At 40.6% G+C, this 477456-nt stretch overlaps 18 protein-coding genes across 39 annotated transcripts; 9 read left to right on the top strand and 9 right to left on the bottom strand.

Annotated features, from left to right (window-relative positions):
• Nucleotides 1-20276: 20276 nt before the first annotated feature.
• Nucleotides 20277-334498, bottom strand: robo2 (roundabout, axon guidance receptor, homolog 2 (Drosophila)). 18 transcript variants are annotated; one of them, XM_071495715.1, is made up of 33 exons: nucleotides 334428-334498; nucleotides 331982-332134; nucleotides 327712-327843; nucleotides 165847-166173; nucleotides 80529-80686; nucleotides 80299-80419; nucleotides 79641-79779; nucleotides 70699-70835; nucleotides 69408-69419; nucleotides 65367-65491; nucleotides 63343-63514; nucleotides 60443-60648; nucleotides 59460-59541; nucleotides 59196-59361; nucleotides 58845-59011; nucleotides 57453-57574; nucleotides 55356-55587; nucleotides 52366-52490; nucleotides 52099-52270; nucleotides 50837-51025; nucleotides 49876-49902; nucleotides 47008-47050; nucleotides 42786-42913; nucleotides 41581-41853; nucleotides 40414-40539; nucleotides 34434-34593; nucleotides 32009-32272; nucleotides 30799-31010; nucleotides 26543-26725; nucleotides 25918-26076; nucleotides 25453-25719; nucleotides 23686-23880; nucleotides 20277-23370 (listed from the first exon to the last, which is right to left on the bottom strand). In XM_071495715.1, coding segments are annotated over exons 3-33 (4809 nt in total). In that variant the 5' UTR covers nucleotides 327830-327843; nucleotides 331982-332134; nucleotides 334428-334498; the 3' UTR covers nucleotides 20277-23368. The 18 variants fall into 18 exon arrangements, with proteins under 18 accessions (XP_071351816.1, XP_071351815.1, XP_071351814.1 ...); XM_071495714.1 differs by having other exon boundaries at nucleotides 334411-334495; XM_071495713.1 differs by having other exon boundaries at nucleotides 334207-334492.
• A 1085-nt stretch (nucleotides 334499-335583) lies between these two features.
• On the bottom strand, nucleotides 335584-344827 carry LOC139632297 (protein sel-1 homolog 3). Its single transcript, XM_071497169.1, has 23 exons — nucleotides 344672-344827; nucleotides 344072-344546; nucleotides 343819-343945; nucleotides 343605-343726; nucleotides 343407-343522; nucleotides 343244-343305; nucleotides 343008-343140; nucleotides 342794-342929; nucleotides 342540-342677; nucleotides 341804-342006; nucleotides 341528-341707; nucleotides 340907-341026; nucleotides 340517-340657; nucleotides 340335-340397; nucleotides 340067-340240; nucleotides 339833-339960; nucleotides 339667-339750; nucleotides 339478-339568; nucleotides 339275-339362; nucleotides 339077-339186; nucleotides 338870-338997; nucleotides 338661-338763; nucleotides 335584-337107 (listed from the first exon to the last, which is right to left on the bottom strand). Exons 1-23 carry the CDS (start codon nucleotides 344726-344728, stop codon nucleotides 337018-337020), a joined length of 3069 nt encoding a protein of 1022 aa, XP_071353270.1. The 5' UTR covers nucleotides 344729-344827; the 3' UTR covers nucleotides 335584-337017.
• A 328-nt stretch (nucleotides 344828-345155) lies between these two features.
• On the bottom strand, nucleotides 345156-372480 carry stim1a (stromal interaction molecule 1a). Of its 5 annotated transcripts, none has more exons than XM_071496291.1 (14): nucleotides 372298-372438; nucleotides 371375-371507; nucleotides 367389-367519; nucleotides 365268-365382; nucleotides 363636-363747; nucleotides 363077-363192; nucleotides 358457-358634; nucleotides 352241-352418; nucleotides 351440-351607; nucleotides 350758-350858; nucleotides 350362-350591; nucleotides 349356-349436; nucleotides 348474-348888; nucleotides 345156-348020 (listed from the first exon to the last, which is right to left on the bottom strand). In XM_071496291.1, the coding sequence occupies exons 2-14, from the start codon at nucleotides 371493-371495 to the stop codon at nucleotides 347510-347512; spliced, it is 2457 nt and encodes an 818-aa protein (XP_071352392.1). In that variant the 5' UTR covers nucleotides 371496-371507; nucleotides 372298-372438; the 3' UTR covers nucleotides 345156-347509. The 5 variants fall into 5 exon arrangements, with proteins under 5 accessions (XP_071352392.1, XP_071352394.1, XP_071352395.1 ...); XM_071496293.1 differs by having other exon boundaries at nucleotides 348825-348888; XM_071496294.1 differs by lacking the exon at nucleotides 349356-349436 and having other exon boundaries at nucleotides 348825-348888; nucleotides 372298-372480.
• Nucleotides 372481-373527: 1047 nt separating this feature from the next.
• LOC139632208 (post-GPI attachment to proteins factor 2-like) lies at nucleotides 373528-376389 on the bottom strand. Its single transcript, XM_071497027.1, has 6 exons — nucleotides 376219-376389; nucleotides 375673-375846; nucleotides 375200-375449; nucleotides 375000-375106; nucleotides 374798-374906; nucleotides 373528-374661 (listed from the first exon to the last, which is right to left on the bottom strand). The coding sequence occupies exons 2-6, from the start codon at nucleotides 375838-375840 to the stop codon at nucleotides 374531-374533; spliced, it is 765 nt and encodes a 254-aa protein (XP_071353128.1). The 5' UTR covers nucleotides 375841-375846; nucleotides 376219-376389; the 3' UTR covers nucleotides 373528-374530.
• A 77-nt stretch (nucleotides 376390-376466) lies between these two features.
• On the top strand, nucleotides 376467-381223 carry chrna10a (cholinergic receptor, nicotinic, alpha 10a). The gene is made up of 5 exons (XM_071497026.1): nucleotides 376467-377048; nucleotides 378035-378180; nucleotides 378654-378808; nucleotides 379519-380051; nucleotides 380135-381223. Exons 1-5 carry the CDS (start codon nucleotides 376988-376990, stop codon nucleotides 380824-380826), a joined length of 1587 nt encoding a protein of 528 aa, XP_071353127.1. The 5' UTR covers nucleotides 376467-376987; the 3' UTR covers nucleotides 380827-381223.
• A 3182-nt stretch (nucleotides 381224-384405) lies between these two features.
• Nucleotides 384406-385711, bottom strand: LOC139632301 (olfactory receptor 52E4-like). Its single transcript, XM_071497176.1, has one exon. The coding sequence runs from the start codon at nucleotides 385578-385580 to the stop codon at nucleotides 384645-384647; it is 936 nt and encodes a 311-aa protein (XP_071353277.1). The 5' UTR covers nucleotides 385581-385711; the 3' UTR covers nucleotides 384406-384644.
• Nucleotides 385712-389578: 3867 nt separating this feature from the next.
• LOC139632022 (olfactory receptor 52B2-like) lies at nucleotides 389579-391568 on the top strand. The gene has a single exon (XM_071496740.1). The coding sequence runs from the start codon at nucleotides 389672-389674 to the stop codon at nucleotides 390605-390607; it is 936 nt and encodes a 311-aa protein (XP_071352841.1). The 5' UTR covers nucleotides 389579-389671; the 3' UTR covers nucleotides 390608-391568.
• A 2444-nt stretch (nucleotides 391569-394012) lies between these two features.
• Nucleotides 394013-395594, top strand: LOC139632118 (olfactory receptor 52H1-like). Its single transcript, XM_071496887.1, has one exon. It carries the CDS (start codon nucleotides 394227-394229, stop codon nucleotides 395166-395168), a length of 942 nt encoding a protein of 313 aa, XP_071352988.1. The 5' UTR covers nucleotides 394013-394226; the 3' UTR covers nucleotides 395169-395594.
• Nucleotides 395595-399009: 3415 nt separating this feature from the next.
• Nucleotides 399010-400090, top strand: LOC139632005 (olfactory receptor 52E4-like). The gene has a single exon (XM_071496714.1). The coding sequence runs from the start codon at nucleotides 399021-399023 to the stop codon at nucleotides 399954-399956; it is 936 nt and encodes a 311-aa protein (XP_071352815.1). The 5' UTR covers nucleotides 399010-399020; the 3' UTR covers nucleotides 399957-400090.
• Nucleotides 400091-410350: 10260 nt separating this feature from the next.
• LOC139632410 (olfactory receptor 13G1-like) lies at nucleotides 410351-412427 on the bottom strand. The gene has a single exon (XM_071497329.1). The coding sequence runs from the start codon at nucleotides 411287-411289 to the stop codon at nucleotides 410351-410353; it is 939 nt and encodes a 312-aa protein (XP_071353430.1). The 5' UTR covers nucleotides 411290-412427.
• Nucleotides 412428-421250: 8823 nt separating this feature from the next.
• Nucleotides 421251-423072, bottom strand: LOC139632253 (olfactory receptor 13G1-like). The gene has a single exon (XM_071497088.1). The coding sequence runs from the start codon at nucleotides 422706-422708 to the stop codon at nucleotides 421770-421772; it is 939 nt and encodes a 312-aa protein (XP_071353189.1). The 5' UTR covers nucleotides 422709-423072; the 3' UTR covers nucleotides 421251-421769.
• Nucleotides 423073-428062: 4990 nt separating this feature from the next.
• LOC139632258 (olfactory receptor 13G1-like) lies at nucleotides 428063-431109 on the bottom strand. The gene has a single exon (XM_071497093.1). The coding sequence runs from the start codon at nucleotides 430674-430676 to the stop codon at nucleotides 429738-429740; it is 939 nt and encodes a 312-aa protein (XP_071353194.1). The 5' UTR covers nucleotides 430677-431109; the 3' UTR covers nucleotides 428063-429737.
• Nucleotides 431110-435859: 4750 nt separating this feature from the next.
• On the top strand, nucleotides 435860-440588 carry LOC139632256 (olfactory receptor 13C2-like). The gene has a single exon (XM_071497091.1). It carries the CDS (start codon nucleotides 439563-439565, stop codon nucleotides 440586-440588), a length of 1026 nt encoding a protein of 341 aa, XP_071353192.1. The 5' UTR covers nucleotides 435860-439562.
• Nucleotides 440589-444129: 3541 nt separating this feature from the next.
• Nucleotides 444130-446210, top strand: LOC139632257 (olfactory receptor 52E8-like). The gene has a single exon (XM_071497092.1). It carries the CDS (start codon nucleotides 444230-444232, stop codon nucleotides 445193-445195), a length of 966 nt encoding a protein of 321 aa, XP_071353193.1. The 5' UTR covers nucleotides 444130-444229; the 3' UTR covers nucleotides 445196-446210.
• A 2523-nt stretch (nucleotides 446211-448733) lies between these two features.
• On the top strand, nucleotides 448734-450087 carry LOC139632043 (olfactory receptor 2AT4-like). The gene has a single exon (XM_071496777.1). The coding sequence runs from the start codon at nucleotides 448734-448736 to the stop codon at nucleotides 449697-449699; it is 966 nt and encodes a 321-aa protein (XP_071352878.1). The 3' UTR covers nucleotides 449700-450087.
• Nucleotides 450088-453608: 3521 nt separating this feature from the next.
• LOC139632409 (olfactory receptor 52K1-like) lies at nucleotides 453609-454739 on the top strand. Its single transcript, XM_071497327.1, has one exon. It carries the CDS (start codon nucleotides 453771-453773, stop codon nucleotides 454737-454739), a length of 969 nt encoding a protein of 322 aa, XP_071353428.1. The 5' UTR covers nucleotides 453609-453770.
• A 4771-nt stretch (nucleotides 454740-459510) lies between these two features.
• LOC139632408 (olfactory receptor 52E8-like) lies at nucleotides 459511-460470 on the top strand. The gene has a single exon (XM_071497326.1). It carries the CDS (start codon nucleotides 459511-459513, stop codon nucleotides 460468-460470), a length of 960 nt encoding a protein of 319 aa, XP_071353427.1.
• Nucleotides 460471-461827: 1357 nt separating this feature from the next.
• On the bottom strand, nucleotides 461828-476314 carry LOC139632189 (protocadherin Fat 4). The gene is made up of 16 exons (XM_071497006.1): nucleotides 475858-476314; nucleotides 475446-475686; nucleotides 474855-475196; nucleotides 472999-473912; nucleotides 472734-472908; nucleotides 472423-472603; nucleotides 471976-472226; nucleotides 467548-471879; nucleotides 467354-467455; nucleotides 466549-466850; nucleotides 466363-466448; nucleotides 466080-466259; nucleotides 465864-465991; nucleotides 465012-465223; nucleotides 464671-464929; nucleotides 461828-464248 (listed from the first exon to the last, which is right to left on the bottom strand). Exons 1-16 carry the CDS (start codon nucleotides 475912-475914, stop codon nucleotides 462828-462830), a joined length of 9183 nt encoding a protein of 3060 aa, XP_071353107.1. The 5' UTR covers nucleotides 475915-476314; the 3' UTR covers nucleotides 461828-462827.
• Nucleotides 476315-477456: the final 1142 nt, after the last annotated feature.

Below are 477456 nucleotides of genomic sequence, written 5' to 3'. Positions count from 1 at the left end.
AGCCCTAACTAATTTCAGCACAGTTATTACACATTATTAAGATGAGTGAATATTGTTCTATATCACATAATCTTTAATAATAAACGTAGAATTATATTGAGAAAAAAGACCTTCAAGAACTGATCCTCCGTTTAGTCACAGTAAACAGTGTATACCAAATAAAAATACTTCAGTGGAAAGAGATGACATAAAAAGGTTTAAGGCTAAAACTTGTCAAACAATCTTTACAGTCTTAAAAAGAACAACTGATTCCCTCTGGACCACTGAGGCTAAAAAAATAATATTCTTTCCAGCAATTTTTACAGGTTCAGAGGACTTAAAAACACAACTTGCACAAATCAACTTCACTGTCTTCACATCCTACAAATGAGGACAAGTTTCAGGTGAATGAATGAGTCTAATTTCTCAGAAGGAAGTGCATTCAAAGACAAAGATCCACTCATAAGCCAATGTCAGTATGAGGCCTAATTACTCTGCTCAGGATTATGCTAAACATGTAGAAATCTGTAAAGCACTCTAACCTCTCCTGCTCTCTCAGCTTCCTCCTTCTTTATGCCTTCAGTGTTTCAGCTTTTGCAATCAATAATTTAAACTGTTGTTGCTTTCAACTCTGTCCCAGCAGCCAGAAACTAATTTCTTTTGTGTACATTCAGGCTGTCTCTCATTTCTGAGCGCCAAACTGCTTCATTAACCTCCTTCCCAAACTAGGAGGTAATTAAGTGAACAGCTGTGTACTGTCTGACAACTCATCTTACTGTCGCTACCCTTTGCGAGAACGCCAGCGAGGAACCCGTCATCACAGGTGCACAGTGTTTAGACAGCTTACCAGCACCTCTCCACAGCCATTTACACTACAGCTGCAGGTCAAACGCCACCTCTTCAGACAATCAATCAAAACTCATTTACGTTTAATGATCTCACCAACCAACTCATCACAATTTCACATCATTACAAAAAGTTATTTTTTAATCAACGCTAAACACTTAAGCTTGTTTCAACTTGTGAAAATTGAACCGGGATGAGTTATTGTAAAAGATAGCCGTCAGTGGCGAGACTGCCAGATGTAATGAGAGAGGGAGTGTGGAAGCCAGCCAAATCCAAGTTTTTTTAATAACTGGGAAGTAATCTGGGTGATTTGTACATCCATTTGTCACTTAGCCAGTCATTCTAACCGTCCTTATTTAGTGCCGATGGGGTCCGCACAATTAACCCAGAGGAATATAGCCTCCTCGTGCCGTCTCCTGGAATCTTCCCCGCCTCAGCTTTTTTCCTGGCTGTCCTCTCACTATCATAACATTCACCATCTAACATTTAATATTACCAATGAGTCATAGTCTTTATCAAAGCGCTTAGGGTAATTATTAATACCATTATAAGCCCTTTGATTAGTAGATTCACTGCACTAATTATGTACAGGGTGTACAGAAATCATGGAAAAGACTTTGAACTGTTAAGTAACTTAATCAGCAACAAAACACCGGCACAAAAATGGTTACATTAGACTGAATGCTTAATTGGTCAATATAAAAGAAATCAGTCAGCACTCTGATGTGCAAGTTCTAACAAAAAAACAAGACATTTAACAGATTCTAATGACCGTATTTCTGAGTTTCAGAAATGCCCATACACAAACCAAGCAACAGACAATCTGCATTGATTAACATTCACCTTATGGCATTTACCGTTAAAGCGCCTGCTAGCACCTTGCATATGTAACTGACATTTGAAGACATGTTTGCAATGGTGAGATTTGGGGAATATGGATAAAATAATGTAATGCAATAGAAATATATGTGTCGTGTAGTACTGTACTACAACTAGTTGATTCTGTATTATTTTTTTATTTGTTTCGTCTATAAAATGTCTGAAAATAGTGAAAAACAGCCTGTCACAATTTTCCAGAGCCTGCAGTGATATCCAACCACCCAACACGTTTAACTGTAACTAGCAAACATTTAGCATTTTGGCTTAATAAATTATATAAAATGACTGATTATCATTATTGCAAGTGTGAAATTGTCTGTCCATTAGCTACTCGATTAATCGAGTAATTATTTAGTTGACACTTATATCATGGTCATTTAAGTTATCTGGAATTATAATTTTAAAAACAGATTAATGTTATTGGCTCCTGCACTAAACTAAAACTCAAGGTATTTCATTGGATGGATGCAAAAACCCTGGTAATCAGGTATTACTGTAAAATAATCCTGCTCACTGATTTGTAAAACTGGCGACACATATATACGTCAGCGGAGATGGTCAAATATTATTCACAAAGCGTAGATTATTTTGTCAAGCCCCTGTGGATTTTTAATCAGGCTCCTGTCCAATTCAATATTTCTCCTATTGCAAATATGATTGATTTCTACTGAATTACTAAACAGAACGCTAATTAAAAGCCCTCATCACACAGAGAAAAACATAGTGTAGGCGTGCGAATGTGCCACCCACTCACTTCCCTGTGAAGTCAAAGAACCCCATCAGAAGGTTCTTGTCACGTAGTCAAGACACCATGTGACTCCAACCCGAGGTTGGGAATGCCCAATGCAAACATACAATCACAACATTCAAGAGCGACATGTTTTCATAACAGCATCCCCGAACACGCTCGAAAAAAAAATCCTGACAAAAACAATCACAGAGGCTACATGCAAATGGCGATAGACAAAAGGCCTGGAGGTGCTTGATGTTCAGCGAAGACACATAATGGGGATAAATTAGGGTGTTTTCTTAGTCAAATGACCCGGGGAGTGCTGGTGATTTGAATGGCGGGTGCTCTTCAGGCATTGATAGATGGAAGGTGACGACAAGGGTGAGCGGGCTGCGGAGGTGTTAAAGGGAGGGGAGGATCATGGCGGTGGAGTTTAAAGGGTGTGGGCACCTTTGGGTTCATCCTGTCTCTACTGCACCCTCTCTTTCTCTCTTCTCTTCACTTTCTTTCTGTCTTTCCGTTGCTGACAGGCTGCTGAGTGGGGGAGACCAGACTCGGGTTCATCACGCCTTGTGTGGCCTTGAGGCTTTTTTTTTTCCCCCTCACATAAGATGGCTGATGTGCTTGTGTTGCCATCTTAAGCTGTTGTTTTACAGCCTGGACATTTTTCTCTTTTATGACAGTGACCTACTTGAGAGCAACAGCTACACCCTTTCACCTCCATTTATCTTTTTATTTGATATGTTTTATATTCTAACTGATTAATTTAAAGCAGATAAAGGGAGTGATTGCTAAAGACAGGACGGCATCGTATGACTGGCTTGAGGTTGTATGTTATTTGACTGCAGTATATGTCTAGATGGTGTCCAGAGCTTGTTCTATCGATTATTATTTTTCTCCCCCTCAAAAAAGACTAATGAGCCCAGAGAATTCCACTAGAAAGGTTAATACAATATTGAAATGTCAGGAGATTAATGATATTGTTCTTTCTTCCTATGGTCCTATAGGAGAGGGTGACAAATGTCTTGCCCTTTTCACTCTGTTCCTCCCTATTTGTGATCTTTTTCTCTCTCCCTCTCATTCTCTTTGTCTCTGTGTCTGTTTCTCTTTAACTCTCCATCTCCCATTTTTCGTCCTCCCTCCCTTTGTCTCTTCCTTGTTCTCCTCCACTGACCATGGTCTCCAGATGCCAAGGACTTATCCCCACCACTGTGCGTAAATGCTGGAGCTATATGCAGCAACACAACATGGGAGATGGGCTGTGCTGTACACCGTGTGTGGTTGTCAGTAAATGAATAGCATTGATCCATCTTCATTAGGAGGCGATGAGATTTCGACATGAGTTTGCCTTCTGTCGGGAGCAGAAACTCTTCCTTATGCACCAGACCGCCAAACAATGCACTGTTACTTTCTCAGCTTCGCCGTAAAGAGTCAAACACTTCTGTCCTGCAGGAGATACAGAAATCTGTGTTTTGGTCTTGGTAGTGCAGATGTTAACGGGTCTAATGTGTTCAGTGTTTCTGTGGTGCACATCTTGACTCCTCCCATGCTCCTGCAGCACCCTGGCATGGGGTCCAAGTTTTAATCAACTCTGCATAATTGGAGTGATTCCCTGTCTTGCTGTATATTTCTATCCATCTGTATAATTACGGTGAATTAAAGTCTTTGTCAGAAGGAATGGGGGGGGAGAAGCCTAACGCAGACACTCCCCTGCCAGTCTCCTACCCACACCTCCTCCCCACTGTAGTGCACACAATTACACACCATCTTGAGAGAAAGAGGAAATTACCTCTTTTGTCATCTCATTTTTCACCGGTGGGGATCTAAACACACGCATGAGCGTCAACAATAATTAATGCATCACTTCAACCTGTGCGATGAACGTCGCCTATATCTATTTCATAATATTACAGATTAACCAATTAGCATCAGGGCCGTTGGTCTTAGTGGTGTTTTCTACATTAGGACTGGTGGTAAGAGGAGCAGCGGGGAATTGTGATCTTCCTCCTCGCTATGGGGGCTTTCGGTCAGCCATGCCTCAGTGCAGTAATTGCATCGATGAGAAGAAAAGCAGTGGCTTGGAGGCGAGCATGGGTCATCATTACTCTGTGTGAAGCCACCAGCCCTAAGGTAGGCCATTACTGCAGTGTGTCAATAGCTGATGCTGTTCTATGATAGAGGCCAAACGTTAGTCCTCCCAGGGTCATGTGATCACTTCCTGCCTCCAGGTTAAAGGTTCTGGCAATTACAGGGATGCCAATTTATCTTCTGTCTATACTAGGTGATCCTCTCAAAGGAGCTGGAACAGAAATGGAGACGTGACCATTGTGTCTTTCCTCTACTCGCTCTTCTTGGCATTGCTCCTCTGATACTGCCATTGCCATCCTAGTCACAGGCTGATCCCTGGTCTGTGTCTCATTTCATCATCTCAGCCATCCTGCAGCAGACAGCTACAATCTCTCCTCCTCTATGAGGCAGGCATCTGCAGAGTATGGCCAAATCACTACTACTATCCCACAGGGGGGACAGGCCTCCAATAACTTCTAGCTCCAACCAGGAAGTCCTGCATTAACCATGAAGCTAGTGTGCCAAGTCATAAGGTTTCATTCACTTTATCAGACCTGCCACATCCTTTGAATAATTGCTTCAACACTGTGGCTCTTTCCTTTATTGTTCTGAATTTAAGACAGTCACTGTTCCAGGGCTCATTGTTAACCGTTTTCCCATGAAACACATATGATGCACATAAGTTGACAAATTTTCAGATAATGTGCTTTTCCATGAAAAAAGGTCCATGATACGAGGAGCAAAATTATTTAATTTATTTGACTGCAAAGTATTGCAGTATTTAATCATTTCTGAGCTATACATCAAAGTCAATTTTATTTCTATAGCACATTTAAAACACCCAATTTACCAATTACTTGCCTGAATAAAATGAACTGTATAAACTGTAGGAACTGTATAAACGATATTAACATGGGAATGTTCTCTGCTGCAGCAGGTTAAAATTGTATTTCCTGCCAGTGGCCAAGGATGAAATAGTATCATCAGTGGCTTCAGATAACATTACTTCCTTTTCCGTCCTCTCCTCGGCATCGACTGTGTCAGTCAAAACTTCAGAAACTGTTTCTGTCAGTCTGCACTCTGTCTTCTGAAATAATGACTATGTTGCTATCTAACTTTAGCTATCTTGAGATTTTTTTTTTTGACTTATTGTAGAAAAAGTGCTTTGTTGTAAAAAAAAAAAATATATAAATAAAAAAGGTGGCTCCTTGGGCTAAATTTTGGTGACTTTTTATTCACTGCACATTTTAGAGTTTGTGTCTATTTTTAGTTGCAAATGTGCGTCCAGCACTCACACTGTGGAGCAGCTGTGGTCAGCTCTGAGGTTGCTTTAGTGTTTATGATGTAGTTCACAGGAGACATGCTGTGAAAGTAAAGCATGTCGCTACTAAAAACCGTAACATGATAATTATGAATATGAACCATTTAATGTTGTCTGTGCAGGGGATTTATTCCATAATAGAAATCTAATAACCCTGGATCTAACACATGTTTATCTTCATTTATTGTCCCATCTCTGCAGCTCTTTTATTCTGAAACAGTTGTCTCCCATTCTCATTCAACACTGACCTTGGCCCTCTACCAATTTTCACCTCACCACCTCCCTCCCTTTTGACCCTCGCTCCAATCCGCCCCTTTTTTTCATCTCTCCATCATTGTCTCTCCACCTCTAACTTCCCAGCAATTGCCGCTTTTCCTTGCACAATGTTTCCGACAGCCAATTTATACAGTGGCAGGACGCATCTATCTCCTGGAAGTCTGAGGAGTGGCTCTCTTTCTCTACCAGCTCCCTGACTCTGAGCGAGCACCTGCAGCCCCGGGCTTTATGTGACTTCATCTGAACATTTTTGCCTCACTGAAAGTTTGCTTGGAGCTTGGCAGGTGTGAATTCAGATGCATGAAATGAAAAATAGGGCTGTGCAATATGATGATATATGCTATGATAGAAAATATCTACTGTATTCATATTATGCCCTATCATTTATGGCGTTGTGTCGCAATTCACACTCTTTATGGCAATATTTTCCACCATTTGGACAACGCTTTGTTTTCTTCCACACAGCACAGATGCAGGCAGGAAATTTGCATGAAGGCAACACAGACACGGAGGAGAGTGAATGTGACACAGTGGGTTAACTAGAGAAGGACTCCAACCAGTCAAGACAAAATGAGGAGCTTGTAAATAAAAGAGGGGCTTCTGTTAAAAAGTATCATATGGTTTTGATGTTTTTGACCATAGGCCTTTTTTTTGTTTTGTTTGCAACTAAAATTGAAAAGTGTTTTCTATTGACCCTTTTAAATTGTATACATAAATATTTTATATTGTGCTACATGCTTAAATTAAAAAATGCTTAAGGGTTCCAAAGAAAAAGGATAAAATAATAATCAAATATGAGGAAGTACCATTCATTTTTCTAGTATATTTTTCAAAATATAATCAGAAATGGGCCTTTCCATGTGTTCATTTCATATAAATTATTCATTGAGTTCACAGAAAATGTTATCTGGAGGTGAAATGACCTGTTTCGGGATATCAGAATTTGGTCATATCACTCAGAGACGAGAAACATGTAACAAACTCTTCAGAAATTTCAGAAGTTTTCGAGCACCTAAAACAGATACTTTTGGAAAAATTTGGCCCCCTTTTCATTTGAAAACTCCGGGGTTGTGTTGTAGTCTGCACAGGCAGACTTATTGTCAAAGAGAGGAGCAATTAAGATAAAATAAATGGAATTAGAAGAAAGGTGTACTTAAATAAAGGGGAAAACATATGTTTTAGTTTGGAAACAATTGGCCAAATAATTAGTCTATCAAATTAATTAAACTAATTAAATTAATTCAGATTAATTCAAGTCACTGGTCAAGCAATCTCTGGTACCACCTTCTCAAGTGTGATGATTTGCCTATTTTCTGTTGGGCAGATCAAAAAAGCTATTCCAAGATATCACACTGGCTCAATATTTCAGAGACATTATGGACAAAATGATCAATTTAGTAATCAAACATTTAATCATTAGATTAATAAGGAAAATAATTGTTTTTTGCAGTGCCAAATGTCTTTTGATTTACACAAAAAAGACTGGCAGCGAGATCCACCTGAAAACTTTTGATGTGCTCATCATACTCATCATACTACTTGACCCACTAAACCTCCCATCAAGTCCCCTGTGTCACAGTCTCAGCTTCTGTAAGTGGGACCTGCCCTTCAGCTAGACTCAGCGTTAAGAACCAAGCCCCCATTGGATGTGACTCCAAGTTCACACACATTAATGTTGCACTCAACGCTACTGGTTCTCTCCTCAGTCCTTTGCAAGTCCAGGCATGAGATGTCTGCAGCCAAAACTGCAGTGAATGTGTGCGGCGGCAATAAAGAGCGAAACGAGCTGTGAGTGAAGTGCAGTAGTCAATTTACACTGGGTTATGGTGTCTTTTTAAAAGTCTGCTCAAACTAGTGATCCAGCTTTCAGTCTTTGTAGATTTACACAGCTCTTCAAAGAACTACGCTGTATTTGATAACCTAATATTCTGTCTTTTCTTCTGTATATCCTCTTAATCAGTCATGTAATGAACTACGCTGGTACTACTGTTTAGATTAATTATACATCAACCCAATTAGACACAGTACATCCATGCTACAGCTTTATCTGATTACAAGGCCAATAGAAAGATCAAAAACTCTTCACATTTTACATAAGTAGGCCCTCCATTTCTCAGAAAGCAGCTATCTCACTGACGACACAGAGACAAAATAAATTAGTACAAATATTTTTCTTGGAAAGAGGACAAATCACATGCTACATTTTTTGTCACAACTTGCGTTTTTCCAATTTGTGTTTGTAATTAGGGTGTGCAGCACCCAGACATCCAGCGGATAATCTGGCCTTTCTGTATTAGACAGGAAGTGGACCGTGAAAGTAATTGGTGAGTGTAGCACAAATTGGATCTAAGCGTGATGCGATTTTTATTCCTCTGAGGCAATATTTGCAAAGCGATTACAACAATGCTGCTGCTGCACCTTTTGAAAAAGCTTTATTACATACATGTAACGTTTATGATCAAATGTTAACAGGTCCAGTAATCAACCTGAAGGTGGGAGCTCATATGTGAAGCCTACCATCAGCTGGGAGGAAAGAAAAACCTCAAGTTTACAGCCGTGGCTCTGGCTGCTTTAAATGGAGAATAAATAAATAATGAAAATAAAATCCAAATGGTTTTCATCACTCAACTGTTTCAAGACTGTTCCAATTAGGATTCCTATTAGATGCATCTGAAATAAACTGCCAAATCAACCACAAAAAATATGGATTGAAGAGTTGTTTTCTGGGAGAAAAAAAAAAAAAATCCCACAGAGGGGCATTTATTTCCATTCCTGTTGGGACAACTGTAGCATGTTTTACCCAAAGTTGTGTGAGACAGTTACAAATAACATGATTAGAAACAAATTCATTAGCAAGTAACACCACTTGGTAATGAGATCTTGAGCTTGAGTGGGTAACCACTGGGGGTTCAGTAAGCCAGCCAGAATCATACTGGTGTGACACTGGCATCAAAAGCATAAAGACTGGATATATCTGCAGTCAACGGACGCATCCTGCTGATAAATGGGGTTTTATCACTTCTGCAGAATCCCGGCCAATATGCCTGGCTGAATACTGAACAGGGCTATTGTGTGGCTGAGGAGGGTGGACGGGTGGGAAGAGGTTTTACTCTCAGGACAAGGAGGTGTGGGAGAACTGATTGGAAGCATATAGATGTTGCGCCAACATACAAATGGATATGAGCTCCTTCATAGATATAGAGGCACGGGGGTTTCAGGAACATACTTAAGGTCCAGGACTAACAAGTTTCAGGTAACTGGAAGCGTAAAACCTCTTCACATCCGTCCGCCCTCCCCAAATGACAATTCTTTTCATTATCTGTCAATTATTACGATCAATCGTTCTGTCTGTAAAATGTCAGAAAACAGTGAAAAATGCTCATCACGTCAAAAACCCAAACATGTTTTGTTATAATTTTAAACATATATAGCAAGAGAGAGAGAGAGAGAGAGAGAGAGAGAGAGAGAATAAAGCAGCAACCCTTCACACCTGAGAAGCTGAAACTAACAAATGTTTGGCATTTTTCATTGATAAATCAATTATTTAAATTGTTGGAAATTAATTTTGTCAACAGGACTGAATGATTTATTGACTAATCATTTAAAAAGTACTTGAACTCAAAGCCCAAACAACCCTGGATTTTTGAGATCGATGAAGAGTTCAATATTTGCAACTTTAAAAGAAATCAGATGATGTTGTATCAGCTGATAGTCCCTTGAATTTGATTGTTAAAGAATTGTGACCAAGGTGAAGTGGGACAATTTGTAGTTGAAAAACTTGTCAGTGCTTACAGGTCAACACACTATTTTATTATGAGATTATTTCTGAATCATCATTATGGTTACAGTTATAAACATACAGTTATGGTAGTGGAACAGTTACAAGATTGTGGTTTGGATTAAAATAAATTATTTCTTAAGGTCAGAGTACCTTAGCAGTCATGCAATACAGTTGATGTTAAGGTTGTGGAACAGTCTCCTGTGTTTTGTCAACTGTGTTTTGTCAACTCCTCCATCCACCCCAACCTCCAACTAATGCAGACTTTATACTACTCTTTATACTGCGTCATCTGATTCCTTATTGCCCAACAATAATAAGTAATAAGTTACTTGCATAGACGACCTATGGGATTGTTTTTCCTTCAGGTCAAAAATGAACTTTCAATCTCAACTTGTACACAAACGTGAACAGGAAGTCTAACTCTCAGTGACATAAATGGGGTGGATGATAAAAACTGGGGATTACACACTTTGTGAAGGTTGGATTTAATGTCAGACTGTTGTGTTAGACTGCATTAGATTTAGCTCAGTGGACCTAATAAATTTACAACATAGTGTACAGTATCTTCAACAAGACAGTGTCGTCCATGCTGATGTTTTGGTTGGGCTTCACTTGAAATAGTTTATTATCAACACTTTGCTGAGCCTGCCTCTCTGTTTCCCACCTTTTGCTAATCTAATTGGTGGGGTTAAAAACTGTTGGGTTCCCTCCCAGTTTGCACTGCGTGCCTGTGGCAGTGAACCCCCATCAATTACCTGCTACAGTCTGTTTCATGCTGAACACGAAGGAACGTGTCAACACCCCAAGATACTACTCTGCACACATATGAAAGCCTGGCCATCCAAACAGAGGAAAACCCCTGACAGCATAAATTACTGGGTGGAAAAAGGTGAAGGCACTGTACATGTATCAAGCCTTGTCTGCTGTCAGAGACGGGAGACAGGGAAACAAAGGAACGCGCAGGAGCTGAGCAAAGAGAGGGAAGGAGGAAGTAGGATGTAAAATGAGCGGCAGAGATGAAGAGAAGAAAAGGAAAACATAGATAGTGAGGCTATGGACAAGAAACTGGCCAGTCAACAGGCAGAACAATCCTCCAGTACTGTCTTCCAGGGGACTGTCAGCTCCCATAAGAGTAACATGGTAAACAGGAAGCAAAAATAGCCCTCAGTCTCGTGTGGTGGCAAGACAAACAACCGGCGGCACAATACAGTGTGCTTATTGTGTAGTTTGTGAGAGAGGAGCTGTGGAACTATTTGATGAGGGATATGTCTGGGTGCCTCTCCCATTGTTCGACACAGTTGAGAATCATTTATCACAATAGGAGCACCTGGTGTTCAGGAAAAAAAAAAGCTTTAACAGAGCAGGAGCTGGTACACCACAACCAGAGCATCTCAGCTAACAAAGAGTGTGAAAATAGCAACATCTTTCTCCGCATCTCTCCCTGTTCCCCTTCACATCTCTCCCTCTTCCACCCATCTCAACGTTTCCCTCCCTTTCTCTGCTGCTTTTAACATGCCTCCATCTCCTCATGTTAATTTGCTGCTTCAGTGACACGCATCATTGGGGGAGTCATTTCTAATAACCCCGCCAGCCCCCATACAAGTGCCTTTGAGTCATGCACTGAGATGTCATTCAAATTATTAAGCATAATGGTGACAATGATGCATTTCTAAAGCCTTGCTTCCTTCCTGACATGTCTGCAGTTAGCTCAACACAGCCAACCAATCCTCCGACCCCCCCCCCCCCCCCCCCCCCCCCCCACCCCCCCCCCCCCCCCCACCCCACCCCCTCCACCCCCCACACTCACAGATGAACCCCATGTCCCCATCTTATCCTTTTGAGGAAGAGCACGTACTGAGCTGCTGGGATGAATCATTTCATTTCTCTGAGCGTTTTGCCACAAGAAAAATCTTTTTATTTCTGGAGGCATCTCGGCATGTCATAGCCCCCTCAGTGTCAACCCTCCTATCACATGTCATGATGCAGGGCTTCCCATTTGAAAGCTTTTCAAGGTAAGAGGGTGAGAGTAGGTTTCTTTACCTTCCTTTCCATGACCTGAGTCAAAGTAGAGTAATTATTCATTCATGCGGGGCCGTCAGGGATGATGCGCGGATGACATTTTCCCTCAGCTGCTTTGTTGTTGCAGATCCAAGGCAGAGAGGATTGTCAGAGACTAACATCTGCCGTTCTCTCCCTCAGCCTCTGCTCGCTGCAACACATCTCAGCAGTTAAGAAAATAACTGAACAGAGCCATGGGGATTCTCAGTCTCTCATTTACAGACTTTCAGGTGTAAGCAACACATGCAAGGCAGATGGCAAGATAAAACATACCCACACAATAATGTTTAATATTATTTTAGCTGTTTTTGCTTTGGATCGAAACAAGCTGAGGTTACTGTGGCGCTATCACTGTATTCTTCCCTGAAAATAAATACACACAACTTGGTGTTACTACCGTCTGATGGAGAAACATTTGTTTTTGTCCGTGTTTATTTTCTAATTTCACAAACATGGCCTCAACTGGCTGGGTGATGCCGCACTCTTCTGGATTAAAAAAGCAGAAAGCAGATGCCTCGGTAATAAAGACAATTAAAGCAGCAGCTGCACCATCTGCTATGGTCCATGACCAAAGTAATGAGTGGGAAAAGGAGTGGAAGAGGGATTTTGAGAAGTAGTGGTGCAGGTACATCTTCAGCCTCATCAAAAGCCCCAGACAGCTGCAGAGCCACCTCAGCTAGGAAGGGTCAAAACCACGCTTGAGTTTTACAACCTGTAAAATACATATGACGCAGCTCTTTTTAAGCAGTTAAACAAAGGTAACATTTATCTCAGATGCAGGGTGTTATAGAGTAGCCCTTGAACATAATCTCCTGCATTATCCTTCCTCCTCCTCTTCCTCCTCCTCCTCCTCCTCCTCTCCATTTCTAGCCCATCCTCAGACTCCTGTGTGGCCTGAGCTGTGATGGGGCAGCGTGTGTCTACAGTGACCTCGCCCGTCTGGGAGTGATTAATCAGTTAATCACTCCTCGTGCCTGAATGAGTGGTGACATTCGGGCTTGGAGGCCAAAAACTGTCCTCTTTGCTGGTCACTTCACTTCATAGGAACATGCAGCAAGTGAAGAAGGGGAACCATTACCAGCGAGAAAAGGCCGACGCTTCCGCTTCATTGCACCAGTGAGCTCTGTTTTTTAAATGCTGCAGCTCATGTTATTCAACATGCCTACAGTGAGTCAGTCACATGTACTCAACATCTATTAAACTATTAAATAATTTGTGCAGAACACTCTGAAAGCTCTGATTTTACTAAACAAGTTTTTCTTTTTATTCAAAAGTTTCAAGTTTATTATATAAAATGCAGTTTTTATTCAGCCGTGCAGATGAAAACAGTGCCACAGCCTTGTAACATTCAAAGACAAGGGCAGATTTTCAGTGCAAGTCCTTGGCAAAGACTTCTATCTGTAAAGCTTTGCCCATCACACACACTGAAGTGCTACTGTGTGAAAAACATGAGCAAGCGTTCATAACAGTTTGGCATGAAAAAAAATAAAAAAATAAAAACTCCCAGTATTGTTTTTTTATGTGAATGGGTATCTGTGTATCTGTATGTGTGAAAGGCAGGAAGGGGTAGTTTTGCATATCTCTGCCCAACTTCATACAACCAGAGACAAAAGCTGGCCTTGGCAAAGCTGCTTCTTTTTTCTTCAGTGTGGTTTCAAACAGAAGGCAGAGCGTGGGCTCAGGAATGCTGCTTTTTTTCGTGGACAAGATTTAAAGGAACATGTAGCTTGCAAGAAAACCTTTCTGAATTGATACGCACTCTTTGATTTCCTTAGATACAGACGATATAACATATACAGTATCAGTATACAGTAATCATGTTGTATAAAAAGAAGATATTTTGTTTCTGCTGATTTACAATATCCAAAAGCCTCAACACAAATCAGACTGAAGATAATGTACTGTTAAGAAAAACGCAACAGCAGTGTCACACAGCTACAAGACAAACATTAGCTCACTTGAGAAATTCTGATCCCATTTCCATGATATTATACTATATAATCCAGTCTCAGATACTGTTGGACCCAGGCTTTAATTAACCGGAGTTGGACAAGGATTTGGGGTGTCTCCCACTGTGTTCGTTAACACACATCATTAATCAAGAGGGGGTTTCCATTAAGTAGGTCACTCAGGATCATGCTAAACAATTAAGCTTTGATTAAGAGATTGTTCATCAAGCCATCCCACCAGCAGCCAAGGCACATTAAAAGCCCACAGGAGCACGATGCCTTGCACATAAAGCTCTGCAAACTCAGAAACACTCACAAGTGTACTTAGATTCAAACATCTAGTGGCAACACACACACACACATACACACACACATCAGAAAAGTAAATTCATGTACGCATTTGTTTCTTTCTTTCTATAGCTTTCACCTTCCCTGGATGCCATTACAATACATGACAATCAATTACTGTTTATTTCTGCCAACAGAGTTTTATTTTTCCCTTGAATAAAATCTCTCAGCTTTCATGAACATCCCTGCTCTCAGCTTGCGTGAATAGTCCCTATTGAAAAGACTGCAAGGTGAAATGTAACGCCCCCTCCCACTCTACCCCGAACACGACTGAACTGCAAATCTCAAGGAGAGCAGATAAGTGGCGAGAAAGGAAAGTGTAGGCAGGCAAGGATGTTTGTGAATGTGAAAAGAAGAGAACCTTAAGGTAAGTACTGCATAGAAACAATACGGACATCCATATATCTATCAGGGGAGGTGAGAATAATCTAAGCATGTCATGAAAAACGACAAAGTCAAACAACGTACACACACAAAAAACTTAAAACAGAATTACAAACAGTCCTATAAGGTTCCCATCAGGCTGATTCCCAGTTAGTAACACTTCTGAACATGAAACAGGTCTAGTTACCTGCACTCTAATATTGAAGTTATTAAAGCAACATAATACAAGTACCAAAATCATCTATGCCTGAACTGCAGGTGCAACATTATTTGATGGCTTAATGCATCAAAAGCAACAGTCTTAAAGATCATGATAACATATGCCAAACACAGACAAGCTGCACAGATGAAAAGACACACAAGCCACAAGCTGATATTGAGCAGCCGGGATATGAGATGATGGACACAGTTCACACTCTTGTGATTCTGAGAGCATAATGTGTCTTCAGCTTTGCTCAGTCAGATGAAAATATTACATTTCCCCAATATTTCCAGATTGTGAGCTGATGTTTTGAACTCTGTCTTTGCATGTAAATGTCATAAAATGGACATTAAATCACTCCACTCCACCAGTTGCTTTTAATAGGGAGTATGTTAAATGTATGTTAAATGACCAGTTACTGGTTTATTTAGGATAAGTGACTAAGTAAAGTTATTATTTATTGTAATAAAGGTTGTGCGGGGTGTAGAACAAACAGCATCTGAATCTGTACACAAGCTAAACATTTAGGTGAGGAAAGATTTGCACTTAAGGAGGCCATTTGTAAGTTTTCTCTGCCGCCGTCTGTGGCCAGAATCGGGTGGTGGTTATTGCCAGTCGCTTGCCGTTGTCTTTATAATACAGGAGGTTATAAAATGCTCCTCTGAGCAGCGCTATGTCTTCAGGGCAGGTTGTGAGTCGCTATCGGAAAGTAACAGGCTTGGGCTAGCTGGTTAGCATGCTAACTTCAGCGGAAGAAAATACGTGATAGAGACAAGTTAACAGTGGTGTTGCTTTCTACAGCTGGAGACAGCACTCAGTGAGTAAAGGAATGAAATATCTAGACTGGTAAGAAAACAGCTGTTAATGCTAATGCTACCTATGTAGCAATAACAACAACAATAGTTCCTTGAAACTATTTTTTTACTCTCATTCCAACACACTGTCATTAAGGACCATTAGTCCTCAGAGCCAGAATAACTAGCATGGGCAGTGCATTGTCATGACAGAGGAACTACGGACTAGTCTGACACAAAGCTCAATATATGAAAAGCACTGCTCAATAACGCAATGTTTTCATCCAAACAGGTGGAATATCATATGGCTTCATTTATCAAATGTGGAGCTGTGATGGAAATATATAAAGAGATAAAGGCTGAGATAGAGAGAGGGGAAGGAGGGAGGGAGGAGGGGAGAGGGATGAAATGCAAATTATTGCCGCTTGTCCCCAGCAGCTGGTCTAGCTGTTTGACATGTGTGATGAATGGTGTTGCATTGGTACGGCTGCCCTCTCACCTCCACTCTCTGTCACCAGTCCAGAGACAAAGGGGAGGAGAGAAGCAAGAAGGAAAAAATGCAGCACAAGTAGTAGATGCTTCCTTTCATCAATACACACACACGCACACACATACGTGCGGGTGGATATATATGCAAGCACATACACAGCAGTTCCCTTCACCCAGTGCAAACACACTGGTACAGACATCAAAGCACACACACATTCAAATGCACACTCACTCACACCCTGATAACTTGTATCTTACTGCAGTGTGTATTTGCTGAGCAAAGCTTATTTCCTTCCTCTGCGTGGCTAACCAGTTTTCGCTCAGTCCACAGACCATCTCCACCAACGCCTGATGCAACAATTACACAGCCGTATGAAAGCACGGGCTTCTGGGAGTATGCAGAGAAACAGGTGCATATTTGCTGCACATTCTGAGGGAGATGAAAAATGAGGAGGAAGTGGAAGAGTGCACACTGGTAAACAGTTGGAAATAAAAGATGGGAGTGGAGCAGGAAAGTTGCTTTGTTGGCAAGGAGCAGAGCAGTCATTACTCGTGCTCCCCCCTTATGCACCCCCCCCCCCCCCCCCCCCATCACAGGCAGAGGAAGAGGTGTGAAATGGGAGCAGATCCTGCAGACCCTACTGATGGGTTTGTTTAAAGGTTCAGGATAGATCGGTGAACCTTTACCATAAATATGAATGAAAGAACCTCTCCATTCCAAAGAAATATCATGAAAGCGAGTTATTCACACCACATCATTCTTTGCCTCTCTGTGGGGTTGTTTTAAATTATATGCATTTGACAGCACCAAAGGTCAAAAAAAGAAGAAGAAAAAGGTTCCTCCAAAGTCCCTCTCAGTTTTGCAGTAACGTGTATAACAGACACTTCAGATTAAGTCACTGTGACATCAGCGCAAAGGAAGGTAAGAAAAGATCATCACTCTAGGCAGCGCAACCTTGTATCCAAAACAATGAAATCTATCTAAACTCAAAACTGATGCTTAAGAAAACAAGTGTATATAAGGTGGTCTGTACAGCTGAACAGGAGGCCATTTTTATAATGCAGACATGAGCATATGGCATGAGGACAAACTGTGTAGTCTTTGAAAACAGGGCACTCTCCCACTCTACCATCAGTCCAAAACATTTCAAAAAGATAAAAGAAATAAATACATAACTCTTCACCCAAATACACACAAAATGCCAACCTTGGTTCAGAAATGAGGACAGGCAGGGGTTAGGGAGAAATTGCTGAGAGTTTTTTTTTTTCTTGTTCAGATGAAGGAAGAGAGCTGAGAGAAGTACAGCTGAGATGAGAGCTTAAAACCAGAAAACTGTAATGACTAATCGTTGACATTTACGAAGAACAGACTAAAAAAAGTTTAAGAAACTGTGCTAAATTGATCTAGTTTACACGTCATTATTCATTCATGGCAAGAGGTTCTCTTGTTTAATAGATTTTAAAACAATGGCTAACCTTTAAACTCCTGATCAGTCATCATGGAGAGAAATGACACTATCTTAATGTTCCCACAAAAGAAATCACACATCATATTTGACAGCAACGGGCAATTTGTCAGTGTCCAAAACATCAATGTAGGACATGAAAAATGCCAATGTTTCCACACAAAAAAAAAGAAAAAAAAGAAAGAAAAGCAGCATTTCCTACAGATCATGAATGGGAAGGACAGGTTACCAACACAGGGACCACTCATCCTCAGTCAATCCATACTGTTTGACAGGAGATATTTGCCAGACACTACTCCAAACAGTAATATTACATCCCTGCCATGTATACAGGCAATATTTCACACAGCCCACAAAACTATGTCAATGCGGCAGCTATTAAACATTCACCAGACCTGAGTCACGAAGTTATGGATTTTCATCAGCACCTCTAGCTGTCACCAAACTGTATATGGCTCTTCTCGTTAAACCGGCCATTAGCAAACATGCAGTAACAGAGTGAACTGCCCGACCTCAAAACCAAGCAGCAACCTCAGGGGCTGAAAAATGAAGCTAACACCAAAGCACCAAAAACTGCAGTTCCTCAAATGACCACTCGAGGCTGTTTCCAAAAGTGAGTCAATCTCCGTAGACTCTCATGTTAAAGTGTTCAATTTTACAGCATAAATAAACATGTTTATTGCCTGGTACAAAAATGGTTTTGGTCGCTATAGCTAATTTCCTCCTTCATGACAAATTAATTTTTTTACATGACTTATTGAGGGAGTGGCTATTTTGAATCAGGGACTGTCAAGATTGCAATGGCGGAGCAGCCCACTCCCAGCTTCAAAACCACTCTTCAGAAACCTACAGGTGATATCACAGAGGCTATGTCCATTTTTATTGACACTGTTTTGTCCTCACAAATGTCTCCATGACATCTGCATTGGAGGGGATTACACTGAACTATCCATTTTCCCCACAGCACTTTTCCTGAAATCTCTCAACGTATCTCAACTCAGCTCGCAAACCGCCTATGTTTTGTAATTTTAGGTTTGGATGCACCTCAGGTTCACATCATTTCACTTTTGGACACTATTTCTTGACAATATGTGTCAAACTGACGCGAAAATCTCGGAAATGGAGCCTCATTAGTCAAGAAATGAACTCCACTTGCAGATTTTTGACAGTGGGGCCTGTCTGGTGCTGATCTACTGATCGGTGATGGATTTTCATAAAATAAACACCTTCAAGGTGTAGGTGCAGGATATGCATTTCAAATTAAGACATGATTCTATATATAAACATAATAATGACCTGTGACTCTGACGACTTGTGCCAGGAGATTGACCAAAGAACAACAAACACATCCATGAATTTGTCAGTTCTGGTAGATGGAGCTGCTGCACAGACCTCTGATAAGAGGACATCTCCCCAAAAGGCCCATTAGGTAGACCCATGTGGAATTGAGACTACCCACTGAGAGCTGGAGCCTTCATGACCTGAGAAAGCAGCAGCTTGGTATGGAGTTCTCCTTGTCTGAAGTGTAATGAGAAAACAACTATGTGAGATGCAGCTAAAACAGGTCAAGGGCTCGAATGGCTGATACAGCAGAGCTTCCATCACCAGGTCCAAATCCTGCAGTCAGTCAGAGGTCTTATGCAGTGAGGAGTAATTTTATAGGCACCTTAAGAAACAGAGCAGGGGTCACAACCACTACTTGTCATTCTCCTCATACAGGTCATTTTACATTTTCTGAAGGAACAGGATTATTTTACGAGCTATGAGAAAGAGAGAGGGTGTCCACAAACAGGGACCACGCAACAAACACTTCCAGATGATGAAGTTCAGGTGGAGTCAAACAGAGGCAGCCCCATGCCTTCTACCAGCCCAGCATGAATGAGTCAACACTGTTCCTGAGAACGGTGTAAAAGGCTGATGCCACCCCACACAGTGTACCACTCAAACATTTACAGCAACTGCAGACACATTTTACTGCTCATTATAAAACTGAATATTGCACTGCAGGTGGTGTATACTGCCCATATATCAACAGCTCCCATGGGGTCATTGCTCATACATATGGAATATGGAAAAACTGATCCCATAAAGAACATGGAATATGTTTGGTGGAGAGATGCCACGATTTTTGATGCTAATTTACATTTGCACATAATGCAGATACCAGTAGCTGTTCCTTGTTTTATACGTCTGGTTTTGCACCATGTCTTTGACATTTTACTTGGAGCTTCGGGTAAGGGAGCTTGAAAGCAAATTGCCTGTCTCAGTGATTTAGCAGATTTGGATTTGTGTTTGAAGCTGCTCCTCCAGAAGGATCAAGCTAGGGATTGGTTTGACATAAAAAGCACAGCTGAGTCAGGAGCTCTTTCACAAACACACACAGTAGGCTACACATCTTTATGCACATGTACACACACACACACACACACACATATCACAAAAAAACTACACATGTTGCTGAGTCAAACACTATCAAGATATTAGAGGGGGGATGTTTTGGAGAAACAGGCAAACTTGCCTGTTCTTGATGTTGTTGTAGCTGCAGTATAGGAAAGTAGCCAACACAGACTGGAGTACCACAGTTTAGAGACACTGAGTGACATCTCACGTTGTATTTCCCCCCATTATTTACTGTTTTACACTACATTTGGATGTGTTAATACCCCTGCGGTGCAGCAGTTCTATCAAAGACAAATCATTTAAGGCATTTTTTCATTTTTCAAAAATATTTTATTTGATATTGACCCAGGTACAAGGAAATAAAAGAACATGGATTTATCTTACAGGACATGGGAATGAGACTGTAAAAGTTTATTTTCTTGATCCACTCTCTTCTTGGACAAGGACATGCAAGTGAATAAAGAAGGTGGTTTACAGAAAAAAAAGGCAGAATGTACTGTACTGTAGAAATGGCATCGGACTGAGGTGTCACCTCAGCCCACACTGTACAGAAAGATTTCACCCAACAACTTTCTCTTTTTGACATTTTTAATTGTCTTTTATAGCAAAAAGGCAACACACAGATAGGCTACAAAGAACCAACAATATTGAGAAAATGAACAAAAGAGAGGGAAAGCCAAAGTACTTTCATCCTTCCAAAAAGACGTTTTCTCTATTGTCTTGACAAGCAAATTGTGAGCACCTTTGCTCCTTGTGTTCAAAAAGGTCTGAAGTTTCTTTAGTTTTGACATGAGAGGAGCACTGCGGTGAACATGCAGGACGAAGAGTGACTCAGACGACTACTGACCCGGCACTTCACCATGCTCTGAGCACAGTGTGCCTATCATCTCCTTATGGCCTCGCTGCTCGGCTCTGACAGCAAACTTTACAAGGAACAAAAAAACACATTTTATATCTCACGAATCTTTATGCATATTTCACAATATACCTTTATTATCATTTTAATAAATACAAAACGACACTGTGATTTAAAAGAAAACAATGAGTATTAAAGAGACACTAAAACGCATTAGACATTAGAAATATCAATCTTAATTTGGTATGTTCTTTTACTGACATCTTGTCTTTAGGTGGATGAACCAGCACATTATACTCAGAATCAAAATCCACAGCAGAAAAGAAAAGAGGGGACGAAAAAATTGGACATGAGAGGGATATTTTTGTCGATGAAAATGGAATGGCATAATCAAGTGGAGATGTATATGGATATATACACATATATACACATACATAAACACCACCAGAATGTAAAATAACCTGAGATACTCTTTGCACCTCATTTCCAGAACACTGGCCACTGGGTGGATGATAGAAAATGACGATGACATGACAACAACAGTACAACAGCATCTGACGGCCTTTAGTTTCCACCCCCTTTTATCAACATTAGCAGTACAAAAAAAGACAAAACAAACAGTCATTGAACCACAAAAATCCTGAACATTAAAATTGAAAACATTGTCGTAATCAGCGTTTTGGAGTCCATAAAAGGCATACAAAGAAACAAGCTTTTTATTAAAAAAGGACAACCAATAAAAACATTGTCTGAAAAGACGAGAATCAGAGGCTGAGAAGTCGAAAGCGGCAGATGATAAGTGTGTGTGTGTGTGTTTTGTGGCGATCAGGCAGATAGAAAGTGTTCTGATCCACACTGTGGCTGTGGACATGAAGCAGTAGGACCTGCTAGTTAATAAAAAAGGCTTTTCCCCGTTACCACTCAACTGTTTGGGATCAAACACTGACTCAAAGCTACATTGTAAATCGTGCACACGCCATTTCTTCTCAAATTACTGACACCAGACTGTGCTGATCATAGTGTACTGGTAACTGAGGCTCCAAGCTTTAGAGCAACAACTGCTTTAATAGATCCCCTAATTTAACAGCACTTTAGCTGGACCGAACAGGTCAATGTGTTGTTTTCTAGGATGACACTGTACCATATACAGTATAATATAATAAACATAACACAGTAAGTGCTCTAAAAAGCAAACAATATTAAAAATGGATGGAAATAAAAGACAAGAAAAATAAAACATAAAATATGTAAACAAATTATATTGCTCCACTGATATCTTGGGTAAGTTTGGGAGTATAATTGCTACTAATCACAATCAATACTCCTTTATTTGTTATGTCTGCTTACCTATTAAGGCCTTAGAGGAATCATAAACCTGTCTCTGTAAGTGCTATGACTGAACTACAGCATGTGGACAGATTTCACTGACTCCTCCTTCCTTTTGTTCCTTGTGTTTTATGGTTAGTGCGCTGTTATGCTAAATGAGGAGCGTAAACTTTGTATGGTAAAATGATTTAGGCAGTAAATCACACAGGACAAAATAAACTTGAAAAAAAACAAACAAAAAAACCCACACACTCCCTTTCTGAAAACAAGACAATGCCTGAAGCTGCCCAAAACATTGAGCACTAAATGTTTCTGATAACAAACGATTATTGTAGAACAGCTAATTACGATTTAAATAATCAACTCGATCACCTACAGTAATACAGTATCCTCTGCATACAGTTCTCCCAGCCTTATATCTGTTCTTCAGACCCTCAGGAACCTTGTGTCTGCTACCCATCTAGACTCAACTATGGAAATGGGCGCCTTATTTGTTGCTGTCTGTTAGCAAAGCCTTAGTCTTTAATATCTCTCTGTACATTAGTATATAATTTTCTTCTCTTTACTTTACAGTACAGAAACTCCTCTTCACATATTCTTTCGGTTCTTCATGTCAGCAGGAGCTATGTTTTTGTGCTTATCACCAAAAATTGCAGTGCAAAAACAATAATTAATAATAATAATGATAATAATTAATGGCAGCTATTAACAAACAATGGATTATAAAACAATTATTTTATGGCACAACAGCCACTCAATTCACATATAATACAAATAACCAGATAAAACCAACTGTTCCTGTATGTGGAAATAAAAAGCTCGAACTGAATTAGGCTTGCATAGCAATGCAACAACAAGTTAAAGACTATATTTACAGGAAACAAAATTTCCTTTTCCCCAAGGGCAGTTACCAGAAAATTTGTAGATGTTTTCATTTTTTTTGTACTTGCCTTTTTCTAACAAAAAGAAAATTACAGTAAGGTAGGAGGTGGAAAATATTTTCTTGAGGACGAAAACATAGTGAGATGTACAGTATGTCTGTGTCTATACATCACATTTACAGTTCTGTGACACTGCTTTTCTCTGTAGTGCCCTTTGCTGCACTCCTTCCCTCTGAGAACACACAGGTAAGGACAAAGTTCATGGCCCCAACAAGGAGGGCGTCATTCTTTCATTGACAGGCTGGGTTTTCTCCAGTTCACATCCCTGGCAGATCACTCTGTGAGACACAAGAGAAAGAAAAGTGTCACACATTTTGAGAAATATTGACTTGACTTGACTTTGACTTGTCTTTCCAAGACTTACACAGGGAAAATGATACCACACTCATATCTGTGTGTTACGTGCAGACCTGGAGCCAGGAGATGTTTCACTTAGCTTAGCATAAATCAGAATCAACTATATTGTGTGCTCACACATGCAAGTTATTTTACTCCATGATAAGAGGAGTTGGACTACAAAGCATTTGTGAATATAGTGGAATACTGTACTCATAAAACACTGCTGTAAAACGTCAAAATACTGAATTACTTACATAACTCCCCCGAGTACTGTCCCTGTCCGTTGGTCCCCAGGAATTCAGCGTGCTCTGTGGCGGTCCACTGTTGTGGCTGTCGTGGACCCTCTGTCTTACGTGGCCCTGTTGAGCCTTTGGAGGAGGCTGTGCCAGAGGAGCTGTGTCCACCAGGGGAGGGGAAAGATGGTTTACTGTATGGCAGGCACCCATCCTCTGAAAACACATGCAGAGGGCCCCAAAGGCATACTTTGAGTTTGAAAAGCAGACACGTGACTGTTATTGTTTCAGTGAAACACATCTAACATCTGATGCGGAGACAAAGAGCACTTTGCAAACCCCTCTCCTCCTGACATCTGCAGAGTTGCAGTGCCAACAGGCACTGCCAGGGCGTGCCACAGAGAGGACTCTGCCTCACACATGGCCTTGCAGCTACCAGCCTTATGAGGGGGTAAATACAATAACAGAGGGACCCCTGGCTCCCGTGGCACCCCCTGCTGCAGGGCAGCATAACATTGACCCACAGCGGTCCCCGTCGTTGCGTGAAATCTCATCAAACTGCTCCCCACTGCTCCACTAATGACTGTAATAGAGTCTGCCCCGACCTCAGTGGATTCTACTGTGAATCAGTCAACAATCTGACACATATGGGAATTCACCTATGGGGTTTTTTTTGTAAAGATGCTGATTGTGGCACCTGTCTTTGTCTCACAGTCTCAGATTAACTGTCTGAGAAATTCCTGGCACAAAAAGGACAGGGTGCACAGCATGGAGATCTCTAATGGTTACAAACACACATGCACGCATGCATATACACACAGGCGCACACAGATGGGGTGTAGAGTGGCTGCTGTTTGTGTGAAAAAAAGAAAGCTGAAGCGATTAGTGTGCATTTCAGTTGTGGGGGCCTCCTGCCTTACTTGGAGCAGAGCAGACCAATATTGGCAACAGTTGCAGGGCATTGGGGAGGCTGAGGGAGGACTGAGGGGGGCATTCTGGAAACCAGAGCAAGTGGCAGACAGTGCAATCTGTTCATGGGAGCCCAGTCTCAACGCAGCATGAAAGCTAACTTCAACACAAAAACTTAGAGAAAAATCCCCCACTGCCAAGGCACAGCAGCAGTAAAACTCCATTTATTTTCTCACTATTATGAAATGAAGTATCTCTAAAATAAATCCTTCAGTCAAGAACAAGAAATTGTTAAAAATGTGTAGTCTAGATGTTTTATTTCCTTAATGCTGATTGGTTGTAAGAAAACAAAATTATTTTATTGATTTTGTTCGGTTGGGATGTGATGTGTATACATTACACAATATGTTGTTTTGGTGGCTCTTCATTTTCAGAAATAAATAGGTTAAGTGCTTATGAAACTTTAGGAGTGCACAACCCTAAAGAGATGTGACTGGCTTCCCTGAACCTTTTAATGGTGATGTTAGACAACATTTGGCACGGATTAAATTGTCTTGACAACCACTGGTTGGATAGCCAAAGAATGAATCAGAATAAATTTGGTAATCCTACCACTTTTCATCCTTCACCACAATCAGATCAAAATTTCCAGTTGTTCAATACTAGTTCATGGAAATGTACTGTTCATCAAAACCTCATGACCAAATTACCGTCAACCTCATCTGACCCTCAGCTTAATGCTAAAACAGAATGCTAACATGCTATCATGTTAATGCTGACATGCTGATATAGCATTCTAAACATGAAATGATGGTAACTCTAACTGTGTTACCTTCCATGCTAACATAAACATGTTTGTCCGTGTTCTTTCAGCTGTACCTGTTTTGTGTCCCCTGCGCCCATCATCAGCCCGGTCCATGGAGCCCAGCCTGTCTTGAGCCTGGCGATGATGTTCCAGAGAAGTGCGTGTCTGTCTGTCAATGGAGCTCTTCATGTCATCTGGCCCAGACAGGGGTCCTGACATAGGCGGACGCTCCAGAGAGGAAGCCTTCCTATCTGTAGGGGGTACCATGCTGCTTATACTGCGGGCCCCCTGGATACGGCCCTGTCCCTGACAGGGAGGAGGCTCAGGGGGAGGAGGTAGGTCTGTGTCAAGTGAAACCCACAGTAAATCAAATGAATGCATAAATAAGTATAAATAGTATACATTTCTAATCATGTCTACACACATTTCCATCAGATATAATACATATTGATATAACTCCTCCTGTTTATGAAACAACAGATGCTTTACAGAACTTTCTACATAATCTATTTAAAATGCATTTTCAGTCACTGCCTCACCGTCTGCACCAGCATCTCTCCGGTGGGGTGCTGTGCCCTGGCTTCGGGGTTTGCGTGTGGGCCTGGTGGCCCTCTGGTGGCCCAAGCTGTGTGTGCCGACTGTGCTGCCATCTGTTGAGAATGGACTGCTGGGCCTGGGCCTGTGGGACAAGCCTTTACCTGCAAGAGGAATAAAGGGCCACAGGCCAGCTTTTTAATAAAGACATTAAGGAGTGAACACCTAGACAGTGCAGCTGAGGTTGCCATCAAGAAAAGCAGGTTATCAATCAAGACCCAAAAACCTATTAGAGAACAAAGGTAAAGGTTGTCATTAGAGGAGAGAGCACTTTGGGAGAAGCCTATGCCCAAAGAAAGCCAGAGTCCAAGCCAGATGAGTTATACAGGGCCCGAGTTAAAGTAAAGGAACAGGGAGAGACCCGCAGTCAGCCATATACAACAGGTCCCATGCACAACCTGGGCACAGCGTCCAAAAGCAGCAGAGGGAGAGGAAATCACAAGCCAACATTATTGGGGGAACATTAGCCAATGGATGACAGGAGGACCAATTAGAGCAGAAAAGAACAAATCATCTGCCACTGGTAGAAGTTCCAGTCCAGCAGTAGGTAGCCGGTCCCCACACACCAACCTCTCTTGCTGAGGCTAGTGCCCTCCAGGCGGTAGCCTGCCTTGTCTGCAGCGGCCACCAGGGCCTGGGCAAAGCTGCAGTGGGTAAAGATGGAGCCATCAGACGAACTGCCCAAACTGGACCTATGGCTTGAGAAATTACGGTCATCCTCTGAGGCTGAGCCCCACCCATTCACCATGGACCCTGTGAAACACCACAGGTTTCAGTTTTTTGTGTTTGTTTGTGCATTTTTTTTTTTTATTATTTATTTAAACATTCAACCACATCATGATTATACTTTTCAATTAAGTGGCCACAACCTTTACAGATACATAATCTGCCATATTGAACATCTGTGCTGTGATTCAAGATTTAGATGGATGAATGTATTCAGTCAGAGGTAATGTTAATCTCCTACACTTAAATCATTTCATATTTGCTGCAGGGCATATCTGTTCTTGCAGGTGAGTGGTTTTGTATAGTCATTCTGTTCTGGCCTGCCCCCTTTCATCTATTTCAAACACATACATAAAATATATTGCACATACACAAACACACAAACAAAAGTGCACAGAAACACACACCAGAATGTGCACAGTGGAGCAGCAGGACCGGCATCTGAGTTTACTCTTCTTTTGATAAAGAACAATGAGCGCACCTGTGCTGAGCAGAGTTAGCTACAGTACAGCCTCAGGTGACACAGATGAAGCGTCTCACAAACCAGTGTATTGAATAAAACACCTGGTGGTATGCACACACAGTCATTTTTATTCCTGTTTAAAAATGCACAGCCAACACGGTCTCAAAGGTGCCATAATTTTAAGAAAAGACAAAATTTTGTCACAAAATCAAGGTATCTCACTTGTTAGTTACTGTCGCTTTAGAAACTTGAGCTCAATGTTATGCTAAAGATGATTAAAAAATGGAAGAGTGAATCAATTTCCTGCTTGATATGGTATGAGCACAAACATAATATCAGGTACTTGATGGGACTGAAAGCGCACACATAAGGGAGACGTGTACATAGCTTATATATCTGTGCTACTGTAAGTATTTCTTCCTGCTTTTATTTTTTTTTTCTTCACATAAAAAGCTCGGCCAGCACTTCAAATATAAAAGAATCAGTCTGCCAATAAAAATATGGCACTTTGGCACGCAAAAACACAGAGAACAGTCGGCTAATGTGACAGCTTTCAGTGGGACTGGTTTGGCAGACTTTGCTGAAGTGGCACGAGCCCAAGTGCTCTGCTCACACACTATCTCACTCACACAGAACACAAGACTGATGTGATTGAACAGGCTGCTGTAACAGAGAACTGGGGAGGTGTGAGGGTAAAGGTTGTCGAGAGAGCAATGGGGACAAAAAGTTCGCAGCAGGATTTATTAAAAGGTCAGTATGATACAAGAGGTGGCGTCACTCAGGATGGCTGGCTGAGTTCAAATGAATTGAAATGAACACAACCAGACGTATATCAGCGGCAGAGTATGGTCCGTCAGATGGTACCTCTGTTTGCAATGAAATATAATACATTTAAAATTTGACATCAAACTTGGCACTATGATTGTGGTTTATTTATTCAGATTCCCTGGGATATCCTCTTCAAAGAGTTTTCCAACTTCCCCGTCAGTGAGTCTCTTCAACTTTAACCGTATTTTTCATAGAGGTGGTTTCTCAGCCACTGGATGTGACTTCAAGGGATTGCATCTTCAACAGCTAAAGTTGCAACAGATTTTCGCTCCTAATGCAGTAAAATTCCCTCGGATTAGTGGAAACTTCTATAAAATATACGCTTGCATAAGGTCGAGAGGCCCCTTACACAATCCATTTTTACTGCACTAACAGAAAATCCAAGGCTGTAACGACTTCGAGCCCTCCATCTTGCCTTGCCATTTTCTTTGAAATTCTTTTCTAAGAGTTTTTCTCTAAGAAAGAAAGACAGCAATTCCACTGGGTCCAATCCTCCCACAAAGAATAGAGCAGATAATGAAGTATAGGCAGTGCCAGCCAAAGCAGTGAAGCTTCCAACTCCTCCGGCTCAGCGAAGGAACACTGCCTCAGCAAATCACATCACAGAATGACTTCTCAGTTGTACTAACTGCCACTTTCTACTGCTGAACCTCTGGAGCACTTCTATTCTCAGAAATAGCAGTCCAATCAAACTGCGATCATTGTATCATAATTTGATAAAAATTCAATCTAGTTTTCTTTTTGTCCTAGAAATGTGATTTTTTTTTCTTGTAGCTTCAGACCAAGGTATGCACTACGAGTCTGTCATTTTATCATGTCTTGAACCAGAGCAATGGGCCAAACCATGTTCTCTAAAAACCACAGGCTGACACCTCCCGTGCTCCATGCACTGATTGAGCAAGGCCAGTAAATGGGGGATAGTTGTGGGGGGGGCAGTAAAATCCAGCTCAGGTCCCTCCTGCCACTAAAACTGATTTATGCTGACGGAAACCCTAATCTGCATGTCGTTAAGCAGGAAAATCATTCCCCCTGACGAGCAGGCGTCTCTACCTGTCGTCAGGAGACGTGACCCTGCTCCTCACAAACCCGGCAAGGCTTTATGGGAGAGTAATCGCCCAGAACAGCCCAGCTTTCAACTCACTGTGGGCGTAACAGCCTCACTGCTACCACATCTCAGCTTTACATGACCTGTACCACCTACACACAAAGGTAACACCCATGTATTCACTTCATCTGTCTGACTCAAACAGGACACAAATACCCACCACAACATCAGGATTTACATTTATCCGGTGGAAAAAATGTGTTGCATTATCTCAGAGCACAGAATAACGAAGTGGAAAGCCTGAGCAGACAATCTGCTGATGAAAAATGGCCCCAGAGGACAAGGCTTTTTTTTTTTTTTTTTTTTTTTTTTTGGGGCATCAGTGAAAATGTTTGATTTACTGGCCTTTGGTGTAGCATTATGAAAACAGACCTATTTCCATATTATTAAAACAATGACAAATCTATCTCGACAGGAACCTCACACCTACCCTCCCCTATTTATATAGCCTCAAAATGGTGGCCACAATAAATCTCAGCGATTTCCCCTCTCCTCCCTATTTTCCTCCCGCTAACCCAGGAGCAGGGACCATGTCTGTGTTGTCAAAGGATGGGGTGCGAGGCAGACTTGCAGAGAGATAAGAAGAAATAGTGCTGTCTTCAGAGTAATACAGTGGAGGAGAGATGCAGTAGATTAAGGCCCAGTTGCTGCTTTATATTCCTCTAAATACATCAGCAGTACTATGTGTCAGCGCTACCAAAACCACTGTTCCATCATCCCATGGAAAACTACTCTTTAGGGATGCCACTGACAGGGCAGACCAACATGCAGCACTGTCAACCCTCTTATTCTCATGCTTCCCCTCTCAACTGGCTCAGCTCCTCCACCTTCACATACAGTATATTTTCTGCTCGCTCCCTGTTTCTCTCCACTTTCCCAAAGTAGATTTGATTTTTTTTAGTGTTCACAGACTTTGTTTGAAGCCCTGATAGATACACAATGTTACTGGGTTATATGACACCAGCATTTTGTATCACAAACTGTCCCTATAGTTCATGACAAACATCCCTGCAGTGTTTCCGTCTAGTTTACAGATGGATAGTGTGGTCTGGTCAGTATGAGAGCAGCAGTCCAGAACCCAGCTCTGCTGCTGCAATGTCATGCCCTTCATCTGTCCCCCTGACAGACGGCTGTTAAAGTTTTCAGTGAGTTGTAAAAATGGAAATGGTGCCTCTAGTCTGGAATGGAATATGTCTCACGTGAAATTTATTTCAAATCTCCTCGGGAAGATATGGGTGGCGCTGGCTCCAGTGCTGTGTGCGAATTAAATCACAGTCACTCTCCCCTGCTCGCCTTACCTCTCCCTCCTCTTAATTTCCCTCTCACTATCCTCTTTAAAATTCATGGACTTTCTTATCTCTTTTTTGGAAATGATAATTATAATTCCCCAGAGCCTACCAAAAATGCTTTAAAAACTTGATGGAGGGACACTCAGTAAGCATGTTTGCATAAAAATTAACACATAGCAGACTCATGAAGAACTTGTCATGAACAACCATCCATTTACTGTAAATACAAGATGAAAGAACAATAATGCATTTTATCTACTCAGTGATTAGAACAGTTAACCATTTATGTAACATTGATTAAGAAGTAATTATTGCACTATTTCATTCTGCAAATAAAAACATATATAAACATACGGTGAACAAACATGAATATCAACAAAGAAGACCCCCACAAATCAGAATTCAACCAACTTACCTGTTAAAGAGCTGTCCAGGTTGTCCATGCTAGACCCTGGTGTGTGCTCAATACCGCGGGGATGCCTGGCTCCATAGCCTTCATCCTCTTCCTCTTCCTCCTCCTCCTCCTCATCAGGCAGGTCAGTCTCCTGGTCAGAAATCATTGTGCTCGACACGTAGCCCACAGGAGGAGCTGGAGCCTGTGGAGGGAGAGAGCCTCCCTGCATGTGCCTGGGAAGAGACAGAGACAGCATATTATCCCACTGGTATGCACATACAGTATACATCAAAGAATGTGGAGGGGTGATTAGTGTAGAGAATACAGGGAATATTCAGTAGTTACTGTGCCGCAACATGGTGGAACAATAAGGATGTATGTGGAAATGCAGAGCTAATTTTAGAGACCTCTTTCATATGCGAAGCTCTGAATAAATCTGGACAATTCCACTAATTCTACGGAGATGCTTGCATGCTAACACAATGACCCGCTAATTGCCACTGTAGACGGCACAAAGGCACGCTCTCCAGGCCCGTCGACACATGGCTGTCACCTCAGCGACAGCCTGCTCTGCTGACAGCCGCGTTTGTTTGAGGACTGCAATGTCTTTGACGCGGTTTGCAGTGGGAATTGGTTGTAATTACTGGCCCTCTGGTGTTGTCAGAGATGCTCTCTAACCAACATAGTCATTACTGAGTAACATGACATCTCCTTCCTGACAAGGCGCCCCCCCATACACTTCACTGTTATGAATGAATGCCAGTCTCTCATTCTCTCTGCGTTGCCGACAGAATGAGGCATGGCCTTCATCTGACTTACATGAGCACAACAACAATGGAATGTGCTGTTTAGGTGTGGGAGGAGTAAACAACTGGGTAAAAAATTGTTTCTCTTAGAGTGAGCAAAATACAGTAGCCGCCTAAGTGGTAGCATGGGCCCATTAAAATGGAATGATAAATGGGTTTATCTGCACTGCACACACAGTTGACATGAAGGATACTGCAGGACCAAAATAAATCCATGTAGCAATACACGCAGAGCAGAATGTACAGTAAGCATCTTAAAATGACAACAATGCATAAATTATAACAATATATCGCTCAACACAGAATAGATAGATAATATATAGATAGATAGATAGATAGATTTGTTCTTTAATTGTTAATAACTATAACTAATAATATTGTTAATTGCGTAATAAACTCAGATGCTTTAATATCACAGTGTTTACCATGTCTGTTTTGCCATGTCCAGTTGATATACTCTAGTCAGTTCATCCAGATGGGCCTGGAGCATGGGCTGCATCTCGTCCCGAGGAGAAGGGGTAAGGGTGGCTGTGGACTGCTGCCCAAAGGACACAGCAGCCGGAGAAGAGGCAACTCCTCTGATGGGTGGGGTGGGAACCCTCTCCTCCTCTTCCTCCAGCTCATCTTCCATGCCTTGGTGAAGATAGGTCTGCACAGGCATGGGGGGGCCCCACCCATCACTCTCATACCTAAAGTAAGAGGAGAGGTTTACTGTACACGTCCTCATGGTTAATATGTGAAATTGTGTATACAGTCTTTAGTCTGATCCCTTATCTTTATAATTGATTAATTTATATATAGAATTTTATCAATTGTTTGCCCATTAAAATTTCCCAAAGCTGGCTTTTTCAGCTTAATCTTCATCACAATCTAGATGCTAAAATCTGAGAATTTTTGACATTTAGAAAAAAATGACTTAAAAATGACTCAAATGATTAACTGATTATCAAAATAGCGTCTGATTAATTTTCTGTCAATAGACTAATCAATGACTCAAGTTGTTGTTTCCAGCTCTGGCCTGATGATCTCTATTGGATGTATGTAAGTCACCACAAGCAAAACTAATAAATGTATCACATTTATTTAACACAGCTCATTGTTTTAAAAGCTTATTGAGAGAAGGAAATGTACACAAACAGAACGACAATGATCATCAATGTCTCCAAATGTAAAGAGGTTACCGATGGAGGAATGGAATAGCAGACAGCAAAAATATATAAATATTTTAAGAGAAACTCCTATATACCAACAGAGTTTTGTGACCTTGTCCTACTTGTCCAAGAATTAGTTACACGGCAGTCCTGAGTGGAATTACAGAGCTAGTCAGGCTTCACTTCCTCATAGATGTGCTTATACATGCTGAAATAATACTAGCCATAAAGAAAATGTTCATTAAAGAAATTTGTCAGTGCACACTCCACAGGACATAACTGTTTTAATCTGCTGCCATTAAGAGCAGTGTCAGATTTACAGTGCACCGGACTCTTCATTTGCCAGATAGCCTATTAAAGCAGATGACTCTCCCAGATTGGAAATGGGAGTAAGAGGACATGGTACCCGCTGGACCAAAGAGAGACACACACACACACACTTAAATAAGCCTCTGCTACTTTGTACCTACAAAATAATATATATGCTTCTGGTAAATTCACTACACTAAATGAAGTGTTAAAAATGTATCAGCTTATTTAAAAAAAAAAGCCATGTAATTAGTGTATATATACACAGTATATATATTTTTGGTCTCAGTCTCTGTTGGTGGGGAACACTGTTGGTATAAATCCCCCTCTGTGTCTGTCTGTCTCTCATTTTATGAAACAATGCAATTATGATTTTTTTTCCACTGTGAAATTCAGCAAATAGATTAATCTGAAACCATCTGTGTGTCTGCACTAGTACGCTAGTAGCAGCAGGAGTCTGCCCGAACATGTTTTTTTTTTTTCCATTTATTTTCCTGTCATGAAGTCATCCCATAGATTGAAGACAGGATCAGCAGAGAGTTTGATCTGCAGCCATCTGTATATGAGTTTTTCTGTGAGAGCCTGTGTAAGTGAGGATGTGTGTATCTGGCTGCGTGTGGAGACTCTGCACACATCGATCCTTCACTTTTCTCCAGATGTACAGTAGTACAGTAATTAGCTGCAGAGAAAACAGAGCTGAACCCTGTTATTACACTCTGCAAAGTGTAGTGTTGCTCACGTTGGCAAGCACTGTCTTGTTCATTCCAGCAAACAAAACACTAGATTCTCTCCTCCTTAGGTAGGAAGTCGAGGAAACGTACAATAAGAAAGCTCAAGTCGTTTTTATCAAGCGTGGGAGAGGCTTGTTGCTAGGAATCGTCAATATGGCTTCATTTTACGTGTTGAGTTGTTTTCAAATGCCATTCAGTTGCACAAATGTTACATAAATATAAATTTATAACATAATATTTCAACCATTTACCTATATTAATCAAATAACTCAACATGATTTTTATATGATCTCACCTTCAAAAAAAAAAAAGTCTAAACTGCGTGTAAAAGCTGTGCAATTATTAATAGTCATGGTAGAAATAGGGTTAGTGAACTGAATGAGGTTCATGTGAAAATAAAATTGGGCTGAAATGTCTATGAAATTAATTTGAAAGATACTGACAAAAGCATGCACTTTTGAGAAGGTCCCTGACTTCAGCTTGTCAGGTTCATGTCTACTTTCAAGTTGTGCACAGTGCCATTCAAGTGCTTCAATATCTGATCATGAGGTAAAATAAACCTGTGCACCTCCAGTCAAGCTTCAGTATCACTGCAAAAATGAGAATTTTGCTTTTTATCTGCTTAGAACACCATTTGTTCACATTTGTATTTGACATACCCTCCCCCTTCATGGTGCTCATTGGGATAATGGTCCATCTCAGTGCCAGGGAGAGGGTGAACAGGGGGAGGGGGCAGGGGAACATTGGCCCAGTTGGACCCATTGGCTTTAGTGGGTTTGGAGCCAGCCTTGGTCTTCTTCTTCTTTCCTCCCTTCCCACCTACAAAAGGAGAGCATGTATTTGAGAGATGTAGCCATTGGAAATTAGATTGTAAAAGAAAATCAATTAAAAGCAACTTTACAAGTGGGATAGCATTACAAATTACAGTAGCTGCTTTTGTCATGTAACAAATGTGAAAAGAAACTCAATTTAGCCAAAACATGTTACTCAGATTACAGATCCATTTGGACTCAATTTCAACATACCCTTGGAAAGTCATACACATTTTCAAACACAAGATTTTAATGGGCTCCTGTGTGTCAGTGCGTACATAGAAAAGCTCAAGGTTTCCTGATGAAAAGCATGCCTGCATTGATTGATTGGCTGAAAAGCCTCACATCTCCATAGAAACAGGAGAGAACGGCAGTAAACGAGGCTGAGGCAGACCTTTGTGCTCCACCCATCCCTCAGTGTCCCCTTTCACACCAGGCTTTGGCTGCCACAATAAAATATCTCACTTCACAGCATCATCATAATGAATGGCTTGTGTAGTGTCAGTGTGTCCCTAATGGAATTCACTGAGAGTCTATTACTACTTTCATTTCTTTTATTACACCGGAGTGCCGCTAACCCCATCCATTTCCACTCATATCCCTCCAACACCAGATTCTCCTCTGTCCCATCCATCTTTATAAATCTGCCAGCCAGGTCAATACTGGGTTTTATACGATTTGGTCACAGTGGAAGAAATTTTTTTTTTAACTTTAAAACACATTTGCCTTCAAGCCAAAATCTGCTTTTAAGTTGAAGAATATACAGTATACACATATTTTTAAAGACATACTGGGGCAAAACTCTTATGTGGGGTTTGATCATCATATCATTTAAAAAAAAACAAGAACATTTCACCCTGAAGCTTATAAACATGAACTTCAACTACATTTTAGAGCTTTTCTTATCTACTAGCAATTTATTAATCATTAAAAAATATTGGGGGAAGAAAACATCTGGAAATATATTACCACAACTTCCACAAGAGCAACAGGCAACAGCTGTGCCCTTTTATAATTTTAGTATACCTGCTCACAGTTCAGTCCATACAATTACAACGACTACAGACCTGAGGAACTGTTGGCTTATGTACCTCAGTGGGTGGAATATCTTAACATAACATGAGGGCTGCAACTAATGTATATTTTTTATTATTGATTACATATCATTTTGATAAATCAGCTATTATTTGGTCTATAAAATGTCACTATTTAGAGTTAAATGGATGTCACAACTTCTGTAGGCTCAAGGTGAAATCTTTAAATCAGTTAACAGTCTAAGGACCAAAGATATTTAGTTCAACATCTCAAAAGACAACGAATATGATCACAACTGAGAAGCTTGAACCAAGGGATGATCTACATTGTTGCTAAAAATGACCTAAACCTTAATTAATTCATCAAGTTGATTATTTTTCTGTTGAGAAACTAATATAATCCTCCTGCTCTCCAGAGCAAAGATATTTTATCCAAATATCCAAAGATATTTTAGAGAGTAAAAGAGTAAAAGCAACTAACATATGGTATCTACTGTAGTACAGATACAAAATATGTCATATTTGAACATCATTGCTATAAACACTCCATTGTCACTTCATTAGGAACATCTTTCTAAAAGTAATGTAGTCTAATACAACGGCCCTGCAATAAATCCTCCTTGATGAATGTTATAATGCTTGTGAAACTGTGGTAAAGAGGCGTTTATCCAACTGTATGATCATTTTGAAGGCTACAAATTGTGGGGCTGTTGAGCTATATTGCCTTATTTTGACAGGTGTTCCTAATTATTTTGTTCACCCCATTCAAATCAAAAACAAAACTGCACCTCTATAACACATTTTCAAGAAAAACATAATGAAGGGAGGATTCATTGCAGGACCGGTGTATAAGGCTGCATTAGGTTTAGCTAGGTAATAAGCTGACAACATGAGTGTATACTTTCAGAATAAAGTGCACAGAAAAGACAAGATTCACTGATCCAGACAGGTTACATCTGTGTCACCACTGAACGTCCACTGAGGATAAAGTGCTTTTTAATGATACATGAAATATTAAGTTTGTATCTATAAGGTAAATCAATAATCTCAACCCCAAAATAACTCTGGCAGAAACATGTATTGCCTCTTTAAAATTGACGGTATATGAAGCAAATGTGTCTCTTTAGCATTGCTGACAATGGTGAGATCACATCGTCAAAAAACACACATTGTACATTATCTCTAAGTTGTACAACCCTACATACACAATTAGTTTTGAGCGTTAGGTGAAAGATTTATAATATATATGTAACATGTTTCTTCTCTTGTGCCTATGGAGGGGAAGGAGACATACAGTACTGTATTTGCATATATAAATCTATTCGTGGCAGGCTGAAGTGGCTCTACCAGTAAACCCCTTACATCTCAATCCAGAAAAAAGCTCAGGCTGACGTCACCAGCCACACAGACTAGTGAAAGCCATCTTTGGGAAACTCTGTTGAACACATTTGTATCTGTCATCTGTTGGTTAGCCTTCCCTGCCAAAGGCCTGTAATCACTTTTCCCAGTGCCACAAAAAAAGCTGCCAATATTGCATCTTGTGCAATGTAACATCATGCATTCTAATGTAATTTAATAAATGGAGTAGATCACTGTCATCAAAAGAAACTTACAAAAGCAATAAGGTAAATTTCTATTGATTTTCATGAAAGCCAGATGGCACAGAAATCACAAATGCTGTATAATGTGTTTCAGGTCCAGAAAATTTTGATTATAGTGCTATTAAAAATCTCTTTCCAGCAAGAAAAACAAAAAAGATGAGCATGGTAAAAATACTGGGGCAGGAGAAGAAAAAGCAGGCATGAGGAGATAGAAGAAGTGTCAGAATAAGATTAATAAAGAATGGAAGTAATAAAAGAAACAACTGTAAGCCCAAGGCAGGCGGCACCACAGTGTAAGTATAGTCTGGAAGTAATTGGGTTTTCTAATCGTACCTCTGGGCGACACTTGACTTTTACCAATAAATGGTGAGCTGACGTGATTGTTCAATCATCCTTAGTCCCTCCACACAAGACCGGCCATCAATATTGTAAATGAGCCTCTTCTAGGGATGGACTGGCACTGGAATTATAACAGTTCACCCCAAATATGAAAAATACAGAGAAAGAGGCTGTGGCTAGGAGCTATACAAGAATTACACAGCGAACCCATCTCCTCTGACAAAACTGGGCCTCTCTTCAAAGGGGAACTCATACTAAATATAGATACAGCATTGGGTATTTATACCCAAGGTTTGGGCGGTCCCAGCCTATAACTGTAGGGCTGCATAGCCTTGAGCTTGCTTTGTTTTCACTGGGTGCGTCAGTGCTTAAGGGGAAAACCACAGAGCAGAGACTCTAGGAAGACTATGCAGCCACATATAACTTATGGGTGGGAGAATACTTTCAAAAAGGACATAAGATTAACTGAAAGTCATGTATCATCATTAAAAACAAACAAACAAACAAACAAAACAAATAACAAAAAAAACACGTCACATAATGAGGTGAGATGCAACACGTACAGAGAGTGCAGGAGCACTACAAGTCACACACAACCATGAACTTCCCATGATCATGGGCTTAGTAGCCTTACAGAGAGCCTGGTGTGAGTAGAGGGGAATGGGGAGTCTTCAGGGTCTCTAACGATACAGAAAACATAGAAAACACCAGCTACCTCTTCTCCCCTACACTATGAAAGGTTTTAATGAGCAGCTTCATGCCCCCAGTGGAGATCCATGCTGCCATAAAAGCTGCTCTATTTCTGTTCCTTTTCATCCTGCTCTCCTCCTTCAGACCTGACATTCATTATTCTTTCTATCTCCTTCGAGGGAGAGCAAGGCACCCCCCCTTCAAATGCTGGGTTTACTTTGGTTGAAATCTGAATCAGATCTAAGCTTGTGCTGATTAAAATTTCCATCACTGTGGTGAGTTGCACTATATGACATACAATACACAGTCAGAACCTCAGCTTGGTGATCATCCCTTATTCAGTATAGCAATGAGTCTAAGGAATATCATGGCTTTTGCTAATTATTTCTTATAGTATCAGTAATACATATAGACAATACTATTTCAGTCTTGTTCAGATATTTATTTTTTACCATTACAGACACATTGCTGTTTGACTAATTCCCAAGTATACATTCCTGTGGTCATGTTTGTTATTTATGTACAACTATTGGAGTGTGGCTCGGGCTGCATATTTCTGTCCGAACCAGACCCGAGTCCAAGAGAGTAGTAACCAAGCCTGACCCCAACCCAACAGGCATTCTGTTTTTTATGTTCGAACCAAAACCAAGCCCAACCCAGTTAGTGTACAATGAAGCACTGAGTTTGTGTTATCCTGTCATGCACTTGTTGTTGTTACCATGGCCACAGCTTGACTGTTTACCCTGATTACACATGTATCGGCACCTTGTGAATGACCGTCAAAAGGCTGAGGTGACTGTAACCAATCCAAAACCCCAAATTCTCTAAACGCTAAATCTTTGTCCAAACCTGGCCGACCTGTTGAGCTCATGTTGGCCATCCATCATCTAAATACTATGTAAGAGTAAGAGAATCTCCCTAACAATATCCACATACATTTGTAATGTATGTAACAATGCAAACTTTTACATTCCTTCTTTTTACTTATCTGGCAGTGCTATTAACTATTCACTTTCTTGCTTAGTTAGATAAGCAGATTAATGCCACTATCATATCCTTCCATTGACAATAACCTTAAGCTTCAGCCAACCCAACTGTAAAAATGACATGCTGTGGTTTTAAGGGTGGCTATGTGCAAGTAGGTGAATTCTTTTATCTTTGGACGGAGCCCAGTCTAGCTGTTTTGCCCTGATTCTAGTCTTGATGCTAAACAAACCTCCTGGTGACTGTAGCTTCATATTTAACAGAGAGATATGAAACTGGTATCGATCTTCTCATCTAACTCTGGAGAGACAGCGAATACACATAGTTCTCTTGGTCTCACGAAATCATGCCAAGCCCAGTAAGAGCCTTCAGTAACCTGTGTGTCTATGGGAAGAATCTGCCTGTCAGGCATGGCCACTTCACATCCTTCTCTCCAGCCCACTGTGCGCCAGAGCACTGAATTAGAGACCAGTTAAGGCAGTGGCTTGTAACTAGATAAAAGAGGAGAGTGGAGGGGAGGCAGGCAGAGGGCTGCCTTGGTGTCCTATAAATGACATTGTAATTCTCTGAACATGGGTTTTAGTGTAGTCGGCAACCATTAGGGGAAGAGGGAAAAAGGGAGGTATTTTTGCCACTTTAACCAGCCAAGCATCTCTAATGGTGTGTGTGTGTGTGTGTGTGTGTGTAAAGTCCACTCTGTCTGAAAGACTCCCTCTGCCCCTATTTCCATCTCCTCAGTCACAAAGTGAGAGACAAAGCCTTTAGAAGAACCGGCAGCGATGGCAGAAACCCAACATTAACACTTGCAGCCATATTCTGTCAGGAGATCATAGTACTATTCTTTCTCTCTGATTTAAATGCCCTGCTTCTTTATGCTCCAATAACCCTTGTCCAACTCTTGTCCTTTATCACAACATGGCTACATGCATTAGTAGCCAGTAAACTCAGAAGTGAGTGTTCACATGTAATGAACTGTAAGCAGGGGGAGCTGAGTGAGCAAGGCATCTCTGGTGAGGGAGAGGGACTATGCTAATAAAAACATTTCTTAGATGTCAGGTTTGTACATGCAAATAACAGATCAATGAAGCAATTAAGACATCTGTCAATCATAAAGTCAAGCGGCAGAGCCCCAGAGAGTTTCCCAGTTTACTTATAAAATTCTCTGCTGCATAAACCAACCTGAGAGACTGCCGCTTCGCTCTGAGCTGTTGTGAGAGCTGGTGGTGCTGAAATCTTGTGATTGGTTGTGTGGTATTCTATTAGACAATCCTTCGGCCAATCGGTAGTCAGGAATGAAAAGGAGGGCTACAGTGGGGGTTAAAGGGCAAAAACCACAGTGGCATCAGGTGATTGGCAGTTAGCACAAGCACATGCAAACATGCAGTTAGAGCATCAAGCAAGCAGGATATATTCAGGATTCATACAGTCGACAAGCTGCACTTATTTAATGCTTCACTCACTTTGGGATTTGTATGCAACCAACAATATGTGTGTTGGACAAATTCAATTTGCTATTGATCTGAAAAAATTATAGTGTTAATCTTTTCGATTCCCAAAATGAGATAAATGAGTCAACAGTAGAGATTTTAATTCAATATTTGTCCTCCTTCAGAGAGATATAATCAAACACAAAATAATATGTGATCATCCTTCTTAAAATGATGCCAGGGAGAATTAGAAAAGTAGTTTTTAAAGATTCATTGCATTAGGCTGACTATGTAAAAAAATATAATTAATCAGCTTTAGACTGTTGGAAAATGAGATCATAAATATGTATTAGAATACACAACCGATGAATGCTCATTACACCTTAAGTGCGAAACCCCACTCTGCTTTAAAAAAATCCCATATCAAATCCACAGTAATTCATTTGGATTATTTTCTTAAACATTAGTCAAGCTAAAATGGATTGGCAATTACTCTCAAACTGAAGGAGGAGTGGTACCATAGTGAACACCCAGCAAGAAAATGGATGACTTAACTGCACTACTCCTTCAAGAGATGTTTATTCAACCTTGGAGAGAAACCAAGATGATGTCTGCTGGGGGAAAAGTAGCTTTTTTTTTTTTTTTCAGACAACCTCCCCGCACCACGGTAGGGTTAGGAGAGGTTCTGAGACTTTGAGTGGAAAAGCTTAAATACCAAATGGCTGTCGTGTCACAACTGTAAACTTGTAGGTTGTGATCTTAGTTCAGTGAATTTGTTTCTGAATGAGACGACAATAAAGGCTCAAGCTGACACATAATCATATAAACTCTATATCAACTTGCTAAACCTCCATCACGTGAGGGCAGCAACATCCCCAGCATGTGCTATTGGCACACCCACTTTCTCCATGGAACTTACTGTTGTTGCAGGAATTCTTGTCGGGCAGGGAGTAGCCCAGGTTGGCCATCTCTTGCTTGGCCTGGAGTGAGGCTTTCCACTGGGCCTCGGGCAGATCCACAGCCAGCTCATGGATACTGCTGGAGTGGAGAATCTGAGTGGTAGCATAGGGAGTGGCCTGGGATGTTTGGCCAGGGCTGTTGTAGTTAGCTTTGGTGGTGAAGTCTATGCTGCTGTAGATGGCTCCATCAGAGAGCATGGTGCCTGTCTTATCCCCTTGACCAGTGGGGAGATCTAGGAAAGAGGAAGGGATGGAGAATATAGGAAAGCTGCTCTCTATGGTAAAAGTTCTCCTAACCTGTAACCCTGAAGTATTTAAAGAAAAAGCTGTCTGTTTTTACAGCAGATAAAGAGAACAGGGCTATTGAGCTGTATGTCGGGGCTTCAGTGACCTGTGATCCAAGTGCACATGGTCCTTGATTCTTATGGAATTACAGTCTGGGTCTTGGTGCTTGCAGGTCAGCTCACGTCTTAAGAAACAGCACTTAACAGGTTAAACTCACTGAAAAAATTCATCCCAGTTATTCATGTATTCCAATCTTCAGCCTCCAAGCCACAGTGCCCTGTTCCCCTCCACATGTGAGGATATCTCACTCCCCTCCCTTCTCTGCTCATATACATGAGGGATAAAGCTGCTGCTCTGCATATGTGTGAGTGTGTGCGTGTGTGTGAGATAACAGAGGAAGGGGGGAAAAGAGCAAGCAGACTCTCCGTAGTGCATGGTTTGCATGCCCAGTGAAGGGGAGATGATGTAGAGCCATGGCGGAAGTGTCCGCATCTGCGCCAGTCAAGCTGCGCCTGTCCTTCACGACTGGCTGCTCAAGACCATCCTTTCAAACACCCATCCACCCCCTGCTCCTCTGCCTCCTCTGACGGTCTCTCCCCTCACATTCTCTTGCTCTGAGGTATGGGCTATGACACAAAGCTGGACTATTTGCCATTACTCAGCCAGGCGACAGGGGAGGCCCTGTTGTTAATGCTCTAGCTGTCCTCTGACGTGATATATAAATGTATATCCAAACACAGGTGCAGTATGCACATATGTATACATCTTGCATGCATATATGTACATGATGAACAACAGGAGCTCTGGTAGAACAGAAAGGAAGGCAGGTCATCATCTTTCATCTCTTACATTCTTGGTCTTAAAGCACCAGAGCACTCACCTCCTCGGCCAAAGTTACTCAGGTCATTGGGTCCCCCGGAGCTGCTGTTGACAGGCAGGCTGGTGGCTGGCCAAGAGTCTGCTAACCAGGGGTAGCCTGGGTCACCCGCATTCAACAGTCCTGGCCGGCTGAGCAGAAATAGCAGATGAAATGCAAGATTAAGCATAGGCTGTGAAATTACATTACTACCAGAGTTTTTTGTACAAAGAACATCCTCAATTCCTTAATACGCATGGTTTAATTCTGCATTATGTTACTGGATTTAGAAATAATTAATAGAAAAAAACATGACAGCAATCAGCCGTGAGACAACATGAAGACAAAAAAAATCAAACATATGTTTAAATGTTAGTTTGTGCACAAGAATGTGTGTTTGTGTGAGATAAGCTTGCTGTAAGCCTCTGAAGCTAATGAAACACTTCTGAGATAGGAGGAAATACTGTACGGATACATTTCTCCTACAAAGTCAGAATTCCTTCAGGCAAACATAGCCCTTTATCTCTCTGTTTCTCCTGCTGTGTCTTTGTCACATTCTCTGAGTTATTAATGCAAAAGCACACTGTGGAGACATTAATGCATGTGTTTGCTCTCTGCACACATGTGCGGCAGTGCACGTCGACACCCACGTGTATATGTTTCCTTATTCATTAATATGTTGTACATTCTGCTGTGTTTTCCCATCAGCCGCTTGTGGTGATGTCCAGACAGTCTAAATCTTATTTGATGAGACATCAATCCTCAGCCCTAGCCGCACCATGATGCCCCGACCCACTTGTGGGATGCCTGCTTATGAGACAAGGCAGCTCCATTTAACAGGTGTTGTGTCCCTCCTGAGGGGGTGAGAACCATAAAAAGCAGCCATTAAGACTTTAACCTGTCATGGGTGACTGCTGGGAGGCCATTAGGGCCACTTTACTGTACAATCACGTCTGAGGCTCGTTACCATGGGTAACACAGATGGAGTTAAATGAGAAAGAGAGATGGAGTTAAATGCCTTTGTTGATGTGTCAGTTCACTGATGAATCATACTCCACTTGTTTCTAATGACCTGCCATTGAAATTGATTAAAATACGAACAAAAACTTTACAATATATAATCATAAATTTACTTAACAGAGGAAGGATACAAAATAAAGACATTTTATGCAGACAAAATACCCAGTAAAAGTATTTTGCTGAGCAACTGTTATTGATTTTCCCTGGGAAATCACACCCTGCACGAGTCAGACAATCACCACATGTGATGAAGACGCCAGCATTGCCTTCTGTGTCAGTGCTCGGCAGTGCTGTATGTAGCAGACTACAGATACACATGTGCACCCTGAGAAGCTGCATAACAGAGTAGTTGGCAGCCTGGCTGCCTGATGGGGCTTTTTGTCTCAGCCCCAGTGGGGTGATGTGTTGGCTCTGAGGGACTGGGACAGAGTCAGGCCCTGAGGACAAGGGCAGGTAATGGGCGTGCTGCAGTCAGTCTCTCCCTCAGCCACAGGTTCTAAATGAGCAAAGCTGTTCGACAGAGGGGGGAGTCCAAATGTACTGCAGCCCTGGCAAGCTAAGAGCCCTTGTTGTGGTTCCTGAATGCCAAAACAGGCCCTCGGGGGAGACAAGTCATTCAAATTGATGGCTGTGCATCAGACACATGCACTTTTATAGGGTAATACATCTCTCTCCATCCTTCTACCTCTGTTTCTGGCTGCCATGTTCCCAAACTGCCATCATTCTCTCTCACCACACCACCTTTCCCTAACCCCCTTTTCCCCCTTTGTTTCCGCCATACACCTCTATCTCCTCTTTTTATCCCTCCTCCCTGACTCTTGTGCGCTTAGCATCTGTCAGACTAAAAGCAGCTGAAAAAGAGAGGGCTTTGTTCTCTGTTGTAGACTCCAGCAAGGCTGCACCACAAATGTGCACAGTCTAAAGTAAAAGATCATGCCTTTGTCTCATCACCACTCTCTCTTGCCCTGTGTGCTCCAGTAAGTCCTCCCCCAGCCCACTAGAGAAAAACCATTTGAAAGACAAGGAGCTGACAGTGGAAATGGCTGCATCGTCCTTGTGTTCATCACACAGCGGTACTCCTGCTAAGGATAATTAGAATAAGACTGATTTCTACTGGGGATATTTGTTATAGATGTGAGTGTGTCTGTGTGTGAGTGTGCATGTGTGCAAGATGGTGGGGTAATGGGGAGCAGGTGGGGGGTGGGCACTGGGTCATATGTCTAATGAAAAGTTGACACCTAACTTGGATGGATAGCAACCTTGGCAGATAAAATTTGATTTGGAGCGTTTCCTCTTCCTGTTGGACATTTCAGTTACTTGTGATGGGTAGGAAACCATAAATACAACCGAAGACGCCTGACACTGAGCTTCCCATAAATAAGCCAAGTGAGAGATATTAATTCCAAAGCAACTTCATAAATCAGCTGTTTATGGTCCCCCAGACTAGTGAATGGAACTTGGATTAAAAGTCTAGACATTAGCTAACACTTAGAGCGATGGGAAACCCAGATTACTTTCTAGATTAACTCTTAAGGAACATTGTCATTTAGCATTTAGATCCTGGTATGTAAAGGAATCTCCATAGCAACAGTGTTAGTGAAACCTGTTCACTGCAATGCTCATCCAATTCTCCCTGCCTAAAGTAGTGAATCTGCTTTGCTAAAATATTGATCAGTGCCGAGATGGGAAGTTATTACTACCTCCTAATTACCATCTCCCTATTGGCAGGGGGATAAGGAATGAGCCCTTATCGGCTTTTATCAATTTCAATTGAGCACCCAAAGTCAAATCGTCCAGGTCTACCAATCTGCAGCCTATTCATCTTCCATGAATCATTTATTTTGTGATCGATTATGTGTAATTGTTCAGTCAAGGCAATTTGGCAGGAGCCAATGAGAAACTGGAAACAGACATGGCTTCATTTGCTATTGTCTAATTAATGCAATAAACATCTCATGTAACAAATGAACACATTTTCCTCTGATATACTTCTACACATTTTCACTCTCAGGGCAGATGGGGAAGTTGCAACATCTGGGATTTGATGGCACCAGAGTGACTAACAGATCAGAGGCTCGCATTAGAATAAGAGCCTCAGACTGCATCCTATTCCAGTGTTGTGAAAATTGTGGCAGTCGCAGCTCCTGACTAAAGATATGACAAATATAGAGCACCACAAATACAGACATTTCAAATCCCATTCGCTGGACTGAGAATCAGAACCACTTATGTGGAAAATTGAAGGAAAAACACTGCAGCAGAAAGTAGATGAGAAAAGGCACGACAAGTGGCGTGGCTAATTCATTGAGAGCCTGCTGGCAGCTCACAGAACAATATAGGCAAAATTGTCCATTGTGGCATCCACTCATATGCACACAGTGAGGAAAAAAATGAATAAAAAAAAAACAAAAAACAAAAAACCATAAATATAAAAATGCTGCAAACAGACTACAGAGCACACACATTCCCCAAAGCCCAGAGACACTCAGGGTCAGATTTAGTTGGCAGTCTCTCGCTGAGTGTTTGAGATCTGGAGGTTTTACCTAGTCAGGTGTGATAAGCAGTAGATAGACAGAAGCCAGGGATTCTCAAGGGAGTATCTTGAATACCCACAAAGGCTCAGTAACTGGTGTCATTGAGATGTGCCCTACTCTCTGAAGCTCCTCTCTCTTTCACTAACACACACTGAAATGGAGCAGGCTATATGGGGGTGCAAGTGGGGTACCTCCACACACCTCTCCCCTGGGTAATTATTTTTACATTATTACATGTGCTCAGATCCCAGCCGCCCACGCAAGGTGACAGGCAAATTTATCACTCCAGAGGGCTTCTGGGTTGCCTGTAGCCAGCAGCGGAAGATAAATGACAAAATAAAAGCACTCTCTGCTTAAATTGTTTCTGTTAATTCTGTTGAGGAGATTTATGAGTTCAACTATTGATGCATGAACGGAGATGTGGTAGATATGTATATTTGCACTGCAGTTTGCATGGTAGGCACACAAACAGGTATTGGTTATCTATCAATATATCAGTCATTTATCAGTGTTAGAATCAAGAGCAGCTTGCTGTTGACTTGATGCATGTCTGAGGAGGAAACATGTTAAGACATACAAAGATAATCTGATAATAATAATGATGGGAAGATTTTTTTTTTTTTGCTTGTGAGATCTCATTTAAATACTGATACAGTTCGGTGATGTGGTTTTGTTTCTTATAGGACACTCACCTGCCATTGCTCATCAGACCGCCGTCAACTCTCTGGAATGTCACTAGAGTCAGAAAAGAAAGAAGAAGAGGGAAAAAAAGAAAAAAAAACACCAGATATTAAGTTTTCTAGTATGCACAGCAAATAACCAGGACTTTTTTTCCATAATAAAGATAATATACATTGTATTTTTAGTATTGTCCAGTTTGCCCTTGTGCTTTAACAGCTATGTGTTCATCTCTTCACTTTTGCTCACACAGCTAGATAGTTGATGGTTTCACTAAGAGATGCAGATGTCCCTCTGCGTCCAATGCCTTTCATGAAAATTAAAAAAAAAGTGCAATGATGAGGATTGCATATTGCTTTGCTTTGCATAAGTGGAGACGTCATGTGTTCCTCAAGGACAAGATGCCTGATGAGAGGGAAAACTCATTTCATCTTTCTTATTTTGCTGCTGAGCCATTATCAGATTTGTGATTAAATCTCAACCAAAAAATGATTAGAAAAGGCAGAGGGCTCGTTAATCACGTTGAATTTTCTATCTACGAGCGTAGAGGCTGAGTTACTGATCCCTCAGCTAGCAGGGCTCCCCAGAAGCCATGCATGTGGCCTGCTCTATTACAGTGATCTATAGATAACAAGGGCCGCTCTTTGTCAGCGGTTGGTAAAACTCCACGGCTCAAAGTGAGAGACGGCTGTACAGGATGCATTTCATCTCTGCTCAACCACCATGATGACAAAGCAGCACCGAGAGTTCTAAGCTTGTAAGAACTTCAATGGATCACAGGAAACACAGAAAAGCAGCAAGAGTTTTGGAAATCACCTCATACCAATGAGAAATAAAAGAGAGGACGGAAAAAAAGAGGGCCGGTTAACTCAAGAGAGAGAAGGAGAGCTGTTAGTAATTTGGCTCATTTGTTCCACAGATGGAGATTAAAGAGAGAAGGAGGCTGAACATTCCTCCTCTCTTTTCTGTTTCATTCAGGTTGATTCCACAACAAGCCCAGGCATGGGCGGGAAGAGGGGGCTTTTCTGTGGGTGACGTCGTAACACAGATGACAGGGAGAGGAAACTCCCACAATAGATTACAGGGGCTGCTAACAGGACATTTTAATGCGTCAACACTACCTAAGCTTACCTAATCCAATTATCTCTCTCGTCAACAGAATTTTAGGATTTTAAACAAGAGAAAAACAATTTAAAATTTGTCTAGCATGCATGTCAGAACACTTTAGAGTTTATTTACTGCATTAAGGTTTAAGCAACTGAATACCAGCAGGTGGAATTAAAATACTCACTGCTAACAATAGTTTTACTCAGATAAAACAAACATTGCAGGGCTGTCTGAGTAAAATATAGCTTTGACAGTTTGAAGCAGACTTGGCATTCTTTATTCAGTCATAGCTAAAGCCATTTGTCTTTGTTCCACCACTAACAAACTTGCATTACAGAATTTTCTGTCGGTTGAGAGAGGACTGACAGGAGAAGGAGGTGGAGGCGAGGGGAGGCTATGCAGAGGGAAAGCCTCTGAAGTCCCTATCTGTGCTCAGGCACATTTCTGGGCTGCTGTGGAATACTTTTATGTTAGCCAGAGTGACATGGCGGCATAGCTGTGCTTCTCGCCTCTGTCTTCCAGATAAGCGTTTTCTCCAATATGAATACAGATTAATCCCCTTTAATAAGCATTAAGGGGGGTGGACATAATCAGCGTATAAAAATTCCATCAAATCTCTTTCCTGCTGGCTGTGTGCCTCAACAGTGTAGTGATTTACCTCTCTTGTACTGACAGCTTTAGGAGGCTGAGACAGGACACTCTCAATACATCAACTAATTGTCAATACAGAGAAGAGCAGACTCTTCAGCCGCGCTCTGGCTCATGTTCTGAATGTGGCCTCACCAACTCTATACTCTCTGCTATATTTGACCTTGTTTTGTGTTTGCCACCTAAAACTATTTTAGGGTATTAACTTGATTCCTCTGGCTTCTCGGAGGTGTGCTTCCGATTAAAAATCTGACAAGTTTCTCTAGCATATTAATGTGTTCCATATCTATCCATATCCACATCTGCTGTTACTGCTGCTGTGGGAAGGCTACAGTTAATTGTGTTTTTGGCTGTAGGTCCCACAGGGACCCCATAGCTATTTATGTATTTTACCAAAAACGTATTAGTTTGAGTTGTCACTAAAACCAGGGAACAAAAATAAGGGCGTCTTTACTTTTTCAACTTTCTCTTAACACACAACTACTCAGCGTCTTTGATAGGCTACCCTCAAAGGACAGATGGTGACATGTGCTTCATCCATCAAAATGGCTGTAGTTGGCCAGTAAGCAAAGAAATTCGGCTGAGGCAGCCAAAAACGTACAGTCACAGTAGTGGGGGAAATTGTCACAAAAACACAAAAACTAAACAGAAGGGAAGGGAGAAAAAGGAAATACACCATCCAGCTGCCTAACTGACACCTATAAAGAACAGATATGTAAAACACAACAAGAACTGAGCCTTGAGAGGAAAACAAAAAGGAATATGATTATTTGAGGAGGAGGAAAATCCTGTACCACAAGACTGTCACAAAGAAAGATACACAAGACAGGATGAAACTTCATTCAAAAACAGAGATACACACAAACACAATACAATATGTACATAAGGCTGCAGGTTACGCAGGGATAAGAGTTTCAGTTTGCAGGGCCCTGGTCATGGCAAATGACATGTGCGGATATCTTTGTAGACTTGTTTCTCTGGTGGGTTTAGTTGGCTACATAAGTGTGCAGTTTGGATTAGCATAAGCCATGACCAACAGTCAGACAATCCAAGCATATATACTATAAGCGGGCAGGAGATGAAACTGCGTTGAGGTGGGGTGAAGAGACGGGACAAATGAACAGTACCTGCAGGGGTGAAGGTGAAGGACTGAACTGCAAAACAAGAAGACAGAGAAGTTGTGCGTTAAAAGCCTGCAGAGATAAGCGGTGCTTGAGGGGTGTCTGCACACTGGGGACGGGGTCAAGCCGAGAGGTGCTGAGGGTCAGAGAATGTAAGACCACGTCGCCAACCAGTGTGCAGAGCGTCAGCCAGGAAAGCAGCCAGCTCAGAGGCCACAGAGGTGTAGAGAGGGTGGCACAAACCAACGAAAACACAAACACATGTAACAAACAGAAATGACGACCAAATTAACCAAGACAGCTTATAGTAGCTGCCACCACACATACTCTTTTTGACCTGCGAAAAGTCATTTTAAAAAATGGCTAAATAAAAATGTGCTTCTCTTGAATTTCTGCTTGTTAATAAGAAAATAACTGTTAGAATATTGTGCTGCACTGACAACAATATACACAGAATTACGTGCCAGTTCATTACCATTTTCTACTCTCTAATTAAATCTTGTACTCTTGGCAGTGTATGCGGACTTGGTGGTTGCTAGTATTGACTGGGGGTCAGTCAGTAAGATGTCAGGGTCAGTGTGTGGGAGGAGAGCTGGACGAACTCCAGCCTCAGTGACCAGCAGAGAGTCCAGTCTGCCCACTCAGCTCGACCACCCTGGGCTATTAACCAACACCGTGGGTGGATTTGTCAAAAACTGCAGCCCTCTGGATATGATTCATGCTGACATCTGTCTCCCTGTTGAGCTTTAAACACGGTAGCCATCTGAACCTCACTGCTAGCAGCTTCTGCTCATCAAAACTATACTGATTAAGACTGTCAGATGATAATGTAGTGGTAAAATATGCTTGCTTTGAGAGAGGAAAAAATAACTATTTGTTGAATGGTGGAAGGATTATCCACTGTTTGCTAAGGCACAAGACCAGAATGTCAGTGTTAATTTGCATTGGTGCCTATGACCAGTCTAACCTGCGTAGTTGCTCAGGCCCTTTCTCTTCTTTCTCCTCCAGTAGAGCCAGATGCTGAAGCCCATGAGGATGACCCAGCAGGCCCCTCCAATACCGGCGATGAAAGCAGGCTGCTTCACCACATCAGTGATCTGCTCTGTGATGCTGTTGTTCCGGTTTCCATGTATGATCACGTCCCGGAACTCCTTACCTGAGGGCACAGGGAAATACAGGCAACATTAATGCGATGCTGGGTGGATAGTTACCGGAGTGAAACAGGGAACAACAATGCTGCTGTGCATGATTTGCTGCTTCAAGGTGAAAGTTAACACAATTGCCCCTGTAATACCAAAGGGTCTGAGAATGTTCCACTTTTTCAATCTGTAGGAAAAAAAAAAACACCTATAGATACATCAAGCCAGGGTTAGGGCTAGATTAAGCTCAAAGAAAGTAGGGCTGATGAATTCCTGCTGAGATATTGACCAAGGAAGCAGGACATAGATCTAAAGGATGTGCAGTGAAATATAATGTGCAGACTGAAAAAGACAAAGCCTAAAAGCTTATAACAAACCCCCAGGTGAGCAGGTTGTTTGCTTAGCACAGCCCCTAATTCACTCCATTGCTGGTAAAACACACCATGTGAAATGAGAGGAGAGGATCCTGGTCAGTATTGATCTCCAATCGCAGCTCACCCTGACTACTGTCTGCTTGACACCATTTCTCGGAGCATGATAAGACACAGGGCACACACAAATCTTCCCACACATCACACAGGAACAAATACACACTCATAAAAGATAAAAAACTCACATACTACATGTTTGTGTGCATGCATAGTTGCACAAATGCTCTTCATCTTCATATTACTGTGTCACCACATGAACACACACCCATTCAGACATCCACAGACTTGCAGACACACAACATATTATAACTGCAAGGGATGCTTGGGGCTCTGCTGTGCGAGATGGATTATTTGAGTGACACTGGGGAAATAAGAACATGCTACAGGCCAAGCCATCAGTTATGGGTCAAATCAGGCACAATCTGCCTCAGCTCCACATAAATCATATGTGGTCAGGGCACATTTCAAAATAGCAGCATGTTAACAATATTATCTGTTTGGCAATTCCTAGTGTTGAAAGTGAAAATATTCACACTATTTGTTCTTCTGAAGAAAACATCCCCTAACACTGTTAGGGGATGTTTTCTGTGAACTCTGACGTTAACATGGGGAAAAACTGGATATTGAAAATTTGAGTGTCTTTTATCAGTGAGTCTTACCGATGATAATAGACTGAGGTTCACTTTTGACTCCAACCCCTGCACTTGTGCTGGCAGCCACTTCCACTCGGTACACCACTCCCACCTGCAGTCCGCCCACCACCACAGAGCGTATGGCTGCATCCACTGTCTTATTTACATGGAAACGTGTCTCATTCCCTAGACACCAGATCTACAGAAGAAAGGGGGGGGAAATAGAGAGGTGGTTGATTCCATTTGGTTTTGTATGAGTCAAATGAGAATTTGTGGTGACTTGCCAGGACAAACCTTGTACTCTTGGATTATGCCGTTCTGGTGGTCTGATGGAGGGGGGTCCCAGGAGATGCTAATGGAAGTGCTGTTCTGGTTTCCCACGGTCAGGACTGTTACCTGCTGAGGAGGAGCACTGGGAGCTAAAAGAGGAAGCACAAAATAACCAGGTCAACAATCAAATGTCCTATTTTGCAATGGAGTATTTAATTCTTGAAAAAAAGAGTACTGGAATGCACAGTAGAATTGTATATGAATGTGTTTGAACAGCAGCTCAGAAACGCACAAGCACACACACACTCTTCCAAGGAATGTCTTCAGGGATGGCACAGGTGGCTGAAGGCTGTCAAGATGTCTCATTAGAGGGGCATTTACATGAAGACCAGCGTAGACCTGACATGGCTATAGCCTGTCTTTAACATTTCACTATGATTTAATATCTCATCCTCTTCTCCAGCCTGGTGGATTTGCACTGAGAATACTGGTATTGATTTGTGGAATGACGTCCTGGCACAAGCAGGCGAGAGCTCACAGTGAAGTTAAGACTTCATCCGACATTGACCAAGCCAGGGTGGCATGTGGGTCAACGAGCTTATAGGATGAAGCGCAGAAAAGAAGGAAATATGAAAGAAAAAAACATTTTAGGGGAAGGAAACAAGGTATCAGTACACATATTGACTGATTCCATCGATTGGTCAGATGAAACTAAAGCCACTAGGTAAGGATCAGAGAGAAGCTTCAGAGCGAGGCACATCTAAATGAACCGGCTCTATCCACAGGCAGACACAGAGTGGATAAAAACCAGACCAGTCCAAGCTTTCATAAACCTCACTCTGTTGTTATTCTGATGGCGACAATCTTCTGACCCCACCAGGGGTAACAGAGGAAAAATAAATAACAGTTGGCCCAACTGGAAATAACGTTTTAAAAATAATGTTTTCTCATTTCCGCAGTGGCTGGCAGGGGAGCGGCACCACAGCAGAATACTGACAGGTCAATTACTCCTGAGCTGCCTCTCCCTCACCTTGCCTCCATCCAAAATGGCACGTGTCACCCTGTAAATCTGTGCTCATCCCTCAGCGCGATTGGCCACACAGGCCCCCGGAGAGCCAGAAGGCCCTGGCATGGTGGAAGATAAATGTGTCCAATGATGAACCCAACACCTCAGCCAGATTAGAAACAATCTACCAAGGGAGCATCTGATCAGCCATCATGCTCAGGGCTCTCCAGCGCTGAATTACATCTAGGTGACAAAGTGGTAGATTGGTGCGTGGCAGCCATCACAGACAATGTCGTTCAAAGTTAATGTTATGAATGATTTAGCAGCTTATTATCATGCATATTTGCGCTAAACAATACACATTTTTCATTAGAGTCCTCGGAGGCTGTGCTAATAGAGCCATTAGCGGTGTGATGTATGGCAGGAAGGAATGTGACCCCCTGTCTCTCACGCACACACACTGCTGTGTTGCATGATGAAGGAATACAAACATAACTTATTCATACCAAAAAACAAAGCCAACAGCTAATGTAAAGCGGTGGTGTGGGAGGAAGGCTGAGGACCTTCCAAAAGTACCCACCAACATGGATGAACATTAGTCCACTACGAATGAACATTTATACAAACATTAGTTTCGCTTCCACCTGAGTAAGCATTATTTTACATAAATAATGGGCATCCTTAGACAATCATTCAGCGGGAATCAGATGGCAACCAGAGTTCATTTATCAGTCATGACAGCACTGTCCAGATGGAGAGTACGTGTGAAAAAGGATGAGGGAGACTACTAAGATGGAAACAGCATTTGAGTGCTGAGCATACTGTAACCCTGCATCCATCTGGATCTGTTCTGGGGATTCTCTAATTGTGTTAGCTAATGGATAACCTAAGTTTAATCAACCCTCTGAACTAGACTTCTCTATCCATCTAGCTGCCCTTCTCAGAAGTCCCAAGGTCTCTGAGGAGCCTTCAGCCATGTGTTTGACGATGTATCAGCTATTTTGACAGAAATAGAAAGTGGCCGAGCTCTCTGAGGGACCGGGATGCAGATAGAGCAGAAGCAGGAGGCGTTATCAGCACTGGTAATAGCTGTGACATGCAGGTTCTGGAGGCCTTAGGGAGGGGGGGGTGTGCTGGCATGTATGGGTTTACTGCATGTGAGAGTGTGTGTTGGGGACAGCTGTGATGGCAGTCCCACTACGTCAGTGAGTACAGTGGCTGGCCACTGGAGATATGGTACCTTTGAGAAAGGGAAAATAAATGGGCCTGTCACCCCGACAGGATGTGAACTGTCTCCTACACATGCAGGCCTGAATATGTTGTGGCACGATGGTCTTTGTCTCTAGTATAAAGAATCTGCATTTGTCTTTTTGTGTTGTAGTGAGACCTTGTGTCTTTACTTCAGATCACATCATCATTTCATTTCAGTTATAAGAGCTGAGGGTTGAAGCAAGGCTGGTGCAATGTTATTGCATGCATTTCTGTTTTGGCATAGGTCAAAACAGTAAATTCATCCAAACACAGACCTGTGTGTGTGTGTGTGTGTGTGTGTGTGTGTGTGTGTGTGTGTGTGTTTGAATATTGTGCCACGCTGCTCTGTGGCCTTGTCAGAGCCTGTATGAATCAAGCTTTAGGCGACAGATCCTCTTCGCAGGAGGAAGTGTGTGTTGTGTCCAATCACAGCTCAGGCCTGTGGCTGCTGGGTGATGGATTAGAAGAAGGTTGGCACTAACACCACCAATCATAAACAAAAAAAGCACAGCAGGAAGGTCAGACAGACAGGCACAAACATCCATGCACGTACATATTTTCCCATATACCCTCAGTTCTCAGCAGGGAGGGGCAGAAGCCACTGTGATATTATGACAAAAACCAACATGAAAACAGCCTACTAAGTCATGTGTCACCCATCATTCCACATTTGTGTGGACACACCACAGTTTGACTCACTATGCTATATTGCTTCTGATATAATCTACAAATACTCAGCAATTTCTCCTCTTCGTACCTTCCTCAGTTGTCCGCGCCGTCCTGGATTCACTGTCCATGCCCTGAAACTCGTTGAAATAAGGTCGGACCTTGATCTCATACACAATTCCCTTCTTGAGTGCAGAGAGGATGACACTGCGCTCAGAAGGGACCTTCACATCCTGGGTCTGCCAAGGTCCTGGCGAGGGCAGTCCTGATGACTGCCTGTACAGAACTCTGTAGCCCTGGATGAACTGGGACTGACGATCCACCTGGGAAAGTGAATGAAGACAAGATTACTGCTGTTCAGTGCAAAAAGAACTGTGCAGAGGAGATTGCTAGATGCTATCTGCACCAGCCACTAGATAATATAAAGGATGTTTTTCTGCAATGTATTTTTTCCTCACAGGATTGCATGCATGACACTTAGGAGGCTGTTACTCGTTTAATGGGCCTTTTATCACCAGCTATGACACATTTAGCTCAATTAACACCCTGACATTACATCATACACACAGCTGCCAGCCCAAAGTGTTCCCTTCTCCATTAAAAAGACTTTCTGTAATGCCACCTTAAAGGACATATGCATGCCTCAAATGTATTTTACAGTAAACACTAGCTGGTGACACTGGAAAGCAGGTCCCATCGCATTTAATGTGGGCTGTAAGCATGAGAATGTTCTGCAGCAGCAAATACAGACACCCTGGGGACATGAGGAGGATACACAGCAGAGGTGATAACGGAGGATCTGTCCCATAGAAAAGACAGAGACTGGAAGTGTGATGGCCCCCTGCAACCCACAAAGGACCCCTCCCTTAAAAATTGGACCCATTTAGCTAGACAGAAAAAGCTGAATTTATGCAGAGGAGGAGTGGGAGCATAACTCATTGTAATGGCTTGTTAACAGTAGAAGAAGTGAGCGGGGCTTTCAAGTGGGATATTAAGCAGCTGTTTTTCGCCAGTGTAGCCCGAGTAAATCAGCAAAATGGATTCCCTGCTTGGTGCGCGACTTTTATTAATGGGATGATTTGGGAATATAAAAGCTCTCTGAGAGTGGCCCCACTGTTTACTGAAAGGGCCCCTGATTGATTAGGTAGCCATGTTTTGTGTTGATTGTACATTACAATCATAGAGCAATGCTTTAGCATTAAATTAGCCACCAAGTCTTGGGGTGAGACTTATTATAGGGGTCAATAAACATGTCTCCCGGAAAACTGCTAATGTGGTTCATTTGAAAATGGAAACAGGCACCTCATGTCACTAAGTGAAGGGTGTATACTGTAAATACCTGCACTTGAGTGATTTATAGCACCACATTCAGAATAAAGCAGCACATATTCTGTACGAACACCTCAGCTTTGAAGAATATAAATAGCCTTTTTGTCCTCATTACCATACAATCAAATTAACAAAGAAAGATTTTAGTCGAGGCTGTAACTGTACATTTTTCACATTTAATAAAACTGTCTAACACTGCTGATTCTTGTAGAGAGGCAAACACCACAATAAGTGCACATGTATGGTGGAGGAGCAGATGTGCGTTGTCTTGTTTTCATCTAAGAGTGTAAATCTCAAGGTGATAGGAAAACAGGAAAACTCACAGTCACATAATGCAGTTCAACTACAAACATTAATTTCAATCTAGTTTTATCTGTGGAACGTCTGTTTTAAGAGGGAAGCAGCTGAAGACATATGGAAAATTGATGAACAACCAGATGTCTCTGGCATCTCTTTTTATGTTCGCTGTGGTTAAAAGAAACCATTTTCAGCTATTTGATGTTCAGTTACTTTTAAGTCACCAATTACAATATTTCAAAGCCTCAGGGAATGACCTGACTAAAATTTCCAGACATAAAACAAATAGTGGCCTCAAGGAGCATCTTCTTGGCTTCAAAGAGGGATCTTCTGTTAACGTCAACTATCTTGACTTTATGACTCAATTTAGCAAACTCAAAGATGGAAAAAAATGCGGAGAGATAAGAAAACCACAGACAAACCAACTCATTTCGCACATCTGCTATAAGTTCTGCCAATGTTAAGACGCAACCTGACCAAGTAAAAATGATGTAGATTCTCAAAGTGTAGCGTGAGTTAAATATAGTTGTATTCTGTACGCCAAATGACAAACTGCACTTACCATCCATGTGACCTGAATGGTTGTAGGACTCAGGACAACCGGGTTGTGCAACCGAACTATGACCTCACCAAGCTCCTTCTGTACGTGCCTGTGGTCGACACCCTGAGCTGGAGGACTTATATCTATGAGAGAGCAAGAAAAAAAAAACACATGAGAAAAACAGAAAAAGAAAGAGAGAGAAGCCCCAAAAGTAAATAAAATGTTTTCCACTCTCTTCCACTTGGTTCAGTTGGAGTTCACCGAGTTCCTCATTTGAAAAGGAGCAACATCATCTGCATTGAAACTACCTCTTTCCATTTTGTATCAGCGCACTTGTCTGGTTTGGAGAAAAGAAAGGAGTCTTGGCCTGAAAAGGTTCTTTAGATGTGTGACTTGTCTGTGCTTTCTGGAACCTAACTAAACAACCACATCATCGAATGAACTCTGCAAGTGCAACCCCCCAGACATATTGGATGGAAGATGGACTTTATGGTACTATTTTCCAGCTCATTTCCCATTTTGCACATACATTTGTTTCAAGTTACAACCAATAAAAAAAAACTAGAGTATGAGATACTGAGTGTGGTTGAAGCAAGCCCCATTTTGAGTTATTTACTGAAGGAAAGCAAAAAAAAAAAAATGCGCAAGAGGAAATTATATTAAAAAAAAAAAAACAAAAAAAAACCTTCATTCAGACAACCCAACACAGTCATGAATCACAGGCCACACTAATGGGGCAAGACAGGCCAAACACAGTTAGGGAGAGGTGAAAAATCAATTTGTCATCAATGCATGCCATTGTCAATAAACACGTCTATATATCATCTCAAGACCTTCACCTCAACATGAGAGAGAGACACTGCAATTCAAACTGACTCCACTTTTATTTACTTATTTATTTTTTTGAAACGCTCCTGGCTTGCATTTGACAGTTACTTTTTTTTTTGCCTGGGACTTATCATAACAGTATAATCCAGAGACTGTGGTCTGTCTAGTACCTTAATCAAATCATCTCAGGGTTTGGAGGCAGTCATTTTCTCCTGTTATGATCATTAACATAGCAGGGATAGCACTAACTCAGTTAGGCCCTCCAAAAGTAGACATGGTTATTTTACATAATTGCTTAAGTGTAGCCTTAATGAGCTGGCCTGAGATGGAGAATTTGACCTCTGGAAAATTCTGCAGTGTTTCAGTAGAGCTATTCTCTGCAGATTGCTGAGAGGGGCTGATAAGTATCACACTTTGAAGCGGCACACAGTGACCTTACCCTTTCAGTAATTATACTCAGCTTGAAAGAAAACTACATACCAACAGTGAAGGTGATTATGACAGGTTCTGGAATAACCATACATGTATTCAAAAAACACTGACAATATAATGACGTTGTTGCATATCAATGGTAATGTAAGTCACCTTGTGTTCTGACAGGATCAGACATGGGGCTTGGATCACTCAGGCCCTGGCTGTTGACTGCTCGGACCATGAACAGGTAGATGGTGTTGGGGCGGAGACCTTTGACAGTAAACTGGGTGGTTTTGACATGATCTGCTACTGTCTGCCAGCTGTTGCTCACTGATTGACTGTAATCAAAGAGAAAAAAGTTATTGAATAATATTTTCCTACGATATTCAGGTGCTACAATGTAGTGCATGTAAATCAATGGGAAATTGATAAAAAGAAGAAAAGAGAGAAATATTATATTGAAAATGTACCAAGGCCACTGACTATGGTGAGTGAGGGGTGGGAGTTACTGCTATAACTTACCTGAAGGCTTCAATGACATAGGAGGAGACAGGCGATGCTCCAGCCATCCCAGGCTGCCAGGACAAGGACACACTGTTCTTGGTGACATCAGTGACCTGAGGTTTAGACGGTGGCCCCGGAAGCTCGTTCTCATCATGGTTCTTCATGATCATCACTCCACCTGATTCTGAATGAATGGACAGGAGACAGAAAAAAGGTTTAGTTTAAAAAGATGTTTTTATTTCCTTTACATAAATTACATGGAGTCATTACAGCATCTGGTACCTTTGACCTCCAAGAAAGCACTCCATGATGTTTCACCACTGGAGCTGGTAGCCACACATGTGTAGATCCCAGAGTCTGAAAGCTGATACACAGCAGAATACACATGTATATATGAATAAAAATAAATGTTCACACACACACACACAAACAGCTTAATGACTCTGCTGCTCACACTTTCAGTGAAAGGACCATTTCATTTCACTCTAAGAGCAGGAGCAATGACTGAATACATGTGATCTTTCTGTTGCTGAAACACTTAAAAGTGATGGGGTGACTTCACAAGCTAGCCTTGTGCTCACTAAATTGTGTGTCATATGTGAGTGCCTCAAAGTGCTGACACTAATTTCCTAATGAATTCCATTTTCGACTCACCACCCTTCCATCACTTTTCTACTCCCCCTCCTTATTTCTCCACTGTCCTGCCGACCACAACAAAGCCAGGCTAATTAATTTAGGGTGGTCTGGAACCCCCTGGACCGATGACAGCTGGCTTCACTCTCCATCCCTCTTAAGAACTTTGGTTGTTTGTTGGTTTTTGTCCCTGTGCCTTCCTTCCATTTATTAAATAACATGTCAGTGGTCGGCAGCTTTGTCAAGCGTAATAGATATTCCACTGAGGCCGCTGAGTGCGGAAAAGAAGATGTGAGCCTTTTAAATTTAATCTAGTCTTAATGTGTGCGTGTGCACACACATGTGTATATATGTCTAAGTGCATACATGTTTCTGTCCAACAGCTGGAGTCCATCCAAACCCTGCACAGCTGAGCCCAGTTGGAGCTGCCGTGCCAGTAAGTGATACTATCGAACAATTTAAAAAAAAAAAAAAAATCAATGCTGCCAATTCATCTCTTCAAGGCATGATGTATGATAAACATCTTAAATCAAGATGCATACTGGCCAGTGACAACCTTGGAAAAACAGAGCAATAATTAACAATTGAAGTAAAGGAAAAAAAGGGACTAAGAGACCAATGAAATCCTTTACCTTAATGTTTTTGATCTGCAGGCTGCCCAACTCCTGCAGAGACATGCGGGGGTCCTTTCCCAGCAGACTGACCCCATCCTTCAACCAGCTGATGGAGGGGATAGGGTCTCCTGATGCCTGGCACTTCAACAATGCCACACTGTCCACCCCAAGTGTCTGATTGGACGGGCCTTGGCGAATAATGGGTGGTGGTCTGTCTGTGAGCACTGTGGAGAAAAAAATGTGAACACATCCGTGTCACTCTGGAGTTCAGCTAGATGATGACGTTCACATTAAGCGCCTGACTATAAAACACACTGAGTTTCAGCAGTGATCGTAAAATGCACTGGGGGTGGATGTGGGTATCTAACATAAAGTAGACTATTTTCTCTGCAGGTCTTGTAATTGCACCACAGAACAATGACCATATCCTGTATTTCCAGGAAGCGGGTAAAGAACAGCTGAGTAGTGTTTTCTAGTTTCATTGATGTGGCAGAGGGATGCTAAGCAGTTTCCAGTTACTGCTTGGGTAGCCTTATTTTTATACACTACTCTAAATCTGTGGTACAGTTTGGCGGTGAGACTCTTGCCTATTGACTCAGTGTGGTTCAGATAAATACTTCATTATGTGCAGCGCGGGGCACAATAAAAGGTGAATTTCAAATACAATGATTAACTGACAACACCTTAGCTACTAGTATGACGTGTAACCAGAGTGAAGAACAGCATCTAAATCAACATCAAATTATCAGAGAAGACAACCCTTTAATATTTTGTTCTAGTTTCATTCTAAAGCTGTGATAAGTTCCATTTACATAAGCAAATTCATTTGTTATAATGTGCCAAAAAAAAAAAGCCAGTGGGTTCCCTCTATGAAATAGTGGGTATGTCAGAGGTGATCTCAGAGAGAGCTGATACTCTTGCACACAGGCAGTTTATATATTTAGAGTTGAATAATGTGGAGTCCCCCTGGCATCACAGAACCCACATTAATTAGAAGTTATGGATTAATGATGTCAGACCTGCAGGGGCTAATTACCAAGTCTACCTCAGTAACCTTTCAACACATTATCACACCCTCGATTCAACCTCTATTTTCTCTCTAGCAGCTACATCTGACAAAAGGAATTGATTTAGAAAAAATGCACTTATGCTGTGTTATGGTCAGCCTTTGCTTTGGGTCAGCTAAGAAAGAAAGAGACAAACTGTGCAGAAACCTGATATATTATCTAGCACTCGCCAACTGTAGCACATCATTTTCAATAATGATATTTCACTTGACTTTAGTCTCCTGTAATGTTTATATTAGGGCAAATTCAATTGTATGAATCAAAAAAGATAATGTAAATCATAAACTAAGCCAAGGCAGGATTTAAAGCACCTGCTACTAGCCAGTGAGTCACTATGCTGGAGTTTATCTTATCTCATAATCACACCCAGGAAGTTTTCTCTCTGCCTCTGCTTTCACCTCAAGATTTAACTTTATAAGCTAGAACAAAGCCCTTTGTTTCACTAGTAAATGGCTTCAATCATGATGCACATCCATGTTTATTAATAGATGATTTAAGAGATGACAATGATGCTTTCCTTTCTAAGAGAAGACTGTAAGCTTGTTTTGACAAAATGCAAGATACAAGTCCACAGGCAAGAACACACTGCTTGGTCCGTGGACTTGATGTGTCTGATGTATGTGTCAAAGGCATGTAGGAGTGACAGAGGGAGGAGGCGAGGCCCGACCGAAGCCTTAGGTCTCTGGATCAGGAATTTCTCATTACAGATCTCCTTGAACTCCACAGACTGTTGTCAGGGCTCAGGGCAGTAAATCACATAAAGACTGCAGCAGGTGTGGCCCTGACCTCACCCTGGCCCTCCTGTACTCTTTCCTCCTCTCCCTATTTTTCTCTTGCCTAACACTCGTCTTACTAACAAGTCTTTCGTTACACATTTTAACAGAAGAAAAAAAAAAAAAAACGTCCAGATTTGAATCCAAAAACATACAGAGAATACTTGTGGAAGAAATAAAAGGGTTGACTGTTGATGACTATACGGCTGTAAAATGTGATGTTGTATTACTCCAGGCATTTGAAGGACACACCAATTTTGTTCCTTTATCTGACAAAATGTTGAAAAAAGTCCTCCTGTGGTGCTTTTAATCTTTCTGCTAGCAGGTACTTCAGGAGACATATGGATGGCCGTCGATCTTGCCATCACAGCAGCTGAGCGGATCAGATGCTCCCACACCTCGCAAGACCACATAATTCATTCCACAGAAAAGCACTGTCACTCACTCAATCATGCCTCCTCCCTTTTTTTTTTTCCTCTGTGTCTCTTTCTGTTGCTGCCTCTCTCATACACATACTTGTACCTCGCCCACTCATCCAATCACTGATCATTAAACTTGAAGGAACTCAAGGGCAAGGCTTTATTTCCTTTACAAAAGAAAAAGTAGAAAATTTTAATTAAATTGTGTCAGGTAAAAAAAAAAAAAAAAAATGAAACGAAGCTTGTAGAGCAAAAACACAGCGACTGAAGGTCATGGGTATACTTGTATTTTTCAAACCAAAGCTGAATTTGTTAGTGCACATGGAATAAAATCAAATCATTTATACTTCTGAACCTTCTGAATACTTTCAACGGTGTTGAAGGCCAAATGCCAATTTAAATTCAACAAGGCAAGAGAGATGTTGCAGTTAAACCATGATGAACTAAAATCAAATGTCATTAATGCCAGCATAAATAATTTATTTGTTGAAGGGTAAATGTCTCAATATATGTGGGAGAGAATCAAATATGCATATTGAATATACATCTGTGTTTATATGAACATATTCACCAGCCTCACCACATTTGCAGTGGTGTTCAGTCATGTGCTAGTGTGCTGCAGTGTGCATGGAAGAAGTTACGCGTCAGTTTTCCCTCACCATCTGTGACCTCCAGTTGAGCCTTGGCGAGGATACTGCCTGCAACGGTCAGGGCCTGGCAGATATAGTAACCAGCATCTGCCCGCTGCACAGATGAGATGGTGAGGTCTCCGCTGGGCGACACCGAGAAGCGACTGTTGGGCTGCTGGGGTTGGTTGGGAAAGAGCAAATTCTGCAAGAAGAGGAACAAACAGCCAATTAGTGAGAGCCATGGAACCAGGACGACCTGGAAACATGACAAAGCGCTCACACACACACACCCGCCACCACCAAACTCACACACACTGACACACGCAGATCAGACGATCACAGATATAGTATGAACAATTTCATCTATCACTTCGTTAACCGACCTCACAAACGGCACAGCATGTACACAGTTGGATGGTTTGGTTTCATACTTACTCTTGGGCCAAGCCAGAGGCTCCACTGTCTTACAAAGGCTACTTTTGCTCCCGTTGGCTTCATGACTACTTTCCTTTCTGCTTTAGTTCCACAGTGGTTTTGAGCTGCCCATTTACCCACAGAGACCATTACACACAAGTTGAACTTATATTGAATATTATATGGTTTATCTTTAAAATATCTACAGTTAGCTAAATAGCTAACTTTTTAATGCCACTTAAAAGGTCTCTCGTCTGTTATTTTGCTTTTTAGAGTCTTAATGCATTTCTTTCTTTTTTTTATGTTTTGATGAATTATGTTATTCGCTTTGATTTGCCTTTATGTATGAAATGTGCTATACAAATAAACTTCCCTTACCTAAAGAGGAGGAGATAATACATTCCACATATAATAGTTAATATGCAGGACTGATGACATTAAAAAGAAAACATCACCTCTGCTTATTTTTGGTTAGTAATTCTGCCACCTAATCCAGGGGCTTTCTTTTTTGAATTCCTTTTTCCTTATGATCCTCCCAAAGGTAACCAGCAAATACATTAGCTGGATTTAATTACACCTAATCATTTTAATTCAACAAATTATGTTGGGTTTTTTTTAATTAGGCACTACGCACCTCTAGCACATGAGAGATGTACAGTCCATTATCCTCAAGAGTGAGAAAAAACCTGTATTGTCATTTAATTACTGTACTTAATTAGCTATAATTTGTTTCCTCAACAAATGCCTTCACATGGTCTATATGTTGGTTTGGGTGAGGTGGAGAGGGCATCGATAAACACAAGAGCAGAAACAAGTACAGAGATGGAGAGGACGTGCAACTGCTTGTACAAATGTGTTTGTAGTGCATTCATTTCAAAAGCCTCATCTTTAAGGACAATGTGAGACACACAAGTTCACAACATTACTCAGTATTAGTGAGTCATACGCTTCAGGTCACACATCGGTAAGGGGCTAAGTGGCTGAGTATTACACTAAATGTTTGTATGAATATGTAAGCATATGTCTCACTAGTGTTCACTCTTTTAAGAGAACTTTGCTGTACTTGTTGGCCTGCAGGCTGTGTGTGTATGTGTGTGTGTGTGTGTGTGTGTGTGTTTGAACCTTAGCCAGAGCTGAATCATATCTCTGGCCCATCTACAAGCTCCAACAGGCTCCTAATTGGCACTGTTGTTGAGCGTTGTGAGGACACCCAGGTATTTGAATGGGTTATCTGCTTGAGTGAGGGATAGGATCGTTCTTATCAGCGCAGGGTCACGGGAAACCGATTAGCACTTTGCCAGGCACACTGTCATTTGGCAGCTCCTGAGAACAAAGGTGTATCTGTGTGTCTGTAGTAAGTATACTGATGACAGATAGTGTAGTTTGAAGTGATGTGTGGACGGTGTGTGTGTGTGTATATGTGCAGGGCAGGAGAATCACAAGCACTGAAACTTTGTGCCTACAGTCAAGGGAATCCAAACAAAGTGCTGAGTGTTGATAACACTGGATGCATAGTAAATAATGAAACCTGCCTACTAAGAGAGCAATATATTTTCACTTGTAAGAAATAATGTGAATAAGCAATAAAAAAAAGAAAATATTCTCTACATACTAGGCTTTGTGAGATTGTTTGCTCTTACCTGGCTTCCCTCCTTCTGCCAGAAGACTGCAGGCTGAGGGTTTCCTTTGGTTTCACACGGGAAGGTGGCAGTGCGGCCCTGAGCCACAATTTGGTCCCTTGGGCGGATGACAAACTGTGGTGCGGCTAAAGTCAAAGGGCAAAAACACCAGTGTTAGCAGACCAGTGGTACACAGTGAGGCCAAGCATCAGGGCTGGAGATTATCAGGGCTTGGGGATTTCAAGCAAAAACAAGCAATATACCACATGGTCAAATCAAAATGGGAGTGCTGTACAGAGCTTCCATGCAGCCTTATATCTGTCTTTTGCTCTCTAATGGCTCTGAACGGAGGCACAACACCAATATCATTTCCATGGTAACCAGGTTGGCCATTCATCCAGGTGAGGCTGAGGCTGAATGAATGACAGCCACATTGGCATTCACATGAGGAAGCGCCTTGGTCACAATGGCATTTAGATCTGAGACAACACAAAGGCACACCCATGCCCCAGAAACATCCAACACCATGAGCAGGTACAGTATAAACATACAGGGTTAATCATGTCTGACCTTCCATATGTGAGATTTAGTCTGCATTGGAATGCATCTCATATAAAAGTTAGGAAGTTAAGATCTGAAGTGGCTCAGTATGTCCGATCACAGTTGTATCAAAAGGGGGGCGTGAGACAGAAATGACTACTTCTGCGTTTGCCACACTTCAAGCCGACACCTCTCCATCAATGAGAGAGGAGCCTTGAAAAGCTATCAAACTTTGAAATCGTAGTGTGAAGCTTTCTCAGTCAATATTCGAGACTCCATCGGGAGCCAGACCACTTGTCACACACTCACAGTCAAGACAGAGTGAGACATTTCTGACTGACAACTTGACAGGTGCAGTTCAATAATAAAGAAGGGGTGGTGGGGTGGGGGGGTGGGGGTGGAGATTAGATACAAGCTCTTTCGGTGTGCACTGTCACCTCTCCTCACTCCCTGACCAATCCCTGTTAGGGAGGTATGATTTCACAGCACAATGTCCTCACATTCCCTCTTGTTCATTTATCATAATGATGAATCAGAGTTCATAGTTGGGATAATAATGGAGCGTTTCATTGCCCATAGCAAACTCCCATCCCAAATCAACAGAAACCACAGTGTTGCCTATCGATGGTGTAGCATTCAGCATTACAGTAAAATACAACTTACCATTCTTCATGTTTTATCTTTATGAACTACCACTAACCTGTGCGACAGCTATTGTGTATGCTAACCATAACTGCAACTACAGGGTATTACTATAATTGCTGCTGTAGAACTAGATCTCTGAAAATGTCTGAACTTCGACCTACGGTCATTTATTGCAAGAAAATTAAGAGGTTCTTGCCATAACCTCAAGTAAGAGCAGACTATGGGTAGTAGAGGTTATTTTCATTTTCTTCAGATTGCTGTAAAATTGTATGACCAAAAAAATCTGAATTGTTGCAACGCAACATCTTGCACTCTTTCTGTTTATTTAGACTTCTTTGTAAGTCCTTCCACTGACAAGCCAGCTGGTTCCAGTAAGGCCAAACTCTTCCCATTTGGCTGGTTTCTCCATGTAATCCCTTTTCGGGGATGTGTATTTGTCAAAGATACACACAGTTGGGAATGGTACAGATGGCTACAGATTTACTGCCTTCCCGTTTGGCCTTCTGCAGCTCGGATATCTTGTGGCTCTCACAATGCTGGGCCTGATACAGAGCTCCTAAATCATGCTCTGGCAAGGGCTCAGTTCCCTCCCTTCTCTTCCTCTGCTCTGTTTCATCCCACACACTGCACTACTAACTACTGACTAAAAATATGGTCCAACACCTTACAGATTGGGCCATTTCACTGTGCTGTGCTGCCCTGGCACTGTCCTTTCTCACACTCTCTTCATCAATATTTCCTTCTTTCCCTTACCTCCATCCTCTATGATACTATGATAAAAATGACATTATGTGAATGTTCTTTAAGTTATTGGTTTTTGCTTGTATGTATGAGTGTTTGTAACCGGATGTCAAAAACAAAAATTTCAGTGATGCTCACCTTGATTTCACCAAATAAAAGAAAGAAATCTATTTGTGAATCATCTTTATTGTAGCCACTAGTTCGTGGAGGGTTTACGTAACTGGAGATGTTTTTTTTATTAATTAAGTAAAGATGTTTCCTATTGCTCTGGACAGATAACAGGTCAAAACATCAATGGTACTGTCTATGTGATGTGGTCACAAGATATCTATTTTTTTTTTAATCTTTATATTTTTATTTGCTTATCTTTTCCCGATGGCCTGAGATTAATCTTGGGCTCACTCTATACCCGTGGCACTACCTTTAATCTTCCTTTCTATCTTTTAAATTACATCTAAAAAATATAAAATACTTTTGGGAAATGCTGTATGAGGGAGATGGACCAAAAAAAGGGAGAGGGAGGCCCGTAGAGCTGCATAGATCAAAAACTCAAGCAAATCAAGAGGAAGCCAGTGTGTGACAGTTTCACAGCTTGGCTCAGGGCAAACTCACACTGGTCTTGTTTTGATTCAGAGACCTTTAATGACATGTGAGAGGCTCCTTCCTGTCCCCTCCTAAGGAAACACATGATCAGGCGCCCATATTTAATTCATGACAAGTCACATCTGCCTGGTTTGGAGAAGGCTCAGCATAAAACAGCAGTCCGGGTGAAAAGAACAAATGGACAGAGAGAAAGACATCCATTCAGTACACCCAGACACAAACTCAGAAGCATTTCTTCCTCACACGTTCAATCATATTTTATTCAGAAGTCGACAGCAATTACTGTCTCTTCCCACAGGCAGAGTTGAATGTGTAATTTCCTCCATCTTCTTGGAAGCTGACAGTTTGACAATCGCAGAACAGCCACTGCTGTTTTGGCAACCAAAGTCCTGCCACTGAGGCAGTGTCTGGGTTTTTCTGCCAGTCAAGCCTGTCTTGACACACAAACTTCTGCCATTCATTTCCTCTCCCTCCTTTGTCCTGCTGTATGTTTCTTGTTCCAGCATTTATTTTGTTTCTACAAAAACACACCTTTCTTCCCTTATGCCCATTTTCACTACTTTCTCTGACAATATACTATCTTAAGTGTTCAGATTTGGTTCTGCCTTGACCTTTCTATAGGGAAATAAAATCAGATTGCCCGCTCAGTGTTGTGGAGCTCAGAAGGATAGAAGCTCGTCCAAAACAAACAGATCTCAGTTTTGTCTTCCAAAAATCCACAGATGGCCTCAAGACTTGCAAGTTAAACACGTCCTGGACCATATGAGATGACAATGTCTGAGCCTATCAGACTGCCAGCCCACACACTCATTGCAAAGGACAGGGTCTAGAGTGTAAAGAGGCTTCAGTTTGAGTCACTACACTTGATAAATCTGTGCTTTAGCACGTTGAGACCTACACAAATGATAAAAACAAAAACCTAAAAAAAAATAAAAAATAAATGAAAAATGTGCACTTGGCAAAGACAATTATTTGGCACATTTTGTGGCAGCTGTTTGTATTGTGAAATTTAAAGACTGAAGGATATACTCAGTGATGCCTTCTTAATTAAAAATAAAAGTGCTTTGAAGTGATAAAATTGTGTTGATGCAGAAAAACCCTAAAGATTAATTGGTGTGACATTAGTCAGAACGAAGTGTTTTACATATTTTTGAATGAAATACTATGTATTTCATTGATTAGGTTGAAAACAGATATTGATACTAATCACAAATGAAAGTGATCCATAATTAAAGAGATCCCCTGGAGTTTTGTCTGTTTGGGTTCTTGATACAAATCATATCAAATCATCAGACAGACTTGGTGTAACAGTGTTTTTTGTGTTAGTAATCCAGGTAGAACTATAAGTCTCCAAAAACTATAAACACAATTTGCAAACAACAATTCTAAGAGTAGACATTATGATGTAACACCTGTGCTAATCACATACAGTAATTTTAAAGCAATGGCAATTGATTGTCAAGCAGTCAGGTGCAGTAGTGTGTATGGAGCGGGCATGCAGGATGGGATCAAATCAGAGCGATGGGTACTTACCGACAGGGCGAGCTGGAGACACAACAATGGAAGAGTGGATACACAAAAGAAACAAATTAAGACACGGACACACAAACACGTAAAACGACAGAAGAGGAACAGAACAAACATAAATAAAATGAGACAAAAAGAAATCAAAGTCAGAACGAATGACATGTTATGTTGGGGCCAACACATTTTTGGCACAGGGAAACATGACAGAGAGGATCCAGTAGCTTTTGTCCACTGGAGAGTTAGTTTCTTTTTTGATAAGCTCTGATAAGCTTTGATAAGTCTCTTTCTCAGACTCCTGAACGATTAAGGTGTTTGGGAATGAGCGCCGACTGGTGGTCAACAATGTTCAATCACATTCAATTCCCTGTGGGGGCAGCTGCTTCTGCTCCTGAGAGACAAATATACTACTGGATCTTCACTGCTTGCATTAATGAAATCTACAATTCTACAGGTGGTGTGTGTTTGTAACAGCAAGGCGAGGGTGTGTTTATAACTAGTGCTGATGGATAGGGCAGAAAAAAGAGAGCAAGAGGAAGAAACGGAGCAAAAAAGATTTCAAAGACTAAGTGAAGACAGCATGTGGGTTACATCCAAAGACTAGAGCTTCTGACACCCCAACACTCTGTCCAGAAGAGCTGATGCAGGTAGTGGTTCTTCAAAATACAATAGACTGCATGTGTTACTGTGCTACTGTACGTGTCTTCACTGTCAAGTAAAACACAAAGATGCTACTTAAAAAAAAAAAAAAAACACCTGCTTCCAAATGGGATATAAAAGAGAAATCAAGCCAGACTTTGTTTTATCTCCCTTTGGCCCCCTGTGTTGCTCTAAAGCACTCCACTGGGACCTTAAACACTTGGGTTTAATGGGAAGAAGAGTGGTGAGAGGAAAGAGGGAAAATTATGGTTAGAATGTTTTTATTAACCTTGCAAACCCCAGGTGTGGGACCGGCGGTGTGCACCAGTAATCTGTGAAATGGCTTTGCTGACTTTGTGGTTACAGCATGGAGGGTTAGCGTGGCTAGCAGACCACCACCACAGGGGGGGAGGGTGGCAGAGTGTGTCGACGCTGCACTTGGAAATGTAAATAATTAAACAGATTCATAGACTGTCTACATCTCTTGGCTGAGGGAGTCAGCATTCTGGATTTCCATTTGAGTACAGGAGACCCTATGGAATAAACTGCCAATCAAACGCTGGTTTATAAGTACAATGACCTCAGCGGTCTGTGACTTCTCTAAGTGTTGTTATGTGCTAACTAATGTGAAAAAATAACAAAGAACAAAGGTGTTTTGTACCTCTGACTGTGAGCGTGGCGGAGGCCTCTAGCTTTCCCACACGGTTTTCTGCCACACAGGTGAACATGCCCTCGTCGTTAATGGAAGCCTTCTTCACTCTCAGCACGTAGTCGTCCTTGTCATACTTGATCTCATACCTGTCAACACAGATGTGATATCATGAAGTTCAAGTTGCCCATTCAGCATCAAATGCAAATACGACAAATTCAGTAAAAACATTAATCCTGCAAACAAATAAGATGTGCTTCAGTATTTCAGCCATGAACTGTTGAATTGTCTGCTAGTAGCCGTGAAAAGTGTATTTCTTCTTGGAGAGGTAGACAGAAGTACAACTGTTCATTCTGACAAATGGAGATTGCAAGGAGGAGGATCAATTATTCAACAATGAGACACAGTTTGAGAGAGGTGTGCATTCGGTTGGAACCCACAAAACTCGTTCAATATTCATGAGATGTTTCTCTCTCTCTCTCTCTCTCTCTCTCTCTCTCTCTCTGTATATATATTTGTTTAAACCATATTCAGAGGTTTGTTTGTGTGAGCAAACGTAACACAAATGTACGTTTGCAATGCATTTTAACTGACTGAATCCATACAGCAACTACACTAAAGCAAAGTTGGCCCTGATTTCAATTCCACTGCAGCAGCGAAATGTTTGTGTTTCTGTGTGTTTGCAGATGGTTGTATGTGTGTCTAGACCTGTATGAATTGTATGGCAGTTGACAGGGAGGGGGTGATGCTGCTCTGGTTTGTTGTTCCACTCTGTAATTGAAGGGGGTGCTGGCCTGGCAGCGTGTAAGTAGTGTGGTGGCAGGGGTGGTGGGCCTGTGTGACAGTGGTCTGTCAGCCTGACAACCTGTCTGCTGTCCACAGACTGTCACTCACAGACACTGAGAACAGGGTTGAGATGAGCAGATAAAAGGGCCACTCCATTTGAGCTTGACACTATGTTGCCACTTTGAATCCCGACTGTATTACCTCTTTATTATAATGTATGTCTCTGTGCCAAAAAAACACAGTTGTAGTACAGAAACAAGTAAGAACACATAAAAGAACCAAAAGCAGTGATGTCTGCCCAACACAGAGCTGACCCCCTCAGAGATTGAAAATGCAGTCACATAATGGTTTCAGAACAAACTACACTGGCCATGCTCATTGTAATGAAGAGATATGCCAGGCAACGCAACAGTATGTGTTTTTAATAGCCTATGGATGACAACAGAGTTCTAGAGGAACAATGTATATTAGGTTTTGGCTACAAAGACATTTATAAAAAGATAAGGATTAATAAAAAGACAAAGATATATATCATACTCGGGATTCGTTCATAATATAAAAGTGTTTACTCTGACTAGTGCATTAAACAGATGTGGCAATAAACTCTGGTTTACAGCAATATTTCTGAAGTGACTTCAGAGTAACAGTATGCTATGGTCCATTTCCCTCGGAAAGACCCCTCTGCTCGACCATCAGGTGTATTGATGGCTGCTTGCCACTGGCAGCTGCAAAACTAATCTCTCCTGTCTATCCATGTCTTATTTTTTTTCATCTGCTGTTATGACATTTCCTGAGAAGGCATTCAAAGGCAGCTTTATTGAAGCACATTCCTCAACTCTGACTGCCAGTTCCACCTCTCCACACAGGTACTTAAGGAGCCATAATGATTATTTGACTGAGTCATGACTGAATGCTTTGTTCCACAGAGAGGGGATGTACAGTTCAGGTAATGGTAGGGGACGTGAATAAAGCATTTATTGTTGACTCTGAGTGAGTGGCATCCAAAGGAATGAAGCAGAACCTTTTGGGACAAGCTTGCTGTCAGATGTAAAACAAACAAGCTAATAGGAAGCTCATACACCCTGCCCTGTGGCTAGGATGGGTAGCACAGCATGAACTCCTGACTTGGAAGAGGAGGAAGAGATGAGCAAAACGGTGACAGGAACAAGTTAGGGCTTAGGGAAAACATCATGACTCCCTAACAAACCATGATGAGAGCAAGTGAGCAAGTTAATTGTTCCCAGTACTCTCAATCAACCCACACCAACCAGCTCCGTGTCAACAGAGGCAACAAGAAGGTAATGTTTCATTTCAGACACTGATGGTGCAGCCCTATTTTTACTACATTCTGCTGACTTACTTCACCTCCACTGCGGGCTAATGTAGTTTTCCTGGTTTTTCACTCCAGTCTCAAGAATCAAGAGCAATCATGACACAGAAGCGACACACAGATGATCTACAGCAGCCCTTTTCATTCAAATATTGTAACAAGACTAAAAGTCTACACCCATGCTAGTAGTTATGTGAGGCTGTGCTTCTGTGCAGCAATGCTTCCAACTGTATGCTAACATGCTGATGTTAAGGTCATATTAGGTTTGCCATGTTTACCATGTGAGTTTAGTGTGTAAGCATGTTAACATTTGCTGATTAGCACTAAAGACGAAGTACAGCCAAGGCTGATGGGTATGTCATTAGTTTTAATGAATATGAGTTTTCCAAGGTTCACCAAGGTCATTATGATTAATTCACTCTGTGCAGTGCATGTCTAACCCTAACCTAATTTCATAGTAATCCATCCAATAGCTGTTGAGACATTCATTCAAAACCTCATGTCAACCTCATGGTGTCACTAAAGAAAAAGTCAGAGGATTACAAAGTCAACAGGATTCATCCTATGGACTGATAACCAAAACATTACAACTCCTGGGGGGCAGGCGATTGATCTTTCACTTTACGTCAAGAACAGGCATGAGAGCTATTGCCATCACTTATTGAAGCACGAACAGTTCAACTGCTCGTAAAGGTTCCCACAGCCGGATCGAGCCCTTGCAGTGTGGAGAACCCACGTATACACATAGTGGACAAAATGCTTATTGTTCTTGGTCCTGTCTCCATCAATCTCTCAAAACAGAACCTCAGGCTGGTCCATGACTTATTAGAGGGAAACATGAGCCCAGTCAATCTGTAATCAACTTCCTATATGGAGTCAGCCTAGATGACAAGATGAGTGGAAATACTCAGGGATAAGGGGTGGCTGTGGCCACACACACATATGCAAGTACACACAGCAAGGGAACAGTAGCTCTTTATTGCGAGCGGATTGGGGCAGAGCTCTGTTCTCTATTAGAGGAGGAATGTAATTGCACATGTAGAAGGGCTGTGGAAAGGATAGAAGAGCCAAGTTCACCCTGCTGGACTCTCCCTCCTTTTCAAACAGAAAAGGCACACTGTACACACACACACACACACACACACACACACACACACACACACACACACACACACACACACACACACACACACACACACACACACACACACTCACTCACATAGAGAACAAAGTATACAATCATCCAACACATATCCACACATGTGCAGAGTCATTCACTAAAGCGGGGGGATGAGGAGTGATGGGAATGTAAGCAAATGCCAAGACAAAACAGCATTTTTCTGGGTTGTCAACTCGATGTGTTAGCTGCCCGTAGAAGGCTGTAACTGAGATGAAAACTTTATTGGACACACTTTAAAAGCATTACATCTCACAGATCATCTTAAAGGATTCGACTTTAAACTGTCTATCAGGAACACAGTCACCCGTGTTCCACCTTGAGACTTGTGCCAATGCACTCACATTAAGAGAATCTTATCTCTTGGTTGTGTGTGTCTACACTTATACACAAAATGAATAAACCTGAGAGGATCTTATCTGCCTCTCCTCTGTGTACATGTGAATAGGGCCGACAGTAGACTGAATGGTTGTGCAACAACTCTGAGCACATGAGTCAGACTCTAGATACAATAAAGGACTAATTCCAGCCTGGTCTCTAGCCTGACTGCTTCCCTCTCTGCTCCATTTATTTCTGACAGTCTGATCCAGTTTTACACCATCTGACTGCTACTTTACCTCATCCTGATCAAAGGAGCTGGAGTCTACCTGTCCAGGCCTTGTCACACATGAGAGGGAATCAATTAACTGCTATTGCTTCTCATCTTCCTTCTGTAAGGCCCTTAGCCAGAGCTCCACTCCCTCTTTGCACCCCTCATGGCTTAGCAGGGTCAGGGCCTTCCCAACTGTCTGACTGACACTCATCACCTTATCCAACATTAATCAAAGATCAGTGCGGCAAGATTTCAACCCTGTGGCTGTGGCTGGGGGGGGGGGGGGGGGGGGGGGGGCAGATTGATCCTAAATTTGTCTCGTCTTCTACTCATCACCACAGCAACAGTGGCAGCAGTGCAGTCTTTACTTAGTCAAAGTGGTTTGGAGCAGATGGAATGGTTGCGCTGGAAAATGCTGCAGGATCAAGCGGGAAACAAAGAAACAGCAAAGTACAGCTCACTGACTGATTCCTGGAAGCGCAGTTCCTCTCTCAGTTCATTTGTGTGTATGTGTGTGAAGAACAAAGGATGCACAAACACCAAAAGCACTGAGAAAGTCAGAACTATAGTATTTCTGCAATGGTGCTTTCTCAGCAGCAAAGCAAGAAGAGGACTATTTTTCTACTACTGCATGAAGGTGAAAGAAAATCTCTGACACATAATGAATGATCGATTGCACATTTTCTAAATAATGCTGAATAGTATTTTCTATATTCCTTACTATGTACAAAATAGTATTACACTGTTATTGACACAATCAGTGTCAGTAGATAAAAGATATAATATATGCCCAATCATTCCACTGCTGATCCTCTCACCACCCCCTTACACATGCGCTCTCATAAATACCAGAAGTATCCACTTATATATCAAGGGAAGTAATGGAGACAGGAACCGTAGCCTGCCGTCTTTTTATTCTGCTGAGTTGCGGAGGTGAGAAATCACTGAAACTGGATGGTCAGCATAACAAAGGCGCTGCTGTCACACCAGCTTTAACAGCTCTCTCAAACTGAATGACCCACACACCTCTATCATACACAAACCCACACACACGCACCACCAAGGGATTGAGTGAGAAAGAGACGCTTTTCTGCTGAATGTTGCAGGGGCTGTGCTGTGGAGGTCAACAGGGATTGGGAGGGCGGGGGGGGGGGGGGGGGGGGGGGGGGGGGCAGAATACAGATGGGCTGCAAGACCAAAGGGGCTCTGATAAGGCATAGAAAAGGGCACAAGGGTCCAGAGCAAATGAGGAGGGAGAGGGAAACCAAAGGAGGAAAAGACTTGGGCTACACCCTGAGCTGGTAGGAAGTTAGAGATAACACACACTGCCTACAGTCTTTTCACTGGGATGCAAAGGCTGCTGCACAATCTCTTCCATTTGGAGACGAATCTCTCGAGCGCTCCTTTCCTGGCTCTCTGATGTGGAAGTAACGATCTTGTAATTTCCCCAAGATTCTGCAGAGATGCTTAACAGACGGATATTAATCTGATACTGATATTAACACAAATGAAGACACTTTTACAAATAAGAAATTTGGTAAGAACTAAAGAAGCACAACCGAATATGGTGGAATAAAATTTTAGCCACATCATGGAAGGGTTCTGTAGATACTCTATGTAGCGTAAGTCTGTGTGAGTCTTCACAATATTTCGTGATACATGCTCTGTTATCCAGCTGCTTGAAGACAAATGCCAAAGATTTTCCCCAGGGAAGACACACTACTCCATCATCTGAATCTAATCGTATGTATATTGGTAAAAAGAGTGAACCCTTTTGTGCTGGATTTATTTCTCCAGGGGAGGCTGGGTGATTTTAATATTACATGTGCTGGTCAGTGATTTTAATCCCGCCCCGAGCGCATACATGTGATTTTTCTCCTCCCACCATGGTAATAATTAAAGCACCAATTACCAACTGTTGTTCAGCACACTTATTGGTCCTCTCCTACGAGACGCCTTGTATTTTATTTCATTAGCTCAGCATGCATATGGTGAGGAGTTCTGTGTGACAAAGGAAGAAGCTGAAAAGGCTTTTGTGGCCTGATAGAAACACGCAGTCCTATTTGCTAGCCCACATGATGAAGAAAAAGGGAAAGCCATTACAAGAGCCGATCTAATTTCAGCTCCAGGTAATTATTCTGACTTGGCTAGTCCGCCCTCCTATAACTAATTTCATGTGTAGTGGATTACATGTATTTAACACTGTCAACTCACCGACTCCAGTTCTTCTTACTGGGGGGATTTCAATTTAAACTTGATATCTTTGTCTCTTTGAACAACAGGTACTGTAATTTAGCATCAGTTTAAATGCAGGCTAGAAAGATGAGTTTTACTGGTGTCCCCTCCTCCTGGAATATTAATCCCGTCCAAAGAAAATTTGTCTACCAATAAAATTTAAGGTTAAGTTTTGAATCATTAATTGGGCCATGCTCCATAGTGTGCGTATAGAAAATATGAATGACAGTGCCTTAAACAACATTGTTCATAACTTCGCCTTAGTATTTTTAAAATAAGAATATGGCCAAGAGTCAATGTCAGTGTTTCACTAACACAGATAAATATCTAAATTCCCAATGAAAATTAATCCACCCATAATAATGGTGCACCTGTTGTTCTTTGACATTTTAATTTAGAGTTTCCAGGTGGACACTCTGACATGTGCCAGTAATTTTAACGGTTTCACAGGGATATCTCCAGGGATTTCTCATCATAATGCATGGTGAAAAATATGGAAGTGACCCACTTTATTACACTGCTGGACTGTTGACATGTGTCCCAGAGTAGATGAGCTTGTTTGGTGATTAGATTTTTACAAACACAGTGAAATACCCACAGTGAGGTAAAAGAGCAGCACTGTTGTCTTTGTCCTCTAAGTGAAACCATTCTTATGCTGCCTCTATCTCCTGTTCCCTCCCACAGAGACTGAAGCCAGTGCCATCCTGGCGTGCTTTATGTCTATGTGCCAGTGTGTGTGTGTGTGTTTGCCTGGGAGCCTGCTGGAGCCACTGAGCATATTAAAGACCTGTTTACTCAGCTGAGGCTCCATTTCCCTTCCTCCTAGTTTAAAAGTTGCACACACACAAACACCCAGAGAAAGACACAGGCGTATGTGATGTGTGTAAAGGGACCAGCAAAGACAAGTTGAAACAATTAGATGGCAAAGCAGGAATGGCCTCACTAAGTATCTTTCTTTACACAGCTTACCATTATAATAAGGACAGAGTAACCTTTTCGTATAAAGAGCAAACAAAGACCACCCCTCCCCACTGCATATAGAAGTGCTTGATCTTAAGTCGTCTTTTATTCCTATGGAGGCAACAACTACTGATACAGCTACAGAGGCCCATGGTGTAGTGAAACAATGGCTGTACTTCAGGAGCTGTTTTTATTTCTTCCCCTCTCTGAGCACTTGCCAGTTATCAAACTGGAAGATATTCTTGCGTGGGATTTTGAACAATTCCTCTGTCAGTCAGAGAAAAGCCATGTTTGATGTTTATTAAGTGAGGATAAGAAGTACAGAAAGCAGGAACAGATCGTCACTTAACAATATGAGGAGTCTTCTTTTTGGCGTGCAACAAAGGCAGCAGAAAATGTCAGAATTAGAATATCGCAATCCTCAAGCTTGCTTCCTGCTTCAAAGCAAAACTGCAGAAATAAATATAGCGAGGAAAACAAAAGTTCTCCCAGTGTGATTAAAACCACTGCGATATTTATCGTTTATTAATTTTGGCAGTATCTTTTTCATGTGTTCTGTTCTCTTTCCATATCCAAATAAGGCTGAACTTCAAAGGGATGATACAGTTAGCAAGGACGCGGGCACATGACACTCATCCTACTCCATTATAAATCTGTTAATTAGTGTACAAAATGAACTCATTTCCAGAGCCAACTCTCTATCAAAGACATGAGTGAAACACTTTTATGTGTTTGCTTTGGCACAGTGCTCATGTCCCACTGCCCAGTGAACCAAATCCTTATCAGACACAAACAACCCGCCCACGCTCAGCTCTGCAGCTAGCCTTGAGAGATGTCAGGTCCGCTGAGTGTATGCTTTATGACGTGATCCAAGCCGTGTGTGACTGGCCTGCTGGCTGGGGACAGAACGCTGGTCTCTTTGAAGTCCACTCCTGACAATGACCCTGCTGTTGACTGTGAGTCCAGTGACTCATGGTGAAGCAACAGGCTGACACGCAGGACCCAACAAGAGCAGTATCACCATATCATCAGTGGCTTTTTACAGGTCGTCAGACAGACTACAGCTTGAAATGGAACTAGCATGCTGCTGTAAATTATAGACCTTTATTGCTTTTTCTTACATCAGTCTCTGTTTTTGCAAGTATGAGTGTGTGCATGTGTCATGTCAGTGGGGGGACACAGTCTGAGTGGGGTTAAATGTGTAAGGAAGGGAGTGATTATCTCCTGGTTTCAGAGGTGCCTGTGCCAAGATTTCACCTGAACAGCTGCACCTGTAAACAGACACCTGAGGGTCACGTCAGTTGCTATACTCTGTCTCTTCGTATCGCCTGTCATTCTGTCTGTCTCTGTCTCTTTTTTCTGCTCCTCTTAATGTCTACTTTTCAACCTGTCTTCCCACTTACCTGTCACTCACTTTTAATTGTCGAGCTCAATATCTGTTTGTCTTCATGTCGAGCCCTTCCTGACATGAGACACTGTCTACCCCTGTTAAGGCAGCTGTTTTCTGGGGCACCCAGGGATGGAGTCATTTTATCCAGAATACGTAATGTGCACTATGTACAGCCTAATGGGGCTATTTATTGGCCCCTGGCAGCCAAGCCAGGTGAGGGCTGGCAGTGTGAGTTATCATTAGTTCGAAACAGTCACTCAGACTGACATCAGCTCCTTTGCATGACGTGCAGCCTGTCACATCAGTACTACACATTTACACACACACCGATATGCACAGGAAAACACACACTCAAACCTGGCTGCTCATATACTGTAAAATAGAGGAAAGAGAGGAAACAATCTCACCACTGTCTTAAGAAACTTTCTCCTCAGAAATAGGGTTTTTTTGTGTTTTTTTAAAATATTATTTAACAGGTGCTTACCTCCCACGAGGAACATCAATATCATCTTTCCTCCAGCGTACATTGGGTTGGGGGTCTCCTTGTACCTGGCAGCGAAACTCTACTGTCTCCTCTTCCAGCACCACCTGGTTGATGGGCCTCCGGAGGAAAGTTGGTCGCTCTGCAGGAAGGAGCAGAAATAGACAATTTCATTATGTCAGTTTGCGACTCTACAGTATGCGTATTATTCCATACAGTGGACTCTGCCTGCAGAATAATCCCCTTTCTAATAATAATCTTTAATAACTCATATTCTGTGATCACTTGTGATTTTTGCTCTTGCTTGATCATTACATAGGCAAAGAAACAGAGCAATGCCACTAAAGCACTGACTGAACCCGTGACTGAATCCTTCGACACTATAGGAAGTGAGGCCTTTTCAACTAACTTATTCATTATATTTCTCACTCTTTGTAACTTCTTGACCACTTAATGCCTAAATATCAGACATGGTGCACGTGCTCTAGATTGTATGTAACTCAGTGAGCAGTGTCGCAAAAAGCATGATCGTCGAGGATTAAAATTCAGCTTTGATTTTCCCTGAAAGTATTTCCACTTCTGAGCTTGATGTACATCAGACACATAGTCCAGGTTGACAATTACACAGTAACTGAGTTTATGCTGGAGAAATAAAGCTTACCAAACACTGTGACTTGTGCTGTCTCGCTGTCCCTTTCTCCAACCATGTTGGTGCCCACACAGATGTACATGCCAGCATCGCTCTTTCTTGTGTTGGAGATCATTAGTTTCCCCCCTCGAATCTAAAGAAAAAAAAAAAACAACAACATTTTCCCTTAAAAATACAGAACGCATTGACAAAAGTTCTTCCTATTCAATCAAGTTTTGAAACCAGATGGTAATGGTACTCACGGTGATCCTGTCATCCTTGTCATCAATTCGCACTTTGTCCTTCTTCCAGTAGATGGTGGGTTCAGGATGGCCTCTGGGAGGAACACACTCAAGGATCGCTGGCTCTCCTGCTGCCACCACCACATCTGTAGGGTTTTGTCTGAAGTCATCTCGCAGCACTGAAGGGAAAAAAGGAGGAAACGGCTCAGGAAGAGTACAGTTGTGTGGTACACTTTTTTCTTTTTAAACCCAAACGCCTAAATGTTTAAGTTCACCATTTTTCAAATGTCTTTGTATGCATTACGTTATGTGTATAACACAGCGTGATTGCAAGCGGCATTCATTGTGGCTATTTAAATGGGATGTGCAGATTCATCTGACTAGGCAAGCACAAGTGAAAGCTAATTGGAGCTAATGGAGGTCCCTGTGGAGGAAGCAGAACAAACAGAGACAGAATGCCCTGAAGCCTTGTGTCATTCACATGTGAGAGCTCACAGGGGTGCAAACACTGCTTCACTTTGCTGGCATGTACACACACTGACTTCCACACAACCAGATATGTGCTAACACACAAAAAGACAGTAGGTGGTCTGATGAACAACTGTGTCCTTGTATCTAATCACCCCCAGGTAGGCCTTTCATCACCGAGATAGCCTCTCAGCCTAGTGCTCAGTGATACACAAAACTACCTCATTATCAAACAACGAAAAATGATGTCACACACAAACACACAGACACAGAATTGTGAATTTACACACACAAACATACTAAACTGTGAGAACTTAAAATCCTCAGTTAATGGTGTATTCAGAGGAGGATACAATTTCCATACTAATGAGTGAACGTACAAAATACCTATGCCATTAAAAAAAAACGGTTTAAAGGTACAAACTGGGGGTCACTCTGGCTCTCCTGCTGTGTGTACTTCCACAGATCTTTCACCATTTGATCTACAATAAATCTAATCCATGGAGTAGCACTTTAGGAATTTCAGCTTTGGCAGCGTGTCCATCTGTGCAGAAACGAGGAACACGTGATTCCTCTGATGGATAAAAGGACTGAGCTTGTTGGATGGTGTTTGAAGATGCTTGAGGAGGGCTAAATTAAGGGCAGCACCACAGGTCCTTATGTAAATTCCACGTGGCACAGGGGACAATGGCAGGGATGGCCGGGATTATAAGAGGGGATAACTCGTCCCTGCGCTCCAGGCTTCTCTCATCTCTTCATTCACTCTTCTTACCCTCTCTACAGAAAGCCAAGCAGCCATTGTCTTCTTATTTATTTATTTAGACCAAGGGGAAGCAGGGCAGAGGAATGGAGGAAGCTTTCAACCCAATTATCCTGGGGATGCACAGGGATACAGAGTGGGACTTCAGTGTGACATGAATTCAAATGAAACCTTTACACAGGGGCGATTGGAGAGAATATAGAAGAGGTAGAAGTATAGGTTTTCTCTCTCTCTCATGCAGGGCTGCCCTTTAATCTAAAGAGCTCAGGTAATTAGCCAGCTCCAGAGTGGCAGACCCCCCGGTCAGAGTGGGCATAACAGCCACCACCACTGGCTTCTGTGTATTTGCATTACAAACAGAAGTCCTGCTGTTTAAAATCATAGCCTGGTTTGGACCATACACTGTCTGTTGTTTTCAAGATCACATTTGATTTAATTGCTTCTTTTCATTCATTGCTGATAGCACCCATGGGATTTTTGTCAGAATCAATTTTCTCTGAAACAACAGTGACAAAAGAAACACTGGTTAGGTGCATCATTACTGTGCTCGTGCCATGCTGTCTAATCTAATGCAATACTGCACAGTGCGTCACAGTAAATGCTTCCCCACAATGTAGTCTAAATAAATACACAAAAAGTAGAAACAAAGAAAACAAACAAAAACGGAGTAGGCACACACGCTGCAGCAAATAAAATACGACATACACACACTTGTTGAGGACAAGACAAACATTGGGTTACAAACAGCTACAAGCAAACAAACAGATGATACAACACTGGTCAAAGGATTATGCCCTGTGTGTTGGTTCAGGGCTTGCTAATACTAAGACTCTGAGCAGATACATTTACTAAGTAAATGAGGGGAGGGGCAAATCCAAATAGACTTTAGTTCACTATCTAATCCTAACTACAAGGCCACTGGCATCAAGGTCAACCTCCTATGGTTAAAGCACACACTCAACTCAAATATCCATCCCCTCAGTGTAAGGTTTGCCTTGCTCCATTACAGTGTGAGCATGTATCTCTTCCATGGTTGCCTGCAGGCACCTCCATGGGCTTCGCTTCACTATGTCAGCTATCATAAGGCAAGTGAAAGCTTTTATATTAGACTCATAACATGACCGTTTTCTCTGTTAATCTCTGTGAGGTGCATTCGATATGGGCATATCATTAAGTGGGTCTGTGTGTTTGCTGAAACTGAACTCTCCACCTCTGAGGCCCTGTAGGCATCCAGGCCTGTATCACTCGGCAGACGTGAGGTAATTGCCTTTCTATCCCCCTGAAACACTCAACTCATCTTCCACTGAAAACATCTCACCTCCCATGGAGTTCCAGCAGGCCCCAAACTCTGCCTTCTTGCTCACTTGCTTATTAATATTTATATATTTTTTACATTTACACCTCTCTGTTGGCAAGTGCTACATCTGTCAATCCGGCTGCAGGCAAAAATGAATCCATATCTGAAAAATATTAATCTGCCTTTGCCTCTCGTATTATATTTATTTATTTATTCCCTCCAAATATCAGAGGAGTGGGCTGATTTGAATGAGGGAGTAGCAGGCAGGGGGCAAAGCATGGCAAATTTGCAGCTCCCTCAGCTGGCACTGTTTCAACACCTCGGAACTTAAAGGGGAGGGATTCAGGTTGCAACTTGCACTGTGAAACAGCCAAGGGGTTGAGATTGAAAGTCTTTGCCAAAATAAAAACACAAAGGAGACACCCACGCAGTTACTTTGTAAACCAGATTGTCCTACATTGACAGAGGGGGGCTTATGCCAGAAACCATTAGGGAGGTCTACATGTGCGTGTTCTAACCTAAGAAAGACTCAGCAAACAAAAAAAAACAGCCGGACGCAGACAAGTGACGGCACAAGCATCCGGCATCATAGCACAGAGGTGGCAGGGCAAGGACAGGACGAGGAGATATTTTGTACAGTGTGCCCTCTTCTCCCACCCAAGATATTACTCACTGGAGGATGACAGTGCTTGTCGGTAAGATTAGTGGGAAGCCTTGACTGAAGCTTCCAGCCAGCATACTGAGATAAGTGCTGACAAACACATTCACCTACAGGAGCGTACCTAGCTCTGGTTCACAAAGGTCGCACTTGCTGCCACAACACCACAGACTGATGTCTAAAATCTAATTTTTTCCTCCATGCTGACATTCACATCACTTTGATAGACATTCGGCACACACACAAAAAACTACACACAACCCTGACAAACTGTGAGGCATTCTTAAAAGCTGCAGGGCTTGGTATCTTTTTGTAATACTGAACATGTGGATGTTTGTGTATGTTTGTGGCTGTTATTATTTTTCCCTCTCTATTTACTGCAGAGGAAGGCCCTCCGTGCTTTTATAGATACTCTCCTGAGTCAGAGGCTAAGAAACACAGAGAGAGATTACAACAGCTAGAAGCCTGGGGGCCATAGCCCGGCACCCAGAACCACCACCTTCTACCCACACTCTGATTAGAAAATAAACCATATACACACACACACACACACACACACACACATATAAACAGGGAGAGCTGTAGAGAGGTAGCTCCAAGCTATAATATCATTTCATTCGAGTGCTTTTTGCGCTTCATCCGGCAGAGTGCTATTACAATACAGCCATTTTCAATTCCACCCTTAGAGAAGACAGACAATATATATGTCACTTGACAAAACATACCAAACCTACTCTATGTGCTGTCATTGGTGTTTTGTATTACTGTTGATGCTGAGGGCAGAAGAGGGATAATGCCTCACTATATAATATTACACTGTGAAAGGAGACGCGCTCCATTTGTCTGGATGCAAGCTTTTTCTCCAGCTCTGACTCCCTCATTTGCCCTCCCACCGGCCAGAGCTAACCTTTGCCCCCCCATCCAGATGCAGAAATTACCCCCTCAGCAGGCAGGCAAGCAGCAGGTTCACACATATCCCCTATATTCCTCCAGTGAGGGGTTGCAGGTCAGACCAGAGAAACAGCTGCAAAAATATGGCCGTCTGGCGGTGCCTAAGGCTGTACCCCCTCTGAGAACTGAGTAGAGACTCATCATTAGCACAACTCATCACCATCTCTCTCTGTCTGTCTTATTCTCTCCCAACACCATCAGGGGTCATTTTCTGTCTTTCTTTTTCTCCCATCCCATCGTAGTGTCGTCCTGTGCGTTGCATCTTGCTCCCTCCACTTTCTTTCACGGGCTTGTCAGTGCTTTCTCTTTACTGACTGCAGATGAGGTTCGGCAGATGAAGCCATATACCTGCACACGATCATTCTCCATAGACCATGGCTGTGGCTGATATGATCTCCTCCACCACTCTCCCTATCTGCAAATCCGGAGCTAAGGGATTGTAAATAACACTGTCACTTTCACAGATAAGATGCAGGAAATATGGAAAAGAGTGGAGGTAAAGAGAATCATATGGCCAGCAGTGATATCAGAATGGGGAGAAATCACAGGTGGTGATATCATATGAAATGTGCATCTTTAATGGAGCCTTGGAGGGAATGAAAGAGACAGAGCATGTGCCCTCTTGTGAGAATACTGAGAGAAAAGAGGCAGGACATAACACAACACAACAGGGAATGACGAGGGGAAGCCTGATCAAGGTCAAACTGAAGAGGTGGTGAGGAGTACAAAGGGGTTGAATAGATGGGGCTGACTGTAAATGAATGGAGCGCATTCCATCAAACTCATGCCGCATACTGTGCCTCTACCTCTCATTCAGTAGATAAGCCTAAACAAACATCCTTATTTAAACAGCAGCCCCATTCAAAGCTCATTTTTCAAACAGCACCCCTAATTTGGCCTAACAAGCCCCTGGGCAGCACAGTAATGACAGTGAGACCACAGTGGGTGGATTCTGCTGCCCGATCCAGGAAAAATGTGTGGCACTGCTCCTGAGAGACAATATAATTAACTCTTAATGAACCTGTTTCCTTTACACTCTTTAACAATGCCAAAAGACACACGTACATACAGCACATGTGTAAGACTTTTGGACCCCACTGTACACATTCACACAAACACACACACACACACACAAACACACACACACACGCGCATACAATTCAATTTAGCCTAATCCATGCTTTATGGTAATGTATAGCTCATTAAAATGTTGGTTAAAAACTCATTAAAATTCACTTGAAGAAGTAATGGCTTCATTACAGTAATATGCTGAAAAGCAAAGAAAAAGACAAGTAAGGACAAGGAGAAGAAAGACAGCAGAGAGCGACAGCTTTCTAATCACTTAATTGTTTCTAAAATGGAATACATTTGCATAATAAATAGCGATGTGCTGTATCCTCCGTCTATCTTTTCCCATTCTCATAGCACTCAGTAATTAACAGGCACTACAATTAAAGATGCATTTTGCCCCAAAATGATTTTGGTGGCCATTCCAGCTTTCATTCTGTTGTCTTGTTTATGGTCATGAATGCTTTGGGGGGGGGCTTGGCAGATGCATACAGTACGCTGAAACTGGAGCTGGCTGATACTGACAAACAATGTACCCGTGGGTCTTTGTGCCTGCTCAGATAAGGCATGATGTTGTGCTGATGCTTGTGCTCAGTCCAGAATGGACACTTAACAGCCGGAAGGGGGAGTAAGACGTGAAGGAGGGAGAAGCAGGAGGCAGGGACAGCTCAGACAGAGGCAGCGCAGACAGAGGTAGTGAGGCATCATGATAGAGCAGGTGGGGCTGCTTCCTGTGTCGGGTAAGGGAAGAGGGCAGAGGAAGGAAAGTGAGAGGAAGGAGGGAGGAGGAGGAGGAGGAAGCGCACTCAGGCAGACTGGCAAATGCCTCCTGTTAATGTCTTCTCTCTGAGAAATTAGTCTCCTATTGCATCAGTCCTATCTGAAGGTGAAAGAAGATGTGTATAGAAGATGCTGGAAGTTTATGATAAAGAGTAATAGTGCTATGCTGCAGAATAGCTGAGTAGGCATGTTGAGAGCTGAATCATATGCTGTATTTTGGAAGAGCTGGAAAATCAGACTCTCCACATCTTGCTATGACTGGATGTATTGATTTTCTTCAAAAATTAAACTCTGTGACACAGATTGGTCATGGTTTTCTATTTGCCCAGGATATAAATCTAACTCCAATGGCCTCAAATGTCTGAGGAGACTCAGGCAGGGAAATCTCACATTAGAAGCATGGGTCTCTTATTAAGTCTGACTTTTTGGTTATGAGTTACCGAACAACAGGACTCTAATGCAGCCCGCAGCCTCATATTTATTAAGTCTGGGAAACCCACAGGTCTTAGAATGGAAAATTAAAGACATACTCACTGCACTTTTATCTCATGAGTAAACATACAGAACAAAATCTGCCATCTTGTTGTACTCTTGCAATACCTCAATGTCTTAATATCCCATTATTTTTCAGCCTCCTTATCTCTTTCTCTCACCTGCAGAGTTGTTGTTATTATTTATAACCCCCACAGTTTTCTCGTGTTGCTGTTGAAGTGTAACAGATGTCACAAATCCAGCTGTGACAGTGTCGAACCAGAGGAGTAACTTGAAAATGGGAACAATGTTAAAAGCCACTAGGATAGAAATGTCCTGCATCTGAAAAAGTCTGAAATGCTGTTTGTAAGTCTGTGTGTGTGTGTGTGTGTCTTCGGTATATTTGTGTGGGCTCTGGCCTAATGACATTGAGGTAGTGACCTTCCACGGGGAAAGATAATCCCCTGGATGCTGCTGAACTGTGTCCAGGCTGAGAGAACAGGGCTGGATTCTCTCAGAGACTGCCCAACCACACACACACACACACACACACACACACACACACACACACACACACACACAAGCAAACATACCCGCAGATGCTGAGTCGTTTATCCAGTGTGGCACACTTGTGCCATATGCAGCCTAGTTCTGCAGTCCACTGTGCGAATCTTCATATAACCTTTAATAGCTGTCTCCTCTTTTTTTTTTTTTTTTAAACACCAGCCTATTTGCTTCAGCTCCTTCTGTGTCTATTTTATTGTTTTGGTCTATAATTGGATTGGCAGTAACCGCGGGCAGAGAGCCGTTAGGAGCTTGTAAAAGGTGTCACTCTGCAATGGCAGCCCCGTTTTAATTAAGCTCTCGGCTGGAGTTGAGCAGCTTTTATCTAGCTTAGTCTGATGAGCCCCAAGTGCAAGTGTGCTCCACACCGTACTGCAGGACAAGCAGGAGGAGGAAAGGAGGTGGTCACAACAGCTGTAGATAGCCCAGTTTACTGTATTCAGCTATCCTCCCAAGACACCAATCGACAAGCCTGGACCACAAAGATACTGGGAGACATCATAAAAATTCAGTGTGTTTGTGCGTGTTTGTGTGTGTGTGTGCCACTGCTGTGTCTCCTTGTGCTCATTGTGACAGAGCCCCACCCATCAGTGGTGCGCAGTCATGTGTGTATTGGTGCAGATGCAGAGCCAGCCCCACAACATGGCAGCAGCAAATGGGCACAAACACACATCTAAACAAACACAAGAGCAGAGCAATCTCACACACTGCTGCTGTAAATTCTGAACTAATCCTGCTTTACTGTCCGGCTGCCTGTGTGTGTTTGTGTGTATGTGTGAATGTGTGTGTATGTGAGGCTGATGCTGTAGGCAGTGTTGTACGTGGCATAATGATTAGCGAGGTGTTCATCACAGCCCTTCCTTGCCTGTTCCCCCTCCCCAACCCGCCTAATGGCCTCCTCAGATCATCTTTCCTTCAATCAATACCGCCTGAAGGGAAGAATCCCACACCGAAGGACACTTTGTTCCCCACTGTAGATCACAGGTGACACATTTTCCATACCAGGAATCATCCGGTGGCTCTGGACCAGAACCTTATAGAGGACTTTGAACCTGTTCTGATATCCATCAAATATAAAGGTCTGGCCATTTTCTATGTGGGTGTCTTGGGCAGGGGGTGATACAGTTAGATTTGTGAGCAGAGGAAGGGTGAGGTCTGTCAGTGTGGCAAACAGAAAGACAGAAACTGATAAGGCAGGTGTTAAATCACATGCAGCCAAGATGCAGAGACATTTAAAGAGATTTATTGATTACTTTATAGATCTTAACTCTTGAGGAAGAGCAAAAATTAAACTGGATGCGGAGATGACCTTTACAACAGCCCCACCCATGGATAGTTTTTTTTCTTTTTTTATCCATCTCCACGTCCCAGGGCATATATATGTGAGCTGTTTATGACTGAGGAGGAGGAAGCAATTCACCATTTAGTCAGAATGTGCATCTGAAATTTCCCCTCAGTAGAACCGACACTACTATCATCTTGGAGATGTGTTATATACTTTATGTGTGTCTGTGGAAGCATGACTGAATGCGGCACATAATATCTAAATACTTGGAATAAATTGTTGCAGTGATGCTGCCTGCTCAGCAAATCACTGCTACATTAGGCTCACCTAAGCACCACACACTCATACACATACAAATTTCAAGTGTCTGTGCTGCAGAGTCTGTCAGTTTGTATGGAAAGCAGTTGCCCTGCACACGGCAAAGCAATGCACCAACAGCACTAATAACAAACTGATCACTCCACACTGTACTGAAATAGCAGTTATACTCATATGTAGTCCATTACATTCCTCAGATTAAAAAAAAAAAACACAACAGCAATGCAGCCACAGAAGATTTACTGTATAGCTGATTCACATGTTTGTGTATTTTTATGAGATGCAAAAGACTTCAGGGTGTGTACCGATGTGCTCTGACATTAACTAGCTTAGCAGAGCATTTATATGATTTATTGAGACTATAGCCTCTCTGGCGTCATTCTGTGGAAGAGCTCTGCGTCTTCAGAGAATCCGCATGACAGTCCAGTTGCTTATTTCACAATCCAATTCATGTTAATTGCATTACAGAGGAGTAATTGTGTTAGTTCCATCTGTAATCAGCTTACTGCCTCAGTGCAGCTGGATATACCTGTACACCAGGCTTATGTAACCTGTGGCCTACTGGGGGGAATTTCATTCATTTCAGGGCATGGAGAAAAACCCAGAATACTCACCCAGGTAATCTGGCCTGTTGGAACTGCCAGTCTGTATGTAATAACCCTTATATGTGTTTGTGTATGTGTGTGTGTGTGTGTGTGTGTGCGCGCGTGTGTGTGTGCGTGTGTGTATGTGTGTGTGTGCGTGTGTCAATTCATGCTCATATTATCATGCAAATGGAAAACAATCTGAAACACACCACTGGCTGCCATGCTCAGGATCAGTGCAGAGCGCTGTGTCTAAACCCCCCCTCCCTTTTTTTTTTAACCTCTGCCTTTCTTTTCTCTTGGTTTATCCCACTCCCTTTACATTTTCACAGGCGCCACATCAAAAAGGCGGATTAAACAGTACTGTCTCATACTATGTTAGTGCTATAAACTTGTCCAATAGATATCTGTAGGCTGGAGATGTGAGGTTAATAATTTAGGCAAAGGAACAAAGTTAATGAGGCAACTTCTAATCCGAAGCTATTTGGAGTTCTGTCAACAGTATTGACTGCACTGCAGATGGGATAAGATATCGTTGGAGGGCACCGATGACCTACATAGCAAGGACAAGACAGTGGCTCAACAGCAGCACAGCACAGTGATCCCATAGTTCTCCGGGGCACGGATTCTGCAGCAAAGACACAACACTAAAAAGACACTGTATGCGTGTTTGTGTGTGTGTGTGTGTGTGTGTGTGTGTGTGTGTGTGTGTCTGTGTCTGTGTGTGTGTGTGTGTGTGTGTATGGAGAAGCATTTTCACTTCCACCCACACAGTGTCCTTTATCTTTACAGTCTCCAGCTTTCATCTCACACAGTAGGAAGATCCTGTTTGCGACCAGCTTTATACTTCTATCAGCACTAGCTGCTGTGCAACACACAGTCAATACTGATTTCACCTGGCAATTAGCTAATAATTCAATGAGCTAGAACCACTGAGCCAGAACCGCTAAAGATAGAAGATGGGGAGAGGGTGGAGTGGGTATGTCGATGATGCTCATGAGGGTTTGATACTAAAACTCTGTACATGTGTCTAGTAGGAGTGAGGAGATAAAATCAGGTGTTATTCTTTAGTGTTTTTCATCAACAGAGAACACTAAGGACATGAAGGGACACTTGCTGATAACAAGCAACAAGGCTTTAGTACACTACCATTAATTCAAATTTTAGACATGAGTACTCGTTGGAAATGTATAACTTAAGTACTACTGGAAAAGCTTTATATTACTAATTATTATATTATGTACATGGATGATTATTTCATACTGTCAGTGGATAGCTTCTGAAAACTCTTAAACCTAATGCTTAGATCAAAGGTGACTATTTTTGCCATTTAAGATAGAAGGCACATTTTTTTCTGTGATTAATTCCAGGTCCTTGAAAGGTCAATGTTATAAAGTGACATTTGAAATCGTCATGTCTAACCCCAGAAAGCGGGACGTTAGGGAGCCATTAGGAGGGACCTCTGTAGTTGGGCGGGACATTTAGTGTGGCTGCAGACACCACTTGAGCTGTTTCTCGTCTCTGCTGGAATCCCTGATTGCACACAGACACTGCACTCTCAGATCAGTGGGGGTGGTGGACACACATATCTATGATACAGGGACACACATGTAAACACTGACTCACACACACACCGATGCTGTAAACCCCCGTATGTCTGAACACAGAAACAACCAGACGCACTGTCCCCTGGGTAATGAAGGAGCACTGTGAGACTGTGGTTGCTGTAAAACTCAATTAGTGTGTGTGGTTTTATCCGTTCTCTCAGTTAGAGCTACACATACAGATAACAGCTTCCACAAGATTGGGATTTGCCTGTCTGGTGGTCTGCCCCCTGCTGGACGCACACAGCCAAATAGACACATGTGGAGTAAAAAGGGAGGATAGATTAATGTGATCAGGTATTCTGTGTTAATGTCTTCTCCATGGGAGACTTAATCAGGATAAATGAGTGCAAAATCACAGTGTGTTTGTTTTGGCAAAGGCTAATTCATAATGCTATAGATGAAAACAGAGGCAAAGCCTACTCTACACAACAAGTGCCATATGTAAACATAATCATGCAGTGAGATCTCAGGTGATGTAAGAAAATCACCTCTGTCTGTATCACATGTAATTAAATAAAGATCATGGCTGTTTCCCCATCTCTGCTCAGCACGTCTCAGAGCAGGATTTCTTGCCTTGAAATGACTGTAGCCGAAGAATGAAGCGGTGGCTGACAGCGTCACAACACCAGCCTTATCTTTGTCTTCAAACACCTCCATCTCCCACAGCCACATAAAAGAGCAGAACAGAGAGGTGGCAATCGCAGCCGCCGTGCTGTGCAACCCTCTGCTCCACCGCAGCCGTCAAATGAGCTACTTCTGTATTCATGTGCCGCATCACTCTGGGCTCTTTGATGGCACAGATCACTGTCAAGATGCCGAGGCCCTCACCAAATGTACTGTATGGCTGGGAAGAGTTAAAACATAGGATTGTGTATTCTGTGGGGATGCACAAAAAAGAAAGTTGGCGTGCATGTGTGCCCTGTGTGTCTGTCTGAAAGACTGTGTGACACTGATTTAGACAATTTGATTAGTATTGATTAGCTAATCATTTTCAATTTTCATTAGCATTATTGAATATTAAATGTCATTTTAATGGCTTTTCTTCCAATAATATTGACTTCACTGATGCCAACACCCCTGCTCAATAGGAGTCAAGAACTAAGTGGCAATCCAGTCAAGAGACAGAGGGAGAGAGAGGGAGAAACAAGAGTGGAGTGTTTTTTCACCATTTTTCATTATTCAGCCTCAAGTCATGAATAACTGAATAACAGAATCCATGATAGTGGGGATGGAGGTAGTTTCATATGTGTGTGTGTGTGTGTGTGTGTGTGTGTGTGTGTGGGCGGGGGGTACATAACAAGCCACAAGAAAGCATCATCCAAAAGAGGTCTTTAAATGAAGAGATAGGAGCTCCACTCATGCGTGACTGCGTCGTCTGTGTCCATTTCAGCACAGACCTCTGCACCCCCTCCCCTTGCCTGGATGCACAAAATAAATAAATGAATAAATAAAATATTCTTAAAATGCGCACTATTTATAAGATGAGTCTAAGATTAATGAGCCAAGATGTTTTGGTCATTGCGGGAACCATTACTATTACAGCTAATATCAAGAAAAGGGCCAAAAATGGTCAGTCCCTGCACCAGTCTAGCCTTTGAGAACCACACACAGTGCTCCTGCTCCCTGGACTGCTACTGAATTAAATATGAGGGCAGGAGGGGAGAGGCAGAGAAAGGGGAGGGGGAAGGAAGGAGGGAGATAAGACCGGATGGGGCAAAGAGCCTCTGTACAGCAGAAAGGTGACATGTGAGCACTCTGCTGAGGAAGGGGACCCCTGACCTCACCGTGCCACAGTGACAACCAGCACTTAGCATTCTCCACAGGAGTCTGATCTCACACCAGGTAATTGTTGCGTGGTTTACATCAACATGACCCTTTGGCATTGTGCTTCTGACAAACATGCTGAAACAAATAACACATGTATTCGCTTTGTCACATCGTAGTACAAACACCACTTCCAGCTAAAAACCTGTCATTAACACAGATAATTCATGGCCACTCTTCCCCAGAGTACTCAGATGATTGAAGTCGATCAACTAATTTGAGAAAAAAAAAAAAAAAAAAAAAAAAAATTGCCTTTTCGAAATCATTTGCTGATTACCATAATCACTTCATGGCTGACAATACTTTGTAAATGTGTGTGCTATTAATGCCTGCAATTATGGAGGCTAAATGCAAATAGGCTGCCGGTGTGGACGCACCCATCGATCTGAGCAGATAAAGCACAAACAGATCCAATCTTTCAGTTTTCCATTGTAGAGTGAACCCTCCTGCTCACTTCATCATTATCCTCTATGAGTTTTGTCCAAGCAATTGAGGAGGAAAACTCTGCTCGCATTTCTACTCTACACACTGAAAATGGGTCCTAGACCAATTTATAGAGGTAATTTTACTGTGAAAATGGATTCATTCTGAGTTCACAGTGAATGCCTTCTTGAAATGTGATGGTTGCTCTACTCTCCACCACTCCAGCATTTGCCTCTAGACAGTGCCTTAGGCTGTAGATCACTCTCCCGTGAACCCTCACTTCACTGTCAGGCCAGCAAATTTCACCTTCATTAATAGCAGCCACTCATGTCTGACTTAAATTAACGTACAGGCTATCAATTAGCTCCGGCAAGGCCAGGCGTAGTGTACTCAAGGGGAAAGGAGGAAGGCATCCTGGATAGATGCTGGACAGCCAAGACAGATGATACCGTGTCTCTACCATTCTATCATTACACCTTTTTTCTCCTTTCCCCTTTTCTGCTCTGTTTCTCCCTCATTATTTAAAACTATTCGCTTGGTTTCTTCTTGAGTAATTCACCTTCATTTGGACAAAATTAATTCCTCTTTCAATCGGACGAGCTTACCTTTAATCACCTAAAAGAGATCCAAACAACAGGCAAAATGTTCACACACTGCATGGTTCTTCTCATTTATATGAGTGTTTGTTTTCCCACACCATTATGGAACAGGTCAAGAGTGGGAGGTTCATTTGTATGGCTGTCATTGCCCAATCACACATTCATACACAAACAACCCTCTCACCCTGTGATACCACATTAAATAATTTTCTACATAACCCTAATATATTTTTTCTCTCTCTTATTCATGCAGCCATCCATCTTTCCATCTATCCCTTTTTCCTTGATGAGTTAATTTCTCCCCCATTGGCTGTTGTCTGTGTGACCCTGACGACCCAGGAGAATCTCCTAACAGGCTCCTCTTGCCCATCAGGATTGATTGGCCAACAGCACCCTGTTGTACGCGATCAATACATCATTCCTTCAGTAACGAGGCTCTGCTCGCTTGCCGCCTCTTCCTTTCCTGCATCGCTTTACTTCCATTTTATTATTATTTCTCACAGCGGATCGATGCAAGCAAACAGGCCCACTGTAAACCACACCACAATTAGAGCAGCGTCTAATCTTCTTGTTGACTCCATCTCCTTCACAAAAGCCAGCGAATAAAACACAAATGATAATGAAATCTAATGGGATTCTGTGGAATTAAATCAGTTAAACAATGAAGAGAGCCAAGCCACAGTTCTGAACCAATAAAGATCCTGATAGATGCATATACCAGTCAATATCATATATGCACATAGGCTTAACAAGCCACAATCTTCTCTTCATGGTGATGGATCATTTGGACTGGCACCTTTCATGAAGTAAAACTGAAAGACATGCAACAAAAACACAAAATATAATAATACTGAAAAACGTACTTTTGCACCGAGGCAAGCACAGACACACATTCACATATATCTCCACATTAGAGTAATTGATGATACACTTGAGCGAACACAGTTGAAATTTTAGATCCATTTTCATCCCATTAAGTGGATCTCTGCAGAATAAAATTACAATTCCAATACTGAGCGCACATGCTTTGTGGTAAGATAATTTAATAACGAACTCTAGCCTTAATTAGGCTAATTTTGTTAGGGAAAGCTCTAATGACATACTTAATGCAGAGATGTCAGCATTTTTCCCAAGAACTATTATGACATCATATTTCTCTGTCTCTCTCTTTCATATGCAGGAGTTTCCGAAACTGAAGTTAAAACTGTCAGTGACTATGAGATAACTGATTTCTGCAATGTCATTGCATTAGCAGCTGGTTTACAGAGAAACAAAAATAGATATAGAGCTAATTTAATCATTGCAATATAGATTTAACACGCCTGTGTAGTTTGGCCTGGGTTTGAGGGTAGGCCTGTCTAAGAGCAGTGCTGGTGATGCGAGAAAAGCTGTCTGCTCGGTGCAGGCAGCATGCAGGGCAGCAGTGTGGAACTGCTGGAGTAATTAGCGAATCGGGCCCCTAGCTCCCTGTGAAGTCCGGCCTTTGAAGGAGGGCGCTCAGACCGATCAGTGGCCCCTCTGATGTATGTTTGTGAATCTTTCAACAGAGTGAGAGCTGCTAACGAGGCCTCATCTATTACCATTTGAGATGTAATTAGCGTCTTCGGAGGAATGGAGTAGGGCCAAGTAAGAGTGGCTTAATCTGGGCTCTGTGTGCCTCAGTGTCCCACAGGGCAGCAACAGCAGGAGGATGAAGTGAGCGAGTGGAAGGAGACTCCCTGGAGAGGAGACAGGGCCTCAGCAGCCGTGACACACAGGCTAACCAGACACAGAGCCACCACACTGGAGCACAGAGGCGCAACAAGGCTGGCAGCAGTAGGCTCTTTGTTGGAGAAGAAAGGGGCCTCAAAACAACCATATGCACATGTTTCTCATCCCCAATCAATCTGATAATGTGTCTGTGCTTCCTGGTCAAAGTTTCAGATTTTTAAAAGGCAAACCAAGGATCTCATACCAGAGATTATATTTACAATAAGAGACTGACCTTTAGGGTCGGGGGTATCTAAGCTGTATCTAGAGTTAGTATTGCCTATAAAATGTGTGATGATGTTGCTTTCACAGCAACAATGGATTCTGATAACCTCTACACTCCAGAGGGTCAGTGAGACGACAGTCCGTCTCTCTGTCACAACAAACCCTGCACTCCCAAATTAAATATAGTCTCCTGCACTGTTCATAGCCTTCTCTGTGTGTGTGTGTGTGTGTGTGTGTGTGTGCTGTGTCAAAATGGGAGGGTCTGAATGACAGATTAGCAGGGATTCTAAGTGGCAGCCAATCCTTGCCTCTCAGGTCACAGTGGGGTCAGGTAAGGTGTGACTCTTGCTCTGTTAACTGTTTTAGTCCACCTTTAACCCCTTAGGGTTCAGTTGCCTGAGCCCCTGGGTATCTGGAAGGGCCATCAGGGTCATGATTGTTTTCAGTGAACATCAAAAGTGATTTAGTGGAAACTAGTGATCCATTAGTCTTCATCAGGACACGTTCACCAACACATTACAAACTGGCGGTATTAAATGCTACATGCTGGAGACACCTGCTACACACACCTCTTTGTTTTCAGTCCCTCTGTCTAAACACATTCTGAGATGACTAAAACCCACTGACAGCTGGGGAAAACGTAAGAGACCAAAACAAGGACCTGATGTAGTGCAGTCACCTCTCTGGAGAGTGGTGGTGTAACTGAAGTGGGAAGTGGCGATCCTACTCAGTGGACAGTAATCTGTGTCAGGCCAAGACATTTTTTTGTCTCTCTCCCTAACGCTCCCTCTACTGGGTAAAGTTGTTGAACTAGGGCATTAGACAGGGCTGCTTCCATCAGTATGCAGCAAGGAGATGGTGAATCAATGGAGCCTGGAGGACTTTCCACCCTCTCTCTCTGTCGCAGCCTCACTATTAATGAGCAGGAACCAGGGCCTGTCCGCTCCCCTCGTGGCCACATGCTAAATTACCAGCCGTGAATCAACACAGCATTTATGGGCAACCACAAATTAAAGTGGCTAAATCTGCAAGGACAACCAGACCTTGTGTAAACGAGAGGATCACAGGGAAGGCCGAGAATGGGACCTGAGGACTCCAATAACTGTATAAATTAACAGAGAAAAAAGATAGTATATAAGGAAAAGGGGCCTCCTCCAATTTTCAGTGGACATATTTGGTCTGGTGTGAATGTTACACTCAGCTAGACTCAATGGTAGGCTTGAAAACAGGCCAGGCCAAGTACTTATTTTCATCAGACAGCATAAACACAGTGGAAAAAAAAAACTCAAGCCAGAAATAAAAAGAGAAAAAGAAGAGATAGAGTAATATAATAAATGAGAGGCATGGTAAAATAATAAATAGGTAAACAAACAGTAAACCTGAAGGGGAAAGGCTTTTAAACATTTAAGCGCAGCGCCGGGAGATGCCGCAGGATGACCTGTAATGGGAGAGAGGGGGAAGCGGAGGAGTGGTAAAAGCCTGATAAAATAAGAGACTATAACCTCACTCCACTTAGCCGTCAGACAAAGAGATGCTTTAGGGAGTGTATGAGCAATATCACCATAAAAGTCACAACATGCTGTGTGACTGCAGCCGTTTCTCAGCCCCTTGTCTGCACACTGAAATGATTGTTTAAAAAAAAACTTCCACAAAGAATGTTTACAGAAATAGCTGTTTAGTGTGTGGCTTTAAAAGAGGAACAGGAATAAAAAAGTGAGTTGTATATTAGATGTCTAGAACAAAAAGAGTGATGGGGAATGCCAACATGACAGACACAGTTCAGTATGAAGGAAATCTCTCCAGTAATTACCAAACCTTATAATCACATGCTTGTGAAGAGAGAGGGCGGTCTTAAGAGTAACCTTGAAAATGCATGTGCCCACACATGCACATGTATGAATAACCCCCTTAATCACATCTCTGAAACCAGGATGTAGCAATATAAAGTCTTGTAAGCAAATATTTATCCAAAGCTTTCATTAAAACTATTGCAATGCCAAACTCAGAGAGTCTCTTTTTGGGTATTTCTTCACTTACATAATGTACAATTCTTAAGGAGTGGATGGAATCAGCCCCTGGCTCAAGAATACAACTACAACCTCACTCCAAAAATCAATGTATGTGAGTAACAAAAGGTATTGTCCCCACGGTGTCAGGCAATTAAATGGATTGGCTTACTGGAATTCGAGCAGCTACTTTCTGAGTTGGTGCCAAAAAAGGCGTTTAGATAAAATAGAGAGCTACTGCTTGCCTGATTTAATGGGTATATGACTTTGAGTATGTGGTCCTATGGTGTTACTTGGCCATACCTTTTTGATGGAGAGTAAGGCTGTTTTGTAGGTCATTGTGCTTTTGACAGTGTGTCAGTGTGTGTCAAACATTAAACGCTTCAAAATGGGCCTCCACTAAAAGTGCCTTGGGACCAGACCGCTCACCCTCCTTCCATCTCAGTAGTGACAGTCCACCACTGAGGGAGAGACAGTCTAATTTCACTGCTGGCTGACGTCCATTCAACTTGAGTGATGAGGGAGCAGGGCCTCATGCACACGTATGCACACACATACACACGTATGCTTATGTGGCCAGAAATACACACCTCGGCACACGCACACCCACAGAAAATGATAGTAAAACAGTAAACTCAAAGCAACGTTGGCTGTGTTGACAGGCCCATTAACTGGCCTTGGCCTGCCATTTCGGTCTTGTTTCACACCCTCCAATTCCAGGGAAATATACTGGCCCGAAAATGCCCTACTGTACGCTCCAGTGCACCACGGCCCCATCTGAAGCCATCGTTATCCAGCGCGCTGTCCTCTGCTTGCACCCGATTCCCCCTCTTCATTATCATGCTGAAAACAAAACTGCTGCAACGTAATAGGTTGCCATTCTACCTGCCATCAGGTGCTTCTCAAGGTAAGAGATGATAAGAATATGCATGGACCTCTCAGGAAAAGTTAGAGGCAGTGAGTGAGACATGACCAGAGATAGGGGGCCCCTCTGGGGCTACAAAGGCCTCTACTGTGATAGATCCTGATGAAGACAAATGGACAGGACCAATATGGCCTCCCTGTGGGGCATCTACAGCAAAAGGGGGGTTTGTGATGGCTGGTTGGATGACGGACATACCGCCTAATTGGTGACCTGCAAGGTTAGAGGTGGGGTGGGGAGGCCTCTACACTGACTGAGTGGCATGAGTGTCAATCTATCCTGAGCAGGGGTCAGAGATCAAGTGATCTGCAGGAAGAGAGGTGAAGGGATAGGGATGCGTCTGTGAGACATGACCTGTTTGTCACTCTCAGAAAGGGTGAAAGATAATGTCTCATCCTATGATCAAAATAAAACACACCAGCAACCATTTGAAAGAGCAAAGAATCACACTTCTTAATACTTCCTCAAATGTATGAAGCTTTGGATTTGGAGAGGGGAAAAAAAGAGGGGAAAATATAATAATGGTGATAAAAGACAGGTCAATTCTTTTTTTGTGTGGTCTATCTGGTCAGTTCAGCATTGAATACTGAACACTGCACCCAGAGTAAAACAGAAAAAAAAGATATCTTGTTTAACACTACTCCCAGTCAAGGTTTGAGCATTACCCACTGTGCTCAGTTCTTTTGCAGCAGCTGGAGGGAAATCGATCACATGCCTGAATTAATACTTAATCATAGCATCCCACATGCTCTTAGCTGAGGCCTGTGTCCACTGCTGAGCAAACATGGCACAAAGGAAGAGGGTAGGGTATGGACAAAGGGCTGAAGCAAAGTGCATCACAGAATAGACTGTGTGACTATCAACATGAACAAAGACATGCAACAGCATGCATGATAGAATACATACTCAGATCACCATCACCACAACTATCTGTCAGCACCACACACATATATAAACAGTATATACAACCATCAAGACTGGGCTGAACTGAACTTGCTACATTTGCCAGTGAGCTGGCCAGACTTCCTTACATTTCATCTCCTTGTCAGTTAAAGCCCATTTCCATCCAAGAGAATCATGTAGTAAGTCTGTGTATATTATTATTTTGCTGAGAATAATGTGCAGCTTGGAATTAATGGACAGCACAAAGACTGACAATAATCCTGTGGAGAGGAATGTCAACATGTTTCCCCATGCTACAATACTGAAGTGACACAACAAAAGTGGATGTGAATGTGAATAGCTCCAGTGTCCAGGCTGCCACTGGAGAGCTTCCGCCCAAGTCTATTCAGACGGAAGCGCCACTGTGTACGAGAGGCTTTCACCAGTGACTGACATGGCTAATCACACTGGACTGTGATTGGAGAAGAATGAGATAGCCATTAAGGGAATCCATGTGAGAAATGGTTATAAGCCCTGTTATTTGCTACCAAGGCAACAGATGGAAAAAAAAGATATTGTTGTGTCCAACTATAGATAAAAATACTGGTTGGCCAAGGACAAGGTCTATGTCAATGATTCTGAAAACACTAGTATGCAACACATGACAAAGCCAATGAATACTTTCCTTTTAGAAAATAACTATGCTTTTATAAAAGCACTGCAAGAGTAAAAATGGCTGATTATTTCATTTAATCTCAATCTACTAAGATATTTCTTTGTAATCATTCACTCCCAAATATCATGTCACATATTCATCAGAAGTTTTTTGAATCAATTTAGTGTGTGGAAAATGCTCAATTAGTCTCACAAGTAAAGTACTGTAATATTTTTTATTGATTTGAAACAGCAGTTAACAAATGTTAGCTTTCACACTGAAAACTAAGTGTTATTTTTATTTGATGAATGGCAAATGCATCTATATTCAACAATTCATCTTGAAAAATATAATTACATCTCTGCTGAGCAGCTTAAGTATTGTTTTTTTTTTGCCATACATTTTCAGCCCAAAATTATTTCCATGCAGTTACATGGGACAGAAGCTGCTATTGTCTCATTTCTTGCTATTGTAACTGACAGAGTCCTAAAAATTATGCAGAAGTAACAAACAGGTCTATGACAGGCTTCACTCTGCTCCAGGAGGAGGTATAAAGTAGTACCGCATTTACTGAGAAAACAAAGAAGCAAAAGAAAAATGAGACAGACAACAAACCCATGTGAATCAAAAAGGATTTGGGAGCTTTATCTGGTGGCACCATGTGGGAACGATAATGACCATCTTGAATCCAAAAGGACAACCATTCATCTTAACCCTGGCCTGCCTGGCAAAACTCATAATCCCCATAACACCCACGACCCATCACTAGACAGACAGCAGGGGAGAAAAATGGCACTTTGGAGGCGGAGGATAAGACAATACAAACCCATTTCTCCCGTTCTCTCCAGACTCAGCATGATTATTTAACATTCCATGGAATACGCTCCATCTGCTAGTCGGCTTTAATTCCTTCTTTTACCAAATCTTCACCTTTACACTTCTGAGATTATGTCACTCCCTCTGCCCCCCTCTACCCCTCCTTCTCTTTTACTCTCTTTACTGGTCCTTCAATCAGACTAATACCTTTTCCTTTGTGATGAATCATTTCATTCAGGCTTCTTTTATTCCCTGGCTCTGCAGTTACATGAGCATCAACTGCTCTTTTCTCTTTAAACATCCTCTATCCATCATAGCGGGAAGCCTGGTCTGAGCCCCCTCATGCTCCAACTCTCCAATCCAGCTTTCTTTTTTTACTCCTTCCTCCCTTAAACCAGCCATCAGGATGAACGATGGTGAAGGTTAGATGGGTCCATTTTCACCCCTCTGACTCCTGACCCCCTCCCCGCTTGCCCCAGGTGACATTACTAAATGCCTCTGTCTCAAAGGGAGTGAATTGTCTCTCCATTTATTCTGGAAAGATTTACCCTCCCTCATTTTGCTCATTCATGGGCAATCTCCCCATGTGTTTGTGTATGTATCATAGCCTGTGTATCTTGTTCTGTATTTACAACACAAAAACACTTTTTTTTTTTTTTTAATGGAAAGAGTTTGTGGTCTTCTTTTTGACAAGTGCCATAACCCTGCAGCCTGTGAAATTCATTCTAAGCCACAACATAATTTCCAAAGTACACTGTAGTTCCCCGCATCGTAATTCCTTCAAAGTCATGTGATAATATTGGCACAGATTTGTAAATATCTGCTACTCTTTGTGTGAAATGATGCCAGTCAGAAGCAGGATTTCAGTTTCTGTGACTTTATGTGAGGACAGAAAGCCCCCAGGGTCACTGTTTGTTGAGTCAACTTCTGTTTTTCCCAAAAATATACAACAATAAGCTGAGAACGATTCCTCAGGCATCTAATGGATCAAAGACGACTAAATTCATGACCCAAATTACACCGGTTTGCTCATAGAAGCACTAGGAGCAAAACAGCAGGAAAAAAAAGAAAGAAAGAAATGAAGTCAGGAATGACTGACAGTTCCAAATAAAAAAGCAGTAAAGCCACAGAGAACAAAATAAAGACTGAAACAGTCCTAACTGCGTGGTGAATCTGATTAAGCGTCAGAGCGAGGATGGCAAGCAAGGCTAAGTGACTCAATGGATGAGTAAGTGAATAAATAAAGGAGAGAAGATTGTGGTGGCCGCCTGCCACAGCAGCACGTTATTTGAGCAGCCTGGTGTGTACACAAGCCAGGTTGCTACGGGCTGAGTCTCCACACTCAGCGCAATTACTCTGGCCGCGTTCTGTGTCGGTGAGCTAATTAGACCTTGGTGAGCTCAGAGCTGGTAGACTGGAAGATGAGGTGAGTCACTGGGGATGGAGATGGAGGTGATAGCCTCTGTTTTTCACCTGGAGCCCTCTCACACTGAAGGAAGTAGTTCCCCGTTAACACCGCAGACTGTAAACTACAAATGGCCCCAAAAGGACAAGGAGTAAATGTAGCGGGGAAAATGGTTAAGCAGCGGCCGTGCATGCTTCGTACTTCTTCTTTCTTCTATGTTTCCCTCTCAGGCACACACATAAACACATGCCTGGCCCCATCCTGTGCCACCAGAAACACCCAGCTGTCCGCTCTCTGCCCCCATGCTAATCTGAGCCCACCGCGTCTACTCCCACCCCTGCTGGAGTAACCCAATAATGCTGTGTGTACTTAAACAGCAGGGCTGGCAGGCCTCCTCCACTTCCAATCTCCTCTCATTGCCAACAAACACACAGAGCTCTCTTTCAACAGTCCTCTACCAAACTCAACTCCTCGTGAGAGTCCCTGTTAAAACAAACACTCCCCACTATTCGGTGTACTGTGATGTACCTTTAAAGGAAGAGGGAAAAAAGGAAATAAGAACTGATGATTGGCCTTCTCTCTCAAGGCATTATTAGGCAATATGTATAACTAATTGAATTGTGGTCTTGTCGGTACGTGAGGGTTTTTGGCTGCTGAGCTTTCTCATTAGCTACGCAGATTCTGGCCCTAACCTAATGAACAATAATAATACTCGCCGGTTGAAATGTGTTACGGAGATGAAACCTGATGGCCTCTGCTGGTAATTGGGCTCCCTTCCACTCATTAGGGGAGGAAAGCAATAAAAAAGCAATAACACTCTCAAAGTGCCATCAGAGGAGGAATGTGGCACTTTCTTTTTGACAATTCATCAAGAGTGAAGCCCTGCCTATTAGCTGAATGAGAGCCCAGGGCCAAATAAACATCTCCCACTCTGCACTGACTGTTTGATGGGTAAACAGTCTTTGATGTGTACGCTGCCAGACACTGACATTCTGTGTGGACATAACCATTGGGGCAAAGACAAGACCATGGGAGAACTTCTAGTGTAGTTAACTATTACTGAAATGTGGCAATTCAAGGTCTGCAGTGTTTGTTCGGACTACTTTGCTCATTCAGCTTTGTGTGTTCTCCTTCCCCTGCAGGTTAAACTTTGTAAAAAAAAACAAAAAAAAAAACAACACATGGAAGTGTGCAGAGTCAGTAAGAACATCAGGTTAAATCCTCAGGTCAGGGCATGATTGCATTTCCCTACAGGTAAGAGAGAAAAAAAAATCCAGTCTGTGTGAACAAGCATGTTGTTTGAACTGCAGGATTTTCTGCCAAGTTTGCAAACAGGGACTTTCAGCTCCATTCATCACCTGATTTCTCTCAACACCGCTGCTCATCGTAATTTGTTTTCTGAGCAATTGACATGGGGAAGCTGTCTTGCACTGGAATATTCAAATAAACAATTATCTCTGACTGGCTCGGGCAACAATGTCAGGAATGTTACTCACCACATTGTGTGTTTCAGCTTGCCTCCTTGCTAAGCCAGTGGCTTTCAAGCAGTGAAAGGAGAGGATATAAGCCAAGAGTGACACACAAGTCATCCTGAGGTCTGATTCTACCCGAGTCCTCTGTCTGGTCCTGACAGGGTTAGCGAGCAGGCAGTTCAGAGTTCTACTGCAGCTTGGTTAGGGAGATAAAACCTGTCTAAATTTTATACCCTCGCCTGCCCTCTCTATCCGTCCAGTCAGAGAGGGATGAGGAAAGCTGGAGGAAACACAGGCTATGTTAGCCTGGGAATTCAAAACTACTTTTTGAATTTTTCTAGCTTTGACACCGACATAAAAGCTAGCTTGGATAGGCAGAGATGATAAACAAGTATGTGGTTGAGCTGCTGTATGTCATCTGAGAAGGAAACTTTTCAAGCATTAAGGAGTGGGGTGGTGTAGCAGGGAGAAAAAATGAAAGCAGATGAGAAGCCTCATACAGTCTCTCTCCTACCCACTCCTGTGTACTACATGAACATAATGCATGATTATAAATGCAGAGATGCCCACACAGTAGCACATTAGGCTTAGGTTAATGTATTGGTTTGCAAATGTATATTTACATTAAACATTACTATGACAATGATTATTTTTCCAAAGGTCTTAACCTGAACTTATTTTAATGGAAAATTTGCAAATAAATTAACATACAAGTTATTACTACATTTCTAACAATAGTAGTTGTAGTAAAGGCTTAAATAGACAGTTATGGTTGGTGGAACACTCATTACCTTTTCTTTAGTTGTTCGTGCACCATATCACAGATTTGCAAATCAAGTCAACAGCAGTGTAATTTTAGCACTAATTTAAGAGTGTGAATGGCTACCATATGAAACTTGGTGTATAAACAGATGTTTAGCGTGTGATAGTTGTTTAGTCAGCATTAGCACAGTGTGACTCCTGATACACCAAGTTTCCAGTTCAAAAGTCATGAACAAATAACCACACAGCTAAGACTTGGGACTGATACAGTAATATTTTGCCACTCCACAAAATCCATATTAATCAGTTCAAATGCAGTAAAAGTCTCTTGTCAAGAATTTGTCCCAATTCTACATATGTAATGCAAATGCTACATTGCTACCAATGCCATCCAAATATACACATTCACAATAGCACGCACACACACACACACACACACACACACACACACACACACACACACACACACACACACACACAGAAGAGTAAGAGATTCAGATGTTCTGCAGACAACCTCATCTGCCTTCTCCAATAATCACAACAGGAGCAGATGAAACATGCCATCATTATGAATGGCCACTTCCTCTCTCTTGTTTTCAGTCACTCTGGTTATGTCATCAAGTACCTTTGGAGGTTTATTGTACTCTGTTCAGTAATTGCATTTTTGGATGTTTTCCACTTCCAACATTTAGGGTTCAGTCAGAAATCTTGAAACCTCAGTGTCTTATTTAAATACACCCGAGCTGGGCTGGTTTGAACTTGAAGTTTGCTAAAGAAAAAAATGTTTCCTGAATCATCAACTCCACCACCATGCTGCTGTATTTCTTATCAGTGAACTGCCAGCATACAATCTGTGCTGGATTGAAACATTTCCTATATGCTCCACTGCTGCCAAGTGACTGAAACACCTGCTCTGGAGAAGTTGTGAAGTTGAAGTTTTGGTAATAATATTAAAAGCATGCAAGATAAATCAGTGAATCAGCAGGATTGTGACAGACACAAAGAGCTCTCCATATGGAGTTGCATGTCTTAACGTGAATCTATTGTCCTATATCTAGAGAGATATAGACGTTGGCCCTACACTACTCTGTCATCATTTTTCTTGTCTGCTCTCTGGGTCTCACTCTCTTGATACAGAAGGTCACCGGAACAAAGGAGGCCCTCAATTGCTGCTATCTGACTGTGGTCCAACAGATGAAGTCTGTCTGGATCACCTCCCTTTGCTCCTGAAAGTGACCCTGGGGAGATAACACCGAGTGAGGAGGAATGTTTGCTGGTAAGAAACGGAGACACAGAGGCAGTGAGGAGTGTGATATGCAACATGTGGACCAGACAGAGGAAACCTTAATTCGCCTCCCAACAAAAAGTGGGAGTGAAATCAGAGTATAACTGAAATGCAGGTGGCAGAAAGCCAAACAAACAGTAACATATTAAGAGGTAACAAAGAGTTTTCCCAAACTCCAAATAATTGTGTGGAGAAGGTGTCAAGAATAATGGCAGATGAGAAAATGGAGCAGAGGGACTCTGTGGGCGTGATGCATGTTTTATGGCTATATAGAGGAGTTGGTGACCCTGCCCTTGGCCTCTTTGGGACCACGGATATGGGCTGAACCAGCTGTGGAGGGTGGGAGTACAACTGCAGATGAAAGTTTAACAGCCCTCCCAAGGGCTCTATACCTCCACCCCCCTTGGAGGAGCTACATGTACGGCGGGTGGGGCCTCTTTCACATCTCTGTACAGGGCCTCGCTGGGGCTCATCAAACTCCTCAGCTGCTCCTCACTCAGGGAGTCCATCTGGTGCCAAGCAACCCACAGGAAGGAAGTGAAGCAACACTAGCAACTTGCTGTGGTGCCCTTCCACACACACTCACACACACATACACACACATACTTGTACAAGTGCACCGTTCCAGATAACCTCACACCGCCAATTTCTCCTGTGCCATTTTAATTTAAGCCAATTAAGCTGATTTTCTAGATTTTATTTTCTCTTCAGCATCCTGCTCTCACTCCCTCCGCACTCACCAGGATCCCAGCTGGGCTTAAACACACACAGACGGCTCCTCAGAACAAATATTAACTGCTCAGCCTTGGAGGATTGGGTAGGATCCTTGTTTAAGTGTGTAATTTGGGGCACATGAGAACATATGTTGAAAATCCTGTTAAAAGCATTAGTTCTAAAACTAGTGATTGCTCTTTTTGGCCTTTCGCTAGCTGTCATGTCTCTGTCAGTTTATTTTTGTTTGTTTAGGTCTTTCTTTTTTGTTCTGTGTGCACAATAAAATAAATTTGTGTTTATCTATATTCTGCTTGACATGTTTTCACTTACCTGGAAGACAAGGCGGTTGTAATCGGGAACAGGCATGGAAAAGAAGAAGAGGAAAAGAACTTGTTAGTTTGAAGCAAATAGATACCATCACAAAGAAAATAAAGGATGCAAACCTTGCATTTCATAGAGAGGCACCAACCATGACCTGGGGTTACTGTTAGAACCCAGTCCGAGACCTCTATCATATTCCCTACTCCACTTCGACATGCCCTCTCCCTCTCCCCCTCCACCCCTGCATCGCCCCATCCTCCCCGTTTTCCTTCTGACATCTGCTAATCCCTAGACCTCTGACCCCAGGAAATTTACTCTCTCAACCTTGACGATTTTCTTTCTCTTTTCCCTCTTTATGCCTGGCGGATCACCATTATCCATTATCATTCCATTGTCTGAGGCCAAGAAAAACAATTTAAATTCCCGTGAACTGACATCCACTTGCAGGCTAAAGCCGATGGGGGTATATAGCGGGATGTGGGGCTGAAAGGTGTTGTGTGTCTATGTGATAGTCTGGCTGTGTGATTTTTACCAAACACAATAATAAGCTATGTATAGTGCCTTTAGCCTACCAGAAAACGGCTATTTATTCCATATTTCATGGCTGTCAGAGACATCTTTCACACTTCCAGCATACATTTGTGGCAATTACATTTTACTTAATACCTACAGACAGCAGGAATTTTCATATGAATAATATGCCAAGAAGATGCTTATGCTGCATGTTAGCTTGGCCAGGCTGGGTGTTTGTAATGCATGTAAAATTTGGTGAGACACCTGTTCAGAGCAAAATGGGTGGATATTTGTCATTTTCCACTCACTCGAGGATCAGCATGTGTATTCTTTGCCACATAATCTTACACATTTCAGACTGAGGATTTTATCTCGTCTTGGGTGCGAAGCTAGGGACACATTAGAAATACCAAACGGAGAGAGAAGGAAAGGGCAACAGAGATGCGCATTAAGCTTTTTCAATGAAAAAATAAGAAAGCTGTCAATGGCCTAAAAATGTCACAGGCAGTCATCAAAAAGGTATTTTCTCAAGTAAAAGAATTACCCCTGCATTCCCAAGACAAAACTGCAGCTGGAGCAATGATGACTTATTATACTTTATTCTACCGATTGCTACATAAAAGCTGGTCCTGTAAAATGATGAGAAACACAATTAGAAGGAGTTCTCCATGTCAGAAGTCATGAAGGACAGACACTAAATCATAGTAGCTGGACTGGATTTGAAATAGCAGTTTGTATCCACATTGGCTGAAAAGGATGAGGGTAAATTATGTTGTGACAAGATTGTAATTTAGCTTTTTTGAGGCTAAAAGGTCCATAGTCACTAAAACCATTGATGAAAAATAATCAGTAAAATAAACTATTAAGATCAGTATAATCATTATTTAAGAACAGGACTGGCTTCAGGTAAGAAAACAAGTCATATTCCCAATAATGACTAAAAATTAAGAGGAGAAGACTCACATCCTTATCATCAAGGGCTTCCTGCTTTACACCTGCTTTATGGATCTCTGATTGATGTGCTGAACCAAAGTCACTTTATTTCCATCCCATATGAAGGCTACCCGAGTCACCAATCTCACTAAAACAACGAATCACATCAACTTAGAAGAGAGTTGCATTCACTCAAACAGTTGGTTAAAAACTTCAATCTATTCAGCATTACCGAGTCCTCTACTCCCTGGAGCAGAAGACCCACACACCCCCAATCAGGCCTAATCTGACCTGATCAGAGGAACATCAGGATCCTTCTGTTGTTGATCTGTTGTGATCTGGCTGCGTTGGCACCTGTCCAACTGTGTGGACTCTGACCCCGGGGCAGAGGGGCCCTCATACACCCCACTGTTCCCACTTGCCCCAGGATCCTGGCACCACATGGCACACTCCCACATTTATTATTCATCTACTTCATTACCCTCCACAGCTCTTTACCTTCACACTGCGGCCCTGATGCCGTGACCATAATGCTGCTCTCCAACAGAAAAAGGGGTAAGAAAAATGAAGAGGGAGAGGCACCACCCCAATGTCATTTCACGCATCCCCTCTCTCTTGGTGCGCAAAGTGAATAGAAGCTGCGGACTGAAGTCAGGAGCTCCAGTGGAGAAAAGTGAAGTGGATTTGTGTGGAAATTGCCAGGAGGACACTGGCCTCATCTTTCTTAGGTCAGCATGCTAAGCTCTTAGAGAAGCTCGGTCATTCCTAAGTAAGGATATCCAATCAATTCCAATAGCCCCCAAGGCAGTCACCATCCCAGGACCCCATGCAAGTGATGTCTCTCAGCCTCCAACGCCTGGGAGCAGACAGCTTATGTGTTGCGCTGAGCTCAGTTAATTGCTTGAGATATGACCCTGTGTGGTTTGTGGGAGAGTTTTTAAGGGGTAGTTGTTGTGGTTGGAGAGAGATTCTCTGGCCCATAAACTAGAGATTAGCCTCACAATGGGAAGGTATATAGCACAAGTTTCCTGTGGGACTGAGAAGATATGAGCCCTCCATTAGCACTGTTGGGGAAAGCTGAGGATTTAGAGTCTCTGTTACTAATGTGCTATGTGCACCTGTGTGTCTGCCTGTCACAATTTACCGACTGGAGTTCAGAATATTAAGAGGTAGAACAAAACTATACTACTGGACAACTGGACAATACTACTTTGCTAACCTTTACGTATATTTCTTCACCGATTTCCTTGGAAATCCACTTAGAAATGTCCTTAAATAGGTCAAACCCAAGCTTTTCATTTCTATATTCAACACTCACAACACATTATCAAGTATTTTAGGGACCTACTGCCAACTCTCTTGGCTGAAAGAGCAGGATGAGAACAAAATTAGAAAATAACCAACTTCAAAGGAAACACAATGCTTTTTTTATAATTACATTTATTTTTCAATCTTGATTATTTTTCCCTTTTTCTCATAAACCAACAAACTGTGGTGCACATGTTTATTTTGGACACCATCATAATAATTCAATGTGAGCACTAACCCAGCCCCATAATGACTTCCCATTTCTTTGCTGTTATTTCTGTGCCACTAGCCTGTGCCAGGACACTACAAGGCTGGGATGACCACAGAGGAGTAACTCTGGTCTGGTTGTGGTTCTTGGACCAAGCCCTGGGTCCCAGGCAAGGAGTCCGCTTCAAATTCAGCCTTACTTCCCTCCTCTCCACCCTTCATTTCACTGGTGCAACAAAACGGCTGTGGGATGGAGAGACATTTTCTCCCATTTCCTTTGCAGTGGGACAGTGGAGAGTAGGCCACATTGTACTCCAAACTAACAGTATAATTTTCACAACGAATAAACAGTCCAGCAAGCACACACATGTTATCCTTATGATCCGTCCTACTCTTCCTACCTTCTTTGTGCTGCATGTACAGTATTTGCTGGGCACATCTGCATCTGTGCTGATCATTTACACACACATGAAATACATGTCCTAAAATAAGCTAAGTCCATCTCTAAATGATCAAAGCCTCTCTGCTGTGGTTTAAACAAAACCAACATCCAAGTGGAGCCCACAGAAAGACACAGACTGGGATGTTTAGCCTTAAGTGAGAGACAGAGAGAGAGAGAGAAAGAGAAAGACAAACAGAGGAAAGAACAACTTAGAATGAAAAAAACCTTTTGATTATTAATAGATAGTAGATAGCAGATATCAAAGGTAATAATCTGAGGGCATTACTTCTATTTACAAATAAGTATTTTAGTTAGTAATAAAGCAGTTTCTAGAAGATTGAATGATGGCCTGAATATAGTCAGAGTCAGCATGTCCTTTTCCATCACACCTTACAATAGCAGCATGTATTTATCATAATAGTGAAGCCTAAATGCCTGCGGCTGAGTAAAGGTCATAGGTGAGGAAATGCATAAGGATGAGAGTAGACCCCTAATAACAGCAGGAATACACATTACCACACAGTTAGTCAATATATACACATTGTTAATAGATCAATGTATGCTAAGACTGCCATTGACTGGTGCAGAGGCAGCCAAATGAAGAGTGGGGGCATAAAAATGACCCATAGCTGTATATATCTCTCCTTGACAATTAAACTGATTGCATCTTGTCACCTTCACATCTTTAACTGTCTCAGTATAATATAGTGTAACTAGCCATAGAGGAAAGATGTAATCTAACACACATTACTGCACATTTGACATTATGTTGGCAGTGTAGGAAAAGGATTTTGCTTCATTTTCTTCCTTTCCTTCCCACGAAGCAGTGAGGATTGATTACTCAGAAGTCACTCATACTCCATCCTCAAATCCTTGTATTGTCTGTATTGTGCTCCTGTGGTGATAAACCTGAACTTGTTGTGTGGTACAGCGGCACTCCTAGCAAAAAAACTCTTCAATTACCTTCCCAGCCCCCAACGCCTCCAACAGGATGTAGGGCTTTCGCAGACCATCAAGTAGAGATGGGCCGATTTAAAGCCTCAACATGTAGTCATGCTGGGTACAATTATAGACCACTACCCGCTCGTCTGCCCTCTCAGCCCCACCCACGCATGCACAGGGGGTCATTACCTCTACCCTCACCATCAGGCTGCTGGCATCCAGTTGGCCATGCAGTATGAGCTGTGGTGTCTACATGTGGTGCATTTGAGGGAGAAGCCATGTGGACTTTGTGAAAGGAAAGCAGCATCATGTAACACCACAGCGAAAATGTTCCTGGAGTTAGCAGGCTGGAGAGCCAATTAGATTACAGGAGGGCAAAACTGTGGTTACAGGATGTCTCAATTCACTTAACATCTGCTGAGAGAATATGAAGCTATACATGGTAAACTTCCCCAGCAGACAACTGCTGTCTGAACACTGCCGCTGAAGTATACAGAACATAAATAGTGAATAAATTTAATGGTAATGAGTGCTACTAGGAACACAACCTAAAAATATCCATCTTGAAACAGTGAGAAAACAGGACACAACGCCCCATCATTCACTGTGTTAGCTACAGCTGAACCCTTTTCCTTGACTCCAGAAAGAACCTCCAGCTGCGTCTTGTGCCACCATATGCATGAAAATGGGCCATCAAAGAACATATTTCTTTCATTCCAGGCAATTTCCCTAATCCCTAATGAGCTGCAGGGGAGAGGAAAACATTATGGATGTGGGTTAGCAGGTGGTGGAGAAGGGATTTTGTGGGTAGTGCATGAGTGTGCGTGTTTCATTGTGTGCATGTGTGTGTGTACATGAGTTTATCTGAATAAATTTGCATTATTGTGAAGGCCTGTTTAATGACTCAACCTTTTATTTTGTGTTTGTTTATACTAGTTTGTGTTTGGTGTGTGACCATGTGCATGTATGTGTGTATGTGTGGATATTTGTATATTAGTGTGACACACACAGGCCTCTATCCCCCAGGAGAAGGGACTGAGAAGCCTTGAAGTAGCTCCCAAGGATTAGTTTATCCAATCTGCTACTAATCGCTGATAAATTCTTTCCACTGGTGACTCCTGCTCAAGATCCCTCTCTCTTAAGATTCACTTCAGCCACAACTGAAAAAGAGGGCAGATGAAAAAAGCTAAGACGTGTGGTTCCTTCCCTAAATAAACTTTGAAATACAAACGCTGGCTACTGCTGCCTCTAGTTATGGTACAATTGCCATTGTTTCCCCAAGTACTACAGCAGGTGATGGTCCAGTGACTAGTGGCCTTTCTCTCATATTTCAGGTCAGGGCACAGCAGGGGGGGGAACACCTTCTGGAAAGCAGTCAGTCCAATTTCCCCACGTCACCACCAGCTAGCTCCTGACAGCTCTGAGATGTGGGCTGCAATAACAAGGAACAGCAGCAGCCCACAATGTCAGCATTTTCCTCCCGGTGCTCTGACAAACCTCTGGGCTCTGGAAGGAGGTGGGGGCTGTGGGGGCAAAGATGGGGTGCCAGGGGCAGGCTTGTTACGATTTAATAAGTGTCATTGTGGGGCATTATGTCAACTGCACAAGCACACTTCAGTTTCTGCACCATGCATCTTCCTTCCTTTAATGGTTAATGCTTGGGAGGCAGGGTGCACATTGTTTTTTCAATACTTGATTTATGCAGGGAAGATCACCTGAGTAAGCTGTTTTTTTTCCAGCACCTCTCTGCTTTGCATTCACACTGTCACATTCACACATGGAAGCTGCACAGTCTACTACACTTAGCCACTGGGAAACTCCACAGCTGGGAGTTATACCCTCCATCTCACTGCTCATTTACTTTCTCCAGCCATAATTGCAGATACACTTAGTAGTCAAATTGGGAACCTTCCGGTCCCAAGCCAACTTCCCATGGGGAATCTTTCGGGCTTTTCATTTGATTTTTTGATGACTACATGTATAGAAAAGGATAGCAGCTATATCTGGATTTCCACTGAATTCAATAAGCATTGGGTTGAGATTGGATCGGAGGCATGTACAATGGGCAGCTACAGCACAGCTAATACATCACACATAAATGGGTCTTTTCAAAGGGCGTCAGATAGACAGGAGAACTTTATTGACTCTATCACAGTAAACCATGCATACTGAATATGTAAGACAACAGTAATCAAAAGTGGCCTTTCAACAGACCTGCTCTTCTACACTATTGGAACACTAGCTACAAGGGAGTTTCCATTACTTTCTGGCAAAAGATCTTGGCACTGACAATAAACGGGGGGAAGAGAAGGGGGAGGAAAAAAAAAACTGTGAAATCTGACTGGCTGACTTCCAAGTCTCCTATTCTTCTTTTTATCTGAACCCTGCCCTCACACTCTGTCTGGCTGCCTGCCAGAGAGACTGTTTTATTATTCCTACACTTTTTTCCATTTCTCTGCATACTCTCTTTCTCATGCATTCTCTTTGGTTCTTGGCTAACGCTCTTTGCGTCAGCACTCTTCAATTCCCCTTAACACACCACCCACAACAAACGGTACTCCATTAGTCACTCAGTCGATGCATATATGCAACATGCATCTTCCAACCAGTACTCAGATCTATAACTATTTCAGTCATTAGAACAGTATGTGGCATCTCCCTACATGTAATAACAGAGCCATTAAATATTTGACAGGGTAAGGTTGAACAAATTGTTCCATGTTTGATGGATTGCTTCAATTTGCACTGCCTCAATCTTCACTTGTGTATGAGGAAGATCCCAACTGTAGGGCAGCTGAGCAGCTGGGGGTGCTTAAAGAGTACTTTTTCACTCCCTGCCAGTTTCCCCTCTCCATCTACTATGGAGAAAGCGAAAGTGATTTATGAAGCAAACAAATTTGTAAATGAGACATGCACCGCTTCAACATGCCACACCACAAACCTGCTGATGAGAGACAAAAAGAGCAGTGCATGCAGTGCACAGCCTGCTGGCACAAGTCATAGACACATACACTTCTCTCTCTGGGGGTCCAAAGCTTCTATGTAACATGCAACCCTCCATTAAGAAGATGAAGTTAAATCAAGCTTGGGACAAAGGACTTCATCACACCAGTCTGGTACAGGTGCCAAGACACAATGATTCCTGAATGCAGGTGTTAAAAAAAGAGAGATTATTTAAAGTGGTTCAGGTAATAATACTAGCATATCACAGGAAGAATGAGAGGAATTATAATGTAGTATAGTGTCTGACGCGTTCAGCAGGTTGGATTATCATGCATCTATTTTCTTCCATTTCTCAGTAGTTTGCCAAATGCATATCACACTGGCATTCCAGCAGGAGGGGAATGAGTGAGGAGCAGATGATTGACTGGTGGGTGGTGGTGATGGTTGGGAGGGTGAGGGCGGGGTGGGGTGGGGTGGCAAGAATCAGTTCTGTTCTTCCCCTGAGGGATCTAGATATGTGGAAGCAGTGGGGAGGGGAGAGCAGGTGCATGGGAATTCAGAAATCATTGCATATGCATGCAACTCTGACTTACACAGCAAGCTTTGGCTTGAGGAAAAATAAGGCTCAATTGGGACAGCAAGCGGTGGGTGTGAGGGATTGGAGTGAAGGCAAATTGTGACCTTTTTCACCCCAGTTTCAACTTTCCAAATCCAGCCTTTCTCGCTCATCAGCCTAACTAAGGTTTTCCTGAGACCAACATCAAGGTACAGACCACCCCAGTCCTCCTGAGTCGTCCCTAGTCAGCACTGGAACTAATGTGCTTGAACAAGACATCTAATGGTTCCTGGGAGTATCAAAGACTTGCCCCTGGAAAGGCTTGCTCCAACAGAGGGCCCCCCGTCAACAACATGGGAAGACAACAGGGTGGGGGGCTCCATGTGTGTTTAGATCATAGTGAAATCACACAGGGAACACAATGGGCTCTGACAAACCTCTGAGCTCTGGAAGTAGGTGGGGGCTGTGGGGGCAAAGATGGGGTGCCAAGGGCAGGCTTATTACAATTTAATATGTGTCATTGTGGGGCTTTATGTCAACTGCACAAGCAGGGTACAATTTCTGCACCATTATGCATCCTCTGTCCCTTAATGGTGAATGTTTGGGAGGCAGGGTGAACATTTTTCTTTTAATCCTTGATTTATGCAGGGAAGATGGCTGGCTTTAAAACCCTCCATCTCTGTGGTGGTTGTGGAGCATTGCTCATTTACTTCACTGTCCACATTTCCAGAAACACTTGGGAGTCAAATTGGGGACCCTCCAGTCCCAAGCCAACTTCCCATGGGGAATCTTTCTGGCTTTTCAGAAATTTTTGATGACTACATGTGTAGAAAAGGATAGAAATAAATCCTAAATTTCCACTTGGTTATTCAATAAGCACTTGGTTGAGATCAGATTGGCGGGGTGTACAGTGGACAGCTACAGTACAGCTGATACATTAAACACCAATGGGCCTTTTAAAGGGTGGCCGGCAGATAAGAGAACTTTATTGACTCTATCACAACAAACCATGCACACTGAATATGTAAGACAAGAGTAATCAAAAGTATCCTTTCAACAGACCTTTTTTCACCTGTCATGACAAGAGCCAAAATGAGACTACAAAGAAACCACATTGAGATCAGTGCAGGGTATTGTACAGAATTTTTTATGTATGTTTCTCATATATCATAACTCTCTAAACTATATTGTTGGTACCCTTGTCAGAATCCAGATGGGATGGCTATATGGAAGAGAATATAGACAGATCTATATAAAAATCAAGCCACTGACAAAACAAGACTGAAAGAGAGAAGGGGAGAGTATCTCCTCCTACCCACTAGGCAGTGTAATAACCTTTTAAATCATGTTTGACATTTTTAAGTTGGCACAGTGGAGATTCTGGCAATATCCGTGCTCTGATATTAAAACTGGTTACTGGCAGTAATCTCATTGCTTTGTTTGATGATTTGCAATATGACACCCATCCCCCTCGTCCTCAGCCACCATATAGCCTCCTGCTTTCCCCCTGGAGACCATCAGTTCCCGCCCAGATTCGCCCTTGCCCTGACACCGGTTGCTAATGGCGCTGCTGTCAAGGGAAGGCCAGTGGCAACAACAGAAGCGGAGACCCTTCTGTTGAGTGTCTTTTTGGATATTCACATACTTTATGGTCTGAGTGGACAGGATGAGGCCTCTTTTTCTGTGGACATAACAGTGCAGTGATTAGAGGGTTGTCCCTTTTCTAACAGCTGCTAGACATGACTGTTGACAGGGACTGACTGTTTGAGCGTCTAGTGGGAAGTGTGCATGTACACTGGTCACGGAGCTGTATAATCAGCCACAGTGCGGGATGAAAGCATGCAGATGAATAGCTGATCAAAACAGTGTCAAACATCCACTCAGCCATGTTTGACACACCGTCACACTGATTGAGTGTCATAGAATTTCTGATTAATTGTTGCTCTTGATGAAGGTGAAGTCAAATTAACTGTCGACATTTGGCCACAGTGCGAAGTGTACAATCTGGTTGCTGCTACAGTGCAAGGGCAAACGTCAGGCTGTGGAGCAGGTGAGAGACCACAGCCTGAACTTAAGCAGGGACATGAGAGGGAAGGAGAGAAGAGGTTGAGAGGCAACACAACAGGCTCATTAATTAGTGTAGCACAAATGTCTTCATAATGAGGCCTAATCACCTGAGCATGGCAGCGACCATACGGCAATGGCCATGCAGCCATGCTGCCTGACTGGCCCACAGTGCAGCAGGTACCACAGGGGAGGGAAAGAGGGGAAAAAGAGCGAGGCGGCAGAGAGGTAGATAAGAATGCAAAATGGAAAAGCAGGGGAGATTCCCCGACTGAAACGCGTTTGACAGCAGCCAGTTTGTGTTGTGTGTGCTTCTACTCTCTGGTGGCATAGTTAGGTGTTGTACCTTGGATTAGAGGCTGGTCTAATTGGCCCACTGGGCACTGAGAAAAGGGCTGAGAGCAGGGATGCTGTGACAGCGATTTCCTCAGCAAATAAATCATCTAGTCTCTTTCTTCAGCATGCTGCTACATCTCAACACTTCTGTCATTAATGCCAAGCTTGCTCAGCTCAAGAGACATATTTACAGGCACTGATTTGATTATGGTTATTATAGATGGAAGCACTCCGCAGCATCACCCCACATGGTACACAAATCTCCCAAGGCAGATGTTATTGCATTCAAAGCGCTATGTGGTTTAGTTGGTGTTCAATAAGGAAAAGAGCAGAGGCTACATTAGCCTGCATAAAAAAATATATATTTGCATTCATATCAGATATAAACTATACAGTATAGTGATAAGTAGCTGGCTTTGCTCTGGTAAACACAATAACAGAAGTCACACAGGCAGCTGCTATCACTCCCACAGGTGTGTGTTGCCATAGAGAGTCATTTGTGGTGAACTGGTGTGAAGCAGGGACAGGAGGTGGCGTGTCCTCATCTGCCAGCATCCATTCTGTCTGTCCCTGAAAAGTGGCTGTGGCAGGAGTAAGACCACAGGGATGTGCTGAGCTTCTCTCATCAGTGCTAGGCAGAAAGCTAAGCTTTAAAGAGAACATCCCCACTCCCCGCCACTTACTCATTTCCGGATTATGCGACTGTACAACCAGCAGCCCAATGCATGGAACATAAGAAGGAGGGTCAACACATTATGTCATCAGAGAAAAGCTGCCACGCACAGACGGAAACTGCAGTCCACAACCTACCACTTAGTGAAGAGGCACGCTGAGATTTAGATTGGATGGGTTCAAATTATACCCAAGAGCTGGCAGCTTAGTTAGAGGGAGGATTAACATCTACTTCACGTCAAGAGCTTTCTGGTTGTAACATCCACAAGAACATAACAACACATGTACGCGCTCACACACATACACACATGCAATTACTTTAGATATCCTCAACAGAATCGGTGCAGGACCAATGGCAAACTGCCAACCATATTAAGACTAAATCCCATTTCGTAAACCCACTAAAAACATTTAGAATCCAGGCCACAACATCCCAGGATTCCTTAGGAGCCTGTTGGATGGTATGTAGTGTAGATAATGTTAGAAACACCAGTTACACTATGACCACTGTTGATTTGGAAATATCACTTTGATTTTTTTCTACTGAATTTAGTTTTAACACTTGTCAAATTAATAATTTCAACAACAAACCAACCAGAAAGTTTGACTTTTTCCATAATAGATCAGAATCAGTGAAGGTGATGAAAGCTAAGCTAAGATCAAGTCAAAATAAAGCCTAATCTCCATGGAGCACCTGATGGGGGTTAAAACAGTGAGCAGTAAAGCTTGGTAAACATCTTTGGCTTCTTTGCTAATCAGCCCCTGCTCTCCCCTGCCCCCTCCCCTCTCTCTCTCAGAGGAGCTGCCACTGCCTGGGCCACCATATTGTCATTAAAGACCGTGGCATAGCAAGGGAGCACAGGAAACCCCAGAGCCACATCTCAGGAGGCCCAACTGCTCCGCTGAGGGCCACACTCAGTCCCAGGCACAGCACTGCTCACACAAAGGCACAAATAAACAGGCAGAGACACAGGCTGCCAAGCAGACGGACATATGTGTGCACATTCATTATATACATCTACAAAAGGAAAAGGAAAAAAAAAACAAAAAACATTTTTTCAAGCGTTTCTTTTTATCTCTTGAGACAGACTGTGGAATGGATCAGTATTCTATTTAGCTCTTCATAACACCTAAAACTGAATTCTCAGATGTGCATTTTCTTGGAAAAAAACCAAAATGCTGGTTTCAACTAAAATCCCTCCTGCAGGCTTTTTACCAGGCAGGCTTGAGATTAATTGATTCCAAGCTGAATAGTCCGCTAAAGAGAAGGGTTTAAGCAGCAATAGAACAGAGCCTCTGTCTGCCTTGAACTATCAGTAGGATCTGTCTCCAGTGGATACTAAAAAAACTGGAGGCAGGGCCGTAAGACAGGGAGGACTATAATCATCTCCTGCATATGTGTGATGTGCAAGAGTGGGGAGATGGGGCGGCGGCAGTGTCTGGGTGGTCGAAAGGGAGGAGAGAGAAAGATACTGGGAGGCTGAATCCAAACGAGGGGTCTTTACTGCAGCCTGAAAGCGCCTGTGTGTCTCTAGCAGATGGACTATTGTCTGTTGAGTCCTGGGGAGTGGGTGCTGAGAGCTTTCCTTGTGCCCAGGGTGGCCCATTCTTTATCCCACACTTCACCTCTCTGTCTCTCCTCAGCCTTAGGCTTTGTTACACTCTGTTTTGTTTGCTGTTGTTTTGTGCCTTACTATGTATCTCACTTTTGTTAACCCTTTCTCATACAAAACAGAGAGATTTTTTTTTCTTTTACAGAGGAAGGGCGTCATTTTTCTCTGTAGGGGCTGTTTTGTGTTGTCTGGAGAACAAGTTGGAAGACCAGTTGTGACAGGAGAAGAACGCTGAGTCGAGCTGTTCCAGCCTGTTTGGTGGCTGTCCCTCCCTAAGGACTGAATGTAAAGACCACCACATAAATCACCAGCCACCCAAACAGGCAGGGAGGAAAACATCCATCAGACAATGCAGCTGATTAGAGCAGGAACCATCATCCATATGCACCATTCTCTCCCTTGCATATCTGACTATCGCAGCTACCTCGGAAAAATCAGCCACTGTACAACTAAAACATCTATAAAAAGGCAGGGAGAGACTGGGGGATTTTTTTTAACCACACAGAGACCAGACTATAATGCAGCTACATAAAATATAGCCTCCTTTTAACTGCTAACCTGAAAACTGTGTGTGTATGTCGTCACTGTGTCCTATATTTTTCTCAGGGCATTATAGAGAAATCTGTCTTTACTTCAGCCATATGGTAACATTTTCCCGGCCCTCTGTGGTTCTCTGTCTTGCTCTGTTAGAATCATTAATTACATCACTATTCTAAAGACAAGTATATCAGGATCATTCAGAGGGATCCCTTACCACATTTAGAAACATTTCCAGGAACACCAAAGACAAACTAAGCCAACGTCCTTCAAACCCCCCACCCCTGAGTCAAACATCCCAAAACTGGCAGGACTTGACAAAATGTTCTGACGTAATCTTGTTGGGTTACCCCACAAAATCCCCCATACCAGTCTGAAAAACTCTAAAAGTCTTTGAGGTTGTCTGCATGAGTGGGATGTTATGGGGTTAGATGAGGTGGGTGGCTTGAATAATAATCCCAGGTCTCCCCATGTTACCCCAAAACAAACCCAGAACAAGCAGGCAAAGAGCACAGCAGAGAAGTCAGCTTTATAAAAAGGGCCTGGCATTATTTATGACTCCCTATAAAAGCTGTAGTTAATTACAGTCTTTTAGACTTATAAATTACAGATTGTGGAGCTCCTGTTATAATTAGAGCGGTGGAGGCAGGGCCTGGGCTCAGCCTCTCGGTTAGGAGGTGGAGAGGAGCTAGGAGACGGGGCTGCTGGATGAGGCCTCCTCTACTGATGTGGTGAATCAGGCCCAGAACACGTCCCTGAACAGGGCCCTGCCTGCTGCATGTGGCAACACTGTGTTGCTCTCTGCAAAAGGCTCGCTAATGCCTATCCACCCTGTCTTCTTCCAAACTGGGACCACCACAGGAGCCACTATACAGCATACTGTAAATGCTGTATGGCACTGGCATTGTACAAATAGTCGGGAGGTTTTTTTTGTTGGCAAAACACTTGCTTTCTTTTTCTCAAAATGCCTCCTGTGGTAGATCAGATCAGTAGCTCTGTGTGACATATCTTGTGGTATTGATTGTCTTTTTGCTGTGGCTCAGTGAGGCAAAGCCAGACAGGCAGACAGACGGTGGGATGCTAAAGAGGGTTAATCCTGGTCATCCCCTCACGCTCATTAGCTGAATTATCAATGGCCTTTAGCAAAGCTATACTGCAACATGTGTGGACAGAGAGTGGCCTCAGTGTATCATGGGAGATCTCCCAACAGCCAGGGCATGCCCTGAGGATGCTCCTGATGTCAGAGGTCAAGTCAATGGCCTGCTTTAATGCACTATGTATTGTCAACTATATCATTAAAGGTATTAGGGAGATTTTGATGGCACTGTTGTGCTTATCCCTGACAACAAAAGAAAGAGAAACAAAATGCAAAATATACCTGCCTGCTCTGACTAATGATCACATGGTAATGATCAGATTCAAACCTATGTATGTTAGGTTTACTGTGCATTGTGTGTGTGTAGACCAGGAGAGTGAGCATGTGTGCATTTTGTCTGTGGAATCCAAGTGAGTCCATATCAGGCACAGGAGCCAGTGGGGAGGTCAGTCTGCCATTTCTGGTTGGAACACATTTGGCTTGAGTGCCTGAGGTAGAGAAACAGGTGTGAAGTTACACCAGCAGCTCACACTAATGCAGAGCCGAGAAGAAAGTCCCTCAGGTGGAGGCGAGTGTAGAGGAACTACTCAGGTCTACAGGGCATCTTTAGAGGCTTAGTATAAGACTCACCTAATCCCTGGGATTCTGCCTTGTTCGGCGCAAACATAAAAAAAAAATAAAAAATACCCTCACACAAAACTGTTGATTGTCTGCATCTGTTCGAGATCAATAAACAACTACTGGCAAGTGCCAATAAATTAGAAACATTAGAAGTCACTTCAGATGCTTGATTTTATTCATTTATATGTTTTCAATCCAGACCCAGTTATCCAGCATGGGGTTGTTACAGCTGGATTCTAAATCAATAAGCAGCATAATTTAGCAGAGCTGAGACAGCAGGATGACACTGTGAAAAGGCTTCAATCCTTGCAGAGTCTAACACAGTCCTAATCAGTAGTCCTCTTCAACAGAGCAGAGGCGCCTCTCTCTTGTATCCACATCATTTCTGTACAGAGGAATTCAGGACAGGTGCTGGGAATTAGTGATGAGGGCAGTGTCACCGAAGACAGATGCCAGCCTCTGTCTCCTTAGACCCCCCCACTGCTTGGTGCGACCCCCAGCCCTCACCCATTTTCCTCTCTAATTCTTTACCCTGGCCCCGGGCTACAGGCCCTCTCTCATTAGGGGCGCTGACAGGCCCTGTCCTCACCCTGATCCCTCATCATTAGAGCATGTAAATCTCCCTGTCACATGCACACACACACATATGCTGCAGACACACACGCATCTGATGGGTGGGGGTTCCCCAATCACGTTCACCTGAGAAATAGGAGCCACTAACCCCAGGACCCAGTACAAGAGTTGGGTTCATGCATATGATAAACCTGAGTGAGGGAAGTATTGTGACAGGAAACGCAATTACATCCGAGCTCAACTGCACACTTGTGCAGTGCTGTTCACTGCAAAGCAAACATACGTTCAGTTTTTTCCCAGAACTGACCTCCTTGTTCTATAAATACAGTGACTATTCTAAAATTATTAAATAGGGCCACAGATGAAAAACACACACAGACAATAAAAACGACACAGATACAATGAGTGCATGTAAAGAGAGGCAGCCAAGACAAAAGCAGTGAATCTGGAGGGCAAGCATCTGGTGGGTCTCGACTGGATTGGTGCACGACTGCTGCTGCATGTATAATTCAGACTAGCCCTCTCCTCTCCTTTCTTCCAGCCATGTAAACGAGCCCAGACACAGCATATGGAGACAAGGGTGGGGGGAGGAGGAGAGGAGAAAGAGCAAAGGAGATGTATGAGGGGAGAAATATGGAAACAAGGACGGGGAGGAGTAAATGGGATGCTACAGGCAGGAAGAGAGCTAGGAGAGAACAGGTAGCAGAGGTGGATGAGCAAAGTTGGTAAAACAAGAAAGTGAGGAAGGTGTGGAGTGTGTGTGTGTGTGTGTGTGTGTGTGTGTGTGTGTGTGTGTGTGTGTGTGTGTGTGTGTGGAGGGTGGGGGGTGGGGTGGGGGTTTATGCTCTCCAAAAAGCTTGTCAGTATCCCACCTTGTTCATTTCACTGCATGACAATTTCACAGCACAAAATGCAGGCTCCACGCTGAAAGTGTTCATTACTCTGTACTCTAAAGGGGCCCTCAAAGAAATATCACAGTTATTTCAGCCAGATCCCTCGGGACAATTCTAGTACCCATCAGCTTATTCAGACAGCAGTTAATGGTGTAGGTGTGACTGAGGTGTACATGTCTGCTTGTTCACATACTGTATGTGTTGTGTGTGTGTGTGTGTGTGTGTGTGTGTGTGTTCCTGAGTGTGTTACAGTACGGGTGTCGCGGAAAGTGAGGAACTGCATCCTGATTAGTATATTTTCTAATGAGCACAGAGGAAAGGAAAACTTACTCAGCGATGTGTCACCACATTATAGGGGAATCAAAACTTTAAAAACAATCAGTTGTAAGAGATTTTATCATCTAAAATAAAGAAGATGAAATGACTAATAGGACTAAAAATGACTTACCTGAGTGATGAGATATGGGAAAGGACATCGTCATCAGGCAAGAGTGGCAGGAAGGAGAGAGAGGAGACAAGAGGGAAACATTAGGCAGAGTACAGGGGTTCATAAATATGAAAAAGATGTGAGTGAACATTTTATATTGTCTCTAAAATGTATGCTGTCTCATAACCACTGCAGTGAAACAGATTTACATGTGATCTAAAATACCTCATACAGTTTACTACAGGACGTTCCTGGCAGAAAATAAGAGTTGGTAGAAAAAATAAAGATAATCTTTCTAATAAGAACTTTTATCAGAGCAGTTTGCAGTAACATTACATCCATCATTCTACAGCTGTAACATTTAAACAAGGGCACAGACTGGCCAACACATAGAGTGCATTTGAAAAAAAAGGCAGACAGAAAGGAGCAGAAGGACAAAGCAATAGTGGCTGAAAGAGAGAATGAGGAAGGAAGAGAAATCATTAATGCAAATACACCCCAGAAGCCAGAGAGACTGGAGTTATCGGAGGTTACGGCTGTTTTTGGAGGGTGTTAATTGTTATTCATGATGCTGTTGGCTTGAGCAGGGACTGGGGCTGGTTTGTTTTTGAAGTGCTGGATCAGGCAGGGATTTATTGACCATCGCTGCTGGGGGTACAGGCCCATAGAGAGATGTTAGTCAGGACGGAGGAGGACTTGAGGGGGGAAGGTGGAGCTGGTGGTGGTGGGGTCAAAGCTCCAACCTCACACCTACAGAGTCTTCCTGTATGCCTGTAGCTGTGCAGAAAGACCACTTGTGTAAACAGCAGACAAAAAAGGGGCATCTGTGTCTGCATCTCTTCTCCCTCCACTTCTCACAGCACTTGTTACCACAAAGGACTGCAGAAGAAAGCAACAACAAAATAACAAAATCTTCAAAGGACGGTTGTTTGGTGAAAACAACCACTCAATTGAAGCACCTTAAAGGAGAGAGAGAGCTGACATTTTATACGAATTCTTCAGTCTGACGAGAGAAGCTTGACCAGTTTGTATAATTACGTCTAATCACAACCACACAAAGGCATGTGTGTGCCTTTGTGTGTTCACACAAATGGTCTGCATGCCTGTAACGATGTATGCATCTGTGTGCACACACAGGATGAAAATACTTGTGCGTGCCTACATGCTGCTAATTGCAGGCATGCGGCCATGTGTCCAATCTATAAGGCTGGGTGCTGAGAGAGTGACAAAGCTGAGCGGCCTCCTCCCTCAAAACATATGCGCACACACACATACACACATGTGGACAGAGTCTGTCAGCAGGCCTGTCAGAGCAGAGGATCCCTGACAGTCACTCATTCACCACCAGGACTACTGCACAGCCCTAACAGCATTATCTGCATATTAGCTTTGCTCTCCAATAATATTTCCTCTTTCAGTCTCCCCATTAGTCCAACCACTACAGCAACATACAGTGTACCTGCAGTCAAGATAGTCATAGATGGATAGTGAAGTGCAGAGTCATTAGAGAGATAGAGCAAGAAATTGCACAAGGGTCAGAGAGAATGACCTTTTCTCGGCTATAAAATGACCTACTTCAAAGGAAATAGATTCAGGGATGGGGGGGCATGAATGGAATCAGAAAGGATAGACCAGTAGATAAATAAAGAGCTCGCTGGATGATAACATGACAGTGGCCTCAGTGTCTTTTTAACCACTAAGCAAATATGCATAAGGACAGGCAATGTGGGCTGAGCAGTAAGAGAGGGAAAAGTCCAGATAAGGAAACTGAAGTAGATGGTATTTGTGTAAATGTTGCCTTGGCCCATTACTAGTATTACCCCAGCTTATCTATGTGATCTCTGGTCTTAACAAGGAATTTGGGCTTACTCACTGAAAAGAAAGTCTTCACACTCAATAGTTTTAGACTGTTTGTGTTTGCATTTGTTTAAAAAGGGTCTACTCTGTTAGGTTGGGAACAACAAGGTGGGCCAAACACGCAAGCAAGATGTCAACAGCCTGATCTCTGATGAAACCAGTCTATACTGCTGATGCGACATGTTAAAATGACAGGTGAAACTTTGTGTCGTGTCTTTTCTTTTTTTTGTTGCCTTGCGGCTCATCTCCTGTCTGTTCACTCTCTATCCTTGTCTCTTACCCTCACTGTGTCCGTCTCTCCACACGACCTTGCCTAACCCACCTCTGGGTTTTTCCTCTGACGGAGGGGCAGCCAGGCAGAATTTATCCGTCTGAGATCAAAAGGAGGGGTGGGGGGAGCCAATGTGGGCAAGTTGAGGAAGGATTGCATATCCAGGCGTGAACCCCAGGACAGGCACACAGGTCAACAGACTTCCAGCACTGACACTAGATAGCTTCCACTCACGCAAACCAACATCGTAGACAGAGAGATCAATCCTAAGCTCTTATTTAAAGATGAAAAATACAAATTAAAACACTATTTGGTAGCAAGGAAAATCTACATGTCATCAATATATTGTGCCTGTTTCTCTGCCACCTTCTTCTGCATCCTTTTACACACGTATAGCTCTCACTCCTATCTGTGTGACACTGGTCTCAGGGGAATACCGGTGAGGTGTGAAGGGTGTGATGGGATCATAGGTAGCCATGGCCTCTCTCCACCAATTACTCGACAATCTGGTCTTGTCCTAATCTTCCTCTGATGGTTGGAAATGAGGCAGAAAACAGCAGGTTGCCCATGAGGCCACACAAGCTAATTCCAGTGCACTGGAGTGTGTTGCTTTTATAAATACTAATATACTTCTGTGTCTTGCTGGTTCATGTACACATTCAATGGCATCTCTGGTCTTCTCAAAGGAGGCGTAGATGCTATCAGTAGCTTTGTCCACAGCTGTGCAGTCGATCCTGAGCTAGAGTGTCCTCAGGCCACCTCTTAATAGGTCAGACACAGCATCTGACCTTTTAAAAACACTAAATACAATACAGAGAACATTATGAATAAAACAGGAAAGCTTTCATAGAGTGTTATGTATGAGGTAGTATGCCACTATTGGAGATATCTTATGAGTCACTAAGCAACTACTGTGACACCCTTTCCACACCAGCAGCAGCAGCAGCAGTATAACTAAACATAAAACCAAATGGGTCTATAGTATGTACAGTTCACCTGGTTGTAGTGCCTGACTGAATGCAAAAAACATAGCATATAGTGTGTTAGTGTGTAAATATATATATATAGATAAAATCGAATTTCAGTCAGCATGATTGTGCTTATGCATCAGTCATCGTCTACCCATCAGTAATCTAATGAGAATTAACACCTCAAAAATAGCTTGTGATTTCCATAAGTTAATCGGGATTGAAAATGACTGATGGCTTTAAAGGCAGCACTAAAAATACTGAGCAGCCCAGAGGCCTGCCTTTGATCCCAAAGCTCAAATTAAATTGATTCTAACTGTCTCAGACAGCTTCCTCTGTGTCCTTCAGATTCAAACAATGATTTCATCAGGCTCTCATCACACGGCTCTGCCTAAAGCTATCTGGATGGAACCCCTGATTCTTGATCCTTCCTCTGCCAGCAGGAGAGAAATGTCTCTGTCTTTCTGTATAAATAAGTGAAGAGTGAGGTTAGTCCATCTAAGAGCAGAGCAAATAAATGAATAATAAACAGGAACATGAATGTCAGTCAGCATGAGTCTATATTCTAATATTTTAGCGACTGTGTGATGGAGTGATTCATATGGCTGCTGATGACATGATGTTGCCTGCTGATTGTGCTGTATATCTCAAATTCTAGCCTGGCCCCGCCCGGCCAGGCCCAGTGAGCCGGCCCTAGCCATAGTGCATGCTGTCACTATGGCCACTGAACTTCACAGGCAAACATGCAGAGTATTTTTACCCAGGCCATACCATTGCAACCCCGCAGCAGCTGTTCTTCATCCTGTGGCTGACACTCACATCTGGTGTCAAGGCTCTGAACAGGCCAACAACAAAGGCTGTTCTCTTTTGAGCTGACACTACACAGAGAGAGAGATGGGCAGCTTTCGGCGTACAGTCATTTCAATATAGCCTAGGGGCCGCACTGACCCCGTCATTCTCAAAGCTGAGCACCTGTCCTCAATGTATCAAAGGTGCTCCCCCACTCTAAGGTGAAATGGTATATCTCTTTTTTTATGGTGAGGATTAAGGCCCCCCTCTCCCTCCACCTTGCTCTCAACCACCACGCCTCCTGCACTAAATTACTCCACACAGCATCACCCTGGCTCCCATTAGCCCTTTCAATCTGCCTGCCTTCAGCATGACGAGCCCTGGAGCTATAGGGGATGGTAATGATCTGTGTACACTCTACATTGTATACCCCCCCACCCTCCAGCCCCCCACCCCCGATACCTCCTTTCTCAAATATGTCCCACCTCAAAACCTTACCAGTGTATTCAAGATTTGTCTTGGTATCTTTGGTAACCCATTGTGTGGACTAGATGTGTACCAAATTGAAGTGGGCTTTTTTTTATCTGCTGTGGTGGTGGAGGGGGGGGTCTTCAAGAGGCAATCCTCCAGCCTATCTCAACGCCCCCCTCAGTCTCCAAGCAGACACCCCCATCCATTAGTGACGGAGAGGGGTGGAGACCCTGTAAATTATTGACGAGACCCACACACTGAACAATGGTGCACCCACTCTGCATTCACCGCCACATCTGCATTCCTCTACAGTCCAAGACACAAACTCAACCTTTCCGACGATTTTCCTATATATCAGAACCCAGTGGAGATATAAATAAAAGATACATGGTTAAGGTTTTGTACTCTCTTTTCTCATAGTAGATCAATATTCCACATGACTATTGATTGACCACAGGCATAAAAACCTTGTGTGTTTGCACTAAAAATATGAGCTGGATGTATTAATGTGGATTCTTATGAGCAGCCAATTGTGGGCGACATTAACATGCAACGACACAGACTGTCAGCACACAAGCACAGGTTATGAGAACAACAAGTCTGAATCATCTTTGTTCCCGTGGACCCATCCTTGACTTTCTGCTTGGTGAAAAATGAATGGTGATAATTAACATTCCTCTCTCAGCATCCTTTCCATTAAACTTGCATTAATGAAAGCTCAAGATAAAGACTTGAAATATTCTCTGTCACCCTCACTCTCATTTCCAGAATGAGGCTGTTCAAAAACCACCATTAGCAATTATTCTTTGTGTCTCCAGCATAATATTTTATCTTGTATAATCCTCAAAATGATTTGAATCAGCTGAATGGTTGGTGTTGGTATTTGGCACTGACTGAATCGGAGTGTGTCCAGTAGTACCACTACGGCCCAAGACTTGCTGCTTCACTCCCAGACTGTGACCAATAGATTGTCTCCCAGAGAAAAGTGAATTTAGGATGAAAAAAGTGAGGGGGATTCAAAGGTAAACTCAGCATCAAGCCACTTCTACAGAGAGCAACATCCCTCCACCCTGGCTTATTCTCTCACTGTTCAGTTTCAGCTCTGCCTCTGTATGTCAATATGATTCAACACAGACATGTGTTTTTAATCAGCCCCATTCTCTCTGAGCTTTTCACTCAGAAAGCATTGCTTTCTGTATCTGTATGTGCATCACATTTGTCTTGATTATGCATTGTGAACTCTATGACCACCAGGTGAAGATGTGGTGGTGACTTGATGGTGAAATGAGTACAATAACATGCCTTTACTTTCTATAACCCCCCCCCCCCCCCCCTTCCTGGGCAATATTCCCTCTAGATGGGCTTTCGTCTAATCCTCAAACACTGTGTACGTGTGTATCCATTAGCAGTGTGGCCTGGAGGCCTTTCTACCGCCCCTAACCAAGGAGGTACCCCCCTGTACTCTCAATGGGGGAGATCAAGTTAATATTGTATTGGTGAGGGAGACAACATTTCTTATTTATTGAAAGGCAGTCTAGCATGAAAGCGTGTTTGCAGGCAGGCCAGTGGATTACCTGACCCCATCTCCCCTTCTATCAGATCACAGTGGACCCCAATAACTTCACGTACCGCTGCTGTGTGAGGAGGACAAAGGGGAGGATAGACAGCAGCTTTCTTAACCCCTCATCCGCCTCATTGACCACTCTTAAACACTGCTGAATTTGTGATCAAGAGAATCAGTACACCTAACCAGATTATTTATTATTATTTAAGACCACTGGGCTAAGACTTTGAGGTATGATATTATAATACAAAATCATGGAGTATTTTTACCATTTACAACTAAATGTAGTTGTGTTTCATGTAATAACATTTCCAATGGGTCTTATGATTTATCTGAGTGAAATACTGATGAAGAGCTGGTTCAGCTGCCAACACATGTTTACTTCTCAAATCAGTGGAAGCTTATTTGCTGCTATTTCATTCTTGGCAATTCAGTTATTTGCCACTTATATGCCACTACTTCTCTTTTGACATTGAAAGAGAGAGTGTACTGCCCTCTTTGTCCAAGTTGCAGCTTTTAAGAGTTGAAAAAACATTTTATCTGTTTTTCTTGGCAGCTTCAAGGGCCATTGTGAATGATGTACTGGAGACGCACAAAGACAAGAACTACTTAGTCTGACTATGCACTCATGATGGAGAAGAGTGAAATGATGAAGCGAATGAAGGACAAAGGGGACATGAAGAGAGATAGAGATAGGGAGGACTGAGTGGGAAAAAAGGAGAAAGAGGAGGTGGAAAAAGTAATCAGGAAGTCTGTGACCTTGAAATGAGCTAAACTTCATTAAGCAAAAACAGACTGAATGGGGTAAGGAAGAGGTTGTGTGTGAATCAGGGTCATTGTTGAGTTGAATTTATGATAGGGTGTAAAACATGACAAAGTCCTTGGAAAGTACAACATGGAAACCCCATAGAAGTCTGTTCCCTGGGAAGAATGAACCACTCCAGAGAGCAGACACTTTATCTTATTAAAAGAGCTAATCAGAGCCAGATTAACTTTAACAAACTCCAGGGACAAACAACTGAGAGAGCTGATGTACTGCTGCTTCAAATACTGTTGATGATACAGAGGAAAATGGCCTCAACCATGCCATCATAGCCCATGTGAATGGGAATGGTGTAAGTGGTGCCAACACAAGGACTCTCTGAATGAGTGTGTTGTGGTGCTCCTGGCACTATAGAGGACCAACAGTGGTTAGAACAGCACAAATGAGAGATTGCGATGAGACCTCAACAGTCAGTAGGTATTCCAAAAAGGGGAGGGGGGGGGCTCTCATGTTACTATGTATTATGTAAAAGCACTTATCTGTCCTTTTCACTTATTTCGCAAGCACTTCTGGTTCCCTTCCCCTCCCCGAGAGTCCCCAGTTTCACAGCTTGCCACTGGACCTGACTTCTGTTTGACCCATTTCTGCTCAACACGACTCTGCAGATCCCCGCTCACAGTCTCTTTGTTCAACAGAGCCACTCAGTGGAGAATCAATGCTGAACACAGTGTGTCTGGAAATAAATGGCTCCAGGAACACTTTTATATTAAACACCCCCTGCCAATTAGATACTGTTAAGAATTTGCATTTTGAATTTCAATGTGCAGAGCAAGACCCTCGGATACCCAGCTATCAAAGCAAAAGCCTGTAATGCTGACTACCACATAGCCACGTGCCCTGGCTATATTTCAGCTGTTTGCGAGAATTCAATTCTGATGTTGATAGGAGCAAGGGCATTATCCACTTACAGTTATTAATTTAGCTGTTCTCAGGAGAAGCTGGGGGGATGTTGACGCTTTCACACTGCAGATCCATAGATATTCACAGGCCCTAATTGATTTGGCCAGTGTGGATTCTCAGCTGATAAGATACTGTGTTGTAGGCGAGGTATGCATGGATAAGCAACTGTGTGGTGTTTGTCCTAACGGTTGAGAGAACAGAGACGGGGTTGGCCAAACACTTCTCACTCCTGACCCATATATTTTCAACCCTTCTGACAGAGCATCAGACCAAATTTGATAACAGCCGTTACAATATTCAGATTGAAGATGGTGAAACTGAAGCAGTACTCTCAGTAAAATGATTAGGATCATTGGTAAAATGAAAGTAAAACAGGATAAGGAACAAAGCAACAACATAAACAATGATTGTTAAAAAATACAGTGCAAAAAATATGATCCAAAATCAATGTGCGTCTACTATTTTAATGCCAAACTATTGTGTTGAATGCATTGTTTGAGTTGTTTTTTGGCTCTGTAGCAAAACAAAAACCAAGCCAAGTATCTGAGGGTAAAGATAAAACAAAGGTTTAATGTCACTTCTGTCTGTGGCTCTTTGTACACAAATAAAGAGGGGGCCCTCGATCCAATTAGGCTTTTGTGTGCACTGTGGCGGGATGATTATTATCTATTTTTCATGTGCCCCCTTCGTCTTTATGCTTGGCCTGCAGGTCTAACATACAACAACACAACATCAGCAACCGCAGAGCCTCAGCATGCACGTTGTCACACACACACGAGCACTTGCACACAGACTCAAGCATTCACAGACACCACATGCACTGCAAGAACGCAAAAATCACTTTGTCAAAAAAATCTGTTTATTCCTATTCAGCTGTCAAAGGATTATGCACAAAGAGTGCATAGTGTACACACACGTCCTAAATTGAAATAAATAAGAAAATTAGGTTGAGTGTATTTTGACAGGGAGGTAGTGAGAGCACAGAAGCAAGAGGTACTCCTGAATATTTCAACAGAAAACAAAAAGGAGGACTTGGAAACGTGCTGGCAAAGGCATGCCAGATGTCTGAAGATTTAATGGGGGGTAAATGGAAATCAATCCCTTTCACTGCTCAAGACGCCCAATCATAACACATTGTTTTAATGGTCCCACTGGATGACATCCACATTTTATGTGGAAGGAAGGCGGCTCCACTGCTGACTATTATTATACCCAGTGGTTACAAGCGGAGACTGACAGATAAATGCGGAACATTATGGAATACACTTAGTGGATAACAATCAGATAGACTATGTGAAGATTTAATGCAAGGCCTCTACTTTTACAAAGAGGTCTACTGCGAATGGTCAGAGAGGATTGAATTATTTATTTCATGAATTTAGTGTTGTTCCCATTTTATCTCTTCTTATCATGAAGTCAGTCCAATTTGATGAGAGGAAAATAAGAAAACTGCAAAGCATGTTAAACCCTGACACAGAGATGAAAACCTTCTCTGTATAACAGAGAAAACTCTCTTCCATTATGTAATTTCATGTCACCTCTGATTGGATCTGATTGTGATCAGATGCTGAGACTGGTATTGGGTTGTAGAACTACGCAATTAAAAGCTGTTTCGTCATCTAAAATTGCCAGTGTGCCAACATATGGTATGTGCTATGAAAGGCAAACATGCTCAGAATTTCATTGTGCCTACCTGGGTTCTCTACTCCTTATGTCTGAATAAAGGAGTCAAAGCAGAGCATTTAATGGGAGCCGACACTATGGGGAACTTCATGTCACCAGAGACAACACAGCAAATTAGCTGATAATTAAATTTTTCTCCATTAGGGACAGAGGAGAGTAATAACTCACACAGTAGGACTGCCGGCTCCATTAATGTCTCCATTCTCTTCATGTGGGAGGATAAAGAAGCAAGACAAGGATGTCAACAGCTCAAAAACACACAGGAAGATGAGAGGAGATGGAGGAGGTCACATTCTCATACAGTCTTAATGATTGTATGAACAGTATGAGTGAGGAACTCTTATGTTCATTGTTTTGTGCAGAGTGCACAGCACTGTAAAGACAGAATAACGCAGCTGGCTGGCTGTGCCATTGATTATCACAGCACTGACCACTCGTCTCTTTTCAGGACAGGTGAGGATAATTCTTGTGGACTGTGCGCATGTTTATGTGTGTGTGTTTGTGTGTGTGTGTGTGTGTGTATGTGAATGTGTAATCAACCAGCTGTTGAAGGGGCTTTAGCCTCCAGCTGTTAGCCTGGTGATGACAGCGGTCCATGGCCCCACCTTCATGCTCAGTGATCCGGGTAATTACCTCGTCCATCTGACCCCCTCTCCTTCAGACGCAACTCCGCCACCACCGCACCACTAAGACCAAGCTGGCTGTCACAACACCAATGAGGACTGGACTGAAAGTGCACTATAGGGACGCTAGGGTTACATACAGCTCTATTAAACCTCTAACCTTAACATCATCTCGGCATGTTTTAATCATAATCTACGGGTGAAAGCTGAAGGTACTGGGTGGCAAACAATATTTTGATATCATGAAGTTCATGAAGCCATCGTCTGTGCAACAAAAGGAGAGAAAGACATTTAAAGTGGAATGACCCTCAGCAGCCCCCACTGTCAGCTTGGAGGTAAAGTTCACTGCCTCCATGCGCCACTGTGACAATCTCTGTGCCTGCCTTCATCAAAGGAGGTGGACACACAATCAGCCTTGGCAAGATTGTTCTCGACAACTGATGACAGCGAAGACGAAGATGGGAATCTGGAAACACATGCTGAGCCAAATACATTCCCATATTCTCCTCCTCCACTCCTCCTCTCTAACAGCCTGTAGTTCTCTTTCTCTCTCTCTCTCTCTCTCTCTCAGTGAGCAGAAACAAGAAAGACCCGGATGATCAGTAATTTCACAGCTGACAGACTTTCCTTTCCCTGATTTGATATCATTTGTAAAAAGAAGGTAAATCTCGCTGCTCTACATCTCTCCCCAGTGGGATATAATGCATTCTGTTCGTCTCATTTTCTGGAATACTGGGAGTGCACAACAGCAGGCTGATCTCAATTTGGCCAGCCAGGAGGGGTAAAGAAGAGCAAATCGAGGAAAAGTGGGGAATGAAATTAAGACAATAGCTGTGCATCTGTCCCCTTGGGCTCATTGGTGTGTGTATATACAGTATGTGTGTGCGCATGTGTGTGTGTGTAAAATGTAATGGAAGGCAATGCTCTCTCTGCAGCCCATGTGAATATGATTAAGGCTTTACTATCAGCAAACACCTGGACATCTGGCCCTGATTCACAACATCCTATTCCTTACAGAGTCCCATTTCTTCTTCTTGTGTTTATATCTGCACATGTGTGTGTACACATGAATGTATTCAACTGTGTTTATATGTGTGTGTGTTTATATGTGTAACATATTGTACAGCACAGGGTAATTTGCGTGCACAAGCAACACTTCACATCTGTGCTTATCCTCGCTTTCCCACCCTGCACTTGACTGGGTAGCCTGGCTATGTCCCAGTTCCCCCTGTGACCCTCCCTACACACACACACACACACACAACACACACAACACACACAACACACACAACACACACACACACACACACACACACACACACAACACACACAACACACACAACACACACAACACACACACACACACACACACACACACACACACACATCCACCCTGGAGGGGCTGCGTCAGCTGCACTGGACTGGGGATCAATGCCTGGGAAACAGCCTCATAATGGCTTGGATTAATGATGAAAAATTTGGTGTCATCCAGTGAGCTCCTGGATATTTATCACTGGGGAGGGGTGTGTTGCCAATAGGAGCCTCTTAGCACCCTCCTGACCTGGGAGCTGGTGGCAGGACAAGAGTGTAACTGTGGTTGCTACTGTCTCCAGCTGGAGCCCTAATGGAAGGGCTCTCTGGGGCATTCGCCCAGAGGAGGATGGATACTCTTAAATGGATACTAGAGCTGTTGCTGTTGCTTTTTATAGGCCGGAGCTGCAGCCACGGCTGACACTGTTTCTATTTGAGAATGAAGCTTGCTTCAAAGAACTATCTGCAGTCAGTCTCACACACAGGAAGGTTTTGCATGTCACAGGTTCTCACACCACTTTCTTTGTGTAGTGACCCTTAGTGAACAGAAAGGCAGAAGTGCAAAGAGAGCACGCTAATATTCCTTTGCCCCGACTGTAACATTTGCAGGCTAAGAGAGACAGACATTTTGAAGGAGAATACATTTATTCAAGTGCATTTATTAGGAGCCCATCCAAGCCAATAACCCAATCCTGGCTCTCCATTATCAGAAAGACAGATAATACACAATCTCCTCAGGTACAATCATGGTCTCCTGAGAGAGGTCTTTCACAAGGCCATAAGGATGGATTGGGTCTCCTGGTGACTGAGAGACAAGGCTATTACAGGCCTGTCAAATGAGGAGTGGGTCTGAGGAATCTACAACCACATTACTTGAAATGGTTCTCCAATTACCTTTCAACAACCCACAGTAATGTTGTCTTGGAAGGACGGATCTCAGCAGAAGCTTGCAGACAGTTCTTGCTTGTTGGTCTTACACATCCTACATAAAGAAACATACAACATCCACTGTGGTTTTCACTGTTGGTGCCTTTTTGGATAGACTAAGGCAGCATAATGCCAGTCTGGTGCGCTTCAATCCAGTGTTCTTTAGAGTCATGTGTGTGAATACATGTTCAGAGTGACTGGGGATCAAATTCAACATCTGACCATCACAACCATCTTCTGGCCTGGCATTCACAACATGAGACAAAATGACAGGTAGTTATTCCCCTCAAATGAGCACTGAGGAACACGGTGCAACAGTTGGGAGACAAGGAGCCACAGAGAAAGGAGGCGGGTTCTCTCAGTCCACTTGCAATATTTTTGCCCCAGAGCTAAATAAACATTTATAAACTTAGAATAATGGACAGCAACATCAATTGATATAGACTCTTTTAAAAATGGCAGCATCTTTCCAAAGCTTGATTCTGGATTGACTTGTTAACAAAATGAATAACCCAAGGTGACAAAAGTGTAGTGAGCTTCATTCTGTTTGTAGTGAGCTACATTCTGATTAAAGTTCAAGTTATTCAAATCCGAATCTGTGTATCTGCTTGGTGCTATGAAAATATAAAGAATGTGTTCGTGTAAGCAAAGGAAACAGAGTGAGCAGGGAGCCCACTCCAACCCTTTGTGCATGTTTATGGCGCGCGCATGAGGACCCATTGTTCTATTTGCATCTACCTTGTTGTGACCCTCATTCTGGGACTTTCTGTCTGGCTCTGTGTGGACATCACTTCAATGCCCCTCTGTGCCTTCTGTTGTTATTTGTTTTATGCTTTCCCCGCCTCACTGTTTTCCTCAGTCGTATGCCAGCTTTGACCCTGAGCACTAGGGATCTGTCAGTCCAGAAAATCATACACAAATATCACCACGGCTTTTCCCCAGCACATTCACTGAAGAGGAGGATAACACTGCCCCCTTGCCGTGCTCAAAAAACAAGACCCTCCTCACCAGTTTACCATGACAACAGCATCCCCTGGCCCACCAAGCCAGAAATGTTGATTCCTACTTTTCTGGCCATAGCAAAGCTATAAATCCCATACAGTCGTAGCACTAATGGACATAAGGCCTCTATCCAGGAATGTGGAGCATAAGCAGATATCAAGGCCTGAAGCAAGGGTGGGGGTACGGGGGGCAATTAAGTGTGTGGCACAGGGAGGAGTGCAGGTGTGTGGACTGGTGATAAGGACAGTGGTGCTGCCATTACTCATCCCCCGCCTCCAACAGCAAATAGACTGCCAACAGATGACGGGTCTGCTCTGGCAGCCTCTGAAAGCTTTTCCTCAGCCGCAGAGAGGAGTGTGTGGCAGTACAGAGTGGATAAGGAATAGATAGCGACGAAAAGAGCATTTCATCATGCCAGGAAAGACAGGGGGAAAAATGGTTGTATGCAATATTGTGGAGGGAAGAGTCGTTTGGAAAAACAAGGCAATTCTGCAGGCTGGCTTGTTTCAAAGCAATTAAGATTAATTAAGTGTTGCTGGTGGCACTTCGTATTTGAGATACTGGGTTTTATTATTGCTAATGTGCAGAGCCACAGAGAAACATAATTTAAAAAGAATGTATTTACAAAACCTGATAATATGAAAAAGATTACACCATTAGTCAATAAATCAACCTTTTCAAGATAGTACCCATGAAGACGATATTCCATTTTCTCCGATGGTTAATGGATACTGGTCCTAGCTGTGATAGATGATGATGATCATGATTAAACAGAGAGAAAGTAGCGGCAGGCAAATATGTTCTGAAGAATTAAAATGGAAAAAAAAAAACCATACTCACAAAGAACAAAAGTAAACCCATTAAGTTTTAATGATAATAAAAAATTAAAAGTAATGGTGGAATAGTGAAGGAATGTTTCTTCAGTAGATAGGAATTTTCTGTTTGACTAACAATAATTAAAGCATACAGATACGCTCTGTCTCCTAAAAGAATATAATTAGAAAATATGTAAGAGGCCTTTCAGTGTGCCCACCTTAACAACTACCACACATCCACACTCCCTCGATGAATTTACATTCCCATGAGAGAGTAAATTGGTAAATTGCCAAAAGAGGTCAGTCTGAATATTGGTCTGCTGATAAGCTGACAGAATCTACTTTGTCAACTAGATACAGTAGTTCTTCCACAGTCACAGCAGTGCATCGGTTTGCCCTAAGGATCTTGGTGGCCCCTTTCTCCCGGTCAGCAGATCCTGTGTTGTCTCACTGGCCTTGGGGCTAAGGACATCCTGTCTCCCTGTCTACCAGGGCAGCCACGGAGCACGACAAGCAGATGCGTGCTGTTTCATGTGTAGCAGCATGCATATGGATGTGCAGGTTTAACCACTTGACAAGGGATTGAGACCTGTGAAGAGAGCATCTCTGCTAAGGGACTGGGGAAAAGGGCATCTCTCGGCTGTGACAAACTCATTGTCATCTGTGACATTTATCATTGTCCCCTTCATATCTGTGTGCCACCATTTCACTCCTTCTTTTAAGCAGCCTTGTGGGTGGCAAGGTGTCACACCAAATGGATGCACAGCTAAAGATTTGTACCTGCTGCTAAAAATTCATAAGAGACATTGAACTTTGTGAAGATGAAAATTTTTACAGAAATAAATCTATAAGCTATCCCCCCCCCCCCCGCTATGCACTCCTTTCCTTCTCACCAGTATGCCTTTTGGATGCTGATGTCAGCAGTTCCTCATTCCATGCCGCAGAGCCCTGAAAGTCAGCACTCCTCCCTCCCGCTGGCCTCCGGCAGTCCAGTAGTGAGGGCGAAGCAAAATAAAAAACTAGGTCTATTTAACCAAGAAGAAAAACATCTTGGCTCTTGGAACGGATCTGAATATATACTGTACTTCACTGTACAAGCTAAAATTCATATAAGTACAGTCATAATACGCAAATAACAGACTACTTAGACTATTTGTGCAGACTGTGGCCAGTAGAGCAGAGGATAAGAAAAAAACCCTGGCTTCAAGGCTGGGACTGATGCCACCTCACTGTGCCATCCCTCTGTCACCTGCCTGGCATCTTCTCTGTTTAATTAGCTGGTAGTAATCAAATGGTGGGAGATTAAGACCCTTAAAATACTGTAGGCAGATGACAAATCCTCCAGAGACACAAAGGCCTTGCAGATGAAAACAAAACACTGAAACTGTGCATTATGTTGAGTTGGAGGAAAGACCAAGTGAGACAGAAGGCGAGCAAGAGAGAGAGAGAGAGAGCTTATCTCAATTTTACCGAAACAAAAAAAAAAAAATTACCAAGCAGAGGCCTGCAGTAATGAGTCCAAACACAGCCTGCGCAAACACCCTGCACACACACATCCTTGTTTTACTACATTTGTGGGGACCCATCATTGGCATAATGAATTCCCTAGCTCCTTACCCTAACATCTAATAACCAAATTTTTGAATTGTGATTTTGAATCACAATGGTTTAAATCATGAACTCAACCTAACGAAAGTGTGTCTACTGGTCAAAAAGAGACGAATGAAAGTCTGTATAATACACATGCATTCTTGAATGTGTGTGCACATGTGTGTCTGTGTGAATTCATTTTCACCCAGCAGTGTCTGATCCTCTGTATCCCAGTCTTAGAGCTGGGTGGTGCACTAAGCTCCCTGGTCTCTGGCCCCCTCTCGTCACCAGACCTAGAACAGGTGTAGCTGGGCTTAGATACTCCCTGCAGGGTTTCTCTCTGTATGCTAACCACACACTCCCCCCCCGTGTGCCTGGACACACAACCAAATGCTCCGACAAAACTTTGACCTTCCTACAGAAATAGGAGGTGAAGCCATGGCAAGGGTAATGTGGAACTGAATTTGAGAATCAAACAGGTAAATTGGGAACCAGGTGTCCTGCACAGAGCTAAAATGAACTTAGATCAAGTAAAAGAGGAAACCTTAGTGGTGCTGCGTGGACTGATTTATGAAGACTAAGGATGAACAGACTTTTTTCTGTATTATTCAAAGTGGTTAAACTGAACTCTAAAGTATTTATGCTCTTTGACCACAAACTGTTATGGCCATTGGTCATAACAATTTATGGTCATTTCTACACAGAAAAATTTGACTTACAGTTTGTATTCTGGCAAAAGACAGAAAAAGACATAAAAATGATATTGTGGTTTGTCGTGGTAACTGTGGTATGGTAATATGGAAAGAGAATCACGCCGTAGTGTTTTTGCTGTGCCTTTGTTTTAGCTAAGAATCAGTGGGCGAGACAGGCCTTCCTGGCTTTGATGAGTGTAATTATGCTTTAAAGAGTGCCGCAGGAGTAAATTCATTACCCAGCCAGCTAGCTCTGGTTGCCCGCTCCCTCCATCTCTGTCTCCCCCAGCTCTATGCACATAGACAGAGCCTCCAGACACGTGCACACACAGTAAGCTCCCCACAGACCAGCCACCGCTATAGGGCTACAACTCTGTAGCCATGGCCCCCCCTTCTCATCAGGGCTCTGGAACTCTCCGTACAAGCCAAATGATATTGGATGAATATGTGAAAAGAAAAGATGAGCGCACATACACACGAACCCACAAACATGTGCAGCAGGCACACAAAAATATAATACAACCACACACCCTCCGAAAGCCTCCGAAACATCCACCCACATTGCTTTGAGCTGTAAGCTTTGCTTCTTCCTGGAGGTTCTCTGTAAAAACAGTAGAATAACAATGACCCCAATTTCCTCCCACACACATCAACACACACAGAGTGCACAATGGTGATCCTCTTGTCTACAGCAAAGGAGAAGCTCCAAGTACCGGCATGTAAATATCTAAATAAACCCTCGCTTTTAAGATCTGAGCCTGGGTGCTCATGAGTTTACAGACTGTGCAGCTGGGGTCAATCCCAAAATTGATAGGATTGATTCTCCGCACCTAACTGTCTATCACAATTGGAAAGGTAGAAGTGGAATCGAGTGGAGGGTCTCAGCAGACTGGAGGGAATTGACCAATCTGCCCTCGGTACTCTCATAATGAAACAACGCAGGGCAACTGCAGATTTGTGAATGCTTTCTTGTATTTGGGCGCGTCTGTGCATGTTAGTTTATATCTAAGCTCTAAGCCATGTCTTGTCACTCTGACCCCAGACTTATGGCTGAGATGCTGCTACCCCCTACTCTCCCTGTCACTTTTTTTCACTCCAGGGAGCCCACCAATTTAAAAGCTCACAGTGGGGGCATATTGGGTATTAACAGTCCATCTATACATGACACTAGCTGCTTCCATATTCATTGTGTATGTGTGTGTAAGTGTATAAGTGTATGTGCGAGAAAGGAAGAAGGGGAGGGAGACGTGTTTTTAAACAAATCTGTCATTAACTATGCTTCCTGCAGTCATGCAAATCCTGCACTTCACAATTATTCTGTTTCAATCTCTGATCCATTTATCAGTATGTGAAATGGTGTGTCTCCATGAGATGCCGCAGCCATTTTATAAGACCTCAATTATGTCTGTCAGTCTGTCTGTCTGTCTTTGGGAAAAATGTCTGTAGCCTCTCATCTCCTCCCCTCTCTCAGCATGTCGGCCTGTGTGTCTGTGAGGATTCATCATGCATCCTTAGGAGTCGATCAAGGGGAAAACACCTCCCTATTTCTCCCCGCTCTCCCTCCTCTAGCTCCTCTTGCCCTCATCTAACATTAATGGCTGTTGGTTTTTTAATGAGGAAGTGGGTGTCCCTGTGCAGCGTGTCCATAGAGGGCTTACGGAGGGGGAGATTGAGGGGGAGGGGGAGGGAGAAGAGATGTACTGGCGCAAAACACATCCCCCGGCTGTGAAGCTCAAACGCCAGCCTAGTAGGGTGGGACTTGGGGGTGGGGGTGGGGGGTGGGGAGCACTCTCTCAGTAAATATTGCCATGCCCTCCTTCAGCCTTCAAAGAGCAAAACAAGCCAACCGCAGCATTCTGCCTCTCTTGCTCTCCCCTCCACACTGTGAACAGGCACTATGCATTACGATAATAGACAAGCCTGTCTAAATCTGCTACCAAGTGTTCTGTGAATCAAAAAATCCTTTGTAAGTAGTACATAATTGCAGACCCTCTTTTTGTGCTTCCCTTATTGTTGCAATGTGAGAGCTGTCTTGTCTGATTAGGAGCAGCACAAAAGACTGTGTCGAGAATATGTTTTAGAAATTATTATAAACAACAACAAATATTCTCTTAAGGAACTTTCTGACTAGGCATTATGATTTAGTCACAGCCTTGTCTGTCACAATATGATTCATGACAGTTGCTACCATTTCTAATTCATTTCAGCTTAAGCGTTCTGTGCATCCAAATATTATGACTACATTGTTATGGCCTTAACAAATAACCTTTTTTAGTTTTTTTTTTCTATTAATATGTCGGATGTGCACTAAAGAAACATAGTACCAAACAATTTACCCCAATTTCATCAGAGCATCAAGCTCCACATCAATACTACTGCGGGAAAATCAGCTTATATTATCACACCCACAGTGGGTTCTGTCAGAAGAAAATTAAATAACTAAAAACAAATATACATGTCACATGGATAAATGTGCATGTAATACTTGCAATACAGAATATTATGATCAAACAAAACATATCAGCAATTGTTGTTAGTCATATCCCCAACAACATGATTTCCATTAACATGCGGCTCTATTAGTGCTGCTACCTATTAGTGAGTCACCAGCGGCAACACATGTCTCCTAAAAGCCAAGTAAAATCTGTTCAGTGGCACACAAATGCTGCTATTTCCTCTGGTGTAGAGTAAGAAAAGATAAAGTATAGTAAGCACAGACACTCTGTATTTCTGCACTAAAATTTATCCCTATTCTAGCGTGTCACAAGTAACAAAAGTAAAAGGACAGGGTCTCTGAGGATGAGTGACCCCTTCCACTGCATATTTGTGGACTCAGCTAAGCGTTCTCTGCTACATGTGTCTTTACAACACTTCCATATTTATAGTCTGATAGTCACCAGCTCAGGAGTGGACACAAAATGGACCTTTTCTCTTTTTATCAACCTTTCTTTTGTTATTAATCACAATGAAAACAACTATTACAACAGCAAGCTAAAGAAAGAGTAAAGTGGCTGAGAGGAAAAGGCAACTGGAAGACTGGACAAATTGTGGAAATGAGGAGGTGACAGTAATGAAGAAATATAAATTAATAACTTATTTTTATGCACCCCCTTTTTGCAGAGGAACCTTGTGTATGACTTGACAGAAGTTTGATCAGTTTAAATCAGACTGCTGTTACTGGTTAATCCCTGGTCTCACCCACCTTCTGCTTAGCTTCTGTTGCACCAGCCTCGGCCCCAAACCCATTTCCTTCCAGACCTTTTGGATAATCTCTCTACTTCGAGTTAAGTTTGAAAACGTCATAATTTTAATACATTTAAACAATGATTATTTTGTTAGCATTCAACAAATGCCTATGAGTCTTAGATATAGGTGCTCTGTCAAACCCTGATTTGAACACTAGCTGTTCAATACTAACTGATAATTATTGTTGGGTAAGTAAAAATGTAAATCTCTCACTGCATTTCAAAATAAAGTCAACAGCGTGAAGCCAACTGAATCCTGTTGCATGATAGAAATATCAGGTTTTTTGCTGAAATTGTTCAGTGTAGTAGCGCTATTCTATGAACGGATACAAAAGACACTTGTTTGATGTGTCTGAAGAGCTCTCAGCCATGCCCACATGCAGAACTCTGCTAGCTAAAAGGGTGGAGCACACACAAGCATACTGCCAACAAGAGTCTGAAATGACATGCAACAAAGACACTGAGATACTGGCAGCCAATTAAATAAAGGAAATGGCCTTCATCATTGTATGATTAATGGAGCACACCATTAGTGCATAATGTTTGCCCCCCCCCCCATCTCTACCTGTGTGAATGTGCAGTAGATTCATGTGTGTGTGTGTGTGTAGAAGAGAAAGTGACATGAGGAGGGGGGCCTTGGGGTACCAGAGTCCCCAGGGTGTAGTAGCTGAAGGTATTCATCGCTCTCTCTCCTCCCTCTGAGTGATAATTCTGGTGTTATTCAGACAGGAGTGGGATGGGCAGTGCTGGGCCTGTGATGAAGCACCATGGCCTTTAGAAATTCATTTCCACCCAGCATTCATCTCATTCCCATTCAGTGCTGGTCTACACCCTACACTCACACCCATACACACTGAGAGACTCATTACAGAGCCATGATCCATACTCAAAGACCCGTCTCTATCCACCAATTATAAAAAAGCTCCACCAAATATAAAAAACAGCTCAGAGCAAGCACCAGAGCTCTTCTCCTCAGCTGCAGGTGAAGTATGAATGTAGCCAGAATTATAGTGCAGCAGGATGATGGAAGAAGAGTGATAGAGATGAGAGGGAGAGATTTTCTAGGCTTGGTTCTTGGTTTGCTTCTGCCGTATCAGAGCATATGTCCAGATCAAAAGCTGTCAGGAATCTGACAGTTTTTCTGCCTTAATGAAAACTCCAATCTGTTTTTTCTGTGCACCAGGGAGAAGCACACCACAGCAGACAAACAGACAGCCCAAGGATGAAAGGAGTGTTATGATGATTATATATAGAAGTAAAAAAGCTTAAAAAAAAAAAACAGTGCCTGTTGACCCAATGGCTACATCTTCATAACACTGCATGAATTAGGTACATTAGTCAGAAATATTTGCAACAAAGGGAACAATTTAGCTCTAAAGCTAGTGTTCTACTGTCTGTATCCCCAAGCAGGATGCATGTGAGACTGTGCAGACATCCGTGTACCCTCAAATTTGTTGAGGGGTTACTGAGCTGCTTATGAGGACATCGGCATTAGTGACAGTCCAAGTGGACTCAAAGCAGACTTAGCACACCTATGGATCCGTCATGTCTGAATCTATCTGCAGCTGTCTGCCTGTGCGTCCACAAGCGAGTATAATTGAGGCCTAAGACCACTGAGAGAGGGCAGGACTCACTCCCACATGTCAAATCTCCAGCCTCACCTTTCACATTTTTGCATGAGTAGCCTCAGAGGAACAGCAGGCTCAACAACAAATGTCCTCTCTATAGTCCCTTGACTGCCCTTCATTGACCATGTCACACCCCCAAGAAAAACATACACCCCTAAAACATCTGTTCGGCAAGCAAACCTTCCATCCCTCCATCTGCACAGAGTGCACCCTCAACCACTCTCACTTAGCAGCCACACCCCTACAGCATCCTCTCAACTTCCACTTAGCAGTCCATCCACATCGAAAATCCCCCAAGCAGACATTTGCACATACATGCACAGACAGACAGACTGCGCACCGAGTGGGCTTGGCCCAGCTTGGCAACCAGCCCCGCCTGTCCGTCTGTGTGCTCACCCCTGAGCCAGCGCATCAGGATCGCCTTCCCCATGGGGGGGGGGGAGGGGCTGCTGTGCTGGCTCTGCCACGGCACCATAAAAGTTCCATAGTGCCTTCATTGGCAGACAGACTGATAGGTCCCCAACCGCTGGCGCCTGCCAATGGTGTGCCCCACTCCTACAACAACTAGGCCCACAACCACCATTCAGCAAACCCTGGGAGACCTTCATTAATATGTAAGTGTTAATAGGTGGAGCTACACACTAATTGCACACTGGAACAGGATCATGTTTAATATTAGAATCCATTACACTCCGGCTGTTGCAAGCGGAGGCAAATGAATTAAGACAACACATTATTTACCCGTGCACAGGGCAAATGGAGACTGACAGCACCGAGAAGGTTGACACTCAACATGGCAGCTGTTACTCACATCTGTTGGCTCCCGTATCTGCAGCGCTCAGCGGCCCTTTGATACGAGCTGCTCCCATAATTAGTTGACTTTCCTCTGTTTCTCTGCTCAGCCAAATCTAGCTGCAGTGGGCAACACAAAGACTGCACGGTAGTGTCCAAGGTTGATAGTAGCTTCTTTTCAGTGGAAGAAGGAAAAAGGCTCTTAGCTGTGGCCTTTAACAAGGTCAGCAATATGGTAAACATAGAGGACAGATCTGGAGAGTGGCAGCATGCACACAGCATATACGTTGAAACACTTGGGGATGTACTGGGAATGATCAGATTCAAGGTTGCTAATAAATGTTTTGTATGTACTAAAATAAAACAGTGGTTGACATCTACTGTATATTCTCCAAAACTCTGGAAATTTAAAAGATAGTACACAAATTGAAAGGACATAATAAAATATAGCAGTGACGCATTTCATTCTCCCCCTTGTCTTCCTTTCACCAAGTCCCTAATGAGCATGTCGCTGGCAGAATTAATTTCTTATTGTTTAATTGATCCCCAAACAGCTCTCATCCATCATAGGGTCATTCAATATCTTACTCTTTTAATCTCTGTCTGCCCCTCATCATAATTCTATAGCACAGGCCATTACACACAGAGAGAGGACTCACACTGTGCTGTGGGTATCTCTAACACTGCCCACACACAAATACTGACAAACCAACACACACATGCAACCCCCCCCCCCTCCCCCTCCACACACACACACACACACACACACACACACATACACACACATGCATACATACAGTAGAATCAATTCTGCTTCTATTAAATATGCATCCAAACAAGCAGAGCAGTTGATGCCGCAGTGGTACAGACTCCAGCTATGAGAGCTGGTGCACCAGGGAATGCTTCTAACATCTGTTTTACATTAATGATTCTTAGCGCAGCTCGCAAGCTACTGCAATATTCACAAGTGCAATGAGAAACCAGAGTAATTGGGATATGTTTAGGATGTCTTACTATGTAGTTCAAGCTATAAGCCAAAGGCAGAGCTGCTTGCACTTTCTCATTTAAAGAATCCCCAAATATGTACTGTTACCGCATAAACAGCCATGTTGAGAAGAAATAGCTTTTTTAGTTGAAAAGTAAATTAGTTCAAATGGTTTTAACAATATAGTGTAATGAATATTTAGTTGTGTAAGAGCAGTAAATAATATTTACTTAGCTGTGCAAGTGAAATGAATAATGCTTACTTGGCTGGCTGTGTAACAACAAAGTAATGTTGATTTGGCCATGCAGAGTAATGCTTGCTTGACTGTGCAGCAAAGTAATGGCTGTGTCCTCTTTAGATGCAAGAGCAATCGTGAGAGCCTCGTCATGTATCAGCACCCACTGACGTGCCCATTCCAGGGGCGACCACTGCACCATGTCCCGTCCCTGACACGCCAACATAATGAATAGCCTAGCTAATGAAGGCTTACTAATTGATTACGGTGAAAACAGAGTATTACTCACCCAATGATGGCAGCTCCAAGGGGTGCTGAGACACTTTGTCAATGCTCTGTTTTTCCAGCCTGTCCAGCCCAGAGGGTCTTTATATCGACCTTCTGACCAGCATGGACACCTCACATGAGATGAAGTGTATTACTTTTATAATATTTCATTATCCTCTTACATGTTTTATTACACAGAACGTTGCATAATTTTTTTGTTCATGCATCCATTCACATTAATTCAGGAAATTAATGTGTTGTACATCTTGCTGCAGGCATACACCAAACCCAACCAGGTGTGTCTGCCAGTGATGAGACTGAATGGGGATTTCAAGGCCTTACACTCTGAGCTGTTGTTCAATGAAGCAGACAGAAGCTGCTAAGGTGGGAGGTGTATGTAGAGGGCCATTGTCTTTGATTAACTAATTAGTAGACATTATCAAGACTAAACAGAAGTCATTATGAGTGGGCTTTGGTGAGGAGGCCCTCATTTCCCCACGGACCTCCAGCCAGGCTCTGCCCAGTCCGCCACAACCCAGGTCACTTATTAAATCTATAACAACTAATTTTGCTTTTTAAATGAAGGTCTAATTGACTTTCGTGTGAAGAAAGCAATGTGGCTGATCCAGTTTGTATTATCTGAATCACTGACTGAATCGCTGATTGAATCTGAATCAGTGGCGTGGCATTGGGTTTCGAGACAATGGCAGCCAAGTTAAAGAGCTCGCTGGCCCGTCTGCTGATGCTCCCCTCACACACACACACACACACAAATCCAGTTGCTCATTATCATACATACATTAATTCATGTACCTGTAATATCAGATGAGCTATTTCATGGCTTGTCATAATGTCCTGTTTCTCATCTTTCATCTCACTCTTTGTAGATTATCTTTACAGGTGATTTACACACATCCGATGTTGAACCACAGATGATGTAGGATTAAATATTTCTACAAAACCTGATCAGAATGAAAAAAAATGTGCCTATCACATCATGCCATAATGTGCTACAATAAGTGCAGGGCAGCTTGTACAGAAAGCAGAGCTTGTGTTTATGGCATTTCAGAGGAAGTGTTTGACACTGCAGATCCAGTAGGTTGCACATTCTCCTTATTAACGTCTTCTGTTGAGCTCAGACAAGGAGTGTCCTCAGGCTCTCAGGCAGAGGCCAAACCATAATCAAGAAATTATCATAATTCACTCTAATCATAAGTGAAGGAGGGCAAAATGACTGAAATTAAATTCTGGATTACTGCCTCCAACTGCAGGGATGTCTCAGTAACTGCTATTTTCTGATGGTGTTTTTAATATATGTTTACCATACTTATGCCACCATTTAAAACACTAAGTCAAAGGGAGTGCCACAGGTTTACTGTTAAGCAACACACATGCACGCATACACACATCCTGGTGTGGACTTGTGCTGCTGGTGTGTAATGAGACGGGCAAAGGATGAGTGAAGTGATTGCTCAGTGTGCTGTATGTGCTGTGCTCCCAAACTGGGGCATTAAACAGCTCCACTGCAGTGGTAGCAGCATGCTGGGAGAGGCAAGGAGGCAAAATAAAGGCCTGGTCAGGAAGGGCCGTTCTGGTCTAATTGAGTCCTTTGGGCCAAGGCTCCACTGATCAGAGACTTGTTACAGGAATCCGGTTTCATGGTTTCCAAACAATAAGATTTCAGAGAGGGGATTTGTAGTCCTTTGGGATTCCATCCTAACCTTTCTGTGATTTTTGTGGTTCTCTCTTGGTTGCCTGCCCCCGCGTTCTTCTGTTTTAAATCCGATTACTACAACAATATGGAAACACTGTGGTTCAGCTCAGCAAGTGGCATTCACATATAAAACATTGCAGTGATGCTGTGCTGTCAATATGAATACACTGTTTGATGCCTATGGTTTGGACTCTTTGTTAGAACTGGTGTCTGCTTCTACATAACTGGAGCATGTCCGGCTTCCATATGGACATTCAGCTCATGCTGCTGACTCACTAGAGCGGTAACAGCTTCTCTGACCACTAGAGAAGACTGTAACACAGGTTGAAGGATCAAAGCTCAGAGTCTTTGCTCTGAGGCACCATAAATCCTGTAACCATTACTCACACCTGCTGTCCATATGATTAAATATTGATGGAGACTTATAGGGCCATATACGCATATGGTGTTGGCTAAGTTAGATTTATAGCTCTGAAGAATGGTAAATGTGAGCAATTTAAAAATAATAAACAAATCACTGCTGAATTTGTTCAGATTTTGTGTGTAATGTTTCAAACAGTGATGATGAGACAATACACAGCTGCTGTTTAAGAGAAACTTAATGAAGAGAAAACTCATCAGAAGCCAATGAATGTAGAACAGAGCAAAACACAGGTTTCAGTACAATGGCTCAGATAAGAAACAGGCCCCATCTACAAAGACAGGCATGTTTTCTTGCTTGCTCTTACTCCCTTTCACTCTTTATCTCCCTCGCTGTCTTTTTCTCTCTAAACAATTCCTGGGAGACAGAAAACAACAAAGACAAATGACTTTGGCCTTTTAAAGGAAGCGTCAAACCTCTCCCTCCAGTGGGCAGAGGATCCACAAAAGTGTCCATGTTTCTCGCTCACCCCCTACAGTGGCATTAACTAGTGGAGGCTTTAGATGAGCTTCCTGTGGAGCAGGAAAGGCCAGGACAAACACAGGCGCTGTGCTGGTTTTAATAGGCACAAGGCCCACTCAAGTGTAGCAGTTCATAAATTAGAGAGGAGAGCAGAGAGGGGAAGATGGGAGACTGAGCAAATACAAGCAGCAAACACATGACAGAGAACCGTCTATCCTCTGGATCATCACTCACTTCAGCACAGTGTGACAGAAAAGGACAGGACAGAAAGGCAAGATGGGACAAGAAAAGAGGATGGGGAGGCTAATAAAATGATAGTTATTTGCCAAGACCTCAGTGAAAATGGCACAGGAGCCTACCAACACAAGACACACATTCAAAGCTATCCCAGACTATAGTATATGCTTTTTTGTGGTCTAGAGAGGAGACGGTTGGGGAGGAGGGAAATGGGGGGCAGGCTCAGTGCCTCGTCCACCTGATGCCATCATGCTGCCTCGCACGGCTTCCTTTTGTAGCCCAAAGTGCCGGGCTGAGGAGAATGGCAGACACAAAGAACAGACAGGACTCTCTGCAGGACACTCTTTGTGCCATCGCCACTCACAGGCGGCAGGACAAAGCCGTCAGCTGCCTGGACACCTCGTTAGCCCGCTCCCCGCAGCTCTCACATGGCACAGGGTTGACTGTGGGTCTCCTGCTGGGGCTGGCTCACCGCTACAGTGGAGCTTCAGCCACTAAGAAATACACACTTACACACAAAATGTGTGGGACTGTAGAGCATCAAAGACCAAAGGAGAAATACAGTGCTATAAAACACACCTGTTCTACAGAAGGTTCAAGGCCCCCCTTTCACAAGCCTTTTCATGGATATTTGCTTAGGTTGTTAAAGCTGATCTTTTCAGATGCAGTCCACAAAAAAAAGTGCCTCAAGCCTGGAGGAGATGACTGGGGAAGAGGGATGAGGCTCTTCTTCCCGCTCAGGCTCTTTTATCTTTCTACCCTTGTGAATAAGATGCAGGAAAAATAATGACGAAGGGTTTAAATGGACTCGAGTGTTTGGTTGACTATATCAGTCTAAGATCACGTGAGAAGTACATACTGTAGCACAGACTGTACGTATTGAACATACAATGACACACTCAGACCCAACAACTAATTTACTAATTTACTTAGAACAGCCATCTATAGTAAGCAATGAAATAGCACACGCTGATGAATCCAGTTAACAGCCATGAGGATGCTTTGGCAGTATCTGTCATTGAGTGGATTATTTCCTCTCAGCATTTTACCACAGCTTTCAGATATTAGCTTGGGACTAAATTAAATAAAATAACAAAACAAAGCTGGAGAAGCAAATTCTAGCACCTTAAATTGTTGCATGGACCATGCTCATTTACAAGGGAGTAAATTATTTTGACATTCTGAGGCTCCTGGATTTTTCCACTCACAATTTTCCAAAGGCTGTTTCAAGCTGTTTTACAATCACCAATAGGGTTTTCCTGTCAGCATGTCCTGGAATATTAAGTAGGGTTAGTGCTTAGCTTGTTTAGACCAAGCCAAATAAATATGCGGGAATTAGTTCCAGCTTCATACGCCGTCAAAATAGGATCCACCAGTCAATGCACCAAAACAAGCCCATTCACCACACTTCAACTCATTCTGGCTACAAAGAAAAGCAAAGCAAATTTCATATTGACACAATAAATAAATATATGCCAGGAGCTTTGTGAGCACAGTGACTATACATGAATGCAAAGCAAAATAGCAGCCAGAATCAGGGATAAACCATACAGCAAGTTGCACAAACACTCATACACACATCCTGTATTTATACCACAAATATTTATATCTGCAGTGCAATTTTATCCATAAAAATAATACAATATTGTTTGCTATGATTGTGAATGCATGTATAAATGATTAAATACATAGAGATATGTATACTGTATATGATACATCTGATTCTTCATTCACCTCTACTTCACCGAATGTATAAACTGAGGTTTTATTTTTTTCTCAACATTGCAACATGGTTCTCTGATCAATTTGAAACGAACATACAATCTGATCTATCAACTAGTGAGTTCAACCACCCGGATCCTCATGCACCTCGTCTCATAATCAGTTTGGTTAATAGATGACACCACATGTGGCCTTTGTTATGTGTTGCAGCTCTTCTGATGTTTAAGGATTTAAGCCACCACCACACAACAGTCGTCCCTTCCCTTTTTCTGGAGAACATTTGCTATTGCTGCTGTACATAATCATGATTAAAATACTTGAACATGCAATATCTAAATATCATACTGTGATATTTTTTTTTTTTTTTTTATCACATTATTGGTTTTATCATGAATTGTGTACTATGGCACAGCCCTGATGCATACACAAACCAAAGAATGAACCTCCCCCACCACTCAGTTATAGCAGGCATAGGCTTGGTAGCCATTACAAAGGATAATGTACCAGAAGGTAGCAATCAGTCAGCCTGGATGTAGCAACCTCCCATGTATCAGTCTGTATATTCCTTCCCATTCAACAGCTGTGGACTCATATGTTACTGTCCCTCTACCTGTCACTGTCCATCCGCAACCACACCAACCACAGCACACATCAATCAGCCCACCCCTGCTGCTTTCTAATCTGTTCTCACCCCCAAGGACCAAGGACGCTTCAAAATTACAGTGAAGAAAGGTCACCCCATCCAATTAGAACATCATCAGAGATGCACACTAGAGGGTCATTCCCTGAACCCGTGTAGCACATCGTAAATCCTACACTGCCCAGGAAGGAATACCCACTGTGGTGGGGGTCAAAAAGGCTGACTGATTGCAGCATTAGTAAATCAGGTGCTAGGATGCATCTTTAACTGTAATGGTGGAGACAACTGATATGAATTTTTTGTTTGATTTGATATGAGGTGTATAGGCATGCGAGACTGCTGTGATAGGTTTATTCCCTAAAGATGAACCATGTTATCATCAGTCCATGTATTGACCCCGTGACGACCAGGGGGCCCAGATCAATCAGGTCTCCAATCAGGATTAGATCAAGCTGCTCTCTGCATCCTCACTCATCACACCAGTAGCCTGTCCCGTGCAAGGATTTAGCCAAATAACAGGATACAGATGCAAGCAGAGAAAGTGAGAGGCCTGCTGGAATGAGAGAGAGATTTTGGATCAAACAACCCAATGGAAAGGACCATGTGGAGGCCATTGTTTTATCTTGGCAGGGAGGAAAAAAGCTAATGAGAGAGGAGACAGAGACAGGGAGTGAGGAGGGGAGAGAGGGTGGGTCAGTGAGCTTTGAGCCTCTCGTGGTCTGATCTAAGCCAATTAGAGACAAGTGACAGCTCAGCTACACACTTATGACACAACTAGACCACTGCACTGCTTTGAGCCCCAGCACCCCACAGTACAAGTCTGACTTGGACCCCAACAAGCCCTTAACACTCCCCCCGAACGTCTAAATGCCCCTCTACCACAACCCCCATCACTCCAGAAGCCAAGGACGAGGGAGAGAGCATGCTTAGTAAAAACACTGTTCTCTCCCTTTCGGTCCTGCTTTCCCTGCTCTCCAGAAGGAAGTGGCTGGCCAAGCAGGGCTCTTTGCCTGCCTCCGTCATGGTCGGCCAACTCTCTTGACATCTGATGTTGTTGAGAGTTGCTGTGATGATCTGGCAAATCCACTGACCTTTGCCCTGGAGGTTCAAAACTTGTGAACCCGAGACGAGAGAAAGCCAAAAAGCTTGGACAGAGACATATGAAGTGAAGAATTTCAATTGAAGAGGGGGGTTGTTTCAAATGACCACTGGCAGCTGTCAAGGCTGTGTTGCCTTCTTCCTGTGAGCAGATAACGAACGGTGCAGAGCGTTCCCAGTATACAGGCGGGGAAGTGGGACGCCACCAGGTTGTGGGTTGTCAGGGCTCCAGCACAGGGCCTGTGATTAATGAGACAGGGCGTCACGCCACAGGGAGCTCAGCAGCACGTGCCACACTGGTGGTAACAACAAACTCCTGACACTGTGTGGCAGTGGACTCTCAACACTTTTTAAAGACCCTGAGTCAAAACAATTCAATACAGTTAGACAGTGATATTTATGATGAACGTACCCCAGAACTACACATTCACATGCATACAGTTGCATGGCACACCCATCACACTCCAACTGGATATGTACATTTTCATACATCCTCTCATTCACCCTTGACTGAGCATCAAGAGTATGAAATCTGTGGATGGCTGTTTTGGGGGATGGGGGGCAAGAAATGCAGAGATGGACACGGATGACAGGGAGGAGTGATGGGGGTTGAGGGACACCCAGCAGGGGGTGGGACAGGACAGCCCTCCGCATGTCTAACGTCTGCCAGTCAAGAAAGTTAATGATGCCACGTTCTTGGGCCAACCATCCCCCTGCTGAGTGTGAGAAAAGAGACAGACAGAGAGAGAGGACTGCGAGTGGTGTCGCTGGCACAGAGATGCAGTTAGAAGAGGTGAGATGCTCTTGTGGGGTGAAGAGGGGGTGGGGCGTGTGGGTGAAAATTGAAGGTCCAGGAATATTTATGACAATCAACACCCCAGTTGGCACCGTTGAGTGATTTTGAGATGAATGATATACCCCCCTCTTTTTTCTTCTCAATCACATTGCTGTCTCCTGCCCTCATCAGCATCTGTTATCGAGTCAAGTTACTTATTAAGGTATATGAGAAATTCTGCTAATTTTATTAGCAGTTAGTCACTAGGTTGCTATTTGATTTTTCATAGCGAGAAGGGGGATGGGGATGGGCGTTTTGGCTGCTGGGCTGAAACTGTTATCATCTACAGCCAGTTAGGGAACAGCAGTTTAGGGGATAAGGGAGAAATGAAGGAGGGATGGGGGCTGAAGATGCTGAGGAGAGATAACACAATCTGGTCCAGCACTCAGCAAATGTAGGAGGATTGTGCAAGGTTTAGTTTCACGAAATGTCTTACAAAGCAGAAACGGCCTATTGTAGCATAAAATGATAAACTATGTGCTAAATTAAGGAGGGTAAAGGTTTGTGGACGTCACAATACCAATCTGGGCTCCATTTGTCATGAAGCAAAGTTGAATCCGGCTGAAATCTAGTTTTGAGGTTACTACAGTAACAACAGAAGTTGAGCACTATAAGAATGAATAAGCTGACAGATGCTCATATCCTTTAGCCTGTAATTGAGTTATCTGTGCTTTTCTTCCTCTGACACAGAAATAACCCTGCCTTCCCCGGCTATTTCTCCTTTCATACATCTCCCAATAACGCTAGCATAACTGTATTAGCAGTGTATGCTAGAGATCCTCTCCCGACTGCCAAATGCAGCTCTGTTTTCAAGCCATGGGGTCAGATGATGGTCAATCGATGGTCAGTCAGAGGTCACATCCAGAGCTGGCCAAAGGTCAGCCTATCTGGACCCAGAGGTACAACCAGCCCATCAACCCCCTGAACTGCTGTGAGTGGAGCTAAATCATACAGACAACTCCCTTCTGCTTGGAGTCTGAGAATGTGATAAGAGGAGCAATTTACCATATCAAGTTTAACATTTTAAAGACATTCAGTCATCCAGGGATCATGAAAACATTTACTGTGTCCACAATATTTCTCAATTATAGTTCATTTTGAATGTCAAGTATGTTTTTCTCAGAACAAGGCTGGATATGAGAGAGGATAAGTGAATTACCAAAAACAGGCAATTAAAGCAATAACACATTAGTTGCATAAACTAACAACTGACTAATTGCAGATGTTCCCACTCAACATGTTTTGAATAATATCATTTTCCATAACCTCCTGCACAGCAACAGCAGCCAAATCGATATTCATGAAGTGTCAGAGTTGTAATTCATGCGTCTGTTCCACATGAATACCACAGGGACCTTTAAAAGAAAGACAAGAAAAAAGCTAACATGTAAATTTCACAGTTAATGCCTGGGCATGGCTTATGTTGCCCAATTAAGCTGTTCTTTTCAGCTCCATTACAACGCGGTGTCTTGGGGTTCATTTTTTCCTTACTGTGCAATTTAGGCCTCAAACGGGCAAACGTTCACTGTGCCAGTTGGACGACAAAGAGGGACATTGGAGTCTGTTACAGAGTGTGTGTGTGTGTGTGGGTACAGGCATGTGTGTGCATGTGCATATGTGCCTTTGCAAACCCTGTCTTTTGTACGAGTTCCAAACAACTATGTGCCGCTGTGCCTGTGTGCCTTTGTGTGTGGAGGCCTAATTTGTGCATGAAACAGGAGAGCGTTAATGGCTTTTAAAGATTGGTGGAGTCAAATGAGCGCGCTCATCAGTTACCCACACACCCCTTGGTGATCACTCAGTGTCGTTAGATTTCATTTCCTGTGGAATAAGATGATCTCGGTGGATCCAAGACAAATCCCTGCAATTATAGCCACGCTTAAGATGATTCACTGCCTTCATTTCTGTCTCACTGGGTGGTGGGTACTGTTGTGTATGGTATTACTGTGTTTCGACCAGTGCATCAAAAGTAATCGGTGGAAACACATTAACAATACAATATGTTTCTTAGGATTTAGCTCAAGAAAGTATCTTCCAAAATACTACTTCTAACACAGAAAGTAAAAAGAAACACACACACAAACACAAAGACACACAAACACATGCGCGCACACAACCACACACACACACACACACACACACACACACACACACACACACACACACACAGACAGAGTAAAACACAGACAAATGCAGGAGGCACCTCCATGTTTGTTAATAGCTTTGCCCTGGACAGTGTAGAGCATTAGGGGCAGCAGCAAGAGGCACTGAGATAAGATTCTGCTTAGCATTTGAATAGGGTGTTCTGATTTTCTATTCAGTTGGCCTTTGGCCATGCTAGTGCTTAAGTGGTCTGGGCGAGTCTGTCTGGTCTCTGCTGTGCCAACCAATGTGCAGGCTCATATCTGGCAATGTGCAATGTCTGTCAGTGTCCCAGTCTGTCTGTCTGTCCCTTTGGCTGGATGAGTGTCTGGCTGGTTAATAATCAGCCTGGCTAGCTGCTAATCATCCTCCCAGCTGTAGAAGCAGGTGGCCACACATACCACAGCTCCCAGTCTCATTCACCATGTGATGTCATCTCACTGCACCTGGTCACACTGCATTACACATAACTGAGGTAGCCAGTTTCCCTCCATGAAATCACGCCTTCGCCTGTCCTGAAGCTGAGACATTATTTCTCAGCAGAGCGGATGCAGCGGCTCCTGCAGTGAACTGGTGGCTGCTGAACGAACAGCATCAAATCTCCGTGTCCCCTTCTTCACCTCGGCCAAGCCTGGGACTGATCCCAGAGCAGGCTAACAGGCAAAGGCAGCAGTTAGGACACACTCCATATCGAAATGGGAAGCCATTAACTCTGCAACATGCAAGGTCACCTTCAACTAGACACAGCAGCTACCCAACTTCATCTGCTGATAGGCCCAATGGATGCAGCAGTGCAGTCATGTAAAGGTCAGGCTGTAAAATGAAATGGAACCACAGCTGTCTTAAAAACCACTCTTTTAAACATTTGATCTTGTCTCCCTTCACTTTTGAAAGTGATCAAAATGCTTCGAGTATCACTTTCAAACAGCAGGAAAGGAAATGAGAGAGAGAGGGAAAAGGGGAAAGAGGAAAGAGAGCGAAAGAGAGAGAGAGAGAGAGAGAGAGAGAGAAGAAGAGAGGGAGACAGCAGAGACTGGATGATCGGGTTTCGACTCTGATCTGCAGCTGTTGAGGGCTCTAGTGGCTGATAGGTGTCCCTTACAGCAAATGTAATCCAAGCCAAACACAATATCTGTCTACGCCATCGAGAGATCGCCAAGTCATAACACATCCAGACCCGTGATAACTCTGCTGTGGCCCAGAGCCAAGTGAAGCCTGCAACAGTTCTAAGCAACTGCAAAAAAATTAACACAAAGTTATGGTGTGGGAGGGGAGATACTGATGATGTTTTTTTTCTTAGTCTTTTTTTTTTTTTTTGCAAAACCACATGGCTGACAAAGTTGTACACTAAAAACTGAACTTCCTAGGGTCAGTTTGCAATTTGTATCCCATGTAGTCCTCTCTTCCCTTCCCCCAGTTTCCTTCTCTCTATTCTCACAGTTCGGTTCCAGATCTAATGAAGCTGAAATGCCATGTCTCCTATGTTCCCACAGGCCTACTTTCAGGAGGAACTGTCCTTAGTGTTTTCACAACTAGAAAAACAGCCAGAAAAGCCATTTACCTTAAACATTTTTGTGTGCATTTGTGCGGTTTGTAACTGTGAATGTGTACTTGTGCGCAAGCGTGCACAACAGCTTCCAACAAGACATATCCATCAGAGTGCCAGTGTGCAGTGTGACAGTCCTAACCCAAAATAAACAGCCTGAATCGTGGGTCTGGCTGAGTCCTGACCCTTTCATAAGATCAATCCCTAGCAGCATTGTGCACCCTATAGTGTTGCGCAAAGGCATATATGCGTGTCAATGAATGTGTGTTTATGGGTGTGTGTGAGAGTAACCAAGCAAATAGTGGGCATTTGAACCAGGAACATCAGTGGAGAAATAACACACCATTCCACACACCAGAGGGTGAATCAATTTCAGCGACATTTGATTCTAACCCATATCAGCTAGCGCCTGAACTTCAGCCCTCCACCCTGTCACCTCCTCCCCACCTCCGTATGATGGATTACCATCTCTGGCAGTGTCGGAGGGAGAGAGAGAGGAAGGTGGGTGGGGGAGGTCAGTCACTACAGGGACACATTCATTGGAGGGAGCGCTGGGTTAAGGAATTATGGTTTGACAGAGATCTGGGGTGGATAGAAGAGGGCAAAGGGTTCTCCAGGGGTCAGAGGATCCAATCCCGGCTGGACTCAATGGCAAGCCACCCTCACAACGCGGCAGTCTACAGGGATTTCACTCAGGGTCACATTTTTCGATTAATATTATTATCACTCACTTGTCCCTTCACCCACCCACTTGTCAGCAAATAGAGTGGTATCAGACACATTCATCTAAATGCTGGTAAACAGCACACCTGTGCAACAATTTCACAGAGGCTTGGAGCTGGACACCCCATGTGTTCATGTATCTGAGCACAGGCTGAAGATCAGATTAATAGACTGATGAAGTGGGGTATAGTCTGGAGGACATTTTGATGATCATCAAAATAAATCTACTTACTGAGAACTGAAAACTACATGGGGCCTGAATAAATTACAATCACAAGTCAATATTAAAACAGAAATCAAAGTACAATCCACCCATGAAAGCAGGAGCCTCTTACCCTGTCTGTGTTCTAAAGCTGATCAATAATCAGCCTGCAGACAGATTTCAATAATTTACCACTCAGTCTACACTCCAAACTGTCTGATGAGAGAAAAACAAGAGTCAAGCAGGGTAACTTTATTTTATATAGAAGGTGCTTGTTTGAAGGTGCTTACTTTTTACCAAAGGCTGCCAAGCTTGTGCAATCTAGACACCCAATGTTGATGCAAAGATTTATTTTTCGGTCACTGCAGAGTGAGCACCCATGGTTTGAAGCATTGGTGATGAGACACGTGGGGTGGAGGGGGCAAGGAGAATGAAGAGAGAGGAGGCAAAACACAGGCAGGCAGGAGAGACAAAGCAATAGACCTGCATTGTCAGAGTGGAGAGGCCATCAATAACAGTGTCACTATAAAGAGAGAAAGAGCAAGAGTGTGAAGGAGCGAGAGTAGGGTGTATAAAAGAAACACAACAAAACCCAGTGCGACGGGTGCTTCATCTTGCCGGGCACTAATGGGCGTGAGAAGCGGCTGCCTCAGCATTCTGTGCTTGACGGCTCACTCCTCTGCTGACGGGCCGTGGCATCCATGACGGAGCGCCACACACTTGTTTAATCCAGTTTATACACTTCAAAGGTGACACAGTGGTAGAAGCAGAGAGGTGAGGAGTGAGAGAAAAAGAGGCTGAGAAAGATGGTCAAAGGTCATCACAAACTTGGATCTCATTAAGTGCTCCATCTCTTTGCCACCTTTCTGTACCTCCTCACCACACTCTCCATCTTTGTCCTCAGCTCTCACTGCACTACACCAATACTGCTGTCATTCTTCAGCCACAGCCTAGGTGTGCTATATTTCCCACCTTCAGCACTTTCCCGCTTCCCCTGAAGGTAAGAAGGTAACGCAGACAGTCTATTTCCTTGGTGGAGCTGGGGAGGTCAGAGCTGGGACATAAGGTCCACTGAGGGTAGTAGAAAATGCAGTCTCAGGACGGATCGTGTGTGTGTGTGTGTGTGTGCGTGTGTGTGTGTGTATATGTGCGTGAACATGCTAGTTTGTGTGCGTGACAGTGAAAGGTCAGAGGGCTGGTAGTGAATGTGGTGTATTCCTATGATTTATCTCCCTGGGAGAGTTTATTTTACAAATTTGTGTTTCATTTCTGCAGCACAGTCTCTTCCATGCGTTGCACAGGAGTCGGGTTGTGGTGGGAACTCCTCATTTACCGTGGCTGTCTGTGGCTGATAAATGAGATAAGAGTAATCTGCATGCTTCTGTATGTGGCTGGAGAGAACTGTGTGTGTGTGTGTGTGTGTGTGTCTGTGTGCGTGTGGACATTGTGTGAGTAAATCCCAATAGATAACAACACCTCTTTACAGAGGTCAGCAAACTCCAGCTGCACAGACACAGAGCTGACACATTTAATCAGGGATTTTTACTCTCTCACAGTTTATCGGGGGAAGATATTTCTCACACCCTTGCCTTCTCTCACCATCTTTCTTATCGCAGGGCAACATTCCCGCCTTTTCTGCATCTATACTTTTTGCTTTTCCTCTGTCACATCACGTTTTGTCTGCTCTGTACTTGGTCATCTCCAACGAGAAATATCAATAGTGCTGAGGAGTTAAAAAATAATAGCCATCACAAATATATTTTTTTCTTGAAATCGAGATGTTATGAGCTGAATAATTATTCAGTTCATGAAATAGAAGAATTATATGTATTTTGTTCAAGTGGTAGGCGAGTGGCATCCCATAAGCTGGTCAAATAAATGTTGAATCCTTCTATTAAGAATTCTTCCATCATGTCTTGAACAGATTTTTTGGAAATCTCTGTCATTCAAAGGCGTACACTAAGGCCTTTGCAATTGTTTAGACTGTCCCTCAAGTCTTTGTCCTGTGCGTCCCCCCACAAAACCAAATAGACACAAGATGTTCTGGGAGTGAAAAACGTATTTAAACAGTAATTAGACAGTGCTATGTTTTTGTGTTTTATCTCTATCTGTGGCATGCATCACTAATGTGTCTTAATGGTTGCATTGTTGCTGCTTCCTTCATTACCCTTCATTATTTCTCAAGGACTTCGGCGCAGATTAAACCTCAGCCTACTGGGGTTTATACAAGCATGAGGGCAGGTGTTTGTGTACATGTGTGTGAGTGAGTGCGGGTGTGTTGTTTGCGTGCACTCATCACTCCATTTTCTCATTTCTGAAATGGAATAATGAGTCCAGATGAGCTTGTGAAAGCCTCGGCAGTGCAGCTCAGCCTGACTCCCCACCTGGCCTGCTCCTCCTGGCCTGTCCCTTTATTAGCTTCCCCTCATGCTGGACACAACACGAACAGCTTGGTACCCTCCTCCTCTCTTCACTCACACCTCTCCCAACTCTATTTTCCTGCTAATTACCTTGTTGTACGAGCACCAAATGCTACCTAACGATTCACTTAATTGCAGAAGCGGTACATTAGATGATATCAAAGGACCTTTTTAACAGTCATCCAATCGCATTCCAAGTGGCATTTAGCACCAACCCAAGACATCTGTTTCATTTCTCTGTCATTTGCATTTTAAAGGTTACAAATGAAGAAGTAAAGGATACAGATATACACTTGAAGGTTCTTCTTCTTCAGGTGTCTTCATTCCTCTGCCATGCCTCTCGCCGCAGATGACTACACACGTTTAATACACATACAACCACATACATGTCAGACGGCCTGAGTCACATTCGACACTCAATTAAAAGTGCAACTGTTCACCCTACATGCTTGTATCTGGAGCACTACGTACGCGTGCTACCCATCCACCTGAGAAGATGGGGCTAATTAACATTTTCCTAAGGAGCCTATCGCCCCAGGTGTGCCTTGTCACACTTACATATACATAGATATCCGCAGTGCTAGCAATTTATTCAGCAGCAGCGGCTGCAGCTAGCTTCTCTGACACAGGCTTCACAATGATTTATGAACCTGCTCATTGACCTAGTTTATTCTGAAAAGAGAAAAGGGGGCACATCCCCTCTTATATGCAGCATATCCATCCCATAGTGCTGGCCTGCAGTCAGTTTTGGAGCGCATTGGGAGGAGGAATAAGATTACAAAGCAGGCAGCTCAGATACCCTCTAGGCAGTATGTTTACAAGTTCGCTGTCTCCTGGAGAACACGACAGTGAACAACAGCTATAATGAAATCTCTTCCCAAATGCAGCAAAGTGATGTCTGAGCATTATCCTCACACTCTGCACAGGCACCACTGACTTAGATAACATAAGGCAGTTCATGCTCTTGTCCATCCATTTGTGAACAATGTGTGTTCAACAGCTAACACTTCAAGGAGACATGGTTGGAGGACTAAGAGTAGTAAAGTCCCCCCAATCTGGCCCACATTAATAATGCAGAGGCACCTCTCAGAGGCCTCTTCCCCCTCTTCCTCTGCACTCCACCTTTCCTCCTCTAGCAGAGGCAGTGGTGAGAGCCGCCCAGCTTGATGTCCAGCATGCAGCAGCGCTACTCTGCTCAGTGGAGTTCAATCTGTTTCAGAGCTGCAATTCAATTATCTCACCAGGGTCCTGCTCAACCACTCGTGAACGGAAGGGGGCAAAGGTGTGTTCAATACGAGGGAGGGTGAGAGGGAGGTAGAAGACGAGGGGGGGGGGGGGGGGGGGGCAAGACATATCATAAACACAAAGCCAGTTCAACGTGGATATACATTTAAATGCTGCTTCTTCTTGTGTGATTAGCTTTGGCATTACAATCACCAGACGGATGTCAGGACCTGATAAAGCTAATCGGTGCAGTAAGCCAAGGCAGTGGGATTTAGCACCCCACCCCTTTCTGCTCCGCAAGCCCCCCTGAAGACCTGGCTGAATGAGAAAGCTGAGAAAGCCCAGGGCCCAAAACAAACCAGGCATGGAGTGCTCCACAATATTGCCCTCCCTCCTGTTTGCAGTCTATGATAGCCTAATTTCAGCAAAAACAAAAATAAGCAAAGAGAATAGACTGTTTATATATATTTTACAAATAGGTGAAACATGATTGTTTGATCGATTAACCACAGTGCATTTTAAGTCTAATGCTACTGTTTATATAAGGGAGAGTTGAGTTAAGTTATGAGTGCTGCACTGGTTCTGTCCATTTCTTTATTTCTCCTCATCTCCTCCATTCTCTGTAAAGTGCTTCTCAGGACTTTGATCTGCTCATAATAAAACAGTTGATACTAAACATGATTCTACTTTAATAAAACATCACTGCACTTCATAATCAAGTAACATAGTAACTGTCCCTGTTGAACTGCACTTGACCCACCGGCACTACACCCAAGCTTCATCTCAATCAGTGTCCCTGGTCGGGTCAGGTCAGGTCAATATGAGCAAAACTGTGTGAGGTAGTGTGGTGTCAATACTGGTTTACCTACAACCAGAAATGGACGAGGTGAGATCCCTTAGATGAACAATTAAATGTAGATGAGGAGTTAGTCTTAGTTAAGAGTTAGTTAGTTAGTTAGTTTGGTGTCCTGGTTGGCTGTTGACTGTATTGTTCTGTATCATTCTGTATTATTCTGTATTATTCTGTATTAATGCAAAACAACAGAAATTAGATGACTTATTAAATGCCAAGATGTCTAACAGACGTACATGCAAGGTGACCAGTGTTAGCCCAATGCTACAAGGAATTTGTACACAGTAAATGTATATTTGTTTGGCCAGTAAAGTGATAGTGATGATGGTACACTGTGTGGCGGTAAAAGTAGAACCTGAATCAAACCCTTTGCCTAAGTGAAAGCTTAGGTTGTGCTTTACAGCTCCACTGATAAAGTACAGCTCTGTATCCTTGTTTACTCAGAATCTGGCCTGAGGCTTTAGCCTGAACCTCTCTCTCTCTCTCTCTCAAACCCAGTATCACTGGTAATACCCATCATGTGGGTGTTCTTATTTCTTCACCTTGCTAGCTCTTCCTTATCCCCTCGTCTCCTGGCCTCCTGACCTCTCACCCTTCACCTTTAAGCCACTCGAGCAGTCAATACCTCTATTCAACCCCTTCTGCTAAGCAACCTATACTACATGAGAGAGGGAGAGCGAGAAAGTACTATAAAGAAAGGCTAAGAAACAGTGTGAGAAGGGAAAAATAAAATAATCTGGAGACTTCATCAATTTTTCATGAATTTTCATTTAGACTGGGAGAGCCCTCTTACAGCAATCGATAGATCAAGCTGCTGTCACGCAGTTAGCACCTGGGGGCAGCTGGAAGGCCCTCAGGGAGGCAGGGGACTGGATCAGATGCAGAGACCAAGCCCCTCCTCCTCCTCCTCCCCCAACACACAAGGTCCATTTCCCAATCACAAACCAACTACCCATCCTGCTACCACCGAGGTCATCTTGGAAATACAATAACACATTGTTTTTATCATGTGGAAAATATTCCTTCTCTTTCTTCTACTGTTCAAAACATAGTTGAATGTTTGAATAGCAAAATGTTTGTTTTATATTCATTGAAGAAAATAAGAGCTTAGCCTTTTGCTAAATTGTAGAAATATGATAATTACAGCTAACTATACAATACCTACAGTTCATGTCACTTAACAAGATATGTGATCTTAAAGTCTCACCTCCCTGCCAAATCACACAGATCAAGCATCCAGAGAATTTATGAATACCACTAAAATACATATTTTAGTGGAAGCCCTTGTCTGAAACACAGGGCTATATAACTAAAACTACTCGCAGTTAAAACAACATAAGGACATGGAGACTTTCCACTCCATCTTATGGGCAGTTTCAGGTCTGGGAGCTGCTCCATAGGAAGCCCAGCCTGAGCCTGCTGGGGGGAAGGCTCATCTTCAAAGGTAATTTGACCCACAGCTCAGGTTCTGCCTGTCACTGCTCACCAACACTGTCCCGGAGGCCTGTGTCAGATGTCCATCAGGACTTTGATCTGTGCCTGTCGTTCCACCCCCACCCACCTGTGAGAGACCTGTCTGCCTTGCCATCATGCCCCTCTCATATAGTCTGACAGTAGCTTTATGTCCAACCCAAAGGTCTGCAGACAAATTCAATAAAACTCCCTTGAGCTGAGAATATATGAAATTTGTCTCAGGTCTTTGGTTGAAAAATTCATTCTGTAAAAATCGTCATCTGACCAAACAATAGAACAAACTGCAAGACGGCAGTAGAGCTTAACTGTCCCTACAGGAAACTATCAGTGATTTCAAATATAGAACATAGAGAACAACTCTAAAATTAGTGATATTACAGTTGCCTCAAATGAAATGTTGATTTGTGTTTGTTATTCCCCAAATTAAAGACAATGTTATTTCCCATTATGAGTAAAGGGAAAAATTAATTTTATATGTGTGTGTGTGTGTGTGTGTCTTTCCATTTCGAAGCAGCAGCGAGATCAAGATTTTTCTTCCTCCAGCCAAATGATTTGTGAAATTATATGAGCACGTTTATTTCATGAACACAGCAAAGAGGAGAAATGAAGAATGAAACAGATTGGGACAGAGTCCTGACTCACATGCTACTTCCAAAGATGCGTTGCGGCTGACAGCTTCTCCCAGGTAGTTCCGGGCCACGCAGACATAGGCTCCCTCATCTGGTTTGCTCCGTCGTCCATGAACGATGCGCAGGAAGAAAAGCGAGCCACTGGGCAGCAGCATGCGGTGAGAACGTGGGTCATCTTTGTCCGTTTCCACCCGCTCTCCATCCTTGTACCACTCCACTGTCGGGGTTGGCCGCCCCTCTGCTTTACAGTTGAGAGTGGCCGGCTCTCCTTTGGATACAATCAGGTCAGAGGGGTGCTCCACAATCCGGGGTGGGGAGTCCTCCTGGCGCAGACGGGATCCTGGAGGAAAAAGAAGAAATGCAATTAATTATAGTGCATACAGACTTAAAGGCTGCTGTTCCTGTTCAATGTTTTCATCAAACATGCTTTCTCAAGGCAAAAGCCTCTTCCATGAACATGACTGCAAGCAGGAAAACTGTCTGGAGAACAGTGGGAAGGTAGTGGTTACATTAATAAACAACTAATAGCCACAGACTAAATAAACTATACAGCTAAAGGATTTGGCTCAGAAGCAGCTATATAATATACACTGGAATATGAAATGTGTCCTAAAAAAACAACTAAATAAATAGTAACCATTAGCAAGGGCTCAGTGTGTCATATGTGTGCAGATTGTAAAGTCCCTTGAGGTAAATTTGTGATATTGGGCTTTATAAACAAAATTAATTTGACTTGACTTCACTGTAAAAGAAAAAGGCCAAATAGACAAATTAACTACGACTTTTTCACTTCAAAGTCTAACAATCTGCATGCCTCTGAGGAATACTGCTGTCCAAAATATCTGCTATCTGTGCATATTTGACCTAATTTACAAATCCAGCTACAAACTACTAAGCACCATCTTGTGCTCAAGTATGTCTGTAAAGTTCACATCGTGTTCTGTGAAGGAAAAAAATATCATCTTAACGATATGCATTAACACAGCAACAATTCCACTGAAAATGAGGCAATGCAAACGCAGCAACAGAAACTATGCAAAAAAGCCAGCACTCTGATAAAATGTGATTAAACTTATCCACATTTTCCCAAGGTGACTACAACTAACACTCATTCAAAAACAGGTGCCAAAAGGCAGTGCTGAGGAGAAGGACACCTGGGCTTTTTTCCACAGCTTGCTGTCACTGTGACCTGGACCTGAGCTGTTGGAAAATGGATGGAGCACTCAAACTAATAGTTGTCTTGGGTTAGAAGCATGTAAAGGACATATATTGAATCCTTTAATCACCATTTCAGGCCAGTCAAAAAGCAGCCATCTGCTCCTCTCAAACCCTATATACAAGGGCTTGTGGGTAATTGGACCCATGGGTGAACAGTGAATGGAGGCATACAGTTAGCTTACATGTGAAGTATAAACACACCCCCAAATCATATATTTGACTTTCATTGGGGTGCAGGCACATAAAACTATAGGGGTCCACTGTTGTAGAAGTACTAGTGTGATGTGAATATGAATGCCGGGGTCCAGACTCATGTCAAATGCTAATCCCCTGTGGCTGAAAACCCTGGCTCGCTCCTTTTCATTAGGGCTTGCTTGCAGTGGGTGAGCTCTGGGGGTCTGGCAGCTAAGATAATGCTCCCCAAGTCAGAGTGCTTGCTCTGTGTGTCTGTGACCAGGACTTAACCACTGAGATAAGATGCTGTAAGCCACACACACACACACATTTACATCACAGAGGCCATGGGAACCATGCAACAATCAAAGAGTTTGATCTGGCATCAAACAATCAAAGAAACGGTAAAGAGAATAGAGAATGAGGCAAACTTTTCCAACAGCTCTTTCTTTATCTTCTTTCTTTTGAACCGCGTTCAATACCCATCAATAACTCGGATTCAGTTGTTAACCACTCAGTGTTGTATTAAGTCGAGTGCTGGGCTCTTTGTCTTAAAATTAGTTGCTGCAGGTGTGCATGTGATTGAGCTGAGTTGATGACTGTGCCCTTCCCCGGGGCAGTGCAGTGGGGTAATAGGACGATGCCTGGTGTACAGAGGAGCAGTGTACCACATAGGCCTTTGTGCTTATGTAAGGGATAATTTGAACATGGAATGAAGGCAAAATAGTGGTGGTTCCAGCTCGTTGTTTGACTGGGTTTTGCACTACCGCTCATACTTGAATCTCCCGGGGGGAAACTGGGACAAGCTGCACCCCGGTCTTTTCTGCCCATGAGTCTGCGGGCAAAAGGACAGGCGCAGGTAGAAACCCACTGATCAGCACAAAATACACTTCAAAGACTCTGAGGGTAGTGAATGTGTGTGTGCACTTGATCAAACACACGCACACCTTCATGCATACACATGCATTTACTCTGTAAATGTGCACTAGTCCACCATTTGCCTTAACAGGGATCAGGCATCAGACAATGGCATATTGACCCCTGGACAGGAGCTAGTCTGTTCTCTCTTCTTCCTAATTTGGGCTAATTCCCTCCATTTCCCTGTCATTGATTAGTCATCAGGACCAGTGTCTTGCTCTTAGTGGGGCCACAGAGAGGGGGTTGTAGAGGAGGGAGAGCTGATATCCTGCTACTGCAGCACATGATCTAATCTCATTGGCATTATGTGGAAACCTGAAGATGTTCTATTGGTGGTGGAACAAAAACCTACAGTTTGCCGCTGGCATGTTTCTACCCAATCTCTTTCACCAGCGGTAGCTAATAGTAACCTAGCCAGCAGCCAGCTTCCCTGTCAGAGCAGGGGCAGAGGGCAAGTTTGTATTCTGGCAGTTAGTGGCTTAATAAATGAAGCAGTAATTAACACTGTGACATTGATAAATGGAGGGCAAGATAAAGGACAGACATGAAGACCCCCATCTCCCTCAGATGGAGTGTCAAATGCACATTTATTTCTTATCTCTCTGGAGCATCTGCTTCCCCCATAATCCACAGGCCCTGCAGTGGCTTTCCACTAAGGCCAATGCGCATGCACAGCACTAAACTGCAGTGACTCCATTCGATTTATATCAGTCTAATTTCTTTAAATCCAATTTGTATTCCAATCTACTGCCTTCTAATCACTTAAACCTTGAGTCTCCATCTGCTCTCCTCTTTCCTGTGGAAATGAACACAGCAGATGCCTCCACAATTGTCCTTTCACTGCCAGAAAAAGCCGAGCCGGGTGCACTGAGGGCCAGACGTGATTGGTCAGTGTCCTTCCTGAGTGAAGGTAGTCAGGTGTAGAGGTAGAAAAGGTTAAAGGCACCTTTATATGCCGTGGAATATGCCCTTCAATCTTCACACAAGATACCCTCAACATGAAACCTTGCTTATTGTTTTACTTTCAAAAACTGAAATTTCTGAACCTTCATGTGTGTATCTCTTTTCCTGTGCCCTCATGTGTTCATGATGCCCCTAACTGTGTGCTGTCCAGGAAGATCAAATAAAGAACTTCATGTACATCCCTACCACCCAGCCATCACACCAAGTGAAAGTCAATTTGCAGCTTCCTACTGGGCCCCCTTTCTCGCTCTCTTTACGGTAAATGGGCTTTCTGTTGCCCTTTTAATGCGATCATTGGTGCTGTGCAATCAAGTGCTCTCTGAGCTGAGGCGAGTGCACTTCACTGGGTCTCAGGGCACACGCTCCAATCAAATGCTGTGTTTCCCCCTGTCTGCAATAACACCACCATTACTTTTTCACCACTGCTGTGCAGTCATCCACTCCTGGAAGAAAGCAGGAACCAGAGAACAAACAAACAAGCGCGCAGACAGAGAATGAAATCAGAGAGGGATTACTGAAGCAGAAGCAGATTCTTTTCTGCCTTTTCTTCCAGGCTACTTATGTCAGCTTCACTGAAATCGGATACAATATTACAATGCTTTTTTTTCCAAGAAATGTGCAGTTTTTGAGCATGCTTTCTCCCTCTTAGTGTTTTTTTTTATGTTTCAAACAACATATCAGACTTCACATTTATCATTAAAATATAACTAAAAGCATATAAAACATACTTAACATACTTAAACAAAAATCTTAGGTCAGATCCAGGATAAAGACACCACTTAAAGTATCATAACAGCTCATTCTCCCACATATTCCAGTGGCCACACACATAGAAAGGGTCTCTTCTATTATCTTTGTCACATATTTATTCATGTGTGCAACAGAAGGTCAGGCCTTTGATGATCTTATTGTAATTATTTTTATTAGCTCCCAGGAGAAATTCTAGCCCACCAACCGAATCAATACCCACACCAGTCCCAGCAGTCTGAGAGCATAAAAGGAAGGGCTCCCAAAAGAGATATTAGTTATTCGGCTGATCACAGGTAACCAACGGCAACCTCAGACCAAGGCAAAAAAGTTCCAGTCAGTGAGGCTCCATAAAACATCAAACATGAAAACCAAGGTCCAGGCCAAGTAACACTGTAATGTGGAGAATGAAATGGCGGAGGCATTTCAGGCAGAAAGTGCTGAAACACAGCAAGCTGAGCGAATAGTAAATTGTACAAAAAAAAAAAAAAAAAACCTCAAAGAAATTTCAGAAGGAATGAATTATGCATTACATCCATGTTGTCCATTCTTAAATATATTCTCCCCCTGCCTCCCACTTCTCATCAACCGCCCACTCCATCTCCTTCTCTCTATATATATCTGCCTCTCCCTCCCAATATCTCTCTGTCTACTTCACTTGCTCCCTGTCCTCTTACATCCTACCCTCGCTGTGAGGGTGACGGAGTCATATCCATCATGTCATCAGAGGGGAAATGTGAGAGGGCGGCAGGGGGAAACTGGGGGTAGCGATGGAATGATGTTACTGGCCGTCCACGCCTCTGCACTGGCCTGCCATGACACTTGCAAGCAGCCTGTTCTGCACCCGAGATTCATCTTCTTTACGTTGGGCTGTCAGCATACCCCCAATGCCAGACGCACAGCTCATCTCGGTGAGGTGTCACTAAAGACAACCTGCTGTATCTGCTGGAGTCTATCTCGGCCCACTTCATAAAGCCAGCCTGTGGATAAAGCCTGGAATACACAGCAAAATCCTCACAGAGAAGACACAGAAAGTGAAATGAAGGGTGCTCACAGGTGCTGCTTCATCTTCTGTTGCAAGAAAGGGAGGGAGTTCGAGCTAGCATATGATGGGCTCTGTTCCACCTCAGTGCTTCGCATACTACCCCCCCCCCCTCTGCTAAGATCTATACTCTGAAAGCAAACACAAGGGTAATTCTAGGAGCTGCTTTCAACCTCTCATTGCATCCATGCTTGCCTCCAACAAATATCAGATAGAATTCCGCTCTGAGTGTATTTTAGGCACTGGAGTGGTGGGGTCGTATTGACTCTGCATCTGTGTATTTGCCCTCTCGCCGCCATGCAGTTGGAATATATAAATAGATAACTGTGGGAAACAGAATATCTGATTTTGCTGGAAAAAAGCTGATTCACATAGCTTTCGTTTCAATCAGTTCCCACCTTGTTTTTTTCCAGATACTCTCATTCTCACTCTTCATTCTGCTATCGGATGCAATAAACAGAAAGAGTGATGTTATCTCTTTTTCAGCAGATGGCCTGCCTCAGAAGAGCAAAGACTGCCTACTTGAAACATGGGACAAAAGCGGGAAAAGGAAGAAGACATAAGAACAGTTTAAGCCTGTTCATGGTGAAGTGTAATGTGTTGATAAAGGTGCTATTTTCTCTCTATAAATAGCTGATGAGTATAAGGAGGATAGCACCAGCTCTTTGGGACTGTCAGGCCACTGGTAGGGACACTAAACTGCATGATGCAGATGAAATGATTTCCGATGCCAGGGCCACTCAAGCATGTAGCTCGCTGCACCACCCCACCATCTTTATCCCTCTCTCTTTCCCTGCAGATCCTTCTGAGCAGTCTGTGCTAAGCCATTTGCTCTCCTGCCCTCTGCTCTGCACTATGGCTCTAGCCTTGATGTTAAAGATGTGTGTTTGTGTGTGGAAAATCAACGATTCATACCCCTGAACAAGACGTAAAAAGTCTCCCCCTCCTCATCCACTACTGTGGAGGAGCCCTCGAGTCAACTTAATGACCACTTGCTCCTGTCAAGCAGTGGTCATCGGTTGAGAACTATGGTTTGCAGAGTCATTTTAATCTCTGTTAATGCGCTATTAAATTGGATAAGCAAGCAGTTGTGTTTTTGTTGTTGTTCTTAAGATACCTATGTGTGTGTGTGTGTGTTGTGCGTGTGACAGCAGCTGGGCTCGAGCATCACATCACCAATTCCCTACTTTCAACCGTGGGCTACTCTAAACAGTTCCGACTGAGGGGAGTGCAATGAAATGAATGGCATCAATTGATCCTCCCTCAAGCATTGTAATCTCTTTACCTGCATTGCTTAGCTGCCCCTGCAGATTGAAGAGGGAGAAATAAATAAGTCCTTTATTGCTTTAGAAATGAAGGCGAAGGAGAGGCGATGGTGGAGGAAAAGGCCTTCAGGTTGTCTATGATGCACTGTGTTGAGAGATGAGTGGATAATTGGAGGTGTGCTGTGGGTTCTGACCTGTAGTGAACACATTGCAGTGTCCCTGCATGTCAATGAGGGTGGTCACCACCTCCGGCCACTCCAGCGGCCGTTAGCTCTGTGTGTGAACATGAGGAATAAGAGCTGGAATAACACACCATCCGCGTGATGGACTCAGAGAGCAGTGCTAGGTAATCGAATGGCCCTTATAGCTCGCTGTTTGTGTTTTTTTGAGGTGCAGCATGGCGAGTCAAGATGAGATTTATTAAATTTCTATTCCATGGGACACTTCATCTGGTCTTGCTTAGGGCTACAGGGTCAGGGGTGCCAGCAGTAAGTGGATGAAGGACTCATTCAATTTACTCTGGCCTATATATCCATGCTAACACAAAAAACAATGGGCTCTGATGGTTATGAATAGTGCTCACAAACACATCCACACACATACACCCACAACATTTCATAATTCTACCACTGGCTGGGTGTTACTGGGCCTCTCAATGACAAATGCCTGTGAGCAGATCTTGAAAAAAATCATCAAAATCCAGGCACTGAAACTGGGGCGTTCAAAGGTTCAAGGATGCGATTAAGGCTTTTTTTCCTGTCCGCCACAGTGGTTGTGACACTAGGCTCGTGCCACATACCACACTGAGACTTCAACCATGCAGCCAGGAGCTATTATATACAGTAAATCAACTCACCCCTGGTCACGGTGGCTCGGTTTACAAAGCAGTGTGGTGCCAGGCTTCTGCAGCAGGAACACAACAAGAACACCCTCCCACAGCTCTGACATACAGGTCTTATTACTCATCAAATATATTGTGTGTGCATTAATGTGATCATATTCCATATGTGTTAAAATGAGAATGCAGTGAAATCAGCCTGCTTGGCCTGACAGTCAATCTTAGCAACTGAAATGTTAGTAAACATAATTTAGCATATTGCAGCATACATTAGCACATAGAAACACTGCTTACACACAAGGCTATCTGGGAAAACACAGGCAGGGAATGCTGTGTCTTATTAGCAACAAGGACTTGTAAATGTAGCAGAGAGAGGCCAAGAATAATGACAGCATATCACATTCATAGTATATACCCTGGCAAAATAATACAATATTTCCAATTCATAAAAAGGTTCAACAATATGAGGAGGATATCAGTCTGTTCACTGGTCAGCCCCTCAGAAGACCTCCAGGTTACTATAGTTCATACTTCAGCACTGGTTTAGTGAGTGATAGTGTATAGGTTGCAGTCTACGTTCTTCGGTATGTTTAGACTCCTCAGTAAGTTACAGGGAAGAAAACGTACAAAGCTGTCATGGCTGGGTGATCCACAGACCAAGCAGGAGACGGAGATGGTGGAACAAGACACTTATTCAGTGGCTCCACCACTCTGAGCGGCATTACAGCTGCGGTGGACTGCTGCTGTGTGTGACGGATGTGTGCTTGAGTGTCGTGCTCTGGCTGTCCATCTTCACACATCTCACACTGAGAGACAGCTCATGCATTTTTATCACCAGGCCTGACCTCATCTCTCAAGACACTGGTGAGACACTCAGCTCAGGTACAACTGTCACACAAACTCTTGACAATGAAGAATAAGAAGGGGTGTTACTGACTGAAAAGAGAGGAAAAACAAGAGGAAATGTGGTTGTAAACTGATCATAACTAGACATGCAGTATGTAATCAACAGGTATGCCTTACTATAAACAGGAATGTGAATTAATACAGAATATGTATGTGCCAAATGCCTTTTTCTTTTTAGCTCACGTGCATTTCTGTAATATCTCCTTACTTGCTCCTCTTGAAAAATAAATGCTTGGTGCAACCACAGTGCCTACATGTTTGCATGCCTGCCAGTATGTATTTTCTTGCTTCTCTGTGTGGTTATAATGTTTATGTGTGGGCTTGCACCCATGTGTATGTAGAGTTATATAGCTGTATGTACATACGTACAATTACTGTGAGGAATTCAACCTTGACATCCCTCCCTTCTATCTGAAAGTTGCTGCAAAACAGTGAACCAGAGGGAAGAGTAAGGGCAATGGGATACAGAGTAATTAGATGCTTCCCCAAACAGCAGCATGACACATAAAAACACTGATAAGGTAAACCAGCACAGGCTTGTGTTGTGCTCAATCCTGACTTCCTGTCACCATTTTGGCATGCTCTTAAAATAATCAAGTTTTGTGGAGATAAGAATGCTCGTCACATCCGTTCTGAAACTGAGTAATCTGTCCTACAGAGAGGCAGTATTGGTTACAGCCACTGCCTGGGTATTTGCTATTGATCAATAAGAGTTCATTCACTATCATCTAATCATCAGGGATTATATAAGAGTAATTAGATCAATGTTTTCTGTCCGTGGCCTGCCTCAAACTCTTAATCGGCTGTTTGGGAAACACAGGCAGTGAGGGAACAGAGCAAGGATTATATCTGCCTTGGGGCCCGGACGGGTAAGCACAGGTGTGTATTCTGTAAGTACAGGTGTGTGACAGGTGAAGGCCCTGACCGCTTGCTTTACCTCGCAGTCAGCATGCTCAATTCATCACATCACTCCTCCCCCATCCCTGGCTACACACACACTCCCACTATACTGCCATCGCAGGTGTACAACCGCCCCCTCAGTGTTTGAATTCCACCCTCATGGACACTGGCAACGACAGATAGTTCTGCAAAGATAGTATGTGTGTGTACACAAGACACGGAGAGGAGGATGAGGCCACAGAAATATGAGGAAATATACGTACTATTTCCTGCTGCCTACCTGTTGGCATTAGAGCTCCATCTATTCCTGTTGTAATTTCTCATCCTCCTTTGTCTTTGTTTCTCTAGGCAAAAGCATCAAGGCATTAGGCCTTTTTCTGCTCTGTAAATGTCAGGGGTATGCTTGGCTGATGCTTAATAAAGCGGAGGTAAAACAGGGAAAAGTGGTATTACCTCCCCTGCATTCTGCTGGTCTTACAGCAGAATCAGCCATGTGCATTGTCAGACACTGACATTTTCTCTCCCACTTCTGCACGATGGAAAAGTAAAGAAAAATTAAACAGCGTGACCGCAGAATTTAAAACAGCTGTGAATCCTTTTCATTTTTGATCACAGAGCAGTATTTCTAACTTAACTGAAGTATGCAGAGCTCAAAATGTATTCTGCGCTGTCCTGAACGTGTGGAGTGATGGCTGCTGAAATGCGAGCCACTGAGCAGCCAGACTTAGCTGTTAAAATATCATCGGAGTTGACAGGCCCACATCACTGGTCAAGTAACACTTATCACACTCACGCACGCACAAACACACACACGCCCTGACCTGTAAGCTCATTTTCATTTAACACGTGCTCACCTCACCCTACTTCTTTGTTCCCTGTTCATTCACTTCCTGTTAAGTTATGATCACCACCTTCGAGTGCTCTTGTCTTTACTCTCCACTCATTTTTGATGTTAATCAGAGAATAAACAGTAGTGCTCTTTGATGTAGAGGAAAGCGGCTTCCGGACAGTGATGAGATCTTGGAAGACAGTAGAGAAGAGCTTCCTGTAGATCTCAGATGAAGGTTCATCATTACAGCAGCCCCATTCCAGCAAATGAGCCGCAATTACAATAACACTGTCTAAACGCAGCCAACTCAAGCAGAACAATCACATTTAGGACGAGACATCGCAACGGCTCTTACACAATGACTTCTGCCTGACTCATCATTCACTTAGACTATTTTAATCTGGGCTTACTTCCCATTATAGGGCAGTACTAGACCTCTCCCATTCAATCATGACCATCAACAGAGCTGTTAGTCCCCAGGGTGTTTTGGTAATAAAGCCTTATCCTCACTATTTCCCTTTAAATTCCCCTGTTAAACAGCTCTTCTCTCAATTTTTATATTTGATTACACTCAATCTCTCTCTCCTGCCCCTCTTCCTTTCCGTACCATGCACAAGCACACACGCACACACACACACACACAAACTCTGGGTTTGAGTTTCTCTTGACTCAGCATTTAGGAGACCACAGCCCTGCTGGCAGAGAGAGAACTGTGCAGGGCATCAAAACCCAGCTTGGCCTTCTCCATAGCCTCTTAAGACAGATTTAAGTTGGACCGTATTTCAGCACCTCTCAGGGTGTCACCCAGGATGGACATGATGTCACCAGCTCCTACATCAGACACAAGCATGCAGGAGATCTCAGAATAGCACAGGGTCAGGAGTGCATGTCCACTATGCAAAGCATCTTCTGATCCAGCTTCAAAAGTAGCACTGCGGAGTTTAAGAGATAACCAGACAGCTGCTGACCATTGTATTCCTGGAAACATCTCCTTCTATAATCATCATTCTCAAAAAGGTCTGTTAACCCTGATGCCCTTGTTTTTTGTTTTGTTTTTTTGTTTTTTTATTTTATTTTAGATGAACAATCTTAACTCAGGTTCCAAGACAATCCCCTCTCTCTTCCAGCCCTGGCAGCTCCCAACACACACTCTTTCTCTTCCTCTATTCTGTCTCCATCTCACCTTTTCTCTCCTCGCCTTACACACTAGCAGTATTAATCACAGCACACTAAACAGTGACTGACGCCATTCACAAGGCTTGGCTTTGTTGGCTATGCTGCCCAGTGAATACAACTCCAGACCTTTTTGTCTGCCTAAGTGGACTCTTAGAGTAAGCTCCTCCCTCTCTAAGGACCCTCAGATTACCTCTGAAAAGGGCTGGGTGATGGGTGAGTTCTGCCAGGGTGGAGGGGGAGAGCAAGGAAAAAGGGGGAGAAGGGTGACAGGCAGATGATTGGGAAGATTCACTGCTCCCGGGGAGATATGCACCCTCTCCCTCTGGGCAGCTAGCGATGCCTTCAGCCACTGCTTAGCAACCAGTGGGTTTGGCTGAACAGAGTGAAAGACACCAAAAAAAGGTAAAAGAAAGGAAAAAGAAAAATATTCAAATCCCAGCAGACAGGGGACCTGATTTGCTAACTACAGAAGGCATGAGGTTTGAACTAAAACGCCTCAGAACCAAAACTTGCAGCTGTGAAGAACAAAAGCCGGAGTTGACAGGTGAAAGAAAAGAAAAATGGGGCCTTGCAGGCTCTTGCATTCGGTGGCAACAAAACCTCGGCTTTACATACTGCTAACTTGTACAAACAATACAAAGCAAACTTCAGTGTGAATCACCCCTCACAGCATTGTGCTGATATAATGTCCCAGTATGTGATAGGTCGGGAGTATGAGTCTCTTTTTTCTGTGCAGGCTTGTATGTTTGTGAGCAACAACAGAGAAACTGAGAAAAGGTGTGTCCAAATCAAAAGTAGCACGAAAATACATTCAGATGCATTTTAAAAGGTACCACTCTTTATCCCCCGGCCCCCCACCATTTCACCAGTCACAGGTTGGACCAATCCCAATCATAATTTCTGTCACTTACGCCCTCCTGTTTTGGTGATTGATGCAAGTCATCACATTAACTCTGCAGTTGAGGCTGTTTTAATTCCCCATTAAACCATGTCTCTCTCAGGCCAAAGCCTTGTAAAATCATAAAAAAATGCTGACTTAGCAGTCAGTGGCAGGCTGGACATAAAGAGCTGAAGCCTTTGGCTGCAGAAATGAAACAGTATCATTTTCATTTGCAATCATCAAGATCATTATTATTAAAGTTTAATCAAACAAATGGGAATAATAAACTGGGGCACTGCCCCAGCCTGGGTTTAAGCCGGCTTACACCACCATGGACAATCGCAGCACTAAAATCCTGAAGCAAAATGACCACAGCGGTACTGTCTACTACTGTGCAGAGGCAGACAGTGTAGTATCACAACACATCTGACAAACACCCTCAAGCCAGTGAACCTCCTGTTAGCAGGTCTGAACTACTTTCTCTTGTGTAAAACTAGTCTGTCTTTCGTTTTGTGGCCTAAAAACACAAACATGTTTGGGATTTATTTGCCATTAATCAAAAAACCTGTAACAAAACGCTCTCCACCTCTGGAGAGAGATGACCTGTAGAAAGTGCAGCAGAACCTGAGAATCATATTCAGAGATCTTTCTGCTTTACACTGTAGTGTCACAGAGTGGGAGAGAACGAGAGGAAAAAACATTAAAAACCATTTTCTACTTGGTCCCTCTCATGTCATAATATTCCTAATGTTTATTAATATTATATATAAAAACAGGAGCTGTATGCTGCTTCTTCTATCTGTTGCATAGGAAGAAAAAAAAAGACTCATCTCTGCCCTAATTTTAACCTCCTGAGAGGCAAAAGCTGCAGTGGATGAAAGAGTTGAATTTAACGCTTCATATATTACTTTGAGTTTAATGAATGAAAAAAAAACATGCAGTGACTCCAGAATTGACACATTACAGACCACATTTAAATCTTATATTCATAAGATCACTCTAGTCATTAACAGTATCCCCGGCTAACAACTTTATAGTTGCCGATTTAACAATCCTTTAATCATCAAAGCTCAGTGAATTGATGTAATATATTTTTTTTTCTTCCTGTAAAACACAGTCCAACAACATACATTTACAATATTGGTAACGAATCAACACTGGTAAGAGACGAGTGGCGAAATCTCTACAAACCAGAAATGATTTTTTTTTTTTCTTTTTTTTTTAATACATGTAAGAAGTTTTACTCAACAGCACGTACGGCAACTTACCATCAGCTTGAAAATACAGTAATCCACCAACAAGGATGAACGCTAGCGGACCCATACTAGCATATTAAACATCCACGGCGGGCGCGCAAATCCTCGAATACACTGCAGAAATCAAATATGTCCAAAATGACAGGCAAGTCTATTCCGTGTTTCTGGGAGTTACAGAGAGGGTCCTACTCACTGACAAAAGCCAGTTTCAATGTCCAGAAACAGAGAGGATCCATTTAACAGAGGGTCACCCGGAGCTGCTCGGGGTGTAAATATCCAGCAAACCTTCAAACCCAACTCTCGCTCTCAGAGTATTATCCCTGCTTGCCCCCTGAGTTCATCCGCAGCCTCCGCTATTTTTCCAAGACGACCTGCTGCAGAAGATGAAGCCCGCAGGACCTGCCAGACGAGGGACTGAAGTCCACACTGGAAAACATACGTATGTAGGCTATGCACTTCTCCGCAGGTTCTCGGTTCCTTGAGACGCGTCTCTGGCACCTCTCAAATCTTCAGCGATGCCTCCACAGTTCAACACATGGCTCGACTGATACTCCTGACTGCAAACCAGCCTTCAACTCTAATGCATTCCCAAAAAGTTGTTTTATCACAAAGGGAACCGGCTCCCAAAAGACCCATGTGCTCAGCCTGGCATATATCGCAGTAAATGTACAGTCATACTACAAAGTCAGTTCCTCATCCTCCTCCTCTCCTCTCTCTGCCTTTGGGTTTCAACAGCGCTGCCGCTAGGAGCGCACCGTCTCTGCGCACCCGGCACAGCCCGCAGCCCACCACACTGAGGCTTGACACACTTGCACTTAACACGGATCGGCACGGGAGGAGAGCAGGAGAGGAGACAGACAGTGTGGGGGTAAGGGGAATCAAGGAGAGCTTGGATCTTAGTTCAAATGTGACCTAAGTTATAAAAACAATGAAGCTACAGACAATGTTACCGCCTTTACAGGAAAAAAAGCAGTTCAGTCATACATGTAAAGTGTGGAGTGGATGGTAAATCCACACAAAGTCTTTTTTTTTTTGACGCACATTTAGATTTTTACTTTAGTTCACACATCATTTATATCCTTTCATAAGATTTCACAGGACATAAATTGATTGTTTACCTCAGAATGTGAGCTCTACACAGATGAAAACAACTGGAGAACAAATTCAATCTGAAATTATACAGACAGCCTAGTTTAGCCACCTGATTCACAACAGTATAACTGGGTTTAACAGTTAGATCTGTAGGGAGTAGGGCAATAAGAGAAGAAGAAGAAAAAAAAAAAACATCCAACAGGTAGCATGTGTGATAACACAAGATTAGCCTGTTTTTAAAAGAAGGAAATCATTTGGAGAAAAAAAATAGTGCAGAGTGTGATTAAATAATTCACCATTTCTGAATATAGTGACATTATTTATCAACAGGGCCCACATGTGTATGCAGGCACATTAAAGATGGAGAGACGGAGGCTGTTAAATACAACATGGATGTTCCTGAGATACTGAAGCAGAATTGTAAATATGATCTCAGTCAGAAATCAATGATTGACCGAGCCCCTGAACCAAGGTGAGGACAGATGCGGCTTCTCTGCATCACACTTTTGCAAACATATGTTGTTTTTTTTTTTTATCAGGAGGTGTGTGCAGAAACAGACAGTGAGCACAGAAAAGAAAATCACTAAAATCCAATATTTAATTACGGATAAATTCAGGTAATATAATTGGACGCAAGAGTCAGGGCACAATCTATGTGGATGTACACAGATAAAGGGGGGCTGTGTAGGGGGTCCACACCACTGCCCAGCAACTCTGTTCATATTGTCTCAACTGTTTATTAGAGTGAGCTATGAGTTGTGAGCTCCCCCTACTGGTGTCTGCCATTGTAATCCTTGTCACGAGGTGGTTTAATACTGTCCTATCAAATGGTATAAAAAAAGAGGAGACAGCATATGCAGCCACCAACAGCAATATTTTCTAAAGCATCATGATTGATATCATACAACTGTGCCATCATATAAATCTCTGTGTTATTAGAATTAGAATCAAGCAGCTTTGATGAATACCGCACCAGGAGAGCTCTTTCAACACATGGTAATATATAGTAAAATTAAATCAAGATTAGATGCAGTAACTACACAAGGAACATTTACTGTGTCACTTCAAGCAGTTTATAATAATCATTCTTGACAAAAAAGTTTTCCAAAAACTACACAAATCTATTGTCTTTTTCTTTCCCTCACAGAATACACTGAATGCAAATATTGTTTTATCAAGATAAATTATATGATACAAATACTGTAGCTGTATGCAAGATTAAATTCACATCTTTATAAATAAAACAAAAATATATGACCACACCGACATAAAAAGGACAACCTAAAAGGCTTAGATGATTTACATCAAAGTCAGCCGTAGAACAAAGCCCTCAGAACTCACAGTGAATGCCCTGAAGGTGTCTGTGAAACCCATACTCTCCCAATAAAAAATATAGAGGCAAACACCATGACAGAATGGCAACCACTTCTGTTGCCTTTAATAACAGCTTTGACTGCTCATGGTTTGTTTGTTAAGCTGCATGTTCAAGCTTGCCCTGTAAAGGCCTTACTGGGAACTGCGACATGTTGCAAGTTTGCTCGCCCGCTCCCATTGCAGGCAGCACTGTCAGCTGGTCAGACACAGTGATTTGTCTTCATATTCTAATATGTTTGTGAGCTGCATGCAAATGCCGTCTTCCCAGTGCCTCCATAGTGTCCTAGATTCTATGAGATGTGTGTAACCACACACACACACACACACACCCACATACACACACAGCGCCCAACAGAAATTTATTGTGTCATCAGTGTTGCTGAAGGTTTGAGGGAAATAAAAGACAGGAAAAAAGAGAATTGGGGAAAGGTCATTTACTAAGAAGAAAAGCCCAGTACAAACATAAACAACTGAGTGTATAGCGTCATTGATGGAAAAGTAAGTACAGTGTAATTCTCCTCCAAGCCCAGCCCTTTATTCCCCACGTTCAATCACCATATCTGTAGTGGAGGCAGTGATATTCAGCGGGTTTCTAAATATCAGCTGAAAGTGGATTTATTTTAATTAAACTGGGGGCTGTGTTTACTCAGGGCAAGGCATGTTACATAAATGAGATGGCGGGGCTAAGCCATGGACACTATAATATGAGTTTATGCCTCATTCCACTGTTGGAAGAGTGTCAAAGATCTTTTATTAGGGTGACATTCATATTATTACTGACAAACAGGGTTTTCTGGGTTGATTACTTCTTTCATTTAAAAAACAGACAGCATGCAGATGAAGTGTAACCACACACAGATGACTGTGACGTCACTGAGGGGAAAGCAAAGCACGGGTGGTGGTTTGGAACCAGCTGCATCAACAACATAAATGAAACCAAAGATATTAAAAAACGTGGAGGAAAAAAAAACTGTCTCATATTTTTTCCCCCCATCCCTGCAAAGACGATCTGAGTTTACCACCAGATGCTGAAATGGATCATTTGTTTTAACCTAAACTAATCATGCCACAATTACTGTCACATTTTTGTGCAATTATGTGTCTTTAATCGAGTCAAAACTAATAATCAATCAGATAATCAGACCATTATTGTTCTCAGAACATCTGCTCATTGATGGATCCTGGGTGGAGCCATTCATTAGGAAGGTTGTTTGGGCTGACCCACATCCATCCTCATCCACTTCTCAAGTGACATGACTTCAGTCGGTCAAGTTGAATCCCAAAGTCCATTGATTTTGCGGTAAAATTAAGTTAAATTATTTCTGCTGTTCATATGAAATAAACAAAAGAGCAGTTTACCATTCAATAAAACATAGAGAAAGTTTTAGGTAGTTAATGTGATCACTTTATATGAAGCGCTGTATCCTTTAATTACTGCATCCTCTAATCCTGTCAGTGATCTTATATCTGGTGGTTCAGTTTCAAGTGAAGCAATGTGAACATAAAGTGTTTTGTTTTTACGTAGATAAAAGCACAGCTGTGGATCAATAGGGGGTCCACAAGTGGAGAGGGTGATATCAACAAGACAATCAGTGTGAGAGTGTGTACAACAGCAGCACAAACGATGGGGGTTTGGAGACTACACATTCCAGCAGACACATTTTCTGCATTTTAATTGCATGTAACTAAGGTGCAATTCAAATGCAAACAATGAATCACACACAGACAGTGACAAAATGTGTACTTTCAGCAAAGCTGTATCTCCTGCGTGTCTCTGGGAGAAAGAGGAAAGTGTTTTTAATTGTGTGCCAGGTCAGAGGTTCAGGTAGCAACATCACTCATGATCAGATCAGAGTGGTATTTGGGGAGCTCTTAGCTGGATATCTTTCATGGCTGAGTATCCCCTTACTGGGTTTGGGTCTCTGTGTGGGGATGATTAGGAGCTGGAGGTGGGGGGAGGCAGTGCGTGGAGGTGAGGGAGGGGGTGATGTGTGGAGGGGTGATTAATGTAGATGTCAGTAGTGGCCCTCCCTCCTCTGCTCCCTCCCCAGCATCCGTAATGACACCTGGGGAAGGCAGAATGGGTCTACCTGCAGCCCAGGCTCCCTCAGCAGGACATGATTCTTCCCCATGATCCTCCTCTGTCAGCAGTCCTGTCACTGGGCTGGGATCAGGCCCTTATTAATGGGCCTCTATGTCAAACATAGATATTAAGCTGCGCTCTGCTCTGCACTATCCTCTGCAATAACACCCACATAGGCACACACACTGACACAGTCATCCTATACAATACAGTGACAGACACACACACGGCACAGTACATTCATAACTCATAAACACATCCCTACATGCACGTTAACATTCGCTGAAATATTATTTTCTTATTTAGCAAGTTGTACAGATTCTGCTTCAACATGACAAAGAGTCCATGGATATATTAGATATCTCTGTTTCCCTCCCCTCCTTCGACTCTTTCATACACACAACCCAATATCACATTATGCTGAAAAGGTGACAAACCTCTCATAGTGATGCATTGTCCAACAATGCACATCAGTCTGCTCAGCAGTGAAAAAAGATCCATGCGGTTACAAAAAAGGTTAAATGGCTACTGAGCAAGCTTCAGTAAAATGGAGCAGGCTGAACACGAATAGACTCTGAATGTTGGCTGAGCAACACCAACTACAACTGCTTTTGCTATTTAGGCTTGTGGCTTGAATATGATACATGGAACAGGGAGACATTTATAAGAACCCAAGTTTTTGGAGACATAAAACAGCAGATCTGGATTTATTCAAGGCAATAAAACATTTAATGGAAGTCAGTGGGACACATGTTCAATTCTGTACTCTCTGATACTCCCTCAGAGGGACTTAAGGAGGAGGCCGGACACACGGAGAAAGCATGGAGGACACGACACCTGAGCTCGGTGTGGAGAGAGGCTTCCATCAGCAGGACATAAACTCTGTATGTAATGCATCGGCCCGTCTTCCTCTGCATTCACTGAAAGGCACAGGAAGTTAGATAGGGGCACCCTATCAAATGTTGCAAACAGGGGATTACTGTGCAGGCATTCTTGCTTTTAACATCAGCTCTGTCACTTCCTGTACTGTCTTACTTTCATGTTGAGTGAATAAGCGAATAAACTTGTTATTGGAATGTGATTTTGTTTGCAAACTTATGTGAACATGCAGCAACTATAAGGCCGTTTGCAATTCCGGGAGGAAAACCTTAAAGCCCCTCAAAGCATGGTTTCAGATCTTCAGTATTTTTCTATTGAATATTCATGACTAAATAAGCAGCAATCAAAACTGAAGTTAAAAAAAAGGACCTGAGTTTAACACTCGGGACGGGACTTGATCAAATTTGGATGACAACATGAACAACCAACCCCACGGCTCAACACGTTTTTGTTCAAATGTTGCCAAATGCTGATTGGTGGACAGAAGCATACTGTATGACATCACCTTTTGCCCAGTTTGAATGAGTGAAAAAACAAGGAAAAGTGATTTTTTTTTCTTTAGCCAGTCATACTTCAAAATGTTGAACTGTATAATATATGTGTGTGTGTGTGTGTGTGTGTGTGTGTGTGTGTGTGTGTGTGAATTTTGTGCAATTTATCAGTGCAGCTCCAATGACTGAACCAAAAACACAAATATTTCATGAGCTTTTATATTTAGTCCTGTACACAGGTGGTAACAGTCTTCTAACAAACTCACAACTGTCAAAAGAGAATCAATAAAGTACACTACAAGATAAGTTCAGTTGCAGGGAATCCAAAATAAACTTTACAGGATGATCTGTCTCCTTCCTCTATTTTTTTCTATTTTATGTCAACCTCTCTTTTCCTCCCACTCGTATTAGATATTCTAGCTCCTCTTCTTCAACCACATTCCTGTCATTTATGGAATTTCCCTGTCTAGGTGAAAAACAGCCTACACTCGGGGTCCTGAGAGCTGCTGCTAATTAGCTGGCCTACTTTTTCCTGAACATAGCCGCTTAGTCTGCCTCTGTGGAAACTCATCACAAGTGTCATCCCCCACCTACGACAGACCTTGATAACAGGGTGCTAGTCATTGTCATGACAGGACAGGGTAAACAGTTTGGTCCAGTGAGCGATGGGCAGCAGCTGCTAATGAGTGAGAAGTGAATACCTGAGCCCTGACGAGTCAGAAGGGAGGGAATGAGAGGAAAGGAGGACAAGAGTTTCTCAAGTATCTCTCCAACCTCCTTATCAGTGAGGACATTGTCCTTCCTCTCTGCAGTCGTCCTCCTCAGACCCGCAGCTATAGGCATCATTAGCACTGCTCTGAGCAGGATCTTTTTCCTCTGGTTTGTAAATCCTTTAGCCCTGCACAACTGACCAGACTATAAAAAACTGATAAGACTGGTTTCATGTTTGTCATGAGGAAACACACTGTGTCAGCCTTATAGTATACAGCCGTCTGTTAAGATGGGGGAGGTTTCATTTTCATCACCCCTGCAGCAAATTCTGGAAAAGGCAAAGTTGGTCTTATAAACACCCAAAAAACCCAAATAAATGCATTTATTCAAGCTATGGACATCATTCATTCATTGTCACTTCCTTCCCTCTCATTAAAAACATTATTGCAAAGAATCGCCAAGTTTCCCCAAGACTTGGCATCAGCACCATCAATTAGGGCACAGGAATTTACAAGTCATGTTGAGGAGAATAAACTTTACAAGACAGGAAGGACCACACATTTAAATGTCTGAGATGTACTGTCTAACCATAAATACCGTTTTGACTTTCTCACATGATTTAACCCTCATAAAATACAATGTATGCGCTGTCTCCCTATTATACAGTTTGTTTTGGCTAGCAATTTCACTAAATGAATGTGTTTTTAATAGGATGAGAATGAGATTATCTAGTAAATGTTTTCAGCTCAGTTGGTAGCGTTAATATGACTGGTATCGCTTTGCCTCCTGCCAGCATTATCACACTTACATTAACACGCACTATACAGCATATCCACTGTGTATATTTTCTGTCATATAATTGGTTGTGTTGACATAATGCATCTATTTGCATCTGTATTACTGTTCCTGAGCCCCTGTACATTACCATAGTCTATAATGTAGATATGAATTTGTCCACTATCAAATTGTTTCATTTTACCAGATGTACCAGCTTTCCCTGCTCCTTGTATTAGCTGCTGTAAATATTTCTTCTTCTTTGTTAGAGGAAGCAGAGAGGGTGTGAGCATGAACTAAGAGTTTAATTAAACCTCCTTTCCAGTGGTGGCATGTGATCAATAAACAGTATTTAAGGATTGCTGGATATCCAATTGTTGGGAGTCATGCAATTTATTTTCTGTGTTAAGAGGCAGCAAATATAGAGTGGAAATAAAATTATACTCTAAGCCTCGCAAAAGTTAGTAACTGTCTATCAGAGAAATGTTCACTGTATTGAATTGCATGACATCTTGGGTGGCATTATATTGTACAGGTGCTCATTCTTTTCTGCTCCTTTCTATGGGGCACGACATACATACACATCAGGATGGAAAATAACTTGTGGTTTACAAAGCAGCCGCTCACCCAGTAATGGAAAAGTCACACATGATGATTGAATTCCTCTGTGCCTGTTTTACTAGACAGCTGACAACTCAGAGGTCTGTGATAGAGGATGGGGATGATGGTAAAATCTTGGCCTGCGACCTTAAAATGATCCAAGAATTCACCAGGAAAAAAACGAGACATAAATATTTTCCACACCATTTATCACTGTCTCATTCTCACCACCCTGATTTCTCACAGCACTCAACAGCTTTGTGATCATATTTTGTACTTTTAATAAAAGGGCGTTGACATGTATTTGTTGTATAAATGTGTGTCTTACAAATAGTTAACTTTATACAGTATTATGTTTGATTGTGCTAAAGTCTAAATTTTACTACTGAACATTATAATGTACCTACTGCAGCAAAAGCCCATTCTCAGGGAATATGAATGCGTATAAACAGTTTCATATAAAACTCTGCTAACAGGCTGTTTCTTTTTTGCTGTTTCAAGATTACACTCAAAATACTGGATGTATTCCATTGCACTCTCGCTATGCGCGCACTTTTGGAACACAGCCCAGAATTAAAACCGCTTTTCTCATCGCTTCTCTTGTGTCTCTGCTCAAACCTCTCCAATCACCCTGTCCCCTCTGTACACTGTAAACTGGCTGTTATCATGACTATAAAAATAGCATTAGCCCCTCATGTCCTTTAAATCTTCTGCTTTACTCCTCACCTTCCGTCAGGTGTTGCAGGGGAAAAGATTAATCTCAATATTTGGATTTGGTTGCCCTGTGGCCTGGGACAGTTTGAACATCTGTTGTCCCCTAATGCCAGAAACAAATATTTGCTGCACTCTTTAGTCTGCAGTGTTGTGGTGTACAGCTCCATGAAGCAACCTGAAACTACCCAGGTTGTGAATGAGCACACAGTGACTTTACGATAGCAGGTTTCCTGGGACATTTACGTGTAGGCAATCATATATATATATAAACAACCAGCTTTGAGCTACATATTGTTATGAAATGACACATCAGAATTTTTAGATGCCAAGTCGCTACAGAAGTTGTCGATATTTCTCACTCATCAATACCTTTGGATTGCCCTAGACCAGTGGACTGAATAAAACACATTGGCTCTAAAACTGAGGGATATTCCACTTAAACAGACAGCCCCGCCCCTGTATGCTGAGTGCTATCGACGGATTCAATTGAAGGCCGCGCATATCAGAGGTTCAAACTTAATTGTCCCCCAAAATGGAAAGTGATTTAGAGCCCTAGGTCAAAGTCAATCCCAAATGACACATTAGGGCGGCCCTTCCCCATGCTCAACCACAGACACTATGACCCTTTTGGGGGCAGAAAAATATCCAGACACGAGGGGCCCCCAGGCACCCCTGCCGCCATAAATGCCTCAATGTCACCAATCTGGGCTGAGTGATGGTCTGACACAGATGTCGCTGGACATGGCCATGCTGGCCCATAATTATTTTTAGGCATGAACTCAGAAACACAATAAATGTCCACAAGCAGCAGGTGATGAGGTTTGTGGAAGGACCTGCAAAAAGCTACGCAACAAATTGTTCAGAATGTACTGCACACCGAAGCCCCTCACTGAATGATAGGTTGATTTCCTTTGTAAATGACATTTGAGCTGGTACATGACAAGAAACAGCAGCTCAGCCGTATCACTCAGGCTAAAGTCCACTCAAACCGCAGATCTGGTAATAAAACACTGGAGGCATGTAAGTGGATTCCACAGGGTGTAAGTGGATTTCACAGCAAGTGAGTGTCCACAGCTACTCCTAACCTGCGACCTCTTTCTGTGTTTGCTAACTGTCTCCCACAAATAATTCTAACCCCCTTCGGCTGAATGAATTACACAGACAGTATGGATCGTCATAGTCACTTCAGGCCTTAATGAAACTGGGCTTGTGCCCCTGACATTTCCGTCCCCCAGGGCCGAGTCTTGCACGGCCACAGCCTCGTACCCTGGCCTTGCCACTTCACACTCTAATTGCTGCCCCATAAGCAAGCACCACAGCAACAAATCCAGTTAACGACAGTGGCATATTGATCGCTGGCAGGCAGGCAGGCAGCACCCCTGTCCCTAGGTATGGGAGGAGGGGCACCGTGGCTTTTACAACCTGAGGGATGGCCTGCACCCAATAAAGAGCAGGTCTCTGTGACAAAATAAAATCCAAAAGAGGGTCAGAGTGATACAATTACTGCTCGGCAGCTCTGACCCTAACTGTAGGTGAACAATAGACTGCAGGATGATGGTGGAAGCGGGGGGCAGAGAAGAGGGAGGCTCTCATTATAGAGCTGGGCTGGGAGACCTGTTCAATTTGCTCCATTAATGAGCGCTGAAGAAGCACTTTCATGCTGTCCCAACAGAGCCATTACAGGCCTAGTCTGAGCACTGAAGAAGTCAGACTTCGCACCGTGCCACAAATACTGCCGGCAGCACTGGGACATTAAGCCAAACAGACCTGAAAGCTATGAATACACAAAGGCTGTTCAAATAGCGGCCTATAAATCCATGATGTCATCAATACAAAAATGCTGCACTGGTACATAAAATGCTTTATGGTTACATAGCATTTTAATCATAATTTCACTTTATTCATGGTGTTTTATTGTGCTTTAAATATTCTAAACATGTTATACAACCTGTGCTCACAGGCATTCAAGAATTGTGGGTTTTATACAGCAAACAGGATGCCTCATTGGAAAAGGAAACAAAGCATCTTAGTCAAACTACTCATTTAAATGCTAAAATGGCACAAAGAAAAAAAAAATCTGCATTTCCCTCTAATTTATTTGTTTAGTAGTATTAAAAGGTGACAGAATGAGGTCAGACAGAGAGAAGCTTAGTGAGACTGCTTCTGCTTAAATCTAACATCCATCAAAGACTCTACGTTTGTACATTAACTGAAGCTGCTAAACATCATAGAGTATTTTTGCACATCCCATAATGTTTTAATGCAGCACTAAATTACTGTCTTCTGTTGCCTTTGTTGTCTAATCTGTCTTACTTTCAACCCACAATGTATCATTCCTCTAAGATGTTACAGTAGATGTTCACTCTCAGGCATTTCTACGATCTACTACAATGTCTGAATCCACATTTTACTAGTAATGTTTACAGTTGTATTTCCATCAGCTGTAAAAACTGAGCTCATTTTTCATGTCAGATTACAGTAGAGGGCTAGAGCAGCATATCTGTTTTATTTCATTTATTAATTAATGAATTGGGTTAGTGGGTCTCAATAGAAATGGGTCCGTGGTAGATTGTGTGAGCAGTGCAAAGGGAATTACTATTAGAGACAGAGTGGAAAACAGACATCTGGTATTACCACAGAACTACAAGATGGTCACATCTGGACTAATAAAATTAGATGCTGATTCCTTTGGAGAACTCTCTGTTGTTACAACATAAACCCGACTCAGCACCATTTGGTTTCTGGCACCGTGTCTCTGTCTCTCTGTGTAACAACATCTCTCTCCCTTCACAGTGTTAACCAACACCTAGTCTTGGCTGCCGTGGCCCAAGCACTTCTGAGCTGCCCGTTGATTTTTTGGCTTGAAGAGATTCATATCACGAAAGCAGAATGATTTCAATTTCACATTTGGTGAGTGGTTGGTTACTGATTAGCAGCTGCTTTGAAGGAAACTTCTCTTTCACCACAAGGAACCCCCTTCAAATTTACTATCGCTTTTCCCCCACATTTCTGTCATGGTATATCAGGGCTGCTGGGGCTGTTTAACCAACACATACAGAGAGATTCATTGCATGTGCAAGAAGTTGCATGCACATTCATCCTGACAACAGGTTGGTACATATCCATCTCATAACAGAAGTTTTGACAACGGAGGTGGAAAGGTTGAAATATGAATAAAGACAAAGGGAGATGGAGACGGTGATGCTGCTTTTTGTTCTCCTTGTTCCCCTCCTTATTATACTCTGCCACCCACTGTTTCACACCTTCCACTCCACTGTGAAGGCCAAAAAATATAGGATGTAAACAATGGCAGATAAGGTGCGTGTGGACGGACTATACAAATCAGTTTAGGCATTATATTAAGTGGGAAGCAGCAATTAAAAGGCTTGATTTACTGAAGTTACACAAGAGTTATCAGTGCCATTTTAATTAATATGAATCTTGTTACTCATTAATCTGTTGTGAGATTCAACAGATTTAACACATTTTCTTTTGTTGACTTAATATTTATGCAACATTTGGATGTAAATATATGCTAAGGGAACTGCTTATGAACATGTTTATGGTTTATCAGACAGATGAATGTAGGTGTATAAAAATGTATCTGTTCATACACACCCACAGCTGTCACTGCATATATTTGTGTTTGGGTTCTAGTTTTGTAATGCAGTGCACTAGTTTGACGCATCTCTTCCCTTGTTTTGATTTACAGTTAGCACAAAAGAAAACAGAAGTACATTGTTACAATCCACAACAATAAATTATAAATGCATTCCCTACAGGAGTAGATTATACATTCAGAGTGGCGGTACAACCAAACAGAATCACCATGCAGTCATCTGGGATTGAATAAATTCTGCAGTGAGGCTGTGACTCAAAAATAACCCCCTTTCAAAGATGATCACAAAGGAAAATTAGCTGCTTAAAGACTTGTGACTCCCCCTGTTTCAGGATGTTGCCGCTGTTGCTGTAGTCATTGTTACCGCCTTCTAGGATGCAAACAGAATGAGTGTGTGGGCACGCAGCCTTGGGTCAACAGCATTATTGGATTTTATTACACTGGCCCTGCTGTGCAGTGCTGCTGGCCTTGAGACTTTACTGTGAGCCATTAAGGTCTAACACATAAAATCGAAAAGGTCATCTCTGCTCTAAAAGCATGAGGTTGTTACCTTTACAACAGAAAGAGAGACAAAGATAGAAGAGAGAAAAGGTTATAGAAAACATCTATATGTGCCGACTCTAAAAAGAAAAGGATGTACAAGGTGCAAGGTAAGAAGCATAAAACCATTCTTTGCAGAATTATCTGTGATATTGTAAACCAGTTTATCCACATTGTTGTTTTTAATCCTCTTGCTGTTGTTGATATTTATGGCAGCTGTATTTGGAGGAGAGCTCATAGAATTTGTTTTGTGCTTCTTACTGTGTCCGGGTGATAAACTGGAAAACTAATGTCTATATAATCTCTGGTGTCGTAATTGTACTCCCACTATCTTCAGGATCAAAAAGTGGATATTAGAGAAAACAGGAGACGATGTGTGGGTCAAAAGTGATTGTAACAATTCAAACGTGGTGAGCAGTTTGAGCTGAGCTTAATGATTTCTGTGAGACAGTGTCATCCAAACGCCTCACAGAAAGAGGACTTGTTTTAATAAGGCCCCTTGTTCCGAAACTACCTATTGATTTTCACTGTGGCGGGTTGTCGGGCAGTGACCTGCTCTGGTTCCTGGCTCCTACAAAAGCTAAATTGAGCCATTTAGAAGCTGGGTCTGTCTTTAGAGACTTTGGCTCAGTACTGACTCCCCCAACCAATTTATTTCCATCAGGTGGAACTTTTTTCTGGAGCTGTAGAATTTCACCACAATGGACCCGCTGCTGAAAATCCTACCACACAATTTCCTGCTTCTTTCCATCAGCCTCAGCTGAGTTTGGGTCTCAACCCTTTGCTTTATTACAGTTCAACATTAGACTTCTAACTCTGACCCAACTGCAGCACAATGTGCACCAATACAACAGAGCTGAGTTTTCTTTAAAAAAACTCACAGTCAAGCATTGTGCCCAGCAGAAAGTGAGCAGAACACCGTATCGCTCTTCTTTTCCTCTCACTGTCAAATCTAGTGGACCTCTGCAGCTGAAATACACTGACTGGGTGGCTGGACAAAAACGCAGAGGGAGTGAAACAGCCATCGGCATCGTGGTCAGAATGTGAGACAGAAATGATGAGGCAATGCACATGCCACTCACACACAAGCCTCCCCACATGCATGGAGACGCACATACCTTGCATGACACATATCAGTGCTTAGGGATAGGTACTGAAGACCAGTCTTTAATTGGAACCGGATACTAATTGGTCAGAGCGATAAAGTTGGGAGGCATTTAGAGTTGGCCTACAGTTAAATTTCACCTTCCTAATATATTTGCTAATGTGGCATGACTCAATTACGGGTGTCCTTATATTTATATTCTGCCAACGGTAGTTATAGGTGACAGATTGAAATGCTCTGCAGACTGGACTAACTCTAAAGCAAAGCAAAAGAAAACCGCTAATTCTATGTGTATGTTTATAATAATGGTGGTGTGTAACATGGGTAACGCTGGCATCCTAGTGGAATAATAACTATGCAAAATACCCCAGAATCCAGAGGTGTAATTGCCAAGATATTTCAAACTACGACCCATATATGATATATGATGAATTCTGGACTGGACATGCTCCGATCATGACATTGTAGTATGTCATATCAAAAAATCTCCAGATTCTTGCTCGAACCTAAAAAGGATATCTCCAGATTATTGGGGTTTTGGTGCGGTGAATATGCGACAGTGTTTCTTGGATTTCCTGGGCAAGGTGACTGCTGCTCTCCTGCTCGACAGTCACTGCAGCCAGTCCACAGCCCCAACTCAAGTTGGCAAGCAGCTCCAATAACATGACGAGTTGATCTGACGCCAAGGTAACACTCATTATCAGATGACGTAACTTCTTTTACCTTTATGTGAACAGCAACAGATTAAACAAAAGTTTTTGTTGGTGGTCTGATGGTCTCCCTCCTCTCAATATAAAACAAAGCTCTATATGCCATAAAAGTCTCCATGTGGAGAAAGTGTGTTCTTCTGTACTAACCATAAGTAAGGAAGCCAGTCACGGTCTAGATCTCATACGCTAATTCACTCTCTCTCCCAATAAACAACAAAAGCATAAAAATATTGTGAATAAGTTTAATTCAGCACTGGTTTGCTAAATCATAAAATTTTAATTTAATCCTTTTAAAATGAAGGAGGAGTGTTTATCCCTAGTAGTCGTATTTTTGCTGTACACCAGGCTGTGAATGGATCTCACAAATAAACATCCAGCTGCAGCAGTCACCTTTCAATTTCCTGTACTAAGTAGAAGTAAGTGGAGGAACAAAGTGCAACTGAAGTTAGTATTATGTTGACTGACCATTGCCAACCATTGCAAATAAGGAAGAATTTGACGTCTGATGGGTGAACTCCATACTGAAAAGCTCATATCTATCTGTCTCTGCATGCTGCATTCCCATCACCAAAGCGTAGTGTATAGTCAGTGTGCTGTAGGGGAAATGCAGCAGCATACTATTGAAATCCTGGTCAGGGATCACATACAAGCACATAACGTACTTTCCATCTGAGTGAACTCTTGCTGAAAGAGCTAAAAAGATGAAAGAAAGCAGAGAGACCGACACATAAATGATCTGAACCTGAGATCAAACAAGACCTGCTTCATGTCATTTCCTCAATCAAAGTTAGGAACAAATCCAAACATTTTTCTCTCTTGAGGAGGCATGAATAGAGAACGTAATTCAGGTTAAGATAATGTGAATACCGTGCCATAGGTCACTCAGGTTGCAGTGTACGTGAGGATGTCAGAGATGCCATGAAGCAGTGCTCAAAGGCAGAATGGGAAAAACTGCTATGAAAGTAAGAGGGGAAAAACATTCAAGGTCACCCTCGCTCTTTTCCCCGACGGCTGCAAAACATTTCAGTGTATAGTGCTGCAGCACATTCATTGCTCAAACCAATTTTACCAGAGGAATCAATATGGCTGAAACATTGGGCTTTTATGAGTTGCTACATTCAGCTGGGGGCCGTGTGAGCAAAGTAATGTGTTCAGATAGATTAGATTTAAACAACCTAGACATTGAGAAGGCGTGAAACAAACTTACAAGAGAAGAACAAAGCGAAGCACAAAGGCTATGATTATTATTAATAATAATAATAATTATTATTATTATTATTATTGATTGTCACATCAATGCAGTCCTGGAGCCCATGTGCATAACATTTAATTGTGGTATAATAAGATCCAACTGGTAGTTAAAACCTATTTGATATGAGTGTGGGTGAATTGCAAATTGTAAATTATATGACTTTAAAGAGACATGTGTCCATGTTGCAGTGGTGATGTTTAAGGCCTAGAAGTAAACCATAATTGATTGTCATTCATATTTGATGTTGTTTAATTAGATAAACACAAGGCCCATATTTGCTCTTGCAATCTATTATTTATTGAACTCTCATTTCATGTGTGTCAGCATAGTGCTGCAAGACGAGGGCTTAATGATTCGTGGAGTTGGCTGTATTTCTTTAGGCGCACCTCTTTGCCCACTTTTCTCTATTAAAAAGAAATAAATAAGCTTCACAGAAGGGCTTCTCAATAAACTATAGTATGGTGCAGTATATGTGTATAGTACTCAGCCCCAGTGTCCCTGGTCAAATATATCTAATGAGTATTTACAACCCACTGTGTCTCCAGTGTCTTTGCCGTCATGTCTATATGCAATGTGGTGCAGTTGGTCCTTGTGGTTTCTGACAGCAGGCTTGTTTGAGACCTCGTGAAGTCTCAGAGGTGTGAAAAAGAACATCATGTCGGCCTAACTGCCACAGAGCCACTGTTCAACTAATATCTGAAAAGAGCAGCTGAGGAAGCCATTACACAGCCATAGTGCCAGGGAAAAGGGTGGGCCACTGGGGCCCCCTGGCAGTGCTACAGTCATTAATGCCCTCAATTTGCCTTAATGGCTTTCTCAATCCCAGCCCTCAATTCCATTCGTCCCCACGCCAGACTGTATTTCGTCTCCTCTCACTGCCTGTAATTAATCCATTCATCTCTAAAAGATCCGATCAATGCTGTCTGAAATGAACGCTGCCATGTCAGGGGAATAGTACAGGAAAAACATGGACACCACACTTTGCTCAAATAGTGTTTGCAATGCTGTAACTGGACTGATTATTAAATTGCTGATAAAAAACACAACTGTAAATATCGGTGAGCTGCAGCTGCATATACCAACACATTTACTTCACTATGTGACATCAATAACATACAATACAGAAATACATGTTTCAGAAAGACTGTCTGAAAACCTTTCGGCGCTTCAGTAAATGTCCAACCCCCCACAGTGAGCTATTACAAAACTCAATAGGATCATAGAGTGAGCATTCCTACTGGAGATCATTTTTCAATCCCAGACCCATCATATTACTTTTTTGAGCTAAATGTCATGCACAGTATATATAAAAAATCCATTTCTAATTTATGTATTTTAAGAGGAAGAGATGTTGTGCCTGAGGAGAATTCCACACTGAAACCAGATCCAGTTACCATCATATCTATCAGGAGTCTGATGTGAAAGAGAAGCTTATTAGAAATACATGTTTGGGCTGTAATTGATTCATTTTGGGGGGAAAAAATCAAAACGCACAATATGTGCATGAATGTGTATATATTGTTGTGTGTGTCTGTGAGTGTGTTTTTCATGATTCAGAAACGCTAGCTGGCAATCAGGGACCACGGGCCCTCCCACTGACCCCACCACTATGCCCCCCTCCCTGTTCTGGCCTGGGATCAATAAGTAATTTTTTGGAGCTGATTAGTTTGCAGAGGGAAGGTGGTCACTGTCTGATCTGTCCTAAGGATATAATCAAGCACTAAAAGTGGCATTACTGCTGCTGTAATGTGAGCAGATAGGGTGTAATATTATGACGTGATGCACGTTTTTTTTTTTTGGCGATTACGGGTCATGATGCAGGTTAGACAGAGGCAGTGGAGGCTCTGTGGACCAGACTTCTTCTTTGGGGACTGCTCACCCGGCACAAAGAAGCACTTTGCCATTACAAAGATGAATAAATGCCTCTTGAAATTAAAAAAAAAAAAAATCACAAAGAGTGAAGGATGCTTTTGTTTGGTTGTTAAAAACTGAAAATAAGCATGTAAAGGGTATTATCCCTGAAAAGCAGAGAAAATTAAAGAAAATAAGTGGATGGAAGAGATGGCTACAAAGAAGTCATTTAGGGCCTGCAAAAGCAGTAAATTCTGCTGTTGTTATCCCTAAGAGACTGATTGTGACACCTCCGAAATGAGCACAGAAGGCATAAAAGAAATTTGTGGTTCGGATGAATTCTCGCTTCTCTTTGGCTGGAGCACACACATCATTTCTGTATAACCAGCCTCTTCCAGTAAAAACTGCTTCATCACCGTTCAGTATTATGTGCCAACTAAGCTTGATCATTCTTTATTCATCATACACAGGCTTCACAGTATTAACAGGCTTGGTCTTTGAGTTTACTGTATATGGAAGATCCCAATATCCTAAATAAAAAGTAGGACGCAGGTTCCCATGCAGATGTTTGCACGCACACATTATGTGGTGGTGATCTAATTCGAACAAACAAATTCCAAAATGTATTCTTGAGACAAACGTAAGTAAACTAATTTTAAAAACTGGGACGTGCATTTGCATTTGTATATTTGCACACACTTCAAATGCCACAATCAAATTAGTCAATCCAGATGAGAGCCTTCACTCCTCTGCACCATGGCTGGATTAAACTGACATAAATCATAGGCCATAAAGCACTGACAGTCTTTACAGAACTGCCAAGAAAAAAGCAATCTTTAACACATGCCAGACTACGCATAATATTTGCTCCCTCCAAGACACAAGCAGACAGGGACTGAGTTCACCCCATACTAGATATTCTTCATTTAGAGAAAAAATATATATATTTTGGACATGCTCCATATTACAAATTTCATCCCAGTCAAGTTGGTGTTTTTGGCACCACTTCAATTGCTTTTTTATTGGGGTGTACTTGTATCTGCTGTACTATCTATTCCTAACAGCAGGTTGTCTTGCATGTGCTACATTTCACAGGCTCATAGGAAGTGTGTCAAGACTACATGCTTACATGGTCTTTACTACTCCTTACTCCAACACTGAACAGTCGTCTCTCCATCTGTATTCAAATGCATAAAAACACCATGTGTTATTAAATAGTACATGTCCTATGGAAGTTGTTATTTTCCCCTTTCTTTATTTTATTTTTTAAGGACTGTTCAGCTTTTCAGTTTTGGGTAAAAAAAACAAACAGAAAAAAAAAAAACGGAGACAGAGAAGCATAAGTCTCTCTACTTCAGTGTAGTCTGTATTGCATGTTAGGGGATGATTCAGCATTTGTACAATATGCTTTTTTGGCTAAGCTGCTGTTGGTAATTATCAAGTGCAGTGACCATAAGAAGGACCCTTTATAGTGCAAATCGTTTTGTCTGTGACATACAACAATAAAGAAAATATAGCAGTGTGTAAGAAGTATAGTAATTTTATGCTAGTTACAAAATTACTTTTACCTCAGCACAGTTCAGACACTTTTCAATATAAAAAGAATACTATCCTTTACAAAAGCTGAAATAAGACTCATTCCTTAGGAGAAGATGCTGTTCAGTGTGACCCCATCTGTGGTTTGACTTTCCTAATTTGCCGTAAATGCAGCAAAAGTATCACATATTCATTTTACAAACCAAGCATATTGTACAGAATGGTATTTAATACATCTGTCCTTGCAAGCTGCTGCAATTTTAGGAGGCTGCAAGTAAGCTGCAACTCACACAAATATCCCGTTAAAAGGCTAGTGGGTCTCCTCTAATGGGTGCCATGAACTCCGGGTACCATAATTTCCCTCAAAGAGAAATGTCACTTTGAGTCACTTGTTCACGAATATTAAACATATATTCTGGGGATTTTAAAGTTCAGCACTCAAAATATGTCTCTGAGTTTCAAGTTTTGAACCTTTAGGCCCTCGTGACTGGGAGCACTATGCATTTTCCCTTTGCCATTTAGCAACAATGTTGAGCTTTTCTCCCTGGAGTCCCATGATGGTAGTCATAAATTGGGCGTGTGTTTAACAGAGAGGTGGCCAAGGCTGTCGCTGTGCTTCTCATATTTTAACTTAAATGCAGGTACACCATGAATGATTTACAATGCGACCATTAAAACGTCATCTGAGGAAAAGCACTAAGTTTAAGAACATGGTGTAAGTCAACCTGTTAGGGCAAGCTTATACTCTTTTTTCCTCTTCTTTTTCCTAACTTAACTCACACACCAATTTGCCAGCACTCCAGCTCAAATCAGATGTTTGATCTTGCAGAGTAAAACTGAAAAACAACAAAAACACTAAAAAAATCAATCAGATGTGCAGCATGTGGGGAAAAAAAATCTTGGAAGGTTTAAATGTTTAACAATGTTTTTTACCCAGTTCAATATCTTATTCTCATTTTAGATTCGGTCACAGCAGAGGAAGGGGAGAAGGGAATTTGGTCCATTTAAAAACAAAGTGATATGAAAGACAAAGACCAGCTTGCAAAATGTGCCCTCTACTGGATTCTGACAGTAATGTTCATAAATGAATGTTCATAAAAGTACATTTAACATGACAGATGACAACAAAATAAATGACTTTGTTTTAATCATGCTTGTGTAAATATATAAAAAGGTATTCAGGGTTAGCATATTCTGCATTTGTATAACTGTACAAAATATGTTCCACAAGAAGAAAGCAGCCATTCCTAAGAAAAATGAACACAATTGAGGAAAACAATAGAGACAGGATGTCTCCTGGTCACATGGCTATTGTTCTCTGAATGAAGATAAACGACTAGCCATAATTTCAGGCAAAACAATCCCACTTGATCAACCACAAGAACAAAGAGAAGACTTGCATCAAGCCAAGAGGAAAGGCCAACATCTCTGTGTACTGAGGCCAAGAATAAAGAGTCCACATCAATGAATCAAATGAAATCAACAATCCAGTGAATGCACTGCATTTACAACTTTTTTTTTTCTTATTGCTATATACTATTTGGGGTTACAAACCTCAGCAGACAAAACTTAAATTTCTTGTTGTTAATGCCCATGAAACATTCATACCAGTTAATGAATGCATCATAATTTCTCATACTCTCTTACTCATGCCACCTCTTATGTTCATCACAGATTCCTACAGTTTACAAAAAATAATTTAATAACAGCTAAAAGACACATAATGGGGCTTAGAGCTTAACAAAAGTTTTGGTTTAGGTCTTCTGTCTGCTACCAGAACTGAAGCAAAACTGCCCAAAAACAACCTTTGTTAAATTGGATTACAACTGGAAAGAGAAAACCATGTATTTAAAGAGAAACTGAAATACATGTTTCTCTGTTTTTAATAGATGTTGGAACAACAGAAGCCTGCAATTTCCTACAAGGTAAGGGAAACCTGCATTAGAGGAAACAGTAACAATAGTTTTCTTTACTACCAAAAATAAATAAATGGATTTAGATCTTTCGAGTGTTTCACCACTTCTCGTTGAGTACTCTGCTCGCATAGAATTCTTGACACTTTAACCAACACTGAACTGTAACACAAGGCTTGTAACAAATTACAAGGCGACACTCATTCAGGGCTGTAGTGTAGTGTAGCTGTCTGCCATGCACTCAAAGCTGCAACAGAGGTGTGGTGGGAATGCATTCCACTAGCATTACCTGGCTGTTGTACCACTTGCCCACTTGCCCAGTGCAGCAAACAAAGCCATCTCCTCCCGTGTTTAATCTATTCTATGTCAAAGGATCAGCCCCCAGGAGACACAGAATACAAGTTGTTTTATGTGGTGAAATCACAAGACTACCACAGACACACACACACACACACACACTCACAGTCAGGAGAACACATAAATTCACGTTACTTGCATGAAAGACAGAACAATAGGACGGAGGTGAATTAAGTTTTGTAAAGAAAGAAAGGCTTTTCTGACCCGTCTATCATGAATAATTGCAATCTAGTGCGTACATCAGTAGAGACAGGTCTGAAGAGAAGCACTTCTCCCTGCTCACCTTGCTACAGCAGTAAATAGGGGGGTTGGGAGGGATGGATGATTCTTCTTTTAAGTGAAGAGATGGTCTGTAGAGCACCACCACAGGTTTGGTTTTACAAGCAAGATCCAAATCAAAGCAATTAGACCATAATGTGCTCCATAAACCTGAAAGAGAGGGGCCACTGAGGGGGAAAATGGCAGAAAGACATTTACATGTCCATAGCTTTAAAGGGAGCTCAAGCTATATTAAAGAGAAAATGAAATTACAAGGCCATAGCTCTGAGACTCTCTGCTTATACAGTGCAGTAGTACAGAGGTTGCACACACACATATACACACATACACACACACATACACAAACACAAACATAGGCACTCACTCACACTATGCATCACCCCCTTACCCGTTGTTCCCTGATAGAAACCACAGGGGGTCTAAATGTGACGAAAAGGATTTCAAACAATCCTGACTGCCATTTAAGGAGGTTAATTGGTTGGTCTGGTGCCAAACTGAACCAACGAAAGCTGAATCTGAGTCGGGGGCTATAAGGCATACCTCAACTGATTTCTAGGAATGTCACAACACTGCTCTTTAGCAATCAGAGAGATCAGGTTTCCACAAGTCAGATCAAAAAGATGCACTTCTCAACTGGAAAAGGATAAAGTAGAAAGGTCACTACACTCAAGTGGTGCTATGATGTCCAATCACATCAGAGATAAGTTACTGATAACTCAGTTACTGATAACAGAGCAGTGCATACTGTAGGAACGCTGCAGTTCAGTGCTGGAGCACAGCTGTAATTTTTAACAATCATTGAGTGATGGCCAAATAGAGGTTGTTTCCTTTCTGTGACCCCACCTAGTCCACTGGCTAAATGCAGCTATAAACAAGACAGACCCAATAATGATGACAGGCCCAGCCAAAGACAGTCAGGCATCTTGCTGCAGAGACAGACTGTAAAATCTAAAACAGCTACAATAAAACATATAAAAACATGTACTTATCTTCAGTTGTGCTACAAAGACACGTGTCAGATAGAGAGTTTTACGTTTTTCAAAATATGCAGTTTTAAAAATAGCTTCAAAATACCACTGTGATGATTCGACCGTAAAACTACAACTCTGCGACTCCTGTAGAGACATATACAGTATGTCCTCAACCCTGTGTAACCTCACCCCAAGTTACTACAGTAGGTACATACATAGCAAAACTCCTTCACAGAGGTATTACATTTCCCCTAACCTAATCGCTCGCCCACACAATAAGAACCATAACAGATAGGGGCCACATCTCATCCATGCCCCCATTCTGGACTGGACCTTATCTGCAGGGAAACACATTTCAGCTGGGGCTTGTCTTCATGCAGGAGGCTGGCCTGCTGACGGTGGGCTCTCAGGGCTTAACCTGGACTTACTGCACCTCCTCTCTCCCCCAGCAGATACTCCCCCATCTCTCCCAGCCCCGTACTCAGCACAAGATCTAGCCCCTGCACCTGTCCCTCCACAAGGCAAGACACTAGCTCTGCACAAAGGGGTATTTACAGAGCCTGTCAAGTTATTAAAGTTTAATCCCACTAAGAAGAGCATATTCTGACAATGAATTATAGATGACACAGGTTAGAGTGTCCTATATGACCTCCATTCCACCAAACCCGCCATGGTGGGTTTTGATAAACTGTATTATCAACTGAGTGAGGATGCTACCTGCACCTAGATTGAGTTTCATATATATAACGGAAAAATATGGAAGAAGCATGAAGGGAAATCTAATCCTGATGTGAATTACAGCTGTGGGGGGTCAGGGTCTGGCTAAATCTGTGTGCGCAAGATGGTAGGGTGTATTGAGCTGAAACCTGCAGCACATATTCTAGAACAATTACGAGATGGTGATGTTAATTCACTCACAGGAGCTCGTCAGCGACCCCACTGTATTTCATTTGTTTAGTCTTCAGGGAGTTAAACAGAATTGCCCCTTTCCCATCTGTCAAAAATTGGCAAAAGACAGTAAATGAGTTTTAAAATTCAGTGGAGACCAATTGTCCTTCCTTGAAATTATTTTATCCATCCCCCCTGAGATAAGTAATTCAGGCTGTCCTCCTGACAAATCATGCGCTGTGATTCATTTTTGGAAAGGTTGTATTTGTAAACATTTGTTACAGGCATCTGATGGTCTGTTTAAACTGTAATCATAATATAATCCACTGATTTACTCCGTTTCAGTTATGGAGATTATTTTACCAATAAATGGCTCAACAAATACAAATCTCCTTGATTTCATTGAATTGATTTCATTATCATTTCTAAGCTACACAATGATTATATGGCTGAATTTCATATTAAACTATAAGTTAAAATACATGTTTTTGCAAGAGAAGAAATTACAAGAAATTTGCATTGATTAGTCATAACACCAAACACAAAAACACTAAGTCTGAATCTTAATTTTGTTTGAGAGAAAACAAAGACCATAGTAGACAGTAACATACAACAGTGTGTTTGGGTGCAACTCTGAATCACTGATGAATGACTATATGTTTTACAAATATGGAAAAAATAACAACAAAAGATGACCCACTGAAATTCAATGAAATAAAAATTTAAATATTAACTTGTTATAACAACTGTAGTTATATCAGCAGGGCTCAAGAAAAAGAGCTGGTAATTCAGAAACACTTACTAAACCATGTTAGTTTTACAAATGGTGGTGACCAATGACCAATACTTGTCATTAATGATCTTGTAATTTTAAATATTGTATTTGGCTGTGCTATGGTTCGTATATCACTAAAAACTACGTGACTGTCTACAACTGTACACTTAATGGATGGACAGTACGTAGCTGTCATACTGAGGTCAGTGTTTGTGTAACCTGGAGCCGGGATAACTTCCTGTATCACGTGGCTATCCCATGCAGTCCAGACCAGGGGCCTCTCATTACAGACTGGAATCCTGCTTCTAAATTGTAGGGCATGGATGTCGACTCCCTGATTCTGGAGTAATGGGATCCAGGGTCATCATTATCAAGTACACAGGACCTACATCATGGAAGCCTTCACAGTCTTCAAACAGCTGCTTTTTACCCCCAAAAACCACATTCCACTCCCATCCCCTTTTGTAGAGCCTCCCTTCCCCACAGTGCTAATCCTGGCCAGTTGAGAAGCCTTGTATTTATGGAAAGGCCTGAAGTAAACATCTTGCAGCTGAAGCCATGCTGAGAAAAAGACAGGTCGTGAGGCCCATTGTAATACTTTGGACTGTACCTTCTACCTGAGGTCTTCCTGTATTTCGAATGGAAGAACAGTCGCTAGTAGTGTTTCACAACCCCCAACACTTCAGGGACTCAATTTAAAGAGGTTGTACATAAGCAAGAAAACAAGATGTTATACATGCTTGTCTCTGCAGGGTGCTCTGGGGTTCAACAATAAGATAAGCAATATTGGAGAGGCACACATGACACACAGTTGTTGATAGAGCCATAGGAGAACCAGCAGTAGCTGTCATCTCTGGACATCACTATCAGCATGGTGGAGACACAACAATGTAGCAAACACAGTAATTACCTAGTCAGAGAATAGGATTGTGTTTGTGGGTAAATGGCAGGTGGTTATGATAAGTGGTGAGGCTATTGTGCCAGCAGGCCTTGCCTAGCCCAGTTAAAGGTGGGGTGTCATGTAGGAAAGAAGATTACGACTGCAACTCTGTCTCATGGGCTCCCTGCATGTGTGCCTTGTGGAAAAAAAATAAGCTTGATAGCTTGATAGCTGCCATTATCTTTTTTATAGTGCATTTAGAGGCAAAACACACCTTAAGCAGTCTCTCCTCCTAATGGAAAAGAGAAAAGAAACTCATCATCAGTAATTGCATTACCAAAAATGCATGTTTGACATTAAAAAAGTCTCAATTCTCTCATCACAGTGGTAGAGTTTCACAGGGGTTATAATTGTACAATTTCCATTTAAATGAGATTCACAGAACACTGTTGGAGGCTAGAGTTGCTTGTGCTTTGAGTGTACCGCATATTAACAAAGGCAGAGAAAAAACTTACCCTTTGAGACACTACAGTAAAGTAAAAATAAGGTAGACTGTAATGGTGTGACAAATTCAAAGGGCTGTTTTTAATACTAATATCACCCGGTGCATGCTAAAGAGAGTTAGGATCTAGTTCTTTCTTAATACTATATCCCTGAGGACCTGCAGTCTTGGCTCCTATAGAAAGATAGCGGCAGGGTTGTGAACAGCCCTACTCAGAACATGCTGTGTGTGTGAGGGCAGCTCAGTGAGGCTGCTACAATTGGTTGTGATCTAAACCCCAAGGGGCCAAACCAGAGCGTGATCCTTGGGTCAGTTAAGCTCCGCTCTCTGGTCTCTTTTCTCTGCTGTGCTCCTTTCATCCAGCTCTCTCAACTAGTCATTACAGAGGTTCCTCTTCCCCGTAGGTGGAGGTAGCCTTTATGTGGCCATGTGCTACATACATGTCCAGTATCACCACTGCTGCAGCAAAGTAGGCAGCCCACGGTGGATTAGGTGGGCAGAGCAGGTGGCTTATATTTTAGTGAAGGATTGTGGTTGCAACGGTTGCTACTGTATATTGTCTGACTTTGACACAAACAACCTCTTATCCTTAAAAGCAAGAGAATGCACAGCACTGCAGAGAACAAATTGAAACTGCAATGAGGCAGAATATTAATTTCATGTGACACTAGAGGGCTGACGGATTTATCAAAACTCTGTTTAGTATACACACGAACATGCAATAATGTCAGGTTTGATGCAGTTCTGTACACAAGCGCGCCTTTAAATTGTGCAGAGGATGAACTGTGTAGGGGTAAACATTTACATTTTATAGTCAATCAATCATGGAAATAGTGAGATGAATACAAATGCATTTACATATTGACAACATGGTGATATTTTCTTTCAAATGCATGGCTGGTTCTGGATGAAACAGCACTCGGTCTGAACATACAGCACCGTTTTCACCACACAGATTTATCACAGACCTTCACTACACAGTGTAAATGATGCCTTAAATTTACAAAGAGTCACAAAGGAATTTACAAGGTTGAGCATATTAGCACAATAAAGTAGCTTTCTGGATTCATGAAGCTGTCACTCTGTTACAAATCTAACGACTATTAAACTTGAAAACGAGTGCTCCCATTTTGCTGCTTTCAGCAGAACGGCCTGATGGAAAGACTGGAATGAAAAGGGGAGAGAGGGAGCAAGGAGACCAAAGGAGGACATATTGTTAAATTAGAGAGAATTATTACAGAGACATTAGATATTGGTCTCATTAATCATTAATCATTCTATATGTGCAACCTAGGTGAGATGTGGAAATTGTCTGTCCTTTGTCAATATTCTTTTATCAGGAGGCAATAAGGCTGCGTTAGACCATCTCCCTAACACTAGCCTCTGCTCCAATAATAAAACCTATGGGGGTTTCATCAGAGTCTAGGGCCCAACAAGCAAGTGAACATACACCATGGACCCCTGGCGCATTGCTTAGCCACATTACCCAGCACCCACCAACCCAAATTTCATTACTAACTCATTACTGAATCGAGCTCAGCCATGAGAGAGCAGCACTGAATCATAACGCACTCATTTAGCACCACATCCAGCCACAGATTCTCCTTTATGTTGGCCTGGATTTCACTGTAAAAAATGGGTCACTGTTTCAACCGATAATCCTCTAATGTCAATAACAAGGTATTTAATGTGTTCAGAAGTATCAAATACAGCATTCATCATTGTCATTTAAAGACATGTTAGTAAAATGTATTTAACATTCTTAATTACTACAACATTTTGAAAAAAATCTCAAATCAGTGAACTCCAATTACACAGAAAATTAATTTCTGTATGACTTTTTCCAAATAAATAAGTCAAAAATTCTCAAGTTGTCAATTTACCCCAGCATTGTGAAGGAGTTACTGACATTACTCAAAGTGTTAGGGGGTGTTCTGACAATGAGGATGGTATAACCTTAGTAGGAAAGATATGAATGAACCAGTCGCATTGAAATTGTTAAGATTTCTTTTTACAGTGCTCAGGAAAAGACAACCAAAGTAGGAGATTAACCTACGGTGGCAGCCAGCCAGCAGCGGCTCATTAATTTGACAAAGAAAGCAGTCCTCACAAACACAGGTCCTGCCCTCTTTCAACTGTGATACTTCATCAATTGAAGGCAGTCTATTGTTTCCTTTGGCATATTATGCATATCAATATCTGTCACAGTAATGGAGTAGGATGTTACAAATGTATTTGTGCACTTACCTAGTTGAGATAAGGTCCGCCAAACAAGTCATTGGGAAGCAAAAAACAAAGAAAGGAAAAGGAGAGTTTGAAGGTTAGCAATTAGGCGATATATGAATGACCAGTACAGGCGTGCAGGTATGACAAGGTTGTTAAAGGCAAATTCATTAGACAATAACAAACATTCTGGTTTAAAAATACCATGAAAAATATCATGAATCTTATTCATATACAGTGTAATGTATTCAGAGAAAAAGGTTCAGTAACTATTTTACTAAACTATTGGGGTGAAAGGTAAAGATATGTGATCTACATGACGTAGCATGATTGTTGCTTCCAGACATACAGTAGAAGTCCCTGCATCTCAAACAACCTCCCGAGATTTCCATGCATTACAGCATCTATAGTTTACAGAGAATGGTGCAATAAATCAGATTAAATATTCATTCAGGGGCTGCAGTGTGGGAACAAGCAACTTGTCAATATGAAGCACCAGAGGAGATGTGTTCAAGCACACATCTCTACATTGCTCTCGGAAAATGACAGCAATTTCATTTTACTGCAATGGCTTCCGCGTAGGGCTGCCTGGTGTGGCAGTAATGTATACTATGGAAAGTAACAGTATATACATGATCATGATATACTCATTTTTCTTGAAACCACCTCAACCACTGGTGTCCGACATAATTAGCAAATTATCGTTTTCTGCTCATTGTCTGGCTTTTTAAACCTCCATGTCCATGTAATGGAAGCACTCATCTTTTTTACTAATTCCTCCCTCTCTTTGTTGTGTTCAGCGCTTTCAGATATTTCTTTTTGTATCCAAACCAAGCGTGGGCTCTCACATTTTCCAGATGACGACAAAGCATCTTCAGTCCCTTTTAAACAGGGATCCCAATATATTGCCATTAAGAGTCCCCATATTATGCCGGCTTTGCTTGTTTACACTGGACCAGAGCTGGTATAATGCTGCCCCCTGTGTGTGCCGGCATTCAGGAATTAGAAACGTGACGCGCAACACAACAGTGTCTGTGTCTGTGTCTGTCCTGTCATGTCAGCTTCCTGTTTTACAGATGTCAATTCGGTTCTGTGAGTACCTCCACTGCCATCTTAAAGGTGGAATAAGAACGTCCCCTATCCCTGTGTTTTTACCTTTTATACAGAACGGAGACGCAGAACACCGGCACAACATGCCCGCCTTGAATAGGCTGCAAAGAAGCGGGTCTCTTCCTCTTCTTTCCGGCATACAAAGCACAGTTTAGTGCATTACTGCCTCTCCCTGGTGCAATTATGTCATTGCTAATTCAGATCTGTGAGGGCTCAACCAGTCAGCATGTTATAATCAAAATCCATACAGACTCCAGATCTACACCCAATACAGAGCATTTAGGATGAGACGAGACAAAGAGTCACACAACATGAATGTGATCTGCAGAAACGCACGACTTTATTGTGACAGCTTGGCCATCATGGCCAAATTATCTAAACAGTGTTTGAGAAAACCTTGAACAATTCAGAGTGGTCTGAATGCAAAAGAAGGCAAGTGTCCCTATAGCCAGGGAGTACATAATATACATGTATAAATAGTGTCATCATGTCAATTGATACTGTCAACCTCAGAGGGGACATATTGACTTATTCAGGGAATGACATATCAGCAAAGAATGAAGAAACAATCCTCTTTTATGTTAGTGGCCATTTCCCATTTCCATTTTTATAGCCGGAAAAGATCTGTTTAAGAGTCACTGTCTGTTCTAATGAGATGTCACTTGATTTAGGGTCAGGCCGCTTTAAGACTACAGTGTTTCACACAGGCCGCTCTGACGGTCAATAGAAATCAATACAGCCGATGCAATTATTAATACAGTCCTAGGCAGTTAGATGTGAATGAGACAGATGACATTAGACCAGATTGATCTAGAGGGAAATGGATTTCATAAAGCACTCAATGCCTTTATTATATTCCACACAATGGAGAGTCTGGGGAAGCGAAAAGCATGGGTGCTGCAATTCTATACTTCCCACGATGGTAAATTACACTGTCACATCTACATGTTATATTATAGCACATGGCTGTGATACATTGTTATTTTTTGTTGCTAATCTTGTTCTCATGACCTCAGCAGTATTGCTGTATTTAAATATTTATCCACTATATCATGATATTTTCGTCGTATTGTCATGTCATTTTTACAATCAACATTTCCTAATAATCAAGCACATTTCAACAAAGCTGTGCACACAATAATATGGAATAAACACTGAAGTGACTATGAATGTGTTGACTATGCTGGATATTTCACTGAAACAATGCAGTCAATACTCCGCATCCATCACATCTCTAATGAAGAATGAGGATGTGCTTGGTAAGGAGCTTGTGAGTCTCAGGTGTCAGTCCCAAATGAATATTCACCCTGTAGACGAACCTTGCTCCCTGTGGGCCTGTGGCAATAAATATCAGAGCACTAATGCTGGTAAACAAAAACAGAGTTCTGTGTTTGGTTTATGGGGGTTTGTTTAAATAACCTCTCACTCTCCACCTCAAGACAAAGTATACCAATAAAGCCTGCTTATTGTCACCAAATCCCTATAGCTTCATTAACAATAAAAAAAAAATTAAAAAAAAAACTCAAATCTTGGGGGTAGCATCTATGAAACTCAGGTACCACCACTATTATGAATGTGACTTAAGTCCTTGGAAATGGGCACCACTCAATTACCATCGCACTGAGGCTCAAAAGCAGCTTCATTTTTCATTTGCAAAATTAAAGAGGTCAAAATATGGTAATGTATGTAAAAGGCCTCATGTTCGCCATTTTAACCAGAGACAACAGTCTTTTAGTCTATTTTATATCATTGTTTCGGTTTTCTGGCAACTCCGATCTCAACGTTTTTTCCAGCAGTACGAGGCAGATTTCTTTCTGGCAAACACCACTGACAAACACACTTTACACTACCTGCCCAACACCAAACAACAGACAATATTAGACACTAGCTGTTGAGCAGGGCCAAACATTTTTTCTCTGCAGTTGGTGGAAACGAAAGCACAGCTCCAAACAAATGCTTACATTGTGACATACACTGGATGTGCATGTTGGCAAAAACAACTTATTAAGGTGGTAATATGTTCATTTTAGGTTTACAGCTTGCTCCACTGCCCTCAGAGGCCAAACAAATTACTAGTACAAAGGCACCCCATGGAGCAATGCAATTGTAGTATTTCATCTTAGACACTGAAATTTGGGACAAATTTTGCATTGCTGTGAAAATAATTAAATCCTGGTATACTGCAATAATCTATTCATATTCAATGTTGTCAGTTCGGTTACCCCTTGGAAAGGTGAAAAGCCTGAGGAGGTGTGTGGGCAGTGAAGAGAATAAACTGAACCAGTCAGAGTGTGTCCTGAAATGTGACAGCAGCTGGTGTGTGAGCCAAGCAGTGACTGTTGCTCTGCCATGGCCAACAAGACACCAAGGCTGCCCCAACTCTACATAGCTACAGCAGAGGCACAAGGCCACACACATTCACATGCATATTCATGCACACAAATGCACACACATTCAAAAAACATTTACAAAACTGATATGCTTGCTGCATATCTGCAGTCACACACGAAGGAAAAGCACACCACGTCTTTGCATTCCTAGAAATTTCAGCAAGCTACTGGCATTTTTCCTGCACTAATCCAGCATTTACTGCAAGTAGCAAATCCTGTGGTGTTAAAGCAGTAATAATACTCAATGATCCCATTTCTGCTGAGTCCATTTCCCTTCACCGTGCTTGGAAAAAAGGATCCTAAAATCTGGATCAACAGCCAGTCAACTCAAGCACTCGCAAACAAACAGCCTAATTTAAAATGCTCCACGTTATATATTTTTTTTCAACCAAGATCAAAAGCCTGTCTGAGTAGAAGCTTTTTAAGTGTGAGAAAGTATCCACCTAGACACCATCTACTGCACTTAATGCATACATTCTCTGAGGTTCAGTTATGTTTTGTTGGTTTTTGTTGTCATTGTTCAGCACACTAAAATCAGCTGAATGTAAAGGTCTGCGCTGCTTTTGACATTTTTTTTTTCAAAGTCAAATAATGTGACAAGAATCTGGATTTTTTTTTTTTCATTCCATGGAGGGATAACCACCTTATCTACAGTGTAACATGAATGTTATACTATAGATAAGGTTTCAAGTGTGCTGGTCAGAGTTTACCATCTATCTACATCCAGAGTCACTGGAAGAATAATAGGTCAACTCAGAGACAGTTTTCACTAAACTTAACTTGGATCTGACAGTGGCAGTATTTAAATGAGATGTTTTAATGTCAGCAAATTCTAATCTAAATGATACCACTGCTGTAATTATATATCAGAGGCTCAGCTTCATAGATTAGAACAAAAAAAGCTGAATATAGTTTTTCATTTTAATCACCAGCCTCTGACTACATGTGGAACAGCACTAATAATTCTTTAATTAACATGTTGACTAGGAATAGCAGAGGGCACCATTACTCCCCTCCCCCCTGTTCAGGCTTATGCGATCTCTGCTCCATACACACACACATGCACAGACACACACACATACAGAGATACACACATCACAGTTACTGTATGAACAAGTCAAGTTTTAATTTAAACATAAGTCAGTTAATCAAAGATTTAAAGTTTAATTTTAAGTAGACTGAATGGTGTTCAAGAGCAGCATTTGTCTCTGTGCAAATATGAACATATGTTAACACTTTCATCACTGAAAATGAACAATGATGATCAGTATAAGTTGTGTGTTGTGTAGGAGCATTGCAGCTGGGTTAAAAAAAAAAGGCAGCAGAGTGGGGAGAAGCTGTGACACAGAGGTTATACTGCAGCACACTCAGCCATACTGTGGCAAACAGCAAAGGTAAGCCATAATTATTCGTTTGTCGTAAACAACCCTCTTCCCCGTGGGTTCTATTGCTGTGGGACTGATTGTCACTGCGACTCGTTTTAAGGCCTTTTTTCAGGGTTAACCTGCACCGGCACCGCTGCACTGCATTTCAATCTCCTCTCCTGCTCCCTCTATAGATGGGAGCAGAGAGCAGCTGGTGAAAAGAGATAAAGTCGTGTTCTGAGTGCTTCACCCTTCCAGTCTACCTTGCACTGCTCACTCGAATGCAGGCAGGACAATGACAGAAGCCAGAGAGCCAGAAAGTAGATTAAGGAAAGCAGAGGCTCTCATTCCCATTACTGGCCGCATGAACACCTTGAACTAGTGAGGTTCCCACCCTCTGTGATTTCAGTGTTGGAATCATACACGCACAATTTGATTTCACTCAGTCAGGTACCCTGTTTTGGTATGAGCGCCTGCAGAACTATGTATTGATCATCCATTTCCTCCCTCTGAAGCACTGAAGAAGTCTATAATGATATAATGTAGGCTCAACTCTGAGGCGAGCACAACCCATCCCCCATGTCTTAATGAAATTAGCTTTTGCCTCACAAGAAACATTGCCGGTGGCAAAGAGAGGTGACAAAGAAGATCATCTTCAAAGGTTACTCCCCACTTCTTTGTTCTTATTGCCTTTTCTCTCGCAATCACTACAAGTTCATCTATGTCCTAAAGCCATGCTCAAAAAAATTGAGGGAGGCTTAAATTACTTCAATAAAACATTTTTATATAATTCCAGCACATGAAGTGAATATTGAGAATGGTATAATATCTCAGTAATCACTTTCCTGTTTTTAATATTTCACGATTAGAAGCCATAAGAGATTTGTCATACCACATAATGCCTTATTATTACGTGGCTAGATGTCTGGTCTCTGGGACTAGTTATGACATTGGCCATGAAATATAGCTAACTAAAAAAATGTGGATGAAACACGTGTGCTGAATCAAAAAGGTGCTCAATGCTCAATAAGTATCACAAATCAGGTTTACTGCTTCCTTTTCATTCAGTCAACCTGATACTCTGAGATAGCAACTTTTCCCTCCACCAGTGTCTAAATACACCAATACTCACTTGTAAAATGTAAAAACAAGTAAGAAAAAACTGTTTGACAGTGACAGCAAACTGTGGCATCCACAACCTATATGGTGCTTTATTTATTTATCAACATCTATCTGTTTATTCCTGTCTAAGTGTCCCATTGTTCCACCATTTCCATTTTACTCACTGGTTAGATGTAGAGATCTGGGGAAGCAGTGATATTGTTATAACAGACTCAAACTGTCAGGCAATCACACACGTTCACACAGGTTGTAAGCGAACCTTCACTTTAGCTGTATTATCTAAAGTTAAAGATTGGAAGCTGGCAAAATCAAATGTGCATTTTTAACAGGAACACTCATTTTGATGTTTGCCTCATCCAAACAAGTATGGAAAATTGAAAAAGCTGAGGGTTTTCTGAAAACCTTTTCATTCCTTTGATAATTTGTGTTCCTTGACCAGCTAGTGAAGCTACTGTTAACCCCAGGTCCCCAGCAATGGTGCTGAGTCATGTTATTATAACTGAGAGAAATAAAAACTACACAAGTAAACTCAAGTTTACACACATAATGACTGAAGAGTGGAATAAGATATTTCCATCCCTCTGAAAAAGACTATGAATAACATCAATTTAAAAATATTAATATTTGGACTCTTTGCACTGTGTTAATTAAACAATAATTTTAAGGCCACTAAAATTCATAAACTTGACATTGGAGGACAATCAGTTATGAAACATCTGGCCACAGAGCAGCCATGTTTGGACCCAGTGGACTCTAAATGGCCCAGTGGGAGACGCTCTCCCAAATACCACCTTCTGTTTATTAGGGGCATCCAATCACTATAGCAATCATCTCACACATTTGAATCCTGAGGTGTTATTGGTGTGATCAATCTTGTCCTGGGTCCAGTGGTTTATGCGATCACCTGCCGGCCAGTTGGCAGCTGTCCTTGACCAGGGGAATGCACTTGCTAGGCAGTTAGGGCAGCTCCTCCGTGGCCAAGGCAGAAGGTTAATTAAGCAGCTGTTGGTAAACAAGCAGGTCATTGGTGAAACGAATCTCCACCTCAGCATAAAGAAATTGTATCTATGTAGCGCATAAATCTGGTGTCACAAATGAGCACATATGGCAAAAGAACCAACATGCGGCAAATGGGCAATTTATCTTCAATAGCCTTTGCTGTACTGCCAGAATGAAGTGTTACCATGGCAACAAACTTTGTATGAGGGAGTAACAGTTCAACTCCCCAATCATTCAAATAACCCAATATTTTATCCTGTACCAATGCTAATAAATATTTGAGAGAGTATAATGATCCTGTGTCATATTGGTGAATAAGGGCCTATTTCAAAAACTGTCTAATGCATGACCATCAGAAAGTAAAAAATAAAATAGTGAATCAAAGATAAAACAACTCATGCAACCATAAAAACAAACTCTGCAGACCATTATCACACATCTAAAATGGGATGACTGCGATTATATGGATGCAATGACTTTGTTGGCAAACATGTTGTAAGCCCTCAAAAAGACACATCCATGGAGCTGTCCATGGAGCTGCATTCAACTACATGTTAACTCTCGTAAGATAGACACACCTTTCCTGTGGTGTTGGCAGGTTCTATTTCCCCGTTCCCCATTCGAGGGTAAAGACAAATATAAACTAAATCTGGAGACAAAAACTTGTTGACACACTGTCACTTCGATGACACTATTAGTTAAGGGATACCATATTTTTGTAATACTGTACATACTGAAATGCATCCTCTGCTAAAATATGCTTCTATCAGCTTGGATTAGTTGTCCCAACATGAAGAGGCATTTGCACTGACAGTGTTTGTATTTTGTCCCTTATGGATGACACAGTCCCCGTCTCTTTCTCTAACCAGCTGTTGGTGTTAATTGCTTCTCAACTTGCTACTGTCAGTCTAACATGGCACCATCCTAACTGCTTCTGAATTGATGACAATAATGGGAATCAGCAGAGACAATGGAGTGAGATTACATGCTGAAAAGGCCAATTTCTCCTCTGTAACAGCAGCATACAGAGAGATCAGACAGGACTGTGTCTCTTAAAATAGACAGGGCCTTTTCATTATATGCTAAACAAATGCAACAGCTGTACAATTAATCCTAAATGGGGAATATAGCTTGCACTTAGACCATCTGGCATGGTGGGGCATATTAAAATGAAGACTGAATTGGCTGACTGAAGCTGAGTGAGGACAAGGCTTCTCTGTTTGTTACGGCTGTTGTTTGGGTGGATGGAGACACTGAGCACAACTTGAATGCTGACTAATGGAGGCTTCCACTGTGGCCATTTTCAGAGAGGTAACCATAGTGCCCCCTGTCTGGCCCACCCACGCTACACCACGCCTCCTGCAACCCTGTCCTCTGAAATGAGAAAATTAACAAATGACCGAGAGGTTAGCCGTCTACCTCAGTTGACAAGACGCAATACAGAAGTTGAATCTAAAAAAAAAAAAAACCTTGAGTGCACTATAGAGGACTATAATTAATATGAACATTCTGGTTCAGTCACTTTTTAAAGTGTCTCTCTGCAGACTAGTGTTTGACCTCCCTTGCTTCTCAGAAACCCATATACCAGTATAAACTAGAGAGAAATATCTTGAACTGAAGTTGCCGTACAGCCAGTATTGTAACACTACTTCGTAGGAAATGAATATTGCATGCGATGTGCTTCCTCACACAATGTTTTGTTCTGTTCTCCACCCTGCCAGGCAGACACAAAGAAGCAGAAGATTGGGTTTGGCCCATCAAGGACATAATGGTGCCGGTGGAGGAATATTAGATCTCAGCTACAGCTGGGGTACAACGAGCATGTGGCTCCTCCACAGGGACTAACTCCTAGCACCTAATGCAATCAGCCACACAAATCACACATACGTATGTGTGTGTGCAAGCACGTACCCACGCACGCACACGCTGCACAGGACACAAAGACTTCTCAGCATGTCTTGCCGTAAGTCAAATCATCATCACTCAAATCTGATTTGGGTCCAGAGTGTTCTGACTGCAATTTCCTTTATTAAAACAGTCAGATGCACATCAAGTCCTGTTCAGAGCTTCTGGGTCGCACAGCACTTACCACTGAAGGGCAATCTGAAGGGGGGCTGCTGGAGCTGACGGGGGGTGAAAGGAAGGAAATGTGTATTTGGCACATGTTTAATGACATTTTTAATGGTGATGGACATAGCTCTACAAGGCCACAAGTGCACACGAAGCACTCGTTCTACTGGTGAAAAATACAATAAACGTGTGAGAGCATCTGTCAGTTTGGACTTGGAGACGCAGTAACACATGATCAGACAACAATCAAACTATCTGGCACCGCACTCACTCTTTAAATCATTAATGCTATTGGCGAGTGCTCTCTTCATCAATTTAATGAATAAATAAGACAGAAGCTAAGGACATTCAGACAACTTGCTGTTATGAAGCAGGAAAAGCATGGCTCCTTTGACTTCTGCATTAATATGACTATTATGTGTGACTGTCCATTTACTTCAGAATTTTTTAATTGACAGCTGACCTTCAGCAACAGTAATTTTTCACAATCAATCACCTTCTGTTTAAGACAGTAGATCATTTTCAGGGTAAGCAAAACAAAATGACCGCATCACTTTATGATCACACAAAGCACACAACAACCCCTGAAAAGTGACAGCATTTCACATGCATCCAATCCCATGTGCCAGAATGTCCATCTGTTGTTGTAAATTATGAATGAGCCATTAAATTTTTATCCACATTAAATGTCTTCCATTTTTTAATTATGAGGCACTGGGGTATTTTGTCCTCAGAAATTAGATTTTTAATTTCAAAGATGAAATGTGCAAAATTCCATAGCGTGTCTTTGCCAAGATATATGGGTCTATAGGGCTGAGTGCAGGAATTCAGATCCACTGCAGCTCCTGCCTATTCCGTACATAAACACTGCCACCTGGTGATATATCACAGGTACCCCATGTGGATGCAGTAAAACTGTGCTGTAAATCTGCACGGGCATTATACAAAGATCTGATCCAAGCTGCAACACTGTTATCATCACATGCAACACTTCCGCTTTTAACTGGAATACCGACCAGCTGCAGACAGACTACAAAGGTCGCAGCAATAGAGACCACAGTTGGTTTAAACACACACACACAAATATTCACACACATGCTCCATTCACTTTTGCTCACCCATCAATCAAAATGGCTGCTTCGGGAGGGAGGGTTAATGGTATTATTTGTCATGCCAACCAAGGACGTGAGCATGCGTGCCCATTGGATGTAATGTCTTTATTAGCAGACATGACAGCAGCCAAGTCACCATGTGGAGCAATGCCAACCAGTTAAACCCTCAGGGCTGTTTAACCAACACACACAGACAGTCTACACAGTAGCAGAGGCAATCCACTCATTCACAGTAAAATCTAAATTGGTAATCAGTGCAAACTACTGTACTCATTCAAAAATGATAAAGAATGTTATTTTGTTTTGCGACACAGTGAAGGACAACAAATTGTCATTTCCTTGAAGCCTAAGGACACATTTATAAACATGTACCATATTTATTTTGTGTGAGTTCTCATTAAAATCAAACTGCCCATTACAACTGTTGTTTAGATTCTGCCATGACAATGAAGATAAATTCATTTCATTTCATTTGAGATGATTCTAAATGATGGTCTCTGCTGGTATCTACTGGTGTAAAGTTGGTGTTAACATGAACCTGTTAAAAGTGATGTTTTTTGTGTCTACACCTGTTGTGTATTTTTATGACTCCAAAGGGACCTTCTTGCACCAGGTGGATAGAGTGACACAGTTGAGACTGTTGTTATGCAGATCAGGTAGCAATGTGCAATTTGATCATCTGTTTTGAAGATGCATGTTTGATGATGTTTTGCACCTGCACAGATCACCTTTTATTGCACATAAAAGCACAAGAAACAATGTTGTCAGCTTTACTACAGACACACACACAGAACCCTTTAATGTACAGTATGAACATTATATGTATCGTATGCACAAAAAGTACAATGTACTTGACATTTAGGTTGCAGACATTAATGCACATGTGTGGAAAACAACAAATACAAAAAAACAAAACAAAAACTAGCTTGCACAGTCACAATCTAAATATGTTTTTGGACTGGAGTTTGCGACCAAGAGTACGCATCCTGCTAGTATGTTTTCCCTGAGATGCCCCAGCTCATCAGTGTATAGGTAACTGGGGTTTCAAATGATCTTAATGTTTCCAGTGTGTTACATGTATTACATGTATGTCATTACATTAAAGGTGGTATTTTAACTCTTTATTCATAAGTATTCCAAGGAGTTTTACTAATGTTCTGCAAAACCAGTAACAAAAATAATGTTCCAAAGATGAACATGGGAAGAAGAAGAATGTCTTATTTTGGAAATATGAATGAATAAAAAGATGTTGTAAATGAGCCAGCTCTATGGAGGGGAAAGCTTCCTGAGATGGAAGTGAGATTGCACTCCAGTTATTTACTATCCTGGGGGTCTGTTTTATCAAGAGCACGGACATCAATTTGTTTTTCCATTGGAAAACTAAAAATAGGAACAAAGCTGATAGGAATCTGGTAACGATGAAGAAAACACAATTTGTCATTGTTTTTATGGCTAAAATGGCAAATAATAGTTTTTCCATTCATGTAAACAGAGCATTACCATAGAAATGGCCTCTTATATGCACATGTGGGGGCCAAAGTGGATGAGTGGGGGATGGAGCTGTTAATCCTGTTAGCTTCCCCATACCTCTGAGCAGCTCCTGCCACCAGCTCCCATCCTGGGAGGACGGGCACAGTAATAACCCAGAGACACTCAAGCACTCATTCTCAGGTATGCTCACTGCTGCAGGCTTAAAGTCAGCCTGTGAAACTTACATTTCATTCCTTCTTGTTAATATGCAACTCTGTATTTCTATCAATTTAATGGTAGTCTGGCACAGTACTTTGGATACTGCTGATTGCTGGATTCTTGAGTGAGAGAAAACCAGAACGCATATTGCAGAATTTCATATTGCTGTCAGGAACCTACCGTCCTGCCTACAGTAAAACAACTTTTTATGTTACAATATGGCCCTTGGGAAACTTAAAGCTGCCTTTCCAACTTTTCCTGTAGTTGCAATTTGAACAAAGATGGCAAGCAGCATTTGCTTCTGCCAACATAAAATTCTGAAACGATTTGAGGAGCAGCACTTTTAAATATACATATGCAGAACATATGATGATTCTTAACATAGACTACAGTAGACTTAAATTTTACACATGACCAGCAAGCTATAATTTCATTCATTCTGTCACATTTAATCACTTATCTCAGCAAACCTGGACATGTGTGACACCAGTAGACCAGAGAACTGGAGAAGCCCTGGAAAAAAGCAGTAAGGAAGGAGCCAATAAAATATGTCACTCAGGAAAACTCTAGGGATCTCTATTGTTGACTGATAAATTTGACTGCTGTCAAGACACACACATAGATACACACAAACCTTACTATGCTGCTCTTGCTGTGATGTCAGCTGTCTATGTCATGTCTTACACACCTGGCAACTGCTTTAAAGCAACTCTGAGCTTTTTATTTACAGTCCATGCCTTAAACGCAAGCTGTCCATGTTTCGCATCTACACTTTGTCTTTGTCCAATCTGAACATTTCAGAAGAACCTGACCTTTTTCATTTATTTCTCTTAAGACCTGTTCTTTGCATTTGATGTTTCATCATGTTCAATCATATCTTTGCTGTGGATATATGTTTTTTTTCCAAGCACGGTTGGTAATGTTATTTATATCAGCATGCACATTTGCTGTTAGATGGATTGCAAAACCAAAGCCATTAGTTGATAATATGCTGTCTGTTTCTCGCTGTTACTCATCTCTAAATTGCATTAATGTGGCACGCTGATCGGGGAAACTGTTTGTCTTCCTGTCTCGTGTGGGTGTGGGTGTGGGTGTGTGTGTGTGTGTGTGAATGAGAGAGCGAGAGAGAGAATGTGTTTGTATCTGGGTGTGCTTGGGCATTGCTCAGCCCCTTTTGTTTGTTTGCGGCTGTGTTAATGTGTCTCTCTTGTCAAAACTGAAATTCCAGTTTGAATATTAAAGGTCTCAGCATGAGCCTGTGATTGAACTGCTTCCCAAACACAGTGTTTACATTCGCACCTCTATTACTCACCTACAATACTGCCTCAGGGCACAGTATAGCACCCACATGATGGTATATACCACTAAACAAAAGAAATGCATATGGCGATCAAAACCTATTAAGTAGTAATGCATGTCTTTTGGGTTGTGATACATGTCATTAATGTTGTCTATCTTGATGTTTCTCTTGTAGGAAAAATATGAAATAAAGGACTGTAAATTCCATTATTCGTAATATTGAGTCTTAATTAAAGAAGATATAAAGTACGAAAGATAGCGTCTGAAAACAAAGGCTAACAAATGAGATCTTTGTGTCCATTTGTACACAAACTGTGTGATGCATCAGACAGTATTCCCATCTCCCTCCATGGCTGCTGTGCTGCAGAGTGAAGACATATGGCTGGTTATGTGTCCTCCTACCCCACCCTGTGGTCTGTCTTTGACATGCTCTCACTGTCGTGGCAGATAGGGAGCGACACAGAGAAGGAAAACAAGCAGAGAGAGAAAGGAGAAAATGGGCTGACCCTGATCACACCAGTGCCGCATTCACTGTAATCTCTGCCCACTTTGTGATTTATAAGGCACAAGGAGGTGAATATTTTATTGCAATACATCTAGGTTAATATTCCAGCTTGGGGTCCAAAGCATTAAGGCAGGCATGGATCCACAGAGTTTGTTTCACCAGGCCCTAATCAATCAGGGCATACGGTGGGTGGAGCAGCTTAGAAAAGAGCTCTGTTCTCATTACCCAGACAAATCATACAGTGCATATTATAAATTACACACACCAGCCCTGGGCTCCATTCTCCCTATCAGCATTTGCTGAGAAAAGATGGGGTCTGTAGTAAATATTTGGTTTTATGTTAAAATGGAGGCAATAGGAATAGCTTAAAAGGGGGAAATTGTTGGTACAAGGCAATGTGAAATGTAGAGTACTCTTTGTAGCATTATAAGGTCTTCATTATGAAAACAGAAAGCTATGAGCTTTGACGGGAGAGCCTCCAGAGGAAAACCAGCCTGGCACATAATATAAATGTTACAATACTGAGGGAATATGGAACGTCAAGAATAGAATTACATTTTCACTTTCCAAATGTATTGCTTTGCACTGCCTCAGAAATCAGTTTGACAGGCAAACATAATTTTGCAGGCACATTCCTACAAGCAATAATAATGATACCTTTGTTTTGTAAGAACCAATAAAAGTCCATCTTGTTTGCCTCTGTGTTGGTAAGAGGCTTATGCATGTTAAATTTAGTCACTGACAGAAAGACAAAAGGCTGGACCTGTCATAAGCTGAAGCCCATCCCATGTTCACGTTCCCATTCACGTTTATATGTGGAGAATTTTTTTTTTCCTCCTAAAAACTGGTCCATATGGTCCAAACTACAATGCAAACTACAGCTGACCCAAACTGCGAGCAATGCATTGAACAACTTTTACTTCTGAACAAGCAAATACCATTTTGTAAGTGTTCACCATGATCTTTCACACCCTGACACACTCGACGTGTGATAATTGCACTCAGTGAAACACAGTTTAAATTAGCTTGAACATCTAAGTAACAATGTCTCACACCTTTCAAATGACATGACATATTCTGTCAGTTTTACTTTGTTGAGAGCGACACACAAATGAGGTGAAAGCTTTACTCCACAGTCTCAGTTGTCAGACTCTTGTGTTGAGTCTTTTACAAAAACGTCAGCTACCATTGATCTACCACATCTGGTAGACAGTAAAAGTAAATAGGCACCACTATGCGTTTTACCCATGATTCCCAGACAGTAACCAAGACATAATAGCATTTACAGATACAATACTAGCTGGATGAAACTGGCTCATGTCACATGACGACACACAGGCAAAGATATTAGCTAATATAGTGACTGTCCAAAAGCTAACCAAACCTAACAAGCATATTTCATCAAAGTCATAGAGCCACTGGTTTTATCATATGAGGTGATGTAATGCAAATTACTTACATGACATATTATTAATTAATTACCTAATGCATTAAACTGTGTTGTGTTCATATGTTTGCTTAACGGTGACTTTATAATCCTCACTCTGCACATCCCTGCATTTACACTGGCACAGAAATACAAACTCAGCAGTCAGAAAACAGGGAACCCAGCCAGGGACATGAGGGTAAGCAAATGGCATTGATCAGCTGGTAACGTGACATTAAGCTTTGTCAATCATCAAATCTACATACCTCAGCTACATTTTAGTATCATTTAGGTAAGAAAAAAAAATCTTTTTGGCCAACGATAGAGCTTGCAAGTGTCGTTTGATATCAAAATGCAAAGCTTTGATGTAAAGTGCGTAAAACCACGTCTGATTTATGTGTATTAAAGTGTGTGTGTATTCATGTGGTTGTGTGTGTCAGTTCAAAAGGCTTTTTTTTTTTTTTTTATTCTACTGTGCCAGTCAGGCAGTAGGAGCAGGAGGCATCTATGGAGGAAGGGAGCTTGTCAGAGCTGTCTCACTGGGTGATGTTAATATGGCAATGCTAAGCTGGCACAGGACTTAAGCAGCTTACAAAGTACAGGGAAATAAACTTGATGATTCCACAGCAGTTTGCAAGACTTTTTAAATCCTAAAGAGTTTAAATACACATCCCACCTCATGCTGGCACATAACAACTTGGCCGATCAAAATCCTGCACACTTCAAAATTCACAAATGTACAGTTCTCCTCACCTATATTACTAAAGATATTCAACCTTTTTAGACAATGCGAGATGCACCAACTCTGTTTTTTTTTTTTTTTTACATTGATTGCCTTGGTGGCCTGCTTCACCTACTTGCCAATTGAAGTCTAGTTTCCATTAGGAATCAATATTCATCTGGGTCATGGCAAATCCCTCAATTAACTGAGGGAGCGAGGGAAAAATCAACTCCATATCAGTCATTCCGTGTAGTCTCTTTTATCTTATCTCCTGATGGAGGATAAAAAAGAGGGTTGCCTTGCAATACAGGATCAAGGGCCAAAGACCTGATCAATAGGAATTGGCAAACACATCTAAACAACCAGCAATGCACTAAATCTCCACTTCAGACCCAGCCGTGCCAGGACACAAGTTTTTCTCAGCACATAACAGACCAGCTAGCATGCCATGGATTCATAATGATTGCTATTCAAGTTATCAATCACTCAAATGGTATCAATAGTTCTGGTGAGATGTAATTCCAAATGTTAGATACTATATGGAGAATACTATATGTCCATCATTGTTCAGTGATCTGATGTCATACTGGGCTGTAGGAGCTGATGGTTTATTGTTTAACTGTTATGGTTTTATGGATTTTCTGTCAGTTTGTTGGATATCAGCAGTGACCTGGAGATCGACCTTGTCAGAACAGGGGTCCAGTGACGGCAGTTCCCTCAGTCGACACCACCGCTGAATAGACAGCCCCCTCCCTTTCTCGCTACACCCCACATTATCCAACCATCTGCTCGCATCTGAGTGTCAGTAGATTCCAGTTGCCTATACTTTCACCAAAATTTCTCCTGCAATGATAATACCCCCAATAACAGTCCTAATCCCAGCACGCTGCGCTTCTCAATTACAGTCTTTAGGAGGATGGGATTAGGAGCAGAGATGGCGGGAGGGGAGGGGAGGGGGCAGTGGGAGGATGGTGGAATGAGTTGAGCTGAGGGGTGAGGGGGAAAGAGAAGGGAGGAAAAGGATAAGGGGGAGGACAGACTGCTTTTTACTGCCATGAAAGGCTGCAGATGAAGAGACAGGCACAGCAGCAGTGGGTAAATCCCAAATAGCCTGTCACCAGCCGACAGCGCACTGGAGCGTGGAGAGCACAGAACAGCACAGCAGACTGGCAGACTGGGTTGAGCCAGGCTAGGGGGAGAGAGAGGAGGTTGTCTGGTGGGGCTGCAGGAAATGTTCAGGGTTGGCCAATTTGACTCTGGCATAGAGACAGGAGGTTGGAGAAAAACACATCAGGTGACGGAGACGTGGGGCAGGGTGGCTTGGGTCATGATTTCAAGCTTGGCTCATAAACATTTCTCTCTGATTGTAGCGGAGGGACTGAGGAAGGGGAAGCAGAGTAGAAAGCTGACAGCAAGAGAATGAGAGGAAGCGTGAAAGACGGAGTCGGGGAGAGAGAAAGCAGAGAAAGTTGAGCTTAGAAATAAGGCACGGGGCTTATGTCTCCGCACTGACATTTACAGAATCCAGGCCCAAATAAACATCCCTCTTTCTCATCCCTTTAGTTGTGGATGTTGATTGAGGGTGCTGGCAGGCAGATGAGCCATAATCAACTACCCATCACAACAGCAGCCATCTCACACAGTGACACTGCCAGCCATGCAGGGGATCCTGCAGCCAAGTGACAAATCTGGGTTTGCAGAGCAGATTATATTTACACACACATCAATGTTCACAGTGTTTCTGTAGTCAGAGCACGTCAGTAAACTTTCAAAAGGTAATCATTATTTGAATATGACACTAGTAATAATCCTGTTCTACTAAACAGAAGCAGTCACACTGAGATATTATAAAATCCATTGATAAGCAGAAAATGGCCATGCTACTATTTATAGTATAATGCAGTGTTATTCCCAAATTAGGACTGACCAAGCTTATCAGTATTAGGCAATGTTCCTTTATCAGTATCAAGACTAATATCAACATCATGCTGACTATAGTACACCAGTTTAATATATGTGAATGATTTTCTTTTGTGTTTGTTCCTTTATTTGAGCCTTAAGAGAAAATATCTGTTTCTGTGTTCAAAGAGTAAAGTTTAACTTTTAGTTTTTAAAAAGAAACATAAAAATGAGACGATGTTTGCCATTATTGTATTCGCAGTCAGCATCTTATAGAAAAGCTTTAAAGGATCCAACTGCTGTAGAAATAGTGTTAAAACAAACATTTTTATTTAATGGCAAAACAAATTCTCTGCTCTCCAACCGCTTATGATCTGATTTCAAATCCACTTTGTCATTTATGTCCTTTTGCAGACTCTTTCTCCATTGAAGCAAGCTTAGTGCTGCTGAGTTGTGAAACACTTCTTCTTCATCTTCTCCTAATAAGATGCTGCTGTTTGTTGGCCAAACAAACTGAACTGCAACAGAACTGATTCATAAAAAGGACTTTACTTGCTCAATTCTTGATATTTTTGACACATCTGATAACTTTTGGCAGCCAAATAAAATCAGTCCTGTTGGTGGCCAAAACTTTTTTAAGTGCTTATCTTAAGCAGCACTCCCTCAACTTAGTCTTGTGCAACTCAAAAGAGAGAGATTAAAAATTCAGTGGACGAAACCAGTGTAGCCAAGACCGATATATTCAAGTTTTTAGTCTGCTATCTCAGGCAACCTTGGATTGTGGGTCTGTTGTCCCATTATGCATCGGTCCTGGTACTACCCCAAAATAAGAACTCTAAAGCAACAGAAGACATCATACAACTGTATTTATATTTAATGTAGTACAGTCCTGTGACAGGTAAATTGGAGGTGCTACCTTTTAAGTGCAGGGTTACACTCAATATTTATATACTGCATAAAGAGTACAAAATACCAGATGTTTGTGTCCATCATCATCTTCTGCTTTCTGAGATTATAATCTAGAGCAAAAAAAAAACAACTCTAATTTCATCATTCGAATAGGGGAGATGATCATTTTGAAGTTGTGGTATCATAGTGACTTTTGAGAGATGCTGAATGAAATGTTTCCCCCACAGACAACATCTTTTTCTATCTAACCTCCTCCCGTGGGAACCTTCATGTTCTCTTGTCAAGTTTTGTTCCACTGATCCTGCACTGTCCTCCTGTCAAGCCCAAAGTACACACACAGACAGACCCTGGTCAACAAAGCTGTGGGTACCAAACCATGAAGTGAAAAAAGAAAACAAAGCCCCATCCCTCCCTCACTCCCCCCAACAAGCGCCGGTGAAACAGCACAGCACCTGATAGAGCTGATAAAGTGGTTGATCAGCTACAAGTGATGGTCAGTGGTCCAGAGTAGCTACAACGCTGCAGAGAGGGAATGTAGACTTACTGAAGTATGTCCACACAACACAACTGGCAAAACAAATTATATCACTCCTGGTGACATGAATTTACAGAGTGGTTGAACAGAAGGGCAATGTGTGCTTTTTAATTACTTAATTAATTTTAATTTTTATATATATATATATATATATATATATATATATATATATATATATATATATATATTTGTTTTTGTTGTTTTTTTTGTTTTGTTTTGTTTTTTCCATAAATACAAAGTGACTCATCATTTTCTGGCTCTGGGGAGTTACATACATATGCATATGTACAGTGATGGGTTCAAATATTACTATAATGTGGGAAACAATAATTTCTCATTACAGTAAATGCGGTTTTTATGTATGAAACAGGTGCAATTAAGTAGGTATTTTACTAAAAGTTGTCAGAGCATATGAAAACTATTTTTGATTTATCTATCTTGGATTTATGACACATTAGTGCATTAATTACGATGGACATTTAAATTAATTGAGGTGTACTTTTTTAATTAGGGTGTACTAAAATACAATTATAGAGTGTAGTAATATTACATAAAAAAATAATCAGAACATTAAAGGGTTACCAATGTAATTATCAGGGACAAATTAATTATTGTCAAAGCATTTTTGAATCAGAGGCCTATAAAATAATTATGGTGTGTACAAACATATGTATGTAGAGACGACACAAGGGAAAATGGTGTACTGTGCATGTTGGATTGACAACTTTTTAAGATTTTTTTGGCTCAGCAGCTCTTTTTTTTTTCTGATAAGGATTGCAAAGACAGAGCTTTAAGTCTGAGTCTGTAACATGAACTAATTTGATACTGATGTTCTTTCATATTTTCAAATGATAATCGAGTAAATTCAGGACACTTTCTTTTAAGCTTCCAACCCCTTCACAAGCTGATGTGCTCACTTTGAACTGTACAGAAACCGTCCAGACCCCAGATGTGGTTTGAAAATTCAATTCAGCTTTTGGCAAACTGATTTAACTCATTTATTTTAGAGTGTTGTTCAAATAAAACAACTGATTTGTGAATTGTCCTTCTGCTACAGAAGAAGGGAGGAGACAATCAAGGGGTCACTGTATAACCACCAGCCAGAGTGGAGCCCACTGATAGAGGGTTATGGGGGGGTGCTCATAGCAGTCAGCCTAATTAATCTACAGATAGCTCTGATCCTACGCATTGGGGGGTCATGGGGAGTTGCCATAGTGATGTCCTGGCCAGGTGGCCTTGACTATTTTCCAGCTGATTGCTCTCTCCCAGCAAAACAGCATTTGAGTTTAGAGTGTAAGGAGCAACCGGTGCAGCATCTGGCTCCAAAGTTTACATGCAAGGGGACAAGATTAATGGAGTGGATTAGCATATCTATGTAAGGACCTAAGGAGTGTGTATTCTAATTACTTCGCAGCCAGCGCCGCCAAGACCAGCTACCTCTCCTCATCTTCTGCTGAGCTGAGAACGGAAGGACGGATGGTGTCATTCTGACAGCAGAAGAGAGAAAAGGGAGCTGGTCAATGATGTCAGCTGTCTGGCTTAGTTTCAGAGTGAGAACATCATGACAATTACCTCAGAGACCAACAGGAACCTGAACACAGGCACCAATGATGACAGTACTATTCTAAATATTTGTAACTCCTACAGACTGAGCTCTCCGCCTCAGCAGGACAGACACACAGGGAGAGACATCAGTAAAGGTTTGTGAATACATCAATCTCACAATACTATGTGAGCAACAAGCTTTGCAACAAGGACCAGGGGTGTTGCATGTGAACGTGCATGTTCACTGACAGCAGAATTATGAAGGACTGACAGATGGATGTGCTAGCAGTGAGATCAGCGATGGACGATGCAGCTTGTATCATTCGATAATTACCTGTGTATGTTCAAAAGCAAGACAATGATAACCCATGTTAAAGCTGCTAAACAGACTGTAAAAGATACAGTGGCTCCACATGAGACAGTGCACCTGTTGTTGACACAAAAGAAGAAATGTCTCTTTTGAAACCAGCAAGAAAAACAGCAATTCTCATCGGGGTTGAATGAGCCGTGTGTGCTTGCAAGTGTGCTGATGTATGTGCATGTGTGCATGAGTGTGTGTGTGTGTGTGTGTGTGTGTGTGTGTGTTGTAGGTGGTGGGGGTTTCAACACAGTGGGTTGTCTCTAAAGAGAAAAGACAGCAGCCTCTTCACATGTGATGACATGGCTCATTATTGGGGGATCCAGCAGTCTATGATGGGTCCAGGCACTCAGTAAGCCACTTCACAGGAGAAAGTTGCCACAGTTAAATTAAAAAGGTTGGAGACACCACTCACCCTGCTACTGCAGCTTTGAGTAGTATCCTATGAAACTTAAACTAGGAATACAGGCAACAGCAATATGACAAAAATAAATTTCTTTTGATATCCATAAACAAAACAATATTGAAAAGGTGTCAAAAATGAATTTATGTATTGCATCAGACACCAGACTTCAGAGCCAAGGCTGTAGAAGAAAGAAAACAATTAATTTGAAAAACAGGAAATATTTTATTAATAATAATCCCATTCCATTCTTTTATTTTCCTAAATTTTTTATGTCTGCCTTTATTTTTGATGGCTCTTTGCTGGAAGGGTTTTGTTGGTCTGCATTTCACTTTAAAATACTCCAAAGGTGTTCTGTGGGATTCAAGTCTGGGAACATACTTGGCCAAGTCATATTTTTCATGCTCTTGTGTTTATTTTTAACGCATTGTCATATTGGAAAATTCCTCTCCTGCCAAGCTTTTTGATCTTTTCATTGACTTCATAGTGCCATCTATAAATGTCAGCTCCCCTACACTTTGTGCACTCATGCAGCCCCATGTCAGTACACTCCCACCTCCATGATTCCCGGTCGGCACTATGCAGTGACTGTCGCGATCGTCGCCAAGTCCGCACCAAACATGTTAAACACCATCTGATCCACACACATTTATTTTGGTTTCATCTGACCAAAGCATGTGCTGCCAGTATTCAACAGGCCACTTTTCATGTGCTTTGGCAAAGTTTAATCTTGCAGTTTTGTGCCATTTTGAAAGCGAAGGTTTTCTTCTTGGGCACTGTCCGATGAGGTTGACTTCATACACTGTCCTTGTCTGATCAGTCACTGAAACACCAGTTTCCACAGATAATCCTTGTGCCAAGTCATTAGCACTTACCCGTCTGTTTTTCAGTACAAGTTTGGATAAATATCAAATTGCTCTATTGTGCGTCATTTTTCTAGGACAGCCACTGTGCCTCCTGTTATTGGTAGTACGACTCTTCCTTTACCTCTTAACCACTGCTGCAGTTGTGTTTCAGCTTATGTTCAGTAGCCTAAGGATGCTCTTGTACCCTCTCCCATTTTTATGAAGTCTAACAATCTGGTTTCTTACTTGTTCAGGCAACTCTTTACCATATGGAGCCATGCTGCATTAGACACAACCATAACCTTGTTCATGCTGTAAGCCTGAATGGGAAAACACAGCTTGAATCAAGTTTGTTGCAGTGACAACAGGTAAACTGACTTTTGTTGCACTGAGTTTCTTCTGTGGGGCCTGTAGTCCAACCCGTTGATTTTTAATTCTGATCAATTACCCTACATTTCAACTTAAAAAATGATGCAATTATTCTAGGATGGTACATTTTCAAAGCATTTAATATTTTAGTGAAGTTACACATGGCTGATTTTGTATATTGTATGGAACATCAAATGTCAAGAAATATATATAAACCCCACAGGAGGGGCACTCTGATGATTAAGGCGCATACAATGTCCACAGTATGATTCCCGGTTAGAGACCCCTGTTACATGTATCTCTACTATCAAATAAGGACAAAAATGCCTATAAAAAAACCACAATGGGAACTAAGATATTCCTCTGTTACACAGATGTTAGTGTTAAAACATACATGTACATTTTGTAGGTTGTAGAGAAATAACAGTCTGAACAATGATGGTGACTCCATCAGTTAGCACTGTATGACTTCATCATTTGATTGTTCAAACGCCAGGCTGACAACATGTTTGTGGACAAAGCTGTAGTTCTGGGAAACATAACATCACGGGACTGTTCACTCTCAGTGTTGCAATAGTTGTTATCTTATTGTTAATGTTCAGGTTTTATAGCATAAAACCAGTCATGGCTGACAGAAATGCAAAAGCGCCAGAAATCTTAAACATGAGGAGACACCATATTGTTGATTTATGTGATTTCACCATATCTTGCAACAGCATTAACATGCTCTCTCATAACCATCTTTGTGTCTCCACCTTTGTCTCTCTCTCTCTCTCTCTCTCTCACTCACACATACACGCACACATACGCACACACACGCACACACACCAAAATATGCTCCACACAAGCTTCTAAACCTGCCACAAACACTACTTGGTACAAGCTGTGCCTTTAACTTTCCCAACATTGTTGACAACCTCTGAGCTTGAATACTCGACTGAGCTTTCAAAGGGCTCTCTACATTATTGAATACCTTGGATTTTAAGTGAAACACTAAAGCATTCCTCATGGTTCTATCTTCCCCTGGCTATCTAAAGACTTCCTCCACACAGCTCAGGTCCTCAATTATCCATCAGTCATGAGCTCACTTGTATTATAATCCTGTAGCATCTATAGAAGCTCTATAGGTGTGCATACCTAGTGTGGAGTATGGGTAATGCACACACTTAATATGAGAAGCGTGCCACAATAAGAATCAAGGCTTGGTTAAGCTGCAATGTGCTTGTCACATGCACGTTTGAGTACAGGGATGCGTGTCAGTTTGCGTCTACATATTTGCATGTATGTGTAGCCACATATACGTTTATGTGTGTCTGCACACATTGCCATGCGAAGCTAAATTGAAATAAATGACGCCTCCACTGCTGCCCCACCCTGTCCACATATCTAATGCTGTGAGAATCCAGTAACTGGGTCAGCAACATAAACATGCTTAAACACGAGCTGGATCCTCCATGTTGCTTCCACAGACAAGATGTAGAGTGACACAAGAGATACAACTCTGAAATATGGATGCACTGGGACACAGTCCATAATCCCAGTACCCAGAAATGGGGTGTGTGTGCATGTACGTGTATGTGGGGGGTGGGTACGTGTGAGGTTTTTTATAGCTATAGCAGAGATGATGGGCAAGGAAGAAAGTACCAAGAGTAGAGGATGTTATCGAGAATGAGGAAGTGGATCAGGTGACTCACTTGGAGATAAAAGCATTGCACATTCTAAAAACGAGGCAGCTCCTGAAATGTTATTAGCTTTTACTGTATAATTCAGATGGGTTTTCTTTTATAATGTTCTTAAAGATTATGTTCTTAAAGTAACATTTTTGTTAAATAGACAAAAATGAAATGTCACATTAGACTTCAGTCAAACACTCTCAGTGACCTCAGAGCTGGAGCTAGTAACACTTGAATGTGCATGTGAATAATAAAAACTTATTTTCCATCCTTCCTATCTGCCATTTCTTTCCTAATGTGTAGTAAATTCTGCTGGTATGTTGGTACCAGGCATCTAAAACGAGACTTTGTGCTAATGTTGTATTTTCAGATTAACCTCTATCACCACAGACGGATATCAGGATTTAACCTTTGCTCTCTGTTTACACACAGTATTACTGTCCTGTGGGAGAAATAATACTAACGTGAGTTTAATATTTAATAAATTTGTACAGTCATAAAATAAAAACAGACAATTTAATCATATGCCAGTGCATTTTGATGAATAGCAGTGGAGTCCATGCATCTAATCTCACATTTAATAATGAAATCAATAGTTGCATTAATCAAGTTCCAGGTAGTCATTACTACACAGTGTGAGGTACAAATGATGAAAAAAATGCAGACATGAGAGCATGTTGTGGGCTGGGTGTGAAAAGGGAAACACTGCCACACAGGAAAAACCTGGCTGTCGTGCAACAGGATGAAATCTCACACTAAGTGTAACTTTGAGTCAACGCTTTAATTTGGCACAGGGTGACAGAGTCAATGGGACTAAGTTGTTTGCAAAGGGACTTCATTTGCCTGCCACTCTTAAACAAATTTAATTTGTTATGTCTCCTTCAGAGCAGAAACCACACAAGACAAACAGTCCAGGTGGGAGAGGCTGCGTCTAAAACAGAACAGCAGGTGAAACAATAGTCAAAAAGTCCTCAGGAATAGAGAGGATTGAGGAATTCCAGTGAGCATACATCATATTTCAATATCCTGCATGGTTATTGCTAAGGTTAAAATTGCTTTTTAGCCTCTAAACAGTGTGAGTAAACTCGTTAACACCACTTCTCTGCAAATCCATAATAATCATCCTCCCACTGCTTTGGGAATGCTGAGGTAGGCAGAGGAAATAACACCTCTATCATCAAAAATCTCCTAAAATAGTCTGAGATGTATGAAATGTCAGATTAGCTCCAGTTCTCAGCCACCAGCCTTCAAAGGGAGAAATAAGGGCATGAGAAATACACACAGTTTGTTTAAGGTATTTATAAATCATTTTCTACACACACTCCACCCCTGTATGGCAGATTTACATTTTTATGAGCTTTAAACTAATCTGGAATAGCAGATGTTTAAGATTCCAAACAGGAGATGGAGGCCAGTTGTCCACATTTTAAATAATATGTAATATCAATGCAGACAGGGCTTTTACCTTTACTCCCAACACATGAGGTGGGTATGTGTGTTTGGTATTCTCCTATGCAACATGCGTTCTAAATTTAGCACAAGCACAGTACTATATCAAAGTGCAACATTAATTGGGGCATACTTTGAATTGAAATGTGAGAGAAATGAAGGGGAACACTGTATATTGTACATATTGTAATGATGCATGCATCAACTGGAAGAAGTGCTAACTACACACAAAATGTGTCTGTTAGCGATGTGGGAACAACAATAGAAGGTTGACTTTTGGTTCAGGAAAAGAAATAAGCCTAAAACTTCCCATGCCCCATAACTAACCACATCTGGTGTAGGGCAAAGGCAACGTTCAAAAGGTGCTTTCCAATTAGGCATTAATTCGTCACACAACCTCGCACTTTAATTAAATGTAGCACATCAAATGGAGATGTGAAATATGAGGTTATTAATGCGATGACCGATAATGGGTGTTGCCAAGCAGGGGCCTCATACCCAGTATAAGCCTGCACCCTCTGAAGACTGGTGGCATCACAGCTTAGCCTTAATCCCTCTGCCCGTCAAAAAGACACATTTTCCTAATTGCCTTTTAATTTATATGAAATTAGCACCTACGTAAGTAAAATTATCATTGCATGATGTGGATAATGGAGATTGGGGAGGGAGGTTTCTGCAGTGATAGGCTGGTTGAGCTCATTAATTATTGTGTTGCTGGGGATGGCACCAGGGAGAGGAGAGCGCTCTGCAGTAGGGCTGTACGGATAGTGCCTCTCATGAGGGAGATCTGGGGGCATTAGCCCTCTCCTCCAAGGATTATCCATGCAGTGTTCAAGGCAGTGCCAAGGGAAAAGTACGCTGAAGAGGATTTTGGATCAGCTTCATAGAAGGAGTAGGTGCCATGAGAGAGTCTACTCAACCTATAGAGTACCATAAAAGTGGTCAAAATGAAAACAGAATTTAATTTCTGTTGTAAAACTTCATAGAATATAATTCTGAGCTATCTCTTGGCTAAATACACAGTACTCTAATGGATGAAGATAACCCAATTGATAGTAAGAGTTTGAGATTAGGCTCTTTACATAATTTTGGATTATGATTTAAAGGGGATTTACTGCATAATAGTCCCTAAAATGAGTCAAAGAATAGCACTTCTAAGAGTTTTCTTCCAAGAAAGCTTTTAGATTACTTATCTCTTCAATGTTTACAATACAGTACCATACTGTACTCACCAGGAAGTATCATAGAGCTATTACATTTGTACATTACATTAAATGTAGTGATTGTCATGAAGACTGACCCAGATCAAGAGTCCCATGTTCCTGACAACAAATTTTTCAATGACAGATGGTAGAATTCCCAAAGCAATAGATCGGTTGGCCAAAACTTATCAGTGAATGGAAAATATTAAGAGCCCTGATTTGTTTTAATGATCTGTCTGGATGCTCTTAAATTTGGAAACTAAATAATGCAATTAATTACAGTATTTTTAAGAGCAGACGCGTTACTGATAAAATAATGTATTTAAGCATCTCAAAATATGTAAATATTATTATTTAACTATTAATATTTTTATTTTTCAGGGGGGCCTTTTGTGCCTTTATGATAGTACAGTGGAGACTGACAGGAAAGGGGGTAGAAAGAGGGGAATGACATGCAGGACAGAGTCGGACCAACTGGGAGTTGAACTGGCGACTGCCTGCTAAGAGCGTATTGCGCTCACATGGTACGCGCCCTAACCACTCGACTACCAGGCTGCCCCTAACTTAACTTAAATAATTATTATCATTATGTGAGAGGGGTGTATTTGCTTATGGCATCACATCATGACTCATGCTGCCAAGAAAGACCCTCTAAAGAAAAAGAATACATTAAGACGAGTATTTAGATTAGCTTTGTTGTATACAGTGCAACACAAACATCAGACTTCTGTCACTCCAAGCTTATCGTCCCCTTCACTGCCGTTTCCTTCATCCCCATGGCAACTACTTGCCTCCTTATCCTAATCACTACAAGTTAACCTTGATATGAAACTGTGCTCAAGGGACCACTCACACTTTTGTGCCAGCTTCTGAAGACAGACACCAATTCTAATAATAGCCATAAAAGACATCACTGTCTGAATATTATGGGACTCTGAAGATAAATGATGAGCTTAGCAAGACAAGTTAAAAGCAACATGTGGGGAGAAAGTTGGTAGGAGACAAAAGAGAGCTGAATATTTGAAAAGGATGTTCTTGGGGACAAATCAACAGTGGTTCTGTGAAATATGTTTACTTTTAAAAATAAAGACCATATTTGTCACTAATTTGTCACTGTCTCACTGCTAAAATGATGGCATGACTTACTGACACTGAGATCATATCACATATATATATATATATATATATATATATATATATATAAAATTACAATTATGCTTATTATTATTATTATTATTATATTATTATCTATATTTCCCTCTTTGCTGCTATTTGTAAAGCCAATTTATTGTGCAGAACCCAAAATCCTCCAGTTTGATGGCTGTAAATTACAGCTATAATGCAATTCAAGGAAACTCCACCCTAGCTTTTGTACAAAGCTTATTATAGCCTTAATGATCACAAATGCAAAACAAGACATCTCTCCACACCACTTAACCCAATGCATCAAAGTTAAACTGATGAACCATAAAACGTGTCAGAGACGTGTTTTTGTTATATAAACCTCATTTGCTATTCCACTGATAGAAGCCTGCTTTGACACAATTATTATTAGTTAGGTATGCGGGTTTTAATAAAGATGAACTGCATTATACTTGTGTAATGAGGGGGACACAACTGTGCCTGGATGGTCCTCACTGATAGACAGTCCAGAAGATTTAAAGGAGAACAGGAGAGACACAATATTATGTCGACGCCTTCATGCAGCTTCATGCATCAGTAGTTTTGGAAATATTCATAGAGGAAAAAAAACAACACGACTGACTCTTGACTGCCCAGGGACACTGCATGGTGTTTTATGGAAGCACTTTGTTGGGGGTCGCTGAACACATTTAAAACCAGCGCAGGAAAAAAGCCTTGCCAAGACGACCAGAGACTAAGATGACCTAGCTCTTTTTTATGGACCCTAAGGCTGCAGACTGGCTAATTATGACTGACCCAAGGAACGTGCGGTTGCTGGTCACCTCTGGTCCTGAATGACCTCCAGTGGCCCTGCCCCCTCCATTAAACAAGGCCAGGATGGAACAGTTTATGAGGCATAGAATAGACACATATACGTATAAAATAAATAAAAGATGGTAGCCACAGGATGAACACGGACAACCTGTATAAATTGCCCTGTGTACAATAGCCCTCCAGATATTGAATTAAAACTGAAACTAATTATTTTTTATTATCAATTAATGTGTTTATATTTTTTTCCATTAATCAATTAATCAATAAGTCTATTAAATATAATAAAGTAGTGGAAAAAATACCAACATAATTTCCCAGAGCCCTTGGTGATGGGTTTAAAAGGCATTTCTTTCATCCGGCCCACAGTCCTAGCCTACAATTGACTGAGATACTTACCAAGCAATAACAGAAAAACAGAAACTAGGGAAAGTTTAGTATTTTAGGAAAAATTGTTGCTGATTTATTTTGTGTTTTCTAAACTCGTACTCGTACAGTATGGCACAACAGACCTAGAAACACTTCACAGGATAGCTCCCATTTGATTAAAAATAAGCCAACTAAGAAACTTTAAAGTTAACACTTGAAAAATAAAGCTGAAATGATAGTTGTGCATGAAGTTTGTGGTGCAGCTCAGGAGACTATATACACACACGTGGACAAAATTGTTGGTACCCTTCCGTTAAAGAAAGAAAAACCAACAATGGTCACTGAAATAACTTGAAATTGACAAAAGGAAACATACATTAAAATTTACTGAAAATTAACTAATGAAAATCAGACATTGCTTTTGAATTGTGGTTCAACAGAATCATTTTAAAAAACAAACTAATGAAACTGGCCTGGACAAAAATGATGGTACCCCTAGGAAAGATTTAAAATAATTTGACCATAGGGACATGTTAAACTAAGGTGTGTCCTGGTATTAGCATCACAGGTGTCTTCAACCTTGTAATTAGTCAATCTGCCTATTTAAAGGGTGAAAAGTAGTCACTGTGCTGTTTGGTATCATGGTGTGTACCACACTGAACATGGACCACAGAGAGCCAAGGATAGAGTTGTCTCGGGCGATTAGAAAGAAAATTATAGACAAGCATGTTAAAGGTAAAGGCTATAAGACCATGTCCAAGCAGCTTGATGTCCCTGTGACTACAGTTGCACATATTATTCAGAAGTTTAAGGTCCACGGGACTGTAGCCAACCTCCCTGGACGTGGCTGCAAGAGGAAAATTGATGACAAATTGAAGAGACGGAGAATACGAATGGTAATCAAAGAGCCCAGAACAACTCCCAAAAGGATTAGAGGTGAACTCCAAGGTCAAGATACATCAGTGTCAGATCGCACCATCCCTCGCTGTTTGAGCCAAAGTGGACTTCACGGAAGACAGCTGAGGAGGACACCACTGTTGAAAGCAAATCATAAAAAAGCAAGACTGGAATTTGCCAAAATGCATATTGACAAGCCACAAAGTTTCTGGGAGAATGTCCTTTGGACAGATGAGACAAAAATTGAGCTTTTTGGCAAGTCACATCAGCTCTATGTTCACAGACGCAAAAATGAAGCATACAAAGAAAAGAACACTGTACCTACTGTGAAACATGGAGGAGGCTCGGTTTTGTTCTGGGGCTGCCTTGCTTCTTCTGGCACAGGGTGTCTTTAATCTGTGCAGGGTACAATGAAATCTCAAGACTATCAAGGCATTCTGGAGCAAAATGTGCTGCCCAGTGTCAGAAAGCTTGGTCTCAGTCGCAGTTCATGGGTCCTCCAACAGGATAATGACCCAAAACACACAGCTAAAAACACCAAAGAATGGCTAAGAACAAAACATTGGACTATTCTGAAGGGCCTTCTAAGAGCCCTGACCTAAATCCTATTGAACATCTGTGGAAGGAGCTGAAACATGCAGTCTGGAGAAGGCACCCTTCAAACCTGAGACAACTGGAGCAGTTTGCTCATGAGGAGTGGGCCAAAATACCTGTCGACAGGTGCAGAAGTCTCATTGAGAGTTACAGGAATCGCTTGATTGCAGTGATTGCCTCAAAAGGTTGTGCAACAAAATATTAAGTTAAGGGTACCATCATTTTTGTCCAGGCCAGTTTCATTAGTTTGTTTTTTAAAATGATTCTGTTGAACAACAATTCAAAAGCAATGTCTGATTTTCAGTAAATTTTTATGTATTATTCCTTTTGTCAATTTCAAGTTATTTCAGTGACCATAGTGGGTTTTCCTTTCTTTAACGGAAGGGTACCAACAATTTTGTCCACGTGTGTATATAGCCTTAACAGGCTTTACCGTAGTTGATGTAGACCTCCTAAAAAATGTAACAACACACTGGGGCTATGGCAAGTATGGAGGTACCCTGTGGAGACTGTGGGAACTGTGATTCCACACCCTGGGCTTGTTGTGTTTTCTTGTACATGTTTCTGCTGCTGACTGAAGCTGTTGATGGTGAAGACAAGTTAGCTGGAGAAAGTCTCAGTAATCTTCTCCTTTCCGTTCAGAAATATCTGGCAAAGCTGTTCTCTGTTCTCAAACCTCTGCTCACCACTCTCTCTCACAGTGAGTGACAGAGCATCAACATGATTATTTCTGCTATTGATTACACAGCAATAGTCTCCTTTTCAGTGGCTATACAAGGCAAACGTTTCTATAGTCTGTACCACTAAGTGAATGAAAGACTGTAAACACTGTAACTCTGGGGAACATAATTAAAGCACAACACCACCTAATCAAGTGCAATACATCCATCTGGTTGTGGTATCAATGGGTGACATCCAATGCTTAATCTTCGTCATTGGACAAGGAGAGCAGGGAATACTTCTGGAGCACAGAGAGATTGAATTTGGAGATAAAGTCAACATTGAAGATGTCATCCAAGCTGCAGGAAGAATACCACAGGAACTTCTGGCTTTACAGAAGAAATAATGTTTCGTATTACTCATGGGACACACAAAAATCTCATATCTGTAAATCACTGACAATCCAACAAAGTTTAGAACCACATAATACAGTTTTACAAATGATCATGTAAACGTTCAAAAACGTTTGAATGGCAGAGTAGAGACTTGTGATGCAGATTTAAAGTTTATAGTGAGCGTAAAAAGGATATTTGTGTATGTATTTCAGAGCAGTATTCATCTCCATGATCACCGGGTGTGATAGTACAATGGGTTGACCTACTGCTAATTCCAGGAAACACAATTACCCTGAAACAGCAATGGCTATTGCTGGACGTGATAGTATTATTTGGTCGCATTACATTTACAATTCACAGGCACATAAAAAGAGTAAAATCTTTTCTAGTTGAGAAATACGAGACAATGAACACTTAATTGCCACATTAATGAGATCAAGCACCCACAACTGCATTCTGTGAGACAGAAAGAGCAATATGACCGAGATAAAAATGTTCTGCCTCAATGATTACAAACTCCGTGACCATTCTCCTTAACCCACAAATTATAATTATTCCACCTTAAATGTGTGGGTGTTTCGTGTAATGCAGTATAATTCCAGCAACACAAGTTAATGTTCCCCTCTATAACATACGCAGGGGGTCAATGTGATATATCTGAGGTGTTTACTGTGTATTTGACCTCAAAACATAATTTTCAGCAACAACATTCTGTCCATTCTAATTGCACCCACAGCACACACCCATGTAGAAAATCAGGCTGTTAAAAAGAAAATAATCATCCACTAGGCTTCAATATTACCCCAGAGTAAATCACTGAGTAAACGTATGTAGCAAAACATCCTTTTTTGATTCAGCAAATTATACCTTGAAGCTACTTAACAGAAGTGAATAGAAGTGGTGTGTTTCCAAGGCAAATCGTTATCGCTGTTCTTCAAAGAGAAGAAAAATAACTCTGGAGAAGTGAGAAAAGAAAAAAGACAGGGTAGGGGGGGCTGTTTGAGAGGAAGAGAAGATTGAGAGGAGAGAAACAGTATGGCATAGAGTGTGTCACAGTGTGTGTGTGTAATCGAGTAGATGTAGTAGTGAGAAGTGGCTCTCCATAAGGCCAAAAGGTAAACTCTATGGGAACTGTGACTCCAAGCCAGAGGTATTGAAAAGGCAGACGATAGCAGTAATGAAAGGAATGCAATAATAATGCAATAATGCTGGTTGGGTGAGTCAGCTGGGCCTCCGGCACTTTCTCCATTGTGCAGTAGATGACCTGGTTTCTCTCCTGTTCCGTTCCTCCACTGCAAACACAGGGCCAAGGTGCTAGCCATCAATAATAAATACACACCGTTACTGTTGCCACAAGCCCCTGAGCTGCACAGGGCTGAGATGGAGGCTTATTACAGTCCCACCCTTCTGTTATTGTTTAGCCCTGGAAGAAAGTGGTATTATGAAAAATAGGACAACAAAGAAGAGCATGGCTTGGCTCAGTGTCAGGGACAGGCACTACTAAATTGCCACTGTCCTTGGATAGAAAATTACGGCTGGGCTGGGCTGTACATTCAGGCTGCATCTCTCCTGCTGCATCTTTCTTGTTGCCATGGCGCGAAGGAAGTGCAGTCATAGCCAGTGATTTGCCTTTTGTGGTCATTTACTCACTCAGGGATGCTGAGCCAGGGGATGGTGAGCGAGAACGCTGTGCACAGCAGCATCCAGCCAGTTTTTCTGCACTTGTGCACACCTCAAAAACTTTTTCTGTACCACTCAAAATGTGTCCTTAAAACAAAGAACTGAAAACAATATCTCTCCTTAAATCAGATCTCAGAGCAGCTTTCTGTCCCATAAAGTTCCTGATGCCTGTTTACATTCATCATGTAATTTACTGCCCACTTTTGGTGACAGTAGGGTTTTGTCCCTGTGAGCTAGCTTGACTTTCTATCGTTGTATGTATCGTTTCTGTTATTTACATGGGTGTGACTGTGTCCCATTCACAATGGCTTGTCAAGCAGAGAGGACAGCAGCTTAATTTGGAGGTTTGAGCATGCTCATTAAGGATAATCCCAGGATCTTTGACGGGCGATTAGCTACAGCCAAAGTGTGCTTGTCAAGCTGTCCTCGACTCAGCTTCTGTTCTGTGATCAGTTATGATATTGCACACATTATGCGCATGCGTGGACGTGTGAGGAAACTAAACCTGCACATTAAGAGCTAAGAGGCAGCAGTGGCAAGTAAATGAGCAAATTACACTGATTTATCATCTCTGTGCAAGATCTGCACTAAGTTTGAGAAGTTTGAGACTGAATATTACTACAAGAGTAAAGCAGCTCCTTTCAGGAACAGCACAGTATGTAGGTTGTGTGCCACAGCAGGTGAGAGAAAGAGAGGGCGGTGGTGCTGACAACGGAGGCAGAGAGTTAGCTGGTTAGTTAGAAGTTAGCAGTGTAGCTGTTCAATGGATGAATGGATGTGCGTGTGTGTGTGTGTGTGTAAAAGGGCTCTTATTGCTGGGCTGCAGTAAGTGTATTCTCTCAACAAATGGTAGCCTCGCTGATGATTCTGTTGTTTACGTGGTCTTCAGATCTGCTAGTCTCTAGCTTAGCAGTTACCGATGACTTCTCTCTCTCCCTCTCTCTCTCCCTCTCTGATGCTCTCTCTGCTTAGTGTCTCTGCTTAGTCGGATGTTCAGTTACTCCTCTGCCTGCTTTAGCAATAATGATACATATAATGAAAGTGGTTTATTTTCTGTAATGGAGGTGAGGCTCAGTGAACTGGGAGCACTCCTCCGCTTCCCTGCAATTCCCGAGCAACCAGGAAACCAGAGAGGCTCGTAGACTGCCAGTAACAAGAGGTGTAGCCTTAAATCCTGGGTTGACATCCATACACAGTCCAGCCATGTACTAGGTTTATACCTAGTCTTGTTTGAAAAAAAAGTCTCTAAATCTAGCGACAATGCGCAAAGCTGACAACACTGCAGGCTGTAAACACCAGAAACTCCAGCTCAGTCAGTCAGTCAGTCAGGGACATTGCAGATTACAGCCCTGCTGTTGTGGTCCAGCCAAATAAGTATTGTTTTTGTATCAGCAGCAAAACTCGGGTATCACAGTCACACTGGTATACCCAGAACAAGCCCACAATAATTCTGATATTTTTCCACACCGAAAGGGGATCATTCTTTATTTTACTCTGTTGCTGTTGTTTTCATTTTGATCGATTATGACTGCTTACCATAAAGCCAACATGTACAGAATTTAAGAAATTCAGATGCTGGTAGCCTCCAGTGGTAGTATACAATGCACGCTCCGGTCTCTCCACACACATCCAACCCAGGGACACTGAGATGAATGACTTAATAGCGACACAGTAGCAGTTGTCTATAACATCTAAAAATGCATAATAAAGGGATATATTATTTTGTTTTTGTTTATTTTGTTGTCAACCAGGAGTCAGTGAATGGCAGGAGGACATAGACATCTGACACCAAAGAGCATCTCTGAGGAGACAAGGGTTCAGTCTCCCATCATATATGACCACCTGTTATCATGTTATCACATAAGCAAACTTCATATGCCAATGAAGATTGTGTGACATGCTGACTATGGGGTTAATTGGATTTTTTATCAAATATTTTTCAATCTGTGCAAACATAATTACATTAATTAATGAACGGTTTATCTACAGTATTATTATAAATAGAAAAATCTCATATTTTTGAGATAGAACACAAATATACATTAATACCTATATTGTTAAAACTTGATGTCATGTTTTTGCTATTTTATCCAGCTCTATCGCAAACGCTTTGCTTGACTGATCTGAGATACAACCACGGGCTCAAACAGGCTCACTAACATCTCTGAAACAGGTTTTGTGCCTGTTAATGGGTCCCTGCTACAGTGAAGCATTAGAGCTTGTTCAAGGTCTGCTGGACTATGGCTTTAGTGCATCATCACATCAGGGACAGACAAGGTCTTGCAGCAGACCTAACAAATGTAACTTTTCCTGATGACTTCCTCCCCCAGCCTGCATCGTGTCCTGACCGTCCTGATGGCGGCTCGGCTTGCTGAGGAAGGTTAAAATCTAGTATGTGTGCGCATCTGTGTGCATGTGTTTTATATGGCTGATGGGCATCTCTGGGGGAGCTGTTTGTCCATGCATCCGCTCTGTAATCACTGCCATAAAAGAAACAAGAGGCATCGAGAGACAGGCAACTGGCAATAAATGACACGTCCTCCCAGCAGTGTAATAACTTCCTCATCCATCAGTCAGCCACTGTTCACACAACTCTGTTCCTCTCTGCCATTCGACTTCCTGCTCCTGCTCACTACAGCTTTTCCTCTCTGGGGAAGAATTACTTGGACGGACAAAGGGATTGATTGAGCTAGGCCACCATTTGATGTTTATTTCAGCTCAAATGAAACTGTCTTGTCCCTTCAATAAACCTCTGGCACAGACATGCAGGCAGCAAAGAGTACAGGCACATGATGAATTACAATATGATATCACACCTTCATGTCTTCTCGCTGTTTCAGACGGGGCACGTGTTTCACACAAAAGACCTTGAAATTAATCTGCTGCCTTCCCTCCCAAATTTACTGTTGCAGCAGAGTTCTCCATGAGATCGATTTCACACCATATTCCTCTAAATGATGGCTGGCATGTCAAAGTCCCCAGCTCCCTGCTGAGAGAGAGGGTAAAACAAAGACAAGCAGAGGTGGGAGACGAACAGGGTGGGAAAGGGTAAAAGGGTACATGATATTAAAAGAGGGAAACAGAGAAAGATTTGTGGTGAAAAGCATGGAGAATAAAAGGGAAGAACTGAAGAAAGCAAGGTGAGAAGATCAGCAGAAAGCTGAGAGCTGTTTGAGAAGGCAAAAGAATAATAATAATAAAATAAAAGAGCCAGAGCTAAATCTGTTCTATCACAAACATGCAGGGGTGAGGTGATGTGGACCCCAGAGCAGCGCTTATTTATCTGCGGGGAAAGTCGCATGTCACCCTTCCCCCTGCCAGCCACCGAGAGGTCATAAATTACCTGTCTGTAAGCCATCAATCTGCACTGGGGGCGACAGCTAACCACAAGCTTACACTCCCTCTCGCACGCAAACACATATGTACAAATATGCACAGTACACACACACAGTCACAAGACCAATCCACATGCACATGGACCTGACTCTGTTCCACTGACCGTTTGCCATTTCACCGGCACTCTGTGCACAAACTCCCCTCACTTGCAAATAAACATTCTTTGGTTTTATAAACGTTCTCCGGAAAGAAATGAGGCTCACTTTCAGCACAATTGAGTTTAAAAATTCATTTTGATGCATTTAGTTCATTTCACGTGCACTTTCATCCTCGGAAAACAGCAACTAGCAAAAAAAAAAAAGAAGCCTTAGATTTGTGCTATTTTTACACTATGCAAAACAGGATAGGACTCAAATAAAGATTCAAATGCCGTATCATTTCATGAGGCAGTGATGTGAGAACACACATACACACGGAAGCACTTTGATGAATTTTCATTTTTCTTCAGCTGGAACACCAGCAGAAACTTCCAATCACATTCAGTTATATCCCTTCAGCATTAATAATGCACAAGCCTTTATCTTCCTTCTCTGACCTCTTAAATCACTATCACAAAGCTGCTGGTCAATGGAGTTAAGACCCCCCTACACTTCCCTCTGCTTTGCCTCAATCCATTCCTCTTCATTACCTATAATCTTATCTACCCTCTATTTTTTCAGAGGGACCATGAGAATCACCAGGATTATTCATGGAGAGAGTATTTTTTCTCTTAGTAGTCCAAGTGGCAAATACCTTGTCTAACAGCATTAGTTAGAACTAGTAAGGATGTGAGTGATGTTTATAAGAAATCATCCCTCTCAGTGTGGATATGCAGGAAAATGGAAAAGAACAAATCTGCGCTCCTGACCAAGATGCAATGTCATGCTATTGTGTAGAAGATCGGCAACATTTCTCATTTTTCAAGCTATGTGTTTGTACATGTGTATGTATGCTCGTGTGTGTGTGTGACTGCAAATGAGAAAGAGAGGGAGACAATCTGATGAATTGTCTCATATATGGCATCCATCAGCAGTCCAGTGATTTATGGGGTTAATAACGGAGTCTATTCACAAGCCTGGAGTCCTGTTGTTTTGCTGTATGTGGTGCGATGACAGAAATACTACAGCCAAACCACCCATTTGCTCTATCCCATCCTCATTCAAAAACCAATAAACTCAGTTCTCACTCGCATCTGTACCATTTGGCGCTATGGCAAGGACCATGTGTACGTATGTGCACACATGCACCCACATGGTGGCTCTGTTTGCATTTGCACACATTTTCTAAGCGACAAAAACACAATTACAAACACAACAAAATAATCCCTCCAATGTAATGCTCGAGGTCTGCAAGACAGACCAGCAGACAGGCACTGAAAAAATGGATTGAGGAGCAATTTGAAGAAAAATACTGTTTAATCTGAAATTCTCAGGGTACGTGTATTAAAAAGTGACAAGTGCAAGGACTGCAAATGCTCTCAATATAATGCTGACACACTGACTGCGCCCTGGCTTTTATAACGTTAGTCTTTTTTCTCCTGTGATGCCTCAAACCCTTTAACCTTCAGTCAGGTAAAAAGTGCAGATATTCTTTACCTTGTTTTAAATTATACAGCAATAGAGGTAAACCAGGAAGGAAGAAAACCCTTATTATATTTTATGGTAATCCACAGTACTTCTTAATGTCTACAGGCTATAATAGATGCTCTACCCTCTATGAGCTCTCATATTTTATTCACCACTAGGTCTCACTGTTTCTCAAAATTACACATAATTCCAATAATATGGTAAATACTGGAAACAGCTTTGCTTCCTCGATGAAGAAAATTGCATTCATTTAGTCCCAGGAGCTACAGTAGAGTACGAACACTGCATGTACGATGTTAACCACACTAATAAGCAAAAGCCATCTGATAATATACAAAGTTGTTTTGCAAAATACCACGTTTGACGGTCAGCCACTTATTTCAAATGAACAAACAAACAAAATGAACATGTTATCAAATAGACTAATGTGCAACTGTGATGTAGAATAGATGCACCTGTTTCAGTGCTGTCTGGGGTAAGGTAATTGTGTACATCGTCTTGAGTTTTATAATGGGGGCAGCCATTATACATGCAGAGTAATAAAAAGATAATTATGAATCCCCCAACCGTGTTCTGTCATTTGGCAGGCTCTTTAACACAAAGCATACGTTCCAATGAGCCTCAGCTAATCTTCACTAGAGACGAGGAAATTGGCTCTCTTCAATCGACTCCATTCCTCTTTTCATCTGCGGACTTGCCAGTTTTGAAATCAACATGAAAGATGGGAGGATGAGGGCAGAACAAGAGCAGGAGAGCACATGAAAGCAGAAAAGTAAACGAGAGCAAGGGACAGAGCCGAGAAGAGAGACACAGAGCCAAACAGAAATGAGGTGAAGGCAACTCTAAAGAAATGGAAGAGGGAGGAGAGAGAGCACGGAAGCAGTGCTAATAATGTTTAGCTACTTAATACTACAATAGTGGTGATGGCTTTATCAGCCCTGTGAGCCTGTACATGAGACGGAACAATTGCAAGCAGGAAGATCGATGTGATAATAATGTAACAATATCTGCAGGATGTGTAATGAAAAATAGAGACAGAGAAAAGGTAAAGGGAAGGAAACTGAGCTGAGGTAACTGTTGCCTTTTCTGCTGTACACCGTAGCTGTCACAACAGGCTACAGGTTACAGCATGTGATTGTGGCAACTAGCCTGAGCTGGCAAGAGTTAATGAGAGGCTGCAACCTCCACAGCTCTCTAATTGCCGCATTAAATGGTGGGTAGGAAGATAAAAGGGAAAGGTGCGGGGCTAAATGTGTGAGGACTCATAATGTTTGAGGTGCAAAGGGAGACAAATTAGCCTGTTGATAAAGGCAGCCATGGTGTGTTTGGAACATTGTCACCGGCTGATTGATCACCTTGCCACGGCCGTGTGTGTACGTTTGTGTGTGCCTGCTTGAGTCTACTTGTGTGTTATAAATGTACTCCGAAAAAAGGGTGTGTGATTAATTACTTCTAGCATCATTCTACCCAGGTTATCAGGATGCAATTAAAACTGAAAAGGAATCAGCCATAAACATTGTCAGAGTTGCATAAATGTGTTTGCTTAAAATTTTGCTATATTGAGGAAACGCTCACTAAATCAAAAGAAGACAATATCAGCAGGTACCTGAATGCACATCCATCAGAAAAGGTACCCAAAGAAAACTGGCAATTCAAATAGCCACACAAAATGTGTTTTGTCAGTTTTGAAAAATAACAGCGCACAAGAAAGGTGTTTGCATACAATTTGTAAAAAGTGCTAGCTTGGATTGATAAAAAGATTCTTTATTCTACTGTCTGTGCTTTCAACAAGCCTTGAATGTCTGCTGTCATACTAATGCAATTCCCTCTGACAGAGACTCTTTTAGCCTAAAATAGATCCATCAGCATTCTCAACATATTCAGTGCTTATGCATACACACTTGCACACATTAAAAAACCATGCACCATGAAGGTAAACTGCAATAACTACTGGCACGTATGGTAGATAAGCAACCCCCCCCCCCTCATACAGACAGCCCACACACCCACCCACCCACCCACACACACACACACACACACACACACACACACACACACACACACACACACACACACTCTTCAGCTTATAAAGAAACTGCAGCTCAAGCTAGAGGCCTTGATATGACAAAGACACAGCTCAAGGATAGAAAAGCACTTTTCCTTCACCACGGCCGATTGCTGTGAAATGGAATGGAAACAATGATACCTATAGCGAACAACAAGCAGGCAGACAGACAAACAGAGGGAGCGAGCTAACATCACATCAGTGCCGCTGCCACTGCCTCGTTTTATCGACAGTCAAAGCCATTTAGACAGAAGCTGTTAGATGGTCAGACCCAGGGCGGCTGCAGCCACTCTCGCCCAATGACTTCAGAGCTGTATTTATCTGCATTAGGGATTAAAGTGCTAGGGACAATCAGATTGGAGATGGCTAATTCCACAGCTGTCTACCCACAACATTTAGCAATACAACAGTTGATTATTTCTTAGACTTATCTCTGTGTGGGTCTAGATGAAAGAGCTTGTTGTCTTTTTTTCTCTTTCCCCTTGTGTTTTTCCATTGCTTGTTTATCACCCAACCTTCGTAGCGCATCCCAAGTCGAAGTGGCTGGGTTCAAACAAAATGCCTTCCTGCTAATTATCTGCAATTCCTCATCTTCATAAGACTACTCTCCCCCCACTTTTGCAATTGAATGAATTTGCATAATAATGAATACTTGCCTGAGTGCAGTGTAAATAACTGGCTGATGCTGGCTAGTTGTCCTAATTTCAGTACTTGTTGGGAGACAGGTTAGGTTCCTTAAGGAGTTACTGTTAATACTGAAGGTATTATAACACACTGTACTCTGAAGAAGGCCAGATTCATACTACAGCTGCTACTTGTGATTATTTTCTGCATCACCTGAGGTTTTTTGTTTTGTTTTGTTTTTTAAATTCAACCAATTATTTGTTTAGCCTAAAACATGTGAGAAAATGGTGTGAAATCCCATCACAATTTCTCATCTCATGACATCTAACCAACAGTTCCAACCTGAGAAACATTCAATTTAAAATCACGTAAGGCAGAGAAAAGCCTTTACCATGAGTTTCAGCAGAAATGGCAATAAGTGCTGATATGATCGGTTACTTACTCAATTACTCCATTCATGAAATCAATTGCCAACAATTTTTTCTAATCCACAAATTTATCAGAAATTATTTTTCAAGATACACACAGAAACATTTTCTTGTATCACCTTGGGTTCAAGCTAATTTTGATGAGTATTTTTCACTCATCTCAGACATTTCAAAGACTAAATAATTAATAAATTCATGAACATCATGAAAATAACTATATTAACACACTAGGTTCACATTACATCCATCAAGAACCTATCGGTGAATGCCTGTTTTACAAACCAGCACTGGCTATTCATCAGTCCCCAGCTCAAGGAAAGTAGCACAAACATTCTTGCCCACGCACTTCACACAAATGTTCACAGCGTCACACTTTTCAGTTACTCAGCATTGACCCTCACACCTGCTACCAAACAACTAAAACATTTTGAATTGCTTATCCTCACACTTATCGTACTTACACTATTCAAGTGCCTCCTTATTGACAGATCTCCTAATGATTCTAAGTAGAGAGAGGTAACTTGTCGACAGGTACAAACAAACAGAGCATTTTGACTGGGTTTAATGTGATGGTGACATGAAGGTGCCACAAGCATGCAAACACCAACCCCTCCCGGTCCTGTTATTCATGAGCCCGACTCTTATTAATGAGTGCAAAGAAGACTGATGGACTCATTAACCCATGCACACGTGAACACACACACACACACACACACACACACACACACAGAAAGAGTAGAACATACAAGATTGATGTATTTACCATTTTGGAAGTTCAACCACATGTAAATAAAATCAGTGTCAGGTATTTTTCTTCCGTCTGACTGACATTAATGGTGTGAGAAGCAGAGGATGTCGAGGTAGAAGTGGTTTTTGCCAGGACCTGCAACGGTGAATCTATACCATGAGAGAAAATAATAATGTACTGTGAACTGATCATTGATTTCTGTCAACAAGAAATCTCCACAAACAAGCCTTATAGTTGTTTGTTGTCAATATTTCATACAGTCTGTGGTGTATAAAGCCATTGAGTTAAAAAGAAAACGAGTACACTGAGAAGAATCAGCAGTCTAACAAACCAAATCAATAAGAAAAAAAATTACTTTTTCTGTGATATCTGTGTTACAATCCTTCTTTGGATAAATTAATTACTTTGATGAAAATTCATCAAAGTAATAACATACATCAAATACATCCAAAGCAAAAAGAAGAAAGAATGAAAGAAAGGAAAGAGGAGAGGAGAGGAGAGGAGAGGAGAGGAGAGGAAAGTCTATCTTCAACACACTAACAAATAACATTCCTTTTATGAGTTCTTGAAGTTAAGTGTTTCAATATATCTCAATATGGCACTCTAAAGCTGGTTTAAAGAGACACATTTGACAACACACTGTCAAGTCGGTATAACTTTTGACTAAAATGCATTCACATTGAGGCAAATTTGCCTCCCCCATGAATGTGACAGCTTTCAGAAGGAACACTGATAATAAATTGGTCTTCTCTGGCACCAGCAGGGACACTACAGACTCTGGAGGCTGCCGAGCTCTCACTCTTCCTTCAAGGGAATCCTTTATTAGCCCCAAAGCTTCATCTCAATAGAAGAAGATTTAAGCCTATCCCTTTTTGGATTTCAGGCCCCACATCTCTGTATTATTCCTGTATCCCTGCTGGCCCTGATGAGAGCTGTCCACCCTCCCCAGGCGCCTGAAGCCCCATCTCACCACTGCATCACCTCCCACCCAAGCCAACTCTTCACAGTCCCTCCTCTGCTCTAATCTGTGATTCAAGCTCCACTGTGGGTTAATGCCATTGGACACACTCCCACCCAATTCCAAATCTCACCTCTGGAAACAGATGAAGAGCATGTAAGATGGGTGGGGTAAAGTGTGAGAGAGAGGAAGAGTAGGTTGGCTCGAGCTGTATGTTACAACTCCACAGCCATCAGGACAGCAGTGTGCGGGCTCTGCGGAGGAGTAAATCAGGATTACGCTGGGGAAAACACCCTCTCCCAGTTATATGGCAGCACTGGGCATGAACACTCGGCAGGGCCCACGCAAGCTTTGTGTGAAACTGAGAACAGGTGAGTGATCACAGCAGTGCAGCAGGAGAGGGGAGAAACTAAAGGAGCCCTCTTGAGATTAACTGTTGCAGCCTAGACTGTGATAAAGGAAACGGTCACCTCATGTAAGTCAAATCAAAAACACTTCAGTGGGAACTGCCTCTTCAAAAGGAGTCTAGAGGGGACCAAACGATATGTTTGAAATACCCCATAATGCAGCAGGCTCAGGTGTGTGCCAGGTGTTTGTGGCATTGAGGCTTGGGTCTAACTCTCAGCCTGTGTTACAGGAAGAAATAACCTAAAAATAAAGTTAAAATATGATATCAAAGTCTCAGCCGGATACACACATAAATCACTGCAGGTGAGCAACAAGAAAAACACAGCAACAATGTAGGAGAAAGCTTGCAAGGCTCAAGGCAACTTGCAAAGGGACCTCACTTGTTGTTGTTGTTCACTTTGGTGTGAATGAGTGGGAGTTTTGCCCAGAGGGAATGTTTTCTACCTCAGTTGGGGACTGTAAATCTCACATAAATCTGTTTAAAACTGGGACACCTCTGTTTGGAATATAGGACCAACAGCAACATAAAGTATGCTATCTAAAGTGCAACTTCTTAATGGAGGCATTAAGGAGAGGTCAGCTGATATTTATATATATATATATATATATATATATATATATATATATATATATATATATCTTTTTTTTTTTTTTTTTTTTTTTTTTTTTTTTTTTTTTTTTAATCGAAAAACCAACAATGAATAGATCCCAATAACACATATTGCCTGTGCATCCAAAGTCACAAACCACCATTGTTTTCCCAAGACTATTAAATACACATCAACATGCAACATATTTGCACTGGGTGATATGTTCCTTTATTACAATAAGCATGGGCAATGTAGTTTATTTTGAATCAATCCCACATATATACTTGCCAGTGCACTGAATCTGAAGCTCGAAACTGTCCTGATTATCCTTCAGATGTTTCTACCACTTGATTGGAGTCCACCTGTGCTAAATTCAGTTGATTGGACATGATTTGGAAAGGCACACACCTGTCTATATAAGGTCCCATAGTTGACAGTGCATGTCAGAGCACAAACCAAGCCATGAAGTCCAAGGAATTGTCTGTAGACCTCCGAGACAGGATTGTATCGAGGCACAGATCTGGAGAAGGGTACAGAAAAATTTATGCAGCATTGAAGGTCCCAATGAGCACAGTGGCCTCCATCATCTGTAAATGGAAGAAGTTTGGAACCACCAGGACTCTTCCTAGAGCTGGCTGCCCGGCCAATCTGAGTGATCGGGGCAGAAGGGCCTTAGTCAGGGAGGTGACCAAGAACCCGATGGTCACTCTGACAGTGTTCCAGTGTTGCTCTGTGGAGAGAGAAGAACCTTCCAGAAGGACAACCATTTCTGCAGCAATCCACCCATCAGGCCTGTATGGTAGAGTGGCCAGACGGAAGCCACTCGTCAGTAAAAGGCACATGACAGCCTGCCTGGAGTTTGCCAAAAGGCACCTGAAGGACTCTCAGACCATGAGAAACAAAATTCTCTGGTCTGATGAAACAAAGATTGAACTCTTTGGCCTGAATGCCAAGCGTCATGTTTGGAGAAAACCAGGCACCACTCACCCCCTGGCCAATACCATCCCTACAGTGAAGCATGGTCGTGGCAGCATCATGCTGTGGGGATGGTTTTCAGCAGCAGGAACTGGGAGACTAGTCAGGGTCAAAGGAAAGATGAATGCAGCAATGTACAGAGACATCCTTGATGACTACCTGCTCCAGAGCGCTCTGGACCTCGGACTGGGGCGAAGGCTCATCTTCCAAGAGGTCAACGACCCTAAGAACACAGCCAAGATAACAAAGGAGTGGCTTCGAGACAACTCTGTTAATGTCCTTGAGTGGCCCAGCCAGAGCCCAGACTTGAACCCGCTTGAACATCTCTGGAGAGAGGTGAAAATGGCTCCCCATCCAACCTGATGGAGCTTGAGAGGTTCTGCAAAGAAGAATGGGAGAAACTGCACAAAAATAGGTGTGCCAAGCTTGTAGCATCATACTCAAAAAGACTTGAGGATATAATTGCTGCCAAAGGTGCTTCAGCAAAGGCTTGAATACTTATGTACATGTTATATTTTTGTTTTTTATATTTTTAATTTGCAGAAGTTTCAAGCAACCTATTTTCACTCTGTCATTATGGGGTATTGTTTGTAGAATTTTGAGGTAAAAAATGAATTTAATCCATTTTGGAATAAGGCTGTAACATAACAAAATGTGGAAAAAGTGAAACACTGTGAATACTTTCTGGATGCACTGTACATGAGGATTATTGTAATTATATATCTATATATAAATACAAATATACATGTGCAAAGCAGATAAACTGCACGCACATGCTGACAAAGCACCCTCTGCAAACATTGTGCCGATGGATGTCCTCAATGCAGGGGAGCTGGATGTCAGTGATGTGTTGGGCTGTTTTCACCACTTGCTAAAGGGCCTTTGTTTCACCATCAGAGCAGGTTCCAAACCACACTGCAGTGGGTCAGTATGCTCCCAATGGAGCACCAATAGAAGTTCACCAAGATCCCAGGCAGAAACTGAGCTTTCTTAGGTATTCTCAGAAAGTACAGATGCCGTTGTGCCTTCTTGATGAGAACAGATGTATTGGTGGACCAAGAGAGATCCTCTGAGATGTGGACCCCCCAGGAACCTAAAGCTGGAAACACGCTCCACCTCAGACCCACACATATGGATAGGGGTGTTGGCTCTTGTTTTCCTGTATTCGATGATGAGCTCTTTGGTTTTCTTGGTGTTTAAGTCCAGATGGTTCGCTTTGTAATATGTCACTAAGCAATCAACCAACCACCGTGGTGTCGTCTGCAAACTTAATGATGGTGTTACTGTCATGCTAAGCTTTGCAGTTGTAGATGAAAAGGTAATGGAGAAGACGGTTGAGACACCGGTGCTCAGAGTTAGGATGGTGGAGGTTTGGTTATCCATTTGTCAGGAAGTCCAGGAGCCAGTTACATGTGGAGGGACTGAAACCTGGGTCATACAGTTTAGTCACCAGCATGGATGGATGGACAGTGTTGAATGCGGAGCAAAAAATCAACAAACAACATCCTCACATAGGTGTTGGGTGTGAATGCAGTACAGTGGTGATTGTGTCCTCTCTCTGCCTATTTTGACAGTAGGCAAACTGAAAGGGGTCTAGTGATGGGGGTAAGGAGGTTTTCAGATGACCCAAGACTAACCTCTCAGAGCACTTGGTGATGATAGGGGTGAGAGCAACAGGCCTGTATTCATTCAGGCTTGTTACCACAGAATGATTTGGCACAAGGACAATGGTAGCTGTTTTCAGGCATTTGGGAACAACCAACTGGGACAGTGACAGGTTGTAAATGTCAGTGAATCCTCCAGCAAGTTGTTCAGCGCAGGACCGCAGCACCCTTCCAGGGATGCCATCAGGGCCAGCAACTTTCCTTGGGTTTACGCTCTTGAATGTGGCGAGTACATACACAGTGGTGAGTACATTTTATGCTACATTGTACTGTTGTAAATGCTACATGCTGTATATAATGTCCTAAATTCCCAAAGGGCATCTTGTTCTGATCAGAAATCAGACAGGTTCACAATCTCTGCCTTTACAAAGGCCAAGATGAAAACCGAGATAAAAAAAAGGAGAGTTGGTAGGACGATGGAAAGATACATGCAAATGGATTACGTAGTATGAGGATCAGTCACTCCTCTCAACGTAATTGCACATGACATTTAATTTTCAGAGTGGCGTGTTGTTTAATCAGATGTATCCTCGAGCATCTAATTAGTCTTCACCAAGAAAAGAAAGAGAAAATTCAAGAGCAAACAAGCCCTCATTTGTTGTGTGGTGTTTAAACACAGTTCATCCCCATGTATTTGATGTGGATCGCTTACAGGGTGGTTTGCCCCATTAAATGTGACTGAATTGATGTCACCTTGTCTGCATCCCTATATGACACACAGGAAGGTGTGTGTATTTGTGTGTCTGGTGGTAAATGCCATTGCAGGAGCCTTTTACTGAAATCTGAACCTTCAAATATAAAACTTTTGCCAGTCTGCTGTCCACATTCATTACCACCCCCCTCAATATCTAACTCAGTCTCATAAAATGACACTCTTGAGGTTAAAAAAAAAAAGAAAGATTTGCAGTACTTCAGAAAGGCAATTAATGTCAAGTGTAAAATTGTCAACGTCATTGAAGCCTGGAAAGTATGGCTAATATCCCTCATTAGTATGATAAAGGTTTTCACTCTCCTTCAATCTCCATCAAGGCTCACATGCTCTTCAGTAGCTATAATGTATACCATCCAAGACTTTTCTTTGTGGTAAATGTAAATGTTAATCTCAGACAAAAGTACATCAAACAGTTGATTTTATATGACCATGTGAACCTACTTATGATTGTATCACAAGTACCAGCTCCTTAGAAGGTTGTACAATGCTACATCAACCATATGCTACACAGAGAAGCCTCAGTGTTTTCCAGTTTACTAGCATTGTGATTGTCTGGGACTGGGGTCCCAGTTCAGTTATGTCTTTCCAACATTAGCATGCATCTCAGTATAGAAAGTGCAGAGGCCCATACCTAATGAGTCATGTTCCCTGTCCTCCCTGTAGCAGGCTGATGTTCCCAATGAGCTGTGGCTCCATTCCCATTCCTTTCTCCCACTCCCACTCTAAGGACCGCAGCCCTTCTCCTCCATTGACAGCCTTCATCCCCGCTGCTCACCTGGAGCTGCTCACATCAGCACCACCATAATGGAGTGTGAAGTGTGAAAACATTTAACTGAGAGGCAGGTTCATTTGAGCTGCATCATTTCCAACCCGTCCAGACAGGAGACGTGTGGCTTTCATTACACTTAATGTTCAAACAGACATGGGCAGCGTGCAGGTGCTGAGTGCCATTCGCGGTTTTCCATTTATGTTTTACCTTCAGATAAATAAGAGCCAGAGGGCTCAATGACTACAAGCATTGTGTATTCATTGCTTGGCTTGACAGGTCTGCAGCATCCTGCCGTCAAATCTCCTGTACTAAGTATCTACATATTCATTGTTTCCAAACCTTATCAATGATGACCTCTTGAACCTCAGAGTGTTTATTTAACTCCCCTGCAGCTCCACTGCATGATGACTTGTGCTGTTTCTTAATTGTTGTGATGGTATATGCACAGAGCCTGATGCTGCAGTGTAGCATTTCAGTATTTGGTTGGTGATTGTTTACCTTCTAGTATCCTTATCCTCTGGGAAAACCTTTATTGTACACTGCTGACCACAGGGACATTTTCACTGAGCAGAGCAACTTGGTGTCCTACTTGCCTCTTAACAATCAGCATGATCAGCGGTGTCATAAAGACTTCACGAGGCCTTTGATTATGGAATCCCCAAACTCTGCAGTCAGCACCCTTGCTATTTTCACCCCTTTTGATGATGTCATGAGGTGGGTTCCCTTTTCCTCCCCCCTTTTCTGTCATGGTGGCCGAGTTCCATCGCTACACTCAAGAGAGCCCTTCTTTCTAATCACTGTTGCCCTGCATAGTCTCTTCTTTGCCCTCAATCCCATCCGTATGTCCTGCTCTTAAATTACCCTGGCTAAGCACCCTCTCCCACTCCACTCAGGGCCATTACGCCACCTGCCCCTCCCTATTTGACTGCCAGAGTTTCAGTACTGTGTATGCTGTGAGGGTTGCCTGACAAGCCAGAGGTCAGACAGCCAGCACATCCTCTTCCTCAAATTACAGCTGCCTGCCAACACAGGCCTCATCACAGGCCTGACAGTGTAGCATCAGCAGCACATTGGGGTTCTTTGAAGGAGAAGGCTCTACTTCACTGGTCTCTTAATATCACAAGTTTTTATGGTGGCCAAGGTTTGTATGTATGTGGTGAGACAAAGAAAACATCAAAAAGCAAATGTAGAACTAGGACACAAGCAAAGAAAAAACACAGCCTGGAGGAGAAGCCAAAATTTACAAAGAGATGAAAGTCAGAGAACTGGGAAGTCGAGGCTGCTAGAGCTGTTTTTAATCATGTACTGATGCGCTGTCTTGTGATGTCTCTTTATTGTCACACTGCTCGTGGCACTCTAAATCTGGACGTTCCAAGTCAGCCATGGTATAGGCCAGTCTGGTGGTTTATAACTGCTTTAATATTTCAGTCCCTCGTGGAGAGATACTGGCCATCCAAGCCATGGGTGAGAGATTAGACTTGGTGGGATACTGAGCCCTAAGTGAGCCTCTTTTTTATGCCTGCCATCCTGCAAGCTGTTCCTGGACTTTTGCAAAGCCCACTGTTTTTCCTCTTACTGTTTTAATTTATCTAAAAACATAGCACCCTGACAGCCAGAACCCCAAGCTGCTTTTATGGGTGAGGAGGGTGATTCTTATCCAAAGCCACTTGGCCCATCCATCTGTTTGGCCCTGGAACCCAGGCATCTGCTCACTGCTATTGTTAGGCTTTGTCAGATGACAGGCCAAGACCCTCATGGGGAACCTTGGTCAACTCTCATGCACAGTTACGTGTGTATGCATACACACACACAGTTGTACATGTGTTTGTGATTGCCTTCAAGGGCCAGACATAGGCCAAGTGCTGGCTCAAGCCACTCTCTTTGCGATGGTGGCCGGTGTTGGAAACAGCAGTGGCCAGAAAACATGCTGGGAGCTCTTGTGCCATCCCAGCAGACCTGCCTGACTGACCTCCAGCCATAGTAACAGCTCTTTTCCTAGGGTAGTGTTTTACAGAGTCACACAGACTTCAGAAGATTTTAGACACGCAGGTCAGTGTTTTGTTCCACTTTTACCTCTGAAAGACCTTCAGAATACATAAACTAGAAACCCATTTACATGCACAACAGAATGAAGTGGAAATGCATTCACTGTCAAGGTGACTAATTGAGTTTGTTTCATACTGGCATTAGCCGAAAACAAACACCATGTATATATACACAAACAGACAGAAAGCGCATACACAGCATTAGCATGACCTTGCAACAAACATAAAAGGGGCTGTTGTCTTTGGCGAAATATGGATGGATTAAAATATGACCTTTCATCTTTTGAAACCATTTAAAATGGATTAAATTAATTCATTTTCATTCTCGCTTAAAATGGGATGAGAAATTTATAATTAAAATACACAAAAAGAATTCCAAAATCTGCATAAAGGTTACTCTCTTTCCCATGTGTGATGCACAGAAACTGGACTATGGACAACTTGACGAACTCCCCACTCTGTCCCCACTGGTCCAAGTTCCCAGCAGGACTGCTGTTCCAGGTCAAAGATCTCTTCTGCACCACTTAGGCCATTCTGTTCCTCTGCCCTGCATTAACTTTTTAATCTGATAATTAAACCCAGTCTTCTTCCCTGATGCACATTTTTAACTGAATGATGAGAGGAGTTGAGAGAAATCTGGCTGCACACTGTGTGATATTAGAGCTTTATTTCACCACCTCCATGGGCATTTTGTTTTGCTTATTCCTGTATTCATCTGTTCTGCCTTTTCCACATTTAACTTTTGATACATTTTGCAGTTTTGAATAATTAAGAATGTTGATTCCCAAATCATGAAAGATTCATGTGTGAAGGATGCATAATTAAGCACTTTAATTCTAGGCTTTCTGACGCATTCCTCATTTAATTATCATTTTGGGGGAAGGGTTGAAAATAATGGGAGGAGACAGACACATTTCATCTAAGCAATGCGATGATCTAAAAAATACAACACTCCCAATAAGAAAATATGAGGTTTATCACATGAGTAATGTGTGAGTGTGTGAGTGTGTGAGGTCTGACAAATATCCCCCATTTAACAGCACACAATATGTCATATGTATGGAGATATCGTATTGTTAAAGTGTAAATGCAGTCTCTAAAAAAAGCTACATTACATAACTGAAGTTTCACTTGTCTTGCAGAAATGAATTAACAGACAAAGACTTTGAAAGATTCTTTCAGAAAAGCCTTGGAGCCCAACACAAGGTTCCAGCAGCTAATTTACCTCATGTTTTCAATGATGAATGGAAGCCATTATGCAATGAATAATAGGAGTGAAGAGGATTTATTACACACAGCATGGTAAAACTTCAATAATGCATCCAGCACTTGCTATACACAAACATTAGCTAACAACTTAGTTTATAAGTGGCTGCATTCTTTATGTTTTATATAGTCTTGGCTGAAGCTCTTGCTAAGAGTGATTAAATTTTCTTGTGTCTGCTATCCATAACAGCCCATATCCAGTCCTCAAATATGTGGGAAGAATCATTGTTTGCCTGAACATTCAAACATATATTGTACAATCATGAGCATTTATGCACAGAGTGACAAACACTTGTATATGTACAATAGACACATTAGGACATTTAAATGTTTGTTAAACAGATATTTAATCAACTACATTAATGATCAAATTCAATACAAATGATATGCTATTAATAACAGAAACCTGGAGCAGTCAGTCGGTCATGGAGGTCATGTTTGCATTTAAAATTTACATTATGTGGTTTCCTGAGGTCACTATACAAATGAGTCAATAAAACTATGTTCGCAAATTAAAATTGCGAACATAGTCTTCCTGTCCATTACTGTTATATGCTTTACTAATCAGTGGCATTACAATAATGATTTTATTTATAGGGCACTTTTCATCCAATAAGCACAATGTGCTTTTCAAGAGTGAGAAAATTCTAAACATAATCAACATTAAGAAGTAAATAATGAAATCTTGCAAATATAATCAACAGCTCATAAGAAAAGAAGTGTAGTCTATTGGTTGTTAGGAAAAGCCATTCTCATTCATTGAAGAGTGAGCTGACCTGATGCTCAGTGGAAGGCTGTTCCAGAGCTGAGGAGCCAGTACTGATAAGGCTCGATCACCCTTTTCTTTCAACCTGGACTCTGGAGGACTCTGGCAGCAGATCATCTGAGACTTGTATGTGACTGATAGATCTTCTGATCATCTTTGTCAAAGTAACTGCTTTTCTATGTGCTGAATGGAGCAGGGCTCGTAAAGTTAGCTAAAGATGGATAGAAATATATTTTGGTTTGTCAAGTTTCAAGTTTCTTGTCAAGATAGTGAATGCAGACCAAATGATTGAGACAAAAGGCAGCATGTGACAACTAAAGTAACAAGCGTCAAGTTTGTCAGGAACAGTGTTAAAGCAGTTTCTACTATTCTGTTAAAAAGGCAAAAGGCTTAACATAGCGTTCAGCAAATTCTAGTTTGGACTGTGTATTATGTATATTTGTGTCAGTGTGTGAAATAAGTAACAGAAATAAAGTGCATAAGAGAGCTGAAAAATAAGAAACACATCAACGAGTGAATATCATTGTTTTTTCAATATGTGTGTCTGTGTTCAGGTGGTATCAAAAGTAACATCTTCCGCCCTGGGAGGAGCCATGGAGACAGAGGGATGTTGCTATGATGTGGCTGCTGGTTAACTTCTCAGCCTCCACCACACATTAATTAGTACCCAGAGGAAAAAGGCAGGGGGAACTGGAACAGAGGAATGGTGAGGAGAATGACTGGGGGGTTACATTGGAGATCCCCTGATGACAGATACAGCATAGTACATACTCTAGAGGACACGATACCGGAACATAGATGAAATTCTTGTTGTATAATACTGTGTTTATGTTACTACTCTGAGACTGAGAGTGCTCAAGATTCTCATAGCCATAAATTAATTTGTTTTTGGAAGTTTTTGACAGTTATCCCGTCAAAATTGAGTAAAACCACAATACTAGCAATGATATTTATGTTTATTATTAACAATATTAATAATAAAAAAAGAACCTGGTCAAGGGTCAAAGGTCTTATCAAAGGAATTAATCAATGACTGAGAAAATATCATTACTTTTACTAAAGATAAAAAATACTCTATTTATCCCTATAGGGAAATTCACTTACTCAATTACAAACTTTGTTACTCACTAATACTACTTCATTAGTTACTTAATGACTTAGGTATTTAATGTTCAGTGCCAAAATACTGTACATCTCTGCCCTGCTTCTGTGTTACAAACCCTTCAAGCCAACTAGAGCTGACCTGGTTACTCCTCTGAGGGTTAAAAAGCATGGCAAAGCAGCTTTTACTTTCCATGCACCACATGTCGGAGGCAAACATCCCAAAGATCTGACATCTGCTCTTTTGAATTAAAGCGGTGTTATTGTCATTGCATTCAATTGTTTTACTTCTGAAATTGCACTAGGCTTTTATTCCTGCTACAGTACAGCTACTTAGTGGTATGAGACTGTGCTTGCACCAACCAGCACAAGATGCAAATGTGTGTGTAGGAGTGACTGTGTGGGTGTGAGACAGGACATTTCTGAAAAAAGACCCTTCATGCCCAGTCAAACCATCCTGGGTAAATACATGCTAAAAAACCTTTTTACCTTGATGCCCTGATTTCTCACCTGAAAAGAGTTCTTGATGACCTGAACTAAAATAAACCATCAGCCTAACAAGCCTTTTTAGCTGCTCTGCTCTTTCTTTAAAAATAAATATTGGTGTAGTATTCTATTACAGTATTTTACTGAGCTGTTTACATATTAATAATGGCTCATGCACCTAAAACTATTCTGCAAAGAAACAAACGACTTTGTTTCTCAGTTTAAATTTAAGTCAAATTTGCAAAAATGTCTACATGCAGTATAGTATTTACAAGCGTTTATATTATAATATGGAAGTGGGTATGTCCTCTGTGAAATTTTAACAAGGTTACTGTACTTACTGTGTAAGCACTGAATGTAAAACTGAAAGGGAAGGACTGAAGCCAAAGGTATTGATTTACTGTTACACATTGAAGACATCAGTGCACAATTGTCCTTTGTAAAGACATGATGTGTATCAATGCAGTACAAAATCAATTTTCATGTGTTTCTTTGCAAAAAGCTTGCTTTGTTTTATCCATGACATACAATGACGAAGAGCTTCAGAAAATTATGGCTCAATTATTGAATTTATTAATGACATAAAATCAAAAGACAAATATTGAATGCAACTTCAGTTGAAATCAGTGATGTGACATTGAATCAAATTTCTTCCTTCAACAACTTTGCTGTTTGAGAGGAGCTAAATAAAGTGCTATCTAACAAATTCATGGGCTTATTGCCAGCTGTAACCAGCTGTAACCAGTTTATATGCATGGACTATATACATCAGATCAGCTTTGATCATGAGTCAAACAGAGATGATGCTCAAAACAATCCACAGTTTGGTGCCAATCTCAGGGACCTCAAAACTGTATAATCAAAACACCAACACAATCGGATGTACATTGTTGTATGGAAAGCATAAAACACTTCACTTCAATGCCAAAACATTAGATAAATGTATTGCTTCCCCGAAGTGTGGAGGAAATGTTATTTTAAAAAGAGAGGGCACTGTTTGCCTGGGTTTATGTGTATTAGAGCGCTTTGTGTAGAGGAGGTTACAAAATGAGTTAATACAGTTAATAACAAACTGTCACACTTGCGTCAAAATTAAGAGATTGCTCCTGTTAAAGTGATAATCAGAGAGAACATCCTGACACAGATAAATCTCAATGGGCCAGTTTTGTCTATCAGAAAGCTTACAAATGCTGAATTAGAGCCATTAAAGACTATAGGAATCTAGATAAGGCTTAGATGAAATGCTGGAGTCGAGCTCATCAGTCGCCCAAAGGCTACATTTCTTTCTCAAAGAATAATTAAGCCTTACATTATTAGGACCAAGGGTGTATCCCCAGTAATTATCACCCCTCAGTACCACACTCAGCAAGACTGCATGAAAGCATCCTGCCTAATGCGCTCGTGTTTTAATATTCCGCTGCTTTTTAAAAGACACCCAAATGGCAAGATGAGCCTAATCCTGTCATGCAAAATTGACACCCTCGTATGCCATCTGTTTAAATACAGTAAATCTGGTGTAACATAACTGGCTCATAATGAAAAGATAGTAATCCTGTAAATTGGGGCAATGAGAGAGACCAATATCTGTAAATGAAAACTCCAGCTCAGCCTGTATTACCATCTTGGCAGATAGGGTGCCAGTCTAGCCTAATGATGCTTAGGATAATTTTTCATTTGTTTGATGTGTTTCAGGGAATCAGGTACAGTTTCCATTAAAGTGGGTCACTCAAAACGTAACTTAATACTGGATGTGCTTACAGTCAAGCGCTCAAAACCGGTGGCAATGAAGCGGATTATTAGCTACCTGCTGCCAATGAGTAACTGTAAGCACGAGAGATAGAGGTGAAGGCAGAGGATGGAGGGAGGGGGGTGTTGGGGGATTTTGCAATTTATTATCCTCCGGCAATTAGCCAGGAAATGCTACAGGCTCTTTGATTGTGGGATGTTTAAAAATGGAGGAGATAAGAAAGAGCCACAGATGTAGCAGCCCTTCCTCATGGTAGACACTGGCTGCAGGCGCAAGAGATAGCAGAGGCTCTGATAGCCTCCTAGTCAGACGGAAAGGCCCAGATAGGCAGCGCTGAACTGATCCACTGGTGATAACTCCTGTCAATCAGGCCTTGGGCTTGATTAATACATGCAGCTCATGGGAAAATTAGGCCAAATGGGAGGCTTGATTTGAGAGGTTACAGTGAATTGAGTTATGGAGGCTAAGGAGAGCAGATACAGTAAGGCAGTGTATTAGCTAATGACAAAGAGTGAAAGAGAAACATGCCAGTTAGGTCAACTCTTCAAGGGAGCTGAGAGCTTGTCATGTGTGAGGCATTTTGACTGGCTCATCCTGGTCATGTCAGCTTGGGTCAAGGTCACAGTGAATCTGTCACTGTCTTATGGTTTCAAATCAAAATTTTGATGAGGGACTTGGTACTGTCCATAACCCCTGGCCTTCACTGTCATGTTTGAAGTCCGTCTTTTTGGATCGTGGCCGCAGGGACATCTACACTGGACTGCACTGACTTTTTCATATTTAAATCCTGAACGATTGTTGCATTGAAACCAAGACAATACATTATTTGAGAACTGCAAAGGATGATAATGAGAGACAGCCTATAATCTAACATAATTCCATTTAAATATACTTTACAGGTCCTTTTTATAGTAAAATGACAAGTGATTTGTAATATAATCTCAGAAATAAACAAACTGCATAGTTCATTAAATATATATAGAAATGTCCAACTGCGAAACATGTATGAAGAACAAAGAGACCATTTCTACCTGATATTAAAATGTGATCTATGTCTGAAATATGGTCCATGTCTGGATGCTTCATCTCAGTGATGACATCAAATCATGGGTCTTTACATGGGTCTTGGTATTGTGTAAGTGTTTGCAGTATATTGTGCCTGCACTATGATTGAATGTCAATATGCAGATTAGGTAGTTAGAGTTAGTCTAAGTGGGATAAAAAAAAAAGAACATGCATATGGAAGATCACAAAGTACACCAATGCATTTGATAATAAGTCAAACAGTACATCATTCGTTGTATCACATCATCAACAAGCTAAACATGCCCCAAGCACTTCTAAAGACTGCATCTGTTCTGCCATTGGTTATGGTGGATAAGAAGTATGTTGTGTACAACATTAGTTAGAAAATAATGGGAATATTTGACTGCTGCACAGGAATGAAAGTTAAAAGATGTTGACACATCTTAGAGCACAGCCTTGTTCACCCACACAATCTGCAGAGAGGATACAAGTAAACTAAACAATCCAAGTTATGAAACTGACATTTGATAATAACAAAACAAAAGTGATTATCCAGTAAGCCTTCCTCAGGAGCCCCTAGACATTGGAACTAAAACAGAAACTGCTGTTAAACATTGTATTAAATCTTTTCATGCTCATCCCACCATGTTTTACCACCTGTGCTCAATTCACAGCTGTCATTGAAGCCTTGTACTTCAAGTAAGAGAACAGCGAGACAAATCTCTCCTACATCCCATCCCTTCTTTACAGTGTTAACCCTAATGACCCTAGTCAGAAAAGAGCGAGAAAAACTAATTCTGTGTAACTTTTTAATGTCTGCTGCTGATTAAGATAAAGCCTGCCTGTCTCCTCTCCTAGTGATTCTCCTTCCCACTCCCCTCTGGAGCCAATTTTGTTTGGTAGGGAACAGTGGTAGATAAAGCAGAGTGAGGGCGAGTTCTCTAATCTGAGGAGTAGTGTTAGAGCAACTGGGGTGATGTGGGGGAGCAGTGTGTTCTCAGAGCATGGACAGATAAAAAAAAAGGCTATGATTGGGATCAGGAGTTTGATGTTGGGTGTAAGATAACAAAGACAGCACGTCATCCCAATGGGACAAGGTTGAGGATAAAACCACCCCCCTCTGCCTCTTGTCTGCTTTTCAGGCTTTTACTGAGTAGCTAGCAAAAGCCAGAAAAAAATATTGTGTGGGAAATGTGAATTCTCCACAAAAGGTCTCCACAAAAGATCGTTTTCTCTTCTACATAATGGCCTATTCAGGTATGTTACTTCCTTGAGAAAGATATAGGCTACATGTAGAAAGTACTGACATTTTCTAAACTTTCACTAATCTTGAAGATGATTAGATATGAACTATTCAGGTGTTTGATTATAATGCTTTGGTTCCACATGAGGACTTTGATGTCCATGATGATGATGAAGCGGAGGTCTATGTGGTGATAGAGGGGTACAGCACTCTCTTTAATCACCTGAAAATACTGTAGATGCAACTATAGCTCAGCACAGAAGAACACATGAATGTTTTTTCTAACTCTGGTGACCAGAGGCATCAACCCTAGCAGGCAGAGGCATAATTTCCTCATGTAACCAGTACCAGCATTGCTTCTCCTCCCACCCATGGATTTGTGCCCAATATAAATGGCTATTATTACAGCTGTAAAAACATTTTAAAGGGATTTCAAATTTGACAAAGATGCATTCAACTACAGGTTCCCATACAGAGCAAGGCTTTATCAAACTTATTTTTGAAATTTGTTTATAAAGACACAAAGAACACAGCTAATAAAACAGTAACAAAAGCAGTAGATGCATATACTAATGGCTCACACATTCTAGGTCTTAATAATCATTATCCATAGTTTTATTATCACAAACTTGAGAGAATAATACACAATTATTTTCAAGGGCCAAACCTACCTAGCAGCTATTGTTGCTGTGTACCAGGAAGTCCAGTTTAAAAAATGCTCTTCCCTCGAGGCTTACTGAAGTAACCCATTACAGCACATACAATAAAATATTCATATGTGATCATGATGGCCTCTTTATGGTAGCACCACACCTTTTTCATCCTACCCACCATACACATAAGTAGATAGCATTTGGGCCTCATCTGATACACCACTCTGTTACCATCTGTCTGGAAATGTGTAGCTAGATTAGCCAAATGCATAGTTACAGCACAGGTATGATGAATATGCATTGTTATCCTTCATGCTTCACATCCAACATGTGCAGAGCTTTCAAACTACAAGAAGTGGGCTACGATAATAAATAATCATTTTTAATTAAAAGACCAATGATTACCTTGATAAAAGAGGTCAAGTTTAATCTTAACATTCATATCATATATCACTGCCAATATAGATTGACACAGCCAGAAAAGTAGATTATAATTTAATAATACTATACTCTGGCTCAGAAAAAGTTCATAAACATATTAAAGTATTACATTGTTGGAAAAGAAGCACTGTTATGACTCTCAGGTGTTAGTAGGTTGTTTTTCCATAATATCCCCGTCATTAGATTCACCTGTGGTCGCAAACTGTCAACTCACATCTGCTCATTCATCTGTTTGAGTCTAAGTCTATCCTCTCAGCTGTTACTGTAGGCTGCCACCGAGCACAAATCTGGGGCATGTGTGGGCATGGATGAAATTATCTTCATTAATTGGAACAGTGCTCCAATATGCTAATGGCATCTTCTTAATCGCAAACGCATATTGACTGCAAAAAGATTTTGATGGTATCAACAAACTGAATAACTGCATCTCTGGGATATGTCCAACTCAGTGCTGGAAACATTGGACGGATTATGAGCAGCAGGCGTTTTCTGGTGAACAATATGTGTGATGAACAATAACAGTCAGCAGCTACTTGAGTAACAGAGAGATTGAACCTGCTTGTCAAACTGCAGCTCTGCAGTTTTACTTCTCAGCTCTTTGCAGTGTACCACCTCTCCTGAGCTCCTGATTATAAGCAGTGACTCTTTCCACTATCTTTTCATGGCTCCTTGGAGACCCTTATTGGCTATGCAAGTGTAGCAGAGCAGCAAGTTCAGCCTCCAATGATTCTGTACAATATGAAGTTAGGTGCCCTCCTTTCTTTTGTGTGTGCAGGTGTTATTCAAACTAAGACTAGCTTGTCAGCATCTAAAATAAGATTTGAGAATAAGAGTTTTGACAGAATACTGGATAACAGATGACTATTTATAGACGAGACAAAATAATTCAGACTTTCAACAACAGAACAGAGAAACACAAATACTTTAATCTCTGCCAAAGGGTCCAGTTCAGGTGAACAAACATTTATTCCATCGCACAAATGTAAGAGTTTGTACAAACGGCACCTTATAGTACATTAAAATCTTCTAGCTCTATTCAGTATTGACACTACAGTAAAGGATGAGAGCTTCTCAGGGAGCCAGACAGCCATTCTTCCTCTAAATTTGCATATCCTTCTGAGACAAGCTTGGCTTCGGATTCAAAAAAGACAGAAAAAGAAACAAACACATACAAAAGCAAAGCTCATTCACCAAGCTTTTGTATTTGAATAATCCAAGGCTCGCTGTCTCAAATATTTTGCTTTAGCAATGCAAGTAGGCGTTAATGTATAGGAATATTTAATGGCTGGTATACTTGACATTGTGAATGAATGAGAGATTAAGACATAATCATTTTAGTAACATACTCCAGGACTGCAGCATCTTGGCCGTTTCTGCTCTAATTGAAAATAAAAGAAAATGAGCAAAGAGGTATTTTTGCTGACTGATTCATTCCTGGGCTCTAATGCTCTTAAAAAGAGCTTGCAGAGTTGCATGTTGTTGCTATCATGGCAGTGATGCACTGGTGCTGATCCCTAAATAAGATTTCATCCCCTGCTCCATGGATTAGAGTGGTGAAAAGATTCAGCTCTAACATATTATCTTCCCCACATGTGAAAAAAAATGCCATGGCACTGAGACTGTGATATGTCTGTTACAGTCTTACACTGCTCTTCACACAATCTCTCAAATTTTAAGGTCTGTTGTAACAAATGAAACCACCAGGAGAAAATAGTGAAGAGCGATGACACATGGAGCTGACTTTCTCCAGTCAAGTTTTGAGACTGAGCAAGCTGGCTTCCGTGGTCTCTGCTTCCTCAAACTGTCAAGTGGAGCTGACAGAACAAAACTGTATAGTGGCACCTGATATCCTACCACACACTGTTCCCTGATGCCTAATAATAAAATTATGCATTTGAGATGGCCAGCTGTCTGTATTCTGCACTGTCATCTGCATTTTCAGTACCGTTGAGCACAATGGGCTAAAATCTTACATAAGAAATTCATCATTATTCAATTTATATAGTGTATTGCCTCATATTTACCATGTGTGCTTGCACCAATGATGACGTGCAAAGACATTAAAGCCCCTTCCAGAGATGCTCCTACTTACGTAAAGGAGATAGCAATTTTATAAGTCATCTCATGTCTGAATAAATGTTGGAAGTCACTTTTATGTAAAAGTCTGAATAGCTCATTTTATTAGGCTGAACCTGCTAACATTTCCGTTACACTTTCAACACGGCTCAAGTGAAGTTTAATGCAGTATGATTAACGTTTATGGTAAAACACGAGGAAAGAGAAATTTGTTTCGCCATTTTTTAGAGTACTGTAACACATTTTATGTTATCTTGTAACAGATCAATCCTTTCCCCTCATGGTGCAGGGTTTTCCCGGCCCAATTCCTTTAAATTCAAGGACCAAACACGACGCACGGATCAAGGTTAATTACTGTTACAACACTACAAATTCTTATAATGAGGCTATATCAGATTATACAGAAGCTCACAGACAAGAATTAAAAAGCGAGAGAGGCTTGAATGTGTGAACACTCAACTGTTCTGTGTTATAGTTATGGCAACTATGTGGTCTCTTGCACACATGCAGACAGCGGTGAGTCGCCTATTTACTGACTCAAAAAAAATTCAGTTCTATTTTTGCACAGCATATATAAATTCAAGCATTTTCAATGACCCATGTCTATTTATGTCTAGTTGAAAAACTTTCAAGCCTTGACTTGCCCTGTTAAATTCACCAACTTTCAAGGATATCAAGGGCCTGTGGGAACCCTGTATCATTACTTTTAGTCTACCACTGTTCTGAAGCAGTGGAACTACTCACTCTTGAACATTGCTCTCTAATTGTCTCTTTATAAAACTGTAAGACACATCTAAATTAATGTCAAACCGCTTAATGACTGGTCATTATTTTAAAAGTTGAAGTCAGAAAAGTTACATATTCCATGTCTGAAAAAGAGGGGCAAAATATAATTATTTTAATTCATAACATTCAAAATTTAGATTATCAAAATAATGTGAGGAAAGACATCATGTCAAAGATGTCTCAGATATCTGTATGGATCTTTTGATGACCCACTGATGCGGTGAACCATTGCAGAGTTTGTCCCAATATGCCCAATAGCCAGTCCGACTATAGCTCAGGGGAAGAGGAGGGGGGAGGATGGACGAACAAGTGCATTTCCTTGTTACTTATGACAGGGGTGGACAGCCCAACTTTATAGCTATATGCTACCTCATATTTGTTTTGAGTAGGAATTGACAGTTGGCCAATTCTTACACATTGCCCCTTTAAGCTTGAGCACCTAGGAAGGTGTGGGACTGTACTTCTATTTATTCTCACACATTCTGGGGCATTACATATAGGTAATGACGAAGTGGTTGATTAAGCCGAGCTGGTGGTGTAGCAGTAATATTTCCACAGCTGAGTAGTCCGGGTAGACGGCTTCTAACACGGCACAGCTGGAGGCAAGTGGTCAGGCAGTGAAATTTTCAATAGTCCTGTGCTGCCAGTTGCCTGACCTGTCATCTGAGCAGAAACAGGTGAGACCATTCTTTGTTGCACCTCTACAGTTCCTCAAGTGTGCTAAACTGCAGTTATATGGATATTGCAGCGGTGCTCAGTCACAGAGTTCAGGTCAATAGTGCGAACAAAGAATTTGCAATGGAATCAGTGATGGTTACTTAGTGGTAAAATTAATGTACTGAGGTACCAGCATTCATTTACATGACTTTCGGACTCTGCACAAACTGTTTTTCTACACAGAAGGGGTGCAAGCCACAAAGTTAAGATTTCCACAATGATACAAGCTGAGAATTTTACACCAAGAACGTCAATGGGATCTCTATTTCTAGCTCACTCAAGCCTCTGGAGCTGCCCTGCCTTTCTTCTCAAATTAGCTTTTCACCTTTAATTATCCAGTGTCTGGCGTGGCATGGAGTCAAGACAATGTTGCACACACCCATTAACACAAAAAACCTGTTTGAGGAAAACAAATGCCGTCTGCTTCCCTTTTTGAAGTTCGTTTAACAATGTCCTCGAGCCACCATTTTCCAATGTGTGAGGAAGTGCCGGCAAACAAGACATCCATCAAATTGACAGACAAAACAAATTACAAGGCAAACAGAACCTTAATGTGTCACCAGAGCTAATGGTGTCAAGGCTGGTTGGCAGTAGACCCAGACACTCACATGCTGCCACTGTCACAGTCACATGCCCTTGCTGTTCAACTCACAAAACGGCCAACTGAAGAGAAAAGAGGGGTGACTTCTGGATAACACTCAGGTATTAACACCCTACACACTATTAACAATGCATCAAAACCTAGATTCATAAAAGTCCATTAAACCTCAGCGAGTCTGAACAAGAGGCTTTCATGCAGCTATGATCTATCTGTACTGTGGCTTGTGCTCACAAGTGAGATTATTCTTTAAATGAATGATGCAGTCTCCCTAAAGCCAATAAAAGTGTAATTACATGCCTTGGGCTTTGGTGACAAAGCCTGTGCTGGTGACAGCTATCTGGAAATGAGGAAGAAAGGATTACCTTCACTTTTCATCTAGCTTTGGCATGATCACCTCTCCACAGGGGTCACCTTGGACGAAATGCCACAATTTTACCAGTCATTAAACTCTTATTCCAGCCTCAGTGTGCAGACTTCCATCTTATCTTTCATCTTCCATGCTCTTATATCACTTCATGCTGCCATTGCATCATCGCCACCCATTATGACAGAAAGCAAAGGTGAGAAACCTCTGCTGGAACAGTTACGACACAGAAGAAACCACAGATTGAAGTTCACACTGATTCAACATTTTCTTATTTCATACATTTTATAGGCTTAAGCAGAAAATGATCCTTGGCAGGTAAAGCAATATCTTGAGAATTACTTTGTTTTACGCCCATTGCCTTTAGGTTAATATTGTGCAAGATATTTTGCTCTGTGAAGGAAATCGTGCTCTCGAACCTTTGCAGGGTATCAGCTGGAAGGCTGCGTAGACCACTTGTTAATATTCGTCACCCTACATTTGCAAAGCAGAGCCATTAGATAGGGAGATATTTTTCATGCCAGGCAAAATTAACATGATAAATTGGACAATAAACAATCTAATCCAGCAACACAAAAGTGCACAGAGGCATAATGCTGCACTAAATATGACTTTACACTGACAACCTGCAAAACAACACTGCCAGTCACATGGGCACAGCTCTCACAAACAATATCATGGTCACATTCACACGCAGGTGTTTATTATACGATCACTTGTTTTTATAATTGAAATTTATATGGCGTAACAGCTGAGTATGAGCCCAAACAGTTGGATTTTCTTACTGTGACGAACATAATGAAGGACTTTCTTTCACCCAACCTGCCATTAATCATTATGCTTGTTTTAACTCAGAGAAGAGAGGCTCTGGTTGTTATATTCTCATACCAACAATGTCTACAGGCTGATTCTAACAGCACTTATCATCGGGCTACCTAAAAACACCTGACTTAAAATACCTATTCCCTTCATAACTTCAGCCTTCATGCATGCACTACTATTAAGTAGTGACAAATCTTGTGTGATTGCCACTAGCTTTCACACTTTTATTTACACTTTCAGGAATTTGAAAAACCCATATCTTTTATATCTATGTAGTCTGACCAAAAATCCACTCTGCCTCTCTCCCAACCTCGTCTGTATTTGTAAAGAAGTTGTACAATGTGTTTTTTGTAGTTGATGTGTGTCAGAACTGCAGCTTCTTTTAAGATCTTTCTCCCAGTTCACAGCTTTGCCAATGCAGAAACTGCAGAATTACAACATGCTGGAGGCAAAGTTTGCATGACTGGTGCATGGTTTTTGGTCCATTTGTGCAGGAAACACAGTATGAGATATAATTTTAAGTAACTCTCAAACACATACTGTATTTGGCCCTGTGAGACGGTCGGGACTTTTAATGTTACTTAATCGCATAACATACCATGACCTTTTATAATCTAATTTCAAATTAACTGTATTTAATAATTTATTTAAAGGACAATATTTGAATTAACAATTTTAAGTCAAGATTATGGTTTCACAAGTGTTTTCAACAAAGACATTGAACTCATCGCATCAAATGTATTAACAAAGCTGAAACTCCAAGTTTGTCTGACTTGAAAGAAGAACTCACAACTTGATGTCTACAGTTTCAAAGCTGCCTTATGTGTCTGCTCTTTCAGCATGATGGACAGGCATACTTGGGGAAAGTGAATGCTGTGCTGCTGGAGTTCACTGCTGGTAGTAACTCAATAATGGCAAGTCACTGATAATATGGTCATATTTAAACATGACCGATAACACAGCTGCGATTTTAATCGATCAATCTTAGTAATGAGAACAGGAAGTTAATCCATTGTTATGCATTATTCGTCAGTAAATTAAGGTCTTTGGGGTTAATTAACTGGTGGGCTAAGGACAATGTTAATAATGCAGCACTAATATAGGGCAGGTAATAACACACTTGAGAATGTCCTTCTCAACTACAGCTTTCGGTTATTCTCTGAGTAGAATAGCAGATATATCCTGACAGCTCTGTTTCTCTACTATGTCTTCTTCACAATAACAGACATTAACACTGTTTTATGTTGCTCTGCAGTAGCTCATACATCTTCCTGATAGCACTCCTTTCTGCGATTTTATTAAACAGTTAAAACAGAAATTACCAGAATAATAATTTACAATTTTTTGAAATGTAATGAATGACAGCCCCCGCTGATTATCTGAAATAAGCTTAATCACCCAAAACACATTTTCCAACACTACTGGCATTTCCTCATCGTCTGGCTGGAAGAAGTCTTATTACTTTGAAAAAAAAATAGCAAAAGGATGACATGATAATTAGTCATTAGTACAATTATTTTACAGATGACTAATTCAAAAGCAAAAAGGCTAGGCAATTACAGTAAGTTATTCCAATTTTTTTTATTTTAACTGCAAAGTTAAGCTGCAACAGCTGCATTTTGCTCTAAGATGGAGTCTATGTTTTTGGGCCCTTGCTGACCTGTACATGTCTAACTTGGCAGTTGACCTGGGGGATTTAACCCAAAGCAAAGTCTGAAAATTAATTTGCTTCAGATGCCAATGAGCAATGTGTGATCTTTACACCTGATATTATCTTTACAGCTGCAGTATAATAGAACTTAATCAACAAAAACACCATAAATACACACAACTGGCACTTGCTCTCATATTAATAGCATATTACTGACAGCTGCAAACAAATACCTACTTCTCAGCTACTGCTTCCAAATTTTTCATCTGTCTCAAAAAGTAACAACACTAGAGATTGAAATTCTAAGCAAATTTTAGCCATTCAAAGTGACCAAAGTGTTAATTGTTCAGGCTCAGATGACAAAAACAAATGTTTTTGTGCCTTTATTATGGATTTGTAGAGACTGACAGGAAAGGGGGTAGAGAGAGGGGAATGACATGCAGGAACATGTTGGGAAGCCTGCGAAGAGCATCTTGCGCATAACATGGTATGCACCCTAACCACTTGACTACCAGGCCTCCCTACATTATGAGAACTTAAAGGAGTTCCAACCATTTAAAAAACAGTAGTCTGTTGGCAGTTGTTCCTGCATGTCATTCCCCTCTCTCTACCCCCTTTCCTGTCAGTCACTACTGATCTATCATAAAGGCACAAAAAGCCAAAAAAATAAAAAATAAATAAAAACTCTGTTAACACAGAGTACTGTCAACAAAAACACACTTTTTAGAGACATCTTTGTGAGGGCAAGCAAAGGGATCTGGATAGGATGCATGCTAATGCAAAATGTAAAGAGGGCCTTTGTAGATGCCTTAATTTAGCAGTGAAAATCCCTTGCTTCATAGAAATACTGCACTGACATGTTTCCCACAAAGCCAGAGCTTCTTGCTGCATCTCCTGGGGTCCAAAATGACATTCAGCATCTGGCTGGACATACTTTGTACTGCATAGTCGACAGGAAAAAATGTAGCCGCCGTCACATTCCATGGGCCCACATCTGACCTAACAGACTGCCTACAGCTAGTTTACAGAATCAAAATGGTACATTTCTGACTATCACTGGAGTTTATTCATGTGCTTTACAAACTTTGCATGTGTGTACAGAGTGAATGCTTCAGGGATAGTTTAGCTCTATATTTGTCCTGTATTATTTTGTAGATCTGTTACAGTTGGAAGGTTTGGTCAGGATTTAGGCAACCCCACAATGAACAAATAAATGTAGTTTACACCCACGTCACACAGGCCAACAAACTGTCCTGATGGCAGATCCTGACCATTTCAAGTCTGACACACTTAGGGAGGTGACTGTGGTAAATCTTGCATTAGGTGACATCATATGTGTACCCCTCTAGCTGCAATCCTGAACTTTTCTAGACACTATGCGGAGGACCTGTATTCGTGAATTCAAGTGTCCAAATCAGTTGAACAGAAAAGTAAACAAACTCTACCCTGCCAGCTCCTTAGTAAAAATAATATAATGTGAATAGAACAGGTCATTGTCCAGAGAACTAACAGCGAGCAAGTGGATGTGTTGCAGATGTTTCTATCTTTTATCCTGCTCTTCCCAAGAGCCACCACTACCATTTAACTACATACGTGGAGTATTTCCAGTTGGTCACACAGACAATCTCCAGGAGAATGCTGCATGTGTGAAAGGGCAACTCCCAGTTCATATGAGAAAACAGCTTCTGTAACAGAGGGACTCACTGATCTGTATAGAACCGTATCCACCTGGCATTTCTTGCAGCTTACAGTATATTGTTAATACCTGTTCAATCAGTGCATCCTACGTGGAGGTTCTTTGAATAAATGTAAAGATTATCTCCAACATTAATAGTTGACCTTGGAAGAAATATGTTGACAAGACAATTCTCAACTCAAGGTCCACTTGAAAAAGAAAATAGTTGACCACTGTTCAGCTGCCACAGATGCTCATGCACTTGTCAAAAGTGAACACTGTCAGCAAAACATTCATAACAAAATGCAAATGGAAAATTATGCTACCATTTTACTGGAACACAGTGCTGGGGCTTTTACTGACCAACTGCGTCAGTGTAACAGCATCAAAGTGGGGGCCATGTCTATTAAAGACAGGGACAATATCTGTTAATGACAGGACATCAGAATAACACAAGTATGTTCCTTTAAGCTATGTCCCTGCATCACACTGTTCCCATTTTTCATGTGCACCTCCATCCAGCACAGGCAGTCTTATCTGCATCCCAGCTTTATGCTGGCACAGGAAAAGGCTGTTGCTTGACACACAATATTGGACAAGACAGTAACATGGAACATTTAGTGGAGGATGGAGAGGGTACCGTCGCACCAGGCTTGCCAGCTGTGATAATGATGTATAATTTAATTGAAGGCTGTGCTTCTATCCTCCACAGAACTCAAACTGCTCTTCTCTTGTCAATGCATTATTCAGGCTAATGGTGACCCTGAAATAGAAAAAAGCTTCTTATCTCTTTAAAGTTTTATTGCAGAGAGCAAAGAGAGGTAAGGAGGTATATCGAAATAAAGTGAGTTAGAGTGAGGCAGAGAGTCACATATAAGGTAAAAAAGCCTAGTGAAAGTGTAGTTCTGATGTGCTTTGTGAAGGATTCCTGTTTCTGACCATGACAGCGTCATCTTCCTGGCAACAGTAGAAAAATTCAATTGGGCAGAGAGTCTGTGATGTTACTTTATCCTTTGCTGCTGACATTTCCAAGAGAATAACAAAGATCTCCCACCAACCAACTGCCTTGGAAGGCAGGTTAAAGAAGAGGATGTACACATTCTCTCTCACTGCAGACTACCTCTGTCCTTTTACTGCATTATAAATATTCAATCAAAAATTTAAACAGGAATACTTGTATTCCATCACAATCATCACGATCATCATCACGACCATCGTCATCTCTAGTGAGCAAATGAGAGAGAGAAGCAAGAGTAAAAGATATGGAGCTCAGTAAAGCACTCATGCATACACTATTATACATGGACCATCTTCACATGCGGTCAAGCGGATACTGTGTAACTTAGCTGTAGCCACGTCAAGGAAAGACAGGGTGAAAGGGTCCTCGGCCATAAAAGGCGCACACTTCTATCCATCACGCTAAGTTGTCATATTTACTGTCTGAAATTCACCCATAAAACACTGTTATTGTAAAGTGTAATTTCCATTGCAATTAGAAATCAGCTTCATTAGAGGACGTGTGACTGGAATGTGGCAATTAAGGTGCGCTGTATGGCAAGTGGGTTGGGGGATGAGGTGGTGAGGAGGAGGTGGAAATGCAATACCCAGTGATGGTACTTTACCCATTTACTGAATCAGTTATTTCACTGCCTCAGTCTCGAATTGCCCACAATAACTAATCTTTCTTCAGATTAGTCAAATATGCATTTTTTTTCCGCTAAAATTAATCCTTAATTTAAAAGATTAGGAAACATAGGTGTTAAATGATCATTTGTATGTTTAACTGTATAATATCAAGATTATTTAACCTGATAAAAGTGTAGAACCAGAACTACTTTTATTATTATGACTGGCAGCTGCCAAAGTCCACATCAGCAAAATGAGTGTACAACAAATAATTTCAGTGTTACCACTTGACATTGTTACAATTGAAGTGATTTACAAACATTTGTAGACTTAAGAATAATTGAAGAAACTGAGTTGTGAAATGATTTTACGTTCTATGGCTTGCCAAATGTCCCCACATGATCCTTAGGCCATTTGGCTCTAGGATAACTTTATCTGGGAACTGGTGAAGATCACAGAGGTTAAACACGGTCAGGCTTTATAGGACAATTTAAATGTTATCACTGAAATCAATTCCAATATGTAACTTTGAGAAGGGTGACCCTTTTTTTCTCATCCGTCTGCCCGCCATGGGTGGAAAAGGAGAAACAGCAAAGCCACAGCTGATATGAATTCACACGACTTGACAGTGCCAACATGCATGCTTGAACACTGTTCTACTAACTGAAGAGATGCTGATCTATGACAATTGTTATTCAAAACACTATATACAGCATTAAACAATAATTTGCTTTACTTGCTTTACTTTCAAACAACACATACAGATATTGATTAATTGCCTCATATCAAGTTAATTTACATATTGAATCTCATGACATTTATATTTTAGCACCATAAGTAAAAATCATCAATTTACCAGTGATGGAAATATGTCTTGTTTGGAAGAAGGATTATTTTGTTTTTCAAATGAATGAATGATATGTCAATGTCCTGGTAATTATGTTTTCAGAATTTTCAACATTTGTATGTGTGTATCTATTTTACACAGATCTATGTTACCTACCATGATGTCTTTCACCGCAGAGAAATGAACGGAACACAATCTCAGAATACTTATTTTCTTAGCATTGGATTTGATTTGATAACAGCATTCTGCTGCTCCAAATTGGGTAGCAACAACATTTACCTAATGTTGAGTCAATCCTGTTACCACTGTATCTGTAATCTCGCCCACACTTTTCAGCTTGTACACATTACATTTATTTCTAACAAGGCGTAGGCGTACAAAATTATGGCAAGTACATTTGAGGAACTGATTCTTCTCCACTTGCAGTGGCACAAAGCTTAATGATCTAATTGGATTGAAGTAGGAACAGCAGGCATATTTTCTGCCTTTCTAGCCTTTTTCATCTTGATTGAGTAATTATGAGGGCGCAAAGTCTACTTCATTATAGATTCTTGCTGGCTGACTTGTAAACAATTTGTTTATAAAATCAAATGTTTGGCAGAACTGAGAACCCGGCCTACATTTTTACATTAGCATACACAGGATATTGAAAACGGTTCTCAGAGTTCTCACCAGTCAAAACTGAGTCACAGTATGTCAGCAAAACGTCACAGGAACAGATAGAGTCATTTTCCCCTTGCTCTGTGGCAGCTCTTACTGTGTTCCCTGCCCCAAGACACAAGTCAAAACATATTAACTGAAAGTAATGACAGTGATTTAATTCTTCTGTCAGGCTCCTGCCTAATTTTTCCCCCATTAGTTTGTATAATATTTCTATCCCCGCAGCCACTTTTGCCTTCATGCTAGGGACGGGCATGAGTTGCACACTGGTGGAAGGATTTCAGGAAGACATCCAGTAATAGTAAATCTACATAAATGGAAGAGTGGTTCATAAAACATAAGTCATAAGTCATAAGAAAAATATGCAAAATGTGCTGTAAGATTAAATCTACTCAAAACACAAGACAGCTACGTACTTTCTGCATCATTTTGTCCACCAGTTAACAGAAAATAATGAAAGGGTCTTAAATCACTGAAGGTAATATTCTTTCTAACCTGTGAAACATACACTACATCAAAATCTTTACTCTAGCAACCACAATAAATAAACAGTTAATCTAAGGAGAAGCTGCAAGAGCACTAATCAAATTAGGTAAAAACATGACAGACCAACGTGTTGCTGAGCTGTACACTGCAGTAGTGCAGCTATGGATATAAAGCTTTAAAGAATAATTTAACTTTATTTAAACTTCTTATTTCAAGTAGCTCAAAGGATTGTAACATTGTTAAACAAGTCTGACTGAGCAACAAACAAGAAGTGAAAGCGTACACAGGTGTAACACAAGCAGTAATCCCTCACTGCACAGGAAACCAGTTTTCAGGAACAACTGTAGCAAAAGTGAACCAGAAAGTCAATCTGTAAAGTGTCATGGATGTTTAGAGCAGACAATCTAGGTAAAAATGTTACTGTTTGCCTTTGGTTTTTTTTCTTCCCTCACCATGTGTCACTCACTTTTAGCAATGGAAATTTACTTCATAAGTACAAATTAAAGGAATTATCCTTTGAAAACTTAAGTGTCTCGCGATTAGGGTCAGCACTATTCAAATGAGTTGATCATTAAAGAGTTGTTTTAATTGTTTAATTAACTTAGAATAAGTTGCTTATTCAATTAGAATTGAGACAACCTTAATAAATATTGTGTTAATGTAAGTTAATGTTGGTAAGGAACATTTTAAGTCCGCTGTAGATGGTTGCATGTTCTTTCTTATGGTCTGTGCAGCCCTGAATAGCCCTCGCTAATTACACAGCTGAGCATGTGCAAGCACAGTGGTGAGGTAAGACATTTGGGCTGTTGATCTGTGGTAGGCTGCACTATTCCTATGTGATGAGGAAGTGGTAATATTAATTCCTCCTCTCCTCTCCTGGTTTATAAATCTGATACTCTTTCACTCCCATTTCAGACCATCAGACGCACTCAGCTGAAGGGGGTGGGGGGATGTGTGAGGAGGAGTGTGAGTAGTATTTCTGTAATAGGTGTGGGTCACTTCTTTTTATCATTAGTCTTTCCCTGACTGCCTCAGCAAGCCCCTATTTAGTAAATCAGTTGTTGAGAACATTACAAAAAATGGCCCCGTTCCTAATCCTGGGCTACTCCACAAATGGTTTGTCTGTCTGTTGTCTGTGTTAACACAGCCAGGCGTCTCTCCAACCTGGGACTGTCTTCATATTACCATTTATTATAGTTTGGTAGGATGATAACACATCCAATTGGATTTTCCCTCTATTGCCAGGCTCACTTCAATCCCCTGTTTTGGGCACATATATGATATCATTTATGGAGGCTTTCTCTGCAGGGTGGTATGAGACTATGAAGAAACAGTAATTTGCTAGATTCTGGGTGATGTCAGACATCATGTTTTGAAAGTAAGTGGCTTGTTTCCTAATCACAAGGCCTTCAGAACTAGTGCTCCACTCTCTACAGATGACAATAGATGACAATAAACAATGCTCTGTTGCAACCTTCACCATGTCACAGCTGGTACACCTGGTGTTAATCTACTGACTACCCACAGTCAGCATACATCAGGCTGTGCAAGGATAGCTGAAAGTCAAAGTGAAAGACAGTTTGGTCCCAAAGGAGTGCATCCGAACAAACTTCCAAAATTTTAGTTCTTTGCCATTTGTTTGGATATACTGTTCTTACATTTCCCCATGGTTTGACACCTCAGCATGTTAGGACCACAGACTAGAGATCGCAGTGATGATTTTGGTAATACTTTCATTGTATGTATAAATATTATTGAAACTTCATACATGTGTATCTATTGATATACAGTATGTCAATACACTGTATATGTCAATGTATGTGTGTGTACAAATTACTTTTTTTTACTATTTTTTATACTATTTTTTTTTTACTTTTTTTTAAAAATCTGAAACATGATGATAAAAAAATAACTTTACATAGTTTTGACTAAATAGTTAACTTCATGTAGTTTTTAGTGATTGCTCTGAGAGTTTCCTATAAACCATATCGACTCAATACAAAGTTTAACATTTGACTAGGTCTCATGCACAATACAGTTAGAGAAAGTAAAGTACACTGGTCAAATGTACCCTCTACAAAGCACTTCATTAGGAACACCTTTATATCTTACACAGTTATCCAGTCAGCAAATCATGTGGCAGCAGTGTAATGCATAAAGTCATGCAGATATAGGTCAGGAGCATCAGTTCACATTAAACATCAGAATGAGAAAAAATGTGATCTTTGTGACATTTGACCGTGACATTTGACCGTGGCATAACTGGTGCCAGACAGGCTGGTTTGAGTAGTTCCAGAACTGCTGATCTTCTGGGATTTACATGTACAATAGTCTTTTGAGTTTTCTCTGAATAAAAAACATCCAGTGAGCAGCAGTTCTGTGGATGTAAACACCTTTTACAACTGTGGTGAGCAGAAAAGCATCAGAAAGAACAACAAGTCAAACATTGAGGCTGATGGGCTACAACAGCAGAAGATCACATCAGGTTCCACTCTTGTCAGCAAAGAGCAGAAATCTGAGGCTGTAGTGGCAAAGACTCACCAAAACTGTACAGCTGAAGACTGAAAAAATGTAGCACGGTCTGATGAATCTGGATTTTCCCTAAGGCAGCAGATGGTAGGGTCAGAATTTGGCATCAACAGGACGAATCCATGGACTCCCTTCCTTATGTCGACAGTCCAGGCTTGTGGTGGTCTCATGGTTTGGGGAATGTTTTCTCTAGACTTTGGGTCACTTATCATCAGTGAATCATGGTTTGAATGCCACAGCCTGTCAGAGTATTGTTGCTGACCATGTACATCTCTTTATCGCCACAGTTTACCATCTTCAAATGGCTACTTCCAGCAAGATAATGCACCATGTCACAAAAGTCATCTCAAACTGGTTTCATGAACATAACAATGAGTTCAGTGAATTCAGTGGTCTCCCCAGCCCCAAAATTCAGTGGAACACCTTAGGGATGTACTTGAACAGGAGACTGGAATCATGAATGTGCATTTGACTAATCTGCAGAGATGATATGATGCATCATGTAAACACGGAGCATAATCTCAAAGGAACGTTTCCAACATCTTGTGGAATCCATGCGATGGAAAAGTGAGGCTGTTTTGACAGCAATGAGAGGCCCTACCCAGTATTAGTACTGTGTTCCTCATAAAGTGTTCGGTGAGTGTATACTAACAAGGAACTCACCACCTTCTGTACAATACTGTATGTAAATAAGATGGTTTACAATTATGCATTGCGCATGCATATCTCCAATGTGTTCTTAGCTATATACATAGTGACAGTAGGGAAAATATTGATAATTTAGCCAATACCATGCAGGGACAATTACACATGCATTAAAATCGTAATGTTAAATGTGATAATGAACGGCAATTTACAGTCAATGAAAATTAATGAAAATCATTTTTTTCATCTGTGCACAGATAGAGTCTATGGCCTAATTACACCTAGGGAGGTCACTGCCCTCCATTTCACTGGAGGCCAGTGATAGCTTTGATTTTTATAGTGTAACTGTTTTTACCCTTGGTTTACAGATTGCTGATTCATACTTGCAGCAAATACATCAAATTCCAGCCTTGAACAAATTCAACCATCATTTCAAGTAATTCAGAAATTGCGTTGAAAATGCATGTTGTTTTTAAAAGGCTTTAGCAGAATGAAAATGTATTTTGTCTTGTTCTCTCTGTAAGTTTTCCCTCTATCATAAGTTGTTGTCACATAGAAAAAGTTGTTCTGGAAAATTAAATAGCTGTGGATTTGAATGACCTATTTCATGTGTAAAGATTAACAATCTATATACATGAATTGATTGAGGTAAAAGAAAAACTGGACATGAAAAGAGAAATTATTTCATCGTCCAATATTTAGGAGTGTATAATAGCAATCTGAGAGCTTGCTCCGAGTCATTAAGTTAGAAATACTGTGCGGTAATGATGCGTGTTGGTGGAAAGCGCATGGACATAGTACAAGGATGAATTTGAAGAAATGTAAAGTAGAGAGCGGGAGAGACAGAAAAAGAGCAAAAGCAAAGAGGCAAGGAATCATTAAATAGATCACAGTTGTGACACTGCTTCTTTGAAGACACACACGTCCCACTGAGCGTGAGCCTTGAGTGCTACCAATGCCGATAGGCTGCAGGGAGCATCTTTCAGGCTTCTCACTGAGCACTAGCACTAAGATTAGAGGTTCCTTTAATCCGACAAAGGGGATTAAATGCTACAAGAGAGGCGAGAGGACCGCTCCCACGGAGGGGCTGAGATGAATTATTAACACCTCTCTTCAAGACTGGTGATCTAAGTCTTTAAACCAAAAATCACGGTTCTAAGACACTGGTGGCATGTCCTGTCAACCCAACATTCCAGGGAGCACAATGTGATCTTACGAAACACACCGAGCAGGCAGGGTGTGGGTGTGTGAGTTTATGTGTATATCAAAATAGACCCTTAAAACACTAAAAGACAGGCGCAGGATAGTAATATAGTGGGGAAAACACCAATACCATAAAAATTCTTAACTGTTGTTAACATTGGACAGCACTGAAAAGTTAGACAAGACCAAGTCCAGTGGACATAAGTGGCCATCACTTTCGTCTGTGCTCAAAAATCCGAGTCAACTTCATTTGACACACCTAAGCAGTCACAGTGAGTCATAACTGTAGAGACTAAAAGTACACGAGAGTAAGAGCATTATGTGTATGTCCAGATATTTACAAACATATAAATAAAGTGGCACAAAACATCCAAATCCAAAATTGTTGCAAGGCAAGGTCAGTCTGGGATGAGAATGTGTCATCCAAAATTAACACTGTTCTTGCCAAGATCACCTGCAGATGTCCATCAAATCTTCAAATCATTTAAATAATATACTGGCACAGCCAAATTTACAAATAGCTCAACATTACAAATGTAAATCATGGTTGTCCATCATTACTTACCAATCTTGTTCCATCTGCCTTTAGTCCTTGCCTGATAGGTGAGTTCGGGACAACCAGACAGCACCAAGAGAAAAAAAACAAGTTCAAACACAGAAAGAAATCCAGACTTTGCCCTGGAAAACATGTCCAAGAGTTGCTGGCAGCCGAGTCACTTTCACATGGCTGTGTTTCCTCCTAGAACGGCGCGGCTGTGGCGCATGGTAGCCCACGCGTGGGCTGTCATCATCAGTCACGCTGGTGTCAGCAGTGGGTCTCCAGTCCTACCATGCTGCTCTGTGATACCCCAGTCGGGTGCTGGTCTTCACTGATGCTGGAGCTCCGAGTGAAGCCACATCTCTCCCTTCTGTGAGCTCTGCCTCACCAGAGCGCATGGGAACCAAACAGGAATACACAGCTTGCCACGCGACGGCACGGCTCAGCTACGCTCAGCACAGTGCATAGGAACTCGCTCTCACTCAAGCTCACACACACACACACACACTCACACACACTCCCTCTCTCTCCATCTCTCTCACGCTCACTGCTGCCACCGCTGTTGATGCTGATGCTGCTGCTGGAGCTGCTGCTGAATTATTTCCTGCCTTTCTCACTCTGGGTTTCAGGGGGAATTCATTCCTCTGCGCTCGGTCTTTTGCCTAGAGCTTGACACCATGGAGGAGACAGAGGTGGGAGCACAATCCACCCTCTGCACTCTAGAAAGGAGTTTCTAGGAGTGTGTTGGACTGAGGCTGTCTGGGAGTGTAAACCCGCAAACAGGCAAGTCAGAATAACAGGTAGCTGATGAACACAGAGGAAAGACAAGATCCATATTTGTACAGAAGCTCTTTATCAGTAAGACATTTGCATGGAGATTGCATCACCATTGCTAAAGTAATGGGCAAGGCTTTTCTAGGGACAATGGAGCAAGGAGAGAAGGAGAAAGACAGGGCATGAAAAAGGGAGTAGGAGATCAGAGAGGAGCACTCTCCTGGGGAAATTGTGGGGTTCTCTTCTTGACCCACCCCCCTCTGCATTGACAGCCCATGGTCAAAAGAAGTGTGCTAAATCTCCATTGATCAGTGCAGATCAGTTCATGTGTTTCCAAAGTCAATCAAAATCATTGAGGAGAAATTTCTTTATTTTTTTATTTTGACATAAAAAGTTAAGTGTTTGGTCAATAAAAAGTCAAATATGGAGAAAACTGGTGAAAAAAGACTATCATGAATTCCATCACAAAACTCGCAAGATTTTCATCACTGCAACCAACTATTGTAGCTGTCTTATAATGCAACCTCCTCACAATCGCTCCTTCAGGTTTGAGCCTATGGCAGTCATAGAAAACTGCATGTTTTTTGGATGCAAGACACACTGTTTATCAGCCACATTTCTCTGACAAAGCTCCAAGGTCGTTATGCTCCCAAGTTCATAAAACAGGTACTTCACAAGTGGGGAGTATGAACAGGCTGTCTCGTACACACACCATGGCTTTAATGTCCTAATTACAGCTTCTGAGGAAAGCCATGATCAAGTCCATAATTTTTTATACACAGTGCAAATTAATATCCTGAATCCACACATAATCTTCACTCGTTTCCTACCTGCACCCCCCCATTCTCCTATTCCTTCACGCTATCTCGCTTTCCCTTCATAATAACCTGTAATGACACCAGGAACTATAATTAAGCTTTCGGCACATGAGGAGAGAGATGTGTATTTTCTCTAAGACACCAGCAGGAGCATCTGTTGGCAATACACATTTCTGATGACAGATAAACAAGCGCAATGTTTGCTTCTCTCTGGGCTATTACACCATAGCTGAAGTACATAATTCTAAAGTATGACAGTCCCCTGTTAATTGAGTTATAAAATTACAAAGCAAATCTGCACCAGACAAGTTAAATTCGAAACCTAATGTTACAATATATCCTGCTGCATGTCAACAACTCTAAATAGGAGTTTTTCATCAGCAACCTGCAGCTTTTTGTGTTAAACAGTAATACTCAGATTATTCATTTTTGCATATAAAGAGCCCGGTGCTGTACCATGGGCTCCAAATTTAAAGGCTAAGCACTGAGTAGCTTAGACGCAAGCGGTTAGTGGAGTACAACCTGAAAATACATGGAGCGTGTGGTGCAGCTTGTGCTAAATAGCAAGTGGTCTAGAGTGACAGCTTGTTACAGCCCATGTCACATGGCTGTGCTCCTTCATAAGCCATGGGTGTAGAGCAAGGACCTTGAAAATAACAATCAATGCTTTAATGGCAGCAGCATTGTTGCCACTGCCACAGAGTATTCATTTACACCTTAACAAGTAAAACTCTCTGAGAACTGAATTCACTGCACTTCAACATCAAAGACCTGAGAGTTATTATATATTTACCAAACCAGGGGTAATCTAAAAAGTAATGAGCGTCACGATCCCTTTCATAAGCAACAAAATGACACAAGAGTTGAATCTGTAGCAGATATATTCACAATTATGTGACAAAAAGTTCTCAATACAAAGTTCAGAAACAGAAAAACAGCACAGATGTTCCAAAAACAAACTCTGTGCATGTGTCATCAGTGGATAAAAGCAACAGACTTTGATGTCTGCTGCCTCTTGTGTAAAATTAGTTCACACAGACATAAATCTGGTGAAGTGTAGCCAGAATTAGCATTCACAGTGCCTTTGTCTAAGGTCCCTATGAGCCCATTACGTTAACCATTCAAAGTTGTTTTTGCCTCAAAAACACTTTCTGCCTCTTTAATACAGTAGTACAAAAAAGCAGAGGGGAGAAGGAGAGGGGATAAGAGGGATGAGAGGAGAACCTGTGCAGTGTGCGATAGTCAAGGCAGATGTACAGAAACAAATGTAGAGAAGTATTGTTGAGTAGGTTTATTGTCAACAAAAAAGTCACTACTGCTGAGGAAGGAGTAAAGAGGAGTAGAGTGGAGTGAAGTGGAGGGGATGCGGGAACCCCTACATCCATACTGGTAAGTCAGACAGCTTATCACCCCCAGACAAGAGCCCCCTGGATAAATGTGGTCAAGCAGGAGAGGAGCCCAGCTTCAACAGTGATGGGGTGCAGGACAGTGATAAGGATGAAGCTCTACTGGGTGGAACGGGGGAGTGAGGCAAGGGGCCCCAGGCTGAGAAACTCAGCCAACAGCAATACTCATTCCAGCTCCCCCTGGCTAAACCTCTTAAAAAATTTACACATAGGCATTCACCATACTCAGCAAATATAGGTTACGGCATGAATGTGTGTGTGTTCATGTGTCTTAAGTGTACCTGTGTATGTGTGTTCAACTGCACGTTTTACTACAGAACAGAAAAAAGGAGAGAAAGTGAGAGGAGAGTAGAAAGAGCTGAAGAGTGGATGGGAGACAAGGAGAGTGGAAAGAAGCAAGACAGAGAGAGAGAAACTGTCTTCTTGATGTTTTTCCGATGCCAGCCTCTTGAAAACACACCATGAAATTTGCTTTTTCACAGGAAGTGACAGAGCGAGCACCATGAATTGATCCCCTGATGGAGATCTGGCTCTTTGTGTAGTCGTTTTCTCCTCTGCACATCTGCCTGCCCAGATACTGGATAATCTACTCGCTCCCGGCATTCCTAATCCAACCATCCATCCCCATTCACTCCGCCCATGTGTGTCCCAAAGCAGGACAGGGGGGTAGTTTGGAAGTCTATAATAGAATAGATTTGGTTGTTTGTCTCTCTTGAAATGACTGTAGTGTGGCACTGAAATGATTATTTCTCCTGCCTCGCAAACCTCTGGGTAATGATTAACATTCTAATTATAATACCAGAATTAGAGCGCTGCAACTTTCAATCAGATAATCAGTGATGGAACCTTTTTTTGTTAGCAGCTGAGTTCCCTCCTTCCCCGAATTTTAAAGTCACCAATATTGACAAGACAAATATATCAAAGCTGAGACATCCATGCCAATCTCTTTGAATTTTGAATGAAAATGCAAAGAAAAATACAGAGATCATGGTCGACACAGCATGCGACATACTTGAATTGAGCACAACTCCCAGTACGGCTCCTGGCAAACAAATGTTAAAGATCATAAGCTGATTATCCCTCTGTCAGCCAAATCAAATAAGTAAACAAGCTAGACTAGAAAAGGGCAGTGCTTGTGGAAAGTGCTTAGTAAATATGGCTGTAATGTACACATGTCCCTGGCTCTTCTGTCAGATGACTGGTCACTGTGAAAACTGGAAATCATAACAGCTTACAAAAGCCATGTTCATTAAGAAATATACTACAGTTTGATTAAGGGTGCACCAACTCTTAATTACAAAATTAGATAAACATCTATGCCTACACAGTTATATGGTAAATAACTTCCGATTCAACATTTACCATATCTGTAACAAAAACAAATGTATGTCCTCCCTTCAAATTCAATGTGGATGATCTCATTTTGTAAACTAATCAGAAATGTATTATGTTCTGCACCCCAGTAACATGCTGTACTAAACAGCTCCTCAATCAAATTGCTGGTAAAGGCATCCATATGTAAATTTTATATGTAACCACTCAGAAACAGGCTGGGCTCGTTATAATGTACATGAAAACAGCAATTGAAGTCAAAAGTGTGGTGCAAGCTGAAGGTGCAATTACATCAGGAATAAATTCCTCCACAATCAATTCCTTATACCGCATAAACTTGTGCACAGAATGTGTCTGTGAATGGTCCCGCAAGTCAAAGAACAGAGAGGTAATAAGAATCAGAATGAGTTAGTGATGGCTGTCATAAAATACGGCAGGGGCTTCTATTTACAACCTGTAATAAAACTGCCTCTGCTGCGATTTATGGAGATGCTTGCCCCACACAGCTAAACCCTTTTTGCCAAGGGCATGTTAATAACCTCCATACTGCATTCTGAATATATTGGCAGATAGACATTTTGTCTAATAGAGCACTGCAAAACGGAAAGCGGGTTCTAAAAAAAGCAACAGTGTCATGCTTACAGTATATGGTATTCTGGTGGCTGCATGGCTCCAGCCTGAAGATTTTATTCCATCTCTGAGACCCACCCAAACTGCATACTGTGTCTCCATACTCATCAACGCTTTGTCCCCCTTCATAAAAAAAAAAAACAACTTTTTCCCCACCAACAGCCCACTGGAAATGTTAAAACCGTATTAATGGGATTGAATCCTAAAATAATGAACAGAAATATTGCATAAAATATGGCATTAACATTAATTTGTGACACATTAATTACTATTACACCATTACAAGATTAATACAGACTGACACAGTCTGGGTAATCTGCTGCATAGAGCATGTTATTCTAGAAAATAATTTAAACTCAAGGTCAATTTCCACCTTTTTTTTGAGCTTTCAACCGCATCTTCATGAGGATGGAGTGTTCAGCTGTCAAAACGTGATGGTCATATGATAACAGGTGGTTGTATAGAGTGTGGGTGTTTGCAGTTGTTTTGTTTTTTATGACCACTGACATCACACATTAATACACTAATTAAAAAAATTATTGTGCAGATTAGCTTTTATCCTGCACTTCAGAATTTATCTAACCAAATAAGGGCAGAGGAATAAATGTTAAGAAATCAATATTAACATATCAATATTACCTTCACAGAAAGCAATACCCACATACATATTTATAGTTTTATATTATTCCTAATGCCAAAAATATTTTGTTATTTACCATTTCATCCATCATGTTTGGCGTGTACAAGTGTCTCAGGATTACCAAAATTCTGGTAACAGAATACCCATGATAATTTATTATAACTACTGACATTAGTGCATTTAATAATGCAATACTGACTACACTTAAAAGCCAGGCACAAACATATTTTGCTGATTAGACCTCAGCTGAGGTGGAATGTAGGCGGTGCTATGGTGGGAATTAAAGAGGTCACCTGACACTGTGAGAATGATAAAGGTGTAATTTGTACTCCCTAGTAGATTCAATAAACTGGGAGAATGAGGGAGATGTCAAGCAAGCACGGTCTATAGGCGCCCACACATCAAATCAGCCACAATAAATGAAAGCTTTTATGTACAAGTGTATGTACAGTGAATCCATAAAGTATTCACAGAGCTTCACTTTTTCCATATTTTGTTATGTTACAGCCTTATTCCAAAATGGATTAAATTCATTTTTTTTTATCTCAAAATTCTACACACAATACCCCATAATGGCAAAGTTAAAAAAGTTAGCCTGGAATTTTTGCAAATATATTAAAAATAAAAAACCAAAAACATCACATGTACAGAAGTATTCACAGCCTTTGCCATGACACTCAAATTGAGCTCAGGTGCATCCTGTTTCCACCGATCATCCTTCAGATGATTCAGATGGAAAGGCACACACCTGTGTATATAAGGTCCCATAGTTGACAGTGCATGTCAGAGCACAAACCAAGCCATGAAGTCCAAGGAATTGTCTGTAGACCTCTGAGACAGGATTGTATCGAGGCACAGATCTGGAGAAGGGTACAGAAAAATTTATGCAGCATTGAAGGTCCCAATGAGCACAGTGGCCTCCATCAACTGTAAATGGAAGAAGTTTGGAACCACCAGGACTCTTCCTAGAGCTGGCTGCCCGGCCAATCTGAGTGATCGGGGCAGTAGGGCCTTAGTCAGGGAGGTGACCAAGAACCCGATGGTCACTCTGACAGTGCTCCAGCATTGCTCTGTGGAGAGGAGAACCTTCCAGAAGCACAACCATTTCTGCAGCACTCCACCAATCAGGCCTGTATGGTAGAGTGGCCAGACGGAAGACAAAAATGGTGTGCCAAGCTTGTAGCATCATACTCAAAAAGACTTTAATTGCTGCCAAAGGTGCTTCAACAAAGTACTGAGCAAAAGCTGTGTATACTTATGTACATGTTATATTTTTATTTTTTATTTTTAACAAATTTGCAAAAGTTTCAAGCAAACTTTTTTCACTTTATGATTATGGGGTATTGTTTGTAGAATTTTGAGATAAAAATGAATTTAATCCATTTTGCAATAAGGCTGTAGCATAACAAAATGTGGAAAAAGTGAAACGCTGTGAATATTTTCTAGATGCACTGTATATTAGACCTTTAATACTGTGATCTTTCAAGTCGTATCCCAGTACATCAAACAAAACTGTAGCATAATATTTTTAACCTATTATGCAGCTTTGAACTACTCTGAGGTTATGATCAGACATCAGCAGCACAGGAAATAAATGGACCAAAGACCAAAAGACTGTATCTTTAATCCTGTATCATGAATGCACACCATAAGTTACAAAACAGGAAAAGGTCACTCAACAGGCAGTAGAAATGAGACATACAGACCATTATGCTAACAACCTGGATTAGTATTATACCATAATTGTAAAAAATGTGTATGATATTACCAAGATGTAACATTCAGTTCTGGAGAAATGTGGCAACGAGACAGATATAAGACACAGACATTAGCAGAAATCATTTGTACCCAGTTATGAGCCATTATAGCAAGAACACTGTTTGTTCATAATCACAATGCACAGACTGTCCTACACTACATGTAGCTGTAATGAGAAGAATCAATTTATTGCTATTCTAGTCTCCATTATTGGGATGGAGGGGAACAGTACATGTACAGATGTGAACAGTGCTCTATCCCCACTTTGGCTGAAGAGTTTCACCTGATCACTGGTCTCACAGGTGAAGGTCACCAGCTCTTCAGACCAAAAGCACTACACGCTCTATATCACACACTCAATTAAATAACAGGCTTCAGCAGTCCCAGCTCTCAACTCTCTCTCCTCTTTCTCTGTCTCTTTCTCATATCTCAAAACACTATAAAATCTAAATTACACACTCAGCTGTGGTCTGCAAAACTAAATTTGTTTTCTGGCAGTGCACATTAGTAGAATGTAGCAATACTAGTTTATAATTATTCACTGTTCATCACCAAATCCTACAAGATGCTAATGTAATGATGCTCTTACAAGGACAGTGACATAACAGACACAAGTCACATTTCATTGACACATCATCGTCATCAAAAAACTGTCACAGATAACAGTTGTGGCAATGACTGTAAGAAATAAATAAACCCGGCATGGCAGTAACACGACTACAAGGCAAGATCCAATAATGGCTTTTCAAAATATTCAAGGAAATAAAGAGGTTTTTATTATACTGAAGCTCAGCTTTCAGACACTACATTTTTGGTGACTATGACCACAGAGATGTTCAATAACAATGCAGTGTGTAGTATTAACCACACCATTCAAAACAGAAAATGTAAAGGATAAATGATGGAAAAAGGTGAAACAAAAATACGAAATAAAGTTTTACATTTCACCTTAAAAACTGCCACAGTGTTGCACTAGCCTCGGCTGTGCTGGCTCAGGACAGGCCAGTGCATATATTCCTCAGCCTGTGATGATGTGGCCTCTTTGAAGCAGCGCAGAGATGTCACAGTCTCCAGTTCAGTTCAGTTAAACTGACCCACACAGCACCAGCACTGATGTGGTAGGGACACTACACACCCTCACATTAGAGTTTTACAGATTGATAGAGTCAGACATGACATTTGCCATTTTAGCCAGTAGTTATCAGGTCTAAGTATAAATCTGGATAATATTAACATCTTAACAAGCGTCATGTTGAACTTTCATTTGACCTGAAGGAAAACACCATGTCAACCCATCATGAAATCCTTGTAAAAGTGAGCATAATGTTACATTTAGCAATAGTTTTGGCTTTGATTATATTTTCCTTAGATCATATTATGTCATTCATGTTCTGAACATGTGCACATTCTTTTCAAGTAGAAAAGAACCATAATAGGTAATGTTGTGGAAAGGTGAGAAATGGGCTGTACTTATCTGAAGTCGATGTGCCACTAGACATAAATCATTACCTCAGTTTAGCTTCAGGCTGTTGCACAGTCTCATTCATTTGAATACTGTACATTTGCAAACTACTAGACTGTTGGCCAATCGATCATCAGCTGTATACAGTCCGGAGGCTTGTTTGCTCTAAGAATATAAACTAACTTGTCTGAAGTTATTTATTATCAAATACAAAATAACTGTGGCAGAAATGCCAAAGGTGGCCTGGGATCAGCAAAAGAAGCTCTCATTATAAAACACACACCCAAAGCATTGTGGAAGTGCTGTTTATACAGATGGATGAAGTGAGACGCCAAGTCTCTCAGACTAACTTTCTGGAGATGTTTATAAAATGAGCTCCTTGGCTACAAGCAGAGGAGTAGGAGAGACTGCCAGCAGATTGGAAGCTATACACATCCATTACCGCATATCATCAGCAACAATCACATCATCTCTCAGACACTTCCAGGTAGACTTGAGCCCCTTTCAGGCCCTATTGGAGCTGCCAGCCCAGTATCCATACAGTCACCCAAGCTTACAGCACGTCCTTCCATTTCAGTAACACTTTTGATCACTGCAAATTGAATGAGCATAACAAGCCAGTCAATATGAAATTTACCCCCTATATCCAGTTCAAAATATGACTATGCAGAAATAACAGCAGGAGAGAAGTGCACTCAGACTGAAGTCAGGAGTTTCCATAATTATATTCATTTCCCCTGCACTCTTTTGCTCTCCTCCAGAAAGAAGGATCACCTTTCATGTGGGGAACAAAATGCAGCTTACTGCCATTTACTTATTCGCATATACAGGGGGCATATTGAAAATGTGTCTGCTTTTAACACACTGGTCTCAGATGTTTAAGTGTAACCATACCAGGAAATACCAGTAAATTGTTGACATTGTACACCCACATTCCACCACTAAAAACTGTTCAACTGTTTGGTCGCAGCTGTCCTAACTAGAATTTCTGCTTATTGCCAATACAGAGCAAATGCCCTGGCAGCGGTGTTTCAAACCATGCTCATATTCCCAAGTGTCTAAGTCAACTGCATAAGCCCAAGGGTAACACACTTAGTTAGCTGGCACAATTTCTATGTTTTGGACCGAGTGATTTAAATAAACAGTAGGCTTCCACACAGCTGTCACAATGACCTCATGAGCTTTGCTACAATTAAGTAACCTTTTTCTGCTGGAGAAAGGACACATACACAAAGATAAGGATTCCAGCTCTGAGCTCCAGTAATAAGCTGCACAATATGGGGTTTGGTCAACGAGTCCTCAAACGACATAGGTCAGTTGTCCTTACACTCTTACACAACCCATTGAGTGTCTCCCAAAACAGTGCCCCTGTGGCGGCAGGCATAATGGACCTTTGTCGTCATGGTTACAATAACAAAGGTTTTATGGGATGGTCACAGTTTAGTTAGATTTAGGCAAAAAAAGTACTAGGTAAAGTTTGGGAAAAGTGCTTTGGGTTAAAATAAGGCTTGAGGGCCATCATCGTCATGGTTACAGTCATAAATTCACTGTGACCATGCAATGGAACAGTCAGGATCAAACAAACTATTGGTTTCTATCTTCCATGTCAAATTCCTGTGTTTTGTGGACCAGTCCACACCCGTCTTTAACACAGACTCGTCACTCTTTATACTACGTCCTCCCATTATAATTACCACACAAGCAGTCATCTAAGTAAAAAATCATAAAAATGATTAAAAATAAAATATTTTTTTCATGCAACAATTATTTACATTACCAGTTGAATGTTTCTTTATGAATAAATTAATCATTTAATGTATAAAATATTACAAAACAGTGAAAAATCACATCATCCAAGCAATATGCTCTAACTATAATTACAATTTCTTCATCTATTAAGCATTAACTTCATTAATGCTTCATTACCACTTGTTCATTTGTTCACCTGGGTACAAGCTGACTGGTAAATAACATTCAATCATACTCACACAGGTGTACATGGTGGCCTTTTTAACTTGGCACTCCCAGACTACCCTGGAGATACCCTAATGTCAGCAGCATTTGCAGCTGCAGGTCTTTTCCTTGCTTCTAGTATTTCTGACAGAATATTTGTTGCTTCTCAGATTACTGAGGAGCTCCCTCCAAGACACTTTTCAGCCACATCTACCTTTTGTATCCATGTGCTATAAATGGTCAATTATTTGATGCAAGTTTCTCTGAAATGCACTCATAGATTCCAAATATTTTACAGATATTAAAGCTATGAATTTATTGTGTTCAGTGCCATTACTACAGTGGAGGCACACACTGTTTATTTTGACCTAGTGTTGGTTCCTTTATAGCAGTGGCAAACACATGCCACACATCTTTCCTATTCAGATGCCTTCAACAAGAAGTCAAGAGGTCAAACTACTGACCTACAGAAACATTCATGAGGGAATTCAAGGTTCAGCTCCACAATACCCCACCTGGGTCCTTTCACAGAGACAGAGAGAGAGAGAGAGAGATGGAGAGAGATAGTGAGAAATACACCCTCTGATATGCTGGGGTGGGCCCACTGCTCTCGGGAGTAGTGTTGGGCATTAAATCTGCCTGGGGATGAGAAAGAGTGGCAGCCACTCAGCTAGTGGGCCTCAAAACACATTTTAAATTTTGTCGGGATGACATGTCTCGTCCACCTCTCAGACTGTGCTGACAGGGGTGACAGTTAGCCAGCTTTTATGAGTCCAACTTGAAGGTTGCAGAAAGTCAGTTGAAACTCACCTGCAAAGCATGAGAGTAAGTTTTTACATTTGTGTTGTCATGGTTGGACTTTTATTTTCTTACGTTTTTCTTATGTTTTTAAATTAAAAAGCTTATACATACAAAAATATAAACTTGATTTAGAACAAACAGCTATGACTTAGTCCATAAATCCTATTCACAGTAAGAAACTGCCAGACACATACATTTATCACATGGACTGCGGTGATGATGCAAGGCTGAATATGAATGTTTTTGAGATAAATTGCTTGTCACCTTGTCATAGCTGGCTGCAAGTCGACACTCATCATGAACCTCTGTTGTGTGTTTGTCCCTGGCTGAAACTCATCTTACTGTACAAAGATGACAACATGTTTCTGCAAGTTGGAAAGAACCTTTCTTCTACAACATAATATCGATGCTTTATGCCACAGCGAGTGGGAGCATGAAAGAGAGACAAGGATAAAATATACATCTACACCCAAGGACCAGTTTCACGCTGCGATGTATTGATTGGAGATGATTGATTCTGTGGATCAATGTTGTATTAAGCATTTATGTTCTCATGTGGTATCAAGCCCCACGGACACAGAAATCTTTCTATTAACTGCAATGATTGAACTACACCATCAGCTAACATTCAGGAAGGGTCTCTAAGTACTACAGCTCTGGCTAGTCAGCTAGGAAGTGGACAGGTGTTCAGAACACCAGCCTTGTCCAGGGTTCAAAGGTCACAGCAGCAGTTAAAGATTAATGAAATGTGGTGGAAATTAGTACACTGTATCTGAGTGGAAAGATAATCACAGTGCCCACAAATTGCTGTTAACTGATCAGTGCTGAGGCAGCTTCCTGGTGCTAAATGCCATAGAAGCAAACTCAGCTCACAACATTCAAAATTCTAGTAAGAGAAGCAATGTACTGTACACTGTATGCTGTGTAGTGGAGTCCCACCACCCACCTTGTTCACTGCGCTAGCATTTGACAGTCCACCAAAACAACATGTCGGCCGTGTGGAACTTTTACAAAGTGTGTGAGACTGATATAACATATGCCATTTGCAATGCATGCCATGAGGGGGAAACATCAAGTACACACAGGGCTGCAAGCCATGTTCTGAGGCATATTTACTTTCTTAGTTACATTTGTTACAATTTGCATGCAGCTTGTATCTGACTTGAGATCCTATTATTCTTTAGTTTGCATAATGCAGCTGAGTAAATGTTCTGAGATATATTGCCTTTTATTAGTTGGACTATTTGCACTGTTTAGCTTATTGAATAAGCTTAATATTTTTTTATTCTGTTGATGACTGTATTAATTCACATAAATTAGCACGTGTAATTAATTAATTATTACATTGTGTCATTCAGTTGTCCTTACTGTAGGATACTTGTTGCATTGCTTCCAGGGAGTTTTTTGTGCTGCTCTGTTGAACAAAGTAAAATCAAGTTGCTGACTGAATAACAATGACTTTTTGTGGTCCTCTTATCCAGTTATGCTGCTGACTGTTGGAGGTCCTAGTATACTACAAAGCTAAGCAGAGTGATTTGCTAGACTAACTAGACTGACCGCCAATCTCAATTATAGATGATCAGTATTGGTATCAGCTGCAAAAAAACATGATCGAGGCATCGCTATCAAACACTGATACATAAATAGATAAATTTTTAAAAAAGCCCTCATGAGGATTGAAATTTATTTTTTTGTCATTCTGTAAAATATTTCTCAATAAACTGTGAACATGGAGAAGCTACAGGTACAGTAAGTAAAAATGTAAAGGAAAGTGTACAATGCACCGTGTATCTGACTTTTTCTCCCAGCAGTAGTTTGTTTTCCTAAAGATATTTAGTACCTAGTGATTTTAAATGCACATCTTCAGTTTTGGGCAAGATTTGGTTGGAAATGCATGTAAATTCAATTACTTTTCTTTTAGTTTATATTTATATAACACTATGTAAAAATATAATTGTTTATTTAACTGTATAATTAATTTACCCTTTTTTAAACATTCTTTTAGGTTTTCCTATTTTAGCCAAATATTCAAAGGTTCTTAACTGAGCTGCTCAGACTTTTTGTAACATGCAACTGTTAATAATAGGTTTGTTAGAGTTTTTGACCAGTAGTAGCACTATGAGGTAATACTTCTACAAGTGAGTTGAAGGTTATCTGTACTGTGTATGCACACAAAGACACACATGCACATGTATGAGCACGCAGGCAGCATAATACACATTCCTGCTGCTGGTTCACTGATCAAAGGTTGGTGGCACCAATCATAGCAAAGAACCATAGCAAGTCCCCAATAAAGGCAGAGAGGCTAAGCTAGTTAACATGACTCTGTGATTACAAAAAAAAAAAAGAAAATCAGCTTTGCAAATATTTTACAAGAAAAGGAAATACAACATGTTTGTCAGTTCTCAAAGATGAAAAACACTGAATGTGAACTGTGAAGAGGTTTGTTTGTTTCAAAGAATACACACCAGGGCACATTTAATTATTTTTTTCTGAGGCAGAACTCTTTATTTGCAACAAAAGTCACACAAATTAAAAAGACTTTCTACATGTGGAAAGAAACAGTTCCTTTAGAAATTATCCATGGCACATGTCAAATTCATGACTACCGGTAAATAAATATTGTGTAACTTAAAAGAGTTTACCATTTCAGGAACTGACAGAAGAAATAGAACTGCACAGTACACTTTCTTATAACAAAAATATTCATGCTTCAAAATCTCTAATGTCATCTGAATCAAATACTCAAAACTCTGTGAACCAGATAATCATGCCTTTTTCAGCAGTTGTTTCCTTATGATTTCTGCAAAGTAGATAGAGAATCAACTGCAAGCCTCTCCTGATGTGTTCATTGAAAGAACTTTCCTTGAAGGTTAGCCAAATTATTAACAGAAATGTACTGGTGCATTGATGGACAGAGGCATAACAGCTAACAATAGTACTTCCTTTGATAAACGAGACAACCAGATGTGATTAACACGTCTCTGATTGTGCTGTCAGTCTTCCAAATGGACAGGCCCTCTGTGCTCACCTCTCTGCCATTCCAGTCCAAATGGCTGGGTGTGGAGATGTGTCTCCACATTTCCAGCACTCACTCATTTGAAAGACCCCTTCGCTCTTCACTAAATCTTTCTTGGCCCATCTGGAGATAGGGTTTTATACAGGACAGAAGTCCACTCAGGCTAGCCATCACCTTTAGTGTCCCCACTGATACAGCATGCCATTAGCATTAACACCAGGCTACACGCCGAGAAATCGAAGATGAGCTTGACAGAGTGATATGAGAGGTGGAACACTATCTGATGAGTGCATTTTAGTGTAATACAATAATCAGAATCAGAATCAGAATCAGAATCAGAATCAGTTTTATTGCCAAGTATGCTTTCACATACAAGGAATTTTTTCTGGTGATTGGTGCAATTGATCAGCAACAGTGGGGCTCTCTAGCCTTGTTGATGAGGCTAATAGCAGATGGGAAGAAGCTATTTTTGTGGCGAGAGGTTTTGGTCCTGAAGGACCGCAGCCTCCTGCCAGAGGGGAGTGTCTCAAAGAGTTTGTGTCCAGGGTGGGAGGAGTCAGCTACAATCTTCCCTGCACGCCTCAGAGTCCTTGAGGCGTACAGGTCCTGGAGGGACGGAAGATTGCAGCCAATCACCTTCTCAGCAGAGTGGATGATACGCTGCAGTCTGTTATTGTCCCTCTCCGTGGCAGCAGCGTACCAGATGGTGATGGAGGAGGTGAGGATGGACTCAATGATGGAGGTGTAGAAGTTCACCATCATAGTCCTTGGCAGGTTGAACTTCTTCAATTGCCTCAGGAAATACATCCTCTGCTGAGCTTTTTTGATGAGGGAGCTGATGTTTAGCTCCCATTTGAGATCCTGTGTGATGGTGGTTCCCAAGAAGCGAAAATGCTCCACGGTAGCCACGGGGGAGTCACACAGGGAGATGGGGGTGGGTGGGGCTGGGCTCTTCCTGAAGTCCACTATCATTTCCACTGTCTTCAGAGCGTTTAGCTCTAGGTTGTTCTGCCTGCACCAGGTCACCAGACGCTCAGTCTCCCACCTGTAGGCAGACTCAACGCCATCAGAGATGAGTCCAATGAGAGTGGTGTCGTCTGCAAACTTCAGGAGCTTGACAGACTGATGGCTGGAGGTGCAGGTGTTGGTGTACAGGGAGAAGAGCAGAGGAGAAAGAACGCAGCCTTGTGGGGATCCAGTGCTGATGGTCTGGGAGTCAGACACATGCTTTCCTAGCTTCACGTGCTGCCTCCTGTCAGACAGGAAGTCGGTGATCCACCTGCAGGTGGAGTCAGGCACGCTCAGCTGGGAGAGCTTGTCCTGCAGCAGAGCCGGGATGATGGTGTTGAAGGCAGAGCTGAAGTCCACAAACAGGATCCTGGCATAGGTCCCTGAGGAGTCCAGGTGCTGGAGGATGAAGTGGAGAGCCATGTTGACGGCGTCATCTACAGACCTGTTGGCTCTGTAGGCGAACTGCAGGGGGTCCAGGAGTGGGTCAGTGATGGATTTGAGATGGGACAGGACAAGACGCTCAAATGATTTCATGACCACAGAGGTCAGGGCAATGGGTCTATAGTCATTTAGTCCTGTGGGCCTTGGTTTTTTGGGGACAGGGATGATGGTGGAGGATTTGAAGCAGGCTGGCACGTGGCAGATCTCCAGTGAGGTGTTGAAGATGTCTGTGAACACTGGAGACAGCTGATCAGCACAGTGCTTCAGGGATGATGGAGAGACAGAGTCAGGACCGGCTGCTTTGCGGGGGTTCTGCTTCTTAAAAAGCCTGTTGACATCTCTAATAATAATAATAATAATAATAATAATAATAATAATAATTAATAAATAATAATAATTAATAATTAATAAATACAATAATAAAATTAATTAATATTCCTATAATTTTTGATATTTCTTGTCACAACAGTCTTAAGAAAATTTGCTATTCACAGAATGATTTGTTATTTGAGTGATTTTTGGCCAAGTATGAATGATAAAACTGTCAGTTGCTTTCAAACAACTGCTACCAAAGAACCTGGACAGATAAATTAAATAAAACAAGGCAGATGTGATGTTCAATAACCTATGATTTACAGAATCTACAAATAATCCTCTCAGAGCAAATGTGTACATATAGTCTAGTAACCCAGCAGTTGTAGTATTTGTCATGCAAATGTGTGGTTATAATGAATAATGTTTGTGCCCCTCAAATCCATGAAGGTGTGTGTTTGTTGGAAAAAAAATACTGTTTTTCAATATTAAAATGCTGCTAAAAGAAAAAGTACAGCACATACAGTACTCATCATAGTTAAGGTATTTGTAAATGACAGCAGCCTTTTTTTTCTTGGTTTCATTTGAAATTTTGTGACTTATTATACAACACTGGCATCATTTATTATTTTGCACGCTGTTGTTATTTGAACTTTAATACCCACAGCAGATTTAGTTGATAAATAACATGCCCATATGTTGTTTGTTCACATATAAACTCAGTAGAGGAGCAATTATTCAAATTAAGTAGAACAAGCTAAGCTGATTAATTATTATGACATTATGTTAGGTAAGAAAATCAAATGAAAAACAACGAGACTTGCCAAGCAAAGTATGTTGCAATGGTCAGACAAAACAATATCAAATTCAGTATGATGAAAATGATCATGTACATAATGAAATTTACAATTTACAATAGCCCCATCATAGACATCTGTCAGTAATTTGCCAGTGGTCTGTTTTGTTCAAGTTCAGCTGTTTCAGTATTATTAAAGCTGCCTTAATTGATATTCTGTTCTATGATGCTGACAACACTCTACACTTCTTTCATCATGTCTGCCTGATTAAACAGATGCAACAGCAGCACTTCAACTTGCCACAGCAAGGGGAAAAAAGTGGTTGCCAACCGGGTCAAAAAATGCAACCAGACATGGACAGCAAATGAGATACTATTACTATCAAACCCTAAACTTACCCCTAACTTCAAAATATGTTTGTGAAAAATTACAGACAGTGCATCCAGTAGGCAACATGTGCATCCCGTATTATGTGGCATTCTTTACCAAATACAAACTGTATTTGTATGCTCTTTTTATGCTGAACAGGCAGTATACAATTGCTTTGTCAGAGCATAGCAGCTTTTTTTTTTTTTTTTTTTTTTTTTTTTTTACATGAGGTTGTTGATGAGAAGGTTGATAACCTACTATACCATCCACAACTGTGTATGAGCTGGACTGGCTCTTGATTCTCAGTGGGTTTGGCACTATGATCGAATTATTACGAAATATGAATTTTAGTCATTGTTATCACCAAAAATAAAATTTCTGTAATCCAAGTTTAAAAACTTTCCATCTGTAAAGACCATAGTGTCCATAGTGATGAACAATTTTGTCTATAGGCTTTTCTTTCTTTGGACTAAAATTAGTTTACAGTATAGCTATAGGTGGATCAAACAAACAACCTATTTGGCAGGAAAATGTGCAAAACAGCGAAGCTTAACAACCTGGTAAGCTGTCGTGAAAAATCTTTGCAATGGACATGGCTGACCTCAGGCTTTGCTGTCCCAAGCTGAAAAATATCAAGCAAGCATAAAGTGGCTTTTTAAAATCGACCACTAGAACGACACAAAAGAAAGGTTTACAACCATGACATGAGCTTAGGTAATTAAATCAAATTATAAACACTGAGACTTGGCAGACAGAACATCTCCAGTGGTCAGAAGAAATAATACCAAATTCAATCTGATGAAAAAGATCACACACAGTCATGCCTAATAAAAAGTATAGCAGATATTTATTAGACCAATAAATGAGAACATGTTACTCTTTGCTGTAGCAACAACTTTTTTTAAAGTAATGTTTTTAATATTATAAAATAAGCTATTGATAATTTCCCCTTTGTGTGTTGTCACACCACATGCCCATCAGGAACTTTTATAATTGCTTGCCAGTGGACAGTTTTGTTCAGGTTCTGCTATTTCAACAGTGCTGACAACATCTTTATTGATATTCAACCATAAGATCCAATGAATTTGAGACTGGGTGTGGCCTAGGATTGTTTAATAAAAGCTAAGGCAGAAATGAAATAAGGGAATTTGAAAGCAGTGTGAATATCCTGTGTGATAAGACAGCTAAATAATGCAAAATTAGAGATATAAACCCTCAAAGTATAAATGATACTAGGAGAGTGTCCTGGATGAGGGGAACTCATGATAAAGATGAGACAGTTAAATACTTTAGGACGATCTGGTATGGTGAAAAGACAAGTGCCCTAGCCAAGCAGCTACATGATTAACCCTGTACTGGTGATGGGAGTCAGTGAGTCAGTGAGAAGGTGAAGGAGAGGAGAAAGAGTGACAGCAGAGGAGTAGGGGATAGGGACCAAGGAAGTGTCAGCGTTGCTTTAGAAGGCAAAGAGAAACACAGGCTGACAGGTGAACCCGTGAGGATTGACCGGCCTACATCCAGCTGTCAGTGAGAGCTCATCTGGCACCAGCAGAGCTTATGTGTCATACAGGAGAAAGGACAGGAGGATCCCTGCATATGGCTGCACATGTACAGCTGTGGCCTGGCTCCACACTAAGCAGCTTTAATGAGCAACATGTAACAACAACAGAGGACACAAGGACACAAGAGTGATTATCATCTCACACATGGTGGTGTTCAAGTGGTTGCTATGCCGGCACAGTGAATCCTTTTTGAGAATGAGCTCTGCTTGAAATCTCCATGCAAACATATTGATTTCAATTTTTAAGCAAAATATATTTTTGTGAAATGTAGATAGATGGCAGGTTGGAATTAAAATCTGTCCCTAAAACCATAAATTATTTTATCTAAGGTTATATTTTTTTTAAACACAATTGCTCTGACATGTTTACAGGCTTAACAGAGGAGATGGGTCCATGTGTCTGAGGAGTTACGTGCCCAAATATGTCTATTACTCTACAGCTTTTAATTCCCTGTCACACTAGCACGTAGTATTTCCATGTGCACTATGGAAAAATCATAGAAAAAGCTGGTTTTGTACATGAAACAATTTAGCCTTAAACCTGCAAAGACTGTGTGCGAATAAGAGAGACAACTGGCAGTTAAACCAACTGGTCTGGACGAAGGTCATTGTCTGAACAAATAAAGCAGAAAGCAGTGTGTAAATATGTAATATATATGGTTACATAGTATTCTGCCTATATAAAAATAACTTAAAAAATGTATAATAATGTATAACAATGTGGCTTTGAGATAACAGTGTCCTCATGCATTTTCTTATACAAGAATAAAATCACTTAAATGTAAAACTTTGAGTTAAAAATGTTAATTCATAAAACCAAAAATAGATATACTATTTGTAAAAACTACATTTGGCAGCTAGAATTAAATTATTGCCTCCTGAACTGCTGGCATGCAGCAGGCCACCAATGTCATTAGATGTTGTTATTTGGGCAAATGTAGGTTTACAATGTTGGGTACCAAAATTAAATGTCAGGACAACATCTAATGCCAACATTAATTTGATGTAGTGTACAGACAACAGCTGATGTTGGTATTTTGTTGCTTTTAAGCTGTGTTTAAGTAACCAAAATCCAACATCTTCCAAATGTCTCAGGCCAACGCCAAATACTGACATTCTAGTCATGAGCCAAACCAATGTCTGCTTAACATCACAGGATCAATTCCAAGGGTTGAGTCTTTAGAGTCCTTTCTGATGTTACATTGATGCCTGGTGACTGTCTGGTCATTGATGACTGCATTATACTCAGAGATGTTTCTAATTCACCAGCAGCGCCTATAATAATACCAGGCTCACTTGTCTTGAGTAAATATACTCTACAACATGCATTCTGAAAAACAATACTGAAGTTATGATGAGAGTTGAATGGACTGCTAATGCCACCAAGTTTGTAACATAGTTGTGACAAAGGATTAATAGGTTGTTTTCAAACAGCCAGCTGGGAGACCTGCCCTCTTGGTCAGTAAGCCATCATTTGAAACAACAACAGTTGGGAAGCAATTAGGCAATTAACGAACATGAAAATGGATGCTTCTGTAAGCATTTATACAGTGTTAAGGTGCCCTGAGGTCACCGAGAAGCCAGTTGAAAACCTTAACAGGTAAAATGCACTTTTTTTCTTTCCATCTATTATGGAGAGACTTAGCTCTGTATGTGGGATCTAATAATGCAAGAAAACTATTTAATTGCACCTGCAATAACAACACTGGTTCAGCCGCTCTCTTTACACAAACTTTTGTTTTACCTTGTTGGTTCTTTGGTAAATTTAGGATTTACTTTCAAATATTGCTACACTTACAGCAAAATAAGTAGCCTACTATAGAGATACTTTGTCGTTGCTGTAGTTGTTGTTGTTTGAAACAACTCAGTGTTGTATGCTCACACTTTGCTGGTTTGTTTTCCTGTCAATCCACAGGCTGTAACACAGGTTATAATAATATGGAGCTGTAATACGGGGGGGCAGGTCCAAGCACAAACTCTCAAGGGCACAATTTTCATGATCATCATGGGCAGCAGTATCTGCTGCCAGCTTGAATTTATAATGACAAAGTACTGAAATATCCAGACATCTCTCAAACCATTACTCCATAGTTAAATAGTCATAGTTTCATAAATATATGGTGGTTGTGGTGAAGATTTAGAGCATAGTGACTAGAACATTCTGAGCACATGGATGGACAAAGGAGAAGCAGATCACACTGCAAGAATGGTTTGAGAGATTTGTATGGCCATTTTGACAGTTTTCCTTTCCGCCGTGAAAACCTGTCACCATTTGAATCTATTACTGGCTGAATTCAAACTGACGGCACCAGCTGTTCTCCTTCAGTAAGAAAACTACACTATGGGGGATAGGTCTTGCATACTCAAAAGACAAAAGTTAACACAGGTTATTGTTATTGTAGCCATATAAATGATTACATAATATATTACATAATATATCATTATCCTAAAATGTTTTGAAATTCTAATTAAAAAGGGACATTGAGACCATCATTAACCCCATCTGGGAATGTCCCAGTCTTTCTACAATCCTGCACCAACCTCTTTTCCACTCTGCAAATTGTTGTGCCAGGACTGCAGTTGTGCATCTGTTAAGCAACATTGACAAAATGTTGCTTAACAGATGCACACGCTTGCGCCCTATGAACAAACTAGAAACTGCACCTAGTTAAAAAAAAATAATAATAATAACTTTAAAAAAGTTAGAAATGAATGCTAGGGGCATATGGTTACCTGTATCAAAATGTACATTTAGTCCAACCTCAAACCTATACTAAAATTTTCCTCAGCTACAATAAGCTACGGAACCACCAGTGATTGCCTGAAACACAGGCAGAGAAAATCCTAGTTTAATTACATGTTAAGGTGATTGGCTGAAATGAATTATTCTTCTATGAGATATTGTTATAGAAAGAGTAAAGTCCATTTAATTTTACCTGTTTTATTTCCATTATTCTTCTGTAACCCTATCTTCATGTTTGATATTACTGTTGTTTTCCTTGTTTAAAAGCAATACAAAAATTGCTAACAAGCACATAACTATATCTTACTATAGAATCTTGTCAGCCCTACTGTCAGAGGCTTTCTCTTCCAAGTTAAGGGATCTGCTCTAACGAAATGACAGGGGCACTGTGAAACTGTTTGTGTGATAAACACAAATTTTGCAGAATGGAAAAGAGACTACACTCAACAGGTATTCTATCTTGTCATCTTGTGTACACTTTCTCTTCATACTCCTGGCTTACAAAAAGCTCTTGACACACTCAGCCATCGCAGATGATTTGAAAATACCTAGCACAAGTCCAAACACTGCCATGATGACTCACTCCACTTACTGTAAGACAACCAAACTGCGACTGGCCATGCGCTACAGACAATCACTGTGAAAGGCTGAAGAATCTAACATTTTAAAAAATGGCATTGAAGAGGTAAGTAAACATTAAGTTCAACCTGCCTCCTTATGCACCTCACGCGTGTCTGGCAGAAAAGATATGGTCCTATTTTCATCAACCCAGCTGTCTACACAGGCCACATAACAGCTTGCATTTCACTCTTGCTGTAGGAGTTAAACCTTGACCAAAGCATATTTTTACGTTTTGTGTCTATTTTTTACCCTTTTGTGAGCAGTGAGTGTGTTTTAGCACTCTGAGCACTGCCAAAACAAGGGTGACCAACACTCAATAGCAGTGTTTTCCACATATACCCTTTTTGTAGTCGGGGAACCCAGGTATATTAATGCCTGCCAAAGTATATTTGACAGCCTGTTTTAGCTTTTTTTTTTTTTTTTGTTTGTATGTTTGTTTTTTTTTTATCTTTCCCAGAGAATGACACCATCCGCAATGGAATAACTAGTGGATCTCCCCTTGCTCTACCCCTTCCGTACTTATTCATTTGGCCCACGACAGTACTTTTACACCTCTCATAACATAAAAGATCTCTAACTTAGTATTTTGCCCCATTGCTTTATTGTAGAGCTGTGTGCAATGCATTGATTTGCTCAACCCCTCCTTGTCCTGTTCTCTCTCTCTCACAAACACATTTACAATCTAATTCTGTGGGAAACACTGAATACCGTGCCTGAACGCATCCTGTCTAGACTAAGATGAGTACTGAAGCCACTGCTGCTGCTCTACGTATGTGCTGCTCACACCACTAGTCCTGTGTCGACACAGTGTTGAGTTTAGGACATTTTTATTTACTTTGATTTAGTCTACTGATATATTGTAGACAGTCACGATATAACTGCTACAGATTAAACACCTTATCCCACACATAGGTTTAATATCATGACAAATGCTTCCTCCTTTAATGCAGGTTAATACCCATGCCACAGATCAAATACACAATTTTCTTTCCTGCCAGCTGTGTCTCGGTGGGCCCTCACACCAGGATGACACAATCAGACTCAGCAAATCTGTTTACCCAGGTGAATCCACCATCTGGCAAATAGATATGTGCCAGCAGGTAGTTCATGCTAACTTGTTAACTTCTGCCTTGCGTTAAACCATTATTTACATGAGAGATGGGTAAGTGTATCAAGTCAGAACATCTCAAGTTTGAGTTTTGTGCAGCCTATTGCAATCGGCAATGTAAATGCGATTTTTTATTTCTACCATTTTGAAACACGTAACATTCTCTGTTCCATTGTAGTACTAATAATTAAGATCTAAAAGTTTGGCTATAAACAAAACTTTAGTAAACTGGTGCAAACACTTGTGAAAGCCGGATGTGTCGCCAGCTTTAGTGCTGTGTCAGGCTAATTTATGGTAATCAAGCAGTAAGAAGTGAAGCCGTTGTGAACAGCTATGTTTGAGTGAGAAACAGAGACCATTTGCAATTGTGTTTTATCAATTTCTCTCGAAAAAATGATTCTATGTTGCGCAAAAATGCAATGGAAATCCAGCTATAAAAAATGTCTTAATCAGAAACAGATGTTAGTGAGATAAAATGTGTGAGAGAACTTCTATGTAGCATAACAAATAGGAAATCGATTTTCTTAATTCCTCCAGTACAAAGAGCAGAACTGATAACTTCGGAGCTTATCAATGTTTAAAAATTTAGCCCCGCTTCTCGTTTAATAATGGGTTTCGGTGCCTATCCTTAGCCAAAAGATGAACCATTTCCCTCTGTTTGAGTAACAACAGAAACTACAGTATCCATCAGTTACAGGAAATTACTTGACTTACTTTATTATATATTTGTGACCTATTTTTTTTCCCTCTTCAGTAGGAGCAAACGGACTTGCGGCTGAATGTCAGAGAAAGGGGAGGGAAGCGCTGAAGGACAGACTAAGACATTGTTCGAGTTTTTTGTTCATGGGATTTGTTGACAATACAGAATAATATCAGCCTTATCTTTTAATTTAACTTGTGTTGACAGTGTCTGAGGCACCTATACCTGGATTAGCCCAGATCATATTCCTGTGGATCAGCTCTGGACATCCATGGTTTCTAGTCCTTCTTCCAGATTCGGTTATCACCTAACAGGTTGCAAAAAAAAACCCAAAAAACAATTCAAGTTGCTATGCTGCTGAGTTACTAGACTGCTTCTGCTCTCAATACTACAAGATTATATAGTAGGCTTGGGAACAATGAGGGAAAGGTGTCATATGGGAAATAAGCTGCAAAAGTGAGCTATGCCTGAAGTCAACCTAACAAGGCGCTGTACAGAATTTTCTTCCTACAAATTTATGAGCACAGCAGACAGGATCTTGTATTACCTCCCAGAATCTGATCTTTCAAACAGCAGCAATTTCAGTGTAGTCCATGACAGCCGATTTGTAGTACTCACCTAACAAAAAAAAAGGACAGTTTCAGTCCTTTATTTGAAATATGAAAAACAACATCTATATCCAGACATAATTAAGAGAACAGCTTTGTTGTTGTTTTATATGACTGATGATGAAAGAGGCTGACAAAAAAAAAATGCAGTTGCACAAGAAGATGCTAACTTGTCCCAGCTAAAGTCCTGTCTGAAGGAATACCTTGTATTTTTAAAGCATATCCTAACAACCGGAAGCCCACTAGTGATAAGGGTCATGCAATTTTCCAGTTAAATATCCTTGCCCGTTATGAACCAAAATGGATAAAATGGTTCCAGGTTTTCTAAGCCAGTTAAAAAAATGTCAGAGTTAAAGCTTGTCATATTTCTAATACAAACTACGTCCCACACAGATTAACAGCCAGAATTTGTGGGGTTTTCAATTATGTAAACAGATGTAAAAGCCGAAAAAAACAACAATACAACTTTAGTTACAAACAGATGTTTTGTCTTTGCATTCGAACAACTAAGATCAATGATATGTCAAAGACCCAACAAACACAACAAAGTGGCATCATGACAAAAGCAAAGTAAATGTTACAAACAAACAACATAAAACAGTGGACACAATTTCATATTCCTGCTTTCACTCCGTGAAGAACCAATAGGCATACATGGTTGGAGAGGCTCTCAGGGCATAGAAACTGCAGCCTGAGAAATGGCACTATAATCAATAGCTTCCCAGGCCACTTGTTAAAAATGCCATTTCCATCTCCAAGTCGCTGAGAGGGCCCTTTACCAGGAAAGAGCCACATATCATTCTCTCCAGACAACTGGCGGGATGAAAAATAGGGGACCACTGTCACTGACCAATATTGATTATGAGTGAAAATGTGATCATTTCGTATTAACTCGCCCCTAGGAGCCCTGTTCTGTCAGGTTTGCTGGTGAAAATTAATGCTTTCATATCATGCTTAACAAAAATATGGGTCCTTGCTCATTTCAGCCTCCAGACAAAGAGGTATATGCCAATCAGAACAATTTAATAGCTTTCACAAGAGAACATGATGATATGAATTAGATTTAAGCCATTATTTAACACATTTGTTCCTACTTTAAAGATATTTATTATTGGCCCTGACACCACTTTAATGAAGCTCCAGACTTGGCATTTAAAATATCAATTTCAGGTGATTAGAGTTGTCATTGTTAAAAATAGGAAATGTGGAAGTGAGGGGGGGGCTTTGCTGTCCAATTGACATGTCTTGCTCTATAAGGTCTAAATGAGGATAATGGTGCCTATCTGAAACAATTTGTTAATGTGTGACAGAGAATTGAAGCCCTGCGATCAGAGGGAAACATTAAAACAACAACATTTTGAAATTCTGATACAAAAGCTCGATTACCTGTGAATTTTGTAGGCTAATTTAAACATTTTCCCTTGAGTGCTTTCACGACAACTTTGCCCGTTTGGTTCATTTTCTTTAGGGTTGTGTGAACGCTCTCAGTCAAATTCTGGTCTGGACTAAACCACCTGTAAAGCTGGGTCTGCTTATAAGTGGTCTCTGTGCAGTTTGTTTGAGTTGTGAAAGCAAAACAGACCATCCACAGGATCGTAACAATAGTTAGTGTGAGGTTTAAGCACAAATTCAAAAACCTTCAAACCTAACCTTCAAAAATATTACTATTCCATATGTGGATTGAACACTCTAAAGGAAGCAACATTATGAACAATGGACTGGATCTGGACAAGTAGCATATACAGTGGAGTCAGAAAGTGTTCAGACCAACTGTGCTCTTGGGAAACTTGGGGAAAGAATTTTTTCTGGCAGCATTTCGAGCATCATAGCAAAAGGGTTTGAATATTTATGTCAATTTACATAATACTTATGTCAGATTCCATTTTAATAAGTTTGAAAATATTTCTAAAATTCTGTTTTCACTTTTTTCCCTCTTTTGGGCATTGAGTGTAGATTCATGAGGAGGGAAAAAATTATTTTTTTAATACTTTCTGAATGCACTGTATTTATTTTTGCAGATAATCTGTTAGGAGTTGTAATCGCCACTAATAATGCAATGTAATCTGTTATGTCTTTGTGGTCCATTTTTTACACAAGAGAAGATAAATAAACACATAAGAAGCAGAAAAGTTCAGTATGACCTGCTGTCAGCTATAAAATTTGATTTTCCCACATGTGTCCAAGATGATGTGGGATGATAGTCATGTAAATGGTGCAGTTTATGAGTTGGTTGTTCTCCTCCTTCTCCTCTTGCTTTGAGCTAGTGTGAACACAAACCGGACCAGAACTAAAAAGTAACAATGCCCGTTTTTTTTTCCTTCATCCTGAATGAACTGGTGTGAAAGCAACTTTAAACATATCATAAAGTTCAAAATTTACTGACAATCAAGAGGGCAGATATTTGCATTCCGTTCACACTCTTAAGTAATCTCACAGATGTAACACAGCACACATATTATGTACACCAAATGAACTTCATTCCCTTGTTTCAGCATTTTCTGTCCTAAGTGCATTGGAAAATCAGACAGCATAAAGGGAAGCAAATGAAAAGAAAGACTGACTATAACTGTGTCAGCATGAGAGGAGAATAAAGGCAGCACTAAAGTCATTTTGGATGCAGTGTGACTGGCCCTCTCTCATCCCCTTTTTAGCAGGGCGATGGGGGTTCACAATTACAACATAGCCTACAGACAAATGCACAAACCTGTGCCACTCTTATTATTGCCCTTATTGAGGGCGCATTTCAACAAAAGGAAAAAAGTCATAAATATTGCCCTATAGGAAAATAGCCTGCAGTATTTTATTAGTTTGGTGCCCCCCCACCCCACCCCCTCTCCTCCCCGACAATTTCCTATTGAAAATTCAATAAATCTGTATAAAATCACTGTCACACTCAAACTGCCTTGTGCAGCTTATCCTTGCAGGCATTTTGTCCCAATCTCAGACACTGGCTAGTCAAGCAATGGCTACAGCAGTGATATTACACTCTGTGTCATTATCACGGATCTTATCAGGCCTCATAAGCACTTATATTCAACAAGTAATGCATTAAACATAGAAAAAAACACAAAGTAATATCTTTTGTTTGTTTCAGAGCAGAAACCATATGAAAAATGTAATATATGGTCCTTCTTGAGGATGGAAATACTGTGTATAGCAGTCAACAAAAGCACAAATTAAAATGAAAGCTTAGGTTAATAATCTATCATTTTTCTCACTTTGGAAAATAAGTATGCATGTTCACTGAATGCAGATTTAGAGACAGTGTGAAATGATGACAAATGACTGTAGATGATAAAGACTGAAAAAAAGGAAGGACACAAGAAGGACTTTAATATGTCGAGAGTTCAATCATTCTTCAGCCTAGGATGGCTTGGTGAAATTGTGTTGAAGTGTGTGGGTGGATGTGCCAGCTCTGACAATAGTCAGGTACATCAACTATGCAGTCATAATCCCTCTCAGGCTGCTGGGGACCCACTGCAGTTATGAAGGTGCTGCTCCATACAAATGCACTGGATTACCAAGAGTACCCAGCAACAGCAAACAGATGTCACAGAACATTGTACTGTCAATTTCTCAAGACAGGTGGGAATCGCTCTTCAATCAGAGGTACTGTAAATCAGGCTTGCTAGTGAATTACAGTATATTGAGACAAGTCAATGGGGAATATCTAGTATCTTTTCACGTTGTAATGTTTACTGGAGGGACAGATGTCATATCACTGTCAAAGAACAACTTGACAAAAGACTGATATATATGTAGTGGCCCTTTTTTGGTTCAAAATTTCTGCACATCAAAAAGCTTGGCACACCTCAGTGCATTTACCGTACAGCTCTAAACCATATCACACAAGCTCTACTAGCTTTCCCTCCACTCTTGTTGTTGAGGTTTTAGTTGGGAAGGTCTGTCCCTGTGTTCTTCTAAGGACAGCAGAAAAAAAACAGCCATGGTGATGTAGAGAGTTTAGCTTACCTTCTTTCAGTATGTACAATATGTATACACCTCTACATCACGGCAGTAAGGCATGAAACACAACCACTGAACCACACAATCAGCAAATAAGCAAGAACTAAACATTCAGCTGATGTCGACTCATACTTTTAAGTATGCTGAAGATTTAGAAACACTGTTTTCATTCTTCACTTTTTAATTGGTCTAATCAATCAGTATCAACACTAAACCATGTGCATTATTTCACCGGAACCTTTGTTCATTGGTTAATGTCTGGAAAATGTCAGGGCAAAAGGGCCCAGTCAGAACTTCCAGTCAGGCCTCAAGCTTTATTGGTCTGAGAGTTTCTATTGAGCAGAGCCTCTTTCCCAAGGTTCAAACTCTCTCAATACAGGTAGCATTCAGTGACAGCAAACATAGATACATTTATAAAGTGATGGATTAGCTGAATCATTTTAGCCCAAAATGACATCAGATCAAATATCTGCTTTGACAGAGGCAGTAACATTTCTGAAGTGGATGAGAGGCATAAGGAAGTACAGCCAATGCAATGTTCAATATCACACTGCATGACTCTGCTAGCAAGTTTTAAATAAATAATAATTAAATTAAAATTTTTGATTGTGTGCAAAGTCTTGGCTTTGAACAGAAGTGCAAACTCCACAAATGACAACACTATCAGCAACTCACCAGAATCTCATGAGCCCATCACAATCTGTGACAATGAGTTTTGGCCAAGAATGTCAGGATTTTTTTCCCCAATCCTTTTTTCCTCTTTTTTCATTTGGCTTGGCATGCCATGAAGTAAAGTCTAATTAAACAATCAAGCCCATGCAGTCTCATTCCCCCTCTGTCCTATTGACTTTGTCACAGCACTCATCCTCTCCCCAGTATAAAGTCCCATGTCTAATGCCAGCCAGGGAGAAGGGCTGTTGTCACACACTGTTTGTTCTCATATCTCTCTTCGTCTCTGTGAGCACAGAGTCAGCATCAAAGCAGCAGTCATTGAGCTTTGAGAGAGCAAACTAAAGCTTTGAGTGTTGAGTTTTAAGCTAAACTGCTGAGCACAAATATGACTGAAGTTGTATTGCAGACTTGCATCTCTCACTGTCTTTTAATGACTGAAATTGGATGCAAGAAATTAGCCATTTGACACAGTGCTCACTCCTAACAAGGTGCAAGTATACATAGTCACTTTCATGCAAAGAAGTACACTAAAGCTGTTCAGTAACAATGTCACACACAGTAAATATCAATCCCAACAAAGTTATATAAAGTTAAAAGAAGAAGTATCCAGGTTCATTATGTGAGCTGCAAGTTGCATCACAATCAATATATTTACATTATTGATATTAAATAACTTATATTTATGTATTTTTATCCTTTAAACCTTTTTTAATGTATTTTGTATGTAAGTGGTGTGATTTTGACTGTCGGTTTCAAAAAGTTACAATACTTGTTGAACGCAGGCCCCCAAATCCAACATCAGAAAGGTAGAGGCCGAAGGGGTCACAGGCACAGTTCAACCAGCCACAAGCACTTTGGTTGGAGCACCTTAAGGACAGCTACACATACATTGAACATCCTACTCATGCTGCCATCTAGCAGTTGTTATGTGCTCTGTCCTGAAGCTTACCACAGTTACCAGAATCACCCAGATTTTAGCTGAATCTTGACCACACCACTCACAGTGATTCTGGTCATAATAGTGGAATACATACTATAATTTGCAATATATCTAAAAAGCACTTTACTGCAAGGGTACATCACAGATTGGAGTGGTCAGAAGTACAACCCATAAAGTGCAACACTGATTTTCCTGAGAGAGTGTTAAGTTGCTCTCAAAATATGGAAATTATGGATGGGAGAAATATGGGAGAAAATGGCTTAAAAGTGAATTGTGTTCAAATGTTACAGACATATTGAGAGATTTTGTATTTGTACATTGAGTCTGTTATGACGCTTTAAAGATGGAGGTGTTGCCATATTTGAAGGTGGCACTGTGAGAATTCAGTCAGTCATATAAACAGTCATGGCATCTATTTCTCATGGGAAATCATCAGGCAACTTCAGTCGGCTCACAGAGCAGAGAGAGTTGTTCCTGTAAAAGTTGATCATGCTGTCAAGTTCCAAAAATATTTACAAGTCACCTGCCCCAGGTAAACAATCTTGTTGTTTTTAAGGACCACAGGGGAGGTGTCTTTTATAAATCCAGCCATTTGTAAATGGGGTCACTGGTGACACATTTATTCAACAATGTACAAGGAGTAGATTAACTCAGGAGCATGTAACTTTGTTGTGCACTTATGTTCACTGATAAAGACCAAGGAAGACAGGCAGTCAGTTTGCAAATGTTGTCTCATGTCTTTCATAAAGTCAAAGATTTAACAGTAGATACAAGATAAACATTTTCATTTTGCTATGCTCTGTGGTGATTGTATTGATAAAAATCTATAAAAACATGCTGACATCTGTGTTGATTGCACCACTGTCTCAAGGTCTTATTACATCAGAAGGCATATCATCCACAGTTTAAAATAAGACCTCAAGCCGTACATAGAGCACCATTTTTAAGAGCGTCAACATTTGAGGATGTGGCAAGAAGCTGGTTGTAATAGTTAGTCTAGGAATTACAAAGTACATGTGTTGGTAAAATACATCAATAAACATGATAAAGAAAATAAAAGTTGTCATTAAATGCTTGATCAGATTTGCCTTGTTTAATTATTAATATTTATCTTTATATATCTTAATATTTTCTGATCTGAGTAATAATTTAAAAATGTTATCTTTCATTTAGGTAACGCAATTTACAGTTGTTTTTGTTGACAAACCATTGAACATTGATAAACCAATGAAACGTTTGGTGTTTTTTTGCTAAATAAAAAAAAAGGGCTAAATAGAAACATTTGAATGAAGCTTCTGAAAAATATCTTAGTTTGAGTAATTAATTATGAGTAATTTGTCATTAGTTTCTGTACCAAATATATTGGCATCAGTTTTGGAAAATTGCCACCAACACCCACCTTACTTATCAGACTGCCTGGTCTGCATAGGTGTGTAACTTTTTAATAATGATAAATATATATATATATATATATATATATATATATATATATATATATATATATATATAGCTCATGCACTTGGCTCATTTAAAATCTTACATACCTACTTTCAAATTTTGCATCTTATAATTTAACAAACCAGTCAATACTGACTCAAGAGCAGTAATCCAGGTGTTGTTTGTGTTAAATATACCACTGCTGGTGATTACTACATTTCCCTGTGAGCTGTCACGGTTTCTGCTACAGCACACAGCGGCTGCAGACCACACCCTGTCTCTCTCAGCAGTGGCATTGAGTATGCACACGTGCCAGCCCTGGGCATCAGCAGAGAGATGGGGTAGAGGGCTGAGAACACTCAGTCGTACTACTCAGGATGGATGTTTCCCATCATGCAGCTCAATCAGCCGCCCAATGATTCATTTCACAGACACTTGGGTAATTATAGGAGTCTGCTCTTCACCTCTAGGGATGAAACTGCATGAGCGCAGCCAGGGTGGGTAGTGGGGGTGGGTGGTGGTTGGCGGAAGAAGCAAAGACAGAGTGAGAAGTGAGTGAGTGAAAACAAAGAGACAGGAATGACGAGGCTGAAGATGGAGTAGGACATGTAGTGAAATTAATTTAACTGATGTCAGTGGTCTTGCTCAGGAAAAACAATATTTTCATTGACTCCACAATGAAGCAAACTAATCACTCCTGTGTGAGACCCGCAATCGATTTGCAACTAATGTGACAGAACAAACAAAAGCAATGAAAACATACAGCACATGACCTTTTAAGGTGGAAAGTAAAACAAAGGGTGAAAAAGGGCTATTTGGTGGAGCATGAATAAAGACGCATGGCGAAAGACTAAAAAGAGCTTGTGAAGAACACAGGTGATGGCAAGTGTGCAAGCTCCCCCTACTGATGAAACTGAGAAAGTATTTTCACACCATGCACCCTCAGCATTTTAGGATCAAAGATCCAATCAGTTAAACATTATAATGTGCTTTATATGTGAAGGATGTTTCTGAATCAAGCAGAAACTAAAAAGAGAGAAATCAGGGGGTAAAGAAAAGACATTTCCAAGATTTTCATGAACTCAATAGTCTTTAGTGAGTTCAATGGAGTGTACAGAATATTGATTTGGATGACAATAATTGCATGGAAAGGTGTGGGGGAGACTGGCTCAAAAAAACAAGGTTGTGAGAGCTGTTTCAATCGTTACACAGTGCTAAGGATGTAAAGGGAGCCAATTGATTCTTTTGTGTTTGTTTCCAAATGTGAGATATTCATAGTGGATGTGTATTTAAGCGTATCAGATTGAGCTGGCTGACTAATTCTGCTCAGTGGACTGTTTATGGCCATTAATCACCCAGAATTTCACTTCCAAGTGAACCATGTGAGGCAACTGTAGTTGCAATGCCCACTGTATGTAGGAGTCTGTGTAACAACTGTAATATTTTGTCTGATCAACAGCCAAAGGCCATGTTGAAGTGTCTTGAGGAAGATACTAAAACACAGTTCTCCCTTTCATTGTCAGACACTCCGGATAACAGAGTCAGTGAAATACATTATCTGTAATAAAGTCATTATCTGTAGCTCTGCCACAGACACAAATCTGTTTTGGTCAAAATTACAAGTACCTTGGTGAGAGTCAAATGCTGGTTATTCGGAAACAATTTGTCCCACAGCTCAGAAGCACAATAGCTTTATAGGTGAACACAATATTTAATGTGTCATACTTAACAGAGTTATTTCAATATTGTTATATTTTATAATGGTTTTATAAAGCTAAGAATAGGAATTATTACATTTACATGTTCTTGCTATGATATTTTTCTTAGCTCTTCTGAGACCTTTTGTTATAATGTTTTACTTTGATATATAATGTTTTACTCTGATTATGTTTTTGATCAGTGGTTATCTGAAAATAATTAGATGGAGATAGAGGGTGTGTGTTTGCATGAGGTATGCCATAAATGATCTACCTCTGATCTACCTCTCTTTCCTGTGTTTCTCTACCCCTCCTCCCCAAACCACCCCTCCAACCCTCCTCAAGCATTTTCTCTCCATGTTGTGACTATTTTTTTATAGCCTCGAGTGTTGTGTTCAGAAATGTGATGCTTTGTTAGAAATTCCAAGGCTATGGAGAGCAGGTGCAGGGCCATTGTGACAAGCACAATTTATCGGCTGCTCCCAAGCAACGGAACACATTCAATAATGTGCTGGGAAGATTAATCCATCCCCCACACGGGGCTGGGCTCACAGGGTGCGGCAACAGAGGTAATTTACACATGCAGGTAGCCCAACTCAGCAGTTGAGGCCTTTGGAGTTGTAAACTATCTGTATATTAGCAGTTCCAATCCATTTAATTACACTTTAAACTTTCCGGTCTGACACCATCATAAATTTTAACTACAAGGCTCCCACACAGACTATACATTATGACCTTTTCCACATTTTTAAAGTATTATTTGTTTTAGGACATCCTGTATATGACTTCTAAAACATGCTCCTTCTGCACGCTGTGTCTCAGCGTAGTTCATTAATATGAGGTATGTGTTTGAGTATGAACAAAGGCCAGGAGAAAGAAAAATGGCTTTAAAAGGGAGTATACTACTACATACAGGATAGTGGGGATTTTTCACCAAACATGTACTTTATCCTGAGATAAATGCCAAACTGCTCATCCACATCATGTTGCATAAGTCTGGAGGTAAACCACAGGAGTCATCCTCGCTGAGGGCGACAGTGCCAGTTTCTACTTTCTTCCATGGAAGGAAAGGATACAGGAGGATCATTGACAGGCAGGGAGAGCAGCAGGCAGTTAGACAGACATGATGTACAGCGCTGCATAATCAGCTCTCAGCCCCATTAATCTGGGCAGACTGCAACACTTGATGAGACTGTGATGCATTTGGTGAAAGGTCCCTCCCTCAGATGTCATTTTGAAGAACAGTGTCGGGGCTACCGCCAAAGCAGGAGCCCAGGCCACACCCCTTACCAAAACCCTTACCACAACACCATCATGCTCAGAGGACAGATACTCTAGCACCCTGAGGACATCTGGAGTCTTCCCACTTCAGCAGCACAGCTAAATTTATTATCACAATGGTGAGCATGAAGAAAAAAAACTGACATGCATAGTCAGCATCAGCTGGTGCAGGCACAGGCACTGGGTCTCATTTCAGAAATCAAACAGATCTTCTTGATGATTGTCTCTCCAAGGGCATACAGTGATATGCCTAAATCCTGAGTACACAGCTCTTATAGCCACAGGATCACAATGTGAGAATGAGATCTGGGCTCCTCTCAAGGGAAAAAGCGCATTACACAAGTGTACATAATGCAGGACTTACTGTATAGAATGACAAGGTTAACTGGACCCTTTCCTCTGTAGCTTTAATTCTTCCCTCAAGGCAGGTTTGCCCATAGTCATATGTTCCATTATAGCTGTGTAAGTGTTCATTTCTGTTAATCAAATGAAATCTCAGCTGCAAAGTATTCAGCTACTTCTCTTTGCTAGGTGCAGATGGCTGACCTTTATTTGGATGCCATGACAGTGGATACACAAAGCACACTTTTGGAGTTTTATTTATCTCAAATATATAAAAGTATTTGCTCAATAGAATTAAGTTATTTACTGAGGAAAGGGCAACACGGTGGCACAGTGGTTAACAGACAGAGAGAAGGTTCTGAGTTCAAACACAGGGCCTTCCTCCCCCAGTCCAAAGACATGCTCATTATCTCATTGACAATTTTAAAGTGCCCATAGGCTTGAATGTGAGCATGACTGGTTGTTTGTCTCTATATGTCAGCCCTGTGATGGACTGGCAAACTGTCCAGAGTGTACCCTGACCTCACCCAATGTCAGATGGGATTGGGTCCAGGCCCCTCTCCCCTCCCAAGACCCTATAAGGATAAGCAGCATGGCTAATAAATGGATGGATGGGTGGATTTTACGGTGGAAGATCAAGTAAAGAGTAGCTACTAAACAGACATTGTGAGACTGATTAGAAAAAGTTTAAAAAACTAGAATTACTGCCTTGTATTTGTATGCCTCCACTCCATTAAGACTAGTATCAAATTACATCCCTGTTTATCCAGAATCAGAAAAATATTAATCATTTGTGTGAACATTTGACATAATTGCTGTGTGACGTCTTGAGTAATGGCTAAAAAGTATTTTTTGAGGTCACACTGACCTTGACTGTTGATCTTTAGCTACCAAAATCGAATCAGTCTGTCCTTGAGTCCAGGTGAACGTTTTTACCAAATTTGAGGAAATTCCTTCAAGGCATTACGGAGATAATGCGTTCACATGGCCAAAACCGTGTTTTGTGGGGTTACTGTGACTTTGACCTTGACCTTTGACAACCAAAATCTTATCAATTCATCCTTGAGTCCTAGTGAATGTTTGTGCCCAATTTGAAGTTCTGTCAAGGCATTACTGAGATATCATGTCCACAAGAATGGGATGGACGGGTGGACGGACAACCTGAAAGCAATATGCCTCCAGCTCTGGTTGTCACTGGCATGGAGGCATAAAAACCTTGCAAGAGAACATTACACTAAAATAAAAATAGAGTTATTCTGACTTTTACTCCCTAGAATTGAGTCAAGCTCCAAAATATCTGGATCCTATATCTCGCATAGTGTAATTCAACAGCATATTTTGTTACTTCTTTTTCATTGGGTAAATGCCAGGTCTTTCAAACTCCAAGCCCCAGTTTATAACACAGGATTTCTATTAAACATAAAATAAAATAACCCAGATAATGTCATCGGGGTTATTTGCTATGAGGGCTATTTTCTACTTGCTACCGAAGAAATGTGTATATCAGTGGGATGCCCCATTAAAAAGGCCCAGAAAAATGTTATCTACTGTCTCGTAACAACTGGGGAAACTCCATCTTGAGATTGTACGATACAATCAAAGAGCTACTAAATGGACCTTGTGGTGAGGCCGTTTTGTCAACTAACCTTTCAGCAGTAGGAGCTATGAAAGTTTACACCCAGGCTTACATTTGCAACAAAATCTTGTTTTACCCTCCCTTGAACTTCTGAGAACAGATTGCTTGTGAAGCTGATGATTTTGTAACTGAGGCTTTTTTTTTTTTTTGTTTGAGTGTCAGCTGAATGACAAAAATTAATTCAAATGCAATTTCTTTATTTCTATCAAGTTCTCCAGAAAAGTCAATGTAAAGGGCACAGCCTCATAATATAAACTTGTAGTGTGTCACACTATGTCATTTTCTTCCTGTAAAATGGAATAAGAATTATTATCACAGCAATTTTAGTTGGAAAAGAGGTGATGCTAAGGGGAAGCATAAAGCCAGACATTTAGACTTAATGGGCCTTGGTGTGCGTAGGGAGTCACAGACGCTGACTGTGACTTAGTCCACTGGGATTTCACTCCCCCTGTTCTGTACCGGGCAGTAGATGTGCCATGGCTTTTATGGCCCTCTGTAATATTTCATGACCCTATAAATCAGTAAATCAGAGCAAAACTGAAGATGAAAAACACAACAGCCAAAGTCTTCTAAAACAAACACTGCCACAAAAACCCTTCCAGCGTGATGTCTTTTGGCTCAGTGACATTAAGGTCATCAAAATGAGTATGTGCAACCAGGCATCCTAAATGAACTCCCCAAATGGTGTTTCTCATAAGATGGCTTTGAAGTCATTTTTGTTGTAATGGAGCTACACCCCGTTGTGTTGTGGGCTTTTTTCATTTGACTACAACAACCATGTTTGGGCTAATGAATCTTAGATGACTTTGGCTTCACTCTTTGATTGAAAAAAGGAGATACTGGAGGCCCACAGGTCTGGAGAACAGAAAATCAGCCCACTCTAAACCATTACGCTGTCTCGCCTTAATAGGAATGTTTTGTTAAAACAATCTTAATATAATTAAAGTGTAAATCTACAGAGCCCCTCCATGACACAGATACAAGTAACAACAGAACTAATGTGAATGGAACAAGGCATGACGGGGATAGATTTAAACAATGAAGGAATATTGTAAACTATGTCACTTCATTGTACTTATCAAATAACTAAAGCCTTTGCCCTTTTTCCCACTAGACAGCTAAGGTGAATTATTGCTTTTAACAAAAGCAATACTGCCATCTAGTGTAATTAAGACATAATGGACATGTCCTCACTGGCGCAACATATTTAAAAAAAAATAATTGTAAAACAAAACCATACATACTATTTTAAGACAGAAAGGGTCATAATATCAAATAATATGTTTATATTATTCTTTATAATACTGTTTATTTAAACTAAAGAATGTCCATACTGTGTGCAGCAGTGGTAAGAAGACTGATAGTAGGCTAGAGATTGTTAAGAAAGCTAAATCCTACAGAATGACTGTTTGACAGTTTACCCTAGCTGCAGCTCAAAGGCAACTACAACTTTGTAAAAAAAGAAATAATAATAATAATAATAATAAATAATAATAATAATAAATAAAGTCAACAGTTTTATAGTGTTGAGTCTCCAGTTAATAAAGTAGTCATGGGTATGTGAGGCAGCAACTTCTGGTAATACTGATATATACCAGCAATACTTGAGCTGTGAGTAAGTTCTTCAAAAGAAGTCATCCCTCCAAGGTCATGCAGTCAGGTTGATAAAGAGCCTGTACATCTCAAATCAGTAAGTTAGCTCCACCATGTGGAATCCTGGAGAGATAACAAATACCATAAACTGCAGTAATGTGCAGATCACAGAAAGCAGAAAAAGGGAAACTTATGTTGCTCTCCTGAGTTCCATATGAATGAATCTTTACTAAATAATGTTTCTGCCAGCTGGTTTTCTTTCAGATCATGATCCTATGTCTACCCAAATGTGTTTTTCAGTTAATGGTACTAATTTATCACTATATGGTATCAGATCTGTGATAGTATTGGCAGATGTCAGAAAATCAGGTGTTGGACTGGAGTATTGGGAGAGAAGTAAAATTAGTGCAGCTCCAATAATGACAAAGATAAAATGTAACATGTCACATATCTTCATACATATGTTCACATTTTGTTGTAGAAACATTTCGAGAGGAAGTCAGGTATGTGAGGTTCTGTAACTCATTCAGACTTTTTGTATTTTCTACTGTCATTTATGATGCATCCTAGAATGTGATGCATGTGAGTTGTACCAAATAAGCCAAGACTCGTACTCAGATGTTCTTTCACTAAGTCTACAGTTCTGTTTTCTCTGTGTCACCACACTTCCACTTTGAATGTCTGCCATGCTTTCTTTACGTTTTGAATACTGGCTTAGGTGCTGGGATCAACTAAATGCCTGCAGTGACAAATGGTATGACAGTCATAGTCATATCCTGCCTCAGTCTGAGCCCTCCGGCATGTTTGCCTGATATCAGCACATCATTACTTTACTTGAAGGAGACAGTGAGCTGTCTGGGGTGTGTTATGGCAAGCCATCACCATATTCTTCATCTGTTATATTTACAGAAAGCAACATGATATCTACAATACTTTTAATACAAAATGGGCACTGTCATTGTGAACAAGAATTGTACTTACAACTGTTGTTATATTACATCATAATGCATGAAGTCGTCTTGTATCAGCTCTTAAGATTCCTTATGAAGATAAACTTTGTGGATTACAGATATACATATACATATAAATTGATACAGTTTAGTTTAGTGATATGTGCTGTTTGTTTAACACAAAAATATAGCATGACAAATCAAAAAGTACTTAACTAGGGGGTTGAAAAAATATGACCACTGCCAGTGTAATGAGTCTCGCAGTGTCACAGGTTTGGGCACTTTTCATTGTGTAAATGTAAAACACTACACCTAATAGAATCAGTTTGGCTGTCAAACTGTACTTTCCCATACTAGACTTAAATACATTAGTGTCTTCATTGCGAGGTCACTCTGGTACTCACAGATTCAATATCCATTTATTCTTGGTAATAAAAAAATCAATCTGCCAGGTGGTTGGCTGGCTTCCACAGCTGCTGATAATGCAGAGTTGGCTTTTGGCACATTACAAGCAGCTGAAGTGCCTCCAGTGATGTACCCAGAGTTGTCCAGTGTATCTAAGAAATTACTTGTGTATCATTCACATTGATTGTTTAATCAGAGATCGTGACTTGGCTGAATTACCATAAAACAGATGTATTAGAGTTGTATGACAGTTTAATGTGATGGCCCAAGAACAGCATCAACAGCCCACTTTCTATATTAGGTATTTAGATGATGCTCTTGAACAGACCAATTAAGGATGACTGCAGCAGTATGATGAGCTCAAATTCCCAGCTCATATCGCAAAGATTTACATCTACAAAGAGTATGAAGGGCAAAGCAAGGGGCTATAATGTGCTTCCAAAAAATTCTCAAAACACAGAATGATGACTTGATGTAGAAATCAAACAAACTGAATGCTAAGAAAAGTGTTGGAAAAGAACTGTTGAAGTGGCATCTCAGTAATAATGATGCTACAGTTATCACAACAGATCCATAGCCACAGTTCTCAATTCAAAACACCAAACCATGCAAATCTTCTCTCATTAGGTATCAGTGTTGTTTTGCCTCCTTTACAAATAACTATGGTAACAGCTCTGTCATACACACAGCATGTACTGTGTTTTTATTCACTTTGCTTTAACCCTCTTTTCCAGACATTTTAACCAGAATGTAAACACTAACACCACATAGTCACGCACATATAGCATAAACAATCATATAATGGGGCAACCCATAAGAAAAAAGTTCATCTAATAGTGGGAAACCTGATAATGCTGAAAAAAAAATGAATGCATGATTGAATGAAAGAATGAATGAATGAATGATGTTCAACACCGACCCTGATTGCTGCAGGACCTTATAGGTATTACAGTTTTGACCAATCAGGAAGATTAAGACTGACCCCCAGTACCCATCCCTAAGCAGAATGCTGGACGTTGCTGATATCACTAGGAAAACAGTGCACAAAGGATCAAAAAACAACTAAAGATTTTCACAAGACCTGCAGTCACCCTGCTTTAATCCTTGGGCAAAGCCAACTAAACTACAGAGCAGCAGGTGAATACAGATTCAAAATGAATGTGCATCTCTCTTTGTGTGTGGGAGGACTTTCTGATGTCTTTAGTGTTTGATTCAGGACATAATTAATAGTCAGTACTATAAGATAGTAAATATTGTGATAAATATCCTTATATACACTCCTTGCAGTTAACAGTAACCAAATTCAATTGAAAGAATGAAGGTTCCTTGTTATATAATCTTAAGCCCTGTAGAACTAACCCTTTGAAAAATGTCCAACATTAATCTCTCAAAAGCCTGATTCTTAATGTGTGTTGGATAATGGTATTGCATTTTCACCAGTGTTTACTCAGCAGTTCAACTCTGTATTTCTAACTGGAGGAGGAGGAGGAGAAGACCGTCTAATGGCCATACCGGTGCAATTTTCATGATGAATACTGTAAAATTTACTGCTTGAACAGCCAATGTAACAAAAAGAACAAAGTTATCTCCTTGACTGATAGGATAAATAACGGTGCAACATCAATTATTTTTGCCACATAACATTATTTGAAAATATTACAGTAATTTAAAGCTTTTCCTTTTAAGCTTACACTGACATGACATCTTTATAAAGTTATTTATCTTTGCCATCAACGTGACTTGTCATTGTTCACATCTGGCATGGCAAACTAAGCACGCGGGACAAGCTCACTGTCCTGACTGTGTCTCTACAGCAGATAGTTCACCTTGACAAGAATACCATGTCCTCAGCAGAAAGCAGAGAGCACGGGAGGCAGAAAAACTAAAAACAAGATGTCAGCCAAAAGGAAAATGGTAGTAAAAAGAAGTTAAACCTTACGAGCACAGCACAGCAAACTACTAATCCATTTGCATACCACAAATGTATAATCTGACAATTATTTAATTTTTACAGGCTGTACTATGTAATGAGCCCTCTTCTTGTGACAGTGTTTTTGTGTTCCAGTCTCTCACTAAAATCAGTTTCCATACAAAAAGATTCTGCAGGTGGATTAAAGATACATTACAAGCCAAATTTTAACTGGCCACATGGATCTCTGACAAGTACCAGAGATACAGGAAGTAGTTAAACATATGGCAGTTCACCTAATCATAAATTACAAATTAATCAACTAAAAAATAAAGAAACAGTAACAACCTAACACCAGATACACACTCACAGAGTCCTTTTATCAGGAACATCTGTACACCTGCTTATTCATGTAATTATCCAAACATGTGGCAGCAGTGAAATCCAAATGCATGTCAAGAGTTTCTGTTTATGTTCATTTCACACACTTTGTTAATAAGAGAGGTCAGAGGAAAATGGTCAGATTGGTTGGAGCTGACAGGATGGCTAAGGTAACTCAGATAGCCACTCTCTCAACATTGGTGAGCAGAAAAATCTCAGAACAATCCACACCTTGAGGTGAATGAGCTAAAACAGCAGAAGACCACATCAAGTTCCATTCACAGATATCTGAGGCTGTAGTGGATGCGGTTTCTCAACAAAACAGAAAAGCTGAAGACAGAAGACACGTCTAATGAATCTTGCAAATGGTAGGGCCAGAATTTGGCATCAACAGCATGAATCCATGAACCCAACCTTCCTTGTGTCAACAGTCCAGACTGGTGGTGGTCGTGGTGTAATGGTGCGGGGAATGTTTTTTTGGCTCAATTTGGGCTCCTTCATCAAATCATGGTTTGAATGTCACAACCTATCCAAGTATTGTTGCTGGCCATGTGTCTTCTTTTATGGCCACAACATACCACCTTCTAATGGCTACTTGCAGCATGATAATGCACCACTTCCCAAGGAAAAAGTCATCTCAAACTGGTTTCATGAACATGACAATGAGCTCAGTGACCTTCAGTGTTCTCCCTAGTTCGCAACATAAGACCATTAAACAGAACAATCATCACATTTTAGGCTTGAAAGTCTAAAGTTTTGAGACCCTTTATCTGTTAACTCATTATTCTAAATGTCAGGTAAATGTTTGATATTTGGATATAAGGATGGCTCTAATCTTCTCCTAGTCTGGCACTATCCCATCCTCCCACACGATTCATCCTGGCATATGCCAACGCTGAGGCCCATTAATCAGAGTTCATTTCATACAGGCTGAATACACTACTCCCTATTCTCGTGCATTAACCTTGTTGCTGCCCCTTACCACCCCTGAAAGCTGGCACTAGTGTGCTGCATGTGTGTTCTTGTGTGTATGTGTGTGTGTGTGTGTGTGTGTGTGTGTGTGTGTGTGTGTGTGTGTGTGTGTGTGTGTGTGTGTGTGTGTGTGTGTGTGTGTGCATATTTTGAGGCCTTGTCACTTGTTAGTGTAGCAATTCCTGCCATGCTATAAATAAAACCAGTCACAGGGAGGGACGGAAGCCAGTGGAGTGCTTTGACAGCAGAGGGCATAGTGGCCTTGTCCCCCTTGGATATGAGGATTAAATCTGGTAAACAAACTGATAGCTTACTACATGTCTTATATAATGTGCCTTTGCACATTATACATCTGAGTATATTTACTATAATTATGAAATATTTATTTTACTCAGCCCTGGTTCTTAAATACTCTCATTCTATATCAAACTGTTGCTTCACAGTATATTCCTGTTTTATATAGATTGTAACTTACTCCTTATTCTATTTAAAAGTTGTTTTCATGATGTTTAGTGTGGAAGCAGTAAAGAACATTAAGGTCCTATAGTATTCATCTAGTATGCTTAACCTCTATTATCTAGTTATCTGTCAATAAATTAGTCAATCTTACATGTGAACTAAATTTTCAGTGAAGAACAGACAAAATGGTTGGACTGCAACCCTCAATAATTTTCATTATCACTTTTTTTTGTTAACTGATCTTGCTTTTTGACTATAAAATGTCTGAAAATAGTAACATTTCCCAGACCCCAAGAACATGTCTTCAAATTGCATTTTTGGTTGGACCAATTGTCCAAAACCCAAACATATTTAATTTCCAATGATAGAAAACAAAGCAAATACACAGAGTCCTTGGGGCTGGAACCAGAGAATATTGGCATTTGTACTTGATAAGTAACAATTAGTTGTCAAAATAGTATGTGATGAATTTTATGTCACTGAATTAATTATTTCAGCTTTACCCAGGAACAATGCTTTATAAAACCTTGTCCATTAGAGCCTTTCACTAGTACCACAGTAAGAAAAGGAAAACAAAAGTATAATTAAATGTGAAGTATGTGTCACCCTGGTCACAAGTTGTGAGAAAAATAATAACAATGTTCTCTGTCTTGCAGCGGAGCCAAAATAGAAATAGAGTAGAAAACATCTAAGTCTTACCTTGACCCTGGGCATCCTGTAAAAGACCACAGAGAATCAGAACAAGCTGGAAGGTGGAGGACGACACACCGAGTGGGAGCGCTCTGCATCCCACATTACTCTGGATCCTTGTAGCCATGGCACCATTGGGTACTGTGGGAAATAAAATATATAGTGAGAAACAAGCTATTAAGATACTGGCAAGCATTTCCATTTTACTTGAACATTTCTTAATATAGTTAAGGCAAGGGGCCATTAAGCACATGATATGAAAACATGCAAGACTACAGAGTTCATGAGGCCAGACGGAGAAGATAAATGATCTGGCAGATACTTAATTCACCAAATGTTCAGTACTAAATATTAGTCTCTGGCCAAAGTACCAACACTATTATTACAAAAAGCCTTCACTGACCAACAATTTATCAGATGTAATGATAAAACTGTAAACATGCATTCAAGAAAAAAAATTATTATGCTGCCGTTACATTTAATTAAGTATTATCTATTACAACATTGCAGCAAAAAAAAGAAAACAGTAAGAATCTACCAACAATTTTGATATCAAAATAGTTTAAATTAATCACAGTCATATATAACAAAGGTCACCTATAGGATTTGTCACACTTGGCCTATGAGTAAGGGGTCTTAATGTTTGGATTGATGGGATACACGTTCTGGGACTATTTAGTTATTCTTTTTGGGGTTGCCTCAGTATTAGATATTAGGATTTAGGTATTTTGTGGCTGTAATTGTATTTGTACTTGCAGTGACTGGGCGCCTATTAACAAGCATCTGGCTCAGTATCAGTGTGTCCCATTTTCACCCATTGCTGTTTTCCTGTTTTATATGCTTTCACTTGTATTGTATTCTGATTTGTGTGCAATAAATAAATAAGTGAAATGAAATGAAATGAGGCTAATTTGGCCAAAAACTAATGTGAACTGTGAAGACAGCTTAAGTTACTTGTGGTGCTGCAAAGTTATCTTTAACAATGGCAGGTTGGAACAATGTCTAGTGATGTGAAGGTGCACTTATTGCATTACAAGAAAAAATGTGAGTTCCAGACTTGCAAGTCTATCTACAAGGCATCAGAAACAGTGGTCCTACTCCTCTGCCCCCACTATGCGCCCCTCACAATTTCCCAGAACCAACTGTGTCATTTTCAAAATTCCTGTTTTAATCAACCAACACTCCAAAACCCAAAGACATTGCCTTTACTATCATATAAAACAAAGAAAAGCAGCCAGTCCTTTCATTTGAGAAGCTGGGACGAGCAATTGTTTGGCATTTTTGACATAATATCTTTAAGTAATCAATTAGCTTTCTTTTGATTGACTAATCATTTAATTGATTGATTGTTACAGCTTTACTCTGGACCATACTAACTGATTGGATAATGACATAATTAAAAGGAATTACTACAGTGGGCTGCCAAACAATAAAACAAATTAAGCCAATCCAACTATATATTCATAGGAAACAGGAAAAATCATATTCAGTGTGAACATTACATTTCAGCACTAAGCTAAAGACATTTAAACAAACTCCACTTGGCTGAAAAACAGACCAGGTATGATTGCCTACACCTGGCTGCCCCACTAAGGCCTATATATAGACATCCTGTCTGTGTCCTCAGATTAAAAACTGCTACAGGTGTAAGAATAAGCAAGAAAATAGGAGAAACTAAAATAAAATAAAAATATTAATAAAATATTTTCATTTTCTTTTGTAACTATTGATTCTTATTTGGGAGAGCTCAGGAGATTGCTCAGTTTTCAAAAGTTAGACAAAGTCGAGGGTTTACACCCACTACACAAGCCTCTACTGACTACCTGGCTACACCTTGTAATTTTATTTACTGCCAGGGACAAAGGAGTCTGTCACAGTGCTCTCAAATGAAACATAAGTAATCTCTGATCACAGAGTGTTTGTACATATTGGCAGTGGGTCATCTTCATGAGGGCTGTGTACAGCTACTTTGACTCTAATGCCTTTATCTTCCATTGTTTGGTTGCTCAAAACAGGTTAGCAGGACATGCTGAACCTTTAAGAGCTTCCAACTTGTCACCACTGATGAGTAAAAAAACAACCAATGTCAAATGTGGGCAAAGCTCAGTTTTGTCACTCTAATAACTGATGCATGCTGCGTGGCAAAGTTTTCTAAGTGCTCTCATTCACCCTGATGTTTCACAACAGGCTTCCAAAGAAAGAATGACATCAATAGACCTACACTTTTTAAACAGTAATTTATAGAGAGAGAATTATTTGGCATCACTGGACACATAATAAAACCAAATTGCTGTGCTTTCAAATACGAAACATCTCTATGCAAACAACAGGCATTATGTTTGATCATCAGCCATTACATGTCATCCACAATCTAGCAGTATACATCTTTTTCCACCATCCAGTAATGGTAAATAAATGAGTATTGAATATTTAATGGTATTAAAACCTCAGATCAATATACTACAATTATCAGGCACTGAGTTTTAAACATCAAAACCTGTTTGAATTTGTGATTATATCTAGGTATTAAAGTAAATTTCTAAAATTACGCTTAAGTTAGAGAGAAACCTATGGGCTAAATGGACAAAGAAGCCTTGTTCCAGTCCTGTGAACGTGGCCACTTGTCAGCATTTCAAATAGAATTCATATACTACTGTTGTGTTCATTGATGATTGTTTTGCTGGTTAGATAATTAACAAGCCAGACTTTTGTAAGCAGAAAGAAGAAAGGCAAATGCACCATGCAGCAAATTTTCAGATAGCTTTGATTGTATTGTTTATTTTGATACCCCAGTACACTTATCTCGTTTGATCACAGTACTTTTTGTATCACCTACCTCATCACAGCATATAATTTTTAATAAAAACTTCTTACAAAAGATATGGCACTTATGTAAACAAAATATGTAAAGTATGCCTGAGTAGCAACACTTTGAATTTTAACGTCCTAAAATATCAACATTTTAAATATCCTGAAGAGTCGTATTTGAAACATGACTGTAGAAATTTTCCCTCATGAGACAACACCATGTTTGGTATCACATGAAACTAGACTGTCTAGCCTTTCTAGCCATGCCAAACAAATCACAGTATGACCAACACACCTGAAAAGAACTTCATGGTTATCAAAGACACTAGATTTCAATGTGTTACCTCCCTCTTTAGTATTCCAGCCAGTTTATTACCTTTACTATTCATCCAGTACTGAGAAGAGACTGATTAAAACCTTGAGATAGTGCTCAGTAAGATTTTTGTAACAAGTGGCTACATGACCCTGTAGCTCCAATTGTTGTCAGGTATGCGTCATGCGGAAGTCTGTGCTGCTTGTTTATGTCAAGCCCCCAGGAACGGAGGTGTGCGATAAAAACAAATGCATGTGGAGATAAAAGTTAAATGTATGACGACGGGTGTATTGTGTGCAGAGAACAATTATTAGTGAAAACCAAGATATTTTACAGTTAGATTACCTGTGAGTATGCAGAAAAGCATTTGGCACACTTGTCACTGCAAATAGCTAAAATGAAGAGACCACCTCATACAAGCATTGTTGTTATTGGCGGCTTATAATTTCTAGAACAGGTTCCTTAGCCCTTTCACTCAAATTTAGTTTGTTTAAGCAGAAGTATTTTTTTTTTTTTTGCCAGAGCTTTTCAAATCTCACTCCGTGATAAGAACAGGGAGACTTAGTGTTTTTGAAAGTCTCACAGGTGCCTCTTATCCATAGAGCCCAAGCTTGTTCATTTTGCCTTGTACTTGTAGAGCTATTGAATTGGTTAGGTTTTTTTAGCCAGAAATTTAAAAATAAAATTGCCTAGGGCTTAAGAGGTTAAGCAAGAATGCCAAAAATATGAGGTCTTACGAAAGAGAACTCCCTTTTGCTGGCAATTTGGATTATTTATGAGTTATATACTCAAAAGTGAACCAGAGCTGAAAACCATTCAACCATTCAGCGAACAAAATGAATAGTCATAGGAAAAATGCTAGTCACAAACCATCTGTAAGGATACATATATGATTCATGTGATGATGAAACTCAAAGCAGGTACATAAAATATTTAATTTTATAACATGAAGCCAGCTGATAAACACTTTGTTTACATAGATTCCTATCAAGTCTAACTTTTGAAATATGTTGTAAAAATATTAAGGGGGTCTCAGCATACTGCAAGTCTTCCGTGCTGCAGTGAAAGAGTCTAATAACAAACCATGAAGAACTCATAATTTAATGATACTGATGACTGTTACACCCCCATGCCTTGAAACACACATACATAAAGTACCTGTACTGTATCTGCACCTCCGTGTTGCTCCTGCTGTATATCCACAAATGAGTCCAGTTCGAACTGATGCCTGAGTGAGTTTCTTCTCTTTGCCTCCGCTGTACACTCACAACTGGCACAGCTCTCCTCCTGCTCACTAGCCAAATAGCCCATCTGCGAAGACAGAGGGAGGGAAAAGAGAGGAAAAGGAAAAAAGAGAAAAGGAGAGGAAAACCAATGGATGAAAATGGGAAGGAAAGGAAAAGAGAGACAGATTGCTTTAATAATGTAAACTGTCAGGAGCTGCATACTTGGCAAGCCAATGTGCAGAGAGTAAAAATCACAGAGTTCAACTAATTTGATTTCACATTCTCTCAGCGCTGCGGTTTCCTTTTCTATTCATTTGTGTGTATTTCAGCTTTTGAGCTCCAAATCACAAGCCTGGCCGCTGTGCACTTAAATCACAATCTATGCAGGATCTTACTAAAGCACAAGAAAGCGTACCCCTTAACAGGACATTTGAAATTCACAAGTGGGAAAGTATTGTGGAAAAATTGCTTCTTTTTGTCACTTGATAAAAGCTGCAAGGATGTCACATGATTCTGCCTTAAATAAATGAAAAAAAAAACCAAAGTAAAATAGGAGTGATACCATGCGATTGCAAAAACTGAGTCAATATATCAATATATGTTGGCCAATAAGTAACAAGATACTGCAGAACAGAAATGCCAAAGATACGTTTAGATCATTTAGAAACAGTGTCTCCATGCATAGTTTATTTACTAGAAAATTATATCAGATGCTGTATCATTCTCTGAATTTTCAATATATCACTATCAATATCAGCCTTCAAAGTCTAGTACTGGTTGGGCTATACAAAAAAAAAAAAAAAAAACTGTTTTTGATTTTTACAAGATGACAATAACTGTGTTGACGGCTGATGGGTAAAGCTCTCCTTACCCTGAACAACTTCTGTCAAAGTGCTCTTGTGCAAAGCATTAACTGTCACCTACTCTGTCTGGGCTACTCAGTAGAAAAAGGCTGTGAGGCTCATGGACTGTGGTTAGACTGGGCAGCTCTCAAGTGTGTATGCTCTACCTAGGTTATAATGATTTTTAAACCAGTGCTTTTGAATTTAGGTCCAGGATTGACTCCTTTAAGAATAGAAGTCAGTTGTCTCATATTGCTTTATAAAGGATAACAACATACTGCTCTCTGGACTTGTCAGACTGCAGATAAATGCAGCCTAATTCAAACAACCATTTTAGGAATGTTGGAAATGTAATCTAAACACTGTGATTTCAGTCCTTATAATTAAGGTTGATATTATTTCGGAACCCCTCTGTGACGACTGTATCTCCCCACCCGAAACAGGAGGATGGTCACAGCAGAGGTCAGCTACATGATAGAAACTCTCAAGTTTGTTAGAAATAAGAACTTGCACAAAAAGATAAGCTGACATATGGATTTGAACCTGGGTATGGTCTACAGCTGAAGGACAGTCCCCCTGCTGACTACACACCCTGCTGCCCAAAAGGTACATCAGCCATATGCATTGTCACCTTTGAATTCACAGATCCTCCCCTTAAAATAGAACGATGGTTCTCTTTCACTTCAAGGACCCCTAGACTGACACAAACTAGCCCATGGACCCTCATTTGATAAGAATTTGTCCCACGGTCACCCATCTGATAAAGTTTTTGCTTTTAGATGTTTTATCAAAGAAAGTGTTTCAAACTCATGACCAAAATAGTCAAGCACTCTGTCATTCTGTTACGTATGAGCGGAGTTACAGTGAGACAAATCATTCCCTTTTTTGCTTGGGAAATCACTTTGAGAACCACTGAAAAAGAAAACACCAACACTATGCAGCAACGTGTCTTTGAATAGGTCTAAAAATGTTCACTGCACATTCAGGCCAACACATCCAAAATAATCATGCTGGGTGACATAAAGCAGTCCTTAATGTCACTTCTCTCACCACATCTCTCATGGTAAACTGCTGTTGTATATTGTAGAATCACCTACAGCTCAATTATTGTTGATATGTACAATAACCATACACAATATCACCCTCATAACACTCGTCAATTTTGCCTCTTACTGTCAAGTTATTGTACCTGGCTACGTTTTGTGGCTTTGTGGTCTAGGTGGCTGGGCTGCTTATCGACGACAGTATATACATTATTTTTGGAAAAAAAAAAAAAAAAAAAAACACACAATATCTCTTTATAGTGGTAGCTCACCTCTTAATTCCAGTTGACACAAAGCCAAGTGAAATGCCGCGAACAGACGACAAATAATTGATATAAGACGAAATGAAAATTGGATTCCTAACACCAGTCATTTCGTGGAGTTTTATGAAGTAAAAACTCGAACTTTTACAGCAGGTTCGTCTACCTTTCGGTCTTTTTTCCTGCCGGTAAAAATGTAATTTGAGCTTGACTGACCTTGTTTTTCGACTTACACTAACGGTGACAGCTACCTGTAGGAAGAGAAACCGTCAGCACCTGTCCAGCGCGCGTAACCCGCGCTCTGTTAATTGTCTATTGGCTACGTCATACGCAAGGAGCTGTAGACTGACGTCACGAGTCAACCTAAATTTGGACCTGACACCATGATAAAGTTAAAAAAAAAATAAATAAATAAATAAATAAAATAAATAAAACTTTGATTTGCAGTTTTTGATGATTGACAGACGTGGCACCCTTAAATAATAATTAAAAAAAAAACAAACAAAACTTCATTTTCTCTGAAACAAGAAACTAACAGTAATAAATTGGCATCCACTATGTTTTTATTCCATATTGAATAGAACCATTGCTTTTCAATTTCAGTGCAACACATCATATCAAATAATACAACAAATGGAAATAACATGGACCAAAAATAATGGGACCCCGCTACACTTTTTAGGAGACAGGCTGGTCCACTCTTCTTGAGCAAACTGATCCACCTCCCAGGTGATGGCCGCTTTCACCTAACACCTAACCCGAACTGCGAGTTTCAGCTCTTTCCACAGATGATCAGTTAAATTAAGACCAGGACTCATTGCAGGCCTCCTCAGGATGGTCCGATGTCTTATCCATTCTTGGCTGTTTTGAGATGTAAATTTTGGGTCATTATCCTATTGGAAGAGCTATGACCTGCCACATAGACAGAGAGATTTCTGACACTGGGCAATATCTTTCCCTCCACAATGCACTGATGATCGTCTGATTTCACTGCACCCTCTACATTTCAACCGTGTAACATAAGTGAGCCTCCTCCATGTTTCACAGTGGGGATAGTGTTCTGCTTCATTTTATTTGCTCGGTAAACATAGAGCTGATGTTACTTATCAAAAAACTCTCATTTTGTTTCATGTGTCAAAAAGACAGTGTCAGAGAAGCTTGCATTTTAGCAAACTCTTGTCAGGCTTTTTTATGTTTCTCTTTCAAAAGTAGGGTCTTCCTATTTTGCTCTTCTCTAGAGGTCTTGGCACGACAAAACAAAGCTTGGGGAACATAGAGGAATGCTGAACTGCTGTAAATACAGCCTTCAATGATGCACCACATTCAAGCTGCAACTGACAGGTCAAGTCCGTGAGCTTGATGGAAACGGCACTTGGGGATTGCTTAACAGTTACTGGCCAAAGGCCGTAACATAGTAGTGTTGCAACATCCTTTTCATGCTTTCAAAATTGGAACCAAACATCATGAGGCCTTTCTAAAATGCATGACAGAGATAGAGAAGCTGTTACATGTTGCACATTTTTGTTTTTCCTTTTCATCTTCGTACTCTTGTGAGCAGTGGATGTGACTGTTTTATTGATACATACCTACAATGTACATACAAACATCAATTACCTTGATAATCAAAAACTTTTATTAAATTGGACATTTCACATTTGCTTGAAAGAGTAAGATCACAACGTAAACTTTTTAAAAACAGTAGATTACAACATGAGAAGCTCAGACAGATTTGACCTAACACATCGCTCAACTTTGAAGTAAAAAATTTTCACTACACTGACTATTTACCACAAAAAAAACAAAACAAAAACTGAGGGTCTGCGGTGCACGAGCTGAAGTGATCAAAGTACCCAGCTTGTCTATGAATCTTTTTATGTAGACAGATTCAGCTCACCACTTACTGATCTTCCACATTGTTCAATGTCCACAAACTATTGCACAAAGGCAAAAACACATAATTTAAGAGAAACAAAAACCTGGGACATTGAGCAGACCACAGTCAAAAAAATGATCTGCCTCCTCTGAAATCAGCAACACCTGACACCGATCTACCTGGCAACAATTGACAAACTTCTAATTAAAAGGAGGAGGACACGTCGTCGCACCAATGTCGACCTGAATTCCATGTCACATGACAAATGGACGCACACATAGGAAAGTAAAACTTGGGGCACCTGTTGTGTTCGTCATTTCCGGTGAGTGCACAACGGCAGTGTTTGATTTACAACCACAACCCTGCTGAAGTGTACGCACTACACTAGGGTGTACACTGTGTACAGTGTACACTGTACACGGTGTACGATATGGCAGTATACTGACAGTATACTGTCCGATATGAGACACAGCAGTGGTCTCATTACTGTATTACAGTGGTGCACTATTCTGAGTGCAAAATCAGGAAGGGTAAATGAAGCAAATTAACATGTGTTTTGTATTAATCTTTAGCAGTGTGTTATGGGGATAATGCAGAATATAAGACTCAATATTGACCTTTCAAACAGTGGAAGATCTGAAGTCATTACACCGAGACACATGAGGACATCCAAGAATAACATCTCTGATCTACCAACAGTATCTTGAAGCTGACTACAGGTGTCATTGCACTTATTCAGGCTCTTTATTGCTCAGTCAAGTTAATTCTAAAGTCAACACTTTCTTTTAACAATACTAAATTTACAAACCGAAAACATTTCAGGCATGTACAAAACATTCATTCATAGTAAACATACAGTATGTAAACTGCTGTGCTGTTAGTTCAGAGCTGGTCTTTGCTGTTTGGTCCTTCAGTTTGTTGAGCTGGCGATTCCAGTAAGGATCTTGACTCTAGCTGAGCAACAGGGCGCGTCTCCTGAGTACACCAAGGATGACTAGGAGTATCATTGGAGCTGCAACCACAGCAACAGTAGTGGAGAACTGTGGGAAATAACATGACCAAAATGTCAACATCACAATTGAGTCTTTACTGATGTGTCTGTTGGCCTGCTGCTGTATTTACAATGGCGGAAAGTAGCACATTTATTCAAGCACTCTACTTAAGTTTTTGTTTTCCTGCTAATACTTGTGTACTTTCACTCGAGTAAAAATTTGAATGCAGAAGCTTTATTTGTATTTTTACATTATAGCATTTTTACTTCTACTCTAGTAATGTGATCTTGGCCCACTGGTCTTCCACTTCACTAATGTAACTTTTTTTTTCTTTTTATATACACTATATTGCCAAGTATTCGCTCACCTGCCTTGACTCGCATATGAACTTAAGTGACAATTCTTAATCCATAGGGTTTAATATGAAGTCGGTCCACCCTTTGCAGCTATAACAGCTTCAACTCTTCTGGGAAGGCTGTCCACAAGGTTCAGGAGTGTGTTTATGGGAATTCGTGACCATTCTTCCAGAAGCGCATTTGTGAGGTCACACACATGTTGGACGAGAAGACCTGGCTCTCAGTCTCCGCTCTAATTCATCCCAAAGGTGTTCTGCAGGCCAGTCAAGTTCATTCACACCAAACTCTCTCATCCATGTCTTTATGGACCTTGCTTTGTGCACTGGTGCACAGTCATGTTGGAAGAGGAAGGGGCCATCTCCAAACTGTTCCCACAAAGTTGGGAGCATGGAATTGTCCAAAATCTCTTGGTATGCAGAAGCATTCAGAGTTCCTTTCACTGGAAGTAAGGGGCCAAGCCCAGCTCCTGAAAAACAACCCCACACCATGACCCCCCCTCCACCAAACTTTACACTTGGCACAATGCAGTCAGACAAGTACCGTTCTCCTGGCAACCACCAAACCCAGACTCGTCCATCAGATTGCCAAATGGAGAAGCGCGATTCGTCACTCCAGAGAACACGTCTCCACTGCTCTAGAGTCCAGTGCCGGCGTGCTTTACACCACTGCATCCGATGCTTTGCATTGCACTTGGTGATGTATGGCTTGGATGCAGCTGCTCGGCCATGGAAACCCATTCCATGAAGCTCTCTACGCACTGTTCTTGAGCTAATCTGAAGGCCACATGAAGTTTGGAGGTCTGTAGCGATTGACTCTACAGAAAGTTGGCGACCTCTGCGCACTATGCGCCTCAGCATCCGCTGACCCCGCTCCGTCAGTTTACGTGGCCTACCACTTCGTGGCTGAGTTGCTGTCATTCCCAATCGCTTCCACTTTGTTATACTACCACTGACAGTTGACTGTGGAATATTTAGGAGCGAGGAAATTTCACGACTGGACTTGTTGCACAGGTGGCATCCTATCACAGTACCACGCTGGAACTCACTGAGCTCCTGAGAGCAACCCATTCTTTCACAAATGTTTGTAGAAACAGTCTGCATGCCTAGGTGCTTGATTTTATACACCTGTGGCCATGGAGGTGATTGGAACATCTGATTTCAACTATTTGGATGGGTGAGTGAGTACTTTTGGCAATACAGTGTATGTACAGTGGTTGCAAATGTACCTTCAACATATTACACTGACCTTAATAGCACCACTATGGTCTTTTTGGAACGATTGAAGACACACATTGAAGAGGGCAAGGCTGCAAGGCAAGTAGGAATCCGTGTCTTCTGAGTCTCTGCATCTTTTGGAAGAAAGTATGGAATCATTTTTCTTAAAGATTTACGTTGAAGACAGTGTACTGCACTTTCACAAGTGATGTAGTATGTGCACATACAATTTGAACACACCTTTTATACAAAGTACTTAGAAGCAAACTTTTGTCTGCGAGGTACAGCTCTGAGAGGCCCAGTTCAGTCAGTACTGACAGCGGGAGCCTGAAACCCTCTTCAGCAAGGAGGCCAAGGTTGTACCATCCCTGTAGAAGAACTGTATGACTTACACACACACACGACTTGAAAAAATATACATAAAAACTTGATTTAAATGAAGCCGACCTGTGGCTCGTCTCTTAGTGCTGCCAGTTTGTACATCTCTGCTGCAGACAACAAGTTCTTCTGCCCTTTAACCTGCCCCTCATATAACAGGTCACCCATCCTAATCAAAGCTGGAGAGATGATAGAATCAGAGGTCAAATAAAGTACAGCATGTTTGTGCACAAGTCTGCAAATATGTAAGTTTCAAAAGGGATTTACCATAAGTGTCAGGACTTTGACTTTGGATTGTGAGGTTGTAATATCTCAACATACAGTGTGATGCAAAGGCGGGATCCAGAAAACCTCCCTATTGACATACAGAGTGAAAATAAATTCTGACTGTTGAGTGAGAGAAGTGGTCACATGACACTGACACTACAGCTAATAGTCAGAAATCTCACATGTACAGTTCTATGACTCACCGTGTTTTGTTCACAGAGATATGCAGCATTGAACTGTGCAGCTTCATACCCCGACTCAGCAGCCACCATGAAATATAAAAGTGAGCTGAACCTGTTGAAAAGCTAGAACGTCAATTTGCTGTAGCTGCAATCAAGCATCCTTGATCAGGACAGGATCACGGCAAGTGTGAAAAAAGAGAAAAAGATTACATGTCATTCTTAAGATATGAATCCAAGGCTTTCCGTAAGACACTGCCCAGGTATCCGTTGTGCTCAGCCGCCCACTTTACCCACCTGCAGACAGTTGAAAAGAGTTTTCAGTCATAAGATATGTGATATATGTGAGGTGAAATAAATAAAAGGATAATTAACTAACAAAACAGCATCTGATGGACGTCTGTTGACGTGGCCGGGCAACCCAGTGGTCCAGAAGTCTGCAAGTTGAAGTGCCCCTCTGATGCTGCCTCTTTCTGCTGACTTCAGATAGTACTTATAGGCCATATACTGTGGGAAAGACACATTTTTTGCCTCTTGATTTAGACACTCAAGACGAGTGTGTTAGTACACTAGTAGCTGATGCATTTTTTTTTTTTTTTACAGCTGAGCTCACCTGGTCAGCAGCTTTTCCTGGATACAGACCCTGTGAGTATATGACACCAAGATTCAAAGCAGCATCTGGACTCTCGAGGAGATCAGCTTGTTCCCACAGCTTCACTGCCTGCTCGTAGTCCTGTTCAAACTGCTCGTAGTACCAGGCCAGGGCATTGATTGCAGGAACAAAACCCTGTGGGACAGAATATTGTGAGAAGAACTTTGGGGTGTGCAGACTGATGACAGCAGTAATGCAGTAATGTCATGAAGTTGTGACCATACAGAACCTGGTCCATCGCTCTCTTGAGGAAAGTCACAGCTTTAGGAACATCCTTTTCAACCCCACGTCCCTACAGGGAAAAACATTTATATCAGATAAATAATATAATAATATAAATTGATAAAGCCAGAGGAGTTGGTACTCTTTCAGGAGGATCGCACACCACTGTTAAAGAATTGTAAATCTGACCTGCAGTAGGACTACGCCATAGTCATACATTGACACCGGGTCCCCCAACTGGACAGCTCCCCTTTCATAGTGTCTCACAGCCTTCTGAATGTCTGGAGACACTCCCTGCTGACCCCAGAATAGCATGCGGGCAATAGCTTGCTGCAAGACAGTTTAGAAAATATTACATGATAAAATAGTCTCACCTTGTTCATGTGTCATTTTCTTCTTACCGTCCAAGTCGCACTTTGAGACACAAACTTAAAATTTTTGTCGTGGCAGTTCCCAAATTCTGCAACAGCCACAAACCTCATTTCTTAAAATCTGTCATATATTTGTATTTATTTTTATCACGCTTTTTTTTTTCATCTGACTTTCTGTGCTTTCACATATTCAGAGATGACGGGGTACCTCAGCTTCAGCTGCACCCCTGCGTGCCTGCAGTTTCAGCCACTGGAAGATATGGTGGTCTTCACTGGTCTGCTGACTAATCACCTCATCATTGTTCAGGTAAACAGCCTCAACAAATGTCTAAAAAAAGAAAGGAACGAGAGAGCGCGTGTAAAAGTCCATGGATTTCATTTTCTTTTGTTCCAGAAATGCTGCTGTGTGCTTTGAATGAAATGTGCGCTGTTTTTTCTGCAATGTAATAATATAATGTTTATCATACTGTTATCTTTTCTTTGTATGGAAACCAAAGGTAAACTTATTGATGATAGAAATCTGGAAACTATACCCACAATAAGGGGAGCAGAAAATGAATTACCATATCACATATTAGCTCATATGTTGTAATAAACCCACAGGTACATAATCTGAAAAAAATATGTGTAGATTAGATGTACGAGGTTTTTTTTTCCCCAGCCTCTGCAGCACAATCACTGTATGTCTGACACGGCTAGTAATATACTGTCAAAACACAGTTCCCTAACCTCTTGTGTTATATTCTTTCACAAATATGTTCATAATAACAGTGCATATTAGGTAAGGAAAGCTTATTGTTATTAAATGTAGTTATGCAAAATGAGTTACCTGCTCTGGTGTGGGATTATGGCGGTCTAAAGTTGTCTGTTTAGCAATATTTGCATAATATGCATAGGCCAGGTCTTGGTCTGTGGGGAGACCGTGCAGCCCCTGGTGGTGCAGGTGCCCAAGATGTAGAAGTGCTAATCGATCATCCCTCTGGGCTGCCAGCAGGGCAAGTAGCCAAGCCTGCACCAAACACAAGGGCATGAGAGAACATAAAAAATTGGACACGTTCACCACAGACATAGTTTTACTATGATCCTGACGCAGAAACACACACACCTTGTTGGGCTGTTTCTTGACTCCCAGGCCAGTGCTGTAGAGCACTGACGACATGTGCAGAGCTCTGTTATCAGCCAAGCAGCCAGCTTGAAGCAGCAGTGGTAACACTCGTCCAACCACTCCAGTGCTGCTCGCTCTGCCCAGCTTATGAAGTGATAAGGAGTACAGCGCTCTGCCCACAGCTGCCAGGCTAACCCTTCCTCCTGCAAGTCAGCAATGGAACTGCTTTCAGTGGTTTATCTTAAATAACACACTGATACAATAAGTGAATAATGAGTAGAACAACCCTTCACAAGCAAGTGGGTCAGTTATTACAAACTCATGCTGTGCCAAACTTTCCTCAAGACTGCAGATCTTATTTTAAATTTCAGTGGAGATCTCAAAGTCGCCTAAATATGTGAATTAGTGAAATATCTATAAATTGATGCCAAAAACATCCAGAATATTTCCATTTGATGGAATCAGATGGCAGTAAAACATTCATAAGTAAAACTGTGAAGAGTGATCCTCCTTTCGCAGTGTTATATCATCAATATGTTACCCTGTAGTATGTATGTCAGTGCTGTAGATGGTGCAGGGGTCTCATGTTTGAACAAGGTTACTAACTGCAGCTGCAAATTTGGTGGTGTAGTTTTTGTCCTCAAGTTCGGCACTAGTTATAGTTATAGTTGCCTCCCGTCATTGGATATTTTGTCCCAGTGCTCCACAGATTAATTTTGTGCACTTTATCTCTTACCATGTTTGAAAGCAAATAACTTGGACAGTCTGGCAGCTTGTCTTCTGTGAGGGACAGCTGCCTCCCACTGCTCACACTGTGAATCTGATGGTGGTCTGTCCTTTGTCACCCACTTGTGGAAAGCATGAAAACAGGTCTCTGGAAAAACAGCACAATTTCAGCACAGCATAGCTTCTTTGTACCTGTGGTAGCGCTACAGAATATTTCCGATACAGTCATTTTGGCACCACCTAGTGGATATATAAGTCTACTACCAGACTCTGTCCTCTGTTTGGCCTTCATTGAGTAGCCACTGATTTTCATGCTCAACTCAAGATGAAATTCTTGACAGTTCTGCAGCCATCCAGCGAGGTTCACATCCTTAAGAACATCTGGAATAACAGCTTCAGACTGGAGAAGAGAGAAATCATCAGACTCTAATGTGGCAAACAGTTGGGAAACTAACTGTGGGCAGCTGCAGTGTCTTACCATGCCGTGAGGCGATATTCTGTTGCGGTAGTAAACCACTGGTCCAAAATACCCCTCCACGCCATTTATATACTTTCCTCCTCCAATCACAAAATACCCCTCTGTGTCATCCAGCGTGAGAGTGTGTCTCAGCCTATGAGACGTAGTGTTAAATGGCATGAATAACACTTGAAGTGCATTTGCATTTCTGTTGTTAACAGAGTGAAATCACTTTGTCATGTTAAGAGTACACTTACAGATATTCTTTAGATCGAACCATTCCCTGCTCCTGATTCACGCACACCATGGAGACAGTCATCTGAGATACAGTCACAATGGCAACTTTATTTTTCACTTTTACCATTATTACCAGTATTTACAGGCTGCAGTGCTCTCGCCTGTCAACAAGAGACTACTCACCGCTTGACCCTGCAACATCAAACTGAGTTGGCACCACTCTCTCAAAGGCACCTTGAATGGAGAGAGGAACGCAGAGGATTCCTCAGACCCTCCATTCACCTGGATGTGTAGCTTGCCTGCGTTTGAGACACGAGTGTAAGTACTGGGTGGTTACATGAAGAGAATATCTGAGAGGTGAGAGAAAAATCTTAATCATACCTGAGTTCGTGAGGAACAATGTTGGTGTGACGTAGTTATTATCAGAGTCTATATGATGAAACACTCCACACATGCTTTCCTGGCAGTGTCTGGTCACAAATATCCAGATGGTGAACAAGCACCTGGCAAGAACACAAGAACACATCCTTCACTGACCTAAAGTGCACCTCTGTAGCTGTGCAACAGACCATGCATAGTGTGACTTTTGTCTTACCATGGGAAAGAGATGGCTTTAACACGCAAATACTCCAGGACCTCGCTGCTGTGCGGGTCCAGGGTCTTTGTGATACCAAATTCTTCTCCAGTTGAAGCATAAATTGAAGACAGCAAAGGCACGGTTTCTGCACGAGACATCAACATGCATAGTTGTTCTCTGATTTTAAAATGCCGACAGAGGACATGCTGCAAACTTGGCCTGTTTTTGATATCCTGGCCTTTATCAACTCAACCGAAACAGGAAACCTTACCTTGCTCCAAAGGGCATTGTGGCTTTAAAAACTCTTGAGTTAATTGCAGCATTTGTTTACTCCAGCCAATGCAGAGCTGGTGCTGTTTAACAGGTCGACTAAAGAAGGGCATAGGCTGCAGACTTGCCACATCCTGAGCGGCGATATACCCCTCAGTGTCTTCAAATCCACTGTATCTGACCGAGGCCCGAAGGATACAACTCAGCACCCACGGAGACTCTGGAACAATCCCATCAGCTTGATACACCAGCCAGTCCGGCAGGTTTAGATCCACAGTCCTTATTTTGGGGTCACCTGGGACGCAGCTCCACCGTCTTAGCAGGAGGGTGGAAATGATGCCACTGTCTAAAGATACAATACAGTCCAGCTGTACTGCAGCAGGTTCTTCGCAAGAGTAAAGTATTTCCAAATGATGGTCTGGCACAGGCTCCTCTGGAGGATTCAGGAGTGCGACCTCATCTAAACCCCAGACAATCTGTTTGTGACAAAAGACACGTACAGATACAATTGCACATGCTCATACACAGAGTTGCTAATGGCATCTGTTAAAAGCAGAAGGGACCACTGTTTCAGAGGTCAAGAGATGAAACCTGCTCGTACCTGCATGCTGAGGCAAAATAGATGGCAGACATATTTGTACAGTGTATGGAAATCCATGGTCCACACAGTGTTGTCATTAATCTCTCCATTAAAGATTTTCAGTCTAAAAAGAAACAAGAAGCCTCAAGATCCGGACCTCATCCTGCTCCACCTCAGTTAGTTGAAGCTTAGGTAAATATTTAACAGCACATTGCTCCACCCAATCACTATTTACACAGTGTAGTTAGGGTGGACCTTTGTCAATCCGGCTACATAGCAATACTTAAAATACAATAAAGGTAAACTGACTTAATTCACCTGTTAGGCAGACTGTACATTTACATTTTCATTTTGATTTGTAGCAAACTTATTATACATGCTGCCATCTTTGAGACTTTGTATTTCAGAGAAGAAACCTTTGTTTAATTCCAGACATTTCAAGGGAAACCTAAGTGTTGTGCGGCATGTAACATGTAGTGCAATGTCTATGAAAAATCAGCTCATCTTTCATTCAAAATAGTTTATTGCTATCATGCAGGAGTGCCAAAAAGTCTAGACCATCACAGAAGATGCAAAATTATTATTTTCTCTGTACAAATATACCGCATGTATTCATAAATAGAAGCTCAAAGTAAAGAGAAAGGGAAGAAAAACAAAACGAGGGTAAGGAGTCAAGAGCTTAAGCCGATCCACTCTTCTAACCCAATATAGGTTTCGTTACAGCAGTTGACATGCATCAACATTACAGTGCATTATACTGGGAGCAGATGGACAGACGCGCGCAGACACACACACACACACTCACTCACACAATCATTCAGATGGCATAAACCATTTACAGCTCTGTCGTGCAAAAGAGGTACAAATGACAGTTTAAAAAATTACCAGTAGGAAATTTTTTTTTTTTTTCAGCTGGTTTCTAAAATAACATTTCGACATGTCTTAAACATCCAAACCACCTGTTACATTATGAGGCTGGGGGAGGCCGACTGTCTTTCGCAGCACTTTTTGGTTGTTCGTTGATCAGGAGCACCCTAAGTCTACTGGTGTCCATACTACTTCAGTAATCATCTACAACTACGGATGCATAGTTCTGTGCTCATACAAAGCTGTCAGTATTAAAACTGGCACAGCGTTCTTAATCTGAGGATAGGAATTATCTGTAACAAATGTAAACATATCGCACTGATGATACTGTTACAGAAATAATACCCTTGGACATTCAGTGTTTGAACTCAGAATATACAGTATACATCATGTGGTTTTGGGTTCTGTGTAAAAGGGGCTCAAATGGCCAAACACACTACAAATACAAAGGCCTCTGACAGAAACGGTGATTTGGCACTTTTGACACGATTTGATAACTTGTTGAACTTCCATAAAAGGTAAATTACAACTTGAAAATTTCTATCTCATACAGAGCAAATGCTTTTGCCTTGTAGTTTAGCCCTTACCAGCGCCCATCCCTCACTGACAAACTGCTGTGAACTTTTCATTGTCCACCTGAATAATCATTAAAACAGAAACAATAAGACACCAAGAGAGCAAAAAATCCAAGCTAAACTCGCACCATGGTCATCAAATTAACATTCAGAAGAAAATGTTGGATGCCAATTCCCTTTTAGGAGGATAATCTTAAAAAGCAAGATATAATTGTTTACTTTTTTCCTAAATAGTTGAGACTAAAATATGCTTGTAAGCATTTTGTGTTTAATATCTTGTTTTTCATGGTTTATCCTGTAGGTGTACAAAGCTACACACACTTTCTCCAAGTTGTATCCCAATTTTTAAATTCAATACACAGACAGATAGGAGTCTATTGACACTGTTGTTAAGATTTTGGTAACATTTCTGCCTAAAGATAAAAGGACACCTACATCCTCGCCTCCTGGTCTGGTGAGGATACGTATAAATCCAAAGATTAATCAGTGGTGAGACTTGGCATTGTTTTAAAGATGGACATGTCAGCACAGCATTTCTTTCTCACTCTCTCATGCTCACATGCACTCAAACCTAAATATTAAAAACCCTAAAGCAAAGTGCTGCAATTCAATGGTCCTTTTGTAACTTTGTAGGGAGATTTACCTCTCGTCCAACCATCATTTGTAGACAAACTGATGTCACTCAGGTGCTCTTGGGTAAGATCCAAGGTTGTGAAATATTATTACGCCATTTTTAATCCAAACAGCACTTGATGCTTGATGAAAGTCTGAGTCACAAGTACACTAGTCCGAGCTTACTATCACTACACTTCTGTTTGAGGATCTTCTCAATATGATATTTGCTCTGCCAAGAAGAAGACAACAAAAGACAGAAAAACTTTTTTTTTACCATCAATAAAAACAAGGTACTCAGTGAAAATAAAGGAGTGCGCATTCACTTTGGATTTGTAGGCTTGATGGTTAGGTAGCAATAAAAGAAACATCAAGTGTTGTCTAAGCAGGTTAACAACAAGAACCAAGCAAACACTAAGAGCATTCGAGTATCAGTCAAACAAAAGTGAAGACATGCAAAATGTTATAGATCGTAGAACAAGAAAGAAAAACCAACTGGGAGACACATTTCCCTTTGAGACTGGCACGATTTCCTGCAGAATAAATAATACTTTACATTCCAATATACAAACCTACCCATTCCCCGCATATTCAACATTGACCAAATAAGCAGATTAAACAGCTGTTTGCTCCCACAGTCTACAGTTTCTTTCAGTAGGTGTTCTACCTACAGAAAGATATAGCGGCAACAAATTGTGCCATCATTTCACCATTAATGAACCCCAAAAACTTTGAAACTTTTTTTCAAAAACAGACTGGAGGAATACAGTCAGACAGCTCTGAAAGCCTGTAGTTCGTGTAGCCCTTATTTCTTCTGTTTCTTGAAGATCTTGAAGGTGTGTTTCTTGCGGCTGGCAGTGGAATCTGTGTCTTCTCCTGTTGAACCACTGTCCTCCTCCAGAGGGCTCTTCTTGGAGGAGAGCTGTGGGATGCGGGTGCTGCCCTTTGGCCCCACGACCCCTAGTTGCCCTCCTGTAGGTGATGGTGTGTCAGGTTCAGTGGAGTTGGGGCTGAGCGAGCGGGACGACTCTGACAGACTGTTGATCTCTCCCAAGCTGGGCGACTTCTCCATGCCGTACACCTTCTTCATGAGTATGGGACTATCAGGGTTGGGCTCGGCAAGACTGCCCTCATGAATGCGGTTCCCTCCGTTGTGGGTGTGAGCATGCAGTGAGATAGCATCCTCTGTGCGGCTGGACAGGCCGTGCATGAGAGAAGTGGGCTTGATTAGGTGGCCTTTGGAGCTGTAGGCAGACAGCCGATCACCAACTTGAGAGAGGGACAGGGAGGAGTCAGAGTCAGAGCGATTTAGGTCCCTGTGGGGGGGGGGGAAAAAAAACAAAACACAAAAGTTTAAGGGAATGAGAAAAAACAGACCCAAACAGTTTAAAGTTGAAGCCTTGCATGCTGGGAAGTATCTACACTATGCCTGCAAAGCCATGGACACGCTGGGCACAGCCTGGACACTGGAACTCCACACTTGTTAGTTGTGCAGGCAAAGAACACCAGGAACACTGAGAGAGGTTGAAAAACAGTAAATGCAAAGATTCTGTAATGCCTCATCAGGTGCAATAATGTGAAAGCAAAATGAAAATAACGATAAACTAAAATAAAAAAATAAAGGAAGAAAGCATGACAAAATGAAGAAAAGGTACCTTGGCTATAATACATGTGTTAAAAAATTGAAATGACGGCAAGTGGTGGGAAAAAAAAGAAAAGAAAAACCACGCACATGCGTTGTGTGTGGAGAATTGGAAAGAGGCGGGTACCCGAAGCTGTCGCTGCACAAGGAGTGCACTTTGGAGACATCTGAGAAGGTGAAATCAGGAATGGGGTCCATGGGCTGGAAAGTAGTGTGATATAAATGGGAGGAATGAGGGGCTACACCACCAACCACAGAGCTGGGTAAGCAGGAGGAAGAGGAGGACAGGGAATGAGGTTTTGGGCTGGAGGTACTGATGATAGAGGGATGAGACACAGCTGACGAAAGAGGGGACAGAGGGAGACACTCGAGCTGCCCAAATGACTGGCTGCGTGACTGTCTGAGGGTAGCCCTAGACCTGGATGGGTATGGGGTTCCCTCTCCCTGCTGCCCTGCCAACAGGCAACTCTCTACCAACCTCTGGGAGCCCATGGCCAGCTGGGGGTCAATGTGGCGTTGGCGCAAGGACATCATACTGGGAGCTGTGGGCACAAAACAACATTATCAACAACTACAAAATAAAATAAAATCTGACGGACAAGGGAGCTGAGTGGGGAATCAGTAGAAATGGGCACTTCCTCTTATGAAAGGGATAATTTTTTACACATTTTATGAATATTAACATCTCTGCTGCTAACACAAATACAATAACCAACTCTATCATGAAAGGTAATGTCCATTTACAACTAAGGTAAGTGACAAATCTCTATGGGGAGAAAGTAGGGGTGCACTGGGTGGTGACAAGATTAAGAGGAGGGAATAAATATGGCAAGCAGCTGAGGCAAGGTCAGGGGTGTTTATAGATGAGCACAGCACAGAGTAGTTTTTCTCTTTCAACTGCGTCTATGTGCCAATTAAAAAGTATTATAGCTTTATGTGGCTTTAAGTCAAGGGGAGAGACAGGTATGTCAGACTGAGGACTGGATTGGGGCATGAATAAATGGCCAACCAGGATATTTCCACATGAGCTGACAGTCTGAACCGATGGACCACAGGTCACTGGCTCGCCTTTCCAACAGTCGGGTGCCATCTGTAGTTGGGCCATTGAGAAACAGTGGAAGCCAAATGCCAGAAAGGTGGTGGAGGGAAAGAGGGGAGTGAGATAGGGAGTGCAATTAATGTTGATTAAAAGACTTACTCACTACTGCAGCCGCAAAGGGACTTTGCAGTACGACTTTCGCCTGCAGTTAGTAAAACCCAAACCTAATACGTTTCAAGTTTTACCATAATAATAAGTCAACTATACAGCCCATAAAAAGATGGCTACAAAGCATTATGATCATCAGAATTTTGTTGGTTTTCTTGATCGGATGACGTGCGAAGTGTGTGTTTTATGCAATGAAGTAAACAGCTTTTGTGCAGGATTTGATGGGCAGCTTTTGTATATGTTTTGTGTCTCTTATAGTCACCCTAAATAAGAATTTAATTTGGGCACTGACTGCTGATAACACATTTCCTTTGTTTGACCAAAAACAGATTCAAATGGTTTGTAGCACATATTATAGGACACAACCACTACAAATAGGTCAGCACGGAAACTTGTACTCATTAAGAAGTATATTTTTCTTAACAGTTCAATTTCCAGAGGAAAATCACAGGAATCTTCAGTCTCAATAATCGACTGAGAGTCAAGCTAACACTTTTATCAAAAATGAGAACATTTAACAAAAGGCATTCACTTGGAATGGTGTGTACAAGAACAAGACAATTATGTGAATTTACATGGTACACATTATACAAATGTAAAATAACACTCATTCAATCATTGACATGTGTGACCCTCACTACCTCCGTCACCAGGGAGGCCACAAGGACAAATTCACGTAATTGTAGCATAAAAGGTCCAAATTTTCATGTGGGCTGATTTTTGGATTTCCCCAGCAGGGTCTTGGAGTGTTTAGGGGTTCGTTTGCTAATCCCCACAGAATGGCCGACAGATTCGGATGAACTCTTACATTGCAGAGTTCCAGGCATTATATCCTCATCCAAGTCGTCCATGTCGTCAGACATGATGAAGTGCTGAGGTGTAGCTCTGCCACCCATGAAGCTGGGGTCGAGGTTGAGGGCTGAGGCCAGTGAAGGAAGGCCTGGGTTGTTGACAATGGTAAAACCTGTGAGGATCTCTATCTGCTGCCAGCGGTGAAGCCTCTCCCGCAAAGCAGCGGTCACCTCACCCAGGGCTTGTCTAAGAAAGATGGGGAGGACGTAGAAATAGAAGTGAAGAGATAAACTGACCTATTAATTATTACTGCACAAGTAAATCTGACAGGGAAAAGTCTGTTTTTTTTTTTCATCCAATGAAAATGCAGTTTTTACCAGTTTTTAAAAAAAAATTTATGAGATTGACTTACTTTGCTGCCAGTATTTTGTGGTCCACATCATCCAGGGAAGAGCTATGAGCCACATGGAAAGTCCCAAAGAGAGTGTTCCTCTTTTTCTTTATCTTCTCTGCCTGTGAAAACAAATGACCAAACACTTACCTCAGAATTATACACATGCTTTGTTACAGGAGAATCCTGTTTCCAGGTCCAACAACAGCACAGTGTGTATTGAAATAACTTTTTCATAACAGCATAATTTTCTGATAGTTTTTATCCCCACAAACAAATAAAATAATTAAGTACAGTAATAAAACCATCACAGAATCTGTGATTAAATTGTGTAAATAACTATAACATTAAAAATGTATATAATACGATTCATTTACAGGTGTTTCTATTTAATATGTTCTACAAATCATCACAGTTAATCAGTGACACAGGCCAAATGGGTTTTAATGGCCCAGTCTGAGTCAATGTTCCCAAGCTGATTTTTATTCCCACTCCACCCTGGACTGCTTTCATTTAGAGTGTATTCCATTTTTATTGAATTAAGAACTGAAATATATAGCCAACTTCTTTCAGTCAGCTCAGCCTCAAATCTTAGGTCTCTTGTGACTTTATAGAGCAGTTGCCTTGGAACATAATTCATAGATTTTAAATAGAAAGTCCTATGATCAAAGCAACAACATTAACTCCTTTTTACATGGCTTACCCCTTCTTTGGCTACCAGGAGCTGCCGTTCAGCATTTTGCTTCTTGATGTTGTAGTACTGCACTTCCACCTCGTGGGTGAGCTGCAGCCACTTCTGGAGAGACTCTGGTGGTGACCAGCTGCTCCGTGACTCCAACTCTTTCTCAGCTTTCTTCAATGCCATGCGCACCTACAGATGTCAAACATTATGTGACAAATTAACACATAAAAACAACAAACCCATAAACTTTACATTACTTAGAAACAAAGTCTTCACAATTATTATTATTATTTCATTTTTAGCGTTTTCAGATTTTTTAAAATAAGAGAATTGCAAAAGATGTTGGAAATTTGCAACCAAAGGCAATATTATGTGAAAGACAAGTCATGAATATGCTAATTTAAGTGGTGAATGGGCCCTGCCATAGAAACTCAAACATGAAACTCTTAGTGTGATGTTACAACATTGAACCTGTTTCCAATTTATCACCGTGAGAAAAAAAAAAAACTGTGACACATGTGTCTGAATTGGATCACTGTGATAGTCCTTCAAGCAAATACTCATGTGTTTTGCTTACTTGTGTGGGCTGTGCTGTGCTGTTCCTGCCAAATTCCTAATGGACAAAGACTTCAGTGGGTGTATTTATATTATAGCCAGTGTGAATCTGATAGTCCTAAACATACTGTGCAGTTGCCACCTTTAAAGTTTTGAAAACACTGCTCACTCACTTTCAGTGCTTCTCCTTTGTGCTGAAATTAAGACTTTTTTAAATTAAAAACTACAGACTCGATGTTTTTATGACATTTATCATTTTGCAAATACCTGTTCTAGCTCCTCTTCCGCGTACTTTTGGCGACTCAGCTCATTCTCTGTGCCCTCACGCAGCTCTCGCAGTCGTTGGGCCTCCTGCTTTGCTGCATTGATCTCATCCCTCAGCTTCTGCTCCAGGTTCACTTTCTCCACCTCTACTGTACGGTGCTCTTCCTGGGCGATCTGCAGCCTGAGGACAAGAAGAGGAACATGGAGAAACAATTATTTTCAACTTCAGTTTCTCTTAGAAGCAAGAAATCAGTGGCTGCTTAATAAGGCCAAATAAAGAAACATTAAGTAGGAGGTGCAAGTGTCATTCTCTGTGGACAGTCATGACGTGTGAGCATGTGAGAGCCATGTGTAGAATGCAGGACTTGCATCAGTCATGCATCACCGGAAACAATAGCTAACATGTAGAGAGCATGGTTAGTCATGGTCAGCTGCTAGGAAGCTCACAATAAACTAACATCAGAGGGAGCAGAGCCAAGAATGGGAACAGCTGTCGTTGTGTAACTTTAGAACAGTACAGTGCTCCTGTAGTGTCCAGATATGTGTTGGTTTGTGCGTAGGATATTTTTAGACCAGCCTCTTAAAACAGTCTACTTTTATAAGTCAATCATGACATAATAATTTGCGCTTAGACACAAACCGTTTTAATGTACTGTGATCTGTAAAAAGAGCAAATGCAGGAATGTAATATGAATTCTTTAAAAAAAAGTTTATAAAGTAAATAAAGAGACCGGGTGATAATACTTACAATGGAAATAAGGGCTTTAACCCAAATAGTCCTCAGTCTGGCTAATCAATCATAGGAGGTCATAACAAACAACAAAGTTCTGTTTTTAGACTCATTACAAGGCAGAAAGCAATACCATCTTTCAGTCATTAGGGAGCAGCACTCTCCTCCTGTCAGGCTAAAAACAACAGCAGAGGGAGCACAGAAGGGCAGAGAAATGAAAGTTGATCCAGACAGCTAGCTATGGAAAATGTAGCTAGTGGGTAGTCCTGCTAATGCTTTCGACCCTGACCTCTACCATTCTCTAGCTAAAGCACTGGCAGAGCTACAATCTCCAGAGAGAAGACACCAAATGCTGTTTCACCTGACCTGCATTGCAGGGCTCACGTGACCCAGACACAGTGTCTCCGCAGACTTTGCAGGAGAAGGTAAAAAACATAACAAAATTTTTTATACCATAATATTATTACATTCGTATTCACCTTATTTCCCTAAATAACATTAATTTTGGATGGAAAACTATTTTAATTTATCAAAACGTTTCATATGCAATGTTGTTGTCCTTGTTGCCAGTCCTTATTCAGGATGTCTTTCTGCACACCACACCCCAGTCCAAATGTGGGTGAATTAGCACTTCAGCTGACATGTTAAGCGGTCATGCTTAACACTATCTCCCACCAGTGTGACAAAGGCAGGGTCAAACAGTGTCATAAAAGGCACCCAGGAAATCCAGCTCTAGTCAAAGCCTCCACCCACTGTCTCCCAACAGGGAAGCCATGGTTGGGCCAGGCTACTTGATACCACCACAGGATCTGCTTGAAGGTATGGAAAGAGAGCAGCTGGCAGCAGGGATCAAGAAGAAAGGCATGGCAACAGACAGAGGACATTCCTCTCTCTCTCACCTCCTAAAAAATGTACTCTAAGAGATGCAAGTCTCTTCTTGCTAGTCACACTGACCTACAATACAACATAACATAATGTACCTCCCACAGCCACAGCACTAAAGGAATCTGATTTAGAAAAGTTTAATGCTTAACAGCAAATGTCTTAGAATCACCATCTGCTTTTGGCAGCAGATACAAAGGCTGGTTTAACTGCTTTCTGCTCAACACTGCCTTTTGATTATGACTACACCAGCTACTTTAATTCCTTAGTATAATGAATAGGCATTTCAAATTAGCATGCTTTATGAGATATATTCTTCTTTATTAGAAACCGGGCCAAGACATTTGGTGTGTTTGTCCTTTCTCTGAGCTCTTATCCACCACAGATTAGATTTAAATGTTTGCTGCAGATAAATCAAACTGTCACGATGAACCAATAGCTTTAACTTTGATGTATGAAATATGATGCAATGTCTGCACTGGTCCAGGTACTGTATGCACTGTATGCACTAACCCATACAACTAACAACTAATAAGGTATTACAAGCAGCTACGGTACGTTTAGGTACCTGAAGAGCATAATGAACAATGTCTGCACTTGCTGGAATTTAATATTTATTCAAGGCTCTCTGGTTGGTAGCAGCAGGTGTATTTTCACAACTGATCAAAGTATATAGGCAGAAAGGCAACACACAGGCTGACCTGGCTTTAAATCAAAGGAACAGAGTTTGAACCTGCTGGACCAGTCAATGGCTCTTTTAGACAGTATTCAACAGGCAAATCCCACAAAAATATTTTCCACTCCCTTATTGTACTGCTACAAAAAAGAGATACACCACATATTTATTATATAAAATGTGCATGCACAGACGCTATAACTGTGATACTACAATTAGAAAAGGAAGAATAAAGTACAAAGAAATAAAGAAGCCAAGACTGACAGAAACTCCAGTTCAGTTAGTGAAACCAAAGTCTTTTCACTCTTGTTTACTGTTCATTAGACCATGCTGCCTCATGTATCGAAAATCTGTTTGACAAACAGTCGGATGACACACAGAGCAATTCATGTGGGTAGTAAGGGAAGTAAAAAGTCTGAAAGTTCTGATGCTGACAACCGCTTGTCTATCCCTGTTCAGTGTCCCAAAGCATAAAGCTAGGAATGTTATGCAGACATTTGGCAACGCCTGTTGCTGTTCCTTACTCTGGTCAGTGAACGTGTGTGAGTCTCCCTCTGGTTTTGAATCTAACAAAACATGACATCCCCAGAGGTTACACACTTTCCATTTTGGCCGCTCCATGAACTTTCCCTTATGCTCAACCTCAGGTCAAATTCAACTCTGTTCAAATATCAAAAATTAATGGACAGATTATGAAGATTAAGAAGATGTTTTCAATGACCAACATGATGCAACATGCTCACACTGACCACTAATTGTTATTTTACAAAATATTTATTTTTTCTTTAAAAAAAAAATAAACTAAACAAAAAAAAAACTCCTAATCCTGACCCTTTGCACTTAATGATAACATATCTATGACCAGAATCCTCTTATGCTTCCTTTCAAAAGCTCAAAAAAAACGGCCCTGTATATGAGATGAAGCTGTGTTTGAGTATCCTTTAAAGGAATAAGAGGAGAAAGTGCACTCTTAAAAGCACATTCCCAGCATTCCTTAAGGTATTAAAAGGACCAAAATAGTTAAAATTGTCTTATATTCTCTCTTATTCTTCATGATACAACCAATTACTTATATGCACTTGGCTCTATTTGGGGTGCTTTATTTAAAACATCTAATTTAATCATTTAAGCCACAGTCACCTGACGCCAGACTTACACCAGGTGTGAGCAAGCACACACCACAAGAGTTTCATCAAAGGATTACCAGTAACCCAAAGCTTTGTTTATTAATGGTTAAACTGCAAGGTTCAAAGATGTCAACCATTCACTCATTTTTGGGACAGCAATTATAGAACAGAATCCATTCAAAAGATTAGAGCTGATTTAAACCTTTTATCATCCTATAGTGACACATTCGTATTTTTTCCACGTTTTTGAGGTCAGGGTGGCAAAAACACAAGTGGAGCAGCCCAAACATGTTTTTTTTTTTTTTTTTTTAATAAAAGAAGCCTGCCCCAACCACACCTGCATGATCACCAAATGCTATCAGATGTAATTCCTAAAGTGTCGTCTGAGTCAGTCAACAGAAACAGGGGGCAAGAGTACCAGGTAACAAACCACCTCAGCTAACTACTCTCCCTGTGAAGGTGCAGCAGCTCAATACCAAAATCACTGGCTGAGGCTAGCCACTTCAAATGGAAATCTTATCGTGACTCTTTGTATTTGCAGTTTATGCTTTCAATCTGTTCCCACGGCTATGATCACAGGTGAGGGCTGGGAAGACAACTGCCTGCCAATCTGACAACTAAGATTTCTCTTCACTACATCAGTATCATACAGAGTCTGTATTACTGCAGCCAGTGCTACCAACAATAATCGGTGTTTCCACTTCCCAAGTGAACAGGAAAGTGGTCTCAGACCTTAGGACCCCCTGGATATAACTGATTTAAGAAGCCTAACTGCATGTAGTGATCATATGCATCTATGGCCTCACAGCAGAAGAGATAACCATCCTCTCATGTGATTTTATGGCCATGTTTGTTAGTGAACCAACCCAGTCTCTGCACTCAACTGAACTGTGACACGCAGCAGCATTTTCACTTTATTCCTGCCTCACTCAGAAATCACTGTCATGCCTCCAGCTTGTTCAAAGAATTGCTGCAAGAATTTTAACTGGCATTAAACATCGAGACCACATCACCCCAATTTTGGCACAACTGCACTGGCTACCAGTAAGATTTAGAATTGATTTAAAAATTTTATTAATGACAATCACTAAATGGTCTAGCCCCAAGCTATAGTGCAGACCTTTTAGACTACTATGAGCCAGAACAGAGCTCAAGTAAGGCCCTTTTAGTTGTGCCACAGTCCAGGCTCAGAACAAAAGGTGTTTACTGTAAGGGGACCTGTGCTCTGGACAGCCTGCCTGAGAATATTAGGTTAGCAAAATCCATTGAGTCCTTCAAATCTCTTCTTAAAACGCACTTTTATAAACAGGCTTTTGTGTGAATTGTTTTATTTTATTTTATTCTATTGTACTTTATTTCTGTATCTTGAGGGATGAGGATTTTAATTGTATGTAAAGCACTTTGTAAACTGTTTTTAGAAAAGTGCTACATAAATAGTTCTTATTATTATTATTATTATTATTATTATTATCATTATTACTGTTTGTTAGAGCCTGTCTGCTATTGTTTACTAAAAACTGGTCTAATAAATGGAAAAGCACTCACGCCATATCCATATCAATGGCTTTGATCGTGATTGCTCAAAGCAAAGCTTGCTGCATTTATCCCAGTTTAGAAAAGCTTTTTAAATTATCCACCTACCCAAAATGCATTTGTCCTTTTGTGTTTGATTAGGTTTCCAATTAAAATGTGATCCTGTGAGGTAGAAATAACATGATCTGCAAGTAGTACAGAGTTGTCACACTGGCTTAAATACCATTCAAGGTATTCAAGAAGCACACCTTTTCCTTGATGTGATGGTCATGTGTCATAAAAGTTCATCTAATCTCATGGTTAAATGTAATTTGAATGCAATTCATGTAAGTGAAATCATTTAGACTAATTTGCTGAGTTCAATCCAATGACTCATCATCCAGTTTTCCAGTCTCTCATTACCCAGCAGTCTTTCACTTCCCTTTTTAGAACAGTGTGACTTTGTGCATGAAATCCTGTGAAAGTTATGAATGAGGTGTTACTGTGGAAATATATATAGGATTGAGAACCACTACACGCAAATTCTTACAATCAAGCACATCTTTTTTGCATAGTTAGATAACAGACTGGCAGGATTTGCTGCAGGCTGCCTCCTGCTATAGCTAATACCAGAGGAAATACGCTTTTGCCCCATAAAATCTTAACCTTAAGAATAAGAGCAGGGCACCATTTCACATACTAAAGGCTTTATAATTAGTGAGTGAGGCTGTTACTTAGCCTGTCATGTAGTTATCAAACTCAAACTTTTTAAACTCAAAAAAACAAAAGGCTGTTAAAGTCTGTCAGGATTATCTTGGTTGATTAATTAATTAATTCGTTTTACATGATTAAGTTCACTTGATCAGCAAAATGTCACATTTTTTATTTTTCATTTTTAATATTCACTAAATGTTTGAGGCTAATTACTTGCCCAGTCAACTGAGCTAGTGATTTGTGAGGAATAACTTTGTGCACAAGCACGGTAAGCAGCATGGCCAGTCCAACACTGGCTGATGTTACTTTTAAAGTGACAAAATATTATTTATCAAAACAATACCCTGACACCTTAAGTTAGCTTGAAGTCAGTTTAAAGTAGTGCAGTGGTAGTGCAAAATAAATTGTGTACAAATGTATTTTTCTGATGTCAAAAGTACTAATGTGAAGACAAAAAAAGCTGTGCCACACTCAATACTGTGTTTTATGTGGAAATACAAAACTAATGGTATGTGTGCACAATACTGTATGTGTAGAGTATAACGGTTTGTTGTGTGGGTGGTGGGAAAAACCCTCACTTCTGTTGTAGGTCATGCAGACTCTGCTCAGCTCTCTGCAGGCCCTCCAGGTCTTTCATCATCTTCTTCATGTGGTCCTTAGAGTAGCGATTCTGGATGTAGGCGAACCAGCAGCCACCCATGCCTATGACTATTGACACTACCAGCATGAAGTCCTTCAAGTGGTTGTGTCTATTCACTGTGAAAAACAGAAAAAAATAAAGAGGAGAAGGCACATTTAAGGTAAGTAATAACCATCAAAATTAAAAAGATACCAAGAAATATATCAAGGACATAAGATAAAACTGCCCAACAATGAGTAAGCTTCACAGGGATGTGGTGTGAAGCTTGTGCTTGAACATAGCCTAGCCTGCAAGTGTTGTGGAGTGACACAAATAGAAGAGTCAGTAGCGCAAGTTCAGGTTGCGGTGAGAGGGGCCTAGAGAAAAAGACCACGATAAAGCCAGCTTAACACAGCCCTATTTCAGTCTGGTAACCAATGCTAATAAATACCATGCACTGAATACCAAACAATGGCAACTAAAACATTTATGTACACATGACAAGCTATGAAACAAATCATTGTTGCTATTCCTATGAATAACTACGAATTAGGTGTGTGTATATTAAAGAATTCATAGCTAGAAAGCATCTCATTTGTAAGAAGCAACCTCTCAAGGGAGAATTTTTACCATCTTATTATTAAACCCAGAATCAAGTCTGAGTCTATTTGATGAGTCAGGAGAGCATTGCAATGCAGCAACTGACACAAAACCTGAATTTCTGCCTTGCAATCTGCACAGTGATGCAAGTTTTTTGTTGCAAAACCTGCAAAGGGGTGTGCTGGAAAGAGATAACAAAAACATGACTTGTACTTCCTGGAATGAGACAAAAAAGTAAGATTAGGCTGAAAAGTCAGTATATGGCAGTTTCTCTTTACATCAGGATGACATGCCACTTAAAAACAGTTCTTCATAACCACTTCTAACAAAGAGCCATGTCAAATCACACATGACCCATGAACCTAAATTTAATTCCACAACATACATCTCTCGTCACATGAACCCTCTGTATGGTGAAAAAGTATATCACTAAGTCTAGATCCTGTGCTAGACGATCTTTCAGGAGGGCTGTGTATATTCCCGTAGACATGCTTATAAAGCCCAGAACAAACACAGGTTCATCAGAGTCAAGGATCTTGGACCAGCTGTGCCTGCTTTTGTGTCACAGTAAGAAACCAGAACTAAGAAACAGAAAGCCCCTGCTGCTGGATACTGAGTAAGCAAGAATGGCACATAAATTACACCTCAGCTGCATCTAATTGTCCAGTATGCAGATTATTACATCTTAACCACAAAGAGCACAACCATCCAAAATCAAGTCACAATATTTAACTGAAATGCATGTGTGCTATATTTGTCTTGGCTCTGCATTGTGGCTGAGCACAGATGCTTAAAATAAATAATGAGCATGATCTGAGATAAATAAAATAATTTCCTTATGTTTAACTGTTCTCTTGCTCCATTTACTGCTCTTACAACATTATCTGTCTGAAACAGGAAGGACATTTTCCCCTCTATGAAATCTGTTACTGACACACAGTAAAGATTACATTCACTGCCTTTTAGGAAATCCACCAAGAGACCATTAAGTGACATTTAATTAACAACAAAACTGGAGATAACTGGACCCAAATGTGCTTGGGTTAATTATTCCTCAACTGTCCATTAGATTAGGATCAACCCATTGTGAGATGTGTCTTAAAATGCTGCTGCTATATACAGTCAGCCAGTCTGACCATTAGTGGGACCCAGTGGCATTGAGAGGCTGTCAAAGCCAGACACCCCTCACTGATGTCTTCCTTTGGGTGTGATTCTAACAAAACATCCACAATGACACATGTCAGACACAGACCACTACACACTATTCCCCTGTACAGTTTCTTTTCAATGCAAATGACCACTTTCTGTGAAGGTTCATTAAAATTTTTCCTCTTGCTTCACTAATGATTACATAAATCAGCTCTCATCAGCACTCCTCTTCCAAATATGCACCCTTCCACCTCACGTCTTATCCACCTTAGCTGTTCTCCAGTAAAAAAAAGATTAAGCTTTAAGTCTATGGAATTCTCTGTCCAACATTAATATTTTGCAAAGATGCAACTAACTATTATTTTCATTAGTGATTAATCTACTGGTCATTTTAACAGAATACTTTGCACATCTATTTCATAACACATGTGCATAGGAGAAGGATGAATTAATCCAAAGTAGCAAATTTTGCCTGAAGATCTAGCACCAAAACATGACTGCAAGACAGTGTGCAGGATTTTGTTTGGTACTTTGGGGTTATAAAATGTCTACAAATAGTGAAAAATTACCATTGTATTTTACCATAGCCCAAGAAAATGTATTCAGATGTTTTGTTTTATGCAACCAACAATCCAAAACATGACAATGACAAGCATTAAATCTTCACATTTGAGAAGCTGGTATTTTTGCTTGAAAAAAAAAAAAAAAAAGTTTATTAAATTGTTGATAATTAATATTCTACTGATCAACTAATCAAAATCTACTGATCATTGTAGCTCTAATATTTTGTGAAACCTGTGTAGCAAGGGTCATCAATTTCATTTGTCCAAGGTCCAGAATTTTTCTAAGCAGATAGTGTGGGGGCTGGGCTTTCAAAAAAAAAGGTCTTCATTAGTGTGAACATACTCCCTAAAAAACATGGAAAATCTATAATGATAACTCGATTAGACCAAACTAGAAAATGCTTTCAGACCTCGGCCATGGAGGCAGTGTTGAGGGACTGTTAAGTTAATGAAGTCAAGTAATACCATATACACCGATCATTAAAACAGATAACTGATTTTCATGCTGTGGCTGATCAGTGTATAAGGTGCTTTATTGCAAATATTTTGATTACCAAGTACTTTTTTGACTAATAAATAACTTATCAATATATACAGCTCCATCACTGTGTTTGCCCTAGCTGGCTCTTCTCTTCCTCCCCCACTCCAACATCTCTCTAGATCAGCTACAGCTATCCCTTCCTAACCCAGTCCTGCTGCTTTCGCTACCACAGCAGCACTGGTTGAAGCCTGGAAATATTCAATAGTCTTCTCTGTGGGGAAAAGCCAACAACAATCCTTGTACATGATCATGTTTTCATTCAGAATGCGCATGGAGAGGAGGGGCTGTCCAGACTGGTCCATTGTCAATGTGTGTGTGTCAGTACGAGGGTGTGGGTGTGAGAGAGTGAGAGAGAGAGAATGAGCGAGAGTGAGAAAGAGTGAGCAAGAGAGAGAGAGAGAGTGCGAGAGAGCGAGAGAGAGAGAGAGAGAGAGAGAGAGGCAAAGAGGGGCTGAGAAAATCAATGTTCCACAATGACATAAGATTTTATCCATTTGAAATAGTAAAAACATAAAAAATAAACAAGGAAAATTGGATGAGGTCGTCAGTGGTGATATTGTGGCAGGATCTAAATACTGGAATGCATTTTTTCCCTCTCACATTTTCTGAATTCATTAATGTTCTGCGGTCCAGATGGGGAGCTTTGGTGTGCCAGATGTGGCCCATGGGCTGCCAGTTGCCGATCACTGTTCTATACTTGTTCTAACATTTTTCTCTATATCAACTCCATAATTCTGATTTTCTAATCAGAGGAATGCAAGATATCAGTATACTGCTGTCACAAACATAATTTTCATGACAAAACTAAGTCCTTCTGGGAACACAGGATTGTCCACCAAGATTGCATGAGAAAATGTTAAATACTGCCAAGAGGCAGAACAGCTGAGACACACCCTATTCTTTGTGATGTGATGAAAAAAAAAAAAAAAAACTGAAATCTGTAGCTACAGATTTGGAGCAGTGATACCAGAGAAGCAGAGTCAGAGGATGAGTGGTGTGTTTATTTGTCTCAGCACGCAGAGGGGTGTGTCTGGAATACAGAGCAGTATGGTCTAACCCTCAGCTCACTTCCTAAAAATCCTAGAAACTGATACAGGTGTCACCAGGATTTTCCCTACATATGAAAAGGCCGTCTAAAGTCAATAAATGACTAAGTCAGTGAGTAAACGAGTGAGTGAAATAAATAAATAAAGCAAACAAAACCCGACCACAACATGTACAAGGAACCATGAGTTGATGAAAAATGAGAGCAGTAGAGAACAGTGGTCAGAACGTTGGTAGGCTGTTAACACCAAAACTCAAAACTTCCTGCAGTAATTCAGGAGAATAAATGTGAGGTGTTGAGTCAGTCATTTGGAGGATGTTTTATACCTCACTGATGACAAGTTTTATGCAAGTGAACTGGTTAGGTGAAGAGATTTCAGCAAGCCTTGAACTTCCCATACAGAATGAGCAATGTTTTTTTTTTTTTTTTAAAACAACAACTACAAAGCATTTTAGGTGCACATAACTCTGCGTAGTGCAGAATATCCTCCATATTTCTTTTGATTAACTGGAAGATTTTATACATTTATCAGGTACATTTAGATCTGTACCTTAATAAATAGTAAGAGCGGTAATGAAACTGCTAAGGGATTTGAAGTATCTAGAACATATTACTAATGCTGTATGAATGAGTATCAATCTGAGCTACAACAATAATTAAAAAAAGAATAACATCACATACTCAGGGGTGCTCCAAACAGTACGGTGTCCAAAGATTTGAGCTGCAACTTTTGCACATGGCTACGATCCAAAATCTTCAGAATAGAGAGTGTCAGAGTGGTATTCTTCACAGCAAGCCTGAGAGAGAACAGACAGTCATTTCATAAGAACAAGGAAGCAAAGGGAAGCAAAGAGTGTAATCCTTTTTGAGCCATGTGTAACGTAACCAATCAAAATAATAATCTAAAACCAACTAATCAGACTTAAAACACTACTAGATATATTAATAGTATCTAATAGTGAATTAATTATGCTTTTTGACAGATGTACAAACTGGATTTTTTAAATTAAAGCCAAACAAAAAAGGGGAATTAAAATAAATCTTGACTTATAAAGAGTGTGATCTAAATGGTTTTTAATAGCTAGAACTAAAAAAAAAAAAGGTTGCAGGTTAACACCATTCCCACATTGCACATCTCAGTTGACATGAGTAAACGTTGAGGCTCAAGTTCCATCACTTTCATCCAGTATTCAATTTTTCTTTCTTAGTCTTACCAGTCCCACATAAAGTAATCACTTACCTTGGCATGGCGCTTCCATTGAAATTCATCTTGCGAAATGCATCCACATATTGTGGCAGCTCCACATAGGTGATGACCCACTCCACCACCTCATCCACTGTCCAATTATACACTGAGGGGAAAAAGGAAAAAAACAGAACATACAGTCAGTGCTCATTGATTCCCATTCATCTAATCCTTGTAGAATTCAATACTGATAAGGTTACATGGCTCCAGTATATCACATACAGTGCAGTGAGGCAGTGAGAAAGTATTAGATAGGTTTTTCATTGTTTTGCTGTCTTCCCACAAATAAGTTTTGGAGTAAAACAAGGGCTGTGGCTCAAGAGCTGACTTTCATCTTTAATAGTGTTTGAAGATGTTCAGATTTCTTTTCAGTGAACAGTATTGTTGTAGACCTGTAAGTTTTTTTTAGCACCATGATCCTCATTTTATAACAGCAGTCATCCTAAACAATTACAAAATACAGTTAAGATGTTTTTTCTTCGGGCCAAGCAGTCGGTCAGATGACCTCAGTCTAACTGATCATGTGTGTCACTTGCCTAAGGACCAACTGAGGGCAAAAATTCCTTGAAACCAGCAAGAACTGAGGATGGCTGAAGTACAGGCCAAACAGAGCCTCACCAGTGACGATACTGTGTCGTGGACACTAGTCAGTAAGAGTTAAAAAAATTGCAACCAAATATTAAATGCAAAGTGAGCACTTATCTCATAGGAACTCAATGTACAGAGCCAAAACGACAACAATGTGTCACTATCACAACACTCTTAGACACATCACACATATCATATGACCATGTGCATCTGTATCCTAAATGATCTATGGGGTATCCTATGGATTTAAAAAACATTGGCTTGCCCACAGTATTAACTGGGAATGGGACATTCACTCCCCCAGCTACTGGCAGGAAGTCCACAGTGTGGGTTGTCTGTGTTAATGTGTTGCTCTCTTGAACAAAAACCCAGTTTCCCAGCTCAAACCCTCCAGAGCCTTATCAAGAAACTGCAATGCAGGGGAAGTTGGTAGTACGACCAAAAAGAAAAACAGGGGTGAAAAGAAGCCAGAGGAAACAGTGTGAAAAAACAAGTTCCAGATACAGCACAGCTCATGAAAAGTGCTCTCAAGGCATGCACGATAGCTCAGCCAAACAGATAGGCAGAAGGAGGTGAGAGTTTGAATCTGTCAACACAATGTTTGCATACAATGATGTCTGCTCTGCCACTGGCTGGAACTGATAAGTAGATGGCACTTTGCTTGACATGGCATCTGATCAACGGCCTTGCTCCTTTGTTGGGTGATTGAGAAAGTCAAGCAGTCTTTCTGTCTGATCCACACACAGTCAAAGTGAAATACATAACTGATTTGCTGGCAATCTGAAATAGTGCAGTTCTTTGGGGCTGGCAATCATAGTCACAAGAAGTGTTTCATTAAAATGAAAAACAATCATCAGTCCAGTTTGAACTAGTCAAGTCTAGTATTGACAGAGTGTATCAATTCAGAACAAAGTGTGGAATACAAGATTCACAGTTTATAATCAGACTTAAATACAGTGAATTTCTGAAAGAAAGGCCTGTTTGTTTGTGTGGTCTCTGCAGGCCTTCAAGGGAAAAAACAAGGCTTTACAGCAGTACCTTCAGAGCCCTTCCATGCGTTCCACAAGTCCTCCACACTGATAAACTGGTCATCCCCATGGAAGCTGTTATGTTTGGCCTTGGGGTCATGGTAGTTTAGATCTTCTCTCAGGAACTGCAGGATGACAAGGACATTTGTAGTGGTTACAAAGAATATCTCTAGTACAAGTGTTAACTGACAAAAGTAACAATCACACTTTCTTAGAAAACTGCAATTTTTTCTATTTCTGTTACTAAAAACCTGAGCATAAAGAACTTTAGTGCAGAATTTGAATGTACCAGTGAAATGTTTTTGTAGTTCTTTCTTCAAATCCAGGAATTTGATATTGTCATATCACAGCTTACATATTAAACAACACAGACATGCTGACTCATCATGGGGTTGGCTGAATAAAATGTATGAACAGGTGGAGGACAAAGACTACATTTTCAAATGGTGTTGGAAATTTGCTGTTGAGGAGTTTGCATTTATTATGAGCACTGTGACCTGTTTCACCACTTTATGGGCTTTATGACCTCCATAAAAGAAGAAAACACAGTTCTTGTGGCTTATGTGTGCATTTGCTTGACTCACTGTGAAAGGAACATAAGTAACTATAAATATCTCAGACACACATGACCTGAAAAATTACTAACATTTTCCACTCATTATTTAATGGTCTGGAACAGCACAGAACTTCCTCCGCACTTGTGTTAATAGTTATTCTGCGTTACACAAAACATGTGCTGATCACCATTAACTGAGAGCCACACTGTGACGTTATGAAAAACCAACAGAGCTGAAAAAACTCAAATGGGATAGGTTTAGTGAGCACTGTAGAGGTTTTTGATAAGACCTTCTAAAAAGATTCCTTGAGTCCCGACTCCATACACTGTTGCAAAAACCCAACCATCAACCATGACCTTAATCAAATCTGTGATGACAGTCCCCTGGTTGAACATTTATAAAATTTCCAAAAATAAAAATATTAGAATTTTCCAAATTGTTATAGGTAATCAAAACAATATAAAATTCTCTGGAAGACATTCAGTATTTCTGTTTGAAAATGAGAACTCTGCATATTGCTCACAAGAAACAATGGCACATCGTACCAAAATTTATGGCTCTCTGGATTCCATTCTCGCCCCCATTGAAGTGGTAGTAGTCAACTACTTGCCAGAGGAGCCACACCACTCATTGCCCACTATATCGTAGGCTAACTCAGTCACTGTGTTTTTAAAAACAAACCCTACACAACATCTTGCACTCCCACAAAAGCCATCTCATGCATCATGGGTGGAAGACAGTAATAAGTCATGATGCCTTTCTTTCTTGATAGATTTATGTGGGAGGATTTCACTACAGGGTAGAGAGATGGTCTGTATTGCAGGTGAAATATCACACTCCTGAAAATATATTCACTGGAAAAATTAGCAGGACATGTATAATGCTGTCAAGACCAGATGGAGACTTTGATCTTGGTTATAAAGAAATCAACCATCATCTTTATTTAATCACTGTATGATAACAGGAAGCAGGGCTACAGTCTTTAAGTGCTCCTAATCGTTTGGAGCTTTCTATTTCTCGGCTCACAGCCACCACATATACGAGTGTTCACTGTATTGCACTTGATTCTTTGCCTTAGGGGTAGTTGCATGCCAAGTGCCTCTTCTAAAAGCAGAGACGGGTGCAGTGATGACGTTGCTTGCTTTGGTCTGGCATGAACCACATGCCACAGACTGAACCAAATTGAAATGAGCCTGTAGAGGAGGCCTCCTCAAGGCCACAACTTGTAGTTTAGACTAGAGCTCGGGACGCAAACTCAGTGGACAACAGGTAGTGTAACTGCATTGAAAAGAGAAGCAGCACAACACTATTTTTATGCATTTAAAAAAATACAAACACCATAGTCTGAGTAAAGGTTCAGATCTCCAGCTGCTCAGAGCAATTAATGGATGCTACAGGGGCTATGATTAACTGACCATCTCAGCAGCAAATCCCATGACAAGTCAGATGACAGAGGATTACAACAATGATACTTGTAAGCTTCTTCAGACTGTATGAAAACCATCTCTATGATTGTATCCCTTTCAATAGAGCATCAGTTTTTGTTAATGCTGAATTTTTAGGCTGGTACTTACGCCGTCTGTCTCTACCACATCTACATTGCCGTTTGCGTCATCATCCATCTGCTTGTGGATACTACGGATAGCCTCGAAGCTGAGAAGAGCATTCTCATCCTTGCACAGGGGCTCATCGATGCGACAAAAATCTGGTGGAGAAACAGTCATACCAAGAAGGTGTTAAGGCAACTTTGAAACTCATGGGTCAAGATAGAATTATCAGTATTTTTTTTGTGAAAAAAGGATAAATAGATTATGCTTTGTTGCAAAAACGTATAATCACGAAATACTGTTACTATAACAACTACAACAGCTTCTAATCCTATGTCAACTACTACCATTACTACTACTTCAAGAGGATTAGACAAGACTGATCTGACAAGACAAGATCTGCAAGACTATTTTTTAAACACCGAATGAAAAAAAAGAAAAAAGAAAGAATATTAGATTGAGAATGAGTTCCTATTGTATGCAATTATTCATAACTACTCAAAATTCCTTTACATATAATTTTGCTTTAATTTCAGTGACCTTAAAAACTTGATCCAAAGTCTTTGAAACTTCCTGGAGTTTATTGCTGTATTATTTTTCCTCAAACCAAAGCATTTTTCTTAAAGAAATACTGTTTAGTGTGTTTGAATGGAATCCTAGTCATGGTCATTCCTGTTGCCACGGGGAGTTGAAACTTATATTCTTAAATTTCAACACCAAACATGCAATTCTAGCAATGTCAGAATTATTCAAAGACAATGTTATTCAATTCGAAATAAAAATAGCAAGCCCTATAAAGACAGGGTTTTTATGCACATGTACACAATTCAAGCATTGAGGAGAGCAGGAGGGTGTCAGCTCATTGCAACAATAACTCTCTTAATTTCCACTAATGCTGTGATGACCACAAAGGTTCATGGCTTTTATCCTTGTGTGTTTTTTCCAGAAAAAAATCAGGATACAAATTCGCCTGTTGGATTTCCCTCACTCAGCCTCTCTCTTGCTAAGATAACTGAACTGAAAAATTCCTTGGCTGCAAACAAAGCCTTGTTTATATAAGACCTTTCACTCAATGTGGGGATGGTACCAAGAAGCCAGATACCATGACCGCTGGACCTACTGTGTGGACCAAAGGCCATGTTCCAAGGTGAATTAGTTTTTAGTAATTATGGGCTTAAATTTGTATTTATTTATTTTTTTTACTCTATCACCAATTTGGATTTCATAGTTATGTTTAATGTCAGAAAACCTAGGTTTAAATATTACTTACATTTTAACTATATTCAGCATTTTTTACAGTCAGGCCTCAGTTACAATTAATTGTAGATAAATCAATAACAGAAACTTATGCTTCTACAAAAAATAATTATGACTCTAGTGCACCATGTCTGCCCTCTGTGTTTCGTCTCCTTCCTGAGGGATTAGAAATTGTCTGCCATAGATCAGAGATAATGTCACCACTCCCACTAAGAGGAAACCTTGTTTGGCATGTACTGCAGAAGCTGTCAGGAGCTGTGTGAAAGGGCATGGGCATATGACAGTTAACTGTTTACTTTAATTAAAAGCAGTGTGGCTGAAGTGAACTCACAATAACACCACCCCTGAATCCTTCAGAAGCACATATTTTATTCAATTCATTTTAAATCTGTCTTATATAACCTCTTTTTTCTATGTGCTGCTACTGTCTTAGCCTGGACACTACTGTGACCTTTTCCTGGTTAAATAAAGTTATATAAGAATATGTCAAACACAGTATGCTTTATTGTGTATTTCATTGCAATATACCCACAAAAGGAGAAGGCGAGAGTTAAGGGGGAGGCTGGCTTTGTTCTGCAACATGAGAGGATGGTGTGCACTTCCTAACCGGATGTCAGCTTGGTTTTTAGTAACTACGAGCTGCTACCTTAAATATTGGACAGACGTTTTCTAATCACAGCACCAAGGTTTCATTGTATAAAATCCTTGTTTCTACTTTGTTCTGGTTTTCTAGTAGATGAATACTTTGTGGTTAAACACAGTAGACCTTGCTTTTCATGTTGCCTGCATCATACTCACAACAATATGGTGTAGCAGTAGACAAAATCAAACTCACACTCTTTCATAAATGGCCGAGCTCAGGTCCATATATCTCAACTGATACTGCTTCGCCATTCACCCACACAATAGTGTATTATCAGTTTCAGGCGTGTGGTTTGTATTGTGCTGACATTTACAGCGTAATTCCCCCCCTCCCACTGATCAACTCGTCATTTCAATCCATGCTTTTTTTATTCCCAGAGCCACATGTTATGACAGGTTGGCTTAGTAGCTAGTGAGACAAAGCAGAAAGTAAAACATGTCTCAGATTAATCTCTGCAACAGTTACTGTGTGTCTATGAATGGTTTTGTAACTTGTATTTCTCTATGCGAAACCTCTAAACCAAAACTAGGAAGGATGGATGCACAACCAGAACTTCCGCATAGTAAAAAGTTAATTTTTGAGCCACACTATGCAAGCACTGTAGCTTCAGAGAACCTGCATTTCAGCTTCAGGGAACTTGCAAAGCCACATACCAAAAAGGCAATTAGTCTCTCACACACACTCACTTGTACACATTCACCATGTTAAACAAAGAGTGACAGTTACCCTAGTGAAAGCCTACCACCTGCAACACTCTCATACACTCAACCTGGCCCTCTTTCTCATTTGGTTTGCAAACCTCCGGAGACACAAGATAAGATATTTACATACCAGTCAGCCTGCCTTATTTAAGAGCGAAAGTTACGCAAGTCATTCTGTTGGCTGCATGTAGATGAAGAACACATTCCTCAATTTGCCACTTCATAACTGCAGCAGTTACTATGTCCTACTGCCATTCAACACACCTGTAAAGCTCTGAAAATCACAGTGAAAAATAAATTCTTTACCACACTCGTAGTGGCTTCTTGTGATTATTGCAACATGCTTTAGTAAAACTGCTTCAACTGCAAAATGTGTTGAGCAACTTGGACAATGTCTCAGCAGTTCCTGTTGAACCACACTGTTCAGCAGTACCAACAATAGATCACAATCAAGAAAGTTCACAATACTGGGTCTGTGCCTGGTTGTAGCTAGCAGTATAGTGCATAATGTGAAGTTAGTCACATTACTGCAAAATGTAAATTTTCAGCAACATTTATTACTTTTGTAAACAGATACATATTCTTACACTAGTACACTTTTAAACTTCCTCAGTTGTAGGAGCTGGCTCACACTTTCCCATATAGATTCAGGTTTTATAGTTCACAGACAGTTTGGAAGCTCAAGACATGCTTCACAGATGCAACAATTGTGATTTCATGCAGTGATTTCATTCATGTGAAATCGCTGCATGGGTTGAGGCAAGAGATTATCACAGTGATAATATGCTACACTAGGAAATTCACTCAATATGTTTGTGCTTTAAATTAAAGCTTAATTTGAAAAATTTGCAGTACAGTAGAGGAGGGGCACACTGTTATGACCCACGCTGGCTTTAACATGGTAACATTAGGTCAGGTAATCCAGAATTTTGGTGACACACGTGATGAGCACAAATCTAAGATATAAGTGTCTATACTACCTCATTCTTTCATCCTCAATAGTACTGTGCAGTCTTTAATTAAATTTAGGCCAGCTTTATTAAAAATACACAAATATAAAGTAATAAATAATAACAATTTATGTTATGTGTAGTAAAGCCAAATCTTAACATCTTGACTATTTCTCTCTTATTCAGATACTTAAACCCCTGCTCATGTGCTTCACTAACCATTAGATTAATTATCTTCTGTTTGAATAGGTGGCTTGATCTAAGTTGGAGGACAGGGCTTAATGCTGAATGCCAGCTGGACTATTCTCAGCATGGCTACATTTAGTGACAGCGCTATCACAACGATGTGGCACCAACAGTAATACTCTTAACTGCAAATCTATAGCGTTTCAGTTTGACAGGTGGATGAAAATAAACTTTTAAAATGCAACGACACATTGATGCCATGATTGATTTACTCACCTGACACCCCGTTTTCAACAATCTGACTGTCCGGTGTGGATGAACTTGATTTGTCAGCCCAACTTTCTCCAAGGAGGCAAAAGCAAAATATCCACAAGGTCACAAATTTGTTGAACTCCATGACTGGTGTATACTGGAAAGAGAAGAGAAGAGAGAAATGTTGATATTTTTACCATAACGATTTAGTAGTGTTTCTGTCTTGGTTAATCGATTAATCATCGCTCATGATTAAAAATGAAGTTGCTGCTTCGTCTCGTGAAACATTTGACATCTCAGCAAGACAAGATCACACCAAGAAATACGGCCAGTTACATAAAGATCTCCTGCAGCAAACGCAGACACATGCTATCACTTCTCAGGGGTGCTTCTTCTTCCTGAATGAATCAACGTCCACAGTCGTTAGCTTGCTAACGCCTGGCTTTTTAGCTTAGGAAGCCTCTAAACCCCATGTTATCAGTCTAGCTGCGCTGTGCTGTGCTGTGCTTTGGGCTTCTTGGCGGAAAACACATGTCACTTCAGAGAAAAATATAATAAGATTATGAAAAGTAACAGCAGCCTGGTTTATCTGCGTCTGCTGGTGGCTGGATGTCTCACAAGCCCCGGCTAGCTAGCTGACCATCTCGGCTAACTAGGAAATGAAGTAAGATATCCTAACAAAGAGGGAGTAACATTAAAGAGCCCATCTAAGAAAACATTCCCATTAACCCCTTCGTGTTTTTTTTTTTTTTTGTTTTTTTTTTTTTAGTTAGTTAATGTCGGTGTCGGCTTGTATTTTCTACAGACGTACGTTAGCTACCGTTGACGTCTAGCTAAACGCAAGTCAGACAAGGGACGTTAACACAACAGCAACTGTAGTTTTTAGCTAGGCGAGATGATGGTGTTATTACTGTAATGCTGAATAACAAAATTAAAATAAAGTTAACCTGTCATGAATCAGAGCAGCCAGCAGATGTGTCGTTTCAGCTCTGTGTTAACATTGCGGCAGATGCCTGGTTCCCCGGAGCTGAAGCACAGCGAACTCCACCTCCTGGTCTCTTTCCCCGCGGCCGAGAGACTGAACCGAAAAAGCCGCAGAATGTGGACAGACGCTGGGCTCGTCTTCTTCTGCACCACCGAGCCCCTGGTTACCTTCAGCAAGTGTCGCCCCCCACCGTCTGGGTGGTAAACCGGATATCACATTTAAGCAAATTGCTGAAGTGTGCCGTCTAGTGGAAAATCTAAGACATCACACCGTAACACCTGCAGGTAAAATTTCAAACAAATTGTTACAATATGGAGGCCACTTGTCACAGTGGCCTACATATTTTTATGATGAGGTATGCAATGCCAAGGTGGATGATACAGATAAAACTAAAGGCATTTGGGAAGCTGATTTGGGATCTACAATGTGACCATCACATTCTTGTTATAGCCTGCAAATCTGGCAAATCTGCTTGAAAAAGGAAGTTTCAAAATATTACACTGGCTCCAAATCTTCTTCAAAGCTCATGAAGCCAGGCATAGAATAATCACAAATGTCATTCAATGATTAATATTCAAAATTTGTAATAAATGTCATATTACAGTTGAGTCCTTTCCTTGTTTGTGGGACTGTCCTCATATACAGCAGCTCTGCTCTGAGTCCAAATTGGCTTTGTTTGACATGTTTTATGTGATATTGATAAAGACCATGATTTTTTTAACAACTGATGAGCAACTGTGTCGACCAACTGTTTCTATCATACATTAAACGCCTCCCGATATCCGTCTGTGCTCTCTCTGTGTTGAATTTTTGAACCTAAACACATTATAAACTTAATGCACACTAGTGGGTGGAACAGTTGAAAATAAAAATAGGGTTCTCTGGGTTTTGTTGTAAATGAGTATTACTTGTCTTACTTCCCAAATGAGACTTATTGCTCGTGCTAGGCCAGAACTTGCATCATCAGGATTGGGTTTAAGGGGGGGAAGATGAAAAGATGCTTTAGATCTTTGCAGTTTTGTGCATTGCAGACCTACATATCTAAATATCATATTATGAGTAGTCTTATTTTACTATGTTTCAAGGATAGGGATACTGCACAACAGTGTATAAAATAGCAGTAAATATAATCATGTATCAAAGGTGTAGTACACACATGCTTTAGTGCTATCAAAAATATTTAAGACACAATACAGTGAATTGTGTTTGTACATGTACGATACTTTCCTTCTCTCTGACACACAGTATAAACGAGAACAAAGCATTACAAGCTTGTGTGTGTGTGTGTGTAATCATATTTACTTACAGACTCAGTTGAATTTAAGTGGATTTTATAACACCAAAATGTAAAGGCCAGTTTTTGGCATCCCTGGAATAGCTACTATAATCTGGATGCGTGGGCTTTTATCCCGTAGCATTAGCATTTGGGTCACAGTTAGGTAAGCAGTGTGTGATCATAATAGCTGCTGTAGATTAACAACAGGACCTTAAGGCCACATGTAGTACAGATAATTCACATTTGAATTTTGAATTACAATTCTGCATAATGCTTAGATATTGCTGAACTATGAATGACAATTAAAATCTAAGCATGACTAATGACAAAGTCTGGTCTTAACAGTTGTCTCAATAATGCACTTGCAGTATTACAGCAGCGTAGTTCTTTGTGGTGAATTCTCTGAGTATCTGAATCTGAATAGTGTAAAATACACAGTGTCAGAAGCCATTGTTTCTGTGTGTGGAGACTAGTATCTGAGTCTCAAAATTGGGAATGCTTGGAGTACACTCTGCTTCACTATTTCACTCCCTACTAAATTATTTTTAGACAGTGCTCTCTTTTGTAATTTAAAATTAAAGCCAAGCATATTTGAAAGAACTATCACTTTACTCTGGCACACACACACAGTATGACCACAAATGTTGTGCATTATACAAAAGTTAAAATTGCACATTACATAACATACTGTATACAGGTGAAGGCATCCATGAATGAGACACAAAGGTCAAAAAAGCACATGTGCAAACTTTTGTTCATACTTGTCTGACATCTACACCTTCTGAAGACTTGAGAGCCATCTTCATGGAAATATATGGAAAAGGCCTTCATCCCACTCTTCCTCTTGAACAGGATCAAGGCTGTTATCATCAGGTGGTTGAGAGGCTGTGTATTTAGCACTTAGTCCTAGAGTTTCTAGTCAGAAGTTTTTATCTTCAGAGGATGAAATGACTATGACCTCCCGGCTTTTGAAGTCCCACACGGCCGTGAGATGGAAGGCCATGTTGGAGAAGACGACAAGATACTCAAACACGGCAAAAAATGTATAACCTGAGAAAAGAAGAAAGAGTGGTATATGATGGATATCTGTGTTTTGGTCAGTATTTTGAAGCTATAGTTGACATTACTGGATACATTCCCCAATATTTGCTGTTCAACAACCTTTCCAAACTGATTCAATACTTACTCCCTGATTCACAGTACATGTTGTGTTTCCAATAAAAGAAACCGGCAAAAGCAAGAAAAGATATGTTAAGAAGTAAAAATCGCACTTTCCAGAGATGAGACTTGGCATCCTATACAGGAGTAAAAAAACAATATTGCTGAGTTAGATTGAAATACTGCAAATGAAGTGGAGAATTTTCATTTACAGTGTTTTATTATCTCACCTCAGGACTCAGTGAATACTTCTTAATGGCCTTCCACAAACGGCAGGTTATCAGCATATAGATGAGGGAGCTGATGATGAACAGGACAAAGCCTTCCTTATGTACAACTACGGAGCAAAATATACATCATAGGTTTGACTTGAAATCTTTCCAATAGAAGGTACTGTGTTTGAAATTGTTTCAAAATATGGATTACTCACAGTATGTCTCACTGGATGAAACATATGTGAGGAGCAAGAGGCCAAGGTTTTCGGAAACGGAAAAGGCCAGATTCAAGCAGCTGAGTAAACTCTCAGGGAACTTCGAGGCAAAACGTATCTTGTAAAATTTGAAGTAAGTAAATGCCACCAGGAACCTTGGTGCTGAGTGCAGTCCAATGCAGAACCGCCATATGTGGCACTCAGGACTTAGGCTTATTGAGGCACTGATGGATGGCAGATAGTTGGGAACCTGGAAACAGAAATGATTTAGTTTTGGTAATTGTTGAGCATCAAAGTCAAATCTCAAACTATGAAATGGTGAAAGGCGACAAGAACAAAAGGAGAAAAGAATATATTTCTTATAAATTAAACCATGATAAGACACAGGAAACCACATGTATCAGATCTGTCTTGTTTTGTGAAGTGAGGTGAGAAAAATATGGTTGGTTACATTTGCAAAATAAAGGCATCACCTGGCAATGTGTACCAGTAGAGTCCTCAAAATGAAAAACAGAGGATATGAAGACACATGTTATTAGTCCAAGCAGTGGTAGGCACACAGTAGTCAGAACACAGGTTGTGAATGATATCCTGATGACCAGGGGCCTCTCATGCCCCAAGATATTTGAGCCTTGTAGCATCTTGTTCTGAAACGGTGAAAAGGTCTGATTTTAAAACATTTTCATCACTACTTGCAAAGGCAATAATGTGGCAATAATTACTGTAAATCAGGAATCAATGGGCTGCTCGTGATGTTTTTTTGTTTGTTTGTTTGTTTTTTTAATTAGTGAACCTGTCATGCACAGTTAGACTGTCAGTATCTACCATACCTATGTCTGGAACATTTTGATGCACGCATGGATTTAGGCTACTGAACATCTGAGGTCGGGAAAACGAACTCAACCTTCCTGCAGTCTATTTACAGTTTAGAAATAACTGATGCCGCAACCACACGCAACTGGCTCGTCATTAACTACGCTGTAACGATAGCATTCATTACATCAGGCTGAAGGACGGACCTGAGTATTCCAGATACCATCAATAAGGGGTGTTCCTTCAAAACGAGCTGGGGATCATCCAGCTATTGTAAATCCCTGCGACATCTTTGCATCCGCCAGACTTTCGCCAGATTCTCCCGGCAGATGTTAAACAGGCCCGCGGATGCTGCATCCTCCGTGCGCAACGGGAAGCAGGAGGGAAACACAGAAGGTGCAGAACCACCGCACCCGGAAGAGAAAGAGAGAGGAGGAGAGTGTCGAGGTTGCCACGTTTGTACGTCAGAATGATGCTCAGGCGACATGCAAAATTAAAATGTGTCTCTAAAGGTAAAAGCTAAAAGCGCAAACAGCTGGGTTTATTGCATGGCTGTCATCAGAAGACGGAGCTGGGATCTCTCCGTGGTGCTGAACCAAGGATCTATTTTCATTTTCATTTTATTCCTATCACAAACACATCCTGTGTGTAACAGCTGTTTGTGAATCCAACGTGTGTTTGGGGTTAACATGTCGTAGTTGCATTAGGACTTCTGTCAATCTGTCAATCCGCTGCCCCGCCTCTCCTTTTCGTTTCCACAGTCATCTGTGCACTTGTGCAGGACTGGATTGCAAGCGCATGATTGTGTACTGCTGAATTCACCATCGGCCTGTTTTTTTTTTTTTTTCCTCCCCTTTCTTCTTTTCTTTTCTTTTTGGCTTTTGTGTTTTTATTTTCTAATTTTTAGTGAATGAAACTTGTTTGGCACAGTGCAGCTCAAATGGTCTTTAGATCGAGATAATTTGTTTCAGCAAGATGAAACGACGGAGAATCCAAACTTTATTTCGCTTGCTTCTGTGTGTCAGTATTTTGCCACGTAAGTTTCTGTTCATTTTATTTTCAGTGAAAATGCTGAGTTGAATTAGGATATTTTCCCATCCCTAAATTTAATTGAAATTCTGTGCCATCAAAGACAACGACGAGATGTACAATTTCATTTTATTCATATAATTGTTTTAACATTTTATAGCTCATCTGTTATTTCATCTCAGATTTCCCTTCCTCTTCCATGGATTCTGTTACCCGGGATCCGCAAACTTGCAGCCAGTTGTTCAGGGATTTTGCTCATAATCCCATAGACTTTATTTGTATCCAGCTCAGGGTTAACATCTGGCTCGCCCAAATCCAATGCTGACATAGGAAACAAGGCCCAGTTAGAAGATATATTATATATTGTTTCTATTTTTTAAACTATTCCCACATCTCCTCTCAAGTTTCCTGTTAATTTGAGGTTATGGATGTGGAACGTCCATGAATAACCCGTCCTTATAAACACATGAAAAAGTCTGTTTAAATGTGGTATTTATTCTTTGCTTTTGTCAAAACACTCTACAGCAAGTTGTTGTTTAATGTTTAATCTCCATGTTCAGGCTCATTTTGATTCTCACATGTTGTGTATCCAGTGGATTAAGCATTCAATCAACACATGCTACACTCCACATAGGCAGGCTGACCAGAACAAGTTGCTGTTGGTACATAATGTCAGATTTTTCCTGATCTCTTACTAGAGCTTTAGAGAAGGGCAATCTAACCCGACATCCCCTTTGTCCCCTTCCACCATCTGTCATGCAGCCACATTCCCTGTCATGTTCTCTCTGTCTTCCCACATCTGCATCCTCAGCACTGAATTTGCTCTGAATATCACTGGCCAGAAAACTGAGAATGAGAATGAGAATGTCTTTTAAAATATTCAATTTTGCCAGACTAAAACATAAATAATAGTAAACAACAGTAATAAAATTTAATATGGAGTAATTAACTGAAATACATGGTGGCTGTAAACTGTTTCTTTCCCTGTCTTAGCCTGTTGGTGTGCTCATGGGAAATATGCTCAGAAGCTCCTGAATGATTTATTCACCAACTATACTAGTGCGCTGAGGCCTGTGGAGGACACAAACACCATCCTGAATGTGACTCTGCAAGTTACACTGTCACAAATTATTGACATGGTAAAACACCACAGTGTACACAAGATTTTATGTCTGAAGATTAACTATCCAGATAGGACCTTAAAACAACTGGTCAATTAATTCATGAGTAATTCCAAAATCTGCTATTTTGATAACTGATTAATTGTTTCGGTCATACTTCATACAAAATTGTATTTTGTGAAAATTCCCTGGCTCCACTTCCCCAAAAAAATATGAGAGTTTTTGTCTCTTGGTTGAACATAACAAGCATTCAAGGCTGTCACCTTGGAGTCTGGGGAGGTTGTGATTGGTATCTTTTTCTAAACAATTTTTGACATTTCATGGAAAACAATGAATCATTAATCGAAAAAATTATTGGCAGATTTATTGATAATGTTAGTTGCAATCCTAGTGCTGATACCAACACGATAGCATTATTGTACATCAGTAATGCTATTTTGATGTTTGTTGTTATTTATTTTGTTATTTATTTTGTATAAATTGTTTTACAGGACGAGCGAAACCAAATTTTGACTGCATATTTATGGATACGGCAAGTGTGGGTTGACGCACACCTTAAATGGAATAAAGATGATTACGATGGACTCGATACCATCCGCATACCTAGTAGTTATGTATGGAGACCTGATATAGTCCTATATAACAAGTAGGTCGGACTGGTATTGGGTTAATCATTCAATTATTATCCTACTGTGGCTGCTATTGGTCAGTACACAAGGCACAAGCTGAACAGTCCTTGAAGTCTTTATTCATGGGAGTGTCCAGGCCTCTGTCTGCTTTTTATACACCAGTAATGTAACTAATGCCATAATCCAACTGACAATGAAAACAATAATAACATATTTAAATTTACATTTAAAGTCAGAGGCACCATTTTTATAACAAAGAGGAAGAGGAAGAAGGACAGAAGTGCTGTCTGAGTAGATGTGTGGGCAAAGAACATGCCTTGATGGGGAGGGAAGAAGTCCCAGTGATGCCTCTAATGACATTACCCTGGTTATGATAACCTAAAAACATCAGGTAACATGTAGGCTCACCACATGCTGCCACATGAAAATACAAACATTTTGCATAACTGAAAAGATATAAAAAGCAGACACAACACTGAGAAATGAGTACAACTCCTGAAAATGTTTCGACTCTTCACTCAGTTGGCGTACTCGTGCCTTCGTATCCTGATCAAGTTTCTCTGTCAAATCATTCTCCACCTACTCCAGGAAAATACAGCTTCACTTAAAAGATTAAAAGACCTTTACAAGAGACTTTTAAAGGTATCCAAAATATTGGATACTTGGTATGAATGTGAACACAGCTGCTCTAATTTCTTTGTCCAGACAAGTTTTCTTTGTGTTTCAGTGCAGACGATCATTTCACTGGCCCCATGGACACCAATGTGGTGATCCGGCATGATGGCCAGATAATGTGGGATTCCCCAGCTATCACCAAGAGCTCTTGCAAGGTGGACGTATCTTTCTTTCCCTTCGATGCTCAGCAATGCAGGTTCACCTATGGCTCCTGGACCTACAACGGTAACCAGCTGGATATCCTAAATGCCATGGAGAGTGCTGACCTGGCCGACCTGGTGGAAAATGTTGAGTGGGAGGTGCTTGGTATGCCGGCTAAGAGGAACATTATTCTGTATGGTTGCTGTGCTGATCCTTACCCAGATGTGACCTACACACTCAAACTGAAGAGAAGAGCTTCCTTTTATGTCTTCAACTTGCTCATACCATGTGTGATGATCTCTTTTCTGGCTCCACTGGGCTTCTACCTGCCTGCTGACTCTGGAGAGAAGGTGTCTTTGGGAGTCACTGTGATGCTGGCCCTTACTGTCTTTCAGTTGTTGGTTGCAGAGATCATGCCACCCTCTGAGAATGTACCTCTTATTGGTAAGGGCAATACACTGAGGTATGTGTGATTACTATAAAGTTACAACTCTATGTAGATTTCCTTATCTTATTTTCTTCCACAGGAAAGTATTACATTGCAACCATGACCATGATCACAGCCTCTACTGCCCTGACCATCTTCATCATGAACATACACCACTGTGGCCCAGATGCCAAGCCTGTTCCCAAGTGGGCCAAGAAAGTCATTCTGCAGTACATGGCCAGAATGTGCTTTGTTTATGAAGTTGGGGAAAACTGCATGTCACCACAGCCAGAGAAACAGGAGCCTCCACTTGTAAAGAACACCAACTGCACCATGAACGGTCAGGCAGGACCAGGCAGAGAGGACTGTGTCTTCAAAATGGAGAGAGGACAAGAGATAGTGACTGCAGAGGAGAGGGAAGACATGGATCAGATGATGAGTCCGATAGGCTCAATGGGGAAGAACCCTACCAACCACTACAGCACTTGGAAAAATGGCATTTTCATGAGCATGGACTGTGGAGATGCTGGGGGTCCGAGGAGATGCAGGAAGGGAGGTGTGAGTGATGGAGAGAGAAAAGACAGAGAGGCTTCCTGTTGCACCCAAAGCAATGAGAGACAGCTGCTGCGTAACATTGAGTACATAGCCAACTGTTACAGAGATCAGAGGGCCACACAGAAAAGGACTGGGGAATGGAAGAAAGTAGCCAAAGTTTTAGATCGTTTCTTCATGTGGATATTTTTCATAATGGTGTTTTTCATGAGCCTGCTCATCATGGGCAAAGCCATCTAACTGCAGAGCTGCTGAGAAGTTGGACTTACTGTGTTCATTTCAGTGTTAATTGGTGTAAGACAGAGGTCATTACAGGGTAGTAGAGGATTCATGAAGTACTATATTTTATCCAGTAATTAAATTAATATTGGATTTCCAAACCTCTTAGAAATAGTTCAATCTGGAGACCAAGTCACCACCCATCCTACTGAAGTCCTAACTTTAAGTGGAATTCAATTTTTGATGAATTACTTGTTTATGGGTTTTGTTGTTGACAACTTGCATTCCCTAACTTTCGTATAATGTTGTGTGAAAGTTATTAAGCTCAGCCAAGAAATAGCAAGTCTGTGTCCTACTTGTAGCAGTTCCACAATTTTTTGCTTTTTTAATAAAAAATATGTTGATTAGTTTCTTTACAGCAAGATTTGTTTCTTTGTGTCTGACATAAAAGTTAAAGGGATTCACAAATGCAACATAAAGAGTTAACAAATAAATATGAAATTCATTGCTGCTACACATTTTTTTTGTCAAGAATCTTCAGTATCAAAAGCAGGGTAAAATATATACAGCTCCATGTACAAACCATTAATTATTTTACTTTTTTACTTATTTTACAGAAGGAGAACAGAATCAGTATATATATATATATATATATATATATATATATATATATACACACATACATACATATATGTCACCTATCACATATCTGGATATATGAATATATAAGTTCATAACATATATGAAATACTTTATAAAGTTTATATATGTACTGTATATACAGTACATTAACAAGATTAGGTAAGAACCTAGTATATGGCTGGACCACGTGTGGTCAAATCCTGATTTTATAACAGTGATGTCATCTGACAACATCACCAAGCACAAATTAAAGACAAAGACTGTGCTGCGATTTCAGCAGTATTTACTAGTAAAATGTGAAAGTTAGAAGAGACAGAATATATTTCTTTTTTTAAGTAATTTTTTTCAGGCTTTTGCCTTTACTACAGTCAGAGTAAGAGAGAAATGGGAAAATTTGGGAGAGAAACAGACACAGAATGATACAGAGCAAAGCCGCGGCAAGGACTAAGTCCAAATGGCCCGCACTTGACCAAATGAGACACCAGGGCGCCCCAAGACAGATATCCTTCTTATTTAGTCTCTCACACAGAGCACAGCCTCTGTCTGGGGTCCAAAATAGTTTAGCCTTTATTTACTTCCAGCTCCAAAATGTATCACTTTATTAGCGACATGTCTTTAGGTCTAACTCCCTTGATTTGATATGTAGAATTGGTCATAGCCGTTTGTACAAAGCCTCGTTTCTGATGACTTGTCTCTCTGCCTCCCTCTCCTGCTCTCTCTGCTTGGTATGTGTTATGTTTAGTTATTCCTCTGCCTTCTTTAGTGATAATGATACATGCAATAAAAGTAGTTTATTTACTGTAATGGAGGCGAGGCTCAGTGTATTAGAAGTGCTCCTCTGCTTCCCTGCAGTTCTCTAGCATCCAGAAACCAGAGCGGCTTGGTAGACTGCCCGTAACAAGAGGTGTGGCTCTTTGTCCCCAGGTCAGCATCCATACACAGTCCTGTCATGTACCAGGTTAATATCTATCTACATTGTTTGAAAAGAAAGTCTATCAATTTAGCGACAATGTGCTAAGTTGGCAACACTGCAGGCTGTAAATACTCCCCTAATAGAACCTGTTGGAGCCAGAAACTCCAACTCCAACAGTGACAAGGCACTAGGCTGACTGATGGTGGAACTATGATCACTCAGTTAGTCAGTCAGTCAGTCAGTCAGTCAGTCAGTCAGTCAAACAACTATAAGATGAATTTTGCATGTTATAACATTTTCCAACCATATATCTATATGTTAATGATATACATTTATATTTGCAAGTTTATTAAAACAAAATACTTGAAAATTCCATATGTTTATATATGATTTCTTATTCATTTGTCATCCATTTTAAATATGTCTATCATCCCATTCTGGGAAAGTTGTCTCAGACTTTTGGAACCCACTCTTTATCAACATATATTGAGAAGCTTTGGGATGAATATATATTTATGTAACATATGTCTACAATATAAGCATACATACATAAACATATATACCTGTATGGGCTAGACATATATGTCAACATATGAAATTATTCCAACTTAATATGTTCTAATAGGTTTCAAATATAATATTATGTATATTCATATATATTTTTTTACACATGGTTTATTTTATATGTACGTATATGTCATATATGGAAATTCAATATATGTACATATATGACATTTGTGTATGGGTGGAACATTTGGCTTTATTTTACTATTGTAATTTCATTTAGAAAATCGATACAAACATACATAAATAAATACACTAGTAAGAGTGTGAGGTAATAATTGTAATTTGTAAAATGCAATTATCTGGAAAATATAATTTTACTGTCATGAGATTTATCAGTGAAAGAGACAATTACCCAACTTTTATAGAACAGTTAAAATGTTAAAAAATACAACCAGGAAAGGTTCTGTGCATGAAATCGGAACATGAGAAAATAAGTCTCAATGTAACGCACAGGATTATCTGTTAAATCCCCTGGATCACAACCATTTGCTTCGCTCTTGATGCGTATTATCCCCTTCACTTTATTCCCTCTTCATCTTGCAAAATGGGCCATAACGCTTTAATCTGAAGCAAAGGAAAACAAACTGAATGCTTAATCAACAGAACCGTGTTTTTAATCACTTTTGAATAGAAAAACTATTTAAATAATGTGCATTGCCACATTCAGAGAAATGGATAATTGCTATTCAGCCAGATTTGATGCCAGGGACAACTTAATCAGACCACTGGACCTGATGAGACCTCTGGCTGACCTTTCATCACAAGATCTGCCAGCCTATTGTGTTGTTGTGATAATGGCCGATTAGAACAAGTTGAGTCACGACAATAAAGGAGAAGTGAGCTGGCAATTGTAATGTGTATATGATCAAATCTTGTCATTAGAGTCAGACATAGTGGAAAGTAATATGCCAGTATAAACTTAACTTTTATTAGGACTAGCTACCTCATGTTTTTTCATTTCATCCTGCAAATGCTTTTCAAATAAAATTTTTATGACCTCAGTCACTCTGCAGTGTTATTGGTCTTTATCTTTAATGAGGCACACAATGACTCATTTAAATCTCGATCTCTGTCTTTAGCCACCATTTTGCAGTGAGGAAGCAAAAAGGTAAAGATAAATATATAATAATAATAATAATAATAATAATAATAATAATACAACAAAATAATAATAATAAGAGATACCATGAGATACCATTCATCCATAAAAAGGGAACGGCTTTAAATTGTTCATTTTGGATATTCTAAAACAATGTAAAATATAACTGTATCTCTGATAATAACATGTTAAGTTATGAAACATGACAGCTTCATCTGAATTTAAGAATTATAAGTGAAAATAAATACACAAATATACACTACACTTGTGAAATTGTAATTTTACAATAATCAAAATTATTAACAGAACCCAAAACATCATTTATGTTGTTCTGGCATTCAGACACAAGAGGTGGGGCCAGGGAAACTGTTCTTCTCTTTACTGTCTTTACACTCTGTTTGGAGTTTTTAGGGTATTGGAAAAAAATATACATTTTACACACTTAAAAGAGAATGCATAAAGCACTGCAACTTAAATTAAAAGTGACTTGTTACATGCAATTGAGACAAACATTTTTGCATAAAACATCTTTGTGTTTCAGTTACAGACAGGCTTCAGAACAGGTCTGCCATTATGTTGTTTATGTCTGTCTATGTCTTGAACAGAGGACAGGACGCATTAAGTTGGAGTCACTTTTCTTTGCAATATTTGGATAATTTTATCCCGTAATGATTTTGTTTGCATTCCATAAATTATTGGATTTAAATTAGCAGGGACAACATGAAATAAAATATATGCAATCTTCCTTAAATCTGGGTAATTTGGGAAACGATGCAATATGATTGTTAGAAATCCTGACCAGAGCATGATAAGATAAAGAACAAGGTGGCTTGCACAGGTTTGCAGTGCTCTATTATTCAACTCTTTGTTTTTCTTGATCCAGCAGATGAGAGCTATCCTTAAGTAGGTGACAGCTATGCCTCCAATTGAGCAACTAAACAGAAGCACAGTGAAAAAGAGTCCATAGATATTGTTGATGGACACATCCTCACAAGAAAGCTTGAACAGCGATGCATTGTCACAATAAGCGTTTTGTATAACCGATCTACAACGGGACAACCTCACTGTAAGACCGATCAAAACAGACACAAGCACTAAAGACACCCCCCATGCAGTTGCTGACAACCCGATCACAGTCTTAGTAGTCATAATGGAGCTGTACCTTAGGGGGTGACATATGGCCACATATCTGTCAATTGCCATAATGATGAGAATCATGTGTGAAGCTGAACCGAATGTGTGGCTGTGAAAGGCTTGAATCACGCACTGGTTGAAGGTGATAAACCGTTCAGTTGAAATGATGTGAGCCATCAGCTGAGGCAGTAGGACTGTGTTCCCTATCACATCATTGACAGAAAGGTTACAAAAGAGGATGTACATTGGCTGGTGCAAACTCTTCTCAGTGATGATAAGCATGAGAACTCCAATGTTAGAAAAAAGCAGGGAAAAGTAAACAAACAGCAGTAAGAAAAACAGAGGGTATGTGAACTCTGGAGATATTTCAAAACCTTGGATCTCTAAGATATCACTTGAACTTGTCATGTTTCTTTCCATTCTGTTAAACTTGATGGAGAACCTAAAAGAGAAAAAAAAATGTTAGAAGCTTTAATGGCAGGGGAAAAAATGGATATTGAATTAATTAAAAATAAAAAATTCTGTAAGTTTAAAGACGATACTTACTTTTTTACCTATTAATTTCAGCCTCCTCCACAATACAATTAATCATCTGACCACTGATGTGTTCTGCAGTGGAAGAGACAATTACATGATAAACATAAAATTAACCATAAACATGTAGAGCTGTGGCAATATACAATATATATCCAATAAAGGCTCATGACAAACTATAAGCACAAAAAGTCAGTGTTGTATGTTGAAATAATCCTAGAGAATTTGTTAGAGGATACTACCTTGCCTGTGGAGGTGGGAATCTGGACTGACTGGATCTCGATCTTTTATCTTCAGCCTGAGTAACATTTGACATCAACTCTTTCTTTGTCACTGGAGCAAAAGCGTTTTATCTAACAAGGGTTAGGCTCATGGAACTGCAGATTCCCACATGGGTGGGTATGGGGATCTTTACACAAATGTTGCACAAGTGTAAGTTCAAAAAGCCCCTGAGGTCAGAAGTCAGATACCCCTTTAATCAACATGACATCACATCTTTTTCCAACTTAAGTCAACCTCTCTTCCTGTATTTTTTTAATACATCTCACCAGTAAAACCCAACCAGTGCTTTATATTAATAATTTCAATTGACCACTCAAAGGTGTTCTGTCAAGTTCAGATCTGGTGACTGGGAAGACCAGTGAAGGTCACTGAACTTGTTGTCATCATCATGAAACCAGTTTGAGACGACTTTAGCTTTGTGACATGGTGCATGGAAGTAGCCATTAGAAGATGCTAAATTGTGGCCATAAAATGATGCAGATGGTCAGTGACCATACTCAGATAGGTTGTGACATTAAAACAATGGTTAACTGATATTAAGGGTCCCAAAGTACAAGGCAGGTTGGGTCCATGAATTCATGCTGTTGATGCCAAATACTGACCTTTCCATCTGCGTACCTCAGAAATCCAGATTCATCAGACCAGACAACGTTTTTTCCAGTCTTCAGCTGTCCAGTTTTGGTGAGTCTGTTTCTTTTCACCTTCTTTTCTTGGCTGACAGGAGTGTAACCTGATGTGGTCTTCTGCTGTTGTGGTCAATCAACGTCAAGGTGTTGTTTATTCAGATACTTTTCTGCTCACCACAGTTGTAAAGAGTGGTTATCTGAGTTATATAGCCTCTCTGTCAGCTGCAACCAATCTGCCCATTCTTCTCTGACCATTCATGAATTACAGTGTTACAATATGGCCTATAGAGGATACAGAAATACATATTTTTGAGTAAATAAAAACATTAGGCTTTTAGGCCTTTCTCCAATGACAAATGCCTAAGAATGTAAACTGCACAAAACTATCTCACACTTCACTTCATCTATCTATCTATCTATCTATCTATCTATCTATCTATCTATCTATCTATCTATCTATCTATCTATCTATCTATCTATCTATCTATCTATCTGTCACCAACTGGATAAATGTGTATTAGCAGACCTCTGGCCCACCTATGGGACAAGTTAATTTAGAGTTAGAGTAGAGTTTAAAATGCAATTAACTTGCTTGTGTTGTGGTCGGGATGGAACCAATGTAAACTCAAAAAGACCTCAAAAAGAAAAAAACACAGACAGCAAATTTGTACCAACTATTTGTTGTGACTCAATGGGTACTAATCACTGTACGAAATTATTATGATTGTGATAATTATTACATTTCAATTGTTGTAAGGTGGACAGGGGATAGACCACATAAAGTAATTAGAGGGTCAAATCAATTAACAAAGCAGCTCCATCACGTCCATTTCTCTTGGGTCAGATGATTCTTCTAATGTCCTAATGTCCTAACTGTCCTTTTGTGTGCCTGGATAATATACAGGTTCCCAAAGGCCTGGTGTGACCACTTCAGTTCCACAGTTTCAATTAGTATTTTTATTCTAGGATTATGGAAACAAAATGAAAAGGCCAAACAGTACAAAATGAATATGTTTATATATCTTTATATTTTAATGATAATAATAATAATAATAATATTAAACTGTATTTCACATATTCATTAAGATGATATAAATATCTTTTCATGAAACAATGCAGTTGACTGGAGGACAAACACATTTTCAGCAAAGACTATGTTGTGGTACTTTAACTTGAAATGTTTAGGCAGTAACATACTTGATTAAAGCAAAGGAATCAAATGTTTACAAGTTGTTATGTCACATGCAATCTCACTGGCCACAGCCTCCTGTGGGGATTATTTAACAACATCCTCATTAGCAAATAACACGGATTGTCATTGTTAACCGGAGGTTTGCCAATTGTCCAGGGATTAATTGTGTTGTGAGACAGTTAATAACACATCATTTAATCATGTCTCAATGGGGCTCATTAATAAATTAGTTTTGACCAAGCAATGAGGCAGCTAGCTGATGTAATTCTGCCAACTTGTAGTGTATCCAGTTACACGATATTGTTGCAGGAGCCCTTTAGCCAAAAAAGTTCCTGGAAAAGATAATTTGCAGTATTCCTGTTATTGTGCAATATCATTGTACCCTGGAGCCTGATTTCTAAATCCAGCAAGGTCACAGCAGTACTATAAGCCAGAATGCTGATTTGAAATTAGATTTGATAGTCCACCATTAAAATGTCAGCCCACTCTGTTACTGGAATTCAAAACAGACATACCTGCAGATTTAACAAGTTAGACGGACTGCAAAATAAAACAGCCTGGCCTCTTTTGATTGATTTGTCCCATGGTGTACAGACCATGATGCATTCAACAAATTTGGTAATTAAGAAAAACCTTCTACCTAACGACCTGTGATTGAAAAGGTTATGGCCTATGTCAAACAAAAAATAGCATGCAACTGACATGTTGACTGACATAATTTCTTTACAATTTAAGACGAAAACTAACCTCACAGAGAACTCGAAATAACTCTCTATAACTCCTTTGAATTAACTGTGGTTATGGAAATAGCAAAGGAACTTTTGTGATCGCCTGTACTGTTATCATTAAGTCCCGAATACATTTTGTGGACATTATGCTTATTGCAGCAGAAAACACCCTCCTCTTTCTTTGCCTGGAGTGAAGATATTTCTTCTTTAATAAGGCCCAATTCTGCCTCTGTTTGAATATAATCGATCATCAAGTCAGCTACAGTTCCACATTTTCAAAAACAAAATCGGTCTCACATCACATACTACTGGTGTAGGTGTGCACACACTCTTTAGTGTCTCAATGGATTTACTGATGATCCATTACTCTTTTTGTATTTATCTATTTCATTTCAAATGTTCTTTATCAGTTTCTTACATCTTTAGCGTGTTGCTTATGTTGCTGTCACAATCACCATCTCATCTTAACTCATCTTATCTTATTAATTTGCTGTGAATGAATTCAGTAATTTGAGGGCACCTTTACAGGAAAGCCTCTAACATCACCACTAAGTTTTCAGTCCATTACTTTAGTTCCTTCTGCTACAGAACCTTAACCTAAGTTTTAATATTATAACAAAAACAGCGTACCTTTAATATCTGCAGGACACCATAATTTTGCTTTTCTTTATCAAGAAAAACATTTTACTTTCAGTAATCCTAACATTCCCTGTTTTAACCTTCTGTCTATTTTATATTTGTCAAAGCACTCTGTATGAAAATAGCTTCTTCCCATCTGCTATTAGCCTCATCAACAAGGCTAGAGAGCCCCACTGTTGCTGATCAATTGCACCAATCACCAGAAAAAATTCCTTGTATGTGAAAACATACTTGGCAATAAAACTGATTCTGATTCTGATTCTGATTCTGATTCTGATTCTGAAAAGTCCACTCATTGACAATCCCAGAGGTAAAAGGTGACGTAAACATGTTGTGGTTATGGTTGAGGTGACATTAAATAAAGCCAGGTGGGCAGGGCAGTTCTCAGCACTTCATGTAGCACTACTGTGAAAGTGACAAGTTGTCTGAACTGTGACTCCTTTAAACTTTGACTCAATTTCCAATAATGAATTATCATGACTGGTTTATTCCTTACTAATCCAAGCGAAAATGGACAACAAATCTTTTGGGTTTCTTGCTGAGTTAACCCTGGATCCATTTGTTATTCCACCTGGCGGAAAATACCCCATATTTTTCCTTGGTATTACAATTTATTTTTTCAGCATCTTTTGTAACTTGACCTTATTGACTTTGATTGTTCTCAAGAAGAACCTTCACAAACCCATGTATTTCATCCTGTTTAGTCTTCCACTCAATGATCTGATAGGCATAACTGCGATGCTACCAAAAGTACTTTCAGACATTGTTACAGAGACAAATACGGTTTACTATCCTCTCTGTGTTTTACAAGCATTCTTGCTCCACATGTATGGTGGTGGAATTTTGTTTATTCTTGCAGCAATGTCCTTTGATCGTTATGTTGCCATCTGCATGCCATTACGCTATAGCTCTGTTATGACCCCCAGGGTTGTTATTTGTATTATTTCTCTAGTCTGGGGTCTTGACTTTATCTTGATTGTATCACTGTTCTCTTTGCAGATAAGGCTTCCAAGGTGCAAATCTTTTATTATGAATGTGTTCTGTGATAACCCATCTCTACTGAAGCTCACATGTGGAAACACGACAGTCAATAATATCATAGGACTGTTTAACACAGCAGTCATGCAAGCTGTAAGTGTGTCTGTTCAGGCATTTTCGTATGTGAAGATTCTCATCACATGTGTAGCTACAAGTGGATCTCAAGCAAAGACGAAAGCTGTCAACACATGTGTTGCACAGTTGGTTATATTAATCATATTTGAGATTGTGGGAACTTTCACAATTATATCTCACAGATTCAAAACTGTATCTGCTGACTTACAAAAGATAATGGGTATGCTAATATTTCTTGTACCCCCACTTCTGAATCCCATTGTATATGGGCTGTATACAAGTGAAGTAAGAACCACACTCATAAGAGTCTTAAGAAATAGAGTATCTGTTTAAATCTTTACATGAGGTGATGAACAGTAATGAATTCCATCTTTCTGAACTGCAGTTACCATCATAAGACTATTCTATCACAGGAGCACTCCGACAGTGTAAACACTTATTTTGGAAATAACATTCACTGTGTTTGGAACCATAATAACCGCATGAACTTGAACATGACCTAAAATAACTTTCAACAGTTTTGTTTGATGTAGAAATCCTAAATTCTAAATGGAAATTATGTTTTCTAGTGTATTGAGAAGCATTTTATTCTGGATTTCAAGTGTATTGACTAACATTTTTGTGAATACAGTTTTTCCTCTGTAGCACTCCCCAATACAAGTCATTAATTTTTATTAATTTAAAAATGTCAATAATTTTGAAATTAATCAAATGAAAAAATGTTTTGTGAAACACATTTAGCCCAATGATACAGAGCTCTAAGAGCATTGTGGTCTCACTGCAGATAATGACGAGATGAACTGGGTGCATCTTACTACAGTCATAAAAATATGCTAAGCATGCTTATGCTTGTTACTACTTTGAGAAAAATTTTTTTTATTGTGATCTCTTTTGTGTTTCTATTGGTGTCTTAATGATCTGTGTTGTTTAAGTACAATGGTGAATAATTATACATCATACTCAATATTAGTCTCATGCTGAACATTGTCTAATATGTAATCCTTCAAACTAAATTTTCATTCAAAGTCTTTTGATATCTGAAATCATAAATCTAGCCTCTTTACTTGTTCTATTCTCTTTACAGATGATTGCATAAATATTGCTAAATATTGTTTTTTTTTAGAAAGGAGAGTACCCATCTTCCTTTAGTGTTAGTGTGGTTATTTATTTGTTGTGCACTCCATGTACTATACTGTAGCTATCTGATGTGTGTGATGCAAATAACTTGAATTACATTGCAATCATTGCTCAATCCAAAACAACCAAAATTAAGTGTATACAAGATGTGCTGATGTTTGCTGTGTGGTTCACTAATAAATTCTCAAACATATGTCAAGCTGTTCAGTCATTTAATGAAAACAAACAAAAAACGAAAAAACAGCACAATAACAACATTAAAATTTTTATAGTATCAAAAATTAAATCCAGTCACATGAAAACTAGATACATATTGTATAGCCAGGTATAATTTTTATATGGATTAAGAAGCTTAAAGAAAAGGACACAGAGAAAAGCAGGAACATCGGGCATTGCAGTGCAATTTGCCAGAAACTCTGACATTAAAATGTGCCCTGCATTCTTGGACATACTTAAAAATACTACATTACTGAATCATTATCTGATAACTGATTCATATCTATCCATGAATCAACATACTGACAACCTCTCAATCAGCTCTCAATCAGCAGCACATAACTAATGCCTACTCAATTACTTAACCAGTAATTGCTATTTTTGAGCCCCCTCAGTTAAATTGGTGTATCATACTGAGGACCTCTTCATTACCTTGTGATTACCTTACCATTATATACCCTTCTTGTGCCTCATCAAATAAAGTAAAACACTGACTTTTAACTGTGTAATACACAATTAATTGTAATTAACACTTATATTAAAAAATATAAGGTGATCTTAGCAAAACATGAGATTGATTGAATAAAAGCATCTAAAAGAAGTATTTCTGGAACATCGACAAGACTTCTCTCTAGGTTTTATTGGCATGAAAATGAAAACTATGGCGACCGTGATGGTAATTGATCAGTTGGTCTGTGAGTTCATGGTCTCCAGAGGATGAATTTTATTCTGTCCATTCTGGATATGATGTCCGCCTACAGAACACACATTCAACTCATGTTTGATACTATTAATGTGAGACTCCCAGAAGTGGTTAAGGTTGGTTTCATACATGACATTGCTAAAGATGATGATGCACATCATCATGATGCGTAGTATTACATAAACTGGTGCCAACCGAACACCTATAGAGTTGATGAACACCTTTAGAGTTGATATTTATTCATTTTGGTGTCAGAAAGCTCCTAATTCAATGCTTGATGCATGAAATATATGTTATTTATGTTTGTTTTGTTCAATGGACAAGTAGCTAAGAGATGGACAACGGGTAGATATATTGTAAGCATTTCATTCTGTCTCTGATATCCTTAACAAAAGGCAGCTTCATTGCAATTTATTCTGTCATACATGTTTTTCCTACCTCTGCATGTTAGTTTTGGCACAAAACCTTTCTGTACTGTATTCTTGGATAATATTTTCCTTTATAATGGAAGTAACAAACAAATTTGAATACACACACCAACACCGCATATTTTATATTACAACAGCAAATACTTAAAGGGGAGTTGTGTGATGAAAAGCAAAACTACAAAAGTGATGAATGGAAATGGCATTCAATAAAGGAAGAAAACTGCTTCTACATAAACCTACATATTTGTTTTTGTGAGCGCTCATGCTCTCATTAGCTATAAACTGGCCTTCTCAAATAGCTGTATATTCCTATTCACATGCAAAAACAAACTTATGTCAGATCCAACTCATCCTGTTTGATCTGCTACCATGACAGAAGTGCTATAAATCACAGCCTGCTAACTTTTAGAGGATTTTTACATTTTTTGTTGCCTTTTGTTTGAAGGCTCTTCTTCTTCTTTTTGTCACCAGCTGCCAGGTCATAAGTGTTAGGATTAGAAGAGTGTTAGAAGAGAGGAAAAGTTTTAGCATTGTTTTAATTTTAAAGAGGCTAGCATCTTCCATCATTTGAGTTTGTATTAGTGTATGACTTTCAGGGATTCTCCCTTTTAATTTTTGTGAACTTGTTAACCTTTCGAGGCACAAGAGTCCATCTTGCCAGATTCCAAACTATTTTCTTGTGGCTGAACCACAGTGGTTTGGACCAATCAGAGTCCTATGAGGGAACTAGTGGCAACAATAGAGAAGCGCCTGTTTTGGTATTTGTAAAACTGCTTTTTTTACTCTCAAATTGTCATTACAAAGATGGCAAGAATTGTAAACTGACATGCTAACTAGCTTTCAAAACTCTTCAGACTCCAGCTTGTTGTGTTGTGTTTCCTCTTTGGCACCCTACTCGTGATTAATCTGATGATTTTTTTTTTTTTGAAAGTGCCAGTCCTTTTCTAAACAGTATCCAATGAATCCTTCCTAGATGGTTCTGTGTAATAAACCATCTGGCACGTCATGTGATGAATTTGTAGTTGTTTGTAGCTGTAGAGCTTTCTGTACATAGAACATTTAAATCATGACATAATTCTTAATTAACTTTCCTATGATATCAAGTTTCTTTGTGGCCATATAATCTATTCAAACAAGGCTATTATGAAACCACATTGCATCATAAATGCTTTTCATGCACTATGTCAGTCTTGTAATGTGCTTGCTAATCTCATGGGATATCACTGTGTTTTGGTAAATGCCTATAAAAAACAGAGTCTTTTTCATTGTTTCTTGCAATACAGTGCAGGTGAGGGTCACACAACATACTACAGCAGGTGAGAAACTAGATGTACATTTGAATGAATGCACAACACTTAATTTAAAATTGTTTGTTAATAAGGACATTTCTTTCAGGTGAAGCTCCATCAGTTTCAAGGATTTTTCTTTTTCAGAAGTGGAGGCAACAATACAACAAGACTGTATAATTATGAATACAAATGCATCTTCTGGGGTTTTTCTAACACTGCCAACATTGGGCTTACATACTTCACATATTTATCCTGCGTTTGTATTTGGAACACTTGCCTATCTAATTATTGTCTTTTGCAATTTGTTGGTATTTGCAACTATTATTGTGAGTAAAAAGCTACATAAGCCCATGTATATTCTGCTGCTCAATTTGCCCATCAGTGACACAGTTGGAGCTACAGCTTTTTTTCCTCAGCTTGTTTCCAACATTGCGACAGGGAATCGACTGATTTCCCATCCTGCATGTGTAACTCAGGCTTTTTTGATTCATTTTTATGGTACAGGAAACTTGCTGATCTTGAGTGCCATGGCATATGACAGATATATTGCTATATGCTGTCCTTTGAGGTATAATGCTATCATGAGTCCACATAATTTAATGAGAATTATTATTTCATTATGGCTCATAGATTTCTCATTAATGGTCACGTTGATTTTGTTGTTTGTGCGATTAAAAATGTGCAGGACAAATATAGTTGATTTGTACTGTAACAATCCATCATTACTAAAACTGGTTTGTGAGGACACCACAGTGAATAACTTATATGGAATAGCTGGTATATGCTTTCTTCAAGGTGGATCACTCTTAATAATTATATACACATATGCACAGATTTTGTGTACATGTGTTATGACTAATCAGCCCGATGCTCGGCGAAAAGCCATTCAGACCTGTGGTACACATTTGGTTGTTTTCATATTCTTGCAAATCAATACTGTGATTACACTCATTGCTCATCGGATTGAGAGTGCATCCCCATACATGAGAAGGGCTCTTGGTGTGTCAATTTTAGTATTTCCCCCTTTTTTGGATCCAATTATATATGGACTGAAAACTACAGAACTCAAGCAGAGCATTATAATGTTCCTAAAAAGAAATCTTTTTGGAACCAAGTTGTAACCAGTTTTCAATTTTTATCACAATTTGCTGAAACTTGATTACAGACATCATCAAGTAAGTGAACCCTTTGGCATTATTTTCATTAAGTGTGCATTAATGCATATGTTTGTCCTAACATATGGTCATATCTTCATCTAGGTTACAATGATGAACAAATATATTCGATTTTATCTAATGAAACATGAATCATTGTATTGTTCTTGTGCATATTGTAAACATTTAATCATTCACAGTGTAAGATGGAAAAAGTATGTGAACCCCTCGGCTAATGGCATTAACAAAAGCTAAGTGGGGTCAGGAATTATCAAACCTGGAGTCCAGTCAATGAAATCAGATTGAATGATTGAATGAATGATTGAATGACTTCAAACAAAGAAAATCCACCTGTTGTGGAGACCAGACCTTAATCCAGCAGAGAGGCTGTGGAAGGACTCGTTCACACCACACATCTGAAGCAGTTCTGTAGGAATACTGATCCAAAATCCCTCAGAGTTCATATGTATGTTCATTTGTGTTTGTCAGCATTGCTATAATCTATACTGAACACACATCAACAATTTAGGTCATTTCTCCTGCTATGATAACCGCTAATTTTAATAAAGGAACAGGAACTATGAAAACACACAGATCTTTGCAAAACTGGTCAAAGATATGAAAGGAAAGACATGGAGTGGAATATTGTGTTTAAATATTTTATTAATTTAGCACCAACTGTGTAAATTATGTGCATGTCTCAACACTAATTTTGTAATTTTTAATATGTGGACTGTAAGATGGACTAAACTAAAACAAAGACTAATTTAAATGTACGCAACCCTTGTGATTTCCTTGACATTGTAATAAAAGTAAATAAGAGTAAAACATTTTGGTGCCAAGTTTCATCAATTTGAAATTACATAAATTCTATATGATATACAGTTGAAGGGCTCTAGTCCCCAAGCTATTCACGCTACTGTGGTTGAACCACAGTAGTTCAGACCAATCAGAATCCTTTGAGGGTGGAACTATGGAGGATTGACTGCTTTTGTATTTGTAAGAGTGTAGCTTGTAAGAGTGTGCCCTTTTTCCAATGAAGCCTTCCCACATGGTTCTGTGCAACAAATTATCTGTCGCATCAGGTTAGCTGTTAGCCATAAAATTAATCCCAACCGTATAACTACACAAGTTATCCTTATTCAGTAGAATATATAAGAGGAAACACATAAAGGATGTCAGATTGAAGCACATAATACCACATTTACCTAAACACCTGTCTGAACAAATTGGTTTTTAGCTGCTTTTTAAAATAGTCCACAGACTCCAAAGACCCAGGCTTAATGGGAGGGTATTCCAAAGCTTAGGAGGTGCCCATTGGAAGGCACGATCGCTTTAAGTCTTAAGATGAGTCCAAGGTAGAAAGCCCTGGGTAGAAGATGTAAGAGTTTGGCTTGTGGAGTGGAGGTGTAGGCTGTGGAGCCTGGCCATGTAGGGCTTTAAAAGTGAGCACTCAAATTTTAAAATGAACTCTAAAATTAACTGGGGGCCAGTGCAGAGAGTTATAAAATAGGGGTAACATGTGACCATCTTTTGGGTTGTGTTCAAAGACTGGCTGCAGCATTTTGGACAGTCTGTAAACACTGAAGGGAAGATTTGTCAAGACATGTAAAAAGAGAATTATAGCGGTCCATGAGATAATTATTAGCATCTCCATTTTATGTCTTGATACCACAGACATGAGAGTGGCTATTTTTCTTTGTTGAAAGAAGCATGATCGTCAGTGCCCTAATATGTGGGTCTAAAGTCATGGAGTGGTCAAAAATCACACCAAGTTTATGCTGACTGGACTAAAAGGACTAAAAGATAAGGCACCAAAATTCAGTTTGATCGCTGAGTGAAGGTTGTCTGGAGCAATAAGGACTTAAGTTTTTCGTTATTTGTGTTTGCGCTGGAGAAAATTATTTGACATCAAGCGACATCAAGTCTTGTTTTTGTTTCTAAATATTCAATTCTTCTGAATGCACCAGCCTGTAATGTAGGCTTTATGTTAAGTCACAGGCCTAAAGTGAGGTAACCCAGATGACATCATCTGGGCTTGGGTGGGTCATCAGCATGCATTCCTGTCTGCAACTCTGTCTTCTCGGTGGCCACCACCAGAGGGCGCCAAAGATCACTTTATTTTATCAAGTAAAACCCTGCAGAGAGATCATGATCAGCCCCGTATACCCTGAATGAGCTTGAAAACATTTAATTTATATTCATATATTACTAAATGATTTGTACAGCCAACAAAGTTATCAAATGTAGTAGCTGTCTTGATTATACACACAAGGCATTTTTGAGCGATTGCGGTAGAATATTTATGTAGTCACAGGGTGGAGGTGGATGGCAGACTTACAAAGCACTGGAAAACTGGGGTTTTCATCCTGGGCCCCATCTGTTCAGTTTAGTTTATTACATGTATTTGTCAGGACCATTTAAAAAACCTTGATGTAATAAAAAAAAATTGAGAATGCAATTTACCAGATTTAGTTAACAAGCTAATTTCCAAAACATGACACATTGCAGTGCTTTTGTTAGATTTAGGCAACAAAAACACTTTGGTTAAGGTTAAGGAAAGATTGTGGTTACATATTAATAATCATGCTATGATTTGTGATTCATGTCACTGTGAACTGTTTCTGTATTAAACCAGACCTTAACCAGTGAGTGCCTGAACACAACTATAAAAAAGTTTAATAATGCTATAGTCACTACCAACAGATACAGTCTTGCAAAATTTAATATTTTTTGTGGATAACACATAAAATACAATTTTAACATTTTACTGATATGCTCAGTTTCAATGTTTTTGCTACTTGCTGGATATGTTAAATAACAACATTTCCTCATTTAGTTTTGCAAATTAGTTGTGTATAGATGTCATTTCTAGGATACATGGTTGTAAAACACTGAGACATTACATTCTTATGTGCAGTCACTTCTTATGATGTAAAAACAAAGAGCAGTTCAGAGATGCTCCATATATTTTCAAGCTTTTTTGTTCATCCAGCTGTCAGGACACCCATTAGGACCACATCCATAACTTTATGGATGACGCCTGAACAAACATGGGGATAAAAATTATGACCTCCATAGCTTCAACACATAATCACATGTATACATAATCAGACAGCATAAATTCTAAAATCCACTTGAATTAGCATTTTTCAACAGGAAAAAGTACTTAGAATTTATCAATCTGTCTCTGTGTCAAAGTCAAACATTTTGGCTTTGCTTTTGTTACTGTGAGGATGATGGTGATGTAACTATAAGTCATATTCTTACAAAGCCCCTTGTGAGTCAGTGACTGCCATGACAATCTAAAGATAAACTTTATTATAACCCAGAAAACTCCTGGGAGCTGCCCAGCATTCAACAAAAATCATGTCTATATAAGTGGGAATTCCTCTGAAGAGCTTAGCAGTTGGCCATTGCCAGCATTGCCAGTGCTGTTCAGTGATGATTTACGTAGCTTAGAAGTGGATGGATGTACTGTTATCTCTTAACCCAATACACTATAACATATTATTTATGTATATTACATATAATGTGTGAAATGTATGTGGACTCCAGGTGAAGTGGTGACAACGATTTCAGGCTTTAATGTGGTTAGTTCTGTCCTTAGCAGTAACACTTTACAAGTTGTTAACCAGAACTTAAATGCAACTGTATTTTTTTATATAATCATCTCTTAATCAATTTCTTGTCTCATTATGTCTTATGTCTCTATTATTCATGTTCTTGATGAAGTGATGTTGTGCATGAAATAGTTCTGCAATTTAATAATGAAATGACTAATCATTTTTCAATGTTCTAGGGAGGAAGAGCACAAAAATGGACAACCTGTACAACACATCATCTACTTTAGTGCTAAGTGGCTTTAATCTCCCTCCTGAAAGTGTCGTTCCTGCATTTCTTTTTGCAACTCTGAGCTACATGATCATAGTTTTCTGCAACCTTACTCTAATCCTCACCATTGTACTGAACAAATCTTTGCATCAGCCCATGTATCTAATTTTGCTCAACCTTCCTATCAATGATCTTATAGGCTCCACAGCACTCTTTCCACAGGTTATTAAAGAAATACTGACCAATAGCAGGACAATGGAATACTCAGCTTGTGTTGCCCAAGCTTTTTTTATCCACATCTATGCAGGAGGTACAGTGTTTATTCTGACTGCTATGGCGTACGATAGATACATTGCTATATGTTGTCCTTTGAAATACAACACTGTTATGACTAATGCTCATATTATGAGGATAATCACAACTGTATGGATAAGTTGTTTAGTTTTAATAGCTGTGCTTTTCATTCTGCTTTTGCGTTTACCCCGCTGTCGATCAGAAATGACTAACTCCTACTGTGATAATCCATCTTTGCTGTCTCTGGTCTGTGCCAACACAACCATCAATAACATTTATGGACTTTTTATTGTTGCTCTTTCACAAGTGGTAGCTAATGGAATGATTTTGTATACATATCTCCAGATTCTCGTTGCATGCTTCAGATCCAAGCGATCCGACACAAAAACTAAAGCTCTGCAGACCTGTGCTACACACCTAATAGTTTTTCTCCTGTTGGAGTGCCTTGGACTTTTCACCATCATATCATACAGAATAAATAATACTTCACCACATTTGAGGCGATTCATGGGTGTGTCAACATTAATATTCCCCCCAACACTGAATCCAATCATCTATGGACTAAAAACAAAAGAAATTAAAGAAAAAGTAGTGAACTTTTTTAGAAATAAAATCCTTCCAAGTTGATGCTCTGTCAGTGCCTATTACGTTGTGACCTAAAACTTTTTACAATTGTGATATTCTTCTTCCACCAACAATGTTTTATTTGTTTTGCAACGTGACAAATACATTCTTTGCCACAACAACACAGCTTCAGCTATAGTTATAGCTACAAATGCATATGAAAACCACAGCAAAAAATGTGTTTGACAGTAATTAACTTTTGACTAACTTTTTAATGCTGCATTTTGAGCACATAGTTCATTATTGCTTTTTCACTGTACTATTATGCTTTAAAAGCGGTTACAAATTACCTCTCTGATGCTGATCATTTTCCCTCCTCCAGCAGTTGCACACACTTCAAACATTTTTACAAATAAATCACAATTGTTTGTCAGCTATACACTTTAGGACTCGCATTTAGAGCTTTGTTCTCTACTATTGCTTCAAATATGAGATATTTTGCATAAATGTTATGTATTTAGCTACACACCACCACTGTTTCTGATGATATGTAGTTTATATGCATGAATTGATTTTTTGTTTGCTGTTTCCATGTTAATATACATTAATTCTTACTATTGTTTGTTTTAATGTGATGCTCTTAAAAGGTTGTCCAAATGCCAAGGCATGAAATATAAAGTCTGAAATGAGAATACCTCTTACAACCTGTTAAGTTACTTGATATGTGATGTGTACTCAGCTCTGGCAAACATTCAATTGATCCAAATGAATATGAAATTGATGTAAAATTTTGATCTACAGCTTATTAGAGGAGCATAACATGGAGTCTGACAAAGGCATGACTCAGTGCTTAAAATGTGTAATGGAAATGGAGCAAACAGTAAGCTAGCTGTAAGGGTTGCTAATCATCCAGGTCACTGGCAGCTTGATATGTTGCTCAGTATCTTCTGTCAAAATATAAACAATAGGTAGTAGTTATCTATTAAGGAACCTTCCATAATACATCACCCCTTCATATTGCCCTGTGTAGTCACAATATAAATGCAGCAGAGGGCGCCATCAGTACACAGTTAACTCATTCATACCAACAAATACACAGAAAGCGCATGAATTCAACACTGTATGTATGTGCTGCATTTTGTGTGACTTGCTGCCCTCTTGTGTCTTTTGAGGTCAATAGAAGATAATGGAGGCTTTAAGGTGCTAGTTATTTATTCATAGTTATAGTATAGTTACACTGAACTAAAGCCGGCAATAAAAGTAAATCATAACATTTAAGCAAGTTCAAAGGAAGCCCAAAACTTAAGGACAAAAATACTACTACTAATAATATATGGCTCTGGATATAATTCAAACCACAGAAACTTAAATCTGTGATACTTTACTTTTTGGTATTGCTATTAGTATTGACCGTTACCATAGCCTGGTCCCTTACCTATTTATATTTTGTTAAAAATAGATCCAAATGAGCGAATTACATCATCTAATACACACATCTACAGAACACTGATTACTTAATAATTAGCAAATAAAAAATAACTGCACATAGCAAGTTTTGGCTTTGTGTCTCTTTATCTTCCTGTACAGCACATTTGTTCTGTATACTGTGTACAAGTACAATGAAAACTACTGGCAATCAGTTTTTCTTGTATTTTAACACACACTTGGCCAATAAAGATGATCCAGATTCTTATTAAGATTACTAATATTTTCCACTGAATTGGTGCTTATAGGTTACTGTTTATTGTAAAATTAAGTCAAATAAGTCTGAATATTTAAGTTAAACATATATACACAAAAACACACATATAATATGTTATTGTTCATGGTATTACATAAGACTTGGAAACAGCCTTAACTAGAGTGTTTAAAACTGAAAAAATCTTCTCAGTCACAACTGAAAATCTATCTTTGCACATTAACCCCTCAGTCATCCATTTTACACTATATTTCGACTACATATCTGCTGACTGTCATTTTGAATTTCTGATAGCTTTGATGCCCTGACACTAAAATGTGACCACCACTAACAAAGCAGACCACAACCACATTGCAAGTATCCTAAATGTGCAGATAGTGGCAAAATGAATAGCTACTTACTGTGGCTTTAATTTTCAGTGGCTAAAATTGCTACTTTTGCCCATCAATGTAAATTCAGTTAAATTCTGTAACCGGGCTGTTGTGGCTTCATTATGGGTTACTGAGTGCAAATTGATGGTACAAAAATAGCAATTTAATTCATTTGAAATTAAATCTACAACACAAGTGAATGGTGTCTAAAGACTGTCTGATGCCACTGTATATGTTGTTACGCAATGAGCCTTTATGAATTAAAGTGGAAAATGTCAACTTTTCCAGTGTGTGAGGGTGAACTTCAATTGAGAGAGAGGAGAGTTTTTGAAACAAGGTCAAAAACAGTAATATTCCCTCATGTGCTTCACTGTTGCTATGTTTGTGTAGATAGATGTGTTTCATGCAATGAACTGTGATGGGGGTGGCACGGTGGGGCAGCGGTTAGCACTCTCGCCTCACAACCTGGGGCCTGGGGCCTTACTGTGTGGAGTTTGCATGTTCTCCCTGTGTCTGTGTGGGTTCCCTCTGAGTACTCCAGTTTCCTCCCAAAGTCCAAAGACATGCACGTTGGGTTAGACTCTAAAATTGCCTGTAGGTGTGAATGGTTGTTTGTCTCTATGCATCAGCCCTGTGATAGACTGGTGTCCTGTCCAGGGTGTACCCAACCCTTGCCCAATGTCAGCTGAGACTGGCTCCAGCCGGATAAGCAATATAGTTAATTGATGGATGGAACTTTGTTGGATGGAGGGCAATCAGAAGAAATGGAAGAGTAAAGAAAAAGAGCAGGAGGGAGAGTCTTCACACAGCAGAGGGATAGCTATGTTGCAGCAAGAAAAGGAGGTATTGAAAATACCACAGGTACTTTGCAATATGGGACGTCAAGTTTGTTGAGGTTAAGTGAAATTAAGCTGAATTTGTTGATGTTGCATTACACATTCACAGTCTTTGAAAGAAAGGCTCTTTGTATAGTCCAAGAGTGGTCCCCACCAATGGAACACATGATTTGAAATATGATTCTTGAAGTTTGCAATTTATAACCAGAAAAATTACTGATTAATTTTATAATCATTCTCACAAATGTACTTTGACTAATGTCTCCACACTGTGGTAAAATTTGATATTACACCTCGATTTTATAACCTCACAAATTATCTACATAGTTCATTTCCAACATATAATAACATTTCATTGTCTCCAATATTGATATTTAATGTCATGATCTGCCTGGACTACCTGGGCATTTTGCCTCGTTCAGCATTTCCTGTATTATTTTGAAATTACTTATCTTGTGTGTCAGTTGAGTTGTTTTACTTCCAGCCTTTGTGTTTTTATGCCTCCGTGCCAGTGACAGCCTGGGCTGGAGGCATAAAAGGACAAAGGTCAAGATCGTGGTGACCCCACAAAACATGTTTTTGGCTTTGTGAACACAATATCTCCCTCATGCCTTAAAGGAATTTCTTCAAATTTGGTGAAATAAAGTTCATCTGGATTCAAGGACAAAGTGATTAGGTTTTGGTGGCTAAAGGTCAAAGGTCAAGGTCTTGGTGACCTCACAAAACATGGTTTTGGCTTTGCAAACACAATATCTCCATTACGCCTTGAGGGAATTTCTTCAAATTTGGCACAAATGTCCAATGGGACTCAAGGATGAACTGATAAGATTTTGGTTGTCAAAGTGCAAGATCAGTGTAACCTCACGTAACACTTTTTAGCCATTACTGAACACTTCACACAGCAGATATTGAATCATTTTACAATTAAAAATATTTGTAATCTAATAATGTAATTAAAATGCATGACATAACGATTATTCGTTGGAACTCAGTGCTTGGGATATAGTGGTGCTGCAGTGGGTGGGGAAGAATACAAAAACAACCAAAAAATAACAATTTACACATATACTAACCTTACTGCTCCTCCTCCTACTCCTACTCCTGATCCTACTACTCCAACTTATTATACTACAAATGTTTACTGCTTTATTTAGGAAAGGGCACCTTAAAATGAACCGGTGACATGCCCCATGCAATGCAAGGCCTTCTTTGTCATGTCACATGGTTTTTTGCAGAGCAATACAAGCCTCGAGCCAGGGCTTTATCTGGCACAACCTTTCACACTCAGCTTCATACGTACCATCACTACTTATTGCCAACTTATAAGAACACAGAGCTTCTGCTGCCCACCATCACAATCAATGACAAGCTGTACATCAAGTTGGCCACACCTGTTCCTGATCTTCAGTCGACAGTTCCTGCTAACAAACTAACGGCCAGACTACTGGAGTTGACCAGCCAGATTGTCGGGCTGTCTGCCTGGTGTTCCAGTTGCCTATCTCCATTGTGCTGGGTTCTAAACTTTGCCCTTTTGGAGAGACACCGCCTTCGCCTTTGGCCTCCTGTTTGGCCTCTGGAGACCGCAGTGATGATGTGGCAGTGGTCCTGCCTTCGAACCCACTTCTGCCTGGACTCCAGGTCATCCTCCCTAGCAGTTCTGCCTGTCTTCCTGAGATTCTCAGCTCTCCTGCTCTCCAGCCCACAGGCTGTCTGGCTGAGGTCTCCTGCTCACCAGTTCTTTGGCCCTCGGGCCATCTGCCTGAGGTCTTCTGCTCTGCCCCTGCCCAGCCCTTGGGCTGTTTGCCTGCAACTTCCAGCTCCATTCTAAGGCTCCATGTACACTTGCCCCTGCCTGTTTTTCCTGCATTTTGGATTTTGTGCATTTTTATTGGATTATTTCCTGGCCATGAATTTCTGGATTTGTTTGCCTGTTTGGAATTCCTTCTCTGGTTTTCGTCCTTGCCTGTCTCAACATCCCAAAAGGCCTTGTTCCTCTTTGTGTTCATAAATCTCTAGACATAACAGGTACACCAAAAGGCAAACTACTAGGCTATACTACTAGTAATATGTCATTGTTACAAGGATGTAAAATTTAATACACCCATGCATTCCATAGCTTGTTAATGCACAGAGGCATTAAATTAATGGACCCAAGAACTCAAGAATCACCTAAGAAGTGTATTTGAAGATGCTGTTTGACAAATACGTTAACTAGTTACACTACAGCTTTGTTTTTATGTTGTTTGTTTCCTTTTTCCTTGGCATTTTTGGCTCCTTATACATCATGCATTCTATATTGTATGTTATGAACAGTAGAAGTATATGGGTCTGATGTAAGACATCTGATTATTTAGCTGTGAATATGTCATCACCTGTCTGTTGATTTCTTCTCCTACTGAACTTTGTTACTAAGTGAGGCACAACTATCTGTTGTGTCATGGTTACCAACACTTCATTACTGTTTCCTTCTTTAACTTTGCTCGTTAGGTTAATGACTTCTTTGTTTACGAACTGTTGATCGGAAAGATGTGTCACACATTGCCCTCTGGAGTGATGTATCCTCGGTACTTAGCTCTGGTAATGAACCTCAGAGGGTTTGGCGACACAGTGCAGTAAACAGCTACTGTTTAGTTTTGCAACATTTCCAACTGTGACAGACAGGTAAGCTTTTGAAAGTTAAAGTGTGGTTTACCTCTACATTGTCTTTTATAAGGAAAGACTTTTTAAAGAGTGCAACACTTTATTAGCCATGGAAATTGTAGTATAATATCTTACTGAAGTAGATGTACAGTTCTTGCAGTAACAGTTGGTTATTGGCCCCGAATAAACCAATAGCTCCACAATTCAGAAATGCTAAGTGAAAATACTTTCTTTTTTAAGAAAGCTTTCTCAAAGTGTGACATACATGTAATAAGATAGTCAAAGCACACCGAATTAGAATAACCTAATAGTGCCAAAACATAATAATGTAGTCTAGTGAAATACACAATCACAAATCCACTTAAGTAAAAGTACAGTCTGAGATATTGAAATTAACTTCAAGTACATAAACAAATAAATTACTATAACTACAGTACTTTTATTAATTTTCACCATTGGATTGTATTCACATCTCAGTTGTAATTACAGTTGCACAGTATGATAATATACTGTATACAGTGACATTGTACTTTTTTGTCTGGTCCCTGATATTTGTTTAACATTAATATTACAATAGTTATCACTGTAATATTTCTGGTTGTATTAGAGCACTGTTAAATGTTTTATGAGAACATCAGATTGAGTGTATTTTGAGAATACTGTAATTTGTCACATTTATATCTATTCTATAAATTAATGATATATCACCATTGCAAAATAAAACATACACATATTTGATTGAGAGTTTCTCTCTCTTTTTGGCCAGTATAAGTTTATGTGCACCATCTTATGCCAGAGACGGTGTCAGACTTCAAACTCTTCACATGATGGATTTAATCATACTCAGAAGAACTGAAATCTGTCTTTTTTCTCATATGGTTGAATCAGCTAAATAGAAATGTTAGATGTGTTGTAAAAGGATTTCTATTCCGAATTTGAACTTCCATTTTAATGTGGGAAAATATTGTTTTAAACTGTAAAAACCTATTTGAATTCTAAATTTACAGTCTATGTCTATGTAAGACTATTTGAAGGAGTAAACCTTTTGGTCCAGCAGAGGATATTCCTAAAATTCACTATAAATTAGGGCTGTGCCAATAGACAATGATCGCCAATCATCAGAGCAATCACCAATAGGTTATGCAGTTGCTAATGTCAAGATATTTGGCTTATTTTCCCACAAATGTTTTAACTTATTATTATTATTATTATTATTACTATTATTATTATTATTATTATTATTATCATTAGTAGTAGTAGTAATAGTATTACTTCTGTACTTTCAGGTTGGCATCCCCCCACATGTAACCAATGTTTGCAAACACCAAAATTTGTGCACACTCAGATACACAAACACACACACACAATACACAATACACAATACACACACGTTATACATTACGACGAATGGAATGATAATTAAAATACACTGTCAGACTGACATTTAGGGTGGCCATTTAAGTATAGCGTTATACTCATTCTTATGGTGGCACTGAGAGCTCAACACACTGCAACTTAAGAAAACACATGCAAATAGACAAAACACAAGCAAATTCATCTACATCTTCATCAGTTTGGCAACACATGCACTGCAACTATTCACAACACAACTAAATACACTTTTGAGGGTGAAAGCATTGAACAAATGCATATGGATGTATTATGAAACATGTATTATAATGCATCCATGCAAGTGTGTCAGGTTCATCACTTTTTTTCTTTTTTAAGTTATTTACTCTTGATAGCAACAGGAAAGTCAGGGAGAGAGAGAGGATGACATGCAGGAAAAACCATGGCTCAGACCTGAACCTGTGGCTACTGCAGTTAGGACCACACCTTCATGGACCACTTCATGGTACTTACCAGCTGAGACACAGGGATGCTCCCCCTTATGACTTTTTTGTGTCTGCCGGAAACATTTCTGTTGTGTTTTGAGTATTTGTAGGGGACGTGTTGTCAAATTGATGAAGATGTTTTCTGAATTTGCTCTCAGGGCCACATTCTGCCTTAATGACGCAATAGTACACCCATGTCAGTACAGTTACAGTCAGTGCAATGGATACACGTCTGATTTTCACCAAAGATATTATACCAGTACTTTGTCTCTGAGACACGGTGCCTTTTCAGAATTAATGACGTTTTTTTTATTCCCAGTCATTTTGACAGATCAAGAATCTTTGTTTGTGTTATATGTTTCTACTAAAAATAATCATAACATCAGCTGACATATGAGATCTTTCAAACCATCAAATATCACAATCGGCATCGGCCTTCAAAATCCTGTGTTGGATAGGCTCTACCATCAATCAGGTCATTTCTAGAGATATGTATATGGAGATCATTTTGGCTCCTCTAAACATCCAGGGTTTAGTGTTTGACTAAACACTCCATCATACAGACAGAAATAATAACATATGTATATATATATATATATATATATATATATATATTTCCATCTTGTCCTTTCTTGGCCCCACTAGTGCTCCTCCCATGCTGTTTCTAGTTTTCTATGCGTTTATGACTTTGCTGTTCCTCACATGTTCACCAGGTATTCTCAGTGAGCTTCCCAGTCTTCAACACCTATAACTGATAGTTTCATCAGCCACGATCGACTGCCTTTTCTTCCTAGCTCCTCTTTATCAACAGTCTGAGTGTACTATATACTGTAGCAGCCATTTTTGTGATGAAGTGTATATTAACTTATATCAGTTTTGGGGAATGAATGAGACATAACAAAGGACATTAACATTCACAAATTAGATTAAATTAATTACATTTATTTTGCTGCAACTGCAGGAGTAAAAATTAATTTTGGATTTAGTCATTTTTTCTCAACATCCAAACATTATTATTACCCATCTAATAACTATTGTGTTTGCTCGATATGCCCTTTCATGCACACACCATAAACACAGGACAAATTACAGTCACACTGGTAATGCTATCACAGCAGCTGTGTCCCACAGTATTTGTAACATTTTGCTTTCTGTTCGGTTTAACTGACAGTACTTTTTTTCAATGAGGCATTTTGATTAACATTGTCAGCACATGCCTTACTGCAGGCCACCAACAGTACATATATTTCTAACTGCATAAGTGTGTACAATTAACATTAGAATATAAGTTTACATATTGCTGTTTTAAAATGTAGATCTTTTGTAATTATTTATGCAAAAATCTGGATATTACAATAGTGTGTATTATAAAAGTGAGAAACAGTTAATGTCTTATTTTGAAATAAAAAATGTACTTTCCAATTTATCATCATCATTAACAGTATTATAATCATGATTATTATTATTATTAGTAGTAGTAATAGAAGTAGTAATAGTAGTAGCATATTGATAACTGCTTTCTGCTCCTGTATAGGTTGTGATGATGATGTGCACAGAAATGATCGACTGAGACTTTCTCTTTCACCAGCAGCTGGCAGCAGTGACATCTGTGAATTGCTATTATGGCCTCAAATAGTGTGACATGCTATGCTAATGTTATGTTTAGTTATTACTAAGCACATTCAAAGTATTATTTTTTTTAAGAGCACAGCTACATAATAATGATGATGATGCCAATGCTGACACTTAACACTGATTAGTTATTTTTGCTCTATTATAGACTCTCCTTGTATCTGATTACATTCAGATAATCAGATGTGGAAGTGAAATACAGATCATTGTGGGAGAACATTGACATCTGGATCAGTTCTCATCACACAACTTGCAGCTGGTTTCTACAACAAGTGCTGTCTTTTAAGATACCAGGGACCTTGTTCACAAAAAGAAAATCTTGTCACCAACAGTTCAAACCAGCGACTGACTGGCATTTTGTTTTAAAAATTACCCTTTGCATTTATGGACTCTCCAAGTTACACAAGAAAGGAGCTTCACCCTGGTGGTTGGTAATACTCCACGACTTAAACTCCTAGGATTTTGCCAACGAGGCTAAAAAAAAAAGAAAACTGGACTCAGATGAACCAATTGTATTCTACGACGACGCTTCACTCTTCACATGTATTCCCACCCTAGAAGAAGTAAAGACTATAAGGAAAGGACTGTGCAGGACAGCACCCTGTCCAACATCTCACCCCAGGCCACATATTTGCCCTGCTTGACTTCTGCCTGACTACCACCTATTTCCAACATCAGGAAGGTTTCTACAGACAGAAGCACAGCTGTGCCATGGGCTCATCAGTGTCTACAGCAGTGGCTAATCTCTATTATTATTATCTATACGTTATCAGAACGCCACACCATCAAGCTCAGAATTTCCCCACAGGGACAGAGGGGAAAGAGAAGGAACAAAAACACACCAGTGAAGCATTTCAAACATGTGGTTACCCAAACTAGGCATCCATCAAAACCACAAAAAGATGCAGGACAGAGTATCTGAAAAATACTCCACACAGAATCCCTGTGCACTTCAAGCCGAGTAACACTCTGAGGCAGAAGCTGCAGTGAAAAGTGCACAGATGTGCACACTTGGGAAATAAAACAACCGTTTGGTTTATGGCATAACACAGGACATCCCACTCCTCAGGTTAGGACTCAGCCATCCACCACAATGTACACCTCTTGGCAAGAGACTGATGGTTTGAAAGAGGGGTAAAAGAAGCCATCTATGTTGAACTCAAATGACCTTCACTAAACAGAGGAGGTAGTCTATGACAGCACTAATCCTGATGCTCTGGTTTCTTCCCACAGTCCTAAGACATGAATGTAAGGTTACTTGTTAATTGCAGGTACATGTGATTATGACCATAAATTTGTTTTTGCTGACCTGCCCACCCAATTCTAGTGAGAATAAGTTCCTATCCCTCACAACCCTGACCAGAATAAATAGTTTAGAAAAGGCATAGATCACTATATCATCATCATTTTAGCAACTTTTTTAAGAAAGTGAATTCACAAGAATCTACTGAGATGTCTCAACAATTTTGAATATCTTAAAGATCTTATATTTAATTTCTTTTGTCCTAAGACAGTACACAAAAGGATTTACGAGAGAAGGGCCGAGGATTGCCCCAATCATTAAGCCATGGCGTGCTTCAAGAGTTAATACCACACCTATCCTGGTCAACACAATGCGGATAAACAATGGACTGTAATAACATGCTACCACAATCAAGTGACTCAAACAAGTGCTGCCTATTTTCTTTTTATCACTGTTTGAGGATATTTTAACAAAATATATGATTCCAAAATAGGACAGGCAAATAAAACTGAAAGTGAAAAATAAGAGAAAAAATAATATGATGGTAATCATATTGAAATAGTAACTGGGGTTGACACAAGTGGTTCGCATTATGGCAGCATAGTCACAGAAAGTGTATTTCAGTGTTGAGTGGCAGTGAGGGAGAGGAATCAGAGTTGCAGGCAAAATAGCCACAATACAACAGGCAAGAATCCACAGGATATAGGTAAGGACTAGGGTACGTGAATTTGTTAAATAACTGTGGTACTGAAAAGGACAACTGATAGCAACCAGTCGATCAAATGCCATAACGGATAAAGCAAACATCTCCATCACCCCTCCCAAGTGGAAAGCAAACATTTGAATAAAGCATGGTACATAGGATATGGTATTAACACCAGCAACTAGAACCCCAATCATTGTTGGACTAGCACTGGAGGTGTACAGAATATCAACAACAGCAAGGTTGCAAATCAGAAGATACATTGGTTTGTGTAATCTCTTGTCAAAAACAATGAAGAGTATGTTTACCATGTTGGCTACAACAGCTAGAACATAGGTAATCAATATTAATACACCAACTAACATAGGCCTTTTAGTTTTGTCAAAACCACCTATGATAAATTCTGTTACTGTGATTGAAGCATTTTGTAAAGGCATATTTAACAAAACATCAACAAAAAAAAAAAGAATAATGATGAAAAAACCTTTCTCAAAGCAAAAGATCCTTCAACATGTTGCAAATCATAACCAGTCAGTCAGTCACAGTCAGTCAGATCTAACTGAGCTCCCTCAAACAGCTTTCTCAACAACAAAGTTTAGCAGATACCTTGTAGGACTTAGGCTTTAAAGGCTCACTACAACAGGAACTTTAATTGGACAGGGCCCTCCTCCAGTCGCACTTGATGTTGATTTGAGTTTGAGTGATGAGTTCCCAGGTGAATATGCACACAAAGGCTGCCACTGGTGTGTGAGTGTAAGGGTGAATGAGTGCTTTGTTTGTTCAAGTAGAAAATTCAACTTTAATGTGAAACATCAACATGAAAAAAAATTATGAAAAATGCCCACAAAAAAAGTCCCAAGCCCAAATGACTCCTCATATATGTTATGACTAAGAATCTTCACAGACTTGTTTGGGAAATCCGGATACATGCTCTTCCTTTTTTTTTTTTTTTTACACACCTACACAGCTTCAATCACAGTTTATTGATGTAAAAACATTAACAAGCAATTAGTAATCCTCGTAAGTATGCAATTTTGTATACTAACCAGTATTTGCAAAACTGAACAAATGTCAGACACAGTATGTTTGTGTAATATTATATTTTACCAGGTGACTTTGCAGAGTTCCTTGTGGAGTTTGCATGTTTCCCTCTGGGGCTCAGGTTTCCTCCCACAGTCCAAAGAGACGAATGTCAGGTTAGTTGTTTGCTGGACTGCAACAGCAGGGTCAGACCTATAATGTGGAATGCCACGAACTGACTGACCGACTGATCATATTTCCACAACTGGTCAGCTGAATGCCCCTGCACTGATTTGGAGCTTCTGCTGCAAACAGGTTCTATTTGGGGGGTGTTTATGGCCTGCAGTTTTGCCAACTGAGCACATTATAACAACATTTAGAAACTTTTTTTGGAAAAGACTGGGTATAAAGCTGGTACATAGGACCGTATATGGCTGCCAACCAGGAGCTTAAGAATACACCTCTTGTTAAGGGCAGCTGAACGAGCCTCTCTGGTTTCCCGGCTGCTCGGGAACTGCAAGGTAAGGGGAGAAACATTTTGAATACCACCTCGCCTCCATTACGACAAATAAAGTACTTTCATTACATGCATCATTGTTAGTACAGGAGGCAGAGAAATAACTAAACATAAGACACACTGAGCAGGGAGAGCAGGAGAGTGGGAGGGAAAGAGAGAAGTCATTGATAAAGAAACGAACAGACTCCTCGGTCACCATGGGCCCTGTTGCCAACACCTCAACCGCCAAAGAACTGGACGAAACTGTCCCACATCTGGATGTTGCCAGATAGCTAAGTTAAGATCAAGGCCTGGTTAGCTCCAGTCCTAGCCAAAGGAAGGCATGGACTGCTGCCTGTAAGGGTAAACATAGTAGGAAGCTCCCCTCTCACCCCCCATCCACCTCAGGCCCTCCAGCTGACGAACAAATTCTTCATCCTGAACGAGCAAGATTTTCCCCACTTGCCAGGTGTTGCATCCCACCATAATCTTTAAAGCTTGGTGGTCCCTTGTTACCCCCTCCATTTCTTAAGGCTGTGCCCAAGTAATCCATCTCTTCTGCTGACCGTCGCTCTCGATGACATACCCCTCTTCATAACCCAGCTATGTGCAGTTCACGCCTCACCCTGCAATCACCCCCCCGTTCCAGGTCTCTGAGCCGGGGAGTTGATGTTTCCATGTTCCCCTTGACGTCCAGCTTTAAGTAGTCCACTTGCTGTATTCCCCTCTCCAGTTCAGACCACCAAGCCTCCTGCTTTGTTGGTTATTGGCGATTCAACAGTCAGGAATGTTAAATCAAAGACGGCCACAACATATTACTTCCCCCGTGGCAAGGTTTAGGACATGGTCCAACAGATCCTGTCTTTTCTATGTAAATATCATCATGCCAAAAATGTTGTTATCCATGTTGAGACCAACGGTATTGCAAACGAACAGGTCGAGGTAGTAAAGCATAATTTTAACAGTCTTTTAAGAGTACTCAAAGACTGCAAAAACTGTTTTTATCTCTGGGCTGATCCATTCTCTCCATCGAGGCATAGGGTGTTTTGGAAAGCTGCTCACTCTTAACAAATGGCTACAATCTGAGTGACCATCACGCAGTATATATTTAACTTTAATCTTTTCTGGGAGCGTGCACCATTTTTTAACTGAGATGACATTCACCCCAGTCCACAGGGCACTTGTGCTGTAGCTGCAAACATTCTTCATGCTATCTCCACTGCCAAATGCGCATGACAGCTCACGAATCCAGCACACCTGGACACAGCGCCGGTCACTGAACTGAACTCTTTTTCTCTCCCTTTGAAGCCTCCATTCTGTCCACTAGTGCCACCCACCAGCATATAAAGCTTTCTCTTTTAGATACAGTATCAAATATGAGTGTCCTCAAGCCCTCTTGACATTTTACCATCTAGGTTTCTATTAAAAGTAATAGAATCTGTCAGTCCCACTTTGCTCCCTGTTTTTAACTTCTCTCCCTCAGAACTGCAGACCAATTTCCAAATTGGCTTTTATATCAAAAAATTTTAGAAAAAATAGTGTCCAAGCAACTTCTCTTTGCAATGGAAAACAACAACGTCTTTGAAAAGTTTCAGTCAGGCTTCAGGAAATATCACAGTACTGAGATTGCCCTGTTCAGTGTTACTGATGACCTTTTAATGGCTGCTGCTGATGGCATGTGCTCAGTTCTTCTACACTTGGACCTTAACACAGCCTCCGACACAGTTGATGACAGCATCCTGTTAGATAGACTGAGGAACTGGGTGGGTTGAATGGTTTTTATCTTACTTATCCAATAGGAGGTTCTGTGTCTCTGTGAGCAACCAGGTCTCTTCCATTTCTAATGTTAATCCAGCAACTCTTAAGGTAACCATCAGTAAGGAAATTATGCTCTTTAAAAGTGTGGATGATGCAGAAAGATTTGCAAACAACCTGAACCTGGACTTTCTGCCGGACCTGAATGCTGGAGCAGACATGCCATGATGACCAACTCACCTTTCCCAGGACGGTACATAACATTTTCTTTCACCACATTATTTCTTTTTTCCTCCTTTTTCCCCTTTTTCGTATCTTTTTGGGATTATATTGTAATGGACTTTTGCTTTGAATGACACTGATTTAATAGCATAATGGAAAAATAAACAGAAATATATGTATTTTCATGATTTTTTTTCTCCCCGTTATATTTTGGGTAGACCACAAATGAAAGTGATGTTGTGATTATTATGATATTGGGTTGATTCAGGAATTACACCTTACTTAGGAGTCAGTGAACAGTCTCAGTAACACTAAATATGAGGTTGTAGCCTCATCCTCATCAGATGACAAAACAAGAGGTGTTGTAATTGTAATCCTGTGTTCATAGATATAAACATTACTGACTCCGGTAATGACAATGAAGGCAGGACTGCCTTTATTAAAGCAGTAATATCCAATATGAGAATTGTTTTTGTTCGCACTTACGCACCAGCAGAATATGATAAAAAATTAAAAATTCAACATTATCCAATATGTTCAGTGATTTATCAGATCACTATTCTATCATTGGTGCAGATATGAACACAATAGTAAATCCAATATTAGATAAATCGTATCTAAACCAGTCCTACTAGTTACTGTATATCGTCCACCTGCCCCTTACTCTGAGTTCTTATCTGAGTTCTCAGGCTTTTTATCTGAGTTAGTTCTCAGCACAGATAAAGTCATAATAGTGGGTGATTTTAACATTCATGTAGATGTTGAAAGTGACAGCCTGAGTCATGCATTTAATTCATTATTAGACTCAATTGGCTTCTCTCAGCATGTTAATGAACCCACTCACTCTTTTAACCATACCCTTGATCTGGTTCTGACTTATGGGATTGACATTGAATATCTAACAGTGTTTCCCAGAAACCCTCTTTTATCTGACCATTCTCTGTTAACATTTGAGTTTTCAGTCATGGACTACACAGCATTTGGGGAAAAAATCCATTACAGCAGGTGTATCTCTGACAATGCCGTTTTTTTCATTTAAAGAAAGAATCCCATTAGCACGTAGCCCACTGCCATGTATCAATGCAGTAGGGGACAGCTCTCTTAACTTAACATCCACACAGGTTGATGATCTTGTTGACAGTACTGTAGCCTCACTGCGTGCAACACTAGATACTGTAGCCCCTCTGAAGAAGAAGGTAGTGAGTCAGAGAAGGCTAGCTCCATGGTACAACTCAGAAACACGAGCTTTAAAGCAAAATTCAAGGAAGCTAGAAAGAAGGTGGCGTTCTACTAACCTGGAAGAATCTGTAAAGGCTTGGAAAGACAGCCTATTGGTGTATAAAAAAAGTCTCCGTAAAGCCAGAACATCCCAATATTCATTATTGATAGATATTGATCTATACCTTTAGCCCTAAGTTGTAATGACTTTATGAGCTTCTTTACAAATAAAATTGTGTCTGTTAGAGAAAAAATTCACCATCTCCTCCCCACAGCTGACTCAGATGTACTGTCCAGTTCAGCAGCCTCAGAGTCGACTGTAACTGGCTTATATTTTGACTGTTTCTCTCCTGTAGATCTCTCTGAGCTCACTTCAGCAGTTTCTTCATCTAAACCATCGACTTGTCTTCTAAGACCCCGTTCCAACAAGGCTGTTCAAAGAAGTTTTTCCTTTAATCAACACCTCTATATCAAGTCTGATCAACTGGTTATGTACCGCAGGCTTTTAAAGTTGCAGTAATTAAACCTCTACTTAAAAAGCCTACTCTTGATCCAGATGTTTTAGCCAATTATAGACCTATATCCAACCTCCCCTTTATTTCCAAAATCCTTCAGAAGGTCGTTGCAAACCAGTTATGTGATTATTTGCACAGGAATGGTTTGTTTGAATATTTTCAGTCAGATTTTAGAGTCCATCATAGCACAGAAACAGCTCTGGTTAATGTTACCAATGATCTCCTCATAGCCTCAGACAATGGATTTGTCTCTATACTTGTCCTGCTAGATCTTAGTGCTGCATTTGACACCATTGATCATAAGATTTTATTACAGAGACTAGAGCATATGGTTGGCATTAAAGGAACCGCACTAAGCTGGTTTAAGTCATATTTGTCAGAGAGACTCCAGCTTGTTCATGTTTATAATGACTCTTCTATCATCACAAAAGTCAGTCATTGAGTTCCACAAGGTTCTGTGCTAGGACCAATACTTTTCACTCTATATATGCTTCCTCTAGGAAACATTATTAGGAGGCACCAGATAAATTTCCATTGTTACGCAGATGACTCCCAGCTGTACTTATCCATGAAGCCAGGTGAGACTAACCAGGTAGCCAAGCTTCAGGTGCGTCTTAAGGACATAAAAACCTGGATGACCAGTAATTTCTTACACTTAAATTCAGACAAAACTGAAGTTATTGTAATTGGCCCAAAACACCTCAGAGATACACTATGTGATAATATAGTGACTCTGGATGACATGACCCGTCAGAAACCTTGGTGTCATTTTTGACCAGGACTTGTCCTTTACCTCACATATAAAGCAAGTCTCTAGGACAGCCTTCTTCCACCTGTGCAATATTGCAAAAATCAGACCCATTCTGTGTCTAAATGCTGAAAAGCTAGTTCATGCATTTGTTACCTCAAGACTGGACTACTGTAACTCTTTATTGTCAGGATGTCCCAAAAATGCAGTAAAAAGCCTCCATTTGATCCAAAATGCGGCAACACGAGTACTCACAGGAACTAGGAAACGAGATCACATCTCTCCTGTGTTAGTTTCTCTGCATTGGCTCCCTGTAAAATCCAGAATATCCTCACCTACAAAGCCATTAATGGTCAGGCACCATCATACCTTGGAGAGCTTATAGTTCCCTATTTTCCCAATAGGAGACTTCGCTCTCTAAATGCAGGTCTACTTGTGGTTCCCAGAGTTTGTAAGAGTAGAATGGGGGGCAGAGCCTTCAGCTATCAGGCTCCTCTCCTGTGGAACCAGCTCCCAGTGTGGGTTCAGGAGGCAGACACCCTCTCTACCTTTAAGATCAGGCTTAAAACTGTTCTCTTTGATAAAGCATAGTTAGGACTGGCTTGGGTATGTTCTGAACCATCCCTTAGTTATGCAGCTATAGAGCTAGACTGCTGGGGGATTCCCATGATGCACTGGGCTCTCTCTCTCTCTCTCTCTCTCTCTCTCTCTCTCTCTCTCTCTCTCGACTACTTTATGTCATTAACTTTTTTTTCTCTCCCCCGTAGTTTGTGCTTCTCCTCTCTCTCCCACCACTACTCATCATTACTATTAACCACTGTTATCTGTCATTATTATTGATAATACCATTACCTATACAGCTGTTCCTGGTCTCTCTCTCTCTCTCTCTCTTTTCTCCTCTCTCCTCCCCCCACCCCCCCTTTTTTTTCTCCTCTTAAACCCAACCGGTCGAGGCAGACGGCCGCGCACCCTGAGCCTGGTTCTGTTGGAGGTTTCTTCCTGTTAAAAGGGAGTTTTTCCTCCCCCTTGTCGCCAAACGCTTGCTCTTAGTTGGAACTGTTGGGATTTTCTCTGTAACAAAGTAAGGTCTTGACCTTACCCTGTAAAGTGCCTTGAGATAATGTATATTATGATTTGGCGCTATACAAATAAAATTGAATTGAATTGAATTAATGGCCAGCAGATCTCAGCTGTCCTGCTCCAAGGCCTTGCAGCAGTGTATGTGAGACCTCAGTTTGTTGGATATCTGGAGGTTTTGTAATCCAGTAGCTAAAGAGTAGAGTTTTTTTTCCCAATAGGAATAAATCATACTCAAGAATTGACTACATTTTTGTTTCTAAGACACTTTGCTCAATAGTACAAACAGCAGACATTATTTTGGCTTCACTGTCTGACCACCATGCAATTAAAGCAAACTTTTTATTATCAGTAACCAAACAAAAAGCACCATGCTGGGGATTTAGTACTGCTTTGACACCAAATAATGATTTTTTGCTCTCGGTTTCAATCTAAACTACATGAATTTGTCTCTCTCAATGTGGAATCAGTGGAAGACTTTAGATACATTTGGGACGCAACTAAGCGTTTCCTAAAAAATGATTTCACATCATTTTTAAACCGCTCTCGACAACAGAGGATGCTTGAACTGGAGAGACAGTTGGTATCTTTAGAGAAAGCACAGCAAAGCTCCTCTTGCCCTTCATGAACAGTTGAGCTTAACATTGGTTAAAAATGAGCTGAATGCTTTATTTAGAGCAAAAGTGAAGTTAATTCAAAGATCTAGAGAACATCACTACTTTAATGGTAACAGGCCCTCACATCAGTTAGCCTTCTGCTTTTGTTCTAATGAGCAATGGCTCCAGAAGTTCATATAGTAAATACTCCAACCGAAATTAATGTAGTCTTCTCTTATTTTTACAAGAAACTTTACACATCTGAAATTACTTTCAATAAAAATATGTATAGAGATTTAATTTACTGACTTAAATGTGAACAAACTGTAACAAAGATTATTCCCACTGAGGTTTATATTGAGTTTTGGCCTGAATTAGGTCCCATGCTTCTGGAAATGATAAATACATCTCTTTGAAAAGACTTTTTTTAAAACAAAAAAATACACCATTCATTTCCTTGCTTCTTAAAAAATAGAAAGACCCAACATTATGTGCTAGCTACCGGCTCATATCACTAATTAACATAGATATGAAGATATATGCTAAAGGTTTAGCTTGCCATCTTAACAAATATCAAATATCAAACCGGCTTTGTGAAAGGCTGCTTTAGCTCTGATAATCTAAGAAGACTATTACATATTTTACACTCAACTCCTGACTCTTTAGACGGTTTGACCTCATGTGGAATTTTATCTCTTGCACGGATAGGCATACAATAGACTAGAATGGAACTACCTCTGGGTCTTGTAAGATGATATGGGTCTTGGAGAACAATTTATCAAGTACATTTAAGTTCTTTATGCCAATCCAGGTGCAATGGTTTTATCAGGCAATACCTGCTCACCATATTTCCAAATCTCTAATGGCTCTAGTCAGGGATGCCCGCTGTCTCCCTAACTTTTTCTCTTATCCCTCTTGAGCCTCTTGTTCAAAAAATATGTCAGTCTACCAAGATCATGCCTGTAACAAAACATTCCACTATTCATCCTATCTCTCTTCATGCAGATAATGTACTTCATTTTATTAGTAAACTTTCACAATTGTTTAATCATATCCTTAAGTTATTTTCAAATTTTAGTATCATTTCCAGGTATAAAATAAACTGGCAAAAATCTGCTTTTCTATCTTTTAGTAGCTTTGTTGATGATTTAAATCATTTTAATATTCCAATTGTTAATCATTTGAAATATCTGGGGTTGGATATTTATCAAATTCTAGAAACTACTGTCATTAATAACCATACAGTTTTTAATAAGATTAAAATGGACTTGGGGAAGTGGATGTCAAGACCTTTATCTTTTGATGCCAGAATCTCAATCAAAAAATGATGATATCTCCCCAAGTTAATTTTCTTGCTTCTATGCTTCACCTGAATCCACAGATTGGGTACTGGGATTAATTACGTATCTTAATCACTAATTTTATTTGGAACAATAAAAGACCTTGGATTTAATTCTCCAGAAAGAGAAATCAGTTGGACGCTGGGGGATTCCTGACTTTAAAACTTATTACTGGTCCTTTGTTCTGCACATTATAAAATCTTGGTTAGATCCCACACCCTCACAGACTACAAAATTTAATCTGTGCAGAGGTGCCCCTCAAAAAAAGCTAAAATGCAGTTTGGTTCTATTATTTCAAATGTCTTAATAACTTGGAATCTAGTGACCAACAATACTAATTTTAAAAAAAAGTGGCATTATCATACCCCAATATTTCATAACTATAATTTTTTGCTTGGTGGTCGTACAGTGGCCTACCCAGTATGGTCAAACAATGGAATTCACTTACTTGGACAATTGTTTAATCCTAATGGTCTCCATACATTTCAAGAGTTACAGCAACAAAATAACTTCCTTGGTTTTTCATTTTTACTATACTTGCAGCTCGGTATGGAGTGTCATGGAATTCTGAACTCTCTAAACATGAACTCACACAGTGACGGTACGATACCAACAAGACAAAGGGAACTGTATTATCAATGTATTCCCTTATACTGAAAAGGTTATTTTTCAATGCAAACAACCTGGCTAAATGACTATGGTTCGATTTCTCCAAAAATAGCTAGGGAAACCATCTGAAGGAATATTAGACAAGTCTCAAAAAATCCTAATCATCAAACTATTCAGTTAAGATTTGTACATAGAACTTATTTAACACCTATAACATTGGCTTAGGTTTGTCTCATCTCCTTGATGTCAGCTCTGTTCCCAAGATTGTTTTGGTACTTTTGCACGTATGTTCTGGGATTGCCCTGAGGTACGGTCCTTTTGGTCACAAGTTATTTAACTTTACATACTGTTGCAAAGATACATTATTAATGAAACACTGTGTTAACATGTAGAATTTTCTGTCAGGTGCGATACATACAAGGCACCCATTATAGAGGGCAAATTATAGAGGGTATCCATTTAGAAACTGTGACAAAAGGTTCCTTGAGGTGTCTACATTTTCATCCCATTTAGCAAGAACTCAAAAAATGTTTTGTGAGAGATATTTCAAGATGAACATTTAATTGTTCTCAATTGTTTGTCAGAATCTGCACTGATATTAATCCTCAGTGGCACAAAAGTGAGACATGAGAAGGTGCAGACCAAGAAGAGCAGGAACATGGTCAAAAAGAAGACAACATCAGTGAACCTGCATGACGACACACTCATCAAGAAGCTTTGATCTTTCACACACCCATGCACACACACACACACACACACACTCACTTACTCACTCTCTCACATACAGATGCACACTCACTCATTCACTGATCCAATATTATATTCACTGCTATTCGAATTAAAAATTGTCATGTTTTTGAAAATGAACTGCATAATGAATGTTGTCCCTTTTCATTATTTTGTTTATTATTATTATTATTATTATTATTATTATTAGTTGTAGTAGTAGTAGTAGTACCACCAATAGTTGTAGAAGTAATTGTACCATATTAACATTCCTTCATTATCATTGAATACAAAATATATACTCTACATTGAAATAAAGCTACATACTGTAAATACACAGTAATTGACTGACAAAACTGTGAGCAGTATTGTGTTGTTGGTTTGTAGGTTAGTTGTTTATTGCAGGTACGTGTGATTATGACCATAAATTTGTTTTTCTGTATTTGCTGACCTGTCCACCCAATTTTAGTTAGAATAAGTTCCTGTCCCTCACAACCCTGACCAGAACCACAAATAGTTTAGAAAATAGACGGATCAATACATTCCATCATTTCAGCAACATTTTTAAGAAAGTGAATTCACATTTCACAAGAATCTACTGAGATTTCTCACTGTATTTGAATATCTTGAAGATCTTGTTTTTAATTTCTTTCGTCCTAAAACAGTACACAAAAGGATTCACAAGAGATGGTCCGAGGAGGGTCCCGATCATTAAGCCATGGCGTGCCTCAAGAGTTAATACCACACCTATCCTGGTCAAGACGGAGGTGACAAATATTGGACAGTAATAACATGCTACCACAATCAAGTGACTCAAACAAGTGCTTCCTATTTTCTTTCTCTCACCATTAGAGGATAATTTAACAAAATATATGATTCCAAAATAGGACAGGCAAATAAAACTGAAAGTGAAAAATAAGAGAAAAAATAATATGATGGTAACCATACCGAAATAGTAACTGGGGTTGACACAAGTGGTTCGCATTATGGCAGGAAAGTCACAGAAAGTGTATTTCAGTGTTGAGTGGCAGTGAGGGAGAGGAATCAGAGTTGCAGCCAAAATAACCACAAAACCACAAGCAAGAATCCACAGGATATAGGTAAGGACTAGGGTACGTGCATTTGTTAAATAACTGTGGTACTGAAAAGGACAACTGATAGCAACCAGTCGATCAAATGCCATAACCGATAAAGCAAACATCTCCATCACCCCTCCCAAGTGGAAAGCAAACATTTGAATAAAGCATGGTACATAGGATATGGTATTAACACCAGCAACTAGAACCCCAATCATTGTTGGACTAGCACTGGAGGTGTACAGAATATCAACAACAGCAAGGTTGCAAATCAGAAGATACATTGGTTTGTGTAATCTCTTGTCAAAAACAATGCAGAGGATGTTTACCATGTTGGCTACAACAGCTAGAACATAGGTAATCAATATTAATACACCAACTAACATAGGCCTTTTAGTTTTGTCAAAACCACCTATGATAAATTCTGTTACTGTGATTGAAGCATTTTGTAAAGGCATATTTAACAAAACATCAACAAAAAAAAAAAGAATAATGATGAAAAAACCTTTCTCAAAGCAAAAGATCCTTCAACATGTTGCAAATCATAACCAGTCAGTCAGTCACAGTCAGTCAGAGCTAACTGAGCTCCCTCAAACAGCTTTCTCAACAACAAAGTTTAGCAGATACCTTGTAGGACTTAGGCTTTAAGGCTCACTACAACAGGAACTTTAATTGGACAGGGCCCTCCTCCAGTTGCACTTGATGTTGATTTGAGTTTGAGTGATGAGTTCCCAGGTGGATATGCACACAAAGGCTGCCACTGGTGTGTGAGTGTAAGGGTGAATGAGTGCTTTGTTTGTTCAAGTAGAAAATTCAAAATGTGAAAAAAAATGAAAAATGCCCACCAAAAAAGTCCCAAGCCCAAATGACTCCTCATATATGTTATGACTGAGAATCTTCACAGACTTATTTAGGAAACCAGGGTCACATTTTTTGTGTCTGCTCTTCCTTTCTTTTTTTTTGTACACACCTACACAGCTTCAAACACAGTTTATTGACGTAAAAAATGTTAACAAGCAATTGGTAACGCTGATAAGTATGCAATTTTGTAGACTAACCAGTATTTATAAAACCAAACAAATGTCAGACACAGTATGTTTGTGTCACAATATATTTTGACAGGTGACTTTGCAGAATTGCTTGTAGAGTTTGCATGTTTTCTTCTGGTGCTCAGGTTTCCTCCCACTGTCCAAAGAGATGAATGTCAGCTTAGCTGTTAGCTGGACCGCAACAGCGGGGCCAGACAAGTAAAGTACTTTCATTGCATGCATCATTATTAGTAGAGGAGGCAGGGGAATAACTTAACATAAGACACACTGAACAGGGAGAGCAGGAGAGTGGGAGGGAGAGAGAACTTATTGATAAAGGAACTTCCAGAGCTGAATCGCATGTAAACCACGGAGTAATGCTCTGAAATTGAATAGCTATGGACCTTAACACAGCCTCCGACACAGTTGATGACAGCATCCTGTTAGATAGACTGAGGAACTGGGTGGGTTGAATGGTTTTTATCTTACTTATCCAATAGGAGGTTCTGTGTCTCTGTGAGCAACCAGGTCTCTTCCATTTCTAATGTTAATCCAGCAACTCTTAAGGTAACCATCGGTAAGGAAATTATGCTCTTTAAAAGTGTGGATGATGCAGAAAGATTTGCAAACAACCTGAACCTGGACTTTCTGCCGGACCTGAATGCTGGAGCAGACATGTCATGATGACCAACTCACCTTTCCCAGGACGGTACATAACATTTTCTTTCACCACATTATTTCTTTTTTCCTCCTTTTTCCCCTTTTTCGTATCTTTTTGGGATTATATTGTAATGGACTTTTGCTTTGAATGACACTGATTTAATAGCATAATGGGAAAAAAAACAGAAATATATGTATTTTCATGATTTTTTTTTTCTCCCCGTTATATTTTGGGTAGACCACAAATGGAAGTGATGTTGTGGCCAAAACACTATATTATTATTATTATGATATTGGGTTGATTCAGGAATTACACCTTACTAAGGAGTCAGTGAACAGTTTCAGTAACAGTAGCCTCATCCTCATCAGATGACAAAACAAGAGGTGTTATAATTGTAATCCGGTGTTCATAGATATAAACATTACTGACTCCGGTAATGACAATGAAGGCAGGACTGCCTTTATCAAAGCAGTAATATCCAATATGAGAATTGTTTTTGTTCGCACTTTCGCACCAGCAGAATATGATAAACAATTAAAAATTAAAAATTCAACATTATCCAATATGTTCAGTGATTTATCAGATCATTATTATACCATTGGTACAGATATGAACACAATAGTAAATCCAATATGACATAAATCGTATCTCATAGCCAGCAGATCTCAGCTGTCCTGCTCCAAGGCCTTGCAGCAGTGTATGTGAGACCTCAGTTTGTTGGATATCTGGAGGTTTTGTAATCCAGTAGCTAAAGAGTAGAGGTTTTTTTTCCAATAGGGATAAATCATACTCAAGAATTGACTACATTTTTGTTTCTAAGACACTTTGCTCAATAGTACAAACAGCAGACATTATTTTGGCTTCACTGTCTGACCACCATGCAATTAAAGCAAACTTTTTATTATCAGTAACCAAACAAAAAGCACCATGCTGGGGATTTAGTACTGCTTTGATACCAAATAATGATTTTTTGCTCTCGGTTTCAATCTAAACTACATGAATTTGTCTCTCTCAATGTGGAATCAGTGGAAGACTTTAGATACATTTGGGACGCAATTAAGGGTTTCCTAAAAAATGATTTCACATCATTTTTAAACCGCTCTCGACAACAGAGGATGCTTGAACTGGAGAGACAGTTGGTATCTTTAGAGAAAGCACAGCAAAGCTCCTCTTGCCCTTCATGAACAGTTGAGCTTAACATTGGTTAAAAATGAGCTGAATGCTTTATTTAGAGCAAAAGTGAAGTTAATTCAAAGATCTAGAGAACATCACTACTTTAATGGTAACAGGCCCTCACATCAGTTAGCCCTCTGCTTTTGTTCTAATGAGCAATGGCTCCAGAAGTTCATATAGTAAATACTCCAACCGAAATTAATGTAGTCTTCTCTTATTTTTACAAGAAACTTTACACATCTGAAATTACTTTCAATAAAAATATGTATAGAGATTTAATTTACTGACTTAAATGTGAACAAACTGTAACAAAGATTATTCCTACTGAGGTTTATATTGAGTTTTGGCCTGAATTAGCTTCTGGAAATGATAAATACATCTCTTTGAAAAGGCTTTTTACGTTCTAGCTACCGGCTCATATCACTAATTAACGTAGATATGAAGATATATGCTAAAGTATTAGTTTGCCATCTTAACAAATATCTTAGAAAACTTGAAAATCCATTGTGATCAAACAGGCTTTGTGAAAGGCTGCTTTAGCTCTGATAATCTAAGAAGACTATTACATATTTTACACTCAACTCCTGACTCTTTAGACGGTTTGACCACATGTGGAATTTTATCTCTTGCACGGATAGGCATACAATAGACTAGAATGGAACTACCTCTGGGCCTTGTTAGATGATATTGGTTTTGAAGAACAATCAATCAAGTACATTAAAGTTCTTTATTCCAATCCAGGTGCAACGGTTTTATCAGGCAATACCTGCTCACCATATTTCCAAATCTCTAGGAGGCTGCGGTCAGGGATGCCTGCTGTCTCCCTAACTTTTTGTCTCTCTCTCTCTTTAAACATGAAGTCACACAGCAACTATACAATAACAACAAGACCAAGGGAACCGTATCATCAGTGTATTCCCTTTGCAGCTATAACAGCTTCAACTCTTCTGGGAAGGCTGTCTACAAGGTTCAGGAGTGTGTTCATGGGAATTTGTGACCATTCTTCCAGAAGCACATTTGTGAGGTCACACACTGATGTTGGACGAGAAGACCTGGCTCTCAGTCTGTGCTCTAATTCATCCCAAAGGTGTTCTGTCGGGTTGAGGTCAGGACTCTGTGCAGGCCAGTCAAGTTCATTCACACCAAACTCTCTCATCCATGTCTTTATGGACCTTGCTTTGTGCACTGGTGCACAGTCATGTTGGAAGAGGAAGGGGCCATCTCCAAACTGTTCCCACAAAGTTGGGAGCATGGAATTGTCCAAAATCTCTTGGTATGCAGAAGCATTCAGAGTTCCTTTCACTGGAAGTAAGGGGCCAAGCCCAGCTCCTGAAAAACAACCCCAGCACCATAATCCCCCCTCCACCAAACTTTACACTTGGCACAATGCAGTCAGACAAGTACCGTTCTCCTGGCAACTGCCAAACCCAGACTCATCCATCAGATGGCGAGATGGAGAAGTGCTATTCGTCACTCCAGAGAATGCGTCTCCACTGCTCTAGAGTCCAGTGGCGGCGTGTTTTACCCCCCTGCATCCGATGCTTTGCATTGCACTTGGTGATGTATGTCTTGGATGGAGCTGCTCGGCCATGGAAACCCATTCCATGAAGCCCTCTACTCATCCGCTGACCCCGCTCCGTCAGTTTACATGGCCTACCACTTCGTTGCTGAGTTGCTGTCGTTCCCAATTGCTTCCACTTTGTTATAATACCACTGACAGTTGACTGTGGAATATTTAGGAGCGAGGAAATTTCACGACTGGACTTGTTGCACAGGTGGCATCCTATCACAGTACCACGCTGGAACTCACTGAGCTCCTGAGAGCAACCCATTCTTTCACAAATGTTTGTAGAAACAGTGTGCATGCCTAGGTGATTGGATTTTATACACCTGTGGCCATGGAGGTGATTGGAACACCTGATTTCAATTATTTGGATGGGTAAGTGAGTACTTTTGGCAATACAGTGTAGCTTGGGAAACTGTCTGAAGGAATATTAGACAAGCCTCAAAAAATCCTAATCATCAAACTATTCAGTTAAGATTTATACATAGAATTTATATAATACCTATAATATTGGCCTAGGTTTGTCTCATCTCCTTTATGTCAGTTCTGTTCACAAGATTGTTTGGATACTTTCACACGTATGTTCTGGGATTGCCCTGAGGTATGGTCCTTTTAGTCACAAGTTATTTAATCATTATCAGAAATTCTGAATAAGGAGATTACACGTTGTCCTTTTATATGTTTGCTAAATTATAGTTTTCAGCTCCCCATGTTTGTCGAAGAAAAAAGAATTTGGCTGTCTAGCCTAACTGCTGCAAAGAAAATCCTGGTCATACAGTGGAAACCACCATTAAGTCACTGGTGGTACTTGTGATAAGATATTTCAACATTAGAGCTCTCTGTTGCATGGTCTCATAGTGTCAAAGGGAAGACCTTAAGATCTTGGTCTGAAGCTCTCTTAGTTGTTGAATCTCTTGCCAGAGGAGGGAGAAGAACTTGGTTTGGGGTGAGTGGTGGGGGCGGTAGATCACTCTCTAGGGAGGGAAATGAATGATGATTATTGCTCATTTTTGGCATTTAGTTGAGCTTATGTATGTGCAGGCATGTGCATTTGGATGTTTCTGCACATAGGAATGTATATGAATTAGGAAGATGCAGGTTGACCTGTGCAGACATCCCAAGTTGAAGTATATGGCATCCATGCCTGCATATTGTTGCCATTTGCATAGTAGTTAAGTATATAGATACACTATGTAAAATTTTGATGTAAATTTGCAGTGAAATCTGAACAGTATTCTGCTGTGTTTGTGTAATCAAGTGCCATTCTGGAAACTGCAATGCAATCTGGGAGAAAAAAAACGTGATTACAGCACTTTCAGAGAATGCCATTATCTACAGTAGTTTCGCTTTCCAAAGATGCTCAGCATCTTTGGAAAGCGAAACTACGAAAAAAGTGAAGAAAGCGAAAAAAAAAGGGTGGGTCTAAAATTTTTAAATGAACTGACAGAACAAGATCTTGCAAAAGGGTTGGGCTTGCATTTTATTTTCTGGATTTCACCTTTGGAGCACTCACACCAACCAGTCTCTGTCACCACAAAGACACAGCCTCACTACAACCTGCTTAGCCTTTTGTCACAGATGTCCAGAGCTGTATTGATGAGACAACCTCGATTATGTAAGGCATGTCACAATTTATATTCTGCCTCAAACTGTCAAAATATTAGCAAAGGTCATACCATTATCCCCGTCAAGGAAGTAAATGAAATCAGCATGAAACTTTCTCCAGTTGAATTTTCTGCCAATTAGGACAGTCTTAGTCATTGAAAAGCTTCATGCAGTTTTTTAGCTCGCTAAAATTAGCATGTCAGTATTTTGTCTCAGTTTACAATACCATGAAACAACACTGTTTCTTTTGCTGAAAGATAATTTAATTAAACTAATGTAGTGAGGTGGTAAGTCTAACCTAATGCTTTGTTTTGCAGTTACTACAGACTTTATGAAGACACAGAACCACGCTCTACATTCACTGTTTTGTTGTTTGTGCCAAAAAGTTGCAAAGATGCATTATTAATGACACACTGTGTTGTCATATAGATATTTCTGTAAGGTGTTATACATACAAGGCACACATTATAGAGAGTAAATTATAGAGGGTTTCTTGTCCATATAGAAACTGTGACAAAAGGTTCCTTGAGGTGTCTACATTTTCATCCCATTCATCAAGAACTCAAAAAATGTTTTGTGAGAGATATTTCAAGATGAACATTTAATTTGTTCGAAATTGTTTGTCAGAATCTGCACTGATATTAATCCTCAGTGGCACAAAAGTGAGACATGAGAAGGTGCAGACCAAGAAGAGCAGGAACATGGTCAAAAAGAAGACAACATCAGTGAACCTGCATGACTACACACTCATCAAGAAGCTCAGTGACAAATGGGACTTTGATCTTTCACACACTCATGCATCACACACACTCACTTACTCACTCACTCACATACAGATGCACACTCACTCATTCACTCACCCAATGTTGTATTCACTGCTATTTGAATTAAAAATTGTCATGTTTTTATTTCAATAAATATTTGGTATTGTGTTGTAAATTTGAAAGAATACAGTAAAGAACTGCACCTGCATTTCCAGTGAAAAACTGTCATCTAAAATATCTTAAGAAACTGTAAAAAATACAGTAATTTACAGGCAAAGCTGCTGCCATTTAACTACTGTAAATTTACACCAGAAAGCCTTACGGTGTAGGTACAATATACCACAAATAAATTTATTAATTTAATTTATTTCAGAGGCCAATATGTTTATGTACACATGCTCTTTTTTCCATTGTTGTTTGTTTTGTCAACATGATTCAATAAACAATTGTTCACAAAAAAGACCAGAAAAGAGATGAATGTTTGGTTCGTTGTTAATTGCAGGTACATGTGATTATGACTGTAAATTTGTTTTTCTGTATTTGCTGACCTGTCCACCCAATTTTAGTTAGAATAAGCTCTTGTCCCTCACAACCCTGACAAGAACCACAAATAGTTTAGAAAATACATGGATCAATATATTCCATCATTTTAGCAACATTTTTAAGGAAGTGAATTCACATTTCACAAGAATCTACTGAGATATCTCACTGTATTTGAATATCTTGAAGATCTTGTTTTTAATTTCTTTTGTTCTAAGACAGTACACAAAAGGATTTACAAGAGATGGTCCGAGGAGGGTCCCGATCATTAAGCCATGGCGTGCCTCAAGAGTTAATACCACACCTATCCTGGTCAAGACAAAGGTGATGAATACTGGACAGTAATAACATGCTACCACAATCAAGTGACTCAAACAAGTGCTTCCTATTTTCATTTTCTCACTATTTGAGGATAATTTAACAAAATATATGATTCCAAAATAGGACAGGCAAATAAAACTGAAAGTGAAAAATAAGAGAAAAAATAATATGATGGTAATCATATTGAAATAGTAACTGGGGTTGACACAAGTGGTTCGCATTATGGCAGGAAAGTCACAGAAAGTGTATTTCAGTGTTGAGTGGCAGTGAGGGAGAGGAATCAGAGTTGCAGGCAAAATAGCCACAATACAACAGGCAAGAATCCACAGGATATAGGTAAGGACTAGGGTACGTGAATTTGTTAAATAACTGTGGTACTGAAAAGGACAACTGATAGCAACCAGTCGATCAAATGCCATAACCGATAAAGCAAACATCTCCATCGTCCCTCCCAAGTGGAGAGCAAACATTTGAATAAAGCATGGTACATAGGATATGGTATTAACACCAGCAACTAGAACCCCAATCATTGTTGGACTAGCACTGGAGGTGTACAGAATATCAACAATAGCAAGGTTGCAAATCAGAAGATACATTGGTTTGTGTAATCTCTTGTCAAAAACAATGCAGAGGATGTTTACCATGTTGGCTACAACAGCTAGAACATAGGTAATCAATATTAATACACCAACTAACATAGGCCTTTTAGTTTTGTCAAAACCACCTATGATAAATTCTGTTACTGTGATTGAAGCATTATGTAAAGGCATATTTAACAAAACATCAACAAAACGAAAAGAAGAATAATGAAAAAAAAACTGTTCTCAAAGCAAAAGATCCTTCAACATGTTGCAAATCATAACCAGTCAGTCAGTCACAGTCAGTCAGATCTAACTGAGCTCCCTCAAACAGCTTTCTCAACAACACTGTTTACCAGATACCTTGAAGGATTTAGGCTTTTAAGGCTCACCACAACAGTTTCATTGGACAGGGCCTACCACCAGTCACATTGGATGTTGATTTGAGAGGTATCAAGTGGCATTCATATTGTTATTTCAGGGAAAAACTGAAATTCCTACAGAACAAAATAAAATAACATCTAAACTTAATTACATGCAGACACTCACATACGGCGAGTGGACCCACACAACAAAATATACACGCATATAATCCCCCCCACCCCCCCACCCCAAATAGCATCTATCATCCACACACACAATAAAAAAAACACAGGGCTAAGAAGGCTGACAGGCTGAAGCAAACAGTGTTGCGGGTGCCGACAACCTTTCACGAGGCAAGGTAGTTCTGAAAGGGCCGACAGTGTTCCAAAAAGCCAAGCAGTGCAGCAAAAGCAGAACGGTCCCCAAAAGTACAGCAATTGCAAGGACAGGCAAATTGTCAAAAATCCCTGCACTCAAAGCAATTCCCTGCAGGCAAAGCAACAGTGGTCTAGCGGGCAGCTGAGTGCTTCTGCTGCGACCTTCAGACACACATACACACACACACCGTTTGCCACATGTGCAGTGCCGCAACAGCTCAGCGCATAGAACAGAGGACCCACCGGCAGTAATTGTGTGGACTAGGTTGTGGAAGCGACAACTGGGGGGTTGTTTGGGTCCCTGTGGCTGCTCGATGGTGGGGTGGTCAGAGGGGCCTCAGGCCCCAAGACGTACAAATCACCATCACGAGGCACCACCTGGAGCTTCAGCTCTAACCACGGCCTTCAACAGGGTACGATGGACATGCCTTACCTTGGTGTGGTCATCCCTAGGGGCGATGGTGTAAACTGACCCTCCTCCCTGTGGTGCCTTCAATACTTGATACACTGGTCTTGGATTACATGGCGCCCCCTTACACTGCAGTCTTGCAACCAGAACAACTGACCTTCCTTCAGAGGAACATCCCTGACCTGCTAGTTATGGGTTTTCTTCTGGCACTCTGCTGCAGCGTTCAACCTTTCCCGAGCCCCCTCAAAGACTATTTGAAGCCGGGTTTGATGCTCCTGAACCGATTCATGGATAAGTCTAGGCCAAACATCAGCATGAATGGAGACTCACCTGTTGCTTGATGGAGGGTCGTGTTGTAACAGTATAGGACCCAGGGAAGGCAAGAGCTCCAGTCATGCTTCCGCAATGCAGGCAGTGTGCGCAGTTGTGAAGTGTCCTATTAAAATGCTCACATTGCCAATTCCCCTGTGGATGATATGGGGTTGTGCGAGACTTTTCTATTCCACAAAAGCCACAGAGTTGCTGAATCAAAGAGCCCTCAAAACTCCAGCCCTGGTCAGAATGTATCCAGCCAGGGACTCCATACTCCATACAACACTCTGCAATCAAAACTTGCGACACCGTGTCGGCACATTGGACAAGAGAAGGAACAGTCAGTGTATATTTACTTAATACATCAGTCATCACCAGGACATTTTCCAGCCCACTAGGGCTGGGTTCCAGAACTGTGAGGTCAATAGCAAGGATTAATTGGGAGGCCAACAAGTACCCCATGAATCTATGAATTGTCGGCCGATTATCCTCGGCCACCTGGCACCTTTCACATGTCTGGCACCTCTGTGCAACCTCTGCAGACATGCCTTGCCAATAAAACCGCTGTCGCAGGAGCTGTTGGGTTCTCTTGATCCCTTGATGACCGTGACCCTGATGTACCTCTGTCAGCACATCTGCCTCTACGGCAACTGACAACAACAGTTGAAATACTGGCTCAGCTCAATCAGGGTGAAAGACCAGGGGTCGGTGAGGCAAGGCTATAACAACAGTTTGTGTTGCCTCAGTGTGTCCTGCCTGCAGGGCTTGCTGCAAGGGTTTGGGAAGCAGCATGCCATGGACCATGGCTTCCATGTCTGGTGGCCCAGACGGATACGGATGGGAGAGAGCATCAGCGTTCTTATTGCTTCGACCTGAGTGGTATTTTATCTCAAAGTCGAAGGGGGCGCCCTTGTGGCGCCCAGCGTTGCTCTGTGGCACCAAGCTTAGCAGATGACAGGTGGCTCAGTGGGTTGTTGTCAGTGTAGACTAAACATTTGTGGCCCAACAGATACTCCCTGAACTTTTCAGTCATTGCCCACTTTAGGGCCAGGAACTCCCAACTTCTTCGAGCTATAATTACGCATGTTGTGCTCTGTTGGCCACTGTAGGCTGTAGGCTATGGGCCTAACCTTACCGTCCTGCTCCTGTGACAAAACAGCTCCAAGACCTCCATGGCTTGCATACACTTCCAAAATAAATGGAAGGGAAAAATCAGCATAAGCCAACACAGGTGCAGTGATGAGCCTAGTTTTTAATGCCTCAAAGCTCCTATGGCATTCCTCTGTCCAGTGAGCCAAGACTGTTTGGTCTGCACACTTAGATTTTTGGCCTGCCAGCTCTGCAACTAACTTATGCAAGGGGGCTGCCAACTTGGCAAAACCCTCCGTTTCCAACCTCTCAAGATGTTGCTCAAGGGTATAGCAGCACAGATTGGCACTGTTGATCACCAAATATCCGCCGCATCAACCTCTGAAAGGCCAAATGGTGTACAAAAGGCCGTCTTGGGGTGATCAGATTCAGAGACGGGGACCTGGTTGTAACCACTGGAAAGGTCCATGGTTGAAAACCAGAGAGCCCCTGTCAACGCATCCAAGGACTCATTGATATGGTGCAATGGTAAGGCATCCTTCCTGGTTTTGCTGTTGAGTTACCAGTTGTCAACACACATGTGCAGACTACCGTCTTTCTTTTTAACTAGCACTATGGGTGAGGCACAAGGACTGCTACTCTACCTGATTACCTGAGCCCTCAGCAGCTGATTAATATGGTCTTTGACTGCCTCATACTCAGATGGAGGAATTCGCCTATAGCGTTGCCTAACAGGGACATTGTCTAAGAGAGGGATCTCGTGGGTATCAGGTCACTACAACCCAGGTCTCCATTATAGGCAGAAAAGACAGAGTGGTACTGTGTGAGAAGAGATCTTACCTTATTTTGCTGCTCAGCCGGCAATAGAGACAAGTCCAGAGCCTCTATCTCATTCTGCACACGTTCAGAAACAGACTGAGAGGTCACTGTGGCCACCATTGGCGGCACTTCAGTGGCACTGAAAAACTAACCATACAAACCTCATCCAGAGTACCGACAAGTGTGTGGGGGTAGAGCAGTGCATCTGTAGAGCCTACATTCACGATAGGAATGGCGAGTGGATGCACACAACAAAATATACACATATATAACCCCCCCCAATAACATCAGCTACACACACAATAAAAAACCACAGTGCTAAGAAGGCAAACAGAGTTGCGGGTGCAGACAACCTTCCATGAGGTAAGGCAGTTCTGAAAGGACTGACAGTGCTCTAAAAGGCAAAGCCATGCGGGTAAGCAGAACAGTCCCCAAAAGTAAAAGCTAAACTCTGAGCCAACAAGTACAGTTTGTATTACCACCACTCTTCTACGCCATCGCCACCAAACAGGAGGAAGTTACAGCTACCTAAACTGCTTACTGGAGGCTGATCCATCACAGCAGGCCCAGTTTTGGGGCCTGTGCAAGTGAGTTTTGCTTCCAGCAGCCTCTCCTGTGTATAATGCTACAAGTCATCTCCTGTCGTGGAGCCCTTGTGGTGAGTCTTGCCATGTGACACTGCCAGCCTACCACACTCAGGATCGTATCATTTTCTCCTGCCATGTTTCCATTTACTGACCATAGCTGCTGTTTCTTTCCCCGGGCCATCCCAGGATCATATCCTAAGTCATGCCTCCACTTACCTCACCATCTGGGTGCAACATCTGTCTCCTCCTGACCCAGAAAATCTCCAAGTTGGAAGGGAGAATATCCATCCTCTATCAGATCACAGATGAGGAATGGATACTTGACTCCTTGGTCACTGTGGGCACTGCTGCCAACACCTCAACTGTCAAAGAACTGGACGAAACTGTCCCATATCTGGATGTTACCGCTTACCCAGGCTCCAGACCTCTGGACCCTGCTGATAGCTAAGGTCAAGGCCTGGTTAGCTCCAGTCCTAGCCAAAGGAAGCCATGGACTGCTGCCTGTAAGGGTAAACATAGTAGGAAACTCCTCTCTCACTCCCATCCACCTCAGGCCCTCCAGCTGACCAACAAATTCTTTATACTGAATGAGCAAGATCCTGCTTTGTTGGTTATTGGTGATTCAACAGTCAGAAACATTAAATCAAAGACGGCCACAACATATTGCTTCCCTGGTGGCAAGGTTTTGGACATGGTCCAACAGATCCTGTCTTTTCTAAGTAAACATCATGCCAAAAATGTTGTTTTCCATGTTGGGACCAATGACATTGCAAACGAACAGGTCAAGGTGCTAAAGCAAGTACTCAAAGGCTGCAAAAACAGTTTTTATCTCTGGGCTGATCCCCTATCTCCATTGAAGTCTAGGACATTTTAGAAAGCTGCTCAGTCTTAACAAATGGCTACAATCTGAGTGACCCTCACACAGCATAGTTTTAGTTGACAACTTTCATTTTTTCTGGGAGCGTGCACCATTTTTTAACTGAGATGACATTCACCCCAGTCCACAGGGCACTTGTGCTGTAGCTGCAAACATTCTTCATGCTATCTCCACTGCATGACAGCTCACTAAAGCAGCACACCTGGACACAGCGCCGGTCACTGAACTGAACTCTTTTTCTCTCCCTTTGAATCCTCCATTCTGTCCACTAGTGCCACCCACCAGCATATAAAGCCTTCTCTCCCCCATGCTGTTTCACATAGTTCTGATATTCCTTTTATCATATTGCACAGATCTGTCAACTGAAAGACATTCCGCACAAGAATATTTATAGTCTATTTCAAATTCGATCAAATGCAGCAAATTCAGATCCCAGAACAAATACACTTAAAATGGCTCTATTCCATGTCAGATCATTATGCAGTAGGACTTTTATTTTAAATGATTTTGTCTGCAAACTTAGATTTCCCTTTTCCTCGGCTGAAAGTTTTGCTGACTGTGAAATGTTTTTATCTAATTTTATTGATAAAGTTGACTCTCTTAGAGCCCCAATTACAATCAGTGCCTTTTAAACCGATGTCTGTCACCCACAAATACTTAGCCTGAACCAGTTTTACCCTTTTGCCCTGTCTCAACTTTAGATACAGTGTCACATATGAGAGTGTTCTCAAGCCCTCTTGACATTTTACCATCTAGGTTTTTATTAAAAGTAATAGAATCTGGCAGTCCCAGTTCACTCCCTGTTTTTAACAGTTCCTTGTCTAATGGTTGTGTCCCTCTTTCCCTCAAAACTGCAGACCAATTTCCAAATTGCCTTTTATATAAAATTTTTTTTAGAAAAAACAGTGTCCAAGCAACTTCTCTTTGCAATGGAAAACAACAATGTCTTTGAAAAGTTCGAGTCAGGCTTCAGGAAATATCACAGTACTGAGATTGCCCTGTTCAATGTTACTGATGACCTTTTAATGGCTGCTGCTGATGGCATGTGCTCAGTACTTGTACTCCTGGACCTTAACACAGCCTTCAACACAGTTGATGACAGCATCCTGTTGGATAGACTGAGGAACTGGGTGGGTTGTATTGTTTTTAACTTACTTATCCAATAGGAGGTTCTGTGTCTCTATGAACAACCAGGTCTCTTCTTTTTCTAATGTTAAGGGTGCGCCTCAGGAGTCAGTTTTCGGAACACAGTTGCTTATTTTGCATATACATTATTCAAAGACATGGTGTTTCTTTTCAATTTTATGCTGACGACACGCAACTGTACCTGCCAGTTCGATCCACTGACCCTTGAATGTTGAGTTCTCTGAATGAGTGTCTGTTTGATGTTTATGAGTGTATGTCAAATAATTTTCTTCAGTTGAACTCAAACAAAACTGACATACTTTTTATTTGGTCCCAGCTCTTGTTAAAATAAATTCTGCCATCTGCTGGTTCCCTGTCAAATAACACAGTAGTGGACATTGTCAGAGTTTGGACAGAGTTTTGAGCAGCTCACCACTAGTGCAGACATCCATGTTCCACTCAGAATGAATGGTTATAATTTTAGTGATCTTCTGACTATTCCTCATCATTGTCCATCATCAGGACACAGTGCTGTGGAGATAAAGTAGGCCTGGTGATGCAAGACTTAAGCCCCTTTTCCATTGGTCAATAAACCTGCTTAGACCCGCGAACATCGGGCTTTTGTCAGCAATGGAAAAGGGTTCAATCAGAAATCACACCCGGGTTAAACCACTCTGCAGTGGACGTGGGTATTTATTGACTCTGGCTCCAATCGGCTCCGATCAGCATTGGTGTAAACACTAAACCCGGGTGAACCTGCTGATTTTCGCCTCTTTTCCTGCTGTAACATCTTTTGTAGCACAGGCCTGTCACCTGTCCAGCATGGTGCTGTTACACCAGAAACTCTGCAGCCACACTGGCCTTGTGGATAAAAGACTGAGCTGCAGCTCCAAAAGTTTTAAAAACACACAATCACCGATCGAAACATCTCATACGGAGACTCCCACACTGTAACAGGCTTTTACCAGTTTGCAGGCCGGCTAGCAGCTCACTCTTCCTCCACTGCTTCTGCTCTAAATACATGTGATGACATTGCTCCTTGCAGTTGTGTGTCCTCAGTCCAAACAGAAAGACAAACTCAACTGGCAGTGGAAAAGGGGTCAATCTGCTTTTAGTAGCAGATTTACCTGCGTGTAAAAGATCTGCTCGTAATACATAAATACATAGTACATAAAATCAACAAAACAGGTTTCCACCATACGTGTAAACTACACAAAGACAGTTCTGTGATGTTCAGTTTCTGTCACTGTCATCAAACTTTTTATGTGAATACAACTGATCCAACATGTAGTTTAACTGCATCAAAACTAGCATGTGATAAACCCTAATTTGTCAGCAAAGTTGAAAAAACAAACTAATGCAATTTTAGTGTCCCACACTACATGAATGCAAGTAATGTACAATCTTTCTACTGATGACATGTTCAGCACAATTAGCTATCACAAAGTTTTGTCTTAGAGGTTAAGTGAGGTGTTTGTTGATGATAGTCAGCAAGCAAAAACACAAATGAGTTCCAAGAGGACGCTAGTTAGTGTCTCATGGAAATAATGGTCTCAAGTGTGTGATTAAAGTGTGCAAGTGGGTGTAGGCCTCTGTGTCTTTGTACCTTTGTGAATACTCAACTCAACAAACGCTTTCTCAAACTATTTTTGTGAGCATCAACTCTGTTTTTCATACACAACCTGACATCACAATTAAGTTCCATAGAGTTAAAAAGTTAAAGTTGTGAAGTGCCAGGAAGAAGACATGTACAGTAGCCTGCAAGGAAGCAATACATGTTGCCTTAAGCCTCAATTTTTATGTTATGTGTGCATATTTGTTCATAGAGGCAAACACTGCTTGAGATAGTTCATTCCACGTTAAGATTGGAGGACTTAGGTGTACAGTCACCTGTCAAATAATTTTTCCTTATCTGAAGTAATGAAAAATGCCCATCACAAAGCCCCAAACCCAAATTTGTCTTCATTGACCGTAGTTTGTTTGGACAAAAGGTAAAAGAAAAATCCATGTTAAATTTAAAATGTTATGAAAAGTCGAAAGGCACCAAATCCTTACACAAGAAGATGTAACCAGCAAATCTTTGACATTTTTAATAAAAAACAAAACAAAATCCACACCAAGATTTTTCTATGTTTTTAAAAGAAACAAATGGTTGTGACGGAGGTCAAGCTGACTTTCTCAAAAGCCAGCAGGCTTCACATTTCATGTTTATTGGACTATAACCTGGGGGTTTATGCTACAAAGACATCCACTCAGATGAAACATATGCTTTGCACTGAGAGACCACTACTAAACAATGGGGATATCAACACTCGTCCCTCAGTATCAATTTGGGTACACATGGGGGTTTTGTCAAAGTGATGCTATTTACCCATGTGGGACTTATAATTCATTAGCATTATTGAATTAGTGTTTGTTCCAACTAGCCAACATAGAGTGAGTGCTCCTTGCTACGAATAGTATATACAGTTTTTCCCCAGTGACCAATTTAATGTTATTTACTACATTAATTATAGGCCTACAATATTACAATATTAATGACCACTGAGAAATAAGAAAATTACGAAACAAAAATTGCTATTAATGTTTCAATTAGAATGATACACAAACTCTGATTCCTGTGGGTTTACTGTATGTTTTGCTTATCTTAAAAGTAAATTATGGACATCTTTCAGCATCTTTCAGCTTGATTTAAAACAAAAAAACAAACAAACAAACAAAACAAAATAAAACTGCCATTAGTGTGCTAGGAGGGGTTAGTCGGCAGATTGTTAGTGATCCACAGAGAATAAAAAAAAAAGACTGATACCATGTCTTGATCATAAGGTGTGTTGTACAAAGTCTTTTTAAGAGATGAATCAGCAGCTGAGTACGTAGAGTATGCTGCCATACTAGAGAGGTATCCATAAAATTAGCTACTATAATTCATTATAATGTAGTATACACTTGTTACACGCTGAAAGACTAGTGTGAAAAATAAGAATTGGAAAAACATATGAAGGATATTATTTAATAGTAATAGTAATAGTGTAATTGTAAAGGGTACAATAAAAAAAAGATTCATCAATTACAATGATAAATATTTGATGTTAGAGAAGTACTTTCATAAATGTGTTGTAAATGTGTTCCCATATTTCCTTTTCAGCGTGTTTAGGAAAGTCCAGCTCCATCATGCCAGAGGGAAATCATAGCGTTGTGACTGAATTTATCCTTACAGGATTCCCTGGACTTCATCCAAAGTACCAAGGTCTTGCCTCAGCCGTATTGTTTCTGGTTTATTCCTTAACTTTAATAGGCAATGCTACAATTGTATTTCTATTTGTAATTGACTGTAGCCTTCATAAGCCGATGTATTATATAATCCTGAATCTTAGTGCTTGTGACATTCTCTTTAGCACAACCACTTTACCTAAGATCATTAGTAAGTATTGGTTTCAATCAGAGACCATCTCATTCACTGCTTGTTTTGTCCAAATGTACTTTGTTCACTATCTTGGCACAGTGAATTCCTATATTCTCTTCCTAATGGCTTTAGACAGGTATTTGGCCATCTGCCATCCTCTCAGATATTCACTTGTTCTTAAAAAGTCCACTATCTGCATTCTCAGTATTATTGCATGGATTGTTGCAAATGCAGGCAGTTTAATGTTAGTTATTAGGGCGTACCCTCTGCCTTACTGTGCCTCAAACATTATCAATCACTGTTACTGTGATCATATTGGTATAACAATGCTGGCTTGCACTGACAGAGCCCCTTATGGCTTTCCTGCTTTTATACTTGCAATGGTTATGCTACTGGGACCTCTGTCATTTATTATTTTCTCCTATTGCTGCATAATTATAGCAGTACTTAAGATAGCAAATTTACAAGGTCGTTTAAAGTCTCTGTCCACTTGCAGTACTCAACTGATTGTAATCTCACTCTACTATTTTCCCAGATGTTTTGTATATTTAGCCAGCAATGTTGGCATTAAATTTAGTGCTGATATGCGTGTAGTAATTATCATGCTGTATAGCCTATGCCCCCCCATGATAAATCCACTTATATATTGCTTGAGAAGTAAAGACATGAGAGAAAGCTTGTGGAAGCAATTGAACAAAAGGACTGTTTCACAAAAAACTCAAGTTTCAGCTGTAAGTGCATGACAAACCAACCAACAAACCAAACTTTTTATTATGTTCCTTTCCTCTAATTCTTCTAATTAGCCATCTCATTCTGTAAGGGACTGAGAACTTTCTCAAAAATATATTTATTGGGGAGAACTTGAAAGCCAAACCTGTCACAATGGTAACCACATAATTTTAAAACATGTTGCTAAGTCCATATTTAGCAGCAGGGAAAATATTTTTTCCATCTGGTATAACGAAGTGTACTGAATGTGCTGAACCCTATTGTATGCTTATAAAAAAATAATGCCATGTATGTTATTACACACAATATTCAATTTCTGTTCAAATTTCTGTTGCAGGGTACAGAGGAAAACAGCTGAAAATTAATTTTCAAACATTTTCTGTCTGCAGCCTTGTTGTTGTGCTGATTGCTCTAAATGACCCCATTAATCACTGTAGAGATCTGACAAGTAGTCATGTTAATTAGAGTGTGTCATGTTACTGTTAAAATACAAAAGAAGTTCAAAATTATTATAAAGAAATCAGGCATATCTCAAGCCTTTATTTTTTTATACAAAATGAACAAATACAAAATGAACTGACACTAATAAAACATATCTATTGTTACTATATTGTCAGTCTTGTTTATCAAGCATCCCTGAACACTGCTAAATCCTGACCTCCTTTTTTCTTAGATCTGGCAATGTCTCACATGTATCTGGTTTATGTAGTTGTGACCAGACCAAAAATACACGGTTGAAATAATTTACATTGACTTTTGACCTTTAAGCAGAGAAATTGAGTCTTCCTCCAGGACACAACCCACTAGTTTAAGAAATGTTGATATGTTATGTGTTCATTTCAGAAAAGAATGGACTCTATTGGACTGTAATCATAAGATCAATTCATAAAAAAGGCTGTCCAAACTCTATGTGGTAATAAGTTATAAATGAGAAGGGACGGAGCAGACACTTCAAGTTGAGACGTATACATATTTAACAGAGAGGTTTCCCTAGCATTTTTGTCCTTCCTGATAACACTGCCGATACCTGAAGCTGTATCTTGGCTGATACCAAGTCTGTTACAATTGCATTCATTTTTATTTTATTTTATTTTATTTACAGCTGTATTCTACTAAGCCTTTATGGATGTGATATGATTGCTATCATTGTTAAATTGCATGGCTCAGGTTAAACCCCTTGTAAAACATGAACAGATACAAAAATGCCATAGAATTTTCCTTTTATTATCTAATTTGATTGTCAGTCAAAATAACAATTCATACACTAGTAACACTAGTGTCATCCCTTCCACAAAAGGCACAACTCTAATATTTTAAATTGATTAGATCATTTTACACATATAGAGATAGTCACTATGCAAGAATTTGATCCGAGCACACCTCTTAAGTAGATTATGTATAAATCAAGATGACCTTAGGAAAAAAAAAAAAAAATTCACAGCACATCCTCTTTAAAGACGTTGCATTTTAATACACTGCAAGGACTTCATACGTCTAGTTGATGTATTGAAGTATTTGAATCCATGTGTGGTCTGTGCCTCACTGAAGGAAAATCATTCAGAAGCCATTTTCAGAAACCATCGCAGAACCAGGGAGTGAAAAAAGTATCCTACCATTCTGTTACCACAGGCAATATGTTAACAAGTCTCTTTATCTGCTTTGACTCCAAACTTATAATATCCTGTACAGAAAAAGCATTCAACTATTTTTTATTTTACACTAAAGTCAGCAGCCAAATGTGTTTTTCTATTGGAAGAAGTAAATGAAATGTAAAGAATAAAGAAAAATCACAATCAGTGGGAAAAACAAAAAATCTGTCTCTCTCACTGACTGTTGCTACAGCCAATACAACTTATAAACCAACTAGTGGTAACGATACCAGGCATGCTGCAAAGCCTGTGAGGCTGAGAGTAAACAACTTGTCAATGGCAAACTAATGGGATTTGTCTATCAGGGTTGAAATACCAGATTAGAAAATATTCCTCTGCAAGTAGGGAAGAGGGAGACCACAAAGCAAACATGGCCTGTAGTCTTGGAAGACAGCTGTATGGATTTGTGGGAAATTCCCCAATACTGCTAAGCCTAACCTCTGTTCAGTGGTACATATGTAACTTGTTGACAGGCCAAAATTAAACCTACCTTTGTATTCATGTGCTGTTGTAATTGTCATAGGTAGTTTGTGAGGGAAGAAGCTCCTCCCTTTTCTTTGTAAAACATGAACAAACACATGAAATCCATAGAATCTTTCTTTCTACAGTGCAAACTGTTTATAGTGATCACAGTTATAGTGATTACAGTATTAAGTCTGGGTCTTTAGAGGAAAAAGACTTTAAAACTGCAAGCTGTCGTGTGCTTTCTGACCTATTTCTCTGACTGTCTCTCATCTTGTCTCACCACATCTCATTCACTGACACTAGTCACAATGGCTGAGCAGCATCACATGACTTGTAAAGCTGCACCAGTCAAAACAGAAACACACGGTCAAAATGAAATAATTTTCAATAATTTATCAGTCATAGGTCCGGTTCTGGATAGGACAGCATCTGGGCCTGGACCCGGACTGTGGTTCCCCTTTTAATGACCTTGGCCGATGACTAATGTTACGCTATATACCAGAAATAATTTCTCCCTCGCCACTCTATAATAGTAGTTTCCGTTGGCTGCACAGCACAACTTCTTGTGTATGCTGCAGTTTTAGAGTGGCGGGAAAACTGCTGTTTTATCTGCATGTGAAACTATAATGTTTATCAATACATTATGTGGTATCAGATTGGTGCACAGACTCATGCACTCGCTGATTGCCAACCCAGTATTTTAAACAGGATCAGAGGCACTTCTGATACTACTATTAGAAACGGAACAACTCTAAAATAAAGACAGTTTGAAGCAGAAATAATGAAAAATCTAGTATACTTTTTGTATCTAAATAAATTTAATAATTTTGCCTGTAAATACCTCCGTGTCAGGGTTGCATGTCTGTGGTTTTCCCACAGAATTTGACTTCTTTTGTAGTGTTGCTTCAGGTGGGCTTGACCTAAATTGCATTCAAATTACATAACCAATATAAATAAATAACAATCCATATTTTAATTAAAATTATTTACATCCAAATCCTACCAAACTGACTCCAGATTAGCATGTACACACGCGCCTACATGCCACCCACAAATAAATAGTATCTACTGTATCTAATTACACAGGGCCATTTTAGGACCTAGGGAAAAGAGATGTTTAGAGAAAACTGCTTTTAATGTACTTCTGCTGTAACTTTGTACATATTACAATACATTTGGCAATGATAGCAACGCTGTTGGACTTCAAAAGTTTTGTCACACAGAGCTGGCAAACCTGCTCCTCCTTTATTAAGGAAAACATATTATTTTATGCATTTTCAGTATGTCCCTATAGTTGTGTTCATGAGGTAATGCCCCTCCTCTGTGCATAGAGGAGGGGGTTCAGAGGAGCATATATATGATGCAATATAGAATTCACCTTGGATTGAAGTCCACTGCGAGCTTGATTTTCAGGACTGGGACCTGCTGCTAACCTCCAGCTGAACAATGTTTCACTTCAAAGGTGATAGAGAAACAGCTAGATCATAAAGGCTACTTATCAATATTACCTGAATGATGAACATTTTCACACATGAGTTAGAATGATTTATGAGAACATAACCACAATCAAAGACTTTGTGATACTTGGATTCCCAGGACTTCACCCAACATATTATGGACCTGTGTCTGCTCTTCTTTTCTTCACCTACTTGGTTATCCTTGCTGGAAATATTTTCATCTTAGTTTTTGTTGGGTTTGAGAGGTGTCTTTATAAGCCAACATATCTGATCTTCTGTCATCTGGCAATGAATGATTTGTTATTTGGGACAGTGACTTTGCCAAAAATTATATCCAGATATTGGTGGGATAACAAGATTGTGTCTTTTAGTGCTTGCTTCACTCAGATGTATTTTGTTCATTCTTTGGGAGCTATTAATTCTCTCCTTCTGCTGATAATGGCTCTGGATCGTTTTATTGCAATTTGTCTACCTTTAAAATACCCTGTTCTAATCACAAACAACACTATTTCTGTTGCTTGTGGGTTGTCATGGATTGGGACATTTGTTAGGATGATGGCAGTTGTATTACATGCCCTTACCTTGCCTTACTGTAATTCTAACATCATTGTGCAATGTTATTGTGACCACATTTCAATTACAAGCCTGGCATGTGGTGAAAATGTAAAATATGTTAAGACTGTTGCCGTCAGTCTTGCAATGTTTAGTCTCTTGCTTCCACTTTCCTTTATAATTTTTTCCTACATTTCCATCTTTGTAGTTGTTTTGAGAATTCCAAACGTTGAGGGTAGATACAAAACCTTATCAACTTGTATGCCACAATTATTCATTTCATGCCTGTATTACCTGCCAAGATGTTTTGTTTATCTTGCTAATGCTACAGGGTTTTCCTTCAGTTTGGATTTCCGCATTTTTTTGATATTGTTGTACAGTCTTCTTCCTTGTGCTGTTAATCCAATCATATATTGCCTCAAAACCAAGGATATCAAAGATGTTTTGATAAAGAGATTGAAAAATGCTAAAGTTGGAATGAAGCAAGTTTCAAAGTAAGTAAAGTGCACATGTCAGGATCTGGATATTAAATTCTTATCATATCTCTGTATATTAAAGGAAAAATGTTAATATACATATACTATAGGCTTTATATATTGTTAAGAGTTAATTGTTTTATGAATGAACACATTTTTCAGTTCTACTAACCAGTTTAAAATGCTGTCGTTTGCTTTTTTTTTTTTTGTGTGTGTGTCCTGTCCCGGTACCATAGGCAATCAGTATGAGTGGTCTATATGCCTTGTGTTGTGGGGCAGATTTACTCTGCAAAGGAGGAGTATGGGGTACCCTTCCTGTCGCATATTTTAACTTTATTAAGACCACCGGACCACATCAGGGCAGATTTCATATGATAATGTAATTGATGATTTCCAATGAATGAAAGCAAGAAGGGTCAGGCTTTAGATGGCAGTCACACAATTTAATATTTGTGTGTCTAGTTTGAAGTTTGCTGCTACAACAAAACACAAAAAATTATAGTATCAGCCATGGAAACATGATTGGGGGCCTACTAATAATCATTGTGTTATTAAAATGAGAAGATGCTAAAATGCTTCTGTCAAGTACTGTACATTAGTAAGCTCATTTGATGCAATTTAGAGTATGGGCAGAAAACCTAATAATGTCAGGAACACACTGCCTGGGTTGCATGGCGGCTGTGTAACTGAACTGCAAGCTCTATCTTTCTACATTGAGTTTAGAGGTTACTCAAATGTTTGTTTTGTTACATATTTTTGACAGAATGTCTGTAAGATGCCACTTTCTCCACATGCAGCTACTAAAAAGGTTAGAAAATATAATTCAATTTTTTCATGTCTGAGACATATTCAGATTCAGCCTAGACATAGACAACTATAATGAAAGGTGTAAATTTTACGTAATGTTGTTGGTATGATGTCAATATGACTATCGACAGGGGCCAGATGCATAAGACACTGTGTAGATTCATGACTAAAACTATGGGTCATTGACAAATAAAGCTCTTAAAAATGTTTTTTAAAAAAGTCTTTTTAAAATGGATATTATGCATATTTTTGAAATTAGAGTAATGTGTTTCAACAAGCCTTATTTGTGTTACAACATTTCAAAGTTTTAAATTCATTTTTTGACTGTATTCTTAGCTTCCACCTGACATTTTGGTGGTTTGAGATGCCAAAATATAAAATATATACATTATTATAATGTACTGAAAACATGGTCAGACTACAGCAGTTTTATAGAATAAAATGATGCATGTCATAAATTAATTAAAATTATTTTAAAGGAAAGTAATGCACTCGGACACAAAAATATGCACGTCATGTCAATGACCCCTATATGTACACACAAAACCAGAAATATACATATACATTGTTTTCGTTAGAATTATAAAAGGTGTGTGTACGTGTGATTCCATTTTATAAATCTCATTCATTGAGAAATTGGGCGCACGTGTACGAGCCTCATTTCCACTCCCACAATTAGCCATAAATGGATGAAGACACACGTTAGTCCATCAGTTTGCAGACAAAAACACTGTCCGTGCCACAAGTTGTCAGGCATGACAACAAATACAAATTTTTCCATTTATGAATTGTCAAATTCTTTTAAAACTTATAATGATAATAATGAATTTGAGCTCTGTTAATTTGTCTGTTTTGTTTTATGTTAAACTCTGTCTCCTTGCATTTTCACTTCACTGTATCTCACTTGGCTCGCTCTAAAGAAAATGTGTGCGCATGGTCAAAAGAATGTATGAGGTGCACACAGTTTCACCGAACATTCTGTGTTTATAAATACTAGAGGTGGGAATCACAAGACACGCAGGATACAATGTTATCACGATACTTAACTCACGATACGATTTTATTGCGATTTTAAACATTTTGTGATATGCTGAGTATTGCAATAACATATATTATGATATACAGAAATGTATCACCTTTTTTTAAACTGTAAAATATTTATTCACATATGAATCCACAGCCTGTGACATCTACAAGTCGCAAGTTAATGCAACCCTTTCTGCTGTACTCAAACTTTACGGTTCACTTCTCTGTAGAGCATGGGTATGGCTGTGTCAGTGAAAAAAACATTGCGATTGGCGTCACATACCTGGGTTGTAGTAGGTGATGGATTGTGGTATTTTCTTAGCCAGGTTTTAATTGGGAGGTAGCTTTGTCAAGCGAAGCGTGTCCAGCGTTGGTTGGTTTTTCAGAGGAGCTGATTTAACATTAGCTTTGCCATCCTCAGCTAACGCTATCTCAGGATGGTGGCACGTGAGCTAAGCCCTCATGTTCGTAGTATTCCCAGAGTATTTTATTTTCATATGACACTCCTTTGAAATCCCATGTGTCATATCCATCTCATTTGTCCCATCCTTGTTAAAAAATCCCGAATAAGTCCATATGTTTGATTTAAACGTGGACTGCACCTTTCTGATTTCTTTCTCCAATGCCTCCATCTTTGTTTGTTTTTTTGTTTTTTTTACTGTTTTACTTCCTCCCGCATGCTGACTGTCACCTCTGACCTCTGCTGACCTCACTAAAAAAAAACTTAACAGCACCATCTGTTGGACTGAAAGAGCAATTGATTTTATTATTCTAGTCCTAAAAGGTTTAATTTGTATTTGCAATTTATATAAGATATCCATATTTGGTGTCCCTGTATCGATACAATATTGCCTAGCAAAATATCACAATACTGTATTTTTTCCCCCACCCCTAAGAAATACCAATTCATGTGCGGGAAATGACATACGCATGTTATTTGTGTTTACGCATCATTTATGCATCTGGCCCCAGGTCTTTTTCCTGTCTACTTTTGCTGGGAGCCAAATGCATCACACGAAAAAAAAGGCTTAGATCCTCTGATGCAGTGGGAAAGCAATACTTTCATATACTAACAATTTGGTTTGAAAAGTTTTAGAGGACAAGTAATGTCTGGAATACATTCACCGGCAAAGTTTTCCTCGAACCTTAACCTGGAGTTTTGAGTTGCATTATCGTAACCATAAAGACCTGAATCATGCTTTAGTAAGCAGACATGAATATTGCGTGGGGAAAAATTTAGTATTGATTTTAGTATGTGCTTTTGAAAATGTATGAGGTGGGATGTTAGTAACTGCATCATTTTTGTGCTGTTAATGTGTTAATGTGTCCCTCAAGTTAAACCAACTGTTGCAAAGAGAAAACAAATAAAAAAGCAAATGACTCTTCCATTCATTTTATGCTCCTTTGAGTATATGACAGGTACAACTTGATAAAAGGCTGGTATCACCTGGCATCCAGACATTGTGTTAGGTTTGTGGATACTGAGCTCCGCTCTGGAAAGCAAAACCTAATTCAGTCTGAGTATGGAAGACTCATTTTTGAATAAATGACTTTCAGATATAGAGCATCATTCTGAATAGTTGCATTTTGGTTATCTCACTTGAATTATATGGTATGTTGGCAGTATATTCTCCAAGTAATGTTTTAAAAGTCTAAACTGTACTTTTACCTTGAAGGTCTTTATTTCATGTTTTGGTTGTGATAAATTAATATTGAAAACTGAAATTATGATTGCCAATTTTACAAGGATAAGAAGCTTTTTCATCCTTGGTTTCCCTGGACTTTCACCACAGTATCATGGACCCGTGTCAGCTCTGCTTTTCATCATCTACCTAACTATTGCAATAGGGAACATTTTCATTTTAGCATTTGTTGTCTATGAGAAGTCACTGCAAAAACCAACTTATCTGGTGTTTTGTCACCTGGCACTGAACGACTTAACATTTGGCACTGTGACTCTCCCAAAGATCATATCAAAATACTGGTTTGGTGATGCCACAATTTCATTTTACAGTTGTTTTACACAGATGTTCTTTGTCCACTATTTAGGATCAGTAACTTCTTTCATCTTGTTGGTAATGGCTCTTGATCGATTTATTGCAATATGTATTCCATTGCGTTATCCTGTCCTCATCACAAACAACATCATCTCTGTGCTCTGTGCGTTTGCTTGGTTCATACCTCTGCCTTTGATGGTAGCTGTTGTTCTGCATGTCCTTACTTTGTCGTTCTGTAAATCAAATGTTATTGCTCAGTGCTACTGTGACCACATTTCTATAACAAGTCAGGCATGTGGTGAGGATGTTAAAATAGTTGCAGTCACTTCTCTGTGTGTAGCCATGTTTTGTCTCTTGGTTCCTCTTGCGTTCATCTTATTTTCCTACATTTCCATCATAGTGGTTATTCTGAAAATGTCTAATGCTGCCGGCCGCAAAAAGACCTTATCAACCTGTACCCCACAAATATTTATCACCTGCCTTTTTTACCTGCCCAGATGTTTTGTTTATGTTGCCAATACTGTTGGATTTTCTTTCAGTTTAGATGTTCGCATTTTATTGATATTGTTGTACAGTCTTTTTCCTGCTGCAGTTAATCCAATCATATATTGTTTTAAGACTCAGGATATCAAGCAGATGTTAATGAAGAGGCTGAGGAAAACTAAAATTGGAATAGAGATAAAACTTTCTTATTAATGTAAAGCTGGCAGGTGAAGTAGAATGGACATGATAACACAACAGCATGATTTATTTGAGTTTTCAATGAAGACGAACTCCACCTTCACAATTTGGTCTTTGTACATAACTACCAACTTTGATTGTAGATCTCCAGTCATTTGTTTTTCAAAATTTTAGCCTTGACCTTTTTTGGCCTAGTTTGTTTTTTTCATATTATTACAACTTTAGTGATTAATGTCCAGTTAATTCTAACCATGTTTAAGACAGTTTACATTTTTTTTCTATAACTTGACTTTTTGTGTTTTTATCTTTTTACGTAAGGTCATTAAATACAATTTTGACTTTTATCTAGGTCTGTACCATATGCAAAAAAAATGAAAATTACATCTGGAGAGTATAATTTGTGGGCTGGGGCACTTCTGTAGCACCACAACACTTATGGTGCTAACAATGCACAACAATGTTGTGACACATTTTACCTTTATCAAAATAAAATTGCAGCTCCTGTGATTTGATTATTGAACTTAGCCATACTACAATTTTTATTATATTTCAATTAATTGTACAGACCTTTTTATCCCAGTTTTTTACTGTTTAAATTATATATTAACCTGTGGTTCTGCCCTAATAAAAACAAATAAACTAATGTAATATGCATTATTTGTTCATTACGATTTGGATAAATACTGTTTTATTATAATTATACTGTTTTATAATATCAGATAGCCGGCTGAGCTCATTGGTGTGCACTAGTAATATTGTTGACACTGATCAGATGAACATTGTGTTTCCACATGTTTTTTGCATTTATATGTAGTAATATGAGAATTCAATTCAATTCAATTCAATTTTATTTGTATAGCGCCAAATCATAATATACATTATCTCAAGGCACTTTACAGGGTAAGGTCAAGACCTTACTTTGTTACAGAGAAAAACCCAACAGTTCCCACAACGAGCAAGCGCTTGGCGACAGGGGGGAGGAAAAACTCCCTTTTAACAGGAAGAAACCTCCAACAGAACCGGGCTCAGGGTGGGCGGCCGTCTGCCTCGACCGGTTGGGTTTAGGGGAAGATAGAAAGAGGGGGAGGGGGAGGAGAGGGGAGAGAAGAGAGAGAGACCAGGAACAGCTGTGTCGGTAATGGCGTTATTAATAATAAAGACAGGTAATAGTAATAGTAAAGATGAGTAGTGGTGGATCTGGATCCTGCTGCTCCCGAGGCAGAGATACCTGCAGAATGAGGACAGAGAGAGGGAGAGAGAGGAGGGGTAAACAAAGGGAAATACTATTGTGCTTATGTGTTGGAAACCAGTACAGTCTTTCTGTTCTATGCTTAGACATTCTAAAGTAATCAAGTGCAAAGCATATCTATATGTGACTTTTATTAGCCTGGTGTGATCACTGACTTAACCTCCAAATATCCAGATTGAGATTCAAATTAAAACTATCAACCATACAGAACAGACTACAAATTGCTGACAAAAAGGTAAAGCAATAAAAGCAATATATAATATTAAAACAATAAAACAAATGTATGAATGAGGCTGAATATTCTCAATAGACTGTCCCACTATTACTGCCAAGGATCTGTTGTCCTTACATTTCAGTCTGGAGGCTTAAGGGCAACATGATGTATGTAAAAATAACTCACAGCCATTGTTTTTTATGCTGGCTTTGTCTTGATGACACACATGATCACAGATTAACACATAGCAAAGGTAGTGGCCTATTTCCAAACGCCAGTATGTACAGGTGTTCAGTCCATGTGCAAACAAATCTTTATCACAGAATCTTCAGACTGAATTGACTACACTGAATCCCAGCGACAATGGGTTGGGGCTGTAAATGGCCCTGGTGACATGAATGGGAATGATGGGATGATGGGAACAGGAATCATATTGAAAGAGCAACAGCCACTGGGAAAATACTTGACTGACAAATGGTGAAACTTCATCAGTTCCTCCTCTTTCAGTCAGTCAGGACATTCACAGATATAGCACTGGCCTTTGGCTGGTCCAGGGAAAAAATACAACTGACATAGTCACTGATTTTAGAAAACATTTAAAATCTAACAAAAAAACAAAAAAATGAAATCAGCAAAGCAATTCGTAATTTCCACCTCTATGGTGCTTATCAACTCTCCAGAATAGCCTTTTTTCACATTTGCTCCCAGATGATCCCACATCTCTTAAATAATTTTTCAGTTCGTACAATGTGTGTGGTTTTATTCTATGGGTGTTGATTAATGCAATGTAGAAATGTTGAAAGCAGGACATAGATGACAAGTCCAGTGGCAGCACAACTGCAGTTTCAATGAAATTTTCAGTATGTAATCAACCCATTTTTCGGTGCCTTACTTGTTTGGTAATTTCTTGAACCCAATCAAACCCACTTCTGCCAGGGAGAATGAGTGCTAGTTGTTGTTTGTTTAGGTGGTGCACATGACACTCACTTGCAATAGGCATTTATCATGTCAAAAGACATTTTAAGCTTTATGCACTGGCAAAAAAATTTGTTTTGATTCTACCTTTAGGGGCAGAGATTTGAAAACCTCTGACTTTGGCATCGCTTTCATGGGGGCTTTAATCAAACCAAATCTGTGCAGATATTTTGAGACATTTGAACAAATGCAGTAATCTACCAGAGAAAACTAGAATTACCAGCTCCTGGTTGTATGCTTTCACCACCAAGTTACAGAAAATATGGCCACAATTTCCCCTTCCTGAGTTACAGCATTGAATAATGGCCAGAAGTGGTTGTGCAGTCTAATGAGTTCATCCCTGAGTCCAGGTGAGTGTTTTTGCCAAATCTGAAGAAATTCCCTTGAGGTATTATTGAGATATCACGTTCACGAGTATGGGACGGATGAAGGTCTAGATGGACAGATGGACATACAGATGGATGAACAACCCAAACACATGATGCCTATGGCCCTGGCTGTTGCTGGCGCAGAGGCATAAAAACTATTCCGTGCAGTTATTTTAATATGTTAAGTTCAAGGTCCAACACCTAAGGATTTAGGCACAACATTTGAAATTTATGCAGTAAACCAGTGAATGTGATTCTGATATATGTTCATGGCTAATATTGAGAATCTCAGGAATATCTCAGTTCACTGTGAGCTGAGTCAGTGCCCTCAGCTTTCTGAGGTAACTGGTTTCCTATTACTTTTAGGTAGACCTAAAGGAAAGCGATTACAAAGACTCACATTTGTTAAGGCACTGCCACAACAGTGAAATTTGTGTCCAAAAGACCACATGGAATGTAGCTCAAGGGGTTAAGTGTGCCTTTTTAAAACTATATAGGCTTTGTTTATGTTGATATAAATTGTTTTATATAAAGTGATTTGTTTTTTTCAGTATATTGTTATAAGGAAGAAGATACAATGACACTATTTAGGCACTGCTCAGATTCATTTGAGAATAAGATCCTTTGAGGATATACATGGTCAAATGAGTAAATAACCATCAACTAGGCACAGCACTCACCTTTTAGTTGCTAGCCTGCCATTTGAAAGGTAAGACTCTCAGATTCTAAATGGGAAATACTCAAACCATACTGTATAACTATAATATGTATATTTGTTGAAATAATAACATGTATGTGCTTTTGTCAAAACTTGTGAGGAGAGTAGTATAATTCATGACAAATGCTTTTTACCATTGGGCAGTTTTGGTTTTAAAAGATTTTGGTCAGGTAGAGAGATGAGTGAATAGCATAATATGTAATTACCTTTTGGCCTGCAATTTATGTCTCAAATGCATTAATAATTACTAATGATTATTTCTCAAGTAATTACTCAATCATTTTACTCTATTAAATGTCAAACATAACAGAAAATGCCAGTCACAAATTACCTGAGGCCAAAGCAATGTGTCAAAAGTCCTAATTTTTTCAAAATTATAATCCTATGAAACAGAAAGGCAAGCAAATCTTCACACTAGAGAAGCTTTAACTTGCAAATGTTTTGTGTTTTGTGAGACTAGTAATTCTAATGAATGTTTTTGTCAGTCCATGTTAAATACTAGTTTTGCAATGTCATATGTAATGATTTCTTTGTCTTGGTGCTGATTGTGAAATAGGTGATAATGATCTACACCAATGTGACAAGGATGAGAAGCTTTTTCATCCTTGGTTTCCCTGGACTTTCACCACAGTATCATGGACCCGTGTCAGCTCTGCTTTTCATCATCTACCTAACTATTGCAATAGGGAACATTTTCATTTTAGCATTTGTTGTCTATGAGAAGTCACTGCAAAAACCAACTTATCTGGTGTTTTGTCACCTGGCACTGAACGACTTAACATTTGGCACTGTGACTCTCCCAAAGATCATATCAAAATACTGGTTTGGTGATGCCACAATTTCATTTTACAGTTGTTTTACACAGATGTTCTTTGTCCACTATTTAGGATCAGTAACTTCTTTCATCTTGTTGGTAATGGCTCTTGATCGATTTATTGCAATATGTATTCCATTGCGTTATCCTGTCCTCATCACAAACAACATCATCTCTGTGCTCTGTGCGTTTGCTTGGTTCATACCCGTGTCTTTGATGGTGACTATTGTACTACAAGCCCTCACTTTACCTTACTGTAAATCAAATGTCATTGCTCAATGCTACTGTGACCACATTTCTATAACAAGTCAGGCATGTGGTGAGGATGTTAAAATTGTACAGGTCACTACTCTCTGTATGGCCATGTTTTGTCTTTTGCTTCCTCTTGCGTTCATCTTATTTTCCTACATTTCCATCATAGTGGTTATTCTGAAAATGTCTAATGCTGCCGGCCGCAAAAAGACCTTATCAACCTGTACCCCACAAATATTTATCACCTGCCTTTTTTACCTGCCCAGATGTTTTGTTTATGTTGCCAATACTGTTGGATTTTCTTTCAGTTTAGATGTTCGCATTTTATTGATATTGTTGTACAGTCTTTTTCCTGCTGCAGTTAATCCAATCATATATTGTTTTAAGACTCAGGATATCAAGCAGACTTTGATGAAGAAAGTGAAAACAACTAAGATTGGAATAGAGATAAAACTTTCAGTCTAATAACATACCTCAGCCATCAACTCTAAAAGGTTCACTTGATTTGCAAGAAATGTGACTTTACCTTGCACAACAGAAGCAGTTGTACAAGTTAAAGTTAGCATAATATGTAAATTCTATTTTTATGTGTCCATGCGTGTTTCATTACTGTAAAACATACACTTTGCAGCAGTTCAATTGATAATGCATAAATGGTACTCACTGGTAATTTCAAGTGTGACTACTTTACAAATACTTCACTGTATGTCATACAATGGAAGCAGTGAGGAATAGTAAGAAATAATGCTGTATACCTGGCTTCTGCACTATGACAGGACTCCCGCTACCACAACTATGACCTTGATTTTACTCACATGCATGTGTTTTATGTGTTTAACATTAATTTTTGGGGGTTACAGTTTCAAGGCACATTTACAGGGCACTATACATTCTACTACAATTACAGTAGAACTAAAGGAGGAGCACTGACTAAGCATACCCACACCTTCAAAATGGCCAATAGGAAAGCAGTGCATTTTTTGACGACCAATGACGAAATTACAGAAAACTATGAACACTCGAAAAATAGCTATAAAGGTGATTTTTTTCTGGAGTTTTCATTTGATGGGCAGATGATTCCTCTGGGTGTTCAAGCCTTATCTCTGGGCGGGCAACGCCCACCCCAGGCCACCTATAGACACGCCCCTGATTACATCGCTTGTTTTCTATTTAGTTTTTCTCATTCATTTGCACAGGTGTGCATACACACATGATGAGCCTAACTGTGCAGAAATTTAATTGAACTGAATATGTTTGCTGACATAAACTGCCTGAAACTGGACTTGTATCATGTTTTTTTTATGATTTCAAACAGATTTTTATTTTATTTTTTATTGTGAAAATGTTCGAACCAACTATTTGCTCTGAGCTATTTTCAAATCTCACCTTCTCTTGACACAGTAGAGCCAGACTTATACTACAACTGAAATTATGTCAAAAATATATTCTTGTATTATGTTTAACCTCCTTAACTTATGGCAAGAGCTTTAACTAGGACATCAGAGCACACCTGAAATTATGTTTATATATAACTAATTAGTTTTGCCAAATACATTTTGCCTGGATTATGTTCACAGGTAAAATTTTCTTTTGTGCTATATTCTATGTTCTTGAAGGACTTGAGTTTGACACAAGAGGTTCATATCCTATTGGTTAGGTTTAGATAACATAAGTGCTTTAGTTAAAGCAAGTGTGACCAGGGTTTTACGTTAACCAATTGATTGACACTCTAAGCTTAGCTCAGTGTTGCCATACGATGCCACCCTGGGAATTTCACACAGGGAACTATAACGATCCTTAAGGCACTCAAGTCCGTCAAACAACGGGGCAGGGATGAGATACAAATGACAGAATTACTTTATTAAACATATAAGATTATAAAAAGTATCAAATGGCATTCACACTGATGTTTCGAGGTAAGAAGGGAGACCAGTCAGGGCGGAGGCCTACCAGTAGAGAGATGGGTACAAGGGGTAAGAGGGGTCCCAGGAAAGTCACCCCAAACACTTGTGAAACACACACACACACACAGCACACAGGGAGGAGACACCACCACCGGGGACACCAAATCTACTTCCGTAGTCTCGGCCTCTGAAAAGATGCAGAAACACAATTAAAGATATAGAAACAACAAAAAAATAAACAAAGTCAAACCTCCTAACCGCACAAAAAAGGAAATAACTAAACTGGATAAAAAAACAAATCAATACAAAACAAACTGAATCATAATTGGATAGACAACATAATTATCTGCAACCTGCTCAAAGTGACCACAATAAACGTACAATTAATACAGGCAACCAAAATTACTAATTGCAAGTGGCAGGCAACGTCATCTAAGCTTAATAATTACATGTGGACACTCACATTAGGCAAGTGGACACACACAACAAATATACACACACATAAATTTCTCCTCCCCATTTACATCTAATTAACTAAGAAGTCCGACAGGCCAAAGCAAACAGTGTTGTGGGTGCTGACAACCCTCCGAAAGGCAAGGCAGTCCGAAACGGGGCGACAGTGTTGCCTCCGTCCACAAACGCAGGAGAGGGGAGGAAACCAAGGCCATGCTGCTGCTGCTGCGGCGACCTGCAAACCCACACACAAACTGTTTGCCACATGCGCAGCGCTGCAACAACTCATAATGCATGAAACAGAGGACCCACCAGCAGTAATCGTGTGCACCTCACCAGACCCACAGAACCCAATCTGGCCCTACAACAGAAACAATAGTCTCTCCTTCTTGCTGGCATTGGGAAAAAAAGGTCTCTTGGAGAGTTACATATGACTCTGACCACCCATAAAGCTCCTGTAATATAGTGATTATGCTAGCTGGGTCCTCACGTTCTGCACTCGACCTGTACTCGCTTTGTGAAGTGGTGTGGTGAGAACCACCTGCAGCTGAACGTGGCGAAGACGAAGGAGATGGTGGTGGACTTCAGGAGGAACAAGCCCCTGCCCTCTCCTGTCTGCATCAGTGGGACGGATGTGGATTTAGTGGCCTCATACAAGTACCTGGGTGTAACACTGGACAATAAACTGGACTGGTCCACCAATACAGAGGCCATCTACAAGAAGGGTCAGAGTCGGCTTTACTTCTTGAGGAGGCTCAGGTCTTTTCATGTCTGCAACAAGATGCTGCAGATGTTCTATCAGTCTGTTGTGGCGAGCACCATCTTCTTTGCTGCGGTGTCCTGGGGTGCGGGCATCAAGGCAAAGGACGCCAACAGACTGAACAAACTCATCAAAAAGGCAGAGTCTGTTGTTGGCTCTAAACTTGTCACCCTGGAGGAGGTGGTGGAGGAAAGGATGCTGGCAAAACTGCTGGCAATCATGGACAATCCCTCTCACCCCCTCCACAAAACACTGGACAAGCTGAAGAGCAGTTTCAGCAACAGACTCATTCAACCCCGCTGCTCTAAGGAACGATACAGGAAATCGTTCCTACCTACTGTAATCAGACTGTACAACTCATCTACCTCTGTCAGAGCCAAGATGACACAAGATGACTTGTCACACTTTGCACTCTGAATTTTCATCGCAACACTCCACTCCAAATACTAACCGTATTGATATTATATATCATATTCATACAATATTTGTATCCATCTTTTTGCACTTTCCATTTACATATGCATATACATAGTATATTATTATTTATATCTGCCATTCTGCATTTTTATTTCTTTCTGTCTACCTCTGTATTTTATTCTATTGTATATTTTGTATTATAATACACCGGACAGCTGTAACAAACTAATTTCCCTTCGGGGATGAATAAAGTCATCTATCTATCTATCTATCTATCTACTTGATCTCTTGACGTGCTTCCCCCTCCAAGTGATCAAACATAAAAAATGCCTGATCAGCTGTAGACAAGTGACATGCTCTCATGCAGGCTTGCACCTCTTCAAGCCACTCAGTCAACCCTAAACCTGATCTTCCCCTAAACATAGGACACTTTCTGTCTCAGGGCACATAAATCAGCCTATCCATTGCAGGAGCACTGGCAGTAGAAGAGGCAGTGTTTGGCACAGAAGTGGAGGGCACAGTATTAGGCCTGGACACAGCCACAACCCATTCCTGTCGCAGCCTCTCATTGTCTGCCCTCAGTTGTGTAACTAACTCCCTCAACTCCTGCAATTCTACCTCCATAACCATACCGAACCAGTTACAGTTGCCCTACCTTAAGGGGGGGAACAGCTCCTCTCTGGAGCTCTTCCTGGGTCCACGAAACCAGCTGCTGCTTTGCCTTGAAAGAAAACATAAGTCAAACACTCACACACATAAAACAATATGAACCACAATAAAATAATACAAAGAAAAAATAAAAGGAAAATATTAACAACAAAAACATTAATTATACTTCAGTCTCTTAAAAAGAAATATGTTGTCAGTGCATGCTTTGCATGTCTTTGGTTGGTAAAAAAAAATGCCGGAACTTGGGCGGCATTACATTTCTTTCTGGATATATCTTCTTTTGTATATTGCTTGAATATAAACTTAATCTCCAGGGGAGGGGTTGCAGAACCAGTATGGTAAGGGGGAATGATAAAGCAACCAATGACTGCTTACATGACTGTAATTTAAAGTTTGAAGTAATCATGAATCTGAAACTAATTTTAAAGGAGTCAAATTATAGTGATCGTTTTTTTAAAACTAATTTTGTGTGTCATTAAAACACAGAATAAGAAATCAGTTTTTAAGTTGCAAGTTTAATGATCTTAACTCTTTTTCCCTTTTAGTTTTTTAATGTAACAGGTTTATACTTTCATCATCAGAGATTTTGTGTGGACTGACAAAGCCTTTATATAGTCAACTTTATTTTGAGTTTCTAACCATAAAATCAAGTAGGGCTTTTGACAGAGCTTGTCTTATGTCTTGGACATACTGTATCTTCACATGCTCCATTGTGTACTGTTGCCGCATATTTGCCATGACTGTAAGCCACTGATAGGAAACCAAATATTATTTTATCAAATATCTGTCATGTCAACACAGTGGAGCTCTTTTGGGAATGCAGCCCTTTGGGATCTACCTATTTACATAAAATGTAACAGCAGACAATATGCTGAGCTTTAGGTGTCATTAAAGTGAGATGTTGCAGGATGCTCATGGACCCCATACTGTAAGTATATTGTCCACATTTCTGTATTTTTCTCAACTTGTCTAATAACTACTAAAGCCTCTGTGTTTTCTACTCGATAGGTTTTTATTGTGAATTCAAGTCAATATGTTCTATACTAATGTAACAAGGATAAAAGATTTCTTCATTGTTGGATTTCCTGGACTTTTACCGGAGCATTATGGTCCTGTGTCAGCCCTGCTTCTCATAGTCCTCTTGGCTATAGCTGTGGGAAATGTTTTTATTTTAGTCTTCGTTAAATGTGAACGGTCTCTTCACAAGCCCACATATCTGATCTTTTGCCACCTTGCATTATGTGACTTTGTGTTCGGGGGCGTTACTCTTCCAAAGATTATTTCAAAATATTGGATTGATGACAGCATTATTTCATTTTATGGTTGCTTCACACAAATGTACTTTGTTCATTTTTTAGGGGCAACTCATTCTTTCATCTTGATGGTGATGGCTCTTGATCGTTTTATTGCAGTTTGTGCTCCACTGCGCTACACAGCTGTTTTTACAAACACCACAGTGTCTGTGCTTTGTGGAATATCATGGTTTATGCCAATGACGTGGATGGTGGGCGTAGTTTTAAACGCTCTTGCGTTGCCTTTTTGTAATTCAAACCTAATTTTACATTGCTATTGTGACCATTTATCAATATTAGGACTTGGATGTGAGAATGTCCGAAATTCTAAGATACTTGGACTTGGTCTTGCCATGTTCAGTTTGTTGGTGCCTCTGGGTTTTATTATATTCTCTTATTTTGTTGTCATTGTTGCTGTAATACGAATGTCCAGCTCTGAGGGCCGTATCAAGACTATGTCTACCTGCATGCCACAGCTCTTTATCACCTTTCTGTACTATACGCCGCGGTGTTTTGTGTACCTGGCAAACAATATAGGATTCACTTTCAGTGCTCCAGTTCGTATCGTTGTTGTGATGCTGTACAGTCTTTTACCTGCTGCTGTCAACCCAATAATATACTGTTTCAAAACCAAGGACATTAAAGAATGCTTGAAAAAGAAATTCCTCACAAGGAAAATTAATTTTACAATGAAATCCTGATAAAATACAAAATGAAATTATATAGGTGTACTCTGTCACATGTGCCACTTCCACTAAGTTTTAGAATAAATATGGAGATTTTGCTGCTAACATTCAAGGCACTGCATGTTTAAGCTACTAATTACAGTTTATAAAAACCTCTATGAACCACAAAGTACCCCAAGACCCTCAAGAAGGGGTCTCCTTATTGTTTCAACTAGTAGTAGTGACTGAGACTTTTCTTTTTTGGGTCTGTCGCCTCTGGATTGTGTGAGTAAAGAACCAAAATAATGTTATATCACATCTTAAAACACACTTGTACTTTCAGTACTTCATTTTGCTGGCCTATTGTAACAATTGTGAACGTACCATTAATGCTTTGTTCTTAATGTTATATTACATTATTTTATTCTGTTTTCCACTATTATATTTTCTGGTCTTATATCAATTTATTGCACAATTGATGTTTTATCGTAAAATGCTTTGTAATATGGTGTAAAAAGTGCATTTAAATAAAATTCATGATAATTTATTCTTATAAATATATTTTCTATCGCCATCTTGACATCAAAATAGTCAAATTTTTACTTTAAGGTAATTTGAATAAAACATTTTTCTGGCCTAGAAACACATCTCTCTCTCACAGATACATACCTGAGAGGCAAAAACTCATACTCATATGAGGAGCATGGCAACTTTTGTCAAATTTCTTCCAGTGGATCTTCAAATAGCAAGAAAGAGAGTTGTTTGACATCTGAATGTCACAGGTAAAAATGCACAGAACCAACACTATCAGACCAGGCTAGAGACAAAACCTCAGGCTTAAATTAGTGCAGTTTACATTCTTGGTGTTCACAGGACTGCAGAATTTTTGCAAAATGTGAAATAAATAGATTAAATATAAAAAGAGAACTAGATAACATTTTCCAACTGACATATCCCCATAGATCTGTGTCATTTGAATATTCATTGAATCTTTTCACATATCAGTATAAAACTGAGACAGGATGACATCTATTACTGAGTAGAATCCTCTAATGGTTGTATACTGATTCAGTCGAAGATCAAGTCAACCTTTTTTCTGATCTAAATCCATCTTGTATCTGTCAATAGCTCTTGAAATCCCAAACTGTGATGGTCTGCACTCCTAAATGCACTGTATTTATTAAACATAATTTTGATTTTTAGAGCTCTTCTGAGACGGCTTAACTCTCCTGGGAAAATATTGAACTCCACTTCTGAATATGTGATAAATACATAGCATTTACATGATCTATACAGTTAATCAGGGCACCTCTGAATGTAACCTTGATTTTATCCACTAGGTAGAGCCAGACCATCAGCATATGTTCAAATAAAGTGAAGCCTGTGATGCATGTCCATTTATGCTTTTAATATTATATTTGTATTATATTTTAATGTATTTCCCCCATTTTATACATTAATATTATATTTTAATACAATATTACTGACATATACTTTTAATTTTAAATGAATAGATGAAGACATAATATGTAGGTTGTGGTGATTTTGAATTTCTGAATCAGTCACATTTCAGGTTGAAATGGTTCAAAAAATAAAAAAACATTTTTTTTTTTGATTGATTTTAATTTTCTTACAGGATATCAGACACAACCAGACCAAGATGTCCATCTTTTAAGGTAAATTTCCTCTGCACAAGTCACTTCTCCATGTTTGGCTTTAGATGTTATATACTTTATCACAATTTTGATGCACTGAAGAGCACAAAGATCCGTGAGAGGTGCAGCAGAGACTAATTTTACATTGTGAGAGCTACCACAGTTGTTTGTACAACAAGCTATTTCATCACAGTAAACCCTGTTTCATCCACAGCTGCCATTGCCGCTAGAGACCACACAGGGTAAAATTTTGGACAAATGTAATTCTCCATTCACACTCCACCTCCACAATCCTCTAAATGTGAAGTGCCACTCTTTTGACTAAATTGAATTAACATGTTTTTGACAAATACCATGTTGTAATGTACAAGGAACTGATCTGCAAACAGCATCCTAAATGTCCACGTATCAAATAACAGACACAGAAAAAGGAGACAAAACTGGACACTTAGTAGAGTTAGTGACAATCAAATGATTAGTGAGACATTTACTTCAAACATAATAATCTTTATGCTTTTAAGCACAAACATAAACTTTAACTTGATGGGTGTTCAGAGAAAATCAGCAAAAAGTAATCAGGTAAACATGAAAAAATCCAGTTCTGGTTCAAGTGAAAACATATTAAACTGCCTGTTCAGAACTTGCTCAAAGCCCAAACTAAAGTTTTTGATTTTCATGTAATTAATTTACATTATTAATGAGTTTTGATATATTACACCAACACCCACATACTGACCATCAAATAATTTCCTCTATGTCACTTTGCATATCATAGTTATGACCGGGTTCCATGGGTAGACAAGCTATAGCTTCAAATACAGGAACATAGCTGCTAAAAGGTAGGTGCATATTTAAAATATTTTCCCATTGCTCAAACATACTGGAGGTAGCACTGTCATAGTTATGCTGACCTGCAGCAGAGTGACAGCTGTGTTTGAACAATGTGCTCACATGCAAAATGTCTTGTTGTCTGAAGCTGTTTGCAAAGAGGCTTGAATGGTCATGTCCATATTTCCTGGTGCCCATGACAGAAACCTGTCCACACTCAGACTCGGAGCAGGTGAACATGCTTTCTGTTTCACTGTCAGATGAGGCATCGATCATCATGGTGGACTTGGTGTATCCAGACTTCAGGGATGGTTGATGTGACACGGTTTGCTCCAGAGGAGTATTTAGTTTACAGATTTCTTCAAAAGTGAGGCATTGCACAGGTTCAAGGAGCTCTTGTTGTGGGATCTTCTTTGTGTAACAAGGTGGTGTATTCTGTGGGTGCTCTACGTCAGTCATAGTCAACAACTGCTTGTTTAGGTAGGCTGCATTTTGAGGTTTTGTTGGACCCTTTGCCTTCTCTTCGCTGGAGCGTTCCTTCTTAAATCCTGCTAACAGCATCTTCAAACCTCCACACCGTTTAGGATCAGATTTCACACACTTTGTGTTGTACAAATTCTTGTGCCAGCCGAGCTCAAGGGAGGCAATGTCTGAATGAACTGCACTAGAGATGCTGCCGATTTCATAATACTCCATCTCAATGTTCTGCTCCAGCTGAACACTTGACAGACTGGCATCACGGTAAAACTCCACACTTGACCTCTGCTGATCAGCAGTCATTGGGTCGTGTAGTTTCTGTTTTTCTGCAGATGCAGCATCTGTGAGTGTTCTGTTGTCATCAAAACAAAAAATTACATTGTCTGTCCCTCGCTCTGTCTTCTGTGGCAAACTATCAGTCTGACACTTTGCGCTCTGCTGCCTCACTCTGTAAAGGGCAACAAGCATTCCTATAATAACCAGGATGGAGATTAGAGGAAGAATCACAGCTATGAGCCACAGAGGCACGCTGGCCTGTGCCTCAGAGCATTGATCATGGCTTTCTGTTGTAGAGATGCAGATATCACAGGCGTGGTCAGAGACATTATGTAAACAGATGCAAGACCTGTTCTGCACAGTCGGTCTACACCTCCACTGGGTTTGACACTGTCCGGAGAGACAACCCCTCCTGACAGTGTCCTCATCAGAGCAGGGCGAGGGCAGGCAGACACCTGGAGAGATGCAGCTGGGCTGGAGAAGAGTCCAGCTCGGCCAGATGTCCACCATCACACTGTGTCCGCTGACAGGCAGAGTGTAACCGGTCACATTGAAATACTGCACACATCCAATGAACCCTGTCAAAAAAAGCATGAGGATGGTCATCAGTGTTATTGTGCTAAAAGTGCTAAAAATCCAAGGTGGCCACTTAATGAAAAAAAAATTGGTGTTTGCGTCTCAGTTCAGTAGCTTCTAGTTTATTATAGATGTAAAGGGGGAAAAAATTGTCCTTCTTGTTACTTCTTGTTTATTTTATGCACCCAACAACACTCACACACACATCCATGCTTTCCACTCACACATCATGCACTTCACACTGACTTTACTGACATCCACACTCCATGATTTGGGATTATTTGGTAAGAATATATTTTCATTGATTTCTGTCAAATCAATTACTTGTGTTGACCTTTAACATGGTGCATCTCCCCCCTTGACATGGCCAGGCTGTGACATAAAACAGATCTTATCAGATAGCATTAATCCCTGTAAATCTCACCTGACTGTTGGAGCTTTGAGTCACCTGTCAGAACTGCACCAAGAATAATTTTTTCCACACTAACAGGAGTGAGATCCATAATTCGGTCGGTGAGGTTCAAGACTGGTTTTCCATCCAGAGCGAGAAAAGTGATCTGTTCATGGATGAACAAGGACAGGACATGCCAGACCCCATCAGCCACTGGAGAGTCCACACTGAACTCTGACAGCTGTCCTGACAACGTGTCTTTGGACAGGTACACAGGATGTCTGTCTTTTATCTGAATGACACAGAAAAAAAAGAGTTTACACCACAAATATAAATACAAGATGAGTAGATATCTAAATGAGATTCATACCTACCTTCAGTGTAATATATCCTGTCTGTCCAAAAACGACCATTAATGCTCCATTGTCTTTGGTCTTAAACTTGATGTTAATCACTGTTTGGTCTTCTCCCTCTTTTTCATCATCCAGCAAGTCTTTTAGCAGGTAGTCTCTCTTGAATCTCTCCTTGATGACATACTCAATGTAGTCATTCCCATTAAATCTCAATACAACTTCTTCTGATGTTTCTGTTCATAAAGGGGAAAAATCTTAATCTTTCACACACAATTATTATAAAACTCATAAAATAAATAAATGTACAGTACTGTACAGAAACGTTAGGCACTTTATTTGTTTAGATTCTCATCCATAGTGCAATACGATCAGGGAGGCGTCTGATTTGTGCCACATTCATTCTGCACATGACAATGACTCCAAACACACAGCCAGAGTTATAAAGGACTGTCTTTACCAACAATAAAAACACAGATGTTATGGCCCCCACAGAGGCCTGACTTCAGCATCAGTCTGGGGTTAGATGAAGTAACAGAAGCCACTGAGAGAGCCAAAATCCACAGAATAACTGCGGCAATCGTATTAGACCAATGTACCTGACAAGTACTCTTAAAAACTGCAGAGGAGGTGAATTTGTGATGTTTTAAAGGCATGGTGTGGTCACACCAAATATTATACTTTGTATGAAGTTTGTATGAAGTTGACAGAAAAAGTGATCATGCCATTATATTTGAAAGGGTCCTCACTTTAAAGCATTTTTCACTGTTCAGAAGTGCATAGAACTTCTGTTATATATATATATATATATATATATATATATATATATATATATATATATAACAGACACAATGTATGTCTTTTCTTCCTTTTTACCTTTGGCACAGTTGCTTCCTATAAATGGGCTCTTGCACTCACAAAGATAATAAGACCAGAGGTCATGGCACACACCACCATTCTTACATGGGTGGCTGTGACATGGGGACACTGTTGCTCGGGGACACCTGTACAAAAGAAATACAATATTTTTAAATAATAAGGACTGAGCTGTTTGCCTAGAGCATATACATGTCTTAAGTTTTATAAGCTTACCTATCAAGAATGTTATATGTTGCAAGGGCCATTGATGGTCTCAGCTGGATGCCATTAACATGAATGTTTCGAATACATCCAACAAAGTCATGAGTTTTTATCTGAGCAGGATGCAGTAGAATAAATTCAATAGTCCTCAGTCCTCCAAATGTCATATTAATGTTGCCAACATCTAGGGTCCTGGGTGCACATGAAGACACAGAGAGGTCATTAATGAATATTTAACAGACTAAAAGCAGAAATTGTGAATAATGGAAAACTAATGATAATATTTCACTGCAACCTCTCAGAGCTACTGCCATCACTCTGTGAAAAACAAAATCCATTGTTCTCAACATCTGTGCAGTTGTCCACATGTAAAGAACCCATCTGTCAAATGAAAATAGCACTACATCAGTCTTCAGATTCATTTCTCTAATTTCCAACTTGAAAATACCATCTCATTAGCCATGTGTATGTGCTAACTCACAGTGCCAATCCTCCTGGTAGTCACACTGTGAAAATGTCCATCTGCCACTTGTTTGCTTGTCTGCAGCCTCACAGGTCCTGAGCCCAGGTCATAAGAGAGATGTATGGCTCCATCCAGTATCTCCAGTGCAAGGAATTCCCTGCTGGATGATCCCCCAGGGTTATAGAGCAGCAAGGAATTTCTCTGCACCGTCGCGAACTCTAGTGAGATTAAATTAGTCCTGCGGTCTAATGAAGGAAACTCCATGAAGGACAGCTCCTCAAAGCCATAACTGTGCTCCTCGCAGTGGACTCCACTGACTCCTAAATAGAGATGAAACTGTTATCACACGCTAATAATAAGTTGTTTTCAGTTGCAGCTTGGAAGAGTATAGTTCATGGAATAAATACACTTATTTGCTTTCTTGAGGAGAGTTACGCAATAAGATCAATACCACTTTCATATTCTGTCCATTGAATATAAGGATACAGTCAGTAGCCAGTTAGCTTAGCTTAGCACAAAGAGAAGGGGGAAAACAGCTAGCTGTAAAATGGCAAAGTGTCACTTTATGTATGGATTAAACAAATGGCATATAATTCGTTAATTATTACAGGGGGTGGCTTTGTTTTTTTCTGTTGACAGTGCCAAGCTAATAGTTTCCTTGTTTCCAGTCTTGCTAAGCTAAGCTAACTGGCTTATATTTAATGGACAGATATCATATATGTCCTCTCATCTAAATTTCTACAAGGAAGCAAATACACGTCTGCAAGGAAGCAAATGAATTAATCCCCCAAAAATGTAAAACTTATCTTTTCATTATTCTTACCAAACGGACAAAGACAAGAGAATCCAGTCTGTGAATTAATGCAGCTGCCCAGGACACAGGGTGTTGACCTACAGTGGTCAATGAATTGTTCACACATTTGTCCTAGAAAAAGCAATGCTCAGACTTAAAAGAGATTCTAGCCTCTCTTCATGCAGAATAATTAGATTAGATTTTCTTTTTAAATACAAGTCTACCTTCAAATCCAGGCACACAGTGACAGTAATATCCACCCTGTGTAGAAAGACAAGTTCCTCCGTTTTGGCACTTCACTCTCAGGCATTCATCTACATCAGCAGAGCAGATAGAGCCAGCAAAGCTGCTCTGACAGTGACAGTAGAAACTTCCTGCAGTATTCACACATGTTCCTTTATTTTCACAGGGATTCACCTCACATTCGTCAATGTCATCTTCACACAGTGTTCCGGTGAAGCCAGCTGGACAGGTACAATTAAAAACTTCTTTCTGCGGTGACACAAAGATGACAAGCAGGCTTTCCAGGACGCCAACGTCCTGGCTGATGTAAATGTTTCTGTTGCACATTGCCCCATTCTGACAAGGGCTGGTGAGACATGGATTGCTGGTGATGTGAGATATCATTACATTGCTCTGAGACTCCAGTAATTTCTTATGTCCCACAGAGATACCACTTGCGACCTCTCTGCTAAGATATTCACCATTATAATTTTTGACTGCAGCCAATAGAACAATTTCTCTACCAATATGTTTGATTCCAAATACATGGGTTTTAGAGGCCTGTAGGTTAAACAGACTGTCCAGAGCTTTCACAAACCTCAGATACTTATTAGACAAGAACTCTTCCATTGAGGATGATGACACATAGAACAATATACAACTGTCTATAGAAGCATTTGTAAAACCTTTGTAGTTTACATAGATGCTGTTGTTGACTGGGAAGTGAAGCTGGTCTGTAGCTTCAATAGTGATATTAAATGTAGCCTCGCCTTGGAAAGGAGAAGACCACAGCTCACATGTGCCATTAGGTATTGTGAACATGTTTAGTGGCCCGCTCTTGATACCACAGATGAATGTATCAGACTCGTCCTGATCCTCAGGATGGATGTTACCAATCATGCCGCCTTGGAAGGAACTGCCAAAATATTTGACCTCGATGAAGATATTTCTGGGCAGTGAAGGGTTATCGTTTTCGTCCACAATCCTGATGTGAAACATTGTTGTTGATGACAGGGCAGGAGTCCCTGCATCACTTACAGCCAACAGAACTTGATATGCAGAGATTTGTTCCCGATCAATGGGTCTTGTGGTGTATAAAACTCCATCAGGGGTCAGTGAAAAAGCACTGTCTATTGAAGCATTTACCAGCCAGTAAGTAAAAGGTCCCTGGTTTGGTGGTAAATCAGAATCAGATGCATTTAACCTGGCTACTATGGTACCTTGAGGCTGGTTTTCCTTCACTTGAGCTTCTGTTAATGTGAGTTCGGGAGTGTTGTCGTTCACGTCACCAATAGTCACAATGACATTAGTAGTCCCAGTGGCTGGTGGAGAGCCATTATCAGTGGCTGTAACAGTCAGGTTATAAACTGCCCACAGTTCTCTGTCAAGTAGGGAATTCACTGAAATAACACCACTGGATGGATCAACAGCAAAAGAGAAGTTTGTGTTTCCGCTTTCAATGCTGAAAAAGAAATGATTCCAGTCCAAAACTGAGTCCTGATCCAGAGCATTCACAGTTATCACAGATGTCCCAATCAGACTGTCCTCTGTCACATTCACCAAATAAAGTGCAGAGGTGAACATGGGTGCATCGTTTGTGTCGATCACACTAATGTGGACCAAAGTTTCATCTACATCTGTGCCAGTAATGACACCAGAGTTCTTTGCCAGAACTTTTAAAACTATTTGACTGTTGCCTTGTCTTCTCAAACTACCAGTTGTATATATTTCTCCAGAAAGCTTGTCAACTGCAAAGCCCATATATTTATTTTGGCCAAACATCAGGTAAAACACCTGACCTTCAGAACCTTTGTCATAATCTGTGGCTGTTACCTCTCCAATGATAGCTCCAACAGGCACATTTTTATGTACTGAAAAGTTAAACTCTCTTTTCCTGAATGAAGGTATGAACTCATTGACATCTGTGATTTGGATGACAACATGAGCCAAAGTAAATAAATTATAAGTGCCAATGTTTGAAGCTTTGATTGTTACATCAAAGGTCTGCTCTTGCTCATAATCAAACACATCCAGAGTAGTGATTGTGCCATTTCCTGAGTCAATAGCAAATTTATCCACATGACCAGCAATAATAGAGTAGGATATTTGTGCATTTGCACCTGAATCAGCATCATTGGCCTTCACATCTAAGACACTTGTTCCGATTTCAGAGTTTTCAGGGACTGAAGTGTGATATTCTGAGGATGAAAAGACTGGAGGATTGTCATTCACATCCATTGCCACCACTGTAACATTTAACATGCCTGTTTTAGAGACCCAGCCACCATCCCTGGCTTTGATTTGAAACTGATGAATAACTTCCTCTTCAAAGTCAAGCTCTCTGATTAGTGTCAGCAACCCAGAGGCTTCTCCTACAGAGAATGGTAAATATTGATTTTCTGGGGTAATGCAGTACATGATGGCACCATTGGGACCAAAATCCCTATCTTCTGCTTGAATTCTCCCAATTACCGAACCTACTGGCAAGTCCTCAGGGACAGAAAAAGTTATATTTGGTTCTCTAAAGCTCGGTGAAAATTGATTCCTCCCAGTAATTTCAAAAGTGATTTCAGTCTGTGATGATAAAGACGGGATGCCCTGATCTTTTGCCACAACTATTAAAGTGAGAAAGAAGTTTACGTTCTCAGTCAAACTTTGCTTTAACTTTACTTTTCCATTGTCGGTTTGGATCCAGAAGAAATCAGATGCATTACCTCCATTTAAAACATACTCAATATTAGCACTGCTATTATTGACATCCAGATCTATTGCTGTAAACTGGATCACCTCACTTCCCACAGCCATGTGATAGGGGATCGCAACCAGAGGCTGTAAAGGCAGAAACATTGGTGGGTAGTGATTATAAGGCTCTAATCTAACTGTGACAGTGATGTTACTGTACAGGGGATCGCTGCCACAATCAAAAGCAATGACTGTAAATTGGTAGATTTCAAAAGCAGAATTATGCAACATCAGTGGCTGCTTTGTGTAGATTTCACCAAAGGTAGCATTTATCCAAAACTCCTCATTTGGTGGTTCAATAACATACAAAATCCCACTGTTTTGCCCAATATCTGCATCTGTAGCAAGAACCTGCATAACAAACACCTCTTTATCTTTTGTTTCAGGGAGGACAGCATTGTAAAAATTATCAGAAAATACTGGTCTATTATCGTTAACATCTGTAATGACTAGAGTGACATCCGTGCTTATGCTCCACGCTGAATCATTTGCATTTACTTTCAGGACATAATGATCCTGCACCTCTCTGTCCAGAATTTTTTCAACTGTGATGTAGCCGGTTGTAAAGTCAATATCAAATGGCATGTCATCACTTCGGTCAATTATGGAGTAATTAATAACTGCATTGGGACCAGTATCATCATCAGTTGAGGTGACCTGTATAACTGTGTGTCCAACAGGGGCATTCTCGGATACTTCAGTGAGAAAAATCTGTGAAAAACGAGGTATGTTGTCATTTCTGTCTAAAACAATGACGATAACAGTAGCTCTGTCTTTATGAAGAGGATTGTCTAGCTCCACAGCTTCGACAATCAAACTGAATTCAGGGGTATTTTCTCTATCTAAACTTGCAGTGGTGCTCAATAAACCATATTCAGGGTCTATTGTGAAGAAATGACCGGTGTTTCCTCCTGTTATGTTGTACTGCACTGTGCCGTAATTGCCAGAGTCGGTATCAATGGCAAGAACATCACAAACCCACGTTGGTGGGGAATTCTCAAAAACCTCACACCTGTACTCAGCCTGAGTGAATTGTGGGAAGTTATCATTAACATCACTTATGTTTATGTGAATTTCTGCAAATGATGAGAATGGAGGGAAGCCAGAATCTCTGGCTTCTACCAACAAAGTAAACTCCTTTTTGATCTCATAATCCAGAGGGTTCTCCACTGTCAGCGCTCCACTTAATTGCTCCACATGAAACATGTCTTCAAAGTTTCCAGAAGCGAGATAAAAAGAGAGGGGTTCAGCCCTAGCACTCACAGCAGAGACCACAGCCACTAATGTCCCCACTGGCTCGTCCTCAGAGAGAAAATAACTTAGAACATCCACATTAATCTCTGGAAAATCAGAGATGTTCTGAAACCTGATACTCATTGTAGTGGTATCAAATTTAGGATTTTCTCCAGCATCTTCCACGTGTATGTTGAAAATGATATCTTCTGTTCTCTGGAGCGCTATTGAAGTGAACAAAGTGCCACTGTATGGATCGATGGAAAACAGATCTGAACTTTGTCCATATAGAGAATAATGTAGCTCCGCGTTCATCTCACTGTCTTCATCTGTGGCTCTTACTGCACAAACAACTGAGCCTGCAGGGGAAAAAAGAAAAGAAAACTTTCAGTCTTATCAAGACAACGTACCCAGGATGAAATATATAACTGCCAAGTGGATGTAAAATCTCTTGCCTGGAGCCATTTCAGTGGGCACATAGGCCACATAGGGGCTGTTCGTAAACTGAGGCCAGTGGTCATTAATATCTCCAATGAGCACAGTGACAATCACTAAACTTGAAAGAGGCTTAGAAGGATGTTTATCACTGCCAATGACCGTCAACCTGTAGATAGCTACTGTCTCCCTGTCCAGAACATCAGTTGTGAACAGCTCTCCAGATGTTTCTTCAATAGCAAAAGGTATATCAAGGTTTTCCATGAAATACCTAAAGGAAAAAATGCCATATTTTATCAGTGTACTACAGTGAAATATTAGTAAACATACATTCTGCCCAAGAGACACGTGGCTTAACGAGAAGAGAAATCAAAGACCACATCAGAAAAGGTGTAACTTCAACAGCAAGATTGTAATTCCCCAAAGCAACTGTCAAATGCTGATCTCAAATTTTAAGCACAATTTACCTTATTTCCCCACTGACACCCTCATCAATGTCAGATGCCGTTATCATGGCAAACATGGTGCCTCTGGGACTGTCCTCAGACACTATGGTGGTATAGTCTTCCTCATTAAACTTCGGGTGGTTATCATTGATGTCATCCACTATGACATTTACGGTCAGAGTCCCTGTTAAAGGTGGCAATCCTTCAAATGACAAAGTGACATTCATTATCAAACAGATTTAACTGACTTTTTTTAAACAGAAGAGGTAGTCATCTCTTTAGGATATACATAACATAAAGTATTTAATAAAGTGTCCTGCAGTTGAACTTACCTAAATCAACAGCAATAATGGTGACGGTATATAGTGATTCCTTTTCTCTGTCCAGGCTGTGTAAAATCTGAAAAGTGCCATTGGGAGTGATGGAAAACAACTCATCACTATTTCCATTCTGTATGAAATAAGTAAGTTGGCTGTTGACCCCTAAATCTTCATCCAAAGCTGAGAGCTGGTAAAAAAAAAAAAAGATCAACAATAAACAATCTAGAAATTAATATCAAAACATTCTAATCAATATTCACTGAACTCCCAGTAGCACCTGATGTGTTAGCTGAGAGGGGTCCTCCTCATTCTCCACGACATGTATGATCAGTGTTTGTGGAGAAAACTGGGGTGCAAAGTCGTTGATATCCAACACCGTGACACTGATTGCTGCAGTGGCAGATCTGGGTATGTTCCCCTGATCTACAGCTGTTAGGATTAAGGTGTAGTTTGACTCCCCCTCTCTGTCTAGTTTATCCATGACTGTCAAGACACCTCGAACCGTGTCCACCACAAACGGACTCGCCTTGGACAGCAAGTACCGCACTTGTCCATTTGGCCCGATGTCTTGATCATAAGCCCGGAAGAGAAACAAGCTGGTTCCTCGGGGGATATCCTCTCTCACTGTCAGACTGTAGGTGCTTTGTGAGAACTCAGGGTCATGGTCATTGGCATCTTCAACATGCACCGTGAGACTCATAGTGGTTGCCATCGTGGGTGAGCCTGTATCAGTGGCTGTTATGGTAATAGTCAGAGTATCTACCTGCTCTCTATCTAATGTCCCCTCCAGGTAAATTACTCCACTTGTGTTATCAATGCTGAATGTGCCACCAGAAGAGCTGTTTAAATAATACAAAACTTCCGCGTTGGAACCAGTGTCTTCATCCTCAGCATGTACATTCATTACAGCAGAATGAAGTGCAGTGTCCTCTGGTATACTGACACTTTTGGCTGACACAAACAATGGAGCATTGTCATTGACATCAATAACCACCACAATAACATGTGCTGTGCTGGTGAGCCGTAAGGACACTGGCTGGACACAGTCATTGGCTGTGACAGTCAGATTGTAGGAGGACTGCCTCTCTCTGTCTAACTCTTTGTTGAGGCATAAACCACCAACTGAGTTTATGAAGAACACCGTCTCTTCATCTCCATCCACCACTTTCAGGTTCAACTCTCCATTGTCACCTGGCACAGAGGAAAAGATGAATGACATGATTAAAAATGATGGAATGCCCTTCTCATAATGGTTTGGTGTGTTACATGTAAATCATGGAACAATACATATGCATATGCTAAAAAAAAAAAGAGGCCAAGGACATGACTTCACTGGCAGTCAAATCAGACATGTACACTTAAGCTTCCAATTATTTCAGGCAATCAAGATACACAGAGATAATCTTGTTTATCTCTGTGTATCTTTATTTAATTGATTGAGATTCATGTACCAGTTTACCAAATGTTACCTGAGTGGCCAAGAAATGTGTGAATATTTCTTCTGCCTTGTCAAAAGGACAAGCTGGACATGCAGAATGAGATAGCCATGTACAGGTCAATCCAATTAGTGGGGTAACACATTTTTCATCGCAGCTATCATATTGCTATGATAAACTGAAAGATGTGGAGGAGCTGATCATGTGTATAACATTTTAAAAAGAAAATGCTATGACATGTGGCTATAACATCTTATTAGCTTTGGCTGAACTGTGAAATGTGGATTTGACCCCAATTAATTGCATAGACCCATAAATCCCTCTCTGGAGGAGCAGGTCTACCATGAAGAGAAGGATATAGTACAAATCCTATATTTGCAGTACATGAGAAGTAAGTATAAATATGAATAGATGTCTTCAAGCTTTTCATGCACTGTAAAAATCATAGGTTTATTTCTTTTTTGCAGTCTCTTTATGGTGAATTCTCCCAATACTTAACATTATGGTCAACTGCTTCTAAAACAATACACAGCCTGTCACAATCAGGAGCCTTAGATGCAAGGCCTGTTCTTCAGTCATGGCCATTGGAGGGAGTGCTTCCCAAACATGTATGTTTTTTCAGTGTGGAAGGAAATGCAACTGAATATTGAAAAACCTGCAAACTAAATAGCTTCATGTCTTTTCCTAATGCACTTACCATCATCTTTATCTGACACATTCAAGGACAGGAAGCAACTGCCAACCCGTGTGTCTTCCAGCAACGATGCAGAAAAGGTATCCTGACTGAAAACTGGTTGGTTGTCGTTCACATCCAACACACTGAAGTACACCCTGACACTGGATACCAGCAAATCCCCCTGCTGCACCGCCACTGTGAGAATGTAGAATCTTTGTGCTTCAAAATCCAGGCTGCGGGATAATAGGAACTCCCCTGAGAGGGGGCTGAGAAGGAACAGGCTCTCGCCGTCATCCTCCTGCACTGAATATGTGATAGGCGTGAGACTCTCAAACACGGTTTCCACTTTTCCCACAACTGTTCCTGTCAACACATTGGATAATGAATAATTACTGGGTGATGCACTGACTGTGGAGTGACACAGAACAAATTTGGCAACATTAATCAACACAGAAGGACCTTCACTATAAACAAGAGTACTACTGATACTGAATTACAAGTCAAATAATAATATTTCAAAATCATGTAAGACTCAAATTAAATCATGTCAGCAAACAGTATACACTTGTGCCTAATTTACATGAAGAAGGCCTCACTGCACAGATGACTAACCTGGTGCTGTGTCTTCTTTCACTTCAAATGAATAAACAGTTTTGGGGGAAGCCATCTGTGTTTGCCATCTGTTGCGAGAGTGTAAGCTGACTGCGCCATGCTTGGGCACAGCATCAACAGATGTATAATACCAGGAGGGAAGCGTATGCTGCCCTAAGACGATATCTGCAAACTGCTTCTCACTGCTCACATTCACTGCATTTCCAGATGAGGGTTCATAAGTGGATGCAGTATTAAACACCTGAGGACACCAGAAAGAAATGACCCTCAGTTTCTTGTTAGGGTGAAATATGCATAAAGAGGCCACTTTTTAAGTGTCTAAAAGCTTCAAATGCTAGAAGCATTAAATAAGATATATCTTGTAATTCACTCGCTGCTGCAACACAACATGCTGCTGAACAGGCCAACTTACCAAAAAATGAAACATAAAAATGGAATATTTCCTCCTTTGCTCAATGGAGTCCATCATAAAGTTTACTTCCAAAGTGCTTTGGTCATGATTGCGCAATCATGTAAAAGAAGAAGATCCTGAGCAAAACAAAACAGAGATGGCATTAAAAAGTGAAGTCCTGGAAACTGCACAACATTACCTCCACACAGGACCAACAAATGGAAAACTATAAAAGCTGTATCCATAGTGATTACTCGACCTGCTCCGCTTGTAATCCTGACTGGCACGCCTCTTTGACATCACTCCATGCAAATCCTGCAGCAGAAAAAAAAGTTCTTTTCAGACTCCAAAATGTAGCAAATTGAAAGTTTGTTGTTTTTTAGATGTACTTCAACAGAAAATACATCCTGTAATCTTTAAATTAATTATTCCACATGTCCTTATTCTCTTTTTAAAATAAGCCCAATTTCGAGGAAGTAAAAAAAAAAAAAAGAACAATAACAATACACCCAACTATGCTTTGCTGAATCAGTCTGTTTTATATTCTCTTCATGGATTTTGCTATTGAGGTTCCTCAGTATAGAGATGAAATGGACTCTTTGAACAGTTGCCTGCAGTAAGGTAGCCTAGAGGGAGCCTTTCTTGCTGCATGTCAGATGGAGGATTCATTCAGAGACTGCGAGGCATTCATTCAATGAGTGAAAGGAGAGGAAAGAAAAAAAAACTGGTGCTCTGAATCACAGGTCTCAAAAGAGAGCTGACATGTCATTGTAGCACAGCATGTTAAAACTGAATTTATATGAACAGATTGTTAGAGCACAATTAATTGTAGTATATGACTAGCATTGCCAAAATATTCTAATAAGTTTCTCTTTGTTATGAAAAATTAAATTACTAACTTTGATGTGGTTAGACGCATGGTTGAGCAAATTTACTGTGACTGCTAAAAAGCCTGTGTGACTGTGAGACCCACTGAAAGGAGACCACTGTGACTTCATTCATATTTGCAAATGCTTTTGAGAGGAGGACAGTCCTTTGTGTGGCAAAGGGCAACACTGCTGAGAACAGTCTGATAAATAGACATGTGAACCCCCTTTAAGTGATTGTGAGGCCACCGTGACTGTGAGGCTGTCTCCAATTACAGGCAAAAGGGAATCTATCGCAGCAAAGGATCACAAAGGGTTTCAGCCTGGTTTCACTGGGGAATTGCAAATACGAAACAGAAAAAAAAAAGACTTTTCTCTTGACATGCTGGTGAGACTGGAATAGATGCACACACTTGTGAGAACAAACACAATGCAGAACCTTATGAGGAGCTAAACTTAGCCAAAAATCAGGCAGGTTCATCACCATTCAGGCACATTTCCATCAGCGCTGGAAAAAGGCAGGTTTCCTGGTTTCCCTGAGGGAAAAAGACTTTGTTTTATGTGATTTAGGCAAGACTATAGCGAACTGAACTCCTCTACATGTTTTATCTCTCATTATATGGTGATTTAGGGCTGCTCTTTTTAGTAATATGTTCTTACTTTCTGATGACTTCTTGCAAATGAATGATTAAAAAACTGAAACTGTGTTTTATGGAGGAGACCTTTGTTTATTTGTAGAGGACAGAGGACAAAT

Source organism: Trachinotus anak, unplaced genomic scaffold (genome assembly GCF_046630095.1).
Source record: "Trachinotus anak isolate AG129_WGS33_773 ecotype Australia unplaced genomic scaffold, CSIRO_AGI_Tana_v1 ptg000014l, whole genome shotgun sequence".
NCBI lineage: Eukaryota > Metazoa > Chordata > Actinopteri > Carangiformes > Carangidae > Trachinotus > Trachinotus anak.
Note: the sequence above shows the minus strand (reverse complement) of the source record. Positions and strands in the feature narration are given on the sequence as shown.

Excerpts from the sequence above, each read along its gene's own strand:
- LOC139632410 (XM_071497329.1), bottom strand. The coding sequence starts at position 411,289 with ATGCCTTTACAAAATGCTTCAATCACAGTAACAGAATTTATCATAGGT.
- LOC139632022 (XM_071496740.1), top strand. The coding sequence starts at position 389,672 with ATGGACAACAAATCTTTTGGGTTTCTTGCTGAGTTAACCCTGGATCCA.
- LOC139632189 (XM_071497006.1), bottom strand. The coding sequence starts at position 475,914 with ATGATGGACTCCATTGAGCAAAGGAGGAAATATTCCATTTTTATGTTT. Across the intron at positions 473,913-474,854 it reads TGTGTCAGATAAAGATGATG|GTGACAATGGAGAGTTGAAC; the intron begins GTAAGTGCATTA and ends CCTCTGTGCCAG. Across the intron at positions 472,909-472,998 it reads CCTCTCAGCTAACACATCAG|CTCTCAGCTTTGGATGAAGA; the intron begins GTGCTACTGGGA and ends TTTTTTTACCAG.
- LOC139632408 (XM_071497326.1), top strand. The coding sequence starts at position 459,511 with ATGTTCTATACTAATGTAACAAGGATAAAAGATTTCTTCATTGTTGGA.
- LOC139632256 (XM_071497091.1), top strand. The coding sequence starts at position 439,563 with ATGTGTTCCCATATTTCCTTTTCAGCGTGTTTAGGAAAGTCCAGCTCC.
- LOC139632043 (XM_071496777.1), top strand. The coding sequence starts at position 448,734 with ATGATTGCCAATTTTACAAGGATAAGAAGCTTTTTCATCCTTGGTTTC.
- LOC139632409 (XM_071497327.1), top strand. The coding sequence starts at position 453,771 with ATGATCTACACCAATGTGACAAGGATGAGAAGCTTTTTCATCCTTGGT.
- LOC139632297 (XM_071497169.1), bottom strand. The coding sequence starts at position 344,728 with ATGGATTTCCATACACTGTACAAATATGTCTGCCATCTATTTTGCCTC. Across the intron at positions 343,727-343,818 it reads AAAGCCATCTCTTTCCCATG|GTGCTTGTTCACCATCTGGA; the intron begins GTAAGACAAAAG and ends TGTTCTTGCCAG. Across the intron at positions 339,569-339,666 it reads TCATATCTTAAGAATGACAT|GTTCAGCTCACTTTTATATT; the intron begins GTAATCTTTTTC and ends GCTTTTCAACAG.
- LOC139632257 (XM_071497092.1), top strand. The coding sequence starts at position 444,230 with ATGATTTATGAGAACATAACCACAATCAAAGACTTTGTGATACTTGGA.
- robo2 (XM_071495712.1), bottom strand. The coding sequence starts at position 283,659 with ATGTTTTCCAGGGCAAAGTCTGGATTTCTTTCTGTGTTTGAACTTGTT. Across the intron at positions 60,649-63,342 it reads TCAACTGGAGGTCACAGATG|TGCTCACAGACAGACCACCA; the intron begins GTGAGGGAAAAC and ends TTTTCTCCACAG. Across the intron at positions 40,540-41,580 it reads CAAGAATTCCTGCAACAACA|CCCTCCTTTTCATTCCTGAC; the intron begins GTAAGTTCCATG and ends CCCCCACTGTAG.
- LOC139632253 (XM_071497088.1), bottom strand. The coding sequence starts at position 422,708 with ATGCCTTTACAAAATGCTTCAATCACAGTAACAGAATTTATCATAGGT.
- LOC139632301 (XM_071497176.1), bottom strand. The coding sequence starts at position 385,580 with ATGGAAAGAAACATGACAAGTTCAAGTGATATCTTAGAGATCCAAGGT.
- stim1a (XM_071496291.1), bottom strand. The coding sequence starts at position 371,495 with ATGGAGTTCAACAAATTTGTGACCTTGTGGATATTTTGCTTTTGCCTC. Across the intron at positions 350,592-350,757 it reads CACAAAATACTGGCAGCAAA|ACAAGCCCTGGGTGAGGTGA; the intron begins GTAAGTCAATCT and ends CATCTTTCTTAG. Across the intron at positions 348,021-348,473 it reads TTGTGCAGCGACAGCTTCGG|GGACCTAAATCGCTCTGACT; the intron begins GTACCCGCCTCT and ends CCCCCCCCACAG.
- LOC139632118 (XM_071496887.1), top strand. The coding sequence starts at position 394,227 with ATGAATACAAATGCATCTTCTGGGGTTTTTCTAACACTGCCAACATTG.
- LOC139632208 (XM_071497027.1), bottom strand. The coding sequence starts at position 375,840 with ATGCTACAAGGCTCAAATATCTTGGGGCATGAGAGGCCCCTGGTCATC. Across the intron at positions 375,450-375,672 it reads CTACTGGTACACATTGCCAG|GTTCCCAACTATCTGCCATC; the intron begins GTGATGCCTTTA and ends TTCTGTTTCCAG. Across the intron at positions 375,107-375,199 it reads TTCATCCAGTGAGACATACT|TTGTACATAAGGAAGGCTTT; the intron begins GTGAGTAATCCA and ends TTTGCTCCGTAG.
- LOC139632258 (XM_071497093.1), bottom strand. The coding sequence starts at position 430,676 with ATGCCTTTACATAATGCTTCAATCACAGTAACAGAATTTATCATAGGT.
- chrna10a (XM_071497026.1), top strand. The coding sequence starts at position 376,988 with ATGAAACGACGGAGAATCCAAACTTTATTTCGCTTGCTTCTGTGTGTC. Across the intron at positions 377,049-378,034 it reads GTGTGTCAGTATTTTGCCAC|CCTGTTGGTGTGCTCATGGG; the intron begins GTAAGTTTCTGT and ends TCCCTGTCTTAG. Across the intron at positions 378,809-379,518 it reads GATATAGTCCTATATAACAA|TGCAGACGATCATTTCACTG; the intron begins GTAGGTCGGACT and ends TTTGTGTTTCAG.
- LOC139632005 (XM_071496714.1), top strand. The coding sequence starts at position 399,021 with ATGGACAACCTGTACAACACATCATCTACTTTAGTGCTAAGTGGCTTT.